Genomic DNA, 576,716 nt, shown 5'->3' with positions numbered 1-576,716 from the left:
TTAAAAATGGTATCTCATACACACCTCTGATTAAGGGAACAAGTTGGTATCAGAAAAAGCCACTGATTTTTTTTCAAACAATTAGCCTTTAGAAGACAGTCACTTATTACGAAAGGTAGAGAGAGAAAGGTTTATATTTATAGTGTCTCAAAATTTCGAGTCCTCTATGAAACCATTAGTTGCCTGGCTTTCTGGAAAGTAGCCAGTAGGGGGCACTCTAGGCTTCGTAGTCTATGAGAGGGGCGGGAGGAAGCTCCTGGATCCATTCAGAAGCCTTAATCTTTTACCTCCTGCAAGGGACTATAACCTTATTATGAGCTTGCCTATTGGATGATTGCAGAGTAGTTTTCTTGGTAATGAAAACCAGAATTTCTGAACTCCCAAATAGTCATGTTAACCTTACACTAATAATTTTCAAATAATCCAATGTTCTTGCATCAGTGTTCCCAAACTTTCAATTTGTTCTTTGAATCAGTCATTTAATGATTCAGAATTCCTGCAAATGAGAAACCCATGATTATCAGGATTTCTCAATTCTGAACACTATTGCCTGAATCCACATACGGGGTGGGTAAAAGTACATTTACAGTTTTGAGTACGTGAAACACAGTTTATTCTTGTATTATTACTTATTAATTTTTGTATAATATTTATTATAACTGTAAACTTACTTCACCCACCCCTGTACATTGCCTGAACCAAAATGCAATGCAGATCTATTTCCAATTAGCCTTTAATTAACCTGTAAAATAGTGATGTGTACTGAGGAGTTTGGCAGGAAAACAAAGCATGCTCTTTTTCACTGTTGATAAATAGTGTACAAAACAGAATTATAAATTTCCTCATAAACACTCAGGGGTAACTAGAATTTCACCCAATACAACCCAAAATATGTTTTCGATGTAACAAGCTCCTCTGGATGTGGGAGGGAAACTAATATTTGCCAAAGACATAGCATAAATCAGGCACTTGTGAGGTGTTTCATACACATGGTGTCATTTCCTGCTCCTACTATCATGCCTACATCACAGCAGGGGAAACAAAAGTTGCCCAAGGACGGGCCAGCAGCAGGGTGGAAGCAAACTCAGAGTTCTGGCTCTGTGTGCCCTCCTGCAGGGGAGTGACCCTCATCTGTATTCGGTCATTGTGTGACAACGTTCCCTGGCACTTTCTGGGACGGCACTCCACAGTGAGGTTCATTTTCAGTGATTCCTAATAGTCTGTATTTTGGAATCCACCTGCTGCCTGAAATATGCCATCTGTTGTTATGAAACTGCCCTAAATCCGGGTAATTGAAGTTTAAAACAAAAAAAAGAACTTTTTTTGTGGGCACTGAATCATGGGAGAAGGGGATTGGCCAAGGACAGTGAAGGGAGGTTTTCATTTGGCACTCTGTATTCCTTGGTAATGTTTGACTATTTCATGATCAGAACATATTCACGCACTACTTTTTTTTTTATAGAGAAGGAAAAAAGAACCTTTTCAGAAACATGTGAAAAAAATGTGGAAAGAGCCGCAATGCAGTATATATTCTATTTTTATGATATATGTAGTAATTTGAAGATAAAGACTTCTGTTGAGAGAGGAAAAAGGAGGACCAAGATTTCATTATATAGCTGTTTTCTTCTCGTCATCCCTTACACCCTACACACAGAAACACAAACAAAAGACTCTTATTGTTTCTCTTGATGGAACAGCGATGACTAAGTGAATAAATCATCCAGTCACCAAAACTTCACTCCCGGTCATTTGACACCATTTAGGGAATACTATGTTGGAAATGCGCAGCTGTTCAACCCTCCCCGCCACCCCCCCAGCACCACCCCCAGGATTAGAGGGGCCTCAGGAACAGGGAAGAAGCAGTCAGTACTGCTGCCTGTAAGTGAGGTAAAGGATGTTTCACTTCTATAGTTATAGCATTAATTTGAGGGGGAAAATATGCTTTCCCTTTTCCTCTTCATAACTCCAGCGCAGACTATTTTAATAATAAATGAAAGGAAATGAGTTTAAGTGTTTTAGGGTTAAATTTACAGACTGGAGCCTGTTAAATCCATTCACGGTCCTGTAAACAACTCTAAAGTAAAGTTTGTAGCGAAACTGAAGTGCTATGGTGTTAATTTCTTAGACCCAGAAAGGGTTTAATAACCTCCCCCACCCCACCCTGATGATTCAGTGTCTGCTGAGAAAAGTTGACGCAGAGAAGCCCCACAGTGGGAACAGTGTCGTGACACTTCCCCTCCTCTGTGACTCACGCTGCTTTGAAACTGCGTTAAAACTGGTGCATTGTTAAAGTTCCACTAATTCTAGTTACTGTGGCCACAATTCCCTTGTTAGGTGGGAAGAGCACCTCAAGCCTTTTTTCAGTTCTTAGCAGCCTGGACCCTGCTTTCTCTTCTCACCACCTGAGCAATAAGAAATGCTTATGGGTTCATTGGTGCTTCCTGCGTGGGACAAATTTTGTGGACATAAACATATATATTGTAAGTACATAGATGCATATATGTGTGTATTCCCATCATGTGCATGTATATACACAACACACACATATGTACATACACACATGTAATATACATATGTGTATATGTATTTATATGTTTTGTTTTAAGAAACAGTGCCTATTTAACAGATTTTCCTTTTGCCTACTTTTCTGGTTTTTCCTCTGTGATCTTTTATAATCACTGAGTTAATGTTGATAGGCTTGTTCTCCATAAGCTTCCAAATATGATCATCTGTATAAGATCTATGTAACAAGCTGAGTGAATTTGCTGCAGCGATTGTGACTATGTTACCTTCACCTATTTGATATTTTTACTTCATTCTCTTGGTTCTTAAGACTTTTTGGTAAATATGCTTTTCAAGAGACTTTCTTAATTTATTGATTTAGGTTGCCTCTTTAAAAAAGATTTTATTTATTTTATTTTTAGAGAGAGGGGAAGGGAGGGAGAAAGAGAGGGAGAGAAACATCACTATGTGAGAGATGCATTGACTGGTTGCCTCTCACACACCCCCAACCAGGGACCCAGCCTGCAACCCAGGTGTGTGCCCTGGCTGGGAATCGAACCGATGGCCTTTTAGTTTGCACGCAGGCTGGTACTCAACCTGCTGAGCCACACCAGCCAGGGCTCCTCTTGTTTTTCTTAATAGCGTGGAAATTTATTATTTTAAGTGGTATTAGTCCAAAGGTGGGGTAGTTTTGGAGTTTGTTAATTCAGTGGCTCAATGTTGTCAAGGACACAGATTCTTTCCACTTGTTCCTTGGCCATCTCAACTGAACTGGCTTTTGTCCCCTAGCTTGTCCCTTCACGGTCTCCTTAGCAACTTCACTTCCTGTTGATTTTTCTCGGATTCTGTCTCCAGTTTTACCTGAAGAAGTTTCACCTCAGGAGATCTGGGGAGTGGGGTTTATCTGTCTATCCTGGCCTCCATCCTGCCTCTCAGGAAGGTTATCTGGTCTAACTCCAGCTGTCTTAGCTCCAGGTCCCTGGGCCCTTCTCCTGGACTGGTCCTGAGAATTAATTTGCACCTGGAGCTAAAAACCCTAAGCAGCTCAGGGGTGGGATTCATTCTTTCTTCCTCATTACCTGTGCACCCCTCTCCTTCCTTGGCTCCTAGGACACTCCACATCCCTGGTTCTTCTGGGTCTCCAGCATGCCCTGCTCCTTCCCCTCTGGCCTGGAAGTCTCCCAAGATTCAGATTGGCTCTTCTCACAGACTAGTCCCTCCCTTGGGAAAATTACCCATTCTGTGGCTTCCCCTCTCACCTCTTTGTAGGTGACTTACTTTGCCTTACCTAGGGAGAGATTCAGTTTCCTATCTCCAATCAAGATGTATTGGTCTTGTCACCTGAGTATTCTGTCATTACTTTCACTTGAAGGTGCTTCAGACTGAATGCCTGGCTCCTTCCCCGCTCTGTCGTTGTGTAGATGCTGTTAACATTTCTTGACATTTGGTTTAAATATGATTTAAAGTTTGGACTTAAAAAGTAGTGGGATTAGGACTTCCGGCCAAGATGGAGGCGTAGGTAGACACACTGTGCCTCCTCACACAACCAAGATAGAAACAACAATAATTTAGAAACAGAATAACAACCAGAACTGACAGGAAATTGAACTGTATGGAAGTTGGACAACCAAGGAGTTAAAATAGACATGTTCATCCAGACTGGTAGGAGGGGCAGAGTCGGGCAGCCGGGAGGAGAGGGGTCAAGGCACAAAGAGCGGTGGGACCTGGAGCATAAGGCATCCCAGGCATGCAAAACCACAGCAGGCAGACCCTGGGCGAGGGGTGGCAACGGGCAGACCCAGTGAGGTGGCGATTGTGAAGCAAGGCACTGCGCAACCCAGTGTCACAGTGTCGGGAAATAGAGCCTCGGAGCACTGACTGAAAACACCTGTGGAGGTTGAGGTGCAGGGAGAGATTCCCAGCCTCACAGGAGAGTTCGTTGGAAAGACACACAGGGTCCTGGAACATACACAAACCCACACACATGGGAATCAGCACCAGAAGGGCCCAGTTTGCTTGGGGAAAGCAGCGGAGGGGACTGGGATCTGACAGAGAGCAGAGTGCGTGCCACCCCACCCCCACATACAGTCACAACCCAGAGGTTGGGCTGACCTGCCCTGGTGAACACCTAAGGCTCCGCCCCTCATACGTAACAGGCAGGGCAAAACAAAACGAAACAAAATAGCCCAAACAGAAGAACAGATCATAGCTCCACAGAAAATACAACTAAGCAACCAAGAGATAGCCACCCTATCAGATGCATAGTTCAAAGCACTGGTGATCAGGATGCTCACAGAATTGGCTGAATTTGGTTGCAAATTAGATGAAAAAATTAAGGCTACACTAAGTGAAATGAAGGAAAATGTACAGAGAACCAATAGTGATGTGAGAAAACTGGTACTTAAATCAATGGAGTGGACCAGAAGGAAGAAAGAAAACCAAACAGAAAAGAAGGAAGAAACAAGAATTCAAAAAAATGAGGAGAGGCTTAGGAACTTCCAAGACATCTTTAAACATCTTCCAACATCTGAATTATGAGGGTACCAGAAGGGGAAGAGGAAGAGCAACAAGTGGAAAAGTTGTTTGAACAAATAATAAAGGAGAACTTCCCCAATCTGGCAAAGGAAATAGACTTCCAGGAAGCTCAGAGAGTCCCAATGAAGGTAGACCCAATGAGGAACACACCAAGGCACATCAGAATTACATTAGCCAAGATTAAAATGAAGGAGAGAATCCTAGAAGCAGCAAGAGATAAGGAGACAGTAACCTACAAAGGAGTTCCCATCAGACTGTCACCTGATTTCTCAAAAGAGACCTTGTAGGCAAGAAGAGGCTGGAAAGAAGTCTTCCAAATCACGAAAGGCAAAGACCTACATCCAAGATTGCTCTATCCAGCAAAGGTTTCATTTAGAATGGAAGGGCAGATAAAGTGCTTCTCAGATAAGGTCAAGTTAAAGGAGTTCATTATCACCAAGCCCTTATTTTATGAAATGTTAAAGGGACTTATTTAAGAAAAACAAGATAAAAAACATGTATAGCAAAATGACAGCAAACTCACAATTATTAACAACCACACCTAAAACAAAAACAAAAACAAACTAAGCAAACAACAAGAACAGGAACAGATCCACAGAAATGGAGATCACATGGAGGGTTAGCAACAGGGGAGTGGGAGGAGGAGAGGGGGGTAAAAGGTATGGAGAATAAGTAGCATAGATGGTAGGTAGAAAATAGACAGGGGGGAGGGCAAGAATAGTATGGGAAATGTAGAAGCTAAAGAACTTATGACGCATGGACATGAGCTAAAGGGGGGAATGTGGGTGGGAGAGGGTGTGCAGGGTAGAGGGGAATGAAGGGGGGTAATGGGACAACTGTAATAACATAATCAATAAAATATATTTTAAAAAGTAGTGGGATTATATTCAGTACAAGCCACACACCCCCTTTTTTGTCAATACAGGGGTCAAAACTGAAGATGAGAGATTGCTGGTTTCAGTTTTGAGGCTCACTGATATAAAGAACAACGAAAAGGAAAACAATTAGCTCTAGTGCCGAAGTGGAAAGGGCTGCATTTCGGAGTGAGTGGGTAAGACCTGACAATTAGAAGGCATGTGTGATTTTTCCCCCTTTTTTTGAAGTCTGCATTTAAAAAACAACCTACAAAGGATATTTTAGGGACAATTGGAATATTTGATTATGGACTGTGTGTTAGTAATACAGTGCACTGATGTTAAATTCCCTGAAACACTCAATCTATGGTTCTGTAGGAGGAATGTCCTTGTTGTTAGGAAACCATGCTGAAGTATTTTGGGATAAAGTGTCACAGTGTCTATAATTAAATCTGAAATGGTTCACCAACAAATGAAAAAATAAAAGAACAGAAAGGGAGAAAGCAAATGCAGTGAAATGCCACTGATACATCTAAATGAGTAGCGCATGATATTCATTGCACTATTGGCAACATTTCTATATGTTTGAAATTTTTCAAAGTAAAAAGTTGGGGGAAAGCCACTCTTCTGATTCAAGTACTGTGTGCGTGCGTGTGTGTGTGTGTGTAGGGAGTATCATGGTTTAAGTTTATATTTAGAAATTTCAGGAAGTATAAGTATTCAGAAAGCAAATGTGATCATCGTCTATTTAAAACCACTAACAGTCTGAACTGCTCTGATGCGTGGAAGGGCTGCTTAGGCGTGCTGCTTCCTGAAGGCAGGGCTTCAGTCCCCTGCCGGAAGGCCTCCACTACTTGGCAGAAAGCCCTGTTCACTGGCCACATGTCCCATCACAGATGAGGGCTGCATGCCTCACTGCCCTAGCTGGGCTCAGATACAGGCATGGCGAGCTTGAAGGTGGGAAGTAATGCCTCGATCCTGCCAGTTGCAAGGCTCTGTTCTAGACTTTCACATAATCACTTCTTTCCATTTGCACAGCCTCCTGGGGAAGTACCAACCATTGTTCCCAGTGACAAATGACAACACAAAGCTCATGAGTGGTTAAGTTTTAGCCTAAAATCATAAAACTGGGTAGGTGGCAGAGCTGAGATTCAAACCAGGTCTTCCACTAGAGAAAACCTAACAATTGTTATAAAGTTGGTCTCCCTGACTTCACACTGCCCGGACTGGAACACGATGCCCAGATTGTCAGCCTGGTTATAGAGCCAATTTGCCAATTTGCTCATTTGCTCTAGAGAAGCCGAGGTCATGTAAGTCTGTACCCATCGAGTAGAGGGTTTTCAAGATTTCAAAGCTGGCCTCTATGTTCTTGACAACCAGTCAAATGGGTTTGGCTGAATTATTCCTGCTCATCACCATGGCACAAACAGCTCTGAGGGGTTTTGCTGCGGCAGCTGCCTGTCAGTACGTGACTTCACTCAGTGTTTATTTGCTCACTTCTCTTTAAGCTAAAAATGTTAGGGTTTTGTTTTTGCTTTCCATTTCATTCTATTTTTTAAAGTACAACCATATCACTATTTTTATTTTCATTTAAGCCAAGTATGCCTGAGCTAGAAAGTTAAAGATGTGTATCTATCCATATTTTATACTTTAATACAAATTTCAAAATATAAAGTGTAACAATATTCTCTGTGTTCAAATCCACTTAATTTTATCTGAAACACAGATTTGTATTTATAAAACAAACAGCTCCTTCAACATAACCAACATTAGGAAAGTTGTTTAAACTATTTTTTAATGGTTGTAGTGGAGCTAGTTGTCCTCGTAAAGTACCTACTAGGATTTAGCACTCTTTAGGTTGCTTGAATACAACCAGGAATGCGATATTGGTAATTATTATATATCAGTTCAGTCAAATATTTGAGATAAAAGGAGTGACTTTTGACTTAACCCTAAACCAAAAATGAATCTTAAAAATATAGTTTACCCTGGCTGGTGTAGCTCAATGGATTGAGTGCAGGCTGCAAACAAAGCATCACAGGTTTGATTCCCAGTCAGGGCACATGCCTGGGTCCCAGGCCATGGCCCCCAGCAACTGCACATTGATGTTTCTCTCTCCCTCTCTTTCTCCCTCCCTTCCCTCTCTAAAAATAAATAAACAAATCTTTAAAAAATTTTCTCTTTAAAAAATATATATATAGTTTACCATTTCTAACATACTCCTTTATGTGTTCACACAGCATGTTACAGGAAGTCAATCATTTTTCTTGATGTATGCCTTGCATTAACCCATGCCATGTGCCTGGCCAAGTACCTGTCTCTGACTGATGTTACAGTTTCTTCATTGCTCTGTTTTGCAAACTTGCTCAGTGTCTTGTGTGGTCTTTTTCTTTGCCAATCTCTTGGCATTCCTCTGTGATTCTGTATTTTTCTCCCACTGATGTTTCACAACTAGAGAGTTTATCTGAGTTTCTTTCTTTGTCCTTTTCCATTTTTCTCTTTTTATTGGATCTTTCCTGGTCAAGAAACCTATCCTTTGCTCTAGATTTCTGTCTGCTTTCCTGTCTTGCTTTCTTTTTGAAGATTGAACACTTACTTCTCATTCTCCTCTATCTCTGTTTTTGTATCTTTCTTTCTTTGCTTTCATATGTTCTTCCTTTTCTTTGCTTTTCTCTTCCTTCTCTCCTCCCTTCTCACTGTGTCGGTCATATCGTTTCATTGACTATCTCTTTCTTGTTCTTTTGTGGGCTCTCTCTGTCTTTCTTCCTTTTCCAATTTCTGTCATTTCTTTCTCTTTTGTCTCTTCCCCTCAGTTTATCTTCTTGTTCATGCCTCTTCCAATGGGAATCTCTAGAACAGGCCTCTCTGTGCCTATGGGAATCTTTCCTTTTCGGTAATCACGGTCAAGGTAATAGTAGTTCTCCTGGCCCCTGGATTGTCTCTCTTGGGGCTTATCTTCCCTTTTTTCTCATGTCCCCCTGACTTGGAACTTTTTGTGTGGGTTTTGGTACCATGCTCTCTTTCTTTACTAGATGACCATGAGTGAGTGCATTTCCTGTGATGCCTGGAGTCATTCTCAGAAGTCTCTGTGCTCCTTCCCTTGTGCTCTTCACTTTATTATTTCTTTCCATTCCATCATCCTCACTGTCATTAGCATCAAAGTTACTGTCTGCAGCTGGTTTTCCTTGCACAACAATTTGGGAGAATGCCTTTCTCACGTGGCATTCTGTTCTCTGACTTACTCATTGGAATACCCCTTAATTCCTCCTCCTTTATCCCAGACCTAGCTTTGAAACCGGAAAAAACGCTAGAGTTCGGGCTGCCTGTCACTGCCAAACCCAATAAGCCAAGATGGGGATTGAATCTTTATGAGCGCTTTATTCAGATGGCTGGTGATCTGAGAAGATGGTGGGTTCATACCCTAATAGACCATCTTAAATTCTATTTTAACATGGCCATTTTTGTAAGGAGAACAAATTGTAGGTAAGGGGTTTGGAATTCAGGGAAAAGTTAATCAGATAAAATCTGCAGCATTCTTTCATCTGTGTCCTGGGCGGTGGTCTTTACTGTGTCCCAGGAGGTGGGGGTCTCACCCTGGAGCACAATGGCTCAGGTACCATCTTGATTGCTTCCTGTCCTCCTGACGCACAGAGGTGGAACTGCTTATGGTCTCCTGGAGTCAGGGTGGGCCATACCTTAGTTCCTGGAACAAAAGCTTTTACAGCATTGATTACTAAGCTTATTAGCTTATTACTTAAACTAAATTTTTCCAACTCTTAAGTCCCGTATCAGCTTCTGGAAAGCTGCCTATAGGTACTTCCCCTTCACCAACTGCTTGATTTAATAGATATCTATAAAATCCACTGAGATCTTTCTGCTTGGTTACATCCGAACGTGCTTTGAGGGCAGCAGCCCTCTCTTCTCTTTCCTCCTCTTGGGTTCTCTCTTTTCTTATAAGCATTTGTGATGTCACAGATGCCTCTTTATCATCAAACTCTCCCTTTTCCATTTCTTGTTCTCTCTGTTTTCTTTTCCATTCTTTTTTCCTGCTCCTTTTTTTTCTGATCCCAATTGCTTTTAGTAAGTTGTGAATATACTTGGGCTTTCAGTCTTCTCCCAGAAGCAATTTGAGCCTTTCTTGCTTTCTTTCTTTCTTTTCTTTCTTTCTTTCTTCTTTCTTTCTTTCTTTCTTTCTTTCTTTTCTTCTTTCTTTTATTCTTTCTTTTTCCTTTCTTCCTGTCTTCCGTTCTTCTTTTTCTTTCCTTCTTCTTCCTTCCTTCCTTCCTTCCTTTCTTCCTTCCTTTTCCTTCTCTTCCTTTCTTCCTTTCTTCTTTCTTTTCACTTCATCATAAATACTGTCATATCATTATACAGTGGAATTCTGCAAGGGCCTTCTGGATTCCAGTTTGGTTGGTTTCATTGCTTACTTTTTAGCAGCTTCCCCTCTGAAGGTTCACTCACGGAGGTTTCATCCTCATCAGAATCATTCCAGACACTGATGGTTTTGCAAAACAGGGTGCAAATGCTGTGTTTTCTCCTGGCAAAAATAAGCCCATACTGCCTGTCCGGAATTGCCCTGTTGCTCCTGTCTCCACTGATGTCTGTTTTTTTGCTTTTTAGAAAGTGACTCAGGAATTAATTTTCTGATGTTCAGTTATCTGCTTCTCTACAGCTGATCCTCCGGTCCTGTAGTCCCTCACATTTCAAAGTTCTGGTGACTTTAACTAATTTTTTTTTCTTTTTGAAATACAATTGAAACTAGAGGTGGGTTAATCTTTGTTTCTTCTTTCCCAAGGAAAAAGCTTTTTAAAAAGTTTAAAGTGAGGCCCTGGCTGGTGTAGCTCAGTGGATTGAGCACAGGCCTGTGAACTAAAGGTTTGCCAGTTCAATTCCCAGTCAGGGCACATGCCTGGGTTGTGGCCATGTCCCCCCAGTGAGGAGTGTGCTAGAGGCAACCACACATTGATGTTTCACTCCCGCTCTTTCTTCTTCCCTTCCCCCTCTCTAAAAATAAATAATGAAATCTTTAAAAACTTTTGAAGTGTCATCTTTATCATATCAAAATCTATAAACAAGAGCTACTATTTATGACATGGCAGAAACTGTACTAAATGATTTACATGAATTTTGCTTCCTGCAGCAGCCTTGTTGGCAGGTATTCTTCCGAGCCTCACGGGGAGGTTAATAATATGCCGAGTCACTCAGCTACTGGGTGACAGAGGTAGAGCTGGAACTAGACTTAGACATAGCTAACACCAAAGCCAATGTTCTTACTTATATTACCTCCTAATTACAAAAACATATATGTTTATTGTAAAAACATTTGGAAAGTACAGAAAGTCTGAAGAATAAATTCCTCTAAAATCTTATCTTCCAAGATAAATCACCAGTGACATGGTTGTCAATCTTTTTCTTCACTATGTAGTAGTGCTCCCTTATTCATGGTGGGGGGGGATAGGTTCCAAGACCCCACTGGGTGCATGAAACAGTGCATAGTGCCAAATCCTACCTATAACATGCCTTTTTTTATATATACATACCCAATGACAAAGTTTGATTTATAAGTTAGACGCACGTAAGAGAGTAAGAGCTAACAATAAACTAATAATTAACTAGAACAATTATAAAAAGTACTACTAATAAAGTTGTGTGAATGTGGTCTTTCTCTATATCTCTCAGAATATCAGAATGTACTGTAACCTACCTTTCTTCTTGTGATGTGAAGGTGATAAAAGCCTACCTGATGAGATGATGTGAGGTGAATGATGTAGGCACTGTGACGTTGTATCAGGCTACTGTTAGGGATACTTGGACACAAGCCCTGGGATGCCAGGTCAGTCTTCTGACAACCTAGCTCTCCGCTAAGTGACTGATAGGCTGGCAGTGTATGCAGCATATTGTACACAGTGTGGATATTCAGGATAAAGGGATGATTCATATCTGGGGTAGGATGTAGTAGGCTTGCTAGATTTCATCACACTACTCATACTAGAACAGTGTGTGATTTGGAATTTCTGAATTGTTTATTTCTGGGATGTTCCATCTAATATTTTTGGACCAAAGTTGACTGTGGATAACTGAAACTTGGGTAAAGGGGAACTACTATGTACCTTTTGCATGTATATATACTATACATATTTGCATATAGTGTTAAGTGAAAAGCAAAAAACAAAACTACATGGAATAACTACTTGTTTAATATATGTGAAATGAGCCCTGGTTGGTGTGGTTCAATGGATTGAGTGCCGGCCTGTGAACTGAAAGGTTGCCAGCTCCATTCCCATTCTAGGGCATGTGCCTGGGTTTCAGGCTAGGTCCCCAGTGGAGGGCGCATGAGAGGCCACCACACATTGATGTTTATCTCCCTCTCTCCCTCCCTCCCCGTCTATAAATAAAATTTAAAAAATGTGAAATGATAAATAGGACTCTTACTCTATAATCATCATGTTTTTAAAATGTAACATTACATAATGAATATTTTTCATATCATTAAATGTTACTCAGGAAACATGATTTTTATTTATTTTAGTTTTTATTAAATGTATAGGGGTGACATTGGTTAACAACACTATATAAGTTTCAAGTGTGCAACTCTAGGATACATTATCTGCACACCACCGCCACCCAAAGTCTCCTGCATCACTACGTATTTGCCTCTCTCTCTCCCTTTACTTTCTCCATCCTCCCTCCCCCTAGAAACTTATTTTATCATGTAAATTCCGTACAATTTAACCTCTATATTGGTCTTTTTCCCTATCTTATAATTGTGGTGAACATCTACTTAAATTTTTCTTCAGTTCTTATGAATGATCATAAGAAAGATCACATATTGAACTCCTATGCGCCAGCTACTGTGCTAGGCACAAGAGAAATAATGGTGAGCAAAAGAGGCATGGTCCCATCCTTCAGGGAGTTAGCAATCTAATGAGGGAGATTAACCTACAGTAATCCACTGATCATAAATTAGAATTGTGAATGCATATTATGATAAAAAGGGAAGGCCCATGTCAATCACAGTATACACCACCAGAGACCTTCCCTAGTCTGGCGGATTATGGAAGATCTCTTAGTCTGACGGATTATGGAAGATCTCTTGGAGGAAGTAATATTGGGCTTGGGATCCAAGTGAAAAGTGGAGCCAGATGAACAATGAACCTGGACAAGAGTATTCTAGGCATTGAGAACAGTGAATGCAAAGGCCCTTTGAGAGCAAGCAGCATGGGGCATCTGAGGAGCAGCCTGGACTCGCTGTAGCCCCGCAAACAAGAGGGTGCAGGGTGCAGGAGCCAGAGAGGTGGGGGTGGTAGCAAGAAGGTGAGAGTTGGGCTCTGGAGGCCTCATTGTAGATCTTGATTTTTCTCCTAAAATGAAACAAGATTGAAGGATTATAAACAGGATAAACTGCAGTGTGGAGGTTAGGCTGGAGATCCGGTGAGACTGTGAGGAAATTTAACAGTTAATCCTGGTGATAGATGATGGTGGCCTGGGCCAGGGGGCATGGAAAGAAGTGAACAAATCTGATAGACATTTTAGAAGATAAGACTTGGAGGACTGGAGATGAATTGGTTACGGAAGGGTGAAGGAGAGGCGGCGACAGGATGCTGCCTGGTTTTTGACTTGCTGAACTGGCTGAACTGGAGACATAGTCCCTACATCAGGAATCCTGGCAAAGAAGCAAATACGGAGGAGGGGCTACAATCATAAAGCTGAGTTAGACAATCTTTTTTTTTTTTCCTTTTGTAAAGAGCCAATTTTTACAGTCTTGGTTTAACTGAAAAAATAGGACTTGTTTAATTTCCACATATTAGTGAATTTTCTAAATTTCTTTCCATTATCAAATTCTAACTTCACTTTATTGTGATTAGAAAACATGATTTGTTTCAATCTACTGATTCAGAATAGAAGAGCATCCCTGGCTGGTGTGGCTCAGTGCACTGAGTATAGGCTTGCAAACTTAAAGGTTCCTGGTTCAATTCCCAGCCAGGGCACAGGCCTGGTTTGCAGGCCAGGTCCCTGGTTGGGGGTGCAAGAGGCAACAGATCCATGTTTCTCTTACACATTGATGGTTCTCTCCCTTCACCTCTCTCTAAAAATAAATACGTAAATCTTTTTTAAAAAACTTTAAAAAATAGAAGAGCAAAGATAATTCTTTATTTATTTTGTTTCCCCTTTAATCTTCCAGAACTTGAAAGATTACTGCACACAGTGATAGTAAATACAAGACCAAAGTAGCACCCTATGGGTTAGTTCATTGGTCATACGAGGAAACACAGCTTTGTAATGGTAGGCATCAATCTTGGCCTCATTATCAGTGGGGCAACCAGATATGTGTGCACCTGATGTGATACAGTACGAAGGACACAGCATCACTTATGAAGTATTCTCGCCAAATGTTTAACCAACTGAATCTACCAACCTTTTAGATCTAATTGCCTCAGCTTATAGGGGATAGAGTAAGAAGAGGAAGTGACATCAAAGGAAATCATCAGATAAATACAGTAAGTGGAAACTTCTCTACAGTATACTACTGAATTTCTTTTAGCTCAATGGCATTTAAAAAGGGTGTATTGGAGACTATTCTAGATTAAACGAGCTGATTTATGAGAATGAAACCAAATGCAATGTGTGGACTTAGACCATTGTTTGAACACAGTATCTGTAAAATTATAAAAGATCTGAACAGATCACTGAGGAGGAGAAGGGAGGGGCCGTAAGAGGAGGTTGCCTGAGGCTGAGGTAAAAAAACAGTCTAGACAGAATTGGCTGTGAGAAGCTGAATGCCTCCAGAGCACGTGGAATTATTGGGCCAGGGAGATTTGAAATAAAGAGTGCTCTCGGCTCTCTCTTCTTCTCAAGGATTCGTAGATGATAGTGCTCCAGCTCCCTGCATTTCTTAATAACAGATGGTATTTTGGATGGGAAGGAGCTCCAGCCGCAGCCTCAATCCAGCTGGCCTGGCAGAGAGTGGCAGGTATTTCTTTGGATGTTCTAGAAGGGACAAGCTGTGAGGCAGAAGCCTGCCATTCTTCAAAATTGTGTACTTTGGTATCTTATGTTGTTCTGGTTTGTAAACTAACCCTAGAGAAATAAGACAATTAAAAAATAATGGGGGGAAATGACAGAGAACTCAAGGTATTAAAGAGTTTAGCTTTAACTCATAAGTTTAAGTGATTAAATCTGTAACTAGAGTTAGAGAGTTTAGCTTAATTGATAGGCTTTGGTGACTAATACATGTGGAAAGCTGCTATTTCCAAAATTGTGAAACATTTTTTAAAATGTTATACTTTATTGATTATGCTATTACAGTTGTCCTGATTTTTTTCCTTGGCCCTTGTCCATCCAGCACCACTCACTCTCAGGCAATCCGCTCCCCCCCACCATTGTTCATGTCATGGGTCATGAGTATAAGTTCTTTGGCTACTCCCTGTCCTATACTGTACTTTACATCCCATGGCTACTCTGTGACTACCTGTTTGTATTTCTAATCCCCCTCACCAACCTCACAAAAAACCGCTTTAAAAAAAAAACAAAACCAGCCCTTCCCCCACACCTCCCTCTCATCTGGCAACCATCAAAACTCTCCTCCCAGACCATGATTTCTGTTCTGGTCTTGTTTGCTTAGCTTGTTTTTTAGATTCAGGTTTTGACAGGTAATTTAGTATGTGCCATTTTATTGTTCATAGTTTTGATCTTCTTTTCTTCAGTAGTCCCTTAACATTTCATATCATAATGGTTTGGTGATGATGAATTCCTTTAGTTTTCTCTCTATCTGGGTGCTTTTTATCTGCCATTCAATTCTATCTAAGTGATATCTTTGCTGGGTAGAGCAATCTTGGCTGTAGGTTCCTGCTTTTCATGACTTTGAATATTTCTCGCCAGTCCCTTCTAGCCTGCAAAGTTTCCTTTGTGAATCAACAAATAGTCTTATGGGAACTCCCCTGCAGGTAACTAACTTATTTTCTCTTGCTGCTTTTAATTCTCTCTTTATTTTAACCTTTGGCATTTTAATTATGATTGTGTCTTGGAATGGGCTTCTTTGGGGTCCATCTTTTGGGACTCTCAGTGGTTCCTGGACTGCATGTCTGTTTTCTTTCTCTCATCAATTAATGAAGTTTCTTCATTACTTTTTCAAATAGATTTCTAATATCTTGCTCTTTTCTCTCCCTCTTCTAGCACCCCTATGATGCAAATGCTGGACCATATGAAGTTGTCACCTAGAGGCTGCTTATACCACCCTCATTTTTCAGATTCTCTTTCTTATTGTTGTTCTGATTGGTTGTGTCCTTATAACCAGGTTTTGAACTCTGCATCTGATAGATTGTTTATCTCCATTTTGTTAGCTCTTTTTTCTGGAGTTTTTTATCTGTTCTTTCATTGAGCCATGTTTCTTTGTCTCCTCATTTTGGCAGCTTCCCTGTGTTTGTATCTATGTATGAGGTAGAGCTGCCCTGTCTTGGCAATGTGACCTAAGGGCAATAGGTGTCCTCTAGGTTCAGTGGCACAGCCTCCCATATCACCCAAGCTGCATATTTGAGGTATGCTCTTTGTGTTGGCTGAGTTAATACTCTCCTCTTGTAGTTGAGCCTTGGTTGCTGTTGGCAGGTCAATGGGATGGTTTACCCAGAGCCAGTCAGCTGCAAGGAGCAGCTGTGACCATTGACCACCACACTGGCTTCCACAGAGTAAGCTGTGCAGGGGCAGGGTGGTGGGCTCCAAACGTGGCCTGTAGTTGTCCATGGGTGTTAGTGTGGTGGACAAGGTCAGCCCCCACCTGTGTTTTGGCCCAGGGCCACCTTTGCTGGGCTATGAAGCAATCTGAGGAGGCTACTACTTGTGCTGGGCGTTGGAGATTCCCAAACTAAGCCAATCTGTGAATCTAGTAGGCTGGCCCCCTAGTGCCAGGCCTGAGGCTCCTGAGCCAGCTGTTGCTTGTTGATAGGAATTAGGAAGTTGTGAAGCATGAGCCAAACCAGCCATTCATAGGAAAGCAGCTTAAGTGGGTCTGTAAATTGGGTGGGGTGGAGTCTCAGGGGATATCTCCAGAGTGGGGTAAATAGTGTTAGTCATGTTGATAGAGTCTCAGATATGGCACCATCTTGCAGGTCCTGTGACTGGTGGAAGGGAGGATTCAGAAAAGGGACATGGGTTGCTCACCTTGATGCCAGATACTACAGTTCAATTTCTCCTATATGCTCTTGGTGCCTTTCAAGCTCCTATCCCAGTGCTGGAGCCCAGAGAGAGTGAATCTGAGTTGGTGAGTTGTGTGTGGGTTCTTTAAGAGGAACTGCTTGAGGCCCCAGAAGTTTCTTCTTCACTGACTCAATCCCTGCTGGGTTTTGCAGCCAGAAGTTGTGGTCATTTATTTTCCTGACACTGGAAACTTGGGATGGGGACCTGGTGTGAGGCTGGGACTCCTCAATCCCAACATATCCATCCCAAATTTTATCCACCACACATGGATGTGGGCCAGCTGGTTCTTTGTCTGCCCCTTCTACCAGTCTGGATGGATGTGGTTTCTTTTTAATTCCGTAGTTGTCAGACTTCTGTTCAACTCAATTTCTCTGTTGGTTCTGAGTGATGTTGTTCTGTATTTTGGTTGGAATTTTGATGTGGTTGTGGGAGTGGTGGGCCATGTCTTCCTACACTGCCTTGATAGTGGCAGTGAGTAGCAAAGACCCCAATTGCTGTTCAGTAACAAAGAGACATTTTAGGGACACTTGGGGAAATTTTAATACAGATCTTTGTATTAGATTATATTAAGAAATTATTGATTTTGTTTGGTGTCATAATGGACCTCTCTCTGATGCACTAAGGATCAGAGTCTCAGGTCCGGGCCCAGTGGGACCTCTGGCAGCAGAACACCGGGAGCACGTGACCCTGCCGTCTCACCTGCGCTATGTCACTGTCCAGCAAGAAACTGACCCTTTCTTTTCTGATGGTAGTTTTGGTAAAATTTCAACTCTGGTCAGTTCTCTTTCACAGCCACGCCCCTTCCTCAGGTCCCAAATAAATGTGAAGGTGTGAAAAGGGCTGAATTAGTAAAATAATATTTCTTATTTTGCTTTCGAATACATATAAGCTGAGTTCCTGCTACCTTAAAAAAAAACATAATTTTATTAACGTCACCCCAATAAATTCAATAAAAGTAAAAAAAAATAACAGTTGTGATGGTTAAATTTTACCTATTTTATTTCCTCTTAATTTAACTCTTCATAGAATCCATCTTGCTATTCCTAATTATCACCCTAATAAGTCAACCAGAAATTGGACCGCTGGATCACCACAGTTTGGATGGTCACGAACCTAGTCCACTGACCTTGGAATACTATATTAGGAAGTAAGATCCCCAGGTCTTTACTTATGTCTCACTTCTCTCATCTTGTTGTAGAGCTAGCAGCTCCAGAGTGTACACACATTTCTAAGTATTGGGGAAAGAGGAAAAGAGGAGAGAGTTTACATTTATCGAGTAGCTATTATTGGCCAGGTATTATACATTATATGAACTATTCTATTACCAATGTCCACTCATGTAACTGGTGATAAATATAAAATATTAGTAGTTAAGAGGGCTGGCTCTAAAAATGTAATGAGAGAGTGACAGTTGGGCAGAGGGGGGAAGGTAGGGGCAGAGGAAAAAAAGTGGGTATGTAAAACTGGCAAAAATGAACATTATTGAATTGAATTAAATGGAGGTTATACATTCACTCTGCACTATTCTTTCAACTTTTAAAATAAGATTCATAATTAAAATAAAGAATATCCTCAATAGTTAAATAAAGTTATCATATAACTTAACATAGGACTACTAGGTATATAACCAAGAGAACTGAAAACTTAAATCCACACACAAAAAATCTTATATACAACTGTTCATAGCCCCATTATTCATGTGAACAAAAAGTGGAAACCACCCTAAAGCCCATCAACTGATGAATGGATAAATAGAAATCATAGCCACATGATGGAATAGTATTTGGCAATAAAAAATTCTGATATATGCAACAATATGAATAAAACTTGAAAGCATTATGCTAAGTAAAAGAAGCTAGTAACATGCCCTACATATTTTATCCATTTATATAAAATGTCCAGAGTAGGCAGATCTATAGGAATAGAAAGAGATTGGCAGCCTAGGACTAGGAGTGGAGGATTATGGGTGGAGTGCTTGCTAAATGGGTATGGGGTTTCTTTTAGGAGGATTCAAATGTTCTAAAATTAGATTATGGTGATGCTTACATAACTGTGAATATACTAAAAACTGCTGAATTGTGTACTTTACATGGGTGAATTATATGATGAATATAAATACATAAAGCTGTTTTTAAAAAAGAAAAAATAATGAGTCTGGAGTCAAGACAGGATTTGTATATGTCTGTACCACTTCTTTGTCACATAGTCTTGGGCACGTAGTCTAACCTCTGAGCTACAGTTTCTAACATATGAATACAGGAGAAGTGTCACCACCACTAGCCTTGTTTAGGGAAATAATCTATGAAATAATTTATGTGAGGCGCCCATAGTAAATGCTCAATAAATGTTAGCTATTATTGATTATCCAACAGCCCTAGAGTTTTGTTCTTTTCCCATTTTTAAGATGAGCACTCTGAGGCCCACAAAAGTGAAAAGTTTATCCAAGATCATGAACCTAGTAGTAAGTAGGAGTGGACATTCAGATGACACATGACTGTAAAAGCCAGGCTTTGCTACCATGTGATTTTGTCTGCCAGAGCAGATGGATTGTTTGTAGTATATTATACATTTATAGAAGGTGCTTTAAGAATCATTTAACTGCTTATGAGAAATCAATATGCTAAAAAATGCACACATAATTTTGGCATAATTTTATGCCAAAGTGGTATTATTTATTTACTATTCCCTAAATGTCTTGAGCTTGATCTTCTTACACACAGGGGATCAACAGATCACAATTTGGTTTTGGGAGAAACAAGCAGACTTTTCCTCTATGCATGTGGTATTTCTGAATGGCCCTGGGATGTCTTACGACCAGATTAATGAAATTAATTATGTATTATCTAGTCAGCAATTTCCAACCTTTTTCATCTTATGGCACACATAAACTAATTACTAAAATTCTATGGCACACCAAAAAAAAAAAAAAAAAAAAGAAAAAGAAGAAATACAGGGCCTGGCACAAAAACTCCCCTTTTTATTACAAAACCGTAAGCATGTAATTCTGTTACATAACAATATCACACTCAAGCACACCATATAACATTCTAGGTGAAATGTTTAAACTGCTGTTCACCTCGTGCAAGACATTCCCACTCAAACAAACCTTACTTCTGCAGGACCTTGTATTTTTGCTGATCTAACAAAAATAGGTATAATTTTGATTCATTTGTGCCAGACAGCTATTTTTCTATTGGCTGTTGTCATTTTTTAAATTTGACAATCTAAGGGAAAAGAGGTCAGTGCCCCTGACTAAATAGTCAGGAATTACATATTTTAAAAATTCTTGTGGGATACCCATTGAAAATCACTGATCTAAGGACAGCACTGAACACTTTCCACCTTGTGTTATGGCTATTGACACATATTTCTTCTCTTCTCAACCAAGACCCTTCAGCACAGTTAAGGATGCCAAACATAGAATGTATTTACTAAATTATTTTTGAATGAATGAATGAATGGATACATACAAGCCACACTTCAACAGTCATTGGCTCTAATATGGCAACAGATTTTCCTACAGATGTGGGCTTCGTGCTAAGGACCAGATGAAGAATAAGACAAGTAACTATGAACAACTTATAAAGACTTAAAAACAACTACTGCTTATTCCCCCAAAGTACTAAAAGTTCCCATTTAATCACTTGTATCTCTACTCCACTCCCCAAATCATACACACATACATAGCTGGAATTTTCCTGCTTCTTCCTTAAAACTGTTAATAATGCCTGATTAAGGTAAACAATCTAGTATAGGATAGACTGGAGCTGTGTAAGCCATATGGATGTGAAGAGCCTTCTAGCTGCCATGGAAACAAGTCTGGTTGAATTCTTAAATATAGAAGTCTAACCTGCCACACCCAACTGGACCTGAGTTTTACCACCCCGCCCCCCCGCCCCGCCAAAGGGAAATTACATGCCTGGCACTCAGTGCTGTGTGCGGCACACACTAAGCATTCAGTCAATGCCTGTTGTATGAATAACTAAAGTTGTCTGCTTTTCTTCGGCTCCTATTCATATTGTCCACGTTTTATATTGGAATTCTCATTTTCGTAGGCACAGATTTGAGTTCCACTGTGTGGTCTAGGGGCAATGCTGTAGATGAGAAAATAAAAGGAAAGTCTGAAAACAGCCCAATTAGAAAAAGAGGAAGTGATTTACAGAAACCAACAACAACAACCACATCCAACAGCTCTTTTATACTGAACTACTAGGGTTTGAGCTCTGAGCAGGTCAATTCAGTTCTCTTTATTCTGTGGCTGTGGTTAGTCCCAAACCTGTTTATCCTTTTTTTCCCCATCAGATTCTCAGCTTTATTTATAACAATGTATTGATATGTTATTAATTAAAAACATATTGTTTTACATAAATCACAAGTCAATTTGTTCTTTAATTAGAAAAACATTGGTTATTTGGATGCTTCTCTTTCCTCTTTTGTACATTTTTTTTGTTATTTAGTCTTTCGTTAACATTTATCTTTTAAGAGTGAAGGGAAGGCAAAGCAATAGGCAAATCCACTACGAATTTTGAGAAAACAGACAAATGCAACTCAAGCACAGCTACCTAAGTAAAAGTGAGTGATTTCATCTTTGAACACAGAGAACAGCAGTTTAATGCACTCAAAGACTATGACGATTATGCACCTCTCTGATCATTCTCTAATGTCAACATAAATACCCAGAAATTGAGGCAGGATATTCTACTGTAACATCTGGAAACACAGACTACTTAAATCCTCCACAGTGCACATGAAATTTCATTCATTTGTTCAACAACCTTTTACTTTAAATACTTTCTATGTACCAGAACTATTTTAGTTGTTGGAGATCCAAGTTAGGGGCTGAAAAGAATGTGCAACATGAAGAAACATTAGGAGACAGGGGAGAAAGTTGCAAGAAATAATATTGGTAGATACTTTCTCTCGACCCTATAAGCCCTATAGAGTACTGGCTCTCTCTCTTCCTTGACAGATAAGCTTCTTTTAAAAGTAGTCTATACCTCTACTACTGTATAGAATTAAGAATAAGCGTTTAGGACCTTTTATGGCAATTTGACCTGGCCAAACATTCAAGCCTGTTTGTTACCAGCAGATTTGTCTTGTTGAACAGAATATAGACCAGCTTGGTTGTCACCCAGATCTTAGGGTACCCAGCGTCTGGCACGAGTGGCATACTAGTCACATAGCAGGGCTGTTGTCAGTCCACAACACATTGAAAATTACATTGTGCTTCCCCACAACATTTGAAAAGCACTGGTCTCTACACCAATACTGACTCCACCGATCTCTTATTCAGTCTTCAAATCATTTCAATCTGGCATCTGCCCTTTCTGCTCTGCTAAAAATGTCAGAGGAGCCCTGGCTGGTGTGGTCAATTGGTTGGAGTGTCTCCCATACACCAAAAGGTTGTGGGTTTGATTCCTGGTCAGGGCATATACTAAGGCTGTGGGTTGCATCCTTAGTGGGGGTGCATACAAAAGGCAACCAATTGAGTTTCTCTTACATGGATGTCTCTTTCTCTCCCCTTCCTCTCGCTGTCAAAGCAATGAAAAAAAAACGTCCTCAGGTGAGGGAGAAAAAAAGAAATGCCATAGGAATGGTCACTGACCTCCTTTACAGCCAGGTTCAGTGGATTCTTTTTTTTTGTCTTCATCATATGTGACATCTCTGTAGCTTTTGACCCCTTCGCTTCTGTAACATTACAGAGGTTATGTTCCCAGAGCTACCCAACAACTCCTGTCTTCTTTCCAGGCTTCTCTTCTGTCTGCTCCTGGCCTGTTTCTCTTCCCATACTACACTCACACAGGTTATTGCTGGACAATCCTACCGATGTTCCACAGCTTCAACTATATACTGTTGACTTTTTTTTTAAAGATTTTATTATTTACTTTTAGAGAAAGAAAGACAGAGAAACATCAATGTGCGGTTGCTGGGGGTCGATGCAATCCAGGCATGTGCCCTGACTGGGAATCGAAAGTGCAATGCTTTGGTTCTGAGCCTGTGCTCAATCCACTGAGCTATGCCAGCCAGGCTACTGTTGACTTCTAAACTTCTCTCTCCAGTTATTATAAACTCAATGCTACATTACTGTGCTTAGAACACTTGCAAAAACAAATCCATTTTAAGGTAAAAAAAGCAAGCTAAACAGAGAATTGTCTTTTTTCATTTACAATTTTCAAAATTATACATTATAGCTCGAGAAACCATTTTTATTCCAAATGAAATCTCATATGGAATTCCAATATATAAAACGAAAGAACAGCAGTTTCTTCGAAATGAATGTGAACAATATCCATTCAGTCTTTTACTTACCGGGGCTTCTCAGGTAATTGCTAAACTGGTTATTTCTTAACCTGGGATCTTTGGACCCCCAAAGGATTCATGGAAAGAATTCAGGGAACCATGAAAACTTACCTCTTTATTCTAACTAACCACTACTTGAAATCTACCAGTTCCTTCAAGTGTAAATATAGGCCATAAACCACACAGTATCAGCAGTCATAGAGAGAGATCACAGCCACATTCATGCAGCTATCTCAAAGTATAATTTACATTCATCACTACATATAATGGTAGTTATTACACTGCTACTAGGTATTGTTACGTAGTGTGTTAAGGATACATGTTAAGGTATCACAATTTTGATGATATGCAACATATACATTATTAACATGAAAACATGATTCTGCCCTGGCTGGTGTGGCTCCGAGGATTGAGTACCAGCCTGTGAACCAAAGGGTTGCTGATTCAATTTCCAGTCAGGCCACATGCCTGGGTTGTGGGCCAGGTCCCCAGTAGGGGGCATGCAAGAGGCAACCACACACTGATGTTTCTCTCCCTCTCTTTCTCCCTCCCTTCCCCTCTCTAAAAATAAATACAATTTTTTTTTTTTAAAGAATTAAAAATGTTCTTTAATAGAAAGTGATCTTTCAGATGACCTGAAAATTCCATTCTCTATCACCAGCATACTGGCTTGGCTTTCTCTAATGAGCAGATGATGTAACAGAAAACATTGCTAAATTCCTTCTAAAATCTTTGATCCAGGAAATTAGCCATGGATTATATTGGGCAGACAAGAATCCTACAATAAAAGCTCACATGTAGAATAATGGAAAATACAACTGTGATTTTTAAAATTATAGGATATATTTCATTTCAAAGATGCTATAGCTGTAGTTTTAAAATTTTTATCTACTGAAACCAATTATGTGAAAATTACTGCAAATCAGGCTCGTTGGTCTAAATTCAAATAGCAGACCTGTGACTTTTTAGTCAATGGCTTATTTCATGCTTTCAAAATGTTACTTTTATTAAAAATGTTTTCCTTTCACATTTAGATTTCCTGTTGTCTTTTCTGAGCCAATTTGATACTTAAATAACCTTAAATGTCAATATTAAAATATAACTTTTTCCAGCCCTGGCTGGCGTAGCTCAGTGGATTGAGCGCGGGCTGGGAACCACAGTGTCCCAGGTTCAATTCCCAGCCAGGGTACATTCCTGGGTTGCAGGCCATAACCCCCAGCAACCACACATTGATGTTTCTCCTCTCTCTCTCTCCCTCCCTCCCTCCCCTCTCTAAAAATAAATAAAATCTTTAAAAATATATAACTTTTTCCAAATGATTAAAGGCTTACACCTTTTAATTGTGAAATTAATTAATTCTTGTCAATTCTCCTATGTACCTCTCAAATACATTGCTCCAAATGTACTTGCCACTGCCTTAATTCCGGCCTCCCCTCATAACTGCCTTCAATTTCCTCACCCTTCCCCTGTGTTCCCAACACAATGAGGTTCTGTGGTTCCAAGATCATCCACTCCTTCTGCTTTAAAACTCCGCTCTGGCTCTCATTGTACAGTTTTCATGTTTGTTATCACGGTATCCATGACCCTCAATGACCTGGTCATACCCACCTTCTGCACTTCTCTTCCCAGTGCTTCACGCTAGATGATTCAGCTGTCGTCAGCTATTGCAGGCCTCTGCACAGCTCTTCTTCCTCCAGACCATCCTTTCATACTGACTTCTAGTGAACTCCATCATCCTTCACAACTCAGCTCAAATATTACTTCTGTAAGGCCTCCTAGAAGCCCATCCTACTTCAAAACTAATCTGTTATCACACTGTATGATAATTAGTTATTTATATGCTTGCCTTTCCTATAGCACTGTAAGCTTATGAGACCATAAAGGTGCTTCATGTTTGTTGAACTGAACTGAATTTGATTTAATGATATGAGTAATTGGGAAACACAAGTTTCTAGAGTGACTCACAATGGCCAGGATGATGTTTCTCTACAGTAAACATAAATCTTTTGTGTCTTTAATCACAGGGATTACCAGACCCTCTTGGAATAGCACACAAAACATAAACTCTGCAATATAAATTGTTTCTGGCTTACTGCAAAATGTATACATTATGTTAAAGAAAGGTTTATTTAGTTCTCACTTTCCACCAGGAACTAGCATCTATTAAATGTTATGTAGCCGTACCAGGAAAAGCAGGGTCCTGAAACACTGCAAACTATTTTGTGAAATAATTCCTTTTGGGAACAGTAAAAATTACACCAGAGTTGCCCATTATCAAATCCCAATAGAACAAAGTAGGTGGCATGACAATACAGGGACATTTTGTGGCTTCAAGTATTTTAGCAAATGGCAAGCATTCAGGAGAATTGTCTTCAAGCCCCAAATCTACTTTTCTGTGACTATGGCCATAACAAAGTTCTCTTTCTGGGATGAAAAATAGTAGGGAATTTTGCACAAACAATACAGGGTTTGGCAAAAAGTAGGTTTACAGTTATGAGTGACATTCTTTTAATAATCATAACCTGTATGTCTTTTTCCATATGAACTATAAACCTACTCTTGCCCACCCCTGTATTTCAGAATAAAGTCTCTCCTCTTATCAGCATACACAAATAACTTAAGACTAATTTTAATTACAGGAATATCCCTAATAGTCCTAAGAGTTTAACACAAGTTGTCCCGCAGTATTTAAGACTAGCTCATGATTTAACTTTCTTACTTCTTTTATTTTGCAGAAGTTCCCCATTATTTATCAAATAAAAAACGCAATTATTTTAAAGAATATCAACCACCCTGGCTGGTGTAGTTCAGAGGATTGAGCACGGGCCTGCGAAACAAAGGGTTACTGGTTCGATTTCTAGCCAGGCACATGCCTGAGTTACAGGCTAGATCCCTAGTTAGGCGGCACGAGAGGAGCAAAGGAGCAACCACAGGTTGGATGTTTGTCTCCCTCTCCTCCTTCCCCTCTAAAAAATAAATAAAATCTTAAAAAAAAAAAAGAATATCAAGCATATCAGGTTAGTCCATTTTTGGTTTTCCTATGAGAATGTCATTAGACTTTTTTTTTGTTTCATCTAAGGCTCATTTTCCTAGAATTCTATTCATTTATTTTAATCGTGCCAAGAGAATATCTAATGAAATAAAATATCTAGCTCAAGGAAACTATTTGTTGCAATGACACTGAATGATACTTCAAATAATTCAAAAACTTTTTAAAAAGATTTTATTTATTTTTAGAGAGAGGGAAGGGAAGGGGAAAGGGAAATATCAATGTGTGGTTGCCTCTTGTGTGCCCACTCCTGGAGACCTGGCCTGCAACCCAGGCATGTGCCCTAACTGGGAATCAAACCTGTAACCCTTTGGTTAGCAGCCCCGCTCAATCCACTGAGCTACACCAGCCAGGGCTAAAACTTCTTCTTCTATAGCCAGGATACAAGATATTAATTCAGTCACCTGGTATTTCTTAAAAAGTGCTGTACTATGGTAATTATAAAGCACTGATTCTTTAGCAGGCAGATAAAAGCAAAACCAAAATGAGGAAAGTACTGCTAAATCAGCTTCATAACAAATATAATTCTAGTGCAGCAACTCTTCAAAGTGTACACATGTACTCAATATGTAATAGTAATAAAAACTGTACAATCAATTATTTTACCTTAAAAAATCAGTTAAGTTTAAAAAAACCCCTGATCATTCTAAAATCTAAATATATTTCAAATTAGTAAAATGGCTAACACTAGTTTAACTTATCCCCTTCACCCTCATATAAGACTTTTTGGAATGGAAACTATAAAATTCACATTCCTCATAAACACAATGATCAATAAGCAGTAATGAATAAAGGGAACATCACTTTCAATCTTCCAACAGCTACTTTACAAAAAAGGTATAAGCCATATTTTAATCCTTATTGTACAATTCTTTTCCACTTATTTCATATTTTGTGTGGAATGGCAAAGTTTTGTGATTTAGAACATAATAATCTGCTCCAATTTTTACAAAACTGTTTAATTATGCTAATTTGGGAACTTGCCTTTCTTTTTATTGGTGAGTTTGTAGCTAATCAAAAAATAAACATAAAAATAAAAATAAAAGGCCCCATCAGCTCACAGGAACACATAGGCAGCTATGGGCCATATGCCCAAGAATTTTCTGATTCCTTCAGTAACTATGAACCTCCAAAGGAATATTTGAAATTCCACTATTAAAAAATATATAAAATGAGCAAAAAGAGCTACAAGAAAATAGTATTCATTAGCATGAGTGTTTTTCGTCTTCAGTGAGAAAATTATACTTTTGAACAAAGATGTTTCAAAATTTTGTTATTATGCCAAACTACTAAAATGTTGTATATGCATAATCAAATTAGCTGTCAGAAGTCAACAATAAATGAAAAGTATATATATAAATGACAGTAATCATAGCTACTTTCAAGTTAACATGCCAGGGTATATGTGAGAAAAATCTAATAGGCTAAGAAGTCAACTGGAATTTACATTTTTAAAGACTGCTTCTCTTTTAATAATTTAAAAAAGTTGATCCAAGAATAAACCTTCTTTCTAATGGAAACAAATTCCTTTGTGTGCCTTTAATGATACAGATAAAAAGGCAAATATGCCTTATCTAAATACTGATATATTTAGACACCTTGCTGAGATGGAGTAATAGCTCTTTATCTACAGCTCAGCTATCTTACATACTTTAGTTATAACCCAACACCCAGAAAGTACACCAGAGTTCTTAACAGCCAACAGAAATGTTAGAAGGTTCATGTGCTCAGGCATACTGCTCTCAAAGGTAACTTATTCTGAGTGTATGCACTTCATTAAACACAATTCTAACAAACTTGGCTTTCCAAATCCACACAAGATGAAAAGCAACAATTATGAGAAGCTACTATAGACAAAGTACACTGATAATAACGAAGGCAGTATCTGAGTTTAAAAGCCTGAAAGCCAAAAGAAAAAAAGAAAGACATCAAAAGCCACAGTTGACCCTTCTAAGGTTACTTACTTTGAACAATCATTCACGTACTTCAGGAGACTCTCAAGTCGGCATGCTAGCACATTATACAATTGAAATTAATGATGACCTTGAGACTATATTTGAAGGAATACAATTCCTTCAAGTATACGTTTTGATATCTGTGTACTTGATAGGTGATCACATCTGATTTGTTTGGGACTGTCCCAGCTTAATCAAGCCTGTTGTCTGGCATAATTATTACTGGCTCTCCTTTTCATTCTCAAGTGTCCTGGTCTGGACTACAACTTTCAGGGGACATCCTACTGAGTATTTACCTACATGCCAGGACTATTTACTCCAGGTACTTTAATTACCCTCACAATCCTATAAAATGGGGTATAATTATTGTCCCCTTTTTATAGATGAACTAAGACTCTGAGGTTAAATGATTTTCCTAAGATTGATAGTAAGTGTTCAAGGCCTACATGTGACTAACCCAGACATCTGATACCAAAGTCCTAGTACCTAAAACACTGTAATACACAATACTGTCTCTCCTAGGAAGATGGGTATGGAAGGGGGAGGAAGGGGGAGGGGAGAGGGGGAGGGAAGGGAAATATCCAAGTTTTTAGAAGAATTAAGAAATATTAAAAAAATGAGGTATTAGCTTTTGGAAAATGTCTATATAGTCCTTATGATTCCACCATCTCATAAACTCATAATACTGAAACGTCTAAGAAAATCTTTGAAGGGTAAAACTTTAATAGTTCAAATTTTTATGAGCATAGACTTTCTTAGGAAACAGTATTTCTCTAACTTTATTTCCTGTTTTTTTTTTACTTCAAAATTATTTGGAGGAAAATAGTATCTGATAGGTCACATTCAAAAAGCAAACTACACTAAAAAGATTAAGAGTAGTCACAAACTTCAACTCAAGAGGGCTACACTTTGTACTTCCTTCTGAAAAAGATGGTATGTATCAGCTAATTAAGTCTTTAAACTGTGAAAGTAGGTTACAAAAATAAAGAGGTTCAGAGACTTATAATACTTATTTTAACATGACTTTTCTACCTACTTAACTGCACTTTTTAGAATGGTTGAAATGATTACATTAGTATAGTATTTTCCTATTTTGCAAAAAGTATTTCCATATTTGATCCCTCAGCAACCAACTATGGTGGACAGATACTATCATTCTCTATTATGAAGAAAGTGAGGTTCACAGATTAATTTGCTCAATTATGACAGGAAAATTGAAGTGGAGTGATGACTCCCAATTCTATGTGGAAAGAAAGCAATTACTTAAATGCTTGAGAGTAAAAGAAAAGTCTCAGACTTCCTTGTTGGCTGAGATAAAATACAGAATATCTGTGAATTACAGAATATCTACAAATTACAGATAAATACAGAATACCTATGCTGTCTGAAAAGCAATATTCACTGGGACCTGCCTGTACCTCTCTCCCATCATAGAAAAATGAATACTCATTTGTTTTGGATCTCAAACTATTATTAAATTTGCAAACAAAACCAGGACCTATAAAGAGCAGAACCAGATTATTTTTTGAGTGACAAATGTTCATAATGAAAGGTGTTCTCAACCACTCTGTGATTTACCATTGCTGAAACTATCCCTCACTGTGAAAACACTTTTTTAAAACAATTTTCTCCTAAAGCTCATTTGCCAGATTCCATAAATTAGCTGCTATAAAGGATCTAATATCAGAAAAACTCCAAATTAACAAGAGGCTTTTCTTCCAATCTACTGAAAGGTACATTAAACACCCCAATGCTGGCCACATTATTTTACATAATGATGGAAAACAACAGCTGATAGCCAGTTTGGACAAATGCCAACTGTTCCCATTTGCCTGACAATGTTAAAAAATTAACTGCTACAACACTGTTTTTCAAAGAGTATCACTATCTCTAAATGAGAAAGCATCATCAACTAAAAATCCTAAAAAAGACTCAATAGTGCCTCTCTGATTTGCAATATTAGTCTTAAAAATTTTAATGTTCTGAAGTATAAGTAAACACATCTCAACAGCTTTATATATTTTCATGTATTTTATTTTTTAACACTTAGAATTTTGCAAGCTAGCAGTAAAATATTGTCCTTAATATTTTACTAATTAGCACCGTATAACCTTTTAAAGCTAACTGGAACAGTTTCATTGTAAATGATTGTAAAATAAAACGATCATTTCAAATGCCAAATCAGTCTCAAGTAACATGTGAACCATTAATTTTATCATTACTTTTGGCTTTTGCGCAAAGATGTATTTCAAAGATGAACTTAATAGTCAAATCAGTTCTGTCAATCTAACAAATCAAAGTACCACAGTTTAAAGCAATGTTTGCTCTCTGAAATTATTATATTAAGAAGGCACATAAGTTGAGAAACCAGCTATAAAAACAAAAGATACTACTTAACTTATTTAGTTTCTTATTTTTAGAAAAATGAGGAAAATTCCATGGTACAAATGTTATACATATGGTTTGGTGTATGCCAGTATTTTCATGCTTTACTTAGGAGTTTGGCCTTACCAAGAAGCCATCAGAATTTTAGGGTAATTCACAGGGGCAGCTGGAAGCCTAAAATAAAACTGCTCAGTGCAAAAAATACCAAGCCATTCATATAATTTTAAATGAAAACCTAGACATTTAACTCCTACTTGTTTTAAACTGAAAATCTTTTGAAAATGTGGAAAAATATCTAGTTATATTCAAATTACTTCCACACATTAAAAAAAAGGGGATATTTTTCATTTCCTGTTTTGGGATAAAAACATTCTTCAGAGCTATGGGGTTAAGGGTTAAGTTCAAAGCTACGACTGAGTGCTTACTAGTATGCCTGTTTTGCATACCAGTAGAATCCAGTCCAGTTTTGCCATTTGTGGATAACTATGACAAGATACAAAAGCATGTGTTTGCCATAAATAGCTCTGGCTAACAGCAAACTGCTCACAGTGAGCAGATCAAATTCTCTATAAGGAGAGAAGTCTGGACCACAGCCAAATCCCACTCCTACTGTTTAAAAACTGCTATATCAATTCTTTTTTCCCAATTTGCAGAATATATTAGAAATAGTAGCTCAAGTGATAAATATGAGCATTATTAAACTTGTTGAAGGACATTTACAATTATTTTCATTATAATCAAAGACACAATAAGAGCTTCCTTCTACTACCTAACCACTTAGAAATGTAAACGTGAATTAAAAAATAACCACTCTAATTTATCTAGAGAACAAATCAGGTATTGAAGGGTATTTATGTTAAAGTGCAAAAAAAAAAATAATTTCTGATTTCCATATTAACACATAAGAAAATAAATAAACTAATGCTTATAAAAGTATTCCACTAAATAATATTTTATATTAGTTGGCTTTAAGATAGTGTATTTTTTAAACCAAATAAACCCAACGAACTGGAAAATGTCATGCATGAATGTTGTACAAAAAACTTCTTAAATGACCAGTGCAGAGATTAATAATAGCATTTACCTAAGAAGTTGCTTCACATAACATATGCAAAATTTCCAAGGAAAACAAGGCAACATTCTGTAATATGCCACAATTTTTATTGCAACGTGGCCATTTTGTGAGGATGGGGAGTTTGATCTCAAAAACGTTCCATTTAAGGCTCTTTTATACAGAAATTGCCATCAAGACTGATAAAATATCTTTAGTGTTGCAAGACTTACATGGTAAACATAAAACTCCTACACTTACTCAGTAGTGTACACTCAATGGAAAACAAAAAGGCATTAATAACAGCTACTTCTTTTAAGAAGGTATGCAGGTAACAGGAATGAACACTGAGGTACTAGGATAAGTTGATGACAGTTAACACAACTTAATTGGCATTCCTTTTGGGTTGGGGAGTTAAACTCAATACAAAAAGTGCTTTCAATGCATAGTGTTATATCTGTGCTGCCATGTCACAAAAATAGGCTTGCCAAGGCAGGTGAGGTGTATGAATGCTGGAGCCTCACAGAACTGCAATCAAATGTAACTATAAATAATACTGAATAAAGTTTACCATCTGACCAGTGGATAATACTTTCAAGGCATTCAATCAGCTTACCCTTTGCAGTATTCTAAGCTATTCACATTGACAATCACATTCGTTGTAATGCTTGCTGCAAGGGAGGCATATAACCAGTTGTTTTGGCTAAAATATCATGGGAAGGCATTCCTTGGATTCTACATCAAAGTAACAGTATTAAACAGTCTAATGGCAATCACTGATAGGCTGCTTGCATGAATGATATCTCCTTCATTCATTATGTTGGAAGGACCCTGTGGGAAAAGGAAAAAAAACAAAACAAAACCTAATACTATTCCAATTGACTGAGCTGGAGAAATGAAAGCTCCTTAAGATCCGGATGGCACTTGACTGTCATTTTATAAGGGTTTTCCTTCAAGTGAAACTACTACGTTGCCTCCCAATTTCTCTCCAAGTGTAGAACGGTCCTTTATGTCATCCAAGCCATTTACTTGCCACTCATGTTTAATACCTACAAAGAAAAAAAATCCCATTACTTTATTATAATTAAGAAAGAATAATTCCTCTGCACAAAATATTCAGTGTTTGTACCTGTAAATTTCTTTTTAATGGCATCTTTAGAGCTGGCATAGATCATCTTGCTTTTTAAAGGTGCACTTTCAGGGGCCCTACAGAAGAAAAAACAATTGTTGAATCCCAATGAAAAGAAAAACAAAGGCAAACTGACTGTGTTAACAACAATCCTTGCATTTTAAAAGTACTTTTTTCTTTTGTTTTTACACACCAGAATATAAATACTAGGTCTTCTTTCTTAGACTCTTTTGTTTCGTATGTGGCATCGTACAAAGCATATCGGCAATCATTCAGAGGTAGCAACTTCACAAAAGATGTGTAGGGGTCCTCTACAGTATCACCAATGTCACCCACCAAGATCTGCTTTGCTTCTTCTACAATTATTTGTCTTTTGTCATCACTTAAACAGAAGAGAACTGCTTTCTTTCTTTTTTTGATCTCCTCTTGTGTAGAAGATTTCCTTACTTTCATATCATTAAAAACTTTGATGACTTCATCATTCACTGTAACTCCAGAAGCCTAAAAATAATAATAATAAAAAAAACAGTAATTCAGAACACCTATTTTGGTTTTAACCAAAATTACTATTTGCCTGGAGAGGATTCAAGTTAGTCTGGATATCAAAAATTGTTAACTTTCCAAGCAAGTAACCCAATCAGATTTGCCACGTTTTAAGTATCAGTATATGATGTACCTAAGGATTCTAACTCATCCTGCCCCATTCATCTTTTCTAAAGTGGTTTGCCGGCTGAAGTAAATAGAAGGCAGAAGGAAAGGGACAAATACAGGCTGTCCCATCCCTGAAATGTTTCCTCTTTCACTGGGTGATGTCAGAGCTTCAGGAACAGCAGTAAAATACCTTCTGTATTGTGTCAACTCTGCAGGCCTTAAAAAAACACTTTAGGATTTCAGTTAATGCTTCTACTATTTTTTTCTTTAAAGTCACCCTAGCCAGTGCCGTTTCCTCATAAGGAAAGAGAATCAAGTGTAAACTCCAAACCGCCCACAGCTTCAACATAACTGCCTCACAGCGCAAATGCAGACACCAAAATTAACGGATCTAGTGTAAAAGCATTTTTAGCGCGAGAAAGCATTTTAAGACTTTTCCCACCTCCCTAACCTCCCTCAGATGAGTTTTATTACAGGCCACCCAGACCCTTCAGCAAGGGCTTCAAAACACGTACCAATTTTAGATCGCGCCAGTTAAATACAATCAGGCAGCTAAGGGCAAGCACGGCCGGAGCGACCGAGCTCCGCAGCCTCCCGTGCCCTGTAGCCGCTCCCAGTGTCGCGACGCGTCCTGCCGCCTCCCGCTCCTCTCAGACCCGAACCCCGAACCCCGACCCGCGCCCGACCCGCGCCCGGACCTTCCCCGCCCCCAGGAATCCCAAGAGCGACAGCGCCCGGGTGTAGACAGAGTAGCGGGGCCGCAACGCAAAAGCGCCCAGCTTTGAGGCCAAAATCAGGTTAAAATGGCGGCCTCACTCCCAGGCCCTGCAGGGCCAGTAGCTCGCCGCGCCCCGACCCTCGACCCCCGGCTGATACGCCCGCCTCACCATAGTGCCCCCGGCTGTGGTTGCGGCGGCGGCAGGGACTCCGGCTCGGTGGCACTGGGAGGAGAAGAAGGAGGGGCTGGCGGACAGCAGCGAGTGCGAGGCACGCCGGGAGTTGCAGCCGGAGAGGCGGCGGCGGCGGCAGCAGCGGCGGCGGCTTGGGGGGCTGCAGGCGGCAGGCGGGCAGTCACGTGGGCACGCCCCGGCCGGCCCTTCAGCCTCCAGGCCCCGCCCGCGTCCTCGACCTGACCCGGGCGCGCGCGCCCAGCAGGGCCTGTCTGGTACTCGGCTTTGACCGGAGCCTGGAAGCCTGGCGGAGCAGCCTCTCGCTTCTGGGCACCACCGGTCGCAGTCTGGGGAAGCCGCTCGTCTCGCGAAGGGACGTCTCCACGCTGCCTGCGCAAGGGCGCTACTCCCGGGGTCGGTGCGTTTGAGGGGAACGGCTCACCAAGGTGTCTTGCTTCTATTCACCCGAGGTTTCCACCGATAGGGGCCGGATTCCAGCGTCTTGACTCATTTTGGAAAGCTCCCGTACAGAGGTGGCGAGAATTGTCAGATCTCCTTCAATGAAATGAAATAAACACTCTAGGGGTTTACCCAATTGATTGAATTTCTTCGGGAAAAACAAAATGATAAACAGGTGGAAAATCACTTTCCAAAGTCTGTGGTTGAAATAATAATAGGGGAAAACATTGGTAGTAGCATCCCTTGGTAATAATATCCTTTTATATGTCAGACCGCGTAGGAAGTTGTCTCCGCTAGCAGTCCTTTTTCTTCATGAAGCCTCAGTTATGACAGCTGACCTCAAATAAGTGGACCCAAGGGTGGAGATTACTCCCTCTTCTTGGCAGTCACAACCTCTTCTAGCGAAGCTTGTATAACTGAGCCAAGGCTTTTCTCTACCCTTTTTAATACTAAAAATGTATGCCATTTATCAGAGAAAAAAAAAGCCACTTTATCCTTTGAGGAAATTTTTCATAAAGATGTAAGTAAACTAAGAGTTTATAATGAAAATGTTATAAATGAAACACCTTATGTGTTATCTATAATGAAAAAGATTTCATTGTTTAATAACTTTGGGCTGATTTATGCCTCCTGTTTTCCTAAATGTTTATGGTTTCTATCTTACTTTCTTCACTTGTGAAATTGGTAAAATGAATTTGAAACTGATCAACAGTGAAACTTTTTTAAAGTATATTTTATTGATTATGCTATCACAGTTGTTCCATTTTTTTCTCGCCTTTATTCCCCTCCGCCCTGCAACTGCCCTCCCACCAACATTCCCCTCACCCCCCAGACCTTAGTTCATGTCCATGGGTGGTACATGTAAGTCCTTTGGCTTCTCCATTTCCCATATTATTCTTAACCTCCCGCTGTCTATTTTGTACCTACCATTTATGGGTTTTTTTCCCCATCCTCCTCCCCTCCCCTCCCCTGCTGATAACCGTCCATGTGATCTCCATTTCTGTGATTCTGTTCCCATTCTAGTTGTTTGCTTAGTTTTGTGGGTTTTTTTTTAGGTTCAGTTGTTGATAGTTGTGAGTTTGTTATCATTTTGCTGTTCATATTTTTAATCTTTTTCTTAGATAAGTCCCTGATTAAACAAGTTATGATTAAATTATCTTTAAAGTCCTTTCCAGTTTTAAAATTCAGTTCCCTAGTATATCAATGTTTCTCAAGAAAGTGTGTATATGTTCTCAGGATTAAGTAAGTTTAGGGATGGAAAATCATAATGAGAGGCGATTATACCCCAGTTTGTGTGATAAATTATTGTATCCAAGACTTAATATATTTTGCCCTGGCTGGTGTAGCTCAGTGGATTGAGCATGGGCTGTGGACCAAGGGGTCACCAGTTTGATTCCCAGTCAGGACACATGCCTGGATTGTGGGCCAGGTCCCCAGTGGGGGCCATGTAAAACCACACATTGATGTTTCTGTCCCTCTCTTTTTCCCTCACTTCCTTCTCTCTAAAAATAAATAAATAAAATCTTTTAAAAAAAGAAAAAATGAAGTCATTTTAAGTGGAGCATGTTAGGTATTGCCCATGAAACATAGATCTAGTTTTTATATCCATAGCTTGTGTATGTTCTCTTAATGGGAAGATTGACTAAGTTTAGAGACAAAAACTGAGGAGAAATTTCCTAATATCTAAGCATGAATCCCAAGCAAGTAGATAATAACACTTTTAACATTTAGCTGGTACATTATAGTTTATGAAACCTTTCTCTTCATCTCTTTTGAAACCCCAAGGAAGTAATGGAGAATGAATCTCCAGGGCTCCAAAACTCTGCTCTGTGTAGGCATTGGCAACTCTTCTCCTTCCTACACTCCTCCTCTCAGGGTCTCCTTGCCTTCTCAGCCTTAAAATTTGCAGCAAAGAGATTCCACAGAGGCTGCAGCCCTGACAGAGACCAGCTCTATGGACACCTAGATTAGGTGTCAGAACCTTTCCCACCAAACCTGGGGATTCTAAAGATGTTGGGCACGCCCAGCTGTGATGTCAACCCTTCTCCAAACCTCCCTGTGTCCTTCACCCTCCCCAGACTGTAAGCTCCTTAAGCATCTGAGTCCTCATCTTTGAATTTCTGGAACTTGGTACATAGTAGATGTTCAATAGATGATGAAGTAATAAATTTAAGATGTTTTAGTCCTATAAAGAGAACAAAAAGGAGTCTTCTGAAGATTGTAAGGCCTTTCTACATGTCCTTGTAAGAGTGGATCTTAGAACCTCAGGGTTATAGCAACTCCTTCTCTTCATAACTGTTATTTATAAGAGCTAACACCACTTATTTGGTAAAGGGACAGCATTATCAAGCATTGTTGCATGAATTTTGGCCCCTGTGCAGTGGAAGGGTCTGAGTGTCATACATCATGTATATTAGTTTCCATCACCACATATTTAGTGGCTTAAAAACAACCCAAATGTATTATCTTACAATTCTGGAGGCCAGAAGTCAGAAATGATTCTCACAGGGCTAAAATCAAGGGATCAGCCTCACTTCATTGCTTTTGGAAGTTGTAGAGAAGAATCTGTTTTCTTGCCATTTCCAGCTTCTAGAGGCTGCCACGTTCCTTGGTGTGTGGCTCCACTTCCACACTCCCACCCCTGCTTCAGTCATCATATCTCTGACTCTCTCTCATGCCTCCCTCTTTCACTTCTAAGGCCCATTGTGATTAGTTGGGACCCACTGTATAATTCAGAATAATCTCCCATCTCGAATCATTCTGTTAATCATGTGCTACCCCTTTTGCTCTGTTATGGGTTCTGGAGTTTAGGACAGGGACATCTTTTGGAGCCATTATTTTGCCTATCATACCACATCTGTTCCCTTTAGCAAGTTCAAACCCAAACAAACAATTGACTGGTGGGACAGAAGGGCCCTGAACAATCCAGTACTAGAACACACATCTAAGCTACCATTTTCCCTTTGCTGGACACAGGGATGGCAGCATAAACCCACCATTAGGAGCTAAATGGGAGCAGTTTCAGGGAGGATGGATCTGAATGGAATTTCAGCTCTGACACAGTAGTGTCATTTATTTAACTGCTCTAAGGTTGTTTCCTCGAGTAAAATGGGGACTATGTTACCTCCTCCCTCTTGGGGTCATGGTGAGGATCAAGTGAGGTAATGTATGTAAAGCTCCTACCAGCACAGGAATAGGGACCCTGGGGCTGTTGTTATCATCAGTGCAGAATGAATGAAGGTGAGAACATGATTTTAGCCTCACAGGCAACAGTCACGAAGCATCCCAAACCTCACTGGTGTTGATTTGTAAGACTCAGCTAGTTTGTTCACTCAAGATTTCTTAAAAATCTGGAAAGTGAGCACCTCCTAACGCATCTTCTCCCGAGAAACAATCTAGATGAGGTTTCTGTGGCATGTAAAAATTTAAAGTCATTTTTCAAGTTCTATCTGAAACAATAAATTTGGAAGATAATGCTGAAAAATTCTGTTTGAGCCTCTCTCCTTGTCAAGACACATCACTCTCAGTTCCCAAAGCCTCTTCCTGACAAAGACAAATGTAAACCTGAAGACGTTCACAACTTCAAAAGGTACCTTTCTACCCACGTGCCTTTTTTACTCTGACACATTCCTCCTACCCGCCGCCTGAGCTAAAAGGCTGGTAAGGAGGCAAGTCATGTACTTTTCTAAGTTTAAGTTTGATCTTAGAACTAGAAAATAAAAGTAATGGGAGATTTGTTGGAGTCTAGTCTCTGTGACTCACTCTCTGAGCCACAAAACTTACTTTGAGTCTTACACGTCTCATCTCTAATTCTTTCTAATTCTGGAACGTGACCTCACAATGAAGGAATGTGGCAGTCTGTGTCACGTGAAGAGGTAATGAGCTAGACTAGAGGATGGCAGCAGGAAATGTAGTAAGAGTGAAATGTAGCTTAAAACGGTTTCAAATTCTATATTTATAAATGCCAGTTTCAACTATTAATTCACAGACTCATTTATCAGATCCACTATCAGTTGCTTGTGATAGTAAGTCAATCATCATAGTAAGTAGCAACCAGTTACCTAAATTATACAAACAATATAAAAACAGCATCTGAGAAAAGCAACTTGCTATTTATTTATGGTGGAGATCTTTTGTTTAGCTTACTTTATTACAAAAGCTGGCGGTTTTTAAATCATAGAAAGAAATCATACAGACACGAAAAATGTAATGTGAAAACTATATGTTAATAGACATGAATATGAGAAGGCAAGAGATCAAAACCAGGAATGAGAAAAGTTTATTCATTTCATTCATTCATATATTCCTTCAATAAATGAAATGAGAGGTGCTCATTTCATTTATTGAGCACCTCTGCTAGGGGCTGGGAATGCACAGATAAAAATAACACAGACTCTGCCTTGAAGAAAGCATGAAGAAATGCTGTTCTGTGAAAATACAGCAAGGAAGCCATTATGTGTAGAGTAATCCCATGCACACTACAAGGGCATATAACAGGATGCCCTGGGAGCACAAAGGAGGGCCACCAGCTCATTCTGGAGTGAGTTGGGTCATAGGGACAGGTGGGGGTTAACTAGGCAGGTAGGGAAAGGTCAGTCAAAGCAGAGAGCAGTGTGAGTAGAGGACAAGAAACCCCAAGCAGTTTGCTGTAGGGGGAGTTTCTACCTTTCGTAGAGAATAAAGATGGAATGGTAGGAGGTATCAGCTCTTATGAGCCTTGCATACCATCACAGGCAGAATTTTATTCTGCTGGCAGTGAGGTAGATAGTAGAGATTTTTCAAATGTGTATTTTTAATGACAGCTAAATTGAGATATTATTCACATACCATAAAATTCACTCATTTTTTAAAAAGAGATTTATTTATTTATTTTTAGAGAGAGGGGAAGGGAGGGAGAAAGACAGGCAGAGAAACACCCATGTGTGAGAGATACATTGATTAGTTGCCTTTCACAGTCCCCCTACTGCAGACCTGGCCTGCAACCCAGGTGTGTGCCCTGACTGGGAATCGAACCGCAGCCTTTCAGTTTGAAGGTTGGCTCTCAATCCACTCAGCCACACCAGCCAGGGCTCACCCTTTTAAAGAGTATCATTCAATATTTTTTAGGATACTCACAATTGTGCAACCGTTACCACTATCTAATTTTAAAACATTTTACCACCCCCCAAAGAAACCCCCACATTAACTGTCTCTCGACATTTCCCTTTTCCCTAAGCCCCTGGCAACCACTACTCTTCTGTCTCTGTTGATTTCTCTGTTGTGGACATTTCATGTGAATGGAATCGTGTAATACGTAGTCTTGGTGACTGACTTTTTCATTTAGCATAATGTTTCCAAGGTTCATCGACACTGCAGTATCTGTCAGTACATTATTGTTTTTTATGATCAAATAATATTCTGTTGCATGGATAGACCACATTGTCTTTGTCCAGTCACCGACTGATTGGCATTTCAGTGTTTGCACTTTTTGGCTATCATGAATAATGCTACCATGAACATTCACGTACAAACTTTTTTGTAAACATACGTTTTCATTTCTTTCAAGTTTATACGTAGGAGTAGAAGTACTGGGTTCCATGGTAACTTCATGGTTGACATTTTGAGGAGTTGCCAAACTTTTCCAAAGTGGCCACCCCATTTTATAATCTCACCTGCAATGTATGTACGGGGCTCCAGTTTCTGTACCTTCTTACCAACACTTGCTGCTGTTTGTCTTTTTTTATTTTGCCATCGTAGTGAGCGTGAAGTATCTCATTGTGGTCTTGAATTGCATTTTCTCAATGGCTAATGATGTTGAGCATCTTTTCTTGTGCTTATTGACCATCTATATACCTTCTTTGGAGAAATGCCTATTAATATCCTCAGTCCATTTTTCATTGGTTACTTGTCTTTTTATTAAGTTGTAAGAGTTCTTGATGTATTCTGGATATGAGTCCCTTATTAGATATATGATTTGCAAAAAATTTCTTCCATAATGTGGGTTTATACTTTCTTAACTTGTCCTTTAAAGCAAAAAACTTTGAAATTTTCATCATGAACTCTACTTATCTAGTTTTTCTTTTGTTCCTTGTGCTTTTGGTGGGATATCTAAGAAACCATTGCCTAATCAGTGTTTGTAAAGATTTGCTCCCATGTTTTTAATAAGTTGCAATTTCATATTTAGGTGTACGATCTATTTTGAGTTACTTTTTTATTATGATGAAGTAGAGGTCCAGCCTCATTCTTTTGCATGAGGATATCCAGTTGTTCCAGCATCATTTGTTGAAAAGATTATTCTTTTCCTGAAATTTGGTTTTTGAATGCCATTAAAATAATGCCAGCAATCATATTCTAAAATGCTATCAATTTTTAGGTTTATAATTACTTACTGATGAATCAAACTGATAAGGGATTTCTTACCCGGGCTGGTGTGGGTTAGTTGGCTGGCGCTTTGTCCGGTACATTGAAATGTTGCCGGTTCAATCCCCAGTCAGGGTGCACATGGGAGGTGACCAATCAATGTTTCTCTTTCTCTCTCTCTCTCCCTTCCCTTCTCTCTAAAAATTAATGAACATGTCCTCGAATGAGGAAAAAAAGAAGAGATTTCTCTTGTTTTTTTACAGCTAGATTACTTATGTGTCTGAAAATTTATTTCTTAGTAAATATATCAAGGGAAATGCATTGTTTACTTATTTGTTTATTTATTTAAGTATTGAGTTCCTATTATGTGCCAGGAACTGTGCTAGACACTGAGTATAAAGTGAATTTTTATCAAGGAGATATTTACATGAGAAATTCCAATTTTTCAAACATGTTTTTCTATACATTGCTGTTAGATCATTTTTTCATTTTCTTTTCTGATTTGCCAAAACTGGTTTCAGTAGGATGAGTTTTTTCCTTTTGAATGTTACAACAAGGATTTGATTTTTTGATTAGTTTCCTGTACATAATGTTTAAAAAATTTTCTGTACAGTTAAGTTTTTACTGTACATTATCAAAAAAATTTGATAATGCCTTTGCCATGATCAATTTTCTTTTTTCTTATTTTGGTGAAATCCAATATTTTCAAGCATATGGTCCCTGTATTTATGGAGCTTGTAGTCCAGTGAGAAAATAACAGGGTCCCTGATATAGAGTAGAGGAATCCTTTCTCACTCCAGTGGCAGATGTATCCCCATTGATCACATCTTTGCCAACACTAGTATGTGTCAACTCTAATGTCTGCCAGTTTAATTGCGTGAAATGGCATTTCACTATGATTTTAATGTGCACTTCTCTGATTACTAGTACTATCGACCATCCTTAGCTATGCCAGTTCACATGCTTTATAAAATTTTCTCAGGGTCATTTTTAATTTTCCTTATTTGTAGTAGTTCTTTATATTTGTATATTCAGTGTACCAAAACTTTGTCTGTTATATGCATTGAAAATATCTTCTTCCATTCTCTACACTATCTGTTTATTTTGTTTATGGTGTCTTGTAAGTGAAGAAGTTAAAAAATTATGTGATAGAATGCATCAAATTATTCCTTTAGGTTTGTGCCTTTCCTTTATGTTTATGGTTTGTCTTCTTCCTTTTCTCCCTCCCTTCCTTCTTTCCTTCCCTTCTTTCTCCTCAGCTTATTTTCTTCTTTCTCCAAGATGCTTCTTCCTTTCCTTCAAGAAACCCTTCCTGATCAGATATTTGATGAGTTCAAGGAATTAGTATTTAAGGTTTTTCTAGTGTAATAATGGTATTAAGGTTTTTTTTTGTTTAGAGTCCCCCTTTTTTTTTTAAAGTTCAGAAAATTTACATAGAATTCTGGATTTTCCTGACTTTTTAAAAAAGATTTTATTTATTTATTTTTAGAGTGGGAAGGGGGGGAGAGAGAGGGAGAGGGGGGGAGAGAGAGAGAGAGAGACAGACAGAGAGAGACAGAGACATCAATGTGTGGTTGCTGGGGGTTATGGCCTGCAACCCAGGCATGTGCCCTGACTGGGAATAGAACTTGCGATGCCTGATTCACAGCCCACGCTCAATCCACTGAGCTACGCCAGCCAGGGCTAGAGTCCCTTTTTAAAAAATACATTTATTTATTTTTAGAGAGAAGAGATGGGAAGGAGAAAAATTGGGAGAGAAACCTCAATTGGTTTCCTTTCTCACATGCACCAGCTGGGAACTGGGCCTGCAACCCAGGCATGTGCCCTGACTAGGAATCAAACCCACGACCTTTCACTGTGTGGGACAACACTCAACCAACTGAGCCATGCCGGTCAGGGCTAGAGTCCCTTTTCTTTCTTTTTCTTTTTCTTTTTCTTTTTTTAGAGTCCCTTTTCTTTTAGAGATACAGTATGAAATATTTACAGGTGAAATAGTGTGATGAGTGGATTTTTCTTCAAAATAATATGGGGCAGAAGTTGGAGATGCACGTGAGCAAGATCGACCGTGAGTTGGTAGTTGTCAAAGCTGAGCAACAGGTACACAGTGGTTCATTATGCTATTCTGTTTATGTTAAATTTTCCTACAATAAAAGCATAAAAATACAGAGGAAACTCTTTCCAATATTTTCCTATATAAAGTTTTATTTTTGTGTGTGTTTACACCTTTAATCCCTGGGTGGCTCTGAAGAAACACCATAGAAGAGAACCAGAGAACAGGCTTTATTGGGCTATTCAAACATGGTTAGGAAGGAATGCTTGTTAGGTCGGTGGGGTCCTATGACAATCTTTGTCCTAGGAAAGCCCTTTCTAAACCAATGAGGACAGTTTGTCTTGGCTGTGTGGAAACACACTTTGTGACCAAAATGTGAAGAGTGAAGCCCATTATTGGCTATGCAATAAGAATAAAGAAAGGAAGTACTTGACATTTCTTAAGATATTTTTAAACACTTGGTCTTTCTTTGACTATTTATTCTTTTTTGGCCATTGGTCCAAAGTTTTTTAATATGATAACTGCAATTTTTAACTAGTAAAATAATTTTTCTAAAGCCTTTATCTCAAAAAGTTAGGTCATTATATTCTGCCCTTGGAATGCCTATCTTCAGAGTAGATGCATATTTAGAGAGGAAGCGCTTCTTCCACATTTGAGTTTGGGGAAGTGGCAGATGTTCTTAGATCTCCTAGGAAAGAATTCAAGCTAAGAGTCTTTGATCTCCTAGGATTTCTAACACATGTGAACTCTCACCATATTTTCTCTAATTTTACCAGATGTAGCCAGATTGTTCATAGTGAATCTATCAATTTATAACTGGAATTATTTACAGATATCTTGCTTTCTATTTCACAGAATGGATCTCCAGATGGTCTTTTGATTTGTAGTTTGCTCATTCCCCTCCAAGAAATTGTTAAGAGATGGTCTGGACTGGTGGACACTTTATCTTTTTCCTAAGAGAGGGCACTATTAGGCCATCCAGTAAATTAAACAAATACAGTACTTTGCAGACTCTGCTATAGTTAGTTTAGACTTTAGAGAGGAAAAATAAATCTGAGTTGAAATGGAGGAAGAGTATTAGGAAGACTATTGTGGCTTGAAAATTTTTTTTTTCTTACTGAGAATTAAAGTGAGACTGTCTAGTCTCATTGGGCTCCATGTAATCTCAGGATAAAGTTAAATGCTCTGTTATAATGCAACCTGCACACATCTCTTGGCTTGCTTTCTTGCAAGTTTCACAGCCAAGGTATTTTATTGAGTATCCACCATGTGCCTGGTATTCTATTCGCCCAACTCTTTCTACAGAAAGCCTTAACTAATCTCTTACTGTCTTATTGCAGACAATTCAGCAATAGTTCTTCAAGCAGATATACAGTGTTCAGAGAAGTGCATTCTGGTTGTCTCTGCTTATCTGTCCTTGTGATTAAGAATAGATAACTTCTGAGGGACCCAGAAAAGAGATATTCTCATCTCTACCAATCCTCAATTTTTAGTAACTGTAAAAATAAGAACCATTATAAAATGAGAAAAAGAACATCAAATACTTAATTGTCTCTGTAGCTTCCACTTTGTACTCAGACAAAAAGTACATCGTTGATGAGTTTATGTCATTTCTACCACCCACTGGTATATTTCTCATCATTTGATCCATAACCTAGTATCAGCATCCAAGAACTCTGAAAATGTAAGTTCTTTTGCTACCATAATGTTGCATACTGAATCATTCTGAGTCATACTGCTTTCTGAACTCTTCAAATAGAAACTTGAAACCTTGGGATAAACACAGAATAATAGAGATGAGATAGTTGAATAAAGTTGAATAGAGTCTGAAACAATGAGAAAATGACTATGGGGCATTGTTCCACCCATTTATTTTTTACACTGTAATTCCTCCAAAAAGGAGCTTAAAGTTGCTTAAAAGACACAGGGTTGAGATATTGCACTTTGTTATCCATATATTACATTTCAATTGTTTTAAAGGGCACTGGGATGATAAAACAAAGTTTAGCCTTAAGTTTCTTATTGGTCAAGGCAAAAGAGAAAGTCCTTGAGTTAATAGCTCTAAGTTAGCTAATAAAAAGAAGCATAATATTTGTAAGTTGAAACAGTTTTCTCCTGGAAGTAGATCCCAAAAGAAATTCATTGAAATGAAAAAAATTAAAAATTGGGTACTGTGTGCAAAGAGTTTTTGAATGTTTTTTTCCTTGTTTAACCATTAAAAAAGCACCGTGATGCATATTGCACCATTTTCATCTTACAGATGAGGAAACTGAAGATCACAGCAGTTGTGTTGATGAGACAGAACCAAGACTTGAACCTTGATATCTCTGAATTAAAAGTCTACACAGTGCTGGTCACTGCCACTCAGTGGGCACTAATGTACATTTGTGTAGTTTTGAGCTGTTGGTTCCTTTTCAGTGGGGCTTTAGCTGCAATATTCTGCAGCCTGGACAGAGGCACAGTCATCCAGAATAGTTTTGCATTTGTTTCTGTTAGGGACAGCAGGTATGATTAGCCCCTAAGGGTTTCTTTTCCTGGAATCTTGAGGTAGAAGCTTAGATTATTGACTTGAGACATTTCTTCTTTTCTAATGGATGTATTTAGTACTCTAAACTTCCCTCTCAGTTCTGCTTTAGCTGTGTCCCACAAATTTTGATATGCCATTTTTTTATTTTCATTCTGTTCAATGTACTTTTTAATTTCTCTTGATACTTTAAAGACAGGGATAACGTAAGGGCCTAAAATGCGGAGATTGTCCTGAATTGTCTGGGTGGGTATAATCTAATCACATGGGTCCTTAAAACCAGAGGACCTTTTCTGACAGTGACCAGAGGAAGGCGTGACTGTTGAAGAAAGGCACAGAGGAATGTGACACTGGGGGCTTTGAAGATGGAGGAAGGGGGGCCACGAGCCAAGGCACGGGGTTACCTCTGGAAGCTGAAAAGAGTCTGGAAATGAATTCTCCCCCAAAGTCCATAGAAAGGAAAGCAGTAATTCAGAAACTCTATCTTAGCCCAGCCGGACTTATATGAGACTTCTAACCTACAGCTAATACATTTGCATTTCTTAAGCTGCTAAGTTTTTGGTAACCCATCACAGCAGCAACAGAAAACTAGTACAACGAAACTTTCTATTTTTTCATTTCTTTCAAATGTGTTTATAATTGCTCACTGAAGCATTTATATTATGGCAGCTTTAAAATCTTTTGTTACCTTGGTGTTGGCATTTTTTTTTCATTTAGTTTGAGATCTTCCTGGTTCTTGGTATGAGTAATTTTTGTATTACTCAAATTTTGAAGTATGAACATTTTTCTATTATATTATGAGACTCTGGATCTTATTTACACTTTCTGTCTTAGCTGGCTTTCTCTGACCTCACTGACCCGGGGAGTAGGGGTACTACCTTGTCACTGCCAGATGCAGGTGGAAGCCCAGCTTTCCCACCCAGCCTCTGCTGACACCAGAGGGGTGTGCTCCTCCCAACTGCTGGGGAGTGGGGAGTCCTGGCTCCTCACGTGGTCTCCAATGACACTGTGGGAAAGGAGGGGGCACCGCACTGCCAGTCAGTGGGGACGGAAGTCCAGACTCCCTCCTTGGGCTTCTCTGACACCACTCCAGTGGGGCTGTTCGGGCACCTCATTTTATCCTGGCGAGGGCCGAAGTCTAGGCTCCCCATTTAGTCTTCGCTGGCGTGAGTGGTGGTGAGGCCAGGTTTTTTTCTGTGGTGTTTGGCTGGGACAGAGAGCAGTTATGTCTAAATGGTGTTTTCTTGCTAGGCTGCTCCTTTCTCGGTCCTTTGGCTGGAGAAAGCTTTTGTTGCGGCTTCTTGCTGTTGGTGGAGGTGCCACTTGGAATTTCGGGTTGCCAGTTTCTTCAGCAGTGTTTGGATGTGAGTCAAAAAGAAAACCCAGGGAATTCAACACTTGTCTTTCTTTAGTCAGTCTGCCTTCTCTCCACCTTTCAGCCTTTATTTTTTTTTCTTTTCTTTTCTTTCTGGTTTTCTATACCTTTCAGTCTTAAGTTTGTTTGATATGTAATGTCTAGGGTTTTTAGTTACAGTGGGTGGGAGGATCAGGGACGTGAAAGTGTGCCTAGGGATCCCTTTTTAAAGTTGGCTTTTCTCCTTGTGTGTTTTGGACCACATACTGGCACATTTTTTTCTCATCTACATTTTCTTTTTTTTTAATTAAAAAAAATTACATATTGATTTTTTAGAGAGGGAGAGGAAAGGAAGGAGGGATGCCCTGACCAGGGATCAAACCTGCAACCCTGGTGTGTTGGGATGGTGCTCTGACCAACTGTACTGCCTGGCCGGGGCCTGCCTACATTTTCAGTAAAGGAAAAGTCCTCTGCGGTTTTTGGTTTTGTATGGGTTTTCAGTTCAAATCTGATTTGAATGAGCCTCAGGACTTATCTCCATGTAGGTTTTACAACCAGGCCCCTGCAGAATTAAGCCCATCACCTCCCTTCACCTGCTGCCCCTCCTCACCAGGACCCCACAGCTTCAGCGCACGTCACTGCCACACAGGCTGTCAACCACTCTCTCTGACTTGTGCACTATGAATTTTAACGGATGCTCATGTATTTTGGCTAGCATTTCTGGGTGTTTTAAAAATCTATTTATATATTTTATAGCAGTAAAAGATACATAACAAAACTTACCATTTAAAATACATTGTGGTAAAATATGTACAACATAAACCTTTTCATTTTAACTATCTTTAAGTGTAGGATCCAGTGGCATTAAGTACATTAATACTGTCATGCGACCATCACAATTCCCCATTTCCAGAACTTTTCATCATCTCAAACAGAAACTCTGTTCCGGGTGTTTTAAACAAGTTTTTAAGTTATGTGCTTCCTGCTGGTGAAGTGGTGGTAGAAAGCCGTTCCAGGTGGAAGGTACAGCAAGTAAAAAGGCACGGAGTCTTAGAAGAGTCCTAATACCTGGGAAATAACAAAGTCTAGTGTGACAGGAACCAACAGGTAGATGGTGTCTGACCATCTACCGGAGGAGGTTGATAGAATGGTGTCAGATTGTGCTGGCCAGACTAATCCCATTGTAGGTAACAAGGAAAGGAAATTCATAGATAAGAAACTGAGTTGCTTAGTTTTGTTATTAGAAAGTGGAGGTACAGCATGGGTAGATTTTGCAGAGGGCTATATTGCCTGTTTTCCGATGCATGGACAGTTTGTTGATAGCTTGTCAGGTTTTCTAGTTGTTTACTAGTTGTTCTAGTTGTTTAGCAGGGTGTCAGATCCCGTATCAATTCCTCCTTCATGGGTCAAGGCCCAGCCTAGTTTCAGAGGTCAAGCTAAGTTTCCCCATGGACTGTATGTGATTGCTGGGACTGTATGGGACTATGTACAGACTTAGGATAAAAGAGAACCAAAGATGAGAGAGCCCAGGTGAGTCTCAACTTTTAAGGAGTAGCCAAAGCAAGGACTACTGACAGGAATTAAGAATTCTCCCTGTTTGTCAAATGCCTTTGTATAAATGATCTGTAGCATTATGTATCCCAGATCAGGGATCAACCAACTACAGCCTGCAGGCCAAATCTCGCCCACCATTTGTTTTTCCAAATAAAGGTTTGCTGTAACACAATCACAGATTAGTTTCTGTATTGCTACCTTTGTGCCACAATGGCGGAATTGAATTGTGATGGCATAGATGGCTGGAAAAGCCTTGAATATTTCCTATCTGGACCCTTACAGAAAGTTTGCTAAGCCTTGTCCTAGAGGATTGTGCAGACTGAACAGTAAAAAGTGCCTGGGATCAGGCACAATTGAAAAACACCACAAGAAGCCAAGGCAGGAAAATATTTAAATTAAATGCCTATAAGCTGTAGAAATACTACATTGCCCCATTATCCATTGTTTAGTTTGTCACTCCTCTGATCAGTAGATCATTGTCTAATAAGAGAAACAGGTGTTATATATATAGAAATGATTACTAACTTGAGTTGATTGTAGTTAGCCAAAATATCCCAAGGAAATTAATAGCTTTTTATAACCTGTCATCAGATAACTGGTTAAATACATGCAGGACTGGGATGTCTGAGCAAAGGGTTCGAAGTGAGGTAGGTCCCAGATCCAGTAGAGTACTGGACCGCATATAAATGAATGTAAGTGTCCACAACGCACTAGGTGAAAACGCTGCTCAAAATATGCTTTGTATGCTCTGATCCCATTTTTTTTGCTGGAAAAAATAATCTAAAAAATTATACACCAAATTTATTTTTGTTTCACATATTTATTGTTTTATTTTTTCTTTTTTTGGACAATCACTCTTCATTAATTTTATGACTAGAAGAAGTAAAATTCTCATTTTACTGGGGAAAAATATTAAATATACCTCTAATACTGACCAGATCAAGGGCTTAAATCATAACCTTAAATTTTAGAGATTTGTTCATCATTATGCTGAATATGTTTTCTCAAATTTTCTTGATAGAAAGGGTAGCTGGCTCCCAAGACAAAACTTTTACTGAAAAAAAGAAATGAATAGAAAGAGTTAAGGGTTGCTCAGTTGTTTGCATATCAAATTACTTATACACTGCCATTGTGCATATCTCTTCTAATCTAGAGGTGTGCTTTGATATCTTAACACTGCAAGCTCTTGAACAGTGAACATAAAGGCTAATGTAGAGTAGTAAGCACAATCTTTCTAGTATTATTAGTGAAATTAACCTAAGCACTCTGCCCATTATTTTTAGATCAAACCATGTGTGAAACTCACCAAATCTCCTATTCTCTCAAGAAAAAGCCTAAACATTTTAGCACTTTAATATAGAGGAGAAAGCAGCAACAAATGAGACAATGAACTATTTGGAAGAACAGTTACCTTCAAAGCTTGGCACAGGTATTGTTTCTGCTTTGAATGCTTTAGGGCTTCTGGTCAAGATGGCTGAGTAGGTAAATGTGGTATTTGCATCCTCTCACAACCACATCAAAATTACAAGCTAACTACAGAACAAATATCATTGAGAACCACCTGAAATCTAACTCAACAGAAGTCCTGTAACTAATGATATAAAGAAAAAGCCACATTGAGACTGGTAGGAGTGATAGAGAAAAGGAATGGTCTGGTTCCACACTCATGGGAGGGGTATTGTGCTTCAGAGTTCCTGCTGAGGAGCAAGGGGGGTCCCAGACCCACACCAGCACCCCCAGCCCAGGATTCCAGTGCCAGGAAAAAAGTTCCCATAACTTCTGGCTGTAAAAACCAGCAAGGATTGTGCTGAGTGAGGTGGGCTGCCAGAGCCCCGGATGTTCCTCTTAAAAGGCCTGGGTACAGACTTCATCACTGACTGACTTGCTCTGAGCTCCAGTGCTGGGACAGCTGCTTGAAAGGCACCAGGGACATACGGGGATGAACAGAATGGTCCAGCAAGAACTAGAGGGGCAGCTTTCTCCTAGACAGAAATACTGGCAGAGGCCATGGTTCCTTTGCTGAGTCCACCCCACACAGAACTGACAGGCAGGTGCCATATCTGTGTCTCCATCAACCTGGTCAACACTGTTCACTTCACCCTGGTGATTCTGAGACCTCACACTACTCAACTTTTGGGCCCACTGAAGCAATTTCCAGTGGCTTTTCCACACAAATGGCCATGTTGAGGACTTTCCTAAATTCTCTCAAGGAGTCATAAACCCCAAACAGCCTCTGGCCTCAGAGAGCTCATACCTCTTTCTAAGTGCAGCTGGCCTTGGTTGCAGCTTGGCCTTTTCCAGGCACCTCCAAGCCCAGCACAAGTAGCAGCCATCTGCAGATTGCCCTATAGCTCATGCTGAGTGGCCCCAGGCAGGCATAGGTGGTGGCTGACCTTGACCTACGCAAGGTCCTAGAGCTAGCACATCAGGTGGACAGCTTCAGACCATGCTGTAGCACCACCCAACTAACCTCCATGAGCAATACTATCAAGGTGAAAACTTATCAGGTACCAGGTGAATCTGGTTCAGTGGTGTCAGTCCCTACACAGCAGATCCTCCACTGTGGTTGAAGGCAGTCCTTGAAAACGATCAGCCTGGGGGGTAGCTCCCTCCAATTGATATGCCAACAGCAATCAAGGCTCAAATACAGCAGAAGGATACTCACAGCTTACACAGGGACAGGGGTGGGGGAGGGCCTGAAGCAACCAGCTCAGGTAAACAGAGGGGCTATGCCACTGGGCCCTATAGGACTCTTACTCCATTAGGCCACTCTACCAAGACTGGGAGATGTAGCTGCTCTACTAAATACATAGAAAAAGGAGGCAGCCAAAATGAGACAAAGAAACATCTCTGAAACGAGAGAACAGAACAAAACTCTAGAAAAAAGTTAAAACAAAATGGAGACAAACAATCTACCAGATGCAGAGTTCAAAATACTGGTTATAAGGATGCTCAATGAACTTAGAGGAAGAGTAGACAAATTTAGTGAGAATTTCAACAAAGAGATGAGAAAAATAAAAAATGGGGATAGAAAACATTAGCAAAAACCAGTCAGAAATAAAGAATATAATAAATGAAGAATACACTACAGGGAATCAACAGTAGAGTAGATGAAGCAAAGATCAAATCAGCAATTTGGAATATAAGCAGAAAACAATCAGAAGAGAAAAAAGAAAAAAGAATCCAAAACAATAAGGATAGTTTAAGGAGACTCAGGGACAACTTCAAGCACACCAATATTCATATCATGAGGATGCCAAAAGGAGGAGACAAAGCAAGACCTATCAGAAAGCCTATCTGAGAAATTGACAAGAAACTACTTTAACATGGTATAGGAAATAGACATTTAAGTCCAGGAAGCACAGAGTCCCAAACAAGGGGAACCCAAACAGGCCCAAGCCAAGACAAATTGTAATTAAAATGGCAAAGGTGAAAGACAGAAAGAGAATCTTAAAAGCAGCAAGAGGAAAGCAGTTAGTTACCTACAAGGGAGTTCCTATAAGACTGGCAATTGATTTCTCAACAGAAACTTTCCAGGCAGGCCAGAAGGAATTGGCACAAAATATTCAAAATGGTGCAAAGCAAGGACCTCCAACCAAGTTTACTCTATCCAGCAAAGCTATCATTTAGAACTGAAGGGCAGATAAAGTGCTTCCCAGGCAAGAAACAGCTAAAGAAGTTCATCACCACCAAACCAGTATTACGAGAAACATTAAAGGGTCTTTAAGAAGAAACAAAAATGACAAAAATAAGAATAGAATGGCAATAACTAGGTATCTATCAACATCACTTTAAATGTAAATGGATTAAATGTTTCTATCAAAAGATATATGCTGACTGAATGGATAAAACAAGATCTTTACATATTCTCTGCAAGAGACTCACTTCAGTCTGAGAGACACACACGGACTAGAGTAAAGGGATGGAAAAAAGTATTTCGTGAAAAAGGGTAAAAAACAAAAGAAGCAGGGATAACAATTGTTATACCAGACAAAAATAGACTTTAGCCCTGGCTGATGTGGCTCAGTGGATTGAGTGCCATCCTACAAATCAAAGGGTCACTAGTTTGACTTCCAGTCAGGGCACATGCTTGGGTTGTGGGCTAGGTCCCCAGTAGTGGGTGCGTGAGAGGCAACCACACATTGATGTTTCTCTCCATCTCTTTCTCCGTCCCTTCTCCTCTATAAACAAAAAATGGATTTTCAAACAAAGGCTGTAAGAAGAAATGAAAAAGGACCCTGCAATCCTGCTTCTGGGTATTTCATCTGAAGGAACCCAAAACGCTAAATCGAAAAGACATGCATCCCTATGTCTATTTCAGTATTATTTACAATACCTAAAATATGAATGCAAACTACCAATAGATAAACAGATAAAGAAGCTGTGGTACATATAAGGATGGGCAAAAATAGGTTTACAGTTTGTAATACAAATAATAAGAAAAATAGTTTTGTGTACTCATGACTGTAAACCTACTTTTGCCAACCACTGTCTATACAGTGGAATATTATTCAGCCATAAAAAGAAATGAAATCTTGCCATCTGGAACAACATGGATGGATCTAGGCAGGGGCACCTAACCTTTTGGTGTCTTTAGGCCACACTGGAAGAAGAGTTATCTTGGGCCACACATTAAATGCACAAACACTGATGAAAACTGATGAGCACAAAAAAATGGTTTTAAGTAAATTTAAAGTTTTGTGTTGGGCCACATTCATAGCCATCTGGGCTGCATGCAGCCTGTGGGCCACAGGTTGTACAACCTTGAAGGGTATTGTGCTGAGTAAAATAAACCATAGAAAGAAAAAACAAATGTCATATGATTTTACTTTTATGTGGAACTAAAAAACAAAATAAATCCTGGCTGGTGTGGCTCAGTGGATTGACTGCCAGCCTGTGAACCAAAAGGTCATGGGTATGATCCCCAGTCAGGGCACATGCCTGGGTTGCGGGCCAGGTCTCCAGGTGGGGGTATGTGAAGGGCAACCAACTGATGTATCTTTTGTAGAAGAAAAGCAAATATAAAAGTTACTTGTTATTAACATTAACAAATAAAGAATATTAAGTAATTAGATAATTTACTTTAAAATGATTATATTTTAGAAATCCCTTCTGAGTGCTTAAATGCTAAATAAAATTTTAAAGAGATTTGGTTATTGGCATATGAAATGATTACAAATTTACTAAATTCATAGATATGAACATACTCATGCAAAGAATCTGGAAAATTTTATAATCTCAAAGTATCTGAGAAAGAAATGAAAGTAAAGAGGGGTAACTTCCCAAATAAGGAAAAGCTACTCCTACAAAACCAACGCCCCTCTATGTCTTCCACACCAAAGGTATAGCACTTTATTTAAAAAAAAATTTCCAGAGTGGTGTTCTTAACCAAGTCTGAACTTACTTTCCTCACTTTAATGAGAATCCTTGCCATAGAATGTCTACTGTTACTGATGGGAGGTATCTCACTCCTCAAGGGCTGGGGCAGAAAAAGATACAAACCACTGTTCAAAAGATTCAGGTACAATAAAACATTGGTTCCTATGTATCATGTGGAGAAGTCCAATTCTGATTTAGAAAAATTCCAGAAATTCAGAATACTTGAAAAAATGTATCACTTTATTTGTACACTTAAAAGTTGTACATAGAAACTTATAATACAGTTCTGCAAAACTGGAAGAACTCTCAGGGAAAAGGGAGGGTGTTACCTTTTATTGATCATTAAGGAAGTTAAGAGATATAAAACAAAAACAATAAAATGTTTAAAAAATTAAAGAACATTTTCAAGGTACAAATTTTATAAATACAAAACAAATTCACAAATTACTCTGTATCTAAATAAATATCTAGTTAATAAACTCAGACTTAATATCTCCAGCCAGCACTGGTACAGCACTTCAAGGGTATAAAATCAGATTCATTCATGTGTAGTGTTGAAAGAATGTGCTCATTAAAAAATTCTTACACATAGACCTTTTTTATAAACTGTGCAATATAACAGTTTATAAACTGTGTAGATAAATCTTCCTTAATACCACATGTCTAAGATAAGTCGTCAATGACAAAATAAATCATAGACAAAAAAATATTTTCTAAATATTAGGACACATGAATGATCTCAAAATGTACAAAAACCTCTGTAAACCAGTACTGTATCCAATATATCTATCAAACTTATTAGATACTGAACAAAACTGTAGCAAAGGAAATCTTTCCTACATTCTCCTGAGTGCTTAATATTAAAATTGAGAATATAGTGCAGGCCACACTCCAAAGTGGTCACTCAGTTGTTATTGCTTTATACATATATGTGTGCTTTATAGCATGATTTAATGTTTCACTTCACGAACAATTTGTTTTCCTTAAATATATCCTTTAGAAGGACAAAATTAGATTCGTGATTTTTTTGCAGGTGGTGGCGTGCTAACTTGATCCACGTTCCCAGGTGTGATGTGAAGTCCAAGTTTTTGAGCCTGAATATGGAAAAATGCTTGGAGTCTTGTTCCAGCTTTTGCTTCACTTGTGTTACGAGGGTTGTACTCAAAGCAGTTTGAAAACATTAACTCAATGTCATCAATAAACTCAGCTAGAAAGAAAAAAACAAATGAGATTAAAATGAAAGTACAGAATTTTAAGTAAAATTTTTGTTTGTATTATGTCTAGAAATGTCATCAAGAGACAGAAGTCCACTTTTTTCTTTATAGACATTGAAGAATGAAAACAAGGTTAGCAGAACTGAAGCTTAAAACTGACTACAAATACTTTAAAACTGTTTTAGTGAAACTGCAATTATGTAGTATTTTTCGGATTCTAAGATGCACATCTCCCCCCTTTGGGAGGATTAATGGTTGTTAATGCTGCTGTTGAGTTCTGTTTATATTTACATTGGTGAAATATTATGTTTTTTATGTTGTTAAATATTTTACCACATTTTTTGCTTCAAAATTTTTTTCCCTATTTTCCTCCTCTAATACGTAGGTGCGCCTTATGGTCCGCAAAATGTAGTAATTAGGTATAATTGCACAGTTTCAATAAATAACTTCTATTAAGATCAGATTCTATAAAATACCTTTCACTCATTCAATCCCCATCCATCTCTCACCACTGTGTATACATGGATAAACATTTTAAGGACTTTTTAGGATGCTATCTACATAGCTACATCATATGCATCATATACAAAGAAAAACAGCTTCTACCTCTCTAAACAAAAACATAGAAAAAATTTAAATTACTTACATGCGAATTTATATTCACATTTGTTCACCTTTTCACGAATTATATTTAAGGCAATGGGCTTTTTGATGATGTCATAGTAGTCTGGGACCTGTAAAATAATTCGAGTATTATTTCTCTTGTATAAAATCTATCAGAGATAAGTGGTCAAATACATGAAGGTTCTGCACTGAAAAGCAACAACATATTAACCTCTGAATACTACATTTCAGTCATTTAATGCTGTAAAAGTCTATTTGATGCTACAAAAAGTGTCAGTTTATTCTGAAAAGAAAAAGATAATGGTTTTGTGTGCTGTCTCTATCTCTCTATATAAATACATAAATTTGTAAAAATTTATTTAATGAGCATTACTCCATTTGTAATGAAAAATAAAAATATATGCAACAAAACTTAATTGAGCATAAGAACTCAGGAAAAATGAATCGAGTCAAATTGAGATTCAATTTTTACAAGATGCTACTCAATGTTAATTAATTCTTTACATTCTTGCTCTAGAAATCTCAAGTAGAATTCTGATGATGTCATTTTTTTAAATTTAGAAACCTTCACCTAACACTGACAAGTGAGGCACTTTATAATCTAGTTGTGTCCAACTAGTCTGCACCATTCAAACTACCCATCATTTCCCAAATTCTCATTTCTAGGTCTTCAATTTTATTGTCCCCTCTTCTTGAAATTGCCTTATTCCAGTTCTCACTGTTGAAATTCCATCTTATTCAATGACCAGACTAAACAGTTCTTCAATAAGTAGTTCTGCTATTCCTTTCCTCTGAAATGCTCAAACCAATATCCGTTTCTCTTCTTTATTTCTGAAAGAGCTTTATATAACTTCTATTATAGTGTCATAACACTGTCCTATCTCTGCTATAGCATATCACATTCTGCCATATATATTTGACTCAAAACAATGTGAGGGCTAGGGGCATCAACCCACTGCAGTCAAAAATCTGTGTATAACTTTTGAATCTCCCAAAGCTTAACTACTAAAAGCCTACTGCTGACTAGAAACCTTACCACTAACCTAAACAGTCAATTAACACATGTTTCACACATTATATGTATTTATTATTACTGTATTTTTAAAAATCCCCATCTGAGGTTATTTTTATTGATTTTATTTGTTTACTTTTCTTTTTTAAAGATTTTATTTTATTTTTAGAGAGGGAAGGGAGGGAGAAAGAGAGAGAGAAACATCAATGTGTGGTTGCTGGGGTCTGTGGCCTGCAACCCAGGCATGTACCCTGACTGGGAATTGAACCTGCGATGCTTTGGTTCGCAGCCCGTGCTCAATCCACTGAGCTACGCCAGCCAGGGCTGTTTACTTTTCTTAAGATTTTATTTATCTTTAGAGAGAGAAGAAGGGAGAGAGAAAGAGAGGGAGAGAAACATCAACTGGTTGCCTCTCACACACCCTGGCCTGCAATTCAGGAGTGTGCCCTGACTGGGAATCGAATTGGTGACCCTTTGTTTCACAGGTCGATACTCAATCCACTAAGCCACAATAGCCAGGGCTATTTTTTCTTGATTTTTAGAGAGAGAGAAGGTTAAGAGAGAGAGAGAAAAAAACATTGATGTGAGAGAAAACCTTGATTGGTTGCCTCCCATTCGTGCCCCAATTGGGAATCGAACTTGCAACATTTTGGTGTATAGGACAGACAACACACCAACCAACTGAGCCACCTGGCCAAGATCATACACTGTATTTTTACAGTAAAGTTAGCTAGAGAAAAGAAAATGTTATCAAGATAATCAGAATTCTCAGCTGGTCTGCCAAAGGCCCCTTGCGCGCCAACCCTAGTCCCCTGAGCAGCCCTGCTTTCTCTCCAAGATGAAAGAAACTATCATGAACCGAGAGAAACTCGCCAAACTGCAGGCACAAGTGCGCATTGGTGGGAAAGGCACTGCTCATAGAAAGAAGAAGGTGGTTCACAGAACAGTTACAGCAGATGATAAAAAACTTCAGTTCTCCTTAAAGAAATAGGGGTAAACAATATCTCTGGTATTGAAGAGGTAAATAATGTTCACAAACCAAGGAAAAGTGATCCAGTTTAACAATCCTAAAGTTCAGGCATCTCTAGCAAACACTTTCACCCTTAGAGCCATGTTGAGACAAAGCAGCTGACAGAAATGTCACCTAGCATCTTAAATCGGTGTGGTGCAGACAGTCTGACTAGTTTAAGAAGACTCGCTGAAGCTCTGCCCAAACAATCTGTGGATGGAAAAGCACCACTTGCTACATGAGAGGATGATGATGATGAAGTTCCAGATCTTGTGGAGAATTTTTATGAGGCTTCCAAGAATTAAGCAAACTGAATTGAGTCAACTTGTGAAGAAGATGAACTTGAAGAAGCTACTGGGAGCTGCTATTTTACATTATGTATGACTGCTTTTTCAAATTTTGTTTATGGATCTGATAAAATCTAGGTCTCTAATATTTTTAAGCCCTAGCCAGAGGTGTCGAACTCATTTTCACTGGGAGCCACATCAGCCTCATGGTTGCCTTCAAAGGGCTGAATATCTTAGGACTGTATAAATGTAACTACTCCTTAACAGTTAAGTGAGAGCTCGGTGCTGCCACTGGGCAGAAACAAGGTGCGGGGCAGGATAAAACAAGGTGGAGGCCAGGTTTGGCCCTCAGGCCTTGTGTTTGCCACCTGTGTCCTAGTCCCTTGGACACTGCAGCTCCTTTTGGTTTTTGCTTCTACACAAATCATTTTTGCAGCTAATTAAGCTGAAGAAGCTTGGGAATAAAGTTTGAAACCAAGGTTAATTAAAGAAAAAAGCTAATCATTAGGATGATTCATTTAAAGTATTGTACATATTTGATTGGAGTTCTGGCCAAGATGGAGGCATAGGTAGAAACCCTTTGCTTCCTTGCACAACTGAAAGGAGGATAACAACCAACCTGAAATCAGTAAACAACCAGAAGTGCCAGTAAACCAAACTGCATGGAATTCCAACAATCAAGGAATTAAAGAAAAAGTCAACCAGAACAACCAGACCAGTAAGAACCCATGGCGAGGCGGTAGACTGCACAAGTGAGCAGGGTGGCTGAAGGTGAAACTGAGACTCAGAGCTGACTGTGAACTACAGCGGCAGTTGCTGTGGTGGGAGAAACTCCGTTTCACAAGAGTCCATTGGAAAGTGCGCTAGAGAAGAGCAGGGAAGCTGCACTGTCCCCTCTTTGGCCCCTCCCCCACAGGCAGCAAGGAGGGTTGCACCACCCCCTTACAACTTATCAGGTGCACCAAGACAAAGAAATATGGCCCAAATGAAAGAGCAAAATTCCAGAAAGAGCTAAGCGATGAGGAGATAACCAATCTATCTGATGGAGAATTTAAAGCCCTGGTAATCAAAGTGCTAACAGAACTGACTGAGCTTAGTCAAAAAATGAAAAAACAAATGAAAGATACCCAAAATGAAATAAGGCAAAATATTCAGGGAACCAACAGTGACCGGAAGGAAACCAGGACTCAAAGCAATGATTCAGAACGAAAGGGAAAAATAAACATCCAACTGGAACAGCATGAAGAAACAAGAATTCAAAAAAAATGAAGAGAGACTTGGGAACCCTGGGACAACCTGAAACTTTCCAATATCTGAATTATAGGGGTGCCAGAAGGAAAAGAACAACAGCAAGAAATTGAAACTTATTTGAACAAATAATGAAGGAAAACGTCCCCAATCTGGTGAAGGAAATAGACTTCCAGGAAGCCAGAGAGTCCCAAAGAAGTTGGACCCAAAGAAGAATACACCAAGGCACATCATCAAGTTACCCAAGATTAAATATAAAGAGAGAATCCTAAAAGCAGCAAGAGAAATGGAGGGAGTCATCTACAAAGGAGTTCCCATCAGACTGTCAGCTGATTTCTCAAAAGAGACCTTGCAGGCAAGAAGGGGCTGGAAAGAAGTCTTCCAAGTCATGAAAGGCAAGGACCTACATCCAAGATTAATCTGTCCACCAAAGCTTTCATTTAGAGTGGAAGGGCAGATAAAGTGCTTCCCAGATAAGGTCAAGTTAAAGGAGTTCATCATCACCAAGCCCTTATGATATGAAACGTTAAAGGGACTTATCTAAAAGAAAATGAAAATAAAAAATACGAACAATAAAACGACAACTCACAACTATCAACAAATGAACCTAAAAGAAAAGAAAAACAATGAAAACAAAAACTAAGCGAACAACTAGAACAGGAACAGAATCAGAGAAATGGGCATCACATGGAGGGATTTCAATGGGGAGGGGGAAGAGAGGAATAGGAGGGAAAGGTAGAGGGAAGAAGAAGCATAATTAGTTTGGCATAAAATAGATGGGGAGAGATAAAAAATGGTATAGGAAACTGAGAACTCAAAGAACTTACATATATACCCATGGACATGAACTAACGGGGGGTGGTGCTGGAGGGTAGGAGGGGCAGGGCAGTGGGGGGATAAAGGAAAATTGAGAAAACTGTAATAGCATAATAAATAGAAATAAAACATACAGTACTGTAGCCATTTATTGATGTCATAATTTTACACCATCTATTTATGAGATGAATCACCTGTCAGTACCTACATCAGTATTGTCTTACATGATACAAAACCCTGTGGATGTTATATATATATTACTAACACTAGACATCAAATATGAAAAAAATGTGAAGAAACTCATATTTATTTACAGGTATGATTCATATATTGGTGACAAAGCAGCAGCAATACGGTTGCTTTATGGTAGCCTAGTGTAATCAATATAATTGCTACAGGGTAGTAAGAAAATCTCCAAAGAATTTTCCAATATATATTGAAAACAATCCACATATAAGTGGACCCTTGTAGTTCAAACCTATATTGTTCAAGGGTCAAATGTATAAACAGCTACAGCACAAACTCTAATCCCTTAGTTAGGTTAGGTCATCTCTGTCATTGAAGAGTACTTAGTTTTTAAATCAATGTTCTCAAAACTGTGGTCTTTGGACCAGCACCATCAGCATTACCTGGGGATTTGTCAGTTATGATTGGGCATCATCCCTGCCCTAGTGAATCAACAACTCTGGGATGCACCGGTAATCTGTGTTTTAACAAGCTCTCCAGGTGATTCTGGAGTATGCTGAAATTTGAGAACCACTGTTTTACATAAGAGAAATACCAATAACGGTACTCGGTACTCGGATGAATTAACTCTATTCAGATTCATTACCCTGAATAAAAACATTGGGGCTATACAACACATTGTCATCACGTATAAGAATCAGTCACAGAATTAGAAGGGACTGAGGAGACTATGATATCTAATTTCATTTTTTCCAATACTGAGACCAACTTTTCAAGTGTTTAAAAAAAGTACATAGTAATTAATAGGTGTTTGGACTGTCTCAAAACTGCCATGTAGACTAAATAAAATAATATACAGGGATACATTTTACAAAGTCTAGAAATATTACCTGGATTTTAGAAACAAGTTTCAAAAAAGGCCAGCTGTCATCATGCCGTACCAATTCTATAATAAGTTGCTCAAAAGCAGACAGTTCATGAACTCCTCCTTGTCGGCCTGAACTTCTTCGATTCAGTGTCATAGGAGATGATTCTAAATAAATAATTAAATTATTTTCAGATGATGACAAAGAAAATATTTGATCACTACAAGCTAAACAGGGCATATAAATACAAACTAAATTCAGACAAAAGTGACAATCTAGGCACTGAGATATTAAACTAACATATTTTGAGGTATGAAAATCTCTACCAAATAGTCATTATTTCCTTCTGATATTAAAAAATTTCAATTGCATTAAACAGTCATTGGGAACAGATTGTAAAATGAGTATAATACAAAGAAAATTCTAGAACACAAAGTCTGTAGATTTTTCACTGTTTTATTAAAAATATGTCTTCAACTATAGTAAAATCACAGTAAGCAATGCTCCACTATTTCCTAAAACACATTAATAGGAAAATTATCTCTTCAGATCTAGAAACGAGACCTCTTTGTAAATTGCCTTGCATAGTGAAAAATAATTCTCAATAATGAAGATTATTTTTATAACTTTAATTTTATATGGGGAATTTTCTTGAAGCAAGATGCTTTCTCAGAAACTCTAAGGTATATAATGAAATGTAAGGTATACAAATTAGTAGAAAAGGGTAGTAGTATAATCTACATATGAATTCAAATTTTCTATTTAAATGTAAATTCACACATCCCCCCTTTTAAAAATTTTATTTAATAATTGTTCAAATAGTTTTCTCCTTTTTACTCCCAGTCCAGCCCCCTGCTCCCACCCCTCCCCAAGATTCCCCCTTTATATGTCCTTAGACTCAGTGACTTCACAAAATATTAACAAAATATTTTTTTTCAGCAGAGTTTTGAATAAAATGTTTCATGTGCACTAGTTTGGAGTTCAGATTCAGGGAAAAGCAAAACACATAAAGAGATAAGAACATCTAATTAGATCTTGGTGTAAAGTTACCTGATACTTACCCCCCAAACCTGACAAATGGTGACTAAAAAAACAGACTAGTTATATCCCATTGTGTCACCAAAATTCTTTACTCCTGTCATTGTTTTGAATAATGTAATACAACCTATCTACAGTTCTTCAAGGATAGTAGCATTTTATGTTTCGCTTCATTTTTGGAAATAAAGTTTTTATTACTAATGACATTAAAGGAAAAAAAGGATTAAAGAGAAACGAATAAAGAGATTATTACATGGATAAAGTTACTATAAATAACAATGATCAGAATTAGATAGGCTGTGATCACTCTCTAACAATATGACTGCCCCCAACTCTCTACTGCCCCAAATTCAGTATATCAAAAGGAAACCTTACCAAATAACCCAAAGCTTGTCGAGAAGATAATGAGTATGTGTGTCTTAAGGTGGAAGAGAATGAAATGTATTATAATGTGGTATATTGAATCTGTTCAAATGTTGGCCAAGTCTCTCCATTAAAAACAGAACACTGCCAGAGACATTGAAATAAAGAACAACCTGACAGTAACCAGAGAGGAGGGGAGAGGGAGAACAGGGGATTGTAAGGGGGGGGCCATCAAGAAACATGTATGAAGAACACATGGACAAGGCCAAAGGGGGCGTGGTGGGGTAAAAATGGAGACAATTGTACTTGAACCACAATAAAACAAAAACAACACTGCAAATTTCTCACAACCATGCTGTTCTACTAGTAGAAATACTAGTAATACAGTTTACCTTTATTCCCCAAATAGCTATTCCTTCCCTTCAATGAATATTGTGCTTCACTCAGGTCTGGCTGTTCCCTAAAACTCTGTATATCTTAGTGACAACCTTTAAAAAGTAATCCAAAGTATCTCAACACTTAATTTTTCCAAATTATTCAATTTTCTTAGGTAAGGATACTTTAAATCAGACTTCCTCATACCTGGAGATTGTCTTTTTCTGCCCCTTCTCTTGGATTCACTATCTTGGAGAGAAAGTTTTGAAGCAACATTTAGAGATCTTGACAGCTCAGTTGGCTTTGTGGCAATGACTCTGAAGTTAGGGAAGGAGGGACTATTTTCTGGTGTACTATTAGCACTTCTTCTGCTTCTGCGTTTTCTACGAGGACTAAGTAGTTCCACGAATACATCTCGTTGTAATGGGCCATGACTCTGGCGAGTAGAACGACTGGCAATTTTTAAGGATTTAGTTTCTGTAGGAGGAGCAGACTTTATCTTTCTTAGGCTTCTACCAGTAGCTTTAGAAGAAACAGTTGTTCTTGGTGTACTCTGCTGACTCCTTGAAGTGTATCTTCTAGGATCTCGCTGGCCACGACTTGAAAAAGAAGAGTTAAGTCTCCCTCTTGTTTTAATTGACAATCTAACTTGTGGTCTTCCTCGTTTTGGTGGGCTATAAATATTGTGAGAAAACATGATTATTGTACAGAGCCATAATAAATATACAACTACTTCTATTCTTTTCCCTAGTATTCAGCCAATGAGTTCTACATATTACTTTTCTGTATTACTGAGACTTATCCTGGCTCAATTCTTTAAACTTAAAGCCAATAAAATTTTAGTGGAAATCTCAACTGTGTTTTTATATATATGTATGTGTATGTTTATGTATTTAAAGATTTTATTTATTTTATTTTTAGAGAGAGGGGAAGGGAAGGAGAAAGAGAAAGAGAGAAATATCAATGTGTGGTTGCCTCTCACATGGCCTCCAATGGGGACCTGGCCCACAACCCAAGCACGTGCCTTGATTGGGAATGGAAAGTGGAGATCCTTTGGTCCACAGCCCACGCTCAATCCACTGAGCTATACCAATCAGGGCTATATATTTTTTTGTAATGCAAAGGGAATATTTATTATTTTCTTAGGAACTCCAGATCATCATCATGAAAATCAAAGCCTAAATTGTGATAAACGATAATAAAATCTATAGAAGAACCAATAAATAGATTTAATCATGTTGTAAAACTTAAAGAATGATGAACTAATCTTAAAATGCAAATCTTTTCTTTCCTTATTATCACTGATACTGAGGTAACCTACAGTTTCTGTCAAAAGCTGCCATTAAAATAGGCCTTAAGCTCTGGCCAGGTGGCTTGGTTGGTTGGAATGTCATCCATTACACCAAAAGGTTGCAGGTTCAATCCCCAGTCAGGGTGCCTATGGGCGGCAACTGATGGATGTTTCTGTTTCACATTGATGTTTCTCTCTCCCCCCTCTAAAATGAATAAACATATCCTTGAGTGAGGGTTTAAATAAAAAACCCCAACAAACTAAAATAGGCTTTAAATCTTTTGTTCCTAAATACCAAGCCATCTTTATTCTACTGGAAAATACAAAACTAGATTCAATCTTTTAGTTGTATTTAAGTTGTAGACAGGAATGAAATAACTCCATTAAGTCCCCCATCTATCCATCTCCTCATATACCCGGACTTCCAGTTTCCCTAAAATATCTCCAAGAATTTTCCAAATTCTTTATCATCTTTACACTTAACATAATATTGCCCTTTTAAGCTATAGGAAATATGGCTCCTGCTAGTTGGAGCTATTAAAAAACCAATAATTTGTTTCAAACCAGTGGGGTGGTTCTCTCTATTTACCTTCCTCAGACTGTGGCCTTTTTGTACTTCGTTAGTTTTAGGTTGCTTCATATTCACTTTCCTGATTCCACATGAATGGGGTTCAAATATTAGAAGGGGGAAGGTTTTAGGGACAAATAAGGGAAACTGCCCCATCACTGGCACAGTAGAAAAACCAGACCCTAAACACATTGGTTACACATGGGTGACATACTTTGCTCAGTTGTAGAATTTTTCATTATCTGGTAGTATAGAGGTTGTTTCTGGATGCTGATGTGATAGGAGTATAAAAATATAATATGCTTCCTGACATTTCTCTCTCTGTATAGACTGCCAAGATCACCAAAATTTGGGTATAACTAAGTCTTTGTAAAAGTAAGAGAGGCATTGAGAAGTGCCTTCCATCTTTATCTCATAAATATCCTCTGGACTGTTGATTTGCTGCTCTAGATAAAAAATTAAGTAAAATCAACATCAATGTGGGCCTGATTGGTATTCCTGTCCAAACTTGAACTCATATTTGATTTTATGATCTGGCTAAGCTCACACAGCTACTATATTTTCTTGGGGAAAATTCAAATGTTCGTAATACATACAGCATGGTTAACTTCAAGCTACTGTATTACATACTAGTTTAAAAAAGATGATGAACCCTGACCACTCCATTTGTATTTCAGTAGTCACAGACTGTCTAGTTAACATTCACGAACCCTCATTTTATTGCATGTTAGGGCTTACCTGACTTCTTCCTCTTCTTGAGAGTCATCTTCCTCTTGTTCTAGCTCATATTCTTCATCCTCACTTTGACCCTCTTCATCATCACCATCAATGTCCTCATCCTCACCTTCCATACTGTCTTCCATCTCTTCATCGCTTTCCAAGGATGGCCTCTGTCTAGAGGAGAGCCTTCTAGAACGTTGCTTTGGCCGACACTCTGGACAAAACCAATCTCCTTCAGGCACAGTCTGATGAATCACATAAATGTTCATTAATCACCTGTCATTCAAAATCTCAATGTCTCAATTCTAATCTGAGACTTAGAAGAAGAAAAAAATACCTTGAGCTTTGGTCGAACACAGTAGGTATGGTGACCCCCGATCACAGCCATCACAAAGTACCATGTTTTCGGCATCGCCCTTCTTTCGGCAGATCTTACAACGAGCATTCAGTATGGATTTAGACCATATCACACTACGATCCAAGGTGGAGAGGTGAAGAAAGACTTGGGACAGACTAGAAGAAGAAAGAAGAGACTCTCTCCAACGGTCCAGGACTGTTCTATAAGAGCGCCCACTGTCACTGGCATCTTAAATGAAAAGGAAGAATGATTAAAGTTTCTAAAGCAAACCCCAGACATCTCCTAGAACTACTTTCTTGGTAGTTTAAACAGGATAAATTTTACAGCTCTTCTCTTGTAACATTTAACAAAAATACCATGTTGATATTAAAAACAAAGCCTTACATTAAAGAAAATATTTGCTGAGCCACATCTTGTTTATTTTAAATCTGTACATCAAATGCTTGGGGATGTCAAGACTTAAGTAACTTAGCAATGTGCTCTCAATCTAATTTCTGTAATAAATCTTGATCTAATTTAGAAAACTGGCAAAATGTGGTTACAAGAGAGGTACTATTCATTTGAATCAAGGATTTACTTCCTCAGTTTCAGATGAAAAATTGCTTTCAGTTAAATATTACTCATATATGAGGTTTCTTTTGGGGCTGATAAAATGTTCTGAAAATAAATAGTAGTGGATGGCTCTACAACTGTGAATATACTAAAAAACACTGATTATATACGTTAAAAGGATGAATTTCATATGTGAATTATACCTCAATATAGCTGTTACTGAAAAATTTCAATTATGTATAAATGCCAACAAAAGACAACATAGTCTCCTATCTCTAAAAATTATTTTTAAAATGAGGTAAATAAAAAATGTTAATGAACTTTCAACACCAATATTTCTGTAGAAACATTTGAAACCTTCTACCATTAACAACAGCATCCATTTGTCTTCTGGGCTAAAAATTTATAGAGTCATCTGACTAGATGCCTTTACTCTAGCCAATCTATCATTCTATAATGGCATGTGATTTCTATCTTTAATTAATCTTTAATATTGCTACCACCTTAGTTTTCCTAAGAAATTATATGTAATTACAAAGGGCCTACCACATCATATTAAAATTCTACAAGGTATATAAGAGCTCCATACATCATTTGGTCCTATTCATGCTATATTTCCTATTATTATCCTCAACTAAAACCTCCTGGGCAGTCGCATAATGGTTAAGAGAATGTGGGCTCTAGAGTCAGTCTGCCTTGAGGTGAGTACTAGTTCCCCATGGGAGCTTGGGCACGTTACTTTGCAAGTTACTTTACACTGTTCCCCCTATGTGTAGCACTTTAGAAGATACGAAACAAATCTATTCGATGGTCCCCACCTTTAAGAAATTTTAATAGAGCTGGGAGAGTGAAGATGTATACAATGAGTTCAAGTCATAAAGCAACAGATCTGCCCAACACTAGTGGGTCTTGAGCTCCTGCTTGACTATGAGGCAGGGTGAGAGAGATACGACATAAAACCGAGGTTCCTACCCAATGTGGTAAGTGCCCTCTAAAAGACTAGGACTCCAAAAAGCTATACTTTTAATGTGGAAAGGGTAGCGCGAAGAAAGAAGCACAGAAATCTGCATGTTTGGAGCTCAGTGTTGGGTAGAAAGGGGAAATAAAGATACCCTAAGAATATGTAACCATAAGCAGAGCCTTGAGCAGGTTTAAAACCTGAAAAACCACAAGCTAAGGTTTTACAGTGGTCCAGTGTCAGTAAGTGATCTCAGGTGAATGGAGAAACATGTACAAATCTTTGCAAACTCCCTCTGAAGAAATATCCATAGATAAGTTCTGAGGAATGAGAGTTAATAGTCAAAACGCACAAGGCACATGTGGAAACAAAACACTATAAACATGAGCCAGCAGAATCTAACCCATAAAGACTTGAGATATTAGAGTTATATACAGAATATTAAATAACTGTTTAACATGTTTTAAAAAATAAACATGTGAGCCCTGGCTGGCATGGCTCAGTGGACTGAGTGCTGGCTTGCAATCTGAAAAGTTTCTGGTTCAATTCCAGCCAGGGCACACGCCTGGGCTGCAGGCCGGGTCCTCCCACCTCCCACTGTTGGGGGTGTGTGAGAGGCAACCAACTGATAAAAGAAATAAACATTTGAAAATATGGGTAAATAAGCAGTTGAAAAGCGACAGAACTTCTAAAAATAATAGAGATTAATCACCCAATGGGAGAGGAAGAAAATGCATCCCTGGTTCAAATGCCTCCTCAGACGAAGCTGAAGAGAAACATTAGCAAAGTGGGAAATAAACACAGTACAGTCCATTTGATTTACTTCTACCCTCTCATTTTGTGCTATTTATCTTGGTTTTTGATATAAGGCTTCATGAAAAATTCTGGCCTGAGTGGGACCCTCAAGGAAAAAGACAGTAAGAACTGCTAATTCAAAGATCTTGCAGAAATCTTTCTGGATAAACCAGAGGGCATTCTTACTGGTAATGGCAAGAAACAAGGTTGCAGAGGCCAATGTGAAAGAGTGGAAGAAAAAGACAAATCACGAAGATCTTCTGGAGATCTGAAACTCTGAAAATCAGTTTGAGTGGTTTTTAACTGAAAGGCTGGTCAAACACTATGGGTTTTGATCAAAGAAGAGCTTTTAGAAAATTATACCAGTGGTAGCTCAAGGTCCAGTTTTTACTATAAGTACTCCCACCCACTTTAAAATGTTCAAAATATAAAATAAATATAAATGGATATCTGTCTTTTTCTATTTTCATATAGTATTCCAATAAAGATAAAAATAGTATATACAATTGATTCCATTTCCTATTTTTTTTAAAAATCTTAAACCTTGCTTCTTCTTCACATTATACATGCTCAAGGGAAGAAATATCTTGTTTCTTTTTTATCTTCCATTTTGCTAGCATGGATAAATTCCTCAAGAAATTACTAAATGAGAGGGCTTCACTAACACAGAACATTGGTAGAGTTGCATGATCAAGTATTACTCTGGGAGGTTTCTACTGGTAATTGCCACCGTACAGTAACCCACGCGACCATGCCGAGAGGCTTCTCTGGGAGCTCAAACAACAAAAACTCCTACCTGTTAATCTCCCTGTACCAGTAACAGAAACAATTGCCACGAATAAACACCATGTGCAGAATAAGTGAACATGCATTCCCAAGCTCTTCAATCTTTTCACTAACACCTAAGTATGCTAATTCACCAATGTTAACTTTTTCAATTCAGACTTAAAAGAGTTTGATTAGCTGAGGTATGAAATGTAGAAAGGAAAATGTTAAAAAGATGATATTCCCTTCCAAAATATCAAATCCAAGGTTTTCTTTCAAAAGCTAAATATGCAAACCGGTATTCAGCAATATATAAATTAATATAATTCTTTAAAAAGTTATTTTTTCCGTTTTTTAAGTATATTTTGATTTTGCTATTACAGTTGTCCTAATTTTTTTCTCTCCTTTATTCCCCCTCTGCCCTGCACCTCCACCCCCTTAGTTCATGCCCATGAGTCGTACCTATAAGTGCTTTGGCTTCTTTATTTCCTATACTATTCTTAACAAAAAGACGAAGTTCTTTAAAAAGTTAAAAATTTACCATCTCTCATATTAGATTGATCTTTCCTTCTCTTTTTCTTGTCTTTTTCCCCCATCTCCCTTTTTTATCTTTATTAATTTGTGTTACTTTTTAAGTTATTTTGAAAGTAACCAAAAAGTTACTTTGCGGATTTTTTCACAGCATAAGGGTTCAACTATAAGCATGATTTTATAAATAGCAAAATTATTAACCTCAATAATCTTCACAAATCTTACCTAAAATAACTACTTGAAGTATAATTATCTTCCCTAGTTAAAAATGCATAGTTTTACCAATGTGATTAATCCCTAGAATAAAAAGCTAGATGATTTACAAATAACTTTTAATTGAAATTTTCAGTGAAGTTATTGCAGCTTCAACATGTGGTTGTAAGAAATAACAAAGAGAGAGCCCTCATCATGTAGTTTGATTTAGACAGAAAATATTAAGAAATATTGAAGACTGGCACAGATTGGGTGGACTTAAAAAATATTTCAGACTGGGAAATAAGAGTGATATAGTAAATACAAGCTGTGATGTCTTTGTGAGATGTGATCATATGTATTTTATTTCTTACAAATACTACTTTCAATGTGAAAAGCGAGGTATTAAGCTCATGGTAGAATGATTAATTTATAAAAATATGAATAGGCTTATTATAAGAATGAGATACTGGCCAGAAGCTCTTCAACTTAAAAACACTCACTTTATGAATATGATCACACTCTAAACTTGTTCTGATAGTACTATCTGTTCATAAAACTTTGTTTTCACTGCTCAACAGATAATATTCAAATAATTTTTAAAGGATTTTAGTCTATTCAAGTTGCTCTTTCAATATGAGACCAGAAAATATGGTTTTAAAAAACTGCTTCTTATAGTATCCTATTATTGAGATATAGGATATAAACTATCTTGAGATGATGAACTATAAATTAATTCAACATTTCAAAGGCCACAGGAAAATAGAGGATGACATGAAATTAATTTGGAATTTGAAACACCTATTTTCCTAAAGACATAATGATTATAGTTCCTTGGCTAGTCCCTAAAAGCATATTAATTTCATAAATTGCTGAAACATGATCTACATAGTATTATTTGTATCATCCTAGCCATAAATTATAGAACATTTACTCATCTGTGTATTGTTTAACACTTGGTATTTCTGATTTAGCACTTCTTATAAAGTGTTCAGCTTAGTGACCCCATGATTAAATTATGCCCTTAATGGTGGACATTTAAGTAGCTTCTTTGGGGTTCTGTTTAAAATAATAACAAAAAATCTTATGTACAATCTCTGATTATTCAGGGTCTGGCTAGCCACAGGTGATGAAGGTTTTACAAAAGAAGAGATTGACAGAAATAATTAATAAGACATTTATTAAAATGAATGAATATCTAGAATACATTTAAAAATAGTATTTAAGTATTATTTAAAAAATAAGTCTCACTTGAAAGAACTCATAAAAATATAAATACAATCTTAAATTTTTCAAGTCAGTCAATCAATTTTATTATGTCAGCCAATCAAGTTCTATTAATTAAAGAGTAATTTTAAAATAATTTAAAGTGTAACTACTATTTTGAATTAAAAACAGACACTTACCAAGTGGAGCTTTGAGGAAACGCCGCTCAATGCCCTGCTCTATCTGAAAGAGTGCTGTTGCCAGGTAACGAACCACGTTGCTCACTGACTGTGGTGTGCTTGCGTTGGTTGAGACAGCACTTGGAGTTTCTGTTTTTATGCCCAAAAGTCTATAATTAAAACAATGAAGAGTTTATGGTACTTAAAAACACTATTAGGTGAGATTTGAGTTCACTCATTTATCCAAATGCTTATTTATACCTGTGTAAGAAATAGTTTCCTCAATCTCAAGAAGCTTTCGTGGAAGTGTAGGAAAGGGGGATATATACATGAATCAAGGGCTAACCTAAATATCATGTTATTTAAGGAGGTCAGAAGGGCACATATTTGGAGGAGGGAAGGAGAGTGAGACATGGCACAAGGGAAAGGCTTCAGAGAGGAGAGACTGTGACGGGCCTTAGAGGACAAGCACCTCAAGCAGCTCATCTCTATTTCTCTTGCATGGGCTTTGTAGCTGCCTCCCGCCTAGTTCCTTGGCCTCCAGTCTTACTCCCTTTTGCAGTACGTCTCCTTGCTGCCGCTACAATGGTCATTTAAAAAGACAAATCCATTCACTCAAAGTCTTTGGTTTACTGTTTTCCTTTCCAGCATCCTATCTTCCCCAAGTTTAGGTCTCAAGTTTGGAATCACTTCCTCTGGCATTTTCTTTGCTGTTTTCCATGTTCTACAAGATAAATAGCCCTTCTATGTACTACATTTGCACTGGATATTTACTTTTATCAGAACTCTCACCTGTTCTATAATTGCTAGCTTAATGTCTCTCTACCATTTCTTTCTAGACAATAAACTCCTTAAGGGCAGACATTATCCAACATAATTCCAAAAGAGTAAAAGTACCTATTTATAGATAAAGAGGTTCTGATAATTAGTTCAAATAATATTTAAGTCTACCACAATTTACTAAATTTTCCTACGGAAAAGAAAAATGGATAGTATAAAGTTACTTTTTGAAATTAATAACACCTTAAGTTCAAAGACTTCTAAATTTTATTTATTTATTTTTAAAGAGAGGGGAAGGGAAGGAGAAAGGGAGAGAAACATTGATGTGTAGGAGAAACATTGGTTGGTTGCCTCTTGCATGTGCTCCAACTGGGGACTGAATGCACAACCCAGGCACGCGCTCTGACCTTGGAATTGAACCAGTGACCTTCCACTTTATGCAACGACACCCAATCAACTGAGCCACACTGGTCAGGGCTCAAAGACTTTTTAAAAAAAAAAATATTTTATTTATTTATTTTTTAGGGAGGGAAGGGAAGGAGAAAGAGAAAGAGAGAGAAACATCAATGTGCGGTTGCTGGGAGCCATGGCCTGCAACCCAGGCATGTGACCTGACTGGGAATCGAACCTGCGACACTTTGGTTTGCAGCCCGCGCTCAATCCACTGAGCCATGCCAGCCAGGGCTCAAAGACTTTTTTAAACTTGAGAAATTATCATGATCTTAAGTTGTCTTTTGGTGAGGTTTAAGCAAAATCATCATTTCAATGGTTATAAATATTATAGTCCTTACAATAAAATTTTAAAGCAAATTTTTCCAAACAAAAAGAAACATTTACATCAGAAAAAATTATAATTAGAGTGGCAAGGAAAAGTGATAGTTACTTTAAAAAATACTTTTTGTACCTGTCTTTTACTATGATCTTTGCTTGCTCATCAATGTCCATCTCTTCTACATTTTCATTCACAGTTTTAATTATCCCATTTTCCTTGTTTCCTTCACTCAACAGCTCATACCGTCCATTTTCTAATGCTGACCTCCAGATGTGTCGGTCTGCAACCTGTAACAAAACCCAAACTACTCACCCTGAAAATAGACATATGTTGTTCCTAAGGAGTATGAGGTTCAATGTACATATGAAAAATTCATGAATATTCTAGAACACATTGTGAATCCACAAAGAATCTAAAAATAAGATTACTAAGTGGTCAAAATGGAATTCATGTCATTCATAGATGGAACCTTTAGTACCTTGACCTCTATATAAGGAAATTATAAATAATTCTAAGATTGGTCAGTGATAGCATCAAAAAAGTGATAGATGATAGCAAAGCAATGAATAGAACACACACATAAAGCATGAATTACTTACAGATTTTAAAAAGGTAACAAAGAAACCAATAAACAAACCAGACTCAGCAAAGCAGGCGGGAGCTGGTCAAGGAAGAAGAAAATATCCTTACACATTTCAACATCTTGGATGAAAATATCATTAAAACAGGTATTTTAAAAAATATCAAAAATTAATATTAAAAAGGTCAGTTATGTTCACTAAATTCTATTTAAGAAAACAGTCATATAGCATATTTAAGAAGGATTTTATATTCATATATAAACATTTTAATACAGGGGAATTAAAAACAGTTTTTATAAAAAATATCACTGACTAGCATTTATTCAAAATACATATAGGTTGCCTATATCAAAGAAATTAACAAGTATGACCAAAACTCTGGCAATTAGATAAACTAAAAATGGGAACAGGTACAAACCTTTATTGCTCCTAATGTTCCCTGGTAGATTCTATCTTCAATATCCAAAAGAAAATCTCTCAGCCTCAATTCAAGCTGCCTCTCTGCAGACATCTGAGATGGATCACTTGCATTGAAAGCTCTTCCCCGAGTATATATAGGTTTGCTATCAGTCTGAGGTTTGTCTGAAATAGTTATCATAAAAAGGTAAAGGTATTGACCTTTGTTATGATTTCCTTATTAAAAATACAATCTACCCCCTGTGAGTGTTATGATCATGACATGATGGACATTAAAAACCCTTGGTAAATCCTCAAGGCACTAAAAAAAGGGGAGGGAGAGAAAATGTTTGTACATCACATATTTGAAAAGGGACTTATATCTAGAATATAAAAAGATCTCTTATAATAAAGATAAATAATCCCACTAAAAAGGGCTTATCTGAATAGACTTTTCTTTAAGGAATATATACAAATGGCCAAAAAGACTATGATGAAATGCTCTACATCATTACGCATTCAGGAAATGAACATCGAAAACAAAATGAAGTATCACTTCACACATCTAAGATGGTTAGAATCAAAAAGTCAGATAATAACAAGTGTTGACAAGGATATGGAGAAATCTTAACCCTCACACACTGTTGGCAGAAATATAAAACGGTATAGCTGCTTTGGGAAGCCGTCTGGCAGTTCTTCAAATGATTGAGCAGAATTACCATATGGCTTAGTAATTTCATTCTTAGGTATATACCTAAGAGAGATGAAAACATGTAGACACAAAAACTTGTATGCAAATGTTTACAGTGGCATTATTCAAAATAGCCAAAAGGTGGGAACAACAGAAATGTTCATCAACTAACACATGGATAAATAAAGTGTGGTATACAATGGAATACTGTTTGGCCACAAGAAGGAAAGAAGTACTGACGCATGCTACAACTTAGATGAGTCTTGGAAACATTATGCTATGTGAAAGCAGTCACAAAAGACCATATGTTATATAATACCATTCATGTAATATGTTCAGACAGGGATACTGCAGAGACAGAAAACAGATTTGTGGTTGCTTAGGTCTATGGGGGGTGGCAACTAAAGGATAAGGTGCTTCTTTATGAAGTGATGAAAATGTTCTAAAACTGACTGTATGACAATTGCACAATATTGGTGAATACACTAACTGCCCCCCTCCCCACTGAACTGTCTACTTTTAATGGGTGAATTGTATGGTGTATGAATTAAATCTAAAAAAGCCATTAAAAAAAAGAATGGTGAGCCACAGTTTTTAATCCTGAAGAGAACTAAAGTAGTGATGGTAATATCTCCCAAATTTCAGAGTTCTTTACCTAGAGAATCTCACTTAGCAATATAAAAACTTATGAAAAAACAGTAATGCATTTTTAGGTATATCTGTCATCAATGGACCAGTCATCAAATGGGAAATGTTGCTGCCTGATTTGCCTTTGCAGCTAATCTCCAAAGTGACCACTAGCAGAACCTGTCCCTGGACCCTCAGCCAAAACCCTTAACGAGTGACCCCACCCAGCCGTGATCTCTAAAACTGATGGTAACCTTAGTGCTTGGGGTATTCAGAACCTGCGGGTAAAGGAATGAGATCAGGGAGACTATGCATCTTCTCACATTGCTAGACGTGTTCCTCATAATACAAATGGAACCCAGTGGAATCTAGAGAACCTTATTTTCCTAATTGGCAAACTTTCTCTAACTCTCAAACTGACAGCATCATCTAAATGAAAGATATGGTGCCTTAACAGAACTGTAATAGTTTGAAATGTTTAATCCCAAACCAGAGTTTATGGGGAGAGAAAAATAAAGGCAGTAGTTTTCACTGAAAATTTACCTGAAAAATGAAATTTCTCTTCAGAAAAACGAGCTAGATGTGCACATATTCTGTTTTTCTCTTGTAACAAAGTTTCTTTTAAGGCACTTTCTCTATGTCCTCTAGAATTAAGAGCTTCGATAAGTTGCTCTAGCTGTTCACAAGAGCTGTAAAAGCACCACCGGTTTGGCTTATGCACTGGTTTTGGCAACTGCACAGAATCATCACATGGACCTTGGTCAATGTTGGAGGTAGATTCAGACATCAAAGACTCTCCAGTTTTAGTGGATACCTGAGCATTTTGAGACTGTACATTATTCTGAAATGACGAAGGTCTAGGCAACAGCATGTCTTCAGTGAGACCAGAATAATCCTCTTCAATAAACAATCCAGGAATAGAAGGGAAAATCCAGTATCGCCTATACATGCGGTCACGGCCCAAGGGAAAGATATTGGTGCATGCTATGGCACTTTGGATTTTTTCTAAGAGCTCTTTCTCTTTTCGCTGATGCTCCTGTTTTAAAGCTTCTTCCTCATCAGCAGTGAGAGGCTCTCTTGTTAAACAGTTGATCTCTTCTTGCCTTGTAAATTCTTTAAATCCATTTTGTCCTCCTTTCACTATAGATGAAACAACATTTGATCATCATCACATTTTAAATTTTCATTAGAAAAATATGATATAAGACTACCTCCAGTCATCATGTGTTATGGACTGAAATATAAATTCATGAGTTGAAACCCTAAACCTCAGTGTTACTGTATTTGGAGACAGGCCCTTTAAGATAATTAATGCTAAATGAGGTCATAAGGGTGGGACACTAGTCCTTCTAGGAAGAGAAAGAGGGACCAGAGCATTCTCTCTCCTCCTACTGCTGGTACAGAGGAGAGGTTGTTTGAGGACACAGTGAGAAAGTACTGTCCAGTAAGCTGGGGAGGGAAGCCTCACTGGAAATCAACCCTGCTGGCACCTTGATCTCAGACTTCTGGCCTTCAGAACTGTGAGAAAATAAATTTCTGCACCTAATCTGTGGTGTTTTGTTGTGGCAGCACTAACAGACTAATAACACTATGTTGATAAGAAATCGGTACACTTAAACATAGAGGGACACACACAAATCTGTGATTGCTATACAGGACAGTGTGTCAGAGTCTGTTATTCTACAGGATATATAGTCAATGCTTCCTCTAAACCAGGAGTCAGCAAACTACATTTAAAAAGGGCTAGCCAGTAAATATTTTAAGCTGTATAGGTCATATGGTCTCTGCCACAAAGACTCAACTCTGCCATTATGGCATGAAAGCAGCCACGGACAATGTGTAAATAAATGAGCATGGCTGTGTTCAATTAAACTTTACAATCACTGAAATCTGAATTTCATATCATTTTCACATGTCAAAAAACATTCTTTATAAAACTGCACCTATTTAAAATTGTAGAAATCATTTTTCGTTTATGGGTTATATAAAAGCAGGGGGCAGGGCAGATTTGGCCAAGGAGCTTAGTTTACCGGCCACTGCTTTCAAGTAAGAGAACCCCTAACTTTTAGGTGGTTATCTAGCAATCCAAAAGAAGGACACTTCCCAGATCTTCTCTCCCCAGGAGGCATGGTTACACGAGAAACTTCTGGTGAAAGAGATGGGAACAAAAGCATTACATGTAACTTCAGGGTTGTGCCCCTCTTTTTTCTTTTTTTTTTTTTAAAGAAGTTGTATTTTTTTTAAAGATTATTTATTTATTTATTTATTTAATTTTAGAGAGGGAAGGGAGGGAGAGAGACAGACAGACACAGACAGACATCAATGTGTGGTTGCTGGGGGTTATGGCCTGCAACCCAGGAATGTACCCTGGCTGGGAATCGAACCTGGGACACTTTGGTTCCCAGCCTGCGCTCAATCCACTGAGCTATGCCAGCCAGGGCCTCTTTCCCTCTTTTGACTAGCTGAAATAGACACATGATGATAAATCACTTTGAAACATGAAGATGGAAGCACCCGTGAGATAGAAAGAGCCTGGACTTCTAGTTCCCTGCCTGGACTCCTCTCTCTTATTTTAGTCACTGTCAAATTGCTTAAATGGCTGGGGAGTGTTTTTTCATTCTACCTTTTTTTTTTTTTTTGCTTGAAAGAGTCTATAAGATTGAAATTATTTGCTTCTTTAAAATGGCAGAATTACCTATAAAGCTGTCCAGTGCTAATGTTTTCTTTGGATGAAGATTTATTTTTAAACAATTTATTTATTTATTTATTTTTAGAGAGAGGAGAAAGGAGGGAGAGAGAAAGGGAGAGAAACATCAACGTGTGGTTGCCTCTTGTGTGCCCCCTACTGGAGACCTGGCCCACAACCCAGGCATGTGCCCTGACTGGGAATTGAACCAGCAACCCTTTGGTTCACAAGCTGGTGCTCAATCCAATAAGCCACACCAGCCAGTACTGGAGGAAGATTTTTAATACTAATTCAAGATCTTTAATGGTTTAGAACTATTCACATTTTAACTTTTTCATTAATTCATTTTAATCTATTGTTTCCCTGTATTTGTCAGGGATTATTCTATTTTCCACCTCTAATTTAAATTTCTTCAATGTAGAGGGACTGTATTAAACAAATGTTAACACGTAGTGTTGACTAGTTTAAAATATTTTCTAGTTTTCATTATGGTTACTCCTTTTGCTTGACCCATTGCTTGGAACTATGTTTTAAGACTCCAATCATATGAAGTTTATTTGTTTTGAATTTCTAAATCAATTGCATTGCAATCAGAGAATACAGCCTCCTTGATAAAGGAGATTTTCTATCTATAATAACCATTTAGAAAATAATGTAGAAAAAGTAGCATCCAAATTACAAGCACAGAATAAACTTAAGGATCTCCTCCAACAGTTATTAAATGAAGATGGTTAAAGATCCTCAGAAATAATTTGTTTCAACAGCTTTCAAAAAATGTATTCCCTTTGACCCAGGAATTTGTGAAATTATTTTAAGGCAGTAAAGATTTCCATTTTCAGAAATATGACACCAATTACAAGCATTACTGATCTTTGAATCTCTACTATCTAAAAGGCACTAAATCGATGTTGAATGGGTACCTATAGAAAAAAATTTTTTCTACTAGGCCTAATATAATGTAGTAAATACAAAAACTCAACAAAACTCACTAAATAACCAAACATGGAAGTTACAAGAAACTAACCTATCAAAGAGATAGGAATACGGTCTCTTTCCCCTAAAGTATAAATGACATGTAAATAAAGACCTAATCATAAATATACTAACATAACTTCATAGCACCATTTAATGACAGAATGGTCACAGCTATGGGTTGAGCATTTAAAAAACAAATGGAATCACAAACAAAAGTGAGTTAATATATATTTCAGAATAGCTGAAGTAATAAAGTGCCTCAATTAAAAACAAGTAAGCATGTCCTTTAGAAATTTCTATATTACCCCTTCTGCTTCTTTTGTGTAATCCTGGGTCATCTTCATCTTCAGTGACTGTATCTTGATCCAGTTCCTTTTGCTCCATTTCTTTGCTCTCAGTGCTAGTATCAAAATCTTCCCTTTCTTCCTCCCTTTAGGATAAAAACAAAGATTATGTTCATCAATGAATATATGACTCCATTCATAAAATATTTACTGCCTGCCTACTAAGTGTCAGGCATTATGCTTGGGAAGTAATGGACAAGAGTTTATAGTCTTGCAGAGAAAACATAAACCATTGTGAAATTAATATATGTAATAAATACCAAGAAAGGAGAAGTTCAAGGTGCTATGAAAACATTTCAAGGACCAAATCTAGTCTCAGGATCAAGAGAGAAAGGCTTGGTTGGCTCTGGCTGGGTTATCTCAGTTGGTTGGAGCATAGGCCCATACACCAAAAGGCTGCAGGTCTGATTCCCTGTCAGGGCACATACCTGGGTTGTGGGTTTGATCCCCGGTCAGGGCGTGTATGGGAGGCAACCAATTGATGTTTCTCTCTGTCCCTCTCAAACAAATAAACATATCCTCAGATGAGGATTAATAAAAAGAAAAAACAAAAGGCTTGTTTGAAGAGGTGACATTTAAATTGAGAGACTCAGGAGGAATAAGGCAGCAGAAGAAATCTCCATTTCTAGTAGAGGTGATAATATGTACAGGCATTGAATTGAAGGGAACAGGAAAGAACATATAATTTTGAGAGTGTAAAATAAAAAGAAGTAATCCAAGAAATGGGTGATCATACTGGGCCTTGTAGGCATTATTCAAAAAGCAATGGAAAAAAAAAGGAGAGAGAGAGAGAGAAGGAAAAAAGGCAATGGCAAACTAAAAGAATTTAGTAAAGGGAAATGGTATGATTAGTAAGCACTTTGGCTGCTTTGTAGAAAATTATCTGGCAGAAAAAGTAGATGGGGGAGACCAGCCAAGTGGCCACTAAAATTGTCTAGGTAGTTGGCTGGGAGGTGATGGTGGCTGGGTAGAAGGAAGATAAATAGACAAATAGTGGAGGAAAAAGGTAGACAAATTTCAGATATAAGGTAGAATGAACACAATATAAATGTTTTACTAATTGGTTATACTGTCCAAATTAAAACTATAATTGTATAAATCTTGAAGTAAATTCTACCATTTATAGTCTACATACAAAGTGAGGTTTGCAAACTCAGATGTATTCAGGAGCCAGAGAGATAATGTAAATGAGTGAGGCTAGATGAGAACAAAAAATTGAAGTTGTGGGACCTATAACGTGTTTATTTCTTTTTTAAAAAATGAGATATCACAAAGAAAAAATTGTAACTATGTGAAGTGATGAATATTAACTAAATGTATTATGGTGATCATGTCACAATATATGCATATATTAAATAATTTTGTTTTATAGCTTAAACTAATACAATATTTTATGTCAATTATATCTCAACATAACTGGAAAAAGTTTACAAAATGTAAAAAAACAAAGGGAGATATAATTCACACACCATAAAAGTCACTGTATTAAAGTGCATGAGTCAGAGGTTTATAGGATGCTCACAAGGCTGTGCAATCATCACCACAATTTAGTTCCAGAACGTTTTCATCATTCCAAAAGAAAAATCCCATAGTAGTCCCTTTCCATTTTCTCTTCCCCACTGGCCCTGGTAGCCACTCATCTACTTTCTGCTATGATTTATCTATTCTGAACTTTTCACATAATTGCAACCATATAATACCTGACATTTTAGGACTAGCTTCTTTCCCTTGGCATAATTTTTTCAAAGTTCATCCACACTGTAGCATGTAACAGAGCTCCATTCCTCTTTATTGCTGAGTAACATTCTGCTGTGTGGGTACAGCACTGAAGGGACACATCTTTTTGTTTATCCATCATCAATTGACAGACAGGTTGTTACCATTTTTTGGCTATTAGGAATAATGCTGCTAATTAGCTTTCACATGTACATATTTGAGTGAATGAAAGTTCTTAATTTTGGGGGGTATGTACCTATGAGTGGAATTTCTGGGTCATATAGTATCATATGGTTTAACTGTTAGAGAAACTGCCAAACTTATTAAAAGAAGCTGTATAATTTTATATCCCGCCATCAATGTATAAAAGTTTCAATTTTTTCCACTTTCTTACTTGTTATTGTCTCTTATTTGCACTGTGACGATCCTAGTGAATGTGAAGTGGTATTTCACTGCGATTTTGATGTGCATTTAGCTAATGACTAATGACATTGAGCATCTTTTCATCTGCTTTTTATACATCTTCTTTGGAGAAATGCCTATTAAAATCCTTTGTCTATTTTTTAATTGGGTTGTCTTTTTATTGTTGAATTGTATGAATTTTTTTAAAAATATATTTTATTGATTATGCTATTACAGTTGTCCCATTTCCTCCTTTCACTCCCCTCCACCCTGTATACCCTCTCCCACCCACTTCCCCCCCATTTAGTTCATGTCCATGTGTCACACTTATAAGTTCTTTAGCTTTTACATTTCTCATACTATTCTTACCCTCCCCCTGTCTATTTTCTACCTACAATCTATGCTTATTCTCTGTACCTTTTCCCCCTCTCTCCTCCTCCCACTCCCTTGTTGCTAACCCTCCATGTGATCTCCATTTCTGTGCTTCTGTTCCTGTTCTAGTTGTTTGCTTAGTTTCTTTTGGTTTTGCTTTAGGTGTGGTTGTTAATAATTGTGAGTTTGCTGTCCTTTTACTATACATGTTTTTTCTTTATCTTCTTTTCTTAGATAAGTCCCTTTAACATTTCATAAAATAAGGGCTTGGTGGTGATGAACTCCTTTAACTTGACCTTATCTGGGAAGCACTTTATCTACCCTTCCATTCTAAATGAAAGCTTTGCTGGATAGAGCAATCTTGGATGTAGGTCCTTGCCTTTCATGACTTGGAATACTTCTTTCCAGCTCCTTCTTGCCTGCAAGGTCTCTTTTGAGAAATCAGGTGACAGTCTGATGGGAACTCCTTTGTAGTTAACTGTCTCCTTATCTCTTGCTGCTTCTAGGGTTCTCTCTTTCATTTTTACCTTGGCTAATGTAATTCTGATGTGCCTTGGTGTGTTCCTCATTGGGTCTACCTTCATTGGGACTCTCTGAGCTTCCTGGACTTCCTGGAAGCCTATTTCCTTTGCCAGAATGGGGAAGTTCTCCTTTATTATTTGTTCAAATAACTTTTCCACTTGTTGCTCTTCCTCTTCCCCTTCTGGCACCCCTATAATTAGGATGTTGGAACGTTTAGACATGTCCTGGAGGTTCCTAAGCCACTCCTCATTTTTTTGAATTCTTGTTTCTTAATTCTTTATTTGGTTGTTTCTTTCTTCCTCTTGTCCACTCCATTGATTTGAGTCCCAGTTTCCTTCCCATCACTATTGGTCTCCTATACATTTTCCTTTATTTCACTTAGCATAGCCTTCATTTTTTCATCTGATTTGCAACCAAATTCAACCAATTCTGTGAGCATCTGGATTATCAGTGTTTTGAACTGTACATCTGATAGGTTGGCTACCTTTTTGTCGCTTAGTTGTATTTTTTCTGGAGCTTTGATCTGTTCTTTCGTTTGGGTCATTTTTTTTTTTTTGTCTTGATGCGCCTGTTACTAGTGAGGGATGGAGCCTTAGGTGTTCACCAGGGTGGGGTTATCCACATCGCTGGGTTGTGATACTGTATGTGGGGGAGGGGTCTGAGAGGGAACAATGGCACTCGCTCTGCTCTTTGCCGGATTTGAGTCCCTTCCCCTGCTTCCCCCAAGCTGGGACCTTCTGGTGCTGATTCCCGTATGGGTGGGCTTGTGCATGTTCTAGGACCCTGTGGGCTTCTCCAACGAACTCTCTTGTGAGGCTGGGAGTCTCTCCCGGCACCTCAACCCCCACAGGGGTTTTCAATCAGTGTTTTGAGGCTTTATTTCCCTGTGCTGGGGCCTTGGGTTGGGACGTCTGTCTTGCTCCCCAGTTTCACCTGGTTTATCTGTGCTTGAATGAGGGACCACCCGGCCCACCAGCCACCTTGTGCGCCAGCACCCTTCCACAATCCTCCACCTCACTGGGCACCCCCTGCCCCAGGCCCCCTGAGGTCCCCTCAGGCACCTGAGGGTCCACCAACCACCGCTTTTTGCTTTGGTTTTGCTGGGACCCTTCTCCACCTGGCTCCCTGACTCCACCCCTCCTGCCAGTCTGGATGGATGTTTATTCTGTAACTCCTTGGTTGTCAGACTTCCATACAGTTCAATTTTCTGTGCATACTGGTTGTTTTTTTGCTTCTAAATTTTTGTTGTCCTTATTTTGGTTGTGCGAGGAGACTCATTGTGTCTACCTACACCTCCATCTTGGCTGGAAGCAGGAGAAGAAGCGTCTTTTTACATTCTTGACAGTGTTCTTTAAGGCACAAAAGTGTTTAACTTTGATGAAGTCCAATTATCTGTTTTTCTTTTGGTTGCTCATGTTCAAGGTGTCTTATCTATTAACTTTCCAAAGGCATCCAAATTCAATTTCTTAAAGTGTTGTTGATGGTCTTATAAAATACAGGTGTGGCAATTTTATGACCTATGACCTTCCAACTTAAAAGGTATTTTTACATATAAGTGTGAAACACAGTATACAACTATGATGATGATGGTGGTGGTGGACGGGGTGATACACTACCCTAATGCTAAAAAATATATTACTAGTTAAACATAGACTATTAAAAGTTTTCTGGCAAATTATCATTAATAACATTAATTCTATGAGAAAATGAGCTTTAGATTCCCTGGAAGTAGTTTTATTTTTATTTATTTATATTGATTGTTAGAGAAAGAGGGGAAGGGAGTGAGTAAGAGAGAGAGAGAGAAAGAGAGAGAAACATGGATTTGCTGTTCTACCCAATCATACACTCACTGGTTGACTCCTGTACATGCCCTAACTGGGGATCAAACCCACAACCCTGGCACACTGGGACAGTGCTCCAAACGACTGAGCTACTCAGCCAGGGCCCTTAGAAGTACTTTTAGATGCAACACATGTATTCTTGAGGACCATCTATACTATGTACCTTTCATAGGCTCACTACACAACTATTGTACCTATAGGAAATGGGTTTTCTAAAAATTTTGAAAGCATTTTAGAGGTCAAGGTGCTGATATTTACTCCTTATGGAAAGTCAGATGAACAGTGTAATTCATACCATACCCAATAAATGTATCTGCAGTTGGATTTCTTTGCTCATCTTCCTTCAGTTTTTCTTGTTTCTCTTTCATTTTTTGTTCTTGCTCCTTAAGTTTTTCTGCCTTCCTTTTACGAATTCTGAAAGTTAAAATAACATATTATTGCCTATCTGATATTTTTAACTTTAGCATCTTGCCTTTAATCATCAAATTATGGAAAGTATTCCAAATGTTATCATAAAATCATAATGGAGCAATCCAGTCATAATCTTTTAGTAAAGCCAGCAAACATCAGTGGGAATCAATGTCACATTACAGCCCAATGTGAAATTTGGTTCCAGGTGCAAATAAATAAACAATCTTCATTAGCACAACTAACTACAATTGTCTCTTACCTAGCAGCTGCTTCTTCCCTCTCTTTTCGATGTTGTTCTGCTTTTAACTCTCGGAACTCCTGCTTTGCCTGTCGTAATATATCAACATAATCTTCAATAAAATCCCTAGTAGAAACTAAGGTCAGTAGTTTCCCACAGAGAGCATGAAGTATCTTCATTTTTTCTCCTGTCAAAAATTGGTAAATAACTTCTTTATTATCAATGACAAAGAAGGAATTGTGTTTGAAAAATTTTAATATGTGACTCAAGGTGAAAATGCTTAAGAAAGAATAGGGGAAGTCTCTTAGGATCATACATATCAATGGCATGTCTTCAGAAAAAAAGCAACTTTGAGTCCAATTTAACAGTTTTGTGATATATAAGGCATTTCTTTTTTAATAAAAATTTTATTTATTTATTTTTTAGAGAGGGGAAAGGGAGGGAGAAAGAGAGGAAGAGAAACATCACTGTGTGGTTGCCTCTTACACACCCTCTACTGGGGACCTGGCCTATAACCCAGGCATGTGCCCTGAGTGGGAATCGAACCAGTGACCCTTTGATTCACAGGCCGGCACTCAACTACTGAACCACACCAGCTAGGGCATATAAGGCATTTCAAAAACTAATGACTACCAAATACAGTTAAGTAGACATAAAACATTTCTAACTACAAAGAATTATTTTTCAAGTTTTAATTTTTAGGCTCATGTATATATAAGGTTCAAATCAAAACTAAATTATAACCATAGGATTTTTAAAAAAACGACAATAGGTAAAGTGTGACTATGAAACGACTGCTCAAAAACACAGGCATAAATTCTGAAAACTGTATGAGTGTTAGGAAGTAAGGTCTCTACTTCTATTATAAGTTCTGTTCTCTTAATCATATCAAATTAAATCCTATATATTTTTATATTATAATTTTTTTACATAAAAAGGAAGTGAAAAATGACTTTATCTTAACTTTTATACTGTTTCTCACACCTTGAACACTTATTAAAGCCATTGTAAGAATTGAGCAGCTACAACTTAAACATCTTCTAAACTAATTAATAAGAATGAAAGCTAGTTCTCACTTATTCTTTTAAACTTAGTAGATTCATTAGACAAACCAAAACCTTTCTAAATAGTAAAAAACCCAAATGGAAAAGAAAAGAAAATCTTAAGTAATTCAAGTTAACATGAACAACAATAGCAGTCACTACTGGTAGGTCACTACTGGTATTCCAACAGTCTTTTTTTAAAAGACTGTTTTCTCTCTTTCTCTTTTAAAACTGCTCATCACCTAAAATTTCTCCTTGGCTACCTAGTTTTCTGGATGTAAGAGGCATAACAGGGTGGAAATGGAAAGGTCATACAAATTCCAACTTGCAAGTTTACCTGGTGTCAAATCATACACTGAAGTGCTTGACAGTTTCTTCACTAGACTGGGGCTGCTTAAACGAAGCTCCATGCAGGCATCATCTGTAGCATCAAATCCTCCTCGTTTCTGATATCTGTACTTTGCATTTGCTGATGTCACATCAGCACCTGAAGCTAAGATGTGCAGTCTGAGGATTTCAGAAAGAGTGCAGCTATCAAGATCCAAGCTTTTCAAACTGCAGCCTATAGTTAGAAATGAAAATAGTCATTTAGAACATAAACCATAAATCCTCAGCAATGTAAAGTGTACCTTTATAAAATAAAAATAAAAAGCCAATAAAAAAAAAAAGCCCACACATACCCTGGTGCAACTGCGGCCATGCAGCTGCCAAAGATGCAACTGCAGACAGTGCAGATTTTGTGGGGTCTGCATCTTCATCCAAAGCCTCTGTTAAATCTTTAAGGAAATAAATACTTTATTCTAGTGCAAATTAAAGCTTGAATATTTGGGAACAATGCCCTTTTACAATGACCAAAGAAACGGCAAACAGCTTAACATTCACAAACCTCAAAAGAACCAACTCTAGGTACAAGCATCATTTACATTCTACCTAGTCTCCACTTAAAACTTTAAATCCTGTGACATGGACTACACATTAAATTTTCCTTACTTAACATAGAGAAGACAACGTCCAAGTTACCAACAAGATGCACATACACCTTCCAAAAGATGGTAAAATACACTTTAAAATTAAAAACAAATCTCCTTGTTCAATATAACTTCGGAAAAGTCTACTTTGAAAATCAGAATCCACTTGAAGATATTCACTCTTTTACAAATATTTTAAGATTGAATCTTAACAAAGTATAGGTTGTAATCATCAGAAAACAAGCGCAGAAAAAGAGCTAAAAGAACAAAGACAGCACTTTTGTCACTTAACCATTGATTTATCCTATACATTTGTTTTCATTTTGAAAACTTTCCGATCCAAGAAACAATAGGAAGATTTTCCTGTATTTTCTAAGTAAATTACTCTAGCCTTGAAAACTGCTTAGCCTATAAATAGAACTAAAGAGAAATCTACAAGAACAAATGTATTTAAAGCATTAGTATATATACACTTATTTCTAATTATAATATAGATGACAAAAAAATTAGAAGTGTCAACTATGAGAAACTTTAAGCTTACAAAAAATCCTTCTGTAATATCATAGTATAGTGGACACAGCTTCAGGCTAAAAGTCAAATAATGTGTATTCTGGTCTTAGCTCTGCCAGCCCCTAGTTCCATGTTATGTAGTCACTTAGTTGGCTTCATTTTTCTTAAATGGATGAGTCTAGATCAGCAGATTTAAAATTCTTCAAATATTTCTTAGAAGCCAATATAAAAGAGATAAAAGATGCCCTTGTTAAAATGGGGTACAGAATCCCTGTACAACTTGAACTGCATGGATTAAACTTTGGAAAATCACTAGTCTAAACTGGTTCTGTGGTTCATTAATCTCCTACTATATGACTTCCTTCCCAAAGTTCACTAGCTCACAAAATGAATCTTAAAGAACAGAACTACTGTCCTTTACTAAAGGAAAAAGACAGCTCTGGTATCCTGTCTGATTACAATCATTGACAGTTTCATGGCACTTAAGGCATAAACAGTAGCACACAGAAGAAATTATCTAAATTTTACATATATGCAGAAGTTATTCCTACCAGGCCATGAATCTAGTCCACAGACATATTCCTCCTCACCAGGGAAATACTAGACATAAAACTTCCTCAATATCCATTTTACATATAAAACCAAACAAACTTAAAATTAACTGGCACTCTAAAATTACTGAGAGTCATGGGCGCAGAGCTGCAGAAGTGTGCTGGCACTCCTCCTTCACAGCAATCGCACGTTCAATCTGTTTCTCTATAGTAAGTTATAATTCCCTAGGACAAAGGCTATATAAAAGCCTTAGGAAACAGGCAACCAACAAGATTAGTTTTCTTTTAATTGTGTTAAACTAACATGTTAAAATATGTATTACTTCACTCAATTTATCTATGCTCTCTCCAGGAACTGTAAATGCCACTCTAGGATTTGCTTAGGGACGGTCACTTGGGTACACCATACCAAGACAATATGTAGTTGAACCGTATGTGTTACAACTATCTAAAAGATACTTCTATCACCATAGTAATCTAGAATTATGAATATAAAATTCCAATACCAAACAATGAGATCTCAGCAAATATACAAGATTATTCTATATGGGGGGGATATTCCTATGCTTTGAAGGGCTTGTAAGTTTAAATGTAAGACTAAAGTGAGGAACAGGTATTTTTAATGTAAGAGTTTAAAAACTGTTGCTGAAAATTTCCCAGATTTGTTATAACAACAGAGAGATCAAAGGCCACAGAAATTAGATCTTCTTGAAAACATATAATTTTATGGACAATGCTAGGTAAACAAATATTCAAATTGTCAACTCAATTGCTATTATAAGACTTTAGACCAGACTGCCTGAGTTTGTATCTTATCGCTTTCATACTGGCTGCGTGTTTTTGGGCAAGTTCATTAAACTCCTTAAGTTTAAATTTCTTTATATGTAAAAAGCAGAGAATAATCATATCTACTTCTCAAGGGTGATATGAGGGTTAAATGAAATAATGCATATATAGTGTCATATATCACTTATTAGCTATGTGATCTTCTGTAAATAATTTCACCAAACCTCAGTTTTCTCATCACTAAGATAAGTCCATAGTTTTCTGCCCAATTTCTCTCTTTCTAGAAAACATTTTATTATTAAGGCCAGCTACAGAGGAAGCAAGAGACTATTCAATCTCGTTGACTATTGAATTGCTTCAGGAAAACTGTGGGAAAGCGCTTCTGTTACCGAGATGGGAGGACGCATGAGAGACCCTTGGGGAACAACCTAGGGCCCTCGTGCAGACTGAAATCACGATGTAAGACGTGGTCGGTAATAATAGGAAAGTGAAAGAAAGGTGAAAAATTCTAAAGTTTGTTTTTTTCCCCTAACATCTAAATTTTTAAAAGGAGAATTAAAACCTTTATTTAACAGCCAATAGTTATACAGTAACCTTACATGTATATTTATAGACAGTTCTGTAAAGGAGAAGAGCTATAAAAATTACAGATCAAACAAGTCATGAATACAAAGCATAATGACAATAAAAATGCCAACAGTCACATATATTTCCCTTTACACTAGCTGATTTTCCAACAGTTTTCTTGTCACCCACTTGTTGTCACTAGGACTTCCAAAACTACAACATTCATCTGCTCCAAGTCCTGCGTTAAATAGTTTTAGGTCTTGCATGAAGGTCAGAACTTTGTTGATAACACTGTGATGGTATTGGTTATTAAGACAACCTAATAGCTACAAGAATGAATATGTGCTAATTGTCTGTCTCAGATAATCAATCTGTAGTGCTGGTACTTATCCTCTTAGATAATCTTCAGATGTTTTAAAAACAGATTTACCCTTCTGTCTTCCATTTAGTTGGGTCTCATTTAACTGATTAAGTTATCTGTGATGACAACAAGGACCATACTGCTAAAATGGCCTTGATAAGGGATCTATGGTGCTTAGCACTCAAGCTAGAGAATATATTTTGCTTGAACTCAGGCTGTAAAATCAAAAGGCAATTAACACTGGAGGCACACTCATCATTATCCTGCTGCTCTAAGGACCAGGCATAAAGGAAAGTGGGCTCAAATTATCTAAGGCCAATAATAGTATTTGAATGGAGGAATATCCTACCTTTTTGTACCAAGATTCTGTTATTAAGATGTCTCCCAATAGTTATTTCTTATTGTGAATTTTTTTATGGAATACACTAAAGTATTGTTGAATAAAGCTTCTGATCCTAAATCTCATAGGTAACCAAGTTCACTGAGAGTATTATTTAGGAAGCCAAATCAATCTCTTAATAAAATTATTCCTACATTAATATGTACGACACACTGACTCTAGATATCTTTAAGTACATAGAATTTAAAGAGCAAAATTTCTAGTTCAAACTAAATAGTGAAATAAAAAATTAAATTTTACTTAACTCTGATTTAAGAACTGTCATATGTAAAATGAAACCAGCAGTAGTATTTTCAATTTAAAGTATTAAAAACAATAATTAAAGTATTTCCTTAGGTGGAGGAAAAAAAGTCAATGTTACTTAGCAGAATCTCTTGGAATTACAGATACTAATCAATGAAATCTGTAATGCTACTACATCATGGAAGAATTCTAAAGGAATAAAAATCAAGACAGGCTGGGGAGGAAATATTTTTAAGGTCATCAGAAACAGGATACATTAAAACAAAGTTTTTATAAAACAACTGATAATATGTTCCTAGCATATGACTCAAGAATTTGGTAATTTGAACAACTATATTTTATAACCATAAAAGCCAAGTTAATGTTTAAATAGCCTTCAAAAATGAGTGTTACTACAAAGCAACTATCAATCAACAATAATATGAATTCTGACCTTTGGTGTCAGCATCAGTTATTTGGTCTTTGGCTACTTCCTCTTCTTCTTCAGCTATTGCCTGGAAGATGGCAGTCAGGAAGAAAAAAAGCAATTCACATAGTGGGCCTTCACTGTCATTTCCTACAAGAGCTTCCTCTAACATTTCTGTGAATAAAATGTTTAAAATGAATTTAAAGTTCTGTTCATGTACTGAAGAAAACAACTCCAATGGAATAATAAACATTTCAATCAATGATAGCCCGTTTAACTATTTTCTTAAGTGACCATTTATCAAAGTAAAGTATAATCTAAGGCAAAATAAAAAAAACAGTTATAACGATTACAATAAATTCCAATACCATCATAACCCAAAATCATTGCATTCAAGAAAGCCAAATTAGACTCAGTAGATCAATGTAATATTTCATCAAATTTCATCTATGTTGAAATTTGAGGTGCAAATGAAGGCATATCTTTAAAATTACAATTTTATTCTAATTACCATTTTATTCTAATTTGAATAACAATGTAAAGATTTGTTACTGTTTCCCCATGTTCTTAAAAGCTATGTGGGACATTACTTGTACAAACAGTGCATAGGAGAAATAATTAGCAGCAGTAGATGTAATCCTAACATGGCATCAAAGTCATCAATGTTTCTTATCTAACTCATCTTACCTAATCAGCATTGTTTAGACCCTCGGGATCTGTAAGGCACAATGACTCATACCTTAGCTACCTCATAAAGAGAATTTGAGGGAATGTAAAAGCCCTCCTGAAGAATAGACTCTTATTAAAATAAAAGTGGCATTATAATTCTGTCTCTGAGGGTCTTGGATCTTAAGAAATTATTTTACTATTTGGCAGCTAAAGATCCAAAACTTGATCCAACGTTCTCCTCATACTAAGTTAGCTCTCAAAAATATTTATACAAAGTAAAAGTATATACAGAGGCAGAAAAGGATCCCAAATTAAAGGCAGGCATCAGCTTATCTCCAAATACACCTGATGCCAATTCCTTCCCTCCCTGCACTTATCTACCAGGCTACTTTCAAGAAGTGGAGTGTTCTTTTACCCCCTTGAATCTCAGCAGGACTCACCAATGGAATATGGCAGAACCAACGCCTGTCAGTTCCAGGCCCAGTTTTTAAGAAAGCTGGCAGTTTCTGTTTCCTGCTACGTAAGAAGCGTAGGCTGCCCTGATGAAGGAGGACACTGTGTGGAGGGGCGCCAAGGCACCAGGCATCTGTGTGAAGGGGCCAACCTAAACAGGTAGCCAGGGAAGCCTTCAGATGACTCCAGTTCTAGCCACTGTCTGACTGTAACCACATGAGACCCAAGAGAGGACTAGAGAGCTAGGTCCAATGGCTCCCCAGAACTTCGAGAGAGAATAATTTGTTCTTTTAAGCCACTCATTTTAGGGTGAACTACGACACAGCAATAGTACTTGCCTAGGGATACTCCCTCAGGAAATTCATCTTGAAGATCAAAAAGTTCTCCGAATGCATTAAGGAACTCTAAAACCATCAGAGCATCTCCAAAGATTTCAGGAGGTAGTCTAGTTTTTACTGGAGTTGGTTCTGGAAGTTCCTGTAAGATTAAACAATTTATGTACCTATTTGAACCAAATACAGGAAATTATAAAAGGAAGATTATGATATACTCTTTACCTAATAAGAATTATTTTATGTAAACTAATGGTTTTCACTCTGAATGTTAACCATAATCACTTTCAGAACTTTTAAAATTATGGATGGCCTGGCTCCATTCCAACTTTACTAAACCACAGTCTCTTAAGGATTTTTTCCTTCATTAAATTAAGACTATTACTTTAGGCTCAAATGTATTTCTGACTGCATTTCCTAGCAGAGAGGAACTTTTAACCTAGATTCTGGGGTCAAGACAGTTGTGCCAAAATTATCTTCAACGGAACAGTTAATCTGCTATTTACTAACTTAGAGATACTTCCTTATAAATAGAGCTGAATGAATTTGGCTTGAATATTTTGATTTTCTGGAGATAGGAAGAATCTTTACCTAGTAACCAAGCTAATTGCATGCCTGCCCCCCACCCCCCCCCATGGTTATTGGATTATCAAGAATCACAGAAATGACCAATTATTTCTGGAGAATAAAAATCATTATTAAAGCTTGTTAGGAATGCTACCTTGAAAGTCTAAATATGCATCTACTTAACTGGCTATTTCCTCTTGGTTAAATAGGAAGAGGCCACTATTATAAAGAAAGATTTCATCAACAAAGCCACACAAGCTCACGAATATGGGTGTGTGAAAACATCACATAACAAACTTATACCTTAAGATCATCACATTCCATATCTTCTCTAGGTTTACTCCACTGTTTTAAGTGTTCCATATATTTTCGCTTTTCTTCACGTAATTTCTCTCGTTCCTAAAACAAAAGGTTAATAAAAATTCTTATAAATAGAGTGCTGGCTGGTGTGGCTCAGTGGATTGAACGCAGGCCTGCAAACTGAAAGGTTGCTGGTTTGATTCCCATTCAGGACACATGCCTGGATTGCAGGTCAGGTCCCCAGTTGGGGGTGTTCAAGAGGCAGCCAATAGATGTTTCTCTCTCTCTCTTTCTCCCTTCCTTCCCCCCTCTCTAAAAATCAATAAATAAATTCTTTAAAAAATTCTTATGAGAAATTTATCAGGTAGTATCAGCATCACCTGGGAACTTGTGAAAAAGAAATACGAATACTTGAGCCCTCCCCCAGATCTACTGAATCAGGGACCCTGGTGTCGGACCAAACAACTGATGTTTTCAGAAGCCTTTCTGGTGATTTTGATGCACGCTCAAGTGTTGAACTGATCAAAACAATGCCTACCTGACATAACTGCTACAAAGACAGGAAGTGTCCCACATGGTAGTTCTTGGATAAATATTATTTCAGTCTAACTCTGCCTAAAACAGCTCTCCGGATACTTCAAATCAATTAGTATCCCAACAATATAGGTAACAAATTATTAGAGAACCTAAAATAAAACCTCCCCTTATATTTGCATAACATTTATTGTTTTCAAGATTCATTTAAACCCAACTGACAGCCTAGAGACACACAGAGGGAGCAGTAAGTAAAAGCAATACTAGAATACAGTTGGTGAACGTCTCTTTCTTTTTAACCCAGGCCATTTCTCTTGCTCACTTAGTCTTTTGAAACTGTTACTTCTTGGTTCTGATATTTGAAACTGCAAGATAAATACTGACCCCCAAACATTTCTAATAAAGAGTATAAATAAAATATATTATGATTTTTTCCAATACATGTTTAACTATGTTAATATTCTTTCTTTGAAATTTAGAAATACCAAAGGTAAACAGATGTGCACTTAATCAAATTTTCAACATAGAATGACTAGATGATTACAGAACTTATTAATGTACTTTGAGTAGTCTGCTGAAATAAGTCATTCCCCCACTCCAACATAATTTTTTTAAGAAGGCTATTTTTTTTTAAGATTTTTATTTTTATTTATTTTTAGAGAGGGAAGGGAGGGAGATAGAGAGAGAGAAAGGAGAGAGAGAGAGAGAGAGAGAGAGAGAGAGAGGGAGAAACATCAATGTGCGGTTGCTGGGGGTTCTGGCCTGCAACCCAGGAATGTTCCCTGGCTGGGAATCGAACCTGGGACACTTTGGTTCCCAGCCCGCGCTCAATCCACTGAGCTACGCCAGCCAGGGCGTCAACATAATTTTTATAGCGTGTAATAGGATGAGTATTCTCATTCATTTTTGCTAAGAATGTAAATAAGCACAACATGTTTGGTAAACAAATACGTACATGTATACAAAGTTTTACACATGTTCTTACCCCTTGACCTAGTATTCTACTTTACAAATTTATTCAGGGAAATAATCCCAAAACAGGAAATTCATTCACAAATTTGCACAGAATACCATTATTTACAGGTAAAAAATTATAAAGCACTTAGCTACATCTATTTGATTAACTATTAAGCAGTCACTGAAAATTCCACCTTAGTTTATTTAATAACATGGAAAAATGCTTATGTTAAACAAAAAATATACAAAATTATAAATGCTGTATTTTTTAAGGTCCAGAATAAGGATTAGAAATAATTAATCAAAGTGTTAACAATGCTATCTTTAAATGTTACCATTTAGATTACAAGTGGTCTTTTAGTTCTCTTATACTGGCATGAGTGTGTATTAGACACCTCTACTCCCCACTGCAACGGCCTATGTGAAGTCATTCATGAAATTCAGGCAGTGCAAACAAGCACTGTATGTAAAGTAACATGGTCATCTGAGGCTACTGGTGAGTATCTCAGAAAACCAATGATAAAGACTGTCTTTGGAAAAAAAACAGATAAGAATTCTCTAAGAAATATTTACCACTAAAGATTATAATAAAGAATTGCTGAAATATCTTTTTATCACAGATACCTTATTCTTTAAGGAGAATAATAACTCTGTAATAATTCTTCTTAGTCACAGATTTTACTGTATTTTTCTAACTATGTATTTTACTTTTAAAGGTTTATGCATATCACCTTCCCTAAATTTGGAAGTCTAAAAGATGAAGAAAATTTTAGAATTACACTCTAAAAGAAGCTTTGAGGTGTAAAGGCATGTATGTATATATTGAACCTTAAATAATTCATTAAATTTTTCAAAGCAAAAGGGAGATCAAATAAATAGTTTATCAGTGCTCTGTGCACAACTATAAATGTGAATGAAAATGGTAAAAGCATTCTACTGATAAATTCATTCATGGTAAATTAACCATGAATTTAAATGTGTAAAGTACTATTTACTCTATATAGAGAACATAACTAGTATATTTAAATGAATACCTTTTCTCTTTCTATTTTAAGTCTTTCTTTTTCTTCTTTCTTCTTTAATCTCTCTTCTTCAACAATTTTCTTTAATTCTTCCTTCTTTTTTTCTTTATCTTCCTTTTCTTTTTTCTTTGCTTCCAGGGCATCTGCTTTTTCTCTTTTTAATTTAGCCTTTTCAAAAGCTGTGGAGAAGGTCAAATTTAAAACTGCACACAGACAGAAAACAACACATTTTATAATGCAACAAAAGAATCCTGAAATAATTTAAGGTTAAATGGGATCAGCAGAGATTCACAGGGGTTGTAAATTCCTGGAGGGAACCAGCAGGTAATTGAAATCTGAAAACAAAGTTGACTGGATTTCAGGCCAAATACTGCAGTGGGATAAATATTTACCTGCCTCTGAAAGCCCTGCTACTCAAAACATGGTCCAAAGACCAGCAGTTAGGTTATTACCTTAGAAATGCAGAATCTCTTCTCTTACCCATACCTACTAATTTAGAATCTTCATTTTAAAAAAAAATCCTTACCAAGGATATGTTTTTGATTTGGCATGGTGGGGGGAAGGGGAGAGTGAGAAAGAGAAATATCAATCTGAGAAACATTGATCAGTTGCCTCCCATTCGAGCCCTGACCAAGGACCAAATTGGCAACCCAGGTATGTGCTCTGCCTGGGAATTAAACCTGCAACATTTGGATGCACTAGATGAGGCTCCAATCAACTGAGTCACCCAACCAGGGTCCTTTTCTTTTTTATCCTCACCTGAGGATATTTTTGCATTGCTTTTAGAAAGATAGGAAGGGAGAGAGTAAAGGAGAGAGAAGCATCGACTGGTTGCCTCCTGCAAGCACCTGGACTGGGGGGTCATAAATGCCAGGACCAGGATGAAACCAGCAACCTAGGTATATGCCCCAACTGGGAACCAAACCTGCAAACTTTCATTTCAGAAACTTTCATTTCTGGCTCCAACCAACTGAGTCACACTGGCCAGGGCAGAATATTCATTATGAATATTGTTCCTAAGGGATTCATAGGCACAATCAAATTTGCAAAGCCATGTTTTATAGGGCTGTGTGAATTAAACAAAATGGCCCCAAATAGTATGCAAGCTCTAGAAACTCCAAATTGTTCTTAATCTAACATTAGATCAGTTTAACATGGGATATGCTATATATGCTAAGGTATAGCAAAATACATGCTATACCCTGAAATAGTTTTAATAAGCAGGGGTTTCATTTATCATAAAAATCAATAGATACCTCAAAGAAAAAATGATTTATGCTTTTAAAAAAATCCAGAAATATGCCATTGTAGAAACATTTCCCACTTGGGCCCAAAGAAATATTCTTTTCTGTATCTAAACAGTTTTTGGAGAAAATATTTAAACTTACCCAGTGACTTAATTTCTTCTTGTTTCAAAAGTTTGTCTCTTTCTTTAGTAGCTTTATTCCTATAACTTGCAATAGTCTGTTTACTAGCAACACTGTCCTCCTAAAAAACAAACCAAGAAACTAAGGTTGTAGAACCACAACTTTTACAAACAGATGGTCTGCCTTATTTTTACAGTAAGAATAGAAAACAAAAATTTTAATAGCCCTCCTCAATTATATTTTCTTTATACAAAAATGAGGTTTTTTAGTCTAAGTCATAACTGAACTTTCACTGCCCAAAATCTAGTTCCCTTCCATTGCTATGTGTTTGACTCTCTGACCCCCTTTCCCCAATCTGTCCTCCTCCACCCATTCTGGTAACTACCATTCTGGTATCTGAATCTAGGTTTTCTTTTTGTTTCGTTAGTTCATCTGTTACTTTGTCTTTTATTCCACATGAATAAAATCATACAGTTTTTGTCCTTTTCTGCCTGACTTATAGCTGAACTTTTAATAACTTTAATCATAGTAACACACGGAATATGAGTTAATTCTACAGTCTACAAATTAGTACAAAAACCTTCTAGGAGAAAACAACTGGCAACCTATAGAGACTTAAAAAATTGAAAACAACTGGCAACCTATAGAGACTTAAAAAATATGCATTAGAAAAACAAAAAAAGTCCTTATCAACTAGATGGCGTAGACATCAAATATGTAAGAGATAGAGAAAAAATATCAGAAACATTCTGTGGTCAATTAAACAAAGCCAAAAGTTTATTTTTACTATATTTCTTGTGAAAGTAATATCTTTAACCTGCTTCATTATCCCTCCTATTTTAAGTATATGCTTAATGTTTCAATACCATCATTTATTCCCTCGGTTTCATCCTGGTTTACATTTTAATAATTGCTTACACACTTGCTTCCATGGTGGTATAAAATCCCTGTGGCCTGAGAGCCGTGTCTAATTCACACGAAGTTTCTACAAGCCTCACTGCTCAACAGTTGTCACTATACAGGACACACATTTTTGTGTGTGAAGGAATGTGTTCCTTCCTACAGGCTATGGAGGTGGGGAATGCCAAACACTACTCTTAACTTTGAAGAGTTTTATTAAGAGCTATAAGGCAGTTTTTATCCATTCTCTACTTACCTGACTGATAGATACTCGTTTGGGAGGTCTCCCTCTTCGCCTGTTAGTAGGACTGAAGATAAAAGTGGGTGGATCATCAGGAAAAAAATAAGAAAAATCTTGGTCTGCTATTTTATATGTTGAAAGAGATGACGCCTTTATCAAAAAAAGATACAGGGTACAATGATGACACATTAGTAAAGCGTAATTGATTGGCTCTAACATGTTCTATGATTAACATATTAAGCCAGGTCTAAAACATTAGAATTTCTGTGCTGTTATGTAGTGTTATATATTTTAGTTTACTTGATCCTTTTAAAAACTATATAATCAGCTTTACCAGTAAGAAATCCACAAACTGAAATAAAATACTCAAGAATGTTTCAACAATTTCTTGAATTCTAAAATTATTTCAAAATTACATTTATACAAGAATCCCTTTTTAGTTGTTTTGATTATTTTTTATGAGATTTTCTGTGTAAATAAATAATCTATATATTTAACATTAAAATCCATTGTATTAACCAATAAATTTTTCTTAACCATTTCCTAACCACTGAACATTAGGTCCTTCCCACTACCAGTTTGGGGTGATAACAAATATTTTTATGTATCAAATTTTAAAGCTGATCTGGGTAAAAGCAGAAATACTTATAAATTTCTATAAAGGTTCAACTCAGAATTTCAATTCAGAGCAATCAACCTAATTTTTAAAAAATTAAATTTTAATTTAAAAAATATTTAATTAATTTATTTTTAGAGAGGGGAAGGGAGGGAGAAAGAGAGGGAGAGAAACATCAGTGTGTGGTTGCCTCTCACACACCCCCTACTGGAGACCTGGTCTGCAATCCAGCATGTGGCTTGCCTGGAATCCAACGGGTGACCCTTTGGTTCACAAGCCAGTCCTCAATCCACTGAACCACACCAGCCAGGGCCAATCAACCTCACCTTTATAGAAGTGGTGTGGTTCTAGAATAACTGCTAAATCCAAAAGAGTTTTCTGTCTGTTTACTTTGTATTCAGAATTTGTTCACCTTTTATTCATATCCAACTGTAGATTTTTTATTTTTGACTAGCAATTCTGAAGATTAATTTTTTCTAACTATCAAAATCATCATTCTTTCTCTTGAAGAAAACATGTGGCATTTACAGAAATATCTTTCAGAAATGTGTAAGAAAATGATACACAATTTTAAATTATTAAAACAGGACTACTTCTATCAGGAATTCGATTTTCTATATATTTCCATTTTGGGTAAAGCATACATAGGTTTTAATATCTAAAATTCAATTAGTTCTGGCTATAATAAATCAAGATTTTATTAAAATTTTACATAACTTCCATTAAGATGGTTGCCTATCCCATATAAATAACCACCAAATATACAGAATTGTCTTTTAAGTATGAATATAAAGCATGAGTGGTTTTCTTTTCAAATATATAAACTCAAAAAGGTCAAAATAGGCTTGCATAAATTAATTACTAAGGTTTCTTATTTACACACATGTATCACAACAAACATAAATACCTACATCTTTGTGTACTTGCAAAAGTACTCCTAACAAGTCTATACCCACCTCACAGGGTATCAAACTCTGTTGCTCTGGGGAGGGCAGGTGTGTGAGTGTGTGTGTACACATGCACACTTGCATCAGATACCCATTAACAATCTCTCATTATACTCTAAGGGTAGAATGTTGACTGTCATCTTAATTTTCATTTATTTATTAAAGTGAACTTCCTTCCATGTTTACTGACTATTTATTTTCCTTGGTGAGTAACTGCTGATGTCCTTCACCACTTTTTCCAACTGAGTTGTTTTGTTCATTGATGTGTAAGAGACCTTTGTAAATTAGAGGAATTGGCCAACTGGCTATTTACAATACATACACAAGTATTCATACATATATTCACTGATTGCCAAGTTCCAGGCACTGTTCTAGTCACTTAAGACAAGTAGCAAAATTGTTAGCCTTGGCCAGATAGATCGGTTGGTTAGAGCATTGTCTCAATATGCCAAGGTTGCAGGTTTGATCCCTGGTCAGTGCACATACAAGAATCAACCAATGAATACATAAATACATGAAACAACAAATCAATGTTTCCTTTTTTCTCTCTCCCTTCCCCTCTCTCTAAAATCAATAAGCATATCCTCACGTGAGGATTAAAAAACATTGTTAACTTCTTGTAAGCATCATTTTACAAAACTATATGATATTCAATGCTTATAGATAAAGCATAATTAAGCATTCTCCTCTCAAGACAAATACCCAAATATGTTCAGACTTAAAAATTATTTTTCAGATAATTCTGTCTTTTATTTTCAAATTTTTATATTTCATCTGCTATGAATTTTAATCACGTCTAGTCTATTTTTTATTGGAGTGCTTGTGTTTTTCTAATTGATTTGAGCTCCTCATTATATTCACTGAAGGTATTTTTCCTCTGGCACTTGAAATCTATTTATGACATTTTAAACCTACATATGTTTATACTGTCAAATCAATCTCATCATTGTTATCCTTTTCTATTGCTCTTTCAAAGTACTTCAGCATGCATAAAACATAAGATTTGTTTCATTTCATTTTTGAGTTAGATTTAATTTTAGTTTTCCAAATAGTTAACCAAATATCCCACTTTTATTTAATAAACAGTCTATTCTGGTCTTTAGAGATTTAAAATGCTACTTTTCACACAGAGTAAACTAATTCATTTGTTTTCATTTCTATTGATGAACATTTACATATAAGACATGAATCAATCTTAAGCACACAATAGCTAATTGCTGACACATGTATACAATCTCTTACCCATTCTATTGCTTTTTTACTTAGGTTTGGCATTTCTCCCAATGTGAGTTAAATGTTTTTCATTTTAAAGAATTAGTTTTACCATTTAACTTTTTACTCAGTGTATAATGCAAAGTTTCTAAACTTGATTTTTCCCTTCTTTTAATGGTTGTGAGTAAAAGATAATCTACCTGCTTGGTATTGACCTCTGATGTCCTTTTTATATGTTGTTCTCCTATCTACTGGGATCTGTTTTAGCATTGTTCTTTTTATTTGTTTTTGTGAGACAGAACTACACTTAAAAAAATTATAGTTGCCTCACTTCACAACTTTTCTTTTGTCAAGTTTACCATCTATTCTCACCTGGCTAATTTTTTTACCAGGAAAAAAAAAGTGGTAGCACCTGTACCACCTAGAAATTCTAGCAATTGCAAAAACAGTATTTAATCCAATAAACAGAAAGAAAATTACTAAAAATTGGCTCTAGATAAAAAGAGAGCTATTTTTAACCAACTCTGATATAATATTTATGCAATGTTATAGCTTTATATCACCACTATTTCTCTTCTTTTTCTTCTTCCTAGCAAATAATTTTACTGTTCTAATTACCTTAACTTTAATGATTCCATCTTGTGGTTCACAGTGTTGCTTTAGAAAAAGCTTTAGTTTCTCACGAGAAAATAGGTGTTTTCTCCGGCTAAAGAGGAAAAAGAAGAAAGAGGAAAGTTAGTATCAAAGAATTCAATCTGATTTCCATAATCTCTGTAAATCTATAAAACCTCAATTTCAAGCCTAGGAAAAGGACATTTCACTTTCTAATACTATTTATGTAGAAGTAACAAGAAACTTTATACAGAAGTATTTATATAGAATAAGATCAACTTGATTGGATCTATTATAAAAGTCCATTAAAAATAGTATATGTGCAAGCCCTGGCTGGCGTAGCTCAGTGGATTGAGCGTGGGCTGTAAACCAAAGTGTCACAGGTTTGATTCCCAGTCAGGGTACATGCCTGGGTTGCAGACCACAGCCCCCAGCAACCGCACATTGATGTTTCTTTCTCTCTCTCTCTTTCTCCTCCCTTCCCTTTCTAAAAATGAATAAATAAAATATTAAAAAAATAGTATATGTGCTCTGGCCAATGTGGCTCAGCTGGTTGGAGCATCATCCAGTAAACCAAAAGGCTTTGAGTTCCATTTCCAGTCAGGGCATATGGTTAGGCTGCAGGTTCTGTCCACAGCTGGGGTGTGTTCAGGAGGCAACCATCTGTGTTTCTCTGTCTCTCTTTCCCCTTCCTCTGTCTGGAATCAATGGCTATATCCTCTGGTGAGGATAAAAAATGACTGTCTATGCATTTATTGCTTAGGAGCCACTTAGAAATCAAATATTCCTCAAGAAAAATATACTATAAAAAATAAACCAAATCTTGTAAAATTAGAAGATCATTCCTACAAATTATCAACATTAAAATTCTTTAAAAAATTAGAATCAGCAGCCTACCAGATATCACATAACACTATGTAAACCAAGATTCAAACTGATATTGTGAACAGTGTTGAACATGGATTTTTATAAAATTCTTAAATATTTTGTATTTAAATTTCACATGGCAGCCAAAAGTTCATGGTGCTAAAATTAAAGAGGATAAAGAATTCTTATGGTCCCAAGAATATACTATTTTTGATCATCTCTTGCTCCCAAATTCAAATCGAGTAACAATAACAGTAATAAACACCACTATAACAAAACAAAAACAATAAACAACTCACAAGTATTTCTGGAAAGTAATTTTTTAACTTAAATTCAATGTATTTCTTTTAAGAAAAGGCCACATTAAAAGCTTCTATGGGTAAATAAGCTATAACGTTTTTAAGTAGAGGTCCTCCCAATATTATCACTTTTCTTTGAACATATGAATATAATATGGGGCAACAGAGATGAGAGAATAAGTGAAAATATTTTACATCAAAAGAAATACAACACCGACTTCTACGCGGCAAGTTGACAGCTGGCTGGCGACGTCGACTCACTCTCGGGCGTCTAGGAGCCTAACCTCAATGGGCAGCAATGGGGACTGTCCCACAATGTATTATGCATAGTGCTGATTTTCAAAAATGTAAACCACTCACTACTTTTCTCTTTTGATTATGTCTCAAAGATGAATTTTTAAAGAAACTCAACTTTATTATTTAACTTTCTTAAGGAATGAGAAGAGACTGATCAGACGTTTGTGTCTAATGAATAAAATATTATATATATGACTGACACATTTCTAAGCACCATCAGATTTCTCAGCTTTGAAAACTGGGTCCCCTCATGAGCAGCACTTCTACCATAAATAGGATCCTTCATAATTTCTTAGATGTGAAGACTATTTGGGGATAGTTTCTAATAAATAAAGGGCTCATAGAATCTATCAGGGTACACTTTATCAGTCTATGAGCATATTAATGCCCATTCATTTTCAAAAAAGAAGTGACCACTTGCAACGCTACCCATTTGTTCTACATCAAATCTTAACCTAACATAATTATATGACTTTAAACCAGCAGAGAAGACACTGAATTTTACCTGATGTGTGTGGCTTTAACAATGGCACACTCGTACAATTCTTTTTCAGTGGGTTGCACCTTGTATTTGAACAATAAGGGATCAATTGCATCTCTTTTCTTCCTAAAAAGAGCAAAGACACAAATCAGTTAATTATTCTTGTGGAAATGTGAGATTTTAAATGGAAATCCAGTTTCTAAGAACATATGAGTACTATAATACAATCTAATGTGTATTTATTTTAGCTAGGATTTTATATGTTACTGATACCCCTCACCATTCTGTTAGCCAAAAAAATACAAAGCACTATTTTATGTCAGGTAGGTACGCTAATTACTCATTTGATATATTTTCTTTGGGTGAAGAAAATAACTGGAGAATAATAAGCAGAGTACCCAGTTTAGGTAGAATTTGTAAAATTAGGTAAAAAAAAAAGAGTTCTTATATTTGCTTTTAAAATTTCTTCTTTGAAGCCCTGGCTGGTGTAGCTCAGTAAATTGAGCATGGGCTGCGAACCAAAATGTTGCAGGTTCGACTCCCTGTCAGGGTACATGCCTGGGTTGCAGGCTATGACCCCCAGCAACCACATATTGATGTTTCTCTCTTTCTCCCTTTCTCCCTCCCTTCCCTCTCTAAAAAATAAAAATAAAAAATAAATAAAATCTTTAAAAAAATAGATTCATCTTAAAAAAATTTCTTCTTTGTAGCTTTGTAATCTGAGAGCAAAAGTAGAGACAATGTAATTTACCCTGTTTTAAGAATTGGCTGCCCTGGCTGGTGTGGCTCAGTGGATTGCCTGTAGGCCTGTAAACCGAAAAGTTGCAGTTTTCTTTTAAAGATTTTATTTATTTATTTAGAGAGAGGGAAAGGGAAGGAGAAAGAGAGGGAGAGAAACATCAATGTGTGGCTGCCTCTCATGTGTCCACAACTGGGGACCAGGCCCACAACCCAGGCATGTGCCCTGACTGGGAATCTAACCGGTGACCTTTTGGTTCACAGGCTCATGATCAATCCACTGTGTTACACCAGCCAGGGCAGAAAAGTTGTTTTGATTCCTGGTCACAGCACGTGCCTGGGTTGCAGGTCAGGTCCCCTGTTGGGGGCGAGTGAGAGGCAGCTGATAGATGTTTCTTTCCCTCTCTTTCTCCTTCCCTTCCCCCCTTTCTAAAGATAAATAAATAGAATCTAAAAAAAAAAAAAAGAACTGGCAGAGAAGCTACACATTTAAAACCCCCACCAACTTCTTACTTTTTCACCTGAGGGTACATTCACTTCCTTCCTTCATTCATTCTGTTATAAATTTCAACATGCTACAATATGAATATGCCTTGAAAAATTATACTACGTGGAATAAGCCAGACACAAAAGGACAAATATTATGACTCCATTTATATGAAATATCTAGAATAGGTAAATTCAAGGAGAAACCAGATTAGAGGTTAGTAGGAGGTGAGGGAACAAGTAAATGGGAAATTATTACTTAATGGGTCCAGTGGCTGTTTAGAGAGATGAAAAAGTTTTGAAAATAGCAGTGATAGTTGTACAACACTGTGAATGTAATTAATGCCACTAAACTGTACACTTAAAATGGTTAAAATAGCAAATGATGTTATACACGTTTCTCTCCCTCCCTCTCTCTCTCTCTCTCTCTCTCTGCCTCTGCCTCACACTCTCTTCCATAAAATGCTGGTGATCATTTTGAGGACCTACAATTCCAAATATGCTACTTTAGTATATCTTGCAGATATTATCAACTATGTGATACTGGGCAAATTTTCTAACTTGGAACTTCTGTTTCTCCTCGACAATGTAAGAATATGAACATCTACCCTTATAGAATGGGTGTGAAGAATAAACAAACAACATGTGGAGGCTGTTACACAGTTTAACTCGTGGAAAACGCCTGATCAAGAATTGTTCCTTTCCCTTCAACCTACCTACTCAAGCATAAGAAAATCCAGGCTATGTTTTGTTCTGGGACAACCCAGAAGCAAATCACTTAAATTAGGGAATTAATAGAAATAACAGAGCAAAGATCCAAAGATGACTATGTTTTACTCTTCCTGATATCTCTGGATACCACAGTAGCAATATAAACAACCAGACATATTATGGTTTTGATGTACAGTTAAAGCTCAGATTCTCTGAGAACCATAAACAGCTTAAATATATCTATGAATAAAGTAATAGCCTAGCTTATTCAATTTTTTTTGTATCAAGGGTCTATTCCAAGTACCTATATTCAAAGGAGAAGGCACAGACTACATAGGCAGGAAAGTATTACTAATTACTCCTCTGGCCAAAGACAATTACACTTTGTGATGAGCTTCTTCTAAGTGGCACAAGTGGGATCTACAAATAGAAATATTCTTCTAAATGTTACATATAACAGGCAAAACATTCATGCACTAATTGAGATTCTGAATTAATTTGCTTTGTACCCAAATTAACAAATTAGCCACAAAATATGCAGATAGCTCATATTAAAATCTAAAAAGAAGGACATTAACATGCTGAATAATAGAGTGCTGAACCTAAAAATCTAGACATTCCTCACCCCAAAGCACCAAAATCAGAAGAGTATATTAAAAGTCACTACAAAATAACCACAAATGGTAAGTTATTTTACGAAACACTTTATAAACACATGCTTACCATATTTAAACATTTAAAAAATATGTACAAAGTCTGTATTTAACTGTTCAAAACACATCTAATATGTAACTGGAAGGGTTACAATCTTTGCCAAAGTCCAAAAAAACCCCAGATAAACTACTTCCCAAGTAAAACTACTCTCAGAGCTGCTAAAGGATGTGCACTAGCTACCACAATACCCACTAATTCTGCATGCTTAACTACATATCCAATAAGAGATACAGACAAGTGACCTATTAATTTCTTTTTCTGAATAGTGGTAACTCAAGAAAAAATAGTGAGGTATATCGAAAGACTTAGTATATCGAACCATATCATGCTTCATTCATTCACCCCAAAATCATTTCTTTTTGTCAGCCAATGTACTGGCTAGATAACCTCATGCAAAGCCAATAAACCTTTCTAAGGCTCAAGTTCTTGTTAAGTAAAAGTAACAATATTCTTCCAGAACTGACAAACAGGTAAAGCAAGCACTTAGCATAGTGCCAGGACACAGTAAATGCTGAAATGCTAGCTATAGATACAATAGGTAAAGTCAGAAAAAAGGGAACTTGAATTACAAGGTTCTGAAAGGCAGAATTTGATAGTTACTAAGTAGTATTTCAGGAGCAGAACTCTTGTTGGGTAGCTCAGCTCGTTATACATTGACCTGATACACCAATGATGTAGGTTCGATCCCTGGTCTGGGCACATACAGGAATCAGCCAATGAATGCATAAATAAGTGGAACAACAAGCTGATGTTCTTCTCTCTCTTCCTCCCCCCCCCCTTCTCTCTCTCAAATCAATAAATTAAAAAAAGAAAGAGTAGTCTCAGGCTTCTTATTTGACTGTGGTACTATTTACTGAAAATAGGGAGGTAAAAGAAAGACACAAGACAGACTGGAGAAAGCATTTTTAAGTTGGAGATTCTTCAAAGGCAGAGAGGGAACAGAATGAAACAGTGAAGAATTAGATGGTGGCTGTGGAGAACAAAGGAGGGAGCTGAGTTAAAACATGTAAACAGGCTCATCAGTTGAAGGCTAGCTGAGATTTTAAATTTACCTGCAGGAAGCACCAGTCTAGATGTTCCTGTGCTTTTTCTCCATCTGCACTTAGCTGATGCAGGTTGTTAACTGACTGAATTTCAGAAGGGTACAGTTTCTTTACCATATGTACCATAAAGTAAGTAAGTCTGATAAAGTACAGAATTAATTTCCCCAAGTAAACAAAAGTGGAACATGTGTTATTGAATGAGATGAGCTTCAATTGCTCTTAAACTGCTACCTAGAATTAACTAGATAAGTTTCAGTTTTACAAACCCTAATTGTGTTGTGGAACCACATTGTTGAGCTAAATAGTACACCACAATATGACTAGAAGAAAGTCCCTTTCTTTAGGAAGGGACTAAAGAAAAAATTGTTTCAACGGAATATGATTAGCCAATCTGATACATACTTTAAAAATTAATAAAAATCACTTACCCATTTTGAAAGGAACTGTTTTGTGTTTCTGAATCATCACTATCACTGATAATAATAGTTTCTCCATCTACACTGCTGACATGTCCATTAGCAAAACCATTTTGATGTGATGGAGGGAGGACTTCCAAAATCCTACACTGTAACCTGAAAGAAAATTATACATTAAAAGTGCAAATCACTTCATATTTTACAATCAAACACTTCAAAACAATCTATTGTGCACTGAAAACGATTTTTCTTTTATAGAAACTATGGCTGATTGATGTAACCAACTTTATACAAAAGAGAATCTGTAACATCTAATTTAAGCAAAGGTTGGCTATAATTTAAAATAATATAAAACTATTTTAAAGGTCAATTTATCAAGATTCTTGGCAATTATATCATTAACTAAAGTTACTGCTTAGAAAATCAAATTCTGATATAATACTTCATTATACAGATTAGGCCTTATAGTTTTTCAAAGCCTCCAATATTTTAAATTCTGAAATTTTCCTGATCATAGTTTCTTTCATTCTCATTGTAACTTTTGTTGTGATTTTTGATCTCTGGAAAGCTTCCTATTCACTAATTCTATTACCCCTATTTGGACTTCCCTTGCCTCTGCCCACTCTATCTGGGCTTTATATGCTACAGTTTCAGATTCATTCACCATAACTGAAATATTCCTCAACCCCATTTTACTGTGCCAATTTTCAACTGGAATAAAATGTTACATAGCCAGCCCTGGCCAGGTGGCTCAGTTGGTTGGAGCATCATTCTGTACACCAAAAGGCTGTAGGTCTGCATACCAGTCAAGGCACAAGACTAGGTTGCGAGCTAGATCCCCTGTCGGAGAGCACAGGGAGGTAACTGATAGATGTTTATCTCTCACATTGATCTTTCTCTCTCTCCTCCTTTTTCTATCTCTAAAATCAACAAACATATCCTTGGGTGAGGATTAAAAATAAATAAAATAAAATGTGGTATATTTATACAATATAATATTATTTAGCAAAAAAAAAAAAAAAAAAAAAAGGAAAAGAAACGAAGTACTGATAACATGCTACAGTATGGAAAAACTTTGAAAGCATTAAGTGAAAGAAACCAGATGTAAAAAGCCACATATGATTCCATTTGTATGAAAAATCAGAATAAGCAAATCTATAGAGACATAAAGTAGACGAGGGGTTGCCAGGAACTTCAGGAACTTGGGGGTGGGGTGTGGGGAGAGTAGGAGATGAGCACAAAGGGCAGTGGCTGCTAATCGGAATGGGCTTTCTTGTGGGGATATAGAAAATGTTCTAAAACTAATTTGTAGTGATGGTTGTGCAATTCCATGAATATACTAAAAACCACTGAACTGTACATTTTAAATGGGTAAGTTTTATGGTATGTGAAATATATCTCAAGTTGTTAAATAAATGCAGTCACAAGTAAAAGGAGGTCACAAGGGTACAGGAGGAAGGGAGGGAGAGAAAATGCGCGCATTGTTGGAATTATATCTATGGCACTTCTGCAACTCTTAGACAATCAGGGGGAGGTTTTATTAACCAAGAATGTCTAAAAGCACATATATACCACCAATATTTAAATCTCTATTCCCTAAAGCAGCTCAAGATTAGAAAATTTGCTCACTGTGGCATTCATTTGGTCATCCCATGCCATAAACAAGTTTTGAGATATTGTGGGCATTCATAAGACTGCCTGCCTGTCCATTCACCAGCCCAATTCTCCTAAGAACTTCATTCTTCCCACACACCCCTCTTCTTCCGTATAACTACTGGTAGAGCTGTCAAACTCCCACAAGACCCTGGCTAGAGTTAGTGGACAATGAGTGGGCACCTTTTGCTGAGACAACAAAACATTTTCTAAGATTTTAAAATCTGGAATCTAGAAAGTTAAAATCAGTTCCTACCCCATCACAGAATCTATAAAATATAAAATTTTGGTGCTGTTGGCACACATATTTCCTATCACATGGAGTGGGTCAGTATGCAGTGACAGAAGATTTAAAAAAGCTTACAAGAAAGAAGAGAAGAGAGAAGAGAAATGGCAAGGGTACTACTAGAGGTAATGAGTTCTCTCTTTTCTATTCTTCCTCAGAGTTAGATGCACCTTACCATCTCAGATTTAGGTGGTTAATCTTTCCTTTGATTCAATAAACTGACAATTTACCCTTTCATATGTTTTTTCAAAATGAGGGTTTGACACAGCCAAAATAAACAGAAGTATACAATTCCAGAAAGACAAGCAGTATATTTAGAATCAGTTCATTTTGGGGACTTCCAACCAAGATGGAGGTGTAGGTAGACACTTTCCTTCCTTGCACAACCAAAAGAAAGACAACAACCAATTTAAAAACAAAATATAACTAGAACTGCCAGAAAATCAAATTGTATGGAAGTCCAACAACCAAGGAGTTAAAGAAAAAACATTCACCCACACTGGTAGGAGGAGTGGGGATGGGCAGCCAGGGTGGAGAGGATTCATGCCAAGGTGGCGGCTGGCAAAGAGGGTGTTCCCACATTTGTGGGCAGGTAAGCCAGGGGGAACAACTGCGGAGCAAGACAGACCTAGCAACCCAGGGTTCCAGTGCAGGGAAATAAAGCTTCAAAACCTCTGACTGCGAAAAACCTGTAGGGGTTGGAGCACCAGGAGAAACTCCCAGCCTCACAGGAGAGTTTGCTGGAGAGACCCACAGAGTCCGAGAATGTACACAGACCCACCCACCCAGGAATCAGCACCAGAAGGTCTCAATTTGCTTGTGGGTGACTGGGGAAGTGACTGAAAGCCCAGCAAGAGCTGGACAAGGGGCACTGTTCCCCTCAGACCTCTCCCTCATATACAGCATCACAATGCAGCCAAGTGGGTTGCCCTGCCCTGGCGAATACCTAAGGCTCCGCCCTTTCTATGTAACAGATACACCAAGACAAAAAAAATAGGGCTCAAATGAAAAAACAGATCAAAGCTCAAAAAATAAATACAACTAAGCGATAAAGAAATAGCCTATCAGGTGCAGAGTTCAAAACACTGGTAGTCAGGATTCTCACAGAAAAAGTTGAGTATGGTTGCAAATAGAGGAAAAAGTGAAGGCTATGCAAAGTGAAATAAAGGCAAATGTACAGGGAACCAACAGTAAAGGGAAGGAAACTGGGACTCAAATCAACGGTTTGAAGCAGAATGAAGAAATAAACACTCAACCAGAACAGAATGAAAAAATAAGAATTCAAAAAAATGAGAAGAGACTTAGGAACCTCTGAGACAACTTTAAGTGTTCCAACATCTGAATCATAGGGGTGCCAGAAGGAGAAGAGGAAGAGCAGAAAATGGAAAACTTATTTGAAAACATAATGAAGGAGAACCTCCCTAATCTGACAAAGGAAATAGACTTTCAGGAAGTCCAGAAAGCTCAGAGAGTCCCAAAGAAGGTGGACCCAAGGGAAGCACACACCAAGACACATCAGAATTACGTTACCCAAGATGAAAGATAACAAGAGAATCTTAAAAGCAGCAAGAGAAAAAGAGAGAGTTACCTACAAAGGAGTTCCCATCAGACTGTCAGCTGATTTCTCAAAAGAGACCTTGCAGGCAAGAAGGGGCTGGAAAGAAGTATTCCAAGTCATGAAAGACAAGGACCTACATCCAAGATTGCTCTATCCAGCAAAGTTTTCATTTAGAATGGAAAGGCAGATAAAGTGCTTCTCAGATAAGGTCAAGTTAAAGGAGTTCATCATCACCAAGCCCTTATTATATGAAATGTTAAAGGGAATTATCTAAGAAAAAGAACATAAAAATATGAACAGTAAAATGACAGGAAACTCACAACTATCAACAGCCTAACCTAAAAAAACAAAAATACAAACAAACTAAGCAAACAACTAAAACAGGAACAGATCACAGAAATACAAATCACATGGAGGGTCATCAGTGGAGAGGGAGAAGGGGGAGAATGGGGGAAAAGGTACAGGGAATAAGAAGCATAAATGGTAGATACAAAATGGACAGGAGGAGGTTAAGAATATATGGGAAATGGAGAAGCCAAAGAACTTATATGTATGACCCGTAGACATGAACTAAGGTAGGGGAATGATGGTGGGAGGTGGGGTACAGGGTGGAGGGGAATAAAGGGGAGAGAAAAAATGCAACAACTGTAATAGCATAATCAATAAAGTATATTATTAAAAAAGATTATAAGAAAATACTATGGACAGTTATATGCTGATAAACTGGATAACCTAGGTGAAACAGACAAATTCTTAGAAACACATAAACTACCCAAACTGACTCAAGAAGAACTAGGTAATTTAAAAAGATGTATAACTAGCAAGTAGATTGAGTCAGTAATTTACAACCTCCCTCTGCCAAAAAAATCCCCAGGTCTACCAAGTATTTAAAGAATCAAGACCAATTCTCAAAATCTTCCAAAAATACTGAAGAGGAAAGAACATTTAAAGGACTCTTATAACTCCACAAGAAAACAAACAATCCTATTCAAAAATAGTCCAAGAACCTGAACAGACATTTCCCTCAAAAAGACACAAATAGTAATAAATACATGGAAAGATATTCAGGCTCTTTAGTCATAAAGGGAATGAAAACTCAAAACTGCAATGAGATCCACTCATACCCACTAACATGACTATTATTATTTATTTTTTTATTGGTTTTCTGCCTCCCCCTTCACTAACATGACTATCATTAAAAAAACAAAAAATTGTGAAAAATGAGAAGTATTGGTGAAGATATTGAGAAACTATTACCCTTGTACATTGCCCATGGGCATGCAAAATGGTACAGTACAGTGGAAAATAATATGGTGATTCCTAAAAAGATTAAACATAGAATTATCAGATGACTGGCTATTCTACTTCAAGGTACACACCCATATGAAATGAAAATGAGAACTCAAGCTGTGGCTGGTGTGGCTCAGTGGGTTGAGTGCTGACTTGCAAACTGAAAGGTCACCAGTTCAATTCCCAGTCAGAGCACCAAAAATTAAAGATATGTGACACTGTTAGAAAAAAAGAACTCAAAAGATACTTGTATACCAATGTTTATACCAGTATTATTCACAATAGCAAAAACGTGGAAACAACAAGTGCTTATCAACAGATGAATGGATAAACACAATGTTGTACATGAGGTCTGTTGGGAAAAAGTCCATTATATTAACCCTTGTTAATATAATGAGAACAGTTTGTGCGGCACGAATGTCACCTGGCAGCCAAGGAGAGTGGACTGGAATGTGCACGTGTGAACAATGATGCCTTTACTGTGCTAGTCAGTGGGGGTGGTAGACGCTGTTGAGTGAGCCTGTATATTGTGTAGCCCTTGATTCAAAATGGCTGAGTGAGGAAAGCAATGAATCTGCATCAAATTTTGCATTAAGCTTGCACATTTCTCTATTGAAAATACTCAGATAATTCAGAAGGCTGCAGTTATGAACAACTGGTGATTGGCATCTTCATCACAACAATGTACTCGCTCATGCTACATGTCTTATGTAGAGCTTTTTGGCAAAACATCAAATCGCCCAGGTAACTCAGCTCCCCTATAGCCCAGGTTTGGCACCCTGTGACTTCTAGCTTTTCCAAAACTAAAATCACCTTTGAAAGGGAAGATTTCAGAGTCAATGAGATTCAGGAAAATACAATGGGCAGCTAGCTGATGGCAATTGGGAGAACTGTGTGAGGTCCCAAGGTGCTTACTTTGAAAGGGACTGAGGCATCATTGTCCTATGTACAACGATTCTTGTATCTTGTATTTTCTTTAATAAATGCCTTTATTTTTCACACACACACACACACACACACACACTCGGATGGATACTTTCTGGACAGACCTTGTATACACGTACCATGAAATATTATTCAGCCATAAAAGCCTGATCCATGCTACAACATGAACCTTGAAAAAATTATGCTCAGTGAAATAAGCCAAACATAAAAGAACAATTATTGTATGAATCCATTTATCTGAAGTATCTAGAAGAGGTAAATTCATAGAGACAGAAAATATATAGAATAAAGGTTACCAGGTATTAGAATAAGGGACAAACGAGGAGTTACTGTTAATGGGTACAGTTTCTGTTTGGGATGATAAGAAAGTTCTGGAAATAGTAATGATGCTTATGTAACACCATGAACATACTTAATGCCACTGAATTGAACATTTAAAAATGGTTACAATGGTAAATTTTAACTTATGTTTATTTTACCACAATTTAAAAAAGAATTTTTTTTGTGCTAAAAGTGAAGCTTAAGAAGGCTCAATTACCAAGACTATATTGGCAGCAAATGGAAATGGTGTCAAAAGAACTCAAGGTTTACTTTCACCACTGGCTAATAGGACTAAACCAGTGTTTCTAAAGAAGAGCAACTACAGAAAGTCATATCAAATCTTGTTAGGTAATTATGTAGACTAATAACAAATAGGTTCTGTAATTTAGTGACATGAACTGCACAAATATATGCAAAGAATCAAATGGACCCACTTTTGAAGTGTCTGGGTATCACTTCCAGGGATCATACAGCTCGGAGTTCCAGGAGGTGATAAAGAATACTTTTCAATGAAACTTGGACAAAGGTGTTCAAGTTAGAAAAAGAAATGGTTTTCACTGCCAGGGTGCAACTGAGTCCCCTAAGTGGTGATGGTGGTCACAAGGAATAAACAAAGTAAATGGGTCTACTCTGGGTGCAGGTATGGTTGATGTGGTGCCTAAAATGGCTTAACAGTACATTGAAGGGAATAGTACATGACCCTAGTGAGGCCCACAAAGCTATAATAACTTAAGAACAAACTTATTTAAAACCAATAAGCAAGTAACAGCTAGAAATGCAATTCCCTAACAGAAGAATAATGGGGAAAGAAACCAGTATAGCATATGGATATTGCCTAGAATGTAGCAGACGTTTTATTTATAAATTATACTAGTTATTATCAATGCTACTATTAACTTTATACCACACCAAACCATAGGTATCAGTTCTTGTTAATCTAATAAAGGCTAAGCCTCTTGTTAATGCTTAAACTTCAGTTAACCACACAAGGTGTCAACACCTTCTAACAGATTTCCAATAATACTTAGTCTATTTTTTCAAATCCACTTGCTACAATTTCTTGGTTCTAGGGCAGATTAGAGCATAAAAAAGGTTAAAGAATCATGAAATAAGACCCCATTCGTGGGTCTTTAAGAGTACAGAAACTTTCTAAATTAAAGCTATGCTCAATTATTTGAGGACAGAATGGAGGTTATTATTAGAGTTCCTGTGTGCCAGCTCTCCCCATATCAACTCTGCTCAAGTTAAACAGTTTTCAGGAGTTGAAATTCAGGGTCAGAAAAGTTCAATTATTTGCTCATAGTCATATAAACCAGTAATGGTACAGCCAATTTTTTAACTGTATGACTCTGAAGCCCATATACTTTCTAATTTTCCACTCTATTACTGGGTTGAGGGGGAATAGCAACACTATATTGACTCCAGGGTATTTCAGAGATTTAAGTCTAGCTTCTTGACTGAGAAGCTCCTGAAGTGTCAACTACTTAAACTCATTTCTGAGTGAAGTCAAGTCTGTGAAACAACAGCAAGAACAGAAGGAAGACACAGCAGAAGTTAGACATAAATCTGTAACAGTGACAAGCTAAATAAGGAAATAGCCATTTATGAGAATATTTTGGAACAGTATACGCATATACCTCTCCCCCTAAAAAGTTGTTTGTTTTATAGTCATTTATTTTATTTTAATAGCCATAGTTCAACTTATATCTCAAAATACAAGTTTATTAAAGCAATAGCAAATTATAAAACATTCTAGAACTGAAATATATGCAGAAGTTTTACAAGGCATTTAGGGTAAAAGATAAACATTTAACAGCAAAAGGAAAGAAGACTAGAAACCTCGTGAGACCTACTTGAGAGGAGGACTGCCCCTCTCTGTTCAGGTCTCTAAAAAGGGGTACATTGAATCTATGGCACACTTTATACCTGCCCTCCTGTGCTGCCTCAGTGACATTTTATTTTCTTAAACATTTATTTTAATGCTGTGCTTAGATAATAACCTCAACTTTATAGGTACATATAGAGTAGACCTGCTTAATTTGAAGTTTAGAGTTTAAAAACTCAAATTGAAGGAGGTCATGTGATAACTCATTTTAAGTGGAGGAAACTAGTTAACAAGTCTGCTACATCAAGCAAGACTGTGAATTATGTTGATTACTCCTAAGTGGAGAAGTGGAAATAAGACAAGGGTGTTTTGTGTGTAACACCTCATTTTTTAGACTAACTGATTAGAGTAGCTCAAAGAATATTTCATTTTAAATGGTTCCAAGACATTTTTTTTACACCCCAAGACTCTTCACGGACCAGAGAACCAGGTCTTGTAATTTCTACAATTGGCATTTGACCTATTATAAGCCTGAATATCAAAAGATAACAAAAATCATCAGATTCTTACTAAAGACTAAGTCTATTTATTAAATGATATATAGTACAAATAAAAATCTTGGGAAAAAATTCAGGATATAATATGTGGATTAAATCCTTCATATTTCTAATAAGTTTGAACACCAGGATATCATCAGCATGCTATTTAAGCTCTTTAGTATTCAAAATTATTATCCTAAAGCTACATGAGTTAGTCTGACTGAAGTATCAACCAAAGTAATTAAAGCTTTATCAAAACACCTAAAAATTCCAACTAGTTTATTATTTAGATTAATATGTATACCAAGTGTTTGTGGGCTCAGCTGTACGCTGGCCTGGCGTACTGATGCCAACTCGTACAAAGCGATGATAACCTTGTGAGGAGGCAAGCAATGTATGAAGATCAGTGACAACTGAACATTCAATAAAATGAAAACCCACCACAGACTTAGCAACAAGAACCTTTGCTTTGAAGGTGATAATAGTATTATTTTAGAACACTTAAATAGGCTTCAATGTGAAGGATGGATAAAGGCAGAGAAGCAAGCTTTCTGTTATCCTGAATGAAGAAAACAATGGTCATAACCTTGGGGTAACGGGAGCAGAAAGCAGGAAGAGGCCTGCATTCCTGACAACTTTGTGGGCCTGCACAGCCAGTCCCACACTACAACTTCTGTACTGAATTTTACACAAAAGGGAAATTTATATTTTATTCATGCCACTAAATTTTTTTCTCTTATCTGCACCAAGTCAAATTCTGGCTGATAAGAAAAAGCAATAGGCAATCTATTAGTTGTACCGGCTATTTTTATTAAATATTGATGATTTATAAACATTTTGTCTATGTTAAACTTATTTTTAGTCAGAGTGTTGTATTACTCAATTCAGCCAATAAAAGCTGAATAAGATTTTCAAACTTGGAAGTTACCTTGTTATTGGCAATACAGATTTCAGTCACACATATGTCAGGAGACTGAAAATCTAAAGAAGGAAAATAAGTTCAACAATCTATGATTTGTGGGTATGGCTATAAGAGAGCAACAGGAGGGATTCTTGGCAGTAACAGGTACATCGTGTGTCATGGCATATCCACATCAACATCCCAGCTGTGGCCCTGTACTATAATTTTGCAAGACAGTAGTCTTACTGGGGGAAATTCTGTATTATTTTACAACTGCATGTGAATCTACAGTTCCTTCAAAATATGAAGTTTAATTTAAAAATGCTAATGACAAATATTAGAAAAGCATTAACTCCAATTAATACTCATTTCACACCAAGAAAAAAATTAATGAAAGAGTAATATATACTGTATGTATTACTAAAAAAGTATAGTAAATAACGATACTGTAGTACTGGCAAAGGGACAGCCATATGGATAGATGAGAGAGTCAAGAAATAGATCCAAGACTCCATTTATATTTATATTTTGTAAAGGACAAAATTATAAGGAAAGAAAACAGATCAGTGGTTGCCAGAGGCTAGGAAGTAGGGGCAAGGGTGGACTACAACAAGGAACAAAGAAACTTTGGGAGCAGGTAATAAAAATGTTCTTCTGTGTCTTATTGTGGTGGGTTATATGACTGTAGATGTAAAAATTCAGAACTATACACTAAGAAGGATGAATTTTACCATGAGACAGTAATGTACTTTAATAAAGATTTTATTAGACTACTTAGGATAAAGGCCTATTGACTTTAAGTTATTTAAATTCTCCTTTAACTTGAAAGAAAAACATTTATTGCTTTTCTGAAAATATTAACACAGATGAGAATGGCAGACTGCAGAAGGCCCACTTGTTGGATCTCACTGAAGTACTGACTGGTCCTCTACAGCCTACATTTATCAGAAGACTCGCCAGAGAGCTCTGGGTAATGCAGAAACTATGCAAAGGGAGTGCTGTCTTCCAGTCTGCTTCCTTCTCAACTATAAACATTATAAAAATTCATCTTAAAGTCCCTAATTTTCATTAAAGAGGTTCAATATACTAGTATACTCTTTTACAACCTGAGACAGTCAAGTCAAATAGTCAGATGATTTCTACACATCAAAATACAGTACATAGAAATAAGAATTTTTTTTATAAAGTTTTGCATCTTTTTTTTAAAGATTTTATTTATTTATTTTTAGAGAGGGAAGGGAGGGAGAAAGAGAGAGAGAGAGAGAGAAACATCAATGTGCGGTTGCTGGGGGTCATGGCCTGCAACCCAGGAATGTATCCTGACTGGGAATAGAACCTGCGACACTTTGGTTCGCAGCCCGCGCTTAATCCACTGAGCTACGCCAGCCAGGGCAGAAATAAGAATTTTTAAAAATTTATTACATCTACAACTAACAAATCACAATTTTTAGGATATTAAAAAGATTTCCAGGGTGGTCTCCCAATTTATGCTATTATGCAAGTACATAAGGATTCTAAATTGTAAGTGTTATACTCGCAATGACGATCTGGGAGTCAGTGAGGTTGTGAGGACAGGTCACTGGTACATACGACCAACACAGTTATCTGTCTAAAGATGGTTCCACTCTAACCGAGAATTCCAAAAACAAAACAAAACCTCCCAGCTGTCCCAAATAGCCTCCTTTTTGTTTCTAATACAAATTACATTATCAACATATTAGGTTCACTGGGAACTAAAGATTAAAAACAATTTTAGGATGTTTCTTAGTACTCTCCTTGGCTGAGAACCAGGAATTTTGACCTTAGAAGGTCAGTAGTGCTGGTCAGAAGCTGACCAACAGAAAGACTTCTTTCTGTTTAAAGAGTTCAAAGAAGAGCTATAATAAGTTTATGTTGATAAAAATTCTATACTATCTTTTATACCAAAATAAGGAGCCTTCTGCTTTTAATACTTTCTATTAATTTATAATTTTCTCTGCCTTCCCATTTCTAGTTAAACTCTTTTCCAAAAATTTCTCCTTGGTTAATCCCACCTGGACCCCATTACTGATACCAAAGCATGTATGTTTAAATCAAAATAACTGCACTTTTTCATTTATATCTTTTGTTCCTACTATGTTCTCTATTATTTGGTATTTCTCTTTATCCTAAATATTAATGCATTTTAATTAATTATGAATCACTGATGCCATTTAGGCTAGTAATATAAAAAATCCATTTTCTCATTTCCAATTCTAATGTATATTAAGTGCCCACTCTCTTGTATGATAGGTTTTTATGCTTAATTTTCTCCTACTGCATTAGATTGAAGTGCTTAAAGCATTCCACCAATGCAACACGGCCACAGGGGACATCCTTTATAGTTCAACAGGTAAGAGTTCTAGCTGACTGGTCACTATTTGATTCCAAAATTGATATAGTTTGCAAGATTAAAAAGTATCTATAATCTTTATTTTACAAGGCAGTTCTCTAAAAACAAGTGAACAGTGTTTTTTTTTTAGCTTTCTTGACTAAGTAACATTTTAAATTATAAATTTTAAATCTAAATAGTATTGGGATAATATTTGGAAAAATATAGCTACAAATGAAACTCTTGTGTGTAAGTCCAATTCTGCTATTCCACTGATTTAAATTACTTTGGGAAAAGGTGTGTCAATCAAAATTAAGGATTATTTGGAAGAAAATGCAGTTTATTATTTTCAAAGACAGAATTCACATAGGTCAGCAAAAGGAATAACTTTCCTCATCCTCAGAAAAAGGCAATGTTGCAAGTAAGCTTCTTAGGATCTGATAGTTTATCTAGTTTATGCAAAAGCAATAAAAAATGGTGCACATCTACATCTTCTGACATAGGAAGACATCCAAACCATCACTAAGTGAGAAAGCTGCTTGCTGTTTTTTAAAACTTTAATGTAGTATAGAAGAAAACTATGCACTCATTTTTTATAGTAAGTTATCTTTGAAGGGAGGATTTGGGAAATGCACTGTAGGCTTTCACCTTTTGTATTGATATATATGAATCTTCATAGGTAAAAAGCAGATTTTTAAAAAACTATACAGTTCAATCTTAATAAGCAGAGCACATAACTTTTTTAAATATAAAGACTTCAGTTTTATAGAGCAGTTTTAGATTAAAAGCAAAAATGAAATGAAGATCCTGAGATTTCCCATGTACACCCTGCCTTGTATGAGATACTTAAATCAAATGACAATATTACATAATATAGCTTTTAAAATTCACATACATTGTCATTTCATCCTGTGAGGCAATTTAATAGATGAAAAAGACTAAAGCTTAAAGAGTTCAAATTACTTGCTCAAAGCTATACAGCTAATCATAAAGGGCAGAATCTAAAACCACGGAGACAGTTATACATGGAAAGAAATGGCTTTGTAGATGGAACTGCCCTTTTGACTCAGTAATCCCACTGCAGGGACTATACCCTAAGAACCCTGAAACACCAATTAAATAGAACCTATGCACCCCAGTGTTCATAGCTGGACAACGTACAATAGCCAAGTGCTGGAAACAGCCTAAGTCCTCACCACTAAATGAGTGGATCAAAAAACTGTGGTACATTTACACAATGGAATTCTATGCAGCAGAAAGAAAGAAGGAGCTCCACCCCTTCATGACAGCATGGATGGAACTGGAGAGCATTATGCTAAGTGAAATAAGCCAGGCAGCAAAAGACAAATACCACATGATCTCACCTAATGAACAAAACAAACAAATAAGCAAAATAGAACCAGACACATGGAAATAAGGAACAAACTGACAGTGACCAGAGAGGAGGGAAATAACTGGGGAAAGAAGAGGAAGGGTCTAGTCAAGGAACAGGTATAAAGGACTCATGGTAATGGACAACAGGGTGGGGATTGACTGAGGGGGAGTGGGTGGGGCAGGAGAGAACAAGAGGCAGGGGCGGGGGGAATTGGGACAACTGTCATAGAACAACAATAAAAAAAAAAAAGAGAAAGATATGGCTATGTAAGTCAGCCATACCTGAATTTAAATCCTACCACTACTTGTAAAGCTGGAATAGAAGCTCCATGACTTTGTTCTGTTCACTGCTATATCTCCAAGGTCTAGAACAGTACAAGTTAATAGCAGGAGATCAGTACATACAGGCTGAATGATTACAAAAAGTTATTTAATTTCTTTGGATCTTTGTTTCCTCATCTGTAAATTAAACATAAGTTTTTGCCTTATATCTGCTGATATAATGTGTACACAAAACATCTGGTAGGTATTTCAGAATTACTAGACCTGACTCCAACCTAGTTTAATGTTTTTCCACATGACCATACATCTTCTCACTCCTTTAGGCTCTAAGGAAGGAGCAGAGAACTAATGTCAGCATGACATGCAGGCATATTGGGTGGTAATCACGATGGGGAGGGCAGAGAACTAAACTGTTGGCTCAGTCAATTAGTTAGTTGTTGTCTTTACTTCCTCTGTCATAGCAATGGCAAAGGATCTCCTAGAAGAATCTGTTTACTTATTTCAAAACAGAAAGTCTTGATGGGGAGGGAAGCATCTAGTCATACTTGTAAGATGCAAGAAGAAAGTGAGGAAGGATATCTAAAGGTAATGAGACAATAAGAAAAGAATATTGAAGTGAGAAGATCCAGAGTGCCTATACTGATTCAACCCCTATTTATGCCATTTCTCTGTGATTTAGCATACTCTTTCCAGTAAATTTAAGTCTAATGGATAAAGCAGTCTTTAGGAACACTGAGTAGTACTGTGAACAGAGATAGGTACAAAAGATAGATGCTATGGACAAGTAGAAACAAAAGTTAAAAACAAAGGGAGAATGTGCTGCAAATGGAACTATCAAGAAAGTGAAAAGGCAATTCAAAGAATGAAGCAAATATTTGTAAATCATGTATCTGCTAAGGGACTTAAGTCCAAAAACAAAGAATGCTTACTTATAACTACACACTAAAAAGATAAATAACCCCATTTAAAAATGGACAAAGGACCAAAATAGACATTTCTCCAAAGAAGATATACAAATGATCTATAAGCACTTTAAATGCTGCTCAACATAATTAGTCATTAGGGAAATGCAAATCAAAACTACAGTGAGATACCACTTCATACATGGTAGGATGGCAAAATAAAAAAGATGGACAATAATAACAAGTTGTCCATACCTTGGACTTGGTGAGGATATGGAGAAGCTGCAACTCTCATACCTCGTACATGGGAACATAAAATGATGCAGCAGCTTTGGAAAACAGTTTGGAGGTTCCTCAAATGCTAAACATAGACACCATATAACTTAGCAATTACTAGAATACTAGATATATACCCAAGACATCTGAAAACACATGTTCACACGAAATCCTGTACATGAATGTTCTTAATAGCATTATTTATAATAGCCCAAAAGTGAAAACAACCCAAATGTCCATCAACTGATAAACAGATAAATAAAATGTAATAGATCCATACAGCAGAATTTATCAATAAAAAGAAATAAAATTTTGGTAGATGCTATTGTACAATACGGATGAACCTGAAAACATTATATGTAGTAAGTGAATGAAGCCACACACAGAAGGATACATATTATGATTCCATTTATATGAGATATCCAGAATAGGCAAATCCATAGAGACAGATTATAGATTAGTGGTTTACCAGAGTCTGAGGGGAGAGGGTAATCAGGAGTGCCTGCTAAAGAGTCCAGAACTTCTTGGGGTGATGAAAATATTCTGCAATTAGATAGTGGTGATAGCCCCATAACCTAGGGAATATACTAAAACCCACTGAATTGTACCTTTTAAATGGACAAATTTTATGGTGTGTGAATTATATCTCAATAACGCACATTTAACAACAACCAAAAAAAGGCAGAGGGATATGAAAATGTATGCAGTTTAAGCAAGTTCTTATAACTTCATATTCTGTGGAGAAAGGATGAAGAGTATAAGGTGGGAGGGGAAACACAGATATCTCATACTAGTGGGCCCCATGTAAGTGCTTGCTATTTCTCAGTCACCAAGGAAAATCCATTTATTTCTCTAAATAAGCCCCCTGATGATAAACCTCATGCCACTGTCGGGTAGAAAGGCCGAAGGAGCCTACAAATAAAAATCAACGGGAATACCTAGGAAATTCAACCTGGAGTCTCTCTCATCATGGAAGCTGGGCTTGCCCTACCCAATCCCTTGAGGATGCCAGGGCTTACCACGACCAGTCTCAATATTGAACTCAGTCCCCAAAGTTACACAAGTTGATGTGAAGCCAGTGTGATATATATATCCTTGGGGGTCCAGAACACATTCCAGATGAAAAACATCATGCCAAGTCATTTCCCCATATCAAAATGATAGATTGAAAGGGGTTTTTTTGTTTTGTTTCATTTTCTAATATTAATTTTAAAAGATCTTTATTCAACTGGTTTGTAGCAGCCTGGAGATTAAGATGGCCAGTACCTACATATTATCCCTTAAAACATCTCTATGGAAAACAGCAGGGGAAGCTACTCATATAATAATGAAATCAAGACTATTGACTGTGACTTATTAAAGGGGACAGATACCTTCACCACCACATGTGGAAGCAAGAGAACGAATTAAAAGGGTCATCTTAAAAGCTGTCCTCAGGACAAAGCAGCACTATACAGTATTTGAAGGTGCCAGGAACACAGGAATGGTCACTGACTCCGTAAGAACAAGGCTCTCTTGGCTACCTAAGGTTTCCACCCCCTCTGTAATCCAAATTATAAAAACAAAAACCCAAACAGAAAACCCAGAAACTACAATTAGAATAAAAGTTTAGAAGCATGACAGAGAACTCCAAAATCAAAGTGGAAAAAAATTGACTTTTTTTTTACTTGTTTTTTGAGCACTTGCTGTGTACCCAGCACTTCACATGCAGCATCTCAGTTAATCTTCACAATAATTCTACTAAGTATGCAAAGGAGAGATAAGTGATGTTAAAAATTGCTCAAAAGTTATGCAAGTGTTAAATAGGTGATAGAGTCAGTTCCAACCAAAGAAAATCTAGTCATTAGGCAAGTTTACATAATAAAGTTATTTTAACTGAAATTTAAGTGAAAAGGGTAAAAGGAACTTAGCATCTAAAGTAGCAGACATCTTAAGTCAGCCTTGAAGCTTAATTATAAAAGGTAATTTTTATTAGAAAAGCTAGCCAATAATAGAAAAATATTAACTTATATATAAATCTCTTGAGCCAATAGCACCCTTATTCCCCCCACAAAATGCTACTGCTGTATTCCATTTATGTGGCAATTCAAAATGCATACCTCCAACGCATTCTTATTTCAGTCTCATAACAATCTGACAGAATGTCATTGTCCAAAAAGTCAGTCTGACTCCAAAGCCTAGATCCTTCACTATCATATTATTCTGCCCCTATAAAATTAGAAACATATAACTTTTCTCCAACTACAAACAAAAATCAAAGATAAAAGTATTCTATTAAAACGAAGTGAGATGGGCCATCAAGGAACATGTATAAAAGACCCACGGACAAAGACAATGGGGTGGCGGAGGACTGAATGTGGAAGTGGGGTGGGCAGGGCAGGGGAGAGTAATGCAAGGAAAAGGGGGACAACTGTAATTGCACAACAGTAAATAAAGGAAAAAAAGTAAAGTTTCTACAATCTAAACAAAAATAAAATAAAATAAAATCAAGTGGTAAATGCACTGAATATTGATTGTATTTTTATTCTTTAGTCCTTAATGATATCACTATTGTTTTATTTATTTTTTTAAATTATATTAACCACATATTTAGGAAAACCAACAAAAAAATGAAAAGAAAAAATAAAAAGGAAAAATATTTGCAACAGTAAGACAGAATATAATATGCCTAGTATTTATTTATTTATTTTTAAAGATTTCATTTATTTATTTTTAGAGAGAGGGGAAGGGAGGGAAAAAGATGGGAAAGAAACATCAATGTGTGGTTGCCTCTCTTGCACCTCTAACTGGGGACCTGACCCACAACCCCGGTATGTGCCCTGACTGGGTATCCAACCAGTGACCTTTGGTTCGTAGGCCAGCACTCAATCCACTAAGCCAAACCAGCCAGTGCTATGCATAGTATTTAATAAATAGCTCTTACATATCTACTGAAGATAAACAAACCAAAAGAAAAATGGGCAAAGAACCTGAACAAGCAAATAAACACTTAAGATATCATCAGATTTGGTGAAGACTAAAAAACTAAAATATCCAGTGTTAGCATAAATGTAGGGAACCCAGGCCTAGCTTTTATGGCACTCTGGATCTGGATGCTCCTGAATTGTTACACCCATACATTTACTTATTTTAATACTTGGCAAGTCAAAATGTTTATTTCTTTCTTAAATGAATCTTGAAGGGCATCTTAACCCCTTTTGTACCCCCAGTACCCAATCCAGTGTGTGTCCTGTAAGTGACACTTATGAATCACTAAGCAACATGTGAAACACAGTATCAGAGCAATCAGAAGTATCTGGATCTGAGTTGAAAGCAGAGCTGGCTAGACTCACAATACTACTTCCTGGGGCTTCTGCATCTTACCATCCATCCAGTTGCCAAAGGCAGAAAGTCAGAGTCTCTTATAATTTCTCCTTTCCCTCACAAAGATTAAGAATGGCCAATGTATATTATAAAAATTAAGTCAAAGTTTGCAGAGAAATACCAATTTCTTATACTTTATAATTTAAATACCTCTTAAGCAAGAAGAGGTATGCTTCCTGATGAATAATAATAAAATTATGATTCCCAGATTTCCTACTTCTGCAATGCATCCTAGTCTACTACTGTTAACAGCTACAACTACCTAAAGTCCACTTTTAAAGTACAATAACAACAATAAAACCGTGCAAAACACAATGCACCACTACATTTCCAGATGTAAGCTATATTCCTAATGTTAAAGTTTAATGCATCCCAGTGATTTGTAAATTAGAAAATACTTTTAGCATAAGTCCAATAAAAACAATGACTACAGGGAGAAAAAAAGCTGTCTTGCTACCCTAACATGGTCCTATTATTCCTTTTGGTGATATACTGTAGATTGAAACACAAAGATTTGTTTTATAAATGGATCACCAAAAACCATAAAATATACTCCAAAACAGTATTATAATTTGATCTCTTTTTAAAAGGATATGTTTTTCGTGGGATTACTGGTGACATGTTAATCTCTCCCCCGAAAATAAAGATATAATTTTTTTCCAAAAGTCACTAGACATAAAAATTCTTCATTTTTACCATTCATTGCTTCTACAATTAATAAAAAAAATTATCCAATTATCTATCAAAGTCAAATCCAAACAAATTTAGATCTTAATGTAAACATCTCTTGGCTTCAAAAACAGTCTTCAGTTTTTAGAGAGAGAAACGTAGATTTGTTGTTCCACTTATTTATGCATTCACTGGTTGATTTCTTGTATGTGCCCTGACCAGGGATTGAACCCACAACCTTGGGTGTGTCGGGATGATGCCCTAAACAACTGAGTGACCCAGCCAGGACAACATCTCTTGGCTTTTTAAGATTTATGTATAGTAGCATTTGACAACTCAAATGGATCATAGTATTTTAAGATATTCTGAAATTACATACAAGCTCATGATGATTCTCCAAAATAAAATAAAGAACATAATTAAATAACTTCTGACTGCTAGAGTTTGAAATGTAGGAAAAAAACTGCATTCAGGTCAATAAAGAGGGAAGAAACAGTCAAAAAACATTTTATAGTCACTGCACTAAAGTAAAGAAGGCTATACTATCATTTTAAATTTTCATACATAAAAAGATCTTTTTTTCTTGAAGACCTGAGTTAAAAAAAGATCTTAGTGAAGTACATAAAACTCAGTCCTCATCAAAGGAGCCACTGAAACCAGCAAGAAAAACAGATATATTTAAACTATCATGTAATATGATGAGAACACAGTAGATATCTTCATCTAATTTTTTTACCTTTTAAATAAAGGTGAAATTTACATATAATGGATCTTATTATACAGTAAATACAAAAGAGAAGGAAGGTGATTTATAAAGCAATGGACTGGCCCCTCCAGATATTTTAAGTGAAAAGGTCTAGCCTACAGTATGTTACTTTTTGCATTTAAAGGGGGTAGGAGACTGTGCATATACATGTTTTTGGTTGTTTATATACAAATTAGCTTCAGAAAAATACACAAGAAACTGCTAATACCAAGGCTCTGTGGGGAGGGCTAACAGGGTAAGCTGAAGGGTAGTAAAAGGGAAGCTTTCTTCATTTCAGCCTTTTGTGTGTTTTGAATTTTAAGCAATGTGGACTATACATTATCAAAAGAAAAAAATTAAAAGTACTTTACCTTGCACCATTGTTCCTAATGACTTCCACAGTTTCTTCAACAAAATATCGATCCTTGACATATGCAAAAATATCATCACAAATTTCATGTAAGCGTGAACGATGGGTAAGGTTGGTCAAGTATAAAACTGGAATAATTAGTGGTTCTGGAAAACTCTGAAGATTCTGTCTTGCTCTTTTTTCTGACTCAAGTGCTTCCTGATAGGTCAGTCCAGGTCTACCCGTCACAGCACAACTCCATACAAGACTGTTGCACAGAATGGTTCGTTCAAAAAAGTCACTAGTTAAAAAATAAAGATAAAAATCCATTACCTATCATTTCACAAATTTTACATTGGAAGCTGATAAACAGCTGTGCCTCTATTGCAACATTTATATAGAATCATAGAACTCAGACAAGGATTTAGTAACTGATGAACTTACACATTAATACAAACCTAAGAAAGAGTATATTTAAACCAGACATTGAGATTTTGCAATTTAAAAGTATATTCAGCCAAAATTAAACTTTGATTTCTATCAGTTTTGAAACTGGAAGTGCAACTAAAAATAAACTCAACATTTCCTTTTCATTCAAATTTTTTTAAAAAAAGATTTTACTTATTTATTTTTAGAGAGGGGAAGGGAGGGAGAAAAAGAGGGAGAGAAACATCAATGTCTGGCTGCCTCTCATGTGCCCCCCACTGGGGACCTGGCCTGCAACCTAGGCCATGTGCCCTGATTGTGACTCCATGATTCACAGGCTGACGCTCAATCCACTGAGCCACACCAGCCAGGGCACATTCTAATTTTCAAGTTTATTGTTCCAAAGCCATCAGAACACTGGAATTAATTCAAGAGCTTAACTGTGAATTTTATTTTATTTATTTTTTAATATGACTTCTAAAAGACTTTAACATAATAGTGAAAAACTGGGAAATCTAAGCATCTAACAATAAGAGAAAGGTTAGTACAGTATAGTACTTCATATGATGAAAAATTAGTCATTAAACAGAATAAAGAGAGTTCTTAAATAATGTTAGTAGCAAAAAACTTTCAAGTTTATATATATAAAATAATATGGTCTTATTTGTGTTAGAATAAAAGAAAAAAGAAAGGAAGAAAAAAGAGAACCTAGGGAAACATAAAAAATTTATGGAATGTTATACAAAAATCAAGGTAGCAGCTACAGAGCAGGGATTGGAATAGGTGACCATTCTACTCAGTCCTTTTCTGCATTACTGGAATTTTAAAATAAGGGCACTTCTTTAAAAAAAATCTATTTTGTCACTTTTTAAATGCAAGAGATCTATAATTTGGAAACATTTCTCAGGGGTACTGAGTAGAAAAAACTCAAGCCACTGAATAACACAATATCATACACATTGATTATAAAAATAAAAATGTGTATATTTATACAAATACTATACAAAGAGATGTTCCCTATGGAGAAAGGGAAGAATTGGGAAGGAAAGAAAAGGAAAATTTGTTATACTAAATATTTTTATGTTTGAATTTCTTTAAATATATTTTATTGATTATGCTATTACAATTGTCCCATTTTTTCCCTTTTGTCCCCCTCCAACTTGCAGCCCCCTTCCCTCCAGCATTTCTTCTCCCTCAGTTTATGTCCATGGGTCATACATATACGTTCTTTGGCTTCTCCATTTTCTATACTATTCTTAACCTCCCCCTGTCTGTTTTGTGCCTACCAATTATACTTCTTATTCCCTGTACCTCCCCCCTCCATTCTTTCCCCAATACCTCCCTGGTGATAACCCTCTATGTAATCTCCATTTCTGTGATTTTGTTCCTGTTCTAGTTGTCTGCTTGGTTTTTGTTTTTTTAGGTTCAGTTGTTGATAGTTGTGAGTTTGTTGTCATTTCACTATTCAAAGTTTTGATCTTAAAGTTGTCCTGGAGTTTTCTAACCTTCTCCTTTTTTTAATTGTTTCTTCAGTCTGTTCTGGTTGAATGTTTATTTCTTCCTTCTGTTCCAAATCTTTTATTTGAATCCTGGTTTCCTTCCCTTCACTGTTGGTTCCCTGTTTATTTTTTCCTTATTCTACTTTGCATAGCCTCCACTTCTTCCTCTATATCGCAACCATATTTAGTCATTTTTGTGAGCATCCTGATTACCAGTGTTTTGAACTTTGCATTTGATAGGTTGGCTATCTCCTCATTGCTTAGTTCTTTTTCTGGAGTTTTGAGCTGTTCTTTCATTTAGGCCATCCTTCTTTGTCTTGGCACACCTGCTACATTGTAAGGGGCAGAGCCTTAGGTATTCTCCAGGGTGAGGTAACCCACATTGCCTCTGTGTTGTGGTCCTGTATGTGGGGGAGGTGTCAGAAAGGGAATGCCACTTGCTTGGGTCTCTCCCCACTTTTTGTCACTTCCCTTACTTCCCACAAGTAGGTTGTGCCTTTTCAGGTGTTGATTCCCAGGAAGTGGGCTTGTGTACATTCTAGGATATTGTGGGCCCCTCCAGTGGACTCTCCTGTGAGACTGGGAGTTTCTCCCTCCCCTGCACCCCCTACAGACTTTTACAGTCAGGGGTTTTAAGGCTTTAGTTTCCCATGCTGGAACCCTGGGTTGCTCAGTCTGTCTCTCTCCCCAGTTGTTCCTCCAGGTGTATCTGCTCGAGAACGTGGGAACATCTGGTCTGCCAGCCTCTGCCTTGTTGCGCGTCCTCTCTGTCCTGGCTGCCATCTCTGCCCCTCCGACCAGTGTGGATAGATGTTTCTTTTAAGTCCTTGGTTGTCGGACTTCATACAGACGATCCAGTTCAATCTTCTGGTTGCTTTTGTTTTTAAATTTGTTGTTATCCTTCTTTTGGTTGTGTAAGGAAGCAAAGCATATCTACCTATGCCTCCATTTGGCAGGAAGTTCTCTATGTTTGAATTTTTATAATGATCATGTACTTGTATTATTTTTATAATAAACATATTTTTCAAATACAAGAGGTTAGATATATGTAAAAGGTTAATAATAGTTGCCTGTAAATGGTAAGATATGTGTATTTCCCTTATCTATACTCTGGTCTACTTTGCAATAATTATATGTAACCAATATATTTTACCATCCTCTACCTTTTTCTTCTTCCAGAAATCCCTCTTTCCTTCTCCCATTATTCTAAAAAGTACTGACACTGCTAGGTGTTTACTTCCTGGTTACTATTATCTGTTTAGTCTATTCCTGTAGTACTCCGATCTCCACAGATTTGGGTAATCCCATTAGGATAGTCTCATTTGTATATCTCTCTGCAGAACAAGGAAAGAAGGAAGGAAAGAAGGAAGGAAGGAAGGAAGGAAGGAAGGAAGGAAGGAAGGAAGGAAGGAAGGAAGGAAGGAAACTAATCATACTTTAACACAAATGAGATCCAAAGAGATAGAATACAAGTCAAGTTACATGACTCTAATTCAGTACAAAGATCTTTTTGAAGTATGTACCCTTTAGTAGAGCACATAATGGATATACAGTATTAAAATACAAAGTAAAAAGTGATTATCTTTATAGGACAAAGGAAGATATCCTTCAGGAATTCAGAGGAAGGGAGGAGGAGAAGCAAGCAAAAAAGATCAAGAAATACTAGAATCTGTTTTGAAGGCAGTGACACAGAAGAGTTAGGGTCATAAAGAAAACATAAGAGTCAAAGCAAGAAATGCCAGAGAAAAAAAAGGAATATAATCTGATTCTTATAAGCAAGAAAATCTATGTCAGATCAAAAACTTACTAGCTAAAAGGGAGGCAATAGACATAGCCAATAGGTGGTTATTAATAGTGCAGAATAAACTGATGGATAGATCTTGAAAGAGGTTTTATTTATTTTTTTTACTGTCTAAAACTGCAGTTCACTTAGATAACTTTGTAGATTTTAAAACTTTTTTCTATAGAAACAAACATATCTCTAAGACTTAGCTTCTCAAGCCAACACATAGCATGATATAATATGTATACTTCTAATAATTTAAACTATAGTACTATTTAAGAAAAACAAACCTCAAATCTAGACATCTTCCACATTTGTCTCTAAAACAGTGGTAATAGAAATAGAATGCTAGCCACACATATAATTTAAAATGTTCTAGTAGCAACATTTTAAAAAATACTTTTTTATTTAACCCAATATATCCCAAAATAATTTCATTTCAGTATGTAATCAATATTGAATTATTAATGAATATTGAATTATCCCCATTTTGGGGATACCAGGTCTTCAAAGTCTAGTATATACCTTAAACTTATTGCACATCTCTTTTTTATTTTATTTATTTATTTTTAGAGAGAGAGAAAGGGAGAAAGGACAGAAACATCAATGTGTGGTTGCCTTTCATGTGCCCCCTACTGGGGACCTGGCCCATAAGCCAGGCATGTGCCCTGACTGGGAACTGAACTGGTGACCCTTTGGTTCACAGGCTGACACTTAACCCACTAAGCCACACCAGCCAGGGAATTATTGCACATCTTTATTCTGATACATTTCAAGTTATTATTAACCTTTGTGCCAAGTAATGGCTCTTATATTGGATAGCACAGCTCTAGCCAAAGCAGATCAGTATTTGGTAGCCTGAGGTATTTGGTGTACAGGTATTAGGTCCCAATGCAGGGGAACAGACTTTATATACTGAGCTGCAATAAACACTATGCTTGTTAACACTATTCAAAATAACAAGGAGGGCAATGGCACAAGTGCCGGAAATCTCTACCAAACTATGTTGCCAAGCAGAAAAATTGGATAGTCTGTAACCAGTGACTTACAGCTGCCATTCTACAGCAAGTTGCCACCACCTCCTGCAAAGTGTTTGTACTGTTTGTTTCCTTTGTGTCTATCTACTCTACAAAGCTGTTGTTATATTATAGCCCTGCTGTACACAAAGACCTACCCACAGGAGGAGAGGGGGGAGGGAAGCGGGGCAGCATACTACCACAATGGCAATTTTAATGCAAGGGGAAATGGGCTATTTTTCCTATTCATCACCCCCTACCAGCATGGCCCCATCTCTAACATTATCTTCACTTTCTCCCACTTTTTAATTCTGCTCTTTACTCATTCATCACTACTAAACTCTAGGGCAGGGGTGTCAAACTCATTTTCACCAGGGGCTACATCAGCCTGGTGGTTGCCTTCAAAGGGCCGAATGTAATTTTAGGACTGTATACATGTAACTACTACTTAATAGTTAAGCGAGAGCTGGGTGCTGAGTAGAAACAACTGATAAAACAAGGTGGAGGGCTGGATGCAGCTCTCCGGCCTTGTGTTTGCCACCTGTGCTCTAGGAGGGTAGGTTACTGTGCTTATTCAATTTCTGTGTTATAAAATGAAACTTTTACAAGCACATTTTACTATTGTAAATAAAAACTGATAAAATACAAAGTACTGTTTTTAATGAATATACATTTAAGCTGGTATAGATTATTATTGGGTTGGCCAAAAAGCTTTTTTCCCCATAAGATGGCTCTCGTAGCACTTAGTTGTCTTTAACTTCATTCAAAACAATTTTGTTATTGTATTGTGACAGCTGTCACATCAGTGAGCATTTTTTAAATATTTATCAAAATTGGTGAATTTTTGTGCAGCCATTTTAATATTGAGGATGAAAAAAATGTAACATTTTTGACATATTATGCTTTATTATTTTAAGAAAGTTAAAAACACAACTGAAACACACAACACAAAAAGATTTGTGCAGTGTAAGGAGAAGGTGCTGTGACTGATCGAACATGTGAAAAGAGGTTTGCAAAGTTTTGAACTGAAAATTTCTCATTGGATGATGTGCCACAGTCAGGTACACCAGCTGAAGTTGATGGAGATCAAATGGAAACATTGAGAACAATCAACGTTATACCACATGGAAGATAACTGACATACTCAATATCTCCAAATCAATAAAGTTATTGGTGAAAATGAAAAATGTGTCTTTTATTTTACAGAAAAAACCTAAATGGACATTTTGGCCAACCTAATAAATAACCAGAAAAAAATTTTTTGACTATTTAAAAATGTAAAGTTTAGTTTTTAAAAAACTAATGAAATATTACTTTTGCATTTTACTTAGTGCTACCAGATAGACTTAAATAACGACAGCATACAAGGCAGGCTCCTAAAAGCTGCAGATGACATTATGGCAATAAAGAGTTTTTAAATCTGGAGAATAAAACCTTAACTAGAAATCAACAAGTGAAACTTTATACTAGGTTAACAAATGTCCTAGCTTAACAATAATGAATACGAAAAAGGTGAATTTCAAAAGAACTGCAAGTTCATATTTTTGTGCCTTTTTATTATAGTTTTCTCTGCTTAAAAAGTATTCTTCAGAGCATTCTCTGACTAGAATGCTCTTTTTCCTCATTCTGTGTCTTGACAGCTCCGATTCTCCTAATTTGGGGTTTTCTCACTCCACAGCTCAATTTTCTATGCTCCCATTATACTGATTCCCAAAGCACATATGTGATTGTGTTATAGATACACATTCATTTCTCATTATAGGGACAAATTATCTCAGCATCTCCAAAAACTCTCCAAAGTATGGTGTCAGAAATAAACAAATGGCCCTGGCTGGTGTGGCTCAGTGGACTGAGTGCCAGCCTGTGAACCAAAGGGTTGCTGGTTTGATTCCCAGTCAGGGGACATGCCTGGATTGCGGGCCAGGTCCCCAGTAGGGGTGTGCGAAAGGTAACCACACATCGATGTTTCTCTCCCTCCATTCCCCTCTGTCTGAAAACAATACGTAAATAAATATTTTTTAAAAAATAAACAAATGTATTCTCATTGGCAGTCATTAGCTTTTTTTCTGTATTTAGACATGAAAAGTGCATATGTGAATAGAAAGGAGAGAAAAGTGCTTGAATCTCAACTTTACTACCTGTAGAATGTGAATTTGAGTTAAGTTACACAAGCTTATTGAACCCAGCTCCCCTTCTGTAAAATGCAAGTAATAATCTTTCATAAGCAGTCAATATGAAAATTAAATAAGGTAAGATAGAATACACAGAAGAATCATCAGTATGGAAGAGGAACAACATCAGAGGAACACATAAAAAACTTGAGAATCTTTGAAGAGAACGTTTGTCACTGGGAAGGGGGATAGGAAGAGGGATCAACTGAAGAACTAATCAGGGAATATCCAAACATCCAATCATGATTGATGACCTAAGTATGAAATCTGATCAAGTACTTTTGTGGTAGACTGTTTGCAAAAAGGGTTGAAGGTATGCAGGCTCCTGAAAAATATGACTTGGATACTCTTCTTATAAGAAGTGGAGTCTCTTTTACCACTCTTTGAATCTTGGCTGGCCTTGATATTGGCTTTGACCAAGAAAATACAGAAATGACATTGAGAGACTTGCTCTCACCCTGTTAGAACCCTGAGACCAGCAGGTGAAGAAGCCCAGCTTAGCCTTTTGAGGATTAAAGACCACCTGGTGGAAAAAGCTATCCCAGTGTATTATCACCATTAATGGACAATTAGGTTGTTTTCATATCTTGGTTATTGTAAATAATATTGTAATGAACTGGGGGATGCCTGTATCTTTTTTAAAAAGATTTAAATTATTTTTAGAGGGGAATGAAGAAAGAGAAGAAGGGAAACATTGATGAGAGAGACATCAATCGGTTGCCACTTACACGCACCCAGACCGGGGACTGAACCCGCAACCCAGGCACGTGCCCTGACAAAGAATCAAACTTGCAACCTTTTGCTTCATGGGATGAGGCCCAACCAACTGAGCCACACTGATCAGGGCAAGGGATGCATATATCTTTTCCAATTAATGTTTTTGTTTTCTTCACATAGATACTCAGAAGTGGAATTGGTAGATCCTATGGTTAATTCTATTTTTAATTTTTTTCAAGGAACCTCCATACTGTTTTCCATAGTAGTCACACCAATTGACATTCCCACCAGAAGGGTTCCCTTTTCTCTACATCCTTACCAGTACTTGTTATTTCTATTCCTTTTGAAAACAGCTATTCTAGTAGGTGTTAGGTGATACTCATTACAGTTCTGATTTGCATTTGCCTGATGATTAATGATTTAAAGCATCTCTTCATGTTCCTTGGTATGTCTTCTTTGGAAAAATATCTATTCAGATCTTCAGCCCATTTTTTAATTGGATTGTATGTTTTTTTGCTATTGAGTTGTATAAGTTCTTTCTATATTTTGGATATTAACCACTTATCATATGATTTGCAAATACTTTCTCCTATTCAGTACGTTGCCTTTTGATTTTTGTTGATGATTTCCTTTGCTATGCAGAAGCTTTTTAGTTTGATGTAATCACACTGTTTATTTTTGCTATTGATGTCAAATTTTAAAAATCATCACCAAAACTGATATCAAGGAGTGCATCACCTATGTTTTCTTTTAGGAGTCTTATGGCTTCAGCTCTTACATTTGTCTTTAATCCATTTTAAGTTAATTCTTCTCTACATTGTAAAATAGTTGACCAATTTCATTTTTTTGCACTTTATGCATTTGCCTACAGTTAATGTGCTACTTTTAACAAGTCGTCCTTACTTATGAAAAGCAGGTGAAACAAGAGTTAGCAATTAGTTAAAGAGCATGTAGTTCAAACAAACAAAATAAAGGAGTTTGTATTGCAAAATCACTAAAGATCTATCCTGGTCATAGTTCCTGTCTTGAAGAATTCAGGGTCTAAGAAAAGAGAAAATGTGAGGCAACTAATACACTGCATTGCAGTGCAGTAACAGCAGATGTTAGACTAGATAAAATGGAGGGGGTGATCACTGCTGCCTAGACGCACAAAGGAGGAAGTGTGAGACTATAATATTAAGTAAGATAAAGACAGAAAAGTACGTGGCTATTAAACCCTCACTAGCAACCTCTACTAACCAGAATTAAGAGTAAAAGGTACTTTGCATTGTGATGGGAAGTGAACAAGGCTGGGTGGTACAGAAAATCTCTGAGATTGACTGCAGAGAAAGTTACAGTCAAGAAATAAAAACAAAAAAACAAAAACCAAAAACGAACAAATAGGTGAGCAGAGGGGTCTGAAGACAAATATAAAAGAAATTCAAGATAATAAAGGATAATCTTCAAACAAATTCACATAAACCAACTGGTGATTAATGAATGAGTGAAAACAGAGGTTTCCTTCATTTCTCCAAACTTGTGGCAAGGGTCAGATTATCACAACACTGCAGACAACCATACACAATACCATCCACTGAGAAAACATTTTTTGTAAAGATCTCTTTATAATTATCTAAGAGAAAGATAAAGTACAAAATTTAACACAATTACATTTTTCCAATTTTGCCAATTCAAAGTTCTAAAGATTAATACCCAAGAATACCAGTTGTTCTGCTTTGTTTAAGGTAAATGATTAAATATCTTTGCTCCCAAATCAGATCTCCTGAACTGCTTGTAATTTCCTAAAACCCAAGCACATTAGCAGATATTAAAAAATCGTTTTTAAAAAAAAAAAATGTCATAAGGCTACAAAAGACACAGTTCCTTAATCTTAATGGAAGGTAGTAGATTCGAAATACCAAAAATCTCTTCCTTTATTTCAGCATTTCAGATTTCTCCATGATTAAGTAAATCATCAAGAACCAAATTATATTAAAGGTATTTAACTAAAAAAGACAACATCCAAGTTCGGTCTCCCCGATAAAGTTGAGAAGACCCTCTTAAAAAGATTGCTTATATCAAAGGACAGAGCAGTATGAAATCTAAGCCTGTTTCATATTTTGTTGGTACTCTTAAGTACACTTGTTAAAAATTTTTGGAATTATTACCAACGATTTTAACTTAAATTTTAAAAAGAAATAAGGCACCATCCTTGTCAAGTTACCTAATCCAACTTCACTTAAGTAGTTACAAGTAATAAAACAAGTCTGTACAGGAGCAGAGTAAGATGTGCACTCCTATTTTAAAGTAGTGTCTGCTGAAAAACTTCTCTAGATCTAACATATTCTTGTGTAACTCCTTCCGTGGAGCTGAAGAAAAAGGCTTACTTAACAGCTCAAAGGAATTGACTTGTCTAACTTTCTTATATATTCATTTCTCAGACAGGTGCAGTTTGGCTAAAAGCACTCCCTGGATCAAGTCCCCACTCAGAAAAGATGCGTCTAACACTTGGTTTCTCAGTCACAAAGGATTCCTTCTGAATGGAGGGGATAAAACATTTAAAAAAGAGAGAATCAGGCTGTTTTAGTGATTATCAATTCAGGTTCTCTCTTGGAGATACTGTGTTTAAAACACAGGATCCCTGAAGCACCTCCCTGTTTGGTGCTTCAAATAGCAGGGCAACAGGATCTCTTGGGATACACCAGGCGAAGGACTGAAAATTTAGGGGTTGAAACTACACACGCAGCAGCTCCGGATTCTTATCAAAACAATAGCGAATGGCACATGTCAGGCAGCCCACATGCGCAAGGGGATAAAAAAGAGACTGGCTGAGGCTGGCGTTGAACTTGTCTTAACCCCCTCCCCCCAACTCCCATCTTGCCCCTCAGCGCAGCGCGAAAGTGAAAACCCGGTGCGCCCGGGGCCTTGCTCTCTACTCCTCCCCTTCCCCCGCCCAGCCCCGACTCCTTCCTCACCCGGTCTCCCGGGGCGGAGACGCTGAGCTCCCCGAGACCGGGCGTTAGTCACCCAGAAGAGGCGGTGACAGAACACAAGGCTGGCGTCCCAAACTCCGAGGCCTAGCCGCACCGGACCGGAGGCCGCTGGGGACGGTCTCGTCTCGGGCTCCAGGGCCCGTGGCCAGCCCCCTCCTTCCCCGACTCGCAACTCCGCTCCCTCCCGCCTCTACCCTAGGCAGCTCCAGTGTCAGGCTCCACAACAGTCCCAGAAAACGACGCCCAGCCCGGCTGTTTCCTGGCCCCGGGGGCGGGGATTCCCTCTCCGGGCCGGGGGACGGCTGCCCGTTGCCACTGACCCGAGCGGGGATCCCCTCCGCTGCCGGGCGGGGATCCCGGAACTGGCCCGGGAGTACGCGTGTGGCCGCAGCGGGGAGGGGCGAGGCGGGGAGTTTCCCCCGCCGGGCAGCCGGGTGGCAGCCGCGGCTAGAGGCGGTCCACACCGGGACCCCAGCCTCTGCGCCCCTGCCCGCTCAACCCCACGTGCTCCCTTGCCTGTCGGGCCGCCCGGGGGGCCCTCGAAGTCACCGGGTCGGGGTCAGGAACTAGAGAAACGAGGGCCCACGGCTACCCGGCACTTTCAAGTCTCCCCGCCAGAAGCCTGGGCTGGAGGAAAGGGAGAGAGACAAAAGGACGCTGGGGAGGGAGTCTGTCCCACACTCACTCGCAACCCGCCCCCCTTCCCCCTCCCCCTCCTCCTCCTCCTCCCCCCGCGCGCTGGCTCGGTCCTTACTCGTAGTGGCGGAAGATCTCGTTGGTGACTTTACAGTAGAAAACTTCCTCGTCGGGCCGCAGGTCCGCGGGCGGCTTCTGTCTCACAAACGGCTTTCGGTGTAGCAGCGGCATCTCCTGTCCGACGGACTCACTCTGACGTTCGGCCGCCCGCGTCCGCCCCGCTTCCCTATCAAAATTGGAGGGAAAGGAAAGCCGGTAAGGTGGAGAGCGATCGGCGGTGGCATGGGCCGGTCCACGCGCCGGGGAAGCTCGACTGTCTTTTGTGTGACCGACACTCCACGGCTGCCACCTGAGCCGAGGTCGCTCCTGTCGCTGCCTGGGTGTTGAGCAAGCTGAACCACCGCAGCCTCTGCCCTCCCCGCGCGCCCCACCTCCGCACGCCGGTTTGCGGGCTCACAATGGGGCGGGACACCCCGCGGAGGGCTGGCGGCGGTGCGGGAGCAGCTGAGGCCCCCTCCCCCAGCGGCCCCCTCCCCCAGCACCAGCTCCCCGCCCGCAGCCGCCGCCAGCTCACAACGTGCTCGCGGAGCAGCCGGCAGACCCGGTGCCGCAAGGCAGCTCTCCGCGGGAGGACCCCGGCACCCCTCCGCTTTGTTCCCCGGCTCGCCTACACTTCCTTGCCGGCAGTGGCCAGCTCCCGAGTGGACCACACAGAGCCCCTCACCTGCGAGCACGCCGACTGCCACTTCTCCACCTTCTCAGCTACAAGGGCAGCGAGGGGAGGCTCTGTCCTCCCAGGGGGTCGCCTCTTGCGGGCCCCGCCTCGCCACCAGCCGCCGCTTCTCCAGCTGCCACGGCCTGGCTCTGCGCGGGGGATCGCGTCCCACCGCCACTTCCCTGCCTCTCCGAGCTCCTGGGAAGTTTCTGATCTACTTTCGGCTCAGAAGGAGGAAGAGCTGTTGGGAGGAGCTTTTCACTTCTCGCTTCTACCTTTTTATTGGCTACTCGATGACTTTTACAGCTTGTCATAGATACAGGAAGAGACGGCGGAAAGCCTGGGAGAGCTACATTATTAATTAATGGAGCAACCCCTTGTGAAGAATCAGAAGCATCCTCCATGTTTGAGATTATCAGCCAAAAGATCTAGAGAAAGCGCTGGGGTTTCATAAACACAGGGCTAACAAAGTAAAGCCTTCATCATCAAGTCTGACACCATCGCTTATTACATGATGGGAAAACCATTACAATTAAGATTTAACTTATATTTTAAACATGGAATGAAGAATATGAAAAAAAGCATTTTGATCTTCAAAATTAGAATTCTCGTGTCTGAAACAATATTTTGCTTTTGTAAACGTCCATCTTGAAAAGAAAATAACTTTGTTGACAGCAGTTTTCTTTAATACTTAGGGCAGTTCAAAGGTACAGCAGAGAAAAAGACCAAAAAAGTATACGTTAAAAAATGTCATGCTTATTGGACACCCTCCCCCCAAATATTTAAAACTAAAAAACACACCTTTAAAGAGTAATGTCTAGAATACACCGTGAAAATGTTTTGCAAATGGTCAATATTTAATTCACTCAGAATTTTAAAGATTATGAATTTACTAGTGAAATTTCCCTGAAAGCAACTTTTCCATATTTGTAATTTTCATTTGTGAAGTGAATTTTAATGCATATACCATATGACTTGAATTAGAAAGAATTTTTGAAACTACAAATAACTCCAAATGTTTGCCAGCTTTGTTTTAAATGGTCTTTTTTGCTATTGCCCTCGACAGCTGCTTATTTGCAGGCTAACATGAAAGAATAAGTCTAGAAGACAGTAAGTTTGAAGAACAGTCATCCAACAAAGAATGTAACTAATTACCAATACTGTGAAATTATCGTAGTTATAGAAACAATATGGGATTATCTTTGCATCTTCTAATTAAGTACATGTGAACATTGGAGCTGAAAATGTAAAGAATTTACCCAAGTCTCAAGAGTTACCAGAAGGTAGACTCAAAAAGGGGACAAGGAGAATTAACAATTTTCAACCACTATTAAAACATTCTCACAATTCAAAATCCCAGTTTAACTATTAAGCTAAAAACATGACATTTCCTCTGAATGGAGAGTATTTATATTTCTTAGATATCACTATTTGATAAACTTAAAGTAATTTTGTTAAATTCAAGATTAAAAATAATGATGTTTATTTTATTAAGTACAAATTTTTAAACAATTGTATTTTTATACTAACTTAAAAATTGAAATTTTATTTTACTTCATCAAACTACTGTCATACTCAATTTCCCTTCTACTATACTCACATTTGAATACTATCATATCACAATTCTGAGTTACATGCATTTTAATGATTTATGACATTTGATAAATGTTATATACATAGTTGTTCTTTGTTAACTCAGAATAAGTTTAGTAAACTAATTAACATGTGGGTGGAAATGGGAGGGAGGTGGGGAGGGCTGGGGGGGTTGGCTGGGATGGGTGTAAAAGACAGAAAACTATTTGAACAACAATTTTAAAAAATTCACTTTAAAAATTCTCTTCATGTATACAGTAAAACAATACTATTTTCCTATTGCTTCTGCAATAATATATAAACTACTTGGATATACATTTAAGTGTTGTGTATTAAATCATTTTAAACTAAAGTGTTATATAATCTAAAGCTAACAGCCAATAAATTATCTTTAAAAATCAAATTATAATTAACACGTTAAAAAGTTTAGTTTTGATGTGTTTTCAGTACTTGACCAAATTGATAGTATATCTATGCTACCTCAAAATACCACTTCTCTTTAAGTTATCCTACACATTTACTACCAAAATATTACTGAATACATTATTTTTAAATTTTGGTATCCCGATTACTTTCTTGCCTTATTAATTACTACTTCTAGGCTGTGGAGAGTGAAAAGCTCATTGCTGTGTTCAGAAAGTAAAGGACACTTGTCAAATATAACTGTGTAATAGGATGGTGTAAAAAAATTTGAAATACTATAATGCAAACTGAACGGTACAGTATCACAGAAAAAATAAAATAATTTTTAGCACCTTCATTCAATTAAACATTTGTCAGGCTCCTTTATCTGCCAAGACACTGCACTAGCTCATGTGAGGAATATAGTACAAATGTATCCTGGCCTCAAAAAAGTACACTCCTCTGGATATATTCGTACATTAGTGACCCCCCCTGGATGAAGATACCAATGACCCATAATCAAATGTAAAATTTAAATACGCTAGTTAGGCAGGACATGTATTAATCTAGCATCATCAAGACAGTTTAATGCTTGAGAAGGTATACTGCCTTACATGGCTAACGACAAAACGGGACTGTGAGCTATGTATATTTTAAAAACTTGAACTAGAATCTTTTTCTGTTTTCTACTAAGAAAGGCTTTATTTAGGTAACTTGGTGAGACAGCTGAAAGAAACCTTTAGGAACTCATTTCTCTCATTTTACAGCTGAGGAAACTGAAGCTCAGGAACTTGACTCCTGGCCTTCTGACTCCTTGTCCAGTTTCTCTCAGGGGTGTCCAACCTGCGGTCCGCCACCTGCACGCGGCCTAGGATAGCTATGACTGTGACCCAACACACAATGGTAAACTTACTTGAAACCTTTTTGTTGTTGTTGTTCATCAGTGTATGTTAGTGTTTGTATATTTAATGTGTGGCCCAAGACAACTCTCCTTCCGGTGTGGCCCAGAGACACCAAAAGGTTAGATGCCCCTGCTAGACCATGCTGCTTTTTCTTTGGATTCAGTAATATCTATTTTCTCATGTATCCTACTCATATTGTATCTATAAATGAGCTAAAATACCAATCCAAATCCTTCCTAAACTGCTAAATGTGTAAGGGAATAAGATATATTATTCATGTTCAGAAATAATTTATTTTTGAGACTTATCCAGGAAAGCAAGGGGGGTAGTAAGAATATTAAATTCTTCAGTTAACACATCTAACAAATATAAACACTTACTGTCCCTTACTTCGAAGTAGCAGTTATAAAACTATTCAAAGCTACCCTAAGGTCTCCTGAGAAAGATGTCTTATAAATACATACAAGGAATATCTTTAACTTTGTAACTCTCTTCTTCAATATCTCTGATACCTTCTGTGTTCTCTTTAATATTTTCCAAAATAGTTCATGGCATTTTACTATAAAAGATTTCTATATATTGTTTCTTAGAAGCAATTAGTATGTTTCCCTTCATATCTGAAATCACTGGCCTAGTATTAGGATAGCGGTTCTAGATTTCAGCTGCCCATTGAAATCACCAAAGGGGTTTTGGAACAATGATAATGTCTGGGCTACATACTAGACCAATTAAAACACTCTCTGGGGTAGGGACCTACACATTTGGATGTTAAAATTCTACTCAGGTGATCCTAATGTACTGCCATGGTAGAGAACTACTATGTTCTCTAGAGGAGATTGGATTGTTAATGCTGAAGTGGTAATGTTAGCAAATTTGGAATGCATTTTTTAATTCAGCCCCTTGCGACTAAAATAATGAATTATGGCATGGTAGTAGGAGTTGAAAGAACAGTCTATGGCCATCATCACGATCACAGTAATAGTTTACATTTAATGAATGCTTCCAGCTTATCAAGCACTATGTTAAGGGCTTTAAATGAAACACCTCATGCAATTCTCACAATAAACTAAGTACTATTTATCATCTCCACTTTACAGATGAAGTCATAAAGGCTCAGAGAGGTTAAGTAGCATACAGCCCAGGTTATACAGCGAGAAACAGAAAAGCTCAAATTATCAACTCCAGAGTCCAAGCTCCTTATTGCTATTCCATATTTCCATGGAATGATTTGCTAATATAGCTCAGATATAAATTGAAACAGGGAACTTGATCCTATGCATTAAACAATTTAGAACTTGTGATGATTAAGAATGTCTGTTAATCATAAAAGTACTACAGGAAACTATGAAGAATTATCTCAGAGTGGGGAAAGCCTAAATATAACAAAGTCCAGAATTCATAAAGATAACTTGATAAAATAAAAATAAAAATTTCTACACAACAAAAGCTGCCACAAACTTGGAAGGCAAATATCAACTGGGAAAAAATTATTTGCAACTCACTAACAAAGGGCTAATTTCCCTGATGTACAAATAATTTCTTATTTTCCTATTATATAAATAATCATAAATCATGGTAACCCAAGAGAAAAAGAAAAGGAAATACAAATGGCTTTAAAAATATCTGAAAAAGATTCTTAACCTCATTCATAATAAAAGAAATATAAATTAAAACGACATTGAGATGACATTTTTCATCCTTTAGATTTGCAAAAATCACCATCATATGTTGCCTAAGTTCGGGGAAAAAGGCACAACCTCTATAAGGGGCAAATTGGCAATATTTATGCCAAATTATAAGTGCACACAGAAGTTCAATCTCTAGAAAGATACCCTGTAAATTTCTGAATAGGAGACTGTTTACTTTGGAATAGCATAATATTAAAATTAATGGAAATGTCCATAATTAAATAAATTATGATATGTCCATACAATGGAATAGTATGAAGATATAAGAAAGAATGAGGAAGTTAAAAAAAAGCAAAATGCAGAAAACTATGTATGGGGTTTAATATATACATATTTGCTTGATACATAAAATGCATCTGAAAGGCTAATACAGGAAAATAACATACTGGTTGTCTCTGGGAACACAGATGCCTGGAGACAGGGATGAAATGGAGGTTTTCTATTGTGGAAAAATGAATGAAAATTTTTAAGATACAGAGATTAGATGGTAGAGAGGCAGGTCAGGACAGATAGCTGATGTAATGAAGTCTTTCACAACTGGGTTTAGGATTGCAAATACAAAGTAAAATATGTCTGTGTTAAATATTTTAAAGGACCTAGCATAATGCCTTTCCAATGACAAGAATTTAATACACATTTGTTGGATAGACGAGTGTTTAGATGGATATATAAAATACAAATTTAATTTGATTACAGTGAAATAAATAGAATCGGATGGTTACTGTCATTTTAACATGGAAAAAGAATTTAGGTTAAACATTTCCAAAAAACTCTCTAGATTGCTTCTGCTAATGAATAGTTATATACCAATTTACAGAACAAATCCTACTAATGTTCAGACAGATAGATTTATTATTGGTTTAAAAAATAAGTCCTATAAAACCTACAAGTAGGTTTTAAAATGTGAATTACAGGGGTTTTTTTCTTATTTTTATCAACTACAAAACTAATTTTTAAGTTTTAGTTTGTGCATAGTAAAATAGCTATCAGAGAAAAGTTGCACTAATATATCTGTCACCTCATATGGTTCAGGCTATAACCTACTATCAGATACCATTTTAAATATTACTACACAATTTTTTAAATCTTTAAAACATATTTACTACAATGCCTGGAACATAGTAGGCTTTCAAATCCTGTTATTAAAAAAGACTATTGAATTTCATTTTTCTTATAATATTTTTGTAATATTTATAATATCCAATTTATGGTATCATAATTAGGACCATATCTTTTTTTTAACCAGTTAGCTCTTGTGGTATTATCAATTTTGATACCAATAACTAGCATCATATTCAATGCATGTATCCATAGACAACTAGGCAATTATGGATGAAGAGAGAGAATTAAGATAGTTAAAATTCAGAACCCAGTACTGAACATATTGTTGCTAAATTCTAATGTAAGACTTCTTAGTGAAACATATTCTAATGCTACAGGAGCCTATAAAACAGTTACAGTTTTCTCTTTTATTTCTGTTGCTATCATCACACTTAGAAACCAAGAGTCACACTCATACCCTAATTTCTCTAGTCTAAATGCTTAGGTCAAAATACCCATCTCTTATTTTCTTAGCACAACTAAATGTTATCTTTTTTATTGAAAAAGAGATTAATTTCTCTCTAAGCTACCAATAAACTGTTTCTCAGTAACTTCATAGCATCTAGACACCACATACGTGACACCTAGGAATCAGTTCACCTACCAGAACAAGCATCTTACCTATTTCAAGTGCAAAAACCAAATTCCCCAATAGTAGACATCTTTCTTTTTCCCATTTCAAACTTCCCTCTTAAATAGAGACCTCACCCCGAGTTCCAGTGTGGTAGGCAGAGTAATAGACCTCAAAGACGTCTATGGTCTAATTCTCAGAACCTGTGAGTATGTTACCTTATATTGGCAAAAGAAACTTGCAGATGTGATTAAGGGTAGGGACCTCGAGATGGGGAGATTTGCCTGAATTATCCCCAGTGGGCCCAATCTAATCAGTCAAATCCTTAGAAGTGGAGAACCTTGCCTGTCTGTGGTTAGAGATAGATGGGATAACTGAAGAAAAGTTAGAGAATTATGAGGGGTTGCTGAGTTGGAACAAAGAAACCAAAGAATGTATTGGTCTCTAAAAACAAGCTGAAAGAGGCAAAGGAAAGGATTCTCTCTCCTAGAGGCCTCCAGAAAAGAACATAGTCCTGTGTATACCTTTATTTTTGCTCAGTGAGACCTGTGTTGGGCTTCTGACCTCTGCTACATTTCTGGTATTTGTTTAGAACAGCAATAGAAAACTAATACGTCCAGTTGCAGTCAGAAAATATTCTTAATCCTCAGCTGATTTTCATGGCAATAGTAAAAGATACCTCTGAATCTTAGGGAATGATTTTGCTCTTTCAACCTGAGGTTATTAGGAACTCCTACTTCTAGAATTTTTGTAATGATTTATCCTGCTGCTACCTTTCAAGTTGCAAAAACTCATCTAATCATTTCATAATGCATCATTACCTTAACCACACACAATGAAAATATATATAGTCAACATCAGCATGTATGCATTAAGAAATGATTATAAATGGACAAAGACTTTTTTCCCTCAATAGGGTCTGTCTCCTCAGACCTACTTAGGGATCTTGCTCCATCAGTCAATGTCCCTCTAGTATCAAGCTCCCCTTCACCACTGAGATCTCTGCCCTTGGGCTGTAATCTAGTGCAAGCCTCTTTCACTGTGGGGGTAAAAAATTAAGTATATCTCTATCTTCAGCAGGTTCTTTTTTTCTCAACAAAGATTAAAAAAGGAAACCTATGTCCCTTGTTTCTGCTTTATTTCTCATCCCTCTATAGCCTCCCTGTACTCCCTGTTAGAATGTACTGGGACCTGGAGGATCTAAGTCACCAAGTATGCTGGAACAAAGAACCTGGTTTGCGTCACTGGCTAAATACCTGACCTCTAGGTGCCCTATTACCAGAAGCAACTGAGGCATAGCCGCCAGTATCCTGCTGGAAACCAGTTGAATCCTCACTGCCCCTCCCCTGTCCCTCCAGCTTTTCCCAGAGGCAAGGCTCATAAATCTCCTGGACTTTCTGTTCCTGAATCAGCCATCCCTGGTGAGAGGATATTACAAACACCTATACCCAGGACACCTGGGGCTGATCAGCAGGATGACCCACCCTCCCTGGGGGTCTGCCACACACCCTTAAAAACCCTCCTACCTTTTCCCCCACTGCTTTAGTCTGCCTGTACTCAGTCCACCTGATTGAAGTGTCCCACCTCGAATAAAAGCTCTTAATTGGACCTTTTTGCTTCCCAGTCCTTTCTTAGCCACCTCAGCTATCTAATGCTCCCCTAAAACTGCTCTTGATTCTGTCTCCCTAATTGCCAAATCCAAGACTCACCAGGTAAGAGTCCATCTTATTCATTCTGCTCCTTGACATCCTCTCCTCTCTTAACCTCTGTGGTAGACTCTCCCCTGGTTCTCCTCCTACTCCTCTGAACTGTCCAGAGTCTCCTTGGCATTACCTCTTTCTCCACAACTTACTCCCTAAACCTTGGGGTTTCCCAGCTCTCTTCCCATCTGTTCTTTTCTCTGGTCACTCTTCAGGGAAACCTCTAAATCAGCTTCACCTTCTCTCTGGTTAACTCCCACTCATTCTCACTGGAATGTGAGCTCTTCTAGGGTCTTTCTGTTTCCTTAGAGACTCTACCACAGCTCCTCAAGATTTTTGAGATGAGGAATGACTCATCAAACTGACATTCTATAAAGATTAATCTGGGTGTGGTATGTAAAACTGACTGGATCGGGTAGAGCCTGGAGGCAGGGAAACCAGTTGAGAAGGCAGAGAAATACAGGCACAGAACAATAACAGCATGTATCACCTTGGCAATGGCAAGGAAGAAAAGCTGGGGAAATACTTCAGTGGCGATACAGGCGTACCACATTGTACCACACTTCACTTTATTGTGATTCACAGGTGTTGCATTTTTTTTACAAACTGAAGACAAGATGCTACACTAGCAAAAAAAGATTACAGCTCATTTATTGTGACACTCGCTTTATCACGATGGTCTGGAATTGAACCCACAATGTCTCTAAGGTACACCTGTATTTAGTGACAGAACTTGATGACACATTAAGAAGAGGAAATGGCACAGATGACTCAAAAGTTTCAAACCTGGGAGACTAGAAAGCTAATAACATCATTAACAGAAATGGGGTAATCAGGTACAGAGATAGGTTTAGGAGAAAGATGAGGCATTCCGTTTTAGATATGGACCACCAAAGCCAAGATGTTCTACAGGGCAATTGAAAGACTGGGCTCTGAAACCAAAAGAGAAATCAGGATTGAGGCTATAAATTAGGAAACTGTTTCCAGAAATAAGATAACAAAAGCTACTGAAGTTTATGGGTATACAGTAAGTAATTAACATTTGCTAAATAAATAAATCCCTTGATGTCCTTCCCATTATTCAAGCACCCAGTGGAAGCACCAGGATGCTCAAGATATTCACCAGTATTCAACAGCACTCCAGAATAATTCTCTGTCCCATCATAAGTAACCCCCACCATTTGCTTTTTCTATTGCTTCTTCCTGGTCTATCACTGCAAGATACTACAGAAATATGCTCTCCAGCCGTAGGGCCTTCACAGACATGTTAAACTCTATTTTAGGTCATCTTAAGTTGACATTCTATTGAACATCCCTACACAAGTTTTCAAAGCCTCTTTTCATTTTTCTCAAGCCTCCAACCTGATATTCCCTTCTTAGCCTTATCTTGCTCTCAACATTCACTTTGCCTCCAAATATATTTATAATATCTGGGCCGTTCAATATGACTTCTGTTCTGAATCCAATTATTTTTTATTCTCACCCCACCCTTTTTTCCTTCCCCATTGTCTTCTTTCCAAGGCTGTATCTGTGCCTTTGATCACCTTTCTTTCACCCTCCAGGACTTTATCCCAAGACCTCCTTCTCAATACCTCCCCCACTGTAGTTCCTTTCTTTTTTAAAAAAATATATTTTATTGAGCCCTGGCTGGCGTAGCTCAGTGGATTGGGACCAAAGTGTCTCAGATTCGATTCCCAGCCAGGGTACATGCCTGGGTTGCAGGCCATAACCCCCAGCAACTGCACAGTGATGTTTCTCTCTCTCTCTCTCTCTCTCTCTCTATCGCCCTCCCTTCTCTCTCTAAAAATAAATAAATAAATATATATATTTTATTGATTATACTATTACAGTTGTCCCATTTTACCCCCTTCACTCCCCTCCACCCTGTACACCCTCTCTCACCCATATCCCCCCTTTAGTCATGTCCATGTGTCATACTTAGAAGTTCTTTAGCTTCTACATTTCCCATACTATTCTTACCCTCCCCCCTGTCTATTTTCTACCTACCATCTATGCTACTTATTCTCTGTACCTTTTCCCCCTCTCTCCCCCTCCCACTCCCCTGTTGATAACCCTTCATGTGACCTCCATTTCTGTGGTTCTGTTCCTGTTCTAGTTGTTTGCTTAGTTTCTTTTTGTTTTTGTTTTAGGTGTGCTTGTTAATAACTGTGAGTTTGCAGTCATTTTACTGTTCATATTTTTATCTTCTTTTTCTTATATATATCGCTTTAACATTTCATAAAATAAGGGCTTAGTGATGATGAACTCCTTTAACTTAACCTTATCTGAGAAGCACTTTATCTGCCCTTCCTTTCTAAATGAAAGTTTTTCTGGGTAGAGTAATCTTGGATGCAGGTTCTTGCCTTTCATGACTTGGAAGACTTCTTTCCAGCCCCTTCTTGCCTGTAAGGTCTCTTTGGAGAAATCAGCTGACAGTCTGATGGGAACTCCTTTGTAGTTAACTGTCTCCTTATCTCTTCCTGCTTCTAGGGTTCTCTCCTTCATTTTAATCTTGGCTAATGTAATTCTGATGTGCCTTGGTGTGTTCCTTCTTGGGTCCAACTTCTTTGGGACTCTCTGAGCTTCCTGGACTTCCTGGAAGTCAGTTTCCTTTGCCAGAATGGGGTAGTACTTATTATTTGTTCAAATAACTTTTCCACTTGTTGCTCTTTCTCTTCTCCTTTTGGTAGCCCTATAATTCGGATGTTGGAACATTTAGAGTTGTCCTGAAGGTTCCCAAGCCTCTCCCCATTTTTTTGAATTCTTGTTTCTTCATTCTTTTCTGGTTGGATGTTTCCTTCTTCCTTTCAGTCCACACTGTTGATTTGAGTTCCGGTTTCCTTCCCATCACTATTGGTTCCCTGTACATTTTCCTTCATTTCACTTAGTGTAGCCTTCATTTTTTCATCTAATTTGTGACCATATTCAACCAATGCTGTGAGCATCCTGATCACCAATGTTTTGAACTGTGCATCTGATAGATTGACTATCTCTTTGTTGCTTAGTTGTATTTTTTCTGGAGCTTTGATCTCTTCTTTCGTTTGGGCCATTTTTTTTTTTGTCTTGATGTGCCAGTTATGTAGTGAGGGGCAGAGCCTTAGGTATTCGCCCAGGCGGGGCAACCCATGTCGCTGTGTTGTGACAGTGTATGTGGGGAAAAGGCCTGAGAGGGAAAAATGGCGCTCGCTCTACTCTCTGCTGGATTTCAGTCACTTGCCCCACTACCCATAAGCAAAGTGGGCCCTTCTGGTGCTGGTTCCCATGTGGGTGGGCTTGTGTACATTCTAGGACCTTGTGGGTCTCTCCAGCGAATTCTTTTGTGAGGCTGGGAGTTTCTCCTGCTGCCACCTCAACCCCCACAGGTGTTTTCAATCGGTGGTTTGAGGTTTTATTTCCCCCGCACTGGGGCCCTGGGTTGATCAGTCTGTTTCACTCCCCAGCTGTTCCTCCTGGTTTATCTGCTGCGAATATGGGACTACCCGCTCCACCAGCCACTGCTTTGCAGCGAGTCCTCTCTGCCCGGCTGCCCATCTCCGCCCCTCCTACTGGCTGGATGAATGTGTCTTCTTTAACTCCTTGGTTGTTGGACTTACATACAGTTCAATTTTCTGTCAGTTCTGGTTGTTTTTTGTTTCTAAATTGTTGTTGTCCTTCTTTTGGTTGTGTGAGGAGGCATAGTGTGTCTACCTATGCCTCCATCGTGGCCAAAAGACCTCAGTTCTTTTCTTTTGGCCTACCTACGTACATGTGCAAGCCTGCCTTGTTCTTTAAAAAACCTTTTTACTTCACTTTGATTCCCTTAGAGCTACCATCTTATCACTCATTTTCTGTGTCACTGACTAGTATAAACTGTACAATTGTATGTAATCTCAAAAGTGGTTTGAATTTTCAGTAGAACGGTTTTGTTATGTGCCCTTTGTGTTTGTGTCACTCACCAAAATGTAAGTTACTACAGTACAGAAATCATGTGGCAACTCATATTATAAAATGTTTTCAACCATGACCAATCAAGAAATAGTTGTGAGATTTGGGATGCTGACATCTGAGAAATAATAAATAATGTAATACTACTTTGCCTTTATCTGTTTCCAATGAGTTAAGAGTGTAAATACACTTAGAGTTGTCAGGTGATAGTTATCTTTTAATCGTAAGACAGGATTTCTCTGGTGTCTATAATAGCAATTGTATTCATTTAAGGCTGTAAAAAAGAGTCTTGGACAATCTCTAAGCAGTGAATGTAGATGTTAGCAAGAGAAATGCGCAGTCAAATTTTAAACTTAGAAAGCATTATAAGAATACTAATTTTGTTCATTATTAGTTTAGATACAATCAATTTTACTTTATAAAAGTTATTTACTTTATATTTTAGAACTTTCTAACAGGAAGGTTGACAGTGCCTCCCCCTCTGTATTCTACATACTATACACCTACATTTCTCCCTCTGTCCTAAAAAACTACTTTTTAGACCTATTCCACTATAGCTACATTTTTTATTATTGATGAAGTTAGAGAAAATGCCAGAATGTGAGGCAAAGTATTTGGATCTAAGGGTCAGGAATGAAATACTTAAAAACAAATTAATTTTTATAACCAACTTTTAGAAAGAGTTCTTTTTGTAATTTTATAAAAAATAAATGTTTTATACTATTCTTATAAAATTAAGTACCCACAACTAGAAATCTTCTGAAAAAATATTTAAGAATATTGTGATTTACAGTAGTGCAAGCTTATTCTTTACAATTAAGTATAAAAATTCAATTAAAATCATTTAGAGAGCAACTGCTAGGTATAGAGCATTTTGTCAAGTACTAAGCTTAATATTGAAGTATGAGAAAGCTATAATGGCTCTGGCCGGGTAGCTCCAGTGGTTAGAGTGTCATCCTGATATGCCAAGGTTTCAAGTTTGATCCCCAGTCAGAGCACATACAAGAATCAACCAATGAATACATAAATAACTAAAACAAAAAGTTGATCTTTCTCTCTCTCTCAAATTAATAAAAACTTTTTTTAAAGTAGTAATGGACATCTATAGAAATATATTCTATATTATTATTCCTGTTTTATAGATAATAAAGCTGAGCTTTAGCAGGATAAAGAAATTGTCCAAGTTCCCACATTATGCAAATGGAAGAGCTGGGATCCAAACTTAGATTGATTAGCTGTGAAAGTCTATTCACTCAGCAAATGTTTCTGAGTGCCTACTCCATGCCAGACACTCACTGTTCTGGAGTTGGGCTACATCAGGGAAGAAAACAGGAGATCCTTGCACTCTTGATGCTTATATTTAGTAGCTGACAACTCCTCTGTCTTCTCCCCTGCCACCTAGCTACACAAATAAAATAAAATGTGCTTCCCTAAGATTAACCCTTCTATTTAGGTTGTCTTTATCAGAGATCTCCTTTGAAATGTGGCTTAATCAATGATTGCCTCTTCCACTTCCATCCAACTACATTAAATGTACACAAACCTCATCCTGAAAACTGCCTCTACTTGTCCTATTTCCATTCCTTTTTCTTGCTCCACTCCATTCTCTGAATTCCACAGCATTCATTCTTTCAGCTTTCTAACCTTTTGTTACCTTGTTTTCCTTCCCAAGCTTGTTTGCAGTCCTCATGCCTCTCAATTTCTCCACAACATTAGCCATGCTGGCCACTCCTGAAAACTCCTGCCTTGACTGAAGAGAAGTCACCTTATTCTGGCTTTAAAAGAATAGTGTGTCTATATCCATGAGTATCTTTAAGAAGAAGGAATAGGGACCTTCTCCTGTGAATACTGTCTTCATAATAAGATGTTGAGTAAGTCAGAAGTTTGGGTAATTTTTTCTTGAAATCATCTACAGGATTTCTTTTCATGTCTTAAGACTTTTCTGATACAAATAAGATGACACATTCATGTTCATTGGGTCATGCATTTTACTGGAAAATAAATATAACTACAAGCTAGTATAAAAGTCAGATATAATTTCTACCACTCAGAAGGTGACTCAGAACTGCTTCTGACTCAAGATACACACTCAGAAGCAGATACAAGGATTTTTTAAAGCACAGATTTAGAGTCATTTAATATAAGGACAAAATGTCCTAAATAAATCAAGTGTATTCCAGTCTAGTAATGATGGTGTTTATTATAGTGCTTCTAAATCACTGAGAAAAGATAAAATTATGTTCAATATACTATTTAGGAATCTGAGTATGTGTATACTATGTAAACACACATATATATTTCAACCCTTCCCATTGTGAAATATGTAGAATAGTGCACAAAATAAACATACAGCCCAGTGAATTACCATAAAAAACCACTACCCAGCCCTGGCAGGTGTGGCTCAGTGGATTGAGTGCTGACCTGCAATCCAAAGGGTTGCCAGTTTGATTTCCAGTCAGGGCACATGCCTGGGTTGCAGGCCAGGTCCCCAGTAGGGGGTGCATGAGAGGCAACCACACATCAGTGTTTCTCTCCCACTCTTTCTCTCTCCTTTCCCTCTGTCTAAAAATAAATAAATAAAATCTTTAAAAGAAAAACACTACCCAGGTAAAGAAAGAGAAGATAGCCTGAACTCCAATATTTATTCATGTATGAGATTCATCCATGTTGTTATACGTAGCTGTACTTTATTCATTTTTGTTGCTATGTGGTATTCTATTGTATACATTCACTATAATTTATCCATTCTTCTGTTGATGAATGTCAGGTTCTTTACAGTTTTATCTGTGAATAACATTGTCCATGTCTGTTGGACATGTGAGTGTGTAAGTAGGAGTAGAATTGTTGGGTCATAGAATATGCATATTTTTAGCATTAAGAGATATGAATGGTCTTCCAAAGTGGTTATATAAATTGGCACTCCCACCAGCAGCATTATATAAATTCCAGTGACCTGCATATTCTCACTGATATTTGATCATGTCTTTTTTTAGACATTCTAGTAGTTACATAGTAATAGCTTATTGTAGCTTAAATTCACATAAGTTTTCATATGTTATTTGCCATTTAGATTTTTCATTGGTGATATCCTTTTTACATTTTAAAAGATTTTCCTATTAAATGGTTTCAAATAATTGGAATAAATTTTGTTATGTAGAACAAGGACAAAGGGCAGCCATCATGGCTCTTTAATTTGCCACTGGGCTTCTAGAACAAAGCAAGAAAAGATCAACAGCTGCTCTGCCTAACAACATGGAGTCATTGTTTCTATGGGCTGAGCTTGAAACCAGCAAATATAGGGAAAATGTTATTTTATCAATAGGCTTTAGAGAAATTTATCTATGTTTCAAAGTTTCATGTGTAAATTTTGTGGTGTCTACAAGAACAGGGAGGCCAGATGAACCCTGTTCGACAGTCCCTTCAAGGCCTGAAGAGAGAGAAGACAACAGCTCAAAACCTGGACTCCAATCAGGTTCTAGTGGCTTTGGTAGCAGAAGACCACTGGTCTCATAACCAGAAAATATTTTTGAGAGAGACTGTAAGCCTGACTGGTCCCATGGCTAAAAGTAAAGCTGCAGTGGGGGCTGGGAAAGGAGGGACAGCTAACCACTGGGTGATCATGTATGGGAAATTCACAAATACACAAGAGTTTCATTTCCCCTCCTGTCAGACTATTGAAGGTTTTGGTAAATTCTGTTCCTTCAAATAAGAGAAGAATTAATCCCTTACTTGCCAGACATCCCTACAATATAGTTAAGGGTAATTAATCATGCTAGAGAAACAATATGCTGTTGCCCAAGGCAAATGCCTTTGTTAAGACTGGGTTTTTAAATTTCCCTCTGGCACATAAAACCTTGGGAAACAAAGTTTCTTCATCTATAGAGAGTGTACTACCTCTACAGAGCCTAGGTAGATTCTACGCTTATAAATGTTTCTATGCACATTTTATCAAAACTTCTGAACAATGATTAAAATAAGAGAAAAAAAAAGAAAAAAAAAAGAAAAGCAAAAAAAAAAAAAAAACCTTTAAGGCATTCATGCATTATAATCAATAATATCTAGTCTAGAAAACAGGAAGCTATGGAAGTTTTATTATTCATTTTACAAAGTTAGCATAACCTGAGAACAAAATCTATGGCATGTGGCACACACAGAAAAAGAAAACCACAGAGTAATATCATTTGTGAAAACCAATGCAAAAAAAATCCCAAATATAGTATTAGTGTCAAATCCAGTAATATATTTATAGAATAACACACCCTCACAACAAGGGCTTCTTTTGAGACTGTAGGGATGGTTCAACATTAGATCAACAAATAAATTTCAATACATTAATGAATCAAAAGAGTAAAAATCCAAGATTGCTTCAAGAGGGAACAAAAGAGAATTTGATAAAATTCACTCTAATCTTGGTTTGTAAAACAAAAAAAAGTGAAAATAAAGAAGCATAAACAGCAAATGTCTAACAGACATTAAAACTTTAATTATAGCCCTGGCTCTGGTGGGGTGGCTCAGTTAGTTGGAGCATTGTTCTGTACACCAGAAGCTTGTGGGTTCGATTCTCAGTCAGGGCACGTACTTGGGTTGTGGGTTCCATCCCCAGTTGGGGTATATACGGGTGACAACTAATAGATATTTTTGTCATGTTGAGGTTTCTCTCTCTCTCTCTCTCTCTCTTCCTGTCTTTCTTTCTCCCTTCCTCTCTCTAAGATCAATAAGCATCTCTTACTCTAGCTGGTATAGCTCAGTAAATTGAACACAGACCTGTGAACCAAAGGGTCATTGGTTCAATTCCCAGTCAGGGCACATGTCTGGGTTGTGGGCCAGGTCTCCAGTAGGGGGCACATAAGAGGCACCACACATTGATGTTTCTCTCCTTCTTTTTCCTTCCCTTCCCCTCTCTCCAGTAAATAAAAGCTTTTTAAAAAATAAAAATATAAATATCTCCTTATGTGAGGATTAAAAATATTTTTTAAAACTTTAATTACATTTCCACCAAAACTGTAAACAATAAAAAAAATCCCGCCCTGGCCAGGTAGTTCAGTTGGTTTGAGCATTGTCCCAATACACTAGGGTTGCAGGGTTCATTTCAGGTCAGGGCACATATAAGAAGCATAAATAAGCAGGAAAACAAATAGATATTTCTTTATCTCTCAAACATCAATCAATAAATTTTTAAAATCCTCACTATTATTACCATGATTCATATCTGTTCAGGAAGCTAGCTAGTAAAACAGGAAAAAGAAATAAGCATGATATTAAAATATTAAAGAAATTTATAATTCTCTAATTATATGTGGATGTATAGATGATCTAACTGGAAAAGTAAGAGTCAACTAAAAAAAACGATTACTACTAACAAGAGAGGCTCAGAAAGATGTTCAGTTACAAGATAACTTTTCTGTTACAGTAGTAGTAACCCTTTGGAAAATACAGGGGAAGGAAGATCCCATTCAAAAAGAGCCCAGACTGAGGCCTTTGCACTTGACATCTCTCCTGCTTCAAACACTTCCCCTACATCTTTGTATGTCTGCTGTTCTCATCATTCCTTTCTCATTTCACCTGCCTGTCCTTTAGAAATACTTCTCCTCTTTCTAGGCCCTAACACTATTAAACATTTTCCCAGGCAGAGACTGCTGCTATGTATGTTTTCACATACTTTCTTTTCCTTCTGGGTATACAGAACACATTTCCCAGCCTTTCTTGTAGTTAGATGGGCCCATGTGGCTGAATTCTGGCCAATGTAATAAGGAAGAAAGTGCCACTTGTAAAGCAGGGGTGGGAGTGGAAAAAAATTCTCAGGCATTTTTCTACTTCCCCTTCTCTTTTCCTATCAACTAAATCAAAATATTCCAAAGACTTAGAGATGGCAGAATGACAAGATGGAAGGACCATAGGTCCCTGAACCATGGTTTAGAAGAGAAATGCTCCAGGGAGCTGCCCATTCAGGATCACCCACACTGGCCTGTTGCATGAGCAGGGAGTAGTTTATTTCTTACAAGTAAGAAATTTTGGGGTTGTTTATTACAACATTAGACAACTGGATAAATACATTTACTATATGTCAAATATGATGGCACTTTAAATAATTTAGTCCTCACAACTTCAGTTTCACATGAGAAAATACAAACTTAATGACTTTAGTTTGTTTGCCCAAGGTCACATAAGTACTGGAGTGGTGGAGCCACTTGTCTTTACCATTAGGCTATACTGGCTCACCAGAGCAAGAACATTTTTTTAATCCTCACCTGAGAATATGTTTGTTTATTTTAGAGAGAGAAGAAGTTGGAGGGAGGGAGTGAAATAGAGAGAAATTGATGTGAGAGAAATATTGATTGGTTGCATTCGGTATGTGCCCTGATGGGGACTGAACTGAGCAAGTGAGCTAGGGCAGCAAGAACATTTTTGGAAAAAAGTATTAAAGTGAACCTTAGATTACCAAAAACAAAAACCTAGTGTAAATTTATAAAAATAAAAAACATTAAAGAGAGATAGACACATAGATCAATGGAAGAGAGCCACATATAATTCCAAACAGTATGTACAAATGATCATTGACAAGGGTGAAGATGCAAATGATGGAGAAAGAGTAGCCTTTTCAATAAATGGTGCTAGAGTAATTAGATAGCTATTGGCAAAAATAAATAAATAAACCTCAAACCTAATATAAAATTAACTCCAAATGGATCGCAGCCTTAACTATAAAACATTAAAAACTGTAAATTTTTAGAAGAAGAAAAATCTTTGGGAACTAGGGCTAGGCAGAGAGTTCTTGTCTGGTCACCAAAAATCATGATCCATAACACCCAAGACCCTGTTAAGGGGATGAAAAGACAAGCTATGGATTGGGAGAAAATATTTGCAAACTAATATTCACCACCAAAGGAATTATGTAAATTTAATATATAAAGAATTCCAGATCCAAGATGGCAGAGGAGTGAATAGAAGTTACACTGACCTCCTCCCAGGACCAATCTGGAATTACAACTATATTATGGAGAAATCCCCAGCCTAGAACACTGGAGCCCAAAAAATACACCGATAACATCTAGGGGCAAAAAGCAGCAGGGTTTCTCTGCCAGAGATAAATGGCTGGAGACACAAAAAGACATTTAAAGGGCCAGTGCATAAATTTTCATTTTCAGCCATCTTACCCTGGGCTCCAGCAAAGGCGGGGGCAGAGTGGGCTAGAGACACCCAAGGAGAGACTGGGGACAAAGGCTTTGGGGAGAGAACCCAGAGAGTAGCTGCTGGGATCCCAGTGCTGCATCATCTCCCATACTGCAGCAGCCATCTTGCTCAGGCAGACCACACCCCTCCAAGCTGGAGACTGAGGGTAAACAATAGCCCTGACCCCAGGAGGGATTCTGCCTCACCCTATGGTGCTTAAACCTGACTGCTGAGTGCAATGTGACTAGATTAACAACTGAAGGAATCACTCACAGGTAGTAGATTCCTGGTAGTCTTGGAACCGGCTGCCAAAGATCAGGCAGTGCCACCATCTGACATTACCAGAGGCAGATCCAGAAAGAAAAAAAACAGTAGTAGATACTAGATGCTACCAAGACAAAATCCACTGTAATCTTTTCCATGATTTGCAATATTTTCTTTCCTGCATAGCTTTTTAACATTCATTTCCTGTCCTTCAAGTCTGTGCATATTAAGTCACTAGATTTTATACTATAGTTTATTTCAATTCACATATTTTTGCCCTGAACTTCTCTTACTCTATTTTACCATCTTCTTTCCTCTTATTTTCATTTTAAATTTTGTTTTCTCTCTTGCTACAACTTGTTTCTATTCTGCACTCTTATTATTTCTCCCTCATCCAGCCTCTCAAAAACAATTTTTTTGTCAATGGTCATCTCACATTCTTTTTCCTGCTCTTAAAAAACCTGCACTCTTTCTCCAATAGCAATCTTTGTTCATTGGTTGTGGATAGGGTTGTTGTTGTTACATTTTTTCAATTTTATTTCTAGATCTTCACTAATTTTGTATTTCAAATCTCAAATTTTACTGTTCCCCTCTCCTACTGTCTCTCTCTTTTTTTTTTTCTGTCTCAACATTTAATTTTGTCCTGTCTTGGCCTGTTTTTTTCTTTTTTTCTCTTTCATCCTGTCTGTCTTTTTTCTTTTCATCTCAAATTTTAATTTTTCCCCATCTTAGCCTAGTTTTCATTCCTCACTCTTAGTATTCTTTCTCCATCATCTCAAAGTCATTTCCGTTTCCTCTAGACATCTCTTAAGCTTTTCTTTCTTTCTCCCCCCCCTTATTCCTATCCCACCTATATTAATTTTAGTTCATTTGTTGGTGATAGTACTATAGTGAATCTTTCTCTCCAATTGGGTTCCTATTTTTTATTTACATACTTTTGTCCTTTTTATTTCTCTCTTACACTTTCTTTTCTTTTAATTTCTGTTTAAACCTAATACTATATGCTTCCCCTCTCTTACTCCATTCCACCTTCTTCATTCCCTTTTTTATTTATGAAGTAAATTTTACTTTCTGTCTTTGCATTGTTCAAATTCCTGTTCTTATTCTTGCTCCTCCCTCTACCCTCTCAAAGTCACTTTTCTTTCAGTACATCATCTCATATTCACTCTCCTTTCTTATGATAGTCTTTCAATCTCTTTACACCCTTATTAATACTGGTTCATTTTCTGTTGATAATGGGACTGTGGGTGGGAGTTATTTTTGTGGGTGTGGGTTTGTTTCCTGGACTTAGTGGTTTTGTTCTGGCAGCCCCTGCACAACAGCACACAAGACGTAATGGATGGAATGACTCTCAGTCAAGCAACTAGAGGGAAAGACCCACCAAAGAATGACCCAGCAACAATCAAAACCCTATTACATCCAGAGAGCCAACATAAATGGCATGAAGGGCACCCCAAGAGTATCAAGTTCAGGAGAACAAGAAGACTGCACAATGGAATCCACAGGTCTCCTACCATATAAATCTATGTCATAAAGACAAGCAGTCAAAACAGATCAATTTAAGAAGCAGAAGCAAACAAGAAGAGTCTCCCCCAAAATGGGAAGACAAAAAAACAATCCCAAATCAAAAGGAAAAGAGGAATCCCCAGAAAGAGTGCTAAGTGAAATTTAGCAAGTAAACTATCAGATATTGAGTTCAAAACAATAATTATAAGAAAGCTCAATGAGTTAGACAGAATTACAAAAAACTACATGGAAGCCACAAGGAACTTACTACAAACTACATCAGCATGAAAAAGACATAGAAACTATCAATAAGAACCAGGAGAAAATGAAGAATAAAATTTCTGAATTGAAGAACAAAGTAGAAGAAATCGAAAGCAGGCTACATAAAGCAGAGGATTGAATCAGTGAGCTGGAGGACAAGGTAGAAAAAAAATCCCAGAAAGAGAAAGAAAAGGAAAAATGGCTCAAAAAGAACAAAGAATAATTAAGGGGATTGCAGGACAACACGCAACATAATAATATCCATATAATAGGGATACCAGAAGGAGAAGAAGAGGAGCAAGGATTAGAAAACCTGTTTGAAAAAGTAATAATGGAAAACTAACCTAATTTGATGAGAGAAAAAGTCACACAAGTCCAGGAAGCAGAGAGGGTTCCAATCAAGATGAACCCAAAAAGGCCCACTCCAAGACACATTATAATTATAATGGCAAAATTCAAAGACAAAGAGAGAATCTTAAAGGCAGCAAGGGAGAAACAGGAAATAACATACAAGGGAGCTCCAATAAGGCTAGCAGCTGACTTCTCAACAGAAACACTATAAGCCAGAAGGGAGTGGCAAGAAATATTCCAAGTAATGAAGAACAAAGGCCTGCAACCAAGACTACTCTACCCAGCAAGGCTCTCATTTCAAATTGAAGGTGAAATAAGGAGTTTCCCAGACAAAAGAAAGCTAAAAGAATATCCTTTACCTAACCAGCATTGCAAGATGTGCTATAGGAACTGCTTTAAGAAGAAGAAGAAAAAGAGTGAGAGAGAGGAACACAGGTATAAAGGGGGAAAATGGCAATGAATAAGTACCTACCAATAATAACCTTAAATGTATAAAAAGATTATACACCATGTCAAGTGGGATTCATCTCAGGGATGCATGGATGGTACAATATTCACAAATCAATAAACATAATACATCTCCTAAGCAAAAAAGAAAGACAAAAATCACGATTGTATTAATAGATGCGGGAAAAACATTTGATAAGGTACAGCATCCATTTATAATAAAAACACTCAGCAAAGTGGGAGTAAAGGGAGCATACCTTAATTTAATAAAGGGCATATACAAAAAACTTATAGCCAACATCATACTCAACGGGCAAAAACTAAAAGCTTTCCCACTAAGACCAGGAACAAAACAAGGGTGTTTGCTTTTACCACTTTTATTTAACACAGTATTGGAAGTCCTAGACACAGTGATCAGACAAGAAAAAGAAATAAAAGACATCCACACTGGAAAGGAGGAAGTACAACTGTCATTGTTTGCAGATGACATGATAGTATACATAGAAAACCCTAGATTCCACCAAAAAAACGACTCAACCTAATAAGTGAATTTAGCAAAACAGAGGGATACAAAGTCAATATTCAGAAATTAAAGACATTTTTGTACACCAACAATGAAATATCAGAAACAGAAATCAGGAAAAAAATCCCATTTGCTATAGCAACAAGAAAAACAAAGTATCTAAGAATAAACCTGACTAAGGAGATAAAAGACCTGTAACTCAGAAAACTATAGAATGCTGAAGAAAGAAATTAAGGAAGACACAAATAAATGGAAGCACATACTATGTTAATGGATTGGAAGAATTAACATCATCAAAATGTTCATACTACCCAAAGCAATTTATAGATTCAACGCAATCCCTATTAAAACACCAATGACATATTTCACAGACAAAGGACAAACATTTCAAAACTTTATATAGAACCAAAAATGACTCTGAATAGCCTGAGCAATTCTGAGAAAGAAGAACAAAGTTGGAGGCATCACAATACTTGATATTCACTTCCGGCAAGATGGAGGAATAGGTGGACGCACCGTACCCCCTTCCACAGCCAAGATTAGAAAACCAATAATTTACAACAATAATTTACTATCAGAATAACACCCAGATCCAGCAGAGGATTTATCTGAATGGAAGTCAGGCAGCCAAGAAGTTGAAGTAGACGCGTTCATCCGGACTGGTAGGAGAAGATGAGCCGGGCGGGCGCGGGGCTGGCTCGGGTCGGCGGCGGCGCGCGGAGGTCGGGGGAAGGTTTGGCGTGAAATCGGCGCAAAAGCCATCCGGGGGCGCCAGAAGGCAGCGGTGATCCCTGAGTATGCAAGCTGAGGCTGGCAGACCCAGAGGGGTAGCGATTGTGGACCAGGGCAGAACTCGCAGCCCAGAAGCCCAGACAAGGGTCTGAGTCCAGGGGAACGGAACTACCGCCATTGTTTTCTCCCGCCCCGCTCCCGCCCCACCCCCACATACAACGTCACAATCTAGCGACTGGGGTGCCCAGCCCCAGTGAGCACCTAAGGCTCTGCCCCCCACTGTAACCAGAGCAACTAGACTGGAAAAAAAAAAGGAGAGACAGGGGAAAAAAATATGTTTTCAACAGAGCAGATCAGTCCCCCAGGACTCATCCTTTTGAGCGACCAAGAATTAGCCAATCTATCAGATGCACAGTTCAAAACACTGGTGATCAGAAAGCTCACGGAACTGGTTGATTTTGGATGAAATTTAGATGAAAGAATGCAGATTACCATAAAACAGATGCAGGAAGACACGCGGAGGAGAGCCAATAGTGAAAGGAAGGAATATGACTCTCAACACAATACAGTGGACCAGAAAGAAGATAGAATCAACCAAGCAGGAAAGCATGATGAAATAAGAATTCAAAAAATTGAGGAAAAGATTAAGAGCATCCAAGACACCTTTAAACGTTCCAATATCCGAATTATAGGGGTACCAGAATCGGAAGGGGAAAAGCAACAGATTGAGCACGTATTTGAACAAATAATAAAGGAGAACTTCCCCAATCTGGCAAAGGGAACAGTCTTCCAAGAAATCCAAGAAGCTCAGAGAGCCCCAAAGAAGTTGGACCCAAGAAGAAACACACCAAGGCACATCAGAATTACATTAGCCAAGGTAAAAACGAAGGAGAGAATCCTAGAAGCAGCAAGAGGTAAGGGGACAGTCACCTACAAAGGAGTTCCCATCAGACTGTCAGCTGATTTCTCCAAAGAGACCTTACAGGCAAGAAGGGGCTGGAAAGAAATATTCCAAGCCATGAAAGACAAGGACCTACATCCCAGATTGCTCTATCCAGCAAAGCTCTCATTTAGAATGGAAGGGCACATAAAGTGCTTCTCAGAGAAGGTCAAGTTAAAGGAGTTCATCATCACCAAGCCCTTATTTTATGAAATGCTAAAGGGACTTACCTAAGAAAAGAAGATAAAGAAAAGACATGTATAGTAAAAGGACAGCAAACTCACAAATATTAACAACCACACCTAAAGCAAAACCAAAAGAAACTAAGTAAATAACTAGAACAGGAACAGAACCACAGAAATGGAGGGCACATGGAGGATTAGCAGCAGGGGGGTGGGAGGAGGAGAGAGGGGGAAAAGGTATAGAGAATAAGTAGCATAGAATGTAGGTTGAAAATAGATAGGGGGAGGGCAAGAGTAGTATGGGAAATGTAGAAACTAAAGAACTCATAAGTATGACACATGGACATGAACTAAAGGGGGGAACGTGGGTGGGAGAGGGGGTACAGGGTGGAGGGGAGAAAGGGGGGAAATGGGACAACTGTAATATCATAATCAATAAAATATATTAAAAAAAAAGTAGGCAAATGACCTGAACAGGTACTTCTCCAAAGAGGACATACAGAGGGCCCAGAGATACATGAAAGGATGCTCAGCATTGCTAGCCATCAGATGGAAATTAAAATCACAATGAGATACCACTTCACACTGGTCAGAATGACTGTCATAAACAAATCAACAGACAACAAGTGCTGGCAAGGTTGTGGAAAAAAGGGAACCCTAGTGAACTGTTGGTGGGAATGCAGACTGGTGCAGCCACTGTGGAAAACAGTATGGAGTTTCCTCAAAAAAATTAAAAATGGAACTGCCTTTTGACCCAGCAATTCCACTGCTGGGACTATCCCCTAAGAGTCCTGAAACACCAATTCAAAAGAACCTATGCACCCCAATGTTCATAGCAGCACTATTTATAATACCTAAGTGCTGGAAACAGCCGTTGTTATTGTAAATGGCCCATTAGTAAAATAGCACTTTTTATAGACACGTGCCTTATAGCACTTGTTATTTCGTATTATAGTTCTTTGCTTCCTTGATGGTTTCTCTCATTAGACAGCTAGTTCCTCAGGGACAAGTGCCCACCCTGCCATATCTTATATATCATTTGTATAACTACCTCTAGCATATATCTGATGCACATTGGGCCTCAAAAATATTTCGGGGGGTGAAAAATGAATTAATTCTTAATATTTTAGTTCCACTTTAAACTAATTCAAGCATAAAGTTTCCCATATTTCTAAAGGAGCTCTATTTTAAGTTTAGGAGTTTTCATGATTATTTTAAATTTTCCTATGGCTTGTGCCAATATTATTTAAATTTTTTTATTTCATTTTAAATGTGTAAGACAGCATATTAACAAGGAACTGATTCATATATCAAGTGGGTAGATCACAGAGGTTAATTACTTATTGACTATCAGAGGTGTAAATTTTATTATCTATAAAAGCTTATGCCATGCTGGGATGAAAAACATTCAGAAGTAATGCATCATTATCAGCAGTGCAACCACAATCTGCACACACACATTTAAAAATGCATCTAAAATATCATTTCAAATTTTGTAAGAAGTCATGCAAATGTGTCATATCATGGCTACCAAAATTAGAAATAATTCAAATTTTTACTAATGCTTTGTATAGTCAATTATTTTTAGCTCAGCTATGTCATCTTTCTTAATAGAACTTAATCTTCAGCTATATTTTAAGAGGGTTTTGTTTTGTTGTGGTGGTGGTTGTTAATATAATGAACCTGCAAATCACTTCATCTCTAAAACATGGTCATATTTCATGGTAAACCACTCTATTCTCTCTCAATTCCCATTATCTGCTCCATAAAAGTCCCTTTTTTCCTGTTAGACATCACATAAATCAGTTTAATTTTTCTACCATCATCACTATTGCCATTCAAATCCAAACCAATCATCTCTTACATTAAATGGTACCGTAGCTTCCTAATCTGTTTGTATTTACTCTTCTCTCCAGCAGCTCTCCATGCTACAGTGATCTTTTTAGTCAAAGATTTTATTTATTTATTTTTACAGAGAGGATAAGAGAGGGAGAGAGAGGGAGAGAAACATCGATCAGTTGCCTCTTTTTTCCTTTTAAAATTGTTTCTACCTTTAATTTTTTAAATTGTGATTCTATTACAGTTGTCCCAATTTTTCCCCTTTTGCCCTTCTCTGCCCAGCCCACCCCGCCCTCCCCCCGCTTGCACAGTCGAACCCCACACCCCTGTCCACGTCCATGGGTCATTTGCACAGTCGAACCCCACACCCCTGTCCACGTCCATGGGTCATTTGTACATGATCTTTGACTAGTCGCTTCTCTTTCTGTCCACAATTATTCCCCTCTCCCCTCCTCTCTGGCTGCTGTCAGTTTGTTTCATGTTTCCACGTCTCCGGTTCTGTTTTGCTTGTTAGTTTATTTTGTTCACTAGATTTACCTTATAGGTGAGATCATATGTTTTTTTGTCTTTCACTGACTGACTTATTTTACTTAGCATAATAGTCTCCAATTCCATCCATGCTGTTGCAAAAGGTAGGAGTTTCTTCTTTTTTTCTCTGCATAGTATTCTGTGTAAATGTATCACAGTTTTTTGATCCACAAATCTAAGGATGGGCATTTAAGCCATTTCCAGCACTTGGCTATTATAAATAGTGCTGCTATGAATACTGGGGTGCATAGGTTCTTTGAATTGGTTATCTGGGATTCTTGGGGTTTAATCCCAGCAGTAGAATTGCTGTGTCAAAAGGCAGTTCCATTTTTAATTTTTTGAGAAACTCCATACTGTTTTCCACAGTGGCTGTACCAGTCTGCATTCCCACCAACAGTGCACTAGGGTTCCCTTTTCTCCACAACCTCACCAACATTTGTTGTTTGTTGATTTATTAAAGATCACCATGCTGACAGGTGTGAGGTGATATCTCATTGCAATTTTAGTTTGCATCTCTCTGGTGGCTAGTGATGTTGAGCATCTTTTCATATGTCTATGTGTATGTCCTCCTCAGAGAAGTGTCTATTCAGGTCCTTTGCTCACTTTTTAATTTGATTGCTTTTCTTTCTGGTGTTGAGTCAAAAAAGTTATTCATGTATTTTGGAGATAAACCCTTGTCTGATGTGTCATTGGCAGATATGAAAAGTAGGTCCCCTTGTCATTGTGACGATAGTTTCTTTAGCCATGCAGAAGCTTTTTAATTTAATGTAATCCCAGTTTCAATGTTTTCTTTTATTTCCATTACCCTAGAAGATATATTGGCAAAAAAATACTGCTATGTGGGATATCTGAAATTGTACTGCCTATGTTTTACACTAGGCCTTTTATGGTATCACTTATATTTGTCTTTCATCCATTTTGAGTTTATTCTGGTGTATGGTGTAAATTGGTGGTCTAGTTTCATTTTTTTGCATGTATTGTTCTAGTTCTCCCAACACCATTTATTGAAGAGACTATTTTTACTCCATTGTATGCTCGTGCCCCCTTTGTCAAATGTTAATTGATCATAGAGACATCAGTTGCCTCTTGCATGCCCTCAGCGGGGGAACTGGCTGCAATGCAGGCAATCACCCTGGCCAGGAATTGAACTGGCAACTTTTTGGTCTGTGGGATGACACCCAAATCACTGACCCACACCATTGAGAGCCAGTAGTTTTTCTTTTTTCTTTTTGATAAAACATAACTATGTCACTTTCAACTTTAAAACCTTTAAAACCATTGTTTTTAAAGTCTAATGTCCTTAGCACCACCTTCGGAAGTGACAGATGAGCTCTGTAGCCTGCACATTTAAATCTATGGCTACTGATTAGTCAAAAACTTAGGACTCACCATTCATACAAGCAAGATATGAGTAAATATCATGTTAATTAAAATGATGTACAATATTTGATCATGCTTATGTGAAAATCCAAAATTTTTTGTCTAACTGAAAGAAATACATATTATGCAAACTGCCCACAAAAGTAGTTAAAATTAAACTATCTGGATGATGGTAAACATATAGAAGGACTTTTCAATGTAATTGCTGAGAAACGATTTTGCCTTCACAGCTATGCCAATTTTCCCCCACTTCTAAGCATTTAGGAGGAAACTCAAATTAGGTACTGTAGTTTAAAAATAGAACCCATGAGATCTGCAAACGAAACATTACTTGGGTTATATATTGTGCATGAAACTGAAAATTATAACAGTTTATATCAATCAGCAGTATTGCTTTAGAACCTATAATTAGCACTGATGTAAAGAGCCAGTAGTTTTCTTATTTTATTCTGACTTGCTAATTAGGAAAAATATTCACACACACATAAATTAAATTTACAGCAAATTCACTTTGAGTCTTTAACACTTTTAGAGTTTTATCCACCGTGATTGAATATTTATATGAATGAACATTTCACACTTTTTAAATTATAAATTTGTAATGCTATATTTATTCTTATGTAATTTTATAAATGACAGTGTTATAAATGATAGAAAATCAGACTATGATTTTAAATATCATAACTATTATTTAGTCTATATTTACATTTATAATGTAATGAAATCATTAATTTCCATGATGTTCCCATGAAATATTACCACATTTTATTCCTATTTTATAAACTATTAACTTAAGAATGCATAGTGAAAAAGCTAGGAAAAAGATGGTTCTTTTTTAAAATTATATTTTATTGATTACACTATTACAGTTTTCCTAATTATTCCCTCTTTACCCTCCTCCACCCAGCACTACCCTACTCCCTCAGGCAATACCCCGCCATTATTCGTGTCCATAGGTAAGGCATATATATCCTTTGGCTTCTCCATGTCCTATACTGTACTTCACATCTTCCTGGCTATTCTGTGATTGCCTTTTTGTACTTCTTAATCCTCGGATTGCTTCACCCATCCCCTCACACCACCATCCCATCTGCAACCATCAAAACGCTCTCCATATCGTGATTCTGTCTCTGTTCTTATTTGCTTAGTTTGTTTTTTAGATTCAATTGTTGACAGGTATGCATTTATTGCCATTTTATTGCTCATAGTTTTGATCCTCTTTTTCTTGAATAAGTCCCTTTAACACTTCATATAATAATATTTTTGTGATGATGAACTCCTTTAGTTTTTTTTGCCTGGGAAGTTCTTGATCTGCCCTTTGATTCTAAATGATAGCTTTGCTTTGCTAGGTAGAGAATTTTGGCTGTAGGTCCCTGCTTTTTATCACTTTTGAATTATTCTTGCCAATCCCTTCTAGCCTGCAAAGATTCTTTTGAGAAATCTTATAAGAATTCCCCTGTAGGTAAGTAACTGCTTTTCTCTTGCTGCTTTTAAGATTCTCTCTTTATCTTTAACCTTTGGCATTTTAATTATGATGTGTCTTGGAGTGGGCCTCTTTGCATCCATTGTGTTTGGGACTCTGTACTTCCTGGACTTGCATGTCTATTTCCTTCACCAAATTAGAGGAGTTTTCTTTCATTATGTTTTCAAATAGATTTCCAATTTCTCCTTCTTTCCCTTCCCCTTCTGGCACCCCTATGATGTGAATGTTGGAACGTGTGAAGTTGTTCCAGAGGCTGCTTGCACTATCCTCTCTTTTTTGGATTCTTTTTCTTCTTGTGTTCTGTTGTTTGTTTTTTTTTGCTTCTTTATGTTCCAAATCACTGATTTGAATCTCAGCTTCATTCACTCTGCTCTTATTTCCTTGTTGTTCTTTATTTCAATTAATGTATGCTTCATTTCTGACTGGATTTTTAAGAGATTTTATTTGTTTATTTTGAGAGAGAGGGGAAGGGAGGGAGAAAGAGAGGGAGAAAATCATCAATGTGTGGTTACTTTTCATGTGGCCCCATTGGGGACCTGGCCTGAAGCCTAGGCATGTGCCCTGACTGGGAGTCAAACTGGAAACCCTTTGGTTCACAGCCTGTGTTCAATCCACTGAGCCACACCAGCCAGGGCCTGACTGGATCTTTTTTATGCTGTTGAGGTCCTCACAAGGTTCCTTGAGCATCCTTATAACCAGTGTTTTGAGCTCTGCATCTGATAGACTGCTTATCTCTATTTCATTTAGCTCTTTTTCAGGGGCTTTGACATGCTCTGTCATTTGAGCCATGATTTTGTCTCCTTGTTTTGGCAGCCTCCCTGTGTTTATTTGTATGTATTAGGTAGAGCTGCTTTAACTCTGTGTCTTGGTAGTGTGGCCTAATGTAGTAGGTGTCCTGTAGGGTCCAGTGGCACAGACTCCCCTATTACCCAAGTTGGGTACTTAAGGCACACCCCTTTGTGTGGGCTGAGTTCACCCTCCTCTTGTAGTTGAGCCTTGGTTGCTGTAGGCAGATCAATGGGAGGGATTTACCCAGGCCAGTCAGCTGTAAGAATTGGCTGTGACCACTGACCACCACTGTCCTCCCTCTGTGCATGATCAGCTGAGCAGGGGCAGGGTGGTGATGCTCCAATGTGGTCTGTAGCTGTGCACTGGGTGCACTGGCCCTTGGGTTTCCCAAGTGATGCAGGCCAAGATCAGCCCCCTCCTGTGTTTTCCCTGGGGCCACCCTGCTTGGGCTATAAAGCAATCTGAGATGGCTGCTACTTGTGTTTGGCTTGCAGATTCTCAGGAGAAGCCAAGCTGTGAATCTAGGCTGGCTGCTGCTAGTGCCAGGCCTGGGGCTCACTAAAGCCAGCTCTTGCTTGTTTGAGAGGATTTAGGAAGTTGTGAAGCATGAGTCAAGTCCAGCCATTCAGATAGAAAAGCAGCTTGGGTGGGCTCATAAATTGGGTGGGGCAGAGCCTCTGGGGATCTCCAAGGTGGGTGAAACAGGGTTAGGTAGGTTGACAGAGGCTCAGATACGACACTAGCTTGCTGCCTCTTTGGGGGAAGGGTTTAGAAAAGGGACAGTAGCTTCTGCTTGCCTTGATGTCAGACACTCCAGTTCCTCCATTTGCCACTGGTGCCTTTCAAGTTGCTACCCTGGTGCTGGAGTTCATAGGGAGAGTCTGAGTAAGTCTGTATGTGGGTTATTTAGGAGGCACTACTTGGGGCTCTAGCAGTGTGTTACACCAACTCAATTCCCACTGGTTTTTGCGGCCAGTAGCTGTGGGGACTTATCTTCCTGGCACTGGAACCCTGGGCTGTGCAGATTGGTGTGGGGCTGATACCTCACTCCTGAGATATCCCTCCTGGATTTTTATCCACCAAACTTGGGTGAGGGTCCAGCCCATTCTGTGTCTGCACTCTTCCTAACAGTGTGGATGGACATGGTTTCTTTAATTCCGTAATTGTCAGACTTCCACTCAACTGGTATTTTTGAGTGGTGGTCGTTCTATATTTTAGTTGTAATTTTGATATGGTTGCTAAGAGGCAAGCCATGTCTGGTTACACCACTGTCTTGTCCAGAAGTCCAAAGACAAGTTTCTGATACATGATTTTGGAGTTAGACTCCTAATTCTCACTTTAACTCTGAATATTGAGAAAAAAGAAAATTTCCAGGGTGAAAGGTGGAGGGGAACAAAGGAGAGAGAAAAAATGGGGCAACTGTAATAACATATATATATATATTTTTTTAAATATATTTTTAAAAATTTCCACCTTGGAGACACAATTAAATCTAAGCAATAGCCCCCTTAATAAATAACTATTTTATATTTAAACAAGAGAGTCTTTTCAAATGTCAGTACTTGTTAGTACTTGTCAATTAATTTGATAAGGGAAAAGACCACTCTTGGAAATAAGCTAGTCAGTTGCCCAGGTGATTTGAAGGCCACAGGAAGAGGCCTATCCTCGACCTCTTCCCCAAATTGCCATGGCAGCTGTTAGCCATTAATATGTTAGTTTGGATTACTTATCACTTACCAACCTGTTTAAGACTTGTAGGAAATAGAAGCTCACAGCAGAAAGGAAGAGAAAGGACAACAGCTAGGCTAGTGAATCTGTGGTGGAGATAGTAGGCAGTTTGGTGAGCAGCAGGATAGACACCCTAGAACAGCAATTTTCAACCTGTGTGCTGCAAGAATTTTTAAAACATGCTAAACCTGACTATTTAGTCACGGGCACTGATCTCTTTTTTTTTTAGATTGCCAAACAAAAAAATGACTAGAGCCAACACAACAATAGCTGACCAGTGTGAGTGAATAAAAAATTATACCTATTTTTTGTCAGATTGGCAAAAATATATTTTTTGCTGTACTGCAGTTTAGTAATCAGTTTATGTGTGGCATGAGATGAAAATGGTTGAAAATCACTTCCTTTGAAAAATAGAAAATGTAGAAAGATACCACAGAAACAGAGATAAAGTATTCATTTGAAAAATTTATCCTATATCACAGTTTTTCAAATAATCTGGAGTATTTAATTTATGCAGTTGATTCCAAACAATGTTCAAATAAAATAGACCTCAAATACTAAATGCGGTTATAGACAACAAAACTTCTAAATAGCTAAGAAGTACTTAGTTACCTTTTTTGGTGTTGAAAGAAATTATAGTCTGAATTTCATATTGCTGTGAGTGTATTCTATTTATTTTACTGTTTTTTTTCTTTGTAGCAGTTAAAAACCAGTAACCTACAGGAAAACAGTAATGTAATCGCAACATTCTATTAAAGTTGATCATAATCAGTAGCTAAGCCAATACTGAAGTGGTAAGGTAATTTATTGTATTTTATAGTGAACTAAAGATATGTGTGTTTTAATTTTTTATTAGAAAAATAAGATACTGAATGTTTAAGTTATTGGAGAAAAACATGTTTTTATTCTCTCTTCTCTGTTTTTCTCTGTTCACAATTCTGATACATGAGCCATCATCAGGTGTTGAGTTCAAAATCTGAAAATGGAATATAAGATAAAGTATTTGGGAGAGGATATATGTGCATATCTCTGCCTCTTTCAGGTTTGTGCAGGAGTGCCGAAGGCAGAAAAGAAAGCGTATATTCACATAGGCCGTAGGGGCACCACTGAGTCCAGGAACCTTCACAAAGAATAGAGCAGAAGGGCTATGGAAGGACCATCCCCCACCTTTTTTGTTTGTTTTGTTTTTATATGATGTCCCAGAAGGAGAGCAGAGTGTTTTATTTTAGGAGGCATCATTTCCAGCCTGAGTCTTCACTATCCCACTGACAATCTGAAGGAAGGCAGGAAGGCAAGCTTCACCCAATTTGTAGCAGAGTGGACAAAAGAGAAAAAGAGAGCAGTTTGTGTGGCAGCTCCTCACTTACGCTCTGAAGTCAGGCACGCTTGAGTTTGATCCTGTCTGGAACTTACTAGCTATAGATAAACAATGTGCATGTCCATTTCCTTAACCTGTGCCTATTTCCTGATCTGTAAAGGGAGTTAATGAGAGTGCCTACCTCGGAGGGTTGTTGTGAGGATCAAATAAAATAAGCACTGGGCACAAAGTAAACATTGGTATGCAGTCGTCATTATTAATTGTCTCCTCTACCACTGTTTTGAAGTTGGAAAAGATGAATTTTGAGGCACATAATAAAACATGAGTCACTTACAATAAATATTTGTTGAGCCATCTGTCTTTAGCACTCTGTTGCCTACAATCTTGAATCTGTATTTTGATATAAATTTTTCTTTTTTTTTTTTTTATTTCAATCATTGTTCAAGTACAGTTTTCTCCCCCCTACTCCCTAAATTTTTCTTTATCTTTTCTCTACAGACACTCTTTAGGAGTTTGTGGGAAGACATACTTCAAAAAAGAAATAGGCCTACTGCTTGAGGAAATGGTATGATTTTAGTAGCTAAAAAAAAGAGGGTGGGGCTACTATATTGCTTCCATCTTCCAAACAAAAAGAAATACTTTCAAGCTGGAAAAAATCAAAATACTACTTGGAAACTAGTCTTTAGCCCCTCCAAGATAAAACTAAATATTATCCACACCCCCTGGGACAAGCTTTAAAATCTGAAAATCCATTAATATCATATTAGAAATTTAGAACTTTAAGGCTACGTACTTTCACACACAGAATTTTATCTACCCATCCAGTCCGTTTCGTTCATGCAAGGCTGTGAATTAGTTGGGCATAGACATATAGCCGTCACCTCCAGTGAAGAGTAAACTCCTTGATTATTCAACTGTGTCCAAGTCAAGTTCAGTACATCATGGTGCTTCATCCACGCACGTTAAATGAACAAACCTAAAGGCAGACCACAGGCCCACAATATGTGAAGAAATAAGGACTATTCGCTCACTTCAGCAGAGTTCAACACTCTAGGACATCTGAGAATTATACCTTTAGATGCTGAAAGAATTTGCCCATTGAAGCAGAGTCAGTGTTAGTGATTGCTGAGAAATAACGTACGAGAGGTTCTGAGAAATAAGGGGCAGGTTTCTGGAAAACTATAAACTGGTGACTTACTGAAATTTTAATAATTTATATTCCAATAATTACATGGTAGAAAGTTGGACTCTGATATCCAGTAGCATGCTATATATAAGTTCATTAAACAATGGCTTCTGAGCATTCATAGAAGTACACAGTGATCGTTAGAAGCTAACATGTGTTCATTCAGAATGTCATTAAAATAAATTCCCTTTCCTCTTTTGCTAAGGTTACTGGGTTGGTATACATGGAGAATTCTACAGCCTGCCTTCACTAATCACTGTGCCTGAAATGGCAGATGAGCTGAGCATTGTGATAGCTCTTTATGAGTATGGAATTTTAATTTACAAGGAATCAAAATCTCTTAAACCAAAGCTGGAACTAGTGGTAGGAATCAAACTGTATCAGGTTCATGAGTAGGAATAGGACAGAAACACAGCCAGGGACCAATCTGTGGCTCCTCATTAGAGTAAGCAGACAAACCAGAAACTTTCATTGTGTGTTAGACCAGAAAGATGAACAGGTGGTTAAGTTATCAGAAATAGGAGTCACTTATCTAGAAAACCAAAGAGATGATGAGAGAAAAAGCCAAGCCAGGCAGGTACAACAGCTAGGAAGTTCTGGCAATGCATTTTGCAATAGATAACACTTTTGGGTTATGGTTGTTTTCTAGTGACACTCCATCAAATACATGATAAAGGCATCTTTCCTGTTTTTAAGAAACAGGACCCTAACAATGGTAAGCTGTAATTCTAGAGCACTGTTTCTCAATTCTGGCTGCAATTAAGTGTTTTTAAAAATATCAGTGGAAAGGGTCCCAACCCTAGACCAATTAAATCAACCTCAAGGGGTGCAGCCCAAGCCTCAGCACTTTTTAAAACTCCCCCAGGTGAGTGTAATATGCAGTGAGGATTGAGGATGACTATCCTAGAGGGAAATCTCTGTTATACACTAATCTCAAACTCTCGATGTACATCACTTGGGGGATCTTGTTAAAAGGAAGATTTTGAGTTAATAAGTCTGGCTTGGGGCCTGAGATTCAGTCAGAATTTATAACAACCTCCCCATATAGTTCATTCACAGACCATATTTAAAATATTAAGGCTCTACCACAATGCTATAGGACTCTATTTGTAGCCTTTTTTGTTGCAAATTTATATTACATTAATATCTATAGGCATGGTAATTAAAATGATTATATAAAAGATAGAGTAGCAAACAGTTCATTTCAGAATTAAGATTCCAAAATATTTTCACAGGTTGAAATAAACAAGATGAAATTTATTCATAATAAGGACCATTTAAAGTCTATCATCTAAGTTAACTCTGGAAAAAAGAAGATACTAAAATATATTATAAAGCAATAATAATTTCATATTGTGGTAATAGCTTATGAATAAATTAATTAAATTGAACACTAAGTGGATAAATACATTTATAATTTTCTTGTTATATTTTATTGATTATGCTATTATAGTGGTCTTGCTTGTTCTGCCCTTGCGCCCTTCCACCCAGCACCCCCAAACCCTGAGGTAATCCTCACACCATTGTTCATGTCCATGGGCCACGCATATAAATTCTTTGGCTACTCCATTTCCTATATTATACTTTACATCCCCATGGCTACTCTGTAACTAACCATTGTACTTCTTAATCTCCTTATCTCTTCACCCACTCCCTCACCTCCCCCCATCTGCAACCATCAAAACATTCTCCATAGCCATGATTCTGTCTCTGTTCTTCTTGTTTACTTAGTTGGTTTTTTAGCTTCAATTGTTTTTTTTGTTCTTTTTTTAATTTTATTTTATTATTTTTTCTTTTTTTAATATATTTTATTGATTATGCTATTACAGTTGTCCCATTTCCCCCCTTCTCCCCTCCACCCTGTACCCCCCTCCCACCCACATTTCCCCCTTTAGTTCATGTCCATGTGTCATACTTATGAGTTCTTTAGCTTCTACATTTCCGTACTATTCTTGCCCTCCCCCTATCTATTTTCAACCTACATTCTATGCTACTTATTCTCTATTCCTTTTCCCCCTCTCTCCTCCTCCCACCCCCCTGCTGCTAACCCTCCATGTGCCCTCCATTTCTGTGGTTCTGTTCCTGTTCTAGTTGTTTACTTAGTTTCTTTTGGTTTTGCTTTAGGTGTGGTTGTTAATATTTGTGAGTTTGCTGTCCTTTTACTATACATGTCTTTTCTTTATCTTCTTTTCTTAGGTAAGTCCCTTTAGCATTTCATAAAATAAGGGCTTGGTGATGATGAACTCCTTTAACTTGACCTTCTCTGAGAAGCACTTTATCTGCCCTTCCATTCTAAATGAGAGCTTTGCTGGATAGAGCAATCTGGGATGTAGGTCCTTGTCTTTCTTTCTTTTTTTTTTTTAAATATATTTTATTGATTATGCTATTACAGTTGTCCCATTTCCCCCTTCACTCCCCTCCCCCCTGTGCCCCCTCTCCCACCCACCTTCCCCCCCTTTAGTCCATGTCCATATGTAATACTTATAAGTTCTTTAGCTTCTACATTTCCCGTACTATTCTTGCCCTCCCCCGATCTATTTTCAACCTACATTCTATGCTACTTATTCTCTATACCTTTTCCCCCTCTCTCCTCCTCCCATCCCTACTGCTAGCCCCCCCTTGTGCCCTCTATTTCTGTGGTTCTGTTCCTATTCTAGTTGTTTACTTAGTTTCTTTTGGTTTTGCTTTAGGTGTGGTTGTTAATAATTGTGAGTTTGCTGTCCTTTTACTATACATGTCTTTTCTTTATCTTCTTTTCTTAGGTAAGTCCCTTTAGCATTTCATAAAGTAAGGGCTTGGTGATGATGAACTCCTTTAATTTGACCTTATCTGAAAAGCACTTTATCTTCTCTTCCATTCTAAATGAGAGCTTTGCTGGATAGAGCAATCTGGGATGTAGGTCCTTGTCTTTCATGACTTGGAATATTTCTTTCCAGCCCCTTCTTGCCTGTAAGGTCTCTTTGGAGAAATCAGCTGACAGTCTGATGGGAACTCCTTTGTAGGTGACTGTCCCCTTATCTCTTGCTGCTTCTAGGATTCTCTCCTTCGTTTTTACCTTGGCTAATGTAATTCTGATGTGCCTTGGTGTGTTTCTTCTTGGGTCCAACTTCTTTGGGGCTCTCTGAGCTTCTTGGATTTCTTGGAAGACTGTTCCCTTTGCCAGATTGGGGAAGTTCTCCTTTATTATTTGTTCAAATACATGCTCAATCTGTTGCTTTTCCCCTTCCGATTCTGGTACCCCTATAATTCGGATATTGGAACGTTTAAAGGTGTCTTGGATGCTCTTAATCTTTTCCTCAATTTTTTGAATTCTTATTTCATCATGCTTTCCTGCTTGGTTGATTCTATCTTCTTTCTGGTCCACTGTATTGTGTTGAGAGTCATATTCCTTCCTTTCACTATTGGCTCTCCTCCGCGTGTCTTCCTGCATCTGTTTTATGGTAATCTGCATTCTTTCATCTAAATTTCATCCAAAATCAACCAGTTCTGTGAGCTTTCTGATCACCAGTGTTTTGAACTGTGCATCTGATAGATTGGCTAATTCTTGGTCGCTCAAAAGGATGAGTCCTGGGGGACTGATCTGCTCTGTTGAAAACATACTTTTTTTTCCCCTGTCTCTCCTTTTTTTTTCGGTCTGGTTGCTCTTGTTACGGTGGGGGGAGGAGCCTTAGGTGCTCACTGGAGCTGGGCACCCCAGTCGCTAGATTGTGACGTTATATGTGGGGGTGGGGCGGGAGTGGGAGTGGGGCGGGAGAAAACAATGGCGGTAGTTCTGTTCCCCTGGACTCAGACCCTTGTCTGGGCTTCTGGGCCGCGAGTTCTGCCCTGGTCCACAATCGCTACCCCTCTGGGTCTGCCAGCCGCAGCTTGCGTACTCAGGGATCACCGCTGCCTTCTTGCGTGCCGGATGGCTTTTGCGCCGAGTTTGTGCCAAACTTTCCCCGACCTCCGCGCGCCGCCGCCGACCCGAGCCAGCCCCGTGCCCGCCCCGCTCGTCTTCTCCTACCAGTCCGGATGAATGCGTCTACTTCAACTTCTTGGCTGCCCAACTTCCATTCAGATAAATCCTCTGCCGGATCTGGGTGTTATTCTGATAGTAAATTATTGTTGTAAATTATTGGTTTTCTAATCTTGGTTGTACGAGGAGGAACGGTGCGTCCACCTATTCCTCCATCTTGCCGGAAGTTCGGAATTACTTCTTTTTAGCTTCAATTGTTGACAGGTATGTATTTATTGTCATTTTATTGTTCATAGTTTCAATCTTTTTCTCTTTATTAAATAAGTCCCTTTGACACTTCATATAATAATTGTTTTGTGATGATGAACACTTTTAGTTTCTTCTTGTCTGGGAAGCTCTTCATCTGCCCTTTGATTCTAAATGGTATCTTTGCTGGGTGGAGCAATCTTGGCTGTAGGTCTCTGCTTTTCATGACTTGGAATACTTCTTTCCAGTCCCTTCTAGCCTGCAAAGTTTCTTCTGAGAAATCACCTGACAGTCTTATGGGAACTCCTTTGTAGGTAATTTACTGCTTTTCTCTTGCTGCTTTTAAGATTCTCTCTTTATCTTTAACCTTTGGCATTTTAATTATGATGTGTCTTGGAGTGGGCCTCTTTGCATCCATCTTGTTTGGGACTCTCTGTACTTCCTGGACTTGCATGTCTATTTCCTTCACCAAATTAGAGGAGTTTTCTTTCATTATGTTTTCAAATAGATTTCCAATTTCTCCTTCTTTCCCTTCCCCTTCTGGCACCCCTATGATGTGAATGTTGGAACGTGTGAAGTTGTTCTAGAGGCTGCTTGCACTATCCTCTCTTTTTTGGATTTTCTTCTTGTGTTCTGTTGGTTGATTTTTGCTTCTTTATGTTCCAAATCACTGATTTGAATCTCAGCTTCATCCACTCTACTGTTTCCTTGTTGTTCTTTATTTCAATTAATGTATGCTTCATTTCTGACTGGATTTTTTAAGAGATTTTATTTGTTTATTTTGAGAGAGAGGGGAAGGGAGGGAGAAAGAGAGGGAGAAAATCATCAATGTGTGGTTACTTTTCATGTGGCCCCATTGGGGACCTGGCCTGAAGCCTAGGCATGTGCCCTGACTGGGAGTCAAACTGGAAACCCTTTGGTTCACAGCCTGTGTTCAATCCACTGAGCCACACCAGCCAGGGCCTGACTGGATCTTTTTTATGCTGTTGAGGTCCTCACAAGGTTCCTTGAGCATCCTTATAACCAGTGTTTTGAGCTCTGCATCTGATAGACTGCTTATCTCTATTTCATTTAGCTCTTTTTCAGGGGCTTTGACATGCTCTGTCATTTGAGCCATGATTTTGTCTCCTTGTTTTGGCAGCCTCCCTGTGTTTATTTGTATGTATTAGGTAGAGCTGCTTTAACTCTGTGTCTTGGTAGTGTGGCCTAATGTAGTAGGTGTCCTGTAGGGTCCAGTGGCACAGACTCCCCTATTACCCAAGTTGGGTACTTAAGGCACACCCCTTTGTGTGGGCTGAGTTCACCCTCCTCTTGTAGTTGAGCCTTGGTTGCTGTAGGCAGATCAATGGGAGGGATTTACCCAGGCCAGTCAGCTGTAAGAATTGGCTGTGACCACTGACCACCACTGTCCTCCCTCTGTGCATGATCAGCTGAGCAGGGGCAGGGTGGTGATGCTCCAATGTGGTCTGTAGCTGTGCACTGGGTGCACTGGCCCTTGGGTTTCCCAAGTGATGCAGGCCAAGATCAGCCCCCTCCTGTGTTTTCCCTGGGGCCACCCTGCTTGGGCTATAAAGCAATCTGAGATGACTGCTACTTGTATTGAACTTGAGATTCCTAGGCAAAGCCAAGCTGTGAATCTAGGTTGGCTGCTGCTAATGCAGTACTTAGGGCCACTTAGAATAGGTAGGGAGGCTGGGGTTTCACGGTGGCCAACTATTGCTTGTTTGAAAGGATTTAGGAATTTTTGAAGCTTGAGCCAAGACCAGCCATTCATAGGGAAAAGCTACTGTTTACAGCTGTAAGTTGGATGGTACAGAGCCTCGGGGGATCTCAGGGGTGGGCAAACAGTATTAGCCAGGTTGATGAACATGGCACCTGCAGGCTCTGTGACTCTTTTTGGGGGAGGACTCAGACAAGGAACAATAGTCTCTACCAGCAATTCTGTCTGGGTGTAAGCTACCTTCTAGTTCTCACCCTGATGCTGGACAATTCAGTTCCTTCCTATATGTATCTAATAAAAAATCTTTAAAAAATATTTTGTTGCCCTGGCTGGTGTGGCTCAGTGAATTCAGTGCCAGCCTACAAATTGAAGGGTCTCATGTTTCATTACAGGTCAGGGCACATGCCTGGGTTGTGGGCCAGGTCCCAGTTGTGGGTGAGCAAGGGGCAACTGTCTGATGTATCTCTCGCACACATATCGATGTTTCCTCCTCTTTCTCCTTCCTTTCTCCTCTCTCTAAGAATAAATAAATACAATCCTTAAAAATTTTTTTCTGTGGGTTTTTTTTAACTTTTTGATAGTGTCCTTTGTTATGCAATATGTTTTACTTTTGATAAAGTCCAATTATCTATATTTTACTTTTGTTACTTGTGCTTTTGGTGTCATATCCAAGACAGCCTTGACAAATCCAATGTCAAAGATTTTCCTGTGTTTTCTTTTCAGTTTCATAATTTTAGCTCTTATATTTAGGGTTTTGATCCATTTGAGTTAGATTTTTTTTATAACAATGATAGATGAAAGTGACAATTTTTTAAATATAATTTTAAGATTTATTTATTTATTTTTAGAGAGAGAAGGAAGGGAGAAAGAGAGAGAGAGAAACATGAATGTGCGGTTGCTGGGGGCTGTGGCCTGCAATCCTGGCATGTGCCCTGGCTGGGAATCGAACCTGCGATACTTTGGTTCGCAGCCTGCGCTCAATCCACTGAGTTACACCAGCCAGGTTGAGTTAGTTTTTTTATGGTGTAAATTAAAGGCCCAATTTCGATCTTTTGCATGGGGATATTCCTATGCCTTTTGGTTATATTTATTTTTCTCATTTATAAACTTAAGATCATAATAGCTAGCCACATCCTATGTTTTCTTTAAAAAACTATTAGATTACTATATTGTTAATGATTACACGGTGGGCAATTTAAAACATTATGGGTAGATTTAATTCAATAAGGCATTTTTTTGTTGATTGTACTTCACATCTAGGTATACTCTATACCATAGCATCGTGGGAGCCTATGAAGAAAGATCTCAGGTTTATGAAAAGAGAACTGGGCCATGGGCTGAATTGAAAAAAAAAAACACAACAAACACAAAACAACCACCAGAATGTCGTTAGGGAAAGGAGCCAGCTCTGGAGATGAATGCTGTGCTTCAGCAATGGATTTGGGACAAGTTAGTGTCAAGACCCCTGCCTTAGGTTATAACATTAAGGACTTTTATAATTAGAAAACAAGTGTAGAAGTGTCCTGTAATGTTCTTGTGGAATAAAGGCATTTTTTGGTATTTTACAGCAGATCATTTTGTGTTGCCCAATGTAAACCTTAGGGCCCTAGCTACTCACCTAGGGTAGCTGGCAAAGCTGCCCTCCTACTAGGCCGAGCTCACTTCTGGGTCTCAGGCTGCAGTCCTCGCATCCATTCCTTTGACAGCAGGCCTTGCCATCCTCCGCCATCTGGTCGGCTGCTCCTGGGGATTTGAGGAACTCGCAGACCTCACCACACTCCCTGCAGCCACTGCCCCACCCAGATTAACCTAAAGGCAATTTGCCAGAATGGGGCCTGGGCTGGAGGGTGGCTGTGGGCCCAAAGAGAGCTACAGATTGCTTCAGATCACTGTGCATGTTTCAGGACAGAATTTCTGCAGAAAACATTTTGAACAGCTCTAGGGAAAAGCCAAACAAAACAGTTTGGGGAAGACAGAGGACTAAGATTGCCTTTTCGCACCAGCAGAGCTTCACAAAGGAGCAAGTCATGTGGAGTGAACCATGGAGGTTGGGTCATGGGGGATGGGGCTGGGTGCAGCAGAAGGGACCTGAAAACACTTACGAAACCATCCACTTGTGAGCTTATGAATCGTTGCCTGGTCAGACAGTTATGACCCTAGTGAGACAATTACCCGTCTGGTAACCCACACAATACTGCCTTTGATTTAATGGTACCTTTTCAAAGCAGATGCTCAGGCTACCTCAGTTAATATGTTCATATAGGGTAGAAATAAGTCATAAAGTTTATTGAGATGCTGATAGTAATCGAAAATCAAAAAGCAGAAAAGAACTTCAAGAAGTTAATGCCTAAAAGTTTGCTTAAGACTGGCTAAAATGATATATTCTCTTCTTGATTCCTAAGAATAGGGATTCTAAAAGCCTATTTAGATAGGTAAGTTCTTCAACACATTTAAATGAAGCCCATGCACTGGCGAGGCTGGTGGTCCGGGAAGCAGGGCAGGTGTGATCAAGTCCTGGTTCTGCCTCTGTTTCAATTGTGAACTTCGGCAAATTACTGAACCTCCCACTCTTAATTTTCTCATCTTTAAAATAGGAATAATAGTAGCATCAATGTTATAATACTATTACAAGGAATAAATGAAGTAGAGTATATAAAAAGCATATTGTAAAGTGCTATATATGTTAATTTCTCAACAAATTTGTATTTCATATACAACTTGTATGAAAGATCATTTCCTTCTAACCATTTAGTCCCATAACCATTTATTTCTGTTTTTTAATCTTTATAATCAACAGTGACAGTTTTCTTTTTTTCTACATCATTGTATTGGTCACTAGACACCACTTTAAAATGGCTATTTGTTATCATGCTATGGATTAATTTTTATAATAATACACTTATGAAAGTGTATTATTTTCTGTAAGCCATTATGTTTATTATTCAGGTGCCACCAAATGGGTGGTAGTGCTTGGTTTAAGATTGCATGTGCTGGCCCTGGCTGGCGTAGGTCAGTGGATTGAGTGCAGGCTTCGAACCAAAGCATCGCAGGTTCGATTCCCAGTCAGGGCACATGCCTGGGTTGCAGGCCACGGCCCCCAGCAACCGCACATTGATGTTTCTCTCCCTCTCTCTTTCTCCCTCCCTTCCCTCTCTAAAAATAAATAAATAAAATCTTAAAAAAAAAGATTGTGTGTGCTTACTGTCTATACTCTGTGCTTACTGAACATAACCTAGCCATTTTTTCTATTATGTCTATTTATTTTTAAAAAATAGTCTTAGACTCCTCCTAATGCCACTTTCTTTTCACAGTAGCTGTTAGCATACACATCCTTGAACAGCTACATCAGAGGCTAAACACTGTGTGGTGGGGGCTGCGGGTAGGGGCCTGGGGTAGAGTCCACCAAAATAATTTAGCCAGCCACTAGCAAATAGAAACTGCCTGAAAGAGAGATCAGATGTGTCAGATTTATCAGAAAAAGACTTGAAAACAACCATTGTACATATGTTCCCAGAACTATAGGAAACCATAATGTGGCATCAAATAGAAAATAGCAATAGAGAAGAAATGTTTTAAAAAACAAATAAAAATTATGGAATTGAAGTTTATAATAACTAAAGTAAAAATTTCACTGAAGAGGTTACTAGTAAAATTTAACTGGTTGAAGAAAGAACAAGTGAACTTTTCTCTTTTTTTATTTTTTAATTGTTGTTGAATTACAGTTGTCCCCATTTCCTCCCATTGCTCTGCCCTGAGAACAAGTGAACTTCAAAAATAGGAAAATATAAGTGGTTGAAGAAAGAATAAGTAAGCTTTAAAAACGATTACTAGAGATTATGCAAGGCAAGGAAGAGAAGGGAGCCTCGGAAAAACATGGGACACCATTAAGAATGCTAACATACACATAATCAGACCACCAGAAGGAAGGGACAGAGCAGCAGGAGAAAAAAGAACTCGGAGAAATCATACTGAAAAATTCTCAGATTTAGTGAAAAATGATAACCTACACATCTAGGAAGCTCAACAAATTCCACATAGGAGAACTATAAAGGATCTGCTGAAAGATATGTCATAGGAAAAATGCTGAAAGTCAAAGACAAGAAAATCTTGAAAACATTATAAATAATTTCTTCATGAAACTCTTCTTGCCTTCAAAAGGTCACTGGGCTAAGAGTCAAAAGAAAATTCAATTCTGTATCTCCTGCTCAATAATGAGATGAGCTCTACCAGTTACCACCTCTGAACTCCAGTTTCCTCACCTACAAAATAAAGTTAATATTTCAGGCAAACAAAATTGTTCTTAAAAAATAGGCTTACAGTGTGATCTATCTAATTACTAATGGCATATGTTGGACATCATATTCAATTAGATTTAGAGAAGTACAAACGTTTACGTACAAAGCCCCTCCCTCATTCAATTTCAACTCTTTTTAAGTAAGGACTCGCTTAAACCACCAGAGGTTTTTTGGAGCTGAGGCAGAGCTGGAACGTGGCGCCTACTAGAATGGGTGAAAGGTGAAGGCAGTGGAGGGCTCCTGGAGAGGTGCATTCCTGAAGCCCTGAAAAACAGGTGGGTCAAGTTGCCAAAGCAGAGCAGGTAGGAGGAATGAGAAAGGCGTTGTGGTATGATCAGAATTAGTCACTGGGATGTCAGAGAAGTTGTTGACATCAAGTCAGGACTAAAATGAGCCAGGAATTAGGAGACCAAAATAGATACCTTACCAGGGCAGGAATTAGGGACCCAGATGAGTCAGGCTTCCATGGGAAAAAAATACCCCACTGTACCCTTGGATTAAATCTTGTGTGTAAACAAATTCCATCTGGAAGCTAGAACCTCCTTTTGGATGATGGTGGAGAGCTTTTCATAGTTAAGTTCTTTTTTTCAAACATGATATTTATTGAGCACTTGCTATATGCCATCACCATTCTAAGCACATTATTTGTATTATCTTTTTTAATTTTTACAACAGACTTGTAAAGTAGGTAATCTATCTGCATTTTACAGAAGAAACTGAGGCAAAGGAGATTAACCAGCTTGTCCAAGGTTACTCATTCAATAAATATTACAGCTTTGACTCTAACCCAGGAAGCCTGACTGTACAGCCTGCACTTTAAACCACTGTAGTACATGGCTCCCTGCAGTTTTAACTCACTTTTATCATCTGCCATTTCATTAGCTTCAGCCTAGTCTGGAGAGAGATGACTGGAGACCTGCATAACAAGGCCAGATATTACTTAGTCTAATTTTTCTCGTTGAGAACATAATATTTGAGAACATTTTAAAGCAAAACTTAAGAATAAAAATTTTAATCTATACTCTTTTTTAAGTATATTTAATTGATTATGCTATTACAGTGGTCCCATTTTTTTCCTCCCCCTTATCTCCCTCCTCCCTGCATCCCCCTCCCACCAGCATTCCCCACCCTTAGCTCGTGTCCATGAATCATACATATAAGTTCTTTGACTTCTCCATTACCCATACTATTCTTAACCTCCCCCTGTCTATTTTGTACCTACCATTTATGCTTCTTATTCCCTGTGCCTTTTCCCCCATTATCCCTCCCCTTCCCCACTGATAACCCTCCATGTGATCTCCATTTCTGTGGTTCTATTCCTGTTCTAGTTGTTTGCTTAGTTTGTTTTTGTTTTTGCTTTTTTAGATTCAGTTGTTGATAGTTGTGAGTTTGTTGTCATTTTGCTATTCATATGTTTGAACATCTTTTTCTTATAAAAAGAAAAACATTTCATATAATGAGGGCTTGGTGATGACGAACTCCTTTAGCTTTACCTTTTCTGGGAAGCACTTTATCTGCCCTTCCATTCTAAATGATAGCTTTGCTGGACACAGTAATCTAGGTCATAGGTCCTTGCCTTTCATGACTTGAAATACCTCTTTCCATCCCCTTCTTGCCAGTAAGGTTTCTTTTGATAAACCAGCTGATAGTTTTATGTAAATTCCTTTGTAGGTAACTCTCCATTCCTCTTGCTGCTTTTAAGATTCTCTCCTTATTTTGAGGAGAACACACCCAAGGTGTGTTCCTCCTTGGGTCCAACTTCTTTGGGACTCTATGAGCTTCCTGGACTTGCATGTCTATTTCCTTTGCTAGTGTGGGGAAGTTTTCCTTCATTATTTGTTCAACTAAGTTTTCAATTTCTTGCTGTTCTTCTTCTGGCACCCTTATAATTCAGATATTGGAACATTTCAGGTTGTCCCAAAGGTATGTAAGAGTTTCTTCAGTTTTTCCAATTCTTGTTTCCTCATTTTGATCTGGATGGATGTTTATTTTTTCCTTTTGTTCCAAATTGTTGCTTTGAGTACTGATTTCCTTCCCATCACTGTTGGTTCCCTGAACATTCTGCTTTATTTCACTTCAGGTATCCTTCATTTGTTTTTTCATTTTTCAACCAAGCTCAATCAGATCTGTGAGCATTTTGATTACCAGGGCTTTAAATTCTCCATCAAATAGGTTGGTGATTTCCTCCTTGCTTAGCTTTCTTTCTGAGGCTCTACTCTGTCCTTTCATTTGGGCCATATTTTTTTTGTCTTGGCACAGCTGATAGGTTCTAAGGGGGTGGGACAACCCTTTTTGCTGTGCAGCAGCGTTGCTGGTCTGGTTGATTTTTTTCTCTAATTACTTGGTTGTTGGAGTTCCATGCAGTTTGATTTTCTGGCACTTTTGGTTGTTTATTGATTTCAGATTGGTTGTTGTCCTCCTTCAGGTTGTGTGAGGAAGTGAAGGGTCTCTAACTATCCCTCCAACTTGGCCAGAACTCCTGATTTGTTGTTCCACCTATTCACACATCCATTGGCCGATTCTTGCATGTGTCCTGACAGCAACCTTGGTGTGTTGGGACAACATTCTGACCAACTGAGTTATCCAGCCCAACTGAGCTACCCAGCTTGCACCATAACTCTCTCCTCTTTGAGGTTAAAAAGCCTCTATGTAGTTTGCTGCACAAAAACACTTGAAATTTTGTCACCAGAATTCTTCATGACTGACTTTGCTCAGTTTTGGATCAGTTCATGTATAGAAGAAAAGTTTGCTTTATTTTTCCTCATTCAGGGAAAAACCACATTTACCTCTCTACATTCTTAACTCTCGATCTCTGCATCTTTTCTCACTGGAGTCATATGAGATTTAAAGAGATTTCAAGATGTCCAAATGAAAGAGCCAGCTAATGAAATATGTGGGGTTAAAAACAGGCTAGATATATGAATTTGGGTATTACTCATAAAGAGGTTATAATTGAAATTATGGGAAATACCTAAGATTTCCAAGGAAAAAAATTAAAAAATGAAAACACAGCACTCAGTCTAGGCAGAAAAGACTTTATAGATTGTTCTAGTCCAATCCTTTCCAGAATCTCACCTCCCTGAACAAAATAACCCAGATCTACTAATATATCTGTGATGACAGAAACTCACTACCACCGGCATTAGTTTCCTCTTGTCATTGTAACAGAGAATCACAAATGTAGTGGTTTAAACATCACCAACATAAAATCTTACAGTCCTGTAGGTCACTAGGCCAAAATCAAGGTGTTGGCAGGGCTGAATTCCCTGCAGAGGCTCTAGAGTAGAATCTATGTCCTTGCCTCTTCCCGTATCTAGTGGCTGCATTCCATGACTTCTGGTCCCATTCTCCATCCATCTTCATAGCCAACAACATAGCATCTTCTCATCTCCCTTTGATTCAGGCCCTCTGGTTCCAGCATCACATCTTCCTCTCTGGTTATTCTGCCTCCTGCATTCTTCTTTTGAAGACCATTTGGAGGTCATTTGTTTACATAGGGCTTATCTGGATAATCTAGGAGAATACCCCTAAATTAAGATTCTTAAATTAATCACACCTAAAAAGTCCTTTTGCTATATATGGCAACATACTCATGGATTCCAGGGATTAATACATGGGCACCTTTCGGAGATGCCATTTGTCTACCACACCTCCCAAAGCCGCCCACAATTCTAATGGCTAGAAAATTGTTGTATCGAGCTAAACTTGGTTTACATGTAGTTTCTATACATTGATCCTGGCTTTGTCCTCTCCTTCAGATAGTTGAAGATCTTTTGACCCCCTCTGCCCAGGACAAAACTATTTATTCAGCAGCATGATAAGACATAGTTCCAAATTTTTATTATCCTGGTTGGCCTTCTGTAATTTTAATTAGTAAGGCCCAAGCTTATAGTCTACTAAAATTCTTGTCCTTCCAAAAACTGCCAAAGAATATGTTTACCTGAACTATACTTATACAGTTGATTTTTAATTGAAATGCTGGCTTTTATAAGTAGGTTTTCCCAATGACTCTTTAGTGTCAATGAGCAAATTAGTAATCCTTAACTACATATGATCTTGAAATTTAATTACATGTGAGTTTCTATCCAAATTATTAATAAAAATGTTCATTAAGTGTAACAGAGCCTATCACAGAGCCCTGCAGCATAGCTGAAGGGCTTTCCAAGAGAACATTTATCTGTGTTCTTGGGCCAAGATCATTCAGGCAAGGACTAATGGCATTATCATCTGATCCACGGTGTTTCATCTTATCCACAGGAATTCAATGTTTTACACCCTTCATATTGTATTCGCCTTGACAGCCAATCTACCAGGAGAATTTCAGTAAATGTTTATATATGAAAATATGACCTTTCAGATCACCTATATGAAGAGAACAGAGCAAATAGCATATATATTTTCTCTTTTTAAAGTACCTCTCTCTCCTTTCTTTCTTTCTTTTTTTTTTTTTTTTTAAACAGATCTGTGGTATTTATTGTCTCTGGAGAGCAAAAGTAGTCTGATGCTGAAGGGATAGTTCTTTTTGACCTAAGCAATGAAATGAAGAGAAGAACTAAAGAACTAAATTCCAATCTCACCCATTTCATTGCTCTTAAACATTAGTCAGAGTTCTTTATATCCCCTCCACAAAATGGGTTAAGTCAGTTAAATAAATTTAATGAGAGAAATTGTAGGTATATGTGAATGAATCCATGTGAAAAACTCTTCATTATAATAGCTACATAAATGTTATATGCATTTAAAAAATAGTGCTATGTGCCCTGGCTGGCGTAGCTCAATGGACTGAGCACGGGCTGCGAACCAAAGTGTCGTAGGTTTGATTCCCAGTCAGGGCACATGCCTGGGTTGCAGGCCATGACCCCCAGTAACCGCACATTGGTGTTTCTCTCTCTTTCTCCCTCCCTTCCCTCTCTAAAAAATGGATAAATAAAATCTTTTAAAAAAATAGTGCTATGTAACTTTTATATGAATATAAAATAAAATAATACTTTTAGTCTATAGCCCTCTAAAGATCATTATTACACTTACAGTTTGAGGTTTACATCTTTTAGTTAATCCAGAAATGTGCTTCAGTTAGTCCTTTTGTGTGTATGTGTGTGCTGGTGTGTGTATTTGTGCATGTGTAGACTTCATTTTTGCTTTCATGTCAGGATTTCTCATTTCTCTCTGGCAGTCAGAGATAAAAGTTCTTCACAGAACCACTATCAGAGGCAGTTTAGAATAATTATTTAGATTTATACTCTCATAAAGCTAGATTTGTTTTTTGATAACACATGTGTAATATAAACCTTTGTCACTAAAGTCCTCCTAACAACAAAGAAAAGTAAATATTCCCTATTCATACCTTCTGCAAAAGATCTGGAATGTAATCCTAACATGTTCACCTTTCTCAAGTCTCATTTTTATCTTTGAAAATTCATGGAATATTTTGAGTAAATAGATATGTTCATTATCTTGACTGGTATTGCAATAAATGTATACATATGTCAACACTCATCAAATTATATACTTTAAAATGTGCAGTTTATTCTGTTATATAACTTTAATAAAATTGTACAAAATTTAATGCTCATGGAAGAATGAGTGAACTCTAATGATCTAAAACAACATAGATGAATGCCACAAACAATGTTGAGCAAAAAAATCCAGGCACAAAAGAGTGCACAATGTGCGATGCACACTTAAGGGAGGGTAATGACTGAAAGTTGGAGAGGAAGGTCTGAGATGGTGGTGATTCTGATTCTTGAACTAAATTACATGGCTACACTTACTTCATGAAAATTCATTGAGCTGTGCACTAATGCACAGGATCTTGGTGGTGTTGGGATAGCTCTGTATTTTCATTATGGTGTTGGTTACACAAATCTATAAAAATATGACAAAATTGCATAGATTTCTATACACACATACAAATGAGTGCATGTAAAAGTGGTGAAATCGGAACACCATCTGTGGATTGTACCAGTCAGTTTCTTGGTTTTGATATTGTACTATAGTTACGTAAGATGCTACCATTGGGGGGAACTGGGTGGGACCTCTCTGAACTAACTTCCTGTGAATCTATAAGTATTTCAAAATAAAAAACAATACTCTTGTGTGAAGTGGTATTTTAGTATGAGAACATCTATTGGGTTTTCAACTTATGTCCTCTTTCTAGAAATTTCTGTCTTTCCTCTCCTCAGGATTGTAGTGAAAACTGTTATGTTCAATCTAAGTGGTCTCAATTGTCAAACTAGATGACAATTGATTAATCCAGGGGTGGCATCTGTCCTAAAGGGAGCCAATTAGAGCCTTTTCTTGGAATATGACATTTGAACTGAGAGAGAGCCATCTCTCTCCATGTGTCTGGACTATACCTCTACATTTAAGAGCTTCCAGGGTGTCCTGTTTTCCATTCTGTAATCAGGGGAAGCAGAAGAACCTGGTTAGGAGAGAAAAATTAGATTGAATCAGATGTACAAAAATAGGGAGAGATAAGAGAAGATGAGTCATTTGAAGATTCACCCCCCTGGCTCCTTATGTGCAGCTGAATTTCTCTCCTTGCATTCTGTAAGACAATTCTTTACCTTTATGATAAATTCACTTTCTTTTCTAAAAAAAATCCATTTGGATTTCTATTAAGTGCAAACAATACATCTGAGAAGATACAACCATATTTATCCTGAGGCTTACACTTAGAATATGTTTTTTCAAAATTTAAGAAGTATGACTTTACAGTATCTGAGATAAAGATTTTCACTTCCGCATTGTGTAATCGCACAGGGTATGCTGAAGATCATTTAACTCACTCCTCTCATTTTCAGGTGAGGTAACTAAAGCCAGAAAGGTTAGGGATTTAGCCAAAGTCACCCAGCCAGCCTCTGGACGATTCAGAATCAGCACCCTGTCACCTCCCTCACTTCAGGATGATATGGTATGTCTTAGTGAGAAGTACCAGGATGTTCCATGGAGGGTTTTAGTGACTTGTTTTTAGTGTATTAGCTGCATAACTAATGAATCAGAATGTGATCAACAAAAACCTACTTGAGAAGTAACATGAATAAGGGAGGGGAAATAGGCATGTAAGTAGTTATAGACACTTGATACAAAAAACTTTAACTTTTATCATTGTTAGTCATAGAGATATTCCATTTGTCACTTAGAACTGATATATATATAGTCTTTTGAAAGTCAAAAGAAACAATTTCAGGACAGATTACTCACATTTCAGTTCAAATAGTGAGTATCTAGAATTGAGGGAAAAAGTTCAGACCATATTAAACAGGATGTCAATACTCAGTTTGACGTAAACTTCCTGAGAGGTGGAGGTTTGCTCTGAAACTTCCTGCTTGGTCATAAAGGGGAACAAGGCAACTGGAACACATTAGTCTTTCTCAATCTGGTCCTATGTGGGAGATTAAAAATGAGATTTGTGATTATTCTTAAAAAACCAAAGTAGCCAAAGCACAGCATATTGTTGACTCTATTTTGGGAGGCATCTCTGAAGTGGGAAAGAGTATTACCCAGTTAGATGTCTGATAAACACGTGACTTGCTGGAAAAAGCAAAGCAAAGAATAGAAAAAGTGTAACTTGTAGCTTTCAGTTTTATGTTCATTAATGGAGTGGCTGCTCTTATCACTGCCAAGGAATTGGACTCCTAAAGTTGTAGCTGTCTACTTTAAACAATTTTTTAAATTGAATTTATTAGGGGTGACATTGGTTAATAAAATTATATAGGTTTCAGGTGTACAATTCTATAATACATCATCTGTATTGTAGCTGCCTAATTTTTTTCCTTTTTATTGAATTGATTGAGGGTGACACTGAGTAACAAAATTATACAGGTTTCAGGTTAGCTGCCTACTTTTTGGTGAAAGTTGTCGGCCACTGTTCGTCCTGCGCCAACTGTCTCTGCTGGGGCTATAGGCAATAACATAGCCCCATGTTGGGGGCACAGGTAACTCTCACTATTCTTGTTCTCCCCTAAGCCAGCTGAATGTCTTTTTTTTTTTTTCAGTAATTCCTTCTGTCCAGGAGCATTTTAATATTGATTTCCAAGGAAGAGGGATCCCAGCTCTGTCAACACCTCAGGTGCATATGCCGCTGTCCTGGGTCTCGATTGCCTGGAGCTGCACCTTCTCAGAGAGCAGGCACACTCATGCATGAGACCTCAAGCCTTTGAGCTAGGGGGAAAGAAAAAACTTTTCTCACTGTATTAGTTGTCAAAATAAAACTAAAAGAAAGCTAAAAAAATGGAGTAGCGAAAAAAAAATAAAGACTTCTGAGTCCCTTAAGATTTTCTTTGTGCTTGCAAATAGGACAGAAAAGACTTTTTAAAAAAATCTTCACCTTAGGATATGTTTATTTGCTTTAGAGAAATGAAGAGAGAGAGAGAGAGAGCAATCAGTTGCCTCCCATATGCACCCTGGCTGGGGTTCAAACATGCAAACTAGGTATGTGCTCTGGCTGGGAATTGAACCTGCAACCTTTTGGTACATGGGACAATGCTCCAATTAGCTGAGTCACCTGGCCAGGGCAAGAAAGGCTTGTTGTTGTTGGTTTTTTTTTTTTTTTTTGGCTTTTGTGTCAAGTGTATTTCTTCTAGAGTATGGCCCCAACACTTTCATGTTAAGTTGGCTTCCCAATGTCTCCACTTCTTTCTGGGAACATTTTCTATTTCTTCCTGGCCTACAGCATTGCATCTTCATAATGTTGTTTTGCAAAGAAATGTATCAGGTCTATGGCTCTGGTATTAATATTTACCATAATATTAATTTATAACCCACCCTAAGTCCCCATTACTCACAGTTTCTTCTTGCAACTCTGTCACAGAGGCTAATAGAGGGATAAATGTATTCAATTTAATTGAGTAGCAAACACCTGTTGAGTAGAGCTACACTGAAATAAATTGGAAGCTCATAACCCTGCAACTGTGAAACTGTGATATACATCAGACATTGACAGTTGATATTACAGAGGTACAGACAATAAGCAAACACTCAGAAAGTAATGGCAGAGGAGACTAATCTACATGAGAACAATGGAATCCTTAGCAAGATAGTAATTTTTAAAAAAATTAGTGCTCTTTCTTTCATGGCAAAAGGAATAGTAGCTTTTATGTTTGAAAACATAGAAAAACAGAGTAAAAGAAAAATAATCCACTCCTGAGATAATCACTTTTAACATTTTGGCATATTCCTTTTAACATTTTCATTTATATGCACATACATAGACACATTCATATGCAAACACACACACATGATTGAATCTTATTCTATGTAACATTCTGTAACATAATTTTTGACTTAATTAAATTTATTGATGGTAAGATTGGTTAATAACATTGGATAAGTTTCAAGTGACTTCTGGTCAAGATGGAGGCATAGGTAGATATGCTTTGCTTCTTCACACAAGCAAAAGAAGAACAACAGTCAATTTAAAAACAAAAAAACAACAAGGACTGCCAGAAAATCAACTGTATGGAAGTCCAACAATAAAGGAGTTAAAGAGGAACCATTCATCCAGACTGGTAGGAGGGGCAGAGATGGGCTGCCAGCGTGGAAAGGACACGCAGCAAGGTGGCAGCTGGTAGACTGGGCAGTCCCACATTCACTTGTGGATAAATCTGGAGGAACAACTGGGGAGTGGGGCAGACTATGCAACCCAGGGTTCCAGCATGAGGAAACTAAAGCCTCAAAACCTCTGACTGAAAAAACCTGTGGGGGTTGCAGTGGTGGGAGAAACTCCCAGCCTCATGGGAGAGTTTGTTAGAGACACCCACAGGTTCCTAGAACGTACACAAAACCACCCACCTGGGCATCAGCTCCAGAAGGGAGCATTTGCTTCATTTGTGGGTAGCAAGGGAAGTGACTGAAAGTGGGGCAAGAGCCAAAAAGTGGCATTTTTCCCTCTTGGACCCCCCCCCCCCCACAGAGCCACAAAGCAGTGAAGTGGGTTGTCCTGCCCTGGTGAATAAACTAAGGCTCTGCCCCTTATAACAGGTGTGCCAGGACAAAGACATATGGTACAAGTGAAAGAACAGATCAAAACTCCAGAAAAAGAACTACGTGACTCAGAGATAGCCAACCTATCAGATGCAGAGTTCAAAACACTGGTAATCAGGATGCTCACAGAAATGGTTGAGTATGGCCACAAAGTAAAGGAAGAAGTGAAGGTTACACAAAGTGAAATAAAGAAAAGTAGACAGGGAACCAAAAGTGAAGGGAAAGAAACTGGGACTCAACTCAATGATTTGGAACAGAAGGAAGAAATAAATATTCAACCAGAACAGAACGAAGAAACAAGAATTCAAAAAAAAAAATGAGGAGAGGCTGAGGAACCTCTTGGACAACTTCAAATGTTCCAATATCTGAATCCTAGGGGTACCAGAAGGAGAAGAGGAAGAGCAAGAGCAAGACATTGGAAATGTATTTGAAAACATAATGAAGGAGAACTTCCCCAATCTGGCAAAGTAAATAGACTTCCAGGAAGTCCAGGAAGCTCAATGAGCCTCAAAGAAGTTAAACCCAAGGAGGATCACACCAAGGCATACCATAATTACACTAACCAAGATTAAAGAGAAGGAGAATCTTAAAAGCAGCAAGAGAAAAGGAGACAGTTACCTACAAAGGAGTTCCCATAAAACTACCAGCTGATTTATCAAAGAAATCTTTTGTAGGCAAGAAGGGGCTGGAAAGAAGTATTCCAAATCATGAAAGGCATGGACTTACAACCTAAATTACCATGTCCAGCAAAGCTATAATTTAGAATGGAAGGGTGGATAAAGTGCTTCCCAGATAAGGTAAAGTTAAAAGAGTTCATCATTACCAAGCCTTTATTATATGAAATGCTAAAGGGACTTATCTGAGAAAAAGAAGATCAACATATGAACAGTAAAATGGCAACAAACTCACAACTATCAACAATCGAACCCCCCAAAAGAGACAACAAAAACAAACTAAGCAAACTAGAAGAGGACCAGAATCGCAGAAATGGAGATCACATGGAGGGTTATCAGCAGGGCAGGGCAGGGCAGGGCAGGGGAGAGAATGGGAGAAAAGGCACAGGGAATAAGAAGCATAAATGGTAGGTACAAAATAGACAGGAGGAGATTAATCGTATGGGAAATGGAGAAGCCTACGAACTTGTATGTACAACCCATGGACATGAACTAAGGGGGGGGGATGCTAGAGGGGGGGCTGCAAGACCGAAGGGGAAAAAGGGGAGAAAAACATGGGACAACTGTAATAGCATAATCAATAAAATATACTTTAAAAATGTTTCAGGTATACAATTTCTGATACATCATTTGTATTATGCATCGTGTGCTACCGCCCAACATTGTTTCTTCCCATCACTATATATGCGTGTTTGACCCCTTTACCCTCTTCATCCATCTCCTAGTCCTTGTCCTTCAGGTAACTGCCATACTGTTGTCTGTGTCTATGACCTTGTTTGTTTGTTTGTTTGTTTAACATCATTTTTAATCTAACAATATATGGTGAATATTTTCACAGCCTGAAATATTCTCCTGTGCCTGACTGTCAGTTCCAGAATATGGATGCTCTGTATTTAATTCCTGCCATTGGACATTTAGTTTGTTTTCAATATTTAATCATTATAAACAACACTGTAGTAAAGTATGATACACAAACCATTTTTATAAACATCAAATGATTTTCTTAAATTCCTAGCAATTGAATTGCTTAGTCAAGGTATTTAAACATTTTAAGGCTTTTATGACACTCCTATCAGCCAAATATGAGGATCTCCTATCTGACAGGTAGTACTTTTCTAGGGGTGACAAGATCTCTTATTTGAGAGCTTGATTTGTTCTGAAGATGTGGAAAATTATAGAACAGAGATTCTTCTCCCTGGCATGCCATCCCAAGAAAGAGAGGTGGTGCTCTGACCCATTGTATCTTGCCACTGTGGTGTTTGGATGGGAGAGGGCAAGTTTGTGTTTCAGATGGTGTCATACCTTGTCATGTGAGACACGTACATAGATCAAAAGGGATGAAAGCTCTGGGCAGTTCTTTTCATCTCCAGCGTGCTTCTGTTAAGTGCCTCCCACACGGCACTGAGCAGTCTGCTCCAGGTGGACTTCACAGGTCTTTCTCACCTGAATCTTCTCCCCTTCAGAGGTGATAACAGATTTCATCATTTTCATTAAATATAAATAGACTGAAAGATCAGATCTACTTAAAGAAAGTTTTTTTGAGTATATGTATGATGAGGGTTAATTCCATCTCATTTCAATGAGTATGTCAGTAAGGGTATACATCATGATTTTTAGTGTGGTGCAATCAGTCACTGAGAAATTTCCAAGCTGTTATTTAAGATGTTGATTATATAATGTATAGATGTCATAGGTGTATGTATTTAATCTGTTAAGACAAACTTAGAAAAGGAAACACGAGTATATTATCACTTGATTGTAAACCTGTGTTAGATATACAGCAATATAGAGATGTACATAAAATATATATAATAATCCTTGAATATCAATAGGCCATATGTTATTAAGAAGATCATATCAAGCAAAATTTTGGTTCATAATTTATTTGACTTGTCTAGCACTCCCCATCCTCGCCCCTCCCCCAGGCAGGATCTATGCTCCATTAAGACTGTGAGCTTAATTGTCTTTTTCACTGTGGTACTCCTATCCTGTACGATTCCAGATATGTAGCAAAAGGTCTAAAAATATTTGTTGAAGAAATGAAAAATAGAGCTATTATTTTTAAAGGAGTAAAAGCAGTGAATTTATAAAAAAAAAACACTATAAAGGGAGTCATCAAGGCTGGAAAAAGCAAGAAAAAGAAGAGGAAGGTGAGGAAGATGAAGACGACGACGACGATGATGAATATGTTGGCTCTACTGCAGTTTTTTTTCTTGTCTATAAAGCATTTAAACCCCCTGTACACAACTCACTTCTTTTAAAGAAAATGGAAATGTAAGCCTGTGTAAGATTTGTTTTTGAACTGTACGGAGTCTTTGTTTATACAGTTCATACACTACCAAATGTGTCTTTAGACAGCTCTTTCCTGGTGGTGTTTTCCATAGCCGCGAACCTTGCCTGGTACAGTATGGGGGTTGTAAAACTGGCACGGAAATTTCAAGCAGGCTCTTGTTGGTGCACACCACAAATTAGTTATATATGGGGATGGTAGTTTTTTTCATTTTCAGTTGTCTCTGATGCAGTTTATATGAAATAATTGTCCTGTTGACTGAATACCACTCTATAATTGCAAAAGAAAGTTGCAGCTGTTTTGTTGACATTCTGAATGCTTCTAAGTAAATACAATTTTTTATTTTTAAAAACACACTATAAACAAAAGTTCTAAAGACATCCAGTTCTAAAACAGACCAAGTTTAATCTAACTCCAAACTTTAAAGTGGTAGCATCCATTCCTGGTCCAATTAATGATGTAATTAGATATTAGTAGTAACAGTTAAAACTCAGAATGAGCAATAAAGGTGTAGTGGGGTTCGTAGTATCAGTGTCAAAGGTAGCACTTGGGGTTCTGACTGAACATTTGAGAAAGGTCTGATCATCAATCTAAGTGAGCAGATGTTTAAACCTACAGAAAATGAAAAAAAAGATAATTACAAGAGCAATTTCTCTTTTTCTGACTTTGTGGGCTTCTCTTCAACTTTTGTTTTCTCAGTTTTTATCATCTAAAACTAAAGGATTAATTAAACCTAAAGGACCAGACTAAGTGATTCAGTAAATAGGTAACTTACACAACTTTTGGAGAATTAATTAAAATAGGTTAAACTTAATGGAATCTTAGAAAACAGTCTTTTTTTTTAAGTGGTTCCATATGTACCCTTTAAAACTTGAATTTTCACCAGTCTTAAATATAAGACAGAAAGCGTGTTCGGCTTTTTAATCCCATTTTTATAATGAAATCATACATACCAAAACATGTGTAAAACATATAGATTTTAAAGAATAATAACTAAAGAAACATCTATGTGCTACTAGCTTGAGAATGATTTCTTAAATTAACTGAGAATTGTCTATTTGATTCTCTGTTCTGCAGCTGAGCTTTCACAAAATGCGGGCCATTTAATTAAATACTACATGTCTATTCAAGTCCACAGCTATGCTACTTTCTACTCCAGAATACTTACTTCCAGAATTGAGCATTGTTCCTACAGAGCTAGCAGTATATTATTTGTCAGAACAATAGAAACTAATTAGATATCTATAGATTATAAAAATAGAATCTTATTTTTAATGGAAAAATATGATTGAAAACTGTAATTCTTTAAGATTAATTTCTAAACTCAAAAGTGAAATCATGACACAATCATTTGGCAAGTACGTAAGTTTCTTCCTGGGTAATAACTACCTTGACTGGGTAAAGGAGAAATGTTCTCAGATGCATTCTAATTTCTTCTTTGATTGAATGAAAGGTGAGTTGGGGTAAGTTAATATTTATCAAATGAAATATATATTAGATATCTATTGCTGTATAACAAATTACCTCTTAGTGACTTAGAGCAGTAAGCATGTATCTCACAGAGGAAGCTAGGCATGGGTTAGTTGGGTTGTCTGACTCTTGGTCTCTCCCAAGGCTGCAATCAAGTGCTGGCTGTGGTTACAGTCTTCTTAATGCTTGACAGGGGGAGGGTCCATTTCTACCTTACTCAGGAGGATGTTAGCAAGATTTAGTTCCTCTCAGGGTATTGCACTGAGGGCCCCAGTTCCTCACTAGCTGTTGCCTGAGGCTTCTCTAGATCTATACATTGGGTAGTTCAGAATGAGTGAGAGCAAGAGAGAGAGAGAAAGAAGAAAGTCATAGTCTTTTGTGATCTAATCTCAGATATGATATTCCATCACTTTGTCATATTCATTAGAAATAAGTTGCCCTGGCTTGCGTAGCTCAGTGGATTGAGCACAGGCTGTGAACCAGGCATCGCAGGCTCGATTCCCAGTCAGGGCACATGCCTAGGTTGCAGGCTATGGCCCCCAGCAACTGCGCATTGATGTTTCTCTCTCTCTCTTTCTCCCTCCCTTCCCTCTCTAAAAATAAATAAATAAATAAAATCATAAAATAAAAAGAAATAAGTTACTAGATCCAGCTGTAATTTCCAACAGGAAGAAATTATACCAAGAGGTGGGGGTCATTGGGAGCCTCAGAAAGGAGCAGATGATGCTTTGTTGTTGGGCAACTAGTAGAGAATAATAACCACATTCCCAGCCCATTGGCACCCTTACATAGTGACATTTCTACTGTGCCTTCTAGAGGCACCCTTCTGGGCCCATTTCATCCATTTGACAGGAAAGCTGACAATACAGCTTTTAGGTGATCAGGGTCCAAGAAGCCTTTTGGAGAGGTCACTGTCTTATAACCCCTTTTGAGTTGCACTGTCCTTTATGAAAACTGTGTTTGAACTTTGCACACCAAAAGTGATTCCTTTTCTTCTTTGAAAAAATGTGAGATAACTCATCTAAGGTGACTTAAAAAAATACTCCTGGGAGAAAATATTTATTATTCACTTTGAAAGTTTTTTTTAATATTTCTTCTGAGTTGCTTTCTCTGCTCTGTTATTCTGTAACTTAATGTAAATAATGATCCTACTTGTTATTGGCTTCATTAGAGTAACAACTAGCTACTTGAAAATTAAGTTTTATACTAATGTATTCCATTATGTTAAGTACATTTCTCAAATTTTATTTATGAACAAAATTGCAGTAGAAAGGTGGGTTTTAAAAAGCTGCTAGTCCTAGAATCTGTTTAATACTCAAAGCTGTAAAATCAAGATATAATACACGATTAAAATAATTTTATAAAATACTTTATTTACTTCTTTTTAGAGAGAAGGGAAGGGAGAAAGAGAGGGAGAGAAACATCAAGGTGTGGTTGCCTCTTACATGCCCCTGCCCTAACTGGGAATTGAACTGGTGACCATTTGGTTTGAAGGGCGGCGCTCAGTCCACTGAGCCACACCAGCCAGGGATGATTAAAATAATTTTGACGTGTGTTCCAAAAGCCTTTGAGGCATTACTTAAGTCGCTTTATTATTAGCTAGTACTACATTATGGCAGAGTAGCATGATTATTTTTCTCACTTCTCAGCTGTTCATTTTAGGCTTTTCCCTCCATTTCCCCCTTTTTTAGTTTCCTCTATCTTGTGAAATGATTTACAAAATTTAAGTTTTGACTATTTATTTGACTAAGAAACTGTTAGGAAATAAAAAAAATTATGCTGTGACTTCTGCTACCAGCAATAACGGTTTAAAAAGGACCAGATTTAATCTCTCACTTAAAGAAATTTAAAAACTGGGTAAAATGTATGAAGTGTTTTCAGATATCAGATAGCAGGTAGTGCAGGACAGTGATTTCTTGAGAAGGAAACAAACACGGTTAGTTTTATAATGGCCCCTGACTGCAGGAAGTTGTCCATGCTGCAGCATAGGGAGGAGAAACCCACAGACCTCAACCACTCCTCTGAGTAGAGGAAACACAAGTATCAGAATTTGATGGTGAAAACCAGAGGAGAGAGTTATACAAACACAGGGCTTGGAGGGTTCCTGTTGAGTCTTCAGCTGACTTCTGATTAGTATATGCATGTGAGAAAACTACCAATACTGGAGAAAGAATAAGCAGAATAAAACTTGGAGTCACACAGGGTCAGGAATAATTTGCGTTCCAGCAAGAAAGAGTGGAAATACCTGCTAACATGTAGGGCATAGAGCAGCATCTTCAGAAGGTTGTCTCAGTAGTTTTGAATCTAATACTTAAGTCTTTAATCCATTTTGAGTTTATTTTTGTATGTGATGTAAGAAGCTGGTCTAGTTTTTTTTTCATGCATCTACCCAATTTTCCCAAAAGTCTTATTAAATAGACTATGTTTGCCTCATTGTATGTTTTTGCCTCCTTTGTCAAATATTGACAATAAAGGTATATGTTTATTTCTTGGAAGCATGCACTTGTTAAACTAAGTATAGGTAGTCTTCTCATTTTATGATTTCGTAATATAAGCATATTTGTGGTAAATAGTTACCCTGCTGTTATAAAGATAAAGCCACAGACACTGTTTACAACCTAACATACTTTTTTTCACCCCACTTTCTTATTAAAAGTTTTATGGAGATGTAATTCACGCACCATACAATATATAATTTCAACCACATAAAATGTACAATTCCATGGTTCTTAAGTATTGGGTTGGCCAAAAAGTCTGTTTAGTTTTTTTTTCCATAAAATTAAAGACACGCTTTTCATTTTCACCAATAACTTTGTTGATTTGGATATTTTGAATATATCAGCTCTCTCCTGCATGGTATAACATTGATTGTTCTCAATTAATGTCTTCATTTGATCACTATCAACTTCAACTGGTCTATCCAACTGTGGAACATTGTTCAGTGAGAAGTCTCCAGCATGAAACTTCACAAACCACATTTGACACGTTCAATCAGTCACAGCACCTGCTCCATATACTGCACACATCTTTCTTTGCATTTCAGCTGTATTTTTTTACCTTTCTTTAAATAATAAAGCATAATATGCTGAAAATGTTGCTTTTCCTCCATTTTCAATATTAGAATGGATACACAAAAATTCACCAATTTGATTTTTTTAATGTATACTGATATGACAGCTGTCACAAGACAGTTTAACAAATTTTTTTAAAAAATTATGTATATATTTTATTTATTTTTAGAGAGAGGGGAAGGGAGGGAGAAAGAGAGGGAGAGAAACACCAATGTGTGGTTGCCTCTCACACACCTCCTTCTAGGGACCTGGCCCACAACCCCAGCATGTGTCCTGACTGGGAATCGAACCAGCAACCCTTTGGATCACAGGATGGCACTCAATCCACTGAGCCACTCCAGCCAGGGCTAACAAAATTGTTTTTAATGAAGTAAGGATAACTAAGTGCTACTAGAGCCATCTTAATAGAAATAAAAACCCAAACACCACAGACTTTTTGGCCCAATATATTCACAGGGTTGTGCAACTATCACCATCTAATTTTAGACTTTTTTCTTTCTTATTTAAATTTTAGACTGTTTTTATTACCCTGAAAAGAATGCATTTATTAGTAGTCACTTTCCATCCTTTCTTTGTCCCCTTTCCAGCCCTAAGCAACAACTAGTATATTTTCTGTCTCTATGGATTTGCTTGTTCTGGACTTATCATATACATAGAATTATACAATGTGTGATCTTTTGTGACTGGCTTCTTTTACTTGAAATAATGTTTTCAAGATCCATCCATGTTGTAGAAAAGATCAGTACTTTCTTTTTATTTTGAATTTTATTACATTTATCTATTTATCCATTCATCAGTTGATGAATATTTGTTTCCCTTACCCCAGTTTTTGGCTATTATAAATAATGTGGTATAAACATTTGTTATAAGTTTATATGTTGGATACATGTTTTCCTTCCTCTTGGGTATATACCTAGGAGTAGAATTGCTAGGTCATATGGTAACTCTGTGTTTAACATTTTGAGGAACTGTGAAACTATTTTCCAAGGCATCTGCACCATTTGATATTCATACCAGCAAGGCAGGAAGGTTCTAATTTCTCAACATTAACCTAAAATACTTTTCAAATTTCATTTGACCATAAATTGTTGGTCCCATGTTGCCAGAATGCAGATACATTTTAAGGAATTTGCTTTTTCCCTGTTTGCAAAGAAGCTCCAAATATAATTTTCTTTCTCTAAGAAAATAGAGTTGGACTAGATTACACAAAGATATCTTCTAACTCTAAAAGTCTGTGCTTCTCCAAATTCTTCATCTTCCAACAGAAAGAATGGTTCCTGTTATTTTCACCTTGCAGTTTGAGCTAAATAATAATTTCTGTTTGGCAAGGAAAAAATAAAGCTGGAGCCCCAAAACTGAGACATTGTTTTAAGTAAATCATTTATATATAGTTTCTCTAATAGTTCACCTGTCGGCCAGCTAGAATCTTGGCCAATTTCTAAGTCTTCAGTTACTTTTGAAAAGTCTGGGTATTATCTTATAATGTATAAACAATTTACTAAAGGGAAAAAAAAGGGAGGAGACTGAACCTGCTTTCTATATAGGTAAATTTCAATGTAAAAATAGAATCACATTAATAATTTCCATCTAGGGTATTATATTCATAGTATTAAGCAATACCAATTATAATATTAAAGCTATCATGTGCCCCTTTCATTAAAGAGCAATGCATTTTGAACTATGACTTAGTTGTCATTTTTCCTCTTGGCTTAAGTGCCCATAGATTTTAATCAGTTGGTTAGAGCTCACACATTTGACAAATACTGAAGCAGCTTTCACATGAACAGGGATCCAAAGGCAAAATGAAGATTTCTCCTCTAGGTTAATATTAGGTTATGAAATTTTTAATAGAGAGGCAGCATAAAAGAGCATGGGCTTTGGAGTTCAGATAGAAAATAGGGTTGAATCCTGGCTCTGCCAATTACTAGCTGTACAACTTTTGGAAAGTTTCTCACCTTCACTAAAACTTGGTTTACTCATCTACTAAATGGGGCTAACAGTCCCTACTTCATTGGGGTTATTGTCATCAGTAGCTAATATTTTGTGTATAAAGTATGTGTCAATAAATTGTAGGTCTTTGTCTGAAAATTCTCCTTGGGGGCTCAGCATTTAAATATATATCACCTTTCTAGTCTAGGAGTCTGCTTTAGATTTAGGTCAATATGAGTGTTTTCATATTTCCTAGAGCCTGCTTGGGAACTGATTTCACGGCTTTTGATCTTTCCCTGCCATTACATTCAGTTGATATTTTTCATACATTTTTTTCTTCCCAGTCTACAGGATTACATTTTCAGTAATCCATATTCAGTTTATTACTAGGAGGTTACCTTGGGCATATTTTTCTTTTCCTTATCTCCCTCAAAGAAAGTATAAATTTGAGAAAACCAACAAGTTTCAGAGAATTTAACCAGATGATCACTGTTGTTAGCAAAGAGCAACTTGAATTTCAGTGCTCTTGGAAATAAGGCTCCTTGAATATTATGCAATTATGAATACTATATTAATTTTCTTGAAGAGACTAAAACTGATTACAATTTGTATTCTCTTTGTGCTCTTCCATGTGTGTATCTCAAGGTGTTTATCATTCCGTTAATACACATTAATACTTCTGTGAAACTCACGATATAAAAACATTATTTATTTTACAAGAGGGTAAACTGCAGCCTAAAGTTGTGATAGCATGGACGGTCCTAGTGGGTATAATGCTAAGTGAAATGTCAGTCAGAGGAAGGCAAGTACCCTGTGATCTCACTTATATGTGCAATCTAAAGAACAAAAAGAAAATAAACAAATAAACAAAATAGAAAGGCTGATAGACACAGAGAGCAGGCTGACAGATGCCAGAGGCGAAAGGGCTTGGAGGACTGGGTGAAACAGGTGGGTACTGAAAATACCAGAGAAAAGGGAGGGAATGCTTCACAAGTGTTTGTCTGTATACCTGAAATTAATACAAAATAATATTGAAGTAAACTGTAATTGAAAAATTAAACGTAAATAAAATCAGTGAATTGCTTAAGGCACCTGGACAAGTCTAGGGAAGTTAACAGTAGCCAAGTTCCAAGGCCTGTTTCATTAATACTGTATCTGGGAAATGAGTTTCTCCTTTTTTTTTTCACTGCCTTTTTTTTTTTTAATAGAGAGGAAGGGAGGGAAATATAACACTGTTGCAAGTCGCATGCCTTTGCCTCCCATATGCACCAGGCTGGGGATTGAACCCACAACCTAGGTATGTGCCCTGACTGGGAACCAAGCCTGCAACCCTTTGGTTGCCAGACAATGCTCCAGCTGACTGAGCCACCACCAGCTAGAGCGAATTTCTTAAAAGCAGAAATCTTTTACAGTGCTAGCATGTACTCAGGGAAACCCTTAAGTGTTCTTTTTCTCAGAGAGATTCTTATTTATTTACATGATGAATGTTTGGAATTTTATGCCACACTCAAATCCTTCATTTCAGTGCTAATATCCTTGTTATCTTCTGTATGTATTTCATCCTTGGCAGGTTCCTTTTCAATCTATTGTCTTAGCATTTGCCTCCCAGCATTCTTTTTTGGCCCTGTACTTAGTATTTAACTGTTTTTTATGCTGACAGTGTAAGATTCCATTCACTAGATTTCTTGCTTTTATCTCTTGACCTAATAAATTTGCTGCCATGCCATATTGATTTTCTTATATATCTTCATAAATGTAATTTTTAAACTCTCTTCACTTCTGGATTTATGTAATCCCCATAAAAGTGCCCAGTCCTCATAAATACTTCCTGGCACCTTTCTTTTTCCTCCATCCCCAGAACTGCCTTCTTGGTTCATTCCTGCTGTGTTCACTAAACCATCACAGTGACTTCCTGATGTCCCCTCGCCTCGTTTCCCACCTTTAATCATCCTAGACAAGGTCTCCAGATTCATGTTTCTATAATTTTATTGTGGCCATATCAATATGCCACTTAAAATCTTTTAATGGCTCACTCTAACTCTCAGAATAAAATGTGGTCTTGTTTGCTTAGCATACCATGCCCTTCCTGACCTGTCATGCATATACTTCACCAACCTCTTGTTAACCTGCCCTGGACTCTAGTCATACGAAAATAGTCATTATGGTATAGTATAGGAAATATAGTCAATGATATTGTAATAACTCTGTATGGTACCAGATGGGTACTGAAATACCAAGGGGAACACTCTTTAAAGTATTGGATTATCTAACTGCTATGCTGTACAAACTAATACAAAATAGTATTGAATATAAACTGCAAATGAAGATATAGATCTAGATATATAAAAAGGAAGCACTCATTATGCTAAATGCCTCTGCACAGGCTGTTCCTTCTATCAAGAACATCTTTCCTCATCCAATACCTACACTAATGTGTCCCTGCTGGTGCCACAGATTTTAAATCTCTTTACCATTCCCCAGTTTCAGTTGGGGGGCTAGATAAGGGCTTGCCTTCAAGTTCAGCTCTAGAAACCTGCTACTATGTACTGAATAAAATGACATTTCTCTTTTGTAACAAAAATAAATGAATAAAAACAAATAAACTAATGCACCTTTCGGGTGGAACCAAGTGTACCATTTGTTGTATCTACAGAGAGTGACAAAGTACTAGAAGTACTAGACATATGGTGTGAGCTTAATACACATTTGTATGATTAGTTAATGCAATTAGTAGTTGCACAACTGTAAATTCACCATCAATAGAAAATATCTTACAATGTCTACTGATTATGAAGTTTTTATGATATTCTGGAAGGTTTAACCTGTGGTGTCCCCAAATGGGACCTCAAGGGCATCTGCATCAGCAGAGGAGACTGGAGGCTGGACAAGAGTTGTGCAATTAGTAGTTGCACAACTGTAAATTCACCATCAATAGAAAATATCTTACAATGTCTACTGATTATGAAGTTTTTATGATATTCTGGAAGGTTTAACCTGTGGTGTCCCCAAATGGGACCTCAAGGGCATCTGCATCAGCAGAGGAGACTGGAGGCTGGATAAGAGAACTTGCAGAAGTTCTGTGCAGTTGAATAATTTTAAAGGAACATTGACAGGAAAAAGTCCTAATGTTCTTAAGCAACTTTATTTTCTGTTTTCTATCAAATTTGTCATATATTTTATGAGGTAAAGAGCTAAATAATTTGAACATTTACTGTAACCGTAATGTTTTTAGCTTGAGCACAAGTAATCCTATATGTAAAAATGTTTTTGTTTTGTGTATTTTTCATTCGGCTGCTGAAACATAAAAATATCTAACTCTACTACCCTCTTCCTGCACCAAGCCTTCTGAGACACACTGCAGGCAAATTGGAGGGCGGAGGGGGATTGAGGGAGCCACAAACGGTGAGAAGTGAGTAACTTCCAACACCAAAAATTGTAAGATAAGGACCTAGCCTTTTTAATGACAGTTATTGTCTCTAGACAAATATATGGACATTAAAGATAAAGTTAAGTTAGTTCCACATGTGTATTATTACTGGGATAGGAACATCTCCTCAATATCCTATAGTTCTAATATTTGCTTCAGGCATTTATTTAAACATGCTAGTATATACCTATTATGCAGAATACTTTCCAATATTTTAGACTGTTTCTACCTTTTTTCACTCCATCAACTAAAGATCCATAGTTCACTTTAATGTCTAAAATTATAGCAGTGACAATATTTAAACAGTTGCCCATTATTTCTGTAATTTTAATCATATATCTATGGCAACCACCTCTCATCTGTATTTTTGACTACCTTCCACTAATGACAGCTGAATACTTACTTCTATTTTACAGAGGAGGAGCTGGATGACTTGAAACTAGGTTTACAGATTTCTCCCCTCATAATCCCAAGTGTTGCAAGCATTATTTCTTCTCCTGTCCTGTCTGGGGCATTCTAGAATGGGAGTTCTGTATTTGCCAAGAGCCCAGCAGCATATTTTGCTTTAGAGGTTCGGGCTTCTGAAGAACACTTAAATAAGCACTAGGGCAACTGAGATTCAGAGTTTAGGAAATACAGTTTCTTGAGAATAGGTAAAGCACTGGCCTGCTGGCTCAGTTATTTGGACCATCATCCTGTACACCAGAAGGCTGCCAGTTCGATCTCTGGTTGGGGCACATAAGGGGGCAACCAATTGATGCTTCTATATCACATTGATGTCTCTCTCTCGCTCCCTCCCCCTTCCTCTCTCTCCAAAATAAAAAAAACATATCCTCGGCCGAAGATTAAAAAAACAGATACAGCATAAAGTGAAATTCCTAACTCCTATGTTTATAATTATGTGCTATATTGCTAATGAACTCATGTTTTCATGGATGATTACTATGTGTATCTTATGTAATGCTCTCACTATTTGCTACAGTTAGTATTGTTTGTTGTATGTGAAACTTAGGTGTCTAAATATATTATCACAATAAACCAATAAACACAATTATGTATAAAATAATCACATGACTCAAAGCTACAAGCTATTTAGAAACACTTGTAATTTTTCTCCTTTTCTAAAAATCTTTTTCCAAAACCTCAGAAAACCTGCATAACTAGCCCTGGCTGGCGTAGCTCAGTGGATTGAGCGCGGACTGGGAACCAAAGTGTCCCAGGTTCGATTCCCAGCCAGGGTACATTCCTGGGTTGCAGGCCATAACCCCCAGCAACCGCACATTGATCTCTCTCTCTCTCTCTCTGCCCCCTCCCTCCCTCCCTTCCCTCTCTAAAAATAGATAAATAAAATCTTAAAAAAAAAAAAAAAAAAACCTGCATAACTTTCTGGCAACATCCACCAATTGTTACTGAGATGCCAGAAGTAGTTAGAGACTTCTTAAATGTGCTTCGGCTTCTTTTTGGATGACTAGCATGGTAAGAATGTTTGACGGGTTTGCAGGAATTAATAATGTTTGTATGAATAAGAAGTTATTGGAATTCCAGGATGTATTGTGATATTCAGTACTTTACCAGATCCTAAATATTAAACTTACTAGGATCAACAGGAAAAGTAAAGTTCCAAGTATCTGTCTTTTTATTTTTAGCATTTTGTTCACCTATTGACCAATAACTGCCTTTTCAAAGTTAGAATTGGTTGCTACTGCAAATTCTTTTTCATAAGCAGGTAATTACAAAAAATATATGATAAACTCTTTCAACAGATCTGCAAAAGGTCCTACAATTCCTAAATGTGGGTTAATTTTGTTTTAAAAAGCAATTTAAATAGAATACTAAATATGAAATTACTGGAACCAGTTAAGTGTTCAAGTTTTGATGTTTCCTTGTATTCTTAAAAAAAAGGTTTGCTCTTTCTGAGAAATAGTCATTATAGAAAAATATAAATAAATGAATAAATACAGAAAAGCACAGAAAAGAAAAAAAATTACCAGTAATTGTTCCACCTAGATATAATCTTTATATTTTGGAGGCTATCTTTCTAGCTTTGTTTGTCCCTAGCAACTGTAATTATTTTTTATTTTAGACCCTGTGCTAGACTCTCAGCTAAAGCTGTGTCCACGGAACCTTAAAGAACAGATCTAATAATTGGGATACAATGGAACTTCCCTTCCCTTTACTCTTTTTTCTTGATATTTTGAAGCTACATCTAGTCTTTTTTTCTCCTTTTTTTGTCATATCTGGACTTGGTAGACAGAGTTAGTGACTAAATAAAAACATGCTTATATTTGTAACAGAATAAAAGAAACCAGAGGAAAATCACATATTTTCAGATAAATATTTTAATTAAATTATACACAAATCAAAATTGTATATATACATATGCACCATTTATAAATACGTAAACATATGTACAAAGGCTAGAAAAATACAAAGAAAAAATATGTGTTAAGAGTATTGGGGTTATATGTCTTTTTCATTATTTTTAAATATACTCAAAAAACATTACACTTAGGTAGGACTCTTTTAGTACTAGAGAATCTTATATAAATGTATTTGTTCAAGAGCTTCCCTGTCGATGTCCTTTTCTGGGTACACATGATAATTCAGTGGCACCTCTTCAACCCAGAAAGGTAACTGTATATTAACCTGGAAAAAAAGATGATAAACATGAAAATGCAGAGTGATCCTATTTTCTTGAAGAAATCCTGACTATGTAACTGAACACAACAGACTTTTAGTACAATGAGCAGGACTAAGTTGTACACGGTGCCTGCCACACGAACAATTCTTTGTGGTACTAAACAGTCTGTGGGTTCTCGGACTAAATTAATTTACTCTGATTTGGGAATTTTAAAGAATAAAGAAAATATGGAATAGAATAATTGTTTTAATGTAAATAGCCTACTAATTATCATTAGGCTTAAACAAAAAAAGACTAAAGCAACAATGGGAATGCAGAGAGAAGACAGAAAAACCGCTCGTCTATACAGAGACGGTGCTGAGGGGATGCGTGCAGGGCTCATCTCCCTCCGCAACCTCTGTGGGGCCCTTGCCCTTCACAGTGCACACCTGCGTCGCCGTGACACAGAAATTCTGGGGCTGCCAATGGATATATTATCTGTCTAAAGAAGTTTCATCAAATAGGAGAGCAATAAAGTTATTCAAGAATTTATGTATAAGGGCTCTTCCATAAATATTATTTTCCTATGATTATCTAGATAGATTTGTGTATTTAGTGTGAAAGTTGTTATTTTGGTAAAATAACTGATTTATTTCAAGATACTATATATAGAAATTCTAAATTGGAGACCACATATTTTAAAGGATATGTTTTCATGAGTATGGAAAAGTACGGCAGGATCACACACCTATTGAGTGGGGATCTTACGGGGAAAAATTAAGTGGTAGGGAACTGGGGAGACTAACATCATCTGTGTATATATTGTATCTATGGATTAGTTCCCATGTTATGGAAAACATGAATTACTTTTGTAATTTAGATGACTGAAAAAATTTTTTTAAAAGGTATTAATGATTTTTTAGTTTTCTTTAAAGGAAAAAGATATATGCTTAAATTTAGTGGTGCTTATATATAAGGAAAGCACTACTAAAGAAAATAATAATAGTCTGTATTAAGAAACACAACAGTACCTTTCATCTGGATCTCAAAGAGCTTTACCAATACTAATTAACCTTTATATAAAGATCAACTTATGGAGTAGAATCTTATTACTAAGTATCAGCTTTATTTTATATGAAGAATCTGAGGAAAAGTGGTTTGTGCAAGATTCCAGACTGACCTAGAAGCCTCCAGGTTACTTTTCTGATTATAGAACATTGCATAACTCTGTTCCTTTTGCTCTAAGGGAAAAAGTTATGATGTGGGTGTTCAAAGCCTCTTACAGACATATAATAGCATTTGTTATCCTAAAACTGTAACAGAGACGGTGCTGAGGGGAAGGCTCAGTTGGAACAATGGAGGAGAGAAGCAAAGGAGTACGAATCAAGAGAAGAATTACAATGTGAGAGCTCTTGAGGCCAGTTAAACTGCAAACCAGTTCTTAGGCCAGAAGTTCTTGCTATTATTCCTATTGTCTGCCACTATATTCAGACAATATTGCTAGAATATTGAAACAGCTATCAGAAAAACACAGAAGAAAAGTTTTGACAATAAAAATGCTGGGAAGGTTTACATACCTGAAGACCTGAGAGAGACTCTTCAAGACTTGGTACTGTCACTAATAACGATCCTTGTTTCCTTACATTATGGCTGATGAATTCCCAGGCTCTACAACACATTGAAAATTATATGTTAGGTTTTACTAGACACCAGATACTTTTTTTAAAAATGCAAATGACAGCCCTGGCCGGGTAGCTCAGTTGATTAGAGTGTTGTTCCAGTACACCAAGGCTGTTGGTTCAAGCCTTGGTCAGGGCATACACAAGAATCAACCAATGACTGCATAAATAAGTGAAACAAGAAATCAATGTTTTTCTCTCTCTCTCTGTCCCCCTTCTTTTCTCTCTCTAGAGAGAAATCAATAAATAAAAATTTTTTTAAAATGAGGATGACAAAAGAAAATGCTGTACAGGTGGTATCTCAAAATCCAGGTGGGCAAAACATGTTTGCCTGAAGAAAACAGGACAACAAAATACTAGAAATTGGTAAATTCTTCAGTTCCTGAAGGAGTGTTGACAAAATTATGATGTTACAGTGTTGACAAGATTTAACAGGATCGTGTTTTGGTTTATTACAAGGCACTGTAAACCAAAACTCAGTTTCAAAACCAATTTACAAGTTAAAGCTGCATCAGCAGTTAGAAGCCCTGACATTCTTCAGAGAGTGTCAAAAATGGTTCTGCAGAATCAAAGTGGGCTGCAGGGTAGAGGAGAGTCATGGAGAAAGTGTATAGATGCCAGACACCAAGCAAAAACTAACAATAAGGGTATATAATATGTAGATTACATCTTTTAAAATAACATTAAAAGTGAAATCATACTTTATTTGACTGTCATAAATATCCAGTGGAAAGCCTTCTGGACAATACAACCCCTGAGTTTAGTGGGATCAGCCAGGTTTAAAGCACAATTGAACACCATGTGCATGTGTACGTGTCAGGGGGCAGTGCTGACCGGTTCTGATGGACCTTCAGTGCAGACACAAACTGGATTCCACAGTCTTGACAGCATACCCTGCTACTGGGGAGCAATGATCAAGCAAAGCAGGGATGTGCAACTCTTGCAGTGGGGCAGACAGGCAGCTGTGTCACTTGCAATTATTTTAGTTATAGCAATGGTTAAGTTTAACACATTCTAAAATTCACTGGGCAAAATGATACAAATGTTTTTCCCCCTCAGGCTAGATCTAAAATCATGTAGCAGTGTTTGTTAATAAATATCACTGTGTTTGGGCAAGAGCTGTTCTTTTTTTTCTTTTGATGTGATTCCTTAAAAATGATGTGTTTAACAAATTTATTTAATAAGGATGGGGAAGCTGAGTATACTCAGCATGGCTCTCAAAACAGCACTTGCTGTTTCTGGTAAACTGTCATGGTATATACAGGAAGCTTTTAAATTCATAATGACTCTATAATCTAGATGTTACCTGTAATGAGATATAACTTATTCTGAAAGCTGAGCCTTTCCTGGGGACACATTATTATTATGATGTATTTCTTTTAAAAATATTTATTTTTTAGAGAAAGGGGAAGAAGGGACAAAGAGGAGAGAAACATCGATACATGAGAGATACATCAATAGGTTGCCTCTCATGCCCCCAGCTGGGGACTTGGCCCATAACTCAGGCACGTGCCCTGAATGGGAATCCAACTGGCTACCCGCTGGTTTGCAGGCTAGTGCTCAATCCGCTGAGCCACACTAGCCAAGGCTATGATATATTTGTTTTCTCTTACACACTAACTCCCATATCAGTACCATTCCACTTGCTCTCAGATCCTGATTAAGATGGCAGATCTGTGGAGGCTATATACTGTGCCATCTATTGTCTTTTATTTACAATATAAAATTGATATGGGTAAATGATTAGTTTTTTCAAAATAATTCCAGTATCAGAATGCTTTACTATATCTTCTAATCTTTCTCCTGTCAACTGGCATTCAAGATGAAGATAAGATAATTAACCATGAGAGGCAATAACCTATCTATATTTAGAATTCATTATACTAGACTAATTTAGGAAAAATGACTGAACTCACACAGGTGGCCAATACCTACTCAATGAATCCTGTAGGGTTTGTGAACAAATGCACCAAGAAAGTTTTTATAACAATCCTAACATGCAGCATTTCCAGTATCGAGTCTAGCAGTAGCTTTCATTATTCTTCAGCATTCAAACTCTTTCTATAATAAATCTCCAAAGAGTTTACAGTGTTTTAAAACTTCTTATACAATAAAAACTTGGTAATATTTCATCTCCAATAATTATGAAATGTTTTGGCTACTGGTCATTAATTTTAAAAGGTAAAAAGCTAATCATACTTTGTCCACTGGGAATTAAACTTAAAAGAGAGCACTGATGAAAACAAGTTGCTCATGTTGTGTTTCTGATCTTTGGCCTGTGACTAAAAATTGTTATTCATTGTGGCTGAGCTTCAATTATATGATTAGCTTTCTGTTGAGGTAGTTTCTTTTTAAACTATTTACATAGTCAGTTTTGTAGTGACCTTAACCTGACAGTCATGGGTGTGAGTGTGCATGTGTGAGTGAGAACGTGGTGGCTGGGGGGAGACTATAAAAGATGAAAAGGTGGCAGAACAAAGAGGGTCAGCCATTCAGGATTCTACTCAGTGTTAATTGTTTATGGTCTGTACCATATGTATTTTTATTTCTCTGAGGTAGATCTCTTACTGATGAGATCTACTAATCCAACCACTTGTGTATTCCCTTTCATACCTATAGAAAGGAGCTTTCCTGCATCTTGACTACACATATGCCCTTATGATAAATAAGAACTCAGCAAGCCTAACTAGACAGAAAATCAGCATCTCAGACTAGAGACTAGGAATTTTCTAATCAAAGGAACCTATAGGTGTTTATGGGTCATAAAGCATTAAATTGTGGCAGAGAAGTCAGAAAAGTGATCACAGATTTGTTAATTTTTCCACTACCTGAATAGTGGAATAAACTCAAGGAACCTACTATTATCCCTCATGAACATTTTTCAAGTTTGATAATTAATCACAATTTTGGTTAATATTCTTATATCTTATTTTATATTCACTTATAGGCATTAGTTAATTCCCTTCATTTTGTGATAGGATAGCAGATTTTAAAAAAGAAAAAAGAAAACTGAGGCAGAAAAGAATCAGTATAAAGGCCCACTAGGAACTGATACCTCATTCCATCCCTGACTTCTAGGCAGATGCGTGGGTCATGATATAATTTTATGTATCTAAAATTAGATATAGTATTTTACGAAGTTAGCTTATTTTTTAAAATTTAATTTAATTTTTAATCCTTATCAGAGAACACTCTTTCATTGTTTTCAGAGAGAGGAAGGAAGAGAGAGAAACAACAATGGAGAGAGAAGCACTGACTGGTTGCCTCCCTGACACATCCAGACCAGGGACTGTATGTGTCCATACTGGGGTACGAGAATAAACCTGCAACCTGGGAATGTGCCCTGACTGGGAATCGAACCTGCAACCCTTCTGCTAAGGGACACTCCAACCAACTGAGCAACACTGGTGAGGGTTACAGTTTATTTTTATTTTTGTTTTATACAGAACGCCCTTGCTTTTAAATATAACCTCCTCACAGCTGAGGTCATTTTTTAAAAAATTTAATATGAAAACATTTCTACTTTACCAATCTCTTTTCATAGTTTGCTGGATAACAACAGACTTCTTGCTTGAATAAACGGCATACCTGGACTGTTCTGCTTCATCAAGAAAATATTCAAAGACATTATTCATTATAACAACATCAGCATTTTGTAGAAGGGAATCCTGGGTACAGATGTCTCCATGAAGTACCTAAAGAACAATGAGTTCATTTAAGACAACAAAGATACTCTATTATACAATCACAGGAGAAATATCTATGGTTCAATAATGTTGTGAGGTCATATGTAATGTTAACCCTTCTTAAATGGGAGAAAGGACAGTATATTTAATGTGACTGTCTATGGGAGATAACGTCTAATAAAACCCATAAACTTGTGAAAATTTGTTTCTTCTTTTAGATGAAATATTTTATAGAGTATAAATATACTCTCTTGACTCCTAGTTCGGAGCTTTTCCCACTACAGCAGTTCCCTCTTATCCATGGTTTTGCTTTCCGTGGTTTCAGTTACCTGTGGTCAACCATGGTCTGAAAATATTAAATAGAAAATCCAAGAAACAAATAATTCATATGAAATTTTAAAATGCAAACTGCTGTCAGGAGCATGTCGAAATGTCACGCTGTCCCACTCCACCCTGCCCAGAGGGGATCGCCCTTTGCCCAGCCCATCCACACTGTGTATGCTCCTGGCCTGTGAGTCACTTCATAGCTGTCCTGGCCCTCGGAGCGACTGTTGCAGGATTGCAGTGCTTGTGCTCAAGTCACCCTTATTTTACTTAATAACGGCCCCAAAGTAAAAGAGTAGTGATGCTGGCAATTCAAATGTGCCAAAGAGAAGCCCTAAAGTACCTCCTTTAAGTGAACAGGTGGAAGTTCTAGATGTAATGAGGAAAGAAAAAAAGTGAAATGCTGAGGTTGCTAAGATCTATGGTAAGAACAAATCTTTCTACCTGTGAAGAAGGAAAAAGAAACTTATGCTAGTTTTGTGTCCCATCTCAAACTGCAAGTTATCACCACAGTATACGTTGAATGCTTAGTTACTGTGGAAAAGTCATTACATTTGTGGGTGGTAGATATTAACAGAAAGCTTGTTCCCACTGACATCAGTGTGTTGCGCCACAAAGCACTGATCCTATACAAAGACTTCAGTACATGGTCCCCTAAAATGAGTGACACCAAGTCATTTGCTACAAGTAAGGAATGGTTTGGACTGAAAACTATAAAAATTACTGGAGAGAGAGACCACATTCACATAACTCTTACTACAGTATAATCATTCTATTTTATTACTAGTTATTATTAAGCCTCATTTATAAGTTAAATTTTATCACAGGTATATACATATAGGAAAAAACATAGTATACATATAGGGTTTGGTACTATCCACAGTTTCAGGCATCCACTGGGGGTCTTGGAACATGCCCCCTCAGATAAAGGAAGACTCCATCACTTGTAAGAGTCATCAAGTTCTTGCTCCATCATGAATGAGGTTCATACACTTCGGTAGTCAGGGTCCTCATAAATAAGATAGAATTCATAATATCTGTCCTGATTCATAGATCAAATGGGACCATAATAACTATAAAAGTAATTTATAAATTATAAAATTTTAATACAATATATTAATTGGCCTTGCCTGACTCTTCATCTAAAATTTACTGGAATATATTATCTGTCCAAAAAACAACAAAACAATTTATTTAAAAACTATATACCTCAAAAACTTAATTAGACCACAATCATCAAGCCTGACAGATTACAGATTAACAAGAAGAAACATTTATTTGTTCAAGAGCAAAGCAAAACACTTTTATTTTAGAAAAAGTTTAACAACTTTGCATCACATGATTTCTTTCCCAATAAATACTCGACCTTACAAATGTGTGATATTTGGGAGGTTGTTGGGACTGATTTTAAAATTCATTTCCTCTTTTTTAAAATAATAAAAATGCTAACATAATTTAAATTAAGGTGGCCCAGAACCTCTGAAGCATAGCTTTGACATGTTTTTGAATGCAGAAAAAATAGTCAATCACTTTAATCTTCTAGATATGTAGCTTAGATATAAAATAAGTATGTAAATTAACCTACCGACATAACATAGCTTTTACACAATATCTTCTTTTCCTTTCCCATTTCTGTTCACTCCCCCAACCCTCACCCCACAGGCAGGATAAAAAAGAATCAGGTGGATCAATCCATTATGGCAACCGACAGGTGCTTACTCTAGAGGTCCCAAAAAAACCCAAGGAATGGTTCTGGACAAGCTGGAATGCCAATAATGCAAGAGGTCACAAGGCAACCAAAATCAATTTAACCAATTTCTAATGGGTATCTCCTATGTACTAGATACTATGTAGGGAGATACATCACAATGAATGAGATACAATATCTGCTCTCAAATACATCATAATCTAGTAATGGAATGAAACAGCTATGCTGATAACTCTAACTGCCATCAAAGGAAGTGAGCAGGCTATGAATGCAGAGAAGTTTACTTTTAGCATGGAGGAAAGGGAAGAAAGAATTTAAATCAATGGGTCTTCCATGGATATGACACATGTACATGGCTCTTGTACTTTCCTGAACCCCCATTACAATAAGGGGTACTCTCACAAGGATGAGGAGAATGGGAATAGAAATAACATACACAAAATTTATGTCAGGAAAAAAGGATGTAATAAGGAATTTAGGAGACCTGAAAAAACTGATTTCTAAGCCAGAAATATAGAAAGTTAAGAACCAAAAGTGGTTTATACTACAGAATCTCCAAAAGGCTCATAATTGGTGGTACCAGTTATCTCTGAGTAAAGGAGTAAGAAGAAATGCTAAAGATAATTTGGTTGAAAGTTCACTCAAGAAACAGGCAGCAGATCTTATATACCTTTCTGCTACCTCAGCAAAAGAACAGAGGTTTGTTCTCCAGAAAGGGTAAAAAAGGTGTCTGGGCCAGGGGACACCAGGCCTAGTTAAAGGAAATGATAATATACTGAAAACAAGGGAGTTAAGGAAATATGCAGACAGGATGCTGAGAACCCCACTCCTCTCAGTTCTCAGGATACTGCTGGCCTGGAGTAAGGAGACTGGAAAGGTTTCCTCTGGGCAATCAGACTGGCCCAAGAGGAAAGATCTTATGATTCCTCATCAGATATTTTCCAACGAATTAATTACCCAAACAAGATCACTCAGCAGTGAAGCCCACAGTGCGCAGAATCCCACTCCAGTGCTTCAATCAGAAATTCAGCCACTGTCACCCCAATAAATTCAATTTTTTAAAAAAGAACTTTGATTAGCATTTTTGTTTCTGACTCTTAAGTATGAGCAGACAACAAAGAATTCCTAGACTTCTGAGGAAAGCCCTGTTAAAAAAACCCAAAAAACCCAAACAAGTACAAAAACAAAACAGAAAAGTAAAGACAGCCTTGAAGGCTAGTTGATTTCAACAAATATTATTAAAAAATTATCCAAGAATTCCTTTTTGTTATCTTAGGGCCCCTCAAATTCATCATTATCTTTAGTTTCATGGAAGGAAGTTACCTGTTAAGGTTGCCAATAAATGGTATAAAAACAGCTTTCTGCCATTGGGCTGGCTGCTCATGGCCACAGAAGCCGGGAAAGTATGTGCATGGGTGTACATATACATAATTTCTTTGAAAAGCAAGGGGTAAATACCTTCTAAAATGTTAATAAATATTTATTTTATATACCTTTAACATCTTCTCCTAAAAATAGCAAAAAAGTACCTGGTTGTCCATTTATGAACTATGATCTTAATAAGTCCTAATTTTTAAATCTTATTTCCAATTAAATTGATATTCCTAATATGTGATTCTTACTATGCAAAAGTCATGTTTTGTTTCAATACATGTGAAATTGTAAGAAAAATCTATGAATTTATTATTGGACAATGAATTAGCTTTGATCATTTGCTTCTCTATTTCTAAGATGAGAGAGAGAGAGACAAAAGAGAAGGAAGGATAGAAGGAGGAAAAAAGTGAAGAAATTTCCTTCTGTATAAAAGGGCAAGGTTAGATCCTTAATCTTACTGAGATATGACTTTCAACATTAGATTACCTTAACACCAGATATTGTTAGATATTCAGTGTTTTGCCATTAAAAGTGGAGGATCATTACTGAAACAAGGTTAATTACTTCATTGACCAAAAAACTTCCTTTCCTTTTTTTGGGTTATTTTTCCCTTTACATATAGCAGTGATTTTTCAACTGGTGTGCCACAAGAATTTTTAAAGCATGCAATATCTGACTATTTAGTCAGGGGCACGGACCTCTTTTCCCTTAGATTGTCAAATTTAAAAAATGACAACAGCTATCCGTTGTGAATGCCCTGTCGTGGACCATAAATATATAGGTAATATATCAAAGCTGTATCTTATTGGTCACATGACATAATAAGGTTGCATCTTATTGGATGCAACCAATAAGGTTGCATCCAATAAGATGCAACCCATTGGTTAGTTCTTGGTACCAGAAATCTTTACATACAGGCATCTAATTTTTTTTCTTTTTTATTGAATTTATTGGGGTGACATTGGTTAATAAAATTATATAGGTTGCAGGTGTACCGTTCTATAACACACTATCTGTATACTGTATTGTGTCTTCCCCACCCCAGGTCAAGTCTCCTTCCATCCCATCACCATTTATTCCCCATCTACCCTCTTCTTCCTCTCCCAACCCTCTTTCCTTCTCATAGTCACCATACTACCTTCTGTGAAGCACCTGATTTTTAAAAAAGGTCACTTGGAGCAAAAAGGGTAAATAATTACTTTTTTTTGTAAACTAATCAAAGTTATACCCATTTTTGCCAGATTAGCAAAAATTATGATTTTTGGTGTGCTGCAGAACTGTAGTAATTAGTTTATGTGTGCCATGAGATGAAAAAGGTTGAAAAAGAGAAAACTTCTGTTGGAGCCCAACCCAGGGCTCCATTCCCTTATGAACTGTTTGTTATCTTTCGGCACCTGCAATTCTTCCTGAGAGCTTAGAAAACAGGAGAGAAAGACTACGAGTGTTACTTAATCTTTTTGCTTACTTTCTACAGTTTAATTAAATACGCTTCTAACCAACATCTAGAAAGTAAAAAATGCTGTCACCAATATTGTACTGATATGAAGAAAATTAAGAAAAAAATATCTACTTTTTAATAAAATTGGGGAGGAAGAGAAATATGTGAGTGGAATATGATAATTCATCTTTATTAATGTTTTAAAATATTAGGTCAACTCAAACCTGTTTCTATACAACAGCAACCAAGAATAGATTCAAAAAGATTTTCCACCTGGCTGGCGTAGCTCAGTGGATTGAGTGTGGGCTGCGAACCAAAGGATCGCTGGTTCGATTCCCAGTCAGGGCACATGCCTGGGTTGCAGGCCAGGTCCCCAGTGGGGACACATGAGAAGCAACCACACATTGATGTTTCTCTCCCTCTCTTTCTCAGTCCCTTCTCCTCTCTCTAAAAAAAAAAAACAACAAAATCTTAAAAAGATTTTCCATGGTCACGGACAACAGTGTGTTGATTTTTGTGGGACAGAGATATAAGGAGACTAAATGGTAATGGAAAAAAACAATGCAGAAGAAATTTGGCTAAATTATGCTCTACTATAAACAACAGAATATATATTTAAAATGGTACCTTTATTCTGTCAGCAAACTGGTATTTTTCTATGATCATTTCCTGCAACTGGCAAAAGTCTCCATTCAATTCTACTCCATAGAGTTGCAATGCTGAACTGTAAAGGTAACCCTAAAATATGAGATGCAAATGAATTAACTTTTTATTGTGGGTTTACTTCTACTTGAAATGTAAAAGGTCAAACTTTTAAAAACAGAATTCAATAAAGTGAAAATAAAAAATAACATCTTGCAGTTTATCTACAACTTAAAAAAACTTTAAGAACTTAAAGACTTACTGGTCAGGAACTTGATTGTAGTTTATTAATTTCCATTATTTAAAAGTAATTATATTTTTAAAGATTGGTTTCTTACTTTTTCTGATTAAACTGTGCATTCAACAAAATGAAAAAAGTGATCATATACAGATTCTCTATGTAATACCCTATTTCTGTAATTTCTTTGCAAGTTGCATCAGGGGAAAGCAAAAAAGGAGAAAACCTGTGGGGACTATAATTGGAAAATCATGCACAGTGGAACAGCTGGAGGTGTGTTCTGTTTGGCTTAGGGAAGTCAGCTTGCTGTCTGGCAATCTGTCAAAATAATGACCAATTTGTTAACAAGGATAATCAAGAATTGACTATATATTGTTATGTATCTATTTGGTGTCAATAACAAAACAGTATCTGGAAGGAGAGGCCAAATCACATTCTGAATATCATTTTACATCAACTAATACATAAGTGTAAACCAAATTTGTATTTATGGCTCATCACGGATTTTAGAATATGTTTAACAGAGCATATGTAAGTATTAAAAAATCTTTTGTTGACTGACTCAGTGACTGAATGCGAAGAAAAATAACTATGTTTAAATTTACTAATGCTGCCACATATTGGCATAGCTCATTACTTCAACTATATACCTTTTCAACAAATCAAACAAACAAACTGAACAACAGTGGACAAAGTATGGTAAATAATCTCTAATGTTCTCCAAACAAAACCATCTGACAACTGTGTATTTTTCCATTAAGGCTATCTTTCCTAATCACAGAATAAAAGTTTTAACACTGAACAATAAATGAATCACTGAAGAGTTAACTGTTCCCGTGCAGCGCCGGCAATGGTGCTGGGAACTGCTCTGCCTGCTTCTGGCATAAGCCTCTCCTGCTGTTGGCCACATGTTGTAACAAGTTTGCTAATGACAACCAGAAACCACATTGCAGTTTTTTGATTAAACTATTTAAGAACATTAAAAATACTCATGATTTAAAATTTTTAAAAAGCCACATTGAAGTGATATTTCAGAAACAAAGGTCTACAAACTTTGGATCACAGAAAATTGGAGCAAGATGTGTCTTTGCCTGGCATTTAGTTTGCTCACTTAGGGGAGGAACTTGAGGCTCAGAGGTGTTAGGTGACTTTCTTATGGGCCATGTGCAATTTCCTAGGTCAAGTAAATTTGTCAGTTTTATAAGAGCTCTTATCAAAGCTAGTATACAATTTTAGCACAGTGCAAAGAAAACAATCAGAAGGTGGTGGTAGCTGACAGAGCAGCAAAGTGTTGAGGGTGGCCTGCTTCTGGTTCGTTGATATTCTTTCATCTGTGTCACAGAAACAAACTAATGAAGGAAAGCAGAGAGCTGGCCTTTGAAATTGTAAATTCAATATACTGTTTTAACTTTATTATTGTTACTACAATAAATGAAACCAAGCTGTCACCTTGGATGGTGGCAGGCAAAACTGTTGCTAGGAGGAGAAGAAAGTATTTTCCAAATGCTGAGTATGTCCACAAGCTGGACTTTACCCCATAAAGGACTGTGCCAAGCCTGGAGCCAACGTCAACCAAGAGCTTTCCCGACAGATCAGGGAGTACGTGATGATAAATGAACTTCAATTCCATGAGAGAGAAGGAATGAGAAATAAATCCTGGAGAATTAGAACAGAATCAACATCATATTTTGCTTCGGTATTAATAATTCCATTCTGTATTTCTTAATCTTTCACCTGTATTTATAAAGGATGGTTCATGTTTTTATTTTCTTAATCAATGAAAGCCCTTCAGAGGTTATTCAGAAAAAGTTAGTATGATAATTTTTCACTCATTCACTCTGAACTGTGTTAGAGAATAAATATGGAGTCTCCGACATGTAAAAGACCTCCTGGGAACAGCTACTCAGCTGCCTGTCCCTATCACTGTGCCTCTCACTTCCTTTTGTTCCTATGACCTATTGTTCGTTGGGACTGCTTCCTAACTCCCATACCATCTGGCTTTCTCATCTTACCCCAGAGCCAACCACAAAACTGCCTCATATTGCTGCACAGACCGTAGACTACCAAATGAATGACCATCTCTGGAGTTGCACAATGTGGCAGCCCTAACCAACCTAAAATGTGTTCTGGATTGCAGAAGAGGGGCAGCACTGAAGGAGGTTTAAATATTCCTGTAAACTGTTATTTCCTTTAGTTTAATTGCTACAATTTCCAGCCTCCTATGCCATCTTCTCAATCCATTATTTCTGTAATGAAATATCTGGGAGAGCCTAAGTCTGTTTGTTTCTGATACAGAAGTAACTCAAAGACTCACTGTTATGATCTACATAACAATGATCTGGAAGGAAAGAAATGTTGATCATAACTAATAGAATGTGGCAAAGAAAATGGCAGCAGGCAGGCTAATCACTTGGAAGAAAATAAAGGGCGTGGTTAGTCCTCAAAAGTAATAGGCAGGTGGGCTTTGACCACTGTAGTCCTTATCTCTCCAGGATCTTCATCTGCACTACCCTCTGTGTCACACTAGTGCTTCTGTCCTGAGCTACAGAGTCATCATTAGTGGCGAGACAAACCCCCTGTCATAGAGGGAAGGAAACTCCCACAAGGTGGTAGCTTTTTCATATTCACTACAGTTATCTGGGCTGCCATGGTATTCAGTCACTATTTACAACCTGATTTTTATGGGAAAATGCATTCTAATCTTCAAATTTTTATTGTTGAACATAAGATTATAAAATCTTATATAAATCTTAATAAATCAGATCTGATAGTGTTATAGTTATAATTCACTTTTTAGTTTTCTATTGTTTTTGTCTAAGTTCTCTATTCTGTGAATTTCAACTACCTCAAATAGAAACCATAAATACTATCTAAAAATAAGAATCTTAAAACAGCAAATCAGGGAAGTTTAATCCCCAATTATAATATGGGTACAATATATTTGTATTAGCAACATGTTACCACTTTGGTAGTAGTAAACTTTTGAGAATGGTATTGAGCACAAGTTTCCTTATGTGGAGGATAGCCCCCTCTAAGCAATAAATCTAAGGTAGCAAGGAGACTGAAATAGCAGTCTAAAGTAACATCCTAAACAATCACATCCAGTTTGGACAAAGACTATATTAACAGAATATAGTAGTAGCATGCAGTAGGTCTAGTCTGCCATTTGGGACACACGTGCTGCATATGAGGGGGCAGAGATGCAGGAGAACTTCTGTCATTAGTGTTGGTTTTCTGTGATGGACCACAGATACTCTCTAGGGCAAGTCATGGCCTGAATAAACTCTTTCTTAAGATTATCCATAATTCTTATCTGAGTTCATGTTCATTCAACAAAATATTTTCATTGGGAGAAATTTTGGCCCCTTGACTATATTTAACTAGTATATTTCTCTTGTTAATAAATCAGCATTAAGTCAGTTTCCCTACTCAGTGACTTGTGATTAGTTTTTTTACCTGAAAAGTCACCTCTGATTAAGCAGTTTCTGTGAAAAGCAGATCCGCTCCCAGGAGCCACTAAGTGGCCTAGCTTCCTTAGACAATACTTCTATTTTGTCTCCCTAGCTGCAGTAGTTGGTAATGGCTATGCTATAGGTTGGCCTTTTGCTTTCAGAAAACATTGAATGAGTTTGTCAATAATTTGCATACTCATGACATCTAAGGAGAAGTACACACAAAATCATCAGGTTTGAATACTTGAGTGCCCACCTAAAGGTGCTGTCTGGTGTGAGCCACACACCATACAGTAGTTTCTGCTCATTTTTCCTTCCTCACATAATGAATCAATAAAGTCTTCATCATAAAGGAATGCATCAACGTGAACTGTGGGTTCTGGCCGCTGCTGTATCTGGTGGAGAGAAGAAACACATCAAAAGAAACAAAGTACAAAGAAGTTTCTTTTTATTGCTAAATAAGGCAAAACATCAGTGGTTCATATGCTAAAATCCTGCCAGCAACAAGACACAGAAAGGCTGGCAACTGTGCTCTTCTTATATTTTATTTCTGAGAGGTTTTTTTTTTTTTTTTTCTTTTTTTAGGGATGGAGGGGACCAAATTACTTTATTTGGAAGAATAGTACACATGAAAAAAAAAGTGGATAATTTGGTACAACTTTTAACAAAAGGCAAAGGTAACTCCGACATGAATGGACTGCTTTGTCACCCAGTGGCTGCAAGATGCCAGCCAAAGGCTGAGCTCTCATCACTGTCGCCAGGGCTGTGCCCGCCAGTCACTCTGCCAGGGCAGATTAAGAGCCCCCATCTAGTGGGGTCAGCTGCTTCTGTAATGGATTGCACCCATTCATTCAGGTAATGAGTCTCAGTGAAATCACACAAATGGGGGTCATTTTGTCAGTGGCCAACTTTTTATTTGACCTGTGATGATGCAAAACATGGCTATGACAAATATATAAAATTTTAATTGAAAGTATTTTGAGACCATCTTGTCCATCTGAAGCAGTATATTTTACTAATAAAGAAACTGATACCCAGAGAGATTTCTCCCAAGAAATGACACTAGCTAATAAGAAGGGTATTCTGAGTCCTACATGTTAATGACTTACCCAGCAAAATACTTAGTAATTTTTGCCTAGAGACAAAGTTTTCAATTAATAAAAATCTTAGTAAAACTTCATGCTCACAAATAATGGCTCTTTCTTAATACTGTGGTACATTTTATATTGTATAATAGCAAGTGGCTACAAAGGAAAAAATGTCTGATTTCTTCTACCTTAACTGTCATCCTATCTGCTTGGAAAACTACAAAATTATATCTACATCTACACAAAATCTATATCACAAGTATGCAAAATATATGAACATACACAAGAATCAGAGGAAAACGAAGATAAAAACACTCTGTCAGGATAGGGAATTGTGGGTCAATCATTAACATGTAATGAATACTTTCCTCATTTTATGTATTGTGGTATATAGTGATACTGGTAAGATTTATTTATTAATAACATCCAAACTGTATTACAGAGATTTCTCAGTTTTAACACTATTCACTATTTTCCTCCTTTGAGAATCCATTCTGAACGAGTAGATGTTTACTAAGATTTGCTAAGTGTTCACAATGTGCACAGCACTGTGAAAAATGTACAGGATTTAGTTCCTCTGCTCAGGACTTACACGCTGAAAAACCATGTGCCAAAAAACATATGGTTTTTTGCTTCTTGCTGGTTTCAGGTCAGTGGGAGAAGAGATTATAATCATTAGCTTTGCTTTAAGAAACATTATTTATAGCATATGTAGCCCATAGGAGTTGGGATTTGAAGGGACTTCAATGAGGGGGCTGCATGGATAAGAATAATGAGAACTAACTCTAGGAATAAAGGAACAGAAGAATAAGCAAAAATTGTACAATGCAAAAGTAGGAGAAAGAAACAAAGAGGTAAACTTCACCATTGATAAAAGTGAGGGAAACAGACCAGGGAAGAGAAAACCAGGACAGTGATATAGGTAGGACCAGATTACTGCTGGGCCTTGATTTTAGGGATGGGGTAAGGTGGTTGCATGCTTGGCAAACAAGACATCTTCAAAAAAATATTTGTTGAATGAATAGTACTGGGGAGCCAGAGGACTACGGACTCAAAAGAATTAGGAACATGGTTGAAGCACCAAATGAAAAATTATTTAAAGTAGAATTCAGGACTATCAGTCGGAGAGGCTATGGGACTAAGGAAGAACTGGAGAATCCTCAAGCAGCACTAAGACTACGTTAATAATGCATTTACCTTTTGGAGGGCTAGATGTTCTGAGGGAAGCATGCTTTCTAGAGGTAAGCAATTCCGAAGATCTTCTGCTATGTTTTTCAACATAGTGTCATTATTATCCTGAGTGAACTCGTCAAAATCTCCTGGAACAAAAAAGGAAAGAAACAGCTTTCATGGTTGTAGTCACACATAGACTAAGTGATTACAATGGGCATATTTTCTGTCACACAGCATCAATTCATAACAATAAATAAACCTAGCCAATGAAATATTCAAATGGTAACAAATGTTCCATTAAAACTATTCAGTTTTTCCTTTTTCCAAACTGCTTGAAAATATAAACCTTGATTATTTTAGCATGTTATAGAAAAACAAAGGCATTTAAAAAATGTAGTAGTTTACTTTTACTCAAGAATAGCACTGCCATTAGTTTGTAGGGTCTTGAACTCACTAGTAAGTAGTCAAATACTCCTTTTCTGACCATATCTTACAAGTTTAGGAGGTATCACACAGGGATTACTAAGAAGATAACTTTAATCAGAGAATTCCTGCCTGCAGTAAAATGTACCGAAGACTTGAGATAATAAGTGCTAACAGCTGGCGCCAGCCGACAGAAACTTTACAACAATCAAGCTGCTCTACTGCATTGAGCAGCAGATAAAATGACCATTAAAGTAGCATATTTCTGATGGCTGTGGCCTACTTTTAAATGATCTGGCAAAAGAGGGAGTGTGGGAGTGTGTAAGCCATAAAGATGAGACAGTAAAGATCAGCAATTGGTGGCTCTAGATGAGAGTATGGAAGTGGAGTTCATTATTCTGTTGTTTCAATTCTTTGTTTAATTTTTTTAATTGTCTTTAAAAATATAAGATTTCTAAGAAGCTCATATATAATTTTAAATAGAATGTAACTTATCTGGAAGCAAAATACTCCAAGTTGGCTACTATCTGGGATGCCAAATATAGACTGGAAAGGACTACTAATGGAAATATTTTATTTCTCTCTTTAAAGACTTTCTTATATTGAATTCTTGCTGGAATAAAGGGACCCCAAAGAGTCTGTGTCTTTCTTACTGTTTTAAAATAGCTGTAGAAGGAAAACATGAAGACCCTGAAGGAAATGTCATCTGTCTCCACATTGCCTATCTCCCAAATCTTTGGTTATTTTTAAGTAAGCTCATGATTTCCTTTTAAACATAAAATAATTCTTGTGTTGGTTCAGAATGCTATTCTCATGTCATAAATAACAATTAAAATTTGAATAATATTTTACAGTTTACAAAGTTCTTTCACGCAGAAACTAGGTTATTTAACTTTTATAACATGCATGTAAGGAAAACAAAGCAAGGTTATATTCCCTGATTTACAGCTGAGGTAACTGAGTCTTCTAAAATTAAAAGAATTGTGAAAAGGTACAAAGCAGGCCAACAGCAGCACAAGAAAATAAATCTAGGTTTTCTGCCTCTAAATAAAGGTACTCTTTCACTATACCACTATGTCCCTACATATAAAGGTTCTTTCTCTGCATAATTTCCCTTAGAGAAACAGTGGTTAATATGAAGATATATTACTTGGCTCTCTGAACTGATGTGGGAAGGAAGGCCTTTTAGCTCTTTTTTCTTTCCTCACCTATCTAGTATAATCTAAGCTGGTGCTTCAAAGTATTTTTAGAAGGAGGCTGAATATAAATTCTAGAATAACAAAAATATTATTAGGTTCATTTCAAACTGTTTCAGGTGGAACTTAAATAGCATCTGTGGTGCATTAAAAAAAACCCTGGCCCTTTCATTGTATTCTTAAAATCTAATTAAATTTTCTCAAGGTGCTAATTAATAACTAACATCTGCTTAGCTTCCCTTCAATGACAAAACACTGGAACCCTCTATGACTCGCATTTAATTCTAATAATATCACTCATACCAGTGATCTTTAGCAAGTTCTCTCAATTTGTAAATAGTGTAACTAAGAAGCCAATAAAAATCTCATTATGTTAAATTAAGATATTTCAAAGCCCAACTCCTTGGGACTTAATTCTGTAATATAAACAACCATGTTAATAAAATAGTTTTCATGTAGGTCTGCCTTATAAAATGAGTCTTAGACACTGGAAAGGGAACTTAGACTATGACCTATTGCTAAATGACAGCATGCACCCATGCAGCTCTGATATGACAGTTGCTCAGTGTTTGCTTGAACACACTCAGGGACAGCATTTCTTCCTCATGCCAAGCCAGAATCTGCCTCTCCACACCATTAACTCATTTTTCCAACTTCAGTCTGAGAGGAAACATCATCTTTAATGTTATGCATTTATTAAATGGGCACTTACAGCATGCTAGATTTTGAGCAGTGCTTTTCAAACACTGTAAAACACCTAAGAATCCTATAAATGATACTATTATCATTTCTATTTTATTAAAAAGAATCTGAGGTCAGAGGTTAAAGTGCTTGCCTCAGGTCATATTGGCAAAAAAAATTGTAGAGCTGGGATGGAATGCAGGTCTAACTCTAAACTCGTTAATTACTATACCATACAGCCTCTCTAAAATGGCAAACAAGGCAGCTGGCTGGTAACAGGTCTCCTATTACCACCTTAGTCTTCTCTTCTCCCTAGCTCTGACCATGGTTCTTAATACAATGTGACAGCCACATCCTTCATCATCTGGTTGCTGTCTTCTGGACTTGCTCAACAGCCTATTTATTTATTTATGAAGATTTTATTTATTTATTTTTGAGAGAGGGGAAGGGAAGGGAAAAAAGGAGAGAAACATCAATGTGAGAGAGAAACATTGATCGGTTTCCTCTTGCACACCCACAACAGGGGTGCTGCCCACAACCTAGGCACGTGCCCTGACAAGAATGAAACTGGCAACCTTTCCATTTGCTAGACAACACCCAACCCACTGACCCATACCAGTCAAGGCTCAACAGCCCCTTTAAACATGGTCCTGGAACTGAACACAATTTGGCAATCTGGTTCTCTAATCCATCGCTACCTTAGTTTATTATCCTCTGTCATTTTGTAACATCTAGGACCCTGATGGCTACAGCAGCTGGGTTATTCATAGATTTGGAAGTGGCGGTGGCAGCAGTGGGAGCCAAACATCTTAAACGGTAATAAACAATGCTCAAGGGAGCTGGAAAAATGGAAGATGAGAATGGGTGCAAATTCTGAACCATCACAATGGACTTCTAGCTGTCTCCCTAGTTAAATATGTTTAGTTGGGAGTCAATCCCCCAATTAATATGAGCATCACCAGTCAAGATGATACCATAAAATTGTGTATTAAATTATGCAGTCAGTTAAAGAGGCAGTTAAATGAAGACTGCATTTGTTTTACCTTAATACTAAAGATATCAAGTGAAAATGAGAATTAGCACTTCTTACCCTGAACAACAAACACTGATTCAACTGCATTAAAGGGTAAAAAGAGATTTCTTCAGTTACAGCAGGGATTCTTCAACATGGTCCCAGTTAAGAGGGTCCATGTATGGGCTTTATATGGCCCATAAAGGGTATCAAGTTGCACATACGTATGTATATAACCATACGTATGTGTACTTTTCTAGAAAGAAGGTTCTTAAGAGGTCTTTGACAATAATAGCCAATATTTATTGAGCACTACATGTGAGGCACTGTGAAAACTTTTAGCTCAATATGGTTAAAATTAGTTTTATTATATATCTGTGGCAGTTGACAAATAACTTCTGAAAATAACAAGATATTTTTACCCTAATAACAACTATAAAACATCAAAAACATAGGATATATTACTTTAGTGTGTGAAACTGGAATTCATTTAATGTATCATAAGTAATTACTCTATTAAAAGTAAATTCCCTTAAAACATTATTTTTTAAAGGCTGTTTAAATATTCCATCATGTATATATTTAACCATTTACTCCCACTACTACACATTTTTCTATAATTGTGAAAAATTGAGAACACAGCAAATAGCAATTTGGCATACATTGTCTCTGTGTTTCTGATTTTTTTTTACTATAAACTCTTAGAAGTATTATACTTAGACATTTTAAAGGCTTTTACTTTTAGAGAGGGAACCCCCAAAAATCTGAATTATCTTCTGGAGGATGGGCCCCTTGTAATGCAGGCTTTCCCTGCTAGATGAGTATTGTAGGAACCTATCTGTATCACTGTACCAGCTGGCGTCATTGTGAGAGGCTGTGTTGGTTTTCAGTGAATTATTTTTGAAGACTCTTTCAACATATTTGCCCATTTCACTATGGGTGATTTACAAGCTCCCTTGCCCACACGTGTTGAATGTTCATCAGCTTCTGACCAAAAAAACAACATGACCCCCATGCCCCACCATGCCTATTCCCCTGATCTTACCCCAAGCGACTTTTTTTTTGTTTCCCTGGATAAAAAAAGTCCTCAAAGAGAAATATTTTGCCAATGTGGAAGAGGTGAAACAAAAAATGGCAGAAGCAATAAAAGGCATCAAAATCAATGAATTCAAAAACTGTTTTTGAGTAGTGGGAAAAACATCTCAATAGGTGTATTGCATCAACTGGAAAGTACTTTTAGGGTGACTGGAGTTTAAACATATAAGAATAAATACAAATTTTTAATAAATATATTCTGTTTTTTGGGGGGTCTCCTCCCCTCACATTGTCAAATTTCTTTCCTGTAAGATTACACCAATTTACTTTAACAGAAAAGAAAGACTATATGTTTCATTAAACCCTTATAACATTGAATATTCCATAAAAACAAACTTTGTTGTTTTAATTTGCATTTCTTTAATTACTAGTGAGGCTGAACATCTTTTAACATGTATAATAGTTATTTCAGAATGTGTGGTAACAGTATGTTGGCTGGAAAAAGATTAAAGAAAGATGTTAATCAGTTGCCTAAGGACAGTAAAGTTTTTCTGTCAAATTATACATGTAGGTGGGAAGGGAGTGGAGAAAGAAGAACTTCTCTAAAGGTAATATTAATTCTTTAAAAATATTCTACTTATATTTAATTAACTATCTGGAGAAAGAGAAGTAACTAAGGCTGAGTCTAGATGTCAAACCCCACTCTTTATACCTAGTCAGGTATTAAATCCCCCTCTTTTTCTTTTGAATCCTACTTCTTTTTTCCCACTTCAACTACCTCATAAGTCATCACCTCACACTTAAAATACCATTACAAACTCATAACTAGCTCCTTAACATCAGTTTCTCCTCATTACACAATACCTTATACACCTATTTTAAACTAATCTTGCTTAAACCTCACTTTCATGTCACTCTCCCTCCTCACAATTTTTAGGTGATTTTCTATTTTTCAATGTATCAAGTATCACTCTAGCCTTTAAGGCCCTCCATATCACCACAGTCTAACTATTCTATTTTCTGTTCTCATTACTCACTAACCTAATTTTTCCTCAGGACAGGCAAATCTTTTCAGTTGTTTTCCATATTCATTCGTGTTCATACTGTTCCTCTTAACTGTATGCTGTTGCTTTCTGCAATAAGGGCTAGTCCGAGTTACTTCATCTTCATGAAGCCTTACCCTTAACCTCTAGCCTTCACTTATCCATATCCTTACCTCTAATGACTTACAATGCATAATTCAACACTGGGGTACATATTACCTAGTATTCAAACATACCACATATTATTCTGAATACCCTATCCAAATTTTTCAAAATTTTTGACGTTTCTTCTGGTTCCAGACGTGATGGCAACTTCCCTCACTTTCCCCTGTTCCTCCCCTCTAAATACAACTAAATACCCTGGAAATAACTTAACAGGCAATCATAAATGACTCTAAAAGCTAGAAAGAAGAATATGAATTCTCTAGGGGCCTCAGGACTTAAGGAAAATCATTGTGGTGAGTTCCCTGGGTTTTCTTTTTATCTTCCATGTAGGCTGGACAGAGAGGCCTGCATCCCAGAACCACCAACAACAGGCAAAACCAAAAAGAGAACAAAGAAAAGCCTGCTTCCTCTCACCAAAGGCCAATAAAGAAGAACAAGAGACCTTCTGAGGCGCCCTATCCCCCACGCCACAACTCTGGGCAGCATCAGGAGAGCTTAGTGTCTCCAGGCCCTCCTCCCAGTGGCATAAAGAGACCTAGGCTTGGCAGCTCTCAGCCTTCTGCGCACTGGCAGAGAGCAAAACAGGCCATGTATTGCTTGTTTTCATAGCCCCCACCAGTGGGCGGCAGCTCAGCCACATGAGCGATTCAGGAAAGTGTCTTTCCCTGTGCAGGTGACTCTAGCTTAGATTAAGCAGAAACCCCAGCAGTACCAAAGAACAAAGCAGAACTGAATAGCACTGGAAGAGCACTGAAAAATAAATTGTTATTGGAGCTACAGCCCAACAAAGTAGGCCAGAACCAAGTAGCTGAATCTAAGCAGGGAACTGCCTACTAATATAGAATTGATAGGATAAAGAGTCTTAGCATAATCCCCAAAATACCTAGGATACAACTCAAAATCATTTATCAGATCAAGAACAGGAAAAAATTATAATTTCAATCTAGCAACCCAGATGCTAACATTTAAATGAATCAGAAGTTAGATGATCAGACAATGATTTTAAAGCAACCATCATAAACATGCTTCAATAAGCAATTATAAATTTTCTTGTAACAAGTGAAAAGAGAGAAAATCTCAGCAAAGAAACAGAAGTTACAAAAAAATATTAAAGTGGAAATAATAATTGAAAAACAATAATCACAATTTTAAAAAAATTTGCTGGATGGGCTCAGTAGTAGAGTAGAGATGACAGAGGGCAGAATTAGTGAACTTTGAGGACAGATCAACAAAATTTACCGCATGTGAAAAAAGTGAGAAAATAAACTTAAAAATATACATATAACTGAACAGAGCCACAGGGATCCGTGGGACAATAACAAAAGACCTAGCTTTAGTATAAGAGTTCCAGAGGTGGGAGAAAGACTCTGGGGCAGGAAAATATTTGAATAAATATAACTAAAAGCTCCCCCAATTTGGTGAAAGACATAAATCTAGATTTAAGAAGCCAAGCTAACTCTAAATAGGATAGAAGCAAAGAAATCCACATAATGACATAACATAAACTTCTGAAAACAAAAGACAAAGAACAAACCTTAAAGCACCCAGCGAGTGTTGATTCATTACCACAGAGGAATATAATTCATGACAGTGAATTTTTCATCTGAAACTATGGGAGACAGAAGGAAGTTACAAAGTTTTTCAAGTGCTAGAAAAAAAGGGATACAAACTGTGAATTTTATATCTGATAAAACTATTACTCATGAATGAAGAAGAAATAAAGAAATATTCAGATAAAGGAAACCTAAGAAAATTTGTTGCCAGCAGACCTACCCTTAAAGAATGGCTATAAGTTGCTCACCAACAGAAAGGAACTAGCAGAAGACGACCTGCAACTTCACAAAGAAAAGAATATCAAAATGGGTAAAAATAGAATAAAGAAAATAGACTATCTCCTTATTAGTTTCTTAAACCATATTTGATGGTTAAATCAAAATTTATAAAAACATGCCCTAGACAGATAGCTCAGTTAGTTCGAGCATGCCCCTGATACTCCAATGTTGTGGGTTTGATCCCTGGTCAGGGCACATACAAGAATTAATCAAGGAATGCATAAATAAGTGGAACAATAAACTGATGTTTCTCTCTCTCTTTCTTTCTCTCAAATAAATAAATAAACTTGAAAATTATGAAACCATGTAATAGAGTAGTCAATCCACGTGGAGGAAACACATAAAACAATATATTCAAAAAGAGGGGGAGGGTAAAGTGATCTAAATAGAAATTTCAATATTTCACTCAAGTGATAAAATGCTGATACCAGATGGTGGTAAGTTACATATTATATTGTAATATTCAGAGCAACCACAACAAAAACTGCACAAGGAGAAAAAGTCAGAAACATTATAAATAAGAACAGAATTTGAAACTATTCTAGTAACCCATAGAAAGGCAAGAGGAGATAAAAACATCTTGAGAAACAGAAGGAACAAACAAAAAATGAACAAGAAAATGCCATATAAGTTCTAATATATCAATAGCTATTTTAAGGGTAAATGGTCTAAACATATCAATTAAAAGACAGAGATTGGCAAAGTACGTAGATTTGTTTATTTAAAAAATATGTCAATGGATATTTTTATTTTTTCCTTTTCTTTTTTAATTTAATCTTTATTATATTTTTTCCATGACCATTTAGTCCCCTTATACCTCCTTCTCACCAAAGCACCATATTTTTCAGACCATAAGATGTACCTAGATTTTAGAGGAGGAAATAGGAAAAAAATTTTGAAGCAAAAAATGAGGCAAAATATTTAATAACATGAATAACATAATATTTCACCAATGTAAATGTAAACAGAACTCAACAGCAGCATTAACAAACATTATTCCTCCCAAATTTTAGGGGAAAAAGTACATCTTATAGTCCAAAATATATGGTAGATTTAAAAAATACAACCCAACTATATATGCTGTCAATAGTAACTCAATTCAAACAGAATGACATAGGAAGATTAAATGTAAAAAAAATGGAAAAGAAATATTGTGCAAGCATTAGTTTAAAAAATAGGAATGGCTATATTAATATCACTTTAAAGCAAAGAAAATTATCAAGAACAAAAAGGAACATCATCTAATAAGAATCAACCCATTAAGAAGTCATACACCAAAACAAAGCTTCAAAATACATGAAACAAAAACTGATAGAGCTGAAAGGAGAAATGAACAAATCCACAATTATAGTTGGAGACTTCAGTACTGCACACTTAGCAGCTCATAGAACTATTAGGCACTGAGACTTCTGGTCAAGATGGCAGTATAGGTAAACACAGCTCACCTCCTCACACAACCACATTAAAATCACAACTAAAACATAGAACCACCGCTCAGAATCGTCAGATATTGAGTTGAATGGAAGTCTGACAACTATGGTATTAAAGAAATCACATCCATCCAGAGTGGTAGGAGTGGGGCAGATGCAGAACGGGCTGGTCCCACATCCACATGTTGCAGATAAAAATCTGGAAGGAATATCTTGGGAGCAAGGAGTCTCAGCCACATACCAGGTCCCATGGCCAGGAAGATAAGTCCCAATGACTTCTGGCTCCAAAAACCAGCAGGGATTGGGTCAGTGGAAGAAACTTTTGGAGTTCCAAGTAATTCCCCTTAAAGAACCCAGACATAGACTTACTCAGACTCACTCCCTCTGAGCTCCGGCACCATGGTAGTAGTTTGAAAGGCACCAGAGGCATACGGGGAGGAACTGAAATGTCTGGCATCAAGATGGGACCTGAGTGACAGCTTTCTCTCAGACAGAAAGGTGGGTAGAGGCTATTGTCCTTTACTGAACCCTTCACCCACGTAGCCACAGAGCTGGCAGGTGGGTGCCATATCTGAGACTCCATCAACCTGGCTAACACCACTGCCCTGCCTGGAGATCCCCTGAGACTCTGTACCCTCCAAAACAGGGGCCCACCCAAGTTGCTTTTCCACCTGAATAGCTGATCTTGGCTCATGCTTCCCAACTTCCTAAATTCTATCAAACAATCAACAGCCGGCCTTAGCAAGCTACTAGCCCTCATATCTCTTGCTAAGTGATCCAGACCCAACACTAGCAGCAGCCAGCCTAGAGTCACAGCTCAGCTTTGCCTGGGTACCTCCAAGTCAAGCACAAGTTGCAGCCATCTCAGATTGCTTTACACCCAGGCAGGGTGGCCCTGGGTGGAAGACAGGTAGTGGTTGACCTTGGCTGCACCACCCAGGAAATTGCAGAACCTGTACACTCATGGACAGCGACAGACCATGTCAGAGCACCACCAACCTGACCCTGCACAGCTGATCCTCCACGGAGGGTAGAAGTTGCGGTTAGTGGTAACAGCCAGAACTTACAGCTGACTGGCCTGCTAAATCCCTCACATTGATCTGCCAACTGCAATCAAGACTCAACTACAAGGAGAAGGTGTACTCAGCCCACATGAAGGGTGCACCTCGAGTACCTAGCTTGGGTGATAGGGGAGGCTGTGCCATTGGACCCTATAGGACACCTACATTAGGTCATGATACCAAGACACAGAGTCACAGCAGCTCTATCTAATACATAGAAACAAACACAGGGAGGCTGCCAAAATGAGGAGACAAAGAAATATGGCCCCAATGAAAGAACAGATCAAAATTCCAGAAAAATAACTAAATAGAATGGAGATAAGCAATCTATCAGATGCAGAACTTGCTCGAGGAACTTGGTGAGGACCTAACAGCATAAAAAGATCCAGTCGGAAATAAAGGACACACTAACTGAAATAAAAAACAAATTTCAGGGAAACAACAGCAGAGTAAATAAAGCCAAGAATTAAATTGACTTGGAATATAAAGAAGTAAAAAACAACCAATGAGAACAACAACAAGAAAAAAGAATCCCCCAAAATGAGTATAGTGTAAGCAGCCTATAACGCAAATTCAAACATTCCAACATTCACATCATAGGGTACCAGAAAAAGAAGGGAAAGAGCAACAAATTGTAAAACTATCTGACAAAAAAAAATGAAAGAAAACTTCCTTAATTTGGTGAAGGAAATAGACATGCAAGTCCAGGAAGCACAGAGTCCCAAACAAGATGGATGCAATGAGGCCCACTCCAACACACATCATAATTAAAATGCCAAAGGTTAAAGACAAAGAGAGCATCTTAAAAGCAGCAAGAGAAAAGCAATTAGCTAACTACGAGGGAACTCCCATAAGACTGTCAGCCGATTTCTCAACAAAAACTTTGCAGGCCAGAAGGACTTGGCATGAAACATTCAAAGTAATGAAAAGCAAAGACCTACAACCAAGATTACTCTATGCAGCAAAGCTATAATTTAGAATCAAAGGAGAGATAAAGACCTTCCTAGGCAAGAAAAAACTTAAAGGAGTTCATCACCACCAAACCAGTATTATAAGAAATGTTAAAGGGACTTCTTTAAGGAGGAGAAAAAAGATTAAAAATATGAATAATAAAATGGCAATAACTACATATGTATCAATAATTACTTTAAATGTAAATGGATTAAATACTCAATCAAAAGACATATGGCTGAATGGATAGCAAAACAAGACTCTTATATATTCTGTCTACAAGAGACTTCAGATTGAAAGAGACTGAAAGTAAAGGATGGAAATGATACTTCATAAATGGAAACAAACAAAAAGCTGTGGTAACAATACTTATACCAGACAAATAGATTTTAAAAAAAGGCTATAACAAGAGGCAAAGATGGACCCAGCAATTCCACTCCTGGGTACTTGTCCAAAGAAACCCAAAACACAAAATTGAAAAAGACATATGTGTACATCTGTATTGTATGTTCATTGCAACATTATTTACAATAGCCAACATATGGAAGCAACCTAAGTGTTCATCAACAGATGGATGAATAAAGAAGATATGGTACACATATAAAATGGATTATGATTCAGCTATGAAAAAGAATATCATTCTATCTGCAACAACATGGATGGACCTAGAAGGTATTTTGCTGAGTGAAATAAGCCAGAGAAAGATAAATGCCATATGATTTCATTTATACATGTAATTTAAAAAACAAAGTAAATGAACAAGCAGGACAGAAACAGCTTCATAAATACAGAGAATATTTTGATAGTTGCCAGATGGGAGGGGGGTGGGCATATGGATAAAATGGTGAAAGGATTAAATAAGGACAAATTGGTATTTGCAGAATAGTCATGGGGATGAAAAGTAGAGCATAGGGAATATAGTCAATAATACCATAATAACAAGCCCTAGCTGGTGTGGCTCAGTGGACTGAGCACCAGTCTGTGAACCAAAGGGTCATTGGTTTGATTCCCAGTCAGGGCACATGCATGGGTTAAAGGCCAGGTCCCCAGTAGGGCTCACCCCAGCATGGGGTGAGCAAGAGGCAACCACACATTGGTGTTTCTCTCCCTCTTTCTCCCTCCCCTTTCCTCTGTCTACAAATAAATAAATAAAATCTTTAAAAATAATAATAATATTGTAATAACTATGTATGGTATCAGATGGGTGGGTACTAGATTTAACGGGGTGATCACTTCATAAATTATATAAATGTCTAATCACTGGGTTATACACCTGAAGCTAATATAACATTGTACATGAACTATAATTGAAAAATAAAAAATTATTTAGAATTATTCATGTTAATAAACATTCTTCAGAAACTCAGCTATTGTTCTAAATTTCTTAACAAACTGCTTGAACTTCTCTGACTATAGGGTCTGCAGGAGAAACACAGTGAAAATATGGCCCTGACAGTGTGGCTTAGTTGGCTGGGCCTCATTCCCCAAAGCAAAAGGTAGCTCGTTCAATTGCCATCAGGGCACATGCCTTGTTTTCAGGTTTGGTCCAGTCAGGGGACACATACAAGAGGCAACTGATTGATGTTTCTCACATGGATATTTCTCTCGCAAATCAATGTTTCTCTCCCTCTCTTTCTCCCTCCCTTCCCCTCTCTCTAAAAATAAATAAAATCTATTTTAAAAATGTATTCCTTACCCAGTTAAATTGGGTCTTCTTGTTTACAAAATTATCTTCCAAACATGCTTTGAAATTTTCCTGTAATTTTGAAAAATGGAGTGTCATTTGATGGCTCTAAAACTGGAAATTTAGATTACAAATGGCTCCAAAGAACTGAAATTTTGATGGCTAGGATTTTTTCAATGTAGGTGGGATTTTTGTAGGCACTCAGGGCTTTTGAAATGAAAGACCTTGTGTTTAGAAATGTAGAACTGGCAATAAAGGGTTTAAATGAAGATTCAGCATGTTTGGGAAATTCCTATCTTGAATCTTGTACTGTGTATAAATATGAAGCTAAGTCTCTGGTTTTCTCTCCTGTCCAGGCTAAAACTATCAGATGTCCAAGTTAATTTTCCTTTGATGTCTTATCTAAAGGATGCCCCCAAATGTGTAAGAATAAAAATAATACCCGAACCTAACGATTGACTCTAACATCACATTGAGAATTCCACAAAGAAGTCAGGGTTGGAAGTCTAAAACTGGGAATCATTAGTAAGCAGGTATATTTCAAGTCATAAGTCTGGATGAAAACAGACACGGGAATCAACACTTAAAGGTTTAGAGGTGTAATATGTGTTTGACATTTTTCAAACGAGCTACTGTATATCTATTTTCTTGTGCCTTCACCAGGCTTCACTTTGCCTTAGTAGATCTATCCTATTGTTCAATAACTAAACCTAATTATCACATTTCCTGGACTCTAACTTGTGCTTTTTAACATTACTGTTACTAATTTCATAAACAGTTTAGAATCAAAGGCTTGTCCCTCTTTCTCCCTGGGCCCCATAAAAATTTTTATTAGGTCTATATAACAGTTGAGAAAATAAATTCACTAACTACAGGTGATTTTGCCTGCAAGGTAAAAGCTTCCAGTTCTACAGCTTAAAATTTCGCTTGCAAAGTGCTTTTTCAGGTAGTTCCCTAGTGGCTGTCACAAGTTTGTGCGAATAATGCGGAGAGGGAGGGCTAGTCCCCCTGCTCCCTTCATTAAAAGGTTAGGCACATGGAGCCTCTAGCGGCGTGTCTGATGTCTGCAGCGCAATCACAAACAACTCAGAGGGTGCACTTAATATTCGCGCACCCAATCCCGAACTGGACTGTGAACCTGCCTAAGGGTGAGATGTGTCCCCTTCAACCAGCCCGGTAGCAGAGTAGAGAACTCATGCAAGGCAAATGACCACACCCTAAGCCTCCACAGTGCCCACATCTTTGCCCAACCGCCTGCCTCTGGCTCTGGTGGCTTACGGGTCGTTCGCATCCACTCGAGCAGCGCTGGGAGGTCTGCTGGAGTCACGGTACCAAGCAATTGCAGAATTGCTTGCTGTGCGGAGCGGAATTGCATGTTGCAGCACAAAGCAGCCTTGCGGGAGATGCGCATTGCGCACGCGCACGCAGAGACCAGTAGCGACACCGGACTACAGCGAGTGGAACCCGCCTTCCTAGGCTGCGAACGCACTAAGCCCCGCCCCTTCTTGGAGTTCTCTGGAGCGCCAGGGGAATTCCTCCATCTGAACGCACCCTAGCTCTCATCATTTCCCTCAGTTGGCAGCGCTCAGCTTAGTCACTTTTTCTTAAGGCGGCTCCTCAAGGCCCGTAGCCCTTTCCTGAGGTCGTGTTATCTTAACAACTTCGCTGCCGCAGTTGTCGAACGATAGAAAGTGAATGTCAAAAGCCACTGAGAACAAACAAACACCTCGTAAGAAAGAACGCAGTGGATGCCCCGGAAGCGGAAGTGCATCCTCTTCAAGAAAGGCAAATCTACGCCGAGTGGTGACGTTTCCTCATTGGGCGGAAGGTTCGGTGGCAGTCGTCGGTCTTCCAGCTGGTGGGAGTTGGCGTTGCTGTTGCTGGGCTCTGGGACCCTCGTTTATATAGTTTGGAAAGTCGGTCTGTGGCGTCGCACCCGTCTGTCTGATCCCCGCCTTCCTCTGATTCCTCCCACGGCGTGGGGCCTCGCAAAGAAATCCCTGGCCCTTTGGGCCACGGCCGTAGCTGTGCCTTTTGCGGTAAGTATCTACTTTTTCCCGCCCCAGACTACGGACTGGCAGCTGTCGCCAGCGCCAACCATGCTTTAGGGGGCTACAGACTCCAGAACGAGTCCACTTTCCTGGCTACCTGCTGTCGTTACCGACACTGAGGTGTTCTGGCCCTTTTCCATCTCATGTCCCCCCTTAAGTTTTATTAAAGATGCGCTGTGAACCTTTTACATTGACTTCAGATTTCCGAACCAAATTACATGTGTAGGCAATTGCAGGCCTGATTCTTTGATTTGCTCTCCCGATGAAGAACTTAGATATGACTTCTTCCCCGAAAACCTTTCGACGTGTACCAGATTTTATATTTTCGTGTTCGTTGTTCTTAACACATTGGCCTGTATATAATAGGCGTTCAGTCAATGAATAAGGAATATCAGTCCAACGTCAGTGATGACTTCAGATGTACTGAGGGCTCTCTAGCATTTGATACTACTACCCATTTATTTCTTGAAACTCTTACTCTTGTTGGCTTTCTTGATGCTCTTCTCACCTAGTTTTTTCATATGCTTAATTCAACAAATATTTCCCTTTTCTTAGCTATAGAGATACGGAAATGAATGACACAATCCTATCATTGAAGAGCTAACAGTACAGTGAAGGAAAAGCACATAAATATGCAGTATATGTAGATGAGTAATGAGAAAGTCTAGTAAAGACAGAGAGCCATGAGAACTTTGGGAATACAGATGAGAATTATAGGTGATTTGTGACCCTGACTGAGCAAAGTTGCAATTCCAGGCTAGACCTTGTTTCCCCCATCCACCTAATACATTTATTAAGAGGATGAGAGATAAGAGGATGCTGAGAGTGGAAGAGGTTGTACTTGTGTGGGGACAGGGTATATTTGGAAGCTCTCTACTCTCTGCTCAATTTTACTGAGAACCTAAAAGTGCTCTAAAAGTACAGCTTACTAATTAAAATTTTTTTTAAAAGACATGAGTGTTGAAAGATTTGGTAATACATTTGAGGTAATAGTTACAGTATAGCAGCAGTGGTCCCAAAGTGGAAGAGAAATGTTTCCCTAAAACCTCTTTCTCTTAATTTTTTGATATGAACAATTAGTATTTTCTAACCTAATATAGTACTATGCAAAAGCATCTTCAAGCCCTCCTTCAAACAGGTAACTCTTCTAACTCCAGCTCTGTGGAAATTCTGGACCTGCCACTAAAATACAGTAAGAAAATAATAAATGGTAGCTTTTTAAAATTGATTTCTTTCAGTATGCCTTTGGAGAGGGAAAAATAATTAGTAAAAGCTTCTGTCCTTTTGTTTATTCTCAGTCTTAGTTGATTCTCTCCTTTTAGTTGGCTCTTTGCCATTGCTATAACCCAAATGGTCTTCCACAACTTCTGGAGAGTTCTTATCTACATCCATGGTTTCCATGGCATTATCATTGTATGGCAACCATTTCCAGATCTTTTTCCCTTCTATCTCTGAGTGATACAGTTCTTTAATTCTGCAAATACTCTGGGTTCAAAACCAAATTCCTTATCTCCACCTTCCTTTCATTTTCTTCTTTCATTATTACCGATATCTTAGATACAAAAGTGTATAAAAGCAGTGATTCCTAGTGTGTTTTTGAGTTTTGACCCCCTTGTTTTTAAGTGAATTTTGTATATTATTTGTTATTTGATGTTCACTTAAAAAGGATAATAAAATGAACACCTGTGTATTGAATATCCAACTTAAGCAGAACATTACAATTAACATTTAGACTCTTGGAACCTTTTCTCTAGTACCTTTCACAACAGCTGCTTCTCTTTTTGCCTTCCATTGATTGGTTAATGGCATTACTAGCCATATGGCTTTTCACACTGGAGATCCTTAGAAACTTTTTTGCCTTCTGTTTTTCCTTCATTCTCCACAACCATTTGGTCATTAGGTCCTATAGATTCTGCTTTATGGATTGCCTCCTGATTCTAGCCTCTTTCCCATTTTGCCTTCTGCTTCCCTAGTTCAAGTTCACATCTCTCCACCAGACTTTTGGAGTATTATTAGTGTGTATAGTCTCCTTGCTCTCAAGTTTTTTTCTAATATATTTGTTACATTGTCTCTAATTTTCAAATTATAGACCAGATTTTTCACTGTTGTTTCCTTTGAGGAGTGTTCCTTCACTCAGTAATCATTAACCCTGGCTGCACGTCAGTATAGTCAGTGAAATTTTTCAAAATTTAGATGCCTTGTTTTGCTCTTACAATAAAAAATTTTGATGTTATTCTCCTTGGAGAGTCTGATTGGGTATTTAATTTTTAACTAATAAGTTTTTCCTACATTTCATTGAAATAAATTATTGCTGGAGCATATGCCTCTTATTCCTCCTTTTCCATATGTTTTTTTTTTCAACTTCAAACTATTTCTAAGGAATTCTTTTGACTTTGTTTTAATTTTTTCCTTGCTAACAGTTTACATAAAGATTGTTTTAATGATTGAACTGACAGCCAAAATATCTTTTTTTTTTAAGATTTTATTTTTATTTAATTTTTTGAGAGGGGAGGGAGGCAGAAAGAGAGAGGGAGAGAAACATCAATGTGCGGTTGCTGGGGCCTGTGGCCTGCAACCCAGGCATGTGCCCTGTCCGGAATCAAACCTGCGATGCTTTGGTTTGCAGCCTGCGCCCAATCCACTGAGCTACGCCAGCCAGGGCTCCAAAATATCCAAAGAAATGATTTTCACTGTTTTTGAGTTATTACCCCTTGTTACTAATTTGATTTTTTATACCTTTTCAGCTATTAAACTATGAAGTGTTGCAGTGATTTAATATTAAAATGAGTTTTAAAATTTGGAAACGATTATTTATAATGAAAAGAATCTTCTGAGACTTGATGTAATTGAGTATAACCTTTGGTGCAAAATTAAGACAGCAAATTCATTGCTGGTATGATGTATAATTTATTCTTTAGAAGTTAACAGAGGAGTCTTACTTTTGTTAGGTTGATATAATTTGTTGATTTGGAGTTGGAAATTTTCTCATGCTGGGACAATTCCTGGAGCACATAGGAGGTGTTTAATGAATGAATAAATGAATACAAGTGGCAACTCCATCTGCATCCCTAATATAATATTACTCTAGTTCTCATGAGGACCACTTTGAAAAATAATTAATTTTTCTATTGACTTAAAGATAATACCTAACCCTGGCTGGATGATTCAGTTGGTTGGAGTATTGTCCCATACACCAAAAGGTTGCTGATTCAATCCCCAGTCAGGGCACATACCTGGGTTGTGGGTTCAGTCTCCCATCGGGGTGTGTATGGGAGGTGACCAATTGATGTTTTTCTCAATCAGTCTCTGTCTGTCTCTCTCCCACTCACCCTCTTGGCTCTCTCTCTAGAGTAAATATATACTCAAGTGAAGATACAAAAAAATACCTAGTCATTGCCAAAAATTTGGAAATTACAAAAAGATATAAATAATAAAATAAAGAGTACTAGTATTTACTATCTAGAGATAACAGATACTATTTTCTAACAGTTTTACTGAAATATAATTCATATACCATACAGTTCACCCAACATGTACAGTTCAGTGGTTTTATTTAGAGTTGTGCAACCATCACCACAATCAATTTTAAAACATCTTTATCACTCCATGAAGAAACTCTGTTACCATTAAGCCATTCCTCATTTTCTCCAAACTTCCAAGCCCTAAGCAACTATTAATCCACTTTCTGTCTCTATAGATTTGCCTGTTCTAGACATTTCATATAAGTAATATCACACAATATGTGGTCTTTTGTCGCTATGGTTTGTTCATTTGGCATAATGTTTTCAAGAGTCATCCATGTTGTACCATTAAACTCCATTTTATGGGTAATAACACATTGTATTTATCCACTCATCAGTTAAGGGATATTTGGGTTGTTTCCACTTTTTGGCTAGTATGAATAATGCCACTAATTACCATTCATGTACATGTTTTTGTGCAAATGTGTGTCTTCCTTTATCTTGAGTGTACCTAGGAGTAGAATTACTGAGTCATATAGTAACTCTGTGTTTAACATTTTGAGGAATTGTCAAACTGTTTTTCAAAAGACTGCACCATTTTGCATTCCTACCAGTATTGTATGAGGTTCTGATTTCTCCATATTTGCACCAACACTTGTTATTACCTATCTTTTTTATTATAGTCATTCTAGTGTGTGTGTGTGTGTGACGTGGTATCTAATCATGTCTTTTTTTCATTTCCTGATGGCTATTGTCATTTTTTGGATATTTGTATATAGACAAAATATGGGTTATATGATATATGCAGTTTTATGTTCTGCTTTAGGCATTTAAGCATATTTTTATTATTAGCAAGCATATTTACAAAAGAATTTTCCTCATTTCTGCTTCCCTCTTCACTTCCCCCAAAACCATAATTCTTGTGAAAATTTGTCTAAATTATATGCATTAGAAAATAAAATCTATAGGCATGTTACCCAGTTATTATTGGTGGTTATGAAGGGATAAGAGATTATGATTAGGGGAATTTTATTTTCTGCTTTGAATATTTCTGTAATGTTTGAATTTTAACAATGGATGTGTATCCACTTGTAATCACAAAGCATAAAGGTGAATTATTTCCTTGGAGGATTAAGTAGGTTTGGAATGAAAAATACTCCTAAATATAAATGTCATAATTTACATAATAATGTTATTCAAATATAATTTTGTCAAATAAAATACCTGTAGGCTGCTATGTTAAATAAATTTACTTCTCTGTGGTCATAGACTATGAATAGATGTGCTGTGCAGAATTTTAAAAGTATGTATTTAGTGTTATAGTTAGGAAAACAAGTATTGGTTTGGGCTATTTACTAGGTTATAACAGTTTATAATGAAGTGATTTTCTCAACATATTTACTTATCATAATATATGTGAATGTTTAGTTCTTTAGTCTAATATTCCTAGGGCTTAGAACAACTTTTTTTAAATAAGGAATTTCATTGTATTGTCATGTACCACTTAACAATTTGGATACATTCTGAGAAATGCATTGTTAGTGCCCTGGCTGGGTAGCTCAGTTGGTTAGAACATCATGTGCTAAGGTTATAGGTTCAATTCCCAATCAGGACACATACAAAAATCAACCAAAGAATGCATCAGTATGTGGAACAACAAATTGATGTTTCTCTCACCCCCCTTCTCCCCCCCTTTCCCCCTCCCTTCTTTCCTCTCTCTCTCTAAAATCAATCAGTTAAAAAAATGTATTCTTAGGCAATTCTGTCATTGTGTGAACATCATAAAGTACATTTACCAAACCACATGGTATATAGCCTACCACACACCTAAGCTATATAGCTGTACAGCATGTTACTGATACTGAACACTGTAGGAAATTATAACACAATGGTAAGTATTTGTGTGTTTAAACATAAAAAAGCTACAGTAAAAATACAGTATAAAAGATAAAAAATGGTACACTTGCAAAAGGCACTTACCATGACTGGAGCTTACAGGACTGGAAGTTTCTCTGGGTGAATCGGTGAGTGAGTGGTAAATGAATGTATGCTACTATAGATTTTATAAACGCTGTACACCAGCATTGCCACCGACATGTGCACTGCCATGTTATGATTGCTGTGATAGCACTAGGCAATAGGAATTTTCCAGCTCCATTATAATCATAAGGGATCACCATAGTATATGTGGTCTGTTATTGAATGAAACATTATGAGCATTACAGTGCATGACTGTAATAGAATTTGAAATCTTTTATCATCAGGAACTATTTATACAATCTCAGATCAGGCAAGGTTCTGGCAGGAATATTTAGAATTGTTTATGTACAGTAAAGTGGCTGTTTGGACACTCCCTCTTCTATTGAATAATAACCAGGTACATACAACATGGTACTAAGTTTTGAAGATTCCAGAGGTGGCTTCTGGGTAATGAGACAGGTACTTGAGTAGCATTATTCAGAAAATTTCCAGTTTAGTTACACTTCAGATAATATAGGGAGAGCCAGTTGGTGTCACTTATGAAAGCAAGTTAGTAGTTAATATAGTGGGCACTTGCAGACAGTTTTATACATGGTGTCTCACTTAGTCCTCACAACAGCCCTTCAGGGTAACTACCTTGATAATGGTATTATTTCCATTTTGCAGGTGAGGAAAGTGAGGCTCAGATTAAATAATTTACCCAAAGTAACACAGCCAGTATGTAGCAGAGCTGGGATTTGAATCCAAATCTGTCAGACTCCAAAGCCCATGCTCTTCCCAGTACTTCACACTGCAGCTGGTAAGTATGATACTCAGCCCTGTGCTTGCCTTACTTAGGATACCCCAAACTTGAGCCTGTTTCCATCACCTTACTACCCAGCTCCTAGTCAGACTACAAGAACATGTGACTTGAGCCAAGATCAATCCTTGTACATCCTTTCTGGACATTATACTTAACTCTTCCCTGAGGGAGAATGTGCATTTTTGCTTTTAGAATATGATTTCTTTCCTGGTAATTTAGCAGCAAAAGTTGTCTCTGCAGTTTGCCCACAAGGATATTCAACCTTGTTTAAAGCATCCTTCATACTCTAGGATCTAAGGCTGTGTAGCCAAAGGACTGGGGGAAATTATTTTGCTTTTTTTTGTAGGGAGTGGCTGTTCCATTCTTTAACCTGATTATGTCATAAAATTGTTGTGAAGGTGGAATAAGGTAATAAGTATTAAACTATATGAAGTAGTGCTTACACAGTAATCCCTTACCTTTCCAACAGCTCCATCTAAGTACAGGTTCCTTTTTTATGAAATTCTGGTATACACAGATTTACTTCTATACATTTTTTTAGTTAGCCTAGAGAATTTTGAGTGAGTGTCCTTAAATTATAAATCACAACAATTTGAGTTGCAGGATTAGCTATTAACATTTTAAAAGATGGTTTGCATTTTAGTGATATTAAAACAAGGTAAAGTTAATTTTCAAGAATCTTGTTGGAAATCCTTTTTAGGGAAATTCTGAAAAGTTATAATAAGTAATGGCAAGTAAGTATTGTACAATCGCAGTTACTTAGGTCATTGATTTTTTTTCCAATTATAGTTGACATACAATATTAGTTTCAGGTGTACAACATTGTGTGATTCTCAAATAATGGCAAATGAATGTTAATTGTACAGGATCAGTTACCTAGGTCATTGGTTTCCTTTTCAATTGTCGCATTATCTCCATTGATTTATTTTAGTGGTTTTTAAGAGATATTTGTAAGACCTTTCATGACTTTGGTTCCCCAGTCTTGCTTTTTTCCTAAAGTCTTAAATAAATTCATTCATAAAGCTCATTTTTATTAAAACTTACTGTGTAAGATTGAGGATAGATAAAGCAGGGAGCTCACAGGAGAGAACAAAAGAGGCAAAAATACCTGGCCTCATGCAGCTTACACTTTACTTAGTATTATATATAGACCATAAACAATATAAATAAGTCATGTGTTAGTTGGTAATAGAACAATGAGGGAAAAAAGGGTCAGGGGTTTGCAATTTTTAACAGGTGGTTAGGGAAGATCTTATTGAGAAATTGCATCTGTACAACAATCTGAAGGAGATAAGGGAAGGAGCTATATTGTCAGCCAGGGAAGAGTATGCTGGCTAGTACTAAGGCTCTGACGTGGGAATGTGCAGCATCAACAGCAAGGTCTGTGATTTGCAGTCAAGTGTATGCATGTGTTTGTGTTTGTGTGTGTCTGTGTGTGTTTGGAAGTGCCTTATAGTCCATTCATTCTAAAGACTTCCCCTCTGCATAAAATGGGAAGTTGTTGAGGTTTTGAGGAGAATTCTAACACCAGAGTTTTCAGAAACACATCCTTGGAAATTGCAGAGGAAACACTGTATAAATAAATGACATTAAATATTATTCTTCTTCTACTGAAGTACAGGTTTTTATAATCAGGCAAAAATACTTAAAAATATGCTGCCAATAAGTACTTACATAAGGAAAAAATGTGTTGGGAAACTTCACAGAAGTTTTTTACTTTTAATTCAAAAGAGCCAGTTAACATGGGAAGGTAGGTTTGTTTTTTATTTTTTATATTTTTAAGGATTTTATATAGACAGAGCAGAAGAAATGAGAAAGAGAGGGAGAGAAATAGTGATGTGTGGTTGCCTCTTGTGCGCCCCTACTGGGGACCTGGCCTGCATCCCAGGCATGTGCTCTGACTGGGAATCAAACTGGCAACCCTTCGGTTCACAGGCTGGTACTCCATCCACTGAGTCACACCAGCTAGGGCACTAGTATAGCTTTCTAAAACAGAGGATGATCTGTTATGACATGGTCTTTCAAAAAGTTAATTGTGGTGTCATAATTAATATTACAGTATATCACTCCTGGTAATGCTGTGAGTGGTAAAGGAGATGAACTGAAACATGTTTACTTGAGCAATAATAATTTAGCATAATGAGTATGGGAAAAGGAATACAAAGTTCATCTTTTCTATGAAGCAGTTGCTCTTTCAAGTTAAGTAACAATGTAATTGTAAAAAATTTACGGTAAGCACTTTTTTTTTTTTCATTTCCATCAAGTGTTGGTAGTAATTTTTTAGGTTACAAATGATAAAATTTTACCTGAATGGAAGGGTAGTATCTAGTTTAAAGTTCAACCTAGAATGTCTTTGCCAGTGATTGGTCCTGTAGTGCATTTTCCCTTTCTTTTTCTTTTGACTTCCCTCATCTTTCCACTTTCCCTGTGCTCAATGAATCAGCCCTTCTTTCCTCCCATTTGTTTTATTTTTAATCTCTTGTATACTCTGTAGATAAGACCTAGTCGTGATAATCTTGGTTTACTAAATTAGACTAGATTAGCTTGGAAGGGTTAACAGAACAGTTGTTAAAAACAATGAACTTTTCTGCCAGTGTTGCTATGTTGGACAATTGATATTCCCTAATCTGGTTTTTAGAGCTTTTTTCAACCTGTATTTCCTTCTAACTATGTACCCTGCTGTCCTGACCAGAATGTTTATTTATTGTCCCCCAAATAATACTCAATAATCTATAAGGACAGTGCATACATTAGGTATAAGTACATGTCAGGCTTTTCCATGTCATTTTTGCTTGTGCCACTTCACCTTCTTCAAATTCCCTTTGTCCTCTTCTCCACCTATGCAAATTCTATCCATATTTCAAGACCAAATTCATATTCAACCCTCTAAATAAAGCCTATCCTGTTTACTTGAGCCTGTTTTTCCTTCTTTTGAATTATTACAGAAATAATCATTGGTAGTTGACCATAAATTTTTATTGCTAGCTTTGAACTAGTACTTTCCTGGTATTAGTCAAGATTCTCCCTAGAAACAGACCCAGTAGGATATGTATATGTTTATACACACATATAAAAAGAGATTTATTGTGAGGAATTGGCTCATGTGATCATGGAGGCTGACAGTCCCAAGATCCACAGGGTGCTCGAACAAGATGGGACTCAGGAGAGCCCAGCAATGGTGCAGTTCCAGTTTGAAGGCTGGCAGACTTCAGACCTAAGAAAGACTGATGTTTCATTTTGAGTTTGAAGGCAGAAAAAAGCTGATGTCCCTGTTCAAAGACAGTCAGGCAAGAGGAATTCTCTCTTAATATTTTATTTTGCTGTTAATATATGTTCCTTATCTTGCCAGCTAGGAAATAAGCAACTTGAGAGCAGGGACTGCAAGTCATATTTACTTGTTTACCATCCATGAGTCTTTGCATCCTGATTTAACATGTAGTAGGTATGGCTACACACTTTATAAAACCATAATATTTTAGAGCTGGAAAAAACCTTTGAGGTTATCTTGGCTTAGATTTGGGGAGTCGAGAACAGCTTTAAAATAGGGAGATTAATAATATGCCACTTCTCTTGATTGTTAGAAGAATAAAATGAGATAATATAATGTGTGTGAAAACTCTCAGGGGTGTCCAACCTTTTGGCATCTCTGGGCCACGCTGGAGGAAGAGTTGTTTTGGGCCACACATTAAATACATTGCAACAAATAATCACACAGAAAAAAATCTCATAATGTTTTAAGTAAATTTATACTTTTGTGTTGGACCTCATTCATAGCCATCCTGGGCCACATGTGACCAGTGGCTGCAGGCTGAATACCCCTGTGAGTCTAAATGATTTATTAAATGAAACTTTTGTTTTGTGAATGGGTTTGTTGATTTGTTTGTTTGTTTTGTTTAGATCATGAATCAAAATAATTGGGGAAAAAAGTGCTTCAATTTACTAAATTAGACAATATACCTAAGGGGAGAATTTACCTTTTTCTTTCTTTCTTTTCCTTTTTCCTTTCTTTTCATTTAAAGATGTATACAATACATCGGTTACTCATACTCACAAGTGTGTCCAAAATGAGAACAGATTTAATTTTAAGCAAAACATTTTATCTGACATTGAATATATTGATTCATATAGAATATTCCAATTAGGTGTTCAAACATAAGGCATCATAACCAAGTGGCCGCTTTAACTTTGGACCTGATTGTACTAAAGCTGCAGGTTGAAGCTATAGAAGTTGAAGTTATAGTATCTAAACATTAGATACCTTAATTTGAACTTAAGTACTTTTCTTTAGAAGTCTACAATTGTGGGAACTGGTATTAATTATTTTCAAATGTTTTTATTTAATTTTTTTTTCTTCCTAGATTTCCTTGTAATCACGTCTCAAAACCTTCAAGATGGTACTAGCAGACCTTGGAAGAAAAATAACATCAGCATTACGCTCTTTGAGCAATGCCACCATTATCAATGAAGAGGTATATAAAATTCGTGAAATATATATTACTGAACATCATCACTAGCATTGGGGAAATGGATTATTAGTAACCTCTGTATTTATGTTTATCTTGATGTTGATTTAATATGTGTAGATAAAATCCTAAAGTGGATATACTAGTGTTTTTTAATTGAGAGTTGATTATCTTACTAATTTCAACTTTCTATAAAGAATTACAATGGAACAAAATCTTAACTTACATGTAAAAATACATACATTTATATCTTGAAAACAGCATAGATCTATAAATATACTCTTGCTTTTTATCTTGACATAGGCCTAAAATTTCAGTGTCCTGCCTCTTTCATCCTGGCTAGGCATGTGTGTACCTGACCTTTTCTCCTTGGCTTTTCTTTAGCATTCTTATATAAGGCTAATATTTTCATCTTAGCTACTTTGATTTATTTTCTCTGAAGTCTTCGTTCAATTTTTGGAGATTTTGTAAGCTGATTCATTTTATGGTATCTGAAATATTCTTCTTCCTGGCTTTGTTGTTTTAAGATTTTTCTTTCACCCATTTTTCCCCAGACATTGTATTTTATGGTCTGTCAGTCAAAAAAAGGTGATTATAATCCACGAGAATACATTATATATATTGTGGTACCAATGAAAAACTACTGAACTTGGTTTTGGAAGACCTTGTTTAGCATGCTACTTAGTAGCTGTGTGATAAAAATTTGGGCAAGTCAACTTCAGATTCCTTAATATACAAAATGAGAAAATAGCACTTACCTTACAAGATGGTTTTAAGAATCAAAGTAAATAATAGGTAAAAACTACTTTCGGGGGTTAGGGGAAGATGGAGGACATCTATAATAGTGTCAACAGTTTCTTAAAAAGTGTTTCTAATGTGGAGATTTGAAAAAATTCTAATGTTAAATTTGATATCAACACGGTAATTGAGTGCTATTAAATAATTTTGAAACCATCTTTGAGCTTAGCTAGTTTAGCCTCTCATTTAATAGCAGTAGAAAGCCAGTTTCACATGTTTATTTATTGGAAAAACCAGGATTATAATCTTTTCTCTAATTCTTCACCCAGGGCTTTTTCTAATAATGATTATTAAATAATAAATGATAACTTAAACCACTGTTTAATCTTTGAAACTCAGAATAAATCAAATAACAGCTTTGTGTTTATTGTAGAAAAAAAAGAAAGTAGGAAGAAGAGTGTTGGTGGGAGGTAGAATAATAGCTATTGCTTGAATTGGTAGCTTTTCTGTTCTTCATACTATGCTGCTAGGGAGTTAACAAGAAGAAATCCCTCTAATGAAAGATCAGCTCCATTTTTATCAGATCCCTTTAATGAGGGATACAGAAATCTGATAAACCTCTTAGGACATAGGAAGCCGAAGATGAGAGTTCATTCAAGAATTATTTAAGAGCCTACGTTTTTGCTGGCATGAGGAATATAGCAGTGAACAAAATAGACTAAAATCCCTGCCCTCATGGAGCTAGTGTATAAACACTTATTTACATAGCAGCAAAAGCCTCATCTTTTCTTAAGACTATAGTTTCTGATCTTTTCATCACAATGCCTTGCCACTCAAACACATGTGTTATGATAGTGAGTTATTAGTGGAAGAGCATTTTCTTTTTACTTTGTTCCTCTGCTCTAAATGGAAATAGTAAAATGGTTAGGTCAGACTAGATCATTTTCTTTTGTTACATTTTCCTCCATGTTAGGCCAGTTAAGCAGCTATTGTGAAGATAAAGTGTTGTATATAAGCAATAGGAGGTGTTCAGTGACATAGGAAACTTCAATGGCAACACTATTGTGTAGTAACTTTCTTTGGCTTGTATATTGTCTTTATTATTACTTTACCATATGAATAAAATTGTAATTAATACCTACTTGAACAAAACTAAATGAATGTCTTATTTTGACAAAATGATTTAACATTTAATAAGATGATCTCTCTAACAAAAACTTTTTGTTCCCCCAATAGTGTAATATTGTTTTTATTAAGCTATGGTAATATATGATGACTGATCAACTATTGTTTTATATGATTGAGTGATAACACTGGGCATTTTAAATTTTTATTATTTATTTGCAGGTATTAAATGCTATGCTAAAAGAAGTATGTACAGCATTGTTGGAAGCAGATGTTAATATTAAACTAGTGAAACAACTAAGAGAAAATGTAAAGTAAGTTTAATTAATTTAGTTTACTGGGATGAAGAGCTAACTTGAAAAGTCTGATGTATCATGAAATGTTTCTGCCATACAGCGCTGGCAAAGAATCAAACTTATATGTTAGAAAATTGTGTGTATAGTATGTTTTCGTAATGATTGTTCAAAAAATAAGCTACACATGGCTTTCATTTCATTATGGATTTCTTCCCATTTTACTACTGTATTTGGATAGGTTCAATCATATACTCTATAGTATTTTATTTATTTTATTATAAAAGCTTTTTAACAATTTAGATTCTTTATAGAAAAGTGGTGCCATTTTATCTTCTTCAGACTCAAGATGGCATTAATTGGTCTCCTTCTGATTATATCGGACAATTGTCTTCTCTCTTGTTTCCCTTTTGGTTTCTTTGTCCATATTTGAATGAAGGAGTAATGTATGGCCTCAGTTTTTGTGTTCATTGGGAGGGGCACTGGGGCAGGGCACTGAGAAAAATGTAGGCAACTCAGTTAACTGCCTGAATCCTAGCCCTTGTCACACTCGGGCTGTCCTTCCTTTTCATGCTATCAGACTGGATATGTAGAGCTACTAGCATTTAAACATGTAGGAGAGAAATTAATCTTATTTTCTGCTAGGTGTAAAGGCATCTAAGTAGATAAGCTGCAAGAAAAATAAACAAAATTAACACTTTGCAGTGATGTGAAGACAAATTAATATTTACATTCCACACCCCTCGCCCCCCAAAAAAGAGCCTTGCAAAACTAACCAAAGTCTTGCATCTGATATTTCATGGTAAATTCTTTATGGTACAGGCTTTTGAATTTGTAGTAATTATATGCATGTTAATTAGAAGGCTATTAATATGAATGATTGAACGGTTCCACAGTCTTTCGGGCAGAAACTTCTTTTTTAGAGTCTTTTAACTGGCTTTTCTCCCTTTTGCCCCCAAATACCATCATCATGAAGGTCTGCTATTGATCTGGAGGAGATGGCATCTGGTCTTAACAAAAGAAAAATGATTCAGCATGCTGTATTTAAAGAACTTGTGAAGGTAAAAGTATATCAAGACTCCACTACATTTTTCTATGGACTCAATGGCTAAAAATACATTAGCACTACAAACAGAAATACTATCTCAGAAAACTTTTTTCTGTTTTTATAGACTATTCATCAATATTAAAAATATTGAGGATTATTAACTTTTCTAAAGTGGCTTATTTTTTATTATAAACTTTTCTGAATATAAAATTGTGAGTACAGATATGAAAGCCAGCACTGTTGCTGTAAAAAAAATGCCAAAGCCATGTTCCAAAAAGTTAATACCAAGTTTTACCTATCGAAGGTCTTGCTTTTGTATAGAAAGTCACCCTGGGTGAATGTTCTTTTCAACATTGTTCATTTTGTACATAATTTCCTTTGAAAAGACCAAATATCCTAACTCTTGCCTAGATTATGAGAAATTTTGAATTAGTGAAATTTTGTTTTGCATCTAGTAAATATAACCTATGTAATCAATATTATTACCCTGTCTCACCTTAGAACTGATATTGCAGTTGCTGTCATGAAAATTATGGTGAAAATCTTAGAGCTTTAAAAAATATAAATGGGTCTAATGGTGGGGGAGAAAAACAAAGGAACTAAAAAACTTTTTTTTTTTAAGAGCAACAGATGTTTGCTAGTCGTCTCCTAATATTTTTCCCTATGTTGCGTGATTAATTTCATTTACTCTTTTGGTTCCTGCATAGCTGATTAGTACTTAAGAGTCTAGTACGTAAGAGTCTAGTTGTCTCAGATGGTTATGCCACTTCAGTTTAGTTCTGTAGACTAGTTAATGGCTAAGGAAATTTGGAGCAGAAAATTTCCCTAAGGAAAAGGGATCAGAGAATTTATCCAGTCATACTTCTCAGTTTGCAGTTGAGAAAAATGAGATAGCTAGAAAGTGGCAGACACAGGCCTCATTTCCAAATTCCTTGTGTAGGACTTTTCATCTAGCACCAGAGGTGAGCATGGGTGAGGAAAAATTGTTATTTTTAGGGATTGGCATCTGTAGGCAATTCTGGAGCATCAAGTGCTTCATTAAGAAGCATTTATTGAGTATCTGCCTTATTCCAGGCAGTGTGCCAAATGCTGCTGATAACACAGATGAGTAAGACTTGTCTTTATACACAGAAGCTTATGGTCCAGAGCAGTGGTATATAAAGTAAGGTTGAATTGTTTTCACAATAACACTAAGACATTATTTGCCTTTTTTGTTTCTTTTACTGTATTGATAATTGCACTGATGGTACAAAAGCAATTGTAGGTAAAATTCCTTAGGATGAATCAAAGCAGTGGTACCAAACTATACTGGTTGTCATTGTACTCTTTACTACCTACTTGCAGTAAAAATAAAAAATAAAAATAAAAAATACCAGTTTCATTTAAGAATGTCTTTGATGGCCCTGGCTGGTTACTCAGTTGGTTAGAACATTGTCCTGATATGCCAAGGTTGTGGGTTTAACCCCTGGTCAGAGCACATACAAGAATCAACCAATGAATGCATAAGTAGAACAAAAATTGATGTTTTTTTTTCCTCTCTCTCTCTCCCTCTAAAATCAATCAATTAAAAAAAAATTAAAGAATGTCCTTGATGGAGCAATAAAAATTATTAGTTGTATTAAACCTTGACCCTTGAGTATACATGTCTTTATAAGATTTTGTGTAATGAAAGGGGAAATACATATAAAGCCCTTTTGCTGCACACTGAAATTTGATAGTTGTTTTTTTTTGTTGTTTTTTTTTTACATTGTTACTTATGCAGCGCCTACACCAAAGACACCATCTTCAAGGGCAAGAAAGGGCTGCAAAGTGTTTAGTGTATGCCTTTCTTGACACCACATTCACTAGTTTCCAAAAGTGAATGGGCAACACAAAGGCAATGATGGTTGTTTTGAAAGTACATGCATCGTTGATTGTAAGCCACTTTTTTTTCTAGATTACCATTTTTATGTGAACTAACAAAAGACAGGTGATCTGTGGCTATTCAGACTTGGACATTTGGCATATATTTTCTCCTAAGTAAATAAAGTGAGCGCGTCATTTTAGGGACAGATAACTAACAATATTGTGGCCAGTAATAAAATTCAAGCTTTCAAGTAAAAACTAGAAATTTATATCTCTACCATGAATTTGACAGTGTCCTAATATTACTTTTCTGGTGAGATCAGTATTGATATTAATAAATAAAATCATTTGATCTTTTATAGTGAATGCAAACCCCAATATTTTCAAAATGACTAATGTATGAAGTTAGAAAATCATGCACCAGTATAAGATCCATGCAAAGTACAAGATACAATAACAGATTTTAATGTAATAGAGCAGGGATTTTTCAACCACTGTGGGGCAAGAATTTTTAAAACATGCAGTGCCTGACTATTTTAGTCAGGGGCACTGACCTCTTTCCTTTAGATTGTCAAATAAAAAATGACAACAGCCAACACAACACTAGCCATCTGGTGTGAATGAATAAAATTTATACCTATTTTTTTGTCATATCAGCAAAAATACATTTTTTGGTGTGCCACATAATTTTAGTAATTAGTTTATGTGTGCCATGAGGTGAAAAATGTTGAAAATCATTGTACTAGAGTATGACAGTTTATATGGTTTCAGACTCCACATTGTAGCTAACCTTTACAAACTACCATGATTATAAAGGAGTCCTTAGACTAAAAAGTTCAGTACTGCTACTATAAGGTGCAGTTGGAAGAGTAGATTTATAAAATAATAATTCTTGTAGTAGGTTCATAGAGACCTTTTTTGGCCATGAGATATAGAGAATGTAAATGTAGGGTGGCATCAGTGTTCTGAAAGGATCTAGAAGGAAAGGGTGTGGATTTGTCTTTTATTGAAATGTTTATTTATTGGTTTTAGAGAGAGGAAGGGGGAGAGAAGGGGAACATTGATTTGTTATCCCATGTTTTTATGCATTCATTGATTGCTTCTTGTATGTACCCTGATTGGATATCCAACCTGCAACCTTGGCGTATTGGGATGATGCTCTAACTAAGCTACCCGGCGAGGGACTTGGATTTAAGTTTAAGATAGATTTGGCATATTTCAGAACTTCTCTTAAGGCTAGGTCTGTGCCTGAGAAAGAGATGGCTAAATGTGTGTTATTTTTCTCCCTTCTCTTCACATGGCTTTCCTCAAAACTCAGGTATAATATGGGTTATACAACTTTTATGGTATCCTTTAGCATGGGCTGGGCAAACTTCCTCTTAAGAACTAGATGAGGTTTTATGGGCTATTTCTGTTGCAACTCAGGTCTGCTGTTGTAGCACAAGAGCAGTAAATGAATGGGCGTGGCTGTGTTCCAATAAAACTTTTTATACACATAGTTTGCCAGCCTCTGGTCTAGGACATTAACTATTACTATGGCTTTATTATTACATGGAGATACATGTTTCCAGTTTCAAACAACTGACTTGTAAATGAGTCAGTCTGTTATTTTGAGAACTGTTCATATGTGTATGTTAGTTTTCCACTGAGCTTATAAAATTGGTGGTTATTTTTTACTAACCCTCTAAATATAATGAATTTATACAATAGTAGATCTTTGGCTTTGGAGAATTTGATATTTAACTGACCTTGAAAGTCTTCACGTGTAATTTGTAATTTTGTTCATACATAAACATGTCAAATTAAACATCAAGATAGGTGCTGTCTCAATATTGTAGCCATTAGCCACATTGGGCACTTTTGTGATGTGACTAGTCCAAATTAAAATGTGCTTTAAGTATGAAATACATACAGATTTGAAGACCTAGTATAGGAAAAGGGAATATTAAAATATCTCATTTTTTAAACATTTCAACTACATGTTGAAACGTAAACATTTTAGATGTACTGAGTTTAATACAATATTAAAGTTAGCATCAATTGTTTTAGTTTTTAAAATGCCATTACTAGGAGTTTAAAAATTCATTTGTGTCCTTTACATATATTTTCATATTTCTGCAGTGCTGATGTAGATTGCTCCTTTGACTCATACTTGGTCTCACATTTTATTCACATTCTGCTTTATCCTAAAAAGTGTTTTGAGATCCTTACTCTGGATTGGTTTGTAAATACAAGCTTGCACAATGAATTATTTTAAGTCCTTAAATTTCACTATATGTATACAAAGGGAAATAGTTATATTAGAATGGTAGAGTTATGGCTGCCTTTTATGCCAAATGTCCTTAAATTATTTTTACAATTTAAAAGTTGTGGAGAGAGAGAGGGGTTTTGAATATAACCATATGTTAACCTGATTTTCTGTTTATTTTTGGAATGTAGCTTGTAGACCCTGGAGTTAAAGCATGGACACCCACTAAAGGAAAACAGAACGTGATCATGTTTGTCGGATTGCAAGGGAGTGGTAAAACTACCACATGTTCAAAGGTAAATTTACTTAATTCTAAAATAAGGTCGTGGAGAAGATATTTGTAAAAATCAAATTTTATGTTAAAGCCAGTCTTTATAGTATTGTTGCTTTATGGTCTTGTATTACTTGATGTATCTAGTATGTATTTGTGATAGCTTTTTGTAGGATAGGAAAAAATAATCCTGCAGTCTCTCTTGTAAGAATGATAGACTTGAGTATAGCTATGCTATTTCTTTTATCAGAAAGACTTCCTGTCCTTTAAAGGAGCTGAGTCTATGGTTTTTTAGAGGAAAAAAAATGGAAAGTTTACCTTATCTCTGATGGCTCAAGACTCCCTTTTCACAGTGTCATACCAAGCATAATACAGATCTTTATTTTGCTTATCCTTATGCTAATTTTTAATTCATTATACCACCCTTTCCTCCAGAATTGGGTGCCTTAACTTTGTTACCACATTTTGCTTCACAAGCATTCACTGTGTTATGGTTTAGAAAAAGGCAAAGAATTATTTCTTAGAGGATTATGTGATTATTTATACTTAATTAACACTAATAGTTGTTAACATTTTGTACTATAGTCATTTTTTGCTTGATCATTTTATATCCTTTGAATGTGACTGTATGGCAGTTAAAATGTAAACTATGTATTAGGAAATTTGCTGTATTCAAAATTTAATAATATTACTCTTAGGAGAATATGAGTAGTTTTACTTTCTTCCTAAATAACAAGGATAAACAAAAAATTATATAATACTTTATTGATATTATATATTTTTAATCTCCCTTTTCCAGTTAGCTTATTATTACCAGAGGAAAGGTTGGAAGACCTGTTTGATATGTGCAGACACATTCAGAGCAGGTAATGTGTTGAAATTTGAAGATTTGTTTTCTGTAATTTTTATTTTTAAATTTGAGGACTCATTAACTCTTTATCTCATAGGGGCTTTTGATCAACTAAAACAGAATGCTACTAAAGCAAGAATTCCATTCTATGGAAGGTAGGGTTTTTTTTTTAAATTTTGATACTCAGGTGCCTCAGCTTGTCTATTTTATGCTATCTAGTCACATAATCTATACTTATAAACATAAATCCTCTCTGGAACAAAGTTGGGATATATTTAATAATATTAACTTTTATTATAACATGACTGTTCTGATTCAGCCTGATAGAATGCCTGGCCTGCTTATCATCCTGCCTTTGCATACTTCTGACCTCCTTCTGCTTCTCTATTCATTTTATTTCTGTCAAGACCTATCTGAAGCATTCCTTGATTAAACATACAGTGGTGAATTCTATTCTGTCTCTTTTTTTAGTATATCATTTTTAAAGTTTGATCACCTTAAAATGGCTTATAATCTACAGATATCTTAGGTATTCTGATCATTGCTCTCATTCCATTTATACATTGCTATTCTGTTAGGTAGTTTGCATATGTTATAATGATTAATTAAAAGAAATGAGTCCTCAAGCCCTGGCTGGCGTAGCTTAGTGGATTGAGCACAGGCCTGCGAAGCAAAGGGTTGCGGGTTCGATTCCCAGTCAAGGCACATGCCTGGGCAGGCTGTGTACCTAGTAGGGGACACATGAGAAGCAACCACATATTGATGTTTCTCTTCCTCTCTTTCTCCCTCCCTTCCCTTCTTTCTAAAAATAAATAAATAAAATCTTTTAAAAAAGAAAAGAAATGAGTCCTCAAGATATGGAAGCCTCCCAAGTGTCCATCAGTAGATGAGTGGATAAAGGGACTATGGAATACTATTCAGCTATAAAAAAGAAAATGTTACCCTTTGTGACAGTATGGATGGACTTGGAGAATATTATGCTACATGAGATAAGCCAGTCAGAGAAAGACAAATGCTGTATGATTTTACTCATATGGACTCAGTGGACTAACAAGCAAAATAGATACAGACTCATAGATGGAGAGCAGGCTGACAACTCTGGGAGGGTTAGAGGGTGGAGGGATACAGCAAAAAGGAATAAGGACTAATGGCCATGGATACTAGTGTGGTGATTATGGGTGTGGGTGGGAGATCAAGAGGATAAATAGTAATGGGGAAAAAAATGAATCTAGATTGAATATAGAAGGATTTGTTTGAGGAAATAGCACTTTTCTTAACTTTATTAATGTAAATGGTTTATTTTACCCTCAGAAAGAAAGTTTAAAGAAGCTAAAATTTGAAGTAATTAAATAGATGACATTTTGTTAGTCATTTCCTTCTCCTTTATGGCCGACCAAAAACCTGAACTTAGTGAACTTCAGCTATATGTTCTTCATTAAAAATTTTTTTCTTTTAGTTATATTTTATGATAATTTTGAAGAGATGTATTAAAGAATAATGTTAGGAATTTTATTTTTAGGATAAGAACTGTTTCTAATAATAGATTTGAAAATCATGGGATAATAAACAGTTATATCTGTCAGATTCAAAATTTGCAAGTGATATAATATAGTTGATAAGTACTTGAGCTTTTGACCAAAACCAGAGCATTAATTCTTAACCAGTATTCTCAATACCATTTATTAAATAATCTCTCCTTTATTCATTTAACTTAAAAAAACATATGACATATGGACTCACGTATTAGTGAGCTTTGTTTCCTCATGGGGGGCTGAAGGGAATGGGACTGGGGAAGAACTTGAATTATATGTGCAATATTAAGTATATATATGTATGTATATATATATAAAACATTTGGTGGGGGGAGGTAGTAGATACAGAACTGTTACATAATTTTTCCTGTTTTTTAAAAAAACACTATTTTAATCAAAAGTTTTAAATGAAAGAAGTGCAAGTACTAACAGTTTCACTGCCCAGTTATCAGTTTTTAGCTTGTCCATCTGTGCTTATTTTCAGTGGCTATACAAATGAACACACAGATATAGTTAGATAAATAGATCACTTTATTTTATTACTTTTCTTTTTTTTTTTCTTTTAGAGAGAAGGGAAGGGAGGGAGAGAGAGGAAGAGAGAAACATGTATTGGTTTTGCCTCTCTCACGTTCCCCAACCCAGGACTGAACCCAAGCATGTGCTCTGATGGGGAATCGAACTCACAGCTTCTGGGTTTATGGGATGACCCTCTAACCAACTGAGCCACACCAGCCAGGGCAATAGATGTTTTTTTGTTGTTGTTGTTGTTGGTTTTTTAAAGATTTTATTTATTTATTTTTAGAGAGAGAGAGAGAGAGAGAGAGAGAGAAACATCAATGTGCGGTTGCTGGGGGTTATGGCCTGCAACCCAGGCATGTACCCTGGCTGGGAATCGAACCTGGGACACTTTGGTTCCCAGCCCGTGCTCCATCCACTGAGCTACGCCAGCCAGGGCGCAATAAATGGTTTTAAATTGAAATGGAATCTTACAGTGCTTTGTACTTCAATTACTGTGATAGTGATTATATGGGTTATATAAATTTGTCTAACTCATCCAAATGAACATTTAAAATAGTGCATTTTATTGTATGTGGATATACCAATATAGAGTTGATTCAAAAGGGGATCTTATTGACAAAATAGTGATGGAGTGAGGTGCTGGTTGTTGTTTCTTGATCTGGGTGTGTTTGCTTTGTGAAAATTCATTGACTAGAGCCATAGCTGGTGTGGCTCAGTGGATTTGAGCACCAGCCTGCAAACTGAAAGGAAAATTCATTGAGTTGATCATTTGTGCAACTTTTCTATGTGTGTTATACTCCATCAAAACAATTACTAAAAAATGGGATTTTAAAAAAAAGATTTTATTTATTTACTTTTAGGAAAGAGAGGGAGAGAAACATCAATGTGTGGCTGCCTCTAGTGCATGCCTTCTACTTGGGGACCTTGGCCTGCAACTTAGGCATGTGCCCTGACTGGGAGTCAAACCAGCAACCCTTTGGTTTGCAACCTGTGCTCAGTCCACTGATCTCCACAAGCCAAGGCAAAAAATGGGATCTTAATAACTCTGTAACAAACTATACTGTTTAAGATAATTCTTTTTTATGACATTGTATTTCTTTGTATGCGTGTATGTATTTAATCAAGTTCCTTCTTATTAACACCTTTGATCATATTTCTTTGCACAATTATAAATTTTAATTGGATCTTACATTTAAAGTACATGGTCATAACTAGTCTATATCTACTCTTTTGACATTTTCTGGCCTATTCTCACCAGCTTATTTCCCTGGATAAATTTTATAATTCTTTATTAAGTTTTAAAAAAGAAAAAGTCTCCCCAAGATTTTGATTGGAACTACATTGAAATCAATTAATTCAGGGTAGAACTGACATCTTTACTGTATTTGTATAGTTCCATTTAGGAACCTGATAGGTCTTTTTTGTTAAAAAATTTTATGTCCTGGCCCTGGCTGGTGTGGCTCAGTGGATTGAAAACCTGCCTGCGAAGCACAAGGTCACTGGTTCGATTCCTAGTCAGGACACATGCCTGGGTTGCAGGCCAGGTCCCCAGTAGGGGGTGTGCAAGGGGTAACCCTCTACACATTGATGTTTCTCTCCCTCTCTTTTTCCCTCCCTTCCCCTCTCTCTAAAAAGTAAATAAAATCTTAAAAAAAAATTTATGTCCATACCAGTAACTTTCTTCAATTAAATCTCACAGATATTCTTATTAAGTATATTTCTACCAAATTTATATTGTTAATTTTGGGGGAAAACTTTTTTTTACATTATCTATCTTTTCACCTGACAGTATCGATAATGTATAAAAGTTGCCACTAATCAATTTTTGAGGATTGTGAAAGTATAGTGAAATAGGAATGAAATTAAACTTTGTGGAAGACATTTTCATTTTAAAAACCAAAAGTCTAAATGATCAGACCATTTTATCCAAGTTCAGCCTGTAGAAGTGTGTCATAACGATTTCAAAGAAACAGCACTACTGTATTTCTCATATCGGCTGTATTTTTAATAACAAGAAATTGGAAAGACCTTAAATAGCCTATAATAAGGCATTTATTTAATAAATGATAGCCATCTGATGGAATGCTGTATAGCCCAGAAGTCATGTTTTACAGGAACATTTAATGGTTTTTGTAATGCTTACAAAAGGATGTTGAATGGAAAAGCATGTGTGAAACCCTAGGTAACCAAATTCAATTACTATACTAAAGGACATGTGTGAAACACAAAGTAATGTAAGTTCAATTACTGGATCAAAAAAATGAAAGAAAACACAACTCAGAAAAGTCATGAAGCAGAATCATACAGGATTTTGTAATTGGGAAATTGGATACTCCTTTATGCCGATCTAGAAGTAAATTCAAGAGTCCCCAACCCCCGAAGCTCACCCGAGCTCCTCTTCTTGTCCCTCCGCCTCCAGTCTTTCACAAAACCCGTCCCTGGTGCCAAAAAAGTTGGGGACCATCAAGCAAATTGCTATATTTAATATTTATTAGAGTTTATTCTTCTAAACTGAAATTGAGATCATTATGACTTTTCCAGAACAGATTAAAGGTATACTAAAAATTTCCAAATTGCTAGTATTTGGAAATTTTGTGTTGTGGTCGTTCAATCATTTGTCTGTGTTAAATAGCTACACAGAAATGGATCCTGTTATCATTGCCTCTGAAGGAGTGGAGAAATTCAAAAATGAAAATTTTGAAATTATTATTGTTGATACAAGTGGACGTCATAAACAAGAAGACTCTTTGTTTGAAGAAATGCTTCAAGTTGCTAATGCTATAGTAAGTAAGCTTCAATTTAACATTATAAAGACTGGTTAACTTAATTTTAAACCTGATTGAGTTTATGATCCATATAAATTATTTTTTGCCTGTAAAACAGATTCCAAGTAACTTATTTTTGTTCAGGCACCTTTATCTCTATGATAAGGACTTAATCTTCTGTACATTAAGTATAAAATTTTCATGAGCTCATATCAGAAAAATAATTTCCTAGCTCATTCATCTTATTAGCATGGATGAGAAAACATAACAAAAAAAAATTTAAGAATTAACCTTCGATGGCTGTTGAATTTCCTTTCAATAAATATTCACATTAAATTAGAAACATTTAGTTTAAGATGAATTTTCAAAGATTTTCAAAATGAAGCATTCAAAAATATTAACCGTCATTTAGTGTCTCATTAAAATTGTGACTGGTGTGGCTTAGTGGGTTGGGCATCATACCACACGAACTGAGGGATCACCAGTTGGATTTCCCATCAAGGCACATTTCTGGGTTACTGCTGGGCCTCTGGTTGGGGACATGCGAGAGGTTGATGTTTCTCTCACTCATTGATGTTTCTCTTCCTCTTTCTCCCTCCCTTCCCCCTCTCTAAAAGTAAATTTTTAAAAATCTGTTAAAAATAAATAAAACTAAATTGTGATTGAAGTAATTTGAAAAGAAGGAGCAGTTTATAGCTAATTTGTACCACATATTATAAACCAATGTTTTGCCATTGGGTGGAGGCAGAAATTCTTTGGCTAATGGTTAATGCTAGTCAGTTTCTTTTTAGCTGTGCTATTATTTTGACATAGTTGATTAGAACTAAGGGAAATAGCCTCACCTCTATTGTATTCACTTTGGTTTCTGTGTATGCTTCTACTTTTTATTTCTGTCTGATTTACTTTTGCTTTTCTCTTTGCCAAGAATGTGATTCTTCCAGGTCTTTGTATAACTTCTTTCTGTTTATGTATGCCTGGGCTCAAATGAGCCCAGAGAAGGCCTACCTCTAGAGAGGCCTTCTTTGACTACTGTAACTAAAGAAGTCTCCCACACCTCAAAACTGATATTCTTTATCCCATTTTAATTGTTTTGTACACTTGAAATATTGTCTATTTATTATCAGCTTCCTCTGACTAGAATGTAAGTCTGACGAGGAGAAGGATTTTCTTATTCATTTGTCTTAGGTTCTAAGACAAAGATATAAATGGTGCCTAATACATAGTACTCCCTCAATAAATATTTGTTGATTGAATGAGGAATTATAATAAATATTTTACATAGCTTCTAATAATGAAATTGCTGAAGGTCAGTAAAAATATGTATATTCTATTTTTATTTTCTAGCAACCTGATAACATTGTTTATGTGATGGATGCCTCCATTGGGCAGGCTTGTGAAGCCCAGGCTAAGGCTTTTAAAGATAAAGTAGATGTAGCCTCAGTAATAGTGACAAAACTTGATGGCCATGCAAAAGGAGGTGGTGCACTCAGTGCGTAAGTATTATTGATGCTCTTGTCCTATATCTTAAGCTTATGTGGGTGTGGGTGTGTTTATGGCTTTCATATTGATCATTTAAAATATGTTCTGATATTGGACCTAATATGATCTGTAAAAGAAGTTTAAATAGAGACAAAATTTTGGAGTTACTAGAAACTTGAGCTATGTACCTTTGTCTAGTTAGCTTTGAAAGAAGTGAGAAATTTGTCTTCCTTTTATGTTTTCTTTTTGCAGAGTTGCTGCCACAAAAAGTCCAATTATTTTCATTGGTACAGGGGAACATATAGATGATTTTGAACCTTTCAAAACACAGCCTTTCATTAGCAAACTTCTTGGTATGTATGCTGGGGGGATACACACAAATCTCCAAGAAATAGTGTGGATCTTTAAGACAGATTAGGATAGTAATCCTGCCCTCTCTCTAACTAGTTCAGGAAAATAATTTCCTTCCATGATTTATCTTCCTCACTTGTCAAATAGGGATGATGATTAGAGTGGTAACATGAGTTATTAGATGGCAAGTTCTTTGGAAAAGTTTTAGAGCACAATACAAAAATACGTGGTTGTAGTTATAGCAGTGGTAATGGCAGTAAAACTTCTGTAGTGTCTCTGGGTGTTATAGAGAGCATGGAATATGGAATTAAACCCTGGGCTTTGTCACTTAACCTCTCTGGCTTGTTTTTGCACCTATAAAGGGAAACAGAAACAACAGAGCCTGTCTCACAGGGTTATTACATGTGTACATGCATTTTGTGTAATGTAAAGCAAGGTGTACTACTGTTAATTCTACTTTTTTGGATATTACAGGTATGGGTGACATTGAAGGACTGATAGATAAAGTCAACGAGTTGAAGTTGGATGACAATGAAGCACTTATAGAGAAGTTGAAACATGGTATAATGAGTAGCCAAAAGCATTTAATCTTAGATATCTTCTCTTATTTTCTTATTAATAAAGCTAGTCTTATTTTGTTTGAAATGATAAGCCTATTATGAAAGTCAGTTCCTCAGATGTTTATTTTTAGATGATTTATATGCACACCATTTTAAATCTCAGGCATCTGAGTAATTATGAAATACATTTTATGTTTTTTCTTGTAATCAATTTCCTTAAAGTTAAAATTGAGACTTTCATTGGGTTCCTTGAAGTAAAACAGGTTAAAAGTTAGAACACTCTCTTTAATCTACTTACAAATTATGAATATGTGATAAAATATGTAAAAAGAAAAGATAAGCATAGCCCATGGATACAGACAATAGTGTGGTGAAGGCCAAGGGAGGTGGGGGTAGGGCTGGGTGGAGGCGAGCAAAGTGTGAGGACATCTGTAATAGTGTCAACAATAAAAACAAAAAAATAATGAAATACACAAGCATATTTTCTTCACATTGAAATAGAGAAGTATATCATTGTGAGTAAGAGCTCAGGTTCTTAAATCTAACATATAGTTATATATGGTATGACTATACCATATATAGTTATGGTATATAGAGTGATACAAGGAGGTATCACTCTTAATTTCTATGGTCACATTCTGTCTTGCCTTTTTGCTCCTTCTAACTTATCTCATTAGGTACCTAGGCATTTACCTCTGTCTTTAATGTTGGTGTTTTTCAGGGAACATTTTAGGCCATCTTCTTTCTCTACACCTCTTACTCATATCTATGTGTTTACTGGACCAGTCATGGATGTTTTATAGGTAGTTCAAATTCAACATGTCCTTATCTTCCCATCCCACTCCATTGTCATCATCAATGAATGGTAAATTCATTTGTCTTTTTGCCTGTCATAAACTTGGATGTTGTCATTCCTCTGATCTCTTCCTTGTTCAGTCTATCCCTTTTCCCATCATTCAGTTAGTCCTAATGATTGATTCTACCTCCTAATTATCTCCATTCCCTCCCCTTCTCTCTAGCTGCTCTGCATCTATGAAAGTTCATCTTTTGCCTAGATTGGTTATTCTAAATCTTTTAACATCTTCTAACTTCTTGTACTTTTCCACTTGAGTCAATTTTTTTTATACTGCAGCCAAAATGGTCTTTCAGAATGCAAATCTGATTTCATTACTGCCTTTCTTAAAATCTTTTCAGCAGCTTCCCATTGCTCTTTGAATGTTTAAATGACTGCCATCTAGCTCACATCTTCCATGTCACGTTTTGACATGGTTCTTAGCATTCCATGTGCTAGTCAGGCTGAGTTTCTCTTGGTTTCTCAAAGGTATATTGTTGTCTCAGCTCTGGGACTTTGCCCTTGCACATTGCCTATTAGACAGGTATCTCTCTTCTTTCTACTTCTACCCTCCTCTCCTCAGCCAAACTGGCTAACTCCTACTCACACTTCAGGTCTGACCTGAAAGGTCTTACAGGGACATTTTACCTGCTTCTCAGGCTAAGAAGAACCCTTTGCTCTTTATTTCCATTGCATTCTGTAATTGTATTATTCATCACAATTATTTGATGTCTGTCTGCCCTGCTTGAAGATGAAGGGAGGTTTCACAGTTCTGTTTTCTATCTTTTATGTTCACAGTACCTAGCTCAGTTTCTGGCACTCAGCAGATCTTTAGTAAATATTTGTTGAATGAATTAATCTATCCTTTATTGCCTGAAATTCCCTGCTTTCCACTATCTAACTAGCCTTACCACTGCTTTCGCTACCACACTAAACTGGATAATATATTCCTAGTAAGTCTGCTTTCTGAGCCCTGGGTCATTCCTTATGTCTCTCCATATTTTGTTTCTACTATTAATATTCTATTCAACTCTGAGGTCACTAAGGGCCTTCTAATTGGCAAGTGACCTTTCTTTTTCCTTGGTTCCCAATATTTAACAGTGTTATCTGCCTTTTCTATTTTCAAACTCTTCATTTGGGTGCCATGACAGATTTCCTATATTATCACAGCTTCAATTGTCACATCTCTATAATGGCCAAGTAAGTATTTCAGCCTTAACCTTCTCTACCACTATTTCATTCTGCATTTTTAGCTGCCCGCTATAACATTTCTTTTTAAGGTATTATACTGCCACTTCAAATTCAGAATGCCTAAAACCAAACACCTTTTCCATTTGTATCTTTAGGACGTAAATAGAAAGCACTTTTTCTCCTTTATCTTGTTAGTTCAGTTTTTTAGTTGAAGTTAAGTTGCATGTGATTAAATGCTCTGGTTGTAAGGATATTATTTCATCACTTTTGACAAATGTTCAATAATCCATGCTCCATCATAAAACATTTCCATTACTCTAGAAATATTATTCCCCTTCCCAGTAAAGCATATTATAGGAATCCTAGATTCCTATAATACATCCTTTTTTAATCCTAGAATACATCCTTTTTTTCCTATATGATTTCTTTGACTCAGGATAATATTTTTACATTAATTCATGTAGTTGTACTTGTAGCCTGTTCTTTTATTTCTGAGTAGTAAGTATGTCATCCACAGTCTACCCATTTTCCAGTTTATAGACTTCTAAGCTGTTTAAAAAACTCCAAATAATCATCTAAAGTGTTTGCCATTTTACATTCTCACCAGCAATATATGAAAGTCCTGCTTGTTCCACATCTTTATGTTTTGTTCATTAAATTCCACATATAAGTGAAATTATATGGTACTGGTCTTTCTCTGACTGGCTTATTTTACTTAGCATAATACTCTCCAGGTTCATCTATGCTGTTGCAAAAGGTAAGATTTCCTTCATTTTTACAGTTGAGTAGCATTCTGTTGTGTAAATGTACCACAGCATTTTTATCCATTCATCTAATGGGCATTTGGACTGCTTCCATATCTTGGCGATTGTAAGTAGTGCTGCAATAAAAATAGGGGTGCATATATTCTTTCAAATCAGTATTTTGGGTTTCTTCAAATATATTCCCATAAGTGGAATCACTGAGTCATAGGCAGTTCCATTTTTAATTTTTTGAGGAAAATTCCATACTGCTCTCCACAATGGCTGCACCAATCTGCATTCCCACCAGCAGTGCATGAAGGTTCCCCTTTCTCCACATCCTCGCCAGCACTTGTTTGTTGATTTATTGATGATAGCTATCCTGACAGATGTGAGGTGACACCTTAGTGTGGTTTTAATTTGCATTTCTCTGCTGATCAGTGATGTTGAGCATCTTTTCATATGTCTATTGGCCATCTATATCTCTTTGTTGGAGAAGTGTCTATTCAGGTCCTTTGCCCATTTTTTTAATTAGATTTTTTGTTTTTTGGTGTTGAGTTGTATAAGTCTATTACAAATTTTGGAAATTAACCCCTTATCAGATGTATCAGTGAGTATGTTCTCCCATACTGTGGGTTGTCTTTTCATTTTGTTTTGGTTTCCTTTGCTGAGCAAAAACTTTTTAGTTTGATGTAGTCATATTTATTTTTTGTGGTTTCTCTTGTCCAAGGAGATATATCAGATAAAATATTGCTACAAGAAATGCCTGAGATTTTACTGCCTATGTTTTCTTCTAGGTTTTTTGTGGTTTACAGCCCAAATTTAAGTTTTTAATCCATTTTGAGTTTATTCTTGTGTATCATATAAAATGGTCTAGTTTCACTTTTTGCATGTATTTATCCATTTTTTCCAGCATCATTTATAAAATAGACTGTCTTTACCTTATTATATGTTCTTGCCTCCTTTTTGAAATATTAATTGACCATAAAGGTATGGGGTTATTTCTGGGCTCTCTGTTCTGTTCTGTTGTTCTATCTGTATTTATGCCAATACCATGCTGTTTTGATTACCGTGGTGTTGTAGTAGAGTTTGATATCAAATAGTGTGAATCCTCCAACTTGATTCTTCTCTCTCAAGATTGCTGTAGGCTCCACATCTTCTTTCTTTAAGTTTTGGTGTGGTCAGGCTTTTTAAGTTTAGTCATCCTAATTGGTGTAGTTTGTCTGCCATGTTTTCAGGTTTCTTGTGTATTTGTTTATTCCATTTTCTCTGATAGAATGTAAGCTTCTCTAGGATAGGATCTGTGTATCTGTATACTCTCCACTGCATCCTATGATCTTACACATAGTAACTGCTCAATAAATATTTATTGAGCCCAAAATATTTATATATTTTATAAGTGTGCTTCAAGGTGAACCCTTGATTAAGGAAAAGATCAATTTTATTAAATGAAATGTACATTCTCTAATATATCTGACTCATTTATATTGTATTTCAGGTCAGTTTACGTTGCGAGACATGTATGAACAATTTCAGAATATCATGAAAATGGGCCCCTTCAGTCAAATCTTGGTCAGTTATCCTAAAAAGTTTTTTTCTAACTTCTTTTGTTTTTCATTAAAATTTCTAAGAACAGATGAACTAGCTTTAATTAATTTTAATAATTGGGTAAAAATATATACTTTAAAAACTTAATGTTAAGCCCAGACCATTATGGCTCAGTTGGTTGGGTGTTGTCTTGCAAAGCAAAAAGTCTCTGGTTCGATTCCCCAGCCAGGGCACACTCCTGAGCTGCAGATTCAGTGAAGTTTGAACCCATCAATGTTTCTCTTGCACTGATGTTTCTCTCCCTCCCTTCTCCACTCTCTAAAAACAAATAAATAAAATCTAAAAAAGAAAAACTCATGTCAGTTATTAAAGTCACTAGTTAAATGTCAACATTCTGAACAATTAATCTCAAGCTATTACTGATTTATATCTGTTTTAGGGTATGATTCCTGGTTTTGGAACAGATTTTATGAGCAAAGGAAATGAACAGGAGTCAATGGCAAGGCTAAAGAAATTAATGACAATAATGGATAGTATGAACGATCAAGGTAAGATGGTAGATTACTTGTTCTGAATATCAGCAAGTTGAGAGTTTCACTGTGTTCTTGTGGACAAGATGGGGAAAAATTTAAACTGCAAGATTTTTGTTAGGTAGATTTCTATTTGTTTGAAAGCTCTTACTCATAGGTTAGTGATTATTAGATGGACATCTTTGAGAGAAAGTTCTAGTGCAGTGCTTCCCCAAATGAGTTCCATGGAATGAACATTAGTTTTTCATGATGTTGGTAGAAAGAACTTAAAAGGGGAGTTCTGTAGTCAAATAAATTTGGTGGAATGCTGAGTTAAAAATAAACTAAGTTTATTTATTATAAATCTCCTCAGAGTTCTAATATGCTAACATGAAATGGGATTTGTGAAAGAGGGATACTTTAAACAATGTTTGCCAACTTATTTTGCTCTGAAACTGACTGTTCATTTTTCAGTCTTCTCACATGAAATACATCACTCTCTTTTTCTAATCCTTTATTATCACTGCCTTCTATACTTCAGGCCTTTTATTGGTTCTCATTCTGTTAGCATTTCTAGTCCCATGACCCCTTCTGTTTTTACTTGTTTTTAAGCATCCTTTCTGAATCACTACAGCAGGTATACCACACATATCTTCTTTTTTCTTTCCTTCTTTTTTTTTTTTTAAGGCCTTCTACTCTACCACTTGACCTGGCCTCATTTCCAAAGGAATACAGGCTTTGGGCATTGGATTCTTTCTCTCTTTGGCTAACTTACTGTAAGACTGTGACAGCCACAAACTGTTTTTCAAGCTTTTTTCAAGGACCTCTCAGCATCAATAAAATCCTTTCCTCTATCTCCAGTCTCGCTATACTTGCTGACTTATTCTCCCCATCAGCATATAAATATTCTTAAATTCACATTTTCTGGGCTTTACTTCTCCCTCATGCTTTTACTCCATGTCTCTTTTCACTCAAGCTTCTTAAAAGAATAGTTTATATTATTCTTGAACTACCGAAATCTGACCTCTGTCCCCACCATTACTCTGAAATAGACCATACAAAGATCTCTAATAACCTTCTACTGGTCTACTCCAATGGATGCTTTTCAGTCTCTTTCTTGACCTTTACAACATTGGCCTGCTAATCACCTTTTTTTCTTAGTTTCTTTTATACCATCTTCCCACTTTAACCCTTACCTTTCTTGTTAATTCACTCTCTTTCACTGGTGTCTTTCTCAGTCCACCTCGTAAGTGAATATATGCCACAGGGTTTTGTCCTCAGGTAGTGTTTCATATCATTCTTCTCATTTTTTATTTTCTTTTATTTCCCACATCTGTGCTTTGTCTACTGACTAATTGGTTGTTCATTTCTTGTAGTGTCTGCCTCTTTCTTTGAGCTCTAGGCTTTCATAGTAACTTAAATAAGATTTCGTTTTTCTTATCTCTGTATCTCCAACACTGCAAAAAGTTTTGCATATAGAATTAATAGTTGCAGCCATATCTAGATTACTTACTCTATCCAAGGCACTGTCCTTAATGTATATTAATCCACTTAATTTTCACAACTATTAAGGGGTAATTCTGGGGTCAGAATCCATTGTTATTTAGCTTTTGCAGATCAGGAAACTGAGATACAGGGAAGTTGAGTAATTTCCTCACTAGCTAAAAAGTTGAGAGGCTGGTCTTCAAATTCAATTATTCTGGCTCAAGAGTCTACACTCTGGATCACCTTCTCTCTAGGTACTCACTAAATGGTGGGCGGACATCTCGTGTTTTCATGTTTGAAGTTTTCTGAGGCATATCAAATCCAAAATGTAGTGCTTCTCCCTTGGTGAGAGATACTTCCATCTATCTACTCAGTTGCCCAAGCTAGAAACTGGGGTCAACTTAGATTTATATCCTTGCTGATTTTCTATCTAGTGGTTCTATTGATTGTGGAGATAAAGTATTGAAGTGTCTAACTTTTCTCTTTTGCATGGTGTCAGTTTTGCTTTATGTATATGAAGCTTTCTTGTTGAGTGCATTCATATTTAGAATTGTTATGTCATCTTGGTTAGTTGACCCTTTATCATTATATATGTAATGTCCTCCTTTGTTCCTGACCTGCCTTGATATTAATACAACCACTTCACCTTTCTTCTGATTAGTCTTTTTTGCATTGTATAATTTTTCCATTCTTTTACTTTTAACCTATCTATATCATATTTGAAGTGAGTTTCATGTCAACAGCATGTAATTGGGTTGTTTTTTTCTTTTAATACATTCTGATAATCTCTCTCAACTGATATATTGATCATATATTAGGACTTAGTTCTGCCATTTTATTATTCTGTTTGTTCCTGCTGATTTTGTTCCTCTGCTTTCTCTTTTTTACTTGCCTGTGGATTATTTGAACACTTTTAATGTACCTATGATGTTTTTGAGGGTATCTCTGAATAGTTTTCTTAGTGGTTGCTCTAGGTATTACAGTATACATATATATTTAACTTATCACATGTTTTGTATCCATGTTTTACTACTGCAAGTGGAATATAGAAACCTAAACATCACTTCAGATTTTAGTGAGTTCTACTTCCTAAATTCTTCTCATATATTCCCTGTTTTCTTTGCCTCTATATCCCTTGCATTATTCCATATATTCATCATTTCTTATCTGGATTTGCTACAGTAGCCTCTTAACATTTCCCTTTCTCTTTTTTACTCCTTTTTTAAATCTTTCTTCCTCACTGCCACAAGAATGGACTTTCTAAATATAATAGTTCTGGGGTCAAAATCTTTCAGTGGTTTATTGTCTTTATGATGAATTCTAAACTTTTAAGTCTGGCATATAAGTTCTGTTACAACTTTGTCCTTACCTACTTTTGCAACTTCTTAAATCTCAGCTCTTACCCATGCTTGGTTCTCTCTACACACAATTTTTACTCCAGGAAGCCACATTCTACTTCCTGGAATGTCCCTTGCTCCTTTCTCTTCTGTACTTAACTCATACTTTCCCTTCAGGACTACTCAGAAACTACCACATGGAGCCTTTCCTGACTTCCTTGCTTCTTTACATCTCCTTCTGCTCTTTGCTTAACTCTGTTGTATTGCTTACCATGATGTGCTATTACTAGCTTATCTTTTTTCTCTCACTCTATATGAGCTCTTGAAAGGAATATGACACACATTTCCTAAATATTTTATAGTGAAGATGTAGCTTAAAAGTACATTTATGAAATGGATTTACAGGTTTTAATGGACTATAAGCTTCTTATGAAACAATTTAATCTTTATTTGTGTTGTATTGGTAATCAAACTTCACCTGGATTTCAGTTCCCTCTAAACAGTAAGCTTAGAGGGCATAGACAAATTAAAAGTTGTATTTAGAAAAATGAGGAATGATAAATAGGATTCTAAACCATATTATAAGAGAAACAGTCAGAAGACTTGGATATGTTTGTCACCTAGAAAATTCATAGGTGACATGTGCCTCTCAAATATTTGAAAGCCTTATTCTTTGTGCTTGGGAAGGAGATATTTATGCAAATAGGAAGAAGTATCAGGCAAACATATTTTAATATGTGAAAAGATTTTCCATAATTACAGATAAAATAGAATGGCAAAGATTGCATTATTTTAGATAGTGGGTCTTCTCTCCTGGGGATATTAGCAATGAGACTAGATGACCACTTATTGGGGGATATTGTAGAGAGCATGCAGATATAATAAAAATTTTTACTAAAGGTCGTCTCATTTCTGAGATTGTATGCAATTAACACCAGGAGGATGTACCTCATATTCTAAGAGTTATCAAAACACTGAAGCGAATTAACTTATTTTTTATGTTATAGAAAGGATTAAAATGCTAGTAGTAATTACTTGATTATAGGAAATAGAACAATTATTCTATTGATTATAGGTAGAATTACCTATTGCTGTTTGCTTATATGCCTGAACTTATGATTTATAGGTTAATAGTATTTAGAGATAAGATGAGCACTTTTGTTCTTTTTTGAAGTGTACCTTTCAGCTCTGGTACATGCTCTGAGGAGCAGTTAGATATGAGATATAAAAAGGGAGGGTGGACATGGATCTCAGAGGGTTTCAGAAAGTTTTGTTTTACTTAAATAGTGGGGTTAAGTATATGTGTTTTTCCCTAGCTTATGAATATTATGAATATTCTTTTGAATGTATTTCCATGTTTAACTTTTAAAAATCAGGCCAATAAAAAAATAAAATAAAAATCAGGCAAACAGGTCATAACAGTTATTAAATCTGGTGGTTTGACAATTATATTTGTTTTATGTGTGTAGGAAGATATTTGCACATAACTGCTTTGATAATGAATGTTAACTGTATGTAAATGAAAGTAATTGACCCTTGCCTGCAGAACTTGACAGTACGGATGGTGCCAAGGTTTTTAGTAAGCAACCAGGAAGAATCCAAAGAGTAGCCAGAGGATCAGGTGTATCAACAAGAGATGTTCAGGAACTTTTGACACAATATACCAAGTTTGCACAGATGGTAAAAAAGATGGGAGGTATCAAAGGACTTTTCAAAGGTAAGAAAAATAAGCTGATCATTAGTTAACACACTCAAAGAAAGTTGAAAAACTAAAAATTGAAACCAGGAGTACAGTCAGTATTAGAAAATATATTGCTGAACTTCATGTTATAATGAAATTATAACATTATAATGATTCATGTTGCGATCTCTGATTTATGTTTTTATGTTCAAGATAATAAACCCTAATATTTTAAAAAACAAACTTCATGACTTTATTTTTTTGAAGATCTAATACATATTTAAGAATATGGAGAATATAAGAAAAAAATTTTAAAAACCCATTACCTTTATTCCCCAGAGTTTTTTTAATTTAACTTGTGTTTTCTTCTGATGCATCATGACTATTTTCCATATTAATAGTCAAATAGTCTTCAAAATATAACTTTTAACCACTGAATACTATTTTAGTTGAGCATGTATCTTTTGTTTAATGCAATGCTTCTTTGTTGGATATTTAGGCTGATGCATTTGCTTCTCTATCAATACCAGTTCTTGCATCAGTTTCTGTGCCATCTTCCATGAGACTAGGAATTTTGTCTGTGGGATCAGAAACATAGTAGATGCTGAGTAAATGTAAAATTTAATATTTCTAATTTAATGGTTAAATGTTTTTCAATATGTGATTTTTAGATTACTAATCAAATTGAACATGCTTGTGCATTTGCTGGTTTGAATTTTCTTTGTGAATCACCTCTTAGGTTCCCTGTTTACTTATTTCATTTTTTCTGTTATTGCTTTGTAATTACTCTTTAAAATCCTTGGTTTATATCTACAAATAGTTCTTTCCAGTTTTTCACTTGTCTTTTTTTAAATATTTTTAATGAAGTTTTTTATGTTTAATGTAGCCAAGGCTATTTATAATTTTCTTTGATTTTTTAATGCTTATAAAAGTTTTTCCATGTTGCTACAGAAGTAGTCATCTATATTTTCTTCTAATCATTTTGGTTTTATTTAAATTTTAGGTTTTACTTTTTGTCCTATCCACAATTTATTTTGCCCTGAATTGTGTAAGGTTAAAAAATAAGCTTGTTTTTTAAAAAGTTAATCAACTGTCCGAGTCCTCTTTTAATTTTTTTCTGTATTGTAAACACTATTAAAGTGTTTTTATTATTTCAAAAAATAGTGATTAGGTCCACACTAAATATGAATAGTACCACTGAATAGCTGTCTTAAAAAAATGAGTGTTTATAGATGTTATCACCTTTTGACTTTGACACTTTTCTTACTTTCCTTGCTTGGTATATCCTAGTTTCTCTTTTGTGACAAGGGATAAAAGTTAGACAAACATATTTAAAATTGGTTATAAATCCTAACATCACATGCTATTTCAGATGGTGATTAATAAATATGTGTAGTTTAACATCTTTCCCAAATGACCCTGACTGTTCTTGATAGAACTATTGCAGACCCATCAATCAGATATTATCTAAGCATTGATACTCAATATAGGCACAACCCAGATGAAGTGGCCATTGGCTGTGGGGGCATATCCTTGTTACACCCAACTGTTAATATCTTGTGTAAGTTTTAAATCCTCAGAAACAAACTCTTAAGACGAATCACCAATGAACATACAATTAGCATTTTACCCAGGTTTAATTATTTTTCACAGATTTTATTATGTTATATTAAAAAACATCTTTTTTATTCATAGTTCTTAGTTCATATAATTACTCAGATTAGCCAGCTTTGATCAGAGAATCAGGGGCAGCTTTGGTTTTCATTTTCCTAAATGCTCCTGAGAGGTACCAGAATTAATGTTCTTTGAGATAATTTTGTTGAACAGTTTTATTTATTCACTGCTGTTGAATTGATGTCTTTCACCTCCTCCTTAATCATAGCAGTTATTCTCTAAAGGAAAGCTCTTACCTGTTCTACCTGAGAGTACGTCTCTGTCATTGGCTGCCTTCTTTAAGGCAGGTTTAATTGTGTGTGGAAATTTATTGATAAATGGAGTTAGATTATTTATCTTTCTATTCTCTGAAGCTTTCTGTTACTTTGAATAGTTTCTTAGATACATACAGATTTTCAAGTTCTCTCAGACTCATTCCTTTCATATTCATTTATCAGCAATCCAGGCTCTTTCCTAATTAATCCATATCTGTAAACACAGTTTTGTTTGGCATTCTCCCATATTACTCTTTAAAAAGTGTCTATGTAACTTACATTAATAGCCTCTGGATACAGTTTTGTTTATAGTGGCTTATTCATAGGTATAACTAAAAGTATTAAGAAAAATCTTAGCCCTGAAGAAAGTCCCTTAAATTTTCCTTAATAAAGAATTTCACATATACTTTCTCAAAAGTACATATATAATTGAGATAGATTAAAAGAGAATATGTACAAATAGAAATAATTGTGTTAGAATGATAAGATTATAGGTGATTATTTTACTTTTTATTTACTCTATTAAACTTTCTGTAATACCCTGATTGTATTACATTCTATAGTGACTCAAAATGTTTTTTTATTTTTAGGTGGTGACATGTCTAAGAATGTGAGCCAGTCACAGATGGCAAAATTGAATCAACAAATGGCCAAAATGATGGATCCACGAGTTCTTCATCACATGGGTAAATACAAAGTTGTTGTCAGTTGCTAATACAAAGTTTATAAGGGTTGAGTTTTATTTTGTTTGTTTAATCCTCAGCTGAGGACTTTTTTTTTTTCATGCTTTTAGAGAGAGGGGATGGGAGAGAGGGAGGGAGAGGAACATCACTGCAAAAGAGAAGTATAGATTGCCTCCCATATGCGTCTGGACCAGGATGGGACCTACAACCTAGATATGTGCTCTGACCAGGAATCAAACCCTCAACCTTTTGGTTTTGGGACAGTACTCCAACCAGCTGAGCTGCCACACTGGCCAGGGCTATAAGGGTTGAGTTATGATAAACCTTCTGGTGAGAGATTATAAAAATCTGTTCAACAGTTGTGTGATTTGAAGGAAATAGCCATCTGAATTCTAAGTTGAATGGTTGTAATAGTGCTGTATAAACTGAGGTTTCATTCACTTGTCTGCTTGCCCTTTGAGCAAGTTGTCTAATCATCTTTTGTTAATGCTTATTCTGGTGACCTTTTGTCCTGGTTTAGAACATGGATATTTTCAGTGATGAGACTTTGGAATTATAGAACACTTTTGAAACCCAACTCCACTTTTACTATGTAGCCTATAAAATGTTCCTTAAACTCTCTGAACCTCGTTTGCCCCTTCTTTAAAATCATTAATAATATCTCATCAGGAAATTGTGGCAATTAAATGAGCTAATATATGTTACAGTGTTTGGTACAGTTCTGGGCATATGGTAGATGTTCAGTAAATGGTTAATTTCTGTGAGTCCTATGAAATAACTCCCTTCCCTTCCAAATTGATTATGATTTACAATAAAACTCTTTGGGACTTCCCAGAAAATAAGCTTTTTGTATAGATTTATTGAATCCTTACTGTGTGACAGGTACTGTTCTAAGGTCTTTTTAGGTATTATCTCATTTATATGAGGATACTGGCAAAAGTAACAGTTTTGAATTGGTGTGTTCTTTAAGGCTGATGACTAAATTGCAGTCAGAACCCAGTATATTTTTAGAAGTTAAAGTACTTACTAGGCAAAAGTAACAAGCGTTTCAAGTTCTACTTAATAATTATTGGATTTTACTCTCTCTCTCTCTAGGTGGTATGGCCGGACTTCAGTCAATGATGAGGCAGTTTCAACAGGGTGCTGCTGGGAATATGAAAGGCATGATGGGATTCAATAATATGTAAAGAAGTTGCCTTAATATAAACTGACTCAGTTGATTACATTAATTACTGAGACCTCAGAGTTTCCTCTTTTTGCAAATGGGGAATAAAAGTATTTTTCTTGCCTGTCTTGCCCTTTTTCTCTTCTCATCATTTTTCCTTTTCCTTTTCTTCCTTCCTTCCTTCTTGTCTCCTTCCCTTTGATAAAAGGGAGGAATATATGGTTTTTGTGGAAATCATTTTTGCTTTAGATTTTCTTCTGTCAGTTTTTACCATCATAACATTCTTAAGTTAAACAAATCATGATGTAAAATTTTAGTACTTAAGTTTTTAATTGTTGCAAAGGCCAAGCATTACATTTGTAAACAGTCCTGGTCAGTAGTTACATGATTTCTTAATAAAAGTGCTGTAAAATAAACTTCAAAGTCGTTATAAGTTAAGGGTTTGTTAACTTTCTTTATGGTTTGAATCTGTCAGTGTATCAATTAAAAGGCAGACAGAAAACCAGTAGTTCTGTGCCATTTAAAGCTATCCCTAGAAGTATACCATTAATGGGAAATACAATAGAATAACAACCATTAGTACAAGGAATTTATTTTTAACTTAGAATAATTTAGATAGTTTTGCCATAGAAAATGTTAGCTCTGCCATTTAAATTAAAATTGTGCCCTGGCGTGTGTGGCTCAGTTGGTAGGAGTGTCACGCATAACTGCAGGGTTGCAGGGTACAGTCCTGGTGCAGGACTGGTCCAAAGCGCATACCTAAGTTGCGGTTCCGCTTCTCTGTCTAGGCTTGTATGGGAAACAGACAATTGATGTTCTTCTCTCACATTGTTGTTTCTGTCCCTCCCTCCCTCTCTTCCTTTCTCTGAAAAGCAATGAAAACAAAATCCTTAGATGAGGGTTAAAAAATAATAATAAATTGAAATTGTGAATTTAGTTGCAATTCACAATATAGTGTTTTATATATAACTTGCATTTTTACCTCATATTTTTGAAGCCTTAATGGCAATATTTGATTGTTTTGAAAAGCCAATTTCGTTGTTTCTTACATACCAAAAATTTGCTTGAAGAAATTAATATACTTTGATGACAATAATTGTGAACATTAGGGTGTCACCATTATAAGTTAATAATAGTGAGACCATAACAAGATTGATCTGGTTCTTAGTTACTTTGGATTTCTCCACAGTTCATTTAGTACAATGAGTCTTAAATAAGTTATGGAATTATTTTAAAGTGCTAAAAAAGTAATTCCTATTTATTAGTGACATCAAGAGGATAATAGATATGGTGTAGCAATGTATTTTCAACTAGGATAAATCAGCAAAGGATTGATTTATAGTAGTATGAGAGAGTGAAAGAAATAGCCAGTTTTTATAGTATTTTTTATGACAGGTGTTTTAAGGTCTCAAGTCAAAGTATTTTTAAAAAATAATTACATAAAGAATGCAACTGATTTTTCGGCTTGCTTAGGTAGAGATTTTCTACCCCACTAAGTTATTTTTACCATCTAAAAACTAGAATATTACTACAGAACATCATATACCTTGAGAAAATTATGTATCCTGATTCTGCAGAAATGTCATCACAAGCTCCAGCTATAGGAATTTGACAATAGAGCAAATATCGTTCTCCAAATTTGTTTCTAATTAAACTGATGCACACTGCCTTTTCTGGCCTTGCATTTTTGTGATTTCTATTTTCAGGGTACTACTTTTGCATTTTAACCGGAAAAGGAATGAGACACTTGGCCAAACTTCACAGTTTCAGGCATTGTTTTTAGTTATTTTTGTGCCTGATGCAAATTATATTTTTTAGAAGCAAATATAACAGTGGCAAAGGACAACTAAAGGTCTAGAACACCTAGTTTAGCTTCCATTTCTCTTTCCTTTTCTGTAAAATGAGGAAATTGGAGAAGGTATCTAAAATTCTGATTTCATTAATTCCTCAACCAGGCATTTTTCATTATAAAAGCTCTCCTTCTGTTCTCACAATTTATATCAAGGTATTGATTTTTGATAGCACAATAGCTATGTACCAAAATTAAGTTCTTTAATAATTTGAACAATTTTTATTTTTCACTATTGTTAAAATTTGTTCGTTAGCTTTTTGATATGTTATATTATCAACTTAGACCACTAGTAGACCTAATATACAACATGGGTTCTTCCTGAATTTTATTTTAATGTTACTTAAATGTGTACAAACATAAAATTGTTATATAATTCCTTAAGTTTACAATGTTTATGTAACTGTAAAACAAAAACACACAGAAATGAATTAACAACAAACTACAGTACTGAAGAAAGGGCAAATTAACAATGCAATATGACGGATGCCAGTGTTCTCCTGGAAGTACCCTATTTGTTGGCATATAAGATATATGTATAAAATATCTATATGTGTGTGTATATATATATACACTATATACACAATGCATTACAATTTTATGGAGGAATTTTTTTGGAAAAAATAAGTACCTTTCATCATGTAGTAAAAATAATTTTAGAGTGTGTTACATAAACTGTTATTTTATTCAAATAAATACAGTATATTATAATGTGAGAAATCCTAAGTTCTGATATTCAGTATTAACCTTGAATAGAAGTATAGTGTCACATAGCTAAAAAGAAGTGTAATAAAATTAACAAACATTACTACACAGAAGGCAACAAAACCAGAACATTTACTATAACTAAAGTCTCATGCATATTAAAGTAGGTAAAATAAATATAATATTCATACCTTATTTCAGTGAATGTAGGGAGTCTGAAAAGTAAACCATAATAACCCTGGCTGGTGAACCAAAAGGCAGACAGTTTGAGCCCTTGTTTGGGCTCATGTCTGGGGTTGTGGGCCAGGTCCCCATTGGGGGCATGAGAGAGACAACCAATGGATGTTTTTTTCTCATATCGACCTTTCTCTCCCTCTCTTTCCCTCTCCCTAGAAATAAATAAAATATATTTTAAAAAGTAAACCATAATATAAAATAAAATTGAGTAAATGTCTTTTATAGGTAGCTCTAGTACATATAAGCAAATGTTTCAGTAAAAAAAATGGAACAAAGCATTTAAAATAAATGTGAAGGAATTTCAATTTGATTTTTGCGTACAAGGTCTGCCCAGAAAAAGTCCATCCATTGTTAATGTAACGAGAACAGTTTGCACGACACTGATGTAATCTGGCAGCTAAGGAGGGTGGACTGGAATGTGTATATGTGAACAATGATGACTTCATTGTACTAGTCTGTGGAGGCAGTAGACATCATTGAGTGAGCACATGTGCCGTGTGGCCATTGCATTAATAAATGAGTGACTAGAACAATGAAATCTGCATCAGATTTTGTGTTAAGCTTGAACATTCCTCCACACAAACTATTTAGATGATTCAGAAGGCTGCAGCTATGGGCCACTGGTGATTGGCAGCTTCATCATGATAAACACTCACTCATGCATCACATCATGTCTTATGCAGAGTTTTTTGGTGAAATATCAAATCAGCCAGGTGACTTAGACCCCCTACAGTCCATATTTGGCAACTGCGACTTCTGGCTTTTCCCAAAACTAAAGTCACCTTTGAAAGGAAAGAGATTTCAGCCCTGGCTGGTGTGGCTCAGTGCAATGAGTGTCAACCTGTGAAACAAAGGGGCACTGGTTCAATTCCCAATCAGGGCGTATGCCTGGGTTGTGGGCCAAGTCCCTGGTTGTGGGTGTGCAAGAGGCAACTACACATCAGTGTTTCCTTCCCTTCCTCTCCCTTCCTTCTCTCTCTAAAAATAAGTAAAATCTTTAAAATACATATATACATATGTATGTTAGTGAGTACCATAGCTAAATAACTAAATGTAAATGAGTTTTGGTCTTTATAACTTAATAATTATTAATAAAACCAAATAAGTAATATACAAAACTAGAAGGCCATAATCATAGCTCAAATCTAGATGACTCTGTTCATCACTAGCATTAACTGGATTAGAAACTGAGTCATTTTCTAAATTCCAGTTGACATATTCTGAAGATTAAGCCATTACATGTAGATTGAACCTAATATATACTTTCTTTGCTTTTAAACCATGGGTTAACAGGAATGAATTTATATCAGGTGTTGGAGGAGTATATTTAAATTTTACTTCTAGAGCAGTTATGTAGTCTATGGCTTGTTATTTTTATAAAGTAGTTTTTTATATGATGTGAAATTGTTAATTTTTTCCCACCATTTATCACTAGGGGTAGGTAACAATTATTTGTGCTCAGTGCTGAGTAGTTGCTAATCCAGCCCTAACCTCTACTGACCTCTTTTCTGTAATGCAGGCATATTGAGTACAAAGTAATTTTCAGATACTTTAAAGTGAAAATATACCTTGTAAGCTAATAAGTATGGCACATTTCCTTTGATAACATTAAACCCTGCTGAGGTTGTGGCTGATCTAAGAGATACAAACAAACTATTTTTTTAAATATTGTTATGTATATTGGGTGCATAGGTTCAAGGTCGTAACTAGCTTGAACGTTATGGCTTAACATTAGTCACATACAAACATGATATGAATTAATGTAATGTGATATGGTTCTTTTGAGTTTGGCATGCCTATGCTACTGTTTGCAATCCTCTCATTATTTTACATTTGAAATAATTTCAACAGCAAGTTATATTTTTTAGCTTTACTTGGCCTAATGGGTTCTCTCACTGGCCTAAAACAGTGATTTTTCAACTGCTGTGCTATATGAATTTTTACAATAAAATATGTAATACCTGACTAGTCAGGGGCATTTCCCTTAGATTTCAAATTAAAAAAATGACAACAACCAACACAGCAGTAGTCCTCTGGTGTGAATGCACTGTCCTGAACCATAAATATATAGGTCATGTAAGAAAGTTGTGTCTTATTTGTCATGTCCCATAATAAGGTTGCATCTGATTGGTTAAATTCTTGGTACCAGAAATCCTTGTATGCAAGTATAAGCACCTGATTTTTTAAAAAGTCCCTTTGGAGCAAAAAAGGTAGATAATTACGATTACTTTTTTGGTAAATCAATCAAAATTATACCTATTTTTTTGGTCAGATTGGCAAAAAATAAAATACATTTTTTGGTGTGCCTCAGAATTTTAGTATAATAATTAATTTATGTGTACCATGAGCTGAAAAAGGTTGAAAATCGCTGGCTTAAAGCAATACATTTCTTGGCATATAGCAATTGGATCACGAAGTTACACTACAGTACCTGCTTGTAAGGGGGATAATTCAGTAGAACCTGAGAGAAAGAAAATCCCCTATCTGGTGCCTGAGGTTCTGACACTGCAGCATGAAGCTTCTTCCTTTTTCAGAAAAGCAGATGTGAGTGAGGTCCTGCACCTGAGGCCTATTTTTCTTAAATAATGTATGGCCAAGTTTTGTGAGCCTTTTTCAAGGGAAAGGTCCCATTATCTGCATCAAGGGAGGAGGAAATGTAATGTCTATATATCTGCATAGTTTAGGAATCATGATTGCTTGATTTTTATGGTTTTATAATAGAATTAGGGAAATTTGCTCCTCGGCACAAAGGAGGTATGAGTTTTTGGATATATTCATGGGCCCATAATTTCTGACTTTGGGAAATCAATTAAGGGGTTCAGAATTTCATTTCTGGCAGAATTGGTTCAAGAACTATCAGCCTGTTTTTTGACATTCCATTTGATAGGAAATTCAGGAAGTGTGAAATCTTCAGTTGATGTGTGTGTACTGTGATTTTCTGCAATTTCCTTCTTATTGTTTTAAAAGATACAATGGATGATCTTTCCCCAAGAGAAAAGGCATCCTTACTGGTGGAAATCCTTATTATATCTTTATACTTGTTTTTTACAGTATTATCAGAAGGCCTCTAGGGTTCTACAGACTTCAGATTAAGATGCATAGGTCTTCAGTATTGAGATTACTGTATTTAGGCATATCATATGAAGAAACTAGTATTTTGTGACTAATGCCACATAAAATATTCTGGTAGTTGAATATAAATAATATAGTCTCATGACAGAAATATCTGACCAAATTTCAATGAAAACAAATGTATACACATAGCACCAAATAAAACAAGTTTACTTGGCATTTTCATTTGTTTCTTACATATAGGCACTTAAAGTTTACACATGGCTGTTACTTATAATAGACTTCAAAAAATGTACACTTTACTAATTTACGTGCAAATCTTTCCAAATATCCACTTACCTTTGGTCTAAGAATTTTTCTGACATTTTCATTCTCAGAGGGGCAGAGGAGCTAACCATAGGCTCTGGAATCAGACTGCCTGGGTTTAAATCTTGCTCTGCTGCTTATCGGTTGTGTCCTTGAGAAAGTTACTAAGCCTTTGTTTGCTCATCTGTAAAATACTGGTAATTAATTTTTAAAAATATTTTATTCATTGATTAGCGAGAGGGAAGGGAGGGAGAAAGAGATAGAAAAATCAATCAGTTGCCTCTTGAACACCCCCAACTGGGGACCTGACCCACAACCCAGGCATGTGCCTTGAGCAGGATTTGAACCAGCCACCTTTTCATTCCCCAGGTTGGCACTCAATCCACTGAGTCACACCAGCCAGGGCTAAAATATTGGTGATTATGATAGTATCTCAGAGTTGTGAAGAAGAGCTAATATAAGCAAAGTACCTAGTATGTTGGGCTCTATAAATGAAATCACTACAGTTAACAATGTCTTTATCTTTATGCTTAAAATCAACTTAACATGCATTTTTACTACCTTACTTTTCTGCATCAATGATGATGAAAATATATCTCCCTATTTGAGGGATGGGGTAACCTTAATAATATGCCCTAGTAAAAAATATATATAACTATGTCAAAGCACAAGGAAGTCTTGTTTTTTATTTGATGGACAGTCCTGCTTATTGAATTTTATTCAGCTTTGTTTTCCCAGCCTTTCACTGAAATAGATCCAAATTTACTTTTTTAGCTCTGTACATATTATTAAATGATAAATTTAGACCACAATTATGTTTTCATGTAGATAAATTATAGTAATACCTGAATTAATTTGTTGTCATAGTGATACAATTCATACTATAAAGTGAGAGGAGAGATCTGGTATGTTGCTTTGTTGCCTGCTATTAGTTGACCTATGACAGTCTGGAAATAATGACAAAAATGTAAGTGCCCAATCTAAAACCATTAGAATTTCTGCTTTTCTGTTGCCATGAGTGGTTTATTTGTAATTGACTGCTCTTCAATTGCATATTTATTTTAAAAATAACTCTTTTTAGAAATACCCAGTTCACCTGGCTGGTACGGCTCAGTGGTTGAGTGCTGGCCTGGGAATCAAAGGGTTGCTGGTTCTATTCCCAGTCAGGGCACATGCCTGGGTTGTGGGCCAGGTCCCCTTTAGGGGGTGTGTGAGAGGCAACCACACATTGATGTTTCTCTCCCTCCCTTCCTCTCTATCTAAAAATAAATAAATAAATAAAATCCTAAAAAAAACAAACAAACTTCTAGTTCATTTTGGAATGTGGCTTGGTATTTTAATTTAGTAAACTAGGAAATGTACTTATAAACCATGAAAATGAGTTCTGCTTCAGCAGTGAAAATTGTTATTTGATGTTTAATTATCAATTTGTAAAATAAAATCTTGCATGTATGAACATTCCACAAATTTTTAATGAGGATTGTTGATTACCCTTCTTGCCAGTAAGAGGAATAGGATTTTGAATAGAGGCACTGTAAAACTATGTTGCTTATGAAAGTCAATTCATCAAGTCTAACAATTGGCTTTTTATTTTTCTTTTAAATTTAGCAGCCTTTGTTTTTGCCATTTTTGACTGACTCAACCCCTGGCTAAAGCCAATACACAGCATCAGATCAGGTCACTGCAACATGTTAACCTCAGCAACAAGCTAATTTGATTTTATTACTGGAATAGATTATGAATTTCCAACCATTGTTTAAAATGTAGATGGTTTTCAAGTTACCAGCTTTTATTTTTAAGGTTTTTGGTTTGTTTTTTAGGTTATTATAGTTCTAGCAAGATGAAAACTACAGCATTATTAGGCAGTGAGTAAGGAAAAGAACTTTTGCACAGGATAGAAAGGAATATTTAAGGTTGTAGGAGTGTTCTGCTAGCTGGCTGCTTGTGCCATGCTGAAGACCAGACATTCTAGAACATAACTGTGGACAATTTCTAAATTTTGACTGGCACAAAAATGGAATTTAAAATATCAAATTAACTCCACCCCCCATCGACCATGGCTAAATGATGTGTTTTAGTTTTGACCTCTACAGTTCGTGAAGACTTTCATACTAAAATTACCAAAAATCTCATTTACCTGGAAATGTCCCCAGCTAGTCAAAGTAATGCAGTAATCATTGCAACATGACTTTTTAAATTGGTTGAACATTGGGAATAACGGGAAAAGGTCTGGGAAGCCTGTTACTGGAAAAGGGACCTGGCCCAAAACAGGTCTGCCTAGGATCAGCTGGTAGTGTGGAGGTTCTTGACTTTGCACAGGAAAGCTTTCAGAACACAAGTCCAGGTGACTGAGGGAATGTTAATTAAAGTTAGCGACAGTAAAAAAGAAGGATTTGGCATAGATGAAGCAACAGGAGAGGCCAAGGCAGGGCTGCTTTGACTCACTGGGAAGTCAGAGAAAAGGGGGCCTTGGAGATAGGTTCAGGGGGTTAACCCAGGACAGGCTGCCACTGCCCATTTCTCCCCTGGTTTGCAAGTCTCATGGGGACCCTTAGTTTAGAAGATACATACCTGTGGCAGGAAAGAAAGGAAGGGGAAGGTGCAGGCATGCTCCCCAGGGAGGGAGTACACACTGGTCCTTTGTGCTGAGAGTTTTTATCTCTCCCTTGCAAATGGAAATCTTAGTGGAGGTCTCTGAGACAGTTTCAGCAGAATAGTCATCAGTTCTCCAGGTGTGCCCTTTCAGGGTCATGGTGTCTGTTAACTGGTCAGAGCCAGGGCTGTGGGTCATTAGTCATTGCAGCTGGTCCTGGGGCTGCCCACCTGGTTGTGCTACTTTTCTGGGCCTGGAGCTGAAATACAACTAAAGCCTAGGTATCTCTAGTGAGGTGACCTGCATCTGGCTCAAAATTGCTTGGCCAGTTCAGCCATTTGTTTCAGTTTCCTCACCTCACTTGGCTGGGCTTACTGGCCTGTCTCATTCCCCCCTCAGAGACTTTCATGTCTGAAATCTTTTAGGGGTGATGAGAGAAGTGTCTGTCTTTAGTAACTGCTTCCTGCTGACAAGGATCATAGTTCCTGCCTGTGTAGGGTATGGAAGTTTCTTTCTGCCTAATCTAAGGGGGACAAGTGAATGAGATTTGAGACTGAAACGGCGAGGTTGTTAGTTGATTCTTCCAAAGTAGGGACGGGTCAGAATCCCTGAAGTATTGTCATCTCAACACAGAATTAGTGTATCCTAGAGGTAACAAATGGGATAAGAAGGTTAAAAAGGCATGGCCTACTTCTGGCCAAGATGGAGGCATAGGTAGACACTGCCTCCTCACACAACCAAATAAGGACAACAACAATTTAGAAACAAAATAACCAGAACTAACAGAAAATTGAACTGTATGGAAGTCTGACAACCAAGGAGTTAAAATAGACACATTCACCCAGACCGGTAGGCGGGGCAGAGGCAGACGGCCAGACAGAGAGGGGTACAGGCACAAAAAGCAGTGCCACTGGGTGCAGAGTGGCAACAGGCAGACCCAGTCAGGCAGTGATTGTGAAGTGAGGCACTGCGAGCAAGGTGGCTGGCTGACCAGGCTGTCCCACATTCACTTGCAGATAAACCAGGTGAAACTGGGGAGCAAGACAGACCACGCAGCCCAGGGTTCCAGTGCTGGGAAACAAGGCCTGGAAACACCCACTGAAAACACCTGTGGGGGTTGAGGTGCAGGGAAGGACTCCCAACCTCAAGGGAGAGTTCGTTGGAGAGACCCACATGGTCCTGGAATGTACACAAACCCACCCACACAGGAATCAGCACCAGAAGGGCCCAGTTTGCTCGGGGTAAGCAGCTGAGGGGGCTGGGCTCTGACAGAGTGGAGCAGACGCCATCGTTCCCCCTCAGATCCCACCCCCACATACAGTGTCACAACCCAGCGACCGGGTTGCCCCGCCCTGGTGAACATCTAAGGCTCTGTCCCTCATACAGGCAGGACAGGACAAAAAAAAAAAAAAAAAAAAAAAAAAAGGCCCAAACAGGATAACAGATTATAGCTCCAAAGCAAAAACAACTAAGCAACAAAAAGATAGCCAACTTATCAGATGCACAGTTTAAAGCAATGGTGATCAGGATGCTCACAAAATTGGTTGAATTTGGTTGCAAAAAATGAAGGCTGCACTAAGTGAAATGAAGGAAAATGCACAGGTAACCCAATAGTGATGGGAAGAAAGCTGGGACTCAAATCAATGGAGTGGACCAGAAGGAAGAAAGAACCAAACAGAAAAGAATGAAGAAATAAGAATTTTTTTTAAAAATTTTATTTATTTTTAGAGAGGGAAGGGAGGGAGGGAGGGAGAGAGAGAGAGAGAGAGAGAGACAGAGAGAGACACAGAGAGAGACACAGAGAGAGACAGAGACATCAATGTGCGGTTGCTGGGGGTTATGGCCTGCAACCCAGGAATGTACCCTGGCTGGGAATCGAACCTGGGACACTTTGGTTCCCAGTCCGCGCTCAATCCACTGAGCTACGCCAGCCAGGGCTAAGAAATAAGAATTTTTAAAAAATGAGGAGAGGCTTAGGAACCTCCAGGACATTTTTTTTTTTTAACATGTAGGGTATGTTTGTCCACAGTAAGGCCACAGGCTTATGCCCCTTGTCACAATGACCCCTGGATTCCTGTTGGGTGTGTTCTAAACCATGGGGCCACTGCATCAGGCTCCCTGTCCAGGATATCTTTAAATGTTCCAACATCCAAATTATAGGGGTACCAGAAGTGGAAGAGGAAGAGCAACAAGTGGAAATATTTGAACAAATAATAAAGGAGAACTTCCCCAATCTGGCAAAGGAAATAGACTTCCAGGAAGTCCAGGAAACTCAGAGAATCCCAAGGAAGTTGGAAGTTGCACACCAAGGCACATCAGAATTACATTAGCCAAGATTAAAATGAAGGAGAGAATACTAGAAGCAGCAAGAGATAAGGAAACAGTTACCTACAAAGGAGTTCCCATCAGACTGTCAGCTGATTTCTCAAAAGAGACCTTGCAGGCAAGAAGGGGCTGGAAAGAAGTATTCCAAGTCATAAAAGGCAAAGACCTACATCCAAGGTTGCTCTATCCAGCAAAACTTTCATTTAGAATGGAAGGGGAGATAATGTGCTTCTCAGATAAGGCCAAGTTAAAGGGGTTCATCATCACCAAGCCCTTATTTTATGAAATGTTAAAGGGACTTATCTAAGAAAAAGATAAAAAATATGTATAGTAAAATGACAGCAAACTCACAATTATTAACAACCACACCTAAAACAAAAACAAAGTAAACAACTAGAACAGGAACAGAACCACAGAAATGGAGATCACATGAAGGGCCAGCAACAGGGTAGTGGGAGGAGAGAGGGGGGAAGAGAATACGGAGAATAAGTAGCATAGATGGTAGGTAGAAAATAGACAGGGGGAGAGCAAGAATAGTATGGGAAATGTAGAAGCTAAAGAACTTATGACACATGGACATGAACTAAAGTGGGGGAATGTGGGTGGGAGAAGGTGTGCAGGGTGGAGGGGAATGAAGGGGGGGAAATGGGATAACTGTAATAGCATAATCAATAAAATATATTTAAAAAAAAGGCATGGCCTAGTCCTGGCCAGTGTGGTTCAGTTGGTTGGAGCTTCATTCCATAAACTGAAAGGACACAGGTTTGATTCCCTGTTGGGACACATGCCTGGGTTGCAGGTTTGGTTCCCAGTTGGGGTGCGTGGGAGAGACAACTGATTGATGTTTTTTTTAAGATTTTTATTTATTTATTTTTAGAGACGGAAGGGAGGAAGATAGATAGAGAGAAAAAAAATCAATATGCGGTTGCTGGGGGTCATGGCCTGCAACCCAAGCATGTATCCTGACTGGGAATCGAAGCTGTGACACTTTGTTTCGCAGCCAGCACTCAATCCACTGAGCTACGCCAGCCAGGTGATTGATATTTTTATCTTATGCCAATGTTTCTCACCCTCCTTTCTTCTTCTTCTAAGATCAATGAAAATGTCCTTAGGTGAGGATTTTTTTTTAAAGTCATGGCCTAAAAATAAGGAGAATTATAACTAAAGGTCTAAGGAGAGGTAAGAACCAGGTGATAGAGGGAGGGACCACTGACTTTACAGTCCCAGATTAAATTGTTGGAGGGGCTTTCCTGGATGGAGGTGTTGGCTGCCTGAAGCCCTTTTTTAAAATTATATTTAATTTAAATTAGGCTGGGTATATTCTAAGATCCTTTTGAGGTAGCTTTTTTTCTGTCTGAATCTCTTGGGCAGGAAAGAGGAAGCAGTTTCAAGGTGGCAGAGCTTTTCCAGAAATGAAGCTGTCACATTGTTCTTTATTTTACTAACTTAAATACGTAGTCCTGAAAATAAGTCAATTCAGTTAAACTGTTGAATCTCACTTCAGGAGGTGATGATGTAAATGGGCTTCGAGACTGAGACCTATATTGTATAAACAATCAATCAGGTATTTAATAAGGGGTGTGCCTATGAAAACAGAAGAAAAAAACAAAGGTTAATGATCAGAGCAAACTATAAACTAGTTTCTGAGTTTATGAGATTATCAGGAAGATTTCCAGATGTAAGGCTTTTGCTAGAATGAAAGTAAACAGTGACAATCTGCAGTTTCAGTATCTCTGGTGATGTCATTAGGTGTTCAGGTAAATTCTGTATGGCTTACACTGCAGCAGTAGTTTTCCATAATTTCAAGTCAAAAAATGGGAGAAGGATGAACCTTAGTTTGAAAGAAAACTAGATAAATTCAGGATTCAATTGAGTTTGTAGGGGAAAAAATAAAACTTTAGAGTTTAATAACCATAACTGTGTATTCTAGATCTTATTGAAACACTATTTTTCCCTTAAAATCATCCTTATTTTTATCAGATAGTCAAATCAAGACTATCTACTGTATTAAATTCAGTTTTAATTTGGCTTGATTATTTGTAACAAGAATAGTAATTAAATAGGCTTTCTTAAATTTATTTTGTTGAAATTTCCTAAGATTGAGCTTTAACTAGCCCCCTAGGAAATACCCCAACTAATTTAAGTAATGCAGTGATCATTGCAATTATGGCTTTTTAATTCGGCTGAACATTGGGAAAAATGGGAAAAGTCTGGGAAGCCTACATAAACACACACACACCCCTAAAACAGATGATTATTCCTCTCATTTTTAAAAATGTAGAGTTGCTGTTACCTTTGGCTTTTCCCCAGCAAAACTTTTTACAGTTATATTTAAGTACTTCAGATAAGTGTAAGCAAAATTCACCTTTGAGACTTATTTCAAGGCTATTTTGGCTAAGACCGTCATCCAGGTAGGGGTGAAATATGTAGCATGATCATTTTATATTTTCTGCAACCACATTTCAGCTCAAACCTTTGAAGACCACTAGACATCTACTCTTATTTCACAAGTGCAGAAACCAAGGTATGGGAGGGTGGTTGCCCAAGATGAAGCTGGTGAGCGACTGCGTGGAGATCCAAGTCAACACTCCAAGTACAGGTAAAGAAGTACGACGTCACTAGTGATGCTAGGCAGCGGCCCCGCGAACTCCGGAAGTGGGCTGGACCGGAAGCGGTAATGCTGAAAGCCAGGCCTGGATCCCCTCCTCTCCGCCACGCCGGAGTCGGTAGTTCTGCCTCCAAGGCGGCGGTTGGTACAGTCTGGGGTGCCGAGCCCCGCCCCTCGGGCAGGGTCGCCCCGCCCCTTTCCACTCCTCTCTCTCCGCTTCGGTTAGGCCAGGCGTGGCGAGAGGCGGGCGCTGCGGTCAGTCCGGCTTCCCGACCTCCGGCTCGGCTCCGTTCACGACTGGGCGGGGAGGCAGAGGATGGAAGTGGGTTTATCGGCCTTTACGTTGTATCTAGTCAGCGCCAGCAGCCCTGTGGCGGCGACAGCGATGGACCGGGAGCCAGTGAGCTGTGCGGAAGGAGAAGCAGTCGCAGCCTCAGGAGCTGCGGCTGCGGCGGCGTTCAGGGACTCTGCGCAGCAGGTAGGTGAGGCCGCCTAGGGAGAGCCCATCCTCCTCTCTGCCCTTCTGCCCGCTGCCTTTTTGGCTGGCCCGTCTTCCTCTGAGTGGACTCCCTGCGGGAGGTGCGTTTCAGAATTTCTTCTCTGTATCCCCGCGTCTGCGCAAAGACGCTGGCGTGGAGGAAGGGACCCCTCACCAACCCCTCGGATGGCAGCGCCACAAATTCTGGGGCAGCCTCGAGTTTCTAGGGGAGATACAACAGTTTCGGGTCAGCGAACGAGAGAACTCGGGCGTGTCCCGGAAAGGTGGCCTCAGTGGTAGGAGGCCAGGTGACGCCGGCTTCAGTAACGTCTCAGTCTGTCCGTTTGCAAACGCCGGACTTGGCCTCTGCCCTTTTGCTTAGCTAATAGCCAGTAAGTGCTAAGATTTTATAGGCTCTTCCACTTGATCCTTATAACTTCTGCATGAAGTGGGAGTTATTTCCATTTCACCAGTGAGGTAACCAAGGCCCAGAGGTGCGTTAGAGGGGTCCAATAGAAATATAATGCAAGCCGCATTGTAAATTTTTGTGCATTTTCTAGCAGCCACGTTAAAATAGTAAAAAGAAATCGGTGAAATTAATTTTAATATTATGTTGTACTCAACCTAATTTTCAAAAACAAATTTCAACAAGTAATTAATGGGGAAGTTATCAGTGAGATATTTTATTCTTTAGGTATCAGTCTTTGAAATTCTGTCTGCATTTTAAACCTACTACACATTTGAGCCCAACTACCCACATTTCAAGTGAGCGTTAACCACATGTGGTAAGTGGTTACTGTTTTGGATAACCTAAGTGTAGAGTTAGGTAAGATTTGGAGGTTTGTTTTGTTTTGGATTTAGTAGTCTAAAGTAGTAGTTTAGGATCTTTGGCTAAGTAAAACTAATGAAGAAATTTCTTTAACAGAAAGCAGCTCAGTTATATACACTTACGGCCATTAAAAACCTTATTTTGCTCTTGTACAGAAAACCTCCCACCCTCATTGATTTAGTAGCTTCATTTCTGAGACTTAACTACTTGAATGTTAGTGAGACATTTCCCCTAAACTACAGATTCCCAGAGAATAGTACCTGATTGTCACTATAGCTCTTATAAGATGTAGTTTGCATTAACAACAACTTTTCTAAATACTAGTCTTTATATGTAATGTCTTGTTTTTCTTTTAAGAAGGAGGAAGGTAACCTGAGAGAAGGAATTCAGGGGCAAAGTAATTGATTAGGAAACCACTTTTCACTTCATTTGAGACCTGTTGTTGGCAGGTACACTTGAGCTTGATAGTGTTTTCCATTTGATTTTTTTTCTTCTGGTACTATAATTGTTTTTATCACCACTTATGCTTTGAGTCTAATAGCAAAATAAACATACCTGTACTGACTTATCAGATAAATGTTTGGAGGAAGGCTCTTTGTTTTGGGTTGGTAATATGTAATTTTCATATTCTTGGTTAAAAAAAATAAAATAAATACTTAAGCAGTAAAGAAAGCCCTAGAACCAACAGTAGTAAGTCATATGAGTCACCCTATCACCCATTCCTCACACTCACATTCCCCAAAAGTGACTAAGTTTCTGGTATATTCTTTCTTTTTTAAAGATTTTTAAAAATTTATTTATTTGTAGAGAGGGAAGGGAGGGAGAAAGAGAAAGAGACAGAGAAACATCAATGTGCGGTTGCTGGGGGACATGACCTGCAACCCAGGCATGTGCCCTGACTGGGAATAGAACCTGCGATGCTTTGGTTCGCAGCCCACACTCAATCCACTGAGCTACGCCAGCCAGGGCAGTTTCTGGTATATTCTTTCTGCCATTTTCCTATGCTTATATAATAATCTTTCTTGTTAAACACAAATGAGTTCATACTATACAAACTATTTTTCTAACTTTGCCTTCTTGCTCTCTCATTTACATGTTCCTGAAGTAGAAACATCTCTGGGAACTCCAGATCTATGTCTAGGGGTTTGACCACAGTAAGAGGGAAGAGGTCAGTGAGGTGGGGATTTGGATGGAAGGAGAGGCTGCCATCCTGTACTCCTTCATTGGTTTGTCAGAACTGAGAAATCCCAAGTGCTGTGTAGGAAAGGGAGTGAGAGATACGAGCTTGGGTCTGTGTTTAGCATTAGGCCTCAAACCAGGCCAACCAACAGCTTCTCTGACTAGACTTTTAACCAGAATTAAAGGAGTTAAAGTTTCACTACTACTCATTCACTTAGTATTATTTAGCACCTCTGCTACCAAGCACTTACCATGTGCCAGGAACTGTAGGCTAAGGATACAACAATGCGGGATACACGCTGTGCCTATTCCTATGTTGCTAACTGCTTAATTGGGAAGGGCATGTTTTAAAGAAGTTCTGGGTGCTATAGGAGTATACAAAAAGTGTATTGCCATTAAAAATAAGTGCTGAGGAACATGCAAATTACAGACTGGTTAACTATATAATATAATAACATGTTAATAGGCATTGCATTTCATAATTTCCTGATACTACAAACTGCCTTTTCAGATCTTTGCAGTTTGTTGAAATGGAATTTGTATAATTGACAGCACATTTTTTATTTGCAGGTTTTACAGGTGTTTTTTTTTTGTAAAAATCAAATGTTTGCAAAATTCAGAGAATAATTTCCATTTATAATTGTTTGAAATTTTGTACCAAAGTACTTCTCAGTTGGTTTTACCTATTGATACCTCCTTTAACTGACTCCCATACCCACCCCCTCCCGGACCCCCCAAGTAGAGGTTGGAGTCAGGTGTCATAGATTGTTTCACAAAGTTTTTAAATTTGCCAGTCTGTTTTCTTCATATGAGAGGTTGACAGATTATCGGCTGTGGGCCAAATCCTACCAAGTATCAGTTTACATAAAGTTTTTTTTTTTTTAAGATTCTATTTATTTTTTTAGACAGGGGAAGGGAAGGAGAAAGAGAGACACTTGAATGTGTGCGAGAAACATTGATTAGTTGTTTCTTGCATGCCCTCAGCTGGGGGTCTGGCCTGCAACCCAGGCATGTGCCCTGACTGAGAATTGAACTGGCAACCTTTCGGTTCGCAGGCTGGCGCTCAACCCACTGAGCAACACCAGCCAGGTCAGTTTACATAAAGTTTTATTAGAACAAAGCCATGTTCCATTTGGTATGGACTGTGGCTGCTTTTGCAGGGTTGAGTATTTATGACAGAGGCTATAGCTGCAAAGCCTAAAATATTTACTTTCTAACCTTTACAGTGGAAGTTTGTTTACTCCTGCTTAAGATGATAAAATTTGGTTTACTATATCAAAAACTAATACTAAATTTTAAAAAGCCCTTCAGTCTCTTTAATAAAAGTCTTTATATGAAATGTAATGATTAGAGCAAATAAAATGTCATTTTAGTGGCATATTATATATACAGAGAGAATATTACTCAAAGTTCTGTTTATATTCGACTGTTAATGTAATCAAAAATATGAATTGTGTTTTAGCCTTTCCTTTTGTAGTTTTTTTTTTTTAACTTTTTGGAAAGAATATAACCAAGAGTCCGAGTTAACAGAGATAGTAGTTAAGTTTATATTAGTTCTTAAGACCCAGCTAGAGTGCTTTGATTTATTAAAGTTGCCTAAGGAAGATAAAGTAGTTGAGCAAATGAGAGATTGCATAGGAATCAGTGAGAAGCTTCTTCTGCTCTGATGGGCATGGGTTGGGTGTTAAATTGAGCATGGTGATGTACTGTGAAAGGTCTCAGCTCTATTCACTGACTGGGACTGTTGCTTTGGCATCAGATCCATCCAATTATATGATAACTGGATATCTAAAGTAGCTCTTCTGACTTCCCCTTGCATATAAGCAGGTCCAAAAGGAGATTTTGATAGCAAGACAACCAGAACCAAATCTTATATCAGGGGGTAAAATGAAATTGGGTAGGAATGGCTTACTGTGGCCTGGCATCGGGAGTAGAAGAAAGGTGGCCTGGATGGGTCATATGTTGTCCATTTTGCTAATGGATACAATAAATGGGCTGGTCTTCATTTATTAAGGGCTGGGATTTGTTTGAACCCTTAGGACAGGCTAGGGAAAATTGTTGTTTTTGTTTTTTTCAGGTTAGTTAATCCATGGATAGCTCAAGCTGTGAAGGTTTTCATGATCTCAGTTTGCTATACAGCAGGTATGGTTGCTGGCAATGATGACCATGTGTGTAATGGAGCAGCGAATGCCTGTGTTCTTTGGGTTGGATATATCTGGATTCAAATCCTGGCTAATGACTAAACTTACCTTTGGGAAGCGAAGAACGGAGAAGAACCATATCTCTTTTCTAAGAAGGTCCTAGAGGATTAAGAGGAACAATGCATAAGAATGAAGTTACTTATACTTAGATAACTGGGCAACTCTAGTCCACTAATTTTTATCAGTACAATTCCATCTCTGCAAACGTAGTTCAAAGAACTTAACAAGTAGTTGAATGATAATCATGGATTTAAATTATGTTTGGTCATATTTACAAGTTTAAGAATCTTTACAGAGGATGAAATTTTTAAACTCTGGACCATCCTAGAGAATTCCACTGACATGGATTCTAATCATGACAGTCCTGTAGTCCTGTGTCATTTTGCTTTGGTTTAGTTTTTAAATTGTACCAGTAAACATGGATACATTCTCATCACAAAAGCAAAACAAACAACAAAATACAAAAATGAATAAAAAGGCCCCCTGACCACTCCCTTACCTGTACATCCTCCCCCATTTCACTATTGCCAGATATTCTTTTCACAATTATTTGTATTGTGCCTTCTCAAAATCTTCATATAAGAAGATTCAGTGGAACCCTGGCTGGTGTGGCTCAGTGGATTGAGCGCCGGCCTATGGACTGAAAGGTCACCAGTTCAATTCCGGGGCTGAGCACATGCAAGGTCCTCAGTTAAGGGCATGAGATAAGCAGTCAGTCTGTTTCTCTTGCACATGTTTCTCTCCTTCTCTTTCTCCTTCCTTTCCCCTCTTTTTAAAATAAATAAATAAATAAATAAATAAATAAATAGTCTTAAAAGAAAAAGATTCATTGGAGTCTCCCTTAGGAGTTTAAACTTGAGGCAAAATGACAGGGGAAAAAAGTTTCTTCATCCTCTCCCACAGTATGCACTTACTCTGAGTTAGGCATATGGCCACATGTACGAGCTAAAATTACCATTTACCCAGGAGTGAAATTTGCCTGTAATTAGAATTCCATAGACTACATAGGGAGTATGCAGACGTTTGCTTTATTATTCATTAAACTCTTCTTAGATGCTATTAATGTTTTTGTGTATGTATGGACTCTTATTTTTTTTTAACTGTCTAAGGATTGGTTTATGTTTCTTTATTCCCTAAAATAAAGCAGCCTGGAAGTTTTTTGGTCATATGAATGAAAATCTCACTTGAAACTCTTATTTTCATAATTTATTATGACATTAGATGAGTCACGAAAGAGGCTTTGAAAATGTAGAACTGGGAGTCATCGGAAAAAAGAAGAAAGTCCCAAGGAGAGTCATTCATTTTGTCAGTGGTGAAACAATGGAAGAATACAGCACAGATGAAGATGAAGTTGATGGCCTGGAAAAGAAAGATGTTTTGCCTACCGTTGATCCGGTAGGTTTGATGCTGGTAATCTTTTTGTCAATGGGTATTGTTTTGATTGATTTGTTTCCCCATAAACATCAAATGGAAGGGGTCTTTTGAGGTTTTAATCAACTATAATCTGATTATAGAATTATGCATTACATTTTGGTTGGAAATAGTATTTTTTTAAATCCTCACTTGAAGATATTTTCATTGATTTTAGAGAAGGAAGAGGGGAGGGGAGGAGAGAGAGAAAAAGAAACATCGATGTAAGAGAGTGAAAGCAATTGGTTGCCTCCTGTATGTGCCCATTAGGTATGTGCCCAGGAATTGAACCCGCTACCTTTTGGTGCATAGGATGATGCTCCAACCAGCTGAACTACCTGGCTAGGATGGAGATAGTATTTTTACACAATATGGGTGGAACTATTTCCTGCATATCAGTAGCCTGAAATAATTTTTTGAATCATTTTTTTTCAGTTATAGTTGACATACAATATTAACTAGTTTTAGGTGTACACTTCAGTGATTAGACATTATATAACTTACTAAGTGATCATCCCGATAAATATCATACCCATCTGATACCATACATAGTTATTAGAATATTATTGACTATATTTCCTGTACTGTACTTTACATCCCCATGACTATTCGGTAACAACCAATTTATATTCTTAATCCCTTCACCTTTTCTACCTATCTCCACAGCCCTTCTGAGCTGGGTACCTGGTGTGAGGCTGGAATCCTCAGGGGGGATTCTCTGCAGCTGGGATATCCCTTTCAATTTTTATTTGCCACACATGGGTGTGGGACTAGCCTGTTCTTAGTCTCTGCCCCTATTACCAATCCCTTATGTGGTTTCTCCTTTAAGTCCTTAGTTGGAGGACTTCTATTCATCTAGATTTCAGGTGGTTCTGAATGATGGTTATTCCCTAGTTTAGTTGTAATTTTGGTGTGGTTGTGGGAGGAGGTGAGTAGTGCATTTACCTATACTGCCATCTTAACTGGAAGTTGAAATAGTTTAAGTGTCAGAGTTCTTTAAAAACGTGGATACGTTTCTTTAAGATTTATTTCACTAGCTCAGACTAATGTGGCTCAGTTGGTTGGGCGTTGTCCCTCAAATCGCATGGTCACTGGTTGGTTTGATTTTCTAGCCAGGGCACATGCCTAGGTTGGGAGTCCCTTGTTGGGGCAGGTACGAGAGGTAACTGGTGGATGTTTCTCTCTGTCTCTTTCTCCCTCCCTTCCCCTCTCTCTAAAAAAAGTTTATGTTACTAGAGTGCTTGACCTCCAGTCCTTTTGAATTAAGGATTGTATTAGCATGATAGTTTCCATCCAAAACCTAAGAGTTGTCAGTTCTTTTTTGTATTGCCTCAAGTTTTGATTAGAAATAGGTGTGTACAGTTCTTAATTGTATAGGCTTCACCAGCTAAATTTGAGAATTTCTAAGTTATAAAAGATGTGACTATAAAATTATAAGACTAGCTATATTTTTTAAAAAGCAGTGCCACCCTCTCAGTAGTCACTTTAAGAGTTCAGTTAATCAAATATTTACTCACTTTTTAATAGGTACTGTTTTAGGCACTGGTGATTACAGTAATGGACAATGATATTTCTGCTCTTATATGCTAGTGGACAGACAGGCAGTAAACAAATATATACCATAATTATCAGACTGTGGAAAGTGCTATGAAGAGAATAAAGCAAAGTAGCAGTATAGGGAATTACTAATTTATATCTGATTATTTAAATGTTATTCCTAGTTTTTCATCACATTTGGCTCGAAATAAATTTTGGTTACTAAAAAGGAATCAGATTTAGTTTCTGTACTATAGAAAGTATTCAAAAGAATGTGCAATATACTCTGAAGGCAATTCCAAATGCATGCAGAATATTGGAGAGGTGCTTAATGCAATAAAAGAACTGTTGGAATAAGTGTCTTTTAAAATAATTTTAGAAAGATTTTATTTGCTTAATTTTAGAGAGGGGAAGAGAGGGAGAAAGGTCAATGTGCGAGAGATACATCGATGCATTGCATCTTGCACACCGCCAACTGGGAACCTGGCCTGCAACTCAGGCATGTGCCCTGACTGGGAATCAAACTGGTGACCTTTCAGTTTGCAGGCAACACTCAAGCCACTGAGTCACATCACCCAGGGCTCTTTCTTTAAAATTGTTTAAAAAGATTTTATTTTTTAAAGAGATGGGGGAAGGGAGGGAGAAAGAGAAGGATGGAAACATTGATGTGTGAGAGAAACATTGATCAGTTGCTTCCCAGAGGGCCACAACTGGGGACCTGGCCTGCAACCCAGGCTTGTGCCCTGACTGGGAATCGAACTGACGACCTTTTGTTTCATGGCTGGCACTCAATCCATTGAGCCACACCATCCAGGGTGAGACAATAACTTTTTAAACACATATATACACAAATGTATACAGATAAAAGTAACTAATACCTACAAAATAATTTAAAGGAAAGACATCACTCTGACTTTATTTATTTATTTTTAGAGAGAGGGGAAAAGAGGGAAGAAGAGAGGGAGAGAAACATTAATGTGTGAGAGAAACATTGATTGCTGCCTCTTGCATGTCCCTCACAGGGAACTTGGCCCACAACCCAGGCATGTGCCCTGGCCGGGAATCAAACCTGCAACTTTTCCGTTTGTGGGACAGCACTCAGTCTGCTGAGCCACACCAGTCAGGGCCACACATTTTCTTAAATAGATGTTTCTTCATTTGTCATATGCTTTTAGGGTCATTTCTAGAGGTTTTAAAAGTATGTTTTCAATACATTGAACCAGTTTCACCTGGGAGTCTCATGCTGTTATGCTGGAAGTCTATATCCACTTTTAAACGCATTTATGTATTTATTTATTTATTTAAAGATTTTCTTTATTTATTTTTAGAGAGGGAAGGGAGGGAGATAGAGAAACACCAATGTGCGGTTGCTGGGGGTTATGGCCTGCAACCCAGGCATGTGCCCTGGCTGGGAATCGAACCTGCGACACTTTGGTTCGCAGCCCACACTCAATCCACTGAGCTACGCCAGCCAGGGCCACTTTTAAACTCTTTAATTACCTTGTTTATAGTATGTTGCCACTAGAATTTATTTGAAATCTTAGGCTTAAACTGACAGGTCCCTGGGTGACAAGAAACCTGTCTGGTATTTCCTTCACTGGGAGGCAACATAAATAGTCAGAAACTTGGTGCAGGCCCAATTGTGTGATAGTCACATAGCTTTGTCAAAAACTTTACTCCCATTGCATTTTGGGTTCCATGATTATTTCAGAAAAGGTAACATTTGCCTCATCTGTATGCAAAGTTGTTTTTGAACATTAAATGAGGTAATACATATGAAGATTCATTAAAAGTTACAACCATATGCATGTAAGGTAGTGTGAGTTAACAAAGCAAATATAATAGGTGCCACAAGAAATCTTACTGGAGGCAATTTTAGAACTCCATTGGTATTTGAAAACCCCATGACTAATTTTAAAAAGTTCCCTGTAGTCCTTACTCAAGATTCATTTTAGACTTTATGAAATTTAGTTATTTGATGGCTGCATTCTTGATATATTCCTTCTGAAGTTTTAAAGTTGTGTTTCCCTTGGTGATAGTTCATGTCCTCTAGAGTACAGTGATTTTTTAAATTTTTTTATTGAATTTATTGGGGCGACATTGGGTTAACAAGATTATATAGTTTTCAGGGGGAAATTCTGCAATATATTATCTGTACATTGCATTGTGTGTTCACCACCCCAGGTCAAGTCTTATGCCATCATCATGTATCATCCTGCCCTCTAAGTACAGTGATTTTTAGACAAATAGGAGCTGCTATTATATATTAGTGTAATATAACATAAATATTATATAGTATAGTATAATATAATATAAGCTGTATATTATACTGCCAGTAGGAAACTCAGCCTGAAGCTGACAGCTGACTTTTACTTCACTTCTAAATAAAATTTTTACAAAAAAAAAAATCTAGTGCAGTTCATAAAGAATTTATACTTGATCTTGGCCAAAAGGCCAAGAAGTGATTATAAAAAATTTATAATTAGCAGATAGGACTATCCATGTTGACTAAGTTAACCAAAACAAAATAATAGCAGTTACTTAAATCTTTTGCTGAAAGAGGTGCAATTTATTTATTTTTAGTATTTTTGTTTTTTTTTAAAGATTTTTACCTTGTTTTTATTTTTTATTTTTATTTATTTATTTATTTTTAGAGAGGGGAGGGAGAAAGAGAGAGAGAGAGAAACATCAATGAGCAGTTGCTGGGGGCCATGGCCTGCAACCCAGGCATGTGCCCTGACTGGGAATTGAACCTGCGATGCTTTGGTTCGCAGCCTGCGCTCAATCCACTGAGCTATGCCAGCCAGGGCTATGTTTGGTATTTTTCATTGTTGCCTAAACTTCATGTCTTCATCTGGTTTATTATTTATGCATATATATGTTAATATTAGTCTGCCACCATTCTTTTTTAATGCTATATGTAGCTCAGCAACTTTCGATCTTTTTCATCTCATAACACACATATACTAATTACTAAATTCTGTGATACACCAAAAAATATATATTTTTTCTGATTTGACCAAAAGAAAGGAGGTGTACTTTTGATTCATTCACACCAGACAGCTATTGTTGTGTTGGCTGTTGTCATTTTTTTTAACTTGACAATCTAAGGGAAAAGAGGTCAGAGCCCCTGACTAAAAAGTCAGGTATTGGATGTTTTAAAAATTCTGGCAGTGCACACTGGTTGAAAGTCACTATTGTAGCTTAATATAGACTTTTGGTCATAAATCAAACTTGCAGTAAGTTTTTTTTTTCTTTTTAAATAACCTAAGTCTTTTTTGGTAGGAAATTTAAACATTAATAGAATGCATTATAGTTTACTTCAGCCACTAAGGATATGTCTACTGAACCTTTTCTTTTTCTCTTTTTGGTCAGAATTAACTTCCTTTGTGATTTCCATTTCAAAAAAAAAAAGATTTTTAAAGCTTAAGCCAACAAGACTCCACCTATATAACTTTAAAAATTTTTTTTCTTACAAAATGAGCACCTCTTAAATGCCATTAGAAAGTTGCCACTTGAATACTCAACATTTTAAAAATCTTAAACCGGCAGAATGTAATTACACATTGGATTTCAAGAAATCTACCTATAAAATGTGTTTCCCTCTCTTACACTTTTCTTACAACATTCACTGGTTTAAAAAAAAAGTGATAAAGCCCTGGCTGGCTAGCTCAAAGTTAGAGTTGTTCTGATACACCACGGTTGCCAGTTCACTCCCCGGTCTGTGCACATACAGGAATCAACCAATGAGTGCATAAACAAGTACAACAACAGATCAGTGTTTCTCTCTCTCTAAAATCAACTTAAAAAATATTTTAAAATTGTGATGAAAATACTTAACATGAGACCTACCCTCTAAGCAATTTTAAGTGTACAATACAGTATTGCTAACTATATACAAAAGATCCCCTAGAACTCAATCATCCGGTATCACTGAAACATTATACCAGTTGAATAACAACTCCCCATTTCCCTCCTTTCCACAGTTTCTGGCAACCACTGTTCTACTCTCTAAGTGTTGGATTATTTTAAATACCTCATACAGGTGGAATCAAGCAGTATTTGTTCTTCTGTGACTGGCTTATTTTACTTAGCATAATGTTCTGAAGGTTCATCCATGTTGTTGCATATGGCAGACTTCCCTTCTTAAAGGCTAAATAATATTCCATATATGTGTATACCACATATTCTTTATCCATTCATTTGTCAGTGGACATTTAGGTTGTTTTGACATCTTGGCTATTGTAAATAAGGCTACAATGAAAGTGGGAATGGAAATACTTCTTTGATATCCTGATTTTCTTTTTGATAAAACCCAGAAGTGGGATTGTTGGGTCATATGGTATTTCTTCTTTTTTAAATTATATTTTAATGATTATGCTATTGCTGTTGTTCTGATTTTTCCTCCTTTCCCCCACAGGACCTCTCATACCCTCATCTAATCCCTGCACCATTGTTCATGCCCATGGGTCATGCATATAAGTTCTTTCGCTACTTGCTTTCCTATACTGTACTGTACATCCCCGTGGCTGTTCTGTAACTACCTATCTGTACCTCTTAATCAATCCCCTCACCTCTTCACCCATTCGCTCACAAACCCCTCATCTGGCAACTGTCAAAAATGCTTTCTGTATCCATGATTCTGTCTCTGTTTTTCTTGTTTGCTTTGTTTGTTTTTTAGATTTTATTGTTGACAGGTATGTATTTTTTTTTACATTTTGTTGTTCATAGTTTTGATCTTCATTTTCTTAAATAAGTCTCTTTAACATTTCATATAATAATGGTTTTGTGATGATGAAATCCCTCTTTTTTCTTGTCTGGGAAGCTCTTATCTGCCCTTCAATTTTAAATGATAGCTTTGCTGAGTAGAGCAATCTTGGCTGTAGGTCCCTGCTTTTTATGACTTTGCATATTTCTTGCCAATTCCTTCTAGACTGCAAAGTTGCTTTTGAGAAATCAGCTGACACTCTTATGGGAACTCCCCTGTAACTAACTTCTTTTGACTTGCTGCTTTTAAGATTCTCTGTTTATCTTTAACCTTTGGCATTTTAATTATGATGGTTCTTGGAGTGGGCCTCTTTGCATCTGTCTTATTTGGGACTCTGTACTTCCTGGACTTGCATGTCTATTTCCTTCACCAGATAAGAGAAGTTTTATTTCTTCAAATAGATTTCCAATTTATTGCTCTTTCTCTTCTCGTTTTGGCACCCCTATGATTCACATGTTGGAATGTTTGAAGCTGTCCCAGAGGCTGCTTATCTATCCTCATTTTTTTTTTATTCTTTGTTCTTCTGGTTGTTCTGATTGGTTATTTTTTCTTTCCTTATGTTCCAAATCATTGATTTGGATCTTGGCTTCATCCACTCTATGGTTGTTTCCCTGTAAATTGTTCTTTATTTCAGTTAGTGTATCCTTCATTTCTGACTGGATCTTTTTTATGCTGTTGAGGTCCTCACTGAGTTCCTTTGAGCATCCTTATTACCAGTGTTTTGAACTCTACCTCTGATACATTGTTCATCTCCATTTCATTTAGCTGTTTTTCAGGAGTTTTGATCTGTTCTTTCATTTGAGCCATGTTTCTTTTTCTCCTCATTTTGGCATTCTCCCTGTGTTTGTTTCTGTGAATTAGGTAGAGCTGTTTTGACTCCATGTCTTGGTAGTGTGGCCTAATGTAGTAGGTGTCCTGTAGGGTCCAGTGGCACTACCTCCCTACCACCCAAGCTGGGTACTCAGTGTGCTTCCTTTGTGGGTGCTGAGTTCACCCTCCTCTTGTAGTTGAGCCTTGGTTGCTGTTGGCAGATCAATGGAAGGGATTTACCCAGGTCAGTCAGCTGCAAATATTGGCTGTGACCACTGACCACCAACCTCCACATTCCATGAAGGATCAGCTGTGCAGGGGCAGGGTCTTGGTGTTATGCTGTGGTCTGCAGTTGTCCACTGGGTGTGCTGGCCCTGGGGTTTCCCAGGTGGTGCAGACCAAGGTCTTTCCCCACCTGTGCTCTGCCTGGGGCCACCCTGCCTGAGCTATAAAGCAGTCTGAGATGGCTGCTACTTGTGCTGAGCTTGAAGATTCCCTGGTGAAGCCAAGCTGTGGATCTAGGCTGGCTGCTGCTAGTGCTGGGGCTGGGGCTCACTGAGGCCAGCTGTTGATTGTTTGATAGGCTTTAGAAAGTTGTGAAGCATGAGCCAAGACCAGCCATTCATTCAGAAAAGCAGCTTGAGTGGGCGCATAATTGGGTGGGACAGAATCTCAGGGCATCTCAGATGCAGGGCAAATTGTGTTAGCCAGGTTGATGGAGTCTTAGATACGACACCTGCCTGTTGGCTGTGGCTCTGTGGGTAGAGGGCTCAGCAAAGGACAGTAGCCTCTGCCCACCTTTCTGTCTGCGAGAAAGCTGTCCCCCAAGTCCCGCCTAATGCCAGACACTTCAATCCTCCCTGTATGCCACTGGTGCCTTTCAAACTGTTACCATGGTGCTGGAGCTCAGACAAGGTGAGTCTGAGTAAGTCTGTGTCTGAGGTCTTTAAGGAGAACTACTTGGGACTCCAGAAGTTTCTTCTACAGACTTCCCGCTGGTTTTTGCAGCCAGAAGTTGTGGGGACTTACCTTCCTGGCATTGGAAAATGGGATGTGCAGCCTGGTGTGGGGCTGGGACCCTCACTCCCGAGATGTCACTCCTGAATTTTTATCCACTGCATGTGGGTGTGGGAGCAGCCTGTTCAGGATCTGTGCCCCTCCTACCAGTCTGGATGGATGTGGTTTCTTTAATTCCGTAGTTGTCAGACTTCCACTCAACTTGATTTCTGACAGCTCTGAGTGGTAGTTGTACTGTATTTTAGTTGTAATTTTGATGTGGTTGTGCAAAGAGGAGAGTCGTGTCTACCTGTGCCACCATCTTGACCAGAATTTGGTATTTCTAATTTTTTGAGAGACATCCATGCTGTTTTTCATAACGGCTGCACCATTTTACATTCCCACCAACAGTGCACAAGGGTTTCAGTTTCTTCATATCCTCACGAACACTTACCTTTTTGTTTGTTTTGACAATAGCCATCCTAACAGGTATTAATAACCAAAGACAGATCTGGCTTTACTTGATGGGAAGAACAGGTATTCCATTTTCTATTTGCTTCTAATGCATCATAAATTGGGTAGGACAAAGAAATTTTGAAGATAGTGTCTTATATTTATATAATAGATTTATAAAAACAGACTCAATTAAAATAAACCTGACATTTAAAATAAAGATTTAAAAATAATACTCCTGCCATTCTTGATAGAAAATAAGAAATGGAGACCTAGATATTTTTTCCAATCTTGTGTTAATTCTTTCCTTTAGATTTTACCTTAGGTGTGCCTTTAAAATAAACACATTTTTGTAATTCCTGTAAGCTTTGATTTAGTTTTAAGTTACTCAAATATGTGTATATCCATCTATCTAAATATATATATATATAATTTGATATAGAACAGACTGACAGCTGTCAGAGGAGGGGAATTGTGGGGCTGGATTTAAACAGGTAAAGGGATCAAGCAAAAAAAGCCACCAAAACTCATAAATACAGATGACGACAGTACGGTGATTACCAGGGGAAACGGGGGTGGTGGAGAGCATATAAGGGGGATAAGTTATAATGGAAGGAGACTTGACATGGGGAAGTGAACACACATTACAGTGTACAGATGATGTGTTATAACATCTGAATTGTACACCTGAAACCTATATAATTTTAGGTATTGAACCTATACAATTCAGGAATTGTATACCTGAAACCTATATAATTTTATTAACCAGTCACCCCAATAAATTTAATTAAAAAGTTTTAAAAAATTGGTTATGCATATAATTGTTAACCTACATAAATGGGGTGATGCCTTTCGTAATATAGTAAGAACTCAAAATTACCTGGGATCATGTTTCACCTGTCAATTTTTTTTTATTAATTTGAGGGAGAGACACAGAGAAAGAGGAAGACAACAATTTGTTCCATTTATTTATACATTGATTGATTGCTTCTTGTATGTGCCCTGACTGGCTATCAAACTCACAACCTTGGTGTACTGGGACAATGCTCTAACCAACTGAGCCACTCAGCCAGGGCCTCACGCATCAAATTTTTAAAAAGGAAAAGGACAGTATGCTGTAGGGTAAGGTATTAGGGAATGGACATCTCATGCATTCCTGCTGAGAATTTATTGGTAAAGTTTTTGGTGTAAAGTTTTGCAGCCTGAAGGAAAAGCTTTCCAAATTATTATATTTTTGGCCTAAAAATTCCACTTTAGGAATTTAAGCATTTGGGAAATATGCTTAATATTTTATTATAGTAAATTGGAAAAACATCAGGATAGGGAAAGTACAATGTTTTAAAACACATGTATGCTCAGGAAAAGATGGGGAAAATCACTGAGATGTTAATCATAATTATCTATGGGTAGTTGAAAAATGGGTGATGAATTTTTTTTATACTTGCTTCATTTCCTAAGTGTTCTAAAGTATTTTATAATCTAAAAATAATTTGTTCAAAAACAAGATAGGAAGTCTGAATAATTCCCTATTAAGGAAGAGAGTTATGGATACTTAATTATTCAGGAATAATATATATCTAAATTTTTAGAGATGAAAAAATGAATCAACTTGGGTTTGCCCCGTAAACTGGGAGTCTTAAGGACCCAAGATCCTGTCCTAGTTCCACTGATACTGGGATGGTAGAAGTGGTAGTGATGCTGGCAGCTGCCCCAGGGTTCTTGTGTAGGCTCTTGAGCCACCTGTCCTTTTGATTCAGCGAGGTCAGTATCTAAACAAAGGACCCTATAAATATATTCTGTATAATTGAGATAATGATGGATTTTATTCAGGAATCCTAATCTAGTTCTTCAGCTCTGGAGCAAGTTTGCCTCTTTTGTAGTCACAACCTGGGTATTAGCAATTATTCTCTGTAAAAACAACCTCAGGAGAATTGTACCACTGAGAAATATATGCTTTCCTGACCCACACATATGCTGCCTACAAGAGACCCACCTCAGGACAAAAGACCTACACAGACTGAAAGTTAAGTGCTGAAAACAAATTTTCCAAGCAAACGGACAGGGAAAAAAAGCCGGGGTAGCAACACTTACATCAGACAAAATAGACTTCAAAAAAGGGTCATAAAGAGAGACCCAGAAGTTCACTACATAATTGTCAAGGAAAGAATCCACCAACAAGATATAAACATTGTAAATATATATGCACCCAACATAGGAGCTCCCAAATGCATAAAGAAAATCTTAAAGGACTTCAAGAAAGATATTGACAGCAACACAATTATAGTAGGGGATTTTAACATCCTGCTGTCAAAAGTGGACAGATCTTCCAAACAAAATATCAACAAAGATATTGTGGCATTGAACAATGCCCTAGATGAAATGAACTTAACTGATATATATAGAGCCCTTCATCCCAAAGAAGCTAAATGCACATTCTTTTCAAATGTACATGGAACATTTTCAAAGATAGACCACATAATAGGACACAAAACAAGCCTCAACAAATTCAAGAAATTTAAATTATACCAAGCATTTTCTCCAACCACAAGGGACTGAAACTAGAAACTAACCCCAAGGGAAAAAACCCAAAACACTCAAAATCATGGAACTTGAATAGCATGCTATTAAACAAAGAATGGGTCAATAATGAAATTAGGGAGGAAATAAAAAAGTTTCTGGAAACAAATGGTAATGAACTCACAACAACCAAAACTTATAGGACACAGCGAAGGCACTCCTGAGAGGGAGGTTCAAAGCGATATAGACCTACCTAAAAAAGATAGAAACATTTCAAACAAACAGCCTAACCCTATACCTACAAGAACTTGAGGAACAACAACAAAGACAGCCCAGAGCAAGTAGAAGGAAGGAAATAACCAAGATCAGACCAGAATTAAATGACACAGAGACTAAAAGCACAATTCTAACGACCAATGAATCCAGGAGCTGGTTCTTTGAAAAGATAAAATCGACAAGCCTTTAAGCAGGCTCATCAAGAAAAAAAGAGAGAGGACCCAAATAAACACAATCAGAAATGAAAGAGGAGAGGTTACAACTGGTACCACAGAAATACAAAGGATTGTAAGAAATTACTGTGAAGATCTGTATGCCAAGAAATTTGAAAACCTAGGTGAAATGGACACATTTCTAGAAAAGCATAATCTTCCAAGACTCAGTGGAGAAGAAGCAGAAAGCCTGAACAAACCAATAACAGCAGATGAAATTGAAGCAGTAATCAAAAAACTCCCAACACACAAAAGCCAGGGACCAGATCGTTTCACAGGAGAATTCCACAAAGTATTTAAGGGTGATCTAACCCCTATCCTTCACAAACTATTCCAAAAAATCCAAAAAGATGGAAGACTCCCAAACTCTTGTTATGAAGCCAGCATCATCCTAATCCCAAAACCAGATAAAGACACAACAAAGAAAGAAAACTTCAGGCCAATATCGCTGATGAGCATAGAGGCTAAAATCCTCAACAAAATATTGGCAAACCGCATTCAACAATACATTGAAAAGATCATACACCATGACCAAGTGGGATTCATCCCAGGGATGCAAGGATGGTTCAATATTCGCAAATCAGTAAATGTAATACATCACATAAACAAAAGCAAAGACAAAAATTACATGATCATATCAATAGATGCGAAAAAGCATTTGATAAGGTACAGCACCCATTTATGATAAAAACACTTAGCAAAGTGGGAATAGAGGGAGCATTCCTTAACATAATAAAGGCTATATATGAGAAATCTACAGCCAACATCATACTCAATGGGCAAAAACTAAAATCTTTTCCACTAAGATCGGGAACAAGACAAGGTTGTCCACTTTCACCACTTCTATTCAATATAGTAGTGGAAGTTTTAGCCACGGCAATCAGACAAGAAAATAAAAGCCATCCAAATCGGAAAGGAGGAAACAAAACTCATTGTTTGCAAATGACATGATAGTGTACCTAAAAAATCCTGTAGACTCCACCAAAAAAAACTGCTCGACCTAATAAATGAATTTGGCAAAACAGTGGGATACAAAGTCAATATCTGGAAATCAAAGGCATTTTTGTATACCAACAATGAAACAGCAGAAGCAGAAATCAAGAAAAAAAATCCATTTGATATAGCAAAAAAGAAAAATAAAATACCTAGGAATAAACCTAACCAAGGAGGAAAAAGACCTGTATGCAGAAAAGTATACAACAGTGAAGAAAGAAATCAAGAAAGACACAAACAAATGGAAACACATACCATGTTCATGGATTGGAAGAATTAACATAATCAAAATGTCCATACTACCCAAAGCAATTTACAGATTCAATGCAATACCTACTAAAGTACCAATGGCATATTTCACAGACATAGAACAAACACTTCAAAAATTTATATGGGACCATAAACAACCCCGAATAGCTGCTGCAATTTTGAGAAAGAAGAGCAAAGTAGGAGGGGTCACAGTACCTGATACCAAACTGTATTACAAGGCGACTGTAATCAAAACAGCCTGGTACTGGCATAAAAACAGGCACATGGACCAATGGAACAGAACAGAGGGCGCAGAAAGAAACCCAAGTCTACTGTTAATTAATATTCAACAAAGGGGGCAGCAACATAAAATGGAGTAACAATAGCCTCTTCAACAAATAGTGTTGGGAGAACTGGACATCTACCTGCAAAAAAATGAAACTCGAGCACCTACTTACACCATACACAAAAATAAATTCAATGTGAATAAAAGATTTAAATATAAGCCATGACACCATTAAAGTTCTTGAGGATAACATAGGCAGGAAAATCTCAGATATTTCACACGGCAACATTTTTACTGATATGTCCCCTAGAACAAGGGACATAAGGGAAAGAATAAACAAATGGGATCTCATCAAAATAAAAAGCTTCTGCACGGTTAAAGAAAACAGTATTAAAATAAAAAGAGAACCAACTGTATGGGAAAACATATTTGACAATGATACCTCAGACAAGGGTTTAATCTTCAAAATATATAAAGAACTTACATGACTCCACTCTACGAAGACAAGCAACCCAATTAAAAATGGGCAGAGGACTTGAACAAACACTTCTCCAAGGAGGACATACAGAGGATCCAGAGACACATGAAAAGATGCTCAGTATCACTAGCTATCAGAGAGATGCAAATTAAAACCGCAATGAGATAACGCTTCACACCAGAGTGACCATCATAAACAAAGCAACAGACAACAAATGTTGGAGAGGTTGTGGTGAAAAGGGGACCCTAGTACACTGTTGGTGGGACTGCAGACTGGTACAACCACTATGGAAAACAAAATGGATCTGCCTTTTGACCTAGCAATTTCACTGCTAGGATTATATCCTAAGAACCCTGAAACACCAATCTGAAAGAACCTATGCACCCCAATGTTCATAGCAGCACAATTTACAATAGCTGAGTGTTGGAAGCAACCTAGGTGCCCATCAGTAAATGAATGGATCAAAAAACTGTGGTACATTTACACAATGGAATTCTATGCAGCAGAAAGAAAGAAGGAGTTCCTACCCTTTGCAACAGCATGGATGGAACTGGAAAGCATTATGCTAAGCGAAATAAGCCAGGCGGCGAAAGACAGATACCATATGATCTCACCTTTAACAGGAACCTAAACAATGAACAAACGAACAAGCAAAATATAACCAAACACAATGAAATAGAGAACAGGCTGACAGTGACCAGAAGGGAGAGGGGAGGGAATTTCAGGGGAAAAGGGGAAGGGTTTGCAGGAACAAGTATAAAGGACATATGGACAAAAACTAGGGGGTGTGGAAATGGGAAGGAGTTGGGGAGGGCTGGGGGGTGGGCTAGGATGGGAGTAAAAGACAGAAAACTGTACTTGAACAACAATTAAAATAAAAAAAGAAAAATACATGCTTTCCTCCAAAAGCATGCTTATTCCTTTTCTATGTTTAGTTCTTCTTTATACGTTTCTTATGTTCTTGGCCCTGTCATTTCTCATGTGTTATAGAATTTGTTCCATTCCCTATATTTTTGCACTGTTCATTTGCTGTAAAAATTGTAAGGTAAATACCAAGGTCAATATCTTAAACAGAGCCCTTAAAATAGCTTTTATCCCCAAATAAGAGATACCTACTGCTGTAAATATAGAAGATAGAGCAGATGAATCAGGGAGTCAGAAATATACAGTATCTTCCTAATTGAATTTGTTTGCTAGGACATTCATTTCAGCATAAATAGAGACTAAGGAACTACCTTACTTGTGTTTCTTTTTCAGGAATATTATCACAGCATTTGGCATAACTGCTTGTCATGGGGAGATGGTGTTTTACATTTTCTGCTCTCTACTTTAGCACATCTTTCCCAGTCTTACAGATATTCTCATACATACATACATACATACATACATACAGACAGACATATATACATATATACATAAGATACAACTTTATTTTTTTAATTCACTTGAATAAAAAGTTGATAAGGCAGTCCGTGGTCACTCAAAATGACTTTGAAAATCATCAGGAAAAAAAATTTCCCTCTCATTGTGGTTTTAATTTGCATTTCTCTGCTGACTGGTGATGTTTAGCTTCTTTTCATATGTCTGTTGGCCATTTCTATGTCCTCTTTCAGAAATGTCTATTCAGGTCCTCTGCCCATTTTTAAATTGGATTGTTTGTTTTATTGGTGTTGAGTTGTGTAAGTTCTTGATTAATTTTGGATATTAACCCTTACGAGACGGATCGTTGGCAAATATCTCCTCCCATTCAGTAAGTTGTCCTTTCATTGTGTTGATGGTTTCCTTTGTAGAAACATTGGATAAAGAAGATTTGGTACATATATACAATGATATATTACTTGGCCATAAAAAAGAATGAAATCTTACCATTTGCAACAACATGGATGGACTTAGAGGGTATTATGCTAAGTGAAATAAGTTGGAAAGAGGAAGGCAACTACCATATGATTTCACTTATATATGGAATCTAAAAACAAAAGAACAAACAAAACAGAAACAAAGCCATAGATACAGAGAACAAACGTGGTTGCCAAATTGGAGGGTAGCTTTGGGGGCTGGGTGAAAATGGGGAAGGGATTAAGAAGTACAAATTGGTAGTTACAAAATCGTCATGGGGGTGTAAAGTACAGCATAGGAAATACAATCAATAAGTGTGTCATCACTAGGTGTGGTGCCAGGTGAGTACTAGATTAACCGGGGGATCACTCTGTAAATCTTATGATTGATTGTCTATGCTGTACAGCCAAAACTAATATAAAATAATGCTGAGTATCAACTGTAATTAAAAAATAAAAAAATTTAAAAGTTTTCTCTTTTAACCATGAAGAAATGCAAGTAGCATGAAAATTGACAACCTTATCAGCTTTATATATCAGAAAAGGAAGATACTTTCATTTCACCAACAAAGAAGAGAGAGTTGTTTCCAGGGTCTATGGTTTTCAGTCTTACAGTATTCTGTATTTGCTTTTTTAATGATCTTGTAATCATTAACATATCAAACCAATATCAAAATAACTAATGTATCTGGTTGATTGCAGGCTCTATACTGTGTTTTCTTTTGATAAACAAAAATATGTATTGGTACAGAGAAGCGTGCTTGTATTACCGATTTCATCCACAGATAAAACCTGTTCTCTATGTGGCGGGCGGGGTTCACAAAAACATTCTGTGGACTCACAGCACCAAGATTAACTTGTGCAGTCGAGACTGCATTCTCCCTGTGGTCCTCGCCTACAAAATATATACTGAGCTTGTCTTGGGTTATATGGCCTAATCCCTTTTTAGTCCTTAAAGAAACAAAAACTCATCTTGCCACTTAGCGGTTACTTATTTTCCGCTATTCAAGTTCATTTGCTATGCTCTTAGCCTGCTTAATTTCTTTGAACCCTCATTTCCCCACTGTACCATAAGTGTGCTGTTCTGTATGATTTCTTAAGGTCCCTGTCCATGACTGCACACTTCCTCTGATGTGCCTGTAAACAATGAATACAAAAAAAGCAATGTGACAGGAAGAGGACGGCTCTGAAATATCAACTTTTAAATAATCAAGATTGTGACTAACTCCATTTCAGTGGCTGCTGCTTTTTTTGGTTATTCCAGGGACTTAAGGTGGTGGTAGTTATATGAGTGAACATAAAATGTCTTCGTGGAGTTCTAGCTATAAAGGCTTTACATATTTGTTGGAGTGTAATTTATTTGTAGTACTATAGAATATTCTACATGCCCACCAATACTGATTACTTAATTTTGGCCTAAATAAATAGAATGAGTTTAGGTATGAATGTTGCTAACCAGATTTCTTGTTGCAGACAAAACTTACGTGGGGCCCCTACTTATGGTTTTACATGCTTCGAGCTGCCACGTCAACCCTCTCAGGTATTACTTTTCTGTTTGAATATTCTATAACTACTGTAATATGCTTCAGGAGCTTTGCCAAATGGGGTGTTCCAGAAATGAAGGAGAAACAATAGGGAATTAATCACTCTCAAGGTAGCTAGTATTGAAAGGTATTAATCTAACTTGTACTTCACCTTAAAACATTCTTCAGCTTTGGGTTATGTGTTGTTTTTTTTAAGGACCGAAAATGGCTATATTCATTTAGATATAATTTTCATATTCATGAATCTTATCTGTTGGCACCTATTCTGTTGTCATGTGAAGCTTTTTTTTGAAACTTTTCTGTTAGAAACTATTTTGTTATTTTCTCACTTGGTTTCGTACTGATATTGTTTTCATTCTCTGCTTATTCTAAATCCTGTAGTTATCATTAATTTTATTTCATTAATATTTTATTTCTTAAATTGAAATATGGCTAAGTTATATTTGAAGGAAATAAATGATCATCTTATGACTTAATCATGGTGACCTTAAATATAGACTTTAAATCATAGAGCTTGTGCCTGCTTTCAATTTTAACTCCTTCATAGCTTCTATTCTGCTTTTTATTAGATCTAATTTTGAGTAGTCATTCATTTAACAAACATTAACTGAGTACTCAGTATATGCAAGACAGTCTGGTAAAGTAAAAAGAATATGAGCTTTACATGCAGACCTGGATTGAATTTTGGATTTTCTCTGTCAGCTTGTTAAGTTCTTCAGCCTCTCTCAGTCTAACCATTCACAGTGCCTGGCATGTGGTGGGTCCTCAGTGTATGTTTGGTGCAAGCTCTCCTCAAGCCCAGTGGCATCCCAGCTCTCTTACGTGTGTACATTTTTTTGTATAAGTACCGCACACTAACTGGTTCTGCCACTGAAACTCTGGTGTCTGTACATTTTTTCAAAAAGAAAGAAACATGTAACAAATAGTTATAATACCTAGTGGTAAGTATTACTGGGAATGTTATTGGAAGCCTGTAAGGAGCCATAAGTGCTTCTTGGGGAAGTCAAGGAATTATACACAGAAGAGATGGCCTGAATGTTCTTAATCTCCCTGAGGGCAGGGATTATAACTTTAGTATTTTTGCAGTGCCTTGCACATAGAAAGTGCACAAGAAATATTTATGGAATTATGTAAGCCATTTAACTTTTGTATCTTTAGTGTGTGACTTTCTCGGAGAGAAGATTGCGTCTGTTTTGGGCATCAGCACCCCAAAATACCAGTATGCCATTGATGAGTATTACCGGATGAAGAAGGAGGTATGTTTCCTTACATTTTCTTGATTCAGTTTGGTTTGCTGTGGACTTGATGAGTTGTGTCATGAACACATGTATCCTCTAGGTGCCCAAATGATAGCTCCCTTACACTAGGCATTTCATTTCAGAGACATTCACTTCTTTATCAAATTAGCCTACATTTTAGAATTTTTAATGCTGCAATTTCCCTGAGATCTATTTGTAAAGCCAAGCTAGACTTCACTGTCCTAGCTACTGTCAGGTATCTTATATTTGTTATTAATCTTCACACACCTCTCTCTGGATTATTCCAATTTTAAGATAACAGAACACAGTCTCTGTACTTAGGACATATAGACTAGATGAACTGGAGTGGGTTTGATGCACAGAAAGTTACAAGAACTAGAAATGTGTAAGTGCCAGTTGTGAAGGCACAAAGATGTGAGGCAGTTCTGTCTGTAGTGAAGTCTTAGTGTGGGAGTGAAAGTAGTTTAGCCTTAAACTATGAGAAAGCCTTAGTTAGCACTTAAGAGTGTGGGCTCAAAAACCAGAGTCTGAATTCAAATTCTGGCTCTGCCATTTCTAAGTTTGTCATCTTGGGCAAGATACTTAACCTCCATAGGCCTCAGTTTACTCAGTTTACTTTATAATGAAGAAAGTTGCAGCCTCCATGCTCAAGGTTGCTCAAAGGATTAAATGAGTTAATATGTAAAATAGAACAGCACCTAGTGTATATTGGTGAATGTGAAATCAATATTAGTATCTTTTATTATTCTCTTTCAAGCACTTGAGGGCAATTTAGGTAAACCTAGAAAGGAATGAAGATACCTTGTATGTTTGGAGAAATGGCAAGACTACTACTTTATTGTCACCGATGCACAGAGTACAACAGGGAAGTGGCTGTAGATGAATCTGAAAAGCTCAGCTGACTTTATATTTATGTGGTTTCAAAAAATGTTTGTTGAATGAGTGTTTTTCAACACAACCAACCTTGTTTAGAAAGCTCATTACCTCATCAGGAGTAAAGAAATGTCCTCTCTAAATGGTCTTTCTTATTCACTCTCAAGCAAGCTCTAGATTAATCTTCCCAAGAGGCTAGTAATTCTGCATCATCTACCCACACTGCAGGGACCAATACACATACCACCTCCTCCATGAATTTAGTAGTTCTGGAACTAGAAGGTACTCTTTCTAAATTTCTGTAGTGCTTATTCCTATCTGTCTTAATCCTGTTTTTACATCTTAACTTCTCTCTTAGATTGTAAACTTTTTGAGGACAGAGATTGCCTTATCTGTATCCAGGTGCTTATAGGAACATAGACTATGCTATATCATTTAGTGTTCCCATGAATAGGCTGATACCCTATAATTGAAGTGATATAGTATTAGCTAATTTTTTTAGATTAAAATTAATCTGAAAAGGTATTGCTCCTGTCAGAGTTCAGGTTTCATCTAAGCCAAGTAGTGCTGTACTGTGTTTTAAAAATAACACCACCTTTCTTAAAACGTCATGCAATAGTTTTGATTTAAATTTGGGAACAGGGAAAAAGGAAGTATATCTTAATTAGTCCAAAGTGAATTAGACATGGTACTGTTTTGGTTAAAATACACACACACACACACAAGCAGTATGGGAGAACAAATACTATTTCATTTGGACATTTATATTTCAGTGATTCTTGATGTGCCTCTTTTTAGGAGGAGGAGGAGGAAGAAGAAAACAGGATGTCTGAAGAAGCAGAAAGACAATACCAAAAGAAGCTGCAGGCTGATTCCACTGTTCAGACAGATCAACCAGAAACAGTGGTATCTAATTCATTTGTGAATCTCAATTTTGAAATGGAGGGAGATTGTGAAGTAATTGCAGAAAGCAAACAAAATCCAGTCTCTGTTCCACCATAGAATGTGATGATTCTCAAACTTCAAACCTTAAGGTGGTTTTCATATCAGGAACTTTGACATTATTCAGTAATACTTAATATAGTTATTTATATTTTAAATTATTTCCTGGAAAGGGGAAAATGTTTCTTTATCCTTAGGCTCTATCTAGCAAAAGTCAGATCTGAAATTTGGATATTTGTACTATGCTTTTACTGTGTGTCAAATTAGTGTTTTGGTTTTAAAATGATATTTATAAAAAAGTAAAGGACATTTTAGACCCCTAACTGCAATTAAGAAGAATTAAATTATCATGATTGTCTGTTATTTGTGTTTATAAAAAAAATTGGTAACTTGCTGATTAAGGCTAATTTGAGCTGATGTTCCTAATTTCAAAGAAAAATGAGGATTTTTTTCCCCTAGATCTTTTCACTGTTATTTCTTCCATTTATATATCTAACCATTAATTTCATACTAAGGATGATTCACTGAGTTTGTAATAAAAGGGGCAAGATAAAAGCACTTTGAATTTTATTTTCTTGAATATATTTTATGGAACGGTGATTGAATTTATAACACCAAATATTAAAATAGGTTTCCTTTTTTTTATGTAGGTTATTTAATCTTTTCCGTAGTTATTCAAATTAAATAACTATCTTTGAACATAATGTTAAAATACTAAGTTACTGAATGAATTTATTAATGTATTTGTTTTCAAGTGGCAGTACCTAGTGTCCACATGGCATCCTGGTTATGTCACTCATTCAGTCCTCAGTGCCTCCTATGGGCCAGGTACTTACAGGGAGGGGCCTGGGATTGGGAGACAGAGGAAGAGTTAACCCACCAGGGGCTCACTGTTAAATATTGTACGAGGTGCAGTGGTAGCATAATGAAGGTAGTTGTCATTTACCACTTCAAAGTAACAACAATAAAGTGGACAGTTTGCCTGACCCAGGTGGGCCATCTGTCTATCCACTGTGTTATTAGCCAAACTTATAAAAATACAGTATGAAATTAATTTTTAAATATTCTTAAATATGGGTTCAGAATCTTATGTATGATTTTGATTTGTAACTAAATGTAGGAAAGGAAGAGTATGTAGCAGAGTTCAGATATTGCTGCTATTAAAAGCCTATTCACAAACTTAAAAAGCCTTTAGAAATTAATGAGTATTGATAGCCATCTAAACAGCATTAAATTTTCAATCTCAAATATATCTATGTAAAATACAGAGAAACTCACAACACACATACAGTGGGCCTGTTATGGAACTCTGTTATCAGTGAACATCTAGCCACTAAGTTCAGTTTTTTAACTGAAATTTGAAGAATTTATGAAAGATAATTTTTCATTAGGGATATTTGGTTACATGGATTCATAGTGTGGTTCATGGCATGTGACAGTAATCTTATTAGTAGTGGGTATAAACTACACAATTTAGTGTTTCAGGGACTAATCATCAGATTATGTAATTAATGGCACTGTAAATTATAGTTTACCAGTAGCTCTAAAGCACGGTAACCTGAAAACTAGAAACTATTCTAATTATAGCAGAAGGAAGATAATGACTTCTATTATATGTTTTATGTTTCTTGAATTTTACTTTCTTGTCCAACAATGGCTGGTTTGTAATGTTTATATGGTTATACAGTGTGCCTTAAATTTTTATATTTTTATTTATGCAAACTAGAACATTTCCCATAAATGCATTAAATGGTTTTCTTATTTTTAAGCCTCCTTCAGTTTTTCTTACTTTCAACCCTTTTAATATTTACCATTCCCTCTGGATCATAGTTCATGATATTCTGTCTCCTCTTCTAATCTTTCATATCTTACAAACTAAACATAGTGTAACTGAGACCTTTTACAGTGAGTTCAATTCTCTAATGACAATCCTTAACAAATGAAGTTACCCCTGGTACTGGTTAATAAAGCTAGACATATTTTTTTATACCAATGATTTCAATTAAAGTAAAATATTAACTTAAATACTTTTTTTAATCATATCTAAACACTTCTAACCCAGAAATGAAATGAATGGGAAAGTTTGTAATCTCTGATATACATAATATTTTAGTAGAATACTCAAGGTTAAATTACCGCATTATAGTTTAACTATTTTTCAGATATTCAAAAAATTTTTTAAAGATTTTATTTACTTTCAGAGGGTAAGGGAGGGGAAAGAGAGGGACAGAAACATCAATGAGTGGTTGTCTCTTACATACTCCACACTGGGGACCTGGCCCTCAACTCAGGCATGGGCCCCAACTGGGATTTGAACCAGTGGCCCATTGCTTCGCAAGCCGGCACCCAGTCCATTGAACCACAGCAGCCAGGGATAGGTATTTAGGTTCTTAATGACCAATGTCAGAAACATTCCCTGAAAACTTCCTTTATTCCTAAAGGTTACACAGATTTTAAGTGGACCTCTTCTACCTTCACCAGATCATACTTGCCTTATTTGAGCTAAGTGGAACCAGAATTTACTGCTTCCTAATTTGATACTATTGCTTCCAAACTATTAATTCCAATAATGAGAACATTTGCTGTGTTCTATAGGCATGTGAAGTATTTTATTTAGACCATTTCTAAGGATTCTGCTTCAAAGGTTTTACATACAGCATTCAACTTATCTTAATGAATATAGTCTAGTCTTTGAGAGATCATGTATCATCAAGGTCTGCAGAATTTTCATTGTCATTTGCAACAAGGGCTTCCCTGTTCTCGTAAGTCCAGAAGCCATTCAGATCGATCAGAATGGTGGTGACTGTGTCTCCTTGATTACTGTTGATTAAATCCTGAAGAGAGATTTTCAAAGGATCCTTTGGTTTTACCATGTCGAAGATTTCATCCTGCAAGAGAGAAAAAATACAATGAAATCTGATATATGACTCATTTAATTTCTACCACACAGTGACCTAAAATTCAGCACTTAAGCTTATGTAAAATTTATATTCCAGTTTTTTCTTTTCCATTCAACAGATAGGTAGTTTCCTTTATGTACAATCACAGAATTGCATTGGAAGAGTCCCTCAGGTAGGTGATAACTATCCCTCACTGAGGAATAAACAGGCTCAGGGTCTGAGCTAACACAACCTACATAGCTAATTAATAGCTAAACTGTCTAATGCAGTGTTCTTTGAATGCATGTTAACTACTTTTCTTTTGTTGGTGGTAAAACAAAGCCTTCATTTAATTTAAATGCAAATTCAGCTCAAAGTAAAAACTTAAATGCTTCAGAACCAAGACTATGATAAAGATTTATTTCCAAATTTGATGTCAACCTTTTACTCTGGACCTAGGATGGGGATGGGGGTTGGTATTAAAGAATTAGTCATCCAGAATGACATGAAATTGTGCTAAAACTTGCTGAATAGATGGAAGAACTTCTGTTATGAAATGTACTGTATGAATGAGTATTTATAAGGAATCAGTACATGTTTTCTAAGCTTTTGGAGTAAAACTCAGTATTTAATATCATTAAAGGAGGAAAATTGCATTTTTAAAAGATTAGAACAATTCAGGTAAATGAAATTATGCACTTTTATATGTTTGTGAAACTTCCTTTTCTAGGTTGGTGGCCATTTAAAACAAACTAGTTCTTAAATTGCATGTTGCAATAGTTTAAAACGGATCTCATTTATATTAAACCAAATAGCTCTTTTTCTTATACTTGGTTAAAATTCAATGAGTTATTTTATTACATTACTCAACTTGAACCTGAATTGATGCTGGATACTTACTTCGGGGGAAAGTCTCAATACTAAAGTGCCAAGTAGCAGCATGTGTTTCAATAGTGGTACTTTTCATATTGTAGAATTGATGTCTCTTTAAACTAAACATGTGCCCCGACCTAAACAGTTTCCAAGTTAAAGATTCAGTTTATGTTGGAATGGTTTGCCAAAGATGCAAGCCATATTGAGTCCCTTAATTTTCAATAAAAATGAAGGAATGATTTCAATGAGAACAGAAGAGTGAAAATGTTAAAATCAAACTACAAAAATCATTAGTCAAAACATGGCCTTAGTTTCTAGTGACTTAAATATCTTTGGAACAATAACAGCAAATACTTGATTTGGTTCAGTACTTTATAGGTCATAAGTTGTTTTCATATAAAATTTCACTTAATACAAATGGTTATCTAATGTTATGTAAATTAAAGGATAAAGTAACCTTGACATCTTGAAATGAAACAGGATCTTGTCCATGGATTTTCATTAGTTCCTGTATGGCCTGTATTTAGCAGAAATAAATCTGTAAATAAAAAATAAAATATACAGCAACCCACTCCTCCTGTCCCATGGCCTCTTTCCAGTTCCGTTTTCCCATTAGACCACAAGTCTCATTGTTTCAACCACTCTTGCCAATATTCTCAACATCCTTGACCTTACTTATCACATCTACTCAGCAAAACTTAAAGACAGGATCAGTGTAACCCATCAACCTTTCTAGACCCACACCTTAGCTAGAGAGCTTCAGAAAGAAAGTAAGCAGGACTATAGGTTATTCCTACTACATAGAAATGTTCTCAAACCTTAGATGAGCCTTTAACGCAGCCTAGCAATTATTGTTATGACCTTTTCCCATTACCCAGGGACGCTGTTCCTACCTTCACCATTCTTTTAACACACCCAATCCACCACCTCCCCTCCTACCTTACTTTTGCCATCTCCTAGACTAGACAGAAAAAAAATGGAGGTAAATCTCCCTTGAACTCGTCTCTTTTATAAACCTCAACAAAAGAAAAATACTGAGGAAAGTACATTTGACCCTTGAATGTTGCAGGGCACCAACCCCCACACAGTTGAAAATCAGAATAGCTTTTGGCTCCCTAAAATCTTAACTACTGAAAGCCTGCTGTTGACCAGAAGCCTTAACAATAACATAAACAGTGGATTAACACACATTTTGCATGTTATATGTATTAAATGTATGACATATTCTTTAAGCTAGAGAAAAGAAAAATGTTAAAATCACAAGGAAGAGAAAATACATTTACAATACTGTATTGTATTCATTGGAACCATAAGTTTGTCCTGTGTTCATAAGATGAATCTTACAAGTTTGTCAGTACCTACATTAGTATTGTCTTACATGATACAAAACACTGTAGATGCTATGCATATTACTTATATTAGATACCAGAAATGAAAAATGTGAAAAAAATTCATACTTATTTTCAGGTATGGATAGTTCATATGTGAAGAGTGAATTAGTAGCAATACAATTGCTTTATGGTAGCCTAAGTGTAATCGATGTGACTGCTTCACAGTAGTGAGGAAATCTCCAAAAACTTTTTCAATATATTTATTGAAAAAATTTGCATATGACTGGATACACACAGTTCAAAAATGTGTTGTTCAAGGGTCAACTGTACTGTGTGTGACCCAGCTTGACAAACATTTTGGGTGATAGTCATTCATTGGAAAATGTGAAGCTTAAAATTCTTGGTGCCCTGGCTGGGTGGCTCAATTGGTTGGAACATTCTGTACACCAAAAGGTTGTGGGTTCGGTCTCCAGTCAGGGCACATACCTAGGTTGTGGGTTCGATCCTGGTTGGAACGTGTATAGGAGGCAACCAATTGATGTTTTTATCTCTCTCTCATCAATAAACATATCAGGTGAAGATTAAAAAATAAAGTAAAAAAAAAAACTCTTGGTAAATAGTCAACTAAATATGTCCCAAGTGCCTACTCTGTATGTGGTACCACTGATATCAGAGTGTGCACAGGGAAACCCTGAAGTGGATGAGAATCAGAGTATACTTTAGCTACTAGTGTAGCAGACCTGGGTGGCACAATCCAGAGTGCACCATCCAGGCCCAGCTTTATCACTGGCATACTGACGTACAAAGGCTCTATGAACAGCCCAGGAGTGCAGAGCTCAGTAACTCTTTTCCTTAGCCCATACCACCAAGTATAAATATATTGAATACTTTCAATGTATTTAATGAAACTTAACATTCTAAAAGTAGAATATACTATAAAGAAATCTTTATGAAAAAGTAGAGTGTTTAATCACCAAAAGATATATTTACTGTTTCCCTAGATGGAATTTTCATTTAACAGATCTGCCTAAAGTGGGGGCATTCCTATGATGGGTTGGTATTATCTTTTCAAATCAGCCATTGATTTAAACCTACTTTTTAAAAAATGCATCCTAATACTGAGATTGTAATTTATCCTGGTATTTGCAGTCATCACTACTTAGAAGATCATACTGGAAAGCCGTTTAGGATATTTAACATGAAGTTATGAAAAAAATACTATGAAATTCAGAAACCAGATGAAATTATTTTAAAAGCACCAAAAAGGTTTTAAGTGGAAAAAAAAATGCCTCTGTGGAAAAAATGACTGATGACAAAGGTGTGAAAATGTTATTTTTGTTAAAAGTAAACTTGCCCCCCACTTTGACCTTAACCATATATAAATCACATGGTCTTCTAAGAACTAGCTATAGAAATGTGATGGAGTAGAAGACTACTGTACAAAGATACTCCATCAAGTAGAAAAGTTACCACTCAAATTGAAGAATGATTTGTCTTAAAAGGCCAGATATTCCTTCTTTTATACCTGCTGCGTCTGGATGCTTATAAGATACAATCAAATTGCACTTCAGAGCTCATCACATTATTCTCTAAAGCCAACTAAGGCAAAAAATCAGCAAATATGTTTCACACTGAAATGGAGCACACAAGCCTAGCCAATTAAAAAAAATTTTTAATAGCACAGCAATGAAAACAATCTACAGCTACCAAAGTCTACAAAACTCCTGTTTAATTAAAGCTTCTGTAGGATTTTACACACTAGTGTTTGATCACTCAGAGCACAGACTTTCTCATTCATGTTTGTATCTCCACTGGCTAGTATAGCTCCTGACATATATTTTACACTTCTTAAATATTCTACATCTAATTAAATCAGCATTGATTTAGCCTGTTTATATTTAAAAACAAAAACGAAACTAAAAACAGGCTCAATATCCTTCTAAAATCTGTTATGTAAATCCTTCTGTTAAGTTTAGACATCAAAAGTTAGATAAAATTGTCACTGAGTAGGTAATTTGAACCCAACAGTATAACACCTGTTAAGGAACAATGACTCATTTATACCAATGAAACTTACCCTAAAGAAGTAATTAAGGGAAAAGACATTCAGATATCCCTTGTTCTCAATATCAAGCAATTTGAAAATATACTGCAGAGCTGCAGGTTCTTTTCGGTTTTCTAATGCAAGAACAAAATCCAGGTAGGTCTTATAGTCCTGTAGAAAAGAAAGTGTTCTTTAGAGGCCATATTTGGAATTAGCTTTTCAAGTAAGTATCTAATAATTTGAAGCTATTTTGCAATTAAAGGTGGCAATTTTTAAAAATATCATGACAAGCCCTGGCTGGCGTAGCTCAGTGGATTGAGCGCGGGCTGGGAACCAAAGTGTCCCAGGTTCGATTCCCAGCCAGGGTACGTTCTTGGGTTGCAGGCCATAACCCCCAGCAACCGCACATTGATGTTTCCCTCTCTCTCTCTATCTCCCTCCCTTCCCTCCCTAAAAAAATAAATAAATAAAATATTTCAAAAAAAAAATATCATGACAAATCCATTTGTATACTTAATGTTGTTTTCTAGGAATTCTATGCAGCAGTTAATCTATACAGGACAGTTTTTGGGACACAGTTAATTTTTTATGAGAAGAGATTTTCTGTGTTAAACCATAGTTTTCTTTTATCATGCTTTTAAAATGGACAGGACAGTAACTAAGCTGTTGTACATTGCCAGTAAATTTATATAATCATTTCAGTGTGGTCATTTTGGGAAAAAAATGACCTGGAATGAATAGAACAGAATATTTAAATGGCTGTTTTGATATATTGTTTAAAGTTTTAAATCTAGTCACAGATTACTATTTATGTATAGTGAAAAGAAGTAAAATACTTGGGAAAGTCTCACTTAGAAATTGACATTCTTGGAAAAGATTTTGTTAGGCCAATATTAAGAATTCCCTTTTGCATAAATTGTAGTACAAAGAGCTAGAGAGATGTAGTAGCCTTATCATACTCCAAGTGTAGTCATAGCTTCTGATTTTCTTTATTCACCAGAACTCATTAGTAAAGCTCCTCACTGTCAACTGTAGACAGCTGTGGGAACCACCAAACAGTTTCTGTGCCTTCCCCCAACTCTGCCCTTTTCCTTTGCAGTTGGCTAACAATGGCGTTATCTAGAAAACTGCCATTAAAGCTAAGTGATAAACCTAGAACCCCAATTCTCTTCTGACAGTATGATCATTTCTTAAGCATTATTTGTTTGGAAAATTTATCACATCTTTAACACGTACTTTTAATAGCAAGAATTGTAATTTTGAAATACTATTATAATTTTATTCTCAAGTATTTCGCAACAGGTACACGGCAGTCAATCTTTTTAGCTACTAATATAGCCACTTACGGAGAGTAATACAACCTGACTCTTAGACGGAAACCACAGCATATGTGGCTCTGGCTGGGTGGTTCAGTTGGTTGGAGCGTCATCCTGTACCAACTGAAGGCTGTGGGTTTGATTCCCAGTCAGGGCAGAAATTTAGGTTGCAGATTCGATCACAGTTGGGATGTGGAAGGCAACCGATTGATGTCTCTCTCTCACATCGATGTATTTCTTTCTCTCCCTGTCCCACCCCCACCCCACCTCCCGTGTGAAATCAATAAGCATATCCTCGAGTGAGGATTAAAAAATAAATCATAGCATATGTGGTATTATGTCTGACCTAGTAATGTATTTAATGGATGAACCATGTATATGAAAACAGTCAATAGGATTTACCAATTTTTCAGATTTTTATTTTACCTACTTCACAGTCCTTTACAATAGGTACACTGACAATGAAATGAACAAAATATTAAAATTTTCCATTTGCCTTGAATCCATAAGGCAAATCATGTTGTAAATCAAATTTACCTTAAGATTAAAGTCTCCAAATCTCAAATACTTTGATCATTTCATACATTTTAAGATACCATTACACACTGGTATTAAAAAATGCTGTATCACATCAAGAAAAAGGCTTCTGAAAATTATGGGAACCCAAATTTTTAAAGCTTGTCAGATTTAAACTACTACCATTTCTCCATCGTAAGTGAGACACTCCTGGAAAACACGGTCTAAGAAGACGTTGGTCATGGTTGCCGTCCCATAGCGGGAGAGCTCTTCTTTACTGAGCATGCCATTGTGATCCTTATCAAGATTCAAATACTGGCCTTGAGGAGAAAGACAATAAAAAGACACTTGTGACCAAATAAAATTCTAATTAAATACAAAAGAATAATCACTGACAAAAAGTTTTTTGCTTGTAGCCCTGGCTGGTGTAGATCAGTGGACTGAGCTCGGGCTATGAACCAAAGCATCGCAGGTTTGATTCCCAGTCAGGGCACATGCCTCAGTTGTGGGCCAGGTCCCCAGTGGGGCCACGTGAGAGGCAACCACACATCGATGTTTCTCTCTCTCTTTCTCTCTCCCTTTCCCTCTCTAGAAATAAATAAATAAAATCTAAAAAAAAGTTTTTTACTTGTTAATATTTTGATTTTCAAATTATGTTACACTAAGGGTAGTGCCCTAACATCATCTATCTCTGCACTCTCTATCAAAACAACTGTTAAGCCAGAACCAGTCAAAAAAAAACCCATTTCAAAGGCCATGGAATTTGGGCTCTTTTCCTTACATCGTTATTTGTTTTCAGTATGCAACCTATTAGAACTTCCTCAGATTCTACATTAGGTGCTGGGAGAGGTCAACAAAAAGTACTGAAGTGCTGGCACTTGAAAGCAGAGGTCAAGAATGCCAAAATAAGTCAAGACCACCCAACAGAAAAATGTAACAAACTAATGAAATTTAAGAAAACTGGAAACCGCCCTGGCTGGCGTAGCTCAGTGGATTGAGCGCGGGCTGGGAACCAAAGTGTCCCAGGTTCGATTCCCAGCCAGGGTACATTTCTGGGTTGCAGGCCATAACCCCCAGCAACCGCACACTGATGTTTCTCTCTCTCTCTCTCTCTCTCTCTCTCTCTCTCTCTCTCTCCCTCTCTTCCCTCCCTAAAAATGAATAAAATCTTAAAAAAAAAAAAAAAAAAAAAAAAACCCATTATAAAAAAAAAAGAAAACTGGAAACCAGGCCCTAGAATACCTCCCTCTGTGGACCCTAAGGGCAGCACTTTATCACAATGGAAGACCATGGTTGATGTCCATAATGCTTCTGAATCAAAAAGGGTCAAATTATATTCTGTATGTTCTACTAAAGAGAAAGTAATAACTTAAAACACTACAAAAATTTAAACATTGGTATTTAAAAACAACTAAATTTTAGTATTTTAGTAATCTAGAATACTAAATCTTAAGGTAATTAGAATACTGGGAATGTTAACATAAATTAGCATATGTATAAAAATGTCCTTTGAATACCAATTAACTAAGGAATGGGCAGTTCAAATGTTGGCGTTAGTACAGTGACATACCATATACCCTGAGGGCAGAAGGAGCAGAAAACCAATTTGTTTCTTGACTCTCCTTGGACAGTTCCTCATCCCTTAGCTAAATGAACACAGAGACAGTTAGAAGATAGCAACTGTCAAATGATGTAATTTAAACGTAGATTTAAAAGCATATTTACCTCCAATAAATCATCTAGGAAGCTGCATGCTAAAATATCTTGAATTTTTATCTTCCCTTTAAAGAACAAAAAAATACAGTTACTTAATGCATTTTAAAAACAAGCCACTCAATTTTATATAGTATTATTTTACAGGAACAGTCACACAATTGATATTTTAAAGCTTCTTAGTTCTTATGCTCTAACATCTTTATTATATATTGTTATGAAAAGGGAAATGTGGGGGAATATTTAACAGTTTCTACCTCATATGGCTACCTGTATACCCCCAACTACATAAATTCAATTGGTGTATTCTTTCCCAAATTACATTGATACCAGATTCTCCAAAAACTTGTTCTGAGTATTTTGTGGAAATGAAAAGGATGCAGCTAGTAATCAAACAAGGAGACTATCTCCATTTTTCTTTGGCAGGTTCTGGAATAGGAAGTAATACAGAGGCATGGTTAAAAGTAGACAGACTGGAATATAAATGCCACTTCACACATAAAATGTGGATAAAAGTAATACCTTCCATTTAAGGTTATGGGAAGGAAATGAAAGAATCAATGTATAATGCTTAGCATAGTACCTGGTATGTAACAGTTAAAACTGTTAGTTTGAAGGGAAAAGATGCGTATGTACCTATAATGGAGGTGTTTTTAAAAAAAGATTGTCAGCTACCACATACTGTGCTACACTCATAGCTAGATTTTCCAGGACAAGACCCTCAAGGACTTTGATGTGGGCCTCATGTCTATCCCTTCCTCTGCCCCAGTTATATGTATTTCAGTCTCAATAGGTTAGAATAGTTGATAAAATTTGCTGTTAATGAGGCCAAATTTGTTAATCTGATACTCATATAGGATAAAGTGAGAAAAAGAAAAATACATTACGGCTAAATGGTTCCATTCTCCCAATTCATATATTTCAACAAAAAGCATAACTCTCAAATATATTACATATCAGAATAGCAACTTATATCAGAATAACTGGCTTCTTAGCACTGGAAACAGCCATAGATTTCCCAGTCCATACTTCATTCTAGAGATTAAGAAACGATCAGAGGTTTGGAGACATGCACACTGTCACCCAGCCAGTGACAGCTGGTGCAAGTAAAAAAAGATCTTTATATATTAATGGCAATGACATATTAGAAAAAAATGACATTTCAAGACTTTTTTCTAGTTACTGAGATTTAAAAGTAATACTATTTTTATAATATCTAAGATAGATTTTCTTTTACCTGTTCTTAGAGGGTCTAAAAAGAAGAAGAATTTCCTAACAGCTGTACAAACGTAAAAGGAATAAAAAGATTTTTCCAGTCCATCTAACTGTGGCAAAGTTGGGATAAGTTCCAATATGTAGTTTTCTAAATCCTGAAAGAAGAAAACAAAACTTTAAAGTGTTAAATGTTTGATCTTGTTTCTTCATTAGCTACTGCAATATAATTTCAGTGCTGCAAATTATTCAATATTAATACTATATTAATGATGTAATAAATTCATAACTAGCTTAGTGGTGAAATTTTTATATTAAATTTGTTTTTACTAATTTACTTTTTCATTTTTTAATTAAATATTTTGTTATTCTAGCCCTGGCTGGTGTAGTTCAGTGGATTGAGCGTGGGCTGTGAACCAAAGCATCGCAGGTTCGATTCCCAGTCAGGGCACATGCCTGGGTTGCAGGCCAGGTCCCCAGTGGGAGCCACGTAAGAGGCTCCCACATATTGATGTTTCTCTCCCTCTCTTTCTCCCTCCCTTCCCTCTCTAAAAATAAATAAATAAAATCTTTAAAAAAATATTTTATTGTTATTCTATTTTAGTTGTCCCAAATTTTCCCCCTTTGCCCTCCTCTGCCCAGCCCACCCCCTGCTTCCACAGTCCATCCCCACACTGTTGTCCGTGTCCATGGGTCATTCATACATGTTATTCGTCTAGTCCCTTCCCCTTCTTTCCACTCTTACCCTCCTTCTCCTTCCCCTCTGGTTGCTGTCAGTCAGTTCCTTGTTTCCATGCCTCTGGTTCTATTTTGCTAGTTAGTTAATTTTGTTCATTAGGTTCCACTTATAGGTAAGATCGTATGTTATTTGTCTTTCACATCTACTAATTTACTTTTTATTTAAATATTAAAATATTTTTAATAGGTGATACATTCTGCAGTTCCCAATTCAAAAGAAATGAAAAAGTTTTCATTGAAAAGTCTCTCTTACAAGTCTGCTCTGTCCAGACATAGCCTACATTATCAGCTTCTGATGCACACACAGGCCTATAAATACATATGTATAATTTCCCTTACTCTTTTATACAGAATATAGCAGCACACCATGCACATTCTTCTGTATCTTGCTTTTATCACTTAACATTATACTTTGTAGTCATTCCACATTGGCTCTCAGAGAGCTTCTATTTAAAAAAAAATAGCTATGTATTGTTTCAGATATACCATAATCTATTTAGTCTTCTACTGATGGACCTTTAGGTTGGTTGTTTCTAATCTTTTGCAACACTAAAACAATACTATAGTGGCTAAGCAAAATTTTCATTCATAAATATGGGAGAATAATAGGATATTGTTTCTGTAAGTGGAATTGCTGGGTCAAAATATGTGCACATTTATAATTTGATAGACACTGGCAAACTGCCCACCTCCACATAAAGGCCACATCCATTTTATACTCCCACCATTGTTACCACAGCAATGTGAGGGCTGTATTAACAGTTCCCAAATCATGCCCTAGGAGTGCTACACAAGGCTGTAGCAGGATATTTTAAATTTTTGTGGGAAAATTAACAACATCTTTCAGACACTGCATGAGCTTTGGCTCAAGGCAGTTAATATTTGCATCATAGTTTAAAATATACATTCCTTTTGATGACATCAATCTTAGCAAAGCTAGGTTCTTTGTGGTTGCTGTAATAAAGCAAGTGCCACAAGAAAATTAAGTGTGAAAGAGGAATTGAGGATGACTGTGCAACCTAATTCCCAGGGTGAGTCATCGTATAGTGCCTCCTAGGCATACACATTCCATGAAAATATACTTTTTAACTTAAGAGTATTATTTTTTCAAATGGCTAACAAAATAAATTTAATGAATACTTTCATTAAATTGGGCCTTGCTGGTTAATAAATGGAACTTAAGTATTTCTTTTGGCCTAGAAGCACTATTCAAAAACTATTGAGGGAACTTCCAGTCAAGATCACAGCTTAGGCAGACACTGTTCACCCCATCACACAACCACTTTAAAATTACAACTAAAATGTAGAACCACCATCACTCAAAACCATCAGAAATTCAGTTGAATGGAAGTGTGGCAATTATGGAATTAAACCACATCCGTGAAATGGTTGCAAAGGTTAACACCAGGGCCTGTGCAACCAGTAGACAGCTATAGACCTCGTCAAGAGCACCACCACCCCACCCCTGCACAGCTGATCCTTCATGGAATGTGGAGGTTGGTGGTCAGTGGTCACAGCCAATATTTGCAGCTGACTGACCTGGGTAAATCCCTTCCATTGATCTGCCAACAGCAACCAAGGCTCAACTACAAGAGGAGGGTGAACTCAGCACCCACAAAGGAAGCACACTGAGTACCCAGCTTGGGTGGTAGGGAGGTAGTGCCACTGGACCCTACAGGACACCTACTACATTAGGCCACACTACCAAGACATGGAGTCAAAACAGCTCTACCTAATTCACAGAAACAAACACAGGGAGAATGCCAAAATGAGGAGAAAAAGAAACATGGCTCAAATGAAAGAACAGATCAAAACTCCTGAAAAACAGCTAAATGAAATGGAGATGAACAATGTATCAGAGGTAGAGTTCAAAACACTGGTAATAAGGATGCTCAAAGGAACTCAGTGAGGACCTCAACAGCATAAAAAAGATCCAGTCAGAAATGAAGGATACACTAACTGAAATAAAGAACAATTTACAGGGAAACAACCATAGAGTGGATGAAGCCAAGATCCAAATCAATGATTTGGAACATAAGGAAGGAAAAAATAACCAATCAGAACAACCAGAAGAACAAAGAATAAAAAAAAAAATGAGGATAGTATAAGCAGCCTCTGGGACAGCTTCAAACATTCCAACATGTGAATTATAAGGGTGCCAGAACGAGAAGAGAAAGAGCAAGAAATTGGAAATCTATTTGAAGAAATAAAATAAAACTTCTCTTATCTGGTGAAGGAAATAGACATGCAAGTCCAGGAAGCACAGAGTCCCAAACAAGACAGATGCAAAGAGGCCCACTCCAAGAACCATCATAATTAAAATGACAAAGGATAAAGAACAGAGAATCTTAAAAGCAGCAAGACAAAAGAAGTTGCTTACCGAGACTTCCGGCAAGATGGAGGAATAGGTGGACGCACCATACCTCCTCGTACAACCAAGATTAGAAAACCAATAATTTACAACAATAATTTACTATCAGAATAACACCCAGAGCCAGCAGAGGATTTATCTGAATGGAAGTCGGGCAGCCAAGAAGTTGAAGTAGACGCGTTCATCCAGACTGGTAGGAGAAGACCAGCCGGGCGGGCGCGGGGCTGGCTCCGGTCGGCGGCGCGCGGAGGTCGGGGGAAGGTTTGGCGCGAAATCGGCGCAAAAGCCATCCGGCGCGCAAGAAGGCAGCGGCGATCACTGAGTACACAAGCTGCGGCTGGCAGACCCAGAGGGGTAGCGATTGTGGACCAGGGCAGAACTCGCGGCCCAGAAGCCCAGACAAGGGTCTGAGTCCAGGAGAACGGAACTACCGACATTGTTTTCTCCCGCCCTGCTCCGCTCACGCCCCGCCCCCACATATAACGTCACAATCTAGCGACTGGGGTGCCCAGCCCCGGTGAGCACCTAAGGCTCCGGCCTCCACCGTAACAAGAGCAACCAGACCGGAAAAAAAAAAAAAAAGGAGAGACAGGGGGAAAAAAAAAACCATGTTTTCAACAGAGCAGATCAGTCCCCCAGGACTCATCCTTTTGAGCGACCAAGAATTAGCCAATCTATCAGATGCGCAGTTCAAAACACTGGTGATCAGAAAGCTCACGGAACTGGTTGATTTTGGACGAAATTTAGATGAAAGAATGCAGACTACCATAAAACAGATGCAGGAAGACACGCGGAGGAGAGCCAATAGTGAAAGGAAGGAATATGAGTCTCAAAACAATACAGTGGACCAGAAGGAAGATAGAATCAACCAAGCAGGAAAGCATGATGAAATAAGAATTCAAAAAATTGAGGAAAAGATTAAGAGCATCCAGGGTACCTTTAAACGTTCCAATATCCGAATTATAGGGGTACCAGAATCGGAAGGGGAAAAGCAACAGATTGAGCATGTATTTGAACAAATAATAAAGGAGAACTTCCCCAATCTGGCAAAGGGAACAGTCTTCCAAGAAATCCAAGAAGCTCAGAGAGCCCCAAAGAAGTTGGATCCAAGAAGAAACACACCAAGGCACATCATAATTACATTAGCCAAGGTAAAAACGAAGGAGAGAATCCTAGAAGCAGCAAGACGTAAGGGGACGGTAACCTACAAAGGAGTTCCCATCAGACTGTCAGCTGATTTCTCCAAAGAGACCTTACAGGCAAGAAGGGGCTGGAAAGAAATATTCCAAGTCATGAAAGACAAGGACCTACATCCCAGATTGCTCTATCCAGCAAAGCTCTCATTTAGAATGGAAGGGCAGATAAAGTGCTTCTCAGATAAGGTCAAGTTAAAGGAGTTCATCATCACCAAGCCCTTATTTTATGAAATGCTAAAGGGACTTATCTAAGAAAAGAAGATAAAGAAAAGACATGTATAGTAAAAGGACAGCAAACTCACAAATATTAACAACCACACCTAAAGCAAAACCAAAAGAAACTAAGTAAACAATTAGAACAGGAACAGAACCACAGAAATGGAGGGTACATGGAGGGTTAGCAGCAGGGGGGTGGGAGGAGGAGAGAGGGGGGAAAAGGTACAGAGAATAAGTAGCATAGAATGTAGGTTGAAAATAGATAGGGGGAGGGCAAGAATAGTATGGGAAATGTAGAAGCTAAAGAACTCATAAGTATGACACATGGACATGAACTAAAGGGGGAAATGTGGGTGGGAGGGGGGTACAGGGTGGAGGGGAGAGAAGGGGTGAAATGGGACAACTGTAATAGCATAATCAATAAAATATATATATATAAAAAAAAAAAGAAGTTACTTACCTACAGGGGAGTTCCCATAAATAACAATGTCAGCTAATTTCTCAAAAGCAACTTTGCAGGCTAGAAGGGATTGGCAAGAAATATTCCAAGTAATGAAAAGCAGGGACCTACTACCAAGGTTGCTCTACTCAGCAAAGCTATCATTTAAAATTGAAGGGCAGATAAGAGCTTCCCAGACAAGAAAAAAGGATTTCATCATCACAAAACCATTATTATATGAAATGTTAGAGAGACTTATTTAAGAAAAAGAAGATCAAAACTATGAACAAAATGGTAAAAAAAAATACAAACCTATCAATAATTGAATCTAAAAAACAAACTAAGCAAACAAGAAAAACAGAGACAGAATCCTGGATACAGTGAGCATTTTGTTGGTTGCCAGATGGGAGGGCGGAAATGGGTGAAGAGGTAAGGGGATTAAGAAGTACAGATAGGTAGTTACAGAATAGCCATGGGGATGTAAAGTACAGTATAGGAAAGCAAGTAGCCAAAGAACTGTATGCATGACCCATGGATATGAACAATGGTGGGGGGATTGTCTGAGTGAATAGTGGGTGGAATGGGGAAAAGGGAGAAAAATCAGGACAATTGTAATAGCAGAGTTAATAGAATATAATTTTTTAAAAAGCCATTGAGGCAATAAGAGTACTGTGAAGTGAAAAAGTTTTAGAAACTGTGGCCTATTTTATATTCCTTCATTTAAAGCATTATCAAACTGTTTGAGTTTGTCAATCTGATACATGAAAAGTGGCATTTTAAATAGACCCTACTTGACATTTTTCTTATTATGTGAAGCTAAGATTTTTTTCTTGTGATGAAGAATCATTTGTATATTGCTTTCCTCAAAATACACTCCTTTGCCCAGTTTTGCTTTGGTTTAGGAGTCATTTTCTTCTGATGTCTAGGAGCTTTTTATACATTAAGGTAATTAATTGGCTATTTGTTTATGACTGAGTTTCAGGTATTCTTCTCAATTTGTTTTGTTAGCTTTGTTTATTATAGCCTACAGGTTTTATGTATTTATTTATATCTTTACTGAGTCTATGGATTTTTTAAAATTAAGTTGAATTTATTGTTGCTTATACTGACTTTTGTCATATTTAGAAAGGCTTTCCTATTCCAAGATTCTATATTTAAAACCTCTCAATTTTTATCCTTATTGTAATAATTTTGTTACTTTTGCTTTAGCTATTGTAAAGTATAATTTTTCTACTTCATCAGAGATACTTTATAATTTAAGTTGTCGAACAGATGGCATCTCAAACTTGGTGTGTCCGAAATGGGACTCTTACCGTCTCCAACCCTAATCCTCACCCATTTTTCCCTATTCTGACAGTCATGCAAAACAAAATTTGTAAACTCATCTTTGGTTCCTACTTTTCCTTCACTAAGGATCCTATTCCTTACCTCCAGTGTCTAATCCAGTAGCAAATTTTGGGGTGTGTGTGTGTGTGTGTGTGTATCCAGGATACATATTAAATTAATCCATTACTAGCTTTTTTCTACAGCCATCACACTGGTCTGGGTGCTACTGTCCCTCACCTGGACTATTGCAGTTGCCTGGCTATTCCTGTTCACTCTATCCTTACAACCTGTTCTCCACACAACACCCACAGCGATCTTTTCACAAGTAAATCATATTCTAACAGATTCAGCTTAAAACTTCTAAGGGCATCCCATTAGTGTCAAAATGAAAACCTAACTCCTTACCATGGTCCCAAAAGGCCCTGTACGTGGTCCTGGCCTACTTCTCCAGCTTCATCTCCTGTCACTCTAACTATATGGCTCATCTGCTCTGTTCACACTGACTCCCTCCTGTTCCTAGAACAGGCCAGCTTTAACTTTGCCTTGGGGGCACTGACCTTGCTGTCCCCGCTTTACTGCATTTTCATAATCCTTCACCACTGCTAAAATTCAATCAATCACTACTTCAAAGAAGCAGCCCTTTCATCTTATCTAAAATGGCCCCCCAACCTTAGTCATACTCTTTCCCAGTCTCTATTTTTCTCTGTAGAATGTGTCATTATTTGAAATTATCTTGCTTATAATTTACTGTCTGCTTCCCCAATCTGCTAGAAAAAAGTTCCATATGAGTGAGGCTTAGAATAGTACTTGGCACTAATTTTTTGGTAAATGCTTAAGATTTAGTAAGTGAATGAAAGTTTGCCTATGCTACTCAAATTACAGATGTTGGCTCTGGAAACCACTGTCTTAAGGAAGACACAAAGTCTGGTTTCACATAGCAAAATGCCCAGGGTAGAAGAAATATTCTTTTCTTTAAAAGAAGGAAAATTACTCCCCCTCACCTTTTTAAAAAATATTTATTTATTTTTTAAAGAGAGGGGAAGAAGTGAGGGAGAGAAATGTAGATGTGCAAGAGAAATCCATTGGTTGCCTCTTGCACACCCCTAACTGGGGACCTAACCTGCAACTCAGGCATATGCCCTGACTGGGAATTGAACTGGCAAACTTTCTGTTTGCTGGATGACGCCCAACCCATGGAGTCACACCAGTCAGGGCGAAAATTACTCTCTTTTAAACACAACTAGAGATATTGGTGCTTTCCTCTCCCCTCCCTTTATTCCTTTTTCAATTTTTGTTTCCATTCATGGAAAGAGGCAAGAAAAAAAGGAAGTATGCCTTGTAACCAACTAACTGCTGACAAGATTTCTCAGAGCTACTCCAATATGTGATCTGAGTAAGTATCAACAGGTGGCTAATATGTCTTTCTTGCTATAGAGAAACAGATATAAGCAAGAACCTTTTATTGTCAAGTTGATCTGAACCTTAAAGTTCAAGAATTGTACTGTGTCCCTAGAAAGTTTTTCTCAAATCCTCATCCAAGGACATGCTTATTGATTTTAGAGAGAGGAGAATGGAGTGGGTGAGGGAGAGAAATATCAACGAGAGAGAAACATCCACTGGTTGCCTCTCACACTTGCCCTGACAGGGGAATGAGCCTGCAACCTAGCCATGGGACCTGACTGGGAATGGAACCCATGACCTTTCAGTTTACCGGATGATGCTCCAGCTGACTAAGCCATACCAACCAGGGCTGTTCATTAATTTTAGAGAAAGGAGAATGGAGGGAGAGAGAGGAGAGAAACATCAATGTGAGAGAGAAACATCAATCAGTTGCCTCTTGTACATGCCCCAACCTGGCACCTAACCCACAACCTAGGCATGTGTCCTGACTGGAAATAGAACCCACGACCCTCTATTTTCCTGGACAATGATCCAACCAACTGAGCGACACTGGCCAGGGCCCTAGAAAGGTTTTTAAGTGTTAATGTTCAGTATGATCTAACATTCTCTCTACATAAATGTGGATAAAACAGACTGTAACAAATTATAACAGGAGACAAACTATAACAGGGAATGTTTTTAAATCTTCTATATGAATATTTATTGAAGTGATTAATTAACTTGGTTCATATTTATGCTTAATCCCCTTACCCTTTTCCTGGCAACACTAAAAAGCACTCTATATTTGGGGGGGGGAAAGCCTGAGCTGAAAAGAAGAATGTCTATATAATTTAGATACCTACACTTACAGGAAGCATAGCCATTTGTATCATGAGATTATGATTCTCTGTTGATAACCTGGCCTTATACATTAATACCTAATAGAAAATAAACAGCCTCTTGATAACTGATGTTATAACCCAAACCCATAGGCAGGGAAACAGTCACATTCTTTTTCTCTTTTATATTTCCTAAAAGAGGAAACCTTCCTGGCTCTTACATTTTAAAACAGTCACACAATGACAACACTCATGAATAACCAAAAATTCTCCAATGTTTCTTCAATGATTTTAATCCTATTAAAGCACTACATTCTTCTTATTTTCTCCTGTAAAAGGCTTTTACAGGAATTTTTGTGGTCAATATATATTTTAAAAGTTTTTCAGTAACACATTATTTGTACAAACAAACAAAGGCAGAGAAACAACAAAAAAAATCATGTGTAATTCCAACACCCAGTGATAACTACTGTTAACATTTTGATGTCTATAATAATAATTAAAGTAGATTATACTTACAGATTCCCGAAGATATCCTTGTCCTGCTACATCATATAAACTGAGTCCTATTCTTGTCTGATGAAGCCAAACTGAGAATAAACAAGAAAATAAGACGTATTAAGAGCTATCCCTTTGGCATATATATGGACGAAGGGAGGTAAAGAACTAGATTAAAGGGACAAGCTAGTAACTCTATGATCATCTTTATTCTCACACATATTACTTATTTGTTAACCCCCAAATTGTATGAAACAAAACATACCATACAATTAATGGCAAATATCAACAATTCTACCATGCCTAAAATGACAATAAAGTTGATGTCCTTGAGGATATTGTTCTTATTAAACTTGGTGTTCCACCAAATAGGGACAGTGAGTGTAATGTTGTTTTCAACAAGCTGCTTTTATTCTACTGAGGTTAATTACTGCAACCAAACATTAGTTGAAGATGGTACACATAGGACTTCACAGGTCATTACAGAACTTACAGGAATCATAACAGCTCCTAGTTAGTAAAAACTCCTTGAATCTGATGCTATAGTTGTGAGTTTGAAACTATCAGACATCTTAACCCATAAGATAGTGGTAAGATAAAATGGCCAGTGAATTAAAATTATTTCAAAACACCATACATTAAAAGTCTTCGTTCAGCTTTTGATATATCTAGTTAGCTAGTAATTTTAGGGTATGTGAAGTTTTTGTTTCTTTTCTAAAATGGTGAAATCAAATTTATGGTAGAAAAATCTCAGCTCTAATAAGTTCCAAGAGAAAATCATAATAGGGAAAAAAATATTGGTCAAAAGATGAGAACCTTTACTATTTAAAGTTACGAAGAGATGTTTCAAATGGAAGGGATACTATAAAAACATAGATCAAAAACCCACTTGATTCCCAGATAGAAGGACCACAATGAAAATGAAAGCACCTTTTCTCATGACATAATTAAAGAACTGCATGATGGAAATTCTTCCATAAGAATCTGTATGAAGGAGTTTAGCAAAGACTTTTGCTGTGAAAAATTGCCTAAAGAAAGGAAATACAGATTAAAATCTGTCAACATAACATAAAAATGACTTCTATATGAATTAGCAAACAACAGCATAAATTCAAACAAGTAAAAACCAAAGTGGTGAAAAAAATCAGAACTACAGTTCAAAAATATTGTCATATGTCTTTGCATCCTATTGTCTTAAGAACAAAGGCCTGTAGTGTTATAAATCATACTTTTTAATAACTTTGTACCAATGTAACTTTCTTTTCTAATTTTGTTAAACTTCATTAACTGAAAATTGACGCAAATTGTCATACTACTGACTTAAATTTTCATTAACATTTATTTGAGGCATCTAAAATGCTTAATGTAGCCCTAACTGGTATGGCTTGGTTGGCCATTGTCCCTCAAAGCAAAAGGCTGCAGGTTCTATTCCCAGTCAGGGCACATGCCTGGGTTGTGGGTTTGGTGCCCAGTTGGAGGTGTATACAGGAGGCAACCAATCAATGTATCTCTCACACATTGATGTTTCTCACCCTCTTTTTCTCCCTTCCTTCCCCTCTCTCTAACAAAAGTAAATTAAATGTTAAAATGCTTAATGTAACATATTCCTTTATTAAGCACATTATTCTTACTTGCACTTTGGTCCAGCTTTTTCACCAACCTTCAGAAAATTTTCATAATTAATCATTGCTTCCTCTCCAATCATGGGTGGTGTCTGGTGCTTGTCCAGCAAAAACCATAAGTTCTTAGAAAAAATGCAGCATTTAAGATGTTACAATTAATAGAACAAAATTTAAAAATGTAGTCAAATATGTAATTTACATTACAATTATCGTCTGATAGCAGAGTTAATATTAAGATGAATCTCATCCCCTATTATCCTTTTGATTAATAACATCATAAAAAATAGACATATATGGTATCTCTTTAATCTATACATATATTTATACTTATTTGTATATATATACTATTATACCTACTTTACAGATGAAAACTGAAGCACAGAAATGTTAAGTCCATTGCCCAAGATCACAGAGCAAGGCTGGGATTTGGACCCCTGCAGTTTGACCTTACAGTAGTGAGTTGAGTGGTTCTCAACTTTGGCTTCCCTTTGGAATCACCTAGGGACTTTAAAAAACAAAACTATCCTAGGAGACGGGCCCACGCAAGCTCTGCAGCTGATTCTGCTGGGAACCATCTCTCAAGAGCTGGTGCTTTCACCCACTGTGCAGGCACCTCTCCGTTAAGACGCCCTGACATCCTGTATGACTAGGTATTGGTAGTACAAACAAGAAATGGCCAACATCCCAAGCAAGCTTTTAGTCCATCCTTACCTGTAATTCTTCATTATCTAAGAGTTCTCTGCTCTTCCTCTGCAGAAAGACCGCTCTGGATTCCTCTCTTAATTTCTGTAATAAGACTTCATCTTCAGCTGGTAGCTAAAAATACATTGTTGAGTTAATTTCTACATTTAAATTCTAGTCTACTGGATTAAGTATTAAGTAAAATGTATTTAGGCTCATAAAATAACTGTGTATTCTGCTGCCTCAAATTACTTTTTGTACCTCAATTTTGCTTCAAGTCATCATCCCTTTAAAAAGTTCATTTAATAAGAGATCCACAGAGATCAGTGACCAAAAGACCTGACCCCCTGCCCAGAACAGCTAATAGCGTATGTAGCCCAAGTTCACTTTGTGTTCTTAGAGCACTGCTTCCACTGTAACCTTAGACTAATATGGAATTAAACTAGGACTATATGAAGATCAACAGGGGTTTAAACCCAGCCCTGCTCTGTGAAGGTTATATCTTATATTTATATATTTCTTTCATTCTAGTGCATCTTATTATTTTGGAGCTGATAAAATCCTGAGTTTTCATATAAATTGGCATAAGAACCGAAAGTTCCCTTTCTTTTTGAGTTATAGGCTTTTCTCTCTAATTTTTATTAGTAGTGGTGGTTATTCTATTGCATTATGTTTTCAGGCTTTTTATTAGATATAAACTTCAATTTATTTGTAAAATATTCTTCTCATTAAAAAAATCACATTTTATTTATAAACTCTGCAAGACATTTGCTTATATACCACTTACCCTATAATAAAACCGGGGAATGGTCTTATAGAATTCATTTGTGTTTCTTCTACCTCCTTTCCATTCTGAATAGTATTTGGTAAATAAATCCATTTCTTCATCTTTTAATTCTTGTTCACTTTTTTTTTCTGTTAACAAAATAGATTAAGGGGGAAAAAGCACTTTTATTTATTTATTTTTTATTATATTTTATTGATTATGCTATTGTAGTTATTCCAATTTTTCACCGTTTGCCCACCTCTACCTGGTATCCCCCATTCCCTCAAGCAATGCTCCCTTCTTACTTCGCGTCCATATAAGTTCTCTGGCTACTCCATTTCTTATACTGTTCTTAACACCTCCATCTATTCTGTACCTACCAATTTGTACTTCTTAATCCCTGAACCTGGGAAAAAGCACTTTTAAAATCAAACAATACTTGTCTCAGGTCAGCTATTTACTACAATCTAATCATAGCCTTTAAAAAACCTTTATAGTTGTGCTTAGACACTAAACATTTATATTAACTTTCTTGAAATACCAAGAATCACTACCATACACTGAAAGAGCCTCCCCTACATGTTCAAACACTCTCAGCTGGCCCTCCACTTTTTTTTTTTCCATTGATTTTAGGGAGAGGGAGGAAGGGAAAGAGAGAGGGAGGGAGGGAGGGAGGGAGAGAGGGAGGGAGGGAGGGAGGGAGGGAGAGAGAGAAACTTCTGTGTGTTTTCCCACTTACCGATGCATTCATTGGTTCTTATCTGTGCCCTGACCAGAGACTTAACCTATTGAACCTGCAACCTTGGCTTATTGGGACAATGCTCTAACCAACTGAGCTACCCATCTAGGGCCCACTTTTTTTTTTTTTTTTAATCACTGTACTCTTCTCTTCTTCAAGTCACTGCCTTTCTTATAGATATCTGGCATGCTCTTAATTCATTCAGGCCAATCTATTTACTAAACACCTACTACATACTGAACACTGTACTAGACATTGGTGCTACAGTGGTGAGAAAACAGGCACAGCCCTTGACCTCATGGAATCTCAGCCTCATAATCACTGTGCCTCTACCTAATGCAAAACCCTTTCATCTGAAGGTCACGTATCTGGACACTACCACCCTCCAATCCACCCACTGCAGGCATGTGGCTGTGTCATTTGGCCCATTCCTCCACACTTGATTATGGACCATGACAACTGGTACGCAGCATTCCTTACTTCAAAGTCCTGCAATCATCAAGGAAGAACAGACTTTTATGTGGGTGACCATAACCCCTTACCTCTGAAGGCTTTCAACTCTACTGTGTCACCCAGTTCCATGGCAAGACCATAGGTCTTACCTGCTCCTCTTCTAAAATCTTAAACTCTAATATATTCTTAGATCATTTTTCTCTTCTGGTTATTCAAAACCTCACTGCCATAATACCTCCACTTCAGCCTCACTGAGATCTTCAATTAATCGTCTATTTTCTCAAAGGTTTATTTTCCTTTTCCTGGTCTCATTTCCTTCTCAACATGCCTGTAGTTAGTTCTTCCCCTAAACTCCTATTATGCCTGCATTTCTGCCATATGTGTCATGTTAAAAATTTTTACCCTGGGACCAATCTTATAATCTATCTTTTTCTTTATCATGGTTTAATACCATGGGAGAAACTGCGAAATTTTGGCCCCACAAATTTATTTCATGGTTACTAATTAACAAGTCAGCTTTTCAAAACACCAGTACATATTTTATTTGCCCTTGATGTTCTTTGGCTTATTCCACTTGGTTAGTGACTGCTCCGAATTGTCACTAAATTCCTCAAACCTCCTCTGTGTTCACTCTCAATAGATGACAATCTCTCCCAGTTCATCAAAAGCAGAGTACTGGGCATGGATACCCATAAACATGCAAATGAAGTAGGAAAGCAGGAAGGTATCAAATCTGTAGTTACTTTCTTCTGTCAGTTTCAGGAAGAGAGGTATCCCTCCCGCTCAGTATCTTCAATTTCATCTCTACTGGCTTTTCTTTAACTTACAAATATACAGAGGTCTCACCCATCACCCCCCAAAACTCCTTCCTTTCTATTGCCACACATAACTCCTTCCTTTTTCGTTCACTTTTTCAAGTGAGACTCTATGTTGACCATCTCTGCTTTCTTACCTCTCATCCCCTCTTTATGAAATTCTGCTTCTACTCTTACCACTCACCCTATGGGAACTGTTCTTGCCAGGGCAACCAGTGACCTAGCTGCTTGTTTTATTTTATTAATTTTTAAATTAATTTTATTGGGGTGACATTAGTCAAGAAGATCATATTGGTTTCAAGTGTACATTTCTGTGCTACATGATCTGTATATTATTACATTGTGTACCCACCACCCAAAGTCAAATCATCTTCCGTCCCCATATATTTGGCCCCCTTTACCCTTTAGTATTCCCTATCCCCTTGCTTAGTTTAATGGACGCACCCATCTTTGGTTTCTGTTAAATTTGATACCATTGATGATTCTGACATTTTCTCAGCTTTTGTGAGGCCACACTCTGTTGATTCTATTTTCTGACCTTTTCTTCTTTTCTGTTAATCGTCTTCCTCTATCATTTCAACTTTTATAGTTTACTTTCTAAGTCCCAAACCTGTATTACTTCAATGTTAAGTTGTTGGGGAGAAGAAGAAGAAAACACAAAGACTAAGATGGGATGACTGGTGAGGCAGGAGAAAAACTAAGAGTATATCTCTCAGAAACCAAGAAAAAGAAGTATGTATAAGAGGAGAGCTATAAGGGGAACAGAGAAATGAGGCAGAGCTGGATGTGGAAGTTAAGACAAGAATCTCTTTAAGAGTTTCTTTAAGATGGGAGAAATATCACCATGTTCATATGCTCATGGGAATGACTGAGAAAGAAAAATTGATGATGCATGAGAGAGGGGACATATCCTTGAGTAGGCAAAAATGGGATCCACCACATAGGAGGATCTAGCACACCAGTGAAAGAAACAACCTTAAATAGAAGTTGTACAAACCTATATGATTTACTTATCATCTCTTCCAGCACTGAAGTGTAAGTTCTACAAGAACAAGGATTTCTGTGGTTGTTTTTTTTTTTTTTTACTGCTGTAGCCTGGAAGAGTACTTGGTACATAACAGACATGCAATGAAGTTGGTTTTAAGGGTGAAGGGAAGGAGAAAGCACAAATATAGATAGCTTTTTCAAGATGTTTTCCTATAAAGGGTGCAGAGAAATACAGCTAAAGCTGGAGGGGCATATGACATCCAATGATTTTTTTTTAAAGATTTTATTTATTTATTTTTAGGGAGGTAAGGGGGGGATTGAGAGAGAGAGAGAGAGATTGAGAGAGAGAGAGAGAGAGAGAGAGAGGGAGAGAAACATCAATGTGCGGTTGCTGGTGGTTATGGCCTGCAACCCAGGAATGTACCCTGGCTGGGAATCGAACCTGGGACACTTTGGTTCCCAGCCCGCGCTCAATCCACTGAGCTATGCCAGCCAGGGCAATGATTTTTTTTTTTTTAAGATAGGGGATATTACAGCATGTTTGTTAGAGCTGATGGAAATGATCCAGTAGAATAAGGAAAGTTTGAGGATAATAATGAGAAAGGATAAGGCCAGAGTGAAGTCAGTGAATAAAAGAAAGGGGACACAATCTAGTGTTGAAATGGAAGGACTGTCTCGAAAAGGAGCATAGGCAGTCCCCCATTTTTTAAAAAAAGATTATTTATTTATTTATTTATTTTTAGAGAGAGAGGAAGGGAGGGAGAAAGAGAGGGAGAGAAGCATCAATGTGTGATTGCCTCTCACCTGCGCTACACTGGGGACCTGGCCCGCAACCCAAGCATGCTCCCTGGCTGGGAATCAAACCAGCAACCATTTGGTTTGTAGCCTGGCACTCAATCCACGGAGCCACACCAGCCAAGGCCAGTTCCCTGTTTTTAACTATGGAGTTAAGGGACTGATAGAAATGGTAAATGGGAACAGGTGAAGTTCTTCGATTGCTTCTCCTTTCTCAAATGTCTATGTATATAAGTTCATCACCTAAAGGTAAGCAGTAGGTAGGCTACATTGGAAGGTTGGAGGTTTGGGAGATAAGAACTGCTTTAGAGTGCAGGAGAGTGAATGTGTAGGGAAACACAGAAGTGTAAATGAATGACTGAAACACCTACTTTAGATTAAGGAACATGAATTAGAAGTGAGACAATGCGCTATGTTCCGTTTTTTTCCAGCCATTTTCAGCTGCCCTGGTGAAGGTGAAAAACAGTGAAGATAGTTTTAACCAGGCTGGTTAACAAGCAAGTGTGAAGGAGGGGGAAAGGACAAAGAAAAATGGATTATGCAATCTGAAATGGATAAGGAGGGAAATGAAAAATGATAGTAAAAAGGTGGTAGTATCAACGGATTCTAGATTGTGGTAGGATCCAAGAATTGTTGGAGCCAGGGTTCTCATTCCTCACAAGTCTTAGGTTAAAACTGTGTGCTTCTCATTCTCGCAAATCCTTTCCCAGGGAACTATGGGTCATACTTCTCTGGATCTCTAAACCACATTCCTTCCACTCGGCCCGCGTCAGGCGAGTTTTTACAGAACCGGAAAGCGCGACTCCGAGTTGCTGCTCCACCCATTCTGTCCCCACCACTAGGAGTTTAGGGCCGGGCTATCTCAGCGGGCGGCCCCTCCCAAACTCACTGTTTGGAACGTTGTTGGACGTCGCGATCCGCCGGCGAAGAACTTCTTTCCAGTCCATGAATGACTCCAGCGAAGCAGCCCTGGCATATGCTCACCACTAAACCCGCCACTAGCTCAGAAGTCAAACACCACCTAACCTCAGAAAGACTGGGAAGGCTGCTCAACCGCCATCTTGGACACTGGCGGAAGCCGGCTAGGGAAGCAAAAAAACGATTAATGTAGTTGCTGCTAATGTAGTCACTGCGTAGAATATGGAAATCACACTAACAGCCGGGGAAGCAGATGTGAAAGAGATGGAAAATGGTATCCTTAAGGCAGCTTCCCAATTTTACAATGGAGATTTTAAAAGGCAGGATAAGGGAGTCCTTACTTTTATTTCATCTTGGGCCTTTGACGCGTGGGCACCAGTGACTCAGGAATCCTTTGACATTTCTTTGCGAATATCTGCAGGCCCTAAAGATTCCCCTGAAAGTAACAGACACGTTCAATACTGCCTGTCAGCACTGTCTGCCATTCAAGCCTTCAAAATCGTCTTTCTCTCGCCGCCGAGCTTTTATCCAGGTCAGCCACGCCCTCACCGCCGGGTCGTCGCGGTGCATTGTGGGCGCGGTAGTTTCCGCCGCAGTTATGGTTGCCTTAATAAAGCATGAGTTCTCCGGTGAGTTGTTGAGTAAGGTGAACTTGGTTTGTGACCGATCAGTGCGCTGTAGGCAGTGCCCTTTGAAGACATTCCTTCTTTCCCTGAGTTATTGGCTCGGCTCTCTCCCCACCTATCCCAACCTATTCCGTCTGACGAGTTCGGCAGTCTGGGGGCAGTCGTTATGCAGGGCCAGGGCTCCTAGACTTTGGCTTTTCCCACTTTCCTTGCTGGGTGTGGGGCTGGGGGCTCTTCGCCGCGGTTTTCGACTTTACGCCCCTTCTTCAGCAAGGCACCCATGGGATCCTGCCCCTTGTCAAGGACGGTTGTGATCCACGTGAGTCGAATTGCGTGGTCCTCCTTGTGCTTTTTCCTCAGGTTCGCGGACTGGAATATAACAGGCATCAGAGATTCCTGCTCTGTTCCCTGCTCGTTCTCCGGAATGCGATCTAGGTTGGTTGTCCCAGGATTGTCGTTGTTTAATGGAGAAAAGTCGCCGGATTTCGTTGCTTAAGTAGCCCTAAAAGCATAGCCTTCATTTTTCTGTGAGAAACTGAAAATCATCTTTTAAGAAGTTGCGCTTCGACTCCCTGCTTCGCCCCCCCCCCTCCCCCGGATTCCTTGATTATGGTGTAAAGTTGGGCTTTTTGAACATCTCTTCACTATTTTGTGCTGATCTCACTGCATAATGACTTTCTGTTTTACTGGTATTCGAAGCTTCCCTAAGCTTTGGAAAAACAATCCATACCTCGGGCTAGGCCCAGGACACTCTTATAACCCTCTCTTTTTGAAAGACTGTTATGGCATCAGGAACCAGCAGAAGTTGTTTTCCCTTCAAACAGCATCTCCACAAAATACCAAAGCAATAAATCTTCTAAGTGTGAAGGCCAGATACCGCAGGAAAGGCAGCAGTGAAATTTCTTCCGAGTTTCCTCATCTTTTTGCAGCTGGAGCAGCTAAGAAGAGATCACAGATGAATCCTCAGAGTAAAGATCATGCCTTGCCACCTGTGAGCAACATTATTCAACTCCCAACAAAACCTTTGAATTCAGAGCAGTGGGATAAACTTAAGGAAGATTTCAAAGGAAAAGCTAATTTTGAAAATTGGATCATTTCACAGATGGCTCAACACAATAGCTCTGTAGATGTGGCCAAATCTTTGCTGGCCTGGGTAGCTACAAAAAACAATGGTATTGTAAGCTATAATTTGCTGGTCAAGTATTTGTATCTCTGTGTTTTTCATAAGCAGACATCAGAAGTTTTTGATGTATATGAAATTATGAAAGCCAGATACAAGAGTTTAGAATCTGGAGCAAACACTCTTCTCATCCGGGGATTAATCCATTCAGACAGATGGAGAGAGGCCTTGGTGCTGTTAGAAGACATCAAAAAGGTCATGACCCCTTCAAAAAAGAACTATAATGACTGTATCCAGGGAGCTCTCCTTCATCAAGATGTAAACATAGCTTGGAATTTGTATGAGGAATTGTTAAGTCATGATCTTGTTCCTATGATGGAAACTTTAAAAGCCTTTTTTGATTTGGGAAAAGACATAAAAGATGATCAGTATTCAAACAAACTACTAGACATTCTTTTGTATCTAAGAAATAATCAGCTGTATCCTGGGGAATCATTTGCACACAGTATAAAAACATGGTTTGAGAGGTAATTTTGATCTTTCTTTTTATGTATGTTTTTACTTTAATACCTATACCTGAAAGTAGCCTTCTTATCCTGTCAGTTGCTGAAATTACTCTATTCAGATTATTGTACCTTTCCCATCTCTCAGATTTGTCTTCTCTTTAAGACAAAATTTTCTTTCTCTAAAAAAATATTGAATAGGGTAAACAAGTTGTGCTAATCTCTACTATCACAAAAGGGAAATTACACAGAATCTGTAGTTTTTATGTATTTTTCTGCGTAGAAGGATCATTTGTTTTTTGAGGTGCCTGGCATCGTGTGAGTACTTATCAATAGCACTTGTGGCTGGAGTTAATAGCAAGAAAACTAGCTGTCTTGGGTTTGTATTAGTATTTTCAGAAGTTCTGAAACTTAGTGACTTGTATAATGTGTATAAAAATGTTCTGTTTAATCTATGCATTTCATCATCTCAGATGTTTAGAGCAAAGGGAGGGCATCCTGATCATACCTGACATGCAAAATTAGCATGGAAAACCTTCCTCCACTTCAGTTTAGATCTTGCCATCATTGACCTACTCTCCAAGGCTCTCACCTTTGCTGTTTCGTTGCTTTTATTCATGTTACTGGCTTCATGCCTATTTACTGCTTCAGTTTTTTAATTTATTTCTTTACCATTCATGTGTTTCAGGTTATTTCCTGAAAATTTATTCCATTTCTCATTTTCTATTGCTTTCTACTATATCATCAGAGCTTTGAAGTAGCAATCAAGCTGAATGATCTTATTTAACAAACTTACTGAATATCAACAGAAGAGCTAGATTGTGAAAATCTTTGACTGCCAAGGATTTTGGATTTTATTTCATTAACAAGAGTTGGTTTTGGATTCAAGTTTTAGAAAGGTAACCACCAAACAGTGAGAAAAGAAGATTGGAGAGGGATTCAAATCAGAAACATATGTTTGGAGGCGATTGTAGGTTTGAATGAAAGAGATGAGATTCTGAATTAAGAACTGAAGACGGAGAGAAAGCCATAGAATCAATGGAGTCATGGTAGTATATGTAAGAGAAAAGAAGAAATGATATTTTGATTGAGCAAATAAGTTTTTTGAATGCCTCTAACTGGGCCAGGCACTGAGGGTATTTTGTGTTGTAAGATCTATTATGATCTCATTCACAACTGGTAATGCAATACTTGTCAGTAGATAATAGAAATACAGGATGAGAGAAGAAATTACTCTGCACAGGAACAATCTCTGGCAGCTTTAAGGAGAAGGTTAGAGTTGAGTTTAATTTAGAGGTTACCATTGTGTATCAGCTGCTTTCTGTACAGGTTCTGTGAAGGTAGATTTAAACTTGAAGATGAAGATCAGATGACCAGAGGAGAAGTGAAGGGAAGAAGGAGGTCCAGAGTTGGGGGGGAGTACCATCAGCTCCTTAGCCTCAGTACAGTGTATCAACCACTGTTCTAATGAAACTTTCTAGGGAAATAGTCTGAACTTTCAGAGCTCTAGCCTACTGAGTTTCAAAACTCTGGATTCAGTAGGAATCTGAGCTGATGATTTGATTTTGCAATCTTTTTTGTAGTGTTCCTGGAGAGCAGTGGAAAGGACAATTTACCACAATCCAGAAAAGGTAAGGCCAATATTTTATTTTTAAGTTGTTTGATTCAGATTTTAATAGGTTTTTTTTGCTACCATTCAAAAAGTTTTTATACTTGAGAGATAAGATAATTAAGAGTTAGAATTACCAAGAAAAAAAGCCATGTTTTGCACATAGAGAATTTACAGTATTCAAAGTGTTTTTCCCGTGGGTACTGTGAGCCTGGTATGAAGCCTCAAGGATGTTTTCCCCTAGTTGTGTTTTAGGACTAACTTTAAAAACTTTATCTGGTTGCCCAGCAGTCTACTCTCTTGGGTTTTCTGGCTCACTAATTTGTGACATTATCAGGTTTACAAAAATCATATAATGCATGTGATTATCATAGAGGTTTAATATTTTTTAAATTATCTTTCAATTTCCTCATGTCCCAGGATTATTCATTTTAGAAAAAGTTCTTTGCCAGGACACTATTTAACAGAAACCATTGTAATTACAGTGGTCAGTGTTTGGGCTGTGGAAAAACCATAGAGTCTATTCATCTGAGTCCAGAAGAGTATGACTTTCTCAAAAGAAAAATTCTGAGGGATGTGATAGATGGAGGTGACCAATACAGAAAGACAACACCTCAGGTGAGTCTGAACCAGGTTTTATTGCATTCTTGGTGTCTAGAGCAGGGGATGACAGATTCTTCTGTAAAAGACCAGATAGTAAAAAAAAAAAAAAATTTAATCCTCACTCAAGAATATGTTTTTGATTTTAGAGAGGAAAGGGGCAGGGAGAGAGAGAGAGAGAGAAAGAGAAAGAAACATTGATGTGAGAGAAACATCAATTGGATGCGTCCCAACCAGGGATTGAATCCACAACCTTTTGGTGCATGGGATGATGTTCCAACCAACTGAGCCACCCAGCAGGGCCATATAGTAAATATTTTAAGCTTTGTGGGCCATATAGTCTCTGTTGCAACTTTTCTGCTCGGCTATTGTAGTGAAAACAGCCACAGACAAACAAATGAGCAGGGCTGTGTTTCAGTAGTATTGTATCATAATAAGCAAGGGGTGGAATTTTCTTTTTTTTATGCAAAGAGAAGCAATGTGCTGGGATTTGGCCCTCTGGGCATAGTTACGAACCTTTAAGAAAGATTGCTTTAGAATTTCATAGAAGAGTTTAGTTGGACTATTATCCATCTACTGAAGTCAGTCTTGTTTCATCTGGGCACAAGTGCCCTTAAGCCCAAAAGACAGATGCTTATTCTTTGTCTAAGTGCTTTCATGAAAACATGGTTTCTCACAACTTTTCTAGTCAAGAGAGTTTAAGATATCTTAACAAAATTATTTCCAAGTATTCTTAGTATTAAATTTGATCCTCTAGGTCATTTTTAATAGCATTATTTTGCTAGTCTTCAGTACTTGATGCTGGTTTACTAAGATTAAGTTGAAATAAAATGTTTTTACCTTGGGGAAAGGCTACCCCATCATCTCACTGAATGCTTTTTCTTTAAAGTACCAAATAAAAACAAGAAGTGAAAATTGTTTTGCCTTCTCACCTTGACTTAATATTGTCAGATAATACCCCTAGATCATAAGAAAAGCTTTAATCCTCAGAATAAAGTCAAAATCTGGTCCATAAAAACATTATCTCCATTTTATGGAATACCTTTTAGCTGACTTTATTGATAAAATTTTAGTTAACATTTGTCGAGTGATGCTAGATACTTTACATTCATTATCCTATATCTTTTTTATTTATTTTTACAGAGTGGGGCAGGGAGAAAGAGGGAGAGAAACATCAATGTGTGGTTGCCTCACACGGCCCCTACTAGAAACCTGGCCTGCAACCCAGACATGTGCCCAATGGGGAATTGAACTGGCAACCCTATGGTTCCCAGGCTGGCACTCAGTCCACTGAGCCACACCAGGCAGGGCTCATTATCTTATGTCTTTTTTAATCCTCACAGCCACCCTAGATGGTAATGTTTTATTTCTGTTTTACAAATAGAGTGATTGAGACTTGGGGGGATTAAATTTGCTAGAGGATACCTTGCTAATAAAATCTAGGTTTGACCACCACCACCCCCAACCCCTGCAAATCTTTTTTGTTACACTCTACTGCCATTCATGGAATAAAAATTTTTAGTAACAACTGTAGCTAACAGTCAGCTGGTTGTAGCAGCTCTTTAATGCCATAGGAATTTCTGTCAGCTAAAATATGAATGAAACATTTCCTTCCTCTTATCAAATGTCTGTTGAACATTTGTGAGTATAGACATTTGTGAAGTAGGCATTAAAAGAGATGCAAGGTTGTATGAATAATGCTGTTTGCTACCAAAAACTTAACATTTCTGTTTCTGTTGTGGATTAATTGAACATTCTTTTTTTTTTAAATATTTATTTATTTTTAGAGAGGGAAGGGAGGGAAAGAGAGAGAGAGAGAGAAACATCAATATGTGGTTGCTGGGGGTTATGGCCGGCAACCCAGGCATGTGCCCTGGCTGGGAATCGAACCTGCGACACTTTGGTTCGCAGCCCGTGCTCAATTCACTGAGCTATGCCAGCCAGGGCTTGAACATTCTTTCTACCTTCCTACCTTCCTTTTTTTAAAAAAACAATTTGATAGTTTTTTTTTTTATTTGTTGATTTTTTAAGAGACAGGAAGGGGTGGGGGGAGAGAGAGAGAGAACAGAGAGAGAGAGGAGAGAAGACATCAATTTATTTTTCCTCTTATGCATTTATTGGTTGATTCTTGTATGTGTCTGGACTGGGGACTGAACCCACAACTTTGGCATATTGGTATGATACTCTAACCAACTGAACTCCCTGACCAGGGCTCCACCTTCCAGTTTTTTATTTAGTAAAATTTTCAACCTAAAGAAATGAAAAAGCACAGTGGATACCTACATACTCTTTAGCTAGAGTAACCAGTTGTTTTTATGGCACAAATACTTTCTTTCCACATATGTGTTTTTATGAACCATTTAAAAATAAGTTGTAGACATGTTGCTATAAGTGTTTCAGCAAATATTTTCTAAGAATTAAGAAAATTTTATGTAATTAAATAGCATGATCACATTTAAGAACCTTACCATTAATTCAGTGTCATTTATTTTATTTTATTTTTGAAATTATATTTTATTGTTTATGCTATTACAGTTGTCCCTACTTTTTCCCCTTTTGCCCACCTCTGTCCTCCATCCCCCAAGCAATTCCCATGTTGTTGTCAGTGTCCATTGGTTCTTTCTTTTGTCAACTTGCACCTCCTCCTGCCCTCCAAGAGCTGTTAGTCTGTTCCATGTATCTATATGCCACTGTTTCTGTTTTGTTCTGTTCACTAGTTTATTTTGTTCATTAGAGTTCACATGTAAGTGAGATCATATGTTATTTGTCTTTGACTGGCTTATTTCACTTAGCATAATAGTCTGCAGGTCCATCCATGCTATCCCCAAAAGTAAGAGTTCCTTCTTTTTCAGTGCTGTGTAGAGCCATTGTGTAAATGTATCACAGCTTTTTATCCATTCATCTACTGATGGACACTTGGGCTGCTTCCAGATCTTGGCTATTGTAAATAATGCTGTTACAAATATAGGGATGTATATATGTTCTTTTGAATGGATGTTTTGGGATTCTTAGAATATATTTCTAGAAGAGGAATTGCTGTACCAAAAGGCAGTTCCATTTTTAATTTTTTGAGGAATCTCCATACTGTTTTCCACAGTGGCTGCCCCAGTCTGCATTCCACCAACAGTTTATGAGGGTTCTCTTTTCTCCACATCCTCACCAGCCCTTGTTGCTTTATTGAGGGTAGCAATTCTGACAGGTATGAGGTGATACCTCATTGTGGTTTAAATTTACATTTCTGTAATGATTAGTGATGTTGATTATATTTTCATATGTCTATGGGCCATCTGTATGTCCTTGTTGAAGAAGTGTCTATTCAGGTCATTTGCCAAATTAAAAAAAAGTTTTTTTAAAGATTTTAATCTTATTTTATTTTTAGAGAGAAAGGAAGGGAGGGTAATTGAGAGGGAAAGAAACATCAATGTGGGAGAGAAATATTGATTGACTCTCGTATGCCCTCCAATAAGGGACCAAACCCACAACCCAGGCATGTGCACTGACCAGGAATCAAACTGTCAACCTTTTGCTTTTACAGATGGCACCTAATCAGCTGAGCCACACTGGTCAGGGCCTTTATCCATTTTTTAATTGGATTGTTTGTCTTCATGGTGTTGAGTTCTTTATATATTTTAGAAATTAAATCCTTATTAGATGTATCATTGGCAAAAATATTCTCCTATACAGTGGATTCCCTTTTCATTTTGATTATGGTTTCTTTAGCTGTGCAGAAATGTTTTAATTTCATATAGTCCCATTTGTTTATTTTTTATTTTTTTCTTTGTTTCTCTTGCCCTAGGAGGTATATTGGCAAAAATATTGCCATGTGAGAATTCTGAAATTTTACTGCCAGTGTTTCTTCTAGGATTTTTGTGGTTTCGTGACTTACATTTAAGCCTTTTATCCATTTTGTATTTATTCTTGTAAATGGTATAAGTTGGTGGTCTAGTTTCATTCTTTTGCATGTACCAGTCCAGTTTTCCAAACAGCATTTATTGAAGAGACTGTCTTTACTCCATTGTATGTGCTTTTGCCTTCATGAATGTGGTATATGCTTCTACTTTTTGTATCTTCCTCATTTTCTTTCTTCAGTGTCCTATAGTTTTTCAAGTCAGGTCATTTACCTCCTTGGTCAAATGTATTTCTAGGAACCCAGTTTGTTTGTTTGTTTGTTTGTTTGTTTAATAGTAAATGGAATAGTTTTCTTAAATTTTTTCCTAATAGTTTATTATTGTTGTATAAATGTTGTAAAAAATGCCACCAATTTCTGAGTATTGATTTTGTATCCTGCTACTTTGCCAAATTCATTCATTAGGTCTAGTAATTTCTTGGTGAATTCTTTAGGGCTTTCTATATACACTCTAACATGGTCAGCAAATAATTATGGTTTTACTCCCTCCTTTCCAATTTGAATGCCTTTTATTCTTCTTGTTTGATTGCTATGGCCAGGACTTCGAGTACTATGTTGAATAAGAGCGGTGAAAGCAATTCAGTGTCATTTAATAAAAAGTACATATTCAAATTTTCCCAGTTGTCCCCCAGATTGTATTTTATAACTCTTTCCCCTTCAGTCCAAGATTCAATCAAGATTCATTCTTTGCTTTTGGTTGTTATGTCTCTTTAAATCCATGACAGTCTCCTTTGTCTTTTTTTGTTTTTATGACATTGACTTTTTTGAAAAGTCTGGATGTTTTGACTTGTATAAGGTTTTTTGAAACTTCACACCTATGGATAACTTGAGGATATGGTTAAAATGCAAATTATGGTTCAGTTGTCTGGAGTGGGGCCTGAGATTCTGTGTTTTCATAAGATCCCAGGTGATGTGTTTATGGTCTTTGGACTACATATTGAGTAGCAAGACCTCATACTAATTGTTTGATTATTTTCTTTTCATTAATTCAGTATAAAAGCATTTGAGTAGACTACATGAGTGGTGCTGTGTGCTTCTCATTGACTCACAGCAGCCACATACTGTCAGGCTATGCTTACTGTTGCTGGTGTTAAATTTGATCACTATACTAAGAGGGTAACTGCCAGATAGCTCCATTGTAAAGGTACATTTTTCTCTTTATAATTTCTTTGTAATTTTTTCTTTTGCAATTTTTGTAATTAAAAATTAAATGATCTGTGGAGTAATACTTCAAGACTATGGAGATGACCTATCACCCATTAATTCTTCACTCAGTGTTTCTAGAATCATGGAGATACTCTCTACATTTGGAGATTGCAAAGTAGTGATTATTTAATTTCCTTTGCATTTGTGAGCTGACATTATTCTATAAAAGTTTCCACTCTTCATTTTTTTTTAAAAAATTATCTGTATGGACACGAGGGCTGTTTTTTAAAATTAACTATGTTAGATTTTATTACCATCATTATTCTTTTTGATGTTCAAATTGTCCCAAATTTGGCCTGTGGGGGCTCCTTCAAGACAGTTCCTGTGTCTTTTATTTTATTTATTTAAAAAAAATTTTTTTAAATTGATTTTAGAGAGAGAGTAAGGGAGAGATAGAGATAGAGAGGGACACTGATTTGTTGTTCCACTTTTTGATGCATTCATTGATTGATTCTTATATGTGCCCAGCCCAGGGATCAAACCGGCAGCCTTGAGGTATCAGGACAATGCTCTAACCAACTGAGCTACCGAGCCAGGGTGTTCCTGTGTCTTTTACATCTCTCCTTCCAGCCCCATCAGTTTTCCTCTCAATCAGTTTTTGAGCATTTTTATGCTTTCTGGCACAATATCTCCTAGGCTCTCACCTTGAAGTGCTCCTGTTCCAGTTGTGGAATCATTAATTCAATACTTTTGTTTAACATTATCAATGGCTAAACATTGCCATAATTCCCTTTTAAATGAAAATCACTTTAATTCTGGATTAATAGAAGGAAATTTTGTTACTTTTCTCTGCCGACAAAGACTTAGAACCCAGTGCACATCTTCTCTTTCAAGAGTGGTATTCTGCAAGAGAAGTTTCAGGCTCCTGAGTATGGTGAGAATAGCAAAGAGTCACACATTTGATTACAATAATTCACAGAACAACTGAATATAGTCATAGAAGAATTGGGACATTTTATGACAAGGGAAATTATTTTCTTCCTTTTTTTTCCAGATATCCTTCCCCTTTTCCCTTGCAACTCCCCAATTCTGTATCCCATTTCTTGTCATCTGCCTTTCTCCTTTAAGGTTTCAACATAATAATAATTGCTGTCCTGGCCAATGTGGCTCAGTTGGTTGGAGTGTCCTTCCATAAACTGAAAGGTCACCGGTTCAATTCCTGGTCAGGACACATGCCTGGGCTGTTGGTTCTGTTCCTTGTTGGGGTATGTATGAGAGGCGATTGATGCTTCTCTTTCACATTGATGTCTCTCTTTCCCCCTTTCCCTCTCTCCCTCCTTTTCCCTCTCTGTAAAAGCAATAAATATTTCTTCAGGGGAGGATAAAAAAATTGCTACTCTTTATTGAATGATGACTGTATGTCAGGTACTGTTATATCATAACAATCTAGCAATGATATCCCCATTTTGAGGATGGGGAAGGTCAGAATAAGATAGGTGTCCATGGTTAAAGAGCAGTGAAGGACAGCACATGGCTGAACTGGCGCAGGGATTACTTTTGTAGTATTGGTCAGGCAGAAGGGGCAAGGATCAATCCAGAGCACTGCTGGTAGGTTGAAGTAAAACCAACTGGATAAACTGAGTATATATATAGGTACAGCAAAGAGTTTGGAGCTGTATTCAGACCTCTGATTTTTCTGAGAACAAATCCGTCATTTGAAAGTGAGAGAAGGTATGATAGTCCAAGGGAGCTTGAGGAGTTTTAAGCATTGGAAGTTTGGATTATTTGTGAGAGGATTGGGGAAAGTATTGCCTATTGGTGCTGAAGTTGCAACTGAGGGTGGTAGGCATACATTTGTTGGGGTCATTGACCTCTGAGCCATTTTCAGCAGTGCTGAGCCATCCAGGCATGCAAAGAAAAGGCAGTTGGATGTGGGGTATGGAATTTTGCTAGTCTGGTACAGTTGAGGGAAAGAGGAAAACAGGAATTGAGGGTGTAAGTGAGAGGATGGGTCAATTAATGGACCGTAAGAGCAAAATTGATAGGAAGTAAAGATTTGTAGGAGCTCACAGATTAGATGAAAAAAGACTGAAGGCTCATGGAGGTTGAAGAGCCAGCATAAAGGAGAGTAGAAATCTGGAGATTTGTTGAGGGGAGGGCTGGTATTGCTTACGTGTGGCAACATGATAGGGACTAGGTGAGGGTAGTTCTGACAGAGTAGTTGATACGATCACATGATCAAGTGGGGCCCAGACTAGATAGGGAAGGAAGGAAAGCCAGAGTGCTGCCCAGGAGGCTTCCAGGGCACAGTCGTGTCAATGTGGAGTAAAATAAAAGGTATAGGGAAAATAAAAGAGTGAATACTAGAAAACTGAGGTCAGAGAGCAGATGAAATATATGAGGCTAAGATTTCAGAGGAAGAGCCGTTCTAGGTCCTGGCCAGATCCAGGGTCAGGCTACTAAGGTTTGGTAAGTGCTCCATTGTAAAGTTTAGCTCCAGACTGCCATTGCCCATAGATTTTTCATCTTTTATTTTGTTTTTTCATGTTTTGGATTTCTTTGCTCACCATTTGTATTATAACAAAATACCACAGACTGAGTCATTTAAATAGCATAAATTTATTTTTGCACAGTTCTGGCAGCTAGAAGTCCAGAATCAGCAGGTTTGGTTTCTCCTGAAGCTTCTCTCCTTGCTTGCAGATGGCCCTCACTCTTACTTTGTCCTCATACAGCCTTCTGTGCTCAAGCACCCGGAGTGTCTCTTTGTGTGTCTGAATTTCCATTTCATGTGAGGACACCAGTCAGGTTTGATTAAGGCCCTGCCCTATGACCTCATTTCACCTAAATCACCTCTTTAAACGCCTTATCTCCAAATACAATCACAATCCAAGATACTGGCTGGGATTTAGGACTTCAACATAAGATTTCTGGACTGGCCACAATTAAGTTCCTAACACCATTCATCGAAAATATGTATTAAAATTATATTGTGTTCAGCGTTTTAAGTTATTTTGTATTGGAATTGTCTTCAATTTTGCTTTCTAAAGCTTGCTTATTATTTGGGAATGTGAGATATAAACCAAGGAGTAAGTGCTAACTCCACTTTGAGTTTCTTTGTCTACTGAAAAATATTTATGATCTCAGTTGACCTCCATAAACATCTAGAGTGAGCATTATCAAAATTGTTTCAAGCTTATATGTTTTCACCAAGTAAAACTCTTGTTGAAAATAAAGTAAATGAGATGGCACTGCCTGATGAAGTGGTTCTCAACCTTGGCTGCTGGTTAGAATAGTTTAGGAGCTGTTTAAAAATAACTGATACCCTTACCCCACTCCCTGGAGGTTTTGGTTTTAAGTGTAAGTGTTCAGTGTATTAAATACATTCATATTTTGCAGCCCTCACCACCACCCATCCCCACAACTCTTTTTATCTTATAAAACTGAAACTGTATGTGCATTAAACGGTAACTTCCCATTCTCCCCTTCTCCCAGTCCCTGGAAACCACTGTTATACTGTCTTTATGAGGGCACTACAGTAATTGCCTCTTGTAGGTGGAATCATACTGTACTTGCCTTTTCACCTGCCTAATTTCACTTATCACATCCTCAAGGTTCATCCATGTTGTAGTATATCGTGAAATTTCCTTTCTTTTAAGGTTGAATAATATTCCATTGTATGTATATACCACATTTTGTTTATCCGTCAGTTAATGGACACTTGAATCCCTTCTATAGTTTAGCTATTGTGAATAATGCTGCTGTGAGCATGGATATACAGGTATCTCTTGATGCCGTGCTTGTAATTTTTTGGCTATATACCCAGAAATGGAATTGGTAAATTTATTTTTAATCTTTTGAGGAACTGTATTCCACAGAAGCTATACCATTTTACATTGATGCCAACATTGTACAAGGGTTCCAATTTCTCTACATCTTTGCCAGTACTTGTTTTTTTAATTGTTTATATAACTATCTTAATGGGTGAAGTGTCAGATCATTGTAGTTTTTCTTTTTTTAGAGAGAGGGGAAGGGAGGGGGAAAGAGAGGGAGAGAAACATCAATATGAGAGGGGAACATCAATGGGTTGCTTCTCACATGTACCCAACTAGGGACCAAACCCACAACCTAGGCATGTGCCCTGATTGGGAATGAACTGGTGACCTTTTGCTTTGTGGAATGATGCCCAACCAGCTGAGCCATGCCAGCCAGGTCTATGTCATAGTTTTGATTTGTATCTCTCTTATGGTAGTGATGTTGAACATTTTTTTCATGTGCTTCTTAGCCATTCATTTATCTTCTTTGGAGAAATGTCTATTCAAGTCCTTTGTTTTTCAGTTGGGTTTTTGTTGAATTTAGGTGTTCTCTGTATAATCTGTATATTAATTCCTTATCAAATACTTGATTTGCAAATGTTTTCTCCCAATCTGTGGGTTTCCCTTTTACTCTGCTGATATTGTCTTTCATGCACAAAAATTCTTAATTATCATGAAATCCATGTTTTTCATTTTTTCTTTTGTTACCTGTGTCTTTGGTGTCAAATCCAAGAAAATCATTGCCAAATCCAGTGTCATGAAACTTTTGTTCTGAGTTTTCTTCTAAGAGATTTAATTGTTTTTGGTCTTACATTTAGTGCCTTGATTCATTTTGAGTTAATTTTTGCATGTCGTGTTAGGCAAGGGTCCAACTTCATTCTTTTGTACATGGATGTGGATATCCAGTTTTCTCCAAACCATTGTTGAAAAGACTGCTCTTTCCCCTTTGAATGGCCTTGGCATCTCTGTCAACAATCATTTGACCATATATGCAACAGGATTATTCCTGATCCATTGGTCTATATATCTGTTTTATACTAGTACCACACTGTTTGGATTACTGTGGCTTTGTAGTAAGTTTTGGAATCAAGAAGTGTGAGTCCTTTACTTTTGTTCTTTTTAAGATTTTTTTTTGTTATTCAGTATCCCCTGAGATTCCAGACATCACTGGGATTTTGATAGGGATTACATTGAATCTGTAGATCACTATAATTAGCACTGACTTTTGTTAAAGATTTTATTTATTTATTTTTAGAGAGGGAAGGGAGGGAGAAAGAGAGAGAGAAACATCAGTGTGTGGTTGCTGGGGGCCGTGGCCTGCAACCCAGGTATGTGGCCTGACTGGGAATTGAACCTGCCACACTTTGGTTCGCAGTCCGCGCTCAATCCACTGAGCTATGCCAGCCAGGGCAGCGTTGACTTCTTAACAATATTAAATCTTTTAGTCCATGAACATGAAATATGTTTCCATTTATTTATGTCTTTAATATTTTTCAGCAGTGTTTTATAGTTTTCATTGTTCAAGTTTTTCACTTCCTTGGTTTAGTTCCTTCCTAAGTATTTCATTATTTTGTTGCTAGCGTAAATAGAATTGTTTTTATAATTTTCATATTATTCATTTTTGGCTTATGGAAATACATCTGATTTTTGTGTGCTTGTATCCAGCTACTTTGCTTAATTGATTTATTAGTTCTGATTGGTTTTGAGTGTGGAATCTTTAGGGTTTTCTACATATAAGATCATATCCTCTGCAAACCAAGATAATTTTACCTCTTCCTTTCCAATCTGGATGACTTCATTTTCTATTTCTTATTTAATTGCTCTAGCTAGAACTTTCAGTACTTTGCTAAATAGAAGTACTGCAAGCAGTCATACTTGCCTTCATACTGATCTTAAAGGAAAACCTTTCTTCTTCCACCACTGAGCATGATGTTCACTTTGGGTTTTTTATATATGGCTTTAATGTTGGGGTAGTTCCCTTCTTTTCCTAGTTTGTTGGGTATTTTTATTATGAAAGGGTGTTGAATTTTTTCAAATGCTTTTTCTGCATCAGTTGAGTGATCATGTGTTTCTTTCCCCTTTATTCTGTTGATAATAAATTATAATATTATATATTACAGATTGATTTTCATATATTGAACCATCCTTGCATTCCAGGAATGAATCTCACATGGTCATAGTATATTCTCCTTTTATTATTGCTGTTCAATTCTGCTTGCTAATAGTTTATTGAGGATTTTTGCATTCATGTTTATAAGGGATATTGGTCTCTGGTTTTCTTGTAGTGTCTTTCTCTGGCTTTGGTATCAGGGTAATGCTGACCCCATAGGAGGAGTTTGAAAGTGTTCCTTCCTCTTCAGTTTTTTGGAAGAGTTTGAGAATAATTGCTGTTAGTTCTTCTTTAAGTGTTCAGCAGAATTTACCAGTGAGCCATTAGGTACAAGACTTTTTGTTGTGGATGGGAGATTTTTGATTGCTGATTCATTCTCCAAACTATGTATAAGTGTACTCAGATTTTATTTTTCCTCTTGATTATGCCTCTTTGTCTCTGTGATTAAAAGTACAATCAGCAATCAGCACCCATATTCCTGATATTTGGAAGACAGGGTCTTTTTGGCCACTCACCTAGCTCTCACAAGCTGTGTGCAAGCTGCTCCAGGAACATGGGTACTGTTGTCTGCTGTGTGGCTTGGAGTGAGGGTGCTGTTGTGCTAAGAATGAAAACTGAAATTACTACAATTTATCATCCAAGGCTTCCCCTGGAAGTGCAAGCCTTCAACAGATTGTAGAATTCTAAAATAGTTACTACTAACATTAGACAGGTTCTGTGTGTGCACTTGTCTGGGTGGGTAAACAGATCCTGGTACTTCCTTCTCTGCCATCTTCCCTTCAACTTGATGAGTTTTGACATGTGTACACCTGTGGAACTGTCACCACAGTTAAGGTAACAAATATATCTATCACCCCCAAAAAGTTTCCTCCTGCAACCTTAAAGTGACTTCTGTATCCACCTCCCATTCTTGTTTGCCCCCTCATCGGGTAAACACCATGAAATCATATAATGTATAGTCTTTTTTGGTCTGGCATCTCTTAATTCAGTACAGTTGAGTCTTAAACAACATGAGTTTGAACTCTGTGGGTCGACTTAAATGTGGAAGTTTTTCAATAAATATACAGTTGACCCTCTGTTTCAGGTTTCACATCCATGGATTCAACCAACCACTGATCAAAAACAGTTTTCAATCCACAATTGGGAATCTGTGGATGTGGAGGGCCCATTGTGTGCATTGTTCTGTACCATTTATATAAAAGACTTGAGCATCCCTGTGTCTAACAACATTCTCCTGCAGATCTTTGACTTTGTGCTTTTGTATTTGTTTCCTAGGGATGCTGTAACAAATTACTGTGAACTGGTGGCCTTAAATAACATCCTCTCATAGTTGTGGAGGCTAGAAGTCCAAAATTAAGGTGTTGGTGGGGCCGTGCTGCTTCTGGAGGTTCTAGGAAGAAGACTTTTTTTCCTTTTTCCTAGTTTCAGAAGCCCCCGGCTCCTGGAAATCCTTGCTGTTTCTTGGCTTCTAGCCCAATCACTCCACTCTGCCTCCTTTTTTCTGTGTGTCCTCTCTTCTTATAAGGCCATCAGTCATTGGATTTAGGAGCCACCTTATTGTAGTATGACCTCATCTTAACTATTAGGTAGGCCAAAAAGTTTTTTTTTCCTGTAAGATGGCTCTAGTGATGCTTAGTTGTCTTTAACGTCATTCAGAACAATTTTGTTAGATTGTATTGTGACAGCTGTCATATCAGCATGCATTTAAAAAAAAAACTTATCAAAATTGGTGAGTTTTTGTGTAGCCATTTTAACATTGAAGATGAAAGAAAATATACACTGTTTTTGGCAAATTATAGTTTATTATTTCAAGAAAGGTAAAAACACAACACAAAAAAGATTTATGCCGTGTATGGAGAAGGTGCTGTGACTGATTGAACATGTCAAAAGTGGTTTGCAAAGTTTCGTGCTGGAGGTTTCTCACTGGACGATGCTCCACGGTCTGGCAGACCAATTGAAGTTGTTAGTAATCAAATTGAGACTTTGAGAACGATCAACATTATATCACATGGGAGGTAGTCAACATTTTCAAAATGTCCAAATCAATGAAGTTATTGGTGAAAAATGAAAAATGTGTCTTTTATGTTATGAAAGAACTAAATGGACTTTTTGGGCAACCCAGAAATTATATTTGCATCCAGATAAGGTCACATTCCAGGTAGACATGGATTTTGGAGGGGACACTATTCAACCCACTACTTTTTTCCTCTGGGTATTATGGTAGGTGTGTAGCTTTTAAAGAAACCTCCAAACTGTTTTCCAAAATGGTTGTCTCATTTTACATTTTTATTAGCAGTGTATGAGGGTTAAAGCTGTTCCACATGCTGGTCAACACTTAATATGGTCACTTTCTTTACCTTTAGCTATTCTAATGGATATTAAGTAGTATCTCATTATGGTTTTAATTTCCATTTTCCTGAAGACTAATGATGTTGAACATTTTTATGTGCTTAATTGCCATCTATATATCTTCTTTGGTGAAGTATTTGTTTAGATCTTTTCCCCATTATAAAAACTGGGTTGTTGCCCTGGCCAGGTGGCTTAGTTGGTTAGAGCAGGTTTGATTCCCAGTCAGGGCACATACCTAGGTTGTGGATTCAATTCCTGGTCAGGGATGTGTACCAGAAGCAACTGATCAGTGTTTCTCTCTCCCTCTCTCTTCCTCTCTCTCTCAAATGAATAAATATCAACTCAGTGAGGATTTTTTAAAAATTGGGTTTTTCTATTATTGAGCTGTAAGAGTTATTTATGTATTCTAGATACATGTTCCATACCAGCTATATGTTTTGCAAATATTTTCTCTCAATCTGTGGCTTGCCTTTCATTTTTATCAAATAGAGATTCTGATTTAATTGCTCTGGTTCAGGGCCCAGTTATCCAGTTTTTCAAAAGCTCCCAGATGATTTTAAAGTGAAGCCTGGGTTGAGAACCACTGTTTGTAGCGTGAGATTTTGAAGGACCCTAATGTACTTGTATGTATAGCAGTTTCTTCAGGATACTTTGGGAGAAAACTTAAGTCATAAGTGAATTTTTAGCTTTTCTGAAACCTTTGTTTACTGTACTTAGACATCACAGCCAGCAGATGGCAATAGTGTAACATGTAACAATTACCCTAGGTTATAATGCAAAGCCAAGTCAATCAGGTTAAACAATTTTGTGAGCTTCTTTTATTATTGCACTGAAAGATCTTTGTCATTTTTGTTTAAATTAGATTAGTTGATAGTAGATAATAATGGGAGGTATATACTTGAATTTTAAGCGAACAAAGCAGAAGTTCATGTATTCATGTACACTACAGGTTTTGCTACGTGAGACTAATTGAGAGGACATTAATGAAGATCAAAAAGTGAATTTGGAACTATGTGGATAGTGTTAGTTTAGTATTAATTATATTTTTTACTTTTATTTTCCTTTGTTCTTTTTTTAAGTTTTTTTAATTGGTTATGCTGTTACAGTTTGTCTAGTTTTCCCCCTTTATCTCCCCTCCACCCTGCCCCCCCAACCCTACAACATCCACCCCCCCTTAGTTCATGTCCATGGGTTATACATATAAGTTCTTTGAGTTCTCTGTTTCTTATACCATTTTTTTATCACTCCCCATCTATTTGATGCCTACTAATTATGCTGCTTCTTCCCTGTACCTCCCCACCTCCCTGTCCCTCCCTTCCCCCTCCCCACTGAAATCTTTCCGTGTGATGTCCATTTCTCTGATTCTGTTTCTGTTCTGGTTGTTTGCTTAGTTTTTGTTTTTGTTGTCTTTCTTTTCTTTGGGGTTCATTTGTTGATAGTTGTGAATTTGTTGTCATTTTACTGTTCTTAGTTTTGATCTTCTTTTTCTAAGTCCCTTTAACATTTCATGTAATAATGACTTAATGATGATGAACTCCTTTAACTTGACTTTATCTGGGAAGCACTTTATCGGCCCTTCCATTTTATTTATTTTTTATTTTTTTAAGATTTTATTTATTTATTTTTAGAGAGGGAAGGGAGGAAGAGAGAGAGAGAAACATCAGTGTGTGGTTGCTGGGGGGGTCATGGCCTGCAACCCAGGCATGTACCCTGACTGGAAATCGAACCTGCGATACTTTGGCTCGCAGCCTGCACTCAATTCACTGAGCTACGCCAACCAGGGCTATGCCCTTCCATTTTAAATTAAAGCTTTGCTGGATAGAATATTTTTGGATGTAGCTCCTTGCCTTTCATGACTTCAAATACTTCTTTCTAGCCCCTTCTTGCCTGCAAGATTTATTTTAAGAAATCAGCTGATAGTCTAATGGGGACACCTTTGTAGGTAACTGTTGCCTTTTCTCTTGCTGCTTTTAAGATTCTCTGCTTATCTTTAATCTTGGGTAACTTAATGATGATGTGCCTTGGTGTGTTCCTCTTTGGGTCCTACTTCTTTGGGTCCTGCTTCTTTGGGATTCTCTGGGCTTCCTGGAAGTCTATTTCCTTTGCCAGATTGGAGAAGTTTTCCTTCATTATTTGTTCAAACAATTTTTCAATTTCTTGGTGGTGTTCTCCTTCTGGCACCCCTATAATTCATATATTGGAATGTTTCAGGTTATCCCAGAGGTTACTAAGTCTCTTCATTTTTTTGGATTCTTGTTTCTTCCTTTTCTTCTGGATGGATGTTTATTTCTTCCTTTTGTTCCAAATCTTTGCTTTGAGTTCTGGTTTCCTTCTTGTCACTGTTGGTTCCCTGAATATTTTCCTTTATTTCACTTCGGGTATCCTTCATTTGTTTTTTCATTTTTTGACTAAGCTCAATCAGATCTGTGAGCATTTGATTACCAGGGCTTTAAATTCCCCGTCAGATAGGTTGGCAATCTCCTCCTTGCTTAGTTCTCTTTCTGAGGCTTTGCTGTGTTCTTCCATTTGGGCCATATTTCTTTGTCTTGGCACAGCTGATTGTCTCCTTTGTTCTTAATAATAACATCAAATTACAGTCAGATTTACTTTTTCATTTTTAACTGCTGAGTTATGAATTCTTTATTTAATACTTTTATTAGGGAAAAAAACATATTCAGAGGTGAAGAGACTAGTATAATGAACCCCTAGCTCAGTGATTACTAACTCATGGCCACCCTTTTTCATTTATATATCTACTCATTCCTCCCTTGCTCCTCAGGTTTCTGTGGTACAAATCTGAACATAATCATTTGTCTTATAAATTATAAATTCACTTTTAAGCAGTTTTATTTATTTCTCTTATCTTAAAACATACCCCTTCATGTAGAGTAATATTTTTCTTATATAATAAGAGATACTTTAGAACAGCAATTCTCAAACTTTTTGGTCTCAAGGTGCTTTTAGATTCTTAAAAATTAAGGACTCCTGAAAGCTTTTGTTTATGCAGAATTATATCTGTTGATATTTATGTCTTAAAAGTTAAAACTGAGAATCTTTAAAAATATGTATCAATTTATGTAAAATAACATTAAAAACTATTAACACGCTGATATAAAGAACATTTTTCTAAATAATAACTATTGTACAAAACCAAAAAAAAATGTGAGGAGACAGGCATTGTCTTACATATTTGTAAATCTCTTTAATTAAGCCACTTAATCAGTCTATTGTGTTATTTTCTATGAAGTACATGAAGAAAATGGAGACCTACTGTAGTTGGAAAAGGTAAGAATATTTTATTGGCATTTTCAGAAAATTATAGTTATTCTTTGATATTATGCTAGAACACTGGACTCTTGTGAGTAATGAGAGTGAAAAATATAGATAATATCTCAGTATTATTATAAAAATAGTTTTTAAAAAGTTTTTAAAAGATTTTATTTTATTTTTTAATATATTTTATTGATTATGCTATTACTGTTGTCCCATTACCCCTCCTTCATTCCCCTCCACACCCTCTCCCACCCACATTCCCCCCCTTTAGTTCATGTCCATGTGTCATAAGTTCTTTAGCTTCTACTTTTCCCATACTATTCTTGCCCTCCCCCTGTCTATTTTCTACCTACCATCTATGCTACTTATTCTCTGTACCTTTTTCCCCTCTCTCCTCCTCCCATTCCCCTGTTGCTAACCCTCCATGTGATCTCCATTTCTGTGGTCCTGTTCCTGTTCTAGTTGTTTGCTTCATTTGTTACTGTTTTTTTAGGTTTGGTTGTTGATAGCTGTGAGTTTGTTGTCATTTTACTATTCATAGTTTTGATCTTCTTTTTCTTAGATAAATCCCTTTAACATTTAACATATAATAACAGCTTGGCAATGATAAACTCCTTTAACTTGATCTTATCTGAGAAGCACTTTATCTGCCCTTCTATTCTAAATGAAAGCTTTGCTGGACAGAGTAATCTTGGATGCAGGTCCTTGCGTTTCATGACTTGGAATACTTCTTTTCAGCCCCTTCTTGCCTGTAAAATTTCTTTTGAGAAATCAGCTGAAAGTCTTATGGGAATTCCTTTGTAGGTAATTGTCTCCTTTTCTCTTGCTGCTTTTAAGATTCTCTCCTTCATTTTAATCTTGGCCAGTGTAATTCTGATGTGTCTTGGTGTGTTCCTCCTTGGGTCCAACTTTTTGAGACTCTCTGAGCCTTCTGGACTTCCTGGAAGTCTATTTCCTTTGCTGGATTGGGGAAGTTCTCCTTTATTATTTGTTCAAGTAACTCTTTCACTTGTTGTTTTTCCTCTTCCCCTTCTGGTACCCCTATAATTTGGATGTTGGAACATTTAAAGATGTCCTGGAGGTTCCTAAGCCTTTCCTCATTTTTTTGAATTCTTATTTCTTCATTCTTTTCTGATTGTATTTTTATTTTTCTTTCTTCTGGTCCACTCCATTGATTTGAGTCCCAGTTTTCTTCCCATCACTGTTGGTTCCCTGTGCATTTTTCTTCATTTCACTTATTGTAGCCTTCATTTTTTCATCTAATTTGCCACCAAAATCAACCAATTCTGTGAGCATCCCAATCACCAGTGCTTTGAACTGTGCATCTGATAGGTCGGCTATCTATTGGTCACTTAAAAGTACTGTTTGTGGGGCTTTCAATTCTGTTTGAGCCACCTTTTCTTTTTCCTTTGGTCTGGTCATGCCAGACCAAATCTGGCGGAGGGACGGAGCCTTAGGTGTTCACCAGGGTTGGGTAACACTTGTCACTGGGTTGTGATGTTGTATGTGGGGGCAGGGTCTGAGAGGGAACAATAGTGCTTGCTCCGCTCTCTGTCGGACCTCAGTCCCTTCTGCCGCTTCCCTGGAGCAGAAAGCTGGGCCCCTCTGGTGCCATTTCCCATGTGGGTGGGCTTGTGCACCCAGTGGGACTTTCCAACAACCTCTCCTGTGAGGCTGGGAGTCTCTCCCTGTGCCTCAACCCCCACAAGTGTTTTCAATAAGTGTCCTGAGGCTCTATTTCCCAGCACTGGGATCCTGGTTTTCACGCAGTGCCTTACTTCACAATTCCCGCCTCTCTGGATCTGCTGGTTGCCACCCCTTGGCTGGGGTCTGCCAGCTGCTGCTTGTGTGCTCAGGGTCCACCTGCTGTGGCCTTGCATGCCCCAGATACCTTACGCGCCTGGACCCAACACTCTCTGCTCTCCACCCCTCAACCCTCACCTGGCTGCCCAACTTCACCCCTCCTACCGGTCTGGATGAATGTGTCTATTTTAACTTCGTAATTGTCCGACTTCCATACAGTTCAATTTTCTGTCAGTTCTGGTTGTTATTCGTTCTCTAAATTGTTATTGTCCCTATCTTGGTTTTGTGAGGAGGCACAGTGTGTTTACCTATGTCTCCATCTTGGCCGGAAGTCCTAAAAATAGTTTTAACCTTACAGATACTCTGAAAGGGTCTTAGGGTTGTAGACATTGTCCTCAAACTACAGTTTAAGAACCACTGCTCAACTTCCAGTCAGGATGGTGGCATAGGCAGACATCGCTCGCCTCCTCACACAACCACATCAAAAGAACAACTAAAGTATAGAGCAACTATCTTTCAGAACCATCAGTAATTGAGTTGAATGGCAGTCTGACAACTATAGATTTAAAGAAACCACATCTATCCAGAATGGCAGGAGGGGCACATACACAGAACAGGCTGGTCCCATACCCACGAGTGGTGGATAAAAATTCGGGAGGGATATCTCTGGAGTGAGGAGTCCCAGCCCCACGTCACACCCCTCAGCCCAGGTTCCAGTACCAGGAAGATAAGCCCCTACAACTTCTGGCTGCAAAACCCAGCAGGCACTGAGTCAGTAGAAGAAATTGCTGGAGCCCCAAGCAATTCCTCTTAAAGAACCTGCACACAGACTTACATAGACTCACTGCCTCTGAACTCCAGCTCCAGGGTAGCAACTTAAAAGGAACCAGTAGCATACAGGGAGAAGCTGAAGTGTGTGGCATCAGGTGGGCAGAGGCTATTGTCCTTTTTTTAAACTTTCCCACCACAGAGCCAGTATCTGAGTTGGTGCCATATCTGAGACTCCATCAACCTGGCTAACACTTCCACCTGCCATGGAGGTCCCCAAAGACCCCACCCCACCAAACTTAGGGGCCCACTCAAGCTTCTTTTGCATATGAATGGCTGGTCTTGGGTTGTGCTGCACAACTTCCTAAATCCTATCAAACAAGTAATAGCTGGCCTCAGTGAGCCCTAGTCTGGCACTAGCAGCAGCCAGCTTAGATTCAAAGTTGGCTTCACCTGGAAATCTCCAAGTTCAGCACAAGTAGCAGCCATCTCAGATTGCTTTATAGCTCATGTAGGTGTCCCAGGCCAAACACAGGTAGGGGATGACCTTGGACTGCATCACCTCGGAAACCCCAGGGTCAGCACACCCAGTAGACAGCTACAGACCACATCAGAGAACCACCACCCTACCCCTGCACAGCTGATCCTTCATGGAATGTGGAGGTTGGTGGTCAGTGGTCACAACCAATGTTTGCAGCTGACTGGCCTGGGTAAGTCCCTCCCAAATCCCTCCCATTGATCTGCCAACAGCAACCAAAGCTCAGCTATAAGAGGGTGTACTAAGCCCACACAAAAGGTGCACACAAGTACCCAGCTTGTGTGATAGGGGAGGCTGTGCAACTGGACCCTATAGGACACCTACTACATTAGGCCACACTATCAAGACATGGAATCAAAGCAGCTCTACCTAATACATAGAAACAAACACAGGGAGACTGCCAAAATGAGGAGAAAAAGTAACATGGCTCAAATGAAAGAACAGATCAAAACTCCTGAAAAAAGAGCTAAGTAAAATGGAGATGAACAATCTGTCAGAGGCAGAGTTCAAAACACTGGTTATAAGGATGCTTAAGGAACTTAGTGAGGACCTCAATAACATGAAAAAGATCCAATTAGAAATGAAGGATAAACTAATTGAAATGAATAACAGTTTACAGGGAAACAACAGTTGAGTGGAATGCTCTGGAACATAAGGAAGCAAAAACAACTAATCAGAACAAGAAGGAAGAAGATTCCAAAAAAAAAAATGAGGATAGTATAAGCAGCCTCAGGGACATGTTCAAGAGGTCCAACATTCACATCATAGGGATGCCAGAAGGAGAAGAGGAAGAGCAAGAAATTGGAAATCTATTTGAAAAAATAAGGAAAGAAAACTTCTCTAAATTGGTGAAAGAAATAGACATGTAAGTCCAGGAAGCACAGAGTCCCAAACAAGACATGCAAAGAGGCCCACTCCAAGAACCATCATAATTAAAATGCCAAAGGTTAAAGATAAAGAGAGAATCTTAAAAGCAGCAAGACAAAAGAAGTTAGTTACCTACAGGGGAGTTCGCATAAGTAACACTGCCAGCTGATTTCTCAAAAGCTACTTTGCAGGCTAGAAGGGATTGGCAAGAAATATTCCAAGTCATGAAAAGCAGGGACCTACAGCCAAGATTGCTCTGCCCAGCAAAGATATCACTTAGAATCAAAGGGCGGATAAAAAGCATCCCAGATAAGAGAAAACTAAAGGAATTCATCATTATCAAACCATTATTATATGAAATGTTAAAGGGACTTATTTAAGAAAAGAAGATCAAAACTATGAACAATAAAATGGCAAAAAATACATATCTATGAACAATTGAATCTAAAAAAACAAACTAAGCAAACAAGAACAGAGACAGAATCATGGATATAGAGAGCATTTTGATGGTTGACAGATGGTGGGGTATGGGGAAATGGGTGAAGAGGTGAGGGGATTAAGAAATACAAAGAGGTAGGTACAGAATAGCCATGGGAATTTAAAGTACAGTTTAGGAAATGGAATAGCCATAGAACTTAAACACATACCCCATGGACATGAACAATGGTGAGGGGATTGCCTGAAGGAGCAGGGGCTACTGGGTGGAGGGGGACAAAGGGAGAATAATTAGGACAACTATAATAGCATAATCAATAAAATACAATTTAAAAAAAAACACTGCTCTAGAAATACTCTGCTTTAGGGATAATTTCCTTTTTCTCTCTATTTGAAAAGTTTAAGTAAAATGTATTTCCTTTAGTTTTATTACAAAGCATTTTAACAAAGGAAGTTAAAAAGTCTCACTATTCAGAGTATCTTCTGTTTAGTTTCTTCTCTCTTTAAGTTCTTTTTTTAATTGTATTTTTTTTCCATTACAGTTTAGTCCCTTAGTTCCCGCCCCTTCAGTTCTTTTTGATACTTCTTTCATCATCTTTCATTTTCCAAATGGGCGGGGTTTTTTTCTAATTATAAAAACAAAACAAAACTCTAAAGGAGATAATAGCCCAACATAGCCCTCTTGTTTTGAACTTCTAATGAAACTTTAATTACAATAGCACTCTCCCATAATCCTGTGATTTAGAACTTCTTAAATAAAACTAATGATTTAGGATTCTGTTTTCTGAAAAAGAAATTGGAGAAAGGCAAATTGCCTGTAGTACATTTAATTGACTTTTTGGGTTAAGTTTAAATCAAGTCATTTGTTCTGCTTGATAATATCTTTCTAGGTAATTGACAGATGGGAGGCCTTCTGGTGTTTTTCTAATTACAGATTTTAGAAGTAAATGTGACCCGAATGAAATGTCAGTATAAGAACTGATCTAATGTAGGTTCGCTTTTGTTTTTTAATTTGAGAGTGGCAGCTGCAGACTATGAAAGATGTGTGTGAACTAACCGAGCTCTTCATCAGTTTTCAGAACCTTCCACTCTCTTCTGGGTCTGAAGATGTGGTTATCTCTAAGATTAACTGCAAGGTTTTCCCCCATACTTAAAAGATGTTGAGTGGTAAATGGCAAACTTTGGGGGTTTGGTAGTTAAGTCAGAAAACTGAGAAAGAAATTTAATTATCTGCAAAGTATAGTTTTAAAGTCATGTATTTTGAATTCTCTATTTATTAAAGCCTGTTAATGATAAATAGTCTTCAACTTATGAACATTTTACTCAATGTGTACTTAATTAATCAGTAATGTTATTCCCATACAATTCCCTATTGCCTCTTCTTCAACTCCACAATTGAAAACTGAAAAATAGGCTTATTATCTCTGGATCATCCAGGTGTGTTGGGCCCAAAGAATTGTGGCCCAAATGTGAAACCGCTAGAAAAATCAGTGAGTTCAGAAGTACAGGAAGGGTAAAGGAGAGACAGGTTGACTCCTTGCAGTGGACGTCTCCGCACCACATTATTTCTTTCATTTCTTTATTCTTCTTTATTTTCTCTAATAAAACACTTGCTGAAATTCTACCAACTGGGCTCCAGTTTGTTTGTTTTTTGAAATGAGAACTAGCTTGAAGTAGTGCATTTGCTCCTGATGCCTAACTGAGCTCTGTTTTACAAAGGAATTAGAATTGGAAGTCGGTATGGGTGTTTGATTGCTGCTGTTTTAAAATTGGACGGGCAGTTTTTAGACATGGAGAATGTTTTCCGGGACAAATCTGAAAAGGATGCTAGAGTAGGAGGTTTCATGTAGATTGCAGTGCTAGAGGCAGAGGGATAAAGACAACTTTAGGAGTTTTGAACAAGGTGAGAGTGTGCAAAAGAGAAACTTATTTTTTTCTTAGGCCAAGTGCCTAAGATTCAACATGGCACTATTATGATACAGTAGTCCCATTATATAGTTAGGCATGGCAACAAAATCACTTCTTACTTAGTTATTTATTTTTTAATCCTCACCCAAGGGTATATTTACTGGTGAGAAGGAGAAAGAGAAACAGATTAGTTGCCTCCCATATGCACCTTGACTGGATATTGAACCTGCTGCCTGGGTACCTGTGCCCTGACTGGGGATCAAACCCCCAACCTTTTTGGTATACAGAAGGATGTTTTGGTATCTCCAACCAACTGAGCCACCCAACCAGGGCCTAAATCACTTTTTATAAATTTGTATTTATAGGGAGAGTACTAAGTTTTAAATACCCATCTTATAGGTGACTTTTTAGAAATGGTATGTTGGAAGGGAGGCACTACCCAGAGTGATCACACTTAGTTTTCTTTTACTTAGAAATCTGCTGCCTCAGATTTTTGACTCAGTTTTGCCTTTGCTCTTAACTAAATGTATCAGTTTTTATTGCCTTTTCAGTTGGTCTACTAAGAGAACACAATAATGTAAATAAGATTAGAAATAATACACTGGTACTAAAGACAAGATAGCTTACTTCTGAGGGAAAACTAGCAGTATGAAAGAGTAGCAGAGGCGTTCTCCATTCTCCATAGCACAAACTCCTCATTTTATGAAGATGCCCCTCTTGCAGTCTTTCTTACCTTAGTACTATAACTGCCAACACTTTTAGATCCAAGCCACTCTGAACTCGACAAGTACAATAGCTCTCTAACTGGTCTCCTTGTCTCCTAGTGCACAAGGCTGTGTTCAATGAGAGTGATCCTTTTAAATTCATACCAGGCTCTGGCTGGGTAGCTTGGTTGGATCATTGTCCTGTACACCAAAAGGCTGTGGGTTAGATTCCTGGTCAGGGCATACACTGAGTTGTAGGTTTGATCCCCGGTTGGGGTGCATATGGGAGGCAACTGATGGATGGTTCTTTCTCACATTGATGTTTCTTGCTGTCTCTCCCTACATCCTCTACTTCCTCTCTCTAAGCAGATCCTCAAGTGAGCATAAATAAATAAATAAATGAATGAATGAATGAATAAATAAATAAATTCATGTCAGATCCTGTTATTCCTCCGCTTATAGTTCACCAATAGCTTTTCCTCTCACTCAAGCTGTAAGAGTCCTTACAGAGACCTGTAAGGCTCTTTGCAATCTGGTCCCCATTAGCCTCACAGGCCTTAATTCCATTCCAGCCTTGGTGGTCTTGATCCCACCAGATATGTGTCAAGACCTTTGCACTTGCTACTTCCTCTTCCTCTACATATTTGTATGATTATCCATTCACTTCTTTCAGCTATTTTGTTAAGTATTGCCTTCTTAGAATGGTTCATCCTGACCACCCTATTTAAAGTACCATGTATTCTTATATACCTTCACCCTGACCCAGGCATTCCCTATTTTCTGCCTCTGCTTTATTTTTGTTGATATTGTTTATCACCATCTGACTTACTATACATTTTATTTGCTTTTATAAAAGTATATTTTATTGATTATGCTATTACAGTTGTAACAATTTTTATTTCCTCTTTATTCCCCCTCTGCTCTGCACCCCCCACCCTCCACCATTCCCTAGCCTCCCCACCTTAGTTCATGTCCATGGGTCATACATATAAGTTCTTTGCCTTCTCTGTTTCCTACACTATTCTTAACCTCTCCCCATCTATTTTATGCCTACCAATTATCCTTATTACTCCCTGTGCCTTTTGCCCCCCATTCTTCCCCTCCCCTTCCCTGTGATAACCCTCCATGTGATCTCCATTTCAGTAATTCCATTCCTATTCTAGTTGTTTGCTTAGCTTTCGTTTTTGTTTCTTAGGTCCAGTTGTTGATAGTTATGAGTTTGTTGTCATTTTACTGTTCTTAGTATTTTATCTTCTTCTGTTTTTTAGATAAATCCCTTTAACATTTCATATAATAAGGGCTTGGTGATGATGAACTCCTTTAACTTGACCTTATCTGAGAAGCACTTTATCTGCCCTCCCATTCTAAATGATAGCTTTGCTGGACAGAGTAATCTTGGATGTAGGTCCTTGCCTTTCATGACTTGGAATACTTCTTTCCAGCCCCCTCTTGCCTGTAAAGTTTCTTTTGAGAAATCAGCTGAAAGTCTTATGGGAACTCCTTTGTAGGTAACTGTCTCCTTTTCTCTCGCTGCCTTTAAGATTCTCTCTTTATCTTTCATGTTGGGTAATGTAATTCTGATGTGTCTTTGTGTGCTCCTCCTTTGGTCCAATTTCTTTGGGACTCTCTGGGCTTCCTGGACTTCCTAGAAATATATTTCCTTTGCCAGATTGGAGAAGTTTTCCTTCATTATTTATTCAAGTAAGTTTTCCATTTCTTGCTCTTCCTCTTCTCTTTCTGGCACCCCTATGATCTGAAATGTTTAAAGTTGTCCCAGAAGTTCCTAAGCCTCTTCTCACTTTTTTGAAATCTTGTTTCTTCATGCTGTTCTGGTTGGATGTTTATTTCTTCCTTTTATTTCAAATCATTGATTTGAGTCCCAGTTTCCTTCTCTTCACTGTTGGTTTCCTGTATATTTTGCTTTACTTTACTTTGTGTAGCCTTCATTTCTTCCTTCATTTTGCAACTGAGCTCAGTCAATTCTGTGAGCATCCTGATTACCAGTGTTTTGAACTCTGCGTCAGATAGGTTATATATCTCCTCATCACTTAGCTCTTTTTCTAGAGTTTTGACCTGTCCTTTCATTTGAGCCATATTTCTTTGTCTTGGCATACCTGTTGTATGAGGGTTGGAGCCTTAAGTATTTGTGGGTAGGGGTGGGCAACCCTCTTAACTGTGCTGTGGTGCTGTGGGGGAGGGGAGAGAGAGAGAGTAATGCCACTTGCTCGCTCTGCTCTAGCCCCACTTTCCAACGAACTCTCCTGTAAGATGGAGTTTCTCCTGCCTCCTCAACCTCCACAGTATTTTACAGCTAGAGGTCTTTGAGTCCTTAGTTTTCTGGCCATCTAGCCCCTCCTTGCCTTCTCGGTCTACCACTTTGCCACTGGTCCTCTTCGCCTGCCCAGCTCCGCCTCTCCTGCCTGTCTAGATGAATGTTTCATTTAACTCCTTGGTTGTGGGAGTTCCATGCAGTTTGCTTTTCTGGTAGTTTTGGTTGTTTATTGTTTTTAAATTGATTGTTTTCCTTCTTTTGGTTGTACAAGGAAGCGAAGCTTTTCTATCTATGCCTCCATCTTCACCCTGTTATATTGATATCTTATTTGCTTTTTAAAAGATTTATTTAATTCTAGAGAGAGGGAGGGAGGGAGAAAGAGAGGGAGAGAAACATGAATCTAGAAAGAGAAACGTCTGGGTTTGCAACCCAGGCATGTTCCGTGACTGGGAATTGAACTGGTGACCTTTTGGTTTGCAGGTGAGCGCTCAATCTGCTGAGCCACACCAGCCAGGGCCATTTGTTGTTTTTTTAAAGTATATTTATTGATTATGATATTACAGTTGTCTCAATTTTCCCCCTTTGTCCACCTCCACCTGGTACCACCCTTTTCTCCAGCAGTCCCCCACCTTAGTTCATGTCCATGGGTCATACATATAAGTTCTTTGGCTTCTCCATTTTATACTACTCTTAACAACCCCTGTCTGTTTTGTACCTACCAATTATGTTTCTTAATCCTTGTACCTATTTCCCCATTGTTCCCCTTCCCCCTCCCAGCTGATAATCCTCCAAATGATCTCCATATCTGTGATTCTGTTCCTGTTCTAATTGTTTGCTTAGTTTGTTTTTGTTTTTGTTTTTTAGATTTAGTTGTTGATAGTTGTGGGTTTATTGTCATTTTACTGCTCATGGTTTTTGTTCTTCTTTTTCTTAAATAAGTTCCTTTAACATTTCATATAATAAGCGTTTGGTGATGACGAACTCCTTTAACTTTACCTTGTCCAGGAAGCACTTTATCTGCCCTTCATTTCTAAATGATAGCTTTGCTGGATAGAGTATCCTAGATTGGAAGTCCTTGCTTTTCATCACTTTGAATACTTTTTTCCAGTCCCTTCTTGCCTTCCAGGTTTCTTTTTAGAAATCTGCTGACAGTCTTACGGGAACTCCTTTGTAGGTAATTCTTTCCTTTTCTCTGGCTGCTGGCTGCTTTTAAGATTCTCTCTCTATCTTTAACCTTTGGCATTTTAATTATGATGTGTCTTGGTGTGGTCCTCTTTGGGTCCACCTTGTTTGGGATAATCTGTGCTTCCTGGACTTATATGTCTATTTCCTTCAGCAAATTAAGGAAGTTTTCTTTCATTATTTGTTCAAATAAGTTTTCCGTTTCTTGTTCTTCCTCTTCTCCTTCTGGCACACCTGTGATCTGGATATTGGTACATTTGGAGATGTGCCACAGGCTCCTTATTCTATTACCATTTTTTTATTTGTTTTCCTTATTACTGTTCTGATTGAATGCTTTTTTCTTCCTTATGTCTCAAATCTTTGATTTGAAACTTGGCTTCATCCCCTCTACTGCTGGTTCCCTGTGGATTTTTCTTATTTCTCTTAATGCAACCTTCATTTCTGCCTGGGTCACAAGGTTTTTTTGTATTGTTGCAGTGCCCAATGATTTCTTTGAGCATACTGAAAACCAGTGTTTTGAATTCTGCATCTGGTAGATTGCTTATCTCCATTTCGTTTATATCTTTTCCTGGAGTTTTGTTCTGTTCTTTCATTTGGGCTGTATTTTTTTGTCTCTTCAATTTGGCAACCTCCCTGTGTTTGTTTCTGTGTAGTGGGTAGCACTGTTTTGACTCCCTGTCTTAGTAGCAAGGCTTATTGTAGAAAAGGCACCCGTAAATTGTGTGGGGCAGAGCCTTAGGAAGTCTCCAGGGTGGGCCAACCCATTTCACCACTTTATGGCTCCATGTAGGGGAGGGCTCAGAGAGGGGACAATGCCGTGCTTGGACTCTGGAGTTTGCCCAAGAGGAAGCTGTCTCCCAGCACTTGCCCTTTTGCCAGTCACCTCACTTTCTTCACCTCTTCCAGTGTGCCACTTGTGCCCTTCCATTTGTTGCCCTGGTGCTGAATCCCAGATGGGGTGGGTCTGTGTGAGTCCTAAGTCCATTGTAGGCCCTTTAAGGGAAATCTCTGGAGAATCATACAGTTTCTTCTGCTACCCCAACCCCCATTGGTTTTTATAGCCCAAAGTTACAGGGACATATCTTCCTGGCACTGGAAACCTGGGCTGGGTGGTTTGGTCTGGGCCTTGGATTGCTTGTTTGAATTATCCCTTCCAATATGTATCCACCACATGTGAATGTGGAACCACCCATTCTACCGCCTCTCCGTGTCTCCACCCCTCCTGCAAAAGGGTGACTGGCAAACTCCAGAGATCCTGTCTGGATGAATGTGGCTTCTTTAAGTCCCTGGTTGTTAGACTTGCTCGGTTTTCTGATGGATCTGGGTGATATTTATTTTGTAGTTTAGTTATAATTTTTACTGTAGTTGTACATGGAGGCAAAGTGAGTTTGCCTACACATCCATCTTGGCCAGAAGTTCCTACTTAATATCTTAAGGTAGAAATTCGAAGTTGTTCAAGTCTTGAGCAGAGCACATGCCACCTCCTTATTATCTGGCACTACTTTTAGCTATAAATTGAAACTTAGCCAGTAGTTCTTCTCCCTCAAAGTTTCAAGAAATAGAAAATAGAAGAGTTAAGAATTTGGTATATGAAATATTAAATTTGAATCTGATTAAGCATCTAGCGTCAATTACAGAGAATATAAAGAATATGTTACACCTTAAGGATGCACCCATCAAATCCAGTCCATGGGAAATTCTGTAAGGCAGACAACCCAGCTTCTTGCAATAAAAACAATCGCAAGGGGACTGGGGGAGAGGAGTGAGAGAAAGAAAAGACCTGTAGACCAAAACAATTTGTCATCTATCAACGATTTGTGTATGTGGACTGCCCTGAGCCTTTAATTCCTGATTTGAACAATCAAAGGAATCGGAAAACCATTTGATAAAGATATTAATAAAGTATTGTTGGTTGTTTTAGAAGTAATAATGCTAGTGAGTTATATTTTAAAACTCATTATATTTTAGAGCTACATACCAAAATATTTATGGATGGGATGATGGGACGTCTGAGATATGCTTCCAAAATAACTGGGAAATAGGAGATGGAGTAGGTGGCACTACAGATGAAACAAAATTGGCCAAGAGTAGAAAAAGGTAGATTTATTGGGACTTACATAATTCTGTCTACTTTTGTGTATGCTTGAAATTTACATTGTAAAAATCTGTTTTAAAAAAACTGACATATTAAGTAAATACATATATGCCTTTAGAAGTTATGAAGAGGGAAATTATAAAGCAACGGCCCTTGAGTGAATTTCATGAAGAGGCAGCATCTTCTGCAGTGTTTTTCCCCAAACACATTCATTATAAAAGATGAAAATAGTTTAGAAATGTCCATATAGAAAGTGAAAGTTCTCTTCTTTAATCAAATAGTATTTTTAAAATACTAAAAATTGTCATTTTATTTGCACATAGTAACATATTCCTTTTTCTGATTATGAAATGTATGAGAGATGAAATTTACATCAATAGCTGGAGAGAGATTTTCTCCTGAACTATGTTGCTTTTCCTTTGCAAAAGGGATATTAACGTTAGTTTTGGGGTTTAAAATAAAAAGTCCCATTATGTAATGAAAACTGTAGCTAAAGTGGTGATCTGGAATGTTCTAGTGTGCTTCTATCACTACCTTTAGTGCAGGTGGCAACTGCAGATTAATTGTGGTGTGGTTAGGACTTCCATGAAGAGAAATTGAACCTGAGAGCTTTCAGTCCTCAGCAATGCTAATTGGGAGATATGGAGTAAGGGGATTTCCATTTTTTGTTAATAAGATCTCCAGGCGCATTTCCCCTTGGTTTTTACATTCTTCTCAGCTCTGAAGCAGCTGCAGAGAAGTAAAATGTGGTTTCCTGCACTTAGAGTGCTATCTTTTCTTTTGGAGAATTATAGTTGGAAGAGTGAATTGTATATGGATTGAGTTACCTATATGGCTGATTTAAACACTAATTTTCAAATTTTATTGAGATATAATTGACATATAACGATATATTAGTTTAAAGTCTGCAACATAATAATTTGATATTTGTAAAGAACTGAGTACTATTAAGTACCAAAATAACCTGAAAAATCACTTCCAGAACTAGCAGAGCCGAATGATCAGATCCAAAGCACGGCATTCATTGTCCCTGTCACCAGTGAAGCTAAATTAGTATTTATTTATTTTAAGAGATTTTATTTATTTTTTAGAGAGAGAGGAAGGGAAGGAGAAAGAGCTGGGGAGAAATATCACTGTGTGGTTGCCTCTCACATGGCCCCCACTGAGGATCTGGCCCTCAACCCAGGCATATGCCTTAGGCTGGGAATCAAACCAGTGACCCTTTGGTTCGCAGGCCTACACTCAATCCACTGAGCTACGCCATCCAGGGATAAATTAGCATTTAAATCTTTTAATTTATCATTATTTGTAAGAGTAGAACTTCCAAAGTAGAATATTCTTATAAGTAAAGGAATGATAATGGATTTGAGGAAAGGACCATAATTCTTTTCCTTGCTTTGTGATAAACTCTGCCAGTTTTCAGACTTCGTTTCATTAGATTCTGAACCCCTAGAAGTTTTGGTAAATTTTTGTGTAAATATGTGTGCAGAATTTTAGGGGCGTTGTAGGCCAGTTAAGTAGACATCACACATAAAATTAGATTAAATTCCCAGTATAGAAAGCTGAGGACCCCAAAATGTATTAGAAAATGACCAGAGCAGAAGCAGGCACAGTGTATTTTGGCAGTTTCCCTGAGTCCCTGGAGTCCCTACATGGGCCTGGGCAGCCCGTGACTGTGTCCACCCAAGGTAGGATCTCCTTATCTTAATTCACCTTGCATCACAGACCTTTTATACCTAGGCTGACATCACTGTTCACAAAGACTTACACCACAACCTGCATGCCTCCTTTAAGAGGACTTTTATGAATACGGGGCTCTCCTGGACTCAATGTCCTCTTCTCACTAGAGGAGAAAACCCATTTCCCTGCAATGAAGGCGTGTATTTTTCTCTTGGAAGAAGCCCCAGAGTCCTGTTCCTAATGGAATTTTTCCCTTAACTTTAGTTCTGTCTTGTCCAAGTGACTCCCAAATTGGTTTCTTTAATCCTGGTTACTATTTTAAATGCCACATCAACATGACCAATTGCATGTAAGACATTTCTATGGAATACACCATTTTGAGCTCAAACTCAATGTATCAAGAGTAAAATTTTAGCCTCTGATCACATACTATTGAATTTTCTTTTGTGTTTTTCCTGTTTGCCACCCAGATTGGAGAAATTAAAACTGATTTTGACTCTTATCTTTAACCTTTGTGTCATATCAGTCACTAATCCTGTCGTGCAGCATTTCTCAACTCTACCTCTGCTGTTCCGTTTCTGCTACTTCCACCTTGTCCAGGCCTTTAGCATCTCAACCTCAACTTCTGTGTTACCTCCTAACTGGTTTTCTTGTGTCTATACTCTTCCATTTTTTTCTTCACACTGTTGCCAGCTCAGTCTTTTCAAAATGCTGATTTAATCACATTATTCCCTTGGCCTAAATCCTGCAGTTTCCCATTCCTATCATGAAAGTAATTCCTTCAGTTTCTCTACAACCTACTTTCCAAGCCTCATCTTTTAGTACTCTCCTCTGCAAACATCTGCTTCAGCTAAAGTTGGCTACTCACTGTATCTGGACTGCTTTTCCCCATATAAACTGTACTCCTATCTCCAAGTCCTGTTTTTTCTCCAAGGCTTCTCAAGTCCCTTTTCTTTTTCTTTTTTTCCTTTTATGACATTTTATTTTTATTTTCTAAGTTAGATTTACTGGGGTGACATTGGTCAGTAGGATCATATAGGTTTCAAGTGTACATTTCTACTATACGTCATCTGCATACAATATGTATGTCTACCAACAAAAGTCAAACCATCTTCCATCTTCATATATTTGTCCTCCTATAGTCCTCACTAAACCCCAACCCCTTTCCTTCTGGTAACCACCATACTGTTGTCTGTGACCATGAGTTTCAGTTTCATATCCCGTGTATGAGTGAAATCATATAGTTCTTAGCTTTTTCTGACTGACTTATTTCACTTAGCATAATAATCTCAAGGTCGACCCACGTTGTCACAAATGGCAGTGTTTCATCTTTTCTTATGGTTGAGGAGTATTCCATAGTATAGATGTACCACATCTTTATCCAGTCATCTATCAAAGCACGCTTTGGTTGTTTCCATGTGTCATAGGGGTACATATATCTTTGTGAATACCATATTTTGCCATTTTTATTGTGTACCTTTTTGCCCAAATTTGGGCAGAAAAATAAGGATATACATTACACATGGGTAGTACTAATTCTGTGTCTATATAAATGTTTTTAATTCTTTTATTCAACTCTAGATAGCAATAATGGTATCCATATGCAAAATAATACCCTGGAATACGATAATTGATTTTGTTTCTAAATACAAATAAATAAATAAATAAATAATTGAATTTTAAAAATAAAACAAAAGTTTTTTTTTTCCTGAAAGTTTGGGCCTAAAACGTGGGTGTGGAGTGTACAGAAGAGTGCATTATACATGGCAAAATACGGTAAATGTTTTCAAGTTTTTCAGGTAGATACCCAGGAGAGTGATGGCTGGGTCACATGGTAACTCTGTTCTTAATTTTTTGAGGAACTACTGGACTGTTTTCTATAGTGGCTGTACTAGTTTATATTTCCACCAGTGGTTAATGAGGGTTCCCTTTTCTCCACAACCTTTCCAACATTTATTATTGAGTTGGCCAAAAAGTTCATTTGGCCAATAAATGTTTTTTTCTGTCAGGCTCTAGTAGCACCTAGTTGTCTCTAACTTCATTTGAAACAATTTTGTTAGGTTGTACTGTGACAGCTGTCACATCATTGTGCATTAAAAAAAACATAAAAATTGGTGAATTTTTGTTTAGCCATTTTAATATTGAAGATGGAAGAAAATATGTAACATTTTTGGCATATTATGCTTTATTATTTCAAGAAAGATAAAAACAAAACTGAGATGCAAAAAAGATTTGTGCAGTGTATGGAGAAGGTCCTGTAACTGATCAAACATGTCAAAAGTGGTTTGCAAAGTTTTGTGCTGGAGATTTCTCACTGGGCAATGCTCCACGGTCAGGTAGACCAGTTGAAGTTGCTAGTGATCAAATTGTGATATTGAGAAGAATCAACATTATACCACTCGGGAGATTACTGACATTCTCAAAATATCAAAATCAATAAAATTATTGGTAAAAATGAAAAATGTATCTTTTATTTTACAGAAAAACTGTACTTAGTGTTTAGCCAACCTAATACTTGTCTTGTTGATAATAGCCATTCTGACAGGTGTGGGGTGGTATCTCATTGTAGTTTTGATTTGCATTTCCTTAATAGCTAATGAGGTTGAACATCTTTTCATATATCTGTTGGCTGCTCTTGGGAGAGGTATCTGTTCAGGTCCTCTGCCCATTTTTTTTTTCATCCTCACCCAAGGACATTTGTTCATTGCTTCTAGAGAGAGAAGAAAGGAGAGAGAGAAGCTCGATGTGAGAGAGAAACATTGATCAGCTGCCTCCCTAAGCACCTGGTCCAGGGATTGTCTGCCCTGGCCCGGGATCAAACCTACAACCCAGGCAGGTGCCCTGACTGGGAATCGAATCTGCAACCTTTTGGCCACAGGGCAAGGCTCCAACCAACTGAGACACCCTGGCCAGGGCTCTGCCCATTTTTTAATTGAATTATTTGTTTGGTGTTGAGTTATATGAATTCTTTATATATTTTGAATATTAACTCCTTGTTGGAGCTCTTGTTTGCAAATACCATCTTCCATTAGGTTGTTTGCCTTTTTGTTTTGTTGTTGGTTTCGTTTGCTGTGAATAAGCCTTTTAGTTTGATATAGTCCCATTCATTTATTTTTGCCTTTACTTCCATTGCTTTTGGGGTCAAATTCATAAAATGTTCTCTACAACGAAGGCTCATAATTTTAATACCTGTGTTTTCTTCTGTGTAATTTATTGTTTCAAATCTTATATTTAGATCTTTGATTCATTTTGAATTAATTTTTGTACACAAAGACAAACTAATCTAGTTTTAATCTTTTGCATGTGGCTTTCCAATTTTCCCAGCACCATTTATTGAAAAGGCTTTCTTTTCTCCATTGTGTGTTTTTGGCTCCTTTGTCAAAAATTATTTGCCCATATACATGTGGTTTTATTTCTGGGCTCTTGATGCTATTCCACTGGTCTGTGTGTCTGTTCTTCTGCCACTACCATGCCGATTATCATAGCTCTGTAGTATAATGTGAAGTCAGATAGTGTGATACCTCTGACTTCATTCTTTTTTCTCAGGATTGTTTTGGCTATCCAGGGACTTTTGTGGTTCCATACAAATCTGATGTTTTTTTGTTCTATTTCTTCAAAAAATGACATTGAGATTTTAATGGGGATTGAATTAAATCTGTATAGTGCTTTGGGTAATATGGCCATTTTAACTATGCTGATTCTTAAAATCCATGAACCGCGTCCTTTGTTAATTTTATTCCTAGGTATTCTTTTTGTTGCAATTGCTAAAGAAATTTTTTTTTTCAAGTTTCATTGTTAGTATATTGGAAGGCTATTTTTGTACATTGATTTTGTATTCTTCAACTTTACTGTATTTGTTGTTTCTAATAATATTTTTGTGGAGTTTTTAGGGTTTTCTATATACAGAATCATGTCACCTGCAAAAAGTGACACTTTTACTTCTTCCTTCTCAGTTTAGATGCCTTTTTATTTCTTCCTCTTGCCTGATTGCTCTGGCTAGGATTTTCAGAACTATGTTGAATTAAAGTGGTGAGAGCAATCATCCTTGTCTTGTTCCTGAATGGAGAGGAGGAGCTTTCGGTTTTTCAGCACTGAGTACGATACTGGCTGAGGGTTTGTCATATATCGCTTTTATTATGTTGAGTTACTTTTCTTCTCTACCTACTTTATTGAGTGTTTTAATCATAACAAGATGTTGTATCTTGTCAAATGCTTTTTCTGCATCTGTTGATAAGATTATATGATTTTTGTGCTTTGTTTTGTTAATGTGACATATTACATTGAACAATTTGCATATGTTGAACCATCCTTGTGCCCTTGGAATGAACCCTACTTGATAGTGATGTATTTTTTAACATATTGTTGTATTCAATTTGCTAGTATTTTGTTTCAGATTTTTGCACCTGTATTCATCAAAGATAGTGGCCTGTAGTTTTCTCTTTTTCTGTTATCCTTGCCAGGTTTTGGTGTCAGGATTATGTTGGCCCTATAAAATGTTAGGAAGTATTATTGCCTCTTCAATTTTTTTAAAGAGTTTGAGAAGGATAGGTATCAAATCATCTTCGAATGTTTGGTAGAATTCACTTAGTGAAGCTATCTGGTCCTGGACTTTTATATTTTGGGGGTTTTAATGGTTGTTTCAATTTCCTTACTGCTTGTTGGTCTATTTAGATTTTTCAGTTCTTCATGATTTAGTCTAGGAAGGTTATATATTTCTAGGAACTTATCCATTTCTTCTAGGCTGTTGAATTTGGTGTCAAGTCTCTTTTCTGTCACAAAGTCTTTCCTGACTTCTATAGTGTGTTTATCTTTATAAAAAATATTATTTATTGATTTTGGAGAGAGAGAAGAAGGGGGAGAGAAAATGAAAGAAACATGAACCCTTGATCGCCAGACCGCAAACCAAATGTTTGCCCGTTTGATTCCCAATCAGGGCACATGCCTGGGTTGCAGGCCAGGTCCCTGGTAAGGGGTGCTCAAGAGGCAACCACACATTGATGTTTCTCTCCCTCTTTTTCTCCCTCCCTTCCCCTCTTTCTAAAAATAAATAAATAAAATCTTTAAAAAGAGAGAGAGACATGGATTTGTTGTTCCACATTTTTATGCATTCATTGGCTGATTCTTATCTGTGCCCTGACTGGGATCAAATCCACAACTCTGTCATATTGGAATGGTGCTCTAACCAACTGAACTGCCCAGCCAGGACCTGTGTTTTTCTTTTCTTTCTTTGAACTTGTGGCATTTATTAACCCCAGCACATACTTGGCCATTAATCCCATACCACGTGTTCTTATTTTAGAGCTTGGTTTTTCACATCAGTGTCTTTTGTCTCTTCAGCTACATTATAAATTGGTCCAGGGACAAGGCCCCCTTCTTTGTGTTCTCTACAATGCTTGTCATCCAGTAAGTGTGCAATAAATATTGTTATTTATACATTACCATTCAATTTTACTTTTTTAATGTAATAACTACCCTTTAATTATATTGTTTAATCTTTACAATCACTTTGAGGGAAGGAATATTTTTTATATACTTTACAGATGAGGAAACTGAGGCTCAGAGAAGTTCAATAACTTGCCAAAGTCACAGAATTTAAGTCATGAAGGTTGGATTCAAACCCAGATCTTTAGATTCAGTTATAGATGCTGTTTATACTTACCAGTAATTCTACCACCTTATAGGTCTGATATATGTTTTTGGGGGGTGGGAGAGTGCTTAACACTTAACACTTAGTTTGCTATTACTTTATTAATGGCAGCAGAAGAAAAGGTGTGCTAACATGGATTAGCAGTAATAGCTAGCAGGAATAATAAAACAGATGCAAACTGTGTTAAAGTTAACAGGAAAATAGAATTTCCCTTAATCTCATTGCTTACTGGTGGAATGACTCACCTTCCAGTTGTGCGTTGTTCTTGAGTTATTCAATATTTGTATGAGGTAGACAAAGGAGGGAAAATCACTGATGAGATGTAAAAGACACGTCATTTGAGCTAATGACTGATCCTGGGATATCCCCAAGGTTTCTACCTCAGTATCCGTGCCTCTCCTGAGTGCTGTTTGACTCTTTCACTGTTTGATATTTTTCAGAGTAAAGTCACTTGCATTCTCTTTCTGCCCTCCACCTGGACAGTTTCCATTGGCTACGTTCTTATACTGTGATGCAAAAAGATTTATTTATGCTTACTTAACATTAGTCAGATTTAGTATTGCTTATCTTAGACACTAGAAATTCCAGGAATTAAGATGTTTTTTTCTGGCTCTATTCTCCCTTTTCTGTTCTTTTTTTTTTTTTTTCATTAAAAGAAGAAAAAAGACCACCCAAACTATTTTCTTTCTTAATCAGCAATAAAATTAAGCACAGATGATAGTAAACTCTGCTTCATTGTAATGAGAAAGTTGTAAATTTTGATGGTACAACTGATAAATGGTTTCTTCTGCTTTATAAACAAATAGCTCATTCAGTTCAATGAAGTGATGAGTTAAGTAGGAGTTGGAAACAGAGGTTATTTTTAACTTGGTCTTGTTTCCCTCTGCATCTCAGTTTTCTCACAGGATTGTTTTAAGGTTAGCATCAAAAGATGTATGTACATTATAAAACATAAGGTCATCTACAAGGATGTACTACAGGCAGTTCGCAGCAAAGAACTTGATTTATGAATCATCTATATGTGCACACTGCAAGGACAGTGGATTTCCTTTCCGTCTAGAGTCCTTCTGAAGGGGACAGTCTCTTTGCCCCCTAAATCAGAACAACTTGGGAATGCATATGGAGGCAGTTAGCTTATTGGTACTTACAGGGATCCCTCTACCTTACTGCATGTGAAGACAAGAGCCCATTTCTAAGTCAGGAACAGGAAGCAGGGAAAGTTATTTTGCTTGTATCTATTTTAAAACCCAAAGAGTTTTAAATGGCGACAGACTGTTGATGAAACTTGTACCATTATTGCTACTTACCTGAAACACATATAGAGACTTTTGTAGTCAAATCACTTAATTTTATCGAATCAATGCAATGCTCCTTTGAAGTAAGTAGCCCTACTTCATTGCCCAGGCCCCTGAGACCCTGAAAAGTGAGGTAACTTATCGAAGTCATATAAGCTAATGGATGGCCCATCAGAGAAGACGCAAACCCAGATGGGCTGATGGCTAGTCCAGGCTCCTGTAGTGTCCTCACGGCTCTTCTGAGGGCTGTGCACGCACCTGAGGAGGATAATAATAATATGGTATCCAAAATTTTTGTTAAACATTTTGAGTTTGGTCACTCTTCAAGGGTAAACAATGAAAAATTTATCAAGATTCTCAAAAAGAGCCTTGGGCAACCCTCTTGTCATTTCTTTTCCCTAGGAATTCTTTTTGATGGTTTTTAGTTAGGTTCCATTTATATATAGTGGTAAATTTTTCTTCAAGATTTTTTCTCCCCTATATGAAAAACAAGTGTTTACTTTCTGATTTCTTCTTCAAAAATTTTCCACTGAGTTTTATCTGTGCAATATTTTTATGTTGTTTTGGTGGGGGGGGATCACCCAGTGAAAGGACTTGGATATTCTGTGTGTCCAAAGAAGGAAGGGAAGTTAGGTACGGTGTTGGTACTTTAGAGCCAGTTCCTGGTTGGTTGTGAAGCAGAGGGGATTTCCAGGGTGTGTAAGTGGAGATGTACTTGAACTGAAAGCAGAATTTAAGAAAAAAATGTGGTTAGCAGCATCTCTGAGTTGCAGGATACAAGCCATGTTATTGCCTTTCCTTTCCTGATTTGTTTCTTCTTAACTTAGGAGCAAGATTCTGCAATGAAAAATATGTCTTTCTGCCTTCCTTTTAGCTACTCTCTGTAGGTCTGTCAGGATGATAGGAAAGGAAAGGAGAGTGGGATTAAAAAGAATATAGCTTTTTTTTCTGTCTAGAAGTTTAATTTAAAATAAAATTAATTTCAAACTGTCATTACTTGAATAAGCTCTCTTTTTCCCTAACCCCGGTAAGATTTAAGAAACAATTACATACTTGTGAGTAAATTCCATTCTGAGTATTTAGTAATAAAAGTCTACTTGGAAATATACCTAGCTGCTAGAGAACGTGTGTCTTTAACTGATGATGCTAGGTTGAGAATTCTTTAGTGAAACAATTGCAGTCCTTTGTGTAATGGATATTTGTATTTCAAGATAGATTATCTCTGCCTTCTTCTCCCACACTCCTTTCTCTCTCTTTTTCTAGCTGTATAATTTCCCATTGTGTAGAATGACCAAAATTTACTTGTTCAATCTTCTATTAATGGATATTTAGGTTGCTTTATGTCTTTTACTGTTACAAAAATGCCACAGTGAATCACTGTATATATTTGTAATGCCTCACTATTCTGAGAGAGCAGTAAAGTAGATCCCTAAAAATTGAATTGTTAGGGCATCAGAGATGTATTGATTTTGCTTGGCCTTTGTGGAAATTTTATCAGTATTCATATACACTGATCAGCACATTATGAGAAATCTTGTGTTCCAGTGTGTCATCAAACATTTTGATCTTTGCCTATCTGAAGTAAAAAATGAAATCTCATTATAGGGTTAATTTACATTTTTCTTTTTTTTCTCCTCCATGGAAAGTCATTTCTCTGGTGGAAGTGAGTAAAGTCACTACAACATTAACTGCTTTTCTAGAACAGTGTAAATAACAATGTATATACATCTTAAATTTGATAGGTCATTTTTTGATGTAACAGAGAAATAAATAAATTAAAATTAAACACTTTAACCCAACATTTGGTACTGACAAATCTGTAGTGTCCACATATGAAGGACAGCATGGCCTAGTTTGTAAAAAATTCTCAATGTCATGGTTTTTGGGCTAAAAATATTTAAAATAGTAAATGTTTCATTTTGCTTAAAGGAATACAGTATAATCACCATTAAGCTGCTATCATAACTCATGTTCAGCTGGGGTAAAGTGACCGTCTGGCCCATGGCAAAAGTTGCACATATCACAGTTCTCTCAGACTGATATCTTATGTTTATAAGATCTCATGATTATAAGCCACAATTCACTGACTAAGCTGTCAGTCCCTCAGTTTTTTAGAAAAATACCTAGATTTGTCCTTATGGATGTCAAAATGTTGCACCATCATTTGTTTAAAAAGAAAAAAAAAGGATGCACATTCATATCGTGAGGTTATTAGGAAAATTACTCTTGTAAATAAACTAAATAAAGAAAAAAATATACTTCAAAGGTACATGGATTTTTGTTTGCTTTACAATATTTTATAAAGTGCAGAGAAATCCTAAGGAGAAAACTGCTCCCTATAACATAGTTTTAATTATAGCAGCTTTTGCATAGGAAGGAAGCAACTTATAGGAAGTTGGACACTTCTGTTTCCTCAGGAAGAGGAGGATGAAATAGGATCTTCCAATTCATATTTTTTTGTGGGGGTGCAGTATAAGTCTGCATTTTTCAGGAATGGTTGCTGATGCCAAATCTCCATTAACTGTACATGTCTTTTTTTCACCCTCACCTGAGGACATTTTTTTCATTGCTCTTAGAAAGAGAGGAAGGAGGGGAGAGAGAGAAACATCAATGGGAGAAAGAAGCATACATTGGCTGCCTCCCTAGGCACGCGGACAGGATTAAACAGGCAAGCCAGACATGTGCCCCTACTGGGAATCGAGCCCGCAGTCTTTCCACTGGTGAGGAGGGAAGCTCCAACCAGCTGAGCCACACTGGCAGGGCAAGTGTATTTCTTGAACAGTGGAAAGGTGAGGTATAGACACTGGTTTTCTTACAATATCTGCTCCTCTCTGAAGTGCAAGAACCAGAGTGGCTGACAAATGCTTCAGCATTTAAACAGGAGAAGGTGACCCAGGAGAAACTAAGGGATCCATATGGGACAGCTGAAACATTTCAGGTTCAAACTTGGCATTTGTTATATTCACACATTCCTCAAGCATTGTCATGAACATATTACTTACTTGTGGCACTAAGTAGCGAAGAGGCTTCATTCATGTTCTGTCTGCTGGGAGGTCAGTGATCCTCATCATGGTGAACAGATTCTCAAATGGTATGACCTTGGTTCCTGTATTAAAAGGTCACAGTAGAACTTGCTTCTCCTGGTGGATGCCGCACCTCTAGGAGCAGAACATGAAGGTTTTCTTTGCCACTGCCCTGTTGTGGGCTCTGTTTTCTTCCTGCTGTTGCCAGGATGCTCTACCGCCAATGAGAAGAAGAAGGGGCCCAAAGTCACCATCAAAGGTGTGCTGTGAAGTGGAGATGAAGATAGAGGCTGGGTGGTCATAAGTCTCTTTGGAAAGACTGTTCCAAAAACTGGATAATTTTGTGGCCTTAGTGAGAGCAGAGAAAGGATTTGGCTACAAAAACAGCAGGTTCCATCATGTGATCAAGGACTTCATGATCCAGGGTGGAGGCTTCCCTGGGGGAGATGGCACTGGAGGTAAAGAGCATCTACTGTGAACGCTTCCCTGATGAGAACTTCAACCTAAAACACTATGGGCCCAGCTGGGTGAACATGGCCAATGCCAGCAAAGACACCAGTGGTTCCCAATTCTTTATCACTATGGTTAGGACAGCCTAGCTGGATGGCAAGCACGTAGTGTTTGGCAGAGTTCTAGAGGACATGGAGGTAGTATGGAAGGTGGAGAGCACCAAGACGGATGGTGGGGACAAGCCCCTGAAGGGTGTAATCATTGTGGACTGGCAAGATTGAGGTGGAAAAGCCCTTTGTCATTGCCAAGAACAGCCTCAGGGATCTCTCCCTTTTCAGCAACTATGTTTGGCCCTGTTGCCCTCTCTGTAGGGGTGAATACAGCCCACCACAGGGCTCTGTGCTGCACTGGCCCCAGCATTGATATTTGACAGGGTGGACCCCTCCCCCCACATTCCAGAGTACCAGTTTTATAACAAAGTCCTACCAATGCTGACCAATTAAAAAACAGGGAGTTTTTTTTTTTTTTTAATAAAAAATAAAAATAAAGGTCACAATAGAGGTGAAGTTCAGACATTTTGGTTTCAAAGATTCACTGGTTTCACTTATTTTTTTTTTCTTTCTTTTTTGGGGGGGGATTAATTTGGTTTTTTTGTTGTTGTTTTGTTTTGTTTTGTTTATTTTTATTTTAATATTTTTTTCTTTTTTAGTCCTAGTGTCAAACAGTCTTTAGAGCTCCCCAGAGCAAGTAGTTACCTCTGTCTTTCAGCTGCAGCCACTGCCTTCATCTAGAAATGCTACTCTCCTGGAATGATTAATTCCATTTTTGTATTGTCTGCTGAATGAACTTAAGTTTCACAAACTACCACCTTTATGCTTACTTTACTGTCTTTGTCAACATCATCTTGTGAATCAGTGGGACAGGATTCCATTATCTAAAACAAACCAACGAGGCTTCCAACCTGCGAGATAGTTGAACCACTTGTGCAGAACCACCCCCTCCATGCTTCAGAGCCCAGTGCTGGCCACCATGATGGGGTAAGATTGGAGCGTGGACAGCTGCTCCTGGGGCCGCTGCCTGCCCCCCACGCCTCAGCTCTTGCGCAGTCAGCCCCAGCCAGCACTAAGCCTCATCAGCCCGCATGGGCACGCTGCCTGTATGTGGGCTGCGGGCCCTTAGAGGCCCGGACTGCTGCCGCTGCATGGAGCTTGGGGACCTCAAGGTGCAAGCTGAGACATCCTCTGGCAAACCTTGGTCATAACAGCAGCGACAGCAACAGCGACAACCAAAAAAATTTAACTGTGGCTGCGGCTGTCCTCCTTCGTGCGTTTACGCACTCCTGCTGCTCACTTCCATGCCCCGGGACCCCCTGCTCCTCGTCTGCCTGCCTTCCTTCCTCCTGGTCTTCCAGTTTTCTTATTTTTCTTAATGAGTAAGCCAAGCATCTTTTCATAGGTTTAAAATCAACTTCTTTTCTGCAAACTGTTGCTTCTGTCTTGCCCATTTTTTTTATTTACCTGAGTTATTGGGGGGGGGGGGTTATTGTTGATTTGTAGGAGCTCTTTATTTTGAAAAGTGTGATTTGGATTACAATTTTTTGAGGCCTTTTTTTAGTATGATTTTTTTCTGTGCACTCTTTTTTGGTTTTCAAATGATCTTTTATGGAAATATTTTCCCTTGTAGTTCTTAAATAGTTGGGCATTGCACTACACCACTGTTGTCATCTATGATATCATGAGGGTGGTGGCCATCAACATTGCAGCCCACAGGCTGGGCCGTCTCCAGGATCTCTTTAATGGTTCCAGAGAGTTCTCTAGCTAAAGATCAGTGCCACATTTGTCGGGCAGTGTTGACAATCTCATCAAAAATGATATTTCCACTGTGCTTAATGGTTTAGTTTTGGGGGGGGTTTGTTTGTTTGTTTTTTGCATCTTTCTTCCTCGTGGTGGCTCTTTGAGGGCTCTGATGATCAGGGCAGAGGCAGAAGATACTACCTCTCAATCTGGGCCTGTCTGTTCTGAATGGTCAGTTTCACTGTAATCCTCAGAACCTTCCAATCACCAGTTGCTTTGGCAATGTCATCACCAACCCTTTTTGGAGACAGATCCAGGGGGCCGATCTTGGGGATGAGGGCAGACATGGCACTGATTGCCTCGCCGGTGCACCTCAGGTGTATGATTTTGATGTTGTTGAGGTGAAACTTCTGGGGCATGGTGGAGGCGGCTCATGTTGGGTGAACCCAGATTTGGGAGGACCGAAGAAAGTTGTACTTTTGCCCCCTCCTAGCCGAAAGCTTCTGTGCATTTTTAAATAGGCAAATCTATCAAGCATTTTTCTTACAGCCCCAGTATTTCATATTTAGGTCTTTTCCATTACAAGATTATTAAAAATGAACACACACAAAAACCTCCCTTTTCCCTCTACTACTTTTGTTGTTTTTCCTTACATTTTTTATTTATTTAGTATTTTTTTCTGATTTAAATGAGGTATGTAGTTCCATTTTGATTTCCCCCGCTCCCAGCTAATTGCCCATCTTTTTCTGCACTACATTGAGATGCCACTTTTAGTGTATATCAAATTCCCATTTATTCTGGGGCTGTTTCTGAACTTTCTTTTCATATCCATTAATCTCTGCACATGATCACACAACTTTGATTATGTATTAGTTTTATTATATGTCTTAATATATGGTAAGGCTAATTCTTAGAACTGGGGTTCTGGCCCCTTAATAAACTTTCAAGTGGTAAATATTATAGACCTATGATGAAATATATTAATAATGTTCTTGGACAAAATCGTATTTTGTACATATGGCAGAGTCCCATTACCAGTGGCTTTTAAACACTTTTTTAAAGATTTCATTTATTTTTTAGAGAGAGGGGAAGGGAGGGAGAAAGAGAGGGAAGGAAACATCCATGTGTGGTTGCCCCTCACATGCCTTCTCCTGGGACCTGGCCTTCAACCCAGGCATGTGTCCTGACTGGGAATCAAACCAGTGACCCTTTCGTTTGCAGGCTGGTGCTCAATCCACTGAGCCACACCAGTCAGGGCTGCTTTTAAACATTTTTTTTTACTATAAATCAAGTACAAAATAACTTTACATAACATTTTATAACTGAAAAAAATTGCATACAAAATATTACATGCTTTTACTATATGTATTACACTGTATTTTAATTGTTTACTTCTCCCCAATGTTCTGGTTGCAAATTATTACATTGATTTCATGACCCAGTAAATGGGTTGTGACCTGCAGTTGAAAAACACCTCATTAGACTTCTATTCAGGTAAAATCCCAATACTCCTTATTAGTCTTTTGGGAAGGGGAGAGCAGAAGAATGAGGGGTATCCTTTCCTAAATAAACTAGGGAGACCACATCAAAGCAAGTATGATTCTCAACAAAAGGACTACTGAAGGGCATTTGCATTTCTCTCCTTGTTCACAAGTACCCTGAAGGAAGGGCAGTAGTCTTGATTGCCATGCCTTTCTTAAGAATACAGGCCACAACTTACTAATATTTGCTGTTCAGGAAGAAGGAAAAACTGTTACAAGACGTGTGAGGGGGTCCGTGTGGATACTGCTTCACCATCTTCAAACATAGTTGTTGGGTTGTGATCTGGCTTTGGGGTTCCCAGCTTGATTTACAGTGGGATGATGAGGTGATAGATTTCTGGGTTTCATATCCTAAACCTAACTACCACTTACTAGTTATGCGACTTACTTAACTTCTCTGTGCTTTAGTCTCCTAATTTGTTCAAGTGGGGAAATGGTAATGTCTACCTCATGCCATTGAATAAGAGTTAATACATGGAAGCACTTAGAATTCTCGTTTTTTCATATTTTTGTGATCTACATGGCATATGGAAAACACCGTAGAAGTCTTTGTGTTATTATTATTTGGCCTGTATGCACATAGGATTTTTCTTCTTTAAGTTTGCAATTAAATGTCTATGGGAAGGGGACTGTGTGGATTTTTTCATTGTTCTCCTGAATCTCATGAGCCCTTAGATGTTTTTATCATAGGAAAGTGTTTTTTTGTTGTTGTTGTTTTTGATGATTAGCTCTCACTTTTTGTTCTGATTTATACTTTGAGAACATCCCTGTGAGGCTTAGGTTGAAGCTGTATTCTCTGGCCTTTATAACATTCTTTCTCTTAATGTTCTCTTTTTGTTCTTTTCCTCTGAATTCTAATAGAATTTGTTAAAGTTTGTGCTGCATTTCACAATAATCATCATCTCTAGTGTATTACTTCCAATGAAGATTTTAATTTTGCTGTTGTGTTTTGTTTTTTTCATAAATTTACATTTTATTTTTACCATATTCCTTTATATCTCTTGCTCTTCTCTCCTAAAAGCTCATTGCTCTTTCTTAGTAGATAAATGAGTTTGTACTTTTATGGTAAGAAGACAGTAACAAAGTGTGTCCTCTGCCTATCCCGTAAGTTTTGGGTGTTTCCCAGGGCTTCTTTCCTCTTCTTCTCCACCCACCTCCCTGTGCATTGTCGCCCGCTCCTTTGGTTCTCTCCACCACCTGCCTGCCAGCGGCATGCAGATCTGTATAGCTGCAGCCCTCACACTCATTGAATTCCAGCTTCCTTTTGGGCATCTTCCCGAATAACTTTCTTTAAGTGACAAGATAAGAGTAGTAAACTATTTTATTGTTTGTCTGAAAATGTTTACTTGAATGATTGTTTAACTATATAAATTTTAGTGTTTTCCCCCAGCCCTTTGAAAATAGTATTCATTGTCTTCTGGCCTCTATTTAGTTGTGGTTGAGAAGTTGCTTTCAGTCCAATTTTTGTTCCATTGTAGATATCTCTCTTCTCCGTGTCACTCTTAAGATTTTTTTTCTCACTTTTGCTATTTCACCACAGTGTGTATGTATTCATGTTTTTATTTTTCCTTCTTAGGATTTGATGAGCTTCCTGACTCTTAAGGTTTCACATCTTGAAACAATTCCAAATCAGTCTCAGCCCATATATCTTCAAATATTGCTTCTCCTGAAATTGCTATTAAACTTAATAGTAATTACCGTTAGACTTGCTGGGCCCTTTCACATCCCCTCCTTGTCTCTCACTGTCCCTCTCATGTTTCATCTCTTCATCTCTCCAAATCGCATTCTGGTTGACTTCTTCAGATCTGTCCTCTAGTTTACTATTTCTCACTTCAGATGTGTCTGTTCTTCTCTCCACTCATTCATTTAGGGGTATTTCCCCTATTGTTTCAATAATTAACAGGCCATAAAATTAACCTGTTTTAAGTGTATAGTTCAGTGATTTTGAGTGAAGTTATACACTTGTGTGACCATTACCATGGTTCAATTTTAGAATACTTCTGTCACCCCCAGAAGTTTCATCATGCCCTTTGGAGATCAATCCCTGCTCCTGTCCCTTGCTACAGCAGCCACTGATCTGTCCGTTGTCTCTGTAGTTTTGTCTTTACTTAAAAAAATTCATATAAATAGAACATATAATCTGTAATTGTTGCCTTCTTTCACTTAACATGATATTATTTGTTTTTACAATATGTTAGGTTTAGTTTTAAATATGTTTTTGAGTTTGTGTTGTTACATGTATCAGTAGTCCGTTTCTGAGTAGTGTCCTGGTATACGAATGGACCACAGTTTGTTTGTTCACCAGATGGATATTTGGGTTTTCCTTCATTCATTTAGTTTTATTTTAGATTTTAATTTTAGAACTTCTTCAAATTTTCCTTTTCAGTTCTTCATGGTTTCTGTCTTTTCTTACAGTTCTAATTGTCCTTTTACACTTAAATTATTGTTACAGACTTACTTTATATTGTCTCTTTGATTTTTCTATTAGTCTTTATCTTGAATTCTTTTGGCTCTAATCCTTCTGTTGTGTCAGAGAACTCTCACACATGATGGATTGTTTACTCTTGTTCCGTAATTTTAAATTGGTGAGTACAGTTTTAGAGGGGCTTGCTGTTTCTATGAGAATCTCTTTGTTGCCTGAATTGTTGATAGTATCTCTCTAGAAAGGTTTTGTGTTTGCTTCTGCCAAGTGCCTAAGAGATAGTACTAGACCAGAGCAGTTTTATATAATTTTTTGGTGGAGTGTGATGATTTCATATCACACAGTTTGTCTAAATTTGTACTCCAAACCCATTTAAGACAAAACTTGAAGTTTCTTATTCATAGGGTTTTTTTTTTTCCTACTTAGACCCCTAGAAGAGATAGAGAAGCTGGCATGTTGTGTTTTGCACAGTAAACATCAGTGTGCTTATTTGCAAAGGTTCCTCTTTTATTCAGGAGTTCACTTCTAATTTCTCCCCTCATTTGGGCCCTGGTTTGATAGTTCTCCAGTTCCCATCCGAATGTCAAAGGCCAAGTGTCTGTTTGCTGAAAACCATCCCGTTTTTCCTCTTTACTTCTGATTTTCAGATCTGAATTCATTTCTGGCACTTGGAGATTTATTTTTCTCTTTTTTGCAAGTTTGGCCTTGCATTAAGTCTTTTTGTTGTATTTTATACAGCCTTTTAAGATATTTGTATCAGGAAGGTTTTTGTTTGTTTGTTTTCATCCTACTAGAATCAGAAAAGATAAGATTATAAGTATTTTAAAATAGGATAGCACACTATAGTAATTACAGCCATAGTTACTAAATGAAAAAATCTCCTAAAGCATAGCTTGTTATTAAATGAGTATAAGCTTTCTTAGATGATTAGTTGTTAGATTGCAATGACATTTTCCAGACATGTGACTTTATTTTTCCCTGGCTACATTAAGGCAATCATGTTAGTGTTCTTTTTATTCATGAATTATTTGGATCCCTGGTTTGAAGAAGGCTCACAAATTTGGCCATTAGATGAAGAGATGCATTTTTTTATTGTTGTTCCCAAGTTAAAAGAAGTGCTTCCAACCAAAATAGCTGGTAATCCCCTATTTTTCCGTATTCACTATGATGAATGTCAGTTGTTTTAATAGCCCTTTGCTTTGGAAAATGTGTATTATCTGATTTTTTTCAGTACTTTGAATATAATTAACATGTTAAAAATCAGTTTCTTTTATGACATAAAGTTTTGAGTATACATAACTGTGTAGTCTTCGTATTTCTCCTTGGTTGCTGTTCTAGAATAGTACATTAACTAAATAAAATAAATGAGAGATCTAGTTTGAATTTCTCGGTGAGATTTGTATCAAAGTCTGAGAACAGAAGTAAACTATCATACACATTTGGACCATCATTCAAAAAAAATGCTTGATTTAAGCATTTTAACCTCTTTTAAATGAAAAAGTTAAAAAGTTTTAATGGCTTTTTTCATTTTGTTTGTTGAGAAAAATCAGTTGCTTAACCTGTTTGCTTTCTCATCCATAATGTAGGAGGAGTAATAAATAGACGAGTCAAGTTCTACTGCCATGTATGGTTAGAGTTACTTCTAATTACGAAGCCAGCTCTTTGATGGTGGGTGCCAAATCACCTCTGTTCTGGAGCGTGTGTGTCATTTGTAGTTACATAGCTGTGCCATTCTTTTATTTCTCTTTCTTGCTGCACATCTTTGGATCATTTTGCTACTCATTTGTGATTAAGTAATAACCACAAAACAACAGGAAGTTGAATAAGGTAGCAAATTGAAAACTCTTGATTAACTTTTAGAATTGATTTTACATATATTTACTCTTTCCCATATTGTGGTAATAAGCAAGAGTTGACTTCCGTAAAGACTTTATACTTATTCTTTGAGCTTCCAGATTGCCTAGTTGTTGCTAATGCCTCAACCACGCAAAGCTCTTTGGTGTTTAGTAAGGGCCCTGGCAGTTCTTTCCTCTGCCTAGAAGACCCTTCCCCCAGAGGGCATGCTCCCTCGCTATATTCAGGTCTGTTCAAATGTCACCTCATTACAAAGGCCTTTTCCTTTCACCACAATCTAAAATGGAGAGGGGTTCAGGAGATTGGTGCTAATACCTACTCTGCTTAATTTTTCTTTAAGGCACTTTTCTCTCTCTGGAATTAATTATCTATTGTGTTGCCTTGGTTTTGATTGTCTCCTCCATTAACATGTAAATTCTTTGAGGGCAGGGCATTTGTTTAAACTGTTTTGCTCCTAGGAATTCAAACATCATTTGGTACATAATAGGTGCGAAATGAACATCTGTTGACTGACCAAGCACATGTATTACAAACTTATGGCCTAAGGGTAGCATCTAGCCCCTATGTTTTCATTGTTGTTGGAGCCTCTTTGTGTTTTACTCTCATAAAAAAAGTTATGTGACATATTTCAGAATGCCAGATTTTTCACTTTCCTTGAAAACCAAATCTGCTAGCCCCAATTCTTTACTTTCGTGTGGGGACAATGAGCTGGACTGAGCTCTGGGAACTACATTCTCCAGTTTGTCACAGGCTTCACCTGTTTCTGTCAAGTATTAGAAAATGAGACTTGTGCCATTTACTATTTATCACTTTGCCTGTTCTCTTATGTTTTCTTAGACTTGGCCCGTCTTATTTATGTCACCCGCCTGGTCTCTGTAAAGCACTTAAATTAACAACCTGTGTTGCAAGTCGCAGTATTTACAATTTCTGTGAAGTTATACATCCATGCAAAACTAGTATACAAATGTTTACAGGAGAATTATTCATAATAGCCAAAAAGTGGAAATAACCTGACTATTCTTTAACTGATAGATAAAATGTGATATATCCATACAATGCAATATTATTTTAAAAAATAAATACATTAAAAAAAATAAAAAGGAATGAAGTCTGATTTGTGCTACAACATGGATTGAACCTTGAAAACATTGTCCAAAGTGAAAGAAGTCAATCACATGCCCTGGCTGGCGTAGCTCAGTGGATTGAGCACGGGCTTCGAACCAAAGTGTCACAGGTTCGATTCCCAGTCAGGGCACATGCCTGGGTTGCAGGCCATAACCCCCAGCAACCACACACGGATGTTTCTCTCTCTCTTTCTCCCTCCCTTCCCTCTCTAAAAATAAATAAAATATTAAAAAAAGAAAAAGAAGTCAATCACAGAAGACAGTGCATTTGTATTCTTCAGCTTATATGAAATGCCCGGAATAGGTAAATATATAGAGATAGAAAGTAGATTAGTAGTTGCTGTATGGAGATTGACTGCTAATGAGGATAAAGTTTCTTCTAAGGAGGGCCAAGAGTGTTCTAAAAATAGAATGTGGCGATGTTACAAAACCTGTGAGCTGAATTGTACACTTCAAACAAGTTAATTAAATGGTATTTGAGTTGTATCTCAATAAAATTGTTTTTTAAGAACTTCTATTAATAGTTGAGAAAAATTATCAAAAGATTGGTGAATTTTCCTATGCCATATCTGTAATCAAGCACAATCCCATCAGTAGCCCTACAAAGAAATAATTGTTTCTTCTTTTAAATTTACCCTCCATTAAACAACTAAGCTTTCAGATTCGTGATACCCTATGCCAAAGTTAGTTTGCTGTCTCAGAAGGTCAGCTCTTTCTTTGTCATGCCTTTTCAGCATGATTCAGAGGCTTTTGACTCTAGTGACATAAATTTGTGTTGTTTGAAAAATGAGCATTTTAGAGACTCACTGGAAGGAAGTATTACGAAGAATCCCAGACTAGTTAGTTTTATACTTAGTAATGGAGCTTTCATAATGGGGGGAAAAACCTAACCTGACATCTTGGAATTTTCTGTCTATTAGAAGACGTGGATCAGGAGAATAATCTTTGGCGGGGAATTTTTTTTTTTTTTTTTTTTTTTACATATCCTGAGATTAGATAGACTCCTGCGACTCACCTTTCAAACAAACCGTCTCAAGTGTACCCTTTTCCATTCTGTGATTTTAAGGGATTTCCAAGTGTTGTTAATAAACAATGTCAGACCTGGAAGGGGATTTTATAAGTTATCTAGTTTAACTCGATTTTTACAGATGTCCATTTTGCCAGTAATACTGAAATACCTTAGTTTGTCATTATTTCTGAGGTCAATGTAATGTAGTACTAAGAGTAGCACTAAAATGATAAATTGGAAGTGTGGTAGGAAATTTTGTTCATGTTAATTATTAGTGAAACCTGAATTTTAGAAATTTAATGCACTTGTTTCATTTCCCTTGAGTCAGAGTAAGACAAAAAATGGTCATATTATATGTAAACTGTTTTAATCTCTGTGATAGATTTCCATTTATAAAAAAAATAGTATCTCTATTCTAACCAATATTTAGTTAGTTTTGGTATTAACTGAAACTTTCTGAACATTTGTAGGAGGTATATTTGAGTAGAGAAATTTTAAAACAAGGTGCTTTGCAGAATAGAAGGGAAAGAGGTTGGTCCCACACAACTAGAGTTGATGAAGATAGAAAAAGTCAAATGAGAAGTAAAAGCATGCATATGGATCAATGATTATGTTAAAGATGAAATATGTATAGTATTAGGATTTTCTCTTTTTTTGTTTGATCAGTTTTATTAAGGTATAATTTATATATACTAAAATTAGCCATTGTAAAATTCAGTGAGTTTTGAGAAATGTAGGCAATTGTATAATAAACCTCCATAATCAAGATTTGGGAAATTATTTCCAAAAGTTCCCTTGTGTTTATTGCAGTCACTTCCCTCTCCCCACTTTCTGGAACTATTAATTTGCTTTCTGTTGGTATGGTTTTTCCTATAAATTTCATGTAAATGGAAATCATGCAGTATGTAAATTGTTTCTTATACATTTGCCTTTTTTCACTTAGCATAATACTTTTTTAATGTATTTTATTGCTTATGTTATTACAGTTGTCCCATTTTCCCCCCTTCACTTCCCTCCACTCTGCACCCCCTCCCACCCACATTTCCCCCTTTAGTTCATGTCCATGTGTCATACTTATAAGTTCTTTAGCTTCTACAGTTCCCATACTATTCTTACCCTCCCCCTGTCTATTTTCTACCTACCATCTATGCTACTTATTCTCTGTACCTTTCCCTCCCTCTCCTCCTCCCACTTCCTTGTTGTTAACCTTCCATGTGATCTCCATTTCTGTGCTTCTGTTCCTGTTCTAGTTGTTGGTTTAGTTTGCTTTTGTTTTTGTTTTAGGTGTGATTGTTAATAATTGTGAGTTTGCTGTCATTTTATTATACATGCTTTTTGTCTTTTTCTTAGATAAGTCCCTTTAACATTTCATATAATAAGGGCTTGGTGATGAACTCCTTTAACTTGACCTTATCTGGGAAGCACTTTATCTCCCCTTCCATTCTAAATGAAAGCTTTGCTGGATAGAGCAATCTTGGATGTAGGTCCTTGCCTTTCATGACTTGGAATACTTCTTTCCAGCCCCTTCTTGACTATAAGGTCTCTTTTGAGAAACCAGTTGACAGTCTGATGGGAACTCCTTTGTAGGTTACTGTCTCCTTATCTCTTGCTGCTTCTAGTATTCTCTCCTTCATTTTAATCTTGGCTAATGTAATTCTGATGTGTTTTGGTGTGTTCCTCCTTGGGTCCACCTTCTTTGGCAATCTCTGAGCTTCCTGGACTTCCTGGAAGTCTATTTCCCTTGCCAGATTGGGGAAGTTCTCCTTTATTATTTGTTCAAATAATTTTTCCACTTGTTGCTCCTCCTCTTCCTATTCTGGTATCCCTATAATTTGGATGTTGGAACATTTAAAGATATCCTGGAGGTTCCTAAGCCTCTCATCATGTTTTTGAATTTTTGTTTCTTCATTCTTTTCTGATTGGATGTTTCTTCCTTCTGGTCCATTCCATTGATTTGAGTTCCAGTTTTCTTCCCATCACTATTGATTCCCTGTACATTTTCCTTATATCCCTTAGCATAGTTAGCATAGCGTTCATTTTTTTCATCTAATTGTGACCAAATTCAACCAATTCTGTGAGAATCCTGATTACCAGTGTTTTGAACTGTGCATCTGATAGGCTGGCTATCTCTTTGTCACCTAATTGTGTTTGTTCTGGAGCTCTGATCTGTTCTTTCATTTGGGCCACGTTGTTTGTCTCAGCATGCCTGTTATGTAGTGAGGGACAGAGCCTTAGGTGTTCATCAGGGCGGGTCAACCCAGTTGATGTGTTGTGATGCTACATGTGGGGGAGGAGTCAGAGAGGGAACATTGGCACTTGCTCCTCTCTCTGCCAGATTTCAGTCACTTCCCCTGCTTCCCCCAAGCAAACTGGGCCCTTCTAGTGCTGATTCCCATGTGGTGGGCTTGTGTACATTCTAAGACCCTGTGGGCCTCTCCAACAAACTCTCCTGTGAGCCTGGGAGTTTCTCCCAGTACTTCAAACCCCCACAGGTGTTTCAGTCAATGTTTTGAGGCTTTATTTCCCCGCACTGGCACCCTGGGTTGTGCGACCCATCTTGCTCCCAGTTTCACCTGGTTTATCTGCACATGGATGTGGGACTGCTTGGTCCACTAGCCGCCTTGTGAGCTGCGTGTCTCCACAATCTGCTGCATCACTGGGTCCACCAGCTGCTGCTTGGCCTCGACCCCTCTCTACAGCCCTGCCACCTGACTCCGCCCTCCTACTGGTCTGAATGAATATGTCTGCTTAACTCCTTGCTTGTCAGACTTCTGTATAGTTCGGTTTCTGTTGGTACTGGTTGTTTTTTGTTTCTGAATTGTTGTTGTCCTTATTTTGGTTGTGCGAGGAGGCACAGTGTGTCTACTTACACCTCCATCGTGGTCGTAAGTCAGCATAATACGTTTGAGATTCGTCCATGTTGTGTGTATCATAATTTCTTTTTATTGATGAATATTGATGAATATAGGGTTCTCTTGTCTGGATTGCCACTTTTTTTCCCATTAATTTCCAGATAATGGACATTTGAATTGTTTACAGTTTTCAGCAATTATGAATAAAGTCATTATTAACATTTGTGTATAAGTCTTTTCATTTCTCTTCTATGAATAACCAGAGGAGGGATTGGAGGATACCGGCCTGCAGTATCTATCTCGGCTGCGGATGTTCATTGAAACATGCTAAAAACATACACAGAGACAACCAGGTCCTGTGGGGGAATAGGAACAGAAGGGCCACTCCTCACGTGGGGAGCGCCTTGGCCACCCTCTCTCCTGGAGGGCGCTGCTTGGCCACTCCTTCCGTGGGGAGTGCCCCATTCCCCCTCCGGAGAGGCTTTTTATTGGTTTCGTTTGAATAAGAATTCAGGTAAAAGCTCGTTACTCATTGCTAGGAAGTAAGGATCAAACTATAGATAACAAGGAAGTCTGAGGGCCTATTTTGAGTCAGGGTCAAAGAGCTGTAAAACTTTAAAGAACACCCTGGCTGGTGTAGCTCAGTGGATTGAGCACGGGCTGGGAACCAAAGTGTCCCAGGTTCGATTCCCAGCCAGGGTACATTCCTGGGTTGCAGGCCATAACCCCCAGCAACCGCACATTGATGTTTCTCTCTCTCTCTCTCTCCCTCCCCCTCCCTCCCTCCCTTCCCTCTCTAAAATAAATAAATAAATAAAATCTTTAAAAAAACAAAAAAAACTTTAAAGAACAAACTTACTTCTTCCTTGGACCCTTATCATTCAACTGAGAGCGTTCTAAACAAAGCAGGTTTCACAGGATTTTACATATTCTTTCTTAGGCCTGATCACCCGGGGAACCAGCTCTTATCAGCACAGAGCTGTACCACCCTGTCATTGTTTCAGGCTTAGGTGGAGCAAGGGAAGTAAGGCAGCCAAGGGATAAGGAGATTTACTCCCAGACTTGAGGACTCAGGCTATATCACAGCCAAGGAGCGAGGGTCCATCACCCCTTTTGCTGTAGCCCCCAAAGTCCTTTTTTGGGAGCCTCCCACGTGATCGTGCCTGTCTTAGGTTGTTCCCCCCCTTGGGGAATCTTACCTGTCATTGGCTAACCGACAAGTATTGGGGTTCAGTTGTGAATGAAGCAGCAGAAGCAGCGCTCCTGCCAGGGAGATAAGCTTTTTTCTCCTTGCTGGCTTACGGTCCAAGGTCACTCCCTCAGCCTTAGCCTTGGTGGAGGTTACAGCTTCTGAAACCAGGCAGGGCAGTTCCCAACAGGGGATTGCTGAATTGTAAGATAAATATGTATGCTAAACTTTAAAAGAAGCTTGCCAAATTGTTTTCAAAGTATTTATACCAGTTTTCCATTCCCACCAGCAATGTGTGAAAGTTGCTGTTGCTCCACTTACTTGTGATGGTCAGTCTTTTTCATTTTAGCCTTTAAGTGGCTGTATAATCATATCTCGCTGTGGTTTTAAATTTGCATTACCCTAATGATAATTATATTGAATATCTTCATCTTTGTAACAGTGATACAGTAATTATCTAATCCATGGTTGATGCTCAGGTGTGTCGTTTGTTGCAATAATGTCCATTATAAGCTTTTCCTTTTCCCTATCCCGTCCAGGATCACACTTGGGGTTTAGCTATCTTGTGTCCTTGATTTCTTTTAATTTGCAACAAAGAGGTCAGGTTTTTTTTGTTTTTTTTTGCCTTGCTTGGACCTCCATTTAAAAAAAATGCAAACTATAGGCTTATTATTTTGCGGAGTGTCTCTCTGTTTGAGAAATGCTTTATCTTTGTTTCCTTATGATTAGTTTCCGATTATGAATTTTTGTCAAAAATCACAAAAATGCTGCCATGTCTTCCTCAGTGGCTTCATATCAAGAGGCATACTGTATGAATATCACTGATGACTTTATGTGTTGCCCAAGACATTTTTTGTTGATCCTTTTATGAAGAATTTGCCTGTTTTCTTCATAGTCTTGTATTTTGGGTTTAGATTTATGATCTATTTCAAAGTAATTTTTTAGTGTGATCTGAGTTAAGGATTGAGGTTCATTTTTTCACCAACTTTTTCTCTAGTTACTTTTCTTATTTTTCTGTTTTCTCTGTCATTGACTCTGCATTTTGTTTTTCTACTTTCTTTGACATTTAATTCTTCTTTTTCTAGCTTAAGGTGAAAACTCAGATCAATGACTTTAGACCTTTCTTTCATATAAGTATTTAAAGCTATACATTTCCCTCTAAGTATTGCTGTAATGCATACTATGAATTTTGATGTAAAATCTTTTATTATCACTTAGTTCGAAATATTTTCTAATATCCTGTATAATTGCTGTTTAGACACATAGATTATTTAGAAGTATGATTTAGAAAGATTTTGGACATTTATGGATATGTTTCTGTTGTTGATTTCTGATTTGTGTGTGATTAGCAAATATACTCTTTTATATTTTACTGTTTTGAAATATTGAATATTTGAGACTTATTTTATGGCCCAGAGCTTATGGGTGTGTTTTTGTTCCATGTGTACTTGAAAAGAATGAATATTCTGCCATTGTTGGGTGTAGAATTCTTCAGATACCAATCAAGTCAAAGTAGTATAGTTTATGTCTTCTCTATCCTTACTGGTGTTTATCTCCTGGTTCTATCATTAAGGAGAGAGAGGAGTGTTGAAATCTCCATCTATGATTGTAGCCTTAGTTGTTCCTCCTTTTAGTTCTGTCAGGTTTTGCTTCATGTATTTCAAAGTTCTGTTCGTAAATATGAGTATGACTTTCTGGTGTATTGGTCTTGTCATTATGAAGTTTCCATTTTATTTTTTGTAATACTCCTTTTCTTGAAGCCTCTTTTGTCTAATGTTAATGTTGCCACTTTAACTTTCTTAAGCTTACTGATATATATTTTCTCCCTGCCTTTCACTATAGACATAGCTTATCTATATCTTTATATCTAATAGTATCATTACTATCATTACTATCATTTGGGTCAGTTTAGCAGACTAACTAGCTGCTTACAGATCAAATGAAATAGCATGGGAAAGTACTTTGTGAAGTGTAAGAAAGCACAATGAAATTATAAGGTGTGTCAGATAATTATATGCAGCTGCATATATTAGGCTGGCTTTTTCAGATTTCATTTTGAAAGTACAATATCTTTGTGTGTGTGCATTTGTAAGAAGTGCATATTTTGAATTGCCAAAACAATCATAAAAGTCATAGCAATATGTTTATAATAAAGTCCTTCCTATGTTCTTATTAATGTTTTATCTGATTTTTCCTTTTTTAGGAACTGAAGAGATTCCAGAACTTTGTGAAATACTGTCCTCCTTTTGATATTGTCATCGATGGGCTCAATGTCGCCAAAATGTTTCCTAAAGCTCGTGAGTCTCAAGTTGTGAGTACAAGTTTTATTTTGTTATTCCAAATTCTAGAAAATATTTATTGCACCCATTTGTGATCTTCCTTGGAACTCATAGCTCCCCAGTTTCCCTTCCTCTAAAAATAAGGTGCTATGGCATCTTTAACAGTAAGTGGCTCTTACAGGCTGGGCAAGAATGAGAGATTAAAAAGTCAATTTTTTAAGAGTAAAAGCTAAAAGTGGTGGTAGATGCCTCTGATTTCCCTGGCTGATATTTGTTCTTTGTCTCTCTGTTTGCCAAAATCTGCTAAAATCTTTCAAAATGTGCATATTTTCCTTCTATGATGCCAGGGGACATGTAACCCTTAGCTAACTTTTTTTCTACGCCTCTACTCTCTCTTTGGTGTTACTCTATCATTTCCCTGTGGGTCACATTCCTCCCTCTATTTGAAAATTATCAGCATATACTATGAAGAAATACAATCATTTATTACTCACATTTGTTTTTTCAAACATAGTATGTTTGTAAATTAACCTAAGCAGATTTTTATAAGGTAATCATTTGTTCAATTTATAAATGTTGTAGTATTTCTAAAAGGAATATCATGATTTGTTATAGGAAGAGTGAGCAGTTGTTTTAATTTTCATTTTACAGTTTAGAAAATAAGAATTTGAGACTAATTTTGTATAGTAACTCCTTAGAAAGCAGTCATGACATCAAAATTAGGTTGCAGAGAACTCCAGGGTTTCAGGCTTGTAACTGTTATCACTGGCAATCTATGGCCATTCACCTGTAGTTAAACTGTTGTTTCTTTAAAATTGGTGCCAACTTAAAAGCTTTTTCTCAGAGATTCTACTAGTCCAGTTTTGTCATTGTACTCAGAAAAACTCACAAGTACTAACAATAGACAGGGTTGATTTACAGAAATTTCTTTATATGCCTTTTCTTTATGTTTATGCATACCTTTTTATGGTTAAGTAATATGTACTTTTTAATCCTTTATTTAAAAAAAAGCAAGTGGAAAATGTTTTTGTCTCTTAGGTACTTGAAAAGGGGTCTTTGAGGCAGCAATATTGACAAAGGCAAAGCCAAAAAAGGAAAAAACATGAAATTATCACTAATGCTTGTTAGATCTCATAATCAGTGGGGCTCATTCTAAAAAGTTCCTCATCTCATCTAGTCTGCTAAATGGACACATATCATCATGATGAAACTGAAATGCCAAATCTCCATGTCCTAACCTGTAACCCAAGGAGAAATAGAAAGTGTCATATTTGTTTACCTTTTATTTGACTTTCAACTTCACACAAAGCACTGAAAATTGACTTGCCAGAAATATAAGCCTGAATTGGGTTAACTTTTAGTGGGAAAAGTAAAATATTGAAGATGATGTAGTGGCATTATGGAAGGAAAATGTGCACAATTTTGAAAGATTCTAGCAGATTTTGGCAAATGGACAAAGAATAAAATATCAACTAGGGAAATCATAGGCATTTACCACTACTTTTAGCTTTTCAGAATTTTATGCTGGCAACAGTTCATGTGACAAAAATGTAATTATTATTACCTAACTCTTTAGAGCACTGCTATATTTTTTAAGATTTTATTTATTTTTAGAGAGAGAGAAATAGAGGGAGAGAAACATCAGTGCAATAGAGAAACATCAAATCAGTTGCCTCTCACACACCCCCAACTGGGGACCTGGCCTGCAACCCAGGTGTGTGCCCTGACAGGGAGTAGTCCACTGAGCCACACCCACCAGGACTAGGGCACTGCTATCTGATGGCAGTGCACTGAGGTTATATTTGGGAAACCTTAATTCAGACTCAGTTTGGAGACACCACCTGAGAAAGAAAGGAGGAAATAAACTTGCTTCTAAAGTTTTTTCTCAAATCCCTATAGCTAGAGATTTGTAAAAATAATAATAAATAATAATAAAGACATACTATATTTTCCATAGGTTCCCCCTTTTTAAAATTGTTTTGGATAAATCTAAGGCCCTTTGCATCTTAGTTTCATTTTTTAACACGTTCTAGGTTGTTAGAAGTGGCTTTTGCCCTGGCTGTTGTAGCTCAGTGGATTGAGTGCGGGCTGCAAACCAAAGGGTCGCCAGTTCGATTCCCAGTCAGGGCACATGGCTGAGTTGCAGGCCCGTCTCCAGTGGGGGCCACGTGAAAGGCAACCACACATTGATGTTTCTCTCTCTCTTTCTCCCTCCCTTCCCCTCTCTCTAAAAATAAATAAATAAAAATCTTTTAAAAAAGAAGTGGCTTCCCACTTTTTCTGTTAGTCTTTTAAACAGCATCTTCATTTAGAAGTTAGGAATGGGGATTCTCCAGACCCTTTGAATTCCAATACTGGCCATGCCACTTGATAGGTTTCATAGTTTGAGCAAGTTACCCTCTTTGTGCCTCAGTTTCCCAGCCTGTAAGAAAGAGATAATAGTAGTACCTGTCTTATAAAGATGTTGTGAGAAATAGAGCAGATTCTGGGCCAAGCATCCACTATATCCAGACATTCGGTGAGAGTGGGGAGATTTTGGAGGGTTTGATCAAAACCAGTGCACTTTAAGAATAAATGGAGATTTCTAGACAAGATGGAGGTGTAGGTAAAGACGCTTCACCTCCGTGCACAACCACAGCAAAAAATTACAACTAAACTACAAAACAAATTTCACCCAGATTCATCACAAAATTGAGCTGTATGGAAGTCCAACAACCAAGGATTTAAAGAAACGACGTTCATCCAGATGGGTAGGATGGGCGGAAGCATGGAGAGACACAGAGAAGCAGTGCAACTGGTGATCCCACATTCAGATGTGGTGGGTAAAAATCAGGAGGGGTACCTTGGAAGTGAGCGATCCCAGCCCAGGGTACCAGCACCAGGAAGATAAGTCCCCATAATTTCTGGCTGGGGGATTGGAGCAGCAGAAGAAACTGTGCAGTTCTCAAGAAACTTGTCTTAAAGGGCTTGCAGTGGACTTAGGACTCACACAGACCCACCCCCTCTGGGATTTAGCCCCAAGGTAACAAATGGAAGGGCACAAGTGGCATATAGGGAAAAGGGGAGAAAGTGAAGTGACTGGCAAGGAAGTGAGTGCCAGGGAGACAGCTTCCTCTTGGGCAAACTCCAGGGTCTAAGCATGGCATTGTCCCCTCTCTGAACCCTCTCCCACATGGAGCCACAAAGTGGTGAAATGGGTTGGCCCACCCTGGAGACTTCCTAAGGCTCTGCCCCACACAATTTACGGGTGCCTTTTCTATAATAGGCCTTGCTACTAAGACAGGGAGTCAAAGCAGCTCTACCCACTACACAGAAACAAACACAGGGAGGCTGCCAAATTGTGGAGACAAAGAAACATGGCCCAAATGAAAGAACAGAACAAAACTCCAGGAAAAGAACTAAATGAAATGGAGATAAGTAACCTATCAGTTGCAGAGTTCAAAATACTGGTTATCACGATACTCAAAGAAATCATTGGGTACTGAACAGCATAAAAAAGACCCAGGCAGAAATGAAGGTTGCATAAGTGAAATAAAGAAAAATCCATAGGGAACCAACAATAGAAGGGATGAAGCCAAGCTTCAAATCAAAGATTTGGAACATAAGGAAGAAAAAAGCATTCAATCAGAACAGCAAGAAGGAAAAAGAATTCAAAAAATGAGAATAGAATAAGGATCCTCTGGAACATCTCCAAATGTACCAACATCCAAATCTTAGGGATACCAGAAGAAGAAGAAGAGCAAGAAATTGAAAACCTATTTGAACAAATAATGAAAGAAAACTTCCCTAATTTGGTGAAGGAAATAGATATACAAGTCTAGGAAGCACAGACTGTCCCAAACAAGTTGGACCCAAAGAGGACTACACCAAGGCACATCATAATTAAAATGCCAACATTTAAAGATAAAGAGAGAATCTTAAAAGCAACAAGTTACCTTCAAAGGAGTTCCCATAAGACAGTCAGCAGACATTTCTCAAAAGAAACTTTGCAGCCTGGAAGGAACTGGCAAGAAGTATTTAAAATGGTGAAATGCAAGGACCTCCAACCTAGATTACTCTATCCAGTAAAGCTATCATTTAGAATTGAAGGGCCAATAAAATGCTTCCTGGACAAGGTAAAGTTAAAGGAGTTCGTCATCACCAAGCCCTTATTACATGAAATATTAAAAGGAACTATATAAGAAAAAGAAGATCAAAACTATAACCAATAAATGGCAACAAATGCACAACTATCAACAATTGAATCTAAAACACAATTGAGGCACATAAGCAGAACAGGAACAGAATCACAGATATGGAGATTATTTGGAGGGTTATCAGCTGGGAGGGGCAAGGGGGGATATGGGGGGAAAGGTGCAGGGCTAAGAAGTACATATTGGTAGGGATGAAATGGGGGAATGAATATTAAGAACAGTATAAGAATTGGAATAGGCAACGAACTTATACACATGACCCATGGACATGAAGTATGGGGGAACTTGATGGAGGTAATGAGGGTACTGGGCAGAGGAGGGCAAGGAGGAAAAAATTGGGACAACTGTAATAGCATAATCAATAAAGTACATTTTAAGAAAAGATGTGAAAAGTAAATGAGCTAATCATGCATGCAAGCTTGGCACACAGTAAGTACTTAATAAGTGTAACTGTTAATTGTGATTATTATTGAAATGAACTTCCCAAATGGAACCATAATTCCTGCTTTCAACAGACACTTATTTGGCAATTTAAGATTTTTCCCTGCCCTGACTGGTGTAGGTCAGTGGGTTGGGCGTCATCCACGAAGTGAAAAGTTGCTGGTGTCATTCCTGGTCAGGGCTCATGCCTGGGTTGCAGGCCAGGCCCCTGGTTGGGGGTATGCCAGAGGCAACTGATTGATGTTTCTCTCTCTCCCTTTCTCCCTCCCTTACCCTCTCTCTAAAAATAAATAAATAATATCTTTAAAAAAAAAGACTTTTTTTCCTGTCATGTCAATCATGTCAATGTAGCGAAAAGAAATGCAAAGCTTCGCCTTAGTATTAATCTCAAAATATGTCAGGCACTCAATACTTGATTGAGAATTAAAGCCAGTACCATCAAAAACTTAAGAAAATGTTTAAATATGATAATTTAAGAAATTTTATTTTCTTCTGATTATAAAAGTGATGCATGATTGCTGATTATAAAGTTATTGATTATAAAAGTTATACAGGTAATTGTAGAAAATTTGGGAATTACAGAAGAGAAAATCATACATAATTCTACCATTTAGCAATAATCACTGTCAATGTTTTATTTATTTCCTTGATGTATTTTTCTATTTTTATTACATAATTTGAGCTCCAAATGTGGAAATAGTTATATATCCACATTTTAACTTATACCTGTTGAAAATTACAGAAATGAAATTATTAAAGGAATAGAAGAGAATATGTGCTTCTTTTATATTTGAGATGGGAAGGGCCTTTGAAACACACGTAAGATTCAAGATCCCTAATTGGAAGAAATTTCCTAGATGGTAAAAAATACTATAAGCACTGTTAAAAGATAACGACAAACTGAAAACATTTTTTACAAGGCACAGAACAAAGGGCTAATTTCTTAACTGTTCCAAAGACTCTTAGAAACCTATGAGGAAAAGATGAACCATGCAAAGATAAGTGGTTTAAACTTATTTTCATATTTACAGGTATGCAAATTAAAATATTTATATTTTAGGTTGGCACAGATTTAAAAGTTGCTAGTATCCAGTATTTCAAATGTTTTGGAGAGGTAGGGAGGAGGGCATTAGTACAATATTTTTGGAGGGTGATTTGGCATTAACTTTGAATGCCTAAAATGTTGAAATTCTACTTGAAGGAACACTAGTACATTAAGTTAAATATCCAAGTATGTTAATTATAGCATTGTTTGTAAGCAGAAACGGCTAATCAACTTAAATATCTATCAAGCCAGGACCCAATATATATTAAGACATTCATTTATTTTTTTTATTTTTTTAAATATACTTTATTGATTATTCTATTACAGTTGTCCCATTTTCCCCCTTCACTCCCCTCCACCCTGCCCACCCCCTCCCACCCACATTCCCCCCCTTTAGTTCATGTCCATGTGTCATAAGTTCTTTAGCTTCTACAATTCCCATACTATTCTTGCCCCCCCTGTCTATTTTCTACCTGTTGTCTATGCTAATTCTCTGTATCTTTCCCCCTCTTCCTCCTTCCACTTCACTATTGCTAACCTTCCATGTGATCTCCATTTCTGTGCTTCTCTTCCTGTTCTAGTTGTTGGCTTAGTTTGCTTTTGTTTTAGGTATGGTTGTTACTAACTGTGAGTTTGATGTCTTTTTTAATGTTCATGTTTTTTATCTTCTTTTTCTTAGATAAGTCCCTTTAACATTTCATATAATAAGGGCTTGGTGATGATGAACTCCTTTAACTTGACCTTATCTGAGAAGCACTTTATCTCCCCTTCCATTCTAAATGAAAGATTTGCTGGATAGAGCCATCTTGGATGTAGGTCCTTGCCTTTCATGACTTGGAATACTTCTTTCTAGCCCATTGTTGCCTATAAGGTCTCTTTTGAGAAATCAGCTGACAGTCTGATGGGAACTCCTTTGTAGTTAACTGTCTCCTTATCTCTTGCTGCTTCTAGGATTCTCTCCTTCATTTTTACCTTGGCTAATGTAATTCTGATGTGCCTTGGTGTGTTCCTCCTTAGGTCCAAGCTCTTTGGGACTCTCTGAGCTTCCTGGACTTCCTGGAAGTCTATTTCCCTTGCCAGATTGGGGAAGTTCTTCTTTATTATTTGTTCAAATAACTTTTCCACTTGTTTTTCCTCTTCCCTGTCTGGTACCCCTATAATTCGGAGGTTGGAACATTTAAAGATGTCCTAGAGGTCCCTAAGCCTCTCCTCATTTTTTTGAATTCTTGTTTCTTCATTCTTTTCTGTTTGGTTCTCCTTTCTTCCTTCAGGTCCCTTCCATTGATTTGAGTTCCAGTTTTCTTTACATCACTATTGGTTCCCTGTGCATTTTCCTTCATTTCTCTTATTGTAGCCTGCATTTGTTCATCTAATTTATGACCAAAGTCAACCAATTCTGTGAGCATCCTGATCACCAGTGCTTTGAACTGTGCATCTGATAGGTTGGCTATCTCTTGGTTGCTTAAAAAAACTGGCTCTGGGGCTTTTAACTCTGTTTGAGCCATCTTTTTTATTTTATTTTATTTATTTTTCTCTTTGGTCTGGTCGCGCCTGTTACGTATGAGGGGCAGAACCTTAGATGTTCACCAGGGCGGGGCAACTCAGTTGCTGGGTTGTATGTGGGGGCAGGGTCCAAGAGGGAACAATGGCACCTGCTCCGCTCTCTCTAGGATTTCAGTCCCCTTTGCCGCTTCTCACAAGCAAATTGGGCCCTTCTGGTGCTGGCTCCTGGGCAGGTGGGCTTGTGTACTTTCTCAGACTGTGACAGGACATAGCTGAACAGTAGCCATTGTTAGGTAGGAGCTGACCAGCAGCCATTCCCAGACAGCAGCCTTTACCTGATAAGCAGTTGTCTCAAGGCCAAAACACTAACCTTCGCTTCTGCTTCTGTATGCTTGCTTTTAGCAGTTGTTCCCCCTCCCTTTTTGCCTTGTAACAAGAATATAAGCAAACTCCAGTTTAAGCTCTTTGCCTAGAATTTGGATTTATCTCCTCTGGGTCCGCATGCGTGAATAAACCCCACTTCATAAACTCCCAGGCCATCTGTGTCATCTTTTCCATAACAAGACTCTGTGGGTCTCCCCAAGGAGCCTCCTGTGAGGCTGAGAGAATCTCCCAGCCTCAACTCCCACAGGTGCTTTCAGTCGGCGCCTTTAGGCTTTGTTTCCTGGCGCTGGGTCCCTGGATTGCTCTGTGTCCCTGCCCATTTTTGCTTAGTTTGTCCGCATGTGAATGTGTGGCTGCCGATAGCCAGCTGCCTTGCACGCCTCCCTGGGTCTGCTCATTTCCTCCCGTGCCCAGGGTCTGCCACCAGTTGGTCAGCTGCCCCTGTGCTTCTGGGGTCCACCACCTGCTGTCTGCGCCCTGTGCGCCCACGTCTGCCAGCAGCTGCTTTTTCCTGCTGGGACCCCTCGACCACTTGACCCTCGACCCCTCTCCGTAGGCCTCCGACCCTGCCCCTTCTTACCGGTCTGGATGTATGGTAGTCAGGCTTCCGTTTGGTCATTTCTCTCTGTTCTGGTTGTTTTTTGTTTGTAAATGTTGTTCCTTAGTTTGGTTGCACGACGAGGCCACAATGGGACTACCTATGCCCCCATTCTGGCCAGAAGTCCAAGACATTCATGTAAATGAATGAAGTGGATCTGTATGTGCCGAGATAGAACAAAAGCCAAAATAAATGTAAGAAACAGATTGAAGAACAGCAAGCTTAGTATGGCTCCACTTGTGTTAATAACTAAACAAAGGATTACCAATATAGAAATGTTTGTTAGATAAGTTTGTATATGTCTAGAAATCTCTCAAAGTATATACATATGAAAACTTAACAATAGTTAACTTTGGGGATAGAATACAGGGTGGGCAAAAAGTAGGTTACAGTAGTGAATATGAGAAACACAGTTTATCTTTGTATTATATTTATGATTACTGTATTAGTGTCCATACAAACAACTGTAGACCTACTTTTGTCCCCAACCCACCTTGTATAAGAGAATGAGAGGATTTCAGTTTTGTTTTGTTTTGTTTTGTTTTAACAATGAGTATATACTACTTTAAAATAAGAAAACAAATCCACATCAGGAAAAGGAGAAAGTAAAGAAGTATTCTTGGTAAATATTCTGAAATAAGTATAATACTCTGTATCTTAAAGATGTATCACAATTTTTAAATCATTTCCCTGTTCATGAACATATTCGTTGTTTACCGTTCTTCACTGTGGTAAATAATGCTTGGAAGAAGATATCTGTGAACGTTTAGATTTCTTTAGAATAGATACCCAGAATAGAACTCTTGAGTCAAAGGGCATGGATATTTGTAAAGGTTTCACTACATGTTGCCAAATTGCTTACCCAAATTATTATAGCCATTTATACTCCTACCAACAGTGTATATAAAAGTGCCCAATAGAACACATTTCTTCAAGGTATCTTCTTACATGATTGCTTTAAACTAGTTACATTTGTGCCATGAACCTGCTAAGTGAAAAGAGCTGGACAGCTTTGCCCCCCATTTTTCAGGTCAAACATTTTTAATAAATTGTAAACCACGTTAAAACAGTTCAGGAAGGAATAACCTTGACTGTCTTATTTGTCTTCTTTATCTCTCTCAATACAGTTGCCTATAAGCATAGATAAGGGAATTAGAAATCCTAATTCTGAGTCTTGAGTTTTTTTCTTGTTTGTGTGAAGTTTCCAAATTGCCAGATACACAGATGAGTTTTGTTCTTCCCATGACTCTGCATAATATATTACAAATTCTTTTTTTTCCTTTTCCATAAATGGTTAATTGTATAAACAGTGTTGTTCTCTGTAAGCTCATAAGTGAGACAGACCATTTTTACATTCGTTAGAGAGTAGACAAGACCACATGGCTTGATCTTCAGAGCCTACTCCCAGGGTGGACAGATTAAGGAGGCTAAAAGTAAGTTCTGGGTGTGAGTTTATTTTACTTTTTCAACTTTCACTCATGCATCTTATATTTATTTATAGATAGATAGAATAGATAAACTATTTAAATCTGCCAGCCCCCATGTGGAGAGTTGAGACTTATGGATGGCTGTCAATGCGTGGGTGTGGGCAAACTTTAGCTGGCACACAGCACATAGTCTCTTCATCCGCGTGTCACCTCATTTGAGTTAGTTGTACTGGAAGGTCCATACACTGTTTAATTTTAACCTTAATCTTAACTTTAAAATTTTGCTGAAGATTTCTAACAATGCAGTAACAGGGAGTGATAATCGACACATTTCTCTAGACTAAGGAACAGAATTTTAAGGCAAGAAGTTGTTACAACTTTTATTTTTATTTTTTGCATTTGAAAAAGCTGTCACTCAGACTGCAAACTTTCTGTCTGCCAAAAGCTTCCCATAGATATTCAAGCTGATTACTTTATAGAATGGTTTAATTCATTGAAAGAAAAAGCAATAATCAAATGTGAAATACAGGTAGAGCCCGATTATTCTTCAGTCTGCCTTTGGTGTTGGTCCTAAAAGTGATAAAAAACTCAAGATGAAGAACAGTTTCTAAGAAGAGAGGCTATATAACACGTCCCCATGAGGCTGTAGAGAGCTGCGGCGGCTTAAAAGTGAGTCAGAAGAGCCTCTAACTCAGATATGAAGGTTTATATTTAAATGTTACTTGTGGTTCTGAAAAAAGAATAGGGTATGGACTATATGGATTAATATATGATTTTGTTGGTTACTGAAAAAGAGATTTTTTTTGCTTAAAAATTATTACTAAACCAGTGGTTAATTTTCTAATTTCTGATATTCATACAAGCACAGATATACTAAATGGAATTGGAGATAGTAAAGTCCCTGACTAGATTTCATTTTTGACATAATTTAGTGTCTTGACCAAGTCATATATCTCAATTCTTTAGTGTCTACCTTAGTTTTATTTTTCTTTTATTGAGATCTAATGTATAAACCATATATTCCATTAAATGTACAGTTCGTTGGATTTTAGTATACTCACAAAGTTTTTCAGCTGAAATTTATCTAATTCCAGAACATTTTCATTCCCCCCAAAGTGTCCCCCAACTCATTAGCAGTTATTCCCAACTCCTTCCCTTTAGTCCTTGGCAACCACGGATCCCCTTTCTGTCTTTATGGATTTGCCTGTTCTGGACATTTCATATTTTCAGTAGCATAAAGCATGAATTAGTACTTCATTTCTTTTTATTGCTGAATAATATTATGTGGCTATATCACATTTTATTCATTCATTAGTTTATGGACATTTGGATTATTTTTACTTTGGTTATTAAGAATAATGCTACACTGAACACCTCATATACAAGTTTTTGTGTGGACATGTTTTTAATTCTCTTGGATATACATACAATATCTAGGTGTGGAATTACTAGGTCATATGGTAACTCTCTGTTTAACCTTTAGAGGATCTGGCAAACTTCCAAGCACCTGCACCATTTAATTTTTTTTCCTTTTCATTGAATTTATTGGGGTGATACCACACCAATCTGCATTCCCTCTAACAGAGCATGAGGGTTCCCTTTTCTCCACATCTTCACCAATACTTGCTGTTGTGATTTATTGATGATGGCCATTCTCACAAGTGTGAGGTGATACTTTGTTGTGGTTTTAACTTGCATTTTTCTGGTAATTACTGACATTGAGCATCTTTTCATATGTCTGTTGGTCATCTGTATATCCTCTTTTTTAATTGAATTTATTAAGGTGACATTGGTTTGTAAAACCATACAGGTTTCAAATGTACAACTCAAAACATCATACACACATTGAATCATGTGCCTGTTGCCCCAAGCAGTCTCTTTTCTTCCCTTTTCTTCCCATTTTCTACCCTTTCCCATAATTTGCCTACACCCACCTTTCCCTCTGGCTGTTACCACTCTGTTGTCTGTGCCTTTGTGTCATATATATGCTTTTTTTGTTTAATCCCTTCTCCTTTTTTCATCCAGTTCCCCAACACCTCCCTCTGACATCTCCCAGTCTGTTCCCTGTGTCCATGCCTCTGTTTCTATTTTGTTTGTCAGTTTATTTTGTTCATTAGATTCTGTAGATGAGTGAGACCATATGGTATTTGTCTTTCTCTAACTGGCTTATTTCAATTAGCATCATAGTCTCCAGGTCCATCCATGCTGTTACAAAAGGTAAAATGTTCCTTCTTTATTTTTTTATGACCAAGGAGTGTCCCCATTGTGTAAATGTACCACAGCTTTTTTATCCACTCGTCTACTGCTGGGCATTTGGGCTGTTTACAGAGCTTGACTATTGTAAATGGTGCTACAGTGAATATAGTGGTACATATATTTTTTGAATTAGTGTTTCAGATTGGTTAGAATCTATTCCCAGAAGTGGGATCACTGAGTCAAAAGGCAGATCCGTTTTTAATTTTTTGAGGAAACTCCATTCTGTTTCCCACTGTGGCTACACTAGTCTACATTCCCACCAACAGTGTATGTAGGCTCCCTTCTTTCTACATCCTCGCCAGCACTGTTTGTTGACTTACTGATGATAGCCATAGTGACAGATAAGAGATGATATCTCGTTGTGGTTCTTATTGCATCTCTTTGATGATTAGTGATGTTGAGCATTTTTTCATATATCTGTTAGCCATTGGTATGTTCTCTTTGGAGGAGAAGTGTCTTTTCAGGTCCTTTGTCCATTCTTTAACTGGGTTTTTTGTCTCCCTGGTGTTGAGTTGTATAAGTTCTTTATATATTTTGGAAATAAGGTCAGATGTATCATTGGTGAACACGTTCTATACAGTGGATTACCTTTTCATTTTTTATGTTTTTTTTTCTTTTTTCTTTTTTGTTGTGCAAAAGCTTCATACTTTATGTAGTCCTATTTGTTTATTTTTTCCTTTGTTTCCCTTTCCCAAGAAGATATGTTGGGAAAAAATTGCCACAAAAGATGTCTGAGGATTTACAGCCTATGTTTTCTTCCATGATTTTTATTGTTTCATGACTTACATTTAAGTCTCTTATCCATTTTGAGTTTATTCTTGTGTGTTTGTAAGTGGGTGGTCTGTCCAATTTTCCCAACAGCATTTATTGAAGAGACTATCTTTACTTCACTCTATGCTCTTGCCTCCTTTGTCAAATATTAATTGCACATAAAAGCGTAGGTTTATTTTTGTGCTCCCTATTCTGTTCCATTAGTCTATATGTCTGTATTTATGCCGGTACCAGGCTGTTTTGATGACAGTAGCCTAGTAGCCTTATAATATAATTTGATATATGTATCATGATGCCTCCAGCTTTGTTCTTCTTTCTCAAGATTGCCAAGACTCTATGGGGTTTTTTTTGGCTCCATATAAATATTTGGAATATTTGTCTAGAGTTGTAAGATATGTCATTGAATTTTGATAGGAATTGTGTTGAATCTATAGATTGCTTTTAGTCGTGTGGACATTTTAATGATGTTAATTCTTCTAATCCATGAGCACAGCGTATGCTTCCACTTATTTGTATCTTCCTCAATTTCTTTCTTCAGTATCCTATAATTTTCTGAGTACAGGTCTTTTACATCCTTGTTTAATCCTATCCCTAAGTACATTTCTTTTTGTTGTTGTATCCCAATAGTAAATGGGATTATTTTCTTAATTTTGCTTTCTGAGAGTTCATTATTGGTGTATAAGAATGCCACCAATTTCTGAATATTAATTTTGTATCCTGCTACTTTCAAAATTCATTTATTCTAGTAGGTTTTTTTTGTGGAATCTTTAGGGTTTTTAATGTTCAATATCTTATCATGTGCAAATAATGATGGTTTTACTTCTTCCTTTCCAATTTGTAAGTCTTTTTATTTCTTCTTTTTGTCTGATTGCTGTGGTGAGGACTTCCAAGTACTATGTTAAATAAAAGTGGTGAAAGCGGACTTCCCTGTCTTGTTCCTGATCTTAAGGGAAATGCTTTTTTTTTAATCCTCACCCAAGGATATGTTTATTGATTTTATTGATTTTAGAGGGGGTGGGAGAGAGAGAGAGAGATGAGAGAGAAACATTATAGATTGCCTCCCATATGCAACCCAACTGGGGATTGAACCCCCAAAGTAGGTATGTTCCCTAACCAGTGATAGAACCTGCAACCCTTCAGTGTGTGGAGTGACACTCCAACCAACTGAGAGCTGCACACCCAGAGCAGGAAATGCTTTTAGTTTTTGCCCACTGAGTGATGTTGGCTGTGGGTCTCTCATATATGGCCTTTATTATTTGAGGTATGATCCCTCTATTCCCACTTTGCTGGGAGTTTTTATCATAAATGAGTGCTGAATTTTATCAAATGCTTTTGTGCATCTGTTGATAAAATTATGTGGTTTTTATCCTTCACTTTGTTTATGTGGTATATCACTTTTATTGATTTGTAGATACTGTATCAACCTTGCATCCCAGGAATCAATCTGACTTGATCATGGTATATGATCTTTTAATATATTACTGGATCTGGTTTGCTAATATTTGTTGAGGATTTTAGCAACTATATTCATCAGGGATATCGATCTATAGTTTTATTTCTTTGTAGTGTCTTTACCTAGTTTTAGAATTAGGATAATGCTGGTTTGTAAAAAGAACTTGGAAGTCCTCCCTTTTCTTGAATTTTTTGGAATATTTTGAAAAGGATAGGTGTTAGTTCTTCTTTGAATGTTTGGTAAAATTCACCTGTGAAGCCATCCAGTTTCTGGACTTTAGTTTACTGGGAGGGTTTTTAAAATTATTATTACTGCTTCAATTTCATTAGTGGTAATTGATCTATTCAAGTTTTCTTATGCTTTCTGATTTAGTTTTGGAAAATTGTACGTTTCTAGGAATTTCCATTTTGCCCAGGTTGTCCAATTTGTTGGCATGCAGCTGTTCATAGTATTTTCTTACAATCCTTTGTATTTCTGTGTTGTCGTTTGTTACCTCCTCTTTTATTTCTGATTTTATTTATTGGGTTCTCTTTTTTTTTTTCTTGATAAGTCTGGTTAAAGATTTGTCAATGTTGTTTATCTTTTTGAAGGGCTGGCTCTGCGTTTCATTGATCCTTTTTTTCCTTGTTATTTATTTCTGCTCTGATCTTTATTATTTTCTTCCTTCTACTCACTCTGTGCCTTGTTGTTCTTTTTCTAGTTTTTTAGGTGTAAGGTTAGATCATTTGAGATTTTTCTTGCTTCTTGAGGTATACCTGTAATGCTATGACCTTCCCTCTCATGATTGTTTTGCTGTGCCCATAGATTTCCAGTTGTGTGTTCATTTTCATTTGTTTCCTGATAACTTTTGATTTCCTCCTTGATCTCATTGTTAACCTATTCATTGTTTAATAACATGTTATTTTGCCTCCATGTGTTTGAATGTTTTTCATTGTTTTTTGTATTGTAATTAATTTCTAGTTTCATACCACTGTGATCCAAGAAGATGCTTGATATGATTTCAGTCTTCTTAAATGTATTAAGACTTGTTTTGTGTCCTAACATGTGGTCTGTCTTATGGAATGTTCTGTGTGCATTTGAGAAGAATGTATATTCTGTTGATTTAGGATGAAATAGTCTATAAATATAAATATCAATTAAATCCATCTTATCCAGTGTGTGGTTTATGGTCACTGTTTGCCTTGTGACTCATTTTGTCTGAAAGACAAAAAAATGGAATATTTTATTCCATCCTTTCACTTTGTGAATCAGTCTGTGTGTATCTTTTATTATTAGATGGCTCTCTTGTAGACTGCATGTATATGAATCATGTTTTCATATCCATTCAGCTACCCTGTGTCTTTTGAATGGAGCATTTAATCCATTTACACTTGTTATTATTGATAAGTACTTATTTATTGCCATTTTATTCTTTATCCCTATGTTCCTTTTTTATTTCCTTTTTTTTCTTCTTCTTAAAACAGGCCCTTTAACAATTCTCGCTATACAGTATGATAGTTAATGAACTCCTTTAGGGTTTCTGTTGTTTGTTTGTTTGTTTGTTTGTTTTGTCTGGGAAGCTCTTTATTTCACCTTTGATTTTAAGTAATAGCCTTGCTGGATAGAGTTGTCCTGGTTGTAGGTCTTTGCTTTTAATTTCTTTGAATATTTCATGCCAATCCATTCTGGTCTAAAATGCTTCTGTTGCAAAATCAGCTGACAGCCTTATTGGAGCTCCCTTGTAAGTGAGCTTTCAAGGAAGCTCTCCCTTGCTGCTTTTAAGACTCTCTCTTTGTCTTTAATGTTTACCATTTTAATTATGATGTGCCTTGGTGTGGGGCTCTTTGAGTCCATCTGCTAGGGACACTCTGCACTTCCTGGACTTGTCTGTCTTTTTCCTTCACCAGGTTAGGGAAACTTTTGGTCATTATTTCACTACTATTTTTATTGATTGATTGATTTTTAGAGAAGGAAAGTAAGGAGGGGAGAGAGAGACACATACACAGAGACAAAGAAAGAAATATCTATTTGTTGTTCCACTTTTTTATTCATAATACATTGGTTGATTCTTGTATGTGCACTGATTGGAGTTCAAACCTGCAACCTTGGTGAGTCAGGATAATGTTCCAGCTAACTGAGCTACCCAGCCAGGACCAATTATTTCTTCAAACACATTATCAATCCCTTGCTGTCTTTCTTCTTCTTCTGGTACCCCTAGGATGAGGATAGTTTTACGCTTCATGTTGTCTCAAAGGTCTCTTAAACTATCTTCATTTTTTAATGTTTTTTTCCTTTTCTGCTCTGATTGGGTGGTTTTTTTCTTACCTTATTTTCCAAATCACTGATTCGATCCTCTGCCCTATTCAACCTGTTTATTCCCTCCAGTGTATTACTCATTTCAGATACTATAGTCTTCATTTCTGACTGGTCCTTTTTTATGGTTTCTGTGGCCTTCATGTTGTTGAGCATCCTTATAATCATTACTATTAACTCTGTATCTGATAAATTGCTTACCACCATTTCATTTAGCTCTTTTCTTGAGATTTTTCCTATTCTTTCATTTGGGGCCTGTATCTTTGTCCTTCCATTTTGGCTGCCTTTTTGTGTTTGTTTCTATGTATTAGATAGATCTGCTATGACTCCCAGTCTTCATGGAGTGGCCTTAGGTAGTAGGTGTCTTGTGGGGTCCAGTGGTACAGTCTTCTCAATCACCTGTGCTGGGTACTCCAGGTATGCTTCTTATGTGGGTTATGTGGGCCCTCTTGTTGTCATTGATTTCTATTGGCCTGTTCGTGTATGGGATCTACCCTTAGGCTGGCTGTGAGACTCACCCCTGACCATGGCATGTGAGCTGCTGGGCAGGAGCTGACCACATGGAGCAGAATTCACCTCGGCAGGAGTTGGTTCCTACGGGAAATCTCCCTTTGGATATGCTGCTTGTGAAGCTTATTGGATCCTGCTCTGATGTTGTCTTAAGCTGGTCACTGGGTGTATTGGTTCTGGGCCTCTTGGGAAGGACTCTAGTACAGACCGGCGTAAGATGCTGCTGGTGACTGGCCCTCAACAACCTGTTTGGAGCAGTCTTGATGTGGCTTCTTCTGTAAATCCTTGGTTATAAGACTTCTCTTCAGCTAGACTTCAGTTGGTTATTCAGGATGATTGTTCTATAATTTAGTATAATTTCAGTTTGGTCCTGGGAGGAAGTGAGTGTAGCTTCTACCTACTCTGCCGCCACGCTGGATCTCTCTAGCTGCACCATTTTACATCCCCATCGACAATGTGTAAGAAGGGTTCTTAAGTTCTGTACATCCTCACCAACACTTGTTATTATCAGTCTTTTTTTATTATAGCCATCTTAGTTGGTATGAAGTAGTATCCGATTGTGGCTTTGATTTGCATTTCTTAATGACACACTAAGGACATTAAGCATCTTTTTGTGTGCTTATTGGCTATTTGTATATCTTCTTTGGATAAATGTCTATTAAAGTCTCCTGTCCATTTTTAAATATGGTTATTTGTCTTTATTGTTGAGTTATAATTTTATTTAAAGATTTTATTTATTTATTTTTAGGGAGGGAAGGGAGGAGAGAGAGAGACAGAGAGACAGAGAGAGAGAGAGAGACAGACAGAGAGAGAGAGAGAGAGAGAGACAGAGAGAGAAACATCAATGTGCAGTTGCTGGGGGTTATAGCCTGCAACCCAGGAATGTACCCTAGGTGGGAATCGAACCTGGGACACTTTGGTTCGCAGCCCGCGCTTAATCCACTGAGCTATGCCAGCCAGGGCTTGTAATTTTTTATATATTCTGAATACTAGACCTTTATCATATATATGATTTGGAAATATTTTCTCCCATTTGGATTGTCTTTTCAGTTTCTTGATGGCAATCTTCGAAGCACACAAATTTTAAATTTTTATGAAGTCCAGTTTATTTTTTTCTTTTGTTGTGTGTCATATTTAAGAAATTATTACCTAATCTAAGGTCATGAAGGTTTATGCCTGTTTTCTTCTAAGAATTTTAGTTTCTACATGCATAGTGTCTGCATTTTTAGAGTAACAATCTTGAGTAGATGATAAGCCAACATAATTTATAGTACAGTGAGATTCAGATGGGGCTAACCTCGGCCCTTTCTAATTTATTTGTTTAACTTTCTATAAATCAGGGCATGATAAGACTTGCTACTCACTCTGTAGATGTTTTTTGAATGTAAAATGTATTGTGCTTTAAAAAATATTTGTTTTCTAATTCCCAGAAAAGTTCTGGTTTATAGTTTCATTTTTAAGAAGTTACTGGCAGATTAATTATATAGTCTACATTTAGAGAAGGACAAAGCATATAATAGGAAATAACAACACAGATTCAGTTGCTGTTTCTTAAGCACCTATTCCATTCCAGAAACAGTTTTAAAAGTATGAGGATATGACTGGAGGCCAATAATGGCAGTGCTAGGAACATGATTAGACTAATGGTTACATTATCTAAACACGAACTTCATAGTATAGTGTATAGCCTGTTGTCTCTTAACAGTGATTCTTGTGTTTGTGTGTGACTCTTTTCTTAAAAATTTACTTGGAGCCCTGACTGGTGTGGCACAGTAGATTGAGTGCTGGCCTGCGAACTGAAAGGTCACTGGTTTAATTCCCAGTCAGGGCACATGCCTGGGTTGCAGGCCAGATCCCCAGTAGGGGGTGTGCAAGAGGCAGCCGATCGATGTGTCTCTTAAACATCGATATTTCTCTCCCTCTTTTTCTCCTTCCCTTCTCCTTACTCTAAAAATAAAAAATAAAATCTTTAAAAAACAAATGTACTTGGAATGTTAGAATGGAGAATATTTACCCAACATATTTGGGTAAGAATTTTTTAAAATAACTATTACAAAAATGATTTTGTAACATTTAGTTCTACAGACTATGTTTTAATTTTGGAGAAATAATTACTAAATTAAAAAGTGTTAGTTATAAACCTTGTATATTAGCCCTTGAGTCAGCCTTTATAAAGTACTTGGACTAACATCTTTCTCATTACCTGCTGTAAGATACAGCGTTTTGGGTTTTCTTGGATTGGATTTCTTTTCTTTTAATTTGATAAACATAATTTTTAGAGCAGTTTTAGGTTCACAGGTTTCTTTTGTATGAACACTGACCCCCCCCCCCAACAATATGTTATTTGAACTTTTACAAATACTTCTGAGGAAAGGTACTGCATAGATAAGGAGATGTGGAAATTAAATTATATTTACTTTCTTAAGCTAAAGAGAGTAATTGGTACCACTACCCACCTAAGTGCTCAAGCCAAAAAAAAAAACAAGGATTCTAGTCTCACTTAGTCTTGTTCACTTGCCCCATATCCAGTTAACTGACAAATTTTATTGGTCATAACCCCTCAAAACATCCTGTAATCTAATGACTTCTTTCTACCTCCATTAGTATCATTTTTCACCTAAACTCCAAGTGGGCTCCTTACTTTTTCACCCTTGCCTCCGTGACTTTACATTTCACTTAGAATAAATTCCAAGTTTCTTATCATGGATCATGTGATCTTTGCTTCTCTTTGTAACCTCATCTCTGATTTTTTTCTCTTTTATTTTTCACTGAATTACACTAGAATTTTTCCTGTTCTTCAAACATACCAAAGTCATACCCACCTCAAGATGTTTGTACTTGCTACTCCTTCAGCCTTTAATGTTTTTCCTTCTTCAAATGGCTGGGTCATTATCAGCACCTCAAATATCTTCCCTGGTTCTTCTGCAGTAACACCACTCTGCACACCCACCCTCTTCCTGTATTTTCAATTATAGCAACCTAAGTTACCACTATGTAGATTAAAAATGGGCACACATTCTCTGCAGTTTCTCTCTTCAGGAGAATGGAGTCTATTTCCCCATCTCCTAAATCCCGGCTTGTCTTGTGACTTGCTTTGACCAGTGGAATGTGGTAGGAGTGATATTGTGGGACTTGCAAGCAAGGGCTTAAGAAGCCATGCAGCTGTGCTGTCACTCTTTAGGACCCACCACCTTGTGAATAAGCCCAAGCTAGTCTCCTTGAGGATGAGATACCATATGAAGGGTGTGGGGAGCAGCATGCAGAGAGAGAAAGAGAGAAGAGCTCACAATCATCCTAAGGCTTTAGACATGCAAGGTCATCCAGAACCAGATAGCCTCCAGGCAGCCTGCCAACTGATTGTGGATACAGAACATGAATGGGCCTAGCCGATACCATGTGGAACAGAATTACTGTCCAGCTGAGTCCAGCTCATAGTATTGTGAGAAATTAAGTAGTCATTTTAACTCAAGTTTTGGGGTAGTTTATTACACAGCAATAAATAACTGATTTAATTTTTCATAGCACTTGGTATCTACAATTACCTATACATGTCTTTGTTTTCTTTATCTGTCTTCTTCATTATAAATGCCCTGAAATTAAAGATCTTATGTGTCTTGCTCATTGTTATATCCTCAGCACTTGCGAAAAGGGTCTTGAGCATAATAAGTGCTCACTCGATACTTACTGAATGAGAGAATGAACAGATGTATATACAGTAAATTATAACCTGTTAGAAATAACATTTGCTTTACAGGGTTAACTCTGAAAGACTAGACTTCTTTTTACTCTTACTTCACTTGCAGCTATTCTTACTTGCTAGCTATGAGAATTGTACTAAGTTACTTAACTCCCAGATGCCTTATATGAAGATTAAATGAGCTAATCCATGAAAAGCACTTACTGCAGTTACCCGGTACATAGTTAAATAAACTTAAAAGGAAAAAATAAAACAACCCAGCAACCTTGTGAGTGCATTTAGTTGTCCATGGCCTTTACACTGTAGAAGAAATAGCATGGTAGTTTTTTATGATGTGTTTAGTCTTCTAATTTAAATAACTGACAGTTTACTCTTTTAGTGTTTTCATTTTGGGGTTTCCATTATTTTTGAACTGATGCTTAAAATCTAAAGTTGAGTCTTTAAATAAGGGCCAACTTCTCTGTAAAGTAACTAAGTAAAAAATGTATCAACAATATAGAGAAAATAAAAGACTCATTATATTAGTCAGGATAGGTTAGGTTAGGTTACGCTGCAGCAATAAACCTAAAATTTCAGTGGCTTAAAACAAATTATTTCTTTTTCCTGCTATGTGTCCATTCTTGGTCATCTGTGTCATCATCCTCATTCTAGGACACAAAATAACTTTCTGGAATACTGCCAGTCACTGTGACAAAGGGAAACGGGAAAGTGGTAAAGTGCACACTGACACACGAAGCTTCTGCTTATCCTTTATTAGCAGGTAACACAAGTTACATAGCTACCCCTGAGCTTAGCAGGGTGGGGAAAGCAATTCTGCCATGTTTCTGAAAGGAAAAAGATAATTCATGTATTTGAACAACTCTAATAACTACCACACTGAGGTTGGTGATGTGCTGCTGCTTACATTAGTCACATCTAGCCCAGGAGCAGAAATGAGTTTCAACATGACAATGCAAACTGTTTGCCTAGGTTCTTTTTTCTCAATATCAAATTCCTTCACTGTAGTTTTATGTGGAAAGAACTGATGCATTTGTTGGTCATTTTTTCTAGAATGATCAGGTAGGAATTCTGTAGTCTTTGTGACTCATACTTTCACAGCATTCATTGTAAGATGGGTGTTTTGTTTTGTTTTTTTTCTTGAGCTAGCAAGTCATCATTAGTAACATGTGATGTGAGATTGCCTTGAGGGGACAGGAACAACATACTAACCTTTCACCCAGAAAACAAAAGGGTACAATGTGGAAAGCTATTTATCATCCATTTTCTCTCTCATTATCTCTCCTTTTCTCTCCTTCCTCCTCAACTATCCCCCCCCCACCTACTCATGACATGATTCATTCCTAATATTTTTGTCCCTTGTTCCTTTGCAGTTTGGATTTTCAGTTGTTCATAAGCTTGTCTTGTAGAGGGTGTACATCATTTTAGTTAATCTTGCTAGCTGTTCAAAACTTTGCTCCCTATTTTTGTAGATAACTGAAAATTGGTTAAAACGGTTTCACAGAATGAAAACTTACATTGTGATTTAAAAGAATTACGGCCAGACATCAGCACTGAAGGCTTTCATTCTTACAGCATGCTTGGGCCATTGAATAGAAAGCAGTGTGGTTGAAACACTGCAGAATTTGTTTTGATTGCCATCTTTTAGTTGGTTTTACTACAGTGAGAGGAGAAAGCAAGCGTTATTAGCCATTAAAGGTCATTTACCAGTAGCATTTACTTGGCAGTGACTTTTTCATTTTTTCCCTGCCATCCAAGTAATTTTATTTTTTTCCTGTTGAGTTATATAACCTCTTGTAAATGTTACAATAACATAAAGAACCTCAGGTACAATAAATTGTGCTCCGTGTTTACATGTGTATAATTCTGGGAAATTTTTTGCCCAAATTTGTAGAAATTGTGGAGTTTGACACAAACTGTGCTTGACATTATGTTTCAGTAATGTTTAAGTAGCAAGGAAACTCATAAATACCTTACAGTGTTTGCAATGGCAAATGTTAGCTTAGGTATTGAAGAGGAATTTTTATTATACCTTGTTAACTTTTAAATACTCTTCTTCATATACCGTAATTGTTCCTCCCGCTCTCTTAAGGGCTGGTTTTAGAAGTAGCCAGCTGGTTTTATTCATTGGGCCTCAAAACTTGGGTGTCATGCTGCTATATTTCCCTCAAAGAATATACTATCCCATGTCTGCTCTGAGAACATGTTTGAGTAATATTTTTCTATATTGTAATCTAGAATTGAAAACTTATCATTTTTCCCAGTTTATTAAGTTTTGTTGATTACTAATGGTTGGAAATGACAAGTGATTGGAGATTACTCCTAAACATTTTCTTAATATTAGTCAACTGGTTAGCAACAGTTTCTTCCTAATGGAACTTAGAAGTGGTTAGTTCTGTGTTTTTAAGGCTAGGAGTTATTAATCCAATTATTTCTGATTAAACTCTAATCCAAGAGGGACTTCACTTTTGATTTTATACAGTTAGATATTTTTACAAGTACTTATTGCATTTCTTTTTTAAAAATTTTATATTTTTAAAGATAAGAAACTTTAAAATGAAACTTAAATATTATAAACTTTACTAATATTTTTATTGTAGAATTTTGATTTCTCAAACTTGAGTGTGCATCAGAATCACCTGGAGAGATTGCTAAACTGGGATTGCTGGCCCGCACCCAGAGTTCCTGATTCAGAAGATCTGGGGTGGGGCTGTAATTTACATTTCTGAGAAGTTCTTAGTTAATGCTTATACTGCTGGTTTGGGGACCATATTTTGAAAACTACTGTTAAACAAGAACAGCTTCTCAGAAGTGCACTAACACTGCTTTACAGAAACAAGAAATTATTGAAGTAAAAAACTCAGAATCATTAGAAGTCTTAGTGATTCTTAGGTTGGGAATTTGTTTTTTAAACTAAATATAGGAAACTCATTTTAAGATACTGAAACTTGGTCCTAAGAATAATATACTTCTTCCACTTTCAAAATAGGAAGTTTATCGTATTCCTATAACCAACAGTTAGTTATCAAGTAGTTATGTTAGCATTATGGTGGTTTAAGTTAAATAGAGTACTACTTTTTAAAAAATATGTCAGCCATCCCATAGAAAATGTGCTAGTTGGGGAAACCTGAGTGTGAAAGCAATTCTGTAAATTATCAAACCAATGCAATTGCATGTTACTGTCTAGAACACAGGTGGCAAACACAAGGCCTGTGGGCAAATCCAGCCCTGCACCTTATTTCATTCAGCCCAGCGCCTTGCTTCTACCTGGAGGCAGAGCTCAGCTCCTTGCCTGTAGTTAAAGAGTAAGTTACATTGATACAGTCCTAAAATGACATTCGGCCCTTTGAAGGCAAACTGCAAGGCTGATGTGGCCCCTGGTGAAAATGAGTTTGACACCCTGCTCTAGAAAATATGAAATAATCACTCAGATAAGTCGCTGTTGGTATGTATTCGTAAGCCTAAAATTTTAAAAAAAAAATTAGTGGAAACCATACACCTGAACTGTGAATCTTAAGGAAGCTAATCAGGTAGCAGCATTTAAGTACTATTTCATTAGGGTTTAGGAAGGGCTAATCTATATACTTATTACATGGTGGGGAGGGGGGCAAAGTAGATCTAATCTTTACTTCTTATTTTTAAAAGAGTTACATCTCCTGGCTGGCGTAGCTCAGTGGATTGAGCAAGGGCTGTGAACCAAAGCGTCGCAGGTTTGATTCCCAGTCAGGGCACATGCCTTGGTTGCAGGCCACGGCCCCCAGCAACCACACATCAATGTTTCTCTCTCTCTCTCTCTTTCTCCCTCCCTTCCTTCTCTAAAAATAAATAAAAATATTTTTTTAAAAAAGAGTTACATCTGGCTTACTCTAAGAAACTTGGGGAAATAAATAGGCATTAGTGGATGCCAATCAAGGATTCACTGAAGAACATAAAAAATGGTTCTTTTTTTTCTTACTATTCATCTTTCATAATATCATAACCCAGGGAAATCATGTTGCCCTAAATTAAGCAATGCCAGACTGACTAGATTTTCTCATCCACCTGCTATTCTACCCATTCCACCTGCCTGACGCATTGTAGGCATTGTTTTGTCATATGACTGCTAGAGTAGTCTGCACCGCTCCAAATTATTCTTTTTTTTAAGATTTTATTTATTTATTTTTAGAGAGGGAAGGGAGGGAGAAAGAGAGAGAGAGAGAGAGAGAGAGAGAGAGAGAGAGAGAGAGAGAGAGAGAAACATTGATGTGTGGTTGCTGGGGGCCGTGGCCTGCAACCAAGGCATGTGCCCTGACTGGGAATCAAACCTGCAATGCTTTGGTTCGCAGCCCTTGCTCAATCCACTGAGCTACGCCAGCCAGGGCTCAGATTATTCTTAAGTGTACCAGCTGCTAATGAATTCAATGATCAGCTGTCAGACAGGTGGGTTTTTAGTGGTGTGATCAAGTGAATAAGTAGGAAGATAAAGGCAAAGTTTCTGTAGTGAATTTGGCCTCAAATATATTTCTTTTCAAATCTCCCCAAAAGGTATACTTTACATATTGTTTGAAACAAAATTTCCCCAACTGCATTAGTCAGGTGATCCAGTATCTTAGAGCAGCATTGTTAGGAACACAACGTGGCCAAGCTCCCAAAATCTTAATGGCATATTGCTTCTCCTCTTGATGTGTCACTGATAACAGTTGTGAGATAACTATTCGGGGGTGTGGTGAGGGTGTCTTTGTGAGTCATTATTGTGTGTACCTTGCTTCTATGACAGTATTTTAAAACACACTTCTCAGGGATGTGGTAGGTAGAAGCTATCTATGAAACTATAATACTCACTTTAAACAAAAATTAAAAATATATATTTGTTAAATCTATAAGGTAAGCAGCAATTCCAGAGTAAGTAGTAAATTTACTTAAAAATGTTTTTGAATCTACATAAACTATTCTTACCTAATTTTACTGCAATGGTAACACCTTATTATTAACTTTTGTATTATTTATTTTAAGATAAAAATTTTTTTTCTGTTAAAAAGTTTCTATTGTAGACTTGTAAAGGCTGGTTTTTCTTACAGTCAAATACAATTAAGATTAGTTGATTCAAATTTTAAGTTTTTATTGAAGTTTTATCTAGACATGTTTTTTTTTTCTAAATAGTATTAGGACGGCTATATCATATTCACTTCCAAAGTGGATATTCTTTATTTACAGATTTTTTTCTGCCCAACTTTGTTCCATAAGAGATATAAAATGGTTATAATAATATACACAGTGCAGAAAATAAAATAAATTTAAACTAAGTTAAAATAAGAAAAGAGCACAAAGGTAAAATTAGCTTGGGAAAAATAAGAGGTTTGAGGGTGGGTCACAAAATTCATACCATAATGTACTCTATTAATTTGGCTATAAATACTGTCAACACACTTTAAGATGAAAACGTAATTGCTGAAAGAGTGGGGGTTCATCCTTTTATGTGCCTGTACATCATTACAGAAGTACCCTCCATTCCCATCTTGAACACCTCTCTTTACTCAAGAGATTCTCAAAGGCGCTGGGATAGGGGCAGAAAGAGTGGGGAGAGAGCAGAAAGTGGAGGAGCCTGAGAATACCCAATTCTGGCATATCTTTCGAGGAAGTTATTTCTACTATAAGACAGATTAATTTGTAGGAATCATATAATTTATAAGATCAACTAGAAACGAGTCATTTAGGGAGAATACTATTAGTCCTAATGAGGCAGGAGATAGCACAGGAAGAACTCTGAGACTGCTGTTGTTGCTGGCCAGTGTCTAGTGTCCTGGTTGCCAGGAAACACCTTTTAGCACTAAAGCAGGATGGATAGTAAACCAAGGCGGGCGGGGAGGTGGGGCATGTCTCACCTACTAACTCAGCAGTCCTGAGCCTGGTCCGATAATATTGCCAGGTGTTCCAACATCACAAGAAACACAGTGTTAGCACTGCGGTAGGAAAGTCTTTGAAATTCTGTGTATCATTTCTACTCTCTGGGAAAGAAAGCCTTGAAACTTTATACACATCCTAAGGCCTGGAAGAGGGAAGAGGAGGGAGTACCCAGTGCCCCGAGAAAAAGCCCATAAAACAACTTCAGTTAATTGCCTGCCTCTGGTCACTATCTGTTTTATGAGGAAATCCCTAATGCTTACAGAAAGAACCTGTAAATAACTTTGGGTAACTGCTTCAACTTTAACTGCCTCCTGTCACATATGTTTTACAACAAGATGAACAAATGGAGCCTGGAGCAAGATAAGGATTTGGGCTGACAGACCCCAAACATACCCAAGTTTGGGTAGTCATGTCCCCCCGGGAAAGCTGGCACCACCTTTACCCATCAGTATGTCACTTCTTCACCCCCATCCCACCAACTTTACAAGTCCTCAGACAAAGCACATGGGGCTCTTGCCTTTCATCCCACCTCGGCAAGGCCTGTTCTCTTCCATGAGAACATATCACTAATAAATCCTGCTTACATACTAGTGGGCCTGCTGATCTGTAATTCTATACTGCATCGGCAAAAAGAACCAGGTTTTTCCCGCTAAAACTAGTATTTAAACCAAAGAGATTTTTCTTGTGGGCCCTGGTGGTGCATGGCCATGTGGGAACTGAGTGCTTTTCACAATATTCTTGTTATGACCCGGCAAATAGATTGTGTAAGCATCAGCAGTGGTCAGAAGAACAGTGTATGAGCTGGAGAGAGGCCTCTCTAACTCAGCATCACTAAGGCTTTCTGACATTGGTTAGAGGCTTGGTAGCAGAACTCATGATTCCTGACCTCTCTCAAAAATGGGTAAGCTGAGTTTTTACTTCAGCTCCACAGTAATCCATAGCAGTACTAGATCTTGTTTTAAAAATTTATAATTATAACCTTGACTGTTGTGGCTCAGTTGTTGTGTGTCCTCCTGCAAAGCGAAACCAAAGGTCTTCAGTTTGATTCCTCATCAAGGCATATGTCTGGATTGCAGGTTTGGTCCCGGTCAGGCACATATGAGAGGCAACTGATTGATGATTCTCTCTCACATTGATGTTTCTCACCATCTCTTTCTCCCTCCCTTCCCCTATCTCAAAAAAAAATTTTTTTTTCATTGCAGTTCTCAAAAATCTTGTGAGAAAGTATATAACCTCTTATACCTCCTATATAGTAAACCCTCTAAGATTTGAAGAGATACTATGGTGGGTTTGAGTATCAGAATTGTCTTTGGCGTTTGTTAAGTAATTATAGCCAGTACCATTTCTTTATTTCAGTACCATTTCTTTAATGTGAAAAAGAAGCTTGCAAACTCAAACTGACATCATTTAATTTAATTAGTAGGCCATTTTTCTCACTTAGTCTTTCTAAATCATAAATGCCTAGAAGTTGCTTGTATATATAAAGTAACAGGATTAATCTAAATGAAAGCTTTCCGATTATAATAATACTTCCTCTCCACAAAAAGATCTACTCATACTATGTATTAATAGCAATAAAATCTCTTAAAATTTCTCATCTCCATAATCCACTTCCAACTTAGTCTCTCCATCTCTAAATCTCTATTTCTGTGCTGTATTTTGGGTGAATATCTCAGTACCAACTTCCAATTCATAATTTTTTTCTTTCTTTGTGACCAGGCTAGAGTTTATCACAACTGTTGAATTCTTTATTTAATAACTTATTCATTCAAGATTTCTAACTGATTTTTTAAAACATCTATCTGTTTGTGTTTCATTTCTGCCAGTTTTTGTTTCACATTATCTTGTTCATCTTAAATGGAATATATTCATGTGTATCTGAACATGTTCAACATCTTAAAATATTTGAAACTTGCACAGAATTAATCTCATTTATAAATTTATGTCTTAATTGTTGATTTTGTTGTCCTAGCATTAAATTTTTTCACATTTTGGAATTCTGGTTTGCAAACTCATTTTCAAGTTAAGAGTTTTTATTTGTTCTTTCTCTCTGTCATATTTCCTCTCTTCTTAACTTATTCTATGCTGATGCTGTCCCTGCACAAAAGTTTTGGGATTATTCATCTTCCTACTTTCTGAGCCCTGTTTTGAAATGGGGAATATCATAGATCCAATCACTGTTAGGTTGTTCGTATCTGCCTTCCTGGCTTTACAGCTAGTTACAGACCATAACTTCGAATAGTAGTTAACAGGTTTTTTCTTTATCTCAGCCTCTTTGGCCACTTTGAGGAGCCTCACCCTTGCTCCAGCTTTAAGCAGTAAATCTGGCTTTGCCCCATCTTGGGTGGCACACTGTGGGTCTCTGTTTCCCCAGAGGAATTGAATTCCCTGCCTCCTTATGCTTGCTCTGGGACGCAGAGATAAGCAAGTCTGTGGTTTCAGTTCTACTTAAGATTTTTTTGTTTTGAATGTTCTATCTTGTTTTTTTAGCTTGGTAACATCTTTTTTGTTTTCGGTTTCTATATTTCACCTATCATTGATATGTGTTTGGTGCAGAAGTGTTACATCAATGTGTGAATTTATAGAACCATTTAAACTGGACGTTACTGATTCACTTTCCACACTACAGCTAGAATTGTACTTTCAAAATTAAAACTAATTATGTCCTATCACTGCTTAAGATAAAGACATAAGTTCTTAAAGTCTACAAAGCCTGACCTCTTTCTGCTCCTACCACCCTGGCCTTCTTTCAGTCCCTCATATTGACATGTCCCCCGTCCCACCCAATAAGGGCCTTTATTCATGCTATTCTCTCTACCTAAAACATTCTTTCCACCCTTCTTTATCTTTCTTCACTTAATTAACTGCTGCTCATTCCTCTGATCTCAATTTGCCATTTTTTAAAATGCAACCTTCCCTGATTTCCTTGTAAAGGTCAATTTTTTTTTCCTTAAATGCCTGCAGAGCACAAAGTACCTTTTTTTATTTGTTTGCTACTATTTATCACAGTTGCAATTTTGTATGTATGTCTATGGTTAATATATTAATGCCAGGTCATAAACTCCATGGGGCAATGATCATGTCTGTTTTTATTTACCATTGTATCTTCAACCTACCTGCTTAATGTTTGGGGAAAAAACCCTAAAAAAAACAAGAAACTGCACCCTTCAACATGGTATTTAAACCATGGCCACAACCAACCCTTTCAGCTTCATCTCCCATTACTACCAAACAAGAAAGCTATGCTCCAACTATTAGTAGTCTATTTACTATACTTTAAGTATGCCTTTATTTCCCACCTTCAAACATCCATGGCTCAAACCATTGCTTCTGCTTGGAATATCCTCCCCACTAACTCTGCCTGATGAAGTTTATTTCAAATGCCACCTTGTTCAGAAAGCCTTTCACTGATCTCCTTATCTGTACCTCACTTATGGTGCTAATATGTTTCCTTCTTTATTTGTACCTGTCTTATCACACCTAGGTTGTAAGTTTCTTTTTTTTTTAAGATTTTATTTATTTATTTTTAGAGAGGGAAGGGAGGGAGATAGAGAGAGACAGAGAAACTTCAATGTGCGGTTGCTGGGGGTTATGGCCTGCAACCCAGGCATGTACCCTAGCTGGGAATCGAACCTGGGACACTTTGGTTCCCAGCCCGCGCTCAATCCACTGAGCTACGCCAGCCAGGGCTGGTTGTAAGTTTCTTAAAGGCAAAAACCATGTGGCCATTTTCAAAAACCACATAACAGTCACTCAGTATTTTTTGAACTGAATTTGAGCACAGATAATTAAACTTATTTTTGCAGATTTGCAGGAGATGCCAATTTTATTAGAAAGGATATTATCTCATATAATCTGTACAACTTCATGAGGCACAGGGACTATTATTATTTCTATTTTACAGTGAGGAAACTGAGGGTGGAAATGATGAAGTCAACATCATTGCTAATAAGCAGTAGGGTCATTATTCAAAGTAGATAGCCCATTCCACAGTTTGCTCTTATCCTGACTCTACTGTATTGCCATCATGATTTGGATATATTTTTAAAATACATTTTGAAAATGAAGAAATCAATTACATAGCCTAATGGGAAGCTTAAGCTCATTTGGTGATAAAAGGTAAGAATAAGTTATAGAGAATACAAGAAATAAAGGTTGGCTTTCTATTTACTTCTAACACCAGATGTGTGGGGTTTTCACACATCAAGCAATTCTCTGTAGCACCAGCTGGGTGTCCTACAATTGAATTCAATCCTGACACTAACTGGAGTTAGTATAGATGTCATAAGTTAAGGGCTCAGTCCCACAAGATTCCTCATCCCCCTCGGACACCAGTTGCACGTCCCAGGTTGTCACCTGTGCTTCTGACTGACCAGCTATAAATTGGACGTTCCCATGACTCCACCTTGAATTCCATCCTTTGTACTTATGGGTTATAGAATGGCTTATAGAACTCGGGAAAACTTACTATGACTGGTTTATTATATAATAAAGGATATGACAAAGAATACAAATGAGGAGGTACATAGAGCAAGGTCTAGAAGGGTCCTAAGTGCAGGAGCTTCTGTTCCTATGGAGTTGGGATGTGCCACCCTCCCAGCATGCTGAATGTGTTCACGAACCTAGAAGCTCTCCGAACCCCATATTTTAGGATTTTTATGAAGGCTTTATGACATAGGCATGATTCATTATTTACTCAATTTCCAGCCTCTCTTTCCTTCCTGGAAGATAGGGGTGAGGGTGGGGCTCAAAGTTCCAAGTCATGGTTTAGTCTTTCTGGTGACTAGCACCAATCCTGAAGCTATCAAGGAACCTACCAAGAGCCACCTCTGTAGAACAAAAAACGCTCCTATCACCCAGGAAATTCCAAAGGATTTAGGAGCTCTGTGTCACAAACTCGGATCAAAGACCAAATATTAAAACAAAATGCACCCTAGAGCACTTATCAGTTATGAAATTACCAGAGTTTTAGGATCTCTGTGCAAGGAACAAAGGGCAGAGACGTGTGTGTGTGTGTGTGTGTGTACAAACTTTCTGGGGGTTTTTTTTTTGTTTTTTTTTGTTTTTTTCACAAATAGTAAGGAAATGGAGACACTGAAGTGAGGAGGATAAATAGGGCAGTATCTGGAGAGGGGATGAGGTGCATGGTCATAAGAGAGAAGATCCAGGTAAGGGATTGAAGGTGACTGAGAGAGAAAAGGACTGAATGATAGTGTAGAGTGTCTGAGAAGATAGAAAGTGATAGGGTCCAAAGCACAGAAGGAAAAATTAGCCAAAACAAGAGGTATGGAGGGAAGAAAAATACAAAGTATGCAGATATTTTCCAAAAGGGGATATATTAAAAAACAAACAAACAAACAAACAAACAAACAAAACCAAAAGGGGATATATTATTTGACTGTAGAACTTTTCTTTACAGAGCATTTTGGAGGGCATATTAGTTCTTCAAAATACTCTTGGGGGGAAATACTGCCTTAGCACAACTACCTTCTGAACATTCTAAGTCATCAATTACTATTCACTTGTTACATGAAAAGCCATTAACAGGTATTGAAAATTAATTGCTTTTTTCTTTTAGAATAAATTAAAAGTAATTTTAGATAGTAAAATGTTTGCACTTTCTTAAGATTAATCTATGAGAGCAAAGAAATTATATATTAGTGTAGATTTAAACCTTATTCACTTTTGCTTGATCTTGCTACTGATAACACCCAGATTTTAGTATGAGTGTTTTTTTTTAATAGAATTGATCATTTTGTTCTTGCGTTGAGGCAAAAAAAAAATCTGCCTTGAAAATCAAAGACATCCTAAGGTTTTTTTTTATTGAACTGGTTTATTAAATTCTGCACCACTAAATATATACATCTATGTAGTATTCTTAAGCTTTATATTTAAATGGTATCTGTTATCTCCTTTAATCTGGTAACCACAAAGAAACTTCCTGTAGAGAAACAGTTTATATTTTTAGGTAATATTCTGCTTACTTATCTTTCTCCTTTTTAATTTTTTTCCACTTCACACCTTTGTTAAAGGTGATACTCGTGACACAGTCATGTTACTGGAAAGTAATGTTAGGAGATTTGTGAAAGAAGAAAAAAATTTCTTCTGTGAGAAAGAAATGGGTCAATGAGACCGCAAGTTCGAAGGTTTCATTTTGTGTGCTCAAATCAAAGGCGTGTGTCAAGACTCCTGCCTCCCTCATCATGAAGTTACCTCTTAAGAATAATGCTGTTAAATTTCTTTAATGAATTATATTCTAATCACTTTCTGATTTTAATATATTTATGAAATACATTGCTGTGGTACAAAGATACCACATTTATTCAGTCTGTTTCCACTTACCCCAACTGCATTGATCAAAATATTCTTTTATTCCTCAAAGACTTTTTAAGGGCTTCTTGTTTTAAGGCCCTGTGCCTCGTGTATCAGAGGTACAAAGGTGGAAGAAACATAGTCTGTACCCTTAGGAATTGTGTAATCTCTTAGGGGAAATAAAAAAGATAAACATCTATGATAGAAGGCAGAATATGATCAGCATGCTAATTGTGCCAGTAACTGTACAGGAACTGCAAGTAACGTTTCTTAGATTTTTCTGTAGTTCAATCTGGTGTTTCTGTCCAGTTGCTCAGAAATATTAAATGTTTATGGTATTTCCAGTTAATCTATTATAATGGCCCCACATCTTTTGTTCTTCTTAGTTTAGCTAACATTTATTAAGAATTTCACATATGCCAGGAACTGTTCTGAGTATATCACATGTATTATCTCATTTAATCCTCACAACAGTCTTACAAGGTATTATTTTCATTTTATAGATGTAGAAACTGAGGGGTAGGGAAGTCAGCCTTGTCAACTTTGTATTCATCTGCTCTATTAACAGAGAAAGCAGCTTCAGGAGTGAAGGAAAGCCATCAATAGTTTTTGTTCATTGGTTTTAATTAGGTATTGACATAATCATGAAATAGGAAATATTCACAATCAACCAAACAGTTCATACTTATCACCAAAGTTCTGTGCCTTTGTATATGCAGCTTCTTTTTTTTTTAGAACTAGACAGTAGATAGTTTAAAAGCAGATTTTTAATAAAAACTTACAAAGAATATTGTTCTTAGTTTGATTTATTTAATCTGTATTGTCACTGTGTTGATGGGCATTGCAGGAGCCTGGGCACTTGAAGAGTTTGTTCACATCAGTCTGGTCAAGAGAGTTTCTTAGAGTTACACCACTTCCCTAAACTTGAAAATAAAGTTCCATTTCCCTTATACTTAAGTCGCAGATCTTAAGATTTCAGTAACTGATATGCATTACATGTTAAGAAAACAAACTAACAAACAAACAAAGATCCCTGCAGATCCTGTTTGAATTTCAAGATTAACATATTACTTTAGCAAAGAGAAGACTTTCTCAAGTTTGGATTTGGGATAAACTTTAATCAATTTAATAAAACTTAAAAATCAGGTTTTTTTAGGTGAATTCTTGGACTTGTTTCTCAGGTGAGTGTTTGTTTTGCTCATTGGTCCCAGGTAAACTCTGACTGGAATTAGGAGATTATTTTCATATACTGCATTTTTTACCCCAAAACAAAAGGAACACTAACTTAGTCTTTGTTCTGTTTTCTCAGCCTTCTAGGGTCAGAGTTCTGAATATGTTTACCAGAACACACGGAGACCTGGCCTCTTTTCATTTTATTCATTCCTCAGGTCTGCTTCAGTAGTGAATTTGATTTGATAATTAGAACTAATAATGTTCAGTGCATCAGCTACACAGAAAAATGTTTTCCACACATTTTAACTGAAACAAAATGTGTTTTTGTAAAAATGTAGGATAAATCGAAGTATTTTAAAACCTAGGTAGTTGATTTCAAGGCCAAAGTTATTTAAATAGTGTCAAAGTACATTTGTTGGCTGTTTTAAATGTCTATTTCGTTGGTAAAAGGCAGTTGTTGTTGAACTGAAAGTGTGGTTTGAATTAAAAATCTTTTGATTGGTTTAGAAGCTGTGTGTGGTCTAAGTTGTGTTAGGAGAGGAAGGTGTGCCAGAATGCCTGAAGACTTTATTCTTGCCCTTTGAGGTTCAGCTTGGGAATCCTCTCCAGGAAGTAAGTCTTCCCCAACCTCTGTCACATTCCCACCCCATCCCCTTAGGCCCTCTTCTGTCTGGGCGCATGCTGTCTGTCCAGTACGCTCTCCTCTCCGGGTAGCAGCCTGCTCTCATGTCTGTCATAGCACCACCGGTCACATGATTGCAGGTGATAGCAAGGACTGTTCTTCATCTTAGAAATCTCAATGTCCCGCAGTGTCTGGTATGTAGTAGGTATACAAAAAATGTTGAATGCATGTTTGATTCGAAGTATATTTCTAGACATATAGAATATTTGGTGACTCACTATAAAGCCTGTGTTTTTGTGCTGGAAGTTACCACCCATAGCTATGATCAAGGTCCTTTTGATGGACAGCATACCTTTTACATCTTCAGTCTTTCTTAGAAAAAGAAATGTGTTTTATATCCCTGAAGCCTGAGGTCATCAGGTGGGAAAGGAGTGAACAAATGTTGTTTGTGAATTCCCTCAGTGGGGTAGAAGACATTGGTGCTATTCTTCCTTCTCTCCCCAGTGAGAAGGGGGCTAGGCTTTAGAGGTTGGGGTAGATCCTGGCACTAACATGAAACCTCAGAGTCTATCAGTAGCTCACTGTTTACTGCTTAGGAGCTCTGATGTAAGTACTGGCCTACTCTACACTGTCTAGGCCCATAGCTGTTGTATACGGCTTCCTATTTCACCAGCCAGCATCAGGTTTACATTTATAACTCAAGGTTCATTCCTAAGTATTTACCCCCAACCTGAAACCAATCTCTTATTTTCCATCATAAGTCTACAGACTGGTGACACCATCATATATCAGGTGACAGGACAGTGCACATCACCTGTCCCCCACCACTGTTTATCGACTGGATGAAATTAGTTAAGATCCTGAGCTTCTCTGAGCCTCAGTCGCCTCCTTTTTACAGTGAGCGTTTTACGTTTTTATGTTTCTGAGACCATGGAATTAAACTAGCTTGTTTCTCAAGGTTCATTCCAATTTCATTTTAAGTTGCATAATATATATGAATTATTTAACAGAGTTCTAGGCTCACTGAGAAGGCTGAGTAGAAGTTTTCTCCTCTGTAGACATTATACCTTTGCCATGATTGACATTTAGCAGCGTTGAAACTCTAACACATGAACTTACTACATTCAGTATGTTGATTTTTAACTCCTAAAATTTCATGTTATTAGGATTATTAATATCACATGGGGGCCTCTCTTTTTTAATTTCTCTACTCAAGATGGTTGCGTTTCATTTATTTTTTCTTTAGAGGTGAGAGCCTAATGTGCTAAACAGATGTATACTATCAGGCCGTTTATCTAAGGACCTCAGAGCCTCTTCAGTATATGCAGACATTTGTATCAATACATGAGATAAATGCTGAGGTGTTTTTGCCTAGGCTCCTTAACTCTTTACTCTCCAAGGAAAGTTCTTGAATATAAAATAAAAGACCTTATTATTCTGCTTTATTAAAAGCCTCACTTCCTGAAGGCAAAAATCAGATAAAAATTAACAACTATAGTAGTCAGAAAAGTATATCTTCTTCAGGATTACTGTGAATACAGTAATAGTTCATTGTCCTGTTCTCCCCCAGTGAGGGTGTCTGGAACAGGCCTCCCCCGCCCCACCCCACTTCACATTCCTACATTACTGTTCCATGCTGCTGCAACATTCACAGTTCCTTTTTTGTCAACATTTTATTATGAAAAGTTTAAAAAATATAGCAAAGTTTAAAAAATTTTATAGTGAACCTTTATATATCCATTTCCTTGTTCTTCTATCAACATTTTACTACACTACTTGCTTAATCAGGTATCTATTTTTCTATTTTATTTCTTCATTCATTAATTTATGCACTTTGACATGGATTGCAGATGTCAATATCTATATATATTATTTTTTTAAGATTTTATTTATTTATTTTTTAGAGAGGGAAGGGAAGGAGAGAGAGAGAGAGAGAAACATCAATGTGCGGTTGCTGGGGGCCATGGCCTGCAACCCAGGCATGTGCCCTGGCTGAGAATCGAACCTGCAATGCTTTGGTTCGCAGCCCGCGCTCAATCCACTGAGCTATGCCAGCCAGGGCTATGCATATTATTTTGATCAATGTTTACAGAGGGGTCTGGCACAAATACCACCTTTTTTATTACAAATCATAAGCAGGTAATTCTGTAACATAACAATATTACACAAGCATAGCATATGACATTTTAGGTAAAATGTTCAAATTAAAATTATAAATTATTATATCCGTATCATTACCCTACCAACCACACTCAAGCAGGTGTTGCTTCTGCTGGACCTTGTATTTCTGTCAAATTGACTGAACTCAAGTGTGTGTGCAATGCTACTTCAAACTGACTCATGAAGGTGACCGATATCACTAGCCTTCATAGTACGGTGCTGTCAGCCTGGACAAAGTGGTTTTCATGGAGTAGATCAGTGACATTCTGGAGCAGTACTGTCCAACAGAAATATAATATTATTATAAATCTTCTAGTAACCACATTAAAAAAGTTAAAAGAAATGGGTGAAGTAACTTTATAGTTTATCCTTTTAAAACATATGCAAAATGTTATCATTTCAACATATAATTAACATTTTTAAAACCATTTATGAAATATTTTACATTCTATATAAATTTTACATTCTATATATACATCCTATATAAACCTTCATAGAAATCCAGTACATCGCAGTTCTAATTCATTATACAGTGAAACCTTAGTTTTTGAGCTTACTTCGTTCTGGAAGTCTGTTCAAGAGGCAATTTGTTCGAAAACTGAATTATGTTTTTTTCCATTAGAATAACATGAATTGAGTTAATTTGTTCCAGACCTCTGTGTTTTCCTGTTTTAACCCTTTTTAAATACAGTGCATATCTAATGTACTATTTAATCTATAAACAAGCTTTAAAAACAAAAACTACATGATATGTGAGTGAAAATTTAACAAAAAGGAAATAAATGTACATAAAAAACGAAAAGTTACAAACACACTAGGACTAACCTTTAAAGTTGAGAGCTATTGATTTTTGAATATGGAGAGTTGGGATGGAGGGATGTTGTTGGGAAGGGGAGCCCCCTTTTATAAGAATGTCAGATCACTGTTCTTCTGGGGTTCTTTCTCTCTTTTGTCTCTTTGCTCCACCAGAACTTGCATCAGGCTCACTGGGCCCCATCTCACTAAAATCCTATCCAATGATGTTTGTTTTTACCTACATTTTAGCACTTGCCTGAAGTGAAACACTGCATTGTCATTGAACACGTTTATCACATGGTTTGCTACTTTTTTGTCAGGTGGTGTTTCTCAGTAAAACTGCATTTCTCCCCATTTCCCAAGCATTTCCTTGATTAGTGAAGTAAGATTATCTTTCTGTCCCTCCTTCTCCTCTGAAGACAGCTTTTCAGCTGCCATTTATTATTGCTCTCTCTGATGGTCCTGGAGTTACTCAGTGGTCAGCTCAGTGTGGTGGTCCTCCACCAACTCCTCCATGTAATTATCATCCACCTCCAAGCCCATGGACTTGCCCAGAGACACAGTATTTTCTACAACAGACACAGGCTCATCCTCAAAGCCCTTAAAATCTCTTTCAGCAACAGACTGAGGGCACAGTTTCTTCCAGGCTGATTGCATGATCCTGGAAGACACTTCTCCCCATGCTTTGTCTATGAGCCTCAAGCACAGGAGGCTATTGTCATGTTCCTTCCAAAACTCCCTGAGGGTTAATTTAGTTTCAGAGATCACCTCAAAACACCTCTGAAACAGTGCCTTTGTGTAGAGTTTCTTAAAATTAGAAACGACCTGCTGGTCCATGGTCTGACTGAGAGGAGTTAGGTGGCAAGAACCTAACAGTGAAGAAGCTATGCATCTCCACCAAGTCCGCCTCCAAGCCTGGAGATGGGGCAGGAACACTGTCCCTTATAAGAAGTGCCCTGAGTGGCAGTTGCTTTTCCCAGAGGTATATCTTCACACTTGAGGCAAACACTGCATGAATCCACTTGATAAAGTATTGCCTGGTTACCCAAGCTTTGCTATTAGGCCTCCACATGACACTCGACTTGTTTTTCATGACATTTTGTTGTTAAACTCACAGGTTTTCAGAGTGGTAGACAAGTAGAGGCTTCAATTTCAAGTCCCCACTCGCATTCCCACACTGCAGTAACATCAGCCTGTCCTTCACTGGCTTTTGTCCTGGCAATGACTTCTCCTCCTGTGTGATGCAGCTTCCCTTTGGTATTTTCTTCTGAAAGAGACCTGTCTCATCACAACTGAATACTTCTTGGTGAACAGATTCCTTGGCCTCTACATATTCTTGAAATTCTGTCACAAAATTATCAGCAGCTACTTTGTTAGAACTGACAGCCTCCCCATGCCTCACTATACTATGAATGCTGCTGCTTCTCTTAAATGTATCAAACCACCCCATACAAGCCTTAAATGAATCACTTTTAGCACTCACCCAGGGGTATCTTTCAGGAGGTCAACGTGCAGCATCTTTACTTTTCCACATGTCATTGCCTCTGCAATACTGTCACCGGCAAACTGCTTTTTGTTTATTCAAATCAACAACAATTTTTCTACCTCTTCAGTTGCCTGTGATCCTTGTTTTGTGGGCACTTTCACATCAGCACTCTTGATGGCCTCTTTATGTTTTAAAATTGTGCTAATTGTTGACTTTGCCATGCCATGCTCAAGAGCCAGATAGCCAGATCAGGCACATGAACACCTCTATCATACTTTGCAATTTTTAAAAAACTCTGCTGTTGTCCTCACAACATTCCTTTTCACTTTGCTGCTATCACTAACCTTCTAAGAAGCCATGGTGATTTACTGTACATATTTAATAATAAGCAGCAACAAAAGCAAAAATATTCACAGTACAATTTCCTGAGGTGTTAACAGCACGAGGTTTAGTGATAAACTGACTCAAACATACTCATTCCCTCCTTTGTTTTTCGCCTGAGAGACACGTGACTGATTATACAGGTGTCAATATGAAAGGGTTGGTGGGTCGAGACCCAAAGTTTTGTTTGACAACCAAGACATTTTTTTTCATGAACAAATTGGTTGAGAACCGAATTGTTTAAGATGGGAGACATTCAAGGACCGAGGTTTGACTGTGTTTCAATGCTCAACAGTGACACGTAGCTGGTGGCTCCCATATTGGGCAGTGCAGTTCTAGACCTTCAGACTTCAGGAGTACATTCCTCCTCATGGGGTTTTGATGTCTGAATGTACTGACTTAGTCCAATTTCCTAATGAATGCAAAAGAAGTAGTGGTATTCACAGCAAACCCTAATTATACCCTTTCATGTTGAGGTCATTTTTATTTTTGGTTCCTTTGTCAGAAACTCCTTAGGGTTTTCTTCCCCCTTTCATTATTTCTCTTGGCTTCTTGCCATCTCTAGGACTCTGAATTGAATTACATTCCCTATAGCAATACTGAGCAATTTTACTACTTCTCTGCCATTCTCTATCAGGTTTCATGCTCCACCAGTTTATTTTCTCCCATTTTTGCTAGAACACTCTCTCTAAAATAGCTAAGATTATTATTTGATTATAAAAATAAATATGTTCTACTGTCAAAATATTAACCAACACTGAATTATAAAATTTGTTCTGTATCCTGACTGTGGTATTGATTAAAACTCTGAACTGCCCACATGTACAAATACACATGGAAACACAAATGGAAAAACAGATTAGATATTATTAACTGAAGTTTTTACTTTATTGACTAAAAGAAAGACCTTTGGCTGAATAACTAGAACAGTGTTCCTATTTACAAAGTGTAAATTGAGTCTCCATTAATTATTTGTCAAAAGCCATGTATATTCTTTCTTTTTCCACTAATAAAATGTGGATTAAATTTTGGATTGTGAAGATGTTTCAGTCTCATTCTCTGTTTTCAATTGTATTTCCTCCAGAAAATGGATGAGGAAAAGTTAAAAATCATATAAAATACTCCCTGGCTGGTGTGGCTCAATGGATTGAATGCCAGCCTGCAGACCAAAGTGCTGCCAGTTCAGTTCCTAGTCAGGACATGTGCTTGGATTGTGGGCCAGGTCTTCAGTTGGGGGTGTGCAAGAGGCAACTGATTGATGTTTCCCATTCTTTCTCCCTACTTTCCCCTCTCTCTAAAAATAAATGAAATATTTTTTAAAAATCATATAAAATAACACTGGCCAAGATGGAGGCCTAGGTAGATTCACTTAGCTTCCTCACACAACCAAAAGGACAATAACCAAGTTTTTAAAAATACCCAGAACTGACAGAAAATTGAACTGTATGGAAGTCCAACAACCAAGGAGTTACAGAAGAAACATTCATCCAGGTGGGTAGGAGGGCCAGAGACAGGAAGCCAAGGTGGCAAGGGTGCATGGCAAGGTCGCAGCTGACAGACCAGGACATCTCACATTCACATGCAGATAAGCCAGTAGGAACAACTGGGGAATGAGACAGATTGCACAACCCAGGGTTCCAGCACAGGAAACTAAAACTTCAAAACCTCTGGCTGTAAATCCTTTGGGGGTTGCAGTGGCAGAAGAAATTCTCAGTCTCACGGGGTAATCCATTGGAGGGGCCCACAGTATCCTAGAACACACACAAGCCCACCAACCCAGAAACCCACACCTTAAAGAGAAGAGTCCACTTGTGGGAAGCAAGGAAAGTGACAGAAAGTGGGGAGAGAGCTAGGCAACGAACATTGTTCCCTCTTGGACTCTCCCCCACATACAGTGCCACAACACAGCTAAATGGGGTGCCTCACCCTGGTGAATACCTAAGACTCTGCCCCTTACTATGTAAGAGGTGTGCAGAGACAAAGGAATATGTCCCAAATGGAAGAACAGATCAAAGCTACAAAAATAGAACTACACAGTGAGGAGATAGCCATCCTGTCAGATGCAGAGTTCAAAACACTGGCAATCAGGAGGCTCACAGAAATAGTTGAGTATGGTCACAAAATGGAGGAAAAAATGAAAGCTATGAAAAGTGAAATAAAAATATACAGGGAACCAACAGTGAATGGAAGGAAACTGGGACTCAAAGCAATGATTTGGAGCAGAAGGAAGAAATAAACATTCAGTGAGAACAGAATGAAGAGAAAATTTAAACAAATGAGGAGAGGCTGAGGAAACTCTCAGACAACTTTAAACATTCCAGTATGTGAATCATAAGGGTGCCAGAAGGAAAAGAGGAAGAGCAAGAAATTGAAAACTCACTTGAAAAAATAATGAAGGAAAAGTTCCCCAATCTGGAGAAGGAAATAGATATGTAAGTCCAGGAAGCTCAGAGAGTCCCAAAGAAGTTGGATCCAAGGAGGAACACACCAAGGCACATCAGAATCAAATCACCCAACATTACACAAAGGAGAGCATCTTAAAAGCAGCAAGAGGAAAGGAGATAATTACCTACAGAGGAGTTCCTATAGACTGTCATCTGATTTCTCAAAAGAAACCTTGAAGGCAAGAGGGGCCAGAAAGAAGTATTCCAAGTCATGAAAAGCAAGGACCTACAACCTAGATTACCCTATCTAGTAAAGTTATCATTTAGAATGGAATGGCTGATTAAGTGCTTCCCGGATATGGTCAAGTTAAAGGAGCTCATCATCACCAAGACATAACATTTCATCATGAAATGTTAAAGGGACTTAACCTAAGAAAAATATGAAATCAATATGAAATATGCACAGTAAAATGATAACAAACTCACCACTACCAACAAATGAACCTAAAAACAAATACAAACTAAGAGAATGGGGGGACAGGGAATAAGAAGCATAATTCATAGGCTCAAAATAGACAGGAGGAGGTTAAGAATAGTCTGGGAAATGGGGAAGACACAGAACTTATATGTACAACCCATGGACATGAAATGAGGTAGGGGAATGTTGGAGGGATGGGTGGTGCAGGGTCAAGGGGGATAAAGGGGAGAAAAAAATGAAACAATTGTAATAGCATAATTAATAAAATATACTTAAAATCATATAAAATACATCTGATTGCAGATATATCTGGGTGGTTTTGATTTTTAACTTTCTGCTTGTAGTTATGAGCCTTGACCATCCCAGGGAGAAGACTTAGACTGGAAAGTCAGCAGGAGCGGCAAGAATAGCTAGTATTCCAGTAGTGGCAGAATTTTGCAGGAAGAGTCTCATGTTGATAAATATCAATTATCTTGAACATCAACACACATGATTAGCTAGAAATATCTGAGATGTTGCATAATTTAGCATTGCAAAAATTTAATTTAGATATCTGTAATACAAAGACATGCCTGCTGAGCTTTTGGGGGGGAAAAGGCAAAATAGTTCACCTCCTCCAATTTTCTTCAGTAAAGTAAGTCACTGTAGGCTTTATGCCCACATCACATTGCATCATAATAAACAATGATATATTTAGGGTTGGCTTGGATGCCACGATGGAACTGATGAACATTTTTCAGTGGGTGTATAACACTATAAAGATTATTTTTAAGGTTGTCCCTGGGTACCATTTTTAGTGTCTTCACACTTTGCAGTCACCTCATTTATTCATTTGTTTTTGTTTACTGGCAGTGACCACCCCTTCTCCCAGGAATGTAATTTCCATGACAGCAGAGACCTTGTCTCTTTTATTCACTTCTATCTTTTCCAGCTCCTAAAACCATGGCTGGCAGATACTGGCTGCTCAGTCAATGTTTGTCAAAAGAATTATTATTATAGTTATAGATTTATAAATAAATGAGTATCGGCCAAGAATGAGTATAGTATCCCCAGTCCATCTGCTCAGTATACTGTAAAAGCTCTTAATGCCGATGATGATAAAAGCCATACATTATTCTTTAGACATCATTTGTCATAATGTCCTTTTTTGTGTGTGTCAGTTATCCATCAAATAAGAGGAAAACATGAGGGGGTTCTTTCAAAGAATACTAAGATCTAGTAATAGGAGAATGACAAAAGCTTAAATGGCAGTCCCTATATTATTTTATATTTTTGGAAAAGTTATATACTATTACTTTTCTTTTATGAATAATCATTTATAAACCCACCAAAATAATGTAATTATAGGACTTTATCCAACATAATATTCCAGCACAATTATGGTAACATTTTCTCGGAAGTCCCAAATTAATATTGAATCTATTCTCATCTTAAGATTTTGTTATCTAGAATTAAACAGAATGATTATACTCTCTCATCACCTGTTGCTTCTTTTTAGAAGAAGGATATATTATTAATAGACAAATGCAGAGGTTGTGAGGTTTTATAAATTCTTGTTCTGACTTGAACCAAGCAACAGTCAAGAATGGGCATGTCTTTCTAAAATAATACTTTTAAATTGCTGGGTGCCTAAAGTACTGTATTTTGCCATGTATAGTACGCACCCACTTTTTTATTTTTTTGCCCTAACTTTCTGGTAGAAAATCTTTCATTTTAATTTCTTAATTCAATTTTTTATTTATATTTAGAAACAAAACCAATTATTATTTTCCAGGGTATTATTTTGCATACAGATATTGTTATTGCTTTTTAGAGTTGCACTTCTAATGCATAAATATAAATAAAAGAATTAAACACATTTATACAGATACAGAATTAGTACTACCCACATATAATGCATGTCTTTATTTTTCCCTCAAAAAATTTGGGCAAAAAAGTATGCATTATACACGGCAAAATATAGTACTTTTTTGACTATCAGCCTTCATACTTACCAAAGATGGGAAGAATAGTATTTTTTTAATTCTTAAAATATTTATTGAATAAAGAATGAGAAGATCAGACAAAAATAAGCTCTGGTTGTGTCTTATGTGGGGGGTCCACTCCCAGCTCTGTTGCTACCTCTCTTTATGACCTCGGGTGGTCTCTTCTTTTTGAACCCCAATTTCTTTATTTATGGAATGAGGAGACCAGGCTTTATAATTTTTTTAAATTTTATTTATTTATGTTCAGAGAGGGGAAGAGAGGGAGAGAAACATCAACTGGCTACCTCTCACACACCCCCAACCAGGGACCTGGTCTGCACCCCAGGCATGTACCCTGACTGGGAATTGAACCAGCGATATTTCGGTTCACAGGCTGGCACTCAATCCACTGATCCACACAAGCCAGGGCCAGGCTTCCTAACGTTTAAAGACTCAACTATAAAAATACAGTGAGCCCAGGAGGCTCATGTGAAAAACAATGCATTTCTTCCAAAAGAGGGTGCTGTGGTATTTCTGAGGGCTTTAGCATTTTCTTGAACTGAACAGAAGTACAACTCTAGAAAGCAATAACAATATCCGTATGCAAAATAATACCCTGGAACACAGTAATTGGTTTTGTTTCTAAATAAAAATATTTTTTGGCAGCTTTAGATTTCTAATCTTTGAAAAATTGTGTCTAATTGTTTAGATTTGTTTAGATGAGGTGACATAACCCAATTCTTGATGTTATTGATACTTTTTAAAGCTTTTAAAAATGCATGTTTATTTTAGAAAATCTGGCAAATGGTTTCCAAGAAAAAATACACACAGTCTCACAACTCAATATTTTGTTTTATGCATTCTTTATAAAGTAAGTGTATTGTCCTTTATTATATTATATTTATTGCAAATATCTCCCCAGTTTGCCTATTAATGGTGTTTATGATCTTTGGTATATAGAAGTTTTGAATTTTTAAGTGGCCAAATTCATCATTTTTCTTTGCTTTTTTTATTTAGACAGTGTTGTCCCTTCCTAAATTTGTTCTTCCCAGGAAATTAGATGAACCTTGGCCACCTCAATCTAGAAAGCCAGGATAGGCAAACTTAATTTAAAGGTAGATTATTATACTTTTAAAAACTCATTTATTTAGAAATATATATAACAAAACTGTTCATTAGTCGTAAAACATTTAAAAATATTTTACAACATTACATCACAGATATTCTCAGTCTATCTTAATCCCTCGGTGTCTGTCTTTGTTTTTTAAACTTGTTTTCACAAACCTCACCAAAATACCTTGTTATAATTTGTTTGATTTACTTAGTGTTAAAAGACTTTCTATTCACTTACATGTCACTGGGTATTCAGTAGAACGGTGTGACTTTAGGTTCCTAACATTGAGCCTGCTGTGGGACAAGTAGTCTTGATTCTCATTTCCAGTTTTAATTTTGAGAAAGACTTTCATTTGCCTCTCCTTTCCTATGCTCTATTCTTACTTCTTTCCCTGTGTCAGAAACTGTTAAAGAAGAGTAGCTCTTCTTTTTCTTTTTTCTTTTCTCCTTAATGTTTCTCATTCTAATTAGCAAGCTCGGAGCTACAGAGTTTTTTTTCTTTTTCTTTGCCGAATTCTCATCCTTTACCCTTTTCATCTTCTTTTTTCTGACTCACTCTATAAATTATATAATATTCCTGGTTCTACCTTAACTAGGTAGACCAGACAAAATAGCCCAGGGGATCCTAACCTTGGCAATCCTGACATTTTAGGCTAGGTAATTTCTTGTTGTGGATTATAATTTCTTGTTGTGGATTATATTTTTCATTGCAAAATGTTTAGCATCTGGGTGGCCTCTACCCACTTAGATGCTGGTGGCACTCCCCTCCCCAACTTCTCCAGTTGTGAAAAACTGTCTCTACCCATTGCCAGGTATCCTGGGGGCAAAATCATCCCCCAGTTAAGAACCCTGCAATTGACAGACAAACCAACTATTCTAGGTCCAAGATATAAATTCCTATCCCAATCCTGTTTCTTCACTGCCTTTGCCTTCTCTATTTCCCATCCTAGAACCAAATATAATTCTTTTCTGCCCACTAGATCTGTAGTTTAATGCCATTTGAGAAGCATCTCTCCAGTTATTTGTAGCATACATGTTGGCATTGGGTGCTCTACCCATGAGGCGTCATTTGTTGAGTGACCTTATATCTCTCTCATTACATCACCTCTTAAAGGAGGATAAGTACCTACCCATTGGATTTTGGTGAGAATCAGTAAATAAAAGAATGCATTTTAAATGTCATCCACATCATAAATGCTCAGTTAATAGTCGATATCAGCAGCAGCAGCAGCACTCCATTGCTCATCTCCTCGATTGAGGAGACTCAGAAAGATCACATAAGCTCATCTAAAATTATTCCCCAATTCCACCACTCTACTTTTATTTCAAGCTAAAAATAGTCTCTTCCCTCCTTGGAATTCCTATAATATTTTGTCTCTACTTTTCTTGTAGCACTTGCCATGCTTTACCTTATGTTACAGTTATTTACGTACACGTCTTGTCTTCCCTGCTTGTCACTCTACTCCTTACATTCCTCATGTTTTTCATGTTTGTAGTCCAACATGTTCTCACATAGTACACTTTTATTAAGTATTTTGAACTGAATAAATTTAGAAACCAGTGAGCAAGCTCAGGGTAGGCTGTTAACATGAACAGAATAACAGCTTGGAAGACAGTGTGGTTAAGAGCTTAGGAACAAAGACACCTTGGTGTGGGTCTGTGTGCAGCCCACCTCCATCACACACAGGCTGTTTAAGAAATCGGTTTTGTGATCAGCAAAGGAAATTTTAATGGAAGAAGAAAAATATTTCTTTTTATTCAAAGTATTCTGTCTTATAAATATAATTTAACGATGTAAAAAAACACTATTTGGTGTTATACTGTCAAGATGTATTCCTTTGTTTTAGTTACACTATCTCCCTTTTTAATTAACAACCAAAAAAGGGTGCAAAATTGGAACATCATTCTTTTTGGGTAATCCCATTTTCTTTGAAAACTTATAAAGTACTCGGGTTTTTTAAGCTCATTTTGTAAATTAGTATCAACGTTAGAGTGAGATGGGCCTGTGGAGACATTTTTTCTTCAAAGGGACATACAGCATTTTTAAAAACTAGTGGTCTACACGTGACATTGTTTAGACACTGAAGACTTCAAAAATGTTTGGTGACCACTCAGTAGAGCATGTCTTACTTTCTTACTATATAATTTGGCTTGGCTACCATTCCCTAAGTGACCATGAAATTTGGGTGGAGTCCACTTCAACTGCACATTTAAGGGGATGCCAAAAAACTCCGTAATTAAGATCAGTATTTTAATAGTACTCTACATGTTAGACATAGCTTCATGCTTTTGTTAGAGATAGGCTGGTACTGTGAACTTTATCATGTCACCAGTTAATTTATTGGTGAATTTCTGTATTCCTTTCTCAATATGCTTCTTCTCTACTGCCTGGAGAGTAGAGGTGTCTGTTTCTGGAAAGTTTCTAGAAACATTACAGGAAAACTTTATGAAGTGGTAGCTTTCCACATGGACCCATTTTTTCCCCCCACTAGGCAAGAAATGACTAGAAACAAAGATTTTTAGATGTAGAAAGTCTTACAAGTCTGCTTGTCTAAACTTCCCCTTACTCACCTTAACAGTGCCTTTTCTCTGTGTCTCCTAGTTTCTTTCCTGTGTCTTAAAAAATCCTTGGATTTAAGAATGAATTCATCTAGGAGATCCTTAAATTGATTACAGCTGAAAAGATCCTTTTTCCAAATATGGTCACGTTTGTAAGTTCCAGGCATTAGGACATGGATATATCTTTTCAAGGTCTACTGTTTGCACCACACCCCAAATTTCACTCCACTTTCTGCCGGGCTCACTGAGCAACACCCTGACAAGGAACTGCAGGGTTTGTGGTCGTGGCTCATTGTTTATTTCACATGTTTGCCCATTCTGTTTACAGACAGCTCTGAAGGTTAAAAATTCTTCCTAATATTGAGCCAAAACCTATCCTGGGATAATATTTGATGGTGGGTTCTAGGTCTCTCCTGCAAAGCTATAGGGGATAAGGAAATCTGGTCCCATGATTCTTAGGTCAAGGGACAATAACACATGTACTGCTTCTCTACTATTCTGATACCGTATTCTCGGAGGTATGAGAGCCTCTCCCACATAGGTACCACCATAACCACCCTCAAAAAACAAATCCAGACTTAATGTATAGTTAATACCACTGTGAGCCACTTGTGATGGATATATAATGAATCCACCTAGGAGGGTTGAAAGCAGACAACAGATTGAGAAATAGCAATCTCATGACAGCCATTCAGACAGATAAGGACAGCTATTTATATTTTCCTGAGTCTCTTCTTTTCCAAATCAACACTTTTAATTTCAGTTATATCCCTATGACATGGCTTCCATGCCACCCATTCAGCAAATATTTATTGAGGTCCTAATATGTGCCAGGTACTCTGTTAGGTTTTAGAGGCAGGGATGAATATTCTAGAATCTGTGTCACCTAACATTGTAGTCTGGAAGGAGGATGTAAACAGATAAATTGCAAAACACTGTCATCAATATTAAGCTTAAGAACAGGATACCGGGGGAGCACAAAGAGGAATACCTAAACCAGTAGTGAAGAAGTGATATCTAAACTGAGACCTAGAGATCGAGAGAAAGGAGGCAGAACAGATTTGTGTTGCAGACAGAAGGGCCATCCACACTCACTTTTGTTGTAGAGCCAGGCCTTCCATAGCGGAAATCTAAGATGCCTTCGGACAGTCCCTCCTGTTGCTTGCTGGCAACTAGGGGCATGTCTGGGACTGCGGTGAGGAGAGCAAGGCGCTCATCTCAGCTGCAACATTTAAGGGGATGCCAAAAATCTCAGTAATTAAGATAAATGTCTTAATGCAATATTTTTTAAAATTACAATTAATGCAAAAAATATGTGATGAACAGAACATTAAGAGATGTTTTCAAGAAAGATGGGATCTGTATTGGTTTTCCCTTTTGCCTCAGGCACCAATATGACTTGTCATGGCACTAACTCTTGAGCGGGTCTTTCTTTAAATTTTGGTATTTTGTTCGTCGTGATTTTTTTGCATTGATTTTTATTTTTTTAAGTACTGCATTAATACTATTTATCTTAAAAGTGAGTGTTGGTGCTTCTTTAAATTTAGTACCTAAGGCAGGTGCCTTAGTCACTGCACCCTGGTCCCCGCCCCGTAACTAAGACATACACAGGATCCATGCTGAGCCCGCTGGGCTCTCCCTCTTGGGGCTTTGACCTGGAGAGGGTAAAGACACAGATGTAGTTCAAGACATCTCACAGCACCAACAGTGGAGGTCCTCCCTTGCTGTGACTGTGTGTGTGAGTGTGTGTGCACGCGCACATGCGTGCATACTCACCCAAGGGTCCAGGAGCAGGCCTCAGAGGCAGTGTCCCACCAGCCACTCCAGTGCCTAACTATGACCTTGGCCATGCTACCACTCTGGCCTCTCTTGGTCTTGTTCCTTTCCTGAGCTGGTGTTCCAGTATTCAAGATCGATATTTCCTTCCCTTTTGAAAATCACAGCCATATTTGTTTATCTCCAGACTTTCATTCTCCCTTCTTTAGAGACAACCAGGGATGGATGCATGATTATATGTATGTTTCATGGCTATCTTAATGGTGAAATTCATCTAGGCCTAAGAAAAACTCATTCGAAGTAATTTTTTTCTTCAGTTCACCTCCCTTGTCTTGCATTTCTTGTCTCATTCTATCTTTTGTCTTACATTTTCAACTTGGACATAATTTTGAACATTTATTTTTAGTTATAATTTCTTAATATTACACTAACTACTCCAAACATTTTAAAAGGTTATTGTGTTTTTCATAATAGTAACTATTCACTGGATCTGAATATGTGAACAGCATACTAACAGATGCCTGACTTAGAAGATCTCACTAAAGTCAGGCACCAGAGGCATCCATGGAAAAAATGCACAGTGTTCACCAAGAAACAGACAGAAGGTTTAGAGACATTATTCAATAAGAACACAGGTCCAAACTCCATTCTTTGGAAGAAGTGGCCTTAAAAAAGTGGCACATATCCAACTTGAACAGTACTACAGATGTGGTTCAAGAACCTCAGAGCAAAGTCTCAAAAAACAAAAATTCAAGGATATTCAGGAAAAGTGCTGAAAAGCTCAACTGTAACAGTTACCTGAGGGAGAAGTCAGGAGAAATACAGGCATACCACCAGGATCTACAGATGGGGCCAGCTCTGTCTCCCAGATTCCTATAGATCCTCTAGCACCCTCAGCCAAAGTTAACATGTCCTGATTTTTTTTAAGACATTATTTATTTATTTATTTATTTACGGGGGAAAGGAGGGAGAAAGGGAGAGACACATCAATGTGTGATTGCCTCTCACATGCCCCCAACTGGGAACCTGGCCCACAGCCTAGGCATGTGCCCTAGACTGGGAATCAAACATGCAACTTTTCAGTCCGCAGGTCACTGCTCAGTCCATTGAGCTACACCAGCCAGGGCTACATGTCCTGATTTTAAGGTCCACTCAGACCACTCTGTTGGCCATAAAATAGCCTATTTTGGACACTGCCAGGACCCTAACATATACTGCCTATTTTCCATTTTGGACTCCCAAGTTCTTTTCCTAGGCTGAGGTTCTAATTCTTTGATTTCTTCACTCCAGGGTAGAACTTAAAAGCAATTCTGACCTGTGGGGCAGGGGGGAGATTATGTGGGTAGGAAAAAGAAATATTTACCTCATTCTGGGTGTTAACTTCCTGATACTATAGTGTGTTTGTGCCACTCTTTGCATTTGTCCTTTGATAAATCTATCTCCACCTGTTTTTTTCTTTAGTTGTTTCCCTTTAGTGTTCCTCATTAGAGTAAATAATATCATAATTTTATTTTTGAAATATTTTTATCACTGCTTTTTAAAGATTTTATTTGTTCATTTCTAGAGAGAAGGGAAGGCGGGGAGAAAGAGAGGGAAAGAAACATCAATATGTGAGAGAAACATCAATAGGTTGCCTCTCATACATCCCCAACTGGGGACCTGGTCTGTGACCCAGGCGTGTGCCCTGACAGGGGAATTTAACTGGCAAGTTTTCAGTTCGCAGGCTGGCACTCAACCCACTGAGCCAGGGCTATAATTTTATTTTTAAAGCCTAAACTTTCATATCTCTTAGGTTCCCCATCCTATCTCTGAATACTTCAAAATTTACTCTCCTGGGATCTAGGTTCCTCCCATGCAAAAGGGTTCCCTTTTTTGCTAATATAAAGTCCAGGTTAGCAAACAGCATCATTTCTTTTAAAGCTCTTGTCACTCCCGCCATGGCTGGGTGGCTCAGTTGGTTGGAACATCATCCTATGCACCAAAAGGTTGTGGGTTCAATCCACAACATTTTTAGGGCACATACCTAGGTTGTGGGTTCCATCTCTGGTTGGGGTGCATATGGGGGGTTTCCCTCTCTTAAAAAAATCAAAATGCATGTCCTCTCATAAGGATTAAAAAGAAAGTTCTAATCACTCCTACATCACCTACAGTTTCCTTCTTGCCGTCATTATGTAGTCCTGAATAGCAGTTCTCTTTGTTGTTTCCTCTACTTTCTGAGAAATGAAATTGTCGATATGGTATCAAGTTATCAGGTGCTCTACTTTTACCAGAATGAAATCTCTCCCCAATGCTGGAAGAGATGGCATTTCCCATTACAGCTGTATATTGTGTTTATATCTGTTCTGTAATCTGTGATGATTAGCAAATCACCACTGTGCGTGGACCACAACAGTATTATTAGAACAGAACATACCTTTCTGGTATCGTGAGAGTCAGTGACTCTAACCTTCTTGGGTTAACCTTTCAAGGTTACTTTTCTTATTATTCATGTTACAGAGATTGTTATTAGGAATGAGGCCATTAGCTGATTTTTCATTGATAAATTATTGGAAGGCTCTACTACAGTATATTACTCTTTAGGTATCACAGCAGCACCTCTATGTGGGAGCTCTTCTTGATTTTAAATAATTTTATTCAGATTCCAAACCACCCTGTCATCAGCTATAATGCTTACTGTCATATATCTAATAAAGAAAGTGATAAATATCCTCTTTCCCCCTCTCATTTCCTTAGTGGCATGGCAGATCTGGTGGAAGTGAACACTTAAAGATCCTGAGCAAGACGCATACCGGTTCCCAAATAACTATCTTTTAACTAGCATTATAGAGGCATGCTTAGAAATCATAGGGGAGAAAAGACAAAATCAAAGCAGGGCTTCTTCAAAAATAGAAAACGTTTTTTAAGTCCCACTTGCTGTCGTCATAATAGATACACCTGAAGACCTTATCAATCATGGGCCAAACTTTTCTTTACATGAGCATCTAAATGATTGAGGACAGGTTTTATTTAGCAAACATTCATATAGCTCTTACTATGGGATATATGTTCAAATAAATTATTAAATTAATTATTTAATCCTTATAACAAATCCTATCAGGTAAGAACTAATATTAGTTCCCATTTTACAGATAAGGAAACTGAGCCTTAGAGAGGTTAAGTAACATTCCTGGGCCACACAGCTAGCAAGTGAGAGAGCTGGAATTTAAATTCAAGAACTCCAGCTTCAAGAACTTCTGGTCAAGATGGCAGTGCAAGCAGACATGGTTTGCTCTTTGCACAACCATATCAAAATTACAACTAAAATGTACAAAAACCATTGCTCAAAACTGTCAGAAATCGAGTTGAGGGGAAGTCTGACAACTACAGAATTAAAGAAACCACATCCATCCAGACTGGTAGGAAGGGTACAGACGCAGAACAGGTCCCTCACCCATATGTGGAGGATAAAAATCCAGGAGGGCTATCTCAGGACTAAGGAGTCCCTGCCCCACACCACACACCCCAGCCCATGATTCCAGTGCCAGGAAGGTAAGTCTCCACAACTTCTGATTTCAAAAACCAATGGGATTGAGTCAGTGGAAGAAACTTCTGGAGTCCCAAGCAGTTCCTCTTAAAGAACACTCACACGGACTCACCTACTCAGACTCATGCCCTCTGAGCTCCAGCACTCAGGTGGCAGCTTGAAAGGCACCAGTGGCATATAGAGAGAAACTGAAGTCTCTGGCACCAAAGCGAGAAGAGGCCATTGTCCCTTTTCTAAACCCTCGCACCACAGAGCCAGCAAGCTGGTACTATATCTGAGACTCCATCAACCTGGCTGACACTGTTTGACCCATCTTGGAGATCCCCAGAGGCTCTGTCTTACCCAATTTATGGACCCATCCAAGCCGCTTTTTCCATCTGACTAGCTGATCTTGGTTTATGCTTCACAACTCTCTAAATCCTATCAAACAAGCAACAGCTGGCCTCGTTGAGTCTAAGGCCCAGCACTAGCAGCAGCCAGCCTAGATTCACAGCTTGGCTTCACCTGGGAATCTCCAAACCCAGCATAATTAGCAGCCATCTCAGACTGCTTTATAGCTCAAGCAGGGTGGCCCCAGGCAAAACACAGGTGGGGGATGACCTTGGCCTGCATCACCTGGGAACCTCAGGGCCAGCACACTCAGTGGACAGCTACAGACCACGTTGGAGCACCACCACCCTGTCCCTGCACAGCTGATCCTTCAAAGAGGGTGGAGGTTGGTGGTCAGTGGTCACAGTTAATCCTTGCAGCGAACTAGCCTGGGTAAATCCCTCTTGTTGATCTGCCAACAACAACCACGGCTTAACTATAAGAAGAGGGTTTAGTTGTACCCAGCTTGAGTGATAGGGGAGGCTGTGCCATTGGACCCTATAGGACACCTACTACATTATGCCACATTACCAAGACAGGGAGTCAAAGCAGCTCTACTTAGTACATAGGAACAAACACAGGGACTCTGAGGAAATTTATGGAGGGCTTGAATACTTGAATACTTTGGGAAGGTATTTTTATGCTGTAGTTAAGAGTCCCTCAAGAAATTAAATCAGTCAACATAAGCTATAGATTCTGTTTAATATGTGCCTTTCTTCTGAATATTTGGTATGTTTTAAAATTTGTTTATGTTTTCCTTTCTGGTAGCTGTGACATCTCCTGGACAAAAGTACAACCTGCCTAAACTATACTGTAGACTAACAATTAGTAAAGAGCTTAAGAAGTTAAGTTCCTTGTAAGTCACATGCCTCTAGCCAGAGCTTTAACAAGCTGTAATATTAAGCTGCCACTAGACTGCTGGTGACTTAATGACACTAATTACTACTGTCATAAAAACCATGATCATAGGTATGTAGTGTATTTTACTGTTATCATAGATTCCAGCTTTCCTTGTACAAGACATATCTAACAAAAGCCCTTTTGTTCATCTTTGTGCCATGATGTTTCTCAGAAGAACCATTTTTTCTCAAAATTTTTTGTTATATATTTTATTTATTATTTTTTTCCATTGCCATTTAACCCCTTATAACCCCTCCCCCCACAATCACTACACTATAATGTCCGTGAGTCTTTTCACTCAAAAGAACTATTTGGTATACTGTGAGCTGTGTAAACTTTCAAATGTAAGCATATATTATTTATTAAATCTTAATTGACTTTATATTCTGTGCCAGGCACTGTACTAGTTGCTATGGCAGATGCAAAGATAAATAAAATGCAGTTCTTTGTCAAGGAGTTATAATGCTATAAATACTCACATTTTTAATATATAGAATATTTATAAGGGCCCTAAGAAATATTTAAGAAAAGAGCTAAATAATTCATAGGCTAAGGAAAAACTATTTGTAGGTAAGGAGGAATCAAAGAATACTTTACAGAGACATTTGCATTTAATTTGGGTCCTGATGATTAGGTTAGGTTTTAATAACTAGAGATGTGGGGAGTGGGAAACAAGGGGGGCTGATTCCATCTCCAGACAACACTGTCCAAGTAGCACCATGTAGCAAAGTAGTACAGTGGTTCTTTGGAGATGGGGAAAGAGTGAGGGGGCAGGGGAAGTAATGACCGTTGCCTATTTTTCCTGTTGTCAAACCTGTAGCAACCATAATGTGATGAGATTTGCAAAGAAAGATGATATGATATTTAATAGCCAGTTAAGAATAATTGGTTAAACAAACCAGAAACATTCTCATTATTCTCTTAATATCATTGGTTATCTCCAAATCAAACTTCTTTTTTTAATATATTTTATTGATTATGCTATTACAGTTGTCCCATATTCTTCTCCCTTTATTCTCCTCTGCCCTGCACACCCTCTCCCACCAGCCTTAGTTCATGTCCATGGGTCATACATATAAGTTCTTTGGTTTCTCCATTTCCCATACTATTCTCAACCTCCCCTGTCTATTTTGTATCTACCAGTTATGCTTCTTATTCCCTGAACTTTTTCCCCCATTCTCCCCCTGCATCCTCCCGCTTCCCGCTGATAACCCCCCATGTGATCTCCATTTCTGTGATTCTGATCCTGTTCTAGCTTGCTTAGTTTGTTTTTGTTTTTGGTTTTGTTTCAGGTTCAGTTGTTGGTAGTTGTGAGTTTGTTATCATTTTACTGTTAATATTTTTGATCATCTTCTTTTTCTTATATAAGTCCCTTTAACATTTCATATAATAAGGGCTTGGTGATAATGATCTCCTTTAACTTGACCTTATCTGGGAAGCACTTTATCTGCCCTTCCATTCTAAATGATAGCTTTGTTGGGTAGAGTAATCTTCGATGTAGGTCCTTGCCTTTCATGACTTGGAATAGTTCTTGCCAGCCCATTCTTGCCTGCAAGGTTTCTTTTGAGAAATCAACTGAGAATATAATGGGAACTCCTTTGTAGGTAACTGTCCCCTTTTCTCTTGCTGCTTTTAAGATTCTCTCCTTCTCTTTCATCTTGGGTAATGTAATTCTGATGTGCCTTTGTATGTGCTTCCTTGGGTCCAACTTCTTTGAGACTCTGTGAGCTCCCTGGACTTCCTGGAAGTCCATTTCCTTTGCCAGATCGGGAAAGTTCTCCTTCAATATTTTTTCAAATGAGTTTTCAATTTCTTGGTCTTCCTCTTCTCCTTCTGGCACCCCTATAATTCAGATGTTGGAATGTTTAAAGATTTCCTGGAGGTTCCTAAGCCTCTCCTCATTTTTTTGAATTCTTGTTTCTTCATTCTGTTCTGGTTGTATGTTACTTTCTTCCTTCTGCTCTAAATCATTGCTTTTGAGTCCTGGTTTCTTCCTGTCACTGTTGGTTCCCTGTATATTTTTCTTTATTTCACTTTGCATAGCCTTTACTTATTCCTCTATTTTGTGATCATACTCAACCATTTCTGTGAGCACCCTGATTGTCAGTGTTTTGAACTCTACATCTGATAGGTCTCTTCATTGCACAGTTCTGTTTTGGAGTTTTGATCTGTTCTTTCATTAGGGCCATATTTCTTTGTCTCAGCAGCCTGTTATGTAGCAAGGGGCAGAGCCTTAGGTATTCATCAGGGTGGGGAAACCCACATGGCTGGGTTTCCATGCTGCCTGTTGGGGAGAGGTCAGAGAGGGAACAATGCTGCTTGCTCGACTTTTGGCTGGCTTTGAGTCACTTCTCCCAATACCCACAAACAAATTGGGCCCTTCTGGTGCTGATTCCCAGGTGGGTGGGTTTGTGTACCTTCTAGGACCCTGTGGGTCTCTCCAATGAACTCTCCTGTGAGGCTGGGAGTTTATCCTCCCGCCGCAACCCCCACAGATTTTTCCAGAGGGTTTTTTTTTCCCTTGCTAGAACTCTGGGTTGTGCAGTTTGTCTCACTCCCCAGTTGTTCCTCCCAGTTTATCCGCATGCAAATGTGGGACCACCCAGTCTGCCAGCACCTCCTCTCTCCTGCCCTGTTCTCCAGCCACCTCCTCACCACGAGTACTCTCCACCCAGGCTGCCCATCTGCACCCCTCCTACCAGTCTGGGTGAATGTTTCTTCTTTTATTCCTTGGTTGTCAGACTTCCGTACAGTTAGATTTTCTGGCAGTTCTGGTTATTTTTTTTTGTTTTTAAATTTGTTGTCCTCCTTTTGGTTGTTCGAGGATGCAGAGTCTATCTACATATGCCTCCATCTTGACTGGAAGTCCCACAATCCTTTTTTTAATTATGAAAGATAGTTTTAATGAATTCCACTTACTTACCTTAACAATTATGTTATGACAAAATTACATATTTGTATAATGTCCTCTTGGGAACATGAAAGTTATCTATGACTTTGAATACCTTTATTCAGGCTTTTCCAGCTTGTAACCATAAATTTGAGTCAGTCTATTTGCTTGTGATGTTCTTCCTCCTCTTTCATGCTGTCTATCCCTAGACGACTCACCCCACTGGTCAGTAAAGAGGAATCCCATCAAATGTAAGAGATTGGTTTAATTCTTACAGGGACTTTCTTTATTTCTGCTTGGAGAGTCTCAATTTGTATCTTACAGCAAATGAAATAAATGGGAATTTAGGCATATTAAAAACATTCTTAAAATTCTAGTTCAAATTATAAATTCCTTCTTTTTTCATCATTGTTTATAGTTGTATAATGTGTAATTTAAAAGAAAAATCATGAGCTCCAACTTTACAGTATTAATTTTTAAAAGATAATAACCAGCTCATTGAGTCTTATTGCCTTTCTTTATATGTGATAAAGAGAAAACATACCATGCAATTTTAGTAAATGTGTGTATATTTAAGAGGACATGGGCCCTTGGCTGTGTGGGTCAGTTGGTTAGAGCATTGTCTGATGAGCAAGGGTTGCAGGTTTGATCTTGGGTCTGAACACATGCAAGAATCAACCATGAGTGCATGGATGGGTGGAGCAGTTGGTGTGTGTGTCTGAAATCAATAAAATAAATTTTTACAAAAATTTTTAAAAGGGCATGGAAATGTTACCCTATGGTATGTCAGACTTTTCATTTCAGTATTTCCCCCTTTAAAAAAAAATACCATGATTCCTACATGTACTGTAGATGGCAGTACTTACATGGAAAATATAGTTCATATAAGAGATTTGAGAATGATTAGCAGATTGGAGTCCTAAATGAGTAAGTTTCAATTGAAATGTTCTTTTTTTGCTAATTTTTCTCATGCACTGGATTTTTTAAAAACAATCATAAACTCTCTTTTTCAATCATGTTTCCGTTCAGTTTTCTTCCACCATCACCTGACCTCCCTCCCCAGCCCACTTTTGTTTCAGAAATCACGTTATATAACCATTTTCTCTTTAGATAGCAGTGATTGGAAACTAGGTGATTACGTACATGATAGGATCCTGTGTCAAGTTCCGTGTGAGTATTTTTTTTCTCAAGCAGGTTGAGTACCAGATGGCATTGCTGTAAATTCTGGCAGGGACAGGGAAAGCACTGTCACATGTTTCAAAAACACCTTCATTACAAATCTACAGTTCTAGCATTGACACGTCTATCTTTATATGGAAGGCAGTAGCTCATTTAGGAATACAGAAAGCGCTCTTTGTCCCTAAACTTTGGAAAATTTTTTGTGAGATTAATTCATAAATACTTACTGAGTACTAATTATATGCTAGGCACTGCACCGGGTAGGCATCCTGCATTATGTACATGAAAGGACAATGTTACCCTCAAACACCCCTTTGCAAGTATAATAAAGTTTGGTAATTCCTATAATAGAGGCATGTACAAGATACAGGAGGACATAAAACAGGAATAGATGGCTGTAGCAGATCTTACAAATCAGTCACAACATACTTCCACGTCTGCTGGCCTCAAACTTCTTCATAACACAGTACTTGAGGAAGCTGCTATTTTACTATTCAGTGAAAAAAAAAATACATGCTAGAAGAAGCCTGTTTCTATCCATAGCGTAGAGGGAGATATGCCTAAGAGCCTACCTAGAAGTGGTAGACATTATGCCACCAGTTGTGTGAAGAAGAGGGAAGAACACACACACATGCTTATTCCTGTCTGTGTAGAAGGCTACCCAAGAACTGGATAATGTTGTTTGCCTTTGGGAAGAGGAACTGTGTAGCTAGGGGATAGGGTGAGAGAGAGATTTTTCACTGAATACCCTTTACTTCTTTTGGAGTGTGAATTGTGAATTTACTACCCATACAAAAATAAAGTTAGAGTAAACTTCACTTCCTTGGTAAATCACATTACCACATCTGAGGAGAATATATACCAGTTGTCTTTATTTGGTAGGTTGTGTAACCTACTAAACTAAACACATATGGGGTAGGATATTGCTAGGATCACGGAAGTATCTGTAACATTTTTTGTTTTGGTTACAGGGAACTTCCCGTCCTGTATTTTCACAGCTCTCAACTAGTATATCCTCATAAACATCAAGTGGCTGTGAGTGGGAGTGGTTCCTCCCAGAGACGCCAACTGTAGATACTTTTTATACAGCAGAGAACTATGTGCTTTGTTTTTGTCTGGTTTTGTTGTTTTAATGGAAATTACAGATGGGGTGTGCCAAATAACCCTGGCAGAAAGCAGACTTTTAACAGAAAAAAAAAATATGGCTCAGTAACTCCCTTCTCATTGCTCAGAATATAGAGCAACTTGGCAGATTTCCTTGGCAAGATAAATTGTTTGTGGTATACCATTGGAGGAGTCCATAATAAGACATGTAGAGGTACCAACTCTCTTGAAATAAATTTTTGTAACTGAGCCCTGGCCGGGTGGCTCAGTTGGTTAGAGCACTGTCCTGTGCATCAAAAGTTGCAGGTTCGATGCTCAGTCAGGGCACATTCCTAAGTTGTGGGTTTGATCCCACTGGGTCTTGTATGGGAGGCAACCGATTGATGTTTCTGTCTCACATCAATGTTTCTCTCTCCCCAAATCAATAAACATATTAAGTGAGGATTTTAAAAATATTTTTAAATTTTTGTAGGTGATATTTAAAAAATACTACAATGCAAAAAGAAATTCATAGAATCAGCCATAGCCCATGACCTTAGAAATTCTGCATGTGTTTATGAATCAGGTAAATATGATGTTGGGGTTTGTAAAGAAACAGAACTTTAGGTCTAGTTGAAACCTGATAAATAGAACAGAATGAAAATCAAGTATATACAAGGCATAGTATGTTATCTATTTCATATACATGCACATTTGCCAAAGCACAAAATAGTCAGTGGACATTAGTTGGATAGTTAATCTTTATGAACTCTGTTTCTGTTAACTGGATAGTTAAAAACAGCTAACATTACAGTAACATGTGAGTTTACAGATCAATTTCTGCAGTATTTATCTCACTTGATCATGTGTTCAAAATTTATTTGGGGGGTGGGGTTCATATTATAATGAAAATCCTATCATCTGTCTTCTACTTCTTTGTATGAGTATGACCATGTAGATGCTTTTGATAGGAAAAAAGCAACTCAATGAACTTTCCTTGACATATTTAGAATGTTAACTAAAAAGAAAATCTCCATCTCTGCTAACATGGTCTTTCCATTACTTTTTGTCATACAACTTTAGCTCAGCCTTTAATAAGTCCATGCCGGAGCACAGCAAATCCTGGCAAGGCCAAATTGGTTCTGTCATCCCTCCCTTCTCCTTCCTAACATGCAGGAATTCCATTCCAAGGTTCTGAATTTTTTGACTCACTTAGTCTCTTGCAATTGTAAGGAATTCTGCTCTAACATATACTTCATTTCTTTGCTCTCAAACTTCAGTTTTCCCTTTTTCATTAATTCATTCACTCACTCAGCAAATATTTATTGATGATCTTAATTAAGCATTAGGCCCTGCTGCTTGTGCCAGGGATACAGCAGTGAACGAAACAGAAACATCCTACCCTCATAGAGCTCACAGTGTTTTTGGTACATACCTGCTGTCAGGGCTGCTGTGGTGCATGACTCCACTGGGGCCTGTCAGGTTGTAGTCTGTGTGAATGTTGCCCCTAGGGTTGTGCGGGCACAGCCAGCTCAGTTCTCCGTAGTACTCCTGTCTATTATGCTTAATTTGGATTTTTGTCGAAACTAATTTCTTATAAAGACAGTTAGTTACCATGTTCCAACAGTTGCCAGAGTGCAACCCCTTCCTTTAAAGAAAATAAATATCCTGTCCTCTTCTGCGGATGAAAGATGATTTTGTGGAGAAAACAACCTTTGTCTTTTCCTGGACTACCTGTGTTAAGCCACTCTTAAATTCACTTACTGCTTCTTTTTTTTACATTCAGCAGTAATCAAAGGATTTTTTTCTTTGCCTTTAAGGAGTTCCATAATTTTTAAATTTTTTTTTCTCTTTGTGCAGCAAAACATGGGATGTTTTCCCTAGTTTCTCTTCCTTTACAATGACCACAACATCATTTCCCCCCCGACATTATGCAGTGGTTTTCCCACCTTGATTGGTGGCCAGTAAATATATAGTTGGTTAGAAGTGCCCTGTATTTTAAAGACAGTTATATTTCATTTATTTATTAGGAAGAGAAATTTGGAGAAAGAATAGCATTTGGATTCCATTATACCATTATCTTGCCTTGTGACTCTGCTCAGTTCTAATTTCTTTGAAGGTCAGGTTTTCCTTGTGATCAAAATCCGGAACTGAAAATACCTATTAATAACACCCCCAATTCCAATCTGGAATCTCTCTTTGAATGTATCTAAGAATGGTATTATGTCAAGACTCATTATTAAAATGAAATAAGTGTTTGAAGAGAGTAGTTCTTTGTGCATGCAGGGTTGGAAAAATTGAGGAGTGTGTTTACTTGCACATTGTTACAGTTTAAATCAGATGGAAAGGTTTAGAGATTGTGCAATTAGGGAATGTTTTCTACCCACAGATTGCCTGGCTGTGTGCTTCACATTCATTAACAGTTAGGGCCGAGAGTACTTGGATTCAAATCTGTTGTGGAGACTAATTTTTCCAAATATTTTGTTTCCTCCATTTTTACTGACATGATCAACAAAATCAGGTATCAGCTCCACCGATGACTTTCCTCCCTGAGGTGGCCTGGTTCGGCCCTTAGTCTTTTCCATTTCCAGCCTCTTAAAACTTTATCTCTGTTGCAAAGCTCCCCCTTTAGAGACCATGAGAGACCTTTATTTAAAATAATTTTGGGGCATATACTAATAAAAGCCTGAGGGTTTCCACTCCCCTAGCCTTGCTTCTATGGTTGATTCTCTCAAACCCTTTCCTCTTTCAATTCTTGTTCCCTATTTTTAATACTTTAAACTAAATGTCATAACCCTGGGCAACATAACACACATCTTCACTGCTTAGAAGGACTGACACTCTTCTAAATTGCCAGTGTCTTCCCTACTTTCTGTGGACCAAGCAGAAGGTGCCTGTGCTGGGCACTTCTATATACAGTGTCTCATTTAATTCTCACAACAGTTATATAGTTAGCGATATTCCCTTCTTAAGGATAAGGAAACTGAGGTCTGAAAGGGTTAAGTAACTTGTCTGGTAGCTGGTAAATGGCAAGCCACAGGATTAACATATCTCATTCCAAAACCCAAGCTCTTCCTTCTGTAAAACACTATTCTAAATATTTTAACCTATTGATCTGCTTATCCCCTCTTCCTTGAAATACCACTCTAGGCTTTTTGTGACACGCTTTTCAGGACCTCGATTGCTCAAATCGCTAACTCATACATGGCTAACTTGCTATAGTCTCTGTCTTCCTCATCTCAACTTCTCAAATAGCTGGGATACAATTTCTCTCTTGCTACCCATTTACTCACTAACCCCTAAACCTACTGAAGGTCTGGCTTTCCCCCCCATCACTGCATTGAAACTGTCTTTCTAAGATCAATAGTAGTTTCTTAATTTTCTATTTTAATGGACTTATTTTTATCCTTGTCTAAGCCTGTTTGGGTGGCTATAACAAAGATACATAGACTGGGTAGCTTATAAACAACAAACATTTATTTCTCGCAGTTCTGGAGGCTGGGAGGTCCGAGATCAGAGCACCACAGATTTGGTGTCTGTTGAGGGCCCAGTTCTTCATTCGTAAATAGCCATCTTTTCACTGTGACCTCACGTGGCAGAATGGATGAGAAAACTCTCTGGGGCCTCTTTTATTAGGGCACTATCCTATTCCTGGAGGACAGAGGAGGACCCTTGTGATGTAATCCCCTCCCAGAGGCCCCACCTCTGTATACTGTCAGATACCGTAGGTCCAAGGTATGAATTTTAGCGGGAGAAGGAAGCACATGAACATTCAGACCCTTTCTCTGCATTTAGTAATTTATTATTTTCTTTTTCCTGAAACTACATCTTTGATTTCTGTGAGTCTATACTCTTATCCTTCTCATTATACCCTCTGACCATTCCTTGTCACCTTTGACTTAGTTTTGAGCTCCCCTCCCTCCTCTTCTCCCTTAAATGTTGGTATTCTCAGAGGCTCTTCTTGGGCACCACCTTAATTGATCTGATCCACTTTATATGCTCTCAAGTTTCAAATGTACATCTCTACCCTTGACGGGTACTTCAAACCAAGGGTGTCCAAAACTGAGCTCAGCATTTTTCTCCCAGACCTCTACACTACAGATAATACCACCATTCTCCTAGCCATTCACACTAGAAACCTGCAAGTGATCTGACTCCATCGCCATATCCCCTTGTCCAGTGAATTTTGCCTCCTAATTATTTCTCATTAATTGTCTTCTCTTCCTGTATTCCATAGTCTTCTCATCAGATCCTTATTAGCATCTGCTTAAATACAGGGTGGGTTAAAAGTAGGTTTACAGTTGTTAGTATGTGAAACAGAGTTTATTCTTATATTATTATGTATTAATTATTATATTCTTTTCTACATGAACTGTAAACCTACTTTTGCCCCACTCTGTACCTACCATACCCTCCTAACTGGTTTCTCATTTTTGGTTTTGTTTCTTTCAAATCTGTACTATTCCATAAGCAAAAATAAAAATAACCACTTAAATATCCAACTTAAATAGGTTTACAGTTCATGTTTTGACCAGGGAGATGTATGAATATATTAAAAGATTATTTTGGTAGCTGGTGTGAGTTTTTTGTTAAATAGTTCCTCTTTCCAGTGTAGTCTTTTTTATCTTTTTGAACTTTAAAATTAAACATAAATGTTCATACTACCAAAAGTATTCTATGGATTCAAGGCAATCACTATCAAGATACCAATGGCATATTTCACAAAACTAGAACAAATATTCCGAAAATTTATATGGAACCACAAAGGACCCCAAATAGCAACAGTGATCCTGAGGAAGAACAAAGTTGGAGGAATCATGCTGCCTGGTATCAAACTATATTATAAGGCCATAGTGATCAAAACAGCATGGTTCCAGCATAAAAAGAGACATGTAGATCAATGGAACAGAATAGAGAGCCCAGAAATAAACCCATGCCTTTCTAGTCCATTAACATTTGACAAAGGAGGGGAAAAGTAAAATGGGCTAAAGATATTCTATTCAATAAGTGATAGTGGGAAAATTGGGCAGATATGTGCAAAAAAAACTAGACCACCTTCTTACACCACACACAAGAGTAAACTCAAAATGGATTAAAGACTTAAATGTTAGACTCAAAACCATGAAAATCATAGAAGAAAACATAAGCAGTAAAATCTCAGAGATTTTTCATAGGAATGTTTTTTTTCTGATATATCTTTTAAGGCAAGGGAAAGAAAAGAAATAAATAAACTGGACTACATAAAACTAAACAGGATTTTGCACAGCAAAGGAAGCCATCTATCTACAAAGTGAAAAGACAACCCACAGAATGGGAGAACATATTTGCCAAAACATCTGATAAGGGGTTAATATCCAAAATTTATAAAGAACTTACAAAACTCACCACCAAGAAAACAAACAGTCCAATTAAAAAATGGGCAGAGGACCTGAACAGACACTTCTCCAAAGAGGACATCCAGATGGACAATATGAAAAGATGCTCAACATCACTAATCATCAGAGAAATGCAAATTAAAACTACAACAAGCTATCACCTCACATCTGCCAGAATGGTGATCATCAATAAATCAACAAACGAGTATTGGCAAGGATGTGGAGAAAAGGGAACCCTCATGCATTGTTGCTGGGAATGCAGACTGGTGCAGCCACTGTGGAGAGCGAGTGTAGACTTACCTCAAAAAATTAAAATGGAGCTGCCTTATGACCCAGCAGTTCTACTTCTGGGAATTTATATGAAGAAACATGAAACACTAATTCAAAAGAATGTATGCAGTCCTGTGTTCATTGCAGCGGTATTTAAAATAGCCAGGATTTGGAAGCAGCCTAAGTGCCCATCGGTAGATGAGTAATATATTAACACAATGGAATACTACTCATCTATTAAAAAGGAGAATATTTTACCCTTTGCAACAGCATGGACCTGGGGAACATTTTGCTAAGTGAAATAAGCCAGTCAGAGAAATACAAATACCATATGATTTCAGTTATATGTGGAATCTAATAATCTAATAAACAAACTAAACCAATAAGCAAAATAGTGACAGACTTAGAGATAGGGAGCAGGCTGACAGCTCAGTGGGGGAGGGGAGCATGGAGGGATTGAACAAAGAAGGAAAAAAAAAGAACTTACAGACATAGACAGCCAGTGTGGTGATTGTGGGGTCTGGGTGGGGTGGAGGTAGAAGAGAGTATGGGGGATAAATGGTGATGGAAAAAAATAAAATTAAAGTTAGTATAATATGTGCTCATTATTGGCGCCAACAAAACTCTACAGTGCACATTATCATTTTATTTTTAGTAACACATCATCTTATTCTACCTGCTTTACGTGAAGGGACAGAAACTAAAACACATTTGTACACTCTGTTAAAGTTGGACACTGCTTTCACAACCCTGTGAAGTAACCAATTAAATTCTTGCTTACAAATTAAGAAACTGAGGTTCAGTTAGGTCACTTCTCAGTTATCATTGATATGAATAACAGATTCAGAATTCAAATAGCAATCTGACCCCAAAGTCTGTGGTCTTCCCACTATGCCCAATTGTATACTGTCCTCCAGTCACCAGGTGATTCTCTGGATTTGTCCACACCTACCAATCCAGGAATTGGGGTGAATAGGAAATGATTTGAAGAAAGCAATGTTGTAGGAAAAAATAACCTGACGATAGTCCAGGAGAAAAATCGTGGTTGGAAAACCAGTCAACAGACCTATGGCATCTTGAACTAAAGTGAGGATAGTAGCACTAAGAAAGAAGAAAAGAATGTGCTTAAGGCAAGGGGTTAAATAAAGTAAAGGGTCTTAGAAGATATACTTCAACTATGTTTTCATGAAGACATTTTAATTCTCTGAATTGTAATCTTTTAGGGTATCTCAAAACTATGTATAAATATACCACAGTTTGTGCTTTCATAGTCTTAACAATAGCAATGTATATAGTCTTACAGCTTTTTGAGCCCTTTTAGATATTACCTGATTTTATCCTCATACATCCCTATGGAGGAAGTAGTTATATGTTTGTTATTTTACATTTGAGGACCCTGGCTTAGAAGATAAGTTACTTGCCCAAAGGTAACAGCTTGCTAGTAATACACTAAGTCCATATCCTGTACTTTTTTCATAGATGTTTTACTTCCTTCAAAACACTATTTTTCAAAGCAAATGATCAGTTTGTAGCCCCCTCTCAGCATGGCAGCATGCTATGTGTTGGTTAGATCAGGCAATGAGTGAATGAAGAACAGGAACTGACTAGATAATTCACGCTGTGGACTGAAATGGGCACCACCCCCCAAATTCGTAGGTTGAAGCCCCAACCCCAAACGTGATGACATTTAGAAACAGGTCATGGGGGTGGGGCTCACATGATGGGATTAGTGTCCCCAAGCATGGCATATTCTAGAATTAGATGCCTTGTCTCTGTCTTACAAACAGGATTCTTGTTCCCTTTGATAGGTGACAAATACATGACACCTATTTCTTCTGCATTTCATACATCACCTATTAGAAATATGTAAATGAAGCCATACCATAGTTAGGCCAACTCAGTGACATGTCATGTTGAAACAAGTTCCCCACTCAAATGAGTTGCCCTGCCTTGTCCAACTAAAGAAAAGCAAGCCCTCCTGCACTGTGCTCTATAAAAAAAATTAGAAAAGAGTTTGAAACAAGGTGCTTGATAGGATTGTTGTGCAGACTGGCCTGTCGTTGGTGGTTCATAAATCATTTCACTACCACCATAATTACTACTCAATTTCTTTGCATTCTACACACACATTCTAATTTTAGCATCCTTTAAAACTGTTGTGGCTACTACTTCCTGGGTGGTGGTCAACTTTTAAACCATTGTTTTCTTTGCTTTCAAACTTACCCAGATGGGTTTTCTCTGTTTACCTATTTCTATTTTGGAAAATTATTCCTTGAAAATAGGTTATTTTCTTTACTTGTTTATTCCCATTCTTAGATGTGTGTGTGTGTGTGTGTGTGTGTGTGTGTAAACACAGACATTTTCTAGGCAACTAATATGTTTTGAGACATCAAATAATCTTAGTGCCAGCTATAGTATACTACCTGCATTTTAGGGGTATTACTTTTCTGTGCTGTTTTACATATACACATATTAGAGGAGAAACCAAAATTTACTTTAAGTAAATAAATATCCTTGAGCTCACATAGAGAGAGTCAGACTGGATCCCCTTGTTTTTTTACTCTTTGGCATATCAGAAGGTCTTAGAAACTTCTGGAGTATCGCATTACTTTTTTTCAGTATTATTCTTTTATTTATTTTTTTAAGTATACTTTATTTGATTATGCTAGTATAATTTTCCTAATTTTCTCCCTTTATCCCCCCTCTGCCCTGCCCCCCCCAACCCTCCCGCATTCCCCCAACTTAGTTCATGTCCATGGGTTGTACATGTAAGTTCTTTGAATTCTGTGTTTCCTATACCATTCTTATCCTCTCCCTGTCTATTTTATATCTACCAATTATGCTTCTTATTCCCTGTACCTTCCCCCACCCATTCTCCCCCTCCCCACTGAAAACCCTCCATTGGACGTCCATTTCTCTGATTCTGTTCCTGTTCTAGTGGTTTGCTTAGTATTTGTTTTCATTAGGTTCAGTTGTTGATAGTTGTGAGGTTGTTGTCATTTTACTGTTCATAGTTTTTGATCTTCTTCAATTCTTAGATAAGTCCTTTTAACATTTTGTATAATAAGGGCTTGGTGATGATGAACTCCTTTAACTTAACCTTATCTGGAAAGCACTTCATCTGCCCTTCCATTCTAAATGATAGCTTTGCTGGGTAAAGTAATGTTGGATGTGGGTAGGTCCTTCCCTTTCATGACTTGGAATACTTTTTTCCAGCCCCTTCTTGCCTGTAAGGTTTCTTTTGAGAAATCAGCTAATAGTCTTATGGGAACTCCTTTGTAGGTGACTTCTTTCCTCTTGCTACTTTTAAGATTCTCTCCTTATCTTACCAAAGTCTTGGGTAATGTGATTATGATGTGCCTCGGTGTGTTCCTCTTTGAGTCCAACTTCTTTGGGACTCTCTGGGCTTCCTGGACTTCCTGGACTTTGCCAGATTGGGGAAGTTTTCCTTCATTATTTGTTCAAATAGGTTTTCAATTTCTTGGTCTTTCTCTTCTCCTTCTGGCACCTCTATAATTCGAATATTGGAACATTTCAGGTTGTCCCAGAGGTTCATAAAACTCTCTTCACTTTTTTGAATTCTTGTGTCTTAATTCTTTTCCAGTTGGATGTTTATTTCTTCCTTTTGTTCCAAATCATTGATTTGAGTCCTGGTTTCCTTCCTGTCATTGTTAGTTCCCTGAATATTTTGCTTTATTTCATTTTGGGTAGCCTTCATTAGTTCTTTCACTTTTTGACCAAGCTCAATCAGTTCTGTGAACATCCTAATTACCAGTGTTTTGAATTCCACATTAGATGGTTGGCTATCTCTCATCACTTAGCTCTTTCACTGGGGTTTTGCTCTGTTCTTTCATTTGGGCCATATTTCTTTGTCTCCTTGTACCTGTTAAGTTGTAAGGGGGCAGGGCCTTAGGGGTTTGCCAGGGCTGGGCAACCCTTTTTGCTGGTTGTGGCACTGTCTGTGGGGAAGGCATCAGAGAGGGAATAATGCAGCTCTCTTGCTGGGCTCTAGCCCCACTTTCTGACAAACTCTCATGTGAGACTGGGAGTCTCCCACCATGGCAACCCCTGCTGAATGGACTATTACATTATTTAGAAATTAATGTCTTCATCTTATGGTATGGATGTAATTTTGATGAAATCTCAAAATCTCACTTTTTCTAAGCTAGGTATATATATTTACAAAATAGGATAAAGTGCCTTGGAAAGTGTATTTTCACTTAAATTTTTTAAATTAACATTTAAAAAAATGTCTTATTTTCTTCAAAACATTGAAAACGATGGCTGCATTATTAATGCAAGATCTTGCTGATTTGGAGAACTTGCATACTCAATTTTTAAATTTTTTTTGGTTTGTTTTTGACACACGTCAATTTTATATTGAATGAATGTAAACGCAAACTTGGAGCTCCCATGCCTTCTCCTTTTTTGTTAAATCCTGACTCAGAGGAATCGCTAGGAAAGGGCTGACATCAAAGAGATCTGGATCAAAATTCTGGCGCTGTCACTTACTTAGCTAGGTCACCTTGGGCAAGTGACTTCATGCTCAACCATTTCAAAGTTAACACTCTAAAATCGTATCTTCTGTCTCCTCCTTCCTCAAACCTATTGGTTTGTCAGTACCACTCTCCATCCACTTATCCAAGCCAGCAATTCCAGATATTTTACCTCCTTATTCTCCATATTCACTAAGTCAACAAATTCTGCAGTAATGCCTCCTAAGTAAATCGCTCTAATCGTTCACTGTCTGATATGGTAGCTACTAGCCAGTGGGGCTGTTGATCACTTGGTATGTAACTAACCAAATGGAGATGCGCTGTGTGAGACACACACCAGATTTTAAGACTTGGTGTAAAAAAGGGATAAACTATCCCATGAATAACTTTTATATTAATTTTATGTTGAAATAATATTTTTGGTATAGTGGGTTAAATATGTTACTGATATTTATTTCATGTATTTCTTTTCCTTTTTAAATATGGCTACCAAACTTATAGTTATACTTGTGGCTTGTTCTGTTTCTCGTGGACAGCACAGCTCTAGTCCTTCTTGTCTTTCTGTCCTTCTATCACATTCAGACTCTTCATTTCTAGCTGTGCTGTTCAAATAATTGAACTCCCTATCGTGTGAACCTCAGTGGGAATGCTCTGTCTGAAATGAACAGCAGAACAATGTTACTGCCCTGCTACTACAGCCCTTCCAAGGCCTCTCATCCCATGAGCCCAAGGTCCTGTATGCAGTGCGGTCTTGATTGTTTGACCCCTGTGTACCTCTCAGCTTGTCTCTCACCTTCTCAGCTCCTTCCTTCCACCTTGCAGTGTATACTCCGCTGATCCTCAAATTCCTGTCTTCTCCTAAACATAAGCTGCTTCATTCATCTGTGCCTTTGCATTTGCTGATTCTTTAAAATCTAGAATGTTCTCACTTTCATCCTCCCCCATCTGACTGTGGAGTTCCATTTTAACTTTCAAAACTTTCCACAGGCCCCTCTTTTCACCCTCCCTTGTAGTGGTTCTGTCAGCACCTTGTATTTACTCCTCCTGCCCTCTGAGCTCTTTGAGGGCAGAGACTATGTTTTGTTCATCCTTATGTCTAGCTCTGCTGAGGGCAGCTCCTGGGTTAAAGCAGGTACATTCATTTGGTAATCTTTTGTATTAATTATATTGTATTAATTGTATTGTATTGTATTGTATCATACACACCATAGTGATTTGTCTGTCTTCTTACTATGGGATGAGTTCTTTGAAGAAAAAAGCGAATCTTTTTTTTAAAGATTTTATTTATTTATTATTTTTTAGAGAGAGGAGGGAGGGAGGGAGGGAGAGAGGGAGAATCATCAATGTGAGAGCGGAACATCAATTGGTTGCCTCTCGAACACACCCTCACTGGTGACTGAACCTGCAACCTAGGAATGTGCCCTGACTGGGAATCAGACCAGTGACCTTTCACCTTGCAGGATGATGCCCAACCAACTGAGCCAGTTAGGGCTGGAGTCTTATTTTTTTATCTTAAAATTTAGTGCAGATCTTGGATTTGAAGGTATCACAGCATCTCTGTGTTGTATTTAAAATGAAAACAAGGAGATTCCCCCCAAAAATAAAACCTAAAGTAAAAGTTTTCACTCCAGGAAGATGTGCCTTGTTATTTTTATAGCTTCAAATACCCCCAACATAATTGCCAAGTACTCTTGTGTATACCCCAGTGTGAGAAATATAGTGTTAGGCTTTCACACAAAGTATGTAGAGATTACCCTTAACTCCTTAGAAAGGATGGAGCAGTAGATGCTAATGGAAAAACCATAGTAACATTTAGCTATAGAATAAAGGGCAGGATTAAGGGAAACAGTTTGAAAAGAAAAGAGTTAGGATCAAAGGTTATATAGTATAAGAGGATTACTGATTAAGAGTGTGGACTTGAAGTTAGAATTACTTTGGTTTTAAACCTAAGTTCTACTATTTACTGGTCTGTGACCTTGAGCTAGTTCCTAACCCTTACTGAGCCTCACCTCCTACTAAAAGGACTTTAGGAACAGGGTGGGGATAGTGGCACCAAATCCAGAGGGTGTCTGTGAGGATGAAGTGCGATGATGTTTATAAAAACACTTAAAATACTTCTAACACATCTAAATGGCTCAGTAAATCATGGCTGAAGGAAGAAAAGTAGAAGATTCTTCTTTGTGGTTTTTGTGAATTTTTAATCTATATCTGAAAAAGGAGCCTCAAAACAACTCTTGAGTTCATCCATGTCTCTCCCTTGATTAGGAAGAATAGTGGAAACATTTGTCTCATTGTACATCTGATTCCTCCTCTCACACTCGCCCGCAAATCACATCCCCATTATTGCTTCCTGTCATTTCCAGTTTCTGTGTCTCCATTTCTGCAAGAAAAGCAGAAGCAAGGGAAATGAGAGGGTTTGGGGATTTCTCAAAACTGTTCCTAAGTTCTCATTATTATGTTATAGTAAACTATAGTTATGTGAATATAATATTTGCCAGATCTTTTCACTGGGAAACAGAAAGGAATTTCCCCACAAATGTCCAACAAAAAGTTAAAATTACTTATATTTTAACTTTTAATAGGCTAGGAATTACTGTACTGAGCATAGACAGTATATGAATTACACAGTTATGAGAGTCCTTTACATTTAAGAAAACCTCTGGTTTTTTCTCAGTCAACATTTTGCATGTGGGGAAACTTTCGCTCTTAACCTGCCTCCAAGGCCCAAGGTACATTGGTGAGCCTGAAGTATCAAGTTTAAACATATGAGCTTGCTATTTTTGTACCTCAAAAATGGTAGAATATTAGTAACTTCATATGGGTTGTAATACAAAGCACATGTGTGTGTGTAAAGTGCATCACATATATGCAGACTTTAAATGTAAATGTATACTGTATTTTTCAAACTATAAGACACACCACCCCCCTCAAAAAAATTTGAGAGGAATAATGGTTGTTAATGCTGCTGTTGAGTTCTGTTTACATTTACATTGGTGAAATATTATGTTATTAAATATTTTACCACATTTTTTGCGTCAAAAATTTTTCCTATTTTCCTTCTCTAAAACTTAGGTGCGTCTTATGGTCTGAAAAAACAGGGTACTGTACAGAGTAATGGTAAAATTAACACCCCTGCACCCACCAGTCAAGTTAAGAAACTCCCTCTGTGCCCAATCTAACCTTCACCCTCATTCCCCCCCGCCGCCCCACCCCATCTCCTTCCAGATAATGTCATCCTGATGATAGTGTAATTTTTTTGGCTTTTCATTGTTTAGGTTTGAAAACTTGAGTAGCAGGCTCAATCCTTGTTGTGTGAGGAAGGACAGCTATTAGATGACAGCTCCCTCAAGAAGGTGAAGGGTCACCCTAACTGGTATGACTCAGTGGACTGAGTGCCAACCTGTGAACTGAAGTCACTTGTTTGATTCCCAGTCAGGGCACATGCCTGGGTTGCAGGCCAGGTCCCGAGTCAGGGGCACACAAGAGGCAACCAGTTGATGTATCTCTCACACACTGTTGTTTCTGTCCCTCTCTCGCTCTCCTTTCCCTCCCCTCCCTCTAAATGTTAATAAATAAAATCTTTTTTAAAAGTAAACAGCATACTTTTTTAAAAAGAAGGTGAAGGGTCTTCTGTTCATGATCTGGTGTTGGCTTCTCAGAGCTTATAAGCTTTTTGTGAAGTCAGGGTTCAAGGTTATGAATGAATCTTGGGAAATAGAGAGTTTACCACAGTGAGGACATCTGGCAGAGCTATAGCCTGGCCCAGGTGTATGACATTTAACAGAAATCTGGTCGAACAGAATAGGCTTCTTCGTACTGCCTCTAAACTCACCCTGTATTTCCTCCAGCTTTCAGGAATAGGTAAAAAAAAATGCATTTTTTAAAGATTTATTTATTTATTTTTAGAGAGGGAAGGGAGGGAGGGAGGGAGAGAGAGAGAGAGAGAGCAACATCAATGTGAGGTTGCTGGGGGCCATGGCCTGCAACCCAGGCATGTGCCCTGGCTGGGAATCGAACCTGCAAGGCTTTGGTTTGCAGCCTGCGCTCAATCCACTGAGCTATGCCAGCCAGGGAAAATTTGCATTTTTAGTAAAATGCAAGTTTTCACTGATCTAGGCAGCAGGGCCTGGAGGGGGGAGTATAGTAACTTCAGCCTGTGGTTAAGACAAGCCGAGCACAAGCTCACGCAGGCATTCTGTTCTGTGCTCAGGTTAAAATGATAGGGTCATGGCAGTGAGGATCATGCTGATGACTGTCCCCAGTGTGGCTGTCTCTGGGATGACTCCCAATCTGGACTAATTGCCCTCTGTATCTGATATACAGCCATTATCCTGAGATTTCTCTTCACCATCCTCTGTAATTCCCATTGCCTTTCTACTCTATTGGGTCTCCTGTTTCCTGTCTTCCTATTTGAATGTCTTATTAGTGGAAAACATTCTCCAAGGAACTATTTAAGGAAAGGTGCATGGGAAGTAAAATTTTTGAGAGTCCCCATGTCAGTAAATGTCTTTATATTATTCACATACATGATACAGTGGCTGAAAATAGATCTCTAGGTTAGAAATAATGTTCTTTCAAATTTTTGAAAACTGCTTCATGTTTCCAGTGTTACCCTTAAAGTCTGAGGACATTCTGACTCCTAATGCTTTCTGTATTCTCTGCTTTTTTTCTCTCTGGAAGCTTTTGGAATCGTGTGTTTCCAGCTTTTTAAAATTTTACTATAGTGTGAGTTGGTATGGTCTGTTTGCCATCCATTGAGTTGGATATGAAATGGACTGTTTTAGTCTAGAATCTCGTATCTTTCTGTTTTGGGAAATGTTCTTTGGTTATTTCATTGATGACTTCTTCTTCTCTACTTTCTCTGTTCTCTCTTTCTGTTTCATTCAGATGTGACATCTCCCAGCCTGGTCCTCTAAATGTCTTAATTTCTTTTCTCTTTTCCTGGAAGGCTTCCTGACAATGTTCTGTTCCTTCCCTTCTATTCATTCTTTTATTCATGGTTGCAGTCATGTTTTAATTCCCAAGAACTTTCTTTATTTTCCTCATTTAAAAAAAAAAAACCCTGTTCATTAATGCATGATGTTATCTCATAGGATTTTAATGAGAGGTTTTTTTTGTGGGGTTTTTGCCTTCTCCCTTTACAGACTTTGTTTTTTCAGTTTCTTGTTTTCCTTATTTGTTTTAGACTCTCCACAGTTGTCTGGTAATTCTTTGCTGTCTGCTTCTGATTAAACATGATCTAAAGAGCTGATTGGAAGCTCAAGTATGCAGGTGGGGCTTGTTGACTGTTGACCTCCTGGCTGGATGATCTGGGTGGGCCATTTGTTGGGGAATTCCCGATATTCATAGTCTTTAGGATTTTTTTCTCTTTTGCTGGCCAGCTCCCCCAAAGGAAAGTTTCCAGTCCCTTGGCTGCAGGGTGAAGGCCTTACTGCCAGTGTTCAGAGAGCCAAGGGGTCTGGGTTTCTCAGCACTCAGCGTTCAATATGCATACATTCACTTAATTCCTATTTTCAGTATGATACTCACACTGTCACATGTGCTTGGTACTTCAGTCTACAGACACTCTGATTTACCACATCCAAGTAATGAACCTTCAGACTCGAGCATCTTGCAGAAACAATGGATGGGGTAGGGACCACAAATCTAGGAATCAGATGCTTCTTCAACAGCTTTCAATAGTTTCAACTGAATCCTGTCAGTTCTCCTAATTAAAGCCACATACCTCCAATTTAGCCTCGTTCCTTTGCCTCCAGTTCCTTTGCCTTTGAGAAGCTGGGTTGGTTCTCAGCTTACCCCTCTCCAAATCTGACTGTTAGATCTGCAAAGTCAGTTACCTGTGTGTCCATCCGCCATTCAGCTTCCGGATTTTATTGCTATTGTCTCCCATCTTGTTCTCCAAATTTCTGTGGGGTTTTCATTTTGGAAAGATTCTATATTATAGTTTTGATGGGATTTAAAGCAGCATTAGATGCATGTGTTCTTTTGCCTTTTCAATCTGAAAGCTTATGTTCTACTCTTAACAAGTGTCGACAGAAAGATTAACATAAAATTCGTCCAAGTCTGTGATAATGCCAAAAGAATCCCCTTTTCTTTTTATCTGGGGGCAGTGAAAATACAGTGGGGCTGGAGGGTATAAATTAACTAATTAAGGCTGTACTGTCTAATAAGAGCTCAGATGTACTGAGGTACTTTTCCACGAGCTTTGTATCTGTGTGCATTTACATTAACCCTCATAATAACCTAATTTGTATCTCCATTTACCACTGATGAAACAGAGGCCATAAAAGGATATGTAACTTTCCCAAGGTCACACAGCTCTGATGCAGCAGCATCGGAATTTGAACCCAGGCAGCCTGATGCCAAAGGTTGTATTCTTAATTACTGTTACTATACTATTAAATAATAGATGTAAACTGGAAAAGTCTCTTTCATGTCTATCAGTTTTATTTACTATATAAGCTCTTCCACTGCAGAGCCGTGTAAATGCCTTGGGACATTAACTGGAGATGTGCAAGGTATCTTTTATATACCTGGGTCTTTTATGTATTTTTAACTGACAGGATTATTCCAGAAAACAAAATCAATAGCCATAGTATACAATTGTTTGTGGCTTTGTCCAAGACAGAAGATTTATGGACCAGCGCAGCCATGGAGAGGCTACATGAATTTTCAAACTTCCAGAGCCCTGCCCATCACATTCTTTCTCCTCTAGTCATTAAATAGTGTCTTGTGAGCCTGAAAGTGTTTACATACTTTCCCAGTGTGAACAAGTTATTCCCTGTACATAGACTGGGTCTAGGACACCAGGGAAAACTTTTTTTTTAAATCCTCATCCACGGATATGCTTAGAGGAAGGGCGGGGAGAGAGAGAGAGACATTGATGTGAGAAATATCAATTAGTTGCCTCCCATATGCACCCCCACCAAGGATCAAACCTGCAACGCAGGTATATGCCCTGACCAGGAATCGACTCTGTAACTTTTTAGTGTATGGGACGGTGCTCCAACCAACTGAGCCACCCAATCAAGATGAAAATTTTTTAGTAAGCTTTTGTAAGTGGAAATTAAATTGCATCCAAATAAGTTCATTTAATCTTCCTAAAATTTGTTCTGAGTCTTCAAAATATTATCCTTTCCATCCTCTTACTGATAAAAGAAACACAGATATCTCATGAAGAAACTAGAAAAACCAAAGAATGCTAATGAATGTTTGGAGAAAAGTCACACTATGAGTCAGGAGCCAAATCTTCAGTCCACTAAGCAGCTCTGATTCTCAGCTAGCTGGGGAAATCCATCCAGGCCAACAGTTTAATCGTTTTCTAAAAGGCTGGATAATTGTGTGGGTGCTGATGGCATAGAAGAAGACATGGTACGCAGGAAACACATCCCACACTTGACAGGATGTTCCCAAGACAGGAAGGGTATTTCTCTTCCTCAGCGGAGTTGTTGCATTGACTAAGGACAGCATGAGATCACTGAAATCTCCCTAAAATACCGAAGACTGACGAAAGCAGGATATAGGACATGGTGGGTCTAATGTAAATCAGTGGGATCATTTATGACATCGTATAAAGTAATAGTATTTTGTGTATATACTTTCTTCAAAGAGATTCAAAGAGTTTTATAGAGTCAGTTTTTTAGATTTTCTTGCGCTCAAAGCACATGGCCCCAGAGATGAAAGCAGGACTCCAGTGCAGTCTCAGCCTCTCCTACCTGGAACTACACCACCAGGCTTGTGAGGCTTCCTCTACTTGAATACCACTCAGTGAAAGCTTCTCTCCCTCTCCCCACCTTGCTTCTGCTGCTTCTCTAAAACACATCCTTTGCTCATCTTCTTCCATTCTCTCATTTTCATCAAGGGCTAAGCTGTGTCTTACATGGTATTTGGCTCTTTAACAGTTCCAGCAATGAAATGTCACTAATAGTCCTTTAAATGAACAGTATCCTCCCCCTCCCTCTGTGTGTGTGTGTGTGTGTGTGTGTGTGTGTGTGAGCAAGCGGCAACAGCTGTCAAAGGTAGAACTGAAGCTGAGACAGCACCAGTGAATAACAGGCAAACGAAAACATGATGGGAAGTTTCAAGCCACAACTTTAGTGGGTTTCCCACACTCTCTTCCTTGGTGGCATTTAGAAGTACACAGAAAAAAATGTTAAATATAGCAGTCACTTAAGGACTATCTCTTGGGCAGGGACTCTCTTCACAAAACTTTGCTTAAAAGAAAAACGAGCCCTGGCTGGTGTAGCTCAGTGGATTGAGTGCTGGCCTGCGAATCAAGGGGTCGCCGTTTTGATTCCCAGTCAGGGCACATGCCTGGGTTGCAGGCCAGGTCCCCAACAGAGGGAGTGCAAAAGACAACCACACATTGATGTTTCTCTTCCTCTCTTTCTCCCACCTTTCCCCTCTCTCTAAAAGTAAATAAATAAAATCTTTAAAAAGAGAGAGAGAGAGAGAGAGAGAGAGAGAGAGAGAAATGAGAGGAACAAAGACAAAGGGAAGGGAACTAGGTATTAGCTTACCTGCAGACAGTAGGAGCATAGAAACAAGTAGAAAACTCCATTGTTCTAGTGCGAGTTATGATGGGCCTTGTTTTTTCTGCTGTAAAGTTTGTGCATCAATTATAAACATAGTGTTTGTGGTCTTCTGAGTCCCAGAACACTGCCTCCATAGAGTTTATTAGTCATCCTGTGCGTCCTGGAGTGGTTCCACGTTCTCAGTGTGGGGGAAGTGATTTTCAAAATTAACTAATGCATGTGAAAGAACAGGATCCACAGAGTCTTTCTTTACTTTTCTTGCTCTTTCTTGTCTACCTTTGACTTAATCCCTTCATATCCTGAAATTCAGCCAGACTCAAATAGGAAGCCTCCCACCCTCCGTCCCAGGTCAAGCCCCAAGTTACTATCAAGTTGTCTTCAGTGAAACAATATCATAAAAAGTTTGTGTATTTACTGGTCTTAATCTCCCAAACAACTGTGTGACTGGTATTAGAAATTGATATTCTTTTATGTTGGAACAGTATCCAGGCTACTTGTGGTGATTTTAAGAATTTCTCCTCTGTTTTTCATGGAATTTTACATCTCTCCACTTATAAATAGCTAAAAACACTGTCTTTGGCATCAACATTTTGTTTACAGTTAGCTTGCTTTCCTTCCGCAGCTCAGCGCTGAAGCACACCTGTGTGTATGTGTAAAGAACAGGCAGGTCAAAGATGAAATCACTTCACGGCCTCCCAAGTGAGGCCTCCGAAAGCTTAGACCATAGAGTGCGTGAGGCCTGGCTTCTCAACACCCCACCCAGTCACAGTTTGCCCCTGTGTCAGCTGCTGACCATTTTCAGAGAAAACAATTTCTACTTTAATCAAGCCTCCTTCTACATCAGATCCTTTGAAGAAAATGGTCCATGGCTGAGTATAGGAATCTGGACTTCATTTGTTCCTGAAGAACTAGTTGCACTCACTCATTTCACACATCAAGTAACAGCATCCAAAGCTGCCAGGGAGTGACAATGAGCACATTTTCCATGGAGTGCTTGTCTCTAAGTAGCTGAAAAGAGTGGGGGTGGGGGCAGGTGAGGGGAGATCCTGTCCCTAAAAGGCGAAGGTAAGTATAGCTTCCCCTGTCCCCACATTAAAGGGTGGGGATTGGGCAGAAGGTGCAGAAGCAGGTTGAAGAAGGAAATGTTACTTCAGCATTAACATGCGGCCTTCTGGGACCACCTTATCAAATGGGCCCCTAGATTCCCAAAGTCATTAAAAGGAGGAGACTGCCGGAGAGAGCATGCCCTGAAAGTCAGGTGGTTTTGAGATCTTTTCATATAGAAATGGTAATGTGAGTGTTGACATTTTACATTTTTCACTGATGATGACTTGTGAATAAATAATAACACTGTTGAGGATGGTGGGAGGGTACCTTATTCACACTTTATAAATAAAGACATCTGAGTAAATAAATAAAATAGAAATTTGGAGTTCCTGACTCAGACCAGAACCCCAAACCACAGATCCTCTACTGACATAAATTTAGAAAGGTGTCTCTAATAGTGAGGAGATAGGGAGAATGATATTAGAAAACTGATGTCTCAACCATGGCTCCACCTGGAAGTGCCTTTGACCAGGTGTTAACAGGGAACTCGGGGCAACCATTATCTACACTGGCCGTCTCTCTCTGCAGCCAGGGCACCAAGGGCTGTGAATCTCCCCATTTTTCGAACTGCTGCTGTGTCTAGGCACTCCTGGCCTCCACCCTTGCCTGGGTTTTCACACTGTCTGCATCTGCAGGTGGCTCCCTCTCCCAGTCTCACACCCGCTCTGTTTCATCCACACCACTCCCTGAAGTCTGCTCCACCCCCCTCCACCATCCTGCCAATGACTCAGCTTCTGTTGCACACAGAAAATAGAAGATATCAAGAAGAACAACCTCTTATGTCAACCTGTACACCACACACCCACATGCTCCAACCACACAAGCAAACCAGCTAGTCTATGCACAAATCCTGCTCCGTGCGAGAGGTGTTCTCTGCACCGATTCTCTAGACAGCCCCTCTGCCAGCTTTCTCAGAACCTTGCTCCAGCAATTATTGCTTCTGTGCCTGTGTCTTCAGCCTCTACCTCACTACTGGCTTTTCTTAATCAAAATATAAATATTCTCAAGTCTCTTCCATTTTTTAAAAAACAAAACCAAAATCCTCCTCTCTTCACAGTGAAGCTTTTGGGAGGTGGGAGGTTTTGAAGAGGCCACAGCACTCTGAAATGGGAAAAATAATTGATTTGTTATTTTCAGTAAGCAAAATAGAGCCAAGCTTGTAAGACAGAGTGTCTGTGGACAAACTGCAACGTATCCACTGAGAGTTTAGGGAACCAACTGAAATCTCAGTCCCGCCACCCGGCCCTCCCCAACCCCCCCCCCCCCCCCCCCACACACACACACAATGGCATCATCAAAATGACTCCTCCAGGTTGCAGGGCACATTTTGGTGTCTCAGCAGTACTGATATCTTAGCCTTTCCTTCCTTCTTGAAATGCTCCTTACAATCTTTCTGAGAGACCACTGTTTCCTGATTTTCTTCAACTCTAGCTATTCCTCAGCTTCCTTTAATGTTTTTTTATCACTATGTACCCATGATGTATCACAGAATTGTACACTTGAAACCTGTATAGTTTTATTAACCAGTGTCACCACAATAAATTTAATTAAAAAGAAAAAAATCACTCTTTTAAATAATAGTATTCCTCAGGTTTCCTCCTCATCTGTATCCTCTCCTCTTAGACCTCATCTATGTGCTAATGGTTCCTGCCACCGGATGTCCCCTGATGACTCCAAGTCTTTATGTGCAGCCCAAAGCCGTCTCCTAAGGGACAGAGTCAAATAACTGGCGCCCCCTGGACGTCTCCCACCTGGGAACTCTACCAGCTCCCCTTTGCAAGACCCTGTCTTGCTGCCATCATTTATCCAGCTGTCCAGATTTTCCCTTGTTTGTCCCTTTCCTTATTACGCACATCCAGTCAATGACTAAGTCTGGTCAGTTCTGCTTTGTTCTCTTTGCCCATCTTCACTGATGATGTCTCAGTCCTCATTTTCTCTTACCTAAATTACTGCAGAAGCCCCCTACTTGATCTCCCTATTGCAATCCACAGTTCTGATCTCTCTAAATTGGTAGTCATGTCATGTTCCCGTTTTAAATCCTGTTTTCCCCCACTGCTTCCAGATGGTAAAACACTCATCATGGCTTACAAGGACACCTGTGATCTGACCCCTACATTCATCTTCCATCCTTATTTCTGGCACTCTTCATCCATGTCATCCTCTTGCACCTCTGCTTGAGCCACATTCGATGGCTTGCGGTTTCTTATATTCAGCATACTAATAAAGAGGCCCCACCTTCAACACACTGCTCCTTGTCCTTGGAAATTCCCATTTCTTGTCCAGACAATTCATCTGAATACTCGGCTTCAGCTATCTCTTCCTCTGTGGAGTCTTCCCTGACCACCCCCCCCACCCCCGCCCCAGTCTGATTTAAGTGCCTGTGCTTTCTGCTTAGCACTTATTAGGTGTCACACTCATTTGACTGCTAACTCCTGGAGGTTAGGGATAAATGTGTCTTTACAGCTGTATCACCAGTACCCCCTACCTTGTGAGTGACAGAGAAGGTTCTCTTAATTTTTTATGAATGAACTGACCTTTTTACTTTATCAGGACCAGAATTTTAAATAGATGCATGTACACACACAGACAAAAAAAATGAATCTCATAAAGTCTCTAGATCCAACTGCCACTTTATAGGAAACAGTGGACTAGAGAATGTTTTACCTGATACCATATGGTAGCAGTTGGCAAAATCTAAATGTGTGTAATTAATTCCTTTAGACAAACAGCCACATTTCTTTAACTGCAATCAAGAAATTGCAGTGCATAGAGCTAAAATTTTTAGATCCTGATTTTAAAAATATATATGACTCAAATGTAAACACTGTAGATTTGATATTAAGGAATTATTATTAATTTTTTTACATGTGATAATGGTATTGTGCTTTTTTTTAGAGCCCTTATATTTAGAAATACACTCTGACATATTCACAGATGAAAATGATACTTTGTCTGGGATTTGTTTCCCAATAATCTGAGAAGCAAAAGTAGGAGGTGATACAGATACATTGGATTGCCCATGAGCTGATAATTATGGCACATTATGTAAATTTCTACAGTAAAACATTGTGTTAGACTATACATATCATAAAATTTATCACTTTCACCATTTTTAAATGTATAGTTCAGTAGAATTAAATGTTTTGCATTGTTGTGTCACCATCACCACCATCCATCTCTAGAACTTTTTCATCTTCTAAAACTGTACCCTTTTTTTTGGCATGTGCCCTGACTGGGAATTGAACCAGTGACCCTTTGGTTCATAGGCCCATACTCAATCCACTGAGCTGTACCAGCCAGGGCTGAAACTATACTTATTAAACAGTAACCACCCATTTCCCCTTCACCTGGCCCCTGGCAACCCCCATTCTTTTTTTTTTTAATATTTATTTATTGATGAGAAGGAGAGTGAGAGAGAAATATCAATGTGAGAGAAACACTGATTGGTTGCCTCCCACACATACTCCAACCGGGGGCTAAACCTGCATGTGCCCTGATAGGGAATAAAACCCATAACCTTTCAGTGCACTGGACAATGGTCCAACCAGTTGAGCCACACTGGCTGGGCACCATTCTATTTTCTGTCTATGAATTTGACTATTCTACTTACTGCATATAAATGGAATCATCAATGTTTTTCCTTTTGCATCTGGCATATTTCACTTAACATCTTCAACTTTCATCCATGTTGTAGCGTGCATCAGAATTTTATTCAAGACTGATTAATAGTCTATTGTAAGTATATACAATGTATTGTTTATATATTTATTTGGTGATGGACATTTGGGTTGTTTCCAAAATTTTCTTTCCTGAAGATACCCTATAATGAGTATTCTTATATATTAAATATATTGATTACAGCTATCTTGCTGTAGAACGGGCATAGAACTTCTAATGTCCGTAGGCATCAGGTCCTAAATGTTTTAGAGTTTTGAAGATCTACAGTCCACACAACCCAGGAAATGCCAGAGACTGCAGAGGAGGAGGTAAAAAGTTAAGAATAGGGAAAGGAAGTTACACTTGCTGTATAGGATTACTCAGAAAAGCTCTTGCTCTTTCTCCCACCTCCTAGGCAGCTTTTCTACTTCCTGAGCATCCCTCCACAGTTATTTCTACACATGTAGCCCTGCCAAGAGTTTCTTCACCCTAAGCTCAGGAACTATCTTTCATCAGTTTCATGTCAAAAATATGTCTCTTAAGAGTAAACAAATCCCTCTTAATCTTTTCCTACAGGAGGTAAACCAAATTAGAATGGAAGCCAGACCAGAAAATATTTGAACCAAATATTAAGCGAAAATGTGTTCTTACTCTTCTGAGTTTTGGAGAATTATTCTTTAGACATCTTAAGGAGCAATGTGAGGGATGTGGGGAGTAAGGTCTCGGGGAGGGGAATAAGGTCTGATCTCAGGTGAACCTTGAGGTACTGGGTACCTGGAGTTCTGGAACCAGTTTGGAATTTTAGATATTCTCTAGAATGAGCTATACTGTTTATTTGCTCTACTGGGTAGCCCAGATTTCAGACATCTTACGCAAGTCCAGAACTGTCCCCAGTGTCTCTTAAGTTCTCCAGGTTGTAAGCAGCCAGATTGGTTCTCGGCTTCTCTGATCAGGACCACCCTGAATTTAAGGAAACTTCCACATCTCTCTCATTTAAACCTAATCCCTTTTTGTAGTCTTCAGGGGAGGATTCTGCATTTGGGTGGGATGTTGACCATCCTATATATATTGGATATTTGTCACAGACCCCTTTATCCTTCTTATGAAGGCCCAGTTTGTTTTAGTTTTGGAGGTTCTGGAGGAGGTTTTTTTTGCTCTTTATTTACCTTTTGAAATATTTGTAGAATTCATTAGCAGATGTAAGAAATAACACAGAGTAATCTCATGTGTCTTTACCTAATTTCCCCCCAAAAAACATCTTGCCAAACTAGTATTATAATATCACAACCAGGATACTGATGTTGACACAGTCAAGATAAAGCATGTTCATTGCCACAAGGACCACATTGCCCTTGGGTGGCCACGCCCATTCCGCCCCTGACCCCACCACCTCCTTGCCCCTGGCCATTACTGATCTTTCTCAGTCTTTTTAATTTTCTGATTTCAGGAGTGTCCTGTAAATGGAATCATACAGTATATAACCTTTGGTGTTTGGCTTTTTTCACTCAACATCATTCTGTGAAGATCAGCCAGCATTGTTGTGATATCAATAGTTTGTTTCTTTTTATTGTTGATTAGTATTCCATGGTTTGGACGTACACAGTTTGTCTCACAATTCACCTGTTGAAGGACATCTACATTGTTTCCAGTCTTTAACTATTAGAAATAAATCTAAGTAGGTAAATATTTGTGTACAAGTTTTTATGTGAACATGTCTTCATTTCTCTGGTACAAATGCCCAGAAGTGCAGTAACTCAATTATGTGGTAATTGCATGTTTAAGTTTATATTTAAGATTTCATTTAGTTGTATAGTTTTATAAGAAAAAGCCAAACTGTTTCCAGAGTGACTGTACCATTTTAAATGCCCACCAGCAATATATGAGTGATTCAGTTTCTCCACATCCTCACCAGCATCTGCTGTTAGCATTATTTTTTATTTTAGCCATTCCAGTAGGTGTGTAGTGATATGTCTCTGGGTTATAATTTGTGTTTCTTTGATGGCTAATAATGTTAGACATATTTTCACATACTTATTATCTGTATATCTTCTCCAGGGAAAGTTCCTTGCTTCTGTTCTATATGGATCATTTGCTTTTTTTTTAACTGTTGAGTTTTGAGAATTCTTTATATGTTCTAGATATTAGTTCTTTGTTGGATATGTGGTTTGCAGATATTTTCTCCCAGTCTGTAACTTGTCTTTTCATACTTTTAATAGGGCTTTTCACAGAGCAACCATTTTTAAGTTTGAGGAAATCCAGCTTCTCAATTTTCCTTTTATGGACTATGTTTTAGGTGTCAGGTCTAAGAACTCTTCATAGCTCTACATCCTGAAGATTTTTCTCCTAGGTCTTTTTTTTTAAAACTTTATAGTTTATGTTTTACATTTAGGTCCTTGATTTTTTTATTTGACTTTTTTTTCTATATGGTGTGAGATTTAGGTAATGGTTCATTTTTTACTTATGCATGTCCCATTGCTCCACACCATTTGAAGGCTATCTTTCCTTGGCATACTGGTGTGGGCCTATTTCTGGGTCATCTCTTCTGTTCTCTTGATCTGTGTATGCCTATTCCTCTACCAGCATCACACACTTTAGATTACTGTTGCTGTATAATTAGACTTACAATGAGGTAGACAGATTTTTCCCACTTTATTCTTCTTTTTCAAAATTGTTTTAGCTATTCTTATTCCCTAGTCTTTCCATATATGTTTAGGATAATCTTGTCTGTATCTACAAAAAGAAATTTGATTGAATTTTAATAAGAGTGCATTAAACCCATTATCAATTTGGGGAGAATTGACACCTATGTACTATCTTGAGTCTTCCAATCCATGGACATGGATGGTGGTGTTGAGTATTTCTATCTACTTGCTGATTATCTGTCTTGTTCTTGTCTCAATTATTGATAGAAGAGTGTTAGGCCCTGGCTGGCATAGCTCAGTGGATTGAGCACAGGCTGCAAACCAGGCATCGCAGGTTCTATTCCCAGTCAGGGCACATGCCTAGGTTGCAGGCCACGGCCCCCAGCAACCGCATATTGATGTTTCTCTCCCTCTCTTTCTCCCTCCCTTCCCTCTCTAAAAATAAATAAATAAAATTTAAAAAAAAAGAAGAGTGTTGAAGTCACCAACTATAACAGTGGATATCCGTTTCTCCTTTCCCTCTTATCAGCTTTTGCTTCACCTGTTTTGCAGCGCTGTTGTTTGATGCACACACATTTAGGATCACTATATCTTCTTGGTTGAGTGACCCTTTTATCATATACTGTCCCTCTGTGTCTAGGGTAATTTTCTTTGCTCTGAAGTCTACCATATTTAATATTAATCGTTACTCCAGATTTCCTTTGATGAGTGTTTACATTATATAATTTTTTTCCATTTACTTTCCAGTACCCTATACTCTTATATTTGAAGTGAGCTTTTTAAGATAGCATATAGTTGGATCGTGTTTTTTAATCCCCTCTGCCAACCTCTGTCTTAAAACTCTATATTTCATGTTATTGGGGTTAGGATTTATGCCTGCCACTTTATTTTTTTTTGTTTTCTGTCATCTCTGTTTTTTTGTTTCTCTGTTTGTTTTTCCTGCTTTCTCGTGGGCCATTTGAACTTTTTTTAAAATTACAGTTTTATATATTGTTTTGTATTTTAATCATAGTGGGTTTTAATGTATCTCTTTGTATAGAATTTTTAATGGTTGCTGTAGGGATCATATATATAACATGGTTTATAAAAAGTCTGTATGGGTTTTTTTTATAAAATAAAAGACACAGTTTTCATTTTCACCAATAACTTTATTGATTTGGGTATTTTGAGTATGTCAGCTACCTCCCACATGGTATAACATTGGTTGTCCTCAATGTCTCGATTTGATCACTATCAATTTCTCTTTTTTTAAAGATTTTATTTATTTATTTTAGAAAGGACAAGGGAGGGAGAAGGAGAGGAAGAGAAATATCAATGTGTGGTTGCTTCTCGCATACCCACTACCAGGGACCTGGCCCACAACACAGGCATGTGCCCTAGACTGGGGATCGAACCGGAGACTCTTTCTTTGGTTTGCAGGCTGGCGCTCAATTCACTGAGCCACATCAGCTAGGGTGCTATCAATTCCATTTGGTCTCCCAGACTATGGAGTATCATCCAGCAAGAAATCAGCAGCACGAAACTTCACAAACCACTTTTTACACATTCGATCAGTCACAGCACCTTCATACACTGCCCAAATCTTTTTTTGAATTTCAGTTGCCTTTCTTGAAATAATAAAGCATAATATACTGAAAATGTTACTTTTCTTCCATCTGCAATGTTAAATTGCTAATGAATTGCCACCAATTTTGTTTTTAAATGCACGCTGATATGAAAGCTGTTACAATACAGTCTTACAAAATTGTTTCTGACAAAGTTAAAGACAACTTAGTGCTGCTGTAGCCATCTTACGGAAAAAAAAAAACAAATGAACTGTTTGGCCAACTGTGTGTGTGTGTGTGTGTGTGCACACGTATATATGTATACATACACACATATATTCATGCACACACACACATCACAGTCTGCGGGTGTTATTTTAAGTCTTGTTAGACTGCATCTTTCCTGGCTCGTTGGCTAGAAAGAACATGCCTTTGTTGGTCTTACCTGGTCTGCTTTCATTGGCATTTCCAGGTTGCTATCTTCTCCAGCTTCAAGTCTAGGATATGTGAGACAAAAAGAAAATCCAAGGAACTCACCAACATGTCGGTCCTCATGTCCTGAGTTCCCTAGCCAATCTTCCTTTTCCTCTCTACCTTTCAAAGTCTTGTGTTCATTTTATATTTAATGTCTGAGGTCTTCACTTGTATTTAGCGGGAGAAATAGGGATAAATATAATACATCTACTCTGTCTTCCCAGAAGTGGAAATTTCAGTTTTATTTTTGACATAACATATAATTAAGGTGAATCTTCTGTTTCTTTACTATTCTGAGTATACCAATGACTCTGACCCAGTGTCCTGCCTTGGAATTTACCCCAGAGGAAGTGCGCTTGTGACTGTCACAGAGTTTGAGTCCAGTGCCTTTAATCTGTGCACTCACTTTTCCTTCCTGTGTCTTCGCTTTATTCTCCTCTGCCGACATCATTTTCAAAGAGTTGCTTCTAGCAGATACCTCTCAGCCACAAGATGGTGCCCCAGAGTAGTTCAGGCTAAGCCTTTCCCGCTCTTCCTGGAGCCTCTGTCTTTAACTAGTGTTAGTAATTAGGCTGTGATACCTACCATGTGCCTTATACATGGGGAGGCCAAGATATAACTGCCTGATGAACACAGAAGCCATTATTCCTCACTTTGAAGGGAAGAATTATATTATACTGGCTGTAAAGCTCTGGGTTTAGAGTCCTCACACTTGTCTTGGTGTATACTTCTCTGCGTATTAACTCGCATTCAGTGGGCAAGTTGTGTCAATTCTGTCTCTTAATTCTACAGTTAATAATTAGGCATAGTAAAACCAACTACTCTTTCCTAAAATAATGAGACTAGTAGGATGGATATATATAAAAATCCAAAGTATTTAAAGAGTAATTTAAAAATTTAGCCCTTAGTAACTTACTATTTTCTACATGCACATTAGACATTAGAGGTGCTAAAGCAATATTTGATAGCTGACCAAATAAATGAATGAAATTTTATTGATTATAGAATTTTAAGCCCTGGCCGGGTGGTTCAGTTGGTTGGAGTGTTGTCCTGTACACCAAAAGGTTGTGGGTTCCATCCCCAGTTGGAGCTTGTATGAGAGGCAACCAAATAATGTTTCTCTCTCACATTCTCTCTCTCTCTCTCTCTCTGTCCCTCTCTCCCTGTCTTCCTCCCCCCCTTCCTCTCTTTCTAAAATCAATAAATATCTTCAGGTGAGAATTTAAAAAAAAGAATTTTAAATAATACCCTGAAAATCCGCATGGGAAAAAATTATGAGCAAAGAGAAGCTAGCCTAAAATCAGTGCCTTTCCAACCAAGATTCAAGAAAATTAAGGATTTCTTCAAGGACTTGAACTTGTGATTTTTGAAGACTCGGCAATTCTTATAAATTAAAGAACTTTTATATTTCTAGTATACTAATATAACTTAAATTATAATTTTTCAGTAGCTTTTATTTCATTTTATATAATAGCTTAGTTTGATAGGTTGCACATGAAAATAATATCTAGACTTTTCCTTACAAAAGACAGGCAAGCTCAGCAAAGTACTAGATTTACCAAAAATCCAAGTCTAGACTTTTAAGAGGAGTTCCTGTGCACGAAAGACATGTGGGAAGTGGAGAGAATGGGAGTAAATTCACTGACTGGAAAATAGGCTATAAGATGGAAATTGACCGACCTTTGGAAGGAAAAAGGAAGTCTAATGAAATAGCAGTCTTAGCAGAATCATGACATGGAAAAGTTAGCTGAAAATTCCAGCTACTTACATACTTTAAAAATAAGGAGCAGAAACCTTTACTAACATGAAAACATGCAAAATACCAATATATAAATATATGAGAGCTGAGCTATACTGATTGAAACAGGGTTGGGATGTACTCGTACAGGAGCCAAACCGCATCTTCCTGGGCCTTCCCATCTCTATCCCCATAGATTTTAGGGAACACAGTTTAAAAACAAATCTAGTTTATACTTATTTTAAAAAATGTTTTTTAAACCTTGGAACCAGTAGAGCCTGATCGTTGGGCAAGTGTTAGACATTATTTTGTTAAAAGGATGCATTTTCCTCAGACTTAACAAGGTGGAAATTATTCTAAGGAATGTTTTCTTACTCCTTACCACAAAAGTGTTTCACCATTGAGATTACCAGCTGGAAGAATCACTCCACTTACTTGAGATTCTTCCTTCCTTGACCTTCTTGGGGTCTGGCTTTGTGTTTTTTAGCTCTTGAGTGTGGTCTCTCAACTAGCCAAGCAGAATCTGCGAGTGCTGGTCCTGGGCCGGAAGCACATGCTAAATTCGCGTGCCAAGTGGAAAAAGGATGAGATGGAAGAGGTGCAAAAGCTAGCCAGCTGTTTCTTTGCTGACAACATGTAAGTACTGAAGGTAGTAATTGACTTATACTAGACTCCTACTATCTGCTTGGTAGTTACCTATTTTCACCATTTTTTTTTTAGAGAGAGAAGGAAAGGGAAGGAGGAAGAGAGAAAAAGAAACATAGAGAGAGAGAGAGAGACAATTGGTTACCTCTCAACACACCCCCAACTGGGGACCTGGCTCACAACCCAGATGTGCACTGACTGGGAATCAAACCGGCAACCTTTGTTTGGTTTACAGGCTGGTGGTACTTAGTCGACTGAGCCACACCAGCCAGGGCTGTTTTCACCATTTCTTAAAGTGCATATGTATGTATACTCAGCCTTATTTAAAGAAAAAAAAAAAAAAGATTTGAGGCAGCCATAAGGTCCTAAATAGATCATTTAACAAATACTTTACAAATATGAGCATGTTCTGTGTTCTTGGAGAAACAGCAGTGAACAAGACCAACAAGTCTCTGACATGACTTACAATAAACAGGTAAACAAATAAACAAGTTGTATAATTCCAGGCAGTGATCAGTGCTATGAAGACAATAAAGCAGCCCTGGCTGGCGTAGCTCAGTGGATTGAGTGCGGGCTGGGAACCAAAGTGTCCCAGGTTCGATTCCCAGCCAGGGTACATTCCTGGGTTGCAGGCCATAACCCCCAGCAACCGCACATTGATGTCTCTCTCTCTCTCTCTCTCTCTCTCTCTCTCTCTCTCTCTCTCCCCCCCTTCCCTCTCTAAAAAATAAATAAATAAAATCTTAAAAAAAAAAAAAGACAATAAAGCAGAGTAAGTAGATACACAGGGATTAGGCAGTGGTAGGTCAGCAGGTAGTAGGCAGAATGATCAGGGAAGGACTCTGGGTTGGGGCAAGTCTGAAGGGAAGGAGTGTGTCATTCGAGCAAAGGGGAGGGGTAGCAGGAAGAACGTAACAGGCAGAGGGAACATCAAGTGTTCAAAAAGCAGGAATGACCTTAGCATGTTTGAGGAAGGCAAGCAGGCCAGTACAGATGGGCTGTAGCAGCAAGAGGGAAAGTAGTAGGTTCTGAGGTCAGAAAGAAGAGGGCAGGGACCACATCACAGAGGACTTTGTGGGCCCTGGTAGGCAAGCAAGGGACTTGGATTTTATTCTAAATATAAAAGGAATGTTTCTATGAACTATAGCCTCCTGGGAAGCCAAAGGAATATGGAAAACATGCTCAGGAACAAAATGTACAGTGTCCGTAGTAAGAAGAATGCAGCTAATCAGGAGGGTCACAGATCCTCAACAGCACAAATGAACGCATTTTGTTTTTCATACTTTATGCTGACGGAAGTTTATTTCCAACTTTGCACAGACGATGTTTGTGCCTCTGCCCCAAGTCTAGGTTTCATTAGGTTGAATGTGATAACTTCAAGATCTGTCAATATTCCTCCAAATCATTTATTCTTAAAAAGGTAAAATGGCTCTTGATACATGAAGCAAGAGACTAACCCCCCATTCAGATGCCAAACTAAATCCCTTTTCCATTAGCTAAGTTCACTTATTTATTTATGGGGTGAGGCATGCCTCCATTTCTCTGAGTAGAAGACGATAATAATGATCCCCATGTCACCACGTTAGGCAGTACTGGGTAGACATTGGGAGTGCAGGCTTGGGAATGAGTCTACCCAGCTTCAGATCATGGCCCTGCCACGTCCTGTCTGGGAAGGCATTTCCCGTCTCTGTGTCTTCTTTTCTTCCCATGTAAGCTTTATAGGGATGCTGTACAGTGAGATAATACTTGTAAATAGTACATGTAAAACTCTTGGCACAGCCCAAGTACATGGAACGCATACATGTTAATTGCTGTCATCATCATTATTATTTCTCTTTGGTGGAAGAATTAGATAAATTCAAAGTATTATAACCAAAAACTAACTCTTTGTAAAATGGTTTTGTGCTTTATTTGGGATCTGTATTTATTGTATCCACTGATGTTCAAACCCATTTGTAAAGATTGATTCAGTGGCCTTTTATGGCTTTGGATTTGAATATTAAATTTTTAACATTAATTCTATTTTCCATCAATATGCCAAAGAAACCTTTTCATATGCACACGAGAGAGAATAGTATAGTGAATCCACATAACTAACTGCCACCCAGCTCCAAAAATTACCATCATTTGCTAATCTCATTTTATATAACCTCCACATTTTTTTCTTTCCCCTTCTCTTTTTCCTGGAGACTTTTAAGGCAGATTTCAGTCATTTTATCAATTCACTTGAAATACTTCAGTATAAGGTAAAATATGGTCCTACTCTGGGCCATTTGGATCAAATTATAAGTTTATAGCACATATTGCAGCCAGACTCCCCTGAGCCAAGGTAGCTACACTGTTTTTACAGCACAAGCACCAGAGTGGCAAGTGCTGAAGTTGAGGGTCCGTTGGAGACTCTGAGTGGCTGGTTCTTCTCCAAGCAGGAGACGCCTTCAGGCTACCTAGAAGCTGCCTTGAGAGATCCAGTTTCGGCTTTGAGGGCAGCCTGTTATTTTTGGAGGCTTGCAAGAAAGTGTCATCCTGCCCTATGAGTATTATGAATGTTCCAGACTTTGAGTGAGGAAAGGGGTGGGGTGCTTTGTGGTGGATGAGGCAAATGAGAAAAATGCCCTGGGTACACAGAGAAGCAACTTTTGAATGTGAAGAGAGGATTACTGTTGTAGTCCTTCATTTTAGCGGGACAGTCCAGTTGAACAGTGAAGAGTCCCAAGCAGCATTCCCTTCCCCTTACCTTCCATCTGTGTCCTAGATACTGTTGCCTCCCAGCTAAAGTAGTTCCTAAGTATCACTGAGGTCATGTCAGTTAAGAACGCAGAGCACCTCTGAGCAAAGGAGGGTAAGAGGGAAAAAGCATGGTGAAGAGTGCTCTCCTCTGCCTCCTCGAGGGTGTGCTTGATCGTGTCCTTTCTTGTGCCTGACTCAGCTCCGAAGACGATCCGTTCCTTCTCTACGCCACCCTGCACTCAGGGCACCACTGCAAGTTTATCACAAAGGATCTGCTGCGGGACCATAAGGCCTGTCTCGCTGATGCCAAGACCCAGCGCCTGTTCTTTAAGTGGCAACAGGGACATCAGCTGGCGATTACTAACAGGTTTCCAGGATCAAAAATAACCTTTCAGGTATGTCATCTGTCCTCTACATAATGTCAACAGAGTCCAGCACCTAGTACAAAAGTGGCATGATCAAAGAATGTTGCAGCTTGTTGAAGGTTCTAAGTGCTTTATTTTTCTCAGTTTTAGTTTAGAATTAGCTATTTCCTGGAAACAGAAAGTCTGCCAGAGCAAAAGTTTTTATAAGCCAACCCCACATTAATTGACATATTGCAAACACCTGGTATGTCATCAACTATGGCTTCAATTATGTTATTAATTGCAAATGTTGCATATGGTTTTTATTTTTTCTATTTATTTGCAAGAACACAAAATTGTTTATCCCTATGGTTAGTCATACTTCTACTTTTGCTAAGTAGCTCCACGGTCCCGTTTCATCCACTTCTGCAGCATGGTCTCAGTGGAATTCTCCTTTGATTCTGGTATCTATCTTTAAATACAGGGTGACCCTTGTGTGAAAGCAAAGGGAGGAAATCCAAAAGCAAGTTATTACAGAAAAATACACTAGCCAATGGTAAATATGGTCTAATGGTCAAAAATATACAAAACTAACTTATAGGAAATATAGCATCAGATGATACCACAGAAATGCAGTCAGCCGAATCAAAACTGAGGGAAACAATGTGGGGCAGCCGATCTGGTTCCCTCAACAACAGAGGACCGCAAAAGTAATAGAGATGGGAGGGTAAGCTTTAGATTAAAGGAGAATTGAGAGAGAATTCAACTAGTCACAATGTGATAACCTTATTTCAACCCCTATTCAAACAAACTATAAAATATATGTACACACATATTAACTGGAAATGTAAACAAAAAAATTGATGTTAAGGAATTATTAATTCTCAAGTTGTAATAATGGTATTATATTTACAAAGTAAGTTTTATATTTTAGAGGTACGTACTGAATTACAGAAGAAATGATATATCTGAAGTTTTCATCAAAACAATCTTGGGCGGGGGAGGATGGAGGCAGAGTAGAGGAAGTGGGTGGGTGAAATAAAATTAACCTTGAGTTGATCATTGTTAAAGCTGGTTGATGGATACATGGGGTGCATTATACTACCAATATTTCTCTATTTTTGTGCATTTGAGTTTTTCTCTGTCATGTACAAAACTGAAAAAGGCAACGGTGGGCATACTGTGTGGTGTGTTTGTGTGTGTGTGCCTACACAGAGTCCTTAACCTGAAACATGAAGACTCTCTAAGAAAAGGAGATCCCAGCACTAGGGTTCGTTTTTACAGAGCTAGCTGCTTTTTGGAAATCCATTGCTAAGTAAGACAGAGAATATGTCTCTGAGGCAGACTGAGAAGTTGTCAGAAAAAAAAGGGAAATGTCCGGGCACCCCTTTCGTGTTGTTCTCAGAGTTTGCTTCCCTTTGTAATTCCACAGCATAGTCTCAGCTATGACACGGTGGTGCAGACAACTGGGGACTCGTGGCACATACCATATGATGAAGACCTGGTGGAAAGATATTCCTATGAAGTGCCAACCAAATGGCTGTGCCTTCACCGAAGGACATAAAGGCTCGTACCCCTCTGCTAACGTCGTGTCTGGGCGCCCTCCCGTTGGCATTGGAGCTCTTAGGTTGACACCTATTTAGGTCATTGCCTCTGCCCTGTTCAATCAGGCTTTCCTGTTTGGTTCCATTGGTTTGTATGTCAACAAATTGATTTTTTAATTAAATGTGTTATAGTATCTTTTCATAAGCAGTTGCATTTTTTCCCCTAAACATTTTTTTTTTTGAGGCTTAACCAGAGTTAGGGAACTCAGTGCAGAATGAAGTCCACATTTCTCTTACTGAGCTGTCTATCTTCACTTACATACTTGGGACACAGGTGCTTCTCAGATTCATTTTGCTACTCCGGACCTCACTTTCCACCAACAGGAGAACCAATCCATGTGGCCCTGGGTCGTTACTAAATTCCTTCTCCCATTCTGATACCATCTCATCCTCTACATATTCTCTCTTACCCAGAGTCAGTCACCTGTGGTCCTCTCTGATAAACTGGCAAGATATTAAAGGCTTGTTAGCAACTCTTACTTATCACCCAACTATTTGGGTTCAAGGAAAGGGGGATAGTTCCTTCTTTTACATTGTGATCTTCTTCTTTATTATATAATGCCGTTTCTAAATTGGCTCCACATTTTGTGAACACGATTAATTCCATCATCACTTGGCTATGAGGGCTTCTGAAAGTATGTGTAACTGAACGCAGGTCCTGCTGCCTGCCGCTCCGAAAGCCAGTACTCGAGAGGCAGGTGCTGACGTAAAGGAAGGTGGTTTATTTCCAGACGCTGGCCACCTGGAAGATGGGGGACTCATGACTCGAAACCCATCTCCACCTGTCATTGGAGGCAGAGGTTTCTTAGAAGGAGGGAGAGGGGAACAGAACAAAGAGATCAGGGCAGGGGTTGAAAAGTTCCCCATGTGCTGATGAGCACAGTCTATTCCAACAAGGCAAGTGATGGACCCGTATGCAGCATGCGGTTTACTCACCATGGATTCACATCATCATGGCTTCATGTCGTCCTGGCTCCAGGGAGGAAGGTCGGCAAATCTCCTGGAGCTGGGATGCTTGAAGAGTAGAGTCTGTATCTTTTGAAACTAGTTCCTAGGATTCTTATAAAAACATGCCATTCATCTATAAGCCACATATTAGTCAGAGTCAGCACTTAGAGAAACAATGTCAAAAGAGTGGTGGGGTGGGCTACAATTTCCCACCATTACAGTTTTCTACTGTTACATATATAGCTTTTTCCCATTTAATTAAGTTTGACTTAGTTTAACTAAGTGATTCAGTTTTAATAGTTGCTTCTGTTTTCCCCCTTTGCTAGCCAGCTAATATGTCACCGGGCCTTGATTTTAGCTGAAAATATTCATATCCGTAGCACTCTTATGATAGCTATTTCCTTACTCCCACATACTGTATGATTTAATATTTAAGAACAGACAAAACCAATCTGTGGTGATAAAAATCAGAATAGTAGTTGCCTGCAAAAAGGGGCACAAGAGAACCTTCTGGGGGTGATGGGACCTTCTGGGTGATGATAGCACAAATGTATATATTACATTAGTCAAAATTCATCACACTAAACACTTAAAGTTAATGCATTTACAACAGTGTGCCTCAGAAAATTATCTTAGCATAAGAAAATAATTATTACATGAAAACATATACATGGATATAAGTAGGATGTGTCTTATGGACAGAGACAATCCAGGATAAACAGGAGGGGATGTTTCATCTCCTTAACCATTCACTGGAGTCAGCATTTCTGCACACCTAACGAGCTCTCCATGCAAGTAGCTGCCAAACTGAGAGCATTCAAAGGTCCTGAGAATCAGAAGCTCTCATAAATCCAATCTGTTTGTTTTCTGAATTTCATAAACTACATACTTAGAAAATTGTGCTTTCAGTCAACTAAACTTTTTTAAAGGAAGTCTCCTAATTTTAAGAAAAATTTAAAACAAAAAAGCATTTGTTAAATAATCTTGTCTAGCGCTGGCTGGTGTGGCTCAGTGGATTGAGCACCAGCCTGTGAACCAAAAGGTCACCAGTTCACTTCCCAGTCAGGGCACATGCCTGGGCTGTGAGCCAGGTCCCCAGTTGGGGGCATGTGAGAGGCAACCAATTGATGTGTCTCTCACACATTGATGTTTCTCTCCCTCTCTTTCCCCTTCCCTTTCCCTCTCTCTAAAAATAAATAAAATCTTTAAAAAATAATAATCTTGTTTAAAAGCCTAATGCATGTCTCTCACAAGGAACACATAGAGATGGGGGAGAATACAAAAAAGAAGCTAGAGCTTTAGAGCAGGAATGAACCTTGCAGAACACGAAGTCCAACAGTAAGGAGCGTTTTCTAGAGGAAGAACAGAACAGAAAGATGGAAGGCTTCCCTGGATCCCACAGCTAGTTAGTGGAGACATTTCAACCAGAACCCACCTCCTATATTGATTTAGGCTAGAGTAGTTCACAGAAACTCAGAGAGGCTGAGTGGCAGAGCATGCAGTATTTACATTTAGAAACTTTGTTAGCCAGATAAGGAGTCAGGGGGATGAGAGGGAGGGAGTGAGGAGCACCTCTCGAAGGGCCCACATTTCCAGAATGGCCCTCAATGTAGAAAATTGCAGTAGAAAAGTTACATTATTTTTGAACCCTTTAATAGCTTTCAAAAACAAAACACTAATTTCTGCCTGAGGAAAATTAAGGTGCATCTGTTCTTTGTCCAGGGTGGGAGGAAGGATGCTAGGACCACTGGAGTAGATCTCATACAGGACTCTGGGGAGTGCAGGGATTCTCTGAATGAAGTCAGCTTGTACCAAACACGGAGGCTGCCTTTTTGTATTCTGGTCACCTGAGTGAAAAAAGCTATCTGTCACGCAAGGTCCAAGACACAGTGGAAAGAAGAAATTCTTTAAAAAGCTGTCCTGAGGATTAGATAGTGTCCTTAAAATCAGCCATAAACAATGACAGTTTTGAAAGGGCACTGACTCTTCCACTGAAAAATATTTCCAAAGTGCTTTGTGCTGCCATCTGTCATGCTCCTGAATGTATTTCCTCCTGCTGCTCCTAGGCCCAATAAAGAGAAAATCTCAAAGGAGAAGCGTGAGTTTGTTCTCTCAGGTACGTTGGGACCACCTCACGTCAGAGGCTTTGTTCTTCACTTGAAGCTAACTTTTCCAGTTTGCACTTAAATATAATCAGTACTCCCTTGGTCCTGCAGCAGGTTTCTAAGTTTTAAAAAAACTGTCTGAAGGCCCTGGCCAGGTGGCTGAGTTGGCTGGAGCATCGTCCTGGGTACCAACAGGTACAGGTTCAATGCTCGGTCAGGGCACATACCTAGGTTGCTGGTTGGATTCCCTGGTTGGGACACATGTGAGAGACAACTGATCAATAATGTTTCTCTCTCACATCGATATTTCTCCCTCTCCCTTCTTCTCTCTAAAATCCAGTAAAAAAAAAAACAACAACATATCCTTGTGTGAGGATTAAAAACAAACACAGTGTCCTAAGGTACTATGAAATGCACCGCATTTGTTCACGTTAGACTTCTTTTTCCTCAATCATTGCATTCTCAATCAGGCGTGGAAAGGAAGGCTATGTTGTGCAGGCACCTGGATTCTGGTCCATCATGGCAAGTCTTACCTTCATTTGCTAAAAATCAGAATTATTGAGGTAATTGAGGGCAAAGCTACATAGGACTCAGATCTGGTGTTTTGCCCATGCTTAAGCAATTTGGAATTCACAGATTGAAAGACATCTAAGGGAGCCCTTGGTGGAATGACTGGGAGCATAAGGACACAGGCCACTGTGATGGGATGGTAGGCCTTAGATTTGGGCATGCTTTCCGGGATAGAACTTAAGCAGAGAGAGTTCTTGGCAAGAAGGCTGCTGGAGCCTCCTGTGGCCACAGGGTGAGAGTAGGGTTGTCAGATAAATTTGAATTTCAGGTAAATAACAATTTTTCAGTATAAACATGTCCCAAGTATTATAGGGATATAAGCTAAAAATATTCAGTGTCTATCTGAAATTCACATTTAACTGGGCATCCTATATTTTTATTTGCTAAATCTGGCAACCTAGGTGGGAATTACATGGAAGGGGGAGGGGTAGTGGGAAGTGGAGCATCAAATAGCCCAGCAGCCCCACAGGAAGCAGGAGGGGAGCAAGGGTAGGGAAAGAAGGGAGTGGGGAGAAAGGAGAGAAGACTAGCTTTTTCCTACTTTGTCCCAGTCAATGAAAAGCAGTCTTCTTGCATCTATACTATATAAATGAAGGGATTTCCGCTCCGACATAAGAGATCTACTAAGAGGAAACCATAGAAAACAGTGGAATGAAAGAAAACAGGAAACAGGGACACCAGAGAGTATATATAGTAAATCTTGAGAAAGATCTTTAATTTTCTCTCTTTTTATCCTCATCTGAAGATATGCTCATTGATTTTAGAGAGGGAGAATGGAAGAGAAACACCAGTGTGAGACAGAAACAGATCGGTAAACTCTGTATGCACTCTGACCCAGACCAGACCTGCAGCCCAGGAAAGTGCCCTGACCAGGAATTGAACTCTTAACCTTTCATTTTGCTGAATGATGTCCAACCAAGTCACACCAGCTAGGTCTTTAATTTTCTCTCGTCATGTCTATTTTATGGTGTTTCAAGATTCTCTTGAAGCCCTCTCTCCGCAAGTTTGTTCTTTGTTGACAATATTTAATCTGATGGGTGTTTCCAGAGACTACATAAACAACTAGCTTTCAACCGGGAATTGAAATAAACAGGAAGACAATTATCTAGTTACTGATGGCAGCTAAAAATAGTTTTGCTACCAGAGTACTCTCAAAGTACACTGTTACCAAAAAGATTACAGTATTAAGATAACCATGATAATTTGTTGTAGATAGCAGTGACATATGAAGGGTTTTTTTGTAGCTTCTGACAAGAAATCTCATGTAGAGAATTTGTTTCAACCACATTAAAATGACTACCCCAGTCATCTCTTCAGTGTTAGTTAAATCCAACCCAAGAAGCGAATATTTGGGTAATCATAGTAGGTGGTAAAGACATAGGTTCATTTTAAAGAGACCCCACCTCTGTTACTCTCAGCTGGACTAGAACATTACCAGGTATCAAGTTCAGTTCACATCTACTTTTTTTTTTTTTAAGATTTAAGTTATTCACTTTAGAGAGGGGAAGGGAGGGAGAAAGAGGGAGAGAAACACCAGTGTGTGGTTGCCTCTCATGCGGCCCCCACCAGGGACCTGGCCTGCAACCCAGGCATGTGCCTTCACTAGGAATCGAACTGCAGCCAGGGCCACATCTACTTTTATTTAAAGTCCATTATTAAAACATGTTTCTCATGCTTTCTCTGACTGCATCAGAACACAGAATGTCAGTTTCCATCAGAATTCACTGACAACTTTGCTCTTCCTGTGGCTCTCGGGGGGCAGAGTGGTATCCTAGGAGAACAGAATGGGGCCTCCACCTCCATGAAAACAGGTTCCTTTGGCAGTGGTTATGGCAGGTCTTTCAAAAGGTAAGTCCCTTGTGCATACTTGTTGCTTAAGACATACTCTTGTACTCTACTGGTAATTCTTTAAAAATGAACTGGTTCTGTATTTTCTTCCCCTTTTCAATGACCTTGTCCTAGACTCCAAAGTTGCATTTTTGTTCTATCCTATGCTCCAAACCTGAACATTCTGTTGCTATTAAATGTCTACGTATTTGTATGCCTATTACATTATATATATTATATATATTTAAAGATTTATTTATTTTTAGAGAGGGGGAAGGGAGAGAGAAAGAGAGGGAGAGAAACATTGGTGTGTGAGAGATACATCAATCAGTTGCCTCTTGCATGCCCCCTGCTGGGGGCCTGGCCTGCAACCCAGGCATGTGCCCTGACTGGGAGTCAAACCAGCGACTTCTTGGTTCACAGGCTGGTGCTCAATCCACTGAGTCACACCAGCCAGGGCATATATAGATATATGCTTTTTTTTAAAGGATTATCTCTGTAAACTCTTTTGTAGCATTTTTTTACCCAACAGAAAATGAAAGCTACCCCTTGTTCTTAGTAGTCTTCTACCACTTCTTCCCAGTGTGCTGGCATCATAATGTAAATTCATGAAGAGGGGCAGCCAGGTGCAGCTAGCGCATTGCTGTGTACCAGAAAACATTATTCGCATACGCACAAACAACTCCTCAAGGCTTCCTTGTGTTCAAAAGGAAATTTGTGTTCTAGAAAGCTATCCCTCCAATAGTATTGGCTCAAATTAAGGGTCATGTCCTTTGGCACTTAGTCCTGTTCTGGAAGAAGTGGTCAAATCCTTGAAGAAACGGGTCTTTTCCAAGTCAGGCCCTCTGAGTTGGAGAACTCCTAAAGAACTATACTCTGTCTGGTCAGACCCATTTTTTGAAGAGACACTCTCAGGAAGAACTGCCACTTTACACAGATAGAGTTTTTCTTTTTAAAAACACATCACGCGTCTCTTGTTTGTTAACATAACAGGAAAGTTTATGTGAGGGAAGCAGTATTGAACAGTTTGTGCCTTATGATTGTTGATTGTTTTTTTCCTTCCACTCCCACTACCATTATCCACAGAGGTTTCAACATTTCCATACTCTGGTCTCATTTTTTCTTCTTAAACTGCTGGGTTTTGGGTCTCTGTGAAATAGCCAACCTGGACATTTGAAATTACTGAAAAATGCTCCATTTTCAGTTCAAACTTTCATATTGACCACAGCCTCCTTACCCACCCCTCTCTTTTATCCCACCCTCCAGCTCCTGGGCCTGCTTTAGGCCCGTCCTTTCCTCCCCGGAATCCCTCTGCTGTCCCTCCCCATTTGGCTTCACTCACCTTCCTCCCTCTCCACCCCACTCGCACTGCATTCATCTCAGGGGTGGCTTCACTAACACTGCACATTCACTTTGCTGCTGTGCTGTCCATCTTAACAATTCTAAACCCAGTCTTGGGTAGCCCCAGACCACTGCACTGCCCGCACTCCTGTGCACGGTACTATTGCTAGAGAAGTCATAAAGTTGCGCTCTGAGAACTGCACTCCCGTGTGAGGCCCTCTTAGTCGCCTTTTGAATCCCCGTTAATTCCTGAAGGACCTCTCCTAGCTTTTGCAATTTTCACTTGAAAAGTAGCTCATCCCCTGAAACCTCCATTTCCTTTTCTGTAAAGTGGGAAAGATGGTTTAGAGGAAGAGTCTCACACTTTAGTGGATGTCAAGTCAACCTGGGATCTTGTTTAAAATGCTGATTCTGGTTCAGGTCTGGTGTGCCTGATGATTTCAATGCTGTAGACCATATTTTGAGTAGCCTCAAATAAGCTGCAAGGTTATTTAAAAATACTAATAATAGACTTCTGGTCAAGATGGTGGCACGGGCAGACATGGCTTGCCTTTTCATACAACCACATCACAATTACAACTAAAATATAGAACAACCAACACTCAGAACAACCAGGAACATCAGAAATTGAGCTGAATCAAGTCTGGCAACTACAAAACAAGTTGAGTGGCAGTCTGATAACTATAAAATTAAAGAAACCACATCCATCCCGACTGGCAGGAAGGGGTGCAGACGTGGAACAGGCTGGTCCCACACCCACAAGTGGTGGATAAAAATTTATGAGGGATATTTCGGGTCCCAGACCCACACCAGGCCCTCAGGCCTTCCACCCAGGATTCCAGTGCCAGGAACGTAAGTCTCTACAACTGCTGCCTGCAAAAACCAGCAGGAATTGAGTTGGTTGAAGAAACTTCTGGATCCCCAAGCAGTTCGTCTTAAAGAACCACCTACTCACACTCACTCCCTCTGAGCTCCAGCACTACAGTAGCATCTTAAAAGGCACCATTGGTATAAAGAAAGAAACTGAAGTCTCTGGCATCAAAGCGAGCAGAGGCCATTGCCCATTTTCTAAACCTTCCCCCCACAGCCAGCAAGCTGGTGCCATACCTGAGACTCCATCAACCTGGCTAACACGTATGACTGACTGGCCTTGGAGATTCCCAGAGACTGCCCCACCCAACCTATGGGCCCACCCAAGCTGCTTTTCCATTCCAATGGCTGGTCTTGACTCCTAAATCCTATCAAACAAGTAACAGCTGGCTTCATTGAGCTTTAGCAGCTGCCAGATTAGATTCACAGCTTGGCTTCGCCTGGGAATCTCCATGCTCAGCACAAGTCTCAGATTGCTTTACAGCTCAGGCAGGGTGGCCCCAGGCAAAACACCTTGGCCTGCACCATCCTGGAAACCCCCAGGCCAGCGCACCCAGTGGATAGCTACCAACGATGTCGGAGCACCATCACTCTGCCCATGCATAGCTGATCCTCTACAGACAAGGAGATTGGTAGTCAGTGGTCACAGCCATTCCTTGTGAAACCATAGAAGCCGGAATTCATGCTGCCGGTCACCTATCAGACCCCAAATGCAGAGACAGGGATTGAGTCTTTTTTGATGCTTTATTCAGATGGTTGGTGATGTGAGTGGGTTTGTACCCTAATAGACCATCTTAAATTCCATTTTAAACCAACACTTTTATAAGGAGAAGAAAAGTATAAGGAGTTTGGAATTAAGGGGAAATTTTAAACAGATAGAAAGCTGTAGCATTCTTTCATCTGTGTCCTGGGTGGTGGTCTTTACCTGTGTCCCGGGAGGTGGGGGTCTCACCCTGGAGCACAATGGCTCATGTACCATTTTGATTGCTTGCAGTCCTCCTGACGCACAAAGGTGGAACTGCTAAAGGTCTCCTGGAGTCAGGGTGGGTCATACCTTCAGTTCCTAAAACAATAGTTTTTATATGCATTGATTACTAAGCTTATTAGCTAGTACCTGAAACTAAAATCTTTCCAACATTGGAGTCCCCATCACTTTCACCTGACTGGCCTGGGTAAATTCCTCCCATTGATCTGCCAACAGCAACCAGATCTTAACAACAAGAAGAGGGTTTACTCAGCCCTCACAAAGGGCACACCACAAGTACCCAGCTTGGGTGATAGGGGAGGCTGTGTCACTGGACTCTACAGGACACACCTACTACATTGGGCCACACTACCAAGACACGGAGTCAAAGCAGCTCTGCCTAACACACAGAAACAAATACAGGGAGGCTGCCAGAATGAGGAGACAAAGAAACATGGCCCAGATGAAAGATCAGATCAAAACTCCAGAAAAAACTAAACAAAATGTAGATAAGCAATCTTTCAGATGCAGAGTTCAAAACACTGGTTATAAGGATGCTTAGGGAACTTAGGGAGGACCTCAACAGCATAGAAAAGATCCAGTCAGAAATGAAGGATACACTAATTGAAATAAAGAACAATTTACAGGGAAACAACAGTAGAGTGGATAAAGCCGAGACTCAAATCAATTATCTGGAACATAGGGAAGCAAAAAACAACCATGCAGAACAACAAGAAGTAAAAAGAATCTAACAAAAATGGGAATAGTGTAAACAGCCTCAGGGACAACTTCAAGAGGTCCAACATTCACATCATAGGGATGCCAGAAGGAGAAGAGAAAGCAAGAAATTGGAAAAAAGTCTGAAAAAATAGTGAAAGAAAACTTCCCTGATTTGGTGAAGGAAATAGATGTGCAAGGTCAGGAAGCACAGAGTCACAATTACGATGGATGCAAAGAGGCCCACTCCAAGACACATCATTATTAAAAGGCCAAAGGTTAAAGAAAAAGATAGAATCTTAAAAGCAGCAAGAGAACGGCAGTTACCAGAAGGTTGTCAGATGGGAGGGTGGAAGGGAAGGACGAGTGAAGAAGTGAGGGGATTAAGAAGTGCATATAGGTAGTTACAGAGTAGCCTTGGGGATGTAAAGCACAGACTAGAAAAGGGTGTAGTCAAAGAACTTATACGCGTGACCCACGGACATGAACAATAGTGAGGGAATTGCCTGAGGAAGTAGGGTGTGCTGGGTGGAGGGGGGCAAAGGGGGAAAAGCAGGACAACTGTAATAGCATAATCAATAAAATATAATTTAAAAATAAAGATACTAATATTAATACTAATACTAATACAACACTCATGACTCTAAGTCCTGAGTCATAACCTCATAACCTCATCATTCTCACTCTCAACAGATGACTTACCAGCAACAAAAAGTCATGTGTGATAAGCCTCTTCAGCAAGTTTTGCCCTTTCCAATAACTTTACTATCCTCGCCCTTTTCTTTTCTAGGTCACTTTCCTACCTGCCTCCATACTATCCCTTTTTGATAACTTGGGAACTTGCTCTCTCAGTTAATCCTTTTCTACTGGTTCTTTTTCCATTTCACTACAAATATTGTTAATCTGCTAGCCAGACAAAATCATGCTTCCCTAGGGATAGTTTAGTAGCCAAAGTTCTCAGAGGAAGAAGCCTCTCTACCTCTGGCTTCTTTCTAATTCCACGTTTGTAGCCGAGTATTTCCACCTGGGTAGACTGGACCCACAAACTCAGCCACTTTGAAAACAACTCATCTTTACCCTAACAAAACAACCTCCTACCTTACTTTTTCCTGTTCTCCCCTACCTAATTGTGTTGATTTTTCCTGCAAAATGTCTATTGCAGCCTAGTTTGCAACTCTTGACTACTTTTCCAAAGGAAATAGTACTTTTTTGAAAAGCTTTGTATGTGAAGATATTTACAATATTGTTGATAATGATAAATTGGAAATACCTACATGTTCAAAACAAAGGAAGGAGGAAGTAAATATAATTTTAAGTGTTATAGTGATTAAAATGATGCTTTGTGTTTTGGCATAAATTAAATGAAAAAGCCTATACAAAATGATATGTCTAGTACGATCCCATTTTTGAATATGAAGGAGGGCAGGAAGGAGATACTTGAAGAAAAGTATCTGAAAGAAACATCATCTTATTGATTCCAAATGCTAATAGGTACTTTTGGATGTTGGGATCGTAGATGACTTTTTGCCTTCTTTTCATCTTCCCCACAGTCTGAAATTGTTTTAGTGTGCATAATAGAATGTTAGAGTAGGACTCTCCCTCCCTCAGTCTCCACTGAGGCACAAATACAGAAGATAGCAAGATCCCCAGGTGAATGTGAGGCAGACACCACATATGCAGAATTTACAAAAAGAATAAAGGAAAATATACCTCATGGCTCCTGGCCACTCCACTAGGCCAAAGATATATAAAACTGTCAAAGGAAAGTAAAGGCTAAAGATGTTTCTTTAGAGAGAGCCATTGTCAGACTCCAACTTCCTCGGGTTCCCCCTGACCCCAGGACCCAGGGAAAGATGCCACAGTAGGAGGACTTGGGGCCCCTCCTGCAGCATGGAGGCCCCAGACAGGTGCCTGAGAAAACCGAAGTTTCTGTGCATGGGGCCTGACTCTGCCTGCAAACCTAAAGGATGATTAAGGGCTGATAGAAGGTGTCAGAAAAGGAGGCAGAGAGGGCTGATGCACGGAATTGGTCTCACTGCAGGTTTCCTGAGAGCCAGGTGGAGTCACATGGGTGGGGAGAGAGCTTCCTTAGAATTGTCTTGGGCTGGAGGGGAACTTCTGGATGTCCAGGATTTGAGGAAAAAGCTTCAAGTGGCCACCTACCCATGAAGATAGAGAACCACTGAAGAACTTAGAAAAGTGGCAAGGGAAAGCATCAGCTTTAATCATCTGCCAGGCCTAGAAAGCATTAAGCCACCCACCCCTAACTAACCTCCCCATTCTGGCTCTCTACTGCATGTCCTCCACATTGACTGGGGTGGGGGGTGGGCTAGAAGTGATTAGGGAAGAAAAGCCAACCATACCCCTGTCCCTTTTCCACCGGATGCTTTAGTCTGAAACCAACTTAAGGTGGCAGAGTAGAAATGATACAATGCTTTTTGGAATTTTTATTGTTATAGAACAGAATATTCTAATTATTTTTTAAATTATTCATTGAGAGAGACATCAATTTGTTGTTCCACTTATTTATGCATGCATTCATTGGTTGTTTCTTGTATGTGCCCTGACAGGGGATCGAACCTGCAACCTTGGCATATCAAGGAGGACGCTCTAACCAACTGAGCTACACAGCCAGGACCTCTAATTTCTGAAATGGGACTGCATTTGTTACTTAAAGTGACCACAGCACTGCATAGTATTTAAAGGAATAGAGAAGTAATGGGATGTGCCAGGGTTTTCGTTAGAGGCAAGAAATTACAGGAAGAATGGAGAACAAAAAATCAAATTGTGGTTTTATCAGAATCTCTGTCATGCTTGTTACTAGAACCCAGATGCCCCCTTGTGCCTGCTTCCATCATTTCTTAACCCTACAAAGGTAACCCCTCTTTAGTCTCCTAACAGGATAGATTTCATTTTGCCTGTCTTTGTGCTTTGTATAAATGGAATCATTCAGGATGTACTCTTTTGTGGCTGGCTTCCTTCACTCAACTTCATGTGACGTTCATCCGTATTGTTACAAGTCATTGTATTTCATTAGTTATTGTTATTATACAGTGTTCTATCGTGTGAGTACACCACAATTTATCTGTTCTACTGTTGATGGGCATTTGGATAGCTTCCAGTTTTGTCTTATTACAAAGAGTGCTATGATGAATAGTGTATTATGTTTAATATTGGGGGACAGCTATTGAAAAATCTCTCGCAGATATTCTTTCCTTTCCATCCCTATTACTACTGCCTCAGTTCAGGCCTTCAAAAACTTTCACTGGGACTGTTAGCAATAGCCTCCTGATTGATACTTCTGTCTATAGCTCATCAAATACTGCCACCAGGTTTATCTTCCCAAAGCAGTTTTCAAACAGTGTGCCAGATGAATTTTTAAAGCATGCAATACCTGACTATTTAGTCAGGGGCACGGACTTCTTTTTCCTTAGATTGTCAAATAAAAAAAAAAATGACAACCAACACAATGATAGCCTCTGTTGTGAATGAATCAAAATTATACTTTTGGGGGTCAGATTGGCAAAAAATATGTTTTTGTGTGCCGCAGATTTTTAGTAATTAATTTATGTGTGCCATGAGATGAAAAAGGTTGAAAATCTCAGCCCCAGAGCATAAATCCAATCATGCTGCCCACTGCTTTTCAACCAGAGCCTACAACCTTAGCTTGACATTCAAGTCCTCCTGCCTGCATTTGTCCCCTAACCCAGAACATTTTTGTGTCCTGGTCACAGTAGGCCATTACCATGCCCTAAACACAGGCTTTTCCCCCCTCTGCTTCTTTGTTCGTACCACCCCCATTCCACGTGGCACTGGGATGTCCTCCACACTGCTCCCTACAATGAACGCGCCTGTCGGAGTCCTTGCCTTCTAAGCTGAACTCAGATATATTTCTTCTAGCAAGCAGCTTGCATTCCCTGTGGCCCAAGGTAATTTCCCATCTGCAGCACTTTTTGGGGCCCTGACTTATGTACCATGAGCTGCCTCCTGTTAGCACTGCTTTCGTGCATGTTTCATTTTCCCTACTGAACTCTGGTGGGGACCCCATCTGGTTGTCTCCCAGAGCAGCCAGCCCAGCTTCTTGCCCATAGAAAGAGCTCAGTAAATGTTTGTTGAATTGCTTCAGAGTTGTTTGAAAATGTCTTCCGGATTTTTACCTGATTCCCACTTCTTCTTCGTGAATTCCCCTCTTGCCTGTAGGTGTTTTGTGTGTGCTCTGGCTAGCTCAGGAACATAGTCTTTGGAGTCTGAGGTTTTGACTTATTCTCAGAAAATAATAACTTCTCAATGTCACCTCTACAGTCTTACCCTTAAACTCCCCTGTGTCTTAAATGAATTAAATATTTACTAGGCATCTACTATGTGCATGGCACTATGATAACTGTAATAAAATTTGCTCTGTACCTATAAGATGTAATTCCAGAGTTTTTAATCTTGGAAATATATTATTTTTTTGTTTGTTTTTCTGATAGAATTTTTAAAGATTTTATTTATTTTTAAAGAGAGGGAAAGGGAGGGAGAAGGAAAGAGAAACATTGATGTGTGGTTGCTTCTTGCATGCCCCCTACCAGGGACCTGGCCCACAACCCAGACATGTGCCCTGAATGGGAGCCAAACCAGTGACCCTTTGGTTTGCAGGCCCATGCCCAGTCCACTGAGCTACACCAGCCTGGACTGTTTTTCTGATATTTTTGAATTTTAGTTTTTAATTACAGTTTATGTTCAATATTATTTTGAATTAGTTTCAGGTGTATAGTATAGTAGTTAGACATTCTTATACTTTACAAAGTGTTCCCTTCGATATTTCCAGTACCCACCTGGCACCATACATAGTTATTACAATATTGTTGACTATATTCCCTATGCTGTACTTAATCTTGGAAATGTTTTCGATCTATTGTCTGCAAGTGATATTTGAAACTTGCCTTTGTCTCACTGCTGTGGATGAAATGCAGTCCGGGTGAAGTTGGGGACCTTAGCTCAGGTCCATCGCGTCCTTTCACAGCAAGTAGAAAATAAAACTAGAGCATTCTCTTGCTTTCCCATCGATAAGGGGGTTCTCAAGAACTGGTTCCTAAATAAGTGACTGAAAATATTGGTGATAATGATCAGAAACAGCATTCATTTGCTCTCTCCCATTATCCCCAGAGAACTTGGCTCTTTCTGAGCATCAGAGATGACTTAATTTTGTGGTAAGAAAATAGGAATTAGGGGAAGCCAATTAGGAAACCTCAAGGAAGAGGAAGTATCTCCAGGCTAAAGGGAAGGCTGATGAGTCTTATTTCCTCTCTGTTCTTGACTCACTTTCTTGGTTCCTGGCCAACCTCTGCACCTCCCTCCCTGCATCTGATCAAGGTGTTGGAGTGGGAGTAGGGGCAAGGGTAATAGTGGTGAACAGGGTGAATAAAGTTAAGTCACACTCATAAAGACTCCAAGATGTAGGGAAGCACCATATGTGTGAAAATCTTCTCAGTGAACTATTTGATTCTCCCTGTTCCCATCCCCCCATCCATAGGCATGGGTAAGGCTGCATGATGTATATGGGACAGGGTGGGCAAGAATTGGCTGCTTTCCAAGTTAAGAAAACAGTTTGAGTTTTACTTCCAAACCACAGCAGAGGAAAGTGCAGGTTGGTGCAGTACTTGGTTTCCTTCTGTATTAGGGATAGATGAAAGCAAAATAGCTGACACAGCCAGGCCTCACTCACTAGTGCTCCTTCCTTTCACTGAGAGAAGCTGAGATCAAGTTTACTAGTAGGTGGCTTATTTTCACTACAGTGGTTAATATTTTTTCCCTCTGTATCTTTAAGGTGAAAACAGCACACCTGTTTGGCCATGGTTACCAGGTCATCCATGGCAAGGCTCAAATTCAAATCCAGTGCTTTCAACACTCAGAGCCGGGCCTGACCATATTCAAAACTCAGGCCCCTCCGTTCCCCATCTGACTTTTCACTGGAACATTTGCTGGGCTCTCAAGCTGCAAAGGGTTTCCTGTGTTAGCATGCCTAAGGGGAAGTTGTGTGTTAAAAACCACCAACGGTTAAGCCCCAGCCAGCTGGGGTCTTCCATCACCTCCTCCAGTATTCTGTGGAGACCCATGAGGATTCTCAGTGTCTCTCAAAGTCCAAGGCTTCCAGAAACAGAAGGTTAGTCAGTCAGTTGAGCATTGGCTCTTCATTTAGGGGGAGTTTTGAAAAACAAGAGAAGCATCACAAGTTGTAAGAGGATAATACTGAAGCTGTTTCAGCTAAAAATCAAGGGTAAACAGAAAGCTAAAGGTTTGGGTTCTAAAGAAGGGGTAGTTTTTATTAAATGTCCCTTGGGTGGAGCTGATACAGGTTTATTCCCTTTCAAATCAAAGGACAGCATTATCTTGGGGATGACTGACATAATCCAGGCAGAATTACATTGACTGGTAAGGAACAGATGGAGAAGGGAAATGACAGCCGTGTGACTGCCGTGTTGGTAGACACCGGACTGTACCCACCACTGGTAGCGGAGGGTGAGAGAACCACACTAGATGTTATGGACAAGGGGGCTGGGGAGTGTTGCTTTATTGGAATCTGGACAGGTAAGGGGTTTGAAGGGCTTTTTAGTAGTAACATGACCACTAAGTGCCTCATGTGAGCACACCCCACCCCCCACATTTGGTGCCTCACTTGTCCCTCTCTTTTGCCCATAAATTATAGAACTGGAGTATGGAGAAATCACCCTTTTCTCCTTCCCAGAGACTCATCCAGAATGACATGTAGGCAGCCAACCAAAGCTGCTGGGGTACAGGGAGAACTGCAAGGCCAAATTGGTGTGAGAAAGATAATCACAGGGAAAGATACAAAGGGAGCCAGGTTTTACCCTTAGTCCCCTTTACCCTTAGATGTGGAAGCATCTGATTGGCGAAAGTCTGGCCAGGGAGGTGGGCAAAGCTTTACCTCCCTCCAGCTGTTCACCCAGAGCTGCTACATCCCAAGCTCTGTCCTGGCCACACTTGACCTTTGGGGCCCCTTAACACTGGGTAATCCTAATTTTCCTAAGATACTCTATTACCAGTATTTATGACCAACTCACAGGACATTGTGTTTCAACACCTGCTACTATCACATGGAAACACAGAAAAGCTTTATTTTTGTATTACCTGGCTCACTGAAGCTGTCAGCAGAACATCTTAAGCTAAGGGCTAAATTCTTATCTTGCCTTTAAACGCCATGTCATTCAGCATGTCTGCAGTCACTGGGAATCTACACTGCCACTCTTTGCCTTTGCCTTATGGGTAACCCCTACCTTCCACCTACCTCCACCCCCAGGGGAGAATGTGGGCCTTGCCAAATGGAGGCCCCCAGGAGATTTTCCAAGATTCACGAGATGTCAAGTCATCTCTGAAATTTTTCAAAAAACCAGAAAGTCATACCAAAAAGTCTAACTTGGTGGCCCCACAGAAAGGAAGATCAAACTTTCCATACCGACACAGCAAGTCTGCCCCCATAGGCTTGTGTTCAAGCTGCAGCAGTATTTGTACTCAGCCTTTGGTGAAAGCTCCCCGACCCAAGGGGAAGTCCACCTGGCTGAGTAGTTTAGCCGCTACTTGGCGCCCAGTGGCACATATTCGTGAAATCTGCTTCCAGGGGATTTCCCTTAGCAATGGAATCAGCAAAAGGTTTTGTCTTTCTGAAAGATTTCCCAGAGGAATTAATTTGCTTCTGTGGAAAAATCTGAAATTTTAATATAAAAATCTCTGACCTTTTAGGTTTTTGAGATCTGGATTTCTCATTTAGTCACAAATCTCTTCAAATAAAAAACAACCATAACAGAAAACCCAGAGAGTGAGAATGCACATTCAGGGAATGAACTGAGTACTTACCCTGTGCTAGGCACTGTTTGGCAGTGAGGATGTGCTGGGGAGCAAAACAATTCTAGTCAAGGGGGCAATGGCCACGTCCAGTTCTAACTTTCAGTTTGTGTTTCTATTGAAAATGAGGTCAATTCCTTCCAGGGAATATCCTTAAGAGTATTAAAGTGTTTATAGCATCCAAAATCCTGTGTGTCTTTCAGGGCCCAGCTTAAATGCAACCTCAGTGAGGAATCAGGATTTGTCCAATGTGTGAGATAATTCCCATGGCCTGCAGTGTGGTTTAAAATACCCCCTGGCAGTGACTATGCAGAGGTGCTTGACAGCAACCATGTCTATGTGGGAAGGAAAGGATTTCAGCTATGAAAACATGTGCCCTTTCTTGCTACAGTTTTCAGTTCAATTTAACAGTCGTTTATTGAACTTTAAAAAGCCAAGCTCCGTGCCAGGGGTGACAGGATACAAAGATGAAAAGTACCCAGCCTCTGCCCGGCCAGTCTTTGGTGAAGCCCAGACATGCAACTCTTTAAGTTAAACCATATAATTACCAATGTTTGACCATTTTGACCTACAAAAATGGCCATTTCATTAGGTTCAGGCAACAAAAGACCCAAATTCTATGCACTGGACATTTAGGGACGAAGAGGTCAATTGGAGGATCTGAGCTTCTTAGCTCAGAAGCTGAGAAGAGAAGAGAATGAATGGTATGCACAGGAGGAATCGGGGTGTGGGGAAAATGGGAGTTGGAGGAGTGACATGCAGTGCTGCTCACAGCAGTGCTGTGGGGGGTGGCCTGAGAATGGAAACAGGAGGGTGAAATGGAAGAGAAGGCTGCAAAGATAGGTACAGGTGAACTTGTAGAAAACTGAACATTAAGATAAAGACAATTTTATTCAGTAGCCCAAAGAAATCTACACAGAGAAGCAACCCAATGAGATCTTGCTCAAGACAAATGATTCCAAGAATGTGGATTAATAAGAGACTCTACTGTGCCAGACCAGGCAATCTGCAAAAAGAGTCTAAATTTGGATAGTGGCAGCAGAAATGAAAAGCAGATAGTCATCCTATGGGAATAATGAACAGAATTTGGTAACTGACTAGAAAACAATAACAGCTAATTAATTAGTATTTTAGTATGTGCTAGGTACTCTGCTTAGTGCCTCACTTCCCTTCTCTCATTTAATCCTCACAACAGCCTCCATAAAGTAGATCTCATCCAAATTTAACAGATAAGGGAACCCAGATTTAGGAATGTTGCATGAGGTCACACATGTAGAACTGTCAAAATCGGGATTTAAATTCAGGTTTACATAGAAAAGGATGCATTCCTAACCCCTGGGCTATAAGGGAACCATTCATTCAATAATATTTATCATTTAATATATGCCAGGTATTTTTCAAGTTGCCTGACCTAGACTACTGAACAAAACAAAAGATTCTTGTCCTCATGGAGCTTAGATTGCCAGGGGGGGGGCGGGGGGAGGAACAGTAAACAGTGAACAAAATTATAAATTATATAACAAAAAAAGAAGCAGAAAAAGAAGACTCATGATAATGTGGGGACAGAATAGGAAGTTTTGGAGAATTGAAGACTACTGTAAGGTCTCGGCTGAGGACTTTGAAAGTGTGGTGTGAGAGGCAGGAATTAGCTTTGGAGGGAAGAGATAAGGAGTTCTGTTTTCATCAAGTTGGGTTTTGAGGCACCATGTGTCTCAATGTGAAAAATATCTCAGACAATTAGAGAAGACTCAGCACTTGAAAAGGTCCCTCTAAAGACATAGCTTTGGTAGACATCAAATAAAGAGAGCTGTTGAGGCTGTGAAACTAAATGAGTTCACCCTCCAAGCAGTCTTACAGAGATCTCTCTTTATCTATGACTATGCAAGCAAACTGTAGGAATTACAGTACACAAAGCTCACTGGGTCTGAGGAAAAATAATCAAAAGGTCCGGAGGAGTTGGTCATGAGTGTAGGGACCTGAACCAGAGCAAGGGACAACTTTTATCAGTACTTTTGGGAATTAGCCAGAGCTGGAAAGTACCCTGTGTGCCAGAGATGCTGTTTGCACTTAGTATTTTCTCAATCATGTTTCAGTTTTGAATTTTTTTCAGGTTAATAGAAGTTTATTTTCAAAAAACACTTGAGAAACTGGAGCTTCCTCAAGAAACTGCTTAAGAGGTTCTTACAAATTTTTTTCATTTAAGTAGGAAGTGAGTTTAAGAGAAAGTACATTGAATAGATTAAGAATCCCTACTTAAGCATGTATTTACGGCAGGCATTCAAGTGTCAAGAAGCCTTGGTATATCTGGCTTTGCTGGTGCACACACTATGTGGGGAGGGGGCTCCCACAAGCCTAACATCATGTTTTGCATTTTATATTCCTTAAATAGGAGCGTGCCTTGGGGTAAAATCAAAATAGGCACAGCTTTACAGTTTGAAAAAACACCCCAGAGCTGCCTCGCCTATTTGGAATTACTCTCATTAGTCCGTCCAAAACCAGCCTGCTAGGAGCCCCATTCCTTCTGTTCTTGTTCATTATCAATCAAAGCTACTTAACCTCATAATTCCTCCCTTATATCTGTATTTCAACTTCAGCTGCACTTTCAAGACAACTCAGGGCTGCTGGCCAAAAGATCTTGCCTAGCCAGAAGAAATTTTTGTCTTTCCAGTGGCTACCAGGACCCGCTCCCTTCTGCACCTAAAAATTCACGGCTGCAATCCATTTCTCCCCGCAGTAGGAAGGCAAGTGGGTGGAAAAAGAAAAGGTTAGAAAGGACACCAGCAATCTTGCACGCTGGCTATATAGGGGCCAAAACTAACGACAAACTTGGGAAACACACAATCCGTTTAGGTCACACTGAATAGCAAATCATTACTCTGGGTCCCCAGAAAGTTGTTCTTCTCTACTGCCATAATCAATTCATTTTCCAGATGACAGCTCCAAACCGCCGCAGCTCGAGTTCACCGGGTCTCCCGAAGGCGCTCGGACCTGAGGCTGACGCAAGCGCACAACGAAGCCTTGCAACCGTTTTCTCCACACCGTGCCGGGGCGGGGCCTCGGAGCTCCCTCCGCGGCCCCGCTGACGCGAGAGTCGTGAGTTCAGCGCGTCGGAACGACAGAAGTCGGCCAGTGCACCGGAAGCAGTCGCTGCAACTTCCGGAGGGGTTAAGACGCCTGGTGCGGGAGCTACGGGGCCCAGATACTGTTCTTGAAGTAGTGGGTACACCAACATGTCCCGTGGTTCCAGCGCTGGCTTTGACCGCCACATTACCATTTTTTCACCTGAAGGCCGGCTCTACCAAGTAGGTGAGTGAACCAGGTGCGCCTTTGGTCCACTCGAATTGCTCTGTCATGTTACGGCCTGGAGTTTAGACCGGTGCCGAAGCGTGGCCAGAGTTGGGGCAGAAGGGCCTAGTCTGGTTTGACGTCCCGTGGTGGTCTCACCGCAGTCTGGAGGCAGAGATCATAGACCCGAAGGCTGAAGGCCTCTTGTTATTCAGGGCGAGCGGCTTCACTGCTTGGACACAATAAGCAGCTAAGCAAGGTAGGACCGTAATATCTGACTCCGACTTCCGGACGCCTGTTTACTTGTTACATTTAGGCTTAGGTGGACCCAACGTCTGTACTTCTCTAAAGAGCAATTGGTTCTTTAACCTCCCAATTAAAACGTTCTCTCTCCGTTTTCCTTTGTTTGCAGCATGCACTTCTTTTTCTGTGGTTGTTTCCACACAGACATTAAGAGTCTTCTGTGTGCCAGACACTGCTGATCCCAGGGGATGCAAAGATGTCTCCCCCCCCCCCCCAATACTGAAGCTCACAACTTAAAGGGAATGGCAGATAACGTAAACAAACGGATAAAAAGAAAAAGGAGAATGCTAAATTACTAGTACCTACAGAGCTCAGGACATCTTTGGAAAACTGGTAGATAGAATGAGCTGCTCTTGAAACTAACATCTACTTTTAATCCACATCTGTTTGACTGCTCCTCTAGTTTAAAAGCTGGTTCTGAATTGTAGATGAGTTGTGGTGAACTAGCTGTTTACTGAAGAAAGTTTTAGTGGAAAGAAAGTCTAAATTAGATATTTATTTAGTATAACAGCGTATTTTGTTGGGTGGAAATAGTGTCAGGGTTTAGGTTATGATTATAACTATGACTCTTAACCTCTTGCCATAGAAAATTTAATACTAAGAGAACCTGATTTACATCTGTAAATTTCAGAAATAGAGTCAAAGGTAATTTGGAATGAAACCAGTCCATTGTATGGCTACATACTGTATATAATATAACAAGAAACAATATCATATTGGGTGATTCAGTAACCGTTTTAACTCATGCCCAGTTGAAAAATATAGTCAATATTTTGATCAGTAATATCTAGACAGAATGATTTTAAACTCTGCCTTGTTGAATAACATTCTCTTTGCTATTCAGGGCACGAATTAGACAGTGCTAGGAAAAGGAAAGTGAAAGAATAGTTAGTATGAGCAAGCAGTATTGTGATGAAGAGTTCAGGCCCTGGAGCCCATATCTGGATTCAGATTCTTGCTCCATACTAGCCAACCAAGTGATAGAATTTTAGCTGTAGCTTCTCTGCAAAGTTGAGCTAATAATCCCTTCCTTATGTGGTGGTTTTGAGGATTAAGTAAAGTGATGTATGTAGAGTGCCTAGCGCAGTATTAAGTGCTCAGTAAATGTTACTAGATTCCTGTTAATTCTTTGGCTTTTTTGAGGGGGTTGGGGTGTGGGAACTCTTTGATTAAATGCTCTGTAGATTTGGAATATTTCCCATCCATGCTTGCTTCTCTAGTGAAATATATGTACATTACCATAATAATATTGTACATACTGTGTGTTAATCGGGTTGGCCAGAAAGTTTGTTTAGTTTTTTTTTCTGTAAAAGACACATTTTTCATTTTCACCAGTAACTTTATTGATTTGGATATTTTGAGTATGTGGGTTGTCTCCCACTATTGGCCTCCGGTGGGCAGAGGCCAGGGGTTCTGGTAAACATTTTCCAAAGCATAAGACAGCCCCACAGCTAAGAATTACTTGGTTACAATGTCATTAGTACCAAGAAACTTTGCAAACCACTTTTAACACATTTGGTCAATCACAGCACTTTCTCCATATACTGCACAAATCTTTTTTTTTGCAGTTCAGTTGTGTTTTTACATTTCTTGAAATAGGGAAGCATAATATGCCAAAAACATTGCATATATTCTTCTATTTTCAATCTTAAAATGACTGCAGAAAAATTCACCAATTTTGATGTTTTTTTTTAAATGCACACTGATATGACAGCTGTCCCAATTCAGTCTAACAAAATTGTTTTGAATGAAGTTAAAGACAACTAAGCACTACTAGTGCCATCATGCTGAAAAAAACTAAATGAACTTTTTGGCCAACCCAGTAGTTTATAAACTTTAGAATATACCTAAGACAAAGCATATAAAAATTATAGAGTGCAAACTTTAACACTGACAGTGGAAAAATAATATAACAAAAATGAGGTGACAAAGGGAGGAAAGATTAATGGAAAGATGAGTATGCTCTTCATCTTTTGTAGCTGGGACTCAAGAGATAAATATAGTCTAAAGTTGATAAATCAAAAAATAGAAATAGAAATTTAAAGTTAAAATGCTAACCATAATTATAAACAAATCATTGACAGTGTGCATTTCCAGGGAGTAGGGAGACTTGATTGTCATTTGTACCCTTTGTAACGATTGAAAAATGTCTGTTGACATGTGTATTCGAGTTGTGTGTGTGTGTGTGTGTGTGTGTGTGTGTGCGCACTCGTGCAGAGAAACCATAGAGCTATATACAGAATATCTAGCTTTGAAATCTCATTGTAGGAATTCCCCAAGTTATCAGAAGGGGGACTAAAGCCCAAGTGGAGCATATAAGCCTGGTTACTTTCTGCTTGCTGATCTTTTGTTGGGTAGGTGTGGCAAGAGGAGAGGAGCAGTCACTTGAATTTACTCGCCAGGTGGATGTGAGCGCTGCCTGGTTGCTTCTAACAGGGGAGCATACTGATAAGGAACCGGAAAGAAATGGGCTGGTGGAGACAGACTGAAGAGAATGGTTTTTTAATCTAGAAGTGACATTGTGCATTGAAGCCAGCATTCCTGGGTTTGAGTCCCTGTTCCACACCAACTATGAGAATTTTCTTCATGTGTAAAATAGAGATAATAATTACACCTACCTTATAGGTCTGTAAGGATTTAATGAGTTAGTAGATGTAAAGTACTTAAGAACAGTGTTGCATAGTAAGTGTTCAATAACTGTTTCAGGAAGAAACAGGTGGCTGATAAAAATGGAATCAGGAGTTTTACAAATAAATGGACTGAGAAGTACTTAGTATTTGCCTTTTTTGTTGTTAAAAAAATTTCTGGTTTTAAAGTAGTGTTTCTCAGTACTTTACCCAGAGTTCTCATGCCCTCCTTGATTCTGATTTGACATTAAACGTCTGTGAGTACATACACACACATATGTATGTATGTATGCTTAAATACATACCTAACGTAACTATGCAAAAAAGTAATGTGGTCAAACACTGCTATATTTTGAAACTTCATATTCGCCTTCCCACTAGTACTCAGCTTTCTAGTGACTCCATCCGCTTGAAGTGTAGTATTCATGGAGGCACCGTGAAATGACACACACTTTCCAGCTGAGTTACAACATTAAGGAAAGATAGAATGAACAACTTCAAAAAATCTTAATAACAAAATGTTTGTAGTCACACAGCATTAAAATTGAATGCAGACATATCCTGCCTTCCCCAGGAGAACATTTCTTGTTTTTTTAATAACCAAATTTCATAGACTGTATGGATCACTTTCCCAGTGCATGTTTATATGGGAGGAGAAGGGTTTTTTATCTCCCGAAAAACAAAAGTATGAGTGAGAAAAATCTTGAGGTACATTCCTGTAGTTGGCAAAACCTCAAAATCACCTGTAGATGCTGATGAGCATCCATACAGGGAATGTGCATCTCCACTACTGCTAGCATCACATTGAGCAGGTCATACTGGGAGCCATTGTCCTGCATTGTATGCTTGTCCTGATCTCTGTCACAGTGCCTTTTAGATGTAGCCCCTGTTTTTCCCTGGTGTTATACAAATGAGTCCCAGGAAAATTGGGAAACTTTTGTAGGAAAGGAAGCTAAGTGAGTAAGAGATTGCTGAGAAAAAGAGATCTCTATTCAAAACAACTATTTATTAACCATTTTGTTTATAATGAAGGAAGCAATTTACATTCTAATCTTACGGTTTGCTGTTAGGTTGAACTATATAAAGCTGCTGATCTTGACCCTTTTTTATGTATAAAATGGCTGTTTCATATGGTTCAACCAAATACATATAGGTATGTATTTTACTATTTATTTAAGTTACAGTTTATAGATATTTGTGACTCATGGTTGAGGATAATCCATTGTAATTTCTCCCATTTAAAAATGGGAAATGGGCTATCAGTTATTATTTTCCTGCATAATCTTGAACATTCAAGAACAGATTACTGAGATTAACATAATAGTGTTTACTAGTTTTGCAAGTTTCTGGAATTTTATCCAAAAAAACCCCAAAATCTTTAGTGATGGAACTGAAGTGCCTAATTACTATTTCCAGCCTATGAATTATGGCTTTAAAAAAATAAATACAGCCCTGGCCAAGTGGCTCAGTTAATTGGAGCGTCCTCCCATACACTGAAGGATTAAAGCTTTGAGCCCTGGTCCAGGTGTGTACAGGAGGCAGCCAGTCAGTGTTTCTCTCTCACATTGATGTTTCTCTCTCTCTCTCTCTCCCTCTGTCTCTAAAATCAACCAATACATTCTCAGGTGAGGATTAAAAAATTTTTACTTAAATATGTTTTCAATAAATACATAAGCAAGACTTTTAAATGCTACCCCAAAATCATTATATTTTTTCTTAATTGGCCTTTTCCTCTGCTGTACACTGTGATACTACTTTTTACCCTACCAGTATCTTTTTCCCTTAATTCTCACCTGAGGACCTGCTAACTGATTTTAGAGAGAGGGGAAGGGAGGGAGAGAGAGAAACACTGACACGAGAGAGGAATATGGATCTGTTGCCTCTTGTATACACCCTGACTGGGGATGGGCTGACCACAATTTAGGCATGTGCCCTGACCAGAATCAAACCCACCACCTTTCAGTTTATTGGACTACAATCTAACCAACTGAGCACCACCAGCCAGGGCCCTGCCAGTATTTCTTTAGTTGTGAAATTATCTGTAGATCCTTTACTCTTGACATTTTCCAGTTTTCTGGAAATTATTACAAAATATAAGTGCTATCATAATAGTGTTGTAATGGTGATTCATTTATACCAGGGATGTAAAACTCATTGTCACCAGGGGCCACCAGGTGCCTTCAAAGGGCAGAATGTAATTTTAGGACTGTATAAATGTAGCTACTTCTTAACAGTTAAGTGAGAGCTTGGTGCTGCCGCAGGGTAGAAACAAGGTGCCGTCGGGATAAAACAAGGTTGGAGGGCTGGATTCGGCCCTTGGGCCTTGTGTTTGCCACCTGTGATTTATACAGAATTGTATTGAAAATTGCAACATACTACTAAAATGACAGTACAAAGAAGGGCACTGTGGGAAGTGACACTGCCAGGGAGAGCCAGGAGCCTTTCCCCAGGGAAGATGAATTGATCTAGATGGAGATCAGGTGAGGAAATTCTGGAGGGCCAGTGCATAGGCCATTGTGACTAGAGCATAGACAGTGACAGCCAGAAGAGTAAATTGTAGCAAAAATTTTAAAGAGATTTGGGTACCATGCAAGGGTTTGGATTTTGTCCAGTGGGTTTTAGGCATAGCTAGCAGAAGTCTTTCAGAATGATAGGATTATTATTAAGTCAGAGTGCAGGAGAGTTGAGTGATAGCAGGACAACCAATTAGAAGAAGCTTGTTCACTAAATCTGTATAAACCGTAATGAGTGAACTAAGGTGCTGACAGAGAAAGAGGAAGAGGAAACTGAGTAGATCTGAGAGTGGACATCTGAGAGAGAAGAGGTGAAGAATTAAGGATGGTACCCAGGTTTGTAGCTTGAAAAACTGAGCGGTTAGGAATACCATGGTTTAAGATAAGGACTATAAGAAAAGTATAGATTTATAGACAGAGACATTTATTTTTGTGCATGCCTGTGGACAAAATAGACATGTGTAAGTATGGGTTAAGTGCTAAAGATGACAGAGTTAGCAGTGATAAGATAAAATCATCCAGGGACAGGGAGAAATGACAGAATCCTGGGAAATACTGATATTTAAGGAGCTGGCTGAAAAGATAAATGGGAGTAGTGATAAAGAAGTTCAGAGAAGTAAAAGATGAACAGTAGGAATGATAATTCTTTAAGAACTTTAAAATTCAGTTCTTCAGTTGCATTAGCCGCATTTCTTGTGCTCAATAGCCATAGGTAGCTAATGGCTATTATACTGGACAGTGCTAATATAGAACATTGCCGTCATCACAGAAAGTTCTGTTGATAGCAGTAGTCTGTATAGAGAGGGAGAGAGGAAGAGGACCCCTTTAGTTCACAGGTGCATTCTCTATTAAGAGCTATTTTTTAATGTGTAAAATATTTTTTATGAAACAAGATTTTATGTGGTGGGGTAGCTTTATCTTTTGTTGCTTTTCTGTTTTGCATTTAAACAGACCAGATAAGTAATACAAATGAGTAAAACAGGCTTGGTGAGATGTGACAAGGAGTGGTCGGAACTGTGGAAAACTGCAAAACATGTGCCAGCCTTAGATGATTTTGCAATGTGTAAATGAGGGTCAAGTACTAACAGAAATTTTTTTCCTAAAAAAAAAATAAATAAATAAAATCCATTTTAATTAAAATCTTTCTAGAGCCCTGACTGGTGTGGCTGAGTGGGTTGGGCATCATACCACAAACAGAAGGGTCACCTGTTGGATTTCCGGCAGAGCACATGCCTGGGTTGCAGGCCACGTCCCTGGTTAGGGGCGTGCAAGAGGCAACCAATAGATGTTTCTCCCAAGCATTGATGTTTCTCCTCCTCCCTTTCTCCCTCCCTTCCCCTCTCTCTAAAAATAAATAAATAAAATCTTTCTAGGAAACCCTGCATTCTAAGCCAATTTGAGTAAGTTTGGTTGGGTTCATGTCTAACCTTTGACTTTGTATCTTCTGGTTGCAAATTTAATTTTTAATTTCCTTGGTTCCTACTTTCTTTGATTCTTCAGTCTGGATATGGAGAATAGAAATACACATTTTAAAATGTTAAAACTAGTGGTGAAATAGGAATTGCTGTAGAAATTCAGAGAAAGGGTTGAAGAATGCCATCTGGAACAATCAGGAAGTCCATGGGAAATGAAAGAGGCTTAAGGGGGAAGGGCAGGCTTTGGTTAGATGGATATAAGAGTGAGAGGGCAATCCAGGCGGGACATAAAGAAGCAAAGACATGGGTATGGGAAGGATCAGGGTCTGTGAGTACATAGGATAGTGTAAGAGGGGAGTTGGTATTACAAACTAATAGCTTTCTGTGGCCATAAATGGAATATTTTTTAAGCCAAAATTGTGTTCTGAACAGTTGGGTAATAAAAGCAAGCAATTGAAAATGTGGTACCGAAATTAGGCAAAATTAAGAATGGTGACCCAGATATTAGAATCATCTGAATAGAAGTTATTGTTCCTTACCTCTGTAATATCTATAGGGATAACCCCATCTTTTGGTCGTGGTACTGGTGATTTGTATTCTTATTTCCTTGATTAGTCTAGCTAGGGTTTTGTATTAGTTTCCTGTGACTATTGTAGTAAATTACCACAAACTTGGTGGCTTAACAGAAATTTATTCTCTCACCATCCTGGAAACCAGAAGTCGAAAGTCAGTATCACTAGACCAAAATCAAGGTGTCAGGCAGGGCCGTGCTCTCTGGAGGCTCTCAGAGAGAATGCATTCTTTACCTCTTCCACTTCTAGAGGCTTCCAGCAGTCTTTGGCTTATGGCTTCATCATTCTAACCTTCTAGACCGCCATCAATATCAAATCTCATTCTGCTCCCTCTTCACAGCACCTATTCCTCTGTGTGTGTAAAAACTCCTCTGCTTCTCTTATACATGTGATTGCATTTAGGGCCCACTAGGATAATCTCTGGATATTCAAGATCCTTAAGTTAATCACATCTGCAAAGACCCTTTTTGGGGGGCCACATAAAGTAGTATTCACAAGTTCTAGGGATTAGGACATGGGTATCATTTGGGGACATTTGGATTTATAATTTTGTTGGTTTATTGTTTTTGTTCAAAAAATCAAATTTCTGCTGAATTCTCTTTTTGTCTATTTTTTTGATTTCTGATCTTTATTGTTTCTTCTAACCTGGGCTTGCCTTCGCCCTTTTCTAGCTTCTTAAAGTGAAAACTTAAGTCACTGATTTTAGAGCTTTTCTAATATAAACAATTAAGGCTATTGTATCAGGTTTTTAAAAATTTTTTGTTTATTGATTTTATTTATTTATTTATTTATTTATTTTGAGGAAGAGAGGAAGGGAGAGAAAGAAACATAGATTTGTTGTTCCACTTCTTTATGCATTCATTGGTTGCTTCTTGTATGTGCCCTGATGGGAGATTGAACCCACAGCCTTTGGCATATCAGGATGATGTTATCAGTTTTCTACACTGCATAAAAATTAGCACAAGTGTAGCAGGCTAAAGTAACACACTTACTATCTCATAGTTTCTTTAGGACAGGAGTATTCCAGGAACAGCTTAACTGAGTCCTCTGCTCATGATCTCACAAGGCTACAATCATGGTGTTGTCCAAGTTCTGTTAATCATCTTGAGACTCAATTGGAGAAGAATCTGCTTCCAAACTCACTGAAGTTGTTGGCAGAATTCATTTTGGGAATGAAGGGAATTGAGGACCCCAGCTGCTTGCTGGCTATTCACAGGGGGTCTGTTGCCATACAGCTACTTACCAAGCTAGCAAAAAGAATCTCTAGAGTGAGTCTGCTAGCAGGACAGTCTCATATAATGTAATCAGGAGTGAGGTATCTCATTGCTTTTGCCATATTCTATTTGTTAAAGGCAAGTTATAGGTCCTACCCACGATCAAGGGGAGGGGATTACACAAAAGTATGAACTCCAGGAGGCAGGGATTGTGGTGGAGAAGCCACCTTAGGGCCTATTCACCATAGTGATAAAATCCCTCCTGAACACTGTTTTATCTGCATCCTACAAATTTTGTTACATTTTTATTACCTTTCAATTCAAAATAATGTTAAATTCCCCTTGTGATTACTTCTTTGACCCATGGATTATTTAGAAGTTTGGTGTGGTTTTTTTTTTTTTTTTTAAAGATTTATTTATTTATTTTTAGGGAGGGAAGGGAGGGCGAAAGAGAGAGAGAGAGACATCAATGTGCAGTTGCTGGGGGCCGTGGCCTGCAACCCAGGCATGTGCCCTGGCTGGGAATCAAACCTGCGATATTTTGGTTTGCAGGCCGCGCTCAATCCACTGAGCTATGCCAGCCAGGGCAGAAGTATTTTTAAATTTGCCAATACTTAGGGATTTCAATACTTTAAAGTTTATCAAGACTCATTTTATGGCCTAACATATGAACTGTGTGCATTTATATTATACCATTGTATCATATGCCTGTATATTCTTTTGTTGTTCCCAGCAATATTCAAATCAACTAGGTCAAGGTGGCTGATAATGTGGGTCATATCATATATGTCTACTTTTGTGTATGTGTCTGTTTCTAGCAGTTGGCTGAGTGACATTATCATAAACTTGAAATGGGTGGGAATTGGTCACTTCTCTTTTTAGTTTTGTCAGTTTTCCTTTCATGTTTTTTGAAGTGCTCTTATAATCTATGTAGTCCCTCCAACTTTCTGATGCTTACTGTTTATATGGTATACGTTTTATCCATTTATTAAAGTGTGTCTCTGGCAGACAGCATGTATTTTTTTGTTGTTGTTAAATTTTATTTATTTACTTTTTAGACAGGGGAAGATAGGGAGAGAAACATCAGTGTGTGGCTGCCTCTCGAATGCCCCTCACTGGGCACCTGACCTGAAACCCAGGCATGTGCCCTGACTGGGAATCAAACCGGCAACCCTTTAGTTTGCAGGCTGGCACTCAATCCACTGAGCCACACCAGCCAGGGCAACAGCATGTATTTGAGTCTTGCTTATTCATCCATTCTGACAATTTCTGCTTTTTATTGCAATGTTTTGTCCATTAACATTTAATGCAGTTATTACATGATTAAAGTTTATTATTTTATTATTTATTTGTTACTCTGTTTTGTTTGTTCCTCTATACCACTTCCTTGCCCAGTCAAATCATTTTTTAGAATTTCATTTTAATCTATTAGCTTTTTGGCTACTTTGCATTTTTTTAGTGGTTGCTCTAAGGATTATAATATACATGCTTAACTTCTTCCAGTCTTCTTAGAGTTAATATTTGTTACCTCACATAAAATGTACAGACCTTGAAACCTTATGTCTATTTACTCCCTTTCTATATATAGGTAAAATTACACATTTTGAAAACTCCATGAATATTATGGTTTCTGTTAGGTGTTTTTTTTTTTTGAAGAATTAAAGAGAATAAAAGCATCTTATATATATACCATTCTTGATGTTCTTCATTTCTAATGATTGGAGTTTTTATTTGCTATCATTTTTCCTTCAGCCCAAAGACCTCCATTTAGCATTTCTTATTATAAGTCTAGAAGTGTATTTTACCTTCATTCTTGAAGGATTTTTAAAAAATTAAATTTATTGGGGTGACATTGGTTGATAAGATTCCATAGGTTTCAAGTGTACATTTCTATAATACATGATGTGTATATTGCATTGTGTGCCCCCACCCAGTCAAATCATCTTCCACTGCCATATATTTGGCCCCCTTTACCCTTGACTACCCCTCCCACCCACCCCTTCCCTCTGGTAACCTAAATACCATTGTCTGTGAGTTTCAGTTTTATATCCCACATATGAGTGAAATCATATGGTTCTTAGCCTTTTCTGACTGACTTATTTGGCTTAGCATAATATTCTTAAGGTCTATTCATGTTGTTGTATGTGGCAGTATTTCATCTCATGGCTGAGGAGTATGCTATAGTATATATTATTTGTACCACATCTTTATCCAATTGTCTATCGAACGACACTTTAGTTGTTTCTATGTCTTGGCCACTGTGCATGGTGCTGCAGTGAACATAGCTGAGCATGTATCTTTGCAAATAAATATTTTCAAGTTTTTCAGATAGGTACTCAGAAGAGGGATTGCTGGATCATATGATTACTCTATTCTTAATTTTTTGAGGAACTACCAGACTGTTTTCGATAGTGGCTGTGGAAGTTAACATTCCCACCAGCAGTGAATGAGGGTACCCTTTTCTCCACAACTTCTCTCAACACTTTTTTTTTAAAAGATTTTATTTATTTATTTTTAGAGAGGGGGAGGGAGGGAGAAGGGGAGGGAAACATCAATGTGTGATTGCCTCTCATGCGCTCCCCACTGGGGACCTGGCCTGCAACTTAGGCATGTGCCCTAACTGGGAATTGAACCAGTGACGCTTAGGTCCACACTCAGTCCACTGAGCTATACCAGCCAGGGCTCAACACTTGTTACTGTCTTGTTGATAATAGCCATTCTGACAGGGGTGAGGTGGTATCTCATCATACTTTTGATTTGCATTTCCTTGTGCAATAGCTGGCAAAGTTGAGCATCTTTTCATATATCTCTTGGCCATTTGTATGTGTGATTGGGAGAAGTGTCTGTTCAGGTCCCCTGCTCATTTTTTAATTGGATTGTTTGTTTGGTATTGAGTTGTATGAGTTCTTTATATATTTTGGATATTAACCCCCTGTTAGAGCTGTAATTTGCAAATACCATCTCCCATTCTGGTTGGTTGCCTTTTTGTTATGTTGGCAATTTCTTTTGCTGTGCAGAAGCTTTTTTAGTGTGATATAGTCCCATTCATTTATTTTTGCCATTACTTCCCTTGCCTTTGGAGTCAAATTCATAAAATCTTTTGTAAGACTATAAAAATCTTGTCTGAGGGGTCAGACTGCTTGGTTGCTCCAGAGGCAGAGGACTAGGAGCAAGATGGTTTACATCTCATATGCACAAGTGTTAAACATCTGGTGTCAGCCCTCATGGAAATTATCTTGAATAACAGATTTCTTCTGGGGAATGGGTGTGTTCATAGTTTTGTTTTTCACAACTTTGCTTCAGCAAGATGTGAAAAAAAGAAGAGGCTACCAAAATTCATCTAATTCCAGGTATGATGATGGAATAGGATCCCTAGGAAACTCCCCTCGACCCCCAAGAATGGGTCAAGATTAATCATCTGCAGGGTCCCAGTCCTCCTCCAATGGCTGGTGGAAGAGGAACGTCATGTCTGCTCTAAGAAGCAGATAGCTGGACGTGCACACTCATAGTAGAAGGAAACCATTGAGCAGTGGGAAGATATTTCTGTTGGTTATCGAATTCAGAACTGATGTTTTTTCTTTCCACATTTTAATGATGTTTCACTATCTTCAGTGAAGTCTGCAGAATTCAAATCATTGTGGTCTTATGTATAATCTTTTCTTCCTTTCTGTTTTCAAATTCTTTCCTATTTTTAGTTTTCAGGAATTTGGCTATAGTAAACCTGCATGCGGTTTTATTTGTATTTACCCACTTAGAGTTTGCTAAATCTTTAGTCTGAATTTTATGTCTTTAGCTGTATTCGAAACATTTTAGCCATTATTTTTTCCAATTTTTGTTTCTCCATATAGGACTTTAGTAACACATTGTATTGTACCTTTTGGTATTGACCCATATTGTCTTTTTTACTAATTTTTCAAAAGATTTATTTATTTATTTTTAGAGAGGGAAGGGAGGGAGAAAGAGAGAGAGAGAAAAAAACATCAGTGTGCGGTTGCTACAACCCAGGCATGTGCCATGGCTGGGAATTGAACCTGTGAGGCTTTGGTTCACAGCCCGCACTCAATCCACTGAGCTATGCCAGCCAGGGCTACTCTTACTAATTTTTATACCTATTCATTATTGTCTTCATTCTGCAGTTGAGTCCATTTGGTTAATTTTTTTATTCCAATTAATTGTTTCAGTTTTACAGTTTCTTTTTGGTTCTTTTGTACTTCCTCTGCTGAGATTTCCTATCTCATTTCATTTTGAGAATATTTTCCATTGAGCATAGTTTTTAAAATAACTTTGCTTGCTAATACAACATCTGGATTATCTCAGGGTTGGTCTCTTTCAAATGGATCACATTTTCCTGGTTTTAGTTTTTGTTTTTTGTTTGTTTGTTTGTTTGTATGTTTTTGTATGTTGAATAATTCTGGATTAACCTGAACATTTGTGAAGGATAGGTTGTGAAGACTGGATTCTGTTATATTCCTCTAAAGAGTGTTGATTTGTTCTAGGAGACACTTAACTTGGGTGGCAGCTCAAAATGTTACTTTTTTTTTTTTTTATCCTTAGTTAGGCTGCCTGGAGTCTGTCTTGAATGAGGCGGGGTCAAAAAAAAAAAAACCCCAGAATTTATGTATATAAAGATACGTATTTATTCTTACACGTTCAAACTTCAGTCACCTTCAGAATACTCTCCATTCAATACACCTATCAAGACGGTTTTTTTACAGCTCAAAACAGTTTTTGTGTGTGTGTGTTTTAAGATTTTATTTATTTTTTAGAGAGGGAAGGGAGGGAGAAAAGAGAGAGAGGGAGAAACATCAATGTACGGTTGCTGGGGGTCATGGCCTGCAACCCAGGCATGTAACCCTGACTGGGAATCAAACCTGCGACACTTTAGTTCACAGCCCGCACTCAGTACACTGAGCTACGCCAGCCAGGGCCCAAAACAGTTTTTTGAAGTCATCGATTTTGATGCCTTTTAGTGTTTCTGCCGTTTTTTGTTTCACCTCTTCCACATTGGCAAAATGTTTCCCCTTGAGGACTTTTCTCATCCAGGGAAAGGAAAAAATACCTTGGAGTGAGATTGAGATCACTTGGGGTGAAGATCCGCTGAATATGGAGGGTGGAGCATGGGGGTCATGCCATTTTTTGTCAAAAACTGTGTAACACTCAGAGCAGTCTGGGTAGGTACACTCATAAACAGCCCATCATGAAGGCTAAGCGCATAGAAAGGGTCTTTAAAAAAAGTTTGCTGAGCCCAGGCTGGTGTGGCTCAGTGAATTGAGTTATGGCCTGCAATGAGCCGCAGGGTCCCCGTTTTGACTTCCAGTCAGGGCACGTGCCTAGGTTGCAAGCCAGGTCCCCAGTTGGGGGCATGTGGGAGGCAACTGATTGATGTATCTCTCACACATTGATGTTTCTCTCCTCTTCCTCCCTCCCTTCCCTTCCCTCTAAAAGTAAATAAAATTTTTTTAGAAAGTCACTGAAGCTGAACACAGCTTCTCACAACACCAGCTGGTACACTGACCTAGTGAGGAAAGCCTGTACTACCCTTCAAAAGATTAATTCCAGGTTTTTTGGGGGTCCCCCTTATATATGTGTGGTTATGGAATCAGTTAGAGATTTGGGCAATGCTTGTATGTAGAAGTTACAGCTCTCCCTCTCTGGCTCTCTTATCTTTCTCCCTCACTTTCCAGCATCTGTGGTTACCCCCTATCCCAAACTGTTCTCTAGTTCTTTAGGCCAAAAGGACTGGGTTTCCTCTGGGTGTTTAGCCCTGACTGGAGTGTGGACTCGAGCTATAAAGCACAAAAATGGGAAATTCACCGCATGTCGTTCCTTTCTTCCAAACATTGACTCTTCCTCTGGAATCTGCCTACTTTGGACTGCTTTCTTGTTTCTTTGGGTAGTTATTGTTTTGTCTAGAGTTTATAGTTTTTTTTAATCCGTGGAGGGATGATCTGGTAGAATTTTTCTTGGCCATGTGAGAAACAGAACTGAGAAGCATTTAGAAACATTTTAGAAGTTATTTGCGGTGTAATGGGATGGTAAAATATTATAATTAGCCAATTAAATCTGAGGTAGATTTAAGGACTTCCTGTAAAGTGATTTTGCTATACCCTGGCTGCTGTGGGTCAGTGGATTGAGTGCCAGCCTGTGAACCAAAGGGTTGCTGGTTTGATTCCCAGTCTAGGGCACATGCCTGGGTTACCGGCCAAGTCCTCAGGAGGGGATGCATGAAAGAGAACCACACATTGATGTTTCTCTCCCTTTCTTTCTCCCTTCCCCTCTCTATAAATAAATAAATAAAATACTTTTAAAAATACAGACTACTAATTTAAAAGTAAAGTGATTTTTCTAGAGTCTTTTTTTAACCCTTGTTCTCTCTTCAATAGATAGTCATTTAGAAATATTTGATAAAGGATTTTATTATAACTCCTGTTATAGGAAGATCCTTAGCTAGTCCTCATCACCAATGACTTTTTGAACAAATGAGGTCAGGCCTTAGACCCAATGCCCAGAGTAATACGTGACAGAATTTTAAAAGCATCTATTATGTGTGAAAATGTAGATACTGATTGGAGTTATGAGTAATTTTTCCTTTTATATTATCTTCTGTCTTTTCATATTTCTTGCAATGAGTATATATTAATTTCTGTTGCCATTTTCCCAATTACAAAATGTTAAATTTAAATATTATGGAAATACATAACATAGGAAGGGATAGTTTCATCTATAATTCTGTTCTCCAAAGGCAGTCATTATCAACTAAACTACGTGATGCCAAGTAGTTTGTTTTTATGCTACTATTTTGATCCAGCTGTTTTAACTTAGGTAGTGGTTTGACAACAACTAGAAGGACACAAGCTGAAGTTTGTTATAGACAAACTAAAGAATACTATGTTGTAGGTAACATGGATGCAAAAGGTGTGATCCAGAAAAATTCAGCTTGGTAGGGAAAAAAAACAGTGCAAAATAATCTAAGAACAATTAAAACTGCATATGGTCAAATTAGTTATTGACCAAAAATTAACAGAAATAAAACATCTTGAGAAAACTTAGAGCAACTTAGTCTGTCAAACTTAGTAAAAACAATGGCCACAAAACCAAGTTTTAAAATGATAAAACAGCCATGGCTGGGTAGCTCAGTTAGAGCGTTGTTCCTGATATGCCAGGGTTCTAGGTTCAATCCCTGGTCAGGGCATATACAAGAATCCACGGATGAATGCAACAAATCAATGTTTTTCTCTCTCTCTCTCTCGCCTCCTTCTTCTCCACTGCCTTTCCTCTCTCTCAAATCAATCAAAAAATTTTAATGATAAAACATAATAAATATTTGATAAAATTAATTTAATCATTATTTGAGATTTGCTACTTGAGCCTGATAAAACTGAATTCAGTAAAATTAAAATAGAAAGAAATGGAATTGGTTTAACTATGATTCGTTATTGTTGTTATTTTGACTTTTTGTGTCCTAGATAATATTCTATGTTAGCTTTTATAGCTCTAGCTCATTCTTTTTCATAACTGCTTATTATCCCATTGCATGAATCTATGATAACTTATTCTGCCTTTTAAACAATCCATTCTGTTTTCCAGAATATGCTTTTAAGGCCATTAACCAGGGCGGCCTTACATCGGTAGCTGTCAGAGGCAAGGACTGTGCAGTAGTCGTCACACAGAAGAAAGTACCCGTAAGTAATACTGCCCAGACAGCCAGTTGTTACAGAATGTAATGCCGGAATTTTTCACAAGTGTGTACAAAGGTATATTATTACCTATATATATTAACAGTATTCTTGCTTTGACTCTGTTTTCCTAGTATTTATTAAACAACTATGGATGGTTTGAGTAGACAGAATCAACATATTAAATTCTGTGATATGATGTTAGCCACAGTGGGATTTCTAGGTCTTTTTTCTTCATGGATGGACCTTGAACCTCACTTTGGTGACTGTAGTCCTGCCCCAGGAAACATTTCGTCTTAAAAAGGAAATCATATCCCTTTTTCAAAAATTGGTGTTAACTGTGAAGTGAACAGAAGACACTTACTATATAGTGTATTGTTATAATTCCATTCTTACTTTTATCACTACACAGAGACCTGTGATTTTCATTGTCTTGACTTATTTTGTTCATTAGGACAAATTACTGGATTCCAGCACAGTGACTCACTTATTCAAGATAACCGAAAACATTGGCTGTGTGATGACAGGAATGACAGGTAATTGGCCTGATATCTACTCAGTTTTGTTATTTGGTACAAAATATTTTTGAGTTTCATACTAATTTTTATACTAGTTTTGTACTAAAGGAAGTGCCTTATTTTTCAGGTGATATGAGTAGATTTGCAGTTTTCTAAGGCTACTGTCAATATCTTCAGAGTACTGTGAGCTTTATAAAATCATGAGTATAATAGAATTAGATACTGATACTATTGTTAGGGAAACTGGGCTGAGGCCCCTCTCATAGATGATGTATTTCAGATGTAGTTAATAGTTTAAGGGGATGTAAATCAGTATATCTCAAATCTGATTAAATTGACACTGGTTAGAAGTAGGTGAGAATTATAAAATACTACTTTGGGTTTCTGTTTTCTGAAATCTAGGGAAAATTCAAGCTTACCAAAAAATATCAAGAGAAGCATTATTGTCTCCTCTTAAAACGTGTTTTTAGGGAGTTGTTAGTTATAGATAGTATTTTGACAGCTGGTGAATGGCTCAGAATAAAAAGACAATACTGTGTATAGAACTTCATCTTAAAATTTGTTATTTTTGTCATGTGCTTGTGGCTGAGTCATTCACTATTCATTGGTGGGAGAAAAAGCCATAGTGCACTACTTCTGTTTTCCTTAAGACATAATGGAGATACATATCCATAAATGTGGAAAATTGTGTGGCTTAGAGGTTCATTCTTTCCTTGTAAAGAACTAAATCTTTTTTATGCTCTTAGCTGACAGCAGATCCCAGGTACAGAGGGCACGCTATGAGGCAGCTAATTGGAAATACAAGTATGGCTATGAGATTCCTGTGGACATGCTGTGTAAAAGAATTGCTGATATTTCTCAGGTCTACACACAGAATGCTGAAATGAGGCCTCTTGGTTGTTGTAAGTATATTAAGAAGCCTCCCAAATAATTGATGAATTTAGGTTTGGTTTTGTTTTTTTAGGGAAGATACATAAAGAAAGATTTCAGTAACACCTGGGTTCTGAACATATGGTTTAGAAATTATATAAGATGAGGAAATCTTTATAATAAATCAGCAATGAAGGATAGGTTTCACAACAGTATTTACAGTGTTATTTTTGAGCTTTAGATGCTATTAGTCTTTTTATCAAAATATTTCTAGTTAGGGTATGTGATTTGAAAGATCCAAGTTGTTGCTGTATCAGGCTGTTGGAATGTGGATTCCACAGCAATTCTAGATTACTAGTTTGAAGGAAATGCCTAAATTGGGCATCTTAACAATGCAGTTGTTTTTTTGTTTTTTGTTTTTTTGACCACCCTAAAGAATCAGGCTCACACACATATGCCTGTGATTCATATTTTTAGAATAAATGCCTTTCTTTTTCTTTTTCTTTTTTTTTTTAGATTTTATTTACTTTTGGGGGGGGGGGGGCGGGGGGGAAGGAGAGTGAAAGGAACAGCATTGTGATTGATGTACCTCAGTTGGTTGCCTCTCTTTCACACACCCCCAACCAGGGACCCAGCCCGCAACCCAGGCATGTGCTCTGACAGGGAATTAAACTGGTGACCCTTTCGTCCACAGGCCAGCACCCAATCCACTGAGCCACATCAGCCAGGGCTAGAATAAATTTCTTTTTAAAAAAACAAAATTTTATTGGGAGAGGGATAAGATTTACTGACTTTGACTTAATAAAATAAATTACCCTGAAAAATTCAATGTTTTTCCTGACATAGTATTATTCATTTATGAGAATTAAAGCAGTCAACATAATGATTTGTCTTTAGCATCTAATCCTATTTTTTGACCTCTCACTTAAAAATTCTCCCTTGATTTCTTTAGTATTCTTTTCTCCTCCACTTCACTTTCTTTAGCTCATCCTGTTCTTTTGGTCTCTCAGTGCCATTGCTGACTAGATTTCTCTCCCTGGGTCTTCTCTCCCTTTTGTTCTGTCTCTGTGGTCTCACCTACTTTCGTGGCTTCATTTATAACCTGTATGCCAGTCACTCCCACATTAGCTTTAGCCCAGTCCCTTCCTCCATGTCCTACAAACACTTTAAGCTTGAAATCATTGCAGTAGGAATCATCACTGCTTTCATCCTCTTCTATCCCCACTCCACCTTCCCTGGTCATCTAATCAGTCATCAAGCTTTTCCTCAGAATATGGGTTCCTTCTCAATGTCTTCTGTCATTTTTTCATCATCTCTTGCCTTTGCCACTAAATTTACCTTTCTCTTCTCTCCCTTCTCACTGTTTCCTAGCCTTTCATAATGCTGCATGAGTTATCATCCTGAAGTCAAGTTTTGGTTGTTGCTCCCTTGGAAAAACGATTACTCATTGGCTAGATTGTAATTCCCAGCTCTTTAATATGACATGCAGGTCCCCTAACAGTTTACTCCGAAGTTGCCTGTTTCTTGTACTGTTTTCCTCCCTCATCTGAAGACCCAGTAATACACAGATCATTCCCTGGGCATACCCTGCAAGGCCTTTCATGTCTGACTCTTTTTGCCCTGATTGCCCTTCACGTTCTTCCCACCTATTAAACCCTGCTCATCTTGCAAGACCCTAGAGTAGAAAAGTGTTTCTTGCTTCCCCCAGGCAGTAAGTGGATATCTCTTGTGTTGCCCTTGTACTTTGTATTTATTAAACTATAAAATGTAAAGAAAATTCCAGGGTAAGATTAACATTTGAATAAAGCAGATACCTGATCCCTGTCATAGTGTTTGTCAATAAAATAAGGTTGAAAATTCCTCATTAGTAGACTCTCTAAAACATCTATAAATTTGAATAGTTAGTTCATACCATATCTTGGAAGAAAACACTTTAAAAAGAGGTTCAAATATAGAATGTAAGAAAGCAGGAGTTAAGCCATTCTTAATATTTTGTGACCTGCTTTGCTGAGTAAAAAGAAGTGTTGTGGCAGTGACTCTTTAATTGTTATTCATTCTAGTAACATGATTAATTTGCAATAGATTTATGTGCAGAATTTAGAATTGAGTTTATACTGATTAGTAGGGGAACACAGACCCACAGGAGCAAAGACCAGCAGTGCAGAGGTGAGCATTAGCACCCAGGTGTGTGGTTCATGTTGCTCCAGTGTGCGCAAGGGGTTTACGTTCATTTTCAGTTCCCTCGAACCTTAATCGGTCGTTCTTAAATTTTTTTTAAAAAAGAAAACATTTTTTGGTCAAGTAAATTTGAGAACTACTGAGCTAAAAGTAGGTCAACCTACAGCAGAGTACTTTAGAACACTTAGTATGCTTTTGTATGTTATTTTCCCTAAAAGAATTATATGAAAAGTTCCTCAGAAAACTAAAAATGGATCTGCCTTTTGACCCAGCAATTCCACTGCTGGGACTCTATCCTAAGAATACTAAAACACCAATTCAAAAGAACCTATGCATCCCAATGTTCATAGCAGCACAATTTACAATAGCTACATGCTGGAAGCAACCAAGATGCCCATCAGTAAATGAATGGATCAAAAAACTATGGTACATTTACACAATGGAATTCTATGCAGCAGAAAGAAAGAAGGAGCTCCTACCCTTTGCAACAGCATGGATGGAGCTGGGAAACATTATGCTTAGTGAAACAAGCCAGTCAGTGAAAGACATACCATATGATCTCACCTTTAACAGGAACCTAATCAACAAAACAAACAAACAAGCAAAATATAACCAAAGACACTGAAATAGAGGACAGGCTGACGGTGACCGGAGGGAAGAGAAGAGGGAATTTAAGGGGACAGTGGGAAGGGTTCACAGGAACAAACTTAAAGGACACATGGTCATAAACTAAGGGGAGGGTGGTAATGGGAGGGAAGTGGGGAGGGTGGGAGGGGGGACTGGATTGGGAGTAAAAAGGAGAAAACTGTATTTGAACAATGATTAAAAGAAAAAAAAAAGATTTATATGAAAAGTTTTTCCAAATTTATTAGAGTTCAAAGGAACATGCTTTGAATAATAGCAAGGATTCAAAAAAATTGTTTGTAAATTACATTTGTGATAATTGGAACTTTCTAAAAATTTGGATAAAACCTTTCAAGAAATGGAAATTTCTGTTACCTAATTTATGTGTGGTGATAACCTGTATTTTGTCAGTTTTTTTAATATATTTTATTGATTATACTATTACAGTTGTCCCATTTCCCCCCTTCACTCCCCTCCACCCTGTACATCCTCTCCCACCCACATTCCCCCCCTTTAGTTCATGTCCATGTGTCATACTTATGAGTTCTTTAGCTTCTATATTTCCTGTACTATTCTTACCCTCCCCCTATCTATTTTCAACCTACATTCTATGCTACTTATTCTCTGTACCTTTTCCCCCTTCTCTCCTCCTCCCACCCCCCTCCGTTGCTAACCCTCCATGTGACCGCCATTTCTGTGGTTCTGTTCCTGTTCTAGTTGTTTGCTTAGTTTCTTTTGGTTTTGCTTTAGGTGTGGTTGTTAATAATTGTGAGTTTGCTGTCCTTTTACTATACATGTTTTTTTCTTTATCTTCTTTTCTTAGATAAGTCCCTTTAGCATTTCATAAAATAAGGGCTTGGTGAAGATGAACTCCTTTAATTTGACCTTATCTGAGAAGCACTTTATCTGCCCTTCCATTCTAAATGAGAGCTTTGCTGGATAGAGCAATCTGGGATGTAGGTCCTTGCCTGTCATGACTTGGAATATTTCTTTCCAGCCCCTTCTTGCCTGTAAGGTCTCTTTTGAGAAATCAGCTGACGGTCTGATGGGAACTTCTTTGTAGGTGACTGTCCCCTTATCTCTTGCTACTTGTAGGATTCTCTCCTTCATTTTTACCTTGGCTAATGTAATTATGATGTGCCTTGTTGTGTTTCTGCTTGGGTCCAACTTCTTTGGGGCTCTCTGAGCTTCCTGGATTTCTTGGAAGACTATTTCCTTTGCCAGATTGGGGAAGTTCTCCTTTATTATTTGTTCAAATATGTGTTCAATCTGTTGTTTTTCCCCTTCCCATTCTGGTACCCCTATAATTCGGATATTGGAACGTTTCAAGGTGTCCTGGATGCTCCTAATCTTCTCCTCGTTTTTTTGAATTCTTATTTCTTCATGCTTTCCTGCTTGGTTGTTTCTATCTTCCTTCTGGTCCACTGTATTGTTTTGAGACACAGTTTCCTTCCCTTCACTATTGGCTCTCCTCCGTATATCTTCCTTCATCTCTTTTATGGTGACCTGCATTTTTTCATCTAATTTGCGCCCAAAATCAACCAATTCCGTGAGCTTTCTGATCACCAGTGTTTTGAACTGTGCATCTGATAGATTGGCTATTTCTTGGTCACTTAAAAGGATGAGTCCTGGGGAACTGATCTGTTCTGTTGGAAACATGTCTCTCCCTGTCTCTCCTTTTTTTCCTTTTTTTTCTGATCTGGTCGCTCTTGTTACAGTGAGGGGCGGAGCCTTAGGTGTTCACCAGGGCTGGGCACCCCATTCACTAGATTGTGATATTATATGTGGGGGCGGAAGGGAACAATGGCGGTAGTTCCATTCTCCTGGGATCTCAATCCCCTCTGTGGGATCCTGGGTTGCGAGCTCTGCCCTGCTCCACAATAGCTGCCTCACTGGGTCCGCCAGCCGCCGCTTGCGTACTCAGGGTCCACCACTGCGATCCTGCGCTCCCCGGATGGCTCACATGCCGAGTTCACGCCAAGTTCTCCCCGACCTCTGTGTGCTGCCGGCCTGCGCCCGCCCAGCTCATTCTCTCCACCCCTCGTACCCGTCTGGATGAACGGGTCTACTTCAACTTCTTGGCTGTCCGACTTCGATTCAGATAAATCCTCTGTCAGTTCTGGGTGATATTCCGGCTCTAAATTGTTGTTGTTCCAATCTTGGTTGTGCGTGGAGGTACCGTGCATCCACCTATGCCTCCATCTTGCCGGAAGTCCGAGCCTAAGAGGTGGTTTCTTTTCTTTTCAAAGCAAAACACGTATTCTGAAAGAGCTGACCAGAGTAATGATTAACAACTGCTAAGAAATTCTATTGTATAAAGGTATAAGACATTAAATGAGGGTCTTTCTTTCTTTTCAGGTATGATTTTAATTGGTATAGATGAAGAACAAGGCCCTCAGGTGTACAAGTGTGATCCTGCAGGTTACTACTGCGGGTTTAAAGCCACTGCAGCAGGAGTAAAACAAACTGAGTCAACCAGCTTTCTTGAAAAAAAAGTGAAGAAGAAATTTGATTGGACATTTGAACAGACAGTGGAAGTAAGTAAGCCAAAATAAGCTGAGTTGTGAGTTTTGGGGTTTTTTGTTTGTTTTGTTTTGGGTTTGTTGTTTTTTTTTTTTTTTTTTTTTTTTTTGCTTTTACATTTTATTTTATTTTAATTGTTCAAGTACAGTTTTCTGCCTTTTACTCCCATCCCAGCCCCACCGCCCAGCCCTCCCCACTTTCCTTCCATTTCCAGCCCCCCTAGGTTTTGCCCATGTGTCCTTTATACTTGTTCCTGCAAACCCTTCCCCTTTTCCCCTGAAAGTCCCTCCCCTCTCCCCTCTGGTCACTGTCAGCCTGTTCTCTATTTCAGTGTCTTTGATTATAGTTCGCTTGTTTGTTTGTTTTGTTGATTAGGTTCCTGTTAAAGGTGAGATCATATGGTATTTGTCTTTTACCGCCTGGTTTATTTCACTTAGCATAGTGCTTTTCAGTTCCATTCATGCTGTCATGAAGGGTAGAAGCGCCTTCTTTCTTTCTGCTGCATAGAATTCCATTGTGTAGTTTTTACTACATAATAGTTTTTGATCCATTCATTTACTGATGGGCACCTAGGTTGCTTCCAGCACTTGGCTATTGTAAATTGTGCTGCTATGAACATTGGGGTGCTTAGGTTCTCTTGTTTCAGGGTTCTTAGGATATAATCCTAGGAGTGGAATTGCTGGGTCAAAAGGCAGATCCATTTTTAGTTTTCTTAGAAAATTCCATAGTGTTTTCCATAGTGGTTGTACCAGTCTGCAATCCCACCAACAGTGCACTCGGGTCCCCTTTTCTCCACAGCCTCTCCAGTACTTGTTGTTTGTTGCTTTGTTTATGATGGCCATTCTGACCAGTGTGAAGTGGTATCTCATTGTGGTTTTAATTTGCATCTCTCTGATAGCTAGTGATACTGAGCACCTTTTCATGTGTCTCTGGATCCTCTGTGTGTCCTCCTTGGAGAAGTATCTGTTCAAGTCCTTTGCCCATTTTTTAAATGGGTCAAAGCTGAGTTTTTTTTACTGTATGGAAGAGTGAAGGTCATTGCACACTTGACCATCTATAAACTCTATTCCTGGGTTATATCACAAGATCCAGGTTTGTCAGCTTAGTAGTAAAACTGATGTCATTCAGCTGACATGGAAACAGTTACAACTGCTTTTATTCACTTAATTCCCTATTCTCATTTCATAATATATTTGAAATTGCTTTCAACAAAACACATATAAAATGGAAAAATATAAGAATAGGAATCAAGTCTAGACCTAAAGACCTACATAGGTATGATTCAGATTAGTCTTCAGCTTCTTGGTAGCAAAAATGAAAAAATTGCCCTGACCGGTGTGGCTCAGTGGATTGAGTGCTGGCCTGTGAACTGAAAGGTCACCAGTTTGATTCCCAGTCAGAGCATATGCCTGGACTGCAAGCCAGGTCCCCAGTTGAGGGTGAGGGAGAGGCAATTGATTGATATTTCTCTCACACATTGATGTTTTTCTCCCTCTCTTTCTCCTTCCCTTCACCTCACTCTAAAAATAAGTAAATAAATAAAATCTTTTTAAAAAATGAAAAAAATTGAGTCAGTAATGTTGCTTTTACGGTGTACTAATGGCAAAATAAATAGCCACATGCCAAATTCTTAGGGGAAGCAAACATCTTCCTAGTAAAGAATATGGTCACGGGATGACTTGGCAGAGAAATTATATCTGGGATGCAGAATTGGAGCTAGCTTTGTGCAGAGTTCTGGAGGGGATTATTTATTATGATTGGGAACTTTTACATTGATAGAATAAGCTAAAATTCTTATACAAATATTTAGTAACATTAGACTAAAGAAGCCTCTTATTTATAGCCAAGGAGTTATTTTAGATTTTGGAATGAGGGTCTGGGCTACAGCCATTTCTAAAGACTAACAACATGATTTTGACAAATGACAAAGGAAACATTATTGTCTAATACTTTTATGTTTGGTTGGCAGTATTATTTATACTTACAGGAGATACAAAACTAGTTTTTATCTGGGAGGTACTATACCTCGTTTAAATGTTTATTAATGGTTTTTTTATTGCAACTCATAATTATATAAGTGATTAATCACATCAGATACAGAAGTACTTAAAACATTCTTCAATTGTTACTCTGTAAATTCCTTGAAAGAAGACCATATCATTCATCTTTATCCCCCCTTTATCTCACTCCAAGTGCGAAGCATAGTGCCTACCATGTAGTGATTATCAACCAAATGGACAGTTTTGTGTGAATCTTCCTGTTTTGTTTGATGGACCCTTTTGGTTTATAGCTGGATTGTATAAACAAGTTTTTTATCATTGGCAGGTGACATGATAGATTTAAACAGTCTGTTAGTAATGTGTGGCTATGGAATTACGTCAGCAAAACATGGAGCAAGAATGAATACCTTGTGGGTAATTCATGATTTGAATAAGCTTAGAATCTCTGAAAAATACTATATTTTAACTTTTTTTTCAGACTGCAATTACATGTTTGTCTACTGTTCTATCAATTGATTTCAAACCTTCAGAAATAGAAGTTGGAGTAGTTACGGTTGAAAATCCTAAATTCAGGTGAGTTGAATTATCAGCCGGGTGCTTAAAGAAGTTTGCCATGTGATAAATCCAGCCTAGAAAGGTAAAGATGTGGGGGCCCATTTGTCCTATAACTTATGGAGGAAAAAAAAGAATTTTCTTAACCTGCATTTACAGTTATTTTCTTTATCACCTGAGAGATCTGCTTTAAAACTTACTGGATGTCAAAATAAACTATTTTTTAAAATAATAATAATAATAAATAAAAGTAGCAATGAACACTTTCCAAAAAAAAAAAAAAACCAACTTAAACTAGGTGTCTTGAAGAGAGACATAACTACTTTTCTCCTATTTCAGACTGATTTTCTATCTGATGCCAGAGGTGACATAAAGTAATCTCTTTTATGTAAGGAGTAAAGTAAGCATAAGTGTTTTTCTTTTTTTAGCTTAAGGTCAATAGAAATTCCAAATGTCAAAGCAGTTTTCAGGTTTTTCAGGTGGAGCCTTGGTTATTTAGTGGTTATTTAATTGAAGAGCAAGCTGAAATACTAATATACATCAAACCCTATCTGGAGATCTTTGGAAGCCCCAAACTTTGAATATAGCTCATTGAATTGCAGATGCTTGATGTCTGTCTGTTCTTACTAAGTGAACTAAGTGACTAACTCCCACAAATCAACCTTGCAGCTTCCATGAGTCAAATCGGTACTGGGTGCTTAACACATACAGGTTCACTTAATCCTCCCAGCAACCCAATGAGGTTGTTACTTACCATGAACTTGGTTGCTTTTTTGAATAATGGAAAATACTTCAGTTAGGTCCACGAATGCAAGAAACTGGTAGAAGGCATCTTAACTATTCAGTCACAATTATAAGGACACATGCTTGTGGTTCGTGGTAGGAAAAAAGATGGTTAAATAATCTAAACTTAACCAGACCTGTAGGAGTTTTTTGTTAGTGTGCCTTTTTTTTCTAATTTGTTCTTTTTGTTGCCTGTAGGTAAGTGATACAAACATAAAAGATTTAAGAAAATTTTATAGAATTAAAAAAAATCTTTTTTTTCTGTAGGAAAAGTTTGTCCTTTTTTTTCAACAGTAAAATTTCATCAAGAGCAATTTACAGATCTCTCAAAAGGACTTATAATTAGTTTTTGTTTTCTATTCTAAGACTCTCCTATATAACCTTTAAAATTTTTATTTCCATCAATTAGATAGATAGATAAGAAGCCAAAGATCCTGTGTCTTCAAAAAGCCCTTGTACCATTCATAAATTCTGTCATAGTAAATATACGTAAATAATAACTAGACGATGTAACATGAACAGCAATGACTATATAAGCTACTTACATTGCCCCAATTTGTACTAAACAATGTCACTTTGACAAATTTCACTTTTTAGAAGTCTAGCAGTAATGAGTCGAGTTAAAGGTTGCCAAGCAGTTGATTTCTTTGTTGCAAACATCATTTAGAAAATATCATTTGTTCAGTATGGAATGTCTTCTTATGTCTCAGCTGATACAATCTTGAGTTATACTGCATATAAAGGGATTTGGACATAGGAGCTAAAATAGAATGCGTTGTATGTAGTTTAGCTTTATGTTTAAGTATTTTCTATCGTAGCTGAACTAAAAGGGTTTTATTTCCAAAAGACCTAATTGTAGATCTGATGTCAAGTAAACATTTTTGTGTATAAAGGGAGTTGATAAGACATTGGGGCATTCCTTCAAAGTAATCTAAAGGGATGAGTGGTGGGTTTATAGAATTTTTTAAGATTATCTATAAATTGATAATTGTTGAAGTTGGGTGTTTGGTACACACAAGTTCATTACTATCCATTCTACTTTTATGTGTGTTTGGAATTTTGCATAATAGAAGTTTTCAGAAAGTAAACAGTTTGGGTTTTTTTCCCCCTTTGCTTTCTAGGATTCTTACAGAAGCAGAGATTGATGCTCACCTTGTTGCTCTAGCAGAGAGAGACTAAACATTGAATAGTTTACCAAATCCATGACGTCACTTGCCAGTGTTTGGTAACAACAGACCAACATTATGGAGACCCCTGGATTGAAAAAGGAACCTCTCCTCTTCCTGCCACTGAAGTGGTTAGGATTCTATACAAATAAAAACAGTGCTTTTGGAAAATAATTGCATCCTGTCTTTTTTACCCCCCATTGTAGGTATTAAGCCTTTAGTACATGCAGACTGTTATATGTTCACCATCTCCACATTGTGACTTTATTGATTTTGTTGTCAGAGATCTAAGTTTATGTGGTGTAAGGAACTTAATTGCCAGAAATATAAACTATAGCTATATGGCATAATTAATAAATAGTAAACTAAAACTCAAGTTTTAAAACTCTCCCTGACTGTAAGTAAGTTGGCATGTGAGGCAAGGCCTTTATTTTACAATTCCTCATTAATGCAAATGAAGTGTGTCTGGGCTTAGACTCTAAGTTCCATAGGAGGTTTTAATTGTAGTTAAGAGATTAGCATTACTGATATTCAATAGTTTTGAGATACACAAAGAAAACCAGTATTTTCACCCTTGCTGGTGTGGCTCAGTGGGTTGAACATGGGCTGTGAACCAAAGGGTCACTAATTCGATTCCCATTCAGGGCACATGCCTGGGTTGCAGGCCAAGTCCCCAGTAGGGGGTGCTTGAGAGGCAACCACATATTGGTGTTTCTCCCTCTCTTTCTCCTTCACTTCCCCTCTCTCTAAAGATAAATATTTTTTTAACAAACCAATATTTTTAAGAGCAGAAATTTAGTTCCTTTGGGAGACAGGGCTAGAAAAGTTGTAGATTATGTGTATTTTCTCTGCTGCCTTAAGATTAATTATTTAAAGCTGACTTTAAGAAGAATTGATGTATAGTAGAGATATCACCATAAACAATGTTAAGAAGAACAAACTATATTCAGAATCTTTTTTTTACATGCACACACACCAATTAGAAAATTCCATGTTTTAGTTATAAATTTTTTTCTGTTTCTTGACCCTAGAGAAATGCCCTAATAATTATTTACTATAAAAGAGAAACTTTCAGCCATTATTGCATTTGTGATTATACCAGAATAATCTTTTTTTTTTTTAAGAGAGAGGGGAAGGGAGGGAGAAAGAGGGAGAGAAACATCAATGTGTGGTTGCCTCTCATGTAGCCCCCACTGGGCACCTGGCCCAAAACTCAGGCATGTGCCCTGACTGGGATTTGAACCAGTGACCCTTTGGTTCACAGCCCATGCTCAGTCCACTGAGCTACACCAGCCAGGACCAGGATAACCTTTATTTATGTACAGAATTAATTTTTTTTAAATTCCCAGAGTGATTCCCTGGTGACCTAATTGTTATAGATGATCCAAAAATCTTGGGATGTCCACGGCCAACACATTTTATGTCTTCATCAGCACTGAATGAGACTGGTACTGTAGGTGGGTGTGATTCTTGGTCTACATACCAGTCCCCAGAGTCAGTTGCCCCTGTTTCTGTAGCCACCAGGCCCACAAAAGGGGAGGCCATGTGAACTTGTGACCACTAGGAGCAGGAAACTTTACCAACCACATCCTCTTCAGGGCTGAGTCATGAGTTGTAAAGTGTCCTAAAAGGGAAGTGGATTTCTTCCAGTTTAGGGGCTGCTGCTCTGGGATTTACCCATCCGAATCTGCTAAGCTCTGTAAAGAGGCTGCCATCAGGGAAGTAGAAGGACTACTTCCCTGAACAGACCGAAATTCTGTATCCTTAGAGCCTTGACTGACTTTCTGGAATTGTGAACTAAGAGACTAGCAAATAACTCAGTCTTTCTATAAGAAAATACTTTGTAGTGATAGAAAATGAAAATTCTCTATGTTAGAAAAGTAAGGATTTATAGTTGTAATGCGAAATCTAGGTGAACTAGTTTAACTCATTATAAAGTAGCTTTAAGTATGTTAAATTGTTTACTTTATGCTTAAAAGAACCAGAAAAAGATTGATTTAAGTATGTGAACGTTAAATCTGGTTGTTTTTTTTTTTTAATCTGGAATGGATGATAAGACTTTGCAGAAGTCTTATACAAATGCTAAAAAAATATTTAAAAATTTTAAATATTACCCAAAGGGCATTCTGATAAATGTATTCTTATATTTCTTACTAGGATTTTATCATAATGCTCATATGTCCAGACATTCCTGAACGTGAAGCTATTTGGATAGACATCTGGGGGGGGTTTTCTTCTCTTGGTTCCCGTATTTATGAAGAAGCAATTTTAACCATTTGGGTTATAAGTGAACCACAAACCAAGTACTCGAGTCCCTTACCAGCCCTCAAATCCAAGATTCAGACTTGTGCCACACCCAATTACTCCATTAAGGATTTTCAGGAAATCCCACTGTTAGAAATGCTAAGGTTGAATATATTCTGACCAGCTACTGGATTTCCAAAATAAATCTAAACAGCAAGCATTGAAATGGTGAATTAGTGATAGGCACTCCCGTTGAAATCAGGAATGATCCTAGAATGGCTGTTAACATCCATTTATTTATGTTTTAGAGAATCCAGCTAACAAATTAAGAGTTATCAGAACACCAGTAGAAAAGTGTACTAACAACATAGGTCACAAAAATTTTCTAGTCATTAGGCTTGAAAAAATGATTAATCTCAATTTTGTTTTTTTAAAAATTTATTTACTTTTAGAGAGAAGGAAAGGGAGGGAGGAAGAGGGAGAGAAACATCAATGCATGAGAGAGACATCCATTAGTTGTCTCTCACCCTCCCCCAACTAGGGACCTGGCCTGAAACCCAGGCACATGCCATGACTGGGAAATCAAACCAGCGACCTTTTAGTTCACAGGCTGGCACTCAGTCCACTGAGCTGCACCACCAGGGCTTTTTTTTCTTTTTTAAGATTTAATAATAATCTCAATTTTAAAATGCAAATTACAAAATAACCTTTCCATTAAATTAAACTTTTAAATTAAAAGAACAATATATAATGTATTTGGTATATTGCAACTGTTTGATATTTTTGTATGAAGGAATGATGAGGTGTGTTATAAGCTACATACTCATTCATCTGGTGGTAGGATAAATAGTCACTTTCTGAAGGGAAACTTGGAAATATGGATCAACAACAAAAAATGGAAGAATTTCTCCTGGGGATGAAATTAGAGGTATAGAACTACATCAGTAATTTTTATGTACAGCAATAAATTACACTGCAATATTATGGGATATTGTACAGTCATTAAAATACCTGTTTTGAAGAATAATGAAAACACAATGTTAATATGGAAGACACAGGATACAAAATATACGATGTGATCCCTGCAACAGACACTTTTGGTACACATTTCATTCCCTCTGGACAGTTCTGACCCCACCACAGCAGCCCACCTCCAGTGCTCCATGCATTCATCTGCTTCTTTAAAGTCCGGAAAGTGCTCAGTCTGTGCAAGCCTCATGCAACCAGTGTGGTGTAAATGCCAACTGAAACTGGCAGATAAATGTCCCAGCCTCTTACAGTGTATTTGTGGGATGGGCCATAGAGAACTCTGAAACTATGCAAAAGTTAGTGATGTCTTAATTTCCTGGGAGAGACCCATGCAGAGCTTTCATCAGATATTCAAAAAAGTCTGTTACCCAACAAGGGATAACCACTGGCAGAAAGAAAACAGTTGAAGGAAGCAGTAGAATGTAAACAGTGGTTATTTCTGGTGGAAATTATTTTGGTTACTTAAGGTGGAATTATGAGCACATTTTATTCATAATCTTTAATATGCATGAAGAAGTTAAAAATATGTGTTATAGCTCAAAATATTTTGCTGCCATTAAAAATTTTTTTAAAGAATTAAAATGACATTTAAAATGCTTATGACATAATTCAGAAAAAAAGATTGTTTACAAAGTCTGTGACTTCAACAATGTAAAGAATTTGGGGAGAAAAATACAACTATTAAGTGTTACAGGTGCAGGTTAATAGTCGAAAGTTGATTGCTTTTCTATATATCAGCAGTGAATAATCGGAATTTAAAATTAAAAACACAACACCACCATTTAAGGAAAACTATAAAACTCTGATGGAAGAAACCAAAGTTCTAAATAAATATTTAGTCCATGTTTATGGATAGGAAGAATTAATAGTCATCAAAATGTCAGCTTTCCATAATTTATAGATTCTGCACAATCCCAGTCAACATCCCAAGTTATTTTGCAGCTATTGACAAACGTTCTACAATTTACATGGAAAGGCAAGAGACCCAGAGTAGCCAACACAGTAATGGCAACAGCCATTACTGAAGAGCGAAGTCAGAGAACTGATACTCCCTAACATCAAGGCACACTGCAAGCCACAGTAGTCCAGACAGTAGGAGAAAACATAGGCAGCAAAATCTCAGACATTGCTCAGAGCAGTATTTTACTGACTATCTCCCCAGGCAAGGGAAACAAAAGAAAAAAGAAACAAATGGGACTAGCAAAGGAAATCATCAACAAAAGACAACCTACAAAATGAGAGTACATATTCGCTGATAAATCTGATAAGGGATTACTATCCAAAATTTATAAAGAACATAAAAACTCAACACCAAAAAAAAAATTTAAAAATGGGCAAAGGACCTGAATAGACACTTTTCCAAAGAAGACACACAGATGACCAATAGACATATGAAAAGATGCTCAACATCACTAATCAGAGAGATGCAAATTAAAACCACAATGAGATACCATCTCACACCTGTCAGATGGCTATCATCAATAAATCAACAAGCCAGCCCTGGCAAGGATGTGGAGAATGGGGAACCCTTCTGCACTGTTGGTGAGAATGCAGACTGGTACAGCCACTGTGGAAAACAGTATGAAGACACCTCAAAAAATTAAAAATGGATCCGCCTTTCTTTTTTTTTTTTTTTTTATTTCAATCATTGTTCAAGTACAGTTTTGGATCCGCCTTTCAACCCAGCAATCCCACTTCTGGGAGTATAGCTGAAGGATCCCAAAACACTAATTTGAAAGAGCATAAGCACCCCTCTGTTCATTAAGGTGTTATTTACAATTGCCAAAATACGAGAGCTGCCCGAGTGCCTGTCAATAGATGAGTGGATAAAACAACTATGGGACATTTACACAATGGAATACTACTACTTAGCAGTAAAAAGGATGATAGTTTTACCCTTTGTGACAGTATAGATGGACCTGGAGAACATTATGCTAAGTGGAATAAACCAGTTAGAAAAAGGACTCATGAACATGGACAACAGAGTGGTGATGGGGTGGGGGGTGGTATAAGAGGACTAAATGATAGTGGGGAAAAAATACAATAAAGATTAAATAGAAAGAAAAAATATACAGTAGCCCTGGCTGCTGTGGCTCGATGGATTGAGCACTGGCTTACGAACAAGGGGGTCACCGGTTTGATTCCCAGCCAGGGCACAGGCCTGGGTTGCAGGCCAGGTCCCCAATAGGGGGCACTCAAGAGGCAACCACACATTGATGTTTCTCCCCCTCTCTTCCTCCCTTCCCCTCTCTCTAAAAATAAATAAAATCTTTAAAAAAAAAGAAATAAAGACCCAGCATATATCCACACAAGACCCTACACAGAATGTTTATAGCAGGTTTATTCATAATTGCCAAAAACTGGAAGCAATCAAGAGGTACCTCAACAAGGGAAAACAAACAGAAACTTCCTGACAATGGAGTATTACTCAGTGCTACAAAAGAAGGAGGAGAAGAAGAAGGAAGAAGAAGAAGAAGAGGAGGAGGAAGAAAGAGAGAGAGAGAGAGAGAAAGAAAGAAGAACTAATAGGTCACAAAAAGATATGGAAGAACCAACCATAAATGGGTATTGTAAGCGAAAGAAGCCTGTCTAGAAATGCCACATACAGTTTGATTCCAATTATAAAGCCTGGAAAAGACAAAACTATAGAAACAGTAAAACTGAGGGGTGGTTGCCAGAAGTTTGGAACAGGGGCCAAGGGAGTAAAGGCTAATGAAGCACAGGACAGTGGAACTATTTGATACTGTAACAGTGGATACAAGACACTGTGCCTTTGTCAAAACCCATGGAAATGCGCAACACAAATGGCGAGCCCTCAGTATAAAATACCAACTTTAGTTCCTAATAATGTATCAATATTAGTTTACTAAAAGTCTTTGTTAAATGCATGAGGAAATTCTCAAAAGGTAATCCAGAATGTTCACACTGGTTATAAATAGTGTTTTTTTTTTTTAATTTCTTACATTTTAATGTACTTTCCAAATATTTTTAATACATTACATGTTAACTTACAGAATCAAACTAAAATTAAATCCTGAATTCTAAAAACCTATACTGAAAAGTATAGACTTTAAAAAATCTAATTAAGCCCTAGCTGGAGTAACTCAGTGGATTGAGCACAGGCTGCGAACCAGTATCGCAGGTTCAATTCCCAGTCAGGGTACATGCCTGGGTTGCAGGCCATGACCCCCAGCAACCGTACATTGATGTTTCTCCCTCTCTCTCTTTCTCTCTCCCTTCCCTCTCTAAAAATAAACAAATAAATAAAAATTAAAAATTTTTAAAATATCTGATTAAAGTTTCAGTCTTTTTATGAATAAATAGGCCCAAATTTTCCCAGTGAAATATCGGGTTGGCTAAAAATTTTGTATGGTTTTTTCCATAAAATAAAAGACACATTTTTCATTTGCACCAATAACTTTATTGATTTGGATATTTTGAGCATGTCAGCTGCTTCACGCATGATAGGGTAGTGATTCTTCTCAGTGTCTCAGTTTGATCTTGGTCAGCTCCAGCTGGTCTGCTGGACCATGGAGCATTGTCCAGCGAGAAATCTCCAGCACGAAGCTTCACAAACCACTTTTGACATGTTTTAGCAGGCACAGCACCTTCTCCATAGACTGCACAAACCTTTTTATGCATTTCAATTGCATTTTTACCTTTCTTGAAATAATAAAATATAATATGCCAAAAATTTTGCTTATTTTCTTTCATCTTCAATATTAAAATGGCTACACAAAAATTCACCAATTCTGATTTTTTTTTTAATGCATGGTGATATGACAGCTGTCACAATACAGTCTAACAAAATTGTTCTGAATGAAGTTAAAGACAACTAGGCACTTCTAGAGCCATCTTATGGGGACAAAATCAAAAAAACTTCTTGGCCAGCCCAAGACCAAAGTGAAGATTTGGTTGTTTTTAACCAGTTTGGAGGTGTTCCCACATCCCTCTAGAGGATTACCTAGAAAGGAGCCTTGCTCAGCTGGCAAAGGCCCCTTGTTCAAACCCTGTTTCGGGCGCTTGTTTTCCTTAGTTCAGGGCCACGGGCAAGCCTTAACCCGTGTGGCCCAAACTCTTCACATGTGTGTAGTGTCTTCACGGTTCCTGGGTCAAAGCCATCATCTGGGCGCACCCAGAGCAAGTGCCCCGGCAGGGAGAAAACAGCCTACAAAGTTCCCTCTGTGCAATCTGACCCTGCTCACCTGCGACCCACCTGACTGACTGCTGGTTTGAGTGGCCTCACCTCCAGCACTAGGGCCCTGCCTCCCCTTAGCTTTAAACAAATGCACACATTCCAGTGCTGGGGCCTGCTTCTGACTCGGTAAGAACACCCTGGGTAACAAAAAACTCTATGTGCCTCTTGACTCCTCTACGTAACAAGGAAATCACTGAGCTCAGTATGGTTTGAAATTCTCTGCAATACCACTTTCTATGCCCACATCCCACATAGGTAAGCAGTGAAGACATTTAAACGGAAATGTGCTCTATTGCAGTTTTTAGCCAGGGTTTCACAACACAACCACCAGGGAACCTTTTTGAAGCCTGGCCCCTGGCCTTGATCTATCAAATCAGAGGCTCCCAGGAAGCCACTCTGGGCACATGCATTTCGAGGGAGCTCTTCAGTCAGGGCTGGTGTTTGCCGCTGGTTCGAAGTAACTGCAGGATGTAATTGCATGTGGCATAATCATAGAGAAGTGTATCTGAGACTCACCCCACCTCTACTCCTCTTCTTTAAAAAAAAAATCCTTCCCCAAGGATATTTTTACTGATTTTATTTTATTTATTTATTTATTTATTTTATTTTAGACAGAGGGGAAAAGAGGGAGAAAGAGATGGAGAGAAACATCCATGTGTGCTTGCCTCTCACATGCCCTCTCCTGGGGACCTGGCCTGCAACCCAGGCATGTGCCCTAACTGGGAATCAGACCAGTGACACTTTGCTTCACAGCCCAGAGCTCAATCCACTGAATCACACCAGCCAGGGCATATTTTTACTGATTTAGAGAGAGAGAAAGGGGGGAGAGTGAGAGAGAGAAAAACATCGATTGGCTGCCTCCTGTACCCACTCCCACTGCAGACTGAGCCCACAACTTAAGTAGGTGCCCTGATAGGGAACTGAACCCAAAACCTTTTGGTGTACAGAACCAACTGAGCCACCCGCCAAGGCTCTACTCCTCTTTTGGTCAGTGGGAGGTGTATCATTGTGCTGAGAAGTTCAGGTTTTCAGAAAGTGACCTCTGTGCATTAGGTTCATGTCATCTGTGCCTTTGCTGACTTCATCCTTGACTCCTAAAGCCAGTCAAGGGGACAGAAAATGCAAATTTTCTATCAATAAGTAGCCTCTCTCAGCAGTGCAGCATGCAGCAACCTCATCCCGGGGTTCTCCTTGCAAGGGCTCAGGACAGATCTCCCAGGGCTTTCTGTAGGCCCCTCTCCACTAGAGGCCCCTCCCAGACCCAAAGGGATATGAAAGGAATCCAGGGAACTATACACTAGGGGAAGGGAAGGTGCTGTTGTCCCAGAAAGCAGGTGTTGTTACAGAAGCCTTGCTGAAGCGCTGGATGTCCCTTTTGCGCAGTTACCACAAGAAGACTGCATCAGAGCGTGCTCTGCACAGAAATCAACAGTTGACCTTATTGCAGGAGGTGAAGGTTAACCGCGAAGTTAACCCAGTGGCGTAGGTTCTACCAAGAGTTGCAGCGATTGAGCTCCACGGGGGACTGGAATGACGAGGAGGAGAAGCAGAAGAACAGGAAAGACCTTGTTTCCCTGGGCAGAACAGGGGTGAATTGGGGGGAGCCCCAGCCAACAGCCTTAGAGTGCCTGGCCCAGCTGGGGTTTTCCAGGGAGAAAGGCTGAGAGCAGCAACTTGGTTATCGACTGGATCTGGCTATCTGGCTGCTGACTGCCCCCACGGCCCTGTTTGCCTGCGTCAGGAAACTGGGCCCACCCTGCTGGGGTAGCCTCCAGAGGCCTGGTGGGTGCCTGTTCCAGGGAGCTTACGTAAGCTGTCACCAGGAAGGAAGGCAATGGAAGCTTCTGTGGAGATGGTAATGCTGGCCTTTCTTAAGTGATGGTGGACACAGCCTGGGACAAAATCACCTTCTCCCAAAAAGTAGCTCACTGATCCTAACAGAATGGCTGCACAGATTCACTGTCACAGGTGACCCGGAGTGCCTCTGGCTTCTCTGTGCCTCTGTGTCCACCAGCCACCTGAGAAAACACGCTTCAGGAGGGGCCCAGGGAGAGCTGTGCAGGGGCTGTGCTATTGCACTAGGCCCTGTCACTGGAGGGAAAATCCTCTTAGTACTTTTAATTGGTGAGCAAATATTCTTGAGCCCCTCATGCAAGTCAGACTGTGCTTCTCAGTGTGGAGACACAGAACCCAGTGATGAGCAAGGCCACCTGAGCTCGCCCTCTCCAGGAAATAGGAGTTGCGGCCCTTGCATCTCCGGCAGAGGATCTCCTCAACTCTGCTGTCACTGAGACATCTGTGGCATCTTCACATCCTGCCTGCGTCAGGCAGGGTTGGGGCTAGCCCCTCTGCAGAAGCAGCCTCCGGGCCTCCTTCCTGACAGGTGCATTAGAGGTGCATTAGGGGGTCCCAGGGAACAGCAGCGCCCGGGGAGAAGGTGCCTTGAACAACTCCAACTTGTAACACGCATAGCACACTCCTTTCCTGCCGCCAACTATGTGAGATCCCTTTTGGTTTTGTTTTTTTTTTTTTTCTTTCTTTGTGTTCTTCAAAAACAGGACATGGTAAAGCATGGTATATGCAGTTTTTTCTAAAGTAGGTTAGGGCAGCGGTACTCACAGCAGATTTCACATTTCTGAAAAACCCCACTCCGGGGCCTCCGTTTCACACAGTGGAGGGAGCTGATGGCCCTGGAGGGAGGGGCTTTCCATCGAGCAGAGCAAGTGGTCACGTGAGCCCCTGTCCAGACCCCTGGACACTAGACAACACAGACAAACTGGATGTGGGAGGATCCTGCTGAAAAGGGCGTGGCCATCAGCTCCTGATGACACTCGGAACCAAAGTCCCAGCCCTGCGTTTGCTCCGGTGCACACTGGGCCTCGAGGGGACCCAGGTGACAGAGGCACTGACTAGGGACGTGGGGAAAGGGGCCCTCGCATCCTGGGCTTCCGTCTATGACCCTCCAGCGCTAAGGACTTCAACTCACCCGCGAAGAGCCTTCCTGAGTTCTCAATCCACAGCTGAGTTCTTTAGAGACTCCTGTGTAAAAACTTTCTCCTGTGTAAAATGATATAATCATAAAATCTCAAAGGGGTGCTATGAGAGTTAAAGGACATAATGCATTTAACTGCCGAAAAGAACAGTATCCACTCTGTCACCAGTATGATGCACTTCTCCAGAATAGCTCTTAAATGCTTTCAAGTTTCTAAAGCATCTTGACCTTGCAAAATATGATTTCCTGAAAACGGTTTCACCCAAGTAATGGGGTCAGCAAGACAGAAGCCAGCCTGCAGTTAAACTGCAGCACTCCCCGCAACTCCCCCGCCCCGAGCCCCGAGCCCCGAGCCCCGAGCCCGGAGCTAGCCAGCAGGGCCCTGTGCACCAGCGCAATGCTTGCAGTTCAGCCCGAGATCCGACTTCCCACTTCTTTCTGGGTGATAAGTTACCTTCCTGGGCCTCCGTCCCTTGCTCCTGACACACACAGGCCTCAGCTATTCCCCACGGAGGTGCCCGGCCCTCAGGGCAATTCCTGCCCTGGCTAGGGCCTTTTCTTCCTGGAGGACAACCCAAATGGCATCAGGAAACCCACTGCTTCTAAGCCTCCCGTGAACCGAAACAATCCCCGGGAGCTTTGAGGAGAACCCGGGCTCAGGCGGGCTCCCACTCCCCTCCGGCTCCGAGGCCTGCAGCGTCCTCAAGAGCCCTGCTGGTCCTGGTTCCGCTGGACCCCAGCACAGAATTGTGAGACCCCTGGCCTGCCCTCCCAGGAGCTCCCCGCCCCGCCTGCCGGGGGCATGGGGGCGTGGGGGCGTGGTGGAAGGCGGAGGGAGGCCTGAGGGCCTGGCCTCTCCCAGGCGGCGGGCGCGTGTGAGTCAAAGCCAGCAGGGCAAAGCCAGCAGGGAGGGCGGGGCGGGTGTGGTGGGGCCATAGGGGGAAGTGGAGAGAGGAGGAGAGAGGGAGACTCCTGTGTAGATCTGGGCCTAGCCAGGGCTCCCTGAAGTGAGACGGCCCTACCAAATGTCAGGGCTCTCCCACTTGCTCCGCATATCCTTGATGCAAGAGCGGCCTCCTGAAGTCTATTTGTAGGGGAGGAATTTTACACTCAGTGGCTTTTGTCACCTGTAGAAAACTCCAGGTCAGCTAACAAACTAGCTTGCTTATCAGGTGACTAGGGCCAGGAAGATTGCAGGCCATGAGCTGGGGAAATCCTGTCTTGCATGACTTCCTTCCTTCCTCCCTCTGGCTGGGCCCTGCAGGGGTGGGGAGGCCTTTCTGGGCCGGGCACCCAGGCTGCTGGGCTCCTAGCCAAGTGTCCAGAGGACACTCCTCCTGACACCTGGATTCTTCTAATCTTCCTGGGGCAAAGGGAGCATGAGCCTTCTGTTCTGGACACAGACTGAATGGAAAACACCTACATTTCCAGGGCCTCGAAACAACCTGCCCTAGCCTGGCTTTCTGGGAGAAACTGAGGAAGAACATTGACCAGGAGCATTTCTATCTTGCCTTGGGCTGCATCCAGCACACTGGCTATTGGGTGAGGGGTGGGGGGGGGCGGTCTCCCCAAGCACAAACATGCCAGCACACAGCAGGGGCCCCGCGGACAGTTTTCCTCAAGGCCCATGCCCAGCAAAGTTTATATTCAGAATTGGGTGAACCTTTTTTTTCAGGTTTTTATTTTTTTAAGAATTTATTTATTTATCTTTAGAGAGAGGGGAAGAGAAGGAGAAAGAGAAGGAGAGAAACATCAATGTGTGGTTGCCTGTTGCACGCCCCCCACTGGGGACCCAGCCGAAACCCACGCATGTGCCCCTGACTGTAAACTGAACCGGCGACGCTTTGGCTTTGGTTCCCAGGCCGGCACTCAACCCACTGAGCCACACCAGCCATGGCACTGTGTTGGGTGAACCTTAGAATATCCACATCTGAGCTTTAGTAGTGACTTACATTTAAAACCCTGGTATGCTTGTGTAATGCTTGATTTGCTTAAACCAACATGGCCCTTTGTTTTTCTCAGATTCTCAGCCTGTTTTGGAGGGTTGCTAGACCTTCTTTAAATGCAGAAAGCAGGTCTTTCTGCTCTCATTTCCCAATGGCCTCCTCACCCCCACCCAGCACACCCACAAAGCCCATAGTGAGGCTGGTTCCCAAGTCACAAAAACAAAGAGCAAGGTCAAAAGCCAGGTTATCATTCCCTTCCCCTTGGAGTTGTTCAGTTGCTATGACCCCTCCAGAGTCTGGCCCACAGAGCCTGGAGGTCAGACCCTCCCCAGAGCAGTCAGGGCCTGAGTGGGACAGAGTATCGGTCCCCCACCCCAGTGCAGCCTCAGGTGCAGGAGCGCTGTGGGAATTTTCCACCTTGCTCTACAGCCTGGTTGGCTCCTCCTTAGACCATCATCCTGCCAATGACACAGGCCTGGCTGGGCTGGGCGAGTTTTCCTGCAGGACACCTCGGGCAGTGTGGGCAGTGCCTGGGCCTGCTGGGGTCCTGGCTTCCCCCTCTGCAGCTGAGAAGGGTGGAGAAGGGGTCAGGGCTCCAGATCTCCCTCAGGCCGAAGCCTCAGGCCAAGGCTGAGTCTTCTGCCCCCACCCCTCCCACTGCTGTGCCTTCTGCCTCTGCCCAGGCCTGTTTCCTCCTTGGCCTCCCATCTCCTGTTTCCTTGGCTTTCCCTCTGGGTGGCTTCCAGCTCTTCCAAAAACCCCCACCAGGAAACTTGCCTGTTGCCATGAAATAATGCAAATGTGCTCCTGCGGCTGCCCAGGCAACAGCAGTCTGGACTCCACAGATCTGGGGTGGGGGTGGGGGTGGGGTGCCAGCCAGGCCTGTGCCGCTCTGGGCCTGCTCTCCAGCCACCCACTGCACAGGACAAACACCTCTAAGCCCCACAGACTCGAGCAATGACAAATGCAGGGACACAAAGTAGGGCAGCGAGTAAATCCTGGCTGTGCTGCTGTTCAGGGGCCAAGCCTGGCATTTGCCCCTCTGTCATAGCAGCCAGAGACCCTGGGACAAGAAGCCTGTGACCAGAGAAAGAGCAACAGCAGCATCCCACCAGCTGCACCCTGCTGCACCCCCTTCCCCACAGCATGGGGCAGGAGGAAGTGTCAGGGGTGAGACCCCGAAGGTGGGTCCAAGGACTGCCGTTGCCAGAGAGGAACGGGGTGTGGGGACTGTTGCTGCAGTGGCCAGGCGGGAGGGACTGACACGGGACCCCTCAGTCACGTGTTCCCTGCAGCCCTTTCTACCCTCGCCCTCTCCGTCACCCGAAGTTCCTGGGCTGAGGGTCTGACAAGAACATTACTCGTCCCCACCTCCTCGCACCCCTGCTCTCCTCTCTCTTGCTGCTGCCTCCACAACGGGGCCACGATTGATTGTTCAGTAGATGGAATCACAGATGCTCTCGCTCCCAACAGAGGAGTCATGGCAGGGACACCCTTGGCCATCTGCTGTGTGCCAGGCAGGCTCTCTGATTGGCCCTTAAAATAAACATTGCCTCCGTTGACTCTCTCAATAGCAATCCTATGAGGTAAATGTTTTCATGCCAATTGATGGGTGAAATTCTGAGGCTTGGAGAGGTTGGTGACTTGTCCAAGGTCACATAGGTGGCCAGTGTGATTCAAAGCCAGGTCTGCTTGGAATTCAGTGGCCATGGAGTCTTTCCAGGTTATGGGGCTGCTGTGAACCAGAATGTGCAGCTCTCGCCTTGTGAAACCCTCGCTCCACTCCACACTGCAAGTCTCACAGCATCTCTGCCCCCATTAAAGGGAGCCAGAGACTCTCTTGAGTCCCCTTGAAGACCCATGTATTTGAATTCAGCTCAGCTTTCTGGATTGGCCTGGGACTGACTGGTGGGAACCACCAATGACAGGTTAAGAATGATACAGAGCAGGGAAAGGTTTCCAGTTTGCGCTCTGAGCCCTCCAAATTGGGGTGAAGACCAAATGAGGTCTCGGGCCTCACGAGAAGCAAGCTGAAGTAACTTGGTCTCATGATTTCAAAGCAGAATTTGCCTCATGTTGGATGGTTTTATCCAGCTAAGTTGACTCACCTGGCCAGCTATGTGGATCTCACCGGCCAGAAGCCGAGTGGGGTTCAGGCTCTGGGGCGAGGCTGTGGGCCCGTGTCCACTCAGGCAGGGCAGTTCTTGTGGGATGAAAGGCCACAGGCGGGAGCTAGGATTGGGGCTAGAAAGCAGAGAGAATTATCAGGGCAAAAATCTCTTCCTCCTGTGAGACAGGACAAGGGTCTCAAGATCTTGACCATTCGTACTAAATGTTACTCTTGCTAAATATTAAAATGTAGCACAGTATATTGCAGACCAGCTGTAAATAGAGAGAGCTTGACAAGAGCCCAACCCAGTAAGTGTAGCCAATTAAAATCAACATGTAATTGACCAAATAGTATATATAAGCAATGACTGAGCCTCCCTTCTGGGAGGCAGAGCTTTGGGTGAGAATCCCCTGTTTACTTGCTGCAAGTAAAGGAAACTACCTTGCAACAACCACCTTGATGTTTGAATAGAGCACCCCACGTGGCAAGCCCGATTTCTGTAACACTCCCACAAAGGGTATTGAAATACCGATGCAGTGTGGCAAGTACTAACACAGGCCTTCTGCTGCTCAGCGGCGGCCTTGGGGCAGCACCAGGGACGGGCGCCCCACACCATTGTCAGACTGTGGCTCAGCATCAAGGAGAAAGCCAACTACAAGTGAGAGTGAATCTTAATTAAGTCATGAGAGTTTGTGCAGTGAGGCCCAGCTACCCACAGAGAGACATCTGACAGGGGTAGCTGGTTGAGGACAATGTCCTTGACCTCCCTGAGGTCCTCTTAGGGCCCCTGCACCCCTTTCTGACCTTCTTCACCAATCAGGATGCTCACCCTCGCAGATGTGTCTGCGGCCTCGCAGCTGTGGAAGTAGCCTTGATGCCTCCAGGTTCTTAGCAGCTGTGAACTCTCTGCTGTGTAGTGGTTTCAAGCGGTTTCCTCTGGAATGGCCACTGACACCATCACCATTAGGTGTGTGTACTGAGAAGCCAAGGACTTAACATGCAGGCAAAATGCATTTCTGCCTTGGATTTCCCAGACCTGAGGCTACCATAAATCTCACATTTGATTTGTTCAGGCTGGTTTTCTGGTGGGAAAACCACTACTGAGGAAACGTGGGAAGGGGCTCTGAGGACTCCAGTGTAGCCTTTCTCTGTCTGAGCACAACAGGTGGAGCAAGTGAGGATGCCAGTGAGAGGAAGACCCCTTCTGAAACCCAAGGCAGAGGGGGTGGGGGGGGGCTGGCGTGGACCAACGAAGACGTCCTGGGGTCTCAGGGCTGCCACGCCCCACAGTGAGCCACCGGTTCCCAGCCTCCCCGGTGGCTCCCGCCCACACAGGCCACACTCCCAGAGCTCTGGCTGCACTGGCTGCGGGCGTCAAGACCATCTGGGCGCTTGTTTAAAATGGCGCCTTCCTGGGCCCCACCCCACACATTCCGATCCCAGAGGAGGGGAAGGAGGACCAGGACTCTTTGTGCTATGGGCTCCGCTGCCGCCAGGTGACCCTTGTATCCTCGCGTTTGAGAGCCTTTGCCCGGCACACTCAGGTCAGACCAGCCCGGGGGCAACTCTGCACCCAGAGCCTGTTTCCTCTTCCCCAGCCGGCTCCCGGCCGGCAGGATGGGGGACATCCGGCAGAAGCAGCAAGCACCTCTCAAGAGTCCTGGCATTCTTTGCAGCGGAGTGAGTGGCCAATCCTGAGAAGCGGCCTGGCCCCTAAGGCCCCACTCCAGAGCCTTCCTTCCTCAGAACCTTGCCTGGACCTTGCCCTGCGGGACTCGGGCCAGGTTGACAGCGTGGGAAAACCCTGTGGGAGCCTGGGCGCCACAGAAGAGGCAGAGTGGGAGGTGCCCTGGAGGCTGGGAATGAGCTCCCCCCACCCCCGGGTGCTCTCTGACCCCCAGGCAGAGTCCTTAGGCTTCTCTCCTCAGGACGCCCCTGCACCCCAATCCAGAGCACTACCCGCTCCCCTTCCCTCCTCTGCCCTTCTGTGCTAAAGGCAGACATCCCCCTCACCAGCCTGCAAATTTGGGTTCATCATTTAAAACCAATCTCGGCTCCCTCACATTTCCTATGAATCCTTCCAGCCACCCTTCCTGACAGAGAATGGACCTCTCCCTCCTGTGGTGCCTGACAGGTGGCAAGCCCCTCACATCCATGGCCATGTCCCCCATGGCCCAGGGCCCTGCTATAAGCATGGGAGGCCTCCCCGCAGGCCTTCCCTCGGCGAGCAGCTGCAGCTCGGAGTAGGTGTGCAGGGAAGTTGGTTCTTCTTAATCTGGTTCTGTGGTCTGGACGGACTTCAAGGGCTGTTTTTCCACTGACAACGGTTTGGGTGGGTTTTCTGTTATCTTATTTCAAAGTGAAGCAAGGCCAACTCAGTCACACTTTCAGCACTTCAAGTGGGCCCATCACTCTCTTTTGGCCTGTTATTTCCTCCCTGTGCAGACTGCAATGTGCTCTCATTCTGTCTGTCTGCTTGGGTTTTGCTGTCTGCCCACTACATGCCAGCGGGGACAGGGAGCACTGCTCGCTGGCGGTGCTCGGAGACCCACCAGGAGTTCCTCGAAGATTCGCGGAAGGGATGGGGCTTCGAGACCAGTTTTTGTAAATCTAAACAGTCTTGTGAGTTATGTAAGGAGAGGTATGAAATCAAATCACCGGTTCTGCCCCAATGTACTCGTTTGACAGGAAGTTCGCCCTCACAGCTCACGGTCTGTTTTCCAGATGAAATACAGGCAGCCACCTTACCCGTTCCTGACCTCAACGCCCACAGGTTTACGTGGCCTTTGTATGCCTCATTCTGATGGAGTACAACTCAAGGCACTCGGGATGATATGTAATCGGTTTGGAGGTGACCCTGTCACGGTGGCCGAAGTTAGTACGCAGCCAGGGAAGGACAGGGAGCAAACAGCCAGGGAAGGAGGAGAGGGGTCTGGGCTTTCTCAGCCAGGGCCTCAGGCTGCTGCTCTGCAGACCACTGGTCACCTCCGGGCTAAGAGCCTGCAGCCACTGAAGCACCAGGCCAGGTGTCCCATCCTCTGGGGAGGAGCAGCCCAGGCCAGCAGCTACGTGAAGTACAGGGTTCATTTCTCAATAGCAATGCCCTCTGACCCCAGCCTGGTAGGCACCTGGTCTCGGCCTCCACAGGGCCTTTGTGTAATTTGGAAGAAAGGTGACCCTTCGTCCAGATGGACACGGCCCAACACGGGCTGGGTTAGTCCCCACTCACACCTCAGCCCACACCTGCACAGCTGTACGCTGCAGCTCTGACCTCAGGAAAGTCCCCAAGATTTGTAGGAAAAGGAAAAGCATACACAGTATATTCTACACCAGGCCCCTTCTCTGGGTGTTCCCCAAGCATTCCATCCCATTCTGGCTCCAGCTGGACAAATCCTGGGCTACTCCCCACCTCAGTAGGACCTTGGACCCTGGATGCTGGAAGGGGCTGAACCTGCCCCACATTCAAGGGTTCTAAGTCAAGTTGCTAGATGGAGCCAGCAATTGGCCAGGCTGCCCAACCTGGCTCCTCTTCAAGGCCTGGCTCAGGCTCCTGCCAACACCTCCCTGCCCTCTGTCCCCGCGCCTCCCGAAGTGTTTACCACAAAGAAGGAGGCAAGCTGGGAAACTCCCCAGCCGCCTGCCGCCAGCTGAGGATAATTAGGCTTGCAGCCCATAAAGGTGGCACTGTGTGCTTGCCAGGCCCCAGCATTCTATGCTTATTGGCAGTGCCTGAGGGTAGTTGAGCCTCCCAGCCTCCTCCACTCAGGGACCAGCAAGAGCCGAGAGCAGAAGAGGGGAACAAAGCCAAGATATGGAGGCCAGAGCTCAGGGCTGGGTCCCAGGACCCATGGGCAGCCTTGGAGTGACTGTCTCCCCAAAGTCACCTCCTCATCCCTGGTCCCAGCCCTTTCAGGGTCCCTGCAGGGGGGCGGGGAAGGGGTGGTGCATCTCTGGGCTTGTCCAGCCTGGCAGCTGCACTTGCTGGCCATCGGGGGATTTCCACAACAGAAGCCTCCTGGGCTGTTGGGGGTTGGCCACAGGGTCCTCAGCTGACCCCAGTGACGTTTCAAGTGGTTTTGCTTTTGAGGAACCTGTGGACCAGGACCTCAAGGGCCTCCCCTGGCCCACGCACATCCCAAAACCTGCAGTGGCCACCACCCCAGTTCCAGCCCCCAGCTCCTGCGCACTTGCCGCTGCTGGGCCTGGGCTCCCAGGGTCAAGGGATGCTTCCAGGCTCTGCCGAAGCTGTGGAAGAGGGAAAGAGCCTGTTTTCTCTGAGGCCTAAGCCTGTCACTCCCTGGCAATGACCCATAATTTCCAAAGGCTCCAAATGCACAGCATCTACTCACATGTCCCCAAGGACCCTACCCTACTTAGAGAAACAATGGCCCATAGCTTGTCACTTCAGGGACTATGCAGAAGAGAACAGAAGTAAACCCTTTTCACTCTGGGGACAGCTGGCTGGGGCTGGTCGCAGGCTCCATCTTGGCACCACCTGGGTTTTTTCTCTCACACAACCAGAGCACTAGCCCTCCCAGGTGAGGTTCGTTAATTTTTTTGAGGGGTTCATAAGCTGGGGGCCACCCTTTCTGGGTCTCGCTGCTTTTTTAAAAATTTTATTTTATTTTTATTCTTATCACCTCAGCCACCTTCCCTTTGGCAATCACCCACTTGTTCTCTATATCTGTGGGTCAGTAATCATCTTATTTTGTTTATTCATTTGCTTTGTTTTTTAAAATTTCACATATGAGTGAAATCATACAGTATTTGTCTTTCTCAGACTTATTTCACTTAGCATAATATCCTCTAGATCCATCCACATTACCACACATGGCAAGGTTTTGTTCTCTTTCATTGCTAAATAATATTCCATTGTATATATATGTACCAACTTTTTACTCATATTTTAAATTTTAAAGTTTACTGTTTTTATTGTTCATTATAAAAAAACAAACAAACGATCTCCAGCTATATGGTAAGTCATTTTAAAAATCCAAACAACTTTTTTATAATATTTTATTTGAAAAGGTAATTGTGCAAGAGTTATTGGGAAAGTCTAATACAGCAACAAACTACACGGGCAGCAGATGCCAAAGCCTGTATAACTGACACAGTTGTTCAAGCCAATACAAGAAAGCTCTCATCCAGTTCCTATGGACTATATGAAAAGGATAAGGGGGAGGGGGTATAAAGGGACTAAATGGTAATGGGAAAATATAATAAAGATTATATATTTTTTAAAAAGGATAAAGACAAAAGGCCCTTCTATCTCAAATTAATCAGGTTTTGAATGGTAGTTTTTCAACATAAAATAGAGATGTAAAGAACAAAGACAAAATACATCTTATTATTCTAAAACATTTTTTAGTCCATATGTACTTTGAATAATCCTGTTGTATTAAGTTTTGCTGCAACTTTCTTTCTTTTTTAAGATTTTATTTATTTATTTTTAGACAGAGGGGAAGGGAGGGAGAAAGAGAGGGAGAGAAACAATGTGTGGTTGCCTTTCATGCACCCCCAACTGGGGACCTGGCCTGCAACCCATGCATGTGCCCTGACTGGGAATCGACCGGCAGCCCATTGGTTCGCAGGCCGTTCAATTCACTGAGCCACACCAGCCAGGGCTGCAACTTTCGATGTTCAAAGTAAATCTATTCTGGTGCAGTGTTCTAAGAAGTCAATAGCAGCAGCAGTAGGAGCATAATATAGTCGTTATGCTGCTATTTCCAGATTCTATACATTCCTGATGCTATTGCCAGGCAAGCAAACACCGAGTCTGCAAGAGAGCAAACTCTCTCAAACTTGTTAGATTCCATCAGCATTTTTATTTTTATTATTTTTATTTTTCATTTTAGAGAGAGAGGAAGAAGGGAGAAAGACAGGGAGAGAAACATCAATGTGAGAAAGAAACATCAGTTGGCTGCCTTCTGTACTCACCCCAATCTGGAACCAAACCTGCAACCCTGGCATGTGCCCTGACCTGCGAAACGGAGACCTTTCGGTTTGCGACACGATGATGCTCAGCCCTCTGAGCCACACCAGTCAGGGCTATCCAGTCCTCTGCTGAGGGACTTCTAGGTTCCTCCCATACCTCGGCTATTGCTAATAATGCTGCAGTGAACATAGGATTGTGTATGTCTTTTCGCATATTGTTTTTGTTTTCTTCAGGCAAATGTCCAGAAGTGGAATTGCTATATCATACGGCAGTTCCGTTTTTAACTTTTTTGAGGGCTCTCCTTAGAGTTTTCCATGGTGGCTGCACTAATTTACAGTTCTACCAACACTGCACCAGGGTTCCCTTTCTCCACATCCTCATCAACACTTGTTGATTGTTGATTTATTGATGATAGCCATCCTCACCATGTGAGGTGCTAGTTCATTGTGGGTTTAATTTGCATTTCCCTGACCAGGCCAGTGTTCAAACCCACTGAGGCAGAAGGAGCTGCCACTCTCCTCTTTTTCCTCTGGGGGCCCTAGGCCACCTGGCCTGCCCACCATGCCGCCTGAAAATAAAGGCCCGTTTTACGGCTTGAGCTTTGGACACTTGACCCTCTGAGCACTGTAAACCCTTAACAGGACTGTTGTTTTCTTGTAAAGGTTTATTTAGGAACTTTAGTGTTAGATACCTAAATAGTTCTCACAGTTCAGAAATATGTGTTTTGTGTTCCCTGAATATACCGAGCTGTATCTCACCTCAGGGCCTTTGCACTGGGTTCCCACGACCTGGATGACTCTCCCTAGTTCATTACAGGGCTGGCACCTGCATCTTCTTCAAGCAAAATGTTGATTCCTTTGGCCATCACTTCTAAAGGACTCCCATACTCTATCACAACACCTTTTTCATTTCTCTCATTGAACATACCACCATTTTCAATGATCCTACATATTTATTTATCATGTATCTTCCAGCACCAGAGTATAAGTTCCACGGGTCAGAGACCGTTTCTGTTTTGCTCACTATTATTTTTCCCTACCCAGTGCAATGCATGATAAACAGGTGCTCCATATATGTGTCGAATGAATGAAATGCCAACACTTCTTTAAGCCTGTGACCTACCCTGGCTGGTGTGGCTCAATGGATTGAGTGCTGGCCTGTGAACCAAAGGGTAGCTGGTTCAATTCCCAGTCAGGGGTTGTGGGCCAGGTCCCCAGTAGGGGGCGCACAAGAGGCAACCACACATTGATGTTTCTCTCTCTCTGTTTCTCCCTCCCTCTGCCTCTCTCTAAAAAATAAATAAATAAAATCTAAAAAAAAAACCATCCTATGACCTGGCCCTGTCCTCTCTGTGAGGAACAGGCATGGATCATTGATCACCTGGGAGGCTCATTTGAAAATTTGAGAATGGCTGTTTGATTTCAGAGCAAGTCTCTGATGCTGCTTCAGGCAAAGGAGCCCCTTCTCTTACCAAGGTAGGAGGAGCAGCCGGGGCTCATGGGCATGGTTAATAGCCCATGCAATCCTGGAAGGGCTTGCTGGACCGCTAGATTGCATTCTTGTTGATGAAGATCCCAACTCCTCCCGTGCTGGCCTTGCAGAAAAGAATCAGAGGCTCCTAGTCTGTGTCCCCTCGGCCTCTTCCCCACATGCCTTTCCGTGTGCATGAATAAGAAGGGTAGCTCCTTCCTTTCTGGTTTGTCTTACTTCTCCCTTATGTCCAGTTCAATTGGATATAAGGCAGGATTGAGGAGAGCAAGAGAGAGATTGCCTACAATCTAGTGCTATCTCAGCCTCTCAAGATTCAGCACAGCAGGATGGTCTCAGGTGGTTGAGAAGTTATCTACAGGGTATTCTGGAAACAACACGCTGAAAGGCAGATCCGCAAACGTGTCTGGATGATTGTCCTGACCAGGCTCTGCCTGCCCGGGAGAAGTCCGAGGGCTGTAAGGAAGAGCCTGATGCCTCCCATAAACCACTCAGGAGGGAACAGAGCCTCACCCTGGAAATAGGGCCAGAACCAGAGGACATGGCTATACAGGTCATGACCTTGGTGTCCTCTGCTCCAGGTACTGGGTCCATGTCCAGCCTCAGAGTCCTGACCTGACAGTGAATCTCAACACCACCCTCACCCTTGGGAGGCTGGTGGCATAACCTCCATGCTGAGAGAAAAGCCTTCTTCCCCATAGCTGGACTTCCCTGGTAGCTTCAAAGGGGCTGGCTTCTCCCCAACTCCTTTCTCTCCCAGGCCCCCAACTCAGGCACCCACCAGGTCCTGTCAGTCCCTGTCAGCATGTCTCAGAATTCCTTCCTGGTCCTCTGCCCCTCCCAAAGGAGCTACAGCTCCATCCTCCAAATGCTGACCCCGACAGCGTCCTTCTCTAACCTCTCCTCACCCCCTCGGCCCTCAGTGAGGTAAGTCTTCCTCGGGGCCCAGGTTGCGGCACACTCCTTCCCTGCTCTGCCTCTTGGGTAAAATGTGAACTCTTCGGCTCCTGCCAGAGCCCTTCCCATGCGGCCTCCACTGGCATCCCAGCCTCCTCACCAACGACTCTCCACATTGGTCTGTTTGTCCTTAAAACACACCATTTGTCCATTCCCTCATTCATTCATTTATGTTTATCTTGCTTAGACACTGATAGAGATGGAAATTGTCTTCCCTTTTGTGAAGGGACACGGACAGGGAGCAAGGAGGTGACCCATATACCCACTGGCAGCTGCTGACATGTGGGGTTAATGGGGAAACTCAAGAGTTGGGAAATTTTAGTTTTAGGTAACAGTTAATAAGATTGGTAGTTAAGGCACATAAAAAGCTATTGTTTCGGGAACTGAAGACTGACGCCAGGAGACCACGAGCAATTCCACCTTTGAGTTCCAGGAGAACTGCTTCCAAGATGGTGTCTGAGCCACTATGTCCCTGGGAGGGACATCTCACCTCCCAGGACACAAACAAAGAAAATCACCCAGGACACAGGACACAGGACCCCGATAAAGAATCACCAGCCAGCAGATGAAAGGATGCTAGGGAAATTGCTGGACTGCAGCTTATATCTGATGAACCTCTTTCCTGAATTTTAAACTCCTTACCTACACTTTCCCCGGCCCTTATAAAAAGGCTGGCTTGAAAGGAAATGTAAGATCGTCTTTTAGGACCATAACCCGCCATCTTCTCAGACTGTGTCACGAGTGTAGGTTTGTGGTACAGTCTTTCCTATAAGTCAGCAGGCCAACTGCTCGGCTAGCTGCCTGCTGAGCAGCCCGGCACCAAGGAACAGACAAGAGTCACACACAGTAACTATGCTATTCACTCGGCTTTCATTGAATGCAGGTTCACTCAAAGGAGAACATCAACATA

General features: G+C 38.1%; 8 protein-coding genes, 1 long non-coding RNA gene, 2 other non-coding genes and 5 pseudogenes across 14 annotated transcripts; 7 read left to right on the top strand and 9 right to left on the bottom strand.

Moving 5' to 3' along the window:
- Positions 1-8,135: 8,135 nt before the first annotated feature.
- LOC114492066 lies at positions 8,136-9,900 on the bottom strand (annotated as a pseudogene).
- Positions 9,901-30,431: 20,531 nt separating this feature from the next.
- CFL2 (cofilin 2) lies at positions 30,432-34,677 on the bottom strand. 2 transcript variants are annotated; one of them, XM_028505993.2, is made up of 4 exons: positions 34,489-34,677; positions 33,144-33,451; positions 32,951-33,027; positions 30,432-32,870 (listed from the first exon to the last, which is right to left on the bottom strand). In XM_028505993.2, the coding sequence occupies exons 1-4, from the start codon at positions 34,489-34,491 to the stop codon at positions 32,758-32,760; spliced, it is 501 nt and encodes a 166-aa protein (XP_028361794.1). In that variant the 5' UTR covers positions 34,492-34,677; the 3' UTR covers positions 30,432-32,757. The 2 variants fall into 2 exon arrangements, with proteins under 2 accessions (XP_028361794.1, XP_028361795.1); XM_028505994.2 differs by lacking the exon at positions 34,489-34,677 and adding an exon at positions 34,117-34,250.
- A 19,688-nt stretch (positions 34,678-54,365) lies between these two features.
- On the bottom strand, positions 54,366-139,043 carry BAZ1A (bromodomain adjacent to zinc finger domain 1A). Its single transcript, XM_028508285.2, is given in 28 exon segments — positions 54,366-55,357; positions 56,011-56,098; positions 61,437-61,579; positions 63,396-63,862; positions 65,786-66,012; positions 66,105-66,140; positions 66,142-66,353; positions 71,325-71,473; positions 72,988-73,142; positions 73,855-74,018; positions 75,694-76,290; positions 79,117-79,241; positions 84,309-84,422; positions 84,679-84,844; positions 86,038-86,262; positions 86,381-86,476; positions 90,520-90,666; positions 91,953-92,091; positions 92,817-92,912; positions 95,339-95,505; positions 96,715-96,814; positions 97,850-97,984; positions 101,228-101,315; positions 103,190-103,291; positions 107,286-107,429; positions 126,924-127,202; positions 138,240-138,407; positions 138,906-139,043. Coding segments are annotated over 27 exon segments (4,671 nt in total). The 5' UTR covers positions 138,353-138,407; positions 138,906-139,043; the 3' UTR covers positions 54,366-55,160.
- LOC114493431 lies at positions 57,709-58,323 on the top strand (annotated as a pseudogene).
- A 69,746-nt stretch (positions 139,044-208,789) lies between the features above and the next one.
- Positions 208,790-239,934, bottom strand: LOC114493392. The gene is made up of 8 exons (XM_036029266.1): positions 239,682-239,934; positions 225,915-226,036; positions 223,886-224,024; positions 221,712-221,833; positions 219,925-220,035; positions 214,356-214,462; positions 210,666-210,756; positions 208,790-209,114 (listed from the first exon to the last, which is right to left on the bottom strand). The coding sequence occupies exons 1-8, from the start codon at positions 239,812-239,814 to the stop codon at positions 208,998-209,000; spliced, it is 942 nt and encodes a 313-aa protein (XP_035885159.1). The 5' UTR covers positions 239,815-239,934; the 3' UTR covers positions 208,790-208,997.
- On the top strand, positions 239,890-280,321 carry SRP54 (signal recognition particle 54). Of its 2 annotated transcripts, XM_036029257.1 has the most exons (17): positions 240,138-240,442; positions 246,562-246,694; positions 251,056-251,166; positions 253,246-253,337; positions 254,293-254,377; positions 258,649-258,753; positions 259,528-259,594; positions 259,676-259,733; positions 264,262-264,412; positions 265,739-265,887; positions 266,126-266,226; positions 266,699-266,785; positions 271,046-271,119; positions 271,535-271,643; positions 275,973-276,143; positions 278,626-278,721; positions 279,814-280,321. In XM_036029257.1, exons 3-17 carry the CDS (start codon positions 251,089-251,091, stop codon positions 279,903-279,905), a joined length of 1,515 nt encoding a protein of 504 aa, XP_035885150.1. In that variant the 5' UTR covers positions 240,138-240,442; positions 246,562-246,694; positions 251,056-251,088; the 3' UTR covers positions 279,906-280,321. The 2 variants fall into 2 exon arrangements, with proteins under 2 accessions (XP_028362800.1, XP_035885150.1); XM_028506999.1 differs by lacking the exon at positions 246,562-246,694 and having other exon boundaries at positions 239,890-240,442.
- Positions 256,110-256,243, bottom strand: LOC114493671. The gene has a single exon (XR_003684283.1). It is a non-coding gene; the product is annotated as a small nucleolar RNA SNORA13 (small nucleolar RNA).
- A 5,784-nt stretch (positions 280,322-286,105) lies between the features above and the next one.
- On the bottom strand, positions 286,106-293,552 carry LOC118501336. Its single transcript, XR_004903971.1, has 2 exons — positions 293,336-293,552; positions 286,106-286,236 (listed from the first exon to the last, which is right to left on the bottom strand). It is a non-coding gene; the product is annotated as an uncharacterized LOC118501336 (long non-coding RNA).
- On the bottom strand, positions 290,650-290,779 carry LOC114493728. The gene has a single exon (XR_003684330.1). It is a non-coding gene; the product is annotated as a small nucleolar RNA SNORA11 (small nucleolar RNA).
- A 98-nt stretch (positions 293,553-293,650) lies between the features above and the next one.
- On the top strand, positions 293,651-324,017 carry FAM177A1 (family with sequence similarity 177 member A1). Of its 2 annotated transcripts, none has more exons than XM_028507005.2 (5): positions 293,651-294,056; positions 299,487-299,660; positions 316,558-316,624; positions 317,787-317,884; positions 319,559-324,017. In XM_028507005.2, the coding sequence occupies exons 1-5, from the start codon at positions 293,895-293,897 to the stop codon at positions 319,760-319,762; spliced, it is 705 nt and encodes a 234-aa protein (XP_028362806.1). In that variant the 5' UTR covers positions 293,651-293,894; the 3' UTR covers positions 319,763-324,017. The 2 variants fall into 2 exon arrangements, with proteins under 2 accessions (XP_028362806.1, XP_035885179.1); XM_036029286.1 differs by having other exon boundaries at positions 293,739-294,056; positions 319,562-321,457.
- PPP2R3C (protein phosphatase 2 regulatory subunit B''gamma) lies at positions 322,293-348,901 on the bottom strand. Its single transcript, XM_028507003.2, has 14 exons — positions 348,707-348,901; positions 348,337-348,529; positions 343,680-343,807; positions 342,923-343,027; positions 342,221-342,333; positions 341,520-341,617; positions 340,611-340,681; positions 331,612-331,744; positions 330,387-330,442; positions 330,232-330,307; positions 328,845-328,981; positions 326,863-327,000; positions 323,912-323,971; positions 322,293-322,590 (listed from the first exon to the last, which is right to left on the bottom strand). Exons 2-14 carry the CDS (start codon positions 348,392-348,394, stop codon positions 322,402-322,404), a joined length of 1,362 nt encoding a protein of 453 aa, XP_028362804.1. The 5' UTR covers positions 348,395-348,529; positions 348,707-348,901; the 3' UTR covers positions 322,293-322,401.
- A 5-nt stretch (positions 348,902-348,906) lies between these two features.
- Positions 348,907-505,049, top strand: PRORP (protein only RNase P catalytic subunit). Its single transcript, XM_028507312.2, has 8 exons — positions 348,907-348,994; positions 349,352-350,638; positions 352,198-352,245; positions 352,709-352,841; positions 410,075-410,182; positions 500,072-500,220; positions 503,156-503,351; positions 504,733-505,049. The coding sequence occupies exons 2-8, from the start codon at positions 349,662-349,664 to the stop codon at positions 504,862-504,864; spliced, it is 1,743 nt and encodes a 580-aa protein (XP_028363113.1). The 5' UTR covers positions 348,907-348,994; positions 349,352-349,661; the 3' UTR covers positions 504,865-505,049.
- Positions 393,367-394,534, top strand: LOC114491480 (annotated as a pseudogene).
- On the bottom strand, positions 395,732-396,314 carry LOC118501335 (annotated as a pseudogene).
- A 20,103-nt stretch (positions 505,050-525,152) lies between the features above and the next one.
- PSMA6 (proteasome 20S subunit alpha 6) lies at positions 525,153-553,081 on the top strand. Its single transcript, XM_028507743.2, has 7 exons — positions 525,153-525,394; positions 541,605-541,699; positions 542,148-542,229; positions 542,958-543,113; positions 548,242-548,420; positions 550,885-550,979; positions 552,863-553,081. The coding sequence occupies exons 1-7, from the start codon at positions 525,319-525,321 to the stop codon at positions 552,918-552,920; spliced, it is 741 nt and encodes a 246-aa protein (XP_028363544.1). The 5' UTR covers positions 525,153-525,318; the 3' UTR covers positions 552,921-553,081.
- Positions 536,839-537,525, top strand: LOC114491476 (annotated as a pseudogene).
- Positions 553,082-576,716: the final 23,635 nt, after the last annotated feature.

The sequence above is a fragment of the Phyllostomus discolor genome, chromosome 1, assembly GCF_004126475.2.
Source record: "Phyllostomus discolor isolate MPI-MPIP mPhyDis1 chromosome 1, mPhyDis1.pri.v3, whole genome shotgun sequence".
In the NCBI taxonomy this organism is placed as follows: Eukaryota; Metazoa; Chordata; class Mammalia; order Chiroptera; family Phyllostomidae; genus Phyllostomus; species Phyllostomus discolor.
This window is presented reverse-complemented; position numbering and strand designations above follow the sequence as displayed.

What these genes read in the sequence shown, in the direction of transcription:
- PRORP (XM_028507312.2), top strand. Translation starts at nt 349,662, where the DNA reads ATGACTTTCTGTTTTACTGGTATTCGAAGCTTCCCTAAGCTTTGGAAA. An exon ending in AAGCTCGTGAGTCTCAAGTT is followed by an intron (nt 410,183 to 500,071) that starts GTGAGTACAAGT and finishes TGTGTTTTTTAG; the next exon opens with CTCTTGAGTGTGGTCTCTCA. An exon ending in GATCAAAAATAACCTTTCAG is followed by an intron (nt 503,352 to 504,732) that starts GTATGTCATCTG and finishes GTAATTCCACAG; the next exon opens with CATAGTCTCAGCTATGACAC.
- LOC114493392 (XM_036029266.1), bottom strand. Translation starts at nt 239,814, where the DNA reads ATGCGCATCTCCCGCAAGGCTGCTTTGTGCTGCAACATGCAATTCCGC. An exon ending in ACACCAGACAGCACCTTTAG is followed by an intron (nt 221,834 to 223,885) that starts GTGGGCACTCAA and finishes CTAATTCTCCAG; the next exon opens with GATTTATTTCTCATTCCTTC. An exon ending in GATGAAGCAGAACAGTCCAG is followed by an intron (nt 210,757 to 214,355) that starts GTATGCCGTTTA and finishes AATGTGTTGTAG; the next exon opens with AGCCTGGGAATTCATCAGCC.
- CFL2 (XM_028505993.2), bottom strand. An exon ending in GACCTAGTATTTATATTCTG is followed by an intron (nt 33,028 to 33,143) that starts GTGTGTAAAAAC and finishes TTTCTTCTGTAG; the next exon opens with GGCCCCTGAAAGTGCACCTT. An exon ending in CATTAAAAAGAAATTTACAG is followed by an intron (nt 32,871 to 32,950) that starts GTACAAACACTG and finishes TTTTCTTTGTAG; the next exon opens with GTATTAAACATGAGTGGCAA.
- PSMA6 (XM_028507743.2), top strand. Translation starts at nt 525,319, where the DNA reads ATGTCCCGTGGTTCCAGCGCTGGCTTTGACCGCCACATTACCATTTTT. An exon ending in TGTGATGACAGGAATGACAG is followed by an intron (nt 542,230 to 542,957) that starts GTAATTGGCCTG and finishes TTATGCTCTTAG; the next exon opens with CTGACAGCAGATCCCAGGTA. An exon ending in AATGAGGCCTCTTGGTTGTT is followed by an intron (nt 543,114 to 548,241) that starts GTAAGTATATTA and finishes CTTTCTTTTCAG; the next exon opens with GTATGATTTTAATTGGTATA.
- PPP2R3C (XM_028507003.2), bottom strand. Translation starts at nt 348,394, where the DNA reads ATGGACTGGAAAGAAGTTCTTCGCCGGCGGATCGCGACGTCCAACAAC. An exon ending in GTCCAACAACGTTCCAAACA is followed by an intron (nt 343,808 to 348,336) that starts GTGAGTTTGGGA and finishes TTTTGTTAACAG; the next exon opens with AAAAAAAAAGTGAACAAGAA. An exon ending in CCCTTAATTACTTCTTTAGG is followed by an intron (nt 323,972 to 326,862) that starts GTAAGTTTCATT and finishes TGCTAAATACAG; the next exon opens with GCCATACAGGAACTAATGAA.
- FAM177A1 (XM_028507005.2), top strand. Translation starts at nt 293,895, where the DNA reads ATGGAAGTGGGTTTATCGGCCTTTACGTTGTATCTAGTCAGCGCCAGC. An exon ending in TCAGGGACTCTGCGCAGCAG is followed by an intron (nt 294,057 to 299,486) that starts GTAGGTGAGGCC and finishes TTATGACATTAG; the next exon opens with ATGAGTCACGAAAGAGGCTT. An exon ending in TGCCACGTCAACCCTCTCAG is followed by an intron (nt 316,625 to 317,786) that starts GTATTACTTTTC and finishes TTGTATCTTTAG; the next exon opens with TGTGTGACTTTCTCGGAGAG.
- SRP54 (XM_028506999.1), top strand. Translation starts at nt 251,089, where the DNA reads ATGGTACTAGCAGACCTTGGAAGAAAAATAACATCAGCATTACGCTCT. An exon ending in TATTTAAAGAACTTGTGAAG is followed by an intron (nt 254,378 to 258,648) that starts GTAAAAGTATAT and finishes TTTGGAATGTAG; the next exon opens with CTTGTAGACCCTGGAGTTAA. An exon ending in TTCAAGTTGCTAATGCTATA is followed by an intron (nt 264,413 to 265,738) that starts GTAAGTAAGCTT and finishes TTTATTTTCTAG; the next exon opens with CAACCTGATAACATTGTTTA.